Source organism: Apteryx mantelli, chromosome Z (assembly GCF_036417845.1).
Source record: "Apteryx mantelli isolate bAptMan1 chromosome Z, bAptMan1.hap1, whole genome shotgun sequence".
NCBI lineage: Eukaryota > Metazoa > Chordata > Aves > Apterygiformes > Apterygidae > Apteryx > Apteryx mantelli.
In genome coordinates, this window is record NC_090020.1 from 46,355,249 (window position 1) to 46,773,956 (window position 418,708).

General features: G+C 37.0%; 1 protein-coding gene across 5 annotated transcripts; it reads left to right on the forward strand.

Annotated features, from left to right (window-relative positions):
• Window positions 1–64,251: 64,251 nt before the first annotated feature.
• On the forward strand, window positions 64,252–357,259 carry FBXL17 (F-box and leucine rich repeat protein 17). Of its 5 annotated transcripts, none has more exons than XM_067315805.1 (9): window positions 64,252–65,169; window positions 77,212–77,334; window positions 79,546–79,803; window positions 80,632–80,763; window positions 151,880–151,987; window positions 157,256–157,386; window positions 256,863–256,939; window positions 339,019–339,161; window positions 354,850–357,259. In XM_067315805.1, the coding sequence occupies exons 1-9, from the start codon at window positions 64,429–64,431 to the stop codon at window positions 354,985–354,987; spliced, it is 1,851 nt and encodes a 616-aa protein (XP_067171906.1). In that variant the 5' UTR covers window positions 64,252–64,428; the 3' UTR covers window positions 354,988–357,259. The 5 variants fall into 5 exon arrangements, with proteins under 5 accessions (XP_067171906.1, XP_067171907.1, XP_067171908.1 ...); XM_067315806.1 differs by lacking the exon at window positions 354,850–357,259 and adding an exon at window positions 344,781–345,017; XM_067315807.1 differs by lacking the exon at window positions 354,850–357,259 and adding an exon at window positions 341,803–341,817.
• The last annotated feature ends 61,449 nt before the right edge of the window (window positions 357,260–418,708 follow it).

Consider the following 418,708-nt stretch of genomic DNA (forward strand, 5'->3'; position numbering starts at 1 on the left):
TTCTGTATGTTCAAAAATCCATTTGTTGTACTCCTGGTTAACCAATTCTAATTCAAAATACAAGTGTTTCTATGATGTCTTAGTGTAAACCTGATTCCTTCTATTGATAAACTACAAAACAGGAACATGCATAAGATACTGAAAAAATTGTATTTGGCTGTGCCATGAATTCCTTGTGTGGCCTGAGCAAATCACATAGGTTCTCTGTGACTTTCTACCCCATGGACAAAATAGGGATAGCAGTATTTCCATTCTTTTATCAGCCATTTTACTTGTCGATGTCTAACATGTACATGCTTAACTTTATTACTGTGCTTAATTCCACTGATTTTCACAGGGCCAGACACTGAAGTTGTATGTTTTTTTTGCCCCTTTGCAGTACTTGTGTAATGGGATGCTGATCTCAGCTGAGGACTTTAACCGTTATTATAATTCCAGTAAATAACAGCAGAATGGCAGTAATAATTATATAGCACATTAAACATATATGGTGCTATGCAAAAGAATAGCTATAGCAAAATTGGCTTTCCTTCCTACATAGGACAATATGCAGTGACTGAGCTCAAAACCTGTTTGATAAGTAGGTCCTGATGTAAATGTATTTTAAGAACTCATTGTGTTTATTTTAGAAGGAGAATATTGTATTTATTTTAGAAGAAGAACAAATCTGATATCAATTCTGACTATGTCACAGTACTATATAAGCAGCAGAACTCATGGAAAAATATGACTCTTAAAGAACATGAAAATTAAAAGTTTGTTCAAAGGAAGCAAGCAGTTTAGGACTAATGTGGAGAAGAAAAAACAAAGGGGAGATACAGAGGAAAACTACTCCCATGAAACTATGTTAAAAAGACTTTTACATTGAAGAAAAGAAGAAATTTAGTGGAAGTAATTTAAGAGTTAGATATTTTTGCATATCTTGTCACCATGTCTTACAGATATTCATTACTGATATTTATTATTACTGATATTTTAAATAGAACTCATTGAGAAATCCCACTGTCACCATTGTAGTGTTAGTTTGTTTCAGTTTCAAAAAGAGAATGGTTTTGAGTGGCAGTGGGCATATCAATAACAGCAGCAGCATGCTAAAACACTGTGAATCATTTAGCAAAGGAGCAGCATAGGAAGGCCTGGCAGGGAATTAAGGAGTATGGTGGAAAGCAGCACACAGGAATGTTTCTTTTTCACTGCTTGTTGGGGTCTGTTGTTGATTTTATTTTGGCTGGAGGATGGGAGCTGATTACACCAACCCATACATACTAAGAAATAAGATGTTTCTCCCTCATCTGTACTAGGTCTTTTTTGGGTGGGGAGTAGGGAACAACAGACTGTTGAGAAGATCTTCTGTGTGACCGGGTAGATATTGTGGCACTCTTGAGAGCCTATTAATGAAGGATCAGAATGGGTATCTATGATGATGAGGATAGGGTAGGGGTAACAATCTGAGAATATATTGCAATATGTTTAACAAAAGTTTTGGGCATTTAGTAATCAGCTGCTTTTAGTTCTGGAGCTGTAATGTTCCCAAACCATTCCTTGTCCAAGCATTAGTAATATGTGTGGCTATACAGTGAACAGTAATAAGGGATAAATCTGGCTGAAAATGTATCTTTTTTCCTGGGTGAGTTTTCAGTTACATCAATTCCTTGTTCTTGTTCCCAATATAGTTGCAGGAATGCTGGCACCTGTACAAGGAAAAGGTCAGAGACTAATGATGACATGGACTTGTGAGTCTAAAAGAGCTGTACAACTTGAGGCTTAGTGACATTTACTAGTAATGTATACTTTTCCACTGAGCCAGAAGGAAACATTTTAAAGTTTTCTGTTAGATTTTTTAAATCTAATTTATATAGGTTAATGACAAAGTTTTTAAACAACCAGTCAAAACAAAAACACAGAGGTAGAATGTCCTTGAAAATATTAGAAACATTAAGCTCCCTCTTTTAAAAAAATTAATACATTTTCATTTCAAACTCATTACCCTAGAAAGGAAGAAGGAAATCTCACTGTATCAGTAGCACAGAAAATGCTGATCATTGAGTTTACATACTTTCTCTCCCATCCCTGGAAGCAAGTATCTTAATCTTTAAGTGATTGGCCTTTAAAGAATAGATTACATTGAAGTTTCTGATTACTTTTTTTAGCATATATTTATACTCCATTGTTACTGTGCTCCTAAAGTCTTTCTTTAAGCTTTATGCTGACTAGACACATTTTTCTTGTATATTTATTGTAGCAAAGACTAGTGCATGTTATTAGATGTTTTAAATTACTTTGCAGTTCTAAAAATGAACATAAAAGGCAGTCAGGTTAGAGAAAGGTAAGTCAGCAGCCCCGTCTTTCAACTCTTGAACATTTCCTGGTGACTGAGCGCTGGACTTGCACTAGGTGGGTGGGATTGCCTTGTTTAATTAGGTAATATGAAAGTGTTCAGCTAGGTGTGAGCAGAAATTGCTGTGATATGTGATAAAGCTTAAGGAAGGAGCACTCTTAGAAAAAGTCAGAGAGGGGATGCCAGGACAGTTGAATACAGAAAAAAGGGTTGCAGGTCAATATACTCTTCTTTAATACTGTTTACTGTACTGTTCACCAAAGATGATTCTGGAATGGCTGATGGTTTAACATTGACTGGTTAAAACTGGCTACATTTCTCATTTACTGCAAATGGTGACATTTGTAATGCAAGATGGCCAGTCTGGCGGTTTTCCATCCTTTAAAGAAATCTTCTGAATAAAGAAGGAATACTTTGTTTTATTATATAATCTCACATTGACTTTTTTTTCTTTTAAGATTCTGTGTTCTGACCATCTAGCTCCTTCTTACTTCCTTTGGCTCTGGTACTGAAGCCAAGCCAGACAGACTGTTGAAAAGACCAATATTATTTAGCACATCATTGACTCTCAAAGCCAATCATACTCAAGTTTCTCACTCTTCTGATAATTTTCGCTACAAACAAAAGAGGATGGAAGTTACTGCCTGTGAATTTATCAGTGCTTATTTGCTGTGAGTGGAATTTTCAAAATCTCACAATGTGGGAGCCTGAATCTCTTTTCAAAAAATGATCCGACACTTAAACCAGGTCACCAAAGCCAAGCATAGCCCAGATCCAAAAGAATAGTTAAGCTCCTAACACCTGTTTAGGGCTTCAACTTCCTATCAACTTCCTTAACTAGGTATTAGGAGCCTAAATTCTCTGTTGCTTCTGTGCCTAAGTATCTAATGATACAAATGGGCACCAACTCCTACTTTAAAAAGTATCTATGTAGAGTATGTACCTAAATCGATAATCTTCCATCTATTAACAAAATCTGTCGGGATGATTCATACAGCTTGAAGATGAAAATTGTTGTCATCATCTATTTGGAAAATGTTGGCTGTTCAGAAAGAGATAGCAAGTGGTACTCTATGTCAAAATTGACATTAATTGCTTCGAGTCACAACTGGGAAGCAAATTATCTTGAATGCATATGGCTTACTTTCTAAGTAAAGCACATGCTGGTGTCTTTTATACATCAAGCCATATATCACTAAACATCACTAAAGAACTGGGTGAGCAGTTCATTGCACAACAATATGTAATGTGTAGGGTGAGAAAAAATAAGTTATCATGGGGAATGTCAGTCTAAATGACATATGGCACAGGCCTTTTCTACCAGTACTACAATATGACTGAGAATTTTAAAAATTGTAAAGAATAATGTCTTGAGCTTCATCCAAGATGGGGGCAGCGGTCCTACATCAGACATCATTTTGGTATGTGATATGTTTATTTGTGATAAACTATGAGTTTAGATCTGAAAGTTAATGATTGCTTATTATAACTGATTACCCTTCTGTGAAAACAGAATTCACTCAGTCCAGTGACATATGCTTGAGACTGAGGTTTGTAAGTCCTTGTAGCTCCCATTCTAAGACACTTACGCCCAAAACAGCAGCCTTTCAGGCTCCAGGTAAACTGCAGTCTATCCCAGGGGGTATCCCAGTTGATAAGGGTCTCAGTTCCTGACACTAGCATGCACCTTGGTTCATAACTTATTTTTCAAACAGGTAAAGGGTTTGTTGGGGGCAGGAGGATTGTGGATTATCAGACAAATATAAGGTGGTGAGACTTTAAGGGCACCACCTATCAAGGCATTCATGTTTATTAACTATATACACCTTGTGTACATGCACGCACTAGCTGCATACATTTTTCCTGTTTTTGAAGGGTTTGAAGGGTTTATTTGTCTTCTGGAAAACAGACTACAGCGGGGCCCTAGGATGTCTCCTTGACTTTTAAAGGATAATTCCCAGTTCAAATGAGTTACAATTAATATGTTCTGAAAATGAACTGCAAACAGAGAGATGAAAAATATGGATTTGTATTTTATGTTGAATATTCCAACAAACTAGATATGGGAGGTATTGAGCCTAGAAATTAATTTTAATTTGCAGATTAAAAAAAATCCTTTATTTGTAAAATTGCTGTAATACTCTTTGTTTATAGAGGTTATCCAAAATAATTATCAGTGCCACTGATTACAGGATTAGATGCTGTTGTCCTTAGTCAAGTGCTGTTTCCATTTGTTCAATAAGAGTTTTATCTGAGTAAGGATCAAAGAATTTTGTACCTCAACTGTAACTGCACTCCTGATGCTTCGTGATGAGGTCCTCAAAGACCAAGGAGTTCCAAGTGGGCTTTCAGAGAGAAAGAGAAACACTCTCAATGAGGGAACTAGGATATAGCTCCATATTTTATGGCTACCTCTTATTCATTTAGATCCATAATAAACAGTTTAACAAAATGAGTAATTAAAAATGTATTATTTCTTTGCAATTCACCTTTAAAGACTAACTGAAGCCTTTTTTATATGGCATGCTAACCTTAAAGTTAATAAAGCTAAGAAGCACCATCTAGCAGGAATTAACTGTTGTATATATTTAAATTTAAGGATCTTAAATATAAATGGCATTTGGATTCCATAATTTATGCTGTCCATCTTTCTAAAAAGTTACTGACACTGGAATCTTGCTCACCCAGAGCCTGTGAATTAGTCTCTAGGCTGCTTTTATATTGGATTAAAAATGAATAAGAGCTATGATCTCTGAAAGTTTAAAACATCTTTTATTCAATTAAATTCTAAGGACAAAAGCCTTTCTTGCTAATTGTTAAACCAGTATGAAAGCAGGCTGGAGATTCTTTTATGAGCTCTGACACTGGGATTTCACTCTCCTCAAAATTTCTACTTAACAGGCAAACAACTACCTCACAGGATTAGGGAAAGAAATGGCTATTGTAATTTTACTAGGAAGCTATCCTTAACAGCAGTCCACAAGTTTAAAGGACAGAAAACCCAGCAGGTCTGTCCAGAATCTTACATCTTTACAAAAGTGTTTGCAAGCAGATGCAGGTTCCCTCTCTTTCTAAAAGCATTCAAGTTCAGGTGTAGCCATATTTCTAGTTATGAACAGTAATAAAATGCAGGGACAGTTTAAATTTAAGGAATGGCAAGATCTCAGTATCACTTTTTGGTCAGTGGTATCAACAATTGCTGAGATAATTACGCTGCTCATAACTGAGAACTGTTCTTTCTAATTTTATAAGAAGTTTCCGTGGAAGACTCTGAACTGTACCAAGTTCTAAAAGCAGATTGCTAGTGGCCCAGGAAACTTAATTCAAGGATTACTTCATCATAGGAGTAAAGAGGGAAAAATATCTTTCTCACGTGGAAAGTTAATAACTGTTAGAGATTTTCATGCAAAGATGATTTACGTCCTGCAAGATCTTTGACAGATGAGCACTGGCAAACTTTATTGCAGTGGTCTAATATGTTATTACTATATAAGATTATATGATTATATAGATAATAATATATATATTATCTCTATATTTTATATACATGTATGATATATATAATATTTATATTTATATATGTATTATATATAATATAATATAACATAATATAAAATTTTATTATATTTAAGATTATGTCTTCATAGCTGAGTTAGGAAAAAGAATGAAGTTCTTCAGCTTCAGTTTCTCCATAGCCAAAACTGTAATGGAAAGTTTGGCTGAGTGGGTTTGCATTATGTCCCAACCTGTGAACAGCTGACCATGAAGTGCATTGACTCCGCCACATATGAGTGACTTCTACCACAGAGTTGGTGACAAGCAAATATCAGGTGATAATATCTTAGATACCAAAGCTGCTTGATGATGTGGTTCAGAGTTTTGAATCTCTTTCCTATGTGATGGATGCTTAATTTACTGTTTGTAAAGTAAATGTCTTTTCAGTGCATTTCCCACAATCTGAACAACTTCTTAACAATGAAATTACACACAACTGATGCATCAGTTGACCATTTCAACTGAAGGGTGAATAAGTTTAGTGCCTGAGCTACTCTTCTGTCCAAGATAGAGCTAAAATACAGACAGCCTGGTTAACTACTTGTTCTTTAGTTACAACAGGAAAAGTTACCTTTCAATCATTTTTATTCTGTGAAAATAGCTATATCAGCAAAATATCAGGATTGTAGTTTTGGAGGTGTACTCTAATCTATCCAGCGAGTCTTTAATTACCTATTCTATGCAAAGCCCAGCACACTAAAGATGAACTGGAACAGTTATCAAGGAACTATTATGGACGCTCCCTTTTAATCTCAGGTTTTGAGAGGTCATGAAGATGTTGAAGAATTTTGGTATGAGGCTTATGAATACATCTATGTAACCTGTACAACACCGGCTGACAAACGGAGTTAACAGGATAAATGAACAGCATGGATTTGTCTCTTTATGTCAAATGCATCTGGTTATGAGATGTAGTATAGAGGGATAAAGCAATTACGAAAAAGGGGTGAGAAAGGAGAGCTGGAAGGCATTAGGTAGGCTCTCTAGCTGGCTCTCCGCTGGCTCTCAGAAGATGGAGAGCTAAAGGAAAAGTAACCTGGATACATGAAAAAAACTTCGATTAGAGATTGCTTTCCTTGTATAAAAAAACGCTAAACCTAACATTAGAAGTTTCCTTAGGATCACTGTGGGACTAAGCCCCCCATTGCTGGCGCAGATGGGAAGGTGCTCACCGGCCAGGTCTCTTGTGAGCACAGCCCTTCCTTTGGCAGCCCCTTCGCAGTCCCATTGCAACAGAGCCTCTCAGCTTTCCTGTTCTCCCAAGCCTAAGCCTAACCCTGACCCTAACCCCAGGATTTTTTAGTTTCCGCTGGTGGGACTAAGCCCCCCATTGCTGGCGCAGACAAGAAGGTGCTCACAGGCCAGGTCTCTTGTGAGCACAGCCCTTCCTTTGGCATTCCTTCGGAATGAGCAGACCTTTGGTGTGCTTCTTATATTTACACAGAATATATGAAAATGAATTAATTGGGAAACAATACATGAGAGAGCAAAACTCCAAATAAACTGACATAAGCCCTCCTTTTATTACTTTCTCTTTGAAACCTTGGAGCAGGTGAAGAATCTAAGATAAGAATAAATTCAGGTGCAAAAAAAAAAAAAAAGCATAAAGACCACAATGCAAGAATCAATTATTAAAGATTTAGTGAGAAATTGTGTGAACTCAACAGAAAGCTAAGTTTAAACTCAATGACAAGGCCCTGTGGCTTCTGTACCATGACAGTTCAAAATTAATGTGAGAGATAATGATGGATTACATGTAAAAATATTATTACAGTTAGTGTAACATCCACTGTAATGTTTATTTTATATTGCATTCAAATCATTTTTACACTTTTGACCCAAGCAGCTAGACAAAAGCCTGGACTATTGCCAGTTCTTCTAACTAGGCAAAAAAGTGCTGATGCCTTTCAACATCTCCATTTTATTTTGAAGCAGCCTTGCATTTTTCTTGTGTGTACTAAATCCTGTTTTCCTGAACATTGGAAGAACTGACCAAGAACAGTTGCTTGTTTATTTTCCTATGTTGTGTCAGCCATCCCTAGTTCAAAAACTCACTCTCTTGACTGTTTTCAGGATTAAACCTTAGTCTTCATAGAAGTCTTCAGCTTTATCTCAGGCTTGTCAAGTTTGATACTGTCAACATAAGATGCATTTGGTTTCTGACTCCTAGCCCTACCAACAGCACTGGCATCTCACGCTTTTGTAGTGTGGTGCTAAGGCATCTTTCCCCACACCCAGGGTATGCAACCTCCACAGTGTCACCCCTCCATGACACTGTGCTGCCAGGGATGTGCCACTCTGTGGGACCCAAGCTCAAGATGCCAAGCTACAAAGGCCCCTGTGGCAGAAGCTTACTTTTACAGACTTAGGTTACAGATCATTATTCACTAGGAGGGAATTAACGGTATATTATACACTGTTTGCTGAGCTGTAAACTATATGGGACCGTGGATTAATGTAAAGAATATCTTGAAAAGGGACACATTTGGGTGATCCTCATATCGTGAGGATCATACCTGATTGATCTTTTTACTTCTAGCAGCAGAGAGAAAAAGGAATAATACAGAAAAATCTATAGTGGTGGAACAGCAAAAACATACCTCTAAAAATGGGAAATTAACTTATGCAAATAACTATGAACCTACTTTGACATGCCTTTGTCTCCATTTGTGTCTCACTTAGATGAGATTATCAACAGCTGTTTTATACAATGCAAATAGCTTGTAACAGCTGCCAGCAGATTTTGGCCAAAAATGTGTTTCTAAATTAGGCTTTATATTTAAAATTTTTAAAGGAGAAACAAATGTTTTAGTGGTGAGGGTGCTGTCTTGCAAAGGGGAAGATTTCCATTTGAATGTCTGTTCAGAATCAGCCAATTAATGTATTTGATCTCATGTTAGCCTCTTCCAGCCAAGATCACTGCCACCAAGTTTGTGGATTGTGCTGGGGTGGATTTCCCACAGTCTCACCTGCAGATGCTGTCCAGCTGCACATGAAATACCTGCACTAGGGAGCTCTTGCAACAGCAGAATTTCTATCTCAGTGTGTATTTACATATATTTAAGTATTTGACAAAAAGTGAAAACTCTTTAGCAGGAAGCACTGCAAAATAGTCAATCACACCAGAACAGCTAATCAGCATGGTCCAACTAGTGATCTGCAAGCCACATCTGGCCCACAGGCACTTGTATCCAGCTTCATATCCAGGGCAGCTGAACATCTGCCCACCTGTCTGCCCTGCCACAGAAACATCAGAAAATGCTGCAGCGGGGGCAAACACTGCAGAAAGGAACAAACACTCAGTGCTGCTGCTCAGGTGTCCCTCTGCCCTGCCAGAAGCAGAAACAGCCACAGCTGCACAAGGAGAAGGAACAGGGCTCCAGCCTTCAAGTGTACATGATGGGGAGTGGTCAAAATAGCACTGGGAGCATCTTTGCATCCCAAGTACCTTCTCCAGAGCAAAGCCAGGTGGGTTTCAGTAATTTCCCCCAAATAATCTGAGTATAAGCATACTCAAGAATCCCTGAAAACCCCAACCATAGCTTTTTATTTAAACTCTTAAATAAATATTTAAGTCAGCATTTGTCATTTGCTTTTAAATTCTGTCTCATGTTTTCTATGAAGTAAAGAACAGAAATGAATAGTAAGGGCTGCCCCAATGTTTGGAGCTGAAAAGATAGTCTTGCCTGTTACACAGTGTAATGCTGAAATACTAGGAAAATGGTCTGATTTTAATCAAATGACATTTTAATTATTTAGTTGGTTTAATCTATTATTGAAAAACTTCCATAATGCAGCTCTAGAAAGCCTTCTTTTACTAAACTGCATTTTTTTTCTGGCATTGTATCAGAAGTTTCCAATATTTTTAATTAATCATGGCTGGGATGTATGCCCTATAAAATTAACAATATATGAAGCTTCAATATTTCATTTGATCTTAATAAGAATGTTCCACTGGAGCCAGATTAAGTGAGTTTTTCAAAATAGATTAAGCTACAAAACAAAATAATTAAATACTGATTTATTTTCAAATCAGACCATCATTCTCAGATTTCTTCAGCTCTTTCTACAATTAGAATACTAGTATGTGTGTGTAAGACATTATTTAAAAATTAATCCTCTCAAATGCACTTCTCATGGGGAAAAAATATATCGATATTTACAGACTGTGAACCTCTGAGTTCTCTAAGGATTTGGAGGTCTGCAACTTTTGACTTGGTTATTGAAAAGGGAGGTGATCCTTTAAATTCCAACAAGCATATATTCTAATTCAGTCAAGGTCACTTATCAATCAAATGAATGTCATTTCAAACCCCCCCCCCCCCCAAACAACAGCATTCCATTGTCTAGATGGGAAGGAGAGGTGTTAATAGGTGTCTAAGGGTTGAAATCAATTTAGCTTAGAGGCACTCAGCTGTTAGAACAGTTGTGAACATGACTGGCTGCTAATATATGCTGATTAGTATTAATATCATACAATGTCTGAAATGTGGCTAGCATGACATTTCTAAATCAATGAATGGTGATTACAGTTCCGTCTTTACTCTCATCTTTGAGTAATCACTTCTGGCTGTGCGGATTTGCAACAAGACTGACTTTGAAAATTTGTACCCATTGACCTCTTCTCTTTGCTGTGATCCTGTTTCTGAAGGACAATAAAGAGCATTTGACCTGTTACTTACTGGCAGCACAAAGTCCTGCATAGTATGCTGAGAAAGGAACAAGGATCTGCCATAATGAATTAGAAATATAAGCATATTGTAGTATGTGTTGACATTGACACATTGAAATGGAGTTTTGAAATACTTAATTATAGAATAAAATTGTCTCTGTAGCCCAGTCAGGGTTTTTTGGTGATTTTTTTTTTCCTAACCTGATGTTGATATGATGGGAAAGTCTGTTGCCAGAGAGGAAACAGCACAGATATCTTGTCTGCTCTTCTCTGCCACTGTATGGGTCAGGAAAAAATCAGAGATGCTCAGACTCTATGCACTATCCTGGTGCAAGTGCAACAGTGAAGGAAGCTCTGCAACAGAGGTAGTTTTGGATCACCCATCCTAAAAATGGAATTGTTTCTAACAAGTCTCTTCAGAAGAAGAGATGGTGAAATCAGTTCCCAGGAAGCTGTCAGCTGTGATTCAAGAGCAGACAGCTATTTCTGAGAGTATAAGCAACTATAAATCAGAACTTGAGGAAAAAAGGAAAATATTAATTAGTTGTCCAAACAGGCAAAGCCCTTTATTAAAACCAAATAAGTGCTACAGATAAAATTAAAATTTCTGAACAAAGATGGGATTTCAAAGGTCAGTATCCAGGTTTGGTAATACACTTTTTTTTTTTAAAGTCCCAGGTCACAGAGAAGCAAATAGCTGAATGGATGAAAATTACAAGTGATTCCACTTTCACATACAGGACACTTAGTGAAAATAACCAAGTGTACAATAAAGGCACACTTCATGTGTGAGAGGAAATAATTTCCCAAGCTGCTAAATCCTTAGGGAGGGGAGGTTTTTCAAGATTATTCTAAATCTAAACCCTATCATATGTCTTAATTTAAAATAAACTAGTGCTTATTCTAACAAAGGACAAATTATAACAATTCAAAATTGCAGTATCGTATTCCAAGGACAATTCCACGTTCTCTCTTGGCATTGGAGTCAGCCAAGATTAAACTGGAAATGATGTTCAGAGGCCTCAAAAAGTAAATTGCTGCACATCAGCGCTAAATAGAGTTGTCCCCACATCATATATGAATGAGAGAAAGTTGTCATTTAAGATGCTGGAATGGCATTAATGAACATTGGAGGCAATATGATCCATCACATCACCTTGGATGAGTTATACTTTTTGTCCTGTCTGCTTGCAATTTACAGGGAAAACCAGTACATATGTAGAGAAAAAAGACATGGAACATAACTAAAGAAGAAGAGCCACACTTCCAGAAAACCTGTATAAGAAAACAAGATCTATGTTAATTTGGGGGAATCAAGTTTAAACTGTATGAAACAACACGGGGAATCACTGTAGTTAAGTCCTCATGGAGGTAATCTTCCCTTCTATGGTTTTTAACATGGAAAATCTATAGATCATATTTTTTTGCAGCTTTAGGTAGCCTGCACATGTGTTCATTCTCTGCCAATCCACCACAAAAGTGATGTCTGCTACACAAAATAAAGCAAAGGCTTTGCATCTTACTTCTTTTTTAATTAACCTACCAATTCTTTGTACATATCCACAGTAAACACTGACAAATTTGTTACGGATACAAGAGCCTGGGGTAACCAAGAGTAAATCATGTGGATTTAATTTGTAAATAATTTTAGCCATTGTTTATTTTTGCTTAATATAATCCATATTAAATAGGTGATTAATAAATATCAATAATTAATTTAAACATTTAAAAGTTAACAGATATTGATTTAAGGAAATGGTAATGGTGTAGGTAATTCAGCTGTTTCTTATTCCAAGTCATAAATATAGCTCTTGCTTTACTGTCATTTTCTTTACAGTGAAACTGATGAAAATTTAAAACTTGGGAAAGAAAGAGGAAACAGAACACAAAATGAGACAAAAAAATCAAAGAAAATAAAAGCAAAGGAGGCAGAAAGATAAGAAGGGAAGTAATCGGGTGCGGAAAAAGGAGCCTGATACTCTTGGTACCAGTATGGTAAGTTTAAATAACCTGATCCATACATTATAGGATTTTAAAGTTAGCATTTTTTTCAAAGATAATTAAGTAAACATTAGAAGGGATGAAGAAGAAACCTCAGTTCTTTTGGAATTAATCTACTTTAAAACAGAATTTTGGAACATAGAGAAGATCAATCAAGTTCATGTTCTTAACAACATTCAAAATCATTTTAAAAATTCAGGTTCATGCTCTAGTATTCCTCTGAAGCAAAGGCTCTAAAAAGTATCTATCTCTTATGTTTGGGGCAGTTTGATTCAGGAGTAGAACTGGATAGCTGTCCATGAGATACTGGTTGTGAACAACTTCAGCTATGCCCCAATTCATTTATTTATTGAAAAACAGGTAATATTATTCATAACAGTATTTCTTGCTTATAAAAAAAAAATTTAAATGAGATTTCCAGTTACTGAGCTTATAAAAACTTGAAGAGGCAAATTATTTAATAAACACATCGGCATAGGGTTTTTTGCCCAATTATTTTGCAAACATTATTTTGTTAAGTATTTTTTATGCATTTCTATTTTCAAAATTGTAACTGAAAAATAAATAAGCAGTTTAATATATTCAGAAATGGTAGGTTTTTTTCCATGAATTTAAAATTATGCACCTCTTTAAAAACCTGTAAAAATGTTTTTGAAAGTATAGGTTGATTCTGTATCTTTGAACCAAACAGAAATAATAAACCTTTCAGCCTGAATAAACATATATTATTTAGCAAGGACTCAGTAAAATAGCTTGTTTGTTTTACTTTATTATAATACTTTAAATAATACATACTTTAAAATGCATGCAATAATAGAGGTGTGTTAGAGAATAGAGGATGATGAGTAAGAACAGTCTGGACGAGCAGATTCCTTTAAAAAGGAAAGGAAATACCCGAGAGAAGGCAAAGCTTCATTACCTCTGCAGAAAGTCCTCCATATTCTCTCCAAAAAGGCTATCACTGGCACAGAACAGTTTCTTTGCCTCTTGGGGAACCCTGAGAGCTGCAGGAAGCATTGTGAGCACTAATTGATTAAACAAGGCCCTTAGGATGAAATGCCTTCATCCCGGGACTCCTGTATTTCAAGCTGTGCCAAAACCTTGCTTTTAAAACTCTTAATAGCCATTCTGTGAAAGAGATTCAATAAGGAGAGTGCTTAACCTGCCTTGTAGTCTTGCTGCCCTTGTCATCTTATCTGTAACAGCTGTCATCTGAGTCCTAGCAAATTTCCACATTCATGAAATTGCAATGCCCAAATCGAGACTTCTGTGGTACCGGTATCATGTATCATTTCTACCTGATCAGTGCTCTGTCACAAGAACCAGAAAGCTTTGGTCTTGTAATAAGAGGATGAACAACAAAGGAAATACTTTTTCTTAATGTGTTCAAGGCAGTTGGAGGAGTGAATATTGCTCCTTACCTGATAGTCTATGGTACTTGGCCACTGTAGTTCTACTGAACTGAGTTTTGCATCCCAGTTATCTCTCACTTATGGCCTGTATGAAGTGTTTTCTCAAATTCATGTGACTTGGTCTGTTTTTTCAATAAAATTGCTGCCATGCAAATGGTCTCACAAAAAAGAGCGGTTATGTGATGCTAATATCATAGGCTGAGTGAAAAAAAGAAACAGAATTATTTAAGAGTCATTCTGCATCACTCCAGACTTAGTTTTCTGTAATTAAACAAGATTGGACCATGTGCGTACTTAGGTAGGAGACTTTCAAAGAAAAGCTTATTAAAAAGAGAGCTAATCTTTTTGTACAGCTGTTCAGAACCGTCTCTGCTCCATGATGTCATCTGAAGTCTTACCATCCTTATTTCTGTACCTTAAGTAATATCTGTAGGGCTTCTGATGTGATAAAATAAGAGTGAATAGAATTTTAATAGGTGAAAAGGTCTGATCAGATTTAATTTCAGAGTCTATTCCCACTGGCTTGACAGAGTAATATCACATAGAACACTTTTTCCACAGCTGTCTTATTTGTGGTACTCCTACTTCCCCCAAACTTCAAATGTACCAGCTAAATGGTTAAGACCAGTTATGACAAACATTCTTTTGTATCTCTACCACCTGAAAAAAGAGTTGTTACAGGGTCAGAAGAAAATCTAGGATTTTACTATCTAAGAGGCAGTATAAACACATAAACTTCACCTCAGTCTCATTGCTTTTTATTAATGCCATACATGGTTATTATTTCAGGACAAACTAATGATTTGCTTTTTATGGAATCTCTTTCACCCTTTTTTGATAAAATGCTGATCTTTAGTGCTTTACAGGAAATTACCATAGCAAAATAGTTTATAGATTCATTCTATTCTCCGTTTTGTGTGTGTCCAAGTATAAAAGCAGTGGTAGGTTTGTAATGACCAAGATGAACCTCATCAGCATGAAATTCTCTAAGCCCTGCTGGATATGGACATCTGGATGTTATCATTTGCACTGTGCCTAAAAGACATCACATAAAAGAGGTAAAGACTATGTTTCCACTTTGGCCTTAAGCAGCACATCATTGACAAAGTTTGTTCAATTAGTTTGTGCTGTGGAACAAAATTTCAGTACACTTTCTAATTGTGCAGGGAAAAAAAAAAACATTTTAGACCTGCCATAAGTCTCAAGCTGGTATCTCCTATGGCTTCTAAGTTTATAAGCAGCTAAAAACTGGCCTGTTGTGTTATGCCCTAAAGCAACACAGTGCTGTTGAAACTGTGTCTAATTAACCTCCTGCTGAATCTGAAATGTCAGGAAGGAATATCGCTAAACCTTAAAGGCTTTCTAACTTGGTAGATATAGAGAGTACTAGTATTTCTAGAATTCAAGTTAATTGCAGTGAAAATTGACAGGACAATAATGGATAGCTAGTTTACATTTTAAATCCAGGATTTTGCCCAAAGGGATTTCTAAGATCATCTATATTTTCAGCTTAACGGGTTAGGCAGTATCTAGTACGTGAAATTACTTTTCTGCTATATGTTTTTTAAAGTGAGGTTTGTTTGTAAGCAGTCACTTTTTTCTACTGAGCAGCTTTCTTCTGCTTTTCTGCTGAGAACAATTTTAATTCACACAGATGTGGTAAAGATCAGGTGCAGTTATTTTAATTTGAACATTTTATTTATCTGATTTAATTCTGGAGCCTCAAAAATTATATCTGGATATCATGCAGAAATGTTAATTAACATTTTTCTATATAACTTACTAAAACCATATCAGAGGAAGAAGAAAAGCTTCGAAATGAAAATGCCCTCCATGAATTCCTGTCTAGTTGGGCAAATATTAGTTGTCACATATTAATCTTGCATCAGAAAACAGAGAATATGAATTTCAATATTTTAATTATTTGTGGTCAAATTTGCACTGCCATATGCTAGAAAATTGATCGTTTCATAGGACTTTTTTGACTGGAGTCCAGGAACTCTATGAACAGAAAAGAGTATTGTTCCCAGCTTTGTCGTATGTTATTTATGAATTATCTTGCTCATGTCCAAACAAATTTGTTGTGGGAGGCTCAAATTTAACACAAAATCACCTTCTGAGGATACGTTTCTCTCTTCTTCTTAAACTGAAATTTAAGAAATTTGGCAAGAAAAATAACAATATCTAAGTACATTTTACGGGTAGAAAACTTCAGTTTCCTTCTTCTCAGAGCACACTAGCATACACAGTAGTTTCCATAACTTCTCAAAGCTGCCTACTGTGGAAATTAATCACCAGATGGTCAAGTGTTTGGATGAGGAGACAGTGTCTGCATCTAGGGAACCTTTAGGAAAAGTACGTAGCTCTCTGGAGCCCTGCAGGATATGGGCAGAGATCCATCAACCCCTTATCACTACTTTCAAGCCTAACAGATGAGGTCTTAGATTTAGGTGGGAGAAACAGGGTATCTTTCCATCTCTGTTTCCTAAAAGTTTAATTCACTTTTCTGGACTGGACGTAATTTTTCTTTACATAGATTCAAGGACAATATTATAGGTAGGTGGTTTATCTAGTGCCATTGGTGAAGAACACCAGAGTTAGCTCTGAATGGTGCCAGTTTGGTCTGGCAGGGTTTATGCGCTTAGGCTTAGCACTAAAAGAAGGTAAAAAATACCGCTTGAGAGGTATCTGTCTATTTTTGGTTCTGAGAGGACTTATTAGTTTTGGACTAATTGTGCCTTCAAACAGCCCTGTATCCATGTCAATAAGATCTCCCAGAGTAAGTGTAGTGACATCTGACGTAACTCCAATGATAATCAAACTCTGGTCTGGCAACAGCAAAAGTGTTAAGAATAAGCTATCCGAAAAAGTAGTTAAATACTGGTCTGGTGTCAATGAAGAGCTAATAATGAACTCCCTATATTTATCCTTTTAGACGTGTCATATATCATGTCTGTTTGTTAGGGTACAAATTGATACAGAATAGAAGGGTAATATAAGAGACATTTTACACTGAAATATGTAAGTCACAAGGATGGCAGGGAGAATTTTGTCCCATGTTGTGTCCCATAGCTGTTAATTTACCAGTCAATAGAGGATAGGCTATCTTGTCTATAAAGAGATGTTTGTATACCCCAAGAAATGAAGCAATTCTCATTTACTTTTGAGAAGGCTGAATGAGCTTTAGTGTGGAAAAACTAAATCTGTCTGGACTTTCCAGAAGACTTCAAAAAGTAGACTGCCAGTAAGCTCAGAATTGTGGGAAGGCATGTTCAGAAGGATGTTCCTGAAGGTGCCCGCTGTTGGGACTTTTCTGACAGTGTCCACAGGCAGCTCTGGGGAACAGTGGGTGTGTTCTCTGATGGAGGATCTCAGATAATCTTTCTCATGGATACAGCCTCTGTCCTGAAGTATGCATGAAGACTGAAAACCAATTGCCATCATGACAGATGACAGCAATACAGCTAAGAAGAGAGAGACACCTGCATAAGCCTAGTTAGTATAGAAGTGGTTTTACTTTAATGATTTCACCAATGTTTCTATACAATTTTAACTGTTCCCTGAGACTGAATAAATGCTCTTATTTATATTTTATCTTAACCTGGCTTAATTGTTGTTTTAAGGTAACTAGATAAAAACTATTCTCATCAAAATTATGTAGAGGATTTGTAAATTAGGACGCTGAAGCACACTAACAAGAACTGTGACTCCTCAGAACTTCCTTCACTCTATCCAGAGGTTAGCAGAGTGGGCCCCCACTTTAGCTGCACATGCGAAGAGGAGAACTGGTACCACTGTGGGACATGGAGATATTTCCCCAGGAACTGGTAATAATTTTCAAGTGGACACTAGTAACCAAGAAGGCTCTGTAGTCTGCACTAAGGTACTGAAAGGCATACTTGAACCTTGAGGCCAACAGGAGTATATCATGTCAAAATATGTTGCCTCTCTGTCACCCTATAAAATGATGAGTTGATTATATGATGTATCTCACTGTAATAGGAGAGCATGTTCCAGCCATACAGAAAAAGATATGATCAAGATTCCCATCTTTTCCCCTAGGGGTGAAGTATGTGCAATGGAATGTCTTGTGTTTATGGAAGCTTTTAAGTATATACCTGCTGCTTTGTTTTTATATTACAGATAGGAAAATTCAAAGGAATGTGCTTGCTCTTGGGAGTGGAGGAGGAAGAGGTCTGCCTGATTGAGTTATGTTTTAAGCTTGTCAACAAGGGGGTTATCTTCACTAAAAACTTATACAAAGCATAGAGGAATGGGGTCCCAAACTTACTAGTGAAATGCATTTGGTTTTCTTATTTAGTTTTCTTTCCTTCTTCTCATTTTAACCTTCATCACAGTATTAAAAATGAACTTCTGCTTTTTTTTCCATGTAAGCGACAGAAATGTTTCAGAAGCAGCAATTACTGGGTGCTTTGCTACTTTTTTGATTACCTCCATTGGCTCTTGATACAAAATAGATTCAAATGAATTAAAATAAATGAGAAGTTTGTCATAAAAATTAAGTTATCTTGGTCACCTCATTAAAAAATCAGCCAGTTAAGGATGTTTTGCTATTGTTTTAAACTGGAAAGTGAAACAACATACCAAATTGATAGTATACATTTTACTGACATGAAGAAATTAGGATGAAGTTCTAACCCACGTTCTAACTCTTTAGAAGCAGTTAGGAAAGGAGTGAAGGTAGGATGCTAATCTGGATGGCAAAACTGAGAAGAGATTGGTTCCTTCACATCATCTGCTCAAATGAAAAGGTAGTTCTCACTGATTCTAGAAGAAAAACAGTATGTGGTATTATAAAAAGTTACACCATATGATTTTTATGGGATGATTAGTATAAAATACAAAGGAAACAGAAAACTTCGTACATAAACAAGGAGTTCCATGAGTAGCATAGCAAATTATGTGTAGTTTCATATGGATCTGTGTCTTGGATTCTCCAGTGTTGAGTAGGGGAAAAGTGCAATGAAACCCTTTCCACAGCTGCAGTGTTCATCATCTCCCTCTAATGTGAATTCTATGGTGTGAACTCCTGTTGCATGCTTTCTCTCAAAGTCAGTGTTAGTAGCATCTCCCTTCTCTACCCAAATGCCTATTTTTATGAAACTCAGCGGAGCTTAGTATCAAACATAGTATCTTGAAATTTCTTTCCCTCTGATGATTTTTTTTGAAACAGATCACTGTGTTCAGAAGTTTAACTGGGATGCATGTATTACAGAATTAATCTGTCTTCCCCAGTTCCTGTGGATTGGGGAGGGACACAATGGGGATGAATATCAGCGCTCAGAGGAAAATGTTATACATGGAATTTGTATTTGCTCTCCCTTTCTTTCCCTCCTCCCCCTACAGAATGATTGCCTGGGATAGCTGTCCCTGATAAAGTCTCAGCTCAGTATCCAAATTCATCTGAAGTTGGCAGTTTGAATGAGCTTAACTCTAATTGTCACTTTTATTTCTTAATTCTCCTATCTCTGTTCACTTCATCAGGCTCTAATTTCCTCCATTTGTTTCTCAAATATGATCTTGATGAGGGGGTAGTCTTTCATTTAGTAGCTTTCTAACTTGAACTTCCCCAAACCTCACATCTCTTGGTTTGCTCATCATTGATAGTGGTAATAGGATGTTCACATGGTACCAGTTATTGTACTGGAAGTGAGTGTCACAGAGGAAAGGTTTGCTCTTTGTTCATCAAAAGCGAATGTGGCATAACAATCCAGTACAATGAATGGTAGTGCAGATGTACATTAGGTACAGCACTTGCTGGGTTAATTTCTATTAACTGAGTAAGGGCTGGGAGATGTTACTTGGAAAAATTTGAAGTATCATATAGTGGCTTTCCAAATTCTCAAATATATTGTAAAAGTCAGGGAAGGCAGCCAGCTGGCTGGGCAAGTCAGATATGAAGAAAGAGCTGGCAGGGGAACAGAAAAAGTATTCTTTCTTCAGAAGGAGTTTAGAAGGTGTTTAAAACCTTGATAAAATCAGCAGTTCCTTGAATTTTGTGTTTTGTTTGAATTTTAGTCTCAGAAATATTAGTCGATGTAATTAGTCTGGAAGAAATGCATGAATAATAGCTTCTGGCTGACCAGCATCATGCAAAAATCAGAGAGCTCTGAGTTTCACATCTAAGCTTAGCTGTTTGCAATGTATTTATCCACCACTGACCTTGTCACTCTACATTTCAGGGGACCAGGCACCGTAAGGAGCAATTCAGAGGACATTTTAGTGACTATATATCCTGTCTCTCTGGGATAAGATCAACCATGTCCTCCAAGCTCCTATTTCCCTCTATTAATGACAAAGGCAATTTAGATGGATGGATCAGACGCAAAAGTCTATATTACAGCTTTCTAAAGTTTGTTAAATGAATTGGCCCCTTCTTTCTGAAACAGTAGCAGCTTCTGTACCACCATCAAGTGTAAATACAGATAAGGCAGAAACCCAAGGGCATACAACAGTCCTAAAGGTGCATTAAAAGGTGTTCAACACATGTTTTTTGAGAAGAAGGGCAGGAGAAAAGTGTTTGGCCAGCAAAATCAGCTACAATTGTGGAGGCAGACAAGAAGTGCAACAGTTTTTTTCAGCTTGCGAACTTCTTGAATAAGAACACTGGCACATTCATTCAGTTAGAAGAGAAACGAACTCTCCTAAGCCCTCCAGAAAAACTTTCTTAGAATTACATGTGTCTGGAATGAATTTTAAACCCACTCTTTTTGCCTAGTCCAAGCAGGTAGGCACTGGAAACAGACGTATATATGATCAAGCATGAAAATAGCCATAGATCACTGTCACACAAATTCCTCTGCAGACTCCCAGGAGGTTTGTATATGCTGAACTTGAAGGGTTACAAAAGTGAACTTTTAGAAGACTGCATAAAGAATTCCTGCATGGCAGACATGCAATTGTATCAGAGCACACCATTGGACTCTTATACAGAAAACAACAGAGGATCTTAAGAGGAATGCTATCTGCCTGGGTTGGCTTCAACATGAACAAAACTCCAGGTCAATGATAAAAGAATCCTTACATAGCTACGGGAATTAGCATAAGTCAGCAGTGTCCCCATCTTTCAGGGCACTGAAGGCACTAATAGACTTTAATGGCCCTGCCTGGCACCACCTGGGAATCCCACCCCCGCCCTGGAGGGCTCCATTTAAGCTCAGCCCTGCAAGGGCAGGGTTTGGGTCCTGGTTTGAACTGTGTTATAGGTGTGCTGGTTTCCAGGCCTGTCTTAGGCCTTGTTTTCTTTGTGGCACTTGAACCATGTTGTAGTCTTGGCTCCAGCCCTATTCATGGTCTCATCTCCTCTTGCTCTTCTGTGGGCTCTCTGGTCAGACCCTGGCCTCAGTTCATCGCCCTGCTGTTTCAGGGGTATCAATGAGCTGCTACCAGCACCCCGCTCTGCCCTTATGCTCAGACCTGGTAGGACTGTGCCTCCTCAGTGAGGGTGGTGGTGGGGTTATCCTCAGCTCCTGACTCCTGTCTCTTAGGGGGCAGCCAGATCTTGCTGTTCGTTGACATGATCTTGGAGATTCACCAAGAAAAACTGGTAAGTACCACATTTGTATGTGAAGCCAAAGGTATATAGATGACACCAAATTTATGTTATTTTCCTCTAATGGGTGGCTGAAAACATTAACTTTTGCTACTAACATAAAACCCACTAAATAATGGACTTCTTGGCAATGATTGTAATAAAAATAAGGTCTTACAAAAGCTAATAAAGTCGTTCTGAAGACAGGCTCTAGAACTAGTTAACTGATACAGCAAAACCTCACCAGGTAAGATTTCCAGCACGCTTTGGGACCTCAATGTAAAATCTTATCATAAGAAAAAGAGGTTTTTTAAAATTAGGATTAGATTTCCAAAAGAAGGGGAAAAGTCAAACTTGAGATATACTCAGACTTTCAAGACAGATTGTAGAAGTACAGTTGAGCAAGACTACCTCACAGATGCCTAGTTTTATCCCCAAAGCAGGGGCACAGCTATACAAAGAAACTGTTTCCTTATTTTAAGGTTTTCTCCTGGAAAAAGTGTGGTACATGATCAAAAAGATACCAGAGAACATGGATTCCTGAAAGGGAAAACCTGTTTGAACTACTGTCTTTGCTTTTTCTTTGTTAGCTTCACGTTCCATTGCATTTGCAGTAAGTCTGAAGTAGTAGGCTAGTCGGTCTTATTTTCCACCTTAAAGTGGATGTGCTATTTTAGACACCTATCTTTTTTGATGTTTGTCAATAAATTTCCTAACAGAATGAAAAATGAAACCTCATTGTTCCTTTTTTTGGGTTTGGATTATTCTGTACTGCTGAAGTGAGATAATAGTAAGTTATGCTCAGATATAGCTGGCTAGATCTGTCTTTAGTGCAACTATTTTGTTCATTATAAATATGCTTAATGATCATTTGATTTATTAAGTTTAGGTAGGTAGAGGACAGGGATTTAAAGAGCAATGGACTCTACTACTCATTTTACAGAACTTCAGAACAGAAACATTTCTGAACAGCAACTTGGCTTCTAACCACTAATTGGAAACCCCCTGTAATGCTTCTGATGTTCAAATTGGTAAAACAGGTATAGAATATACTGAAAATCAAACCTCAGTCTCACTGTTTGTGTAGGGAATATTTAACTATACAAATGGAATACAAGTAAGTATTTGCTATGGGGAGCTAGACTTTATGATATTTTTAGTGTTTTAAAATAAAAATTGGAAGCTGGTGAGAAATGGGTGTAATTCACCCTGGACTGAAAGCACTTGTCTCTGTCGAAAACACTTAAGTTGCATATTAGGGCTTAAGCAACACAGAAGTCCTTGCATGAATCTTTTGTAGTAAGGTAAATAAGTCATCCTTCGGGAAAATTCTGCACCGTAAACTACAGTTCTATCATTTTTCCAAAGGACTTGCACTGTAGGAAGCTAGATCCAGAAAAGGAGTTCAAGATCTTGATGCTTTGGGATTCCCAAGGTCAAACTAAGTGCCTAGGCTCTCAAGTTAGCCTTGAGTAAGGTAGTTGAGGTGCCAGAAAAGAGAGACGCACTGTTTTGGTGCTCTGCCCAGTCTGGAGTATCTTGCTTCTTAACAGAGGACCTGCTGTCATAAATATGGAGTTGTACTTCATAATTTTAGTCCTGCAGCTGTGAATCCTGCATTCCTTACAGTGCAACAGAGCAACTTCAATAGGTTGAATCAAGTGCTGCATCTTTCCATTCTGTTCTTTATCCTCAACCTAGTGTGGGAACATGTTCTTGAGGGATGTGATACATAGATTTAAGCTGAGGTGGAAACTAAGTTTGCAGATCTTCTCGAGTGTTTTAATGTGAAGAAGATAGATAAAAGGTAGATAACCTTTATCTCTAATGTTGTGGAGGTTTCTTCTTAGTGAAAGTGCTGTGGCAGCTGTGTTAAACATAACTCTTGTATGATCTGTTGTGGAGGAATGGTTAACTGAGAGCGGGCATGCTCTGACTGGGATGAGCAATCCCGTCTTCGGGGTAGAGGAAGGAATCTAGGCCAAGGCAAGCGAACCTGCTGAAAGCGGCCTTATCTAGGCCAAGGCAAGCGAACCTGCTGAGGCCTGCTGAACGTGGCCGTATAGCGGCCTTGAGCACTACAAAAGAAGGTATTCACAAACCTGGTAAACAAGTCTGGACGGAACTAGGTTCCATAAATGTCGATGGAGCGCAGTCAGCAACCTTGCACCAATCATGTATCCGCTTTATACGTATGGACAGAAACTGTAACCAATCATGTAACTATTGCTAGCGCATGCGTATTGCTTGTCGATATATATACTTTGTGTAAGCTCTAATAAAGGGAGAACGACCATACTCATATTGAGACTCATCGTTACTCCGGGGTCCCCTCCCTCACTCCAACATCTGGTAGCAGAGGATGGTTAGCCGCGTCTACCAAGAGGCTTGACCTCGGCTGATGGTCCGTGACTGCGGTAAGCAGCGAGAGGACGGGAGTGGGGGATAATAAGAAGGGGCTGGGGGAAGTGCTGGCAAACAAAGGCTGCCGCCAGACATGGTACCGGGGTCGCGCCCCGTCTCCCAGACAGCGGCATGGAAGCAGATGCCGCAGCCACCTTGCTAGCCGGTATACTCTCCAAGAGAGGAATTGACGCACCGGTGAAGCAGTTACAGAGGTTGATTAAACTGGGGCAGCAATGGGAACATTTTTCGGATACACACTTGTTATTCTCCGTATCGGAGTGGAGAGACTTTGGGGACACTATGTGGTCTAAAACTATAGAGGGAGGAACGAAGGATGAAAAGGAGATTAAGGCGGTGCGGACCCTCTGGAGCACCGTTCTAGAGACCCTAGTGGCCATGAAGGCAGAAAGAGAGGTGGCGGCAGCCGCCACCAAGATGCTGAGCCTACCTCAGAGTAACACCCCTCAAGGACCGGGAGGGGGGCATCAGTTAGCCATCAAAGGAACGAGCGTCCCTGGCAAGCCGTACCGCACTGTGGCAGAGATGCTCCAGTCCTTGAGAAAAGGCTCAGGTGCCCCAGAATCCGAAGGGGAGATCCCTGCAGCAGATACTTCGGGCGGTGGCGGAGATAGATAACGGAACTTGCGCGGTGGAAGGCGGGGCTGTCCCCAGTGCGCCACCCCTGCCGGGGGTTGAGTCTACAGGCCCCCTTCCGGTCCCAGCAGAAGCGCCCCAGGGGGAATGGCAAAAACCAGCTATGCCGCCCTCACCTAGCTCGTCGGAAATCGTTACGCCTCCCAAGCAGGACCTTGGCGGGCGGGCTGCGGAACACTTAGAGAGGCGTGTACAGGAACTGTCAGAGAAATTAGAAAAGCTAGCTCTGACTCAAGCAGCCGGCCGGCCACTTCCTCCCTGCCTGCAACCGACCCTGCCAGGACACCCCCCCCGTAAGCAGTCGCGTTGGAGTGGCGTCATCAGGGATGCGATCATAGAAGGACAGTGGGACGCCAAGGGCGTGGGGGGCAGCGCATCAGCCCTAGCATTCCCAGTGATCTATGGGGGAGGTGAAAAGAAGTGGCAACCCCACGATTGGAAACTCCTGCAGCAGGCTCGTACGACAGTTTCCACCTATGGCATAAAATCAGAAGCCACCCGTCAAATACTGAATTGGATCTTCTCAGCCGACCTGATGTGTCCCTACGACTGTAGGAATCTGATGCGCCTGCTGCTTACGCCCACCCAATTCCTTTTGTGGGTGGCGTCCTGGCAGCAGCGCAGCACGGAGGAGGCCATGCGTCATCAGTCAGCTGGGGACCCCCTTCTCGGAGTCACAGCAGAAATGCTAACGGGGGACGGGCCATGGGCCAGTTATGTGGAACAGCTTAACTTTCCCCCGACTATGCTCCAGCTAGCAACGCGCCTTGCCTTTGACGCGCTCCTGGCCCTCCCCGGCGCCAGTGCGCCGTCCTTCGGTGGCCTGGTTCAAGGGGCTACAGAAAAGTACAGCAATTTCATCGATCGCCTGTGGGAGGCAATCATGCAACACCCAGACCTTACAGAAGATGGGAAGAGCCAAATGTTCAAAGTCCTTGCCTTCGACAATGCGAATAAAGTTACTAGACAACTGTTGGCCGCCCTGCCGAAAGGCGCAGGAGTAGAGGAGATGCTGATGCGGGTAGAGAGAGCGGAACAGCAAAGACAGGGAGCAACGGTCGCCGCTGCGGTTCAGGGGGCGGTCGCAGCAGTGGTGCAAAAGGGGCGAGGCCTGCGCCAGAGCCGGATCCCGCAGTCTGGGCAGCCACTCTGCTACCGGTGTGGCGAGCCCGGGCATTTCAGGGCAAAATGCCGTGTAGCAGTGTGGTGTGACAACTGCCAAAGGGACTCCCATGCCACTAAAGCGTGCTCGGGAAACGCCCGGCTGAGTGCGGGCGGGGGCCGCGCGCGGACACAAGCTCGCCCCCCCACCACCCCAGGGGCTTTCTTGGGCAGCACCAGCCAGCCACCCGAGGAAGTCTGGGAGTCGACGTGGAAACCGCAGTAGACGTCGCACTTACAGACTCCTCGGTGCAAAAAATCCCCAGCAATGTAATAGGGCCTCTCGTTCACCCAGAGAGTTTGATTGGGGGCTTAATTGTGGGTCGCTCATCTGCCAGTATGCGGGGTTTGATTGTTTTACCAGGGGTAATTGATGCTGATTCGACGGGCCGCATATACATCATGGCCCACACACTGTGCCCCCCCATGGTCATCCCTAAGGGCAGCAGGATAGCGCAGATAATCGCGCTTGCTGCGACCGAAGGACAAACCCCACGACCCGCCACGCTCCGAGGCACTCGCGGTTTTGGCTCTTCCGGGCCTGCTGTCTGTTTTACAGCTCGGATGAATCACCGGCCTGTAATGTGCCTTGCCATCACTCAATCCGGCCTCACGAAATGGCTCGAGGGCATGCTTGACACGGGGGCCGACGTGACCATCATCAGCCGTTCCGTGTGGCCCAATCAATGGCCTGTGGAACAGCCGACCTCATCTATTGCAGGCGTCGGAGGTCGTTCTCATCCCGTTGTAAGTACACAACCGGTACAAATTCAATTCCCGGAAGGTCAGCAAGCCACCCTTAAGGTATTTGTGATGTCGCTGCCGGGAACCTTAGAGGCATTGATCGGCTGGGACACTCTGGATCAGGTTGGTGCGGTTCTTACAACCCAGCCTTTTTGATCATGGGCGCTGGAGAGCAGCCGCCCAACCCACCGCTCACCTGGCTTACTGACACGCCTGTGTGGGTTGACCAGTGGCCCATGAGTACAGAGCGGCTGCACATCACCAAGCAGCTGGTTGCAGAACAACTTGCCTTGGGACATATTAAACCCTCAGTTAGCCCCTGGAATACGCCGATTTTTATTATACCGAAGAAGAGCGGCAAGTGGAGACTCCTCCATGATCTCAGAAAAATCAATGAACAAATGCAGAGCATGGGGGGGCTCCAGCCTGGCCTACCATCACCGAACATGCTGCCCGAAGGCTGGCACATCTTGATTGTGGACCTGAAGGACTGTTTCTTTACTATTCCGCTGCACCCCCAGGATACGCAGCGCTTTGCGTTCACTGTCCCGTCACCGAACAAAGCGGAACCGGCAGAGCGCTACGAATGGGTAGTGCTGCCACAAGGCATGAAGAACTCTCCAACCCTCTGCCAGCTCTACGTTGCCTGGGCCCTGCGCCCGGTTCGTGAGCGCTGGCCGGATATAGTGGTTTACCACTATATGGATGACATTCTCTGTTGTCAGGATCGCCCCTTCACCGACGTGTGGCTGCAGGACCTGACTGACACCCTGGGCAGCAAGGGGCTTGTAATTGCGCCTGAAAAGGTGCAACGAACGGCCCCTTGGAAATATTTGGGCTGGACTATCACAGAGTCCAAAATCCGCCCACAAAAGACGGAACTTGCGACCCGTCTGCACACCTTACGGGATGTACAAACCCTCCTCGGCGACGTGCAATGGGTACGCCGCTGCGCGGGCATATCTAATACTGACATTGCCCCCTTCACAGTGCTCCTGCGCGGTGCTGACCCGGCGGCCCGCGTCACCTGGACACCGGCGCTCCAGCGTGCGTTACAACGCATCACCGACAAGCTTCACCTAGCCTGGACGTCCCGCCGTTGCCTTGACCTGCCTATCTCGTTACTGCTCTGTAATGGCAAGGACACTCCCTACGCTATCATCTGTCAGTGGCAGACTGAGACGGGGGAATCTTCCTGTCCCACGTCGCATGCTGCCACTGGCGTCAAACCCCAACAGGCACGGTTCCACGTATTGGAGTGGGTGTTCTTGAGCGTGCAACCAAAAACAAGTATTCAAACAAGAACCGAGGCCACAGACGAGCTGATACGAAAAGGCAGGTTAAGGATACTAGAAATCAGTGGCCAGGAGCCGGCTGACATTAGCATACCCGTAAATTCGGCTGACCTGGAGTGGTGGATGCATAATAACAGTGATCTGCAAGTCGCGCTAATGGGTTTTGATGGGAGGGTACACTCACGACAGCCTCAGGGAAAGTTGTGGCAGGTGCTACAGCGAAATCAATGGATAGAAAAGTCCAAAGTAAGTAGGGAACCCCTTTCCGATGGCATTACTGTCTACACGGATGCAGGTAAGCGTTTGTGACGTGCTGCATGCGTGTGGAAAGAAGGTGAACAATGGAAACAGCACGTTATGGAAGAACAGCCTCGGGATTCCCTTCAGACGTTGGAGTTAACTGCGGTGGTGTAGGCTCTAACTAATTGGTTGAATACCCCTCTAAATGTAGTGACTGACTCCATGTATGTAGCAGGGGTAGTACCACGACTGGAGAATGCCTTAATAAGGGAAACATCTAACCCGAGGTTGGGAAGTCTGTTCATTACCTTGCGCTCTGTGCTGGGTCAACGAACAGCAGCCTGTTGTGTTATCCACATTCGTAGTCACCAGCTGGATGTGGGGCTAGGCCAAGGCAATCAGCTCGCGGACAGCCTGGTTAGCTCAGCGTGTCATCTACCCCCTATGGACAAGTTTCAACAGGCTAGACAAAGTCACGACATGTTTCATCACAATGCCAAGGGCTTAAGAAGGCAATTTGGTCTGACAGAGAGTGAGGCCCGAGGTATTGTGCAGGCTTGCCCAAGGTGTGGGAACCACGGCCCGGGTATTGGGCTTGGGGTAAATCCAAGAGGGTTAAAAGCCCTAGAATTATGGCAGATGGACGTCACACATATTCCCGAGTTCGGCCGATTAAGGTATGTGCATGTAACCATTGATACCTTTTCGAAAATGATATGGGCAACTGCATTACCCGGAGAAAAGGCACAGCATGTGTGCAAGCATCTGTTGGCCTGCTTTGCCATATTGGGCGTGCCTGAGCGCATAAAAACGGATAATGGACCTGCCTATGTCAGTCAAAAGCTTAGGACGTTTCTCTCTCGATGGGGGGTTGATCATGTTACCGGAATTCCACATTCACCAACCGGGCAAGGGCTGATAGAACGTACCCACCAAGTATTAAAAGACTATCTCAGAAAACAAAAAGGTGAGGAGACGGACGCACAGCAGAGGCTGCACCGTGCACTCTTCACCCTGAATTATCTCTGTCTCATGGGCGACCGTGAGGAGCCCCCGGTGATCATTCACCATCAACAGCTTAAATTCAATAAGACAACAACGTTACCCCAGTTTAAAGTAAGGTATAGGGACCCAGCCTCCGGAATATGGACTGGGCCCACCCCTGTTATTTTTAATGGTCGAGGTTATATGTGTGTTTCCACAGATCGTGGTCCAGTGTGGGTACCCAGCAAGAACATGAAGCCTGTCTTGACTCGCCATGACTCATCAACCGAACAAGAGGGCGAAAATCCTGATTCTGGGGATACTGTTCCCAGTGGTAATGGCGCTCTACAAGATTGAGCCCAGACACAACATGTGGGTTACCTGGGTGAATAAGACAGGGCAACACGCTTTCTGTTTGTCTCTAGCTTCTGCTACCCAACCTTTTCGAACCTGTCTAAAAGGGGTCCCCAGCTATAATGTCAACAGCTTCCAGGAATACAGCACGGCAAGCTGCAGTGGCAGTCTGTCAACTGCTAACTGCAGTGCCACCCTCATTGCAGGCCTAAACAGAACACTGCCATGGGACCCACAGGAGCTAAACCTGCTGGGGTCCATGAGAATTGGGAACACGTCAGGCAATTGGACGCAAACCTGTATCTATTTTGGGGGACGCGTGCAGCCTTACCGGTTATTTAACTGGACAGGGTGGACGAACGTCACCCCAGCAGCAGTCTATTATGATTATCAAAACCGTGATTCCTTCTGTGGCACCAATGGCACCAGCCGTCAGGGGCTGGGAGCCCTTGGGGCTGAGGCGAAAAGGGGGCACCCAATTTGGAACAATGGTACCAAAAAAAAAAAAAAAAAAGGCCTTGCCGCCAGACGTCTTTTTGATATGTGGTGAGAGGGCCTGGCAGGGAATTCCAAAAAATGTAATGGGTGGTCCATGTTATCTTGGCAAATTGACACTGCTGGCACCCAACAAAAATTGGTGGAGAAATATAACGGGGCATAGGACCGCCACCCGTAGTAAACAGGCGGCCACAGGGCTCTCACCAAATTGTAATGATAAGGTTACCCTACGCAGTCCTACTGAAAGAGTGTTTTTGTCCTTCTTGATATGCTATTCTGCAAAATAGGGCTGCAATTGATTTTTGTTATTAGCTTAAGATCATGGTTGTGAGGATTTTGAAGGTATGTGCTGCATGAATTTGTCTGATCATGGTGAATCCATTCACAAACAATTACAATGATTGAAGGAGCACGCAAGTAAAATCCGTCAGAACCATGGGCCGTTAGACGAATGGCTAACTAACCTGTTTGGAAATCTACCGTAGTGGCTAATAGGGTTGCTTACTGAAGGCTTACGCATTCTACTAATCCTTGTAGTCGTATGTTTATGTTTATGTGTAGTATTAAGCTGTATTAAGAAAGCTCTGCTGAAAGTAGTGAACCAAGCCTGGATTGCTCATAAACAAGAAGGGGGAATTGTGGAGGAATGGTTAACTGAGAGCGGGCATGCTCTGACTGGGATGAGCAATCCCGTCTTCGGGGTAGAGGAAGGAATCTAGGCCAAGGCAAGCGAACCTGCTGAAAGCGGCCTTATCTAGGCCAAGGCAAGCGAACCTGCTGAGGCCTGCTGAACGTGGCCGTATAGCGGCCTTGAGCACTACAAAAGAAGGTATTCACAAACCTGGTAAACAAGTCTGGACGGAACTAGGTTCCATAAATGTCGATGGAGCGCAGTCAGCAACCTTGCACCAATCATGTATCCGCTTTATACGTATGGACAGAAACTGTAACCAATCATGTAACTATTGCTAGCGCATGCGTATTGCTTGTCGATATATATACTTTGTGTAAGCTCTAATAAAGGGAGAACGACCATACTCATATTGAGACTCATCGTTACTCCGGGGTCCCCTCCCTCACTCCAACAATCTGTCATGTTTCAAATACATCTGCCAAATCCAGTCCATTCATGATTTAAGTGTTATTCCCCCTAACTTCTGAGTTCAAAGATATTTTGAACAGAACTCTGGAGTGCAAAGAAATTTTGGATCTAGGCAAAGACAGTTCTGAAAACATGTAATAGCAAGGACTGTTGGTGCCTGAGGACTTTTAAAGTCCCTATGATTTCATATGTCCCTTAAGAAGATATCATATAAATCTCAATTTTGGAGTTGGATATCTGAGATCTTCTTTACACTGCTCCCTTAATTTGACCACAAGAAAACCTGAGATCTCTGCAGCTTTCCTGGAGAAAACTTGGGTTCTGTTAATTGTAAATATACCTGGAGGTAGTCAGAAGCAAAATAGAAATCTCAGTAACCTATGTCTTAGGTTTCAGTCCCAGGTCTGAGATTTAAACTGCTGCAGTAACAGTTCAGTAGGTATTTGGCTGTCCTGCTTATTCTCTGGTCCTATGGCTAGGTGCTGTCTAGAAGCTAGTACTCTTGTAATGGGAGTAACTTAATTTTTGTAAATTGCTATAGGAAAAAGGGAATGATATTCTATGTGTCCTTAAAATCATACTATTATATTAAACCCTAAAGATAATTGCAAAAGTCGCAGTAAGTGACCCTAGGTACCTCATATTAGGTTCCCCACTTATTTTTAACTTCCTAAAGTTTGATGTGTACAGGAGTAGGAGGTATGTGGAGGTATTCCAGTGAGATCAGCAATCTAATGAGTGACATAATTCAGTAAGAGATATTGGATGATTACACAGGATAGAGGAAGTGATTTAAAGGACAGTTTATAAATGTAGTACACCCCATTTTAGTCATAGTCTGCTTATTGGATACTTTGCTATTATGTTTTAGTCAACAATATACTTGATCGGTCAGATAAGACAGCAGAGTTTCTTTACCCATTCAGCACATCTCCTGAATTTGTGTTTGGATTCTTGCATACTATTCACTCAGAGGCTTTTCTGGATGCCCTTCAGTTGATTGTTGGAAACTTTTGTGATGATCTCTGCAAGACAAAGGGAAGGGGACTGTACATCAGCTGAGGGCACAAATTAATGTGGAAATCAATGTGTTTGCTTTGGGATTTTGAAACAACTGTGTCATCTCTTATGACAAAGAGATTCTGCATCTATATTCTTTAATTCTAACAGGCAATATTATGTCTACAAGCCTTTCTACTAAAAAGGACAGACATCATGCTTAACCACTGCACTGTGTCAATTTATCATTTATGTAATCTGTCTGTTTTTCATCATTTATCCTCTGCTATCTAAAGTGTTCTCTTCATTTCATGGATTGTGATAAATGGAACAAGCTCCTGATCTTTGCAGATCAAAGTATACCTTACAAATATCGTGATTGCTCAGGTTGAAAACATCCTGTTGATAGTTAAACAGCTTTTCATTTTAATTTCATCTCTTCATTTTTATTTCCAGTATTTCCTTTTGCCCCTTATGGACTATCCGATTTTAAAGAGATGTAACCATGTACTATATCGTATTGAGGTTATTACTACTAGCCCTTTTGTTGTTTTTGTTTTTGTTTTTTCCCCCAAGAAGCTGCTATAACCTCAAAATATAGGTGAACAGCATTTATTGCTCACAGATAACTTCAAACAGTCAACGATGATGGATAACTGTCTTTTGTTTCCTGTCTCAGAGACAATAGTTTCCTGATATAATGAGCTAAATTGAAAGATCATTTATAAAGTAACCTTGAGACAGTAAGAATGCAATTCTTTTATATTTTACCTTTTACTGTCAGATAGGTATCCATTCTGTCTCCCAGAATGTTCTTCCCAGTACCTACCATTCTGTCTCCCAGAAGACCATGCAAATGAGTTGGCAAAAATAAAATACTCTTATGGGCTACATTGCTCTGCCTGGCTGAGTTACAGTTACAATTCCCAATATCATAAATGGGATTTGTATTTAAAATGTCTTAATTACCACCTACTTGACAATATATTTCTTAAATTTGGCATATTTGTGGAGCTTTCTTTTTCTGCCAGGTGTTTATATACTTCTTTTTAAATTTGAACTTAAATCTTATGTAAATGCCTCTGTCCTCTAAAATGTTTCACATCAAAAGTGATTTTGAAACAAACCCCTTGGGTCATAACTAAAATAAGTGAGAAAGAGCAAACTACTCCGGAGCAGCTACTAATGGTTGGGTCAGACTTAAGGGCATAGAAACTGCCTTCCTTCCTTTGTGGAGGCAAGGGATAAACAGTGCTCAGTCAGTTGTGCTATCTTTCTGCCACTCACTGCTTCCCCCTCAGAGGGTATTCACAAGTGTCTGGTATGAAGAGATAAATAAGATAAAAAGTGTGGGGTTTTGGTTTTTTAATTGCTTTAGCTGTTGTGAACTTTTGTTAAACACCTAAAACAGTCTGTACAAGTAAGAAGGAAGTTAAATTCTCCAGTATGCTGAAGCTGTACTTGGCAGGATAGGGAGCCCACTGAGACTACCTGAAATAGCCATTCGGCCTTTGAAATAAGAGTAGGAAATCTACTTTATAATTTCAGCGGAGCTTATGCCTGCAGGAGATCAGCTGCAGTGGTTCTTGAATCCTCTGCACCTCCAGCCATCCTCCAAACATCTACCTTTCTTCTTACCTTTGTTACTGAAAGGCCAGACAAAATGAAAATTGAGGTTCCCCTTACATGAGGAAAATAGGCCTGTAGAAGCTACTGTCTGGCTTAAGTTCATTTTTCATTGTTTGCATATGACAGACAGCCTTAGATAAAGGAATCCAGCCAACAGATTTTGTAAGAACAGCCAGTCTGTTAAACAGACTGCCAGATTTTCGCATGGATCCTGTATTGTTTTTCATTTTCTCTTTTCACCTAAAAGAAAGCCAGGTCAAAAATCAGTGGGTTTATCAGTCCTGTTTTTCAAGATTTGTATTACTGAATGCAGCATTCAGATTTCATCATATTTAATATACTGGAGGGACACTAACACAGCCGTAGATGGCATCACATTGCAAAGACCTTGTGTGTGTACCAGATAATCTCCTGGGTTGTACATACAAGCTTTGGCTTGTTAGTTTTCAATTGTTTTGAGGGGTCTTGTTTTTGTTTTGTTTGGATATTCTGCTTATGTGAACTGTACTGAAAATGAATGTGTGACCTTCTTGGAACATATTTGCATTTTAAATACTGTTTGGCATATCAGTTTTTGGTAATAGTCCACAACAGTTTCTGCTGAAGTGACATTCTTAGGTCAAGGTTTCTGAAAATCATTCCACTATTTTTTCCATTTAGCTTAAAATGCTGAGTTACTTTTTCTATCTCAATATAAGCATGAGTACTTGTTTTTCATACCTCAACAAGTACTTGACCAATAGTGCCTATATGTTTATTTTGTAAACAGTCAAATCCCCAAATCAGTTAACAACACTGCTGGCCAGAATGTTGGGAAAAGGGAACAAATTACGGCCAAGTTTAAAGACCTATTTATAATTACAGTTGAACAGCACTGAGATACTAGTGTATTAATCTTTCCCTTCTATACATGATGAAACAAATTCAAATTGTGTTCCAGCTGCTCATTTTGCTACTCAAGATGTTAGACCACTCTCTGTAATCTCAAAACATATGAGCATTCATACTAAGTTGAAAAGAGATCTTTTACAAGAAATTACTCTGTTTCAACTTTACATCAAAAGCTGAAATTCCAGGACAGATTTATAGAGGCCTTATAAAGAGTGGATGCAATAATTCCAAATTATATGGTTATGTTCAGTATTAATGAAGTTATTTAGGAATTACCTTAGAATTAGCTCACCCAATCAGACTGCAAGAGTTTGTATAGTTACTGACCTATAATGATGGGATTCCTCTCAGCCATGCATTTTCTGTGTTCTGAGTGGTTCTAGATCTTTGATTTGCATGATCACACTAGTATTATTTCTCTAGTTAAAATGAAAATGTGCATCTTTCTAAACTAATCACTACAATGTTGCTACTTTGGCTCCTAAGCACAGTTTTAGAGCCTGTTGTTTGTTTGCACAGTCATACATTCTGTTTCAAGTTCCCAGAAAACTAGGATTAACAAATATTTACATGAAGAAAAAGCAGATATAGGAATTATAAGTGAAGAAAATAACTGTGGTGCAAAAACTGAGGGGGAAGGACTAAGATTGAAAGAAACTGCTTTTTTCTCCCCTTTCTCCCTCCTTTTCATCCAACCCCCTTCCTTCCCTATTCCATTTTTATGGGTCAGTACAGGTTTTCTCTGCAGAATATTCTTTCTTACCACAGTTTAAAAAGAATCCCAAATTCTCACAGTTCAGAATAGTACCTTTTTTCTTTAATAAACTATTATGCTATACTATTTTTCTTTTCATATTTGAATCTGACATTTCCTTCTTAAATATACTAAGATGATAACATATTGTGTATCTTTTAATTTCAAAATAGCATACTTAGATCAATGTTAAAATCAAGCCTGAAATACAAATTTAATATCAGAACAGTACATACAGTGAATTTAAGGGAGCTACCGGAACAGGTTCAGAAGAAGCCTGCTAGAATGATGAAGGGAATGAAGGCTCTGTATTAGGAGAGGTGTCTAGAAGAGATTGGCTTGTTTGGCCTAGCAACAAGAAATATAAGAGGATAAAATTCCTCTTTTTAAGCACATCAGTGACACACCAGAAAAAAGCTATGGATAACGCTGACAGAAAACAAAATGGTTATAGAATGGTCATAAATATATTTAGGCTGGAAACTCAGACTGTTTCTAACTATTGAAGGTATTGTTGTACCACAATTTTTCAGTAGGAATAGCAAGAATTTTGGCTTCCTCATGAAAGTGTACAGTGCCATTGCCTAAAATGGATGAGGACTGAATGTGATTGATTGAAATCAACTGAACAAAGTGTCTCTAAAGCTGAAATCTGGCAGAACTGCCAACTGAGAAAAGGCAACACTGAAGAACTTGTCTGTTGCTAGCATTTTTAAATGTTTTTCTTTTCTACTGGTGGAAACTAAGTTAGTATCAAAGGAAAAAAGCTAAGGGGTTTATCAAGCAGAGAACACCAAGCTAAGTTTATACATCTTTTCTGATACACAGTCAAAGCCGATGAAGGAAATGCAGTGTACCTGAACAATACTAGCAATGCTGCACAGAATTCATGGAAATGGCAAGAAAATACTGCCTAGTTAGCAGTACAGAATAATGGAGTAAATTATTTTCATATCAGGCAAACTCATAGTAATGACTGTATTGATACAATGACTCAATATGAAAACAAGCATAATTCATGTATTTGGTAATGACCGAGAGGCAAATGTTAATTCAATAATAATTAGATTTGGTAATGAGAAAGAGAAAGGTACGCATTTCTTATTTTTCTCATCTTTTTCTGATCTGTGTGCTAGATAAAGGTTAAATATAAAAAGCTTTGATATGACTGTTTTTCCTTGTCATCTATTTTTTGTCTTCCAGAAAATCAATGTAAGCTACACCAGATGGCTGATGCCAGAGAAAAGGCTGATTAGGCTGATGCCAGAGAAAAGGCTGAGCAGGAGAAATTTTATGAGTGTGTCTTATGATTCAGTAATCCAGGATTAAAATATTTTAAAGTCATTTTCTGCTCTTCTAACGTATAATTCATGTAACTCAAATCCAGGTATGTCCCACTCCCTCACAAGTGTGAATGCTTCTCTAGTATTTATCTTTTTATCCTATTTAAATTAAAAAAGTATGAGCACTTATCAAAGATATTGTGGACAAAGAGTCCATTGGGTAGGGAATCAGACCTAGTTTTTGCTCAACTTCTTTCATTGAATATTTTTGATTTCTAAGATTAAAAACACTGAGGAAAAAGAAACTGGATGGAGGTTTCCATCCTTTCTGTTTGGGCCAGTTGCATGCACGAGTAACTTAAGGACAATGCTTGGAGGAAAGAGTAAACTGAAATTCAAAGTAGAGCACTGTAGGGGAAAATATTCTGTTTCAGCTATACAAAAAAACCCATATATATCTTTGTCACACTGGTGAGGAAAAAATCTTGGTAGAATATTGGAAAGCTTTTGCTGCCAGCTGCTTTGTTTTAAAGGAGGCAACTGAATCAATAAACACATTTGAACAGTGGTTTTGGAATCTACATAAACAGTCTCTGAGACCTTAAACTTAGAACAATGCGGATGTAAAATCTTGAGGGTGTCAAATGACGGTATAAAAGATTCTGAACTAAGATATGTCACTGAAATGATTTCATTTAATAAAAATGTAGGCTAGAGCCTCCTTGGTTGAAGATACTTCCAATTCTTGTCAGATCCAAGAAGTGAAAAAAGGCCTTGCTAGAAAGGGACTGCAGCTGTTACCCATTTTTCTTCTCCATATAGCTCTACGTGCATGCCTAGCCTAACTCAATTCAGCTTAGAAAAGACATTCCTACAATAAAAAATATAGTTTTTTCAAAGGAATTCTTACTAGAGCATGTCATAGGTTAATGAGAAATTCAGGGACTTCTTCACCTAGCTGAATTCAAATATATTTCTCAAATTGTCCTTTAATTAAATTTTATACTGTTTGCTTTAAGTCCTATTGCTGGAGTATGATATGAAAATAGAATAAACTTGTCAAATCTGCACATTTAAAAAAAATTGATCCATTATCCATGGTTCTCGTTCCAATGGCAACTTAAGTACAGAATGGTATTTAAGTAACACAAGTATAAGATGAAAACTACTGGACAGAGAAAAATCAACTCTTTTTCCCCTTCAAAGAAACACCCTTTAGGGGATAGAAAAGAGCTGACTGTAAATAGTTTATTACTTGATGCTTCCGTCAAAGGGGAAGGAGCACAGAAGCTGACGGGTAGGCATGCAGCCAAAAGTGACAAATAGCTTGCTGTGGCCCAGCAGTTTTTCCATTTGGAGACATTATCCATTAGTAACATTGATGGGGAGGAGCAGAGGTCAGTATAGAACCTGCTGTTTACAAAATGCAGGGTGGACTGAATAGGCAAGATACTCTCTTCAGGGTTTTTCATTTCCTGAAAAACAAACATACCAGTATTAAGTACTGAATTTGTAGTAAACAGGAAAGTCAGGCACTTAGGAAAAAGTCTAAATATTAGACTACTAAATTTAATTTTTTTTCTTTTAATTAAATCATTTCAAAGTATACTTCCTCCTTTATATCTACGTGGATCCTACTGTCACTTGTATCCTGGATTAAAATGCATTGATGCTTCTGGAGCCAAATTCCAAACAGGCATTTGGCATATATGTACTCACTTGTTGCCTAATCCTGTCATATTGAATTTGCACGAGTTCAGTTCCCCAGTGCATAAACTGCTGATGTTTTGGCATGAGCAGAACCCAAATCTTAGCAACACTCAGCTTCTTGGTACTCTATCACACATTCCAGCAGGATCTGGATACCAGATGCTCCCCTGTCTTTCCTCATTTGAGACGCAGTGTGTTAAGTATATTCAGAGCATGCTGCTTTCTGTGAATCACATTCTGCAGATTCCTAGTCCTCTGCATTCAATGAACAGGATAACTAAGACACTTAATTCTAGGTTACTATTTCCCTTGGAAAAAGCACTTTACTTAAATCTTTAGATTGTTTTGTAAATCTAGTCTGCTGCTGTTACGCTTCCAGACTGTTAGTCCAGGAAATAGTTTCTGTGAATATTACAAATGACATTTTATTACATTTCTTTTGAATTGTAGTATATTGAAATCTGTATTCTTTTTCCTCCAGACTCTGGACACTGCTCTATCTCTTGTCTTCTTCAATATGCCCATTACAAATATGAGTACAATAATTTTTTTGTATAGTCACCTCAAATTAGCCTTGACTTTTGAATGCCTATCATCTGTTGCATTTTCTGTTTCGAGATACTCATTTTTAAACTAGGAATACTTCAGTTTCTACCTAGTTTTTAATATCTGCTCTTAAAGAGACAACCCAAGGAAAAGGTAATAGTTGTATGTATTAGTGTATATTATAGTTGGACCTTGAGTTGGTTCAACTATAGTTGATTCAGGATGTAGATGCACTGTGCCAGGCACCTCTGTAGAACAAGCAAACTACACTACTAGTTTTCTGATCAACAGAATCAGTTTGTCAGGACTCTGCAAAAGGATCATATCTTCTTCATATTTTAGGATACCTACATCTACTTCACAGGGTGCTATCGAGCTGATAAAGGCAGAGACTTACTGGTCTTGCCTGCTAATTTTTCTCTTGATCTATGCTATTTGTAAAACCATCACATCTTTTAAATTTCATATTCTTTTCCTCTTTTCATGCCTTTCTCATACCTTCCTGTACTTTTCCTTGATGACTATTTCATGTCCTTCCACGTGATGCCCCATTCAGTACTTCAAGAGCATAATTCTTCACTCAGTGAGGCCCCTGTCTAGGTTTAGTCTCTACTTGAAACCAAAGAGCTGGAATCTAAAAGACAAACAAGTAGTGTGTCCTGACAGCTGACTGATGGAGAGAAGGACTCCTTATCAAGGGTGGGGGACACACTGTGTACTTTTATTTTTTGTAGAAGCACAAAAATTTATGGCATAACATGTATATTTTAAAATATTTCTGAAGGCACTAACCAGTTAGAGCAGAAGGATTTGTGTAGCTATTATACTGAGTCTAACTGTACAGTTACTATGTTAATCACTCTGTCCAAGTTAATAATGGCAGTTGGAGTATATCAGTTATATTAACTGTATAATATGATAGCCATTAATGAGAAATTTATAACAAACATTTTGCAGTCTTAGCAAAATGCAAATGCTACCTGCATATAAGAGGTGTGTGGAGAGAATTGTAATTCCTTGACTGTTGTGCATTTTGGGAGAGGGTTTCATTGGCAGAGTAACAGCAGTACCTGCTGGTGCTTCTTGCTGGGCTCTACTGGCTCCTACTGTCATTGAGCTGCCCTTGAACTTCAGGATGTCAGTGTGTGGGTGCTCTCTGAAAGAGTTGCGGAGGCACAATGTTCATGCTACATCTTTGCAGAAAAGACCCTGATCTCTTACCCCAGTGTCAACACCAAGTAACTTTAATGATATCAGTGTGGTTCAGATAGGTATAGCCTGAATTCTAAGAGATTTTTCCAATATAGTTTTTCCCTTTCTGTTTGTACTTACCTTAAAAATGGAAGATTCACCCCTGTAAAGGTGGTGTCCTTACCTCCTTGTGTACATGTGTTCATTTATTAAGTTCATAAAGTTTTTTTTCACTCATAGTGACCTCTCTGCAATGAAATATGTACATCTATGTTGTCAGAAACCAAAGTAAGCTCACCCAGTGTCAAAAACCATATTCATAAGCTTGAATCCTTGGCTATGATTAAAAAGACGATTTGTTAAATTGTTAAAAACAATCTAGTTAAATGTAAAGTTGTGGGTACCTCTTGAGTTTATTTTTACATCATTACAGGATAGGTAAAACACCAGGTAAGCTTCCAGCAGAAATTTCTTAAGACTGAATTATTCTTGTAATTGTGGTTGAGGCCAGCTGGTCAAACAGCTGGTGGGGTTACTTTGGGTGTGCAGCTACTGATGTCCCGGAGGCAGACTGGTACAAAGGAACCATCGTGACAGTTTTTTTACAACGGCGTACTCCTGCCACACTGCTCTGATTCTCCTTTACCAGGCTGTACTGGTTACAAAGTCAGAAATAGATGAGACATTCCTAGTTTTATTAATCTTAGCAAGAGTCACTGTTATTTAATTTGAACCATTTGATACTAGCTGAAGTTCCTCACTCTTCTGGAATAAGTTATTTCACAACTATATCATGCTGATTGTGACAGGAGTAGTTACTGCACTTTCCTGTTAAAACTTTCCATATTAACTGAAGTGGAAAATAATATTATATTTCTTGAATGGAACTATTGTGCCTGTGTTCTTTCAGAATGGTAACTGTATAAACAGAAAAGGTTCCTTTCATATTCATCTAAATACTATTCTTCCCATAAATGATACTTGCACCTTTTTGGAAGGAAGAAAAAGGAGGAAATTTTCCATCTCCATAGATCAATACTCCTATGGCTCAGTCTTCAAAAGCTTGCTGGGTTATATATTGCTATATGTAGTGCTGTTCTAAGTGAAAAGTCATTACAATAAATTACCATACAAGGAACTGACTCAGATAAGATATGTATCTTGATCCTGTAATACATTTGCAGTACACTGGGAAGAAAGAATTTTGGTTTGATTTGTTTTTTTTCCATTTTCAAGTTCCTGGTTAGTTATTTTGCAAGAATTCATTGTAGATGCTGTTGTAATTAGTTCCTTTGTGAGCTTCTGAAAAAATATTGTTGCTGATTGGATTACTTTAAGAATGCACAGGTAGAAACCTAATCTAGGATTTCCCAGAGTCCCTAAAAGCATTTTTGCTTACTCAAAAATAACTGAACTCTTCTATTGATATTTTTTCTAACCCATCATCAATTAAAGATGGTCTTACTCAATATGCAAACCCCCTCCAATCTGTAGGGGAGTATGACCTTTAGTATGGCTACTTGCTGGGAATAGGGCTCAATATTGTTATATCCTGGGATTCTCACATTTTATGTTCTCTTACACTTTTAAATTGCCAATGCTTCATCTAAATGTCTCATACTATAGAATATGGGTTTAACCTTGAGCTCACTGTATCCAAAGCAGTTGCTGTCATTGAATTTTAAGTGACTACAGAATCTGTATTTATGGATACAGCTTACAATACAAATTGTCATTTCTATAAAATGCTAAGCAGCATTCATTCAAGATGAATCCGATTGCTTTTATGGCTCTTTTTCAACTTTGGGGTGCTTCCTAAGTATTCTTATTCAACCGGGAACAATATGGTATTGGATTTTTTCAGAAAAGCAGAGTTAAAACTAAAAATTACTGGTTGTAGTATGTAGTGTTAATGGTTGTAATTTAATTATCTTTATTCTATATGTATAGAATATAGTGCCAGCATGTAACACACAAATTTCAATCTTCTGAAAAGATAATTGGGTGTAAAGTAAGTATTAGAATGATTTGAAACTCTCTTGAAAGGATGAAAAGTAATAATGAAAACTAGACATTCTTTTGAAAGATACCTTACTGGATACCAAAAGCCATAATTCCACAAACACAAGTTACATTGGACAAAAAGTCATTTAAGAGATATGTGGTGATAAAGCATTTTTCAGTTGTGAATGTGCTTTTAAATAGAGTATAACACATGAATATTGAAGTAATTTTTGTTTCATTACCATTTAAAACTTAATTTTAAAAACAGGTTCTTGATGAGAGAAATTAAATGGATATGAATGGCCACTACAGTCAAGTAAATGAGTGGTGTTTTTAACAGTTCAAGGATGAAACATTCTAGGCCTCCCCAAGTCTATATTCAGACAGGGATAGAGACTCATGTCAATTCAGAAACACAAGTGTAACTTGCAGAATGCCGCTTGCCACATGCAGGACAAATGCGGCTTCTGTAGTCAGTACCTGGCATCTTTGACATTGCTGAGCATGCACATGACTTTGCTCTTTGGTGCTGGCTGTGTCAGTGCACTTTCTTTGCTACTGCAGATAGCACAGGATATGACATCCACAGCCTCTGGAGCTAATGCCAAACAGCTAAGATTTCCTTCAAATGTGTTATTGTAATGTTTCATTGCCTTACCTCCAAATTGTTCAGTGCAATGTAAGGGTCCATCCAAAACAGCTCTTGGCAATCTGTTGTTCAATGTATGTGTCAGATGCCCAGAGCAGCCCAGCTGACGCAATGAGAGCATCCCTTTGATAGCAGATTTTGGACAAAAAGATGCAGATGGTGACACTGTAAATGGTAATACAGAAAAAGCAGAAGTTGGTTTTCTGTTCTGTGTTTGGAATAATATGGGAGGTTGTGGCTGTAATGAATGGTATTGTGGACATATAGATCAATCCCATATCCTTTTTCTGTTAACATCCACTAAAATTAAACACTTCTAAATAAACAAATCAGTGTTACTTATCGAAACAGACTAAGAAGGAAAAAAACTGTGGAGTCCTCTAAGCCACAAATGTAAATTCTAACAATCTTTTGAAAGTTGGAAAAGTATTAACAGCTGGGGCATAATCACAGCAGTAATATTCCTTTAAAAAGGGAAGAGACTGTAAATAGAGATATTCTGCAATATGCCTGGTCCAAAGCCTGGCATCCTTAAGAGGTAAGATAGTATTATTGTAAAATACAAAGAGGCCAAATTTAACTAAAATTGGCTGGAATCATTTCATTTTAGGATGAAACCCATAGTTGTGTCAGAAAAATATTTGTCTAACATTGATGAGGGACAGTGTGTTGATTATAATACACTTGGATATCCGCAGACACTTTATGGAATATCATATTATTCTCTAGAAGCTAACACAATATTGCATCTGTCAATGATGTTTTTTAATTCTTTTAAATACATCCTACTAATATGTAATGCAAGCTACAAAGATAATCATTTGAATTAAAAATTCTTACTGGCAGACTTTTAAATGATGTTAAGGATTTGAGGCCACCGAATAGGGCGCACAGATTTCTCAGGAAACAGACCATTGGCCCAGGATTTCAGTATTTTTTCAGTAACTCAATGGAAGTCAAATCTTTACTGATAAAGTTTGAGAATAACACAGTGGGAAACCATAAACTTGATGACAAGTTGCTGTTTGGTTGAAATCACTTCCCGGGCTAAATGTCCACATCCAACATGATGCGTTTAGACTTCTGTTTGATGCATCAAGCTCAAACTCAGGAAAACAATTCCCAGATCTCTGGTTCAGATTTAATAAGTATTTCCAATCTGATAAAGAAAAAGCAAAGCAATTTTTTTGCACCTTCCATTCATAGCTGGAGGCAAAGCTTGCTGGGGAGGCCCATACAAGCATGTCTTGCCTAGGAAACCCTATTGCAAGGGTTTAGGGCAAGCTTAGCACCCCATTTTGATCATTTGGCTCGTCTTACTTGTGATATACTACAGGAGCCGCTGTGGCCCTCCAAGAAAATACTCTGCAAAGCAAGAGGGGAAAAAAAGCATAGCTGGCTCAACTGCCAAAGCTGGTACACATCAGCAAGGAAGAAAGTACTGTAAAGTCCACAGCTAGCACCAGTGCCATTGCAGAGGAAAATTAAAAATGCTGTGTGAGCAGGCCTATAGGAACAGAAGGACTGAGTTCCTATGGCCCATGGGGGCTGCAGTTCTCACTGGGCCTTAATGAAGTTTTGAGTTGTTTTGGCTTGTTTTGGCTCCCCCTCTGCTTTTTTTTTTTTGTTTGTTTGTTATCCTGGAGAGAGATGGAGCTTTTTAAAACTTGGAATACAAGAGGATTTAATGTAACAGTTTGGGGTATGGAGGGGAAGGATTGTTTGTTTTTCCGAGTGTACGGACTATAGTTCACTAGAACTTACTGAGTGTAGCAGAAAATAATTTTACGTTAGCCCCTGGCCTACAGTGTTAATGCCTATCATTTGTGAATCTATAAATAAAATGAGATCATCCTGTTCAGTTATTTTCAGCTGGTATAGTCAGTAACAATATCCAGATCCCCAGTAATGAATCCCTTTAAAATGCTGCACAAAATACCCAGGAAATGGACTACAAATAATATATGGATGTTAAAGAATACTCTTGTTTTTTCTGGAAGGACTGTGAGATGAGAGAAGCAGCTAGTATATCATTTATAGAAGTACATTACAAATCATAATGGGACCCCAGTTTAATGAGCATTTTGGGATGGTTCCGTCTGTATCACCAGGTGGCTTTGGATGTCTAAGTTTGTCTTTTATTTGAGCACAAACTAAAATAGAGCAATGTTCTTAAAAGACATGGAGAAAACTGAGTGAGACGGACTGAAATTAAAGGATTTATACACAAATCCCTCCCTGCCCTGTCCTGGCAAGGCAGTCCTTCCCTTTAGGCTTGTCTTCAGGCCGAAACCTGATGTTTTTGGCTTCCTGAGTTGCCACAGATTCTATGGACTCTAGATTTCTCTGAGCTCCTATGAAAAGTTGGAGGGTAACCTGTCTTTTCTCATTACTCTTTGTCCAGCCTTGCACTGCAGGCTTTCTCCTCCTGTCCCACACCATGCTGCAGAAATCTGTCCCTGTCCTTGTGTCCCTCTGCCCTGCGCGGCTCCCTTCAGGGAGGAGCAATCCCCTCCTCTCTCCAGCTGAAGAGCAGCCCAGGACAGTGCAATGAGGCCACCTTTGTCTTTGCTGCCCAGCCACCCTAATATGCCAGGCTATAAAGCATTTATGTAGCAGACTCTGAATGAATAAATGGTTCTAAAGCCATGCAAATACTTTAAAGAAAAGCTTGCTTGTTACCAAAGCAGTGGCTGTGAGGACTGCAAAATGGTGCTATATTCAACTATAGCTTGTTTAATTTGCAGATTGTCTTTTCTGGCTTAAAATGTTTGAGTACTAAATATATGTGAAGTATTCCTAAAAGGGAATATATTTTAAGAAGACACCTTCACTATGTAGATAGGTGTTCGTGTGCAGTTTCCACAAAATGCATTTAACTTCAAAAAGCAAACAGCAAAACTAAATACAGGTGGGTTCACTATCAAGTACTCTATTAATCCTCCCACATCCATTCTAGGGCCAATGTTTTTTGTTCTAAACGGTTTTACCCCTCAGAATGACCTCCAAGCATTGCTGGACTGTTAGGAAGCCGTGGAGCAAATAAAATGATACAGGAAACATTCAGATTGCACTTCCTGTCAATGTGGGCTGTATGGACTGATGATTCTTGCGGCCACAAGTGCTATTTTCAGATCTTGTGAGCAGTGTATTGCCTGTGAACCAAAAGCTGGAAAACACTGGTATAATACTGTAAAAATTAAAAGAATAACAAGTTCTAATAATAATTTAAAAATGCTGTCAAATCAAATGTGGTACAGATGAGGAAGGAGAATGGATTTATAATTTTCCATCTCTATACTAATTAAGACTCCATTTTCTTATGTTCTGGAGCCTTTCATGCTGATAGATCACAAGTTGTACGTCAAGAAATAATATAAAATTGTCTGAAGACTCAAAATAAATCTCTTCAAACTGGAAACTGTTCCCTTTTCATCTTCAAAGTTGAAAATTGTTTCACACACTTTGCATCATGAAGTCTTGAGAACATTTAATCCTAATGAAGTTGAATCATTTTAGACATTTTAAGACACTTCAGAGTTTTAGGATTTGTCTCAGATATTGCTATTCAGGGAAGCAAAACAGTCTTAAAGACTTTGCCCCCTTTCCCCCTTGCGGTTTTAATATTAAGATGTGGCACTGAATTCCCAGCCCCCATTCTGGGGGAAATGAGGTAAGGAAGGAGATCATCGGAAATGACTGGCAAGTTCAGTATTCCATTTCTAATTCTGCCACAGCTTTCCTACGTGACTGTAGGCTATCTTATCCTGCCTATGCCTCATATTCTCCTTCTGTGTATGCAGATAACAGTATTTTCTCTCTTCATGGTAATGTGAATCTGAATTCATTAATCTTTATAAGTTACTCTCTCCTATAAAAGACACTTGCTGTGTACAGCTCCCTTAGTAAACAGGGAAAGGCTCACATTATTCTCTTTTCTTCTTTCCTGCACTTTTGAAGCCAGTGCTATTTCAATTTCTGCTAAGACTTCTGTTCTAAGACAACAAAAAACCCCTCTGTGCTTCTCTCTCCCTTATGGCTGCGACTGTCAATGCCAATGTTAGGGCTCTTAAGAAAAGTTGTTTGAGAACTGTGGGCTGGAAGAAAGAGGAGTCTTATCTTTTCAATTAACTTCCAAAAATATAAGTTTTAGGTAACCATTACTGAGCAAGCCATTTTCCAGTTCATCCACACTGTTCCTGAAAGTGCATCACTGATGTGTATGAAAATTCTTAACAACAAAATATGAAAAGTGCATTATCTTAGGGACAAGCAAATCAAATGATCAGCAAACAACTGATAAGACATGGAAACATTAAAATGCTTTTGCTGATAAGGGATCTAAGTTTCATGGCTTAACAGCTTCCCAGAGTGGTGTGCCTGTAAGTGGTATGCCAGTTTAAATCAGTAGTAGCAAACTGAAATAGTTCTAGTATACTATTCTCTCACATTCAGATCAAAACTTTGATGTACAGCCTTCAATTTTAATTATACTAAAAATAACTTTAGAGAAAATGCTTTTTTGTATCTTGAAACACTATCCTTGTTAGAAAAAATGCTTTGCATGGGAATTTCACTTGCCTTATGGAAGAAAGGCAAGATTACTTTGTACGTGCCCAGTCACTGTTTTTGAGGACCTCAAGAGTTGTAAGCAGAACTAATTGCGTCTTCCTTTCAGCAGCACAGGCTCCCATGGGAGAAGGGCTACGCAGCACTGGATTCCTTGCCTGCCACCCCCAGGATAAGGGTTCCAGCTCATATGCATGCATGGTATGTGCTATGAAACCCAGAAGCTACTCTCCTACCCACCTTAGACCTGACAATCCTGTATCAACAGATACTAAGCACCTCTGAGACAATCTAGAAAATGCAGTTTATAACAAGGCAGGCTACGTGCATCTTTCCTTTGATCATAACTCTGTGTTCCAGATGTCTTCATAGCAAAACCACAGCTTCACCAAGCTGCTTCTACTGATCCCTCCATCATTCAGTACAACTACATTTCGTGCAATAATACAACTTGATTTCATACAGATAATTGCCAGCCCCTAAACAGAGGGCTGTGTCATCATACATCTGAGGCCACCTGTTAATGTTTTCCGGTTTTCAAAGACTCGTCACTGCACAAAACACCCTAGAAGAGCATAAGGCACCACAGGGCAACTTTAACTCTGTGTTTGATGTTTAAAAGTGACTTTAGCTTATTGTAAACAGCAAGATTACATCCGAAGCATTTGTTTGAGTAAAGAATTTACTCTGAATGGTTAGCAGAAAACATAACCATAACCAATTCAAATTTACCTCAGTGTACAAAGCAAGAATCAGACATAGGCTAATCCACAGGGAATATAGATCTTTAATTAACCAATATTAGGTACTACTGCTCAAATTAACTACAGCTGAGAGCACTTCTCAGGCAGTAAAAGAATTCTGTATGTGACAAGCAATTTGTGCAATTACTTCTAAATAATCCCACTTCATAACAAAACAGTTTGCAGGTTTCTGAAAAGAAGCTGAGTAAATATTAAATTTAAGAAATAAACTCATGTCACTCTATAAAATTAGGTGGCATATGCTCTAGTTTTTGCAGCCACTGATGTGCAGTTTTTCCACTGCTAATTTTCTATAATGATAACAAGCTTTCTGCAGCTATGCTGACCACGCCACAGCAGTCCTTTACCTGTACTTCAAAATGGACAATCTTTCTCTGAACCCTCTGAATTATATCCACATGCAGACTAGACTGTGCCATGTGCTGCATGCACAGGTAGAAGAGGAATATACAGTACTTTATTGACTGCAACCAATAGCATTAGGGGATGTAGACTTCACCAAAGAACAAGCTGACACCACCCACCAGGGTTCAGTTGGGCAGAAGAGCATGCTTTACTTTATATGAGTGAAAACACTGAATATATTCATACAATGAAAAAAAAGCTTTAAGTTTTTCTTTACATACTTTGAAGGTCTTCTGTATGCTCCAGACACATTTTCACAGCCTGAGTTAGACATTCAAGGCTAATTTTTTTCCCCAAGTGATCAAGACCTACAAGTGGAGTCAGCTTTTCAAGAGTCTAACACCTAAAGAACTGCAACTTTTTTAAGGTCTATGCAACACCATGAACAGTTAGAGCAAGAATTACATTTTCTATGTAACATTTATAGACTTTTTTTTTCCATCTTGAAGAAATTTGAATCAAGCAAGCAAAATTTTTCCTATTTTAATACTTAAAGAAGCAATCTTTAAACAGTCCCTTATTTCTGTCTCTCAGTTCTTCTCAGGCTAAAGGAAGTCTCTCAGTGTTTTTTCTCTCCAGTATTGTAGCCCCCCCCCATGTATTTCATCATGAGTATGCCACCTGCACATGAATTCTTTGACTGGAAGTTCAGCCCAAGTAGTAAAAAGAGCACTTCTTTTGCAGCACCTTTGTATATACATAGGAGAGAGGCCCCTGCCTCTGCTTGTTCCCTTGAGAGCAGCATTTTAGGCTCTCTCCAAGCCTGGGATCCCATTTATCAGACACAGCCCCTCAACAGCCCAGGCCGGCTGGTTTACTCCATTCCCACATGCCAGATATTGTTCTACAAATGCATAGGGAAAGCGAAGCAGCAGCCAATTTCATAAATTTGACATTGAATGCAGGAGACTTAGTGGCTATCCATAGCTGTCTCTGGCAGTTCCTGCATACCTGTTGTGCTTTTGCAGCAGGACCATTCTTTTAATTCTCTAATGCAGTAGGATCGCTAGAGTACATAGTTAAGGACTTGATCCTAGAGCCTTACCTGCCACATAGGTATGATGGTGGACTTGCACATCGATAAAATCTGGACAGTCAAGCCCAGCTATTCAGCATTCAACAATGTAAGTGCTACACTGCATGTAGCTACTGGGACAGTTTCATGCTAAGATGATCTCAGTTTCATGGTTTGAAATGCACTCTACATCTCTTTAAAAAAGCACTTGTAGAAAAAGTTAAAATGTGCACATCAAATGTACAAAGCTTATTTTACACATTTTCTTATTCAGTCAGTTTTGCTCCTTCCCATTCCTCAAAGTCAAAATGGAACCCAAAGAGGCTTGTGCTCTCAGAAAGGTGTTTCTTTTTCTAACTGGGTTAGCTGGTCTAATAAGACTTACCACATATATTTCCTTGCTGTGGTGACAGTTGGATGATATGTGTACTCCATGCAATATGTGTCCACCCTTTAGGAACATGTCCTATCTTACTAAAATGTACAAAGTACAGGAATGTAAACTATCCTAATACATAGTGTACAGCATTCATATCAAGCTGTCAAGGTGACTCTCATTTTTTCCCAGACTTTTTATATTTTTCTGTTAGTAATTTCTTTAATTTTAGGGATGTGCAGTTAACAAGAGTGCAAACGTTTAACACAGCTGCTCTTATGGGAGCAAGGCAATGAAATTTTGAGGGATCACTGAAAGATGCAGTTTCTCTGAAATGTGGTGCTGCAGCTGCTGCTTCCAGATAAAGGGCCAGTTTGCTCATAGGTTTTTGCCAGCAGTAGTTAACATGAATTCTGGCAAAGACCCCAATTTCTTTTCAAAGACAGAGGCTGCAGGGAGTTTGCACTGCCTAAGTCACTACAAAACAATAAAAAGCCTTTTCCAAAAATCTTTTAGCCATGCTTTATTGGAATTTTTTGTATGTGTCTGCCAAGGTGGTTTATACCACCAGCCTAATGGATGGATGCTAACAGGGCAGACTAATAGGGCAGTAGGATTCATCTGTTTTCAACCATTCTGCTGTTTGGCCACTTTAAATGGAAATATTTTGGAGGGGAAAGAGGGATGAAGAAGATTCCAAACAGGGAAGAAAGAATATGACTTGAGTGATATTGCTAGTTTATAAATTTATCATAAACATTTCTTATAAAATTTTTTTGAAGTGCTTCTTCCAGCATCTCTCTTTAAGGAAAGTTACTGTGGGCAAACACACTACCTTTGCATCTGTCAAGACAAAATGCTCTTTATCTTGTCCCACTTCTATAAGAAAAAAATCACAAGATCTTATCTTGGCAAGTATTGCTCTCAGAAGGTTTTACTGTCTATTCCTATGCCCAGACATCCAGGTGAATATGTTCTCTACCTGTGTATGCCTGCAATCCAATTTTCCTACTCATCCTCCTCGAAGATGTATGGGGAGAAAGAGCGTGGGTGAGATGTGGTTTGTTTGTACCTGAACATACATGTATGAATCCTGTTTGGGAGCCATCCCCCCAAACACCTCACGATTGTTTAAATTCCTTCCAACTCCTGCAACACTTTTAAATTACTGTGATTGGTTTTATTACAAATCCTTTCCAAGATCACTCTCCAACGCAGATTAAATGAAGTGAAATCTGCTGACAAGCCTTGATTAGAAATAATGACGCCAGCTACAATCAGGCACTACTTAAAATGTCATGTGTCTGTACATTAAGGAACTTTCCATACAGCTCTTCCTTGCTTTTTGTTTGTGTCAATGAAATGACTGCAATGGCCTTAGCCAAAAAACAGGCACAAAAAACAAACTGAAGACCTTGCACAAAAATCCCCAATTTCTGGACTACTGGGTCACAGTTCTGGTGTCTTGCCACATATTCAGGAGCAAACTTGTACATTGCTCTAGACTTGCCAAAAGTTTTCTCTGGTAAATCCAGTCTGACTAAATGCTCATAAGCGTTTTAAAAGCAAATTCTTTTAACATGACCTAAACTTGACTGAAACAAATTTGATCATATTTCTATATGTTCACTTTCAGCTGTGAGAGTCCTGGGAAGCCACTGCCCCTTTCCTGACACACAGTATTTGAGTGTAGCAACTGGGAGATGCTCAGCACCAAATGGATGGAAATGGTCTGTTATCTGAAACACAAGAGCTCAGGATGGAAAGCAAACCTCCTGCATGGATCCTAAGCGAGGAGCAGAAGATGTTACCTCTTTCAGAGGAAATGAAAACTCACATATGCAGCCCCTTCCCCTCCTTAAGGGATCTGAAGTATATCTGTCAGGTTACCAAAATCTGCCATAAAAGATGCATGAGTAATCTTATGTGTTGAGACCTGTGTTTATGGGCACAAGGGTTTATCTCTGGTTATTTGATGAGGAGAGGATTTATGAGGCCACTGTGGGTTACAAGTTCCAATTTTAGAGTTACCTTTTTTTTGATCTTGCAAGTGTCATAACCCAGTTTGGGAATCACAGGTCTAGTTCAGAATTAACTATCATAAATAATAAAATGTTAAGATGTCATCAGAAACTAATTTCTCAGCTAAGGCACTAGCCACTTCAAAGTTACGTATAATTTTATCTTAAACATGGAATTTCCTACTGCTCTTTAAATATCTGGATGCAAAATTGTTTTTAGTACTGTAAATTCAATATATTCTCCAACAAATATTCAACCAAAAAAAATTGTCAAGGAGAAGCTGTACAGTGCTGACATTTTTAGCACTAATCTTTCATTATAAAATAAATCTCTATTGGCAAATGACTTGAAAACAAAAATCCCTGAAATGAAGGATTTCCTAGTAGAAGTGTTGCTGGAGACTGGAATGCAGGTGTTGTAATGCCTGTAAATAGATTATTACTGCACCCTCACTAGAAAATCATCATGCTGAGAGAGATGGAAAAAATTATGGCAGGTCAAACATGTGCCCTCTCTTCTCCTACCATCCCTTTAATTATTGACAGCCTGTCACTTAGGTCCTATGGTACAATGAATAATAGAACAGCATCCAAACTGTAGTTCCCGGCAGGTTTTTCTTCCAAATGAAATACTGCCATCTTGAGGCACACAATGTTTCATGTTTACCAATCTGAGGGTTTTCAGTTGCTGAGCAGATCATCATCTGGAACAAACAAAAGCTTGATGCTTCTATGTGACTACCAACCAAAGGATTAATACTTAACATAAGATGGAAAGGGCTCTTGAGAGGTCACCTTCTACCTTAAGGCAGAGTTAACACTTTCTAAAAACACTCAGCTAAACATTTAAGGAAAACATCCAACTATTTTCCTTGTTGCAATGTGAGATCAGCAATGAAGACTATAACCATACTTGAGACCCTAACCTGTAAACATTTCCAAAAATACATACTGTATGTTGTTAAACACAAATGAAGATCATTGTAGAATCAGAGCTTAAATTATTACAATTGAGTGTGTGCAGATTATGAGAGTTTCATATTTATACACTTTTTCATCTCTTCCAACAAAAGTAGAAATTTAAGATGGCATTGGAACTTCATGTGATTATATCTTCAGAACTAATTAGAAAATGTAATTTACGTCAGCAAACAGATAGATTGTACTGTGTAGACTACTCAAGTATTCAGCACAGCAGTAACATTAAGTTTCCTTTTCCTCTTACAGTGCCCTGAAGCTGTGCTGATCTACTGTGTTCAACCATAAAGATCACATAATGAATTAGTCAGTACAAGAGTTGAAATGAAGATTAGCTCTGTCTTCAGGTAGGTCTCTGTCTAGGTTCACGTAAGTTGTTAAGTCTTTCATTTAAACACTAAGACAGAGGATTCTTAAATCCCTAGTTATTCTGAAGTATAAAATCAGACACCTACATTTTCCTCAAAATATTTTTTCATCATGTAAACCACTGCTGCTATCTTACTGTGCCAGTAGGATATGGTATGATAGTACATACATATTGTATTCAGTATAAACAAATCAGAATTCCAGTCAACAAAAAACAAATCAAGAGCAGCTGAATCCTGACTGCTGTTTTCAAACAAGCATACAACTCATTAAAATGAGGTAGGCTTTTTATATTACTTGATATCCTATGTTTGAAAAAGTAAAATTCCAACTGACGTCCTCACAGATTTTATGCTTCACTATTTGCGCTTTTCTTCTTCCTCCCAACGTCTCCACGTAATCTTGAAAGACATCGTGAAATATCAACCCTCCTGCCACTCTGCACAGACTAAGATGTGAATCTCCACCAAGTTTTCAGAATATTGGCCGTGAGGGATTAGTCCCCTCAAATTCTGCTTCTTCTCTGGGCTTACTCTAAGAGCTGGTCCTGTCCTACCATTTTTCCACATGTTCTTTTGCTATTTCTTCTTAAGCATTTCATGTCAGAAAAAGATCCAAGACTTCTTTCAGTCTTTTACTCCCTTTTTTAATTTTCTTACATTATAGACAAGCCAGTAAACTAAATAGAGCTTGCAGGTGTTCAATAATTCCTCTAATTAGCCCTCTTGGGCACCTCCTTGCATTACTACCAGATATGATGTACCACATCAGTATTGCTGAATTATCTTATCAGTTAGAGTTTCCATAGCCCGGAGGAATTGCCTCCTGGTCTTTAAGGAGCAAGAACTCAAGATTGTTGCTGAGTCTGCCTCTCCCACAGAAAGGACGAACATACTTCTTCTGATCCTTAGAAATTAACACTTAGCTCTTTGAAATATGAAAAACTGACAGTTTAAATTGTTGTAAACCAAAGCCAGTAAGAAATTAAATGTGAATTTGTAATATCACAAAAACTCAGAAAGTGATACTGATGGAATGGGCGGTGGGGAGCAGAAGGAGTAAAGTGTTTGTGTGTATGCTGTATAAAAGGCCAAGGAGTTCAAAGGTTTCTGTGGACTTTCATTTAAAACTTTATAATGACAGTTCCCTTCCTTCCTGTTTTCTGTGATAAAGTATTTGAGTGATCTAAGGAGTGATTACCTGTGGTTATGAGTCTTTACCATGTCTGATATAATCACCACAGGCCTAAATAAACTTTCTTAATCACAAACCCTTCAGCATTAGAAAAATCATACACAATAAAGGGAAATTATTTTGCCAAAATACTGCTTGTGAAACACCCAGACTACTATTTTCTCAAATGGTCTTAGAAAACATAATGTTTCAGTCAGTCACTGAAATGAAGATAACTGAAAGTCATCCATTCTCCTTTCTTCCAGCTACAGGACTGGGTGAAAATCTGAACATAACTAACATACTTTAAAAAAGTAGCTCAAGTAGCCCAAACTTTCACTGTGTAAAAATATAGATAAAGTTTACATGCCCAAATGCATCCATAATTGCAGATAAAATGAGAGACTGTATGACTAGTCATTTCCAGGCACAATCACAGTAATTTCATGCACTTACATAGGTGCTAGCTTCCGAGGTAATTTACAGATAGGTCTTCGTTGCTTCTAGCTTCATGCACGTGTACTGCAAAACACCATACAAGCTATCTGTAACTTTACACTGGAGTCGAATCCTGCTCTCCTTGCATAAATCTGCAAAAGCTTCTTTGCAGTTGTTTTAAACTTACAAATAAGAATTTAGCTCTGCTATTTTATCAGTAGGATAAAATATGCCTCCTCCCATATCTCTTCTGCAGGAAATGAATGAAAAAGAGGCTCCCCAGTCTTACTTGCTCTTCTTTTGAGAGCTGCTCTAGGTAAAACCTGCTGGGTTCACAGTTTCAGCCAGCATTCAACACATCAGAGAGTGATGTCTGTCACCCTGCACCCCTTCCACCCTCCCAAGAAACAGGCTCACCTCAGTTTTTACTTCAGGGCCTGCAAAATTAGATGAAGCGAGAAAACCATTGCAGAGGTCTAATTTGAAGCTAGAAGCTGAAGGAGAATATTTACTCTCATCCATTTTCTTTTTCCTTTCTTTTTCCCTCCTTCCTACCCCTGAATTCCATACCAATGCTCTTGCAGGACAGTACAATGAACCATATTTCTCTTACTACCTTGTAAGCTCTTAAAGCTAATACACGTCTTCCTCTGTGGAAACCACAGCAGGGAGGAAGGCTGCTTCCCCCATCTCCTTAAACCTGCCATCCACCCAGCCCTGTGCAGGTGCGAGCATGGTCTGGGAAGTGGCTCAGCCCAAGGGAAGGGATGGGGTGGATATGGGCTGCAAGCTGCTGGAGGAGCAGCACATGAGTCTTTTAAGAAAAGCAGGGCATGTACAGGGCTTTGGAAAGACAGAGAGACTTTGCCCATCTCCCCTAGGTCTCTGTCTTGAGGAGCTGCAATCCAGGAAGTCACTAAAAGTTGCTGGAGAGAGTAACTCTGCAAGAACACAGCACGCAGGAAAGAGATTGTTTGTATAACTTTTTAGGTCCCATCCAGCAGGCCTAAACTTCCTCTACCTAAAAAGTCTGTTTTTCTAGTCTACATTCTAGTAAAATACAGCTAAAGAGTTGGAAAACCCTTTTGGTGTTTTTAGGAGAAAAAATGCAGGCAGATCCTTCTCAGAATTCTGCCTGACTCAGGTCACTATCTTAACAGGCTTATAATTTTTTGATTCCCTCAATATCTTTCTATTTTTCCCTATTCTGTCTCTTTTGCCATTGCCCTTTTTTTGGTTTTGTCTTCCCAGTCTAGTCTTCTAGCTAAGGAAATCTGCTCTCCACTAGCGATCCCTTACCGGACTGGTACTGGTAACCTCTGCAACTTGATATAAATTGTAGGTCTACAGAGATGGAGGACAGGGGACCTCTATCCATACTCTTGTTGACTAAGGTACCAGAGAAAAGTTCTCTGTGGCCTGTGTTAGCTCTTATTTCTGGATAATTTATCACAGACTTTATGACTTTACCCTGTATATGTATTTTTCCTTCTTTGACAGCACATATCCTTCAAAATTTGTATTCAGTCATGACTGCTGTTCATTTTGCACCAGGATGTGCTGGTTCCTTATGATCCCAGTAAGAAAGGCAGTCAGACTTCACTCAGGTGACTCTCACTTAAAATGCCATTTATTGGCACTAACACTATAAGCAAAAGGAGGATAGTATGGATAATCTTACATTCCTTCAGACGCTGGGCACCCCAGGTTGTGCAGCCTCAGGCAGATTTCTGATCAGGACAAGGTACACTGTGCAGATCCCATCCAGGAAGAGGTTACCTGACATTTTGGTCTTTTGAGCTCCTATAGGATTTTCTTCTCTGTTCATCATTTCTACTGTCAAACAAAAAGGATGTTCACATAAGCACTTGTTGCTGCACTTTTGGATAAAGACACGGTGGTGTGATTGCCATTGCCAAGTGGGAGCTGCCTACAGTCTCCTCCGTTACAATTAGCCGGCTAAGTTTATCCCATGGCCAAGGGAGATGGGCAGCACAGCACAGGCCTGTAGGCCAAGCCACAGGTGCAATGCAGCACAGCACAGCGCAGGCCTGCACCCGCTCAGGGTAACTGCTATGCTGATCACTAACTCCTCAATGTCCAGCGGTCATGATCACATCCTATGCAGCAATTGTAGGATCACTACACTGTTCCACTGGTTTTCTATTGTCCTTTATGAAAATAAAAAGAGAACAAGGGAAAAAGAAGTGGGGCTACAGAGTAGAGATCCAGATAATATGGTTGAAGGCAAGATCTTCAAGGTGACCTCTATAGAAAGGATCTTCTGCATTTTCCACTGGCCTCTGCTAATACTTCTGGGACCTTGACTGAGGTATTCCGGGGCTGGCCATATGTTGCAGATAGCATTAATATTAGCTTCTCCAGGGTTTCATTCTTTCACCAAACATGGATTTTACATAACAGTCAGCCAAAGAATCTGTCCAAAACCAAGTATTTTTTAGGTAATATGATAAGTAATAACAATAATAGTAAGTGTAGGTGACCAAAGAGCATGCAGCGGCATCCAGCAGCCCAAAGCAAGTTTGCAGCTACCCTTTATATACAATTTATCAGTATTTTTCATCTCTCTATTAGATACAATTTTCTATCATCTTTTTGACTAATTAGTACTCTCTCTGTATGTGAAGCAGGCACTCAGGCTTCAGTTCTTTACATTTCCATGCGATCATTTCATGCTGTATAGCTTAAATGCTTTATTTTGACAGCATATCCTCATCGTACCAATACCATACGTGTAGTGTGTAAACCTCATTAATGCTTTGACTATACACATCCTGCCTGTTTAGTCTGTTATCTAACTGCTTATCAGTCATGTGCAAGCACCTCAGCACATCAATTGCATAGCTACAATAATTAGACTTCCTGTTTTTCAGTTTTTTTTAAGTGTTGTTTAGCCTGCACTGAGATAAAAGCAAAGGCAAAGCAGTTAATGCTGAAGCCAAAGGAACAAGATTATATCAACCCCGGAACTTTGCAAACTAAGTTGCAGATCTGATGTAAACTAACTGTAAAGGAATGAAGTTGGGAGTTTAATTGATCCTGAATAAATTTAATCTGAAAGCAAGTAGGTGGTTTCCAGTCATGAAAGAAGTGAGATTCTAGTATAGCTTTTCCAGGGGTGTAGTAAGACCAAGAAACATAAAGGTCTTTAAAATACAGCCTGATAAATGTAGTTAACAGGATTGTGCAATATAACTACCCATGATGGCAGAAGACGGATTGACTCTAGAGGTGTCTTCCAATCCTATATTTTTATATAGATTCTGAAAAGAAGAAACCTTGATTAACACAACAGATTTCCAGCTCTTCAGAGCCAGAATTGCCCATAAAGTGCCTGGGAAAATGAGGTTCATATCTCTCTTGAGTTTTCTATGTGCGCAGTTCCAGCAGATACCAGAACTATATTGCCTTGATAAAAATGTTTCAAGTTACCCACACTGTAATTGTCATATACCCATACAGATTTTGATGACAATGTTACAACAGATTGCTGTAAAAATATCAATGAAGACAGAAGATAAAAACACCAATTTTTATATTTTTGGTATATTTTTATACCAATACCAAGAATGAATTTTCAGGCTATTTTTTGAGTGTATTTTTATGCTGTTTCTAAAACCAAAGTGGAAATTCTGCTGTCTCTTTCCATCTTTTTCTTGATGGTATTCCTAACACACCATTTAAAGAATAATCTATCCTTTGAGAACCTGTTCTCATGAAGAGGTAATTTTAAGAACCATTTATGCAATCAACCAGCAACAAGCTATGGCAACATGGCCAAACATCTTTTATAGATGTGGCTTCCTACAGGCCAATCCTGAAATCCAGTTGAACATGCACATCTGGGTATCAGGACCAGATACAATCTCATAACTATTTCTTTTTCATTATTTCTTATGTTCTTTTGCAATTCAGAAATTAAGTACAATCCTACTTTGGGGTCATCAATATATATTCCCTATTCAAATATGCAAAGAGATAACTTTGAAAAATATCAAAATATATTGCAATATATGTAATAAACTTTTAATAGCATAATTTAAAGGAATCTTACTGCTTAATGTCTACATCATGATTTTTTGAGCAGTTTCTAGGTTTCCAACAATACTGGTTTTATGACTTTTAATTACATGAAATATAAACAATAATAATGAAATGCACTATTATTTATATCTTCCTGCTTAAATTAATGCAGTGAAGACTGCACAAGTGATAGGAATGCTTGATCAGGTAATGTTTCATTCTGCTGCTATAGCAAGCGCTTACTGTGCTTTCCATGCATGAAGCAATAGTGACTCCCAGTGTTAAAACCATTGCATTGACTGCAAGCACCTGCACCTCTTTTTGTTTCTCGTTTGTTGTTCAATATCATTGTTCAAAATTAGTTCAGTCTTGCTATCCGAAAAAGAACAGTCTACTATCTTGAAAAAAATTCTAAAGTGTTCCTGGCTAAATATATGTATGTATTAAAAATGTCCTGCCTAGAATTTTAAAATGCTAAAGTATAACAAGCAGAAGCATATTTATGGTACTTAAACAATTCATCTTTTGAATTAAGAGGGCCTGATCAGATTGAATTTGTTTTAAAATTCAGAAATTGTACAGGAGGGAGTTTTGTGAGGACTGCATTTGAATTTCAGATTAAAGAGTGACAGCAATGGAAAGAATCTGGCAGTCTCCAGCTGCCTACAAATATTGCAAATCCTTGAGGAACTTTGAAGCCTTATTTTCTGGAAAGATCCAGATGACCAGACACAAATATGTATGTTTAAGTAATAGAGATAATGGAAAAAGAGTGTGGATAGTGTTGATGTGGATAAAGGCTGCATCTCTGTCCAGGCCCTGAGGGCATCAATAGCCCTCCCCGTCCCTGTGATTGGATGCCTGCCCCAAGGACTGCAGCCAGCTGTTCTTGCAAAAACTGTTTAACAGGTGACCAAAAAACATGATTCCACAAATCAAGGATGGAATTGGCTCAATCCTGATTGTGACAGAGTGGTCAATAAATTAAGTGCAGTAACACTTCAGCAAATTAAAAAAACACTATCGCAGATGGGCAGAGGAGGTAGAAAAATGTATGTAGAATGTAAGCAGAAATTAGAAGCTATTTATTACTTTAAAAATCTGATAAGGGAGGTTGCAATTATTAGGGGAAACCCCTGGCTTGCAAGGCTTATGTATTTAATTCTGTTCTGTAAAAGGAATTAATTGATAATTTTTATGATAATTTTGTGTGACTGTTCTGCCATCATTATTTATTATTTCACAAATCTTTTTATTACCTGTACTTTTATGTGAATTTATGTTTGCTTTCTAAATTGTTAATTAAAAAACTAAACGGACTCGGATATAAAGCTAACTATACACGAAGTACTTCTCTATGTAGTTGTGATATATGAGTTGACAACTCATTCTTAATCAATGTAATACACATTTTATGTGGTACTTTTGAAATCAGATTTTCTTTTTTACTAGGTGAAATACCTTAGAAAAGCTCAAGTCTAATGCATCTACCCCTGACAGAATTGATATCAGATTAACTGAAGAAGTTATCCCTGATGGGATGACCTGTCCCTTTTTTTGAATATTGCCATAACAGCAATATTCCTTCAATCTTCTACAAGTTCTGTGTGTTCTGCTTTTGGGCAGAGGGGCTGCAGGAAGGAGCAGACTGTAACAAAACAAAAAACTCTCCATCTCCCAACTGTTCCCATTCAAAGCCCTCAGAAGTCTGGTGAGTAAAAAAAAAAAATCTCCTTGCTGATTAATAGCCTCATGAGTACTTCATCAACTGATATGAAAATACTGTATTTACTTTTAATTTTCAAACAGAATACCCCTACACATTGCAATATAGTACACATACTCAAGCGTGCACCTGGAAATTCTTACTTTGCCTATTCAATTATAATGTTTAAATAGTTATGTATTTTTCATGCATTTTACCTGACATTTATATTGTGCTGCACTTTTTTAGAGAACCCAAAAAATCAGCATGCAAATATTCTTTTATGCACTCATAATAAAATTTTCTTATTTTCTATACTTGATCTACACTTCAGCAGCATGTGTATGTCAGCTGGAAGAATGACGGGGAGAACACTTCCGTTTCTTTCCTTACTTCTATAACCAACACAGGTATAACTATAATAGCAGAAAGAATTTCCTAGTATTGCTCTAATACAAATAAGCCATAACCATGCAATAACTTCCACAGATAAATACAGGTTTGCAATATTTATTATCACCAACTTTACCATCAACTATTATCATCAATTTTGTTAAATTCGTTTTTAAATTATTTGGGTATATAGCAACATGAAAGGGAGTTGGACAAGGGACATCTTTGTCTCCCCAAGTTCACTTTGCATTGCTTATGTGTTGCAAAAGAAGTATCAATATGAAAATTTAAAACATGAGATAATTATCTGTAAGTGTAATATGCATGAAGCTTTTGCGTCACCTGTCTTCTGCAGTGAAACCTCTGGTGATCTGTAAGATGAGCTGTGTTCGTAAAATACATTGGTTTCTAAAACTATCTGCTATGAAGGTTGCAAATGCTGAGGATTCTCCCTAGCAATTTTATGAAAGTCAAAGGCATATAGAATTATGTGGACTCAACCTAAATAGAAAGGACAGATTAGGTCATAGAAAATGAGAAAGATAATTCGATCAGATTTTTTTTAGGATCTCATATGATGGAAGCTCTGATGGAAACCATAATATAAAATATGTACTGACACAAATCCCAACATGCAACGATATAGTAGACTCCTGCTCAGAAAGGATTTTGATTACACAAATCATAATCATAAATGCCTGACTCTAATCAGTAGTAGCTCAATGGTTTCAGCTCTCCATATATTCTGATTGTACACAAAATTTACAGAAGCTATCTATGAACACAGTCGCAAGTCTTAACCAGCATTCACAGCTGAGATAACACAAAATAGAACCTTAAATTATGATTTTCTTTTAAATAAGATTATTTACCTCAAAACTTTATTTCCTCAGTTTCTAACTCATTCCAAGTGGAGAGTCAAACTCATTTCTTGTATCTCATGCTGGAGCAAACAAATTACATGTACTACACTGAATCAGCAGAAGCTGTTTTGCAGATTTTTGTGGTTCTAATATCTGCCAATAAAACTGCCAGTGGAACAGTTCTGCTTTCATTTTTAGGGCCAAAATGTTGTTACTAGCTAAGTGATAGGAATAAACGAGTAGTTTATGAAAACTGACCATTTATTGTCTTAGTTTTCTATCTTTTATACTACAAACTTTACAGCAACAAAAGTCTTCAGGATCTTCAGGTCAAAGATCAAATTCAAAGACTGAGCTTTAGTAATCAGGAGAAAAATGACAAAAATAAGGTAGGAAAATGTTCTGAAGGTGAAATTACTTAAAAGAGGCAAGACTAGAAGAGATGACAAAAGAGGCAGGCAATTCACAGCATAATCATGTATCAACTTAATCGCTAATGAAGGCATGTTAGAAAATATAACCTTGGTTATTCATCAACACTGTATAATATAAATTCATAGAAGAAAAACCATCCTCCTCTGTGTCCCGTACCTCTATCCATCCATCTACCTAATCTATCTATACCTAGCTATGCATCTCGAAATAATGTGACAACATGTATCAGACATAAAAGAGACATACAGAGACCCATGCCCAGATTTCTGCAGGAAATACTAGTAGGGGATCATGTAAGTAAAGACCATATCACAATGACTATTCAGAAGCTGCAGAGCCAATTTTAGTTATAGTATTTATTCTGAATGCTTGACATTGCATGCATTTATTCTGAATGCCATTTAGTCTGAATGTTTGACTTAGACTTTCACGTTCTTTTAATATTGTTTTTGTTTGTTCTTACTGAAATATATGTTTGAAAACAGGAAAAAACTGTTGTCTTTTTGCCAGAATTAACTACAGTTTATATTAATGGACTTCAATGAGTTGTAAATTCAGACAAAATATCCTATTACTCTACTTTTTACCCAATGGTGTAACAGTATTTTCCTCATAGTGAACATGTCTTTACTGTCCTGTTGAAGACACTACAGGTAACAACAACAACAACAACAACAACAACAACAACAACAACAACAACAACAATAGTGTCTTAGGTATATTAATTCTAACATAACTTACTCCTGAGCAAAACAACAAAAGATCTGGTTCACCCAGTATTTAACACCATGCATTGCTGCTGCTGCCACCCACTGCTATTTAATAACAGTACTGCACCATGTATGTCCTAACTATAATTTGTCTCCTCCTTTTACTAAAGGCAAAATTCCACATATATTTAAACCTATACATTCCATACAAGTCAATTTACATCACTGATTTAGAATTTAGTGTTGAAATGTGTAAATGAAATTTGCAAAGCATCGGGGAGAGTCTTAGTTAAGGCATCAAGGCCTATATTTGCAAAGATTTATACACTACTGAGCAATGAGAGACAGCCATGAACTTAAGCCAGACGTGAACGGCTGCCAGAGCAGAGTGTACACAGACAGAGGCCCCATCTGGGCCTTGATTCTCATCATGCAATGATTTAAAGCAGCGGAAAAATAAAATAGCTGGGATGGAAGAAGGGGTTGAAGTAGAAGCCATAGTTTCTGAAGACAAAAACTTTGGGGCATCTCAAAGCATGTGTTAATGTGCCACTGCAAAAGCCTAACTGCAGTCTAGCACAGGAGCATTTAGTCTGACTCCCATGGGCAGGAGCCCTATCACCTTTCCCTATGGGCATTACAAATTTCTCCCCAAAACTCTGAAGCGCTCAAAAAAAATATTATTTTTGGGCATCTAACATACTGTTGCATGGAAGTTCAACAACCAGTATTATGCTAGTAAGAGTACCTACACACATCAAAATGAATTTTATTACAACAAAGACTCCACAAAGTGTGATACTACATACAGTAGACAACATGGGGAAGAGTAGAAGCAAAGGTATGCATATATTCATGTTATACATATATATTCGTTCCTATTTTTAACATGTATTTACATATACAGCATAGTATATTTAAACATATGTATATACACTGTACATTTGTGTAGGTATACACACACACAGTGTGTATTTACGCACGCGCGCGCTCCCACGCGCACACCCACCCCGTGTGGTTAAATACACAGAGCTGAGGAGCGGGGTGATATCGGCCGGCCTGCCCGTGAGACGGGCAGCCCTTGCCGGCCCGCGTGCGAGGCGGGCAGCCGTTGCCGGCCCGCGCGAGGCGGCTCGGCCGCGCTCCGCCCCCCGCGAGGGGCTCCCGGGGCGCGTTTGTCGGCGCAGCCGCGGCCGCAGGACGCTGCGGGGGCCGCGGCAACCGGGGGGCCCTTCCCCGCGCATCCTCCCCGCTGCCGGCTCCACAGCCTGCCGCTGGCGGCAGCACCGCCGGGCGCCGCCTCCTCCTGTCCCTCGGGTGAGGTCAGGGCGGCGGTAGCGGAAGCTTCTCTCGGCTCCATGTCCCGGAACCAGCCCCGCCGCCGCCCCGCGGTCGCCGCCACCTGCTGCCGCCGCGCCGGGCCGTCCGCGCTGGCAGCATGACAGCGCCCTTTCCCGCTGCCGCCCGTAGGTGACACCCCCGCGGGCCCTTCCGCGGGGGCGGCGGCGGCCGCAGCCGGGTGCTCCCCTCCCCCCTCGTCTCCTATATGGGCCACCTGCTTTCCAAGGAGGCAGCCAGCCTGAGCCGGGAAAGGGGCCGCCGCTGCCGGGGGAGGAAGGTGCCGCCGCGGAGCCGGAGCTGCTTCCTGCGCGGGCCCTGCATGCTCTGCTTCATCGTGCACAGCGCCAGCCCGCCCGGCCCGGAGCAGCCGCTGCCCGGCAGGGACTCCCTGCTGCTGCCGCCGCCCTACGCGGCCCTCGGCGCCGCGGAGCAGCGCGCCGCCCGCCGCCTCCTCCGCCTGCCGCCCGCCGCCTGGGAGCCGCGGGGCCGCTGCCAGCGCCTGCTCCTCTCGGGCCTGCTGCCCTCGCCGGTGCGGAGCCTCCTGGGGCCGGCCAGGCCGCCCGGCGAGGTCGCCTCCGAGATGGTGTGTAAGCGCAAGGGGGCCGGCCTGCCCGCCTGCCCCCCTTGCAAGCAGCCGCGCTGCGGGTCCGCCGCCGCGGAGCCCGAGGCCGCCGCTTGCCAGTGCCCGGGGGATCCGCAGCTCTGCGCCCTGCCCTCTACCGCCGACTGCGCGGCTGGTGGCGGGGGCGCGCCGCCCCGGGGCCCTGCCGGCGAGAGCGGCGGCGGGGGGCAGCCCGCCTCGCCGCCGCTGGAGGAGGGAGAGAAGGAGAGGAACAGCGAGGCGGGCTGCGAGGAGCCGCTGGAGCACCCCGGGGACTGCTGCCGAGAGCCGCTGCCGCCGCCGGCCCCCGACATCAACCAGCTGCCGCCCTCCATCCTCCTCAAGGTGGGTCGGGCGGGCGGGGCGGCTCCTGCGGGCGCGGGAGGTCGCGGAGGCTGGCGCCGCTGCCGTGGCCTGGGGCCTGCCCGGCGGCAAGGCGGCGCGGCCGCGGGGCGACCCCGTGCGAGGGGCGCGCCCGCCGAGGAGGCGCCGCCGGGCGGGCTGCGGCCGACTCGTCCCCCCGAGCGGCGGGCTGCGGGGCGAGGAGGCGCCTTCCGGCGAGCCCAGGTAGTCGGGCGCCGCCGCCTCGGCCAGCTCTGGCCGCGGGCCTCCAGCTGGGCGGCGGCAGGCAGGCCTGCGTCGGCGGGGCCCGGGGCGGCCCTCCCCGCCCGCCCCCCTCCTGCCTGTGTGCCCTGCTGCGGGGCGCGGGGCCGGCCCTCTGCTTGGCCTGCGAGAACGGCCTGCGCGGAAACGTCATTTGTGTTCTAGTTACTGAACCGCAGGCGAGTACAAAAACAGCACAGGTAAACTGATCTGCTCGCTCTGCGCCTGGGAAAGCAGGCTACCTAAGAGATAGCTCGGTGTTGTAAATAATGGCATCGTGAGCTTTAACTGAGGTAAAGGCAGACATAGTGTTCTGCTCTGAAACTTGCCTCAAAAATATTTTAACTCATATATGTTACCTAACTATGTAACATCTCATTCAGATACACCTACTTGTTTAGTATTAATGATGTACTAGGTTAGTTGTTTTAAGTGAGGGGTGAGGTAGATAATCATTGTGGTTGGTGCTCCTATGTAGACCAGAACTACAGGTTATAAACTAAACTTTTTTTTTTCTACCGACTTTGAAAGCTTGTCTTTATTAGTCTCTACCATAAATCAGCTTTGACTTTACTGATTTTTGTAGCCTATGTCAGCCAGAATTGAATTCTTAATCTCTGTTTTTGTATCTTCAAAGTACACTCTGTTTCCTATCTCTATTGCATCTTCTTGGTGTGTTTTTTTTTTTTTTTACGCTGTTCTGGTGAACTTTTGAAAGTGAGTTTTAATTTTAAACTGATCTGTCAGTCTAGTTAGTATACTGGCTCTCTTCATCTGAGCTTCAGCTGAAAGGATAAGTCTGCATGGAACTAAACACTTTTTTGTGGTTTGTTGCCTTTTGGGGGGGGAAGTAGGTTTTGGAGTATTATAGCAGTTTTACTCTGGGTCAAATGGCTAATTTCAGAGCTGGGCATGCTAATGGAAGAATATAAAACAGGTGTGTGTGGGTGTGTCTGTCCATCCAAGTCTGTTCTTTGAATGCTGCTAGTTGTACAGCCCCAGCATAGTATGGAGTTCCTTTACTCTTTTTGTTAGCAAACAGTGATCTGCTTATCTCGCTTCCCCTTTTATGGGCCTTGGGTTCATCAGATTTAGTAGATACAGTATTGAAGTTCCTGTTTGTTCATGTGTTAAAGTATTTGCTGATCGTATTAATCTATTCTGGGACTGCAAGATTGAAATTTTGCTACTTAAAAAACAAATTCATCACTTTGCCAATATTAATTTAAGATCACATTATTCTTGATACTCTGTTTTATTAGGATTTGAAACCAGACTGACTTGATTAATAAACCTTATTTCTTATAAGGTATGACTTGGGGTTGTTTTTTTTTTTTTTCCTCTCCTTACTTTTGGTCATAGGTGTGACTACTTTGGTCTATTTATTTTAGTACTTTCTCAGTTTCACTTTTTCAAAAATAGCAATCTGGTAACTCAGATGTAAACCAGTTCTTCTAATAGTCAAGATATGTCATGTCTGTCTCACCTTTGGACTTCTTTAAATGTCTTTCCAAGTAGTTTTCTATTTGATATTGACATAGTATATTTGTATCTGTACTTCCAAGGTGTTTTTAACTTTTTCCTTCCCTGTACCCCCTAATGTTAATTAACTTGTGACTGCTGGAGTCTTTCTCTTCTAGTTCAGCTGTTTCTGCAATGATTTTGAAAAAGCCCATCTTTAATTCCAGAAGCTAGAACCAACTCACTTTTTTAAATCTTCCTTTCAATCCTCAACTAGAAGAGTGTGTGTTTTTTTTTTTTTTTGGTCTACTTTCTTATCATCCTATTCTCTTATAGGACCTTTAACTTCAGGTTTCTGACCAATTTTCTTCATATGAGTGCTTAAAGGCTTTAATGCATTGGCCTTTAGTACAGATACAATATTCCAAACCTAGTCCCTTCTCCAAAGATGCTATTTTTCTATGGAAAGATGGGAGACAATTAATTATACCCTGAATTTTTGATAAACTTTTCACAATAACAAGTGGAGACACAAGTCTTAATATTAGGCCAATAGAGTCTAACCTCAGTAGTTTCAGGGGTTAGATCCTGGTTTGGTGTCCATGTTTCCTTCCTTGATTCCCACCTCTGCCTCTGTGACCTCCTGCTGCGATGGTGCTAGCACAGCGGCGACTGTGGTTTCGTTAGCATTGTCTGTGTGCGAGCAGGAGGCAAACCTGCTGTTTTCTGTCTCTTAAATGAAACTGTGTAGGAACTCCTAAATCATAAGTGACCACTGACTGCTTGGTCTGTGTTTTGTTGTTCTAACAGCTGTTGTCAGACTGAACTTGACCTGCAGATCATCAGTTGGGCACTACTGACCTCAGGAAGTTTGTAGTGTGTGATATGCTAGTTAATCTTGTTTTGTTCAGCCATTCCATTAAATGTTTATAAACTGTTTTGCTTTTCATTTGGTTGCTAAAACATACATCAAAAATATTACAGAGAAGGCAAAATTTCATCTTTAAGCTTTGTAGATGATGGTGAGGTGTCACAGAACTAAAGATGGATAATTTCAGGCTGTTAGCTTTAAAAGCTGTGAGGAACTAAGGAATTTACAGTCATCCTGACTGTAGCCTAGACAGATGTGGGAGCAAACAATTAAAAAAAATCCGTATGTAAGCATGTAACACAGAAGTTCACAACACTTTATGCAGTATATTGCTATTCTGTGCCAGTTACCATTTCACTGGCAGCAGATCCTGGTTTACCACCTTGTTTTAAAAAGATACTTTGATGTTCACTCACCACTAAATTTTGGTTGGAAGTAGACCTGGGTATCTCGGTTTGAGAACCCTTGACCTAGAGGACAGTAAGATGATTAGAAACAACTGCAAGTGATGAAAACAAGTATCTAATAAAACATTGTTGGTTTAATACTCAAAAAAGTAACTGATTTCTGTGGATCAGAAGACTGTGTGGCATACCTTCTTGTTAGTAAAGTCTTTGTCATGTTTCTTTGTGATGTTTCTGTACTTAAGAAGTGTGATTGAGATGAAACTAATTTAAAAGTGTTTGGAAGGGGAAAATATGGAGGAGTTGTTAATATTTGTCTGTCAGACCAGGAGAATCTGTTAAGGGGGCTTTAGTATATCCAGAAAAACTGCTATGACCCCAACTATTTGTATTTTATCTATGACTTGGCTGATGAAATGGAAGACATCTTTAGTAAAGAGTATTCTGAAACTTGGGGAACATGCCAAACTAAAGGGGTGCAGACACATTACAGGATATGATTAGAACTCAAAATATGATAAATAGGTTTAGAGCTGCCTATACTGACTTTCATGTTGTTAATTTTAAAGTACTATAATTGGCAAGTAGAAATAAATCCCCTTTTTGTATCTCTTAACTCTATTGATTAAACAGCAGCATTGCAAAGAAGGAACTAGTGTAGGGTGGTCCTCAGGTTAAGTGAACTTAGCAATACCAATTCAAACACTTAAGCCTTCTTTTTTGATCTGTAAGAAAATGGACTGGGTATGTAGGACGCAGAAAGGAAGTTCTGATCTGCTTGGTACTTGTAAAGCCTTTGGTGCAGTACTGTGTGAGGTTGTGTGCACTGGACTCTCCTTCAGTTTGCCTGTGGGATTTTTGAGAGGTATTGAAGGAGAGCTAGAGGATGTGAAAACATGACCTATGACAATAGTTTGAAGGCTTTGTTTCATCTAGAAAAAGAAGACTAAGATCAGATGCATGCTTCTGGTATGAGAAAACTGATAAAAGATTTGACTGTGTTTCCTGTCCTTTGTGATACAATAAGAAAGAATAAGCTTAACTTGATGTAAGGGAGATTTAAATGTGGAAAATGACACTGTGCAAGAACATTTCAGTCTTGGCAAGAATTGCTTCCTGTCTCTGAGGTTATGTGAGCGGTGTGTGGGTGGTGTGTCATTTTTTTTTTCTTTCTTTTTTCTTTAAACCAAGTGGGATATCATAGGTTATCAGCATTGTTTTAGGTGTGCTTGAACTTGCTTCAGAGCAGAAAAAAGCTCTAGACTAGATGACCTTTTTGAGGTTGTCTTTATCATTTCACTTCTTCTATTTTTGTAAACCATGAATGTATGTTGTTCTGTCTGAAGCAGATACATAAGCTCTAAGTTGAAAATGACAGTGTACAACAAATGAAAAGGTAAGTATGTTTTTGTTTACATCAGTTTTCATAAATATTATTGTTATTTGGGGCATCACTGGTTCCTCTTCTTGATTCCTTCCTTCTCTGCACCGTGATTTTTTTTTCCTTTTCACTTCTCTCATTCTTTCCTTGCTGTAATAACTGCTTTTACATGTTTGTTTTTGATAACGTTGATGCTAAATTACTAGCACTGAATTTAAGATTATCAGAGCGATATTGAGAGGGTTTGATTAAAACCAAAGCTCTTAACTATAGCCTGTCAGTTGACTCCTGAACACTGTTTGGCATTTATTTGTACTAAGTTTATACCTGAAAAGACCAGAAATATGTATCTCAGTTGCACTCTGAAATTTTTTTTTTCTGACTTAGTCAAAAAACAGAGGTATCCAAATACATCACTTGGATTGGACTTCATCCACAAATTCATGGTGTTGGTGTTCTTTCTTTCTTCCTTATGCTGGTGTTCCCATCAGATTCTCCAGTCTGGAGCTTGTTTCAGACTGTCTTTTTAGTTATAGCACTAGGAAGAATGGAAAAGATTTTCCCAACTTTGTGGCTGTTGCAGAGGTAAATGTTCTTTTCCTTCAGGCTTAACTGTTCTGATTAACTCTTGCTCTGTTAGCCGTAACTAGAGAAGAGTAACACTGATTTGTTTTCTTGAAGTTCACTGTTGCCCTATTATTACAATAGAGAAATGATCCAGCTTTAACTTTTCTGTGCTAGTACTGCGTGAATTGTTGATCTTATGTTATGAAGGAGAGATGCCAGTATACTGGTAACAAAGCGAAGATAGTGTTATGAACATTATTGCCAATGGTAAAGTTCTAAAAAGTGTCCTGACATATTTTGTGATGTTTTGCAGAATTATTTAAAAAAATAGGTATTTTGCTTTTTACTTTTAAGTGGCTTTCATTTAAACATGTAGGTTTCCACGTTATGGAATTATTTATGGATGGAAGACAGAAGTCTTGGGCTGAAATTTCTGCTTTTCCTGAAGCCAGGTGGTCTAACACTTCCCCCTCACTCCCCTTGTACTGTATATTATTTCATGGAAAGAGGTAATAGATTACAAGTCTTAAGGTGTTCAAATGCAAAGTAAATAAATTGTAACTTCTGTTTTTCATTTCCTATTCATTTACCTTTTGTTCGGGGTGCCTGACTTGTTTGGTCCTTCCCATGTCTTGGTATGACTTACTGTGCTCCATTGTAAACTGTTGGGGTGATTCACAAGCACCTCAGATGGCTTTTAGTGAGGACAGTGTAGGAGGCTGGGAATCTGGGTGGCTGAACTTCATCAGATCCTTCAAGCTAAGATGTCTCTGCACATTAGTCAGAACATTTTCTTTCCATTAACAGGAAAGGCATGGAGCCCTGTATCAATGTCTCCTATTCATGTCTTAGAGACAGAAATTAAAGTTGGGTTTTGCATTACAACTAAGCCAATCTCTTAGCAAGTAGCTGCTAAGAGCAGTGTCTCTCTGCCTTTTGTAACTTCTGGCTGCATGTTCCTGCTGCTTCCTTTGTCTCTGTGTAGTGATCATGCAGTTGTAGAGCAAGTTGGTTCAGCTGGATGATCTGATGCAAACCTAACACTGCAAGATTTCTTCAGGATCAGCTGCCTGAAATGACTTTCTCTGAGCACAGTCACTAAACCCAGTGCAAGGGAAGCCAGGAGTGGGGAACAGGTAGAACTGCTCCTGCTGCCCTAAGATCAGCTGAGTTGTGTTGTGAAATCACACCATCGCTTTTCCAGGCTGATGATTTTGTTAGTCTCAAGACCCTTTTTAACTTGATTCATTTTATGGGTATACAGAGGTTTAAAAAAACAAAAAACAAACAAAACCTCCTCTCTGAGGTGTGTTCCTTGAGTGCTTATCGCTTTGATTTATTCGGGTATTCATGAGTCATTCATTTTTCCCATATTCCATTCAGGTTATGTGTGGATAAAGTGAAAGAAACAAATATTCCTCTTTCCTTCATGAGTCTTCTGGTGAGAGGTTATTCTTTTGCTTTCTGAAATGTAACAGAACAAGCTATTGCTTCATAAGCATAAGATGGAGTATAAACATGTGTCTGTGTAGTTCACAAATACTGTGTTTAACAGTTCATAGTAAAATGTCATACTAAGCATGTTCCTTTTATTGAGTGGTTCTTAAGAATTATTTTTGATGATGAAACTTAAATTAGTTGCTTAAACAACTTATACCCAGTAGATGAAACAAATGGGCAACTTTCCAAGAATTAATATATCACATTAATTAGACACTAAGATGAATAATATTATGAAATCTTTGCCTCCATGTTTTCAGATTACATTTTAATGTTCTCTATATATACCATGAACTTTCTATCTTCAAAATATATATATATAATTAATACAACATAATGGAAATAATTACATAGATACCTATTTTTCTTGGATACAAGAGATTTCTGGTGAGAAAAGAATGCTTTATTTACAGAGGTCTTTACTTTTCTAGTTAGATTGAAAGATCTTTCAAATGACAGTAGTGGAGAGGAATTGGTGATGGGTGACCTTTTATAATCTGTTTCTGCATTAGGACCTATGGTCTGTAATGTCTTATCTGTCTTAAAGCTGGTAGCTTATTCTTACAGTTAGTAGCATCTTTAAATAATGATATTAGTACTCAACTAAATTTTCTTGGTCCTGTTCTTGAAGCAAAAGCTTCTTAATTCCATGGACACAATAATTCTAACTTCTTGTTTGTATATGAAAAATCATTTACTGTATAAGCATGATAGTCTTCTGATAATTTAAATTCTTACTTGAATTCTGTTTAATTCATATTTTATTTTTGCAATATGAAATCTTGGGTGTTTGTTTTTTTTTGGGGGGGGGAATTTTGGTGCTGAGGGTATTGTGTCAGCAAGCACATGGGGAATCTGTAGTATTGTATTTTTTTTTTTTTTTTCCTGCTAACCTTCATGGTTCTTGTGACTTTTCATGATTTGCTTTGATAGGAAGTGCTTTTCGGTATCTTCTGCTTGATTGAACTTCTTTAGGAAACTTGGATTAAGGCCAAAATTATTGAGTTGTGGATATTATGGATACATTAATCAAGCTTAATGCATGTAATTATTATATTTAAATTTTATTCTTAGTGTTTTAAGAAAGGATATTTATGTTTTTTCTTTTTTATTCTTGTTCCTTTTGAAATGCTAAACTTTCCCATTCTCATTTGTACAAAGCAGTCCATTTTGGATACACAGCCTGAAATACCTAGCATATATTTAAAGGCTATCTATGGAGAAACAGTGGAGAAGTGTTAAGGTTCTAGTGTCCTGAGTGTATCATATAGGGGATCTGTGGTAAAGGTGACGGTTGCACATAGGAGTTTTTATTTCTAGCATTTCTGGTTGGACCCTTCAATAATATTCTTGAGCAGTTTCTTCTTCCCTTCCCCATCTGTTGTCTTACAAAATACTTACTAAAAAATTGTGTGTGTGGGAGGAGGCACCAAAACTTTGGTCAGGTGCTGCATTTTGACAGGCTGAAGTATGCTATGCAAGGACTTAACTTGGCTGGTTCAAAATCATTTGAACCATCATCTGGTCCAGAATTGTGAATTGTCACAGATGTGCACAAATACACCAGAGATGATATTGTGGAGGTAGCTGTATTTTGTTGCTTAAAGGTTTGACAACTTGTGAATCCTTTTCTTTAGGGGGTTTGTATGGTTGTATGTGTCAAGGAAATAAAATTGGACTGTTGAATTGAGGAAACAGAGTGCCATGTAACTGACTATTAGGTATGTCTGTTAGCTGACTTTTATTGTTCCAGACATTGTTTTTAGATTATTTTTTTTTTCTTTCCACTATGGTCATTAATGAGGCTGTGAACGGTTATTTTGAAGAACTTGATTCTTAGTGAACTCACTATATCTTGGAGTTATGATAATACCATCAATGATGAACATTAATGGTGACTTAGGACTAAATTGGGACTTAAATAGGATGTGGCCTGGGGCCCTGGAAAATCTTTTTCATCTACTGAGGGTGAAGGAAAACCCACTCATCTTAGCTATTGCTGGGAGAGGTGAAGCAAGAGGCACTGGCATCTGTTTTAGGAACTTACGCTGAAAGTGACCGAGAGAGGTGTGTGTTATGTGCGTGCGCGCACACATGCGGGGTGTTCTCCACCCCACAGTTTAAGTGTTTTGAAAATACTCATCAGAATACCTTGGCTGTTCCCACAGTAAAGTTATGAGAAATAAGTTTTTGAGTGGTAAAGAAATACTTTTCTGTGTTTTCGAAAAGATTCTTTGATACTAAATTTTGAGAGCTGACAATAAGTCAGAGATTAGAAAATATATGCAGTCCTTGAACTAAGTCAAGTTATAAGCACTTTCCATTGACTTATGCTTAATTAGAGATGGTTAAAGGCTGGTTCTATGTTCCACTTCTACTGAATTTCAATGCAGAGTGTGCTTCCTCGATCCCTTCATCTTGCCAGTATAAAAGAGTGAAATGCATCTAGAAAATACTTTGCTTAACTTGTGTTTTCTTTCTTTCCAGATAGCTGAAGGATATGTCAATCTCTGATTGGGGGGGGGTGAGTTTTGGGCATACAGGCATACTTGGGTACTAGTTTAAGGAATTATTTTAACAGGAGGACCTTCTACCCCCCAAAAGTTATCTTTCATAGGTAGGAGTTCAGTGAAAAGAGGTAGGAATGCTTTTGGTTTTCTGCCATATTTGTACAGACTTGGGTATTAGAAAACAACTTAGAGCGAGTAAGCTGCCACATTATCAGTATGTACCTGGAGAATGAAACTGAATTAAATGGTGATAGTCATCAACATGAGTTGTAGCATTTCATGTAGTAATGTGGTATTTTAACTAGCAACTGAAGTAGTCCCTTTAAAGTAAGATCCTGAGCATGCACAAGATTTGTTGCTGGTGTGCTGTGTCACCAACTGGAATACATACAGGTATTGCTACTAAATTTTATTACCTAAAGTTCAGCAATTTTTATTTTTTTTTTAATAATTGCAAACTCTGAAAAGAAGCTATGTTTTTCACAGCAGTATTCAAAATACTTCTATGGTTAGTATTTTTGTAGCAACTTTAGAGAAACAAAACAGCAAGACTTTGTTATTGAACATGTACCATTTGTGCCACTTCTTGTGTGCCTATGCTGGAACTTCAAGTTTAACAGCTATATCGGCAACTGTTCTCCCCCACCCCACTTTGACTCCTCCTTCTCTAATAAAAGTCAATTGGTAATACCTCTAGACCCCTTACTGCTCTTTGCAACTAGGGTAATATACAGTATGGACTAAAATGTGACCTTGAATGCTTTCAACCATTTATTTCAACAGAATTGTGCAGAAATATAGTCTGTGTCATGCATTGAGTCAAACTGGCTTCTCTTCATTCAGCAATGCTATTGCTACATCTCTTGCTGGAGTTAGTAACAGGTCTTCTGTCATTTGTGAGAATTTTCAGCTTTGGTAATGTAATTTAAACAAAAATATGATTTATGAGCTTTCGTATTCACAGTGGCAGTTGGATTAGCAACCATTTTCCCTGTTCTATACTTGCTGTGTTCTTGTTTTAAGAACTGCACGCTGTCGTTTCTTGACATGAATGTGTTATTTCCACAAATGAGAATATTTATTTCCCATCTGTAACAAAGATTGGCTAGTTTCAAGTGTTTTATAATGCCAACCTCAGCATCCCTTGTGGTTTTTATCTCAGGCAAGTCTGATGTCCATCTAAACATAACATGCATCAGATCGCCTTGTTCTCTTCTGAGATTCTTGTAACAAAAGATTTATGTTTTGTTTTGTACTGATAGTAGGAACTCCAAAGTTTCCTGCTGTTTTAATAGCTTAGTATTGCTGAGAATAGTCAAAAGGACACTGAAGTCTTGTCTCCAACGGTGTGTGGTTTTGTTTGTTTGTTTTTGTTAGACAACATTTAGTGTCTAATGGCTAAAACTACACAGGTCAGATCTCTTGCCAAGTCACCACTTGTTTAGTGCTTTTTCCCTCGAGGTGATGGAATTTTTTTGGATGCCATTCACAGCCATCTCCTTGTTCCGCCCTTGGAGGCGGAGTCACCAATACAGACAAAGAACTGCGGGGAGGAAATGAGCGTTGACTGTTTCTACCAGCATTTCAGCCTGTCCATGTTCAACTGATTCCCTAATAAGAAAACATCTGTTGACTCTGGTCAATCAAAGGCTTGCAGGAGAAAGGAGTGGCATCAGACAGAATCCTTCAGCGCTCTGAGGACTCTTACATAGGAGACTGTGATACTTTTAGAGACAGAAAAATGGTGGACATGATGAATTTCACATCATTTAAAGGAGGTTTCCCCCCCATGATCTCTTGCAGTTCTCTTAGGAATGGTCAACCAACTCCCTTTCCCCAAGGGGTTTTTATTGGGATATACAGATTTAAAACTACTAATTTAAACAACCCCTAGAACAAGGGGGCAATAACGGTTGTCTTATTCCTGACAGTTGATTGTCTGATGTGTTTTAAAGAACACCAATGATGAAAATTCTGTAAGTTATCAGATATTATAGTCTAATGCTTCATTATTAACTATTTTGGGGCTGACCATCCTATCCACCACAAAGATGATGAAAATAGTGTTCTCTGTTTTGTTTCCCTTCTGCCATCCCTTTTTTTAGGCCAAATGGTCCCAATCTTTTCTTGGAATGTTTTCTAGACCTCAGTGCTTTCCTACAGACACTTTCCAATATATGCCTGTTTTCTTGAAGCACAAGTAGCTGTAGTACTTTTACATAGTACTTGTAAGACATCAGTTGAGTGAGAGGACTCTTTCATGTTTTGCAGCTGTGCTTCTATTTAGACATCCTGATATTGTAATTGGCTCTTTCATTTTAGGCTGACCTGTAGATTCAAGTTCATTTGTGGTCACAAGTACTTTCATATTTCACTCTTGATAGACCTTCTTTTTGTATCAATTTATAATAGTACTTCTGAGGAAAGACCGAATATAATGCGTATAACAGGAATTTATATGAGCCTGCCATAAAGTTACAGTTTATTTCCTCTTTGCGGGTTGCTGTAGCCCTATAGCACTCAGAACTCTAGGGTATAAAATGCTAAGGCTGTGCTTTGTTTTCTTGTATTACACTTATTTGCTCTTCAGATCTTTGTGCTGTGTTTTTCCCCCCCCCCTCCCCAATCCCCGAAGACTGATGTTTTAATGCCCTTATGTTTTTTTTTTTTTAATTGAATTGAAAATAAATAAAAGGTCTTTCTGTGTACATCAGAATAGGAATGAGAACATCTTTTTACTGCTTGTAAATGATGTGTACAGGCTTCTGTTGTTCTAATAGTTGTAATAGTTTAAGTATGCCATCTTGGAAGCACATATACTCATTTCTGACAGAATTTTATTTACATAGGATGCATTCTGTTTCTTTTTGTTGTTGTTGCTAATATGACTTATTAACTTGTCAGCTGTTGCGAAGTGTGGGTTTTTGTTATTGTCCTTGGCTAATTAAGATGGGGGCAAATTCTAGAAATGTGTGTTACAGTGCATATTAATATCTTTTTGCTTTATACAAGACTGAATAATAAGTAATTCTCTTCCAAATAAGATTACTTCACCTGACAAATATATTTATCTTTTCCCTTTCTTTACAGATATTTTCCAATTTATCCCTGAATGAGCGTTGCCTTTCAGCATCTTTAGTCTGTAAATATTGGCGTGACCTCTGTTTAGATTTTCAGTTTTGGAAGCAGCTGGATCTCAGTAGTCGTCAACAGGTATGAAGGCTTCTTTGTGAAAAAAATGTTTGATGACTCAGTTTGTTCTCAGAACTTGTACTCTTGATCAAAGACAAACAAAAGGAGCTTACAAGGACCTCAGTGCTTTCAGAGTTTTTTCATACTAGAGGCTGAAAACATCTGAACTCTTAGTTTAACTCTTTTGAATATAGATGATGTCCATGGTTAACTGTAATAGTTGGACTAGCACTTAGACTGATGCCCATTGTTAAACGGGGTGAGGACAAGTGCTGTTTGAAATGGATCGTAGGTTATGTGTGTCAGGTCCTCATCAGATAGTGGAGATTCTGTTTGTCAGAACTATCAAATCTCTTGCATTGAGAAACCTACCTGAACTTTTTTAAGGCTGCTGTAGTTTGAAGAATGGTCACCCAATTGGTCCTTGCTCAGTTTGCTTTGACAAGCTTTTATTTTCCTTCTTGCCAGTGGGAGCCATCAGTTAAAGGTAAATTTTGTCTTTTGAGTTCCGTAGCTGACCCTAGAACTACATTTTTCTGGGATTCATGGATTGTGTTTAGTGAGATTCTTGTAGACCCTAGCCTTAGATGGCTCAGGGTAACTTTCCCCTGTGGAAAACTTTTCTAAAGTTATCTAAACTGTTCACCCCTCTTAGGTTTCTTACTAACTTGCTACTTGTAGAGGTCTGTAAAACACTAGTTTCTTGAGTTTCATGAAAATAGTGGGCAGAGGAGAAAGACCCTCAGAGAGTCCCATTTGAAGAAGCTACAATATGAATTTATCTATGCTGGATACAAAGAATGCATATAAGATATCATTTTCAGATCACCAATTCATAGGAAACCATACTTAATTAGTTCCCTTGCTTCTAGAGTTACTATTTAACATGTCTCTGAACCACTGTGGAAAAGTAACATGACAGACCACCTGATTTTTCTGAAGTGACTCCAAATAACACCTAGAGCAGAGGTTCATTTTCTTGATGGGCCTCTAGACTGAAAATGTGCAGGTGCTATGTGTCAGATCAGTCTTTCCTCTAGGATGCCTTGAGGCCTAGCTTTATTTCTACTTCTATTTCTACTATTTCTGTTTTTTATAGCTAACAGCTGGACTGATGAAATAACAAGAAGAGATTAGACTTGCTATTAATGGAAATCAAACTGGGTGCAACACAGAAAATGTTATTTCTTGACTGTAAGAAATTAAAACAGAAGGGATTTATGTTGTTCTGTCTTGCCCTCTTCAGGGTTAAAGTAAGATCTCACCTATCTTAAGTGGGAGATAAGTGTTCCTGTGTGGCTTTGTTGGAAAGATTTCAGCATAAAGTACCTCAGGTTTTTGAAACTAAACTTTATGAAAGCAAATAAAACTTCATCAATTTAAAGGATTTGCATTGTTTCTTATCAGCTCTGGGTTCTGTTTGTTTTTATTTTGTTTTAACTCATAAGCTTCAGTATGAAGAATGTCTTATGTTTCCTACCTGCTTTGAAAGATTGTCATCTTTTAAAATTATTGGTATGTTAATTAATTACTGTGTGCATAGATAGAAAGTGGATGGGATATTTTATTCTTCAAAGGAGTTCTGGGAAAAACAGCACATATATCTTTGATTTAATGGCCTTTCATAGGCCAACACTTAAAGTACTCCAGTATTCTATTTTTAACGTGACAAGTAACTGGAAGAAACTTCTGTTTTTTAATTATGCCTCCCCACCCCCCTTTTTTATGATGTTTCTCTCTTTTCCTTCCCATCTTTTCTGTTCAGTGACGCCTTGGGTTACTCTTTTAAGAAGCCCATTGCTACCTGCATCACTGTAGTATTTGTCTGTATATTGGTTGGCACCTGGTTTGGGATGATTGCCAAAACCTAAGTAAAAATTCATTGCATTTCAGAGAAATATAAACCTTCTCTGTAAATGTTACCTTAATTTGGTAAATAGAGTACTGCTATAGAAGGGCAAGCTAATAGAAGGGCAAGCTAATCTTTTCTAAAGGATGGAGAATTCTTTGTCTAGAATATGAAGACTCTTACTCTCTCCAAGGACCAGAGCAGACTTCTTTGAAGTTAACTGTAAAACTTATTACAACAGTCTATTATTATCTCAGAAAATAAATCTTTTCTTATTCTCTTAGTTTATGCAAACATGTTATGGAAATAGTAGCTTCTGTGTGAATGAAGCCAGAGATGTTTATGAAAAAAATTAAATTTCAGTATTTGAATTTTATTTGCAGGTTACTGATGAACTACTGGAAAAGATAGCATCAAGAAGCCAGAATATTACTGAAATCAATATTTCTGATTGTCGCAATGTGTCAGATACAGGAGTATGCGTGTTAGCATTTAAGTGTCCTGGACTCCTAAGGTATACTGCCTACAGGTGTAAACAGCTTTCTGACACCTCTATTATTGCAGTTGCCTCTCAGTGTCCCCTTCTTCAGAAAGTGCATGTAGGGAATCAAGACAGACTCACTGATGAAGGCCTAAAGCAGGTAACCATCCATTCAACAAATTTATTTTGTGAATTTAATATTTTCCAACTTTTTACCAAGTACGAAGAGGGATGTGGAAGAATATATATCCTTTTCTGGGATATAATTAAAATAAAATGACCTCTTTTACTTGGAAAATAAAGTTTATGGCCATATATTTTCTTGGTGCAATAAATACTGTCATGCAGAGATTGTGTATACTTTTTTTTCTTTCTTTTTTTTTTTTTAATCCAGGGATTAAATGATCTCTTTTATAATGAAATCTCCAGTTTGGCATGCTGCAATTTACCTCTGGCTGTTTGTCAAGTTTTCAGGTGCTTAGTTTCTATTTGGAAACTATGTTAAAGTAACTGTCATCTGCATTATGAAAGCAGAAGGTGATTGAGACCGATATTTGTTAGGCATACAAGAAAGTTTCATCAACTGTATCTCTGTTATCTCAAAAGAACATTTAGGGCAAAACTGTGAAGTAATTATGTTAAATCAAACACGCTGTCATTGTCTAGCATGCAGGTATTGTTAGCTACTTAGATAAGCCCTATAAACAAATTGGTTCTTAAGTGCTACTCTTAGATTCTTTTTGGTGACTGTAGTTAGCAACTTCATTTTACTATGTGCATAACCCTAGTTTTTCTTGCTTGTATATAGTACTGATTAAAAAGCATCTTTGTTTGCAGGTTTCAAGGAGAAGAAAATGCCCAAGTCTTAATGCCTGAAACTTATTGTTCAGCCAAATCCTGTTGGGGGCGTGTGGGGGGGTGTTTTGTGTTTGTTTTTTGGTTTTGTTTTTTATTTATATTTAATCTGCTTTGATTTCATTGTTTGCAGCTGGGTTCAAAGTGCAGAGAATTGAAAGACATTCATTTCGGGCAATGTTACAAGATTTCAGATGAAGGAATGATCATTATAGCTAAAGGCTGTCTGAAGTTACAAAGAATATACATGCAAGAAAACAAATTAGTAAGTACATGTCAATTTTTTTTTCCTTAACATCATTTTCACTGTCAAAGCTTTCTCTTGCTCTTTGTTTGTTTAAAACTTTCTTCTGAATGGCTCCTTCTTTGATGGCAAGTTGCTTAAATGTTTTCTAGGTGTAAGAATTTAGGCTCCACAGAGATAGCCTTCACCTACATAGATCAGACATCTCCCGAACAATTACTTCTAGAATATTGTGTCAGAAAGCAAAAGTTAATATGCATCTGGAGTAACATTAGTTTGACATATATTGAGTCCACTTCTGAGCTAAGTCCATGCAAAATGTATATGTCTTTTGTTTATACTAATATGTTTTTCCACAGTAAAAAGTGTTTATTTAAGTTAAGCATTTTTGGAGGTGAAGTTCTTGACTACAAATGAAACACTGATAATTTTTTCTTGAAATATGTTGCTTTCACATCAGGATGTAGTACAGCAGTGTGCTGATGCTGGTAGAAGAAAGATTTTTTGAATAGTAGTAGAAGTCTCTTGTGTCCTAATTATTATATGCAGTCTCAGAAGTGACAAGTTCTAATGTTCAAAGCCAGTATCTACTAAATAGTACTCTAGAACAGTGCGTTAAACTTTCTTTTTATTTTCCATGCTTGTAAGTAGAAAAGTTTGCTTGCAGTTTAATTCTTATCTTTCAGCTCATGTCAGGGTTGTGACCTCTACTTTGAAAACTGCTGACCTGGAACAAATAAATTGGATCTGTAAGAAAATGGCATACTGTGTACTCTGAGCCATTTGATATTTAGCTTCAAATAGAGAACTAGATGTTAATGCAGAAGTGGGTTCATTTAACCTGCCCCCCCCGCCCTTTTTTGGGGGGGGGCTTTAATCAGAACTGTAAGAATTTAAGAAACGGGAGATAATGGCCAAAATGGAGATCTCAAAATAGTTCAAAGAAAGAAAGATTGTAGGGATAGTGTGTGTTGGTTTTTTTTTTCCTTGTTTGTTTTTTCCTTATGGTAGCAAAATGGAATCTTGAGTACTGTAAAAATACATCCTTGTAATATTCTATCTTCATACCTGAAAATCTCTTAAAAAAGAGAACTGAACATTCTTAGAAGCCTACAAGAAAAACTAAATACTGCAAAAATTAACTGGAGAAAGATAGGGAAATTTATAGTGTTAACTATGTTTTAATAAGAGAAAAAATTGTTGTGCATGTTCAAGATCTGCATAATTGTACATGAAAGGTTGCGCAATTGTTGTGCATGAAGACTGTGTGTGTGTATATATATATATAAAAATATACACTTGTGTGTGTATAAATGACTACATAAGTGCATGACTGCTGTAAAATATGTGGGCAAGGTGGTAATTTGACCTTCCTTATTATATACAACATTCAAAAATTCTGTGACTTTACTATCTGAAAAGCAATTTAAGTTAACAGTTGAAATGAGACATAGCAAATACCTTCTTGATTTTAAGACAGCCCAGGAAATATGTTCTTCACTTTCATGCTTTCTTTGGTCACTTTCATCATTAGAGATGTGATACTGAATTTTCAAGTGGAAATAGAACAAAACTATGTACTGTCAAACAAACAGGAAACTTTATTTCACTATTTTTGAAAGTTTGTCAAGTAATTTATCAAAATTAACCCTTTGCACATTTTTTTTGTGATTGAGCTTTTCAATGTTTTTTTTTATTATTATTATTATTATTTTATTTTTCATTTAATGCTTCTGCCTTACCTTAATGATCAGGAAAAATAAATTTATGGCAACTTTGGTTTGACTTCATAAAATCCAAATATAACTTCTTGAATCTTAATCTAGAAATGTAAATATGAAATAAATTATAAAGCTCTTAAGCACTCTACAACATTGAATATATAGAACAAAGTAGTACTCACTGATGATTCTGGTAGATGACAAAATTGCCAGCCTTTTTCTTTCCTAGGGGTGGGGGACTTTCAAACCTTGCTATTGTGGAAGCATAATCTTGTATGAACCAAGTCAACTTACTATAAGTTTTAAGGCAGTTGTAAAATAAGAATTTTTGCCTTCTAAAATAAAAGATCAGAATTGGTTAATGCCGTGGAGTTAGCTTAAAGGGGAGTAGTTGTTGGTGACAAATGCTTATCAATTGTTTGCTGCATCGAGTTCTGTGAGTTATTTTTGTTCTTCTATAAGACTGTCTTCTATAATAAAACCACTGTTAGTATTTTCTCTGTCACTTCTTATTTCCTACTGTATTGGTGGAAAAGTGGATTTGGGGAAATGTGTATGTTTTGTTTTCAAACTAAGTAATCATTCTCTGAAAAACATTCTGTGGCAAGGAAAGTGCACTTGACATGCATACTTGGTTTGTGTAGTTGAAAGTTCATGAATTGTCAGTCTGCTCTAGGAAGAAGGTGGGTTTCCTCTCCCCCAACCTCCCTTTTAAATAGCTTCTGTATCTTCCTTGTAAATATTGTAGATGAAGTCTGCAGGGTTCGTCTTTTTTCTTCTTTCTCCCATTTTTCGAGAGGCGCTCAAAAATAGATGAACCTTACAGGCAATTTCTCCTAGCTTCAAATTGTAGCACATGATAGATGGTGTATGGCTGGGTTTACATGTAGGCTTGTCTTAGACTAATGTTTTTTTTATGCATCAAAAATATATAATACAGAGGGGACCAGCAGCTAAATAATGCCTTTGTGAGTGTTATATTACAGTGAAATGTGGACCAGTGAATATGGTTTGGTTGCTTCTTCTGTTGCTAAGTAACTTCATTATTAGCCTTCCAAGCAGGAACAGAGAGAGAAGAATGTTTTGATGGTTTAATATGCTAGGCATTTCATAGGAAAGGAACTATTTTTTCCCTTACTTTGAAATGCTGATTATTTAATAGTAGTAAGTGGAAAAAATTACAAATAGAGGTGGAACGGTTACATGAGAAAAAGTTAAGCTAACATTGTAAGGCTAATTTAACACCACAAAGTGGTTGTGTGCATAACTGTTTATACTTTATTTAAATTCTTTTAAAATGTTTACCTCTTTTTCTCTGTCTTTTGAACATGTGAGTAACTATATGCTTTCTCTAGCATCCTGTCCAAGCTGAGAACCTAGCAAAAATGAATAAATATACAGGCATTTGGAGGTGTGCCAGCTAGCTGAGTTGTCCTTCATTATCTGCTCCCAAGCAATCTGATATATTCTAACAATCTCACAGGTATTCAGTGTAAATGGAAGAACAGACTATAGAACTGTCCAGATGAAACCAGGAAATTTCCTTGCTTCTTGCTTGAGTTTAGTTGGACTTCTCGTGTTTGTATTGGTTTCACTAGAATTGAGTTCTGTGAGGCCAAATTTCACATTTGCCTTATATGAATGATTAATATATGAAGTTGGTGGAAGATGAATTGGCTAATACCATTGTTAACTTCTTTCCATCTTCCACAAATCTCTTTAACCCCTCCAACCCAAAGAAACAGTACTTAATTTCAGTAGAAAAAACAAAGAACTGCTCCACATGAATGTGCAGTACTTGGACTGAGAAATGGAATGGGGCTGCACTTTACCTTAATTGTCAAGGAAAAGAAATGCTCTTTCATCACAGGCTTCCCCAGGAGAATGGAGCTCTAAAAGGTGTTAAAGGTTTTGTGACTTCTTTGTAGGGGAATGCAGAGCAAGTAGGGACTGCAGTGCACCCAAAGGGAAGGTTTGCCCACGAAAGCAGTTTTGCACAAGTGGTATGTAAACTCTCCATTTCCTGTTACTACGAGTAGAGTAGATCTGGTTTTGGGGGGCTTCATTTTAGAGCTAGGAAAACTTTAGACCTTCCCTACTTCTCTGCCCCTGCAAGCTTTTCTTAACCTAGTGGCTTAATGGCCAAAATTGTAAAACAATTTTTGCTGAAAAGTAGCAGGCTTCAACCTCCCTAGTATCTGGGGGGTTTTTATGCTGAAATAGATATGGATTAGAAAGAAAGAATCTCCTAAAGATGGAGGGAGATGGAGTTGGGATTTTAAATGTTGTAACAGGATAACAACATTCCTACCTCTGATCCTCCCCCCAGCCCGTCATTTTTTTTTATAGACAGTTATGGTCTAACTTAGAAAACTTAATTTCTTGTTCCTTGTTTGTCTTCTGGCTTTGTCCAGGAATATACATTTCAAGATGGCCACATTTTTGACTTAATTGTCTGTATCTTTGGGGGTTTTTTGTGTTTTTTTTTTCCTCTTGATGTGTGAGAACCTTTATAGTAAATATTTTAAAGATAATTATTTAATGCTTTCTGTAAAGATGAGTACTCTTAGTGTTCTGCCCCTCTTCTCTTTGTAGCTTGTAGTGGTTAATAGAGAGTAGAATTTTGCGTTAGTGTTTGAATAAAAGTATCATACAAGATATATGAAAAATGCCTGTTTTTCTACCTTCGGTAAAAAATTAAGACCAAAATTCTTGTTTTAGTTTATTTTATGTCAAAGGAGATACTTATCTATTTAAAGCATTGATTGAAATCAACATAATGTAAAAATCTACAGGACAAAACTAACTTATTTTTCAAGTTTTCTGAATCACCCCAATGCAGTGTAATCTCACTTATCCATATGTGTATCTCTGAGATATTTTTCTTTCTATTTGTGAGTTTGGAAAACAGGGTCCCCCTCCCCACCCCCTTCTTGCACATCAGGTATAAAATACATCCTTCAACAGTTTGCCCAGAGGCTTTTGGACATTAGAACAGGGCATATGTGTGGAGAGGAGAGAGGTAATCTGAGTTTAGTCCAAGCAAACTGTTTGAGGGGAGAAGTCAGTATTCTAAGCCATATAAACTATACATCATTTGATGTTGCAAACTACTAAAGTTTAGAGTATATAGAATTAACCAAGTTTCCCGTTGGCAGCAAGTAAACAAAAAAGCATGAAAAGCATTCCTAAAGAGTGTGCCCCTCTCCTTCCCTCCCATTCCATATACTATTGCAATTTTTGCATATAATTTCTGAAACTTCTCCAAGGAGAAGATTCTTAAAACAAAGGAATTCTTTTTCCATGCTTCACTGTAAATACTTTCCAAAATACTTTATAACTTGTTTCTTAGATTGTTTTGAGGCATCAGAGAACTATAGTTGTTCCAGTTCTCCCCTTCAGTTATTTTGCTTATTGAAAAGTTATGTTCTGCAGAAGCGTGTTGTTGGTTTTCTTTGTAGACATATATGACTATTTACTTGTTAAAACTCATGCAAACATCTTGAGGATGACAACAATACTGAAATTGATCTCTCTACTGTGTATCATTTCTTTGGACAATGATACCTCATCTTCTATTGGGAGTTATATTAGAGCTTTCTGTTTCACAGAATTGGCTTGGAAATGCGTTGCAGATAACATTGGTTAGTAGGCTTCAGTAGCAATGAAAAAGTCCCTATTGTATTTTAATTTGGCAAGCATGATACTTGAGTACTAAAAAAACTACTATGTACTGTAAAAATAATGTTCAGTGCTTTAAAAATGGGACTGTATTGAGTTACTGTACTAAAACTTAACTGAGATGTGGAAAAATATGCTTTCATGGGAAATCTGAGACATCTGTTCAGTGTTAAAAGCAGTCTGTTGGAAAGGTAGTCTTTCAGGAAGTTTTTCTTCTGAAATTTCAGTTTGTTCACTTTTGCAGCACAATAAAGTTGCTTGGGTATTCCTTCAGGAGACTGAACTAATAGTGCCTTCTTTCTAACAATTTGATCTTGTTTTTGTTCACAACTGTTTTTGCATTTTTAATCAGCAATTTCTCTTTCTGTAATACTGTTCTTAAGGTAGAACATTCTTACTGAGTTTGTTTAAAAAAAAAAAAAGTCAAGATGTGTGCCTATGCATAAATATCTATTTTCTGAAATTAATATTTTGCTGATACCCCTGTATAGGTATCAGACTTTCAGTAAAAGGTTTCTGTAAAGAATTTAGTAATAAATACATTACTTCGTATTCACCTTTAGGTGGCGGTATTGACTTTGTAGTTGGTGGTAACAGGTCTTTGGCTCCTTGGTATAATGAATTGCTAGTACACAGCAGATAACTCCTGCATATTATACTGGTACTACATACCCTGCTTTCTCTTCCATTCGACTGCCAGGATCACTAAGTACTTTTTAAATGCCTTCAGAATGTTAGCAACTAGTGTATAATAAAGCTCATTCAACTAAATAGTATCTGACTCTTACAGTGTAGTTATGTATATTCTTATTGAAGTATTTGAAGAGGCTTGCTTTGTGTAGTTCATTAATATAAACAAAGAGAAAGAAGTCAACTGAGAGTTTTATGTTCTTTTAAAATAGAATGAGCTCTAAGCATATATGATGGAACCAAATATCTGTGCTACATATACTGAGTATAAAGTAAATGAGTTAAAACTAACCACTATCTGGGATCCTGAGGAAAACTTTGGAGGAAGTCAACTATTATTCCTTTATTTGCTTTTTACCTATTCCCAGCTAAGATCACCTTCGGCAGTGACAATGCAGTTTTGAACTTGTGGTTCCTTAAAGGCCAAGAATGTGTTTTCTGGGGATGAGTATTTAGGAATGTAACCTAGGAAACTTCTGGCCAGGTACTGACGAGTATTTTTAGAAAATAACCCCTGATTAGAACCTTAATTTTCTTTTGAAAATTAAGACAGCTGAAGCAAAATAATTATGTGCACTCTTATCTGATAGTAGATTTTTATGTACTGCAATGGCATGTTTCTTAGTAGTATAAAACAATTATCTCGGGTCGTCCAGTTATTTTTCAGGAGCATGTGGCAGAGACTTAAACTAATTTTGTCTAAGTCCTTGCTGTCAGGTGAATTAGGAGCCCGTTAAAAAGTAATACTTTTTGGCCTAATGCTTAACACTGATTTCTGAGTTTAAAAGCAGTATCTTCTCTTAAGTTGTATTGAAAGTATTTTTCCATGTTGTGTCGTTCAAAAGACACCTTATCTCTGCAGGAGGAAGGTTTAATTTCCGTTGCACCACTAAAGGTTCTACTCAAGAATTGCTGGGTTTTTGTTATTTTGTGTGTGTGGTGGGGGTGTGTGTGTGTGGTGGGGGTGTGTGTGTGTGGTGGGGGTGTGTGTGTGTGGTGGGGGTGTGTGTGTGGTGGGGGGAATAGTTTCTTAATGTTCTTTAATGCTTTGATCCATTGTATGGTTTCTTTCCCCTCTTTCTACCCCCAAATCTGAAGTCTCTAATAGGCAAACTTCGTATTTAAACAGGTGAAAGACACTTTTATTTTAAGATGAATTCAGTATTTGTGAACTCTTCAGACTGACAGCACAGAAAACTGAAGTCCTCTTTTTGTCCACTAAACAGGTACAGCGTGAGTAGCAGCAGTACAAGCTTCACCACACTGCCCCACCTAAGTGCTGCAAACCCTGACCTAGAGACCTCTAGCAAGGGTTAAGAGGCTTGTTCAGCCTCCATGCTCACTCATTCGTTACTGTGGCTGCCAGCGGGAGTACCCATTTGTGGTAGTGGATAGATATCCACACTACAAAAGCACCAGGAACTGGACTGAAAGCACCAACTCATTTCACTTAAAAACTACTGAAAAACTGAAAAGCTCCTTAAAAATCTGTCAAATGATGTAACTTCAGTTACCGCAGACCTGGGCCACTGGTAGAAGTGAATGGCTCCGTGTCCCATTGCCAATCCCTGAGTTCAGTCTCTTTATACATACTAGTGTAGCTTCTTTATGCTATGCAGGAAAAAAAGTGTGTGTACAGACTGTAATTTTCTTGTAAAGTTAGTTGTATATACCACTGTCAAATGCTTGGCTGTACATGTAAGTACTATGGCTTAATAATAATAAGGTCACCTGTATGGTTTCACTACTTTGTACTTTTTTTTTTTTAACAGGTACTGCATTTATTGAGCTCTTTAAACAACTATTGGCTACTGTGAGCTGGCTTTTGTTATGTACTTTAAGCAACTAAGAATAGGAGTTGTAATATGTATTGTTGCATTAATTATGTTTTCAGACTTTTCTTGTTAGGTAGTATGTTGATTAATTTTTCTACCTAATTTACAGTTATAAAAATTTCAATTTTATATAAAATTAGGTAATTATATCACTGCTAATTTCTTAGGTTATTTTATGGCACCACTTGCAACAGACATTTCATATATTCATAAAAATGTTCAATATATACTTTGTAAATTAATATAATCACAAAATAAATTGAGGTATGGAATAAAATAGGAATTAAGAAGAGGCTGATCCAAAACTTCTTTCTGCATTTTGGTCAACACTTAAGTATGATAAGAGATGATTATTCACTTGATACTTACAGATAATAGATTTTGCATATGGTTTTAGAGAAGGTTAAATACATTTATTTATGCCTTTAGGTGATATCCGCTAATGCCTGCACGTGGATGACAGGCATGTTAGTAAACTTGTACATCAAATTTACAATGTACTGTAATTAATAGTCTCAATACTTAAGTTTGAAGTACTAAGAATCCAAATGTAATGGATGGAGGTAATGAGGGGGTGGGGGAGGACACAAATTACAGCAAGGTGCAAATTTTAAGTGCAAGTCGTGTGTTATGCTCTCTGCATAGTTATTGAGGATCATTGTACAGTATAATTTAAATATATGCCAAAGGCAATGGCGCTACAGAAGCAAGTCTTGTTTATGGGGTATTTCTGGATCATGCGATGTTTTCTTTTTATTAAGCATTCTGTTGAACTGCAAATGCAAAGTTAAAATGTAATTAGTGGTCAGCTCAGAGAACTGTACAATTTCTTTACTGTTGTGGTATTTGGTTTAATTTGACCTGTTAGCTTTTTAAGTATAAAGAATGAATGCAAGTAAAATCAAATTAATAGAAAGTTGCAGTAACATATTGACTTCCAAAAGGGCTTTACTGAAGCTATAAAACCTTTGTTATAACATGCAACAGCTTTACTGAAAAGGATGTATGCAGTCAAATTATTTTTTCCTGGATTCCTGTAAATAATAAATTTTACACAAATTTATGCCTCAATCTGCTTAATAAAATGATTAGATGTTATTGAACTAACCAAAAAGTTTAATTTTGTTTATGTAGGGTAGATTTATATATCACGTAATGGGCATAATAAATCTTGAGTTAAACTGGAGTGTAGGCACTTATATATTTTTTGAATTACTTAAGCTTTTAATCTGATTAAAAGCTTGGTGACCAGGGATTGGTAGCAGGATATGGAGCCTTTCTGGTTGCTTGAAATACCTATATTTAATTATTGCTTGGGTCAGTGGTAACCAAGTATCATTACACAATTCTCTGATCCTAGAATGAAAAAGGTTTTCCCAAAACCTGGAGTGTGTTTTAATAGAACGTATGCTGATAGAAATATTAGTTTAAAATCACCTAAATTGAATTGTAACAAAAAGCTTCCATTTCTCTAGTTTTTGGAGTTTTTTGGTTTTTTTTAATCTAGCTATATTTTGTGGTAGAAAAGAATGCTGGCAAGCTCCAGATGAATCACTTGAAGTTCTTCATTTGTTAAGTCGTCATCTTGACCTATGTTGTACTTGGTAAAAAAAATCTTCAGCCATTCACTTAAGGATAAGCAATAAATCAAAACTGATAATATTTCTCCTAGTGAGCTGTGATGCTTCTTGCTGAAAGAGATCACAAGTATGGTGCTGTGAACCAAATTCTTAAAACTGTCAGTATCATTATTTTAAAATGGTGGTAATTTGAATCCATCAAAGATTAAAAATAGATACGAATATACTTTTATTTGTAGGGGACAAAGACAAGATTATGTAAAAATAATGAATGACAGACAAGAATCTTTCTGTTTATATCCTGTTCCAGCAAATTCTAGTTGAACGTTTTATGAAGCTAGATAAATGAACTTGTCTAACTTCTGAAGCTTGATGCAAACACTTTGCTTCTACAAAGAACTTGACTAAAACTATACACAGCTCAAAGTGTGAAAGATCAAAACTACCATGCAGTTAGCTGTAATGGAAGGAAGTTCTACAAAATTCTGCTTCCTCCCCACCCCTTCATGCTGCTGCAGTGACCATTAGAGCAGTATCTGCGGACAAAATACCTTTGTGCCCTCTTCTGGGTATCTTGAGATGCTCTTCAGGGTAGTTGTGTTCACCAAAAATGTTGTTGGCACATAGGCTATAGGGCAAATTGAGTGGGTGTGGAGAATGAACTGCTCTAGCTATCCTAAGTATCATTCTTTTTCAAGTCAAGATTAAATTGTCTCACTTAAATTTTTTAACCATGTAAGTGGTCCAGATGCATATGTTTTTGGATTTATATTTCACTGATGGCTTTTTCTCCTTTTCATTTTAAACTTAACATCCATATATGCTTTCCTTGTCTTAGAAGCTCCTGCCTTCATTACTGTAGCATTTGCTGTGGTCCTTCAACTATCATTGTTCTTTCTATTCAGAATGCTAATACTTAATAAACTGTACTTTGGGCTTGAAATATAGCTACTTTTTTACTTGTATCTGATCTCAGACTGCCTGTTCTGCCTTTCAGAGCTGTGCACAGCTTTGTCATAATATTTTTCCTAGATTCCTTAGCTTAAGGTGTTCCTCCATCCTTCTGTTTTGTATCTCATCTCCCCCCCCTCACCCCCCCCAACCCACCTGCCCTGTACTCTCAGTCTGAATTCCATCTTGCTTGTTCTGCCTGAAACTTTCCTAAAGACTGCCTTGCTGGTGAAGTCTTTAATCACCAACTTGTGCCTGTCTTCTGGTCTCCTTGCTCCACTGCATGCAAAGATTTTACCTCTATGTGAGGTTTGTACCTTCCTACCTTCCTCTGAAATAACACAGAAATTACTGTTTTGTGAAAATACAAAGTTATTTTAAAACCTGTAGTCTTTCTAAGGGTTGGATAATAGAGATATGTCTGTCTGGAACATTAACTTGTAAATGCTAACTAAATTGACTATAGCAATAACGTTGTGGGAAAGCTTGTGCGGCTATTCCATCACCTACCTGTTTGGTAAATATATAAGAATGGAATGAGAATGTTTTATGCATAAGCTATGATTTTATATATATTTATCTAAGATAAAAATTCTAGGGAAAAAGATCAAATGCGAATGGAAAGTATTTCTCTTAGTTTTTTTTTTTTTTCTCCTGCTTAGGCATAGAGAAAATGCCTGAGAGCTGTATATAAACTAAAATGGACAACAAAGCAATGACAGTTTGAAGGGTAAATACAAAGAATGGCTGCTACTGTTAATATTCTTATCAAACTAATACTTGAATTTCATAAGATAGTACTGATATTTGGAGGGTTAAGCTGTGCAAGAAATAAGAATAGGTTTCTTTTAGGCTTCAGAGTGGTTAATTGAGAATGAAACAAATGCACACAAATAAATGCTCTGAAATGAATTTGCATTACTGATAAGGGCTAAACAAAATGTTAGTCAGCTCGTACAACTCCTTATTCTTTCATCTCTTGAGAGCTGTATGCTGTGTAGGGTGGAAGAATATCTGTCACCTCACTAGCTACTTGTTTGCCTGTGCATTGTGGTTGGTTTTTCCACAAATGGCAAAGTTCTGCAAAATAGCGTTTTGTCTATCTAGCAGCTTGCTGCTGTCACAGGGAATCAGTCACACTGTGTGTTGCCACTTCTTCCCATGTGCTGTCTCCAATGGTTTTCTGAGCTTTATGATGTAAACCTGCAGATGAGGGTGGAGGAGGTGGGGAAAAAAGTTAAAAATGAGTAGTTTTCTGTTGGGCTGGTGAGCTAAGCTCACTATGCAGTGAGCTTAAGAAGCTAATAGGTCTGTCAAACAGCAGAGCTGATACAAGGGCAGGAACATGTATAAGGGGAAGCAGGTATGTGCAATACACTGTTTCATTAAACAATACTCTGAATTCTGAGAACTTTCCCCTTACTGAAAAATAGAAATAGGTTTCCCACAAAATAGATTCCTTCCTCTCTCCCCCCCCACCCAAAAAGAAAGAAAAGTTTTAGTTATTTTTGTTAGATGTAAGCAAATGGGAGTATTTTGATCTGAGTAAGGATGCAATGACTGCTTTGCATTTCCAGCAGACTTCCTCTGACTGCTGCCAGTAATTGTAATAGCATTTTTACAGCGATGATTGCACAGGCAACCAGTTTGCTTGCTGCTGTTGAAGGGGTAGTCCTGGCTCTGCTATTGTCCATGCTTTCTCCCTTTTTAACAACGTCACATGCCCAAAGAAGGGTTTGTTTCTAGACCTATGTGCTCAGAGCACTTTTGATGCTCCTTACTTCTTTCTTTTGCACCAGGGAGAGAGTTAGCCATAGTGTGTTCATTTAAAAAGAAGATGTTTACTTTGCACAAAAAAAAAAATTCTTTGCTTCCAGCTTATTATAGAAGAATGGCACAGATGTAGTGTAGCATATATTACAAACCTGTTCATGTTTGGAAACTGCTCTTAAAGCACCTATATTTTATAATGTTCTTTAAAGTTGTCCAATGCTTTTTAATGCTTTGGATGAGTAACTGTTCTTTAAAATGCACAAAAAGAAAACTAAAGTTTTGGGGTGTGTTGAAGTTTTCTGAATTGTGTGTGTGTGGAGAAATGCTCCTTAGCATTACTTTTGATAGCTGTTGGTGTTGTGCAGCCTCTTGAAAATATTAAGGACTACTCAAGTATATTGAGAATATGTATCTTATATCATAAGAGATTTGTTGATATGTTATTTAAATTGGATGCCTTTTAACACACACTGCTTAAAATTCTATGTTTAAAATGACAATGTAATTATTCCATGAAAATGTGGGGAATTTCTAGAATGAAGTGCTGTTTGAGAATTTCTGCATTGTTAGGCATTTCTAGGAAAATCTTAATGGCATATACTTTAAAAAGTATATTTATTTTATAGATTTCACAACAGCTGCATGTAGTACCATTTTTCTCCATTTTTAGTACTGTTCATTGCATGTGAGAACTTCTTAAAAATTTCTTCACTTAGAAGATATTCTTGGGGTTAATTTCCCTGTTCTTGACATCTCTTAGAGCTGTAGAACTGAAAAGCACTGTGCTGTTCCTGTTGCATACAGGTGATATTTTCTTCGGATTTTGAAGTATTTGCAACAAATTTTCAATACCAAATAAGTATTGCAGTGTATTTAATGAGATCAAAAAAGTATGCTGTTGAAATAGAAAAATATTTGATCTTAGAAATCTGAAATTTTATATACTACTTTCTGTGTTTTAAAAAGTTGTGCTGGGAACAAATAGTAGGGTATAAGTTTGACTATCTAAACCCTTGTGCAGGTGTAGGCCTGACTTGTACTACTGGTAAATTAAGATGAACGAACTTTTACTATATGTGCAAGTTGTAGATGTTCTTTCCCTTTTTTATTTTGTTTTTCTAGTATAGAAGTTTTATCTTGCTTGGGAAAGGTGTTGCAGATAATCTATTATAGAAAAGTTGTTCCAGTCGACCTTTTATTTTTTTCACTTGTGGTATTGTCTTTGCTCAAATAATGTAGGACTTGCTTACGGAAACAGGTGGTTGATTTCTCTCACTGGAGGAAAAAATAAAAGAAAAAATAAATCTGGGCAGAGGATTTTAAACTTGAATAATGTTACTTTGATACTTACACTGTTAAGCAAACTGAAGGCAGAGAACATGACCTTGCTTTGGAGGAAATATATATATATATATATATATATATATATATATATATTTTTTGTCACAAAGTAACAGGTCTTATGATAATATCTCATAGGGCTGTGTCATGCAGAGAGGTTTTTACCCTCCTACATTCCTCATCTCTGGTGTGGGTGGAGTTATCTGGAAGTTCAAACCTTCTTTGGCTCTGAAGGTAACACTAGTACTTTCATGCAAGCATAACATTTCAAATAAAATGGCAGTAGTTTACTTCCTGCTTTCATGCAGGTGGCTGTGTTACGGTGTGTACCCAGTAAAGGACTGGGTAATGTATACTCAGGTAGTTGTTTCCCTTTAAGTGCTCTCTCTTTGGACTGGAAAAAAATTGTTTAAACAAGGAATTTAGTATGTTGACATGGTGTAAGATACTGTTGCTCTAGTTTCTCTTTCAGTATCTTTTCATTGCTGCTTTATCATGGAAGTAGCCTTTCACTCAGTGATATCTTGGACTATAGGAACAGGATTGATATATCCAGGAATGTATGTGTCACTTCCCTAAAATTAAACATGGTGGCATAATAAAAAAAGTTGCTATGTTAACAGGTTTTTCTTAAACTCCAAATTTGCTAGTAATTTGCTCTGGTCCTAAGAAGATGGAATTACAGTTTGTACTTCAGATTAGAAACAGGTAGAAGATTGCGAACCAGAGCTTGAAGTAGTTATTTCAAAATTCAGTTATTTTGGAAAAACTGCAAGTATGTTTTTAAGAAAGAAGTGTTATAATAAGAAATAATAAAATCCAAGTATTAGTGACTATTTTTTTCACTGCTAGTCTATTTACCAGTAATGCATGGGGAAAAAAAAAAAAAGTGGGATGATTAGATGCTAATTTCAAGTTTTGTAAAATGTCTACATTTTTATGCATGTAGAACAGTTTTTATGTGCTGTTCAGTACTGGTTGCAAGTTTAAAGATGAGTAGGGTGATTGAAGTGGTAAAGCATATTAGAGAATATTAAGAATAAAGACTTGTATTTGTGGTCATATAAGCATTTCTGATCTGAAAAGTGTGTCTGACTTCAGGTGGTTTTCATTCAGCAGAGAATATTAGCTATGTAGATTCATTGTAATATAGTTATATATAAATGTGATTCTTTGGACATTATTTGAAGAACAAGAATTCAAAAATTTCATGGTACAGTATTACTGGTTCTGTATTTTTAAACAAAATTTGCGAGCAAATATGCAGTATTTCGTTTTTGTCTAGTAGTTCAAAAATAAATTTTAATAGGTTCTTCTTGAATTAAATGTGTTTTTATCTCTCCACATCTCTCCAAAGTATTTTTAGGAAACTTTGCTTTGAAAGAAGATAAATTTAGATGCATAAATAAGAGGCAAAAGGTCGATTAAAGATTTAGATACCTTGACTCAAGACTTTGTGCCCAAAATAAATGTGTTCCTTTTATCTGGTAGCTGTGTTAATGATGTCATTCTTTATGTATCAAATCTACCATGCTAGAGTCATTAGTATGCTGTGACTGCATTTACAAGAACAATTGACTCCTGCAATACTTACTGTTCATCACACTGGAGTGCAGTTCTGTTCTAGCTAATTCAATGCTCCTTCAGGAATATTTGTTTCTGACAAATTTTATTATCTTACAAGTAATATTGGATTGCTCTAATTTCTAAAAGTTGAAATCAGATTTGAAAAACATTAACTTTTTTTGAGATGGAGCACTACAATTATTTTCTTTTAGTTAAAGGGAAAGGTGACACTTTAATTATAGCCGCTGTTATTACTGGTTAACCTGTTTGCAGTTATATTCAGAAGCTGTGTGAATGTGGTTTTGCTTGATTTAAACTTGTTCATGTAGAAGAGTTAAATTTGTGAGCGTAAGTAGTAATTACTAGTCTCTTATACACCACAAAATCAGTATGTTTTATAAAAACAGCTGTTGATTTTGAAAATTAATATTATTGAAGAACTACCAATTCATTGATGTTTCTGTCAGTACAGTTTGTATTACGTATAATTAATATAGCACAATAATTTCCACTTTTAAACAGTTTTGAGTTGCTTTGTAACATTCCCTCTGTGATTACTCTGGACAGAAATTTCCTTTCTAGCTTGAGAAAGAGTATGTTTATGAGTTAATATTTTGCTTGGAAAAGTTCACGTGTTTCAAATCTGTTTTTCTATTGTGAATTTTTAAAAAAATTATCTAAATTGATACAGAAAACTGAATTTTAGCAGGGAAGATCACCACAATATAAAGGAATGCACTTTTTGCTGTTTTATTGTCCTCTTAAAAAAATGTAGTTTGCCTGTGTTCAGGCCAAGGCTTGAAAAGAAACTATTTTTTTCACAGTATTACCTGTGTTAAAGAGAATCCATTCTGAGATGGATTATACAGAGGACTGTATACATTGCAATGGGATGGCATGGCATGATATGAGCATTTTCTGTCTTTTGACTGAAAAGATTTAGAAGGACTACCTGAAATTGCTCTTTACACTTAACAGCAGGCCATGGCATCTACAGGATCAGTGAAAGCAAGTGTTTGGTTCCCCCCCCCCCCCCCCCCATCTGTGCTTTATTTCTTGATGGTTGTATCTAAGGAACATGGTAAAATGAGGAAACATGAAGTTCTGAATCTTTCATCAGCAAATGGATACAACAGTTTGAAAAGAATTACCACTCTTCTTCCAGAGACTTCATCCCCACAGCATCCTTCTTCAGCTCTTTTAACTAAGATGCCAGGCTTTATGTTGGAAGAGAAAAGATTAAAGGTGCAAGGTGTCCTTTTTGTTTGTTTGTTTTTGACACACTATCGGAGAATATAGCCTGGGGCTTAAAAAGAATCATAGAAGCTATGAAAAACCTTGCTAGTCAAGTCCTCAGAATGAATAAACTACGTTTTTATTCCCAAAAGTCACTTTCTGTGGTATTGAGAATGCTCTTTATAAAACTTCATTCTTTTACTTACTTATTTTTTTCCCCATGGATCTCCTTAAAAATGAGACTAGGCCTCATGGGAGGGCAAGTTGCCTTTTCTGACAGGTGACTCCGCTCACCAAATGTATCAAGTCTTATGGCTTGTTCTGGCTTCTCTCTGATGGAAAAGAATGGAAGAGAGGTGGTCAAGCCCCTCTGCCACCACCCCCGCAATTTTTTTATGTGTTTGCATCTTTCTAAGGCATCAGTGTTACCAGTATTATTTCTAAGAGTAAATGTAGGCGACTTTTTTCACAGTGGGTTACTAATTCCTACTTCCAATACTCTTACCTTAAAACAAAACAAAACCTACCAAAATCAGTAATATATGGGTATGGTAGAGCTCATATGGGTATGGTAAAGGTAGAGCTCATAAGCATCAAACTGGATAAATTCATTCTTGAACATGTTCCTAGGAATACAGTTTCTTCAAAATGAGAAGGGAGAGAATTAATTCTTGAAATACTGAGTCTGTTGATAGGAACTATGAGATTTACATTTTGGGTACTACATGGATTTTGAATTCGTCTTGAAAAGTGACATCCCAACCAGGTATAGTGTGCAATGTGAAACATTAGTTCTGTCCTGGGCAGTTCTTACCGTTGTACTCTGCATATATATGTGTGTATATATGTACTCTGCATTATTGTTTCTGAGTGGCAATAATCAGTGGACTAGGAAAATGAGATGAATTTTCAGCATAAGTTAGTGACAAGTTAAATAGTGATTGGAGGTACAGATTCTGAATCATTTAAATGTTAGTTAGACTTATAGCTCTGTAGAAGATCTGATTTCAGGTTTGGAAGTTGAACAGTTAACGAAATTTGGTTCCTAAATTCAAGTTTAGGGACCTGAATGAGGGATTTCCAAAGACATTCAGTCTGACTTCATATTAGTTTTAAAATATGACTACCCACTACTCTATGGAAGCCAGACCTTTTTTATTTAGGATATCAAATATGTAATCTATAAGAGTAGGCATTGACTCATGTCATAAATCTTTTTTTATGTAACAGTGATAATGTGGGAGTGTATCTGTTAAAGTAAATTTCAGTTCTTTAATGGGCCTTCCAGACCTAAAAAGGTTTTGTACCTTTCAGTATTTGCTGTTATACTCGAATCCAAGAAGCAATGCAAGTAAAAATACGTATAACTAAAATCATGAGAACCATTTAATCTCTTTTTTAATATAGTATTAACTGCATAGATTTATTTCTTTCTTTGATATGTTCTACAAGTAATACGATGTAAGGTTTTTCAAATGTACCTACTACTAAAGCATAAACATAGTAATTTTGAAGAAAAAGAATGGATATAATAAATTATTTTATAAATTCTCAAACATTTTTATTAATAAAACAAAACTCATACACTTCACCTCTCACTTTCTCTGCCCTTTCAGTGCTGTCAGCCATCTGGCCTTTAGTGACTTCATACAACATTGGTCGGAAAACTTTCATTTAAAAAAAAAAAAAAAGCTCCTTAGTTTAACTACTGGACATTCACTGGCTTTGCTTTTCTGAGGAAAGAAGATTTAAGCAAACTTTCCATAACATTTGTTGAATGTGTGTTTCATAGTAACCACCATGAAGCTCACAGCATTTAAGGAGACGACGAAGCCGAGATGAAAAGCTATAAATTCATGAAGGCTTGGCTTCACAGTTGGCGTATAATCCTTTCTGTTGTCTCCACTACCTGAGCCCCTGTACCCACCAGAACAAAAGCGGCTGAATGGGAAATTGTGGGAGCTGGGAAGCGTTTCGCTGGCAGCACGTCTCCGGGCCCACAGGCCTTGTCAGGGCGCAGCGTGATGCCCTTTATTCTTTCTGACAGATGCGAGGTAAGTTCTGCGAGGGGAAGTCGTTACCAGAGCGAGGGCAGTGGCAGATCAAAAGTAAGCAGTGATCAAACAAGGTAAAGGGCTGTAGAAAACAGGCTTTCTGTCGGGCCTTGGCACCTGCCTGATCACTGAAGGGAATAGTGCCGACATGTCAGGTTGAGCTGATTCTCTTTGATGTACAGTGAATGAGCGAAGATGGAAACTGAGGTGGAAAGGGAAAATTTTCATTTCCCCCTTCTTTGGGGCAATTAAAGGTGCTTTGCTATATGATGCTGACAGTGGCTTTAAAGCAGCTCTAAAATCCATGAAAGACCTATATTTGAAATGAAATATTCTGTCTTTGGATTCTATTTTCATCCTGGTGTCTCACTAATTAAAATTTTAATGGCGTTGCATTTTGATGACTGAGGAAAAGAATGCATTACTATTTTATTTTTAGTTTCATGAAGAAAATGATATACTGTTACAATTCCCCTTTTTTTGTTGTTTTAGTTCTTTAATGAATTTATTGCACAGAAAAAATATCTTGTGGATTTATTCTGAGAACTACAGGATTTGGAAATTCTTTTCTTGTTAATACACTTGTAAAGTCATGTCTCCTTTTTAATCTTAATTTCTGCATTCTGTTTACTTTTTTTTTAAGCACATGAAGACATTCTTTATGCTTTAGAATATGAGGTCTAGGTAGCTCCAAAGTAACTATAAGTGATTACCTATTACCATTTCAAGTGTGTTGATAATATTCAATAGTTGGTAGGAGTAGGTTTGGTTGTTCAACAAAAAGAAATGCCTGCTCAGTTGTATACATATACAGACACACAGATGCACACTAAACATGAAATGATTTTATAGCTTTGGTGCTTTGTGGTGTTCCATGACATAGTTCTGTAAATTACTGTATTTCATTAAGCAAACTTACTAGAACTTTAAAATACAGACGAACTGTGTTCTGCATCCTTTTTATTTTTATTTTTTTATATTTTAAAATATATAAATATTATACAATACCTTCTCTTGTTATAGATGGCTACATTTATGCAGCAAAAGTAGTAACAAAGAAGTTTGTTTTATTAGCAGGCACAATTTTAGATATAACTATGTAAAAATACAACTTTACTGATTATATCTCAACTATGAATTTATTTTTACATTCTGAAAATAGTAGGTATCAATACACATCTGGAGTGTCTTATTGAAAATTTCTAGTAAGTCAATTATTAGAACACTTTTCTTTAGGTAGCTTTTAAACGTTATCTTCATAACTGCTAACTATAATCTCAATTTTCAAGACTCTGAAAGTTTATCAACTCTTGTTCTTTCGATGTTATGAATTTTTCTTTATTTTAATCTGGAAATATGACTGTTTGGATATTGCCAGATGTTTCAGATAATAGTGGGCACTTCTGGTATCTCCCTTTGTAAATTAAAATAAAAAATAACTTGTAGTTTAAATAAACTCCAGCAGTTTTAATTACAGTAGAGAAAGCTTTACTTGGTTCAAAATTGACCAAACAAAACTGAAATGTCTGTGCAGCACTGGAAACATTTGAAAGGTATTTCAGAATTAACTGAAACAATAACATTAGCACTATTGCAATGCCTTTAAAAATAAATAAATAAACTAGTGTTCTGAAATAATTGTGTACAAACATACAGAACTGATGTTCCTGACAGTATAATAGTTAAGCTTTTCAGTTTTTACTGTTAATGTTGACTGATGTTAGAGACTTCAGTCCCATGACTTCAGTCCCAGGTGCCCATATTGTTTAAAATGAACATCAGTTTTACACATAAACGTGCCAAGATTAGTCACAAATTGCAGTGATTTCTATATCTTTTGAAAAAAGAAAATCTTTATTCACATTTTCTCCTTCTTTCGTCTGTGAGCTACTATGAAATAACTACAAATCCACCAAAAACACACATTTGGAATACATTTACATATTCAAAGCAGAAGCTGAATATGGTTTTCATCCTGTTGCAGTAATCTAGATAAGCTGGAATGAATTTGTTATGTACATGTGACTTCTTTTTATATTATTAAATAAAAGTGGTGTTCGTTTTTAAAGGTTAGCAATAAAGTATAATGCAATTTCAGCTATATAATATATATTATGATGGCTATGGAGCCGACAGTCTTCATATTAATCATTTTGGTCTAAAGATTTAGAAGAATGATATTGTATTTTGCCTACAGTTCTAGTTCCCTTAATTTGTTTGTTTTTAACATCTAGCTTCAGATAGTATGTTTATCTTCTGAAAGCTAATGTTCCAAAAAGTAAAACCTAAGCCAAACCAAAAATACCTTCCTAGTTTTTTTTTCTATATATAGACTCTACTAGAGCTAGTTAATGTGATATATCCATTTTCTATGTTTTATAGCTCCAGCTTTAGCTTAGAGGAGAAAAAATTGCCACAAATTTATGAATAGTTCAGCCTTCTGTATTAGGCTAGTTATGCTTACATTATGAGTTACTTCTCATACAACACTGCAGAATTCTAGAGGTATTTTTCATGCATCTAGAAGTTGAGGTCTTTTCTATATTGTTAGGTTATTTATTCTAAATTGTTTCTCCCATTGAGTTTCAGATTTTTAAAAAAAGTTTTAGGCCTGCCTTTTAAAAGTAATGTATGCATGTGCATTTGCTTTTTAACCACAATATTTTACATTTTGTTCTTATGTGCTTGTTCAGTTTATGTCTGAACCATAACGATTTGTGGTGATGAGTGCGTAACTAGTTCAGGAGATATGGAATTCTTCAGGCCTCATGTTCTCCTGTATGCTGACTTCCTCTAAATTTGTTTCAAATTTAGAGGTCTTCCTTTTTCATGACATTTCTACCTTGTTTGGAAAGGTAAAAGCGAAGAATTCCTTCTGTGTTTACTTTTGTAATCTCCTTTTTATTACTGAATATGCACATAGCTTGCTTTATTTAGGTTTTCTTTATTGTAGTATCACATTTTTCCATTGCAAAGCTAAATAACTGTTTACAGTGTTAAAATGGAAGTTCTGAATCTTAACAGCAGTACTGAAATCATCTGAGCTTCTCTGGAGCTTACTCTAGGTAAAACTTGGATAGATCTAAAGTTCTGAAAAAATATGGCTAAATAAAGGACAGATGGATTTTTTTTTTTCTTTTTTTTGTGGTCACATAAATGCAAGCTAATCAGGAGTTTGGTCTCAAAGAAAAAAAAAAATAGTCAGGCAGCCTTCTTTTTTAGCTAATATTTGCACAAAAAGGTCTAAGTTGAGTATTACCTCTCATTTAAAACAAAAAATCCTCCACAACCAGCCAAGCCCCAAAGCAACAATTTCTTATTTTTAATTTCAGATACTAGTTTCAAAAAAGAATTAAACTCAAGCTATGTTAAATTTTGTTGCCTAAAGATATGTAACAAACGTCCTGTTAAACAACACAGTAGTTTAGAAAGTACTTCCAGTGGATGCTTAAATAAGTTATGTCTTAGCTACTGTTTAATCATTGTATCACTTCACTTGAAATCATCTGATATTTAGGGATGAATTGGTCCATTGGTCTAGTTGAAAATGAGAGCCAGAAATGGGCTGGACAAATTACACAGTTTTGTGTCCTTCATCAGTGTATGGGATCTATACTTCTTTGCTTTGATTTTTGTCTTGGATCAATGTTTTCTACCCACTTATATCAAATATGCACTCTTTTCCTTCCTTTTGACTTCACCCCAAGATGATTTCTTTTCCATGCTAACTAACACTTTACCAGGAATTTCTGAGAAGAGATATCTTTGAATACTTTTGAAGTTAAGTAATATTTAGAAGGTGGAGAAATCTTTGGCTACCTTGGGAGTTCTTGGATGTAATGTTCTTGGTTGCAAGCCCAGTGGTCTCTGTCAGTGAGTGTCTGTCAATCTGGTTCTCTCATTTTTAAAAACAAACAAACAAAACCCTAGCATACTTAAAACTTACATGGCCTCAGAGACTTATACTGCAAAACTAGAAACTTTGTTGTAAAGGTGTATGGTGAACTGAGGTAGAATCAAAGAAAGCTGTGTCCTATTTTTCAAAATATAGCATGTAAACTGTTTTCAGCAAGGTGCTTTGCATGCCGTGATTGTAGAGAAGGAATCGCATTAATGGTGCTTCAGCTAATACAGCTAAAGAAATTTCTTTGAACTTGGGAGAGAAGGAAACAGGAGGGGAAGATGGGATTTAAAAACAATCTGAATAAAAATACCTCTAGCAGTCTAATGTGTTACAAAATTCACTTAAAAGTCAAGAAATAACTATTGAAATATGTACTTAAAGGTAGAAATTCACTGTATTCTTATAATTTGCAATTCTGAGTCTCTTAGAGTCACGTAATGGTGATGACTATAACGTTCACACCTAAAAAAGTTAAGATTATTTGAAGGCAGTGGTTGGCTCTCAAGGAGCTCTTTGTTCATACTATGATTTATTGAGCAAGAGCATTGCTGCGATACAGCAACAGGAGCAGCTGATAGAACAGAATAACTATTTTAACTTCAACACCAGTTTTCAGGGTTTTTCTAAACACCTCAAAACTTGCCATTATGGCATTTGAATTTCATGTTTGGTCCTAATCTGCCATTGGTATGTATAGAATCATCCATCAGTAATATAAACATAATTTATTTTAAGTACTAAATGAATTCAAGGAGTTTGCATACTGACAGATGTTTAATTCTGTAGTCTTTTGAAAGCAGTATGTGTTGCTTCCATATAGGCTCATGGTATGTGGTGTTTTTAACTCTTCTGATAATATACTTCCTTAAACTGAGATATATTTAATTAATTTGGGTTGATTCATTATTTGATCTATCTTGAGGATTGTTTTGCTGTGCCTACCAGATTTGCCTTAAGAAATATTTTTCATATGACTTCTCAGTATATGTAAGATTATAATCATGCTTCCTATTTCAGTCAGGGTTTTTTTCCTCTTAGCAAGAGCTGGGCATATCTCTTGCCAATTATTGTTAATTCTGAAACTGCAGCTCTTCTGTGTGTTGGATGCTTTAGGTACTTACTATGATAAACATTCTATTATAGTGATACAATTCATTTCATGAAACGAGATAAATTTACATCACAGGACACTGACAAACACCTTATCCTATTTGTTAAGACTCAAGTCCAGAATTAATGATAATGAGTCATCCTGTGTTTTGGAGTATGTGAGGAATTACTCACTGAGGGCTCAAACTCAGAATCTGTGTAGTATCCTACTGATTTCAGTTTTGAATCCTACTTGTTTATTTTAACCAGTAATCTAGTGCAGTATGCTTAGTTCTTCACTGGTGCTGTAATGCATCTACACAAGGTATGGTTTTGTACTAGAGGACAGAGCTGATTGGTAAATATTCCAGAGTGTTACTCAAAAACACCCATGAAATTTTAAATGTGGCAAAAATAACATTAGAGTTTAGCACATCAGAAATACTGTGGATATATTTCAAATGAAGATCTGTTCTGGTCTGCAGGTGCATCTTTTGGGCTTGTCAGTTGTTCATGTGCGGAATGATACTAGGTTGCCTATATTTCACATACATTGCGTATAACGTGTGTGTAACTACTGAAACTGTTTATTACAGTGAGATGGACATACGTGTAAATGTATCTTGATCATAGTATTACCAGTGTGTGTAGCCTGTACAAATTTTTAAGGATTTTCTGTTACAATTATTTTGTTTTAAAATAATTTAAATAGAATAAGAAGGGCTGTTAAAATAACTGTTTCATTAACCATGGGCACACCACTGATAGTAATTCCAGCATGAAGAACATATTGCCAATTGCAAAAAAGGACTGCAAACTGACCATACAGACTGTGTTGGAATGGGAGTGTATCTTAAAACTCCCTCAAGACCATCATGTACTTAAGTGAATAAAACAATTTTAGAAATCCTGAAAAGATTGTTGGTATTTTGTGCACATGTGTTGTCAAATGCAGGATATTTGTTTGCACAAATATGTTGCTTAAGGCAGTAAGTTTAATAACCCTGTAGGTGCACTAGACATATTGACTCCCACTTCAGTGTCTTTTCTGTTCACTAGAGTGCAGAGAACAAACAAAAGGGGAGGGGGTGGGAAGGAGGAAAGTTTGAACAGTTTCCAAAACCCTGGTGTATGTGTATGAGAACTTATAATTACTGGCTGCAGGTCTGAGTTTTATTGGGCAGGCTTTTCTGGTGGGCTTAAAGCCCCCCTCGATCCCTTCCCAGATGGTGACTGAATTTATAACCAGAATACTGATATACTGAGGCATGGCTAAATGGGGCATCCGCCCCTTGGGTTCACATGCTGCCAGCTGAAAGAGCAACAAATGAGGACAGATGACAAAATAGAAGTGTATAATAAGGGAGAGGAAGAAGAAAGGCAAAAACAAAAGGTAGGAATAAGAAAGAAGACAGACATTGCAGGGGGAGGAAGGGTTTGCGATGAATTAAAATGATGGTAAATAATGAGCCCTAGTAAACTGTATTTGTACGGTACACACTTAGCTGACTCTTTGTGTTAGAACAAGAGATACAGCTACAGAACAAGAAATTACAACTACATTATGTAAGTAAAATGTACGGTTTGCTTTAACTATTTTGATGATCTCTGTTATACAGTGATAGTGTGCTGTGGTTTTGAGGATGGTGAAAATTGAGGGGTGTTCAGTGGGCTTTCTTGCTAAGGCCGTGTGGTTGTTGACCCTCTGGTAATCATTTTGCAAGTTAGTCTGTTAAACTTATTTTTGAAGCAAGTTTGTTCAAGTATTTGTTTTGATCGTCTTTTCTTACAATTTGACTCTGTCTTTCTAGTGGCAAAATCCTCTAATCTAGAGGTCCGTTTAATTTGCCTAATAAATATTAATAAACTTTGCTGCAAGTTTTGTGCTTAAAAAAAGGGGAGGGAGAAAAAGAAAAAAGGCATAAGTCTGAGAAAATGAATTGAAGGGAATTCTAGACTTGAAATGCTAATAGGAGTTTTTAAATTGTTTTTACATCACTTCTAAGTCTTATGCTTTGTGTTTACTGTTCTGAAAGAAAAGGATGCTTTTTTAATTGTTTTTTATAGAGCAAAACTTTATTGTGGTTAAATATTCTGTTAATTCTGTTTGGTCTGTCTGAACTGTGTAATATATAAAGTTCTGCCCTTAATAAATTAAGGGAGAAATTTGCCATCTATTTGCAGATCAAGAGAATTGGTCTTAACTAATTCTGACTTTTAAAACTTCGGATGAAAATAACACACAGTGATTTTGCTTAAATATTAATTATAAATATTCATAAGGATTTTTTAAATTGCAAAAGCACTCTAAGCCCCACTTGCCCACTTGCGGATTTCTAAATATAAATAAAATGTCGTACATGTACAGTCTTTACTTTGACTATTTTGAACCTTTTTTTTCCCCTGATATTTAAGACTGCCATTTGAGACTAATTGCAACAGGATTTATTGCACAAAGAAATAATAAATGTGGAAAAGTTCAAAATATTTAATGTATGAAACTGATTATGCAATCTTCTGAAATGTAAAAGGCAACAGGACTTTAAAAAAAAAAAAAAAAAAAAAAGCCCCCTGCAAAACTTGGTTCACCTAGTGAACAATTTTAACTTTGATACTTGTTGAACACAATCTAAACACATTTTGACAGAGATGAGGCCTTCCATTAGCATCTGAATTAGTAAACTCTCATATAAATCTTTGGTGGTTCAAAAAATAAAACTATCTAATGAAGGTAACTGATACAGATTGTTTTTTTTCATGTTTCTTTTTCTTCATCAAGCTTGATAACCAGTCAGTCTTACAGCGTGTTGATAACCATAGGTAAAAATCCAAAAAACGTTTTAGGGATTGATTGAGCAGGGTAAAACACCAAGTTGTAGCATGGAGACAATTGGGAATGTGGAAATCAATGATATTAAACTTACTTTGAAGGAGAGTTAAATAATGTGGGAGAGAACATACCTATTGAACCTGAAATCTGCTGTACCAAAAAGAAAAAAAGAAGGGGTAGGTGGGGGGGTGTGATGTGACATATGAATCTGTGAAATGTTAATACCCACATGATTTTCTCATGAAATTCTGTGATCTCTAATATATCTTTTTCCTCTTCCAACTCTTCTCTTTTTACTCTTCCTTGTGAAAATGTAATAAACATAGGATAAAAGTATAATGAGAGAGAACAGGTCATACAGCACACGGTTACTTTAGGGGTGCTGATTTCTGCTACCTCATGGGAAACTCATCACCTCATGAATATAACTAATTACTATTACAAATGAGCTTCAGTAATTTTTGTACTGTCAGAAGACCGTTATTAAAAGATATAGTAAGAGTAAGACAAAAATAAATTATTTGCTTCTCGTCAGTGATTTAGTAGGAGAGAATTGGGATGATGTCTTGAATTACTGTGATGTTGTTTCATATTTACAAAACATATTCTGGAACATAATGAAGTGTTTATCCTAATGAAAATAGAAGGAAACATTTGTTAGTATACCTTCCTTTCCTCCTGCCCCTTTAGATTTTTGTGATAGATAATGCTATTTAATGGGTGAGGTCTCATTTGGCACAATATTCAGTGATTCTTTGATATTTTTGCAGAATTTTACTTCCATTTCTGTTTTGTAATTTTAATATTAAAATGAATTTAATAGAAATCTGTGATCAGCTATATTAATTGTGTATGGTTTTTTGTTTGTCTATTTCCCCAGGAATTACGTTAGCCCTTTGTATGCATTTCATGCCTTTCTTTGCTTGTATGATAATGTTCTACACTTAAACAAGTAAGGCACTGTCTACTACAGACCCAACTAATTTTTCAAAATTCTGATAGGCCTAATGAAGATGAATAAGGAAGAAGTGTTTGCATAGCTTATTACCAATCATACCTTCAACACTTACAAATATGCACAAATTAAAGAACAAGTAAACTAAATCCTTCAAAAGGGCAAGTTCAGTATCTGGTATCTTCATCATTTTTACTAGTTCACAAATGTTAATTTGAAGCTGAATGCAAAAAATAAGTTAATCAACATAAACAAAACAATAATGGATAGAAAAGTCTTATGTCCCAATTTCCAATGTGCTTCATGCCTTTTGAGCTCCTCTTTGAGACTTTATTTATCTACTTAAAACTTAGTATTTTTTAACTGGTTTAAGTGCAGCATCTTAGTTTTGATTTTTTATGAGGGAAATAGTATTCAAAGTTCTTAATTTTCAGCCTTAGCTAGGAAGTGCTACTTATTTATTTTTCAAGAAGATATTATTCTAAACATTTTTTTTTCTTTTTCTTTTTTTTTTCTGGATGGACTTTAAAAGCTTTAAATTTATTGAGATGCTTGTTATTTAAATTTGAACAAGTTACTTTAATAGTTTTCTGAATGTGCTTTTACTCACCAATATAAAACATCTTTGTTAGTATTTAAGTTTTCCTTTCTATTTCATTTTTAGGATACTTATATTCATGATAATGAAGACATTCATGTTTCTGTATTTACCATCGGGGGGTGGGGAGAATTTGTAGATTATGCCAAACCTATTTTGGAATATGTTTTTTTGACAGTATCTTGATTTATAACATTTTTTTGAACTACTGGCGGTCAAAGTTTATGAATTATTGCATTATTTTGGTCCAGGTGTTTTTTAAACTTTTTTTTTAAAGCAAGTGTGATGAAAATTACAAAGTATGTATTGTTAATGCCTGTGAGCTATACTATACCATTGACTGGTAACAGCAACCATTCAACAGAGTGATTACCTGTTTTTCAGTTCATACAAAAAAGGACCAAAATTGTACTGACATGCTATTATAGTAACTGTCTTGAAACAATAGATTTAATATTTGATAAAAATATTGAAATTAACAATTTGTGTGCTGTAATAAAATCTACACTATGTAAAAGAATTCTTCTTTCTTCAAAATATTCTGTATGTAGACATTTAAGCCTGGTATTGTGAATGTGTCAGTATTTTTGCATAGGAGGAAATGGTTCTATCTTTATACAGTTAAATGTATAAGCTTATGTAAACCTGTTTACACAGAAATTATTTAGGACTTGGAGGCAGAGATTACATTAATTTTTAAGTGTTAAAAAATCTTTTTTTAAAGACAAGAAACCTCCACAGTAGCGTGAATGGACTGTTGAACTCCCTTCAGCTGTATGTGCAATATATAGGCACACAGGTGAATGTATGTGCACGTGTATGCATGTTTGTGTTTATAGTTTAAGCTTTGTGCATGTGGCAAATTCTGAAAGATAAAGGAAGAGAATTTGTAAATAATTGCAATGACTTGATATTTACTTTCTAAGAAAGGATTGTAAATAAATTGTTTTGGTATAAGCGCAAAGTGATATCTTTACGTAAAGTGTAAATGATATGTTTTGTAAATTGTACCATTTAGTAAGTGGGAAAAAAAAACTGTTACAAGTGTTTATATCTCTTTCTAAATAGAAGACATGGTATGCAGTACTCTATATTGGTATTTTTAATCACCGTAGATAACTTATGTCACAGACTAATTTAAACAGTACCTTTTAAATATATAGATGCCTTTTTATTTGATTTAAAAATGCAGTAAAGAATCAGTATATAGTTCCATTCAATTTATTGTTAGGAAATGGCATTCCTTTCTTTTAGAACGACTCCAATTTAGTTATTTTGTACAATAATAGAAAAATAATAACACAAGTTTAATAGCTTTGATTTCAATGGTTTCAGCGATGCTTTGGCTTTGTAGATAAACTGTTTGTGATGTGAAATTTCAGAGATAGTTTTGTAGAGACTGCATATGCTATTGGCACATAATTTGCTTGTTAATAGTGTGTGTTCTATGATATTAATTTAAATAGTATTTAGGAAGTATTAAAAAATTAACGTACACTCTGCAGGTACTAAAAGAAAGAAGATCTTTTTTTTTTTTTTTTTGGTTAGTGTTTCATGTAAAACTGTTGTAGCTGTGAAACATTTATTGTTCTCCTTTGTTAGCAATATCAACATTGTGAGGAATGATTAAGATGTGTTAATGAAGGAAACGGTAGCATGATGCCTTTGGATGGTTGTGTGTGTCTTGAGATCGCTAGCAATGAAAGACCCTTACTTAGGCTTTCTCTTTGATATGTAATAAAAGTATCACTTTGTTCATGTACTGAGATACACTGTTTTCTTGCTGCTGTGAATGATAAAGTAACTTTTTTGTGCTATTTTGGTCTCCCCTATTCTTTTGAGCTCTAGAATAGTATCACTTTGCAAGTTCTCAAGAGTTAAATATGTATGTTTCCTTCTATTTAGGTGAAAGTGAAGCAATGTTTCTGAAAAGCAGTAATAAATATATAAGGTCAGGCCATACAATATAAAATATAACCTAACAATTATTTCAAGGTAGTGTGGTTTTTTTCTCTGTGTGTGTGTGTAGGGTTTTTTGGTTTAGGTTTTTTTGGGGTTTGTTTTGCTGTGGGGCACTGTTTGGACAAAGTCTCTTTATTTTTCTCTGTACTTGACTAGTATTATGCTTTATGATCCATGTAGTGCTGAAAGGAAATAGCTCTATTTGCTCTATTTATAGCTCAAACAGAGCAAAATGAATAGCCACCTTACTATTTCTAATTTTTATTTCTATATATGGATAATTATCTGAAAAAAAAAAAAACCAAACCCACACCTCTTCACATTGTCAGAAAGAGGGGGCTCTTTTTTGAAGAAGGACTAACCAAATGACATTTTTGATGAAAAGGGATCTTTGAATCTTTATTATCTGACGTAGATGGCCCAGCTCTTGATTTTTGTACTCATGAGCCACATTTTTCGATGTAGTTTGTCAAACTAGAATGTGATTAATCTGGCTGTCATTCTGAATTGATCGTTTGGAAACCTTGTCAGAGCGTACGTAATGATGTATGACTGTGTCTTCTTTTGATAGTAACATTATATTTACAACTAAGAAAATTTAAACATGCATCATTGTGTCCTTGAAACAAGCTTATTCTGCTCTTGATTTGCAAAAACACATGGCTCTTGATAAAAAAAAGAAAAACAGCACTTTGCTGAAAAAATATAGCTCATTTTAGCTTTTTGCATTCATTAACTAAGCATCCTGGTTGCTGCACACTAAATCCCGTGCTTACAATTCATTAGAAAGTTGATTATAATTAATTTTCTCTGCCTTTCCTTATTATTTTGTGTGACTGGTATCACTCCAATGTCATAAAAGTATTTTAAAATAGTATTTTTATTTTAAGGTACTTGCTTAATATATTAAAATATTATTTTACAATTTTATTGGGTGGTCCTGTGCCTAAAATGCAGTTTTAGGACTGAAGAGAGCTGGGCAAAATATGGGTCTTTACTGACATGGAAGTCAGTGTTGTTGTTTTTGTCCCCCCCCCCCCCCCCTTTGTAACCAGCAGGAGCTAGTTAAAACCTGCAGAACGTCAAGGCAGAAGGAAAGTTAGTTCTTTCCTTAACTGTTTGTGATGTGCTTTCTTAGAGACTGTAACACTGGAGTTTACCAAATAGGACAGACTTTCCCTGTCATCTTGCATAAATCACCAAACTCCTTATACACTGATTCCCCATTGATACAGCAGTGCTAATAAGAGCTGCTTCATGAGTGAGTTAGTCAATAGTTTATATTTTCAAGCTGCTTTAAGACTGAGACTTCTTCATAGTGGAAGATGCTATGTATGTACCAGTTGTTCAAGTTTTATTCTTGAATTTATATTAATTTAACTGGGAATCAGAAGACCTATTAAATTATATGTTAAAATGAATGTTTAATAATAGTAAAAAAAAAACAGTATAGAAATAGAGTCTTCCCATGAAAGCCTTAGAAATATCTTTTATAAAATCATGTGTGTTGGAAGAGACCTCCAGAGGTTATCCAGGCCAACCCCCTGCTCCAAGCAGATCCAGTTATAGCAGATTGCTTAGGTCTTGTCCAGGTGAGTTTTGAATATCTCCAAAGATGGAGATTGCACAGCCTCTCTGGGCGATCTGTTCCAGTGTCTAACTACCCTTGTGGTGTTATGCTCCTGCTAATACAGCCTGTTACTCAGTCCAGTGAGACAAAACCTTGGAATAACCATTCATCTGGTATGTAGCAATATTTCTTGTTTCAGTTTTGGAGGTGGAGAGTTTATGGTCAGGTTCTGGTGCTTTAAAACTAAGTTGTTTTCTCCCAAATAAGAAATCATCTTGAAGATTAAGAGCAATGGTTTGCTTTCTTTCAGACTTTGTGTGAGTGGACAAGCACTCTATAGATTTCTGGTTAAATTATTATTGGGGAGAGTAAGAAATTGGGCGAAGATTGTTACATATTTTCAAATGTTAACCTTTATATATTTTTATATATAAAATACATATCCAAATATACTGTCGATAAATATTTTGAGAAAGGAACATGAAAGATGAGTGTGTTAAGGAAGAAGGAGTTGGTAGTTGTAAGAAAAATGTGATTGTCCGTTCATATATTATGGTGTATTGTAGTCATGGAATTTTCTAAATTGTTCATCTGGCAGTCTTCAGGTTTTTGGGGGTACTATAAAGGTAAATGGATGAGAAATTTCTTGTGCGTTAAGGCTGGTGAGCAAAAGACGTTGACCGTTTAAAACTTTTCAATGGATCACTAAGAAATAGAGGTATAAACCATTTAGAGAAAGTACGCTGATATTGCCCTATTTGGAAAACTTTATCTGCTGGAGAAATACTGTTGTAAAGAGTAAGAAACAACTGAAGAGAAAGGGAACCCCGAAAGCTCTATCAAGTTTGGTAGTGATTGTAATTTTTAAGTAAATGAAGCTTTGTTGTAGGGCTTTCTCTCCCTAATTTCATTTGATTACATTCCTAACTTGCCCTGTGACTTTACAATGGAAGGAATGGCATTTCTGGCAAAGAAAAAGGTGATGCTCTCTGTGTTAGCTCTGTACATGTCTAGGTGCCAGCAGAGGAACGATAAGCCATTTGGGTAGAAATGATAATTTAAAAAAAAATGGAAGTATTTATGTAGCCTTTTCCATAGGCAAAATTTGCAGATGCAGTGAGAGGTGTTTTCCTATGCAATGAGGAGGACTTTGAGGAGGACTTCTAGGTCTTGGGGAAGTCTTTTAGGAAATTTGAGTGGCAAGAGTTGATCTGTCTACAGATTATACTTTTAATAAAGGTAATGATGCTCTTGGCCAAATGCTCTCTCTCACATTTTTAGAGAATGATCTTAGTAAATACACCTTTCATATTTTTAATTTGAAATATAGGAAAAAGTGGAGGTAATTTAAACAGACCCATTGAACATTATAAAGGGTGTGTGCTGGAGAATTTATTTTTCTTTGTATTCATGGTGGAATGGTGCTGGGACAAAGCTCCTTTATAAGGACATTGACCTGAAAGGAAATGGTTGGGACCCTAAGGATGCTCTTAAACATTTAATAATTTTTTATATAAAAATAGGACTTTAAATTACAGCTAGCTAGAATTGAGAATTGTCATGTGTGTTTATTTCTTTTATTATAGTTCTGCATATGTGACAAAAGAAAGATGAAAGGAAAAATGATGTGGGTAGGTGCTTCTATAGTTCAAATAAGGTGTTAAACTCAGTTCTTTGAGTGGGGAGTATTCATGATTATAAAATGATAATGGGAGACTTTTTTTAATGCTGGTAAGATTGATAAAGGAGTACTTGATCTCCCCCTCTATAATGATTGATATTCTGATTTTACAGTAAAACTGTTACTCTGTTCATTGCTCTTTTATTTCAAATACGGATAAAACTGTCTTTTTCTGAATAACCTTCAGCAGCATTGGTCAAATAAAATTTATTTGATGTCGTCCACCAAATACACTTTGACAGGTGGTTCTAAAAAGTATTTTTGATTTAAAAACTTAGCTTATCTGATTAGTCCAAAGTCTATAAAGTGCATCTCTTTAGATGTGATAACAAGTACAAGACTGTGTTTTTTGAGGAGTTTATCTGAAGTGAGTGTATGTTATAAAATTAATCAATAGATTCCAATTGTTTTTTTTGAGCCCTTTAAACCAGTTTATTTACAAATGTATTAGAAGATGCAAATGATTTTTTTTATACTTGGTCCCTAGCTGGAGTTATTTTTTTCCCCTATATGCCTTATTCTTATATGAAGTATATACTATGTATCACCATTCTGTAGAAGTGTTTTGTGTAATTGGGGAGGAAAAAATCACTCCAGAACTTAAAAACATAATAATAAATAAAATAAAAAAATCTGATTCTAGGAATTGCCGTTCAGTAATTTTGAAAATACTCTCTTTAGTGCATTTGAGGTTTTAGAAAAGGGCAGTGTCTTGTCTTTAGTTGACTGGCCAACATGCTTTGAATAATAATACTTAGCTCTTATATAATTCTCTACATTTCTAAAGCACTCTATAAATATGGAATAGTTAATCCTCTTGGAGTGTATCAAAATTTAACAATGAAAAGCTTCATCAAACCCAGTCTTTTTCTGAGATACCTCAGATCCTCAGGCCCACAAGAATTAAAGCTTCTTTTGCTTTCTGGTAAGATGTTTTTTTCTAATTATATTTTGGTGGTAAGTGTCCCTAATTAATGTGATATTTTCAAAATCCCATAAATACATTGATATTCTGAGAATTCATTTACCCTCACTCCTGTCTTGTGTCTTTTATAACTAGGAGACTGCATATGTGATTCCTGTTCTTAGTTGCATCTGTGGATGGAGAATAATGGCAGTGACTTGAAATAAATAGTACCTAATAAAACACCGTTTCAGATCAAAGTCACGTATCAGATTTTGTCCTTTAAAGTGGTCTATGAGAAGATCACTAATATATAGGGATCTGTTGTCTAGAGCTGCCTAGTTGATACATTTATCCTCTTGAAATTCTGGTGGCCTGGAAGTCATGGTTGTTTTGAAAGAGCATAACACTAATGCTTTTCATATGGTTAGCTGATACTGAATGCCATGTGAATCTTATGGAAACTGCCAAATAATGTAACTAAAATCAGACACAAACTTGTTCTCAGTTTCTTTGCAGAGTTGCTATGTAACGTGGTATATAGTTGATTTCAACAGCAAGAGAGAACACAATCACCTTTCTGTCCTGTCTTCTGAAATTCTCTTTGCTCTCTTGAATGTGGTAACACCTGGGTTTCAGCTGTTCACACATAGCTCCAGAATCAGTATTAATATTATTAGTGTTAAATACTTATAGAAAGAAATGGGTAGTCAGTGTTTCTTCTGCAGTAGTTAGGAAGATTAGACTGGAAATACAGTTGGGTTGTTCTCATTTCTCAAGTATCTTCTTTTCATGAAACTGATAATATGATGTTTGTGCTTCACATCAGTCCTCCTTTTCTCTTATCTCATGAATCCAAGACCAATACAGATTAGTTCTGTTGTGGTTTTTTTCACACCATTTTCAACATCTAACTCCTTTTCATCCTGGAACTTGATCTCATTAGGTCTTCATGTTGTGTTTTGACTTGAGCGTTAGCTTTAGGATGCCTTTACAAATCTCATAGCATCTTCCTATCAGTAAAAAATGCAGCTATTTGTTTTGATTATGTCACTTCTTTTGAATCTTTCTGCTACTGCATAGGTTAAATTTCTTGTAACTTTCTATGCTCAGTATAACTTTGCTTTGCTTTGTTTCCAAATTGCTTTAGTTCGTCTGTGTATTTGACAGGCTTCACGTCTACCTCCATGAGTTTCATGTTTCTGCCTTTGTCTACCTTGTATCAACATCATACTTGAATTTCTTTGTCTTTTCTGTTCAGAAATATCACTCTGTCATTGCACCATCAAATGGATGAAAGAATCATGGGTGTTTTGTTTTTGAAAGTGCATCAAGTGCAGTGTGGTGTGGAAACATGGAAATAAGTTAATCTGTCGCAGGAAAAAAGTAGCATAGATGCAGTGTTATACCTAATCAAATAAAGCTTATTTCCTTCCCCTCCTTCTCCCAACCTTCTCAAGGCCTTTTAAACACACATTCAAGGGCACCAACATTATAAAGTATCTTTAGAGGATATACCTATTGTACTTTATTAAAGATTAGAAAACATCAGAAAAAACAACTTGCATCAGGTACTGAATAGACAATGCTCATTCAAAAACATATCTGTTTAGAATCAGTTCTATGAAGCTATGGAAAATCTTTCAAATTTACTTTTGGAGAACTCCTTAAGTCAGTGTTTCTTTTGTCCTTGAGACCAGCCTTCTCAGTTAAAGGCTTTTTGCAGTGTTCTATCAAATGTGTATTTAATAGCATTTGTATTGTCATTCTCAGCAAGATTTGAAGAATGAAAAAGAAATAGAAGTACTACTAAATGTAACATATATCTACAATAGAAAATCTTAGAATAAAGAAATATTGCAGAAAGGGCAATTTTAGCAATGTTCCTAAACTTTTTCTTTGTCAGCACAGATCCTTCTCTTTCTTCTGCTTAAAATAAAAAGCCTTCAATTCATTCTATATTGTAGAAGTTGAGCTATCACATGTTTTCCTTCTGCTCTGCAACAAAAGTCAGGTTGGTAAAATTTGCATTAAGCTGTACACATGTTTTTAATTAAACTTTTATCACACATAACGAGGAAGAATCTAAAACACAGGTCAGAGAAAATGTATTAACTTGCCAATCTACTGAAGTATAAATATGAGACAAATATTAAAAATTTTGGAAGTGGAAGAGTTATTAGTGTAGACACTTTGAGCAGAATTTCTTTAACAAACTGTTTTTCAAACTATCACTGCATATGTACTTCACTTTAACTTGTGCTTCAAAAATGACAGTGTATTTGTTTCTAATGTTGAGGGTGAAAACTTCAACTATCTTTTAGTGATTATTTGGCAACATGAATGAGCATGTCTGAATAATGCTTTTGCATTTAGCTTTACCATAGTCTTAGAAAGATCAGACAGGCATAGCTAGGAAAAAACATTAAAATCGGTGTAGGGAAAATTATGTGCCTGTTAAACCAAGATAATACTTCTGTATGAAATAAGGGTGATGAAAGTGATAATAGTTATTTTACTACTCTACAGTATACTTACTCTATATAAAGCTGACAAATGACAAGGTAGGATTGTGTATGGAATTACAACAATACTTAAAATGACTACATATGTTGGATGTGTAATATGCTCATAAATGTGTGATACTTACGAATTCTATGTTTAGTGGCTAAGTCTAGTGGTCAAAAACTAGGAAAACCAGGTTTAAGGTTGTGCATATAACCTTTTTTAGCCTTTTTGACATATGCATTATGATGCAGTTTTTAATTAGATGATCATATTCTCCATTTTTACCTCAGAATCTTGCTTGTTTCAACATGAAATGAATGTTGCTTATTCTAGTGGGAATGTAGCTAATACATGCTTTTCACTCAAAATTCAAATTGTGGCCACACACCTTATTTTACTGTTCACCTCCTGTTCATGTTCTGTTCTCATGGCAGAGCTTTTATCTTCTGTTCACTCATACATGTAGGTGCCTCACAAATATTAACCAATTATTTCCAGCAATTTCCTGTTGAACTGGAGAGGAAGTGGGGAGACGGTTAAGTCAGAAGGCTCCACTAGTTAGGGTGGATGGTGACCAGTTTGGGAGCCACTATGACAGGGAAGGTTCAGCTTCGCTTCTGTAGCCTTGGCTGAAGAGAGCTTGAGTAATCTGCTGCTGAAGGAGGGGATAAAGTTTTTTTTTAGACAGAGAATTTTCAAACCTATGTTACTCTATTGAGTGAGCTTTTTGTGATTTTCATGATTTAATATTCTCTCTTTATTCTGAGATGAACATGTCCCAGCTTGTGAATAGTTCAGAATAATCTAGATTTCATATGATCTTCCATAGAATTACTAAAGTTTACAGTTGTCAAAGTTTTAAGAGCCAACAACAAATAACAATACCATTATGGTGTAGGCTGGGCACTCTGTGGTTCATAAATAGGTACAGGAAGGAATCAAGAATTTTTTTTCAGTTTTGTTCTTTGTATCTGTGCCAGCAGTATTGTGTGAGATACTGATTCAGGACGAAGTAACGGTTGCTGTTGTAAAGGGGGAAAACTGTAATTTGAGGGGAAATACTTTAAATGTTGGTTCAGTATTGTGGCATGTTTTGGCTGAATGTTACAAGAAATTTTAAAGTAGCAATACAATCTAACGTATTGTTAGAACAGCAGATTGTGTTAGGACAGAACATGGATAGGTGAGGTCTGTGGGTTTTTTTTTTTTTTTTTAGGAACATAATGAAGCATCTAGGACCATGGAGATAATTATGTTGATAGTCCTTTACCTTTTTGTGTTCACTTAAGATGTTTCTTTCTTACAAATAAACAATGGAATATCAGCAATCCAGATAAATCCTATTTGATTTTATTTGACCAGTAACTAAAAAGATATCTTTTTTTAGAATATTTGTTTTCTTTTTTTCAGAATTCTTAGGACCAAGTAATTTGTTATGTATCATTTTCTCTTCTTCCAGTTTTCATTCTTAAGTGGAAAAAAATCCTAATTGTCTAGAAACAGAAACTAGTTAAAGTGTCACCCAGGACTTGGGTTCCACCATTTTGGATAGGTGATTTTTCTTTGGATAAAATTGACTTAAGCATTAAGTTTTCTAAGCACAGCTGTAGTAAGAGGAGAGTTGTTTTCTCTTTAGAAATATCAGAAAGTGAGGGGACTTCAGAGGACACATTCATGGACATGAGAGAGACCTCCATTAGAGTGTGTGGTGGATGTGGGTTTTTTAACTGCTATCCTGAAGTGATTGACAGTGAGACTTCATTTTGAACAGATTTGATACTTATGATTTCAAACTGATGTAGTATCTCTTAGCCTCATATGTCTAAGAAAGGTGGAATGACATGATTCAGAACAGATGTTCAAGTTTTGATATTGGCTTGCAGAAATGCAGGATTTATCATCTTTGACCAAAGGTATGGTTAGTTACATCTGATGATAAGTGTGTGACGGGTGCCTCACACACAAATGACACAGTATACTCTGAACTACATGCTTTGCGCTACTTTTTGCAACAAGTATAATGTTTGCTATTAGCATGCTCGCAAATGTTTGCCTTAAAGATTCAAAAGTGTGTATTTTTCCTATTAGGCTTCATTTTGCCAAAGACTTAACTTGTCATCTTTCTGGGTTTGAGGAAGCAAATTTTGACACGGATCACAAGCCTGTGACAGCTGAGTGGCAAGCTGTCAAGGGTTCCAGATCAGTTGTACAATTTATTACCTTAAACTCTACTGAGTAGATAAAAGTCAGGAATAACACTGAAATTAATAGTTGCAGCTATTGTGGAAAATTAAGTAAATTAAGAATAATAGATGTCAAGGTTCTTAAATTATTTCAAAGCTAAAGAGACTGTTACAGCAATGCTTTTTATAGAAATGATCAGTGCTAAATATCATTTCATATCTTAGTAAGATTAATTTGAATAACCTCAAAGAGGTAATGGAAACCCAAGTTAAATTTTAGGGTTTTAGGCTTTCCAGAGGAAAGCCTTGAATCCAAAAGCTTGCTAGGCCGTTTTTATCTCTTACTCTCACAAATGCTATGTGTCCAGGCCTAGGGTTTGGATAGACCTAAGGGAAAGATGGGTCTGATGGCCATTCCCCAGGGGCTGCTTGTCCCCCTACTCTTAGCAAATCTATGTAAGATTTCTAAGTGGACAGATGCTCACAGGCAGAAGTCTTATAGGGTTGGACTCACCTGAAATTTGTTCATTTCTTTCTAAATTTGGGTTTTAAACAAACAAACAAAACATCACATTTGGCTTATTAGTTGTCTGTGTCTCAGTTGACAGGATCTAGCATGGTCAAACAACTAAAGAAAGACCTACTGAGAGATCAGATTAGAGAACCTTATGCTAAGGCCGGGGACCCACTTAGGGAAGAAAACATTGCTAAGTAGACTTGGGAGGGAGAGAAAGGGTGTCTTTTGCTTTGGGGTACAGTCAAACATGTCTGGGTTCTTGCTGACCAGATCACCTCTTTCTTTTCTTATATGGATCCTGATTCAACCAGGAATACAACTCTACCATAGGTTGTAGGGAAGGAGCCTAAGTGCTCTTGTGCCAGAAAAGGAAACCTTTCCTTTTCACTATTATTTCTGTGTCTGTGATCCTTTGCCTGCTTGTCCAAATCAATGTGTGTCTACCCAACGTGTGTTGAATGCTCTAAAGACTTTGTTCTGCCTTATTTAGATTGTTTCTGTAGGATAACTCCAGGAGAAAATCTCAGAAAAACTCAAATTATTCTGAAAATTATTGTGAGTGAAAACAGTAAAGCATTTACAGGAATGTGGTCACATTCCCTGCTGATAGTGGTTTTGCTTAGCAAACTGACTTTAATGTTTTATGTACTTATATTTATATATATTTAGGAGTACTGTCCGTAAGAGATACAATAGACTAAGTTTTTCTTCTGTTGATAGGTAAGATGAAGAAAAAGAAGCAACAAAAACACCACTGAAATTTTCTGTTCATGTTCAGTCTACCTTAGCTTGCTTCTTTAATATTTATAGTCATTGATATTACCAGGTCTAACACAATTATTTTTGAATTTTCATTTGTCTTTTGTAAATGCCAATGCTATTGGGATTTTTTTTTAATATATATAAGCAAGGAAGTTAATGACCAGTATTGTAGTTTATAGGTATTTGGGGTGCTTCCAAGAATCTCTCAACATAGCTATAGTGTAGTGGAATAAGTCTAAACTGACATTTGGTTGTGTCAAAAATACATATATGTTGTGTTTAAAAATACATGTTGCTCTTTAAGGTGAGGCACAAAGGATCTGTAGCTTTTTTTCCACTACTTGCGTAAAAGTGAATATTCTGTATCAGTATCTTAACCTTTATCCATTAGTAAGGTATAGTCAATAAATTAGTCTTTTTGCTGAGGTGTTAGTCTTTTTCCTTATGGGGTGTGTTCTTTAATAGTAAATATTCTTAGCAAAGTCATGTCTTTATCAGGAAAATATCTTGGGTAAAAAGGGAAGCTTAAAAAGGACAAACAGCACTAATGCATTCGTGTTCTACTTCTTAACCGCTCTCTCCCCCCAAAATCCCCAAGACAAACACTTCTCTCCTATTTCCATCCTAGAAGAGGGATTTCTGTTTATGAATATCTTTATGCTGGTGAGATTTTTTAAGGGATTTTTAGATGCTTGGATATACAAATAATTAAGGCTGCACTTTATTTGATGGTGTAATGTACTGTTAGACTATTAACAAGACATTTCTAGTAAATTATATGTTGGAACATATGTTTTTATTTGAAAACTTTTTGTTTGGTACTGTTAATATGAGAGGATGCAGAATTTTAATCTGAAATTATAATTTGTAAGGAAGACTTTTTTTTAACAATTCTTACTGCATGCTTTCTGCTGATATATATAAAATTGTGACTATCCCAAAAATGTAAATGACTTGCTTTTTCCCAACTAATCTAAAGTTAAAATAGTCATTTGCTAAAAATAAAAATCCAGAAATACTGCAATCATTACATTACAGTAATGTTTTGAAAAACATTTTATGCCAGTGTAAAAATAATATTTTAATGATGGAAATATTTATTTACTTGGAATTTTGAAATGTGTGTGATAGGGTAGTAAGAAATGATGAAAGAAATTATTTTTTCATAGTGTGACTATTTCCAAGTAAGATTCTGCAAGGTGGATTAACATTTTTTTTCTGGTTTAGCCTTTTTATATTTGCAGAAGAAGCATTTTGCTTCCTGTTGGTATAAAGCTGTTTCATGATTCTGAATTTGCATTTATATGTAGTTCAAGGGAAGTTATCTTTAACTTTGGTGTCCAGCAATTTTGTTTAAGGTTAAAAGGTGGTAGTTTGTTAGCAAGAAGTGCAGTGGGTGGTATGTGTGTGTGAAGCATTGGGAGGGCTGTCTATCTGTTTTAAACATCCTAACAGAAATTTGAAGTGGGATATTTTGAATCTAATCTTCATGTCAAGTCATAATGTCATAAATTCATTAATTCACACTGCATTTAGAATAGCAAGCATTTTTTTGAATGCTTGGGTTATTTAAAAAAATATTAATGTTTTCAGAAAAAGTGAAAATGAGGGAACACAAAGTAGAAAAAAAAGAAAAAAGAATAAATAAAGAGTAGTAAGGGCCTCTCCTTGAAGAGGTAGTAGAAAATGTTAAACGTGTTTCAGAATCTCTATTTATCATAATGATGAATACCAAGGCAATCAGTTTTAGATCCCTATTTCTAAACCTAGCAATACTAAGTAAATATTTCCATCAGTCAGGTAACTGAATCTTTATGACAGCATTTAGCAAACAAAGGTTATTTGATTATAACTTTTCTGAACTCCACTGAATCTGTCTATTGCAGTAAGGAATATAAGAAAAAAAAAAACTTTTAATTTTGATATACTTAGAAAAATCCCTAGCCAAAAATTTGTCATTCCTTGTTATCTTTCATTTTTAGTGTTTAATTCTAAATAGCTGTTATTTTGGGCTAAGGTTTAATGAATAATTTGAAATTGGTTCCTTACACTTAGGATATAATATTTTAAAATATGGGGGTGGGGGGGCAGCAGAAGGAAAATATTTTCTACACCGTAGAAAAATATGCATGTTCTGGTGATTTTTTTTGTAATGCAAAAAATACATAATATTTTGCGTGCAATGTTTTTACATTGTTTTCTTGAAAGATAGACAGAAAAGTCCTCCCGGCTTTCCGTTTTATTAACATCTGGGTAAACCAAAGATTTTGGTTCAGAAAGACTGAGGTGTAGTAACCTTAAAATTTTTGATGTATTCCCCAGTATTCTTTGGACTGAACCTGGATTTCCCGGATTTCAAGGTAATGAGAAGTAGTAATTTAAATGTAGCTACTATTAAGAAAAGTCTACATCTAGTTGCCATCTTCAAAGACGCTATAATAATTTTTTTCTTGCTCCTCCCTAATCAAGCTGGCTCCCAACCAGTTTACTGGATTCTTTTCTAGATTTTTTTGTTGTTGTTCATTTGTAAGTTTTGCTTGCAATGATTTAATGTGCCTTGCTATGTAGTATTTGTAGCTGGCCCAAATCGGCAATACTCATTTGGTGCCCGAACCTGTCCAAATGTTAAGCTCCTGTTGGAGGCTGACTTTTTGGCTCAATTCTTAGTGAACATAGTTGATTTGCAGAGAAATTTTCTGTTTGCTTGCAGTTCTTCCAACTTTCTTTTTGTGAGTGATCAAAGAGAGATCTTGTATGAATGTTTGGAACCTGAGACATTTGTCTGCAGGGCTGTAAATGAAAACCTTCCTGAATGGTACTCAGAGGTAGAATATTTACAATTCTTATGGAGATACAGTTGCTTCTTGAGTACTGTTTCCTGGAAACACAGTCCACTGTCTATTTATCACCATGAACTGAATAACTGGGTTCCCATATGAATGAAGAGACTGGATATAATATAGACACTTTCATAGCCTGGGAGCCCAAATGAGTAAATACTGTGAAACTGTTCTGGCTCCATGCAAAGCTATTCTGGTTATCATGGCCCCATGCACCTGAACTCAGACAGACTGGGGAAAAACAGGCCAGGCATGCTTGAGTGGCTCAGCAGTATGGACTCTCTGTGATCTGGTATCTACAGAGGATGTATGCCAATTATAATCTGTTCTTTTTTTCATTACCTTTGTACTGCGACAACTGTGGTTCACCAGTACCTGATATTGCTCAGAATGTGTAAGATTCTCCTGCTGTTTATGGTGCTGGATATGTGCAAAATAGGTTTTGATATTATTTTCCATTTACTTAAAAATTACACTCTCTGGTAATGCTCTGTCACAACACATCATAAGCAGAAAGATTAAAAATACTTGTTGTTAGAACACTTGTTTCGTGTTATTGATCCATAAGCACTTTCAATCTATTATAAGATCACTGTTGAAAGACTGAGGAAAAAAATTAAGAAATGGCACTTACAAAAGTCATCATTATGATGACAGGCAATTTACTCTGAGGTAACTGGCGCAGTGAAGAATACAATCAATCATATCAGCAAGTATCTTTACAAATTTTATTAGTCTCTCTGACAAATGCTGTACAGATCATCAAGGTCATTTTATAGTGAAGCTGGAATATTGTTTTCATATTCTTCCAGCAATATGACTGTTTTGAATAAACTGCCATGTCCAGTTCCCTAGAGTTCTTGCAGTACAGTGAAGCAATGAGACAGGAAATAAAAGCAGCTGCAAAATGAGGCAGTCACTTTTTCCTATTTGTCTAGGCTGTATTTTCAGGATAACTGTTCTAACTTTTGGGGAAACTAGCAGTTCTAGTGCCAGTTGCTGCTGGATATTAACTCTTCCTCTCTTTCCAGTCCCTGGTAAATAACTTTATCCTGGTAAAACGCATTTCATGGGCCTCAGGTTAACTATATTTTCATAGGGCACTTATTACATCTATTTGTCACAAGGAACTTGCACCAGACTTTGTAGCATGTAGAGACAAATGTGTATCCCTTAGTAGAATAGATAAGGTCTCCTGAGAATAAAACCCCCAACAGAAAGCAAAAAAGCTTTACTTACAGAGTATAGTTGTCACTTTAGTACTATGGATTTTTTAATATATAGCAAGCAGATTCTCAAAGTAAGAAGAGAGGAGGTTCCTCAAAAAAGCAATGCCTTATCTTATTACATTCCTTTGAAAACATTTGCCCAATGAAAGTTTTCATATTGTCACACATACATTTTGGGCCAATATTAAAGCTTGATACTAATGCCTTAACTATTCATTTTACTTTTGAAACAGTTAGTTATTTTCTGTCAGTCACTACCAACCTGTATGTCTGTAGTCACTCTGAGCCCCAACCTGCTTTTTTATTTCTGCTCGTATCTTTAAAGCTGATGTCCTTTCAATAGGATTTATCATCATGAGCTAGATGAGTATTTGGCATTTTGAAGTCTCTGGAAAGAGGAAGGAAGAATAAAAACCACTATGCAAATCTATTGGCAGCTGCGACTAGGGCCAAGTTATGTTTTTATGTGCTCTGTCTATTGTGCTGTTTGAGCAGAATAGCTATTAGATTACAACTCTGTTCCAAAATGTTCCTATGTAGCCGCAATCATTGAATTCTGCCAGGCAGTCCAGACTCTTTGGAATTTGTCATTAGGTTAAGTCTTGCTGCTCCAGAAGTCAATGCAAGTTGGCTGATGATTTTATTAGGGTAAGAGTTTTAAAGAAACATAGATATGGAAGAGACTCTATTGGGTCAGTGAGTCCCATTGCTTCTTACTATAGGTGATCACATTATGTACTGTTCAGAAATATATCTATTTCAATCCCCAAAGTAGTTACATTGCTTACCCCAGTACTACTGGTAGGCTGTTTTGAAATGTTATTTCTTTAGTAATTTGAAACTATTTGAATTTCAAATCTTCGTTTATTTGTGGCCAGCCTCTACACATATTTGTTTTGTTTGTAATTGTCCTTAGCTAAAATAATTTTACCATGCATATTCTTACTTCCTGATGTATTTCAGAGGAGAGATCAGATCTTCTATCCTGACTTCATCTTTCTTTGATAAACTCTGTGTTCTTCTGAACGGTCTCTTTTTTTCTTTATTCCATTCCATGATGGTGGTACCTCTTTTCTACATTTGTCTGGTCTGAATATGAGTGAACACATCTTAAATACTTTCATTGAATGCTTTGTACAGTTGTATTCCTCTCTCTTCTGGGAAAACTTTGCCTGATACGTTCTGGGTTATTTTTTTCTTTTGCATGCCAGCATCTGATCAGTGCTTGTAGTACTCACCTGTAATCAGGCAGTGGACCCAGTGTTTCTTCCTCTTCTGTGTTTTCAGCTGGTGAGATCTCAGTTTGTAACAGGGGTTCTGGTGAGTCACCAAAGAAGTGACTTTGTATGTAATGCTGTAGGGTTTCATCCCATTTGCTGTATTCCAGTCTTCAAACTCATCCAGTTCTTCCTGCATAGACGCATTCATAGGCTTATTCATAGATTCTTATCTGTGTTGACAGTACTCCCAAATTTGTCAGTAAATTTCATTTCCTTCTGCTTTTTGGGAGGTGCATATTCTTAATGAAAATATTAAATATCTGTTACGACTTATTTTAGGAACTCTGCTTGTAACTGTGTATCCCTTTCAGCTCAATTATTTTCTCTTCAACCCAATTCACTGCCGTTTCCCTGCCAGCCAGTTCCTTTCCCATCTTTTAATTCCTATATTGATTCCCACCTTCTTCAGGTAAATAGGCTACTTTGTGGTATTCTATCAAATGCTTTACTCAAATAAGTTGTTGCTATTGCATTTTCTTCATCTAAGAAAACTCCCCTGAACAGCTGTAAAAAAAAAAAAAAAAAAACAGATGCTAAGTTGTCAGTAATACACTTTTGGTAAATAAGTTTTAGATTTTTCATTTATCTCATGTCCTTTTTCTTTCCTTAAGAATTTATTCTAATAATTGTTTGAATAATTTATACTAATGAGGTCAAAAGAAGAGGAATTAAAATAAATGAGTTCACAGAGCCAGCCACTGAGTTTTTGAAGACATTTAATTTAAGGCAGATAAAGGGCCAGCTGGCCAAGGATAAAGGAACAAGACAGGACCTGACTTTTATGATTGCCCAACTGGTCATTCTGCTCTTTCCAAAGAAGGAGGTTGCCAAGGAGAGTATGAAGAGGTTTGAGGCCTCATTTACAGTGGCGCAGGTTCTGTGGATGTGTGAGGATTGTGTGACAACTGGGCATGGAAAGAGACAGGAAAAATAAAATTCCATCTCCTTTCCAGATACTATGCTGGGGCTCTAAAGGACATAATTATTCTTTTGCTTATTGCTATAAGCAGGGATGACTTTATTCATGCTCTCTGTACCCCCTCCCCCTCCCCCCCCCAAAAAAAATTGCTGACACAGTATTACTGGAAGTCATTAAACAGTGCACTTGGGCACTACTGATGATTATTTGAGAGCTGACCTAATTGATTGCTCTGCCAGAAGCTGGAGATGTCAAAGATGCATTGATTATGCAAAACATTGGATATTGTATAGTTTGCTCTTTTCACAAAATTGCAGCTGACTTGTGAAGGAATTCATCAAAAGATTTAGGAAGCTGGCAATAGTTTGTGTGTTTTTCAGAAAGATAATGGCTCATCTTGCCTTACTGATTTATACAGCTTCTTTTATAGCTCTGGAATAAAAATTTATTTTCCTGGTTGTAATTGTCATATTTACCAATAAGGAATTGGGGGGAGGAGGTGAAAGGAGTTATATTGACAAAGATTAGAAAAATCAGAAAAAATTGTTATTTCTTGGGGAGGGAGGAAAAAGAGTTGTTTATTCAGGAGTAGGCTGGTGTGTTAGAGGCCTTTTTTTAAAAAAACAAAACAAAAGCTTTTGTACACAAAATGACTATAATGATATGATAATGACTATGATACTACTGACTTACAGTGAGTAATCTCAAGTCAAATAAAAAAAAACTTTCGAAGTTTTTTGTTTTGTTTTAGCTTTCATTCTCCATGATGGCCTAGAGACTAGCAACAGTTGTGATCTGTTTTCTGAATGGGATGAACTGTGGGAAGCCCGTAAGCAGGAGTTGCTTCCCCCTCCCCCGGCCCTTTAAAAGCGAGTTGTTGAACTTCAGCACCCTCTTGTGCTTGTGCCGCCATTATCGCACAGCGGCGGGCAGGGCTCCACACGAGCCGGTCAGCCTGCCGCTGTGGGTCTGCGTGGTGACCGCTTCAGCTGCTGCTGCCTCTCTGCATGAAGGTCTGCTACTGCACCAGGCTTCCTCAGGACCCTAGTCTGCCTCTGATTATCGCTATAACAACAGGCTCACTTGCTTTTCTCCTGGGCAAGGCGCTCTTTTTGAATGCCTGTGACCAGTGACTGACTGAAATGACTTGGACAGTTCTTTCATGTACCTTTACGCAACATGTAAGGATAAAAGATCAAATCCAGCTCATGTCCACATGTGCCTCATCACCTACTTGCTTCTAATGTCGCTTAGATAGATAGAGATATCTAATATCTCAGCCCTAAGCCTGTGGGCATGCCTCAGGTTCTGCCCGTATTTGCTAACATCTTTATCTTGTAGTTTCTGTGTTTGTGTGCTTCTCGTAGAGCTGTAGCTTCCTACTCCTTCCCTTTCTGCTATGCAGGTGAGGGCATTTATTGGTCTTCCTATTTTAGTCTTTGGCCTTGGAAATGTAAAATTGTTAATCCAGCTGGCAAAAACACAGAAGGGGTATGACTAATGTTTCTGAAGTGCCTCCTTGACTTTATTTTATTTCTGCTTATTGTTACATTTTCTGTTTCTTTTCCTGTGTGCACCCACGCAGCCTGTTTAGTTTTAACTCTTTTAGATGAAAATTAGCATTATAAATGATATCAGCCAGGTAAACTACTGTACATACGATTTTCTTACAAAATAACACAGATGACTTGTTCTCTCAGCTTTCAGAAAGGAAAAATCAAGACTGCTTTATACAATATGATAACAACTTAAAGCAAAGAACCCTCCTATCTTTATAAAGTTATGAAGTAACCTGAACTTGTGTGCTCAGTAAATTCAGTCAAAATACATGGTGCAAAGATCTGTTTAAAAAAAATTCTGCTCAAAGAAACACATTGGGGTGAAGAATTTTGGTAGTAGATTATCTATTACCAGCTATAAACACCTCTTCTTTAATGCTTTTTGGAGGTTATTGGTTTTCCTTGCCATTGTAATTTTGACACAGCCACGCTTCATATATATATATATATATATATAATTTTTAGTGCAAATATTAGAAAAACAGCTCCTTTTCTCTTTTAATATTTTCTATTTGCTGTCATAAGGTATAATAGCATACTCTTTGTGGCTAAACAATGAACAGTATAAGGAATAAAACACATAATGTACAGAACTTTCACTTAAGAGTTTTTTTTCCTGGGCAAGAGGTGAATATTCAGTAAAATCTATAAATTAAATTGACTGATGTATATGCCAGAATATATATGGTTATCCTATACAATATCAATTTTTATTTTAATTTTTCTGAACAGAACTGTGCTATTTGTGCTTGAGTCTTTGTGTACATGCATATTAAAGCTCCCTCTGTTTCTACTGTTTTAATTTTCGTTTTTATTGTTACTGTGTTTGGAGGTTTCTCCTACCAGTTACTGCTATTACTTCCAATATCAAACTGTGATTGTAATGAAGTAGTCAATCACAGTAGGGAATGCTGAAGATTACCATCTTAATGACTTATTTTCTGCAGCTTTTCAGTGTGGGCCAGTGCCAGTCATGTAATACTCTCTCAGGGTGTAGTATGTTTACTTCTTCCCTAGAAAATTTCATGGAGGACGCTATATCAATTTGTGAATGTGTAGGGACAATGCTCTGAAGCTGCTGTTGAGAGAATCATGGTGTCCAACCTGTTATGCTAGCTTCTCTGCTGAGCAGGCTGTAGAATCTTTGACTGTGGTGCTGAGTAGATCAGAAAGCATGGAAAACTATTTCATGTAGGTGCAAGACTTAAAGGATGTGATTTGACATAACTCTCTGGTGGTATTTGCTTCATGTCTGATGCTCTTAAAACTTTGTCAGGATTCAGAGCTGATTGTGCTTCACATTGAGAGAATGTGTGTATGGGTTAGTGCTCTACTTGATCAGACTGATATAATGATGATCATTAATTAGGTGTAGTACAGCTCACTGCGAAAAACAGCAAAGGAAAAGATCTCTTCTGACTGCTTCTAATTATCAGATGTTTCTTTTTAATAGTAGTTCTGTTGCATGAAGACAATTTATAAATCAGACTAAAAATATTTCAGTTTCCATGCAATGCATCTCATTTTCACTAATGGTAAACTCATGCTCCAGCTCCTGATTACTTCTGAACCCATAGTTCCTACCTGTTCTGAATATCGAGTGCTAAAGTCTGCTCCGGTTAGGATTTGGAATCTGGCATTACTGGTCTTTTTTTTTTAAGGGCTATGATTGTCTGGAATATTCTAGATAGATTTTGATTAATGGACCTTGAAGACTATTAGTACTCAGATTTGAGCAGGATGAATAAGCATTACTAGTGAATACCTGATACCATGTCCGTTAGCAAGTAAGGCAGCTATAAAACTATGCCATTAGCCTATATTACAAGATTACAATTCTCCCTATGAGAAGTATTTCCAGAAAGAAGAAAGATGAATGTCATTTAATTACACCTTGCATCATCAGAAAGAAATCTTCAAGGCTGGTTAAAATTTTAAAGTTTTTTAGTCCTTCCCAAGAGATGCATTAAAATAAATTAAGTCAGTAACCTTGTTTGAATTTTGGGTGACATTCTGTGTGGATTTTTTGTTTTGTTTGTTTTAAACAGAGTCCAATCTTTCATAGTTTATAATAGTGTATGTTATATAATAAATACATTACCTAAAAGGATAATTAAATTCATTTGAGTAATGGATATGTAGCTATTTTAAGATGCTCTTATGGTAGCCCAGCAAATGGTAATGTCAAATGATTTGCATTTTATGGTAAGTTTTGCAATAGTCTATTGTTTTTTAGACATTATGCCATAGAATTATTTAACATTTTTCAATAAAATAGCTACTTCTTTCTCTCCTTATGGAAATAAATAAATAAAGTATAAAAGAGGAAAAACGCTTAATTAAAAACTTTCTTTGACCTATGCAGTTGTGATCAGAGTTCTTCTATTTTCAAGTTAACTTTTATTAATTCCCCTTTACTGTAATTTATAGAAAATTCTCTCACTTTACTCCTTGTTCTGTTTCCTGTGTGAGATGGAAGATCTTTACCAGTTAAGGAGCTCCTCATGTTGAAGAGCAAAATTTGGAACTGATGGTAACCCTCCCCCACCACCACCACCTTTAAGTCATGTATTAATCCTGTCATTAGTAACATGTGGTGCCCACCGCACTTCAGACAGAATCCGCATAATCAGAACTGAAGAGCTCCCTGATGGAATTTATTTCAGTGGTTTGGGCAGACAAAGCTTCTGCACCTGTGATGATTTAAACTGGAAAAATCTGGGGAGTCTTTTCCTTTCCCAATTCTGAAGGAAGATGGGAGTGAATCAGTAAATAGTGTGTATGGAATGCCATAAGATGGAAGTGTCTTACAGGTAAGCTGTAAGAAGGGTTTTGATATTTTTGCCTGGTTTCAGTTTCTGCAGTGGCGATCTTCAGGTGTTTGGTGGTGGCAGCCTTAACTGTATGTTATAGCTGATGATGATCTCAGTATCATGAAGCCATATTGTATTTCAGCTGTGCAATTTTATGTATGGCTAGTGTGAATGGACTTAATCTTCATAATCTAGGCCAGTTCCATGAAAAACAGAAGCAAATAATACCTTTTTTAGTGTTTTTATAGTGTGGAGTATACTATGTGTATATGTTACTTCACATTTCTAATTGCTACAACAGCTTCTCTCTCATTAAAATTACATGATCTCTCTGAAAAACAAAGGAAAGATTTGGAAAGGAAACATATGTCAAGGAACTGTGTAACTTCATAGTTTTCTTAAATGAGTGATTCTGTAGGCAAGAGTAAATACCAGCTATTTGCTGTCTTTGAGTGCGTGTTAGCCTTGGAGGTTACAATGCCTGTGTTACCACTGTAAATATACATTAATTCCAGTAGGTATTATAAGTCTGTATTATTGATTGCATCACGCATTAGGAATATGCTTATGCCTTGGTAAGATGAAAGGGTTTGAGTTTTTGGTTAGATATACCATTCTTTTTATTAGTGTTTTGACTTGCTAAAGCTTGCTTCTCACTTTGTTTTCCTGTGGAAATTTTTTTCAGACACCGTGAAGAATTTGGGAAATATTTATCCCTCAAGCATACCAACAGGAAGTATATAGTTAGCATCTTCTGTAGAAATGGTACAAGGAGAGTCAGTATGTTCGTACTGCTTTGTTGCTTTGTTAGTGTCCAACGGCTTAAATGTGTGAGAATTTGTCAGGAACAACCATTTCGGAGTTGGTATTGCATGATAGTAATGAGAGTGTTGGCAAAGTCAGTATTTAAACTGAATGAAAATATGATCCTCATGGAACTGTAGAGAGAACAGTTTTGCTAGTTGTACTTTATTTCACAACAGCAATACATAAAACATTTTAATGAATATAATTAATTTTCTGTTTTGAATAATTGTCAAAATTTAAAGAAATTGAGAAGAGAAAAGGAGGAAAACAATAAGGCAAGCTGTTTATCTTGGAACAAACAACATAGTCCACCTGAGGAGATGATTGTGACAGTTTCTGTTCATATTTTTAACACCACCACCAACTTCCTCCAGGAGGTAATTTTTTGTTGTTTGTGAAACGTTTCCTTGCAGTGGGTACTGTCACTAGGTGTTTGCTGTCCAAATGCAACTGAAAAAGACGGATTCTGATCTCCCATTGATCAACCTTTATAAAGGCTACGCATTTAAAATACAGTACAGGGCAGATGTTTTCATAGCCCATTACTTTCAGCAGTCCATATCCTAAATGTATAATGATTGTAGTTCTAACGAATTTTAAACTTCTGGTAATCATTTCACAGAATCACAGAATCACAGAATCACTGAGGTTGGAAGGGACCTCTGGAGATCATCTAGTCCAACCCCCCTGCTCAAGCAGGGTCACCTAGAGCACATTGCACAGGATTGCATCCAGGCGGCTTTTGAATATCTCCAGAGAAGGAGACTCCACCACCTCTCGGGGCAACCTGTTCCAGTGCTCTGTCACCCTCACAGTGAAAAAGTTTTTCCTCATGTTAAGATGGAAGTGTCTGTGTTTCAGTTTGTGCCCATTGCCTCGCGTCCTGTCGCTCGACACCACTGAAAAGAGTCTGGCCCCATCCTCTCGACACCCTCCCTTCACATACTTGTACACATTGATAAGATCTCCTCTCAGCCTTCTCTTCTCCAAGCTAAACAGGCCAAGCTCTCTCAGCCTTTCCTCATAAGAGAGATGCTCCAGTCCCCTAATCATCTTTGTGGCCCTTCGCTGGACTTGCTCCAGTAGTGCCACATCCCTCTTGTACTGGGGAGCCCAGAACTGGACACAGTACTCCAGATGTGGCCTCAGCAGGGCTGAGTAGAGGGGCAGGATCACCTCCCTCGACCTGCTGGCAACACTCTTTCTGATGCAGCCCAGGATACCATTGGCCTTCTTGGCCACAAGGGCACATTGCTGCCTCATACTTAACTTGGTGTCCACCAGCACTCCCAGGTCCTTCTCCGCAGAGCTGCTTTCCAGCAGCTCAACCCCCAACCTGTACTGGTGCATGGGGTTATTCCTCCCCAGGTGCAGGACCCTGCACTTCCCTTTGTTGAATTTCATGAGGTTCCTCTCTGCCCACCTCTCCAGCCTGTCCAAGTCTCTTTGAATGGCAGCACAGCCCTCTGGTGTATCGGCCACTCCTCCCAGTTTTGCATCATCAGCAAACTTGCTGAGTGTGCACTCTGTGCCTTCATCCAGGTCATTGATGAAGAAGTTGAACAAGACTGGACCCAGTACTGACCCCTGGGGGACACCGCTAGCTACAGGCCTCCAACTAGACTCTGTGCCACTGATCACAACTCTCTGAGCTCTGCCATTCAGCCAGTTCTCAATCCACCTCACTGTCCACTCATCTAACCCACACTTCCTGAGCTTGTCTATGAGGATGCTATGGGAGACAGTGTCAAAAGCCTTGCTGAAGTCTAGGTAGGCAACATCCACTGCTCTCCCCTCATCTACCCAGCCAGTCATTCCATCATAGAAGGCTATCAGATTGGTTAGGCATGATTTCCCCTTGGTGAAGCCATGCTGACTACTCCTGATCACCTTCTTTTCCTCCACATGCGTGGAGATGGCTTCCAGGATGAGCTGCTCCATCACCTTTCCAGGGATGGAGGTGAGGCTGACTGGCCTGTAGTTCCCTGGGTCCTCCTTCTTGCCCTTTTTGAAGACTGGGGTGACATTGGCTTTCTTCCAGTCCTCGGGCACCTCTCCTGTTCTCCATGACCTTTCAAAGATGATGGAGAGTGGCTTAGCAATAACATCCGCCAGCTCCCTCAGCACTCGTGGGTGCATCCCATCAGGGCCCATGGATTTGTGGGTGTCAAGTTTGCTTAAATGATCTCTAACCCACTCCTCCTCCACCAAGGGAAAGTCTTCCTCTCTCCAGACTTTCTCTCTTGCCTCCAGGGTCTGGGGTTCCTGAGGGCTGGCCTGAGCAGTAAAGACTGAAGCAAAGAAGGCATTCAGTAACTCTGCCTTCTCTGCATCCTTCGTCACCAGGGCACCCACTCCATTCAGCAAAGGGCCCACATTTTCCCTAGTCTTCCTCTTGCTGCTGATGTATTTGAAGAAGCCCTTCTTGTTGTCCTTGACATCTCTAGCCAGATTTAATTATATAAGCTTTAAAAATTTTTTCATGAATATGCTTGGGAAGTGAAATGTGACTACACTTTTCACTAGGATTTTAACACGTGGGATCTGAATTTTTCAGATAATGCCAAGGTTTTTGTAAGATATAGGAATTTGGCTTACAAGGAATATTATGGGGTATCTAGCATTTGAACAGAAAGGAACTGAAGTGTAGCAGATGATGCAGTTATAGCGTGAGGATCAGGGACAAGGAGAAGCTGTTAGCAGGAAAATGAAGAGCTGCAAAAACACACGTTTCTATGAGAATAGCTGTACTCATAAGACCAAACTTTTTCACCTAGTCAGTATCCTTTGCCTGACAGTGGCCTGTGGCAGGTTTCCAGAGAAGAGTATGAGAGTGATGTATGGAAAACACGTCTGCAGAATTCTCTCCAGCCTCCACAAAGTGCAGCTGAAGTGATGTCTTTCTATCTAAGTCTTAGCACTTTTTCCCTGTGAATTCATCCAGTCATTTTCTAGATTTATGTAAACTTTTAGCATTCGTGGTTGTCTACTCATTGTGTGATGGAGAATCTCTCACTCTTTTTTTTTTTTCTTTTTTTTTTTTTAAAGCACATTTAACACCTATCAGTTCCTTAGATAATTAGATGGAACTGATGTGCAAGAATAGAAGGGTTTTTTTTGGGGGGGGGAGGGGGATAGTGAGCAGTTCTCCATGGCATTCATGATTTTATAGCTGTCTATCATGAAGAAATGTTTGTTACATACCATTATGGCCTGTGATCAGACTGGATTAAAGAAGTCTTTCCAGTAGAATTTGAACAATAGTGAAAATGGGATAGCCAGTCTCTAATAAAATTAACATTTTTTTTTTAAAGATGCATAAAAATCTTCTGGCTGAACGCATAGATGAATAAAGACAACAAACTGCAATTTGAACATTGGAGATGGATTATTCATCGTTAAAAAGAAGAGAGATAAATTGCTGCTGAGTCTGTGCATGTCTTTGTGGAGAAAAAACTGAAAGTCAACCATTGACGTGGACTTGCTAATTTAGTCATTTTGAGAGGTAGTTCTAGTATTAGGAAAGAGACTCAGCATTTAGAAAAAGGATCATTGAGGTGTGTGAACGTTCTTTTTCCTTCAGAATTGATTTAGAAGATTCTTTCCTTTGGAAATAGAAGACAGGATTTTCAATCATGACTTGCTATAACAGTGAGAACATCAGATTTAAAAGTTGTATTTGTAGCCCCTCCTTCAGTATTGGCACTCACTTCTAAAATCCATGGATCTCAGCCAAGCAGTAGCAGATTTCTGTAGCATTACAGATGTACTGTTTAGTGGAACATAAATGTGATGCATAATTCTGGTATGTCCTGAATCTTGCTTGTACATGTATACATGCCTTATGCTGCCTGGCCTTTATCAAGTGTTCTTTCATAGCTGAAGAAATTCCTTGTACAAGAATTGAAGATGACTGTACCATGCAGTAACATTTTGTCTCTTTAGGATTACTGAAAACCATTAACAAAATAATTAGAATATTTTTACTTATGAATTTAGTACTTTGTTGGTAGTCTGATATCTGGTACCACCTTTCCACAGAACAACTATAAGCAGAATAAAAAGCTTAAATACAGTTATTTAAGTTACTAAATACTGCTATGTCAAGAGAATGCAACTTCTTACCCAAAATAATAATATTCAGGGTGTAACGTGTTGGTTTTGCCCATGACAGTGTTTGACAATAGAGCTAGTTTATGCTAGAGTAATGGTCATGGTGGTGCTTTAGTGACAGGAACGTGCATATGTCAGAGGCTTGACCAAAAAAACCACAGTGGTTCATTTGGACAGTTAAGAAGCTATCAGAAGGTACATGACATAACTCATTAGAATACTGAACAAAATGAAACAGTGTCTTTGCGTGAAAATTAAAACTTTTCTGGAATAAAGCAAAAGGAGGTAGACTAACAGTATTTAATAACTCTCAGGTGTAATGGCCTGAGTAGTTGAAGGACTGTGTGTGAACACAGCCTTTCAACATAACCCATATTTTGGGTCTGTTTAACTGTTGCTATTTTAATGTACATACACTGTAACATAATTTTCCAACCCCCCTTGGAAGCCCTGAAGTTGTGATGGAGTAATCAAATAGATAAATGTGCCAGAGCCCATCAATTTTAATGGGAATGTGTAAGAGGAAGTTGCAGAAGGAAAGTGAAAATAAAAGATAACTGGGAATGGGATGATGGGAATGGGATCTGTTCTGTTAGGGTGAACAGTAAAGCTGTTGAATACTCTGATTTCCCCCCCCCCCCCCCCCCCCCCCACACTCCCCATGGTTGTGTTACTTGTAAAACAGAACAGGAAATCTGCTGATATGGCTGTGGTGGCATAAGCAAGGGAGATAATGTTAACTCTTTTTCTGTCACAGACTGGATGAATGTTTGACTCGTATGAGATTCCAGCCCTTTCATTTTCTCCTAATGATGAAGAACTGATCTGGAGAACTGGGTGACATTTGAGAATTGTTTTAATATTACTTTGTTTGAAAGTAACGAAGTTGCAGCCTAAAGTTTTGAAGATATGAGGCCATCTGAGGAAAGATTAAGAGGATAGGCCAATAAACCAAGGAGCTATTTGGCAATTACATGAAAATATTTTTGTCCTCCTTATTCAGAATTATACTGAAAGAAATTTTTGTTTGAAATTTATTTCTTACTATGTGCATACCTCTGTCTTTTTGATACAATATTATGACTAAGAAATGATGGTCAGGATATTATTTTAAATTCATAGAAATTCTTTTGCATTCTTCTGTTTTGTGTTTAAAAAAAAAAAAAAAAAAAGCTGAGCATCACTTGGTTTTCCCAAAACCCTTTGTGAAGATACAGTATTCCTGATGTGTGCCTCTCATTAGATCATTTGTAATACAATGGCACTATCCATCTGCAATTAAATAAGTAAATTTTCTTTTATTTTTTCTGAAACTTGAATGTTTATCAGATTTTGTATAATTGCTGTCTGAGGAAAGATGAAGAGTTTTGTTTTGGAAGCAGTATTTTTCCAGTCCAGAGTAAACAACATCTTGATAATAAATTTTTTTGGGTATGAAGACAATGTTTTACAGGTTGAAGGATTATTTTTACAATTTTGAGTTTTGCAACAAACAAATTAAGGTATTTTGATAGCCCTGTTCAATATAAGGGCATTCAAACTGTACTTCATTAAATTGTGAGTTAATTAATGTGTAATCAGCAATAATTTATATTGAGAATTGAGATTTGTTTTCTAACTCAAACATTTAAACCACCCTGAAGATAGTAGTTGTCTATAGTTAGTTATTATTTTGAACTTAGTAAATTCCATATATATTGTTTTGTTTAGCAATAATTAATTCAAGAGATAAAATAGATCAAAATAGGAAGGGAAACACATCTGTTTTGGTAGCTGTCGTCAGGAGAACTCAAGAATAAAACTAAGCAGAGTTTCCCTGTGCCACAGAAATGGAAGGAGTACATTGTGCTCCACTTAACTGAGTTAACTGGAGCTCTGTATCTAAAAACTATGTTAGATGAGTTATAAGAAATTTGTGTAGGCATGCGCTATCCTCAAGGTAAAACAAACTATTACTTGTAACGTTTGTTCAATATTCTTAAAAATAAGGAAGAAATATTAAATCCAAACAAATTTTAAAAGGATACCTGATGAAAGTATGATTCACTTAAGCTAATTATTCAACTGATTATACTGAAAAAAAATTTTTTTTTACATATATGGTATTTTTAAATAGTTTGTTATTTGAATGTAGTTGAAGAGGCCAGTTGTAAATACAGATGAAACAAAATTAAAAAAAAAAGTAAAAAAATTTGTATTCATTCATCTCTCCACATTAGTCCTTACTCTTGCCTATATCTTCTTTTTTAATATATTTCTCCCTTTTCCCTGAACAATGTTTATTTCCCCCTGTATGCAAGATACTTGTATTTGCTTCTTCAAAATCTGTTTTTTCCATCATTATTTTTAATTGTATTTCCAACAGTCTTTAAGCTCTGTATCCCTTTTTATAAAGCCTGTTAAATGCTAGAATGTGTAAGATCTGCCTACTTTATAATTATCTCATTTTTCTTCTGTCATTTAAACTGTTAGTTCTTTATTTCTATTTTTGTCTGTTGTCATCATGTTATAACTATGTTTAGTGGTGAAACTTTTGGAAATGGCCTGCCTTTATACTTGACATACTGTGAAGAGTTAAGGCACTGCATAAAAGTTTAATATCTGGTTAGTGATTCTCAGTCTTTGTTGAGGTATCCCTGAAAAATAAAAATTATTTTATCCATGAATTAGATCAATGTTTAAAAGTACAGTGAAAGTATAAGCACATTACAGTTCTTAGTAGTTGTAACTGATTTATTTATTTATTTCTTCTAGAACAAGACTCGCCTTCTAGGATGCATTTTCTAAAATATAGAATGTGTTATGTAGTGTGTTATTATAATAACCATTAAGCTCCATAAGTCATGAACATGAGGAACTGAGCTTGCTTTTCTTGACTTGCATGCTTCTTAAAGATTATTACTATTGTACTCAAGCTGTGAAATAATTACTTATGGGTTCTCTGTTCGTTAATGGTGCCTTTCTTTACTCAGAGTACTGTGTTTCAAGAGTTCTGAAGTCTTGATTATTAGTGAAGCCTGTATTGCCATGTGTTCTTTGTAAAAGTCACTCTGACGAGTTATTTCTACAGGTGTAGGCTCTGTTCAGTCCTTTGCATAGATAATTGACAGGAAACCTATCATTTGCCTATTGAATACATAAGCTATATCAGTAGCAATTCTTGTGCCTCTTGTTTTGAACCCTCTTATTAAAACTCTTCCTCAGACTGAACAGTGAAGAAACCTTAGAGTACTTTTGAATTTCTAGCAGCTTACTTTTTCGTTACAATCACCTTTAAGAAACTATCAATGCTCTTGCTGTCTCGGTCCGGAAGGAGGGAATCTCTCTTGAGACCAGAATGTGCTGCAGAGCAACTCTACAGTCACTGCAATCAAGGTGTTGGTCCTTTTTTTCCTTTCTCTCATTTGCTGGCTTGCATGCTGGGAGCTAGTTGCTGTAGTTTCCCTTGTTTCTCTCCCTGCCATCCCAACAGATTGCCTTCTTGCCCTTGGTACCTTCCTTCCAATGAGAAAGCTTAAGCAAAATGGTGAAAGATCTAAAGCAAGGGATCAGCAGTTTCACAGAAGGAAGTGCAATTCGGGTGACGTACACGCCGGCTTTTGCGGACAGATGTGAGCTTGCCCTGCCCCTGCTGTGAGCAGAAGCAAGTTAGCTCTGCCTGCTCTCCAGAAATAATGCAGCCTGAGTAGTGCAGCTCTGAGCCAGCGCTACTCTGGCTCACGAGAGGGCTTTCTGGCTTTGACTCTCTGCCCTACATGTGATTTCAGGGTCTCTAGGATCCATCTGCATTTAGACCCCAGAGTGCAGCAACATGGTTAACTGAACCTGGTGCTAGAAGGCAAAGCCATGGTTGCCAGCTCCAGCAGGAGCCTGAAAGAGAAGAAATGCAAGAGAGCTGTGTGGAAAAAAAAAATGGACGTGTATATTAGGAGTATGGGAAGAGAGGGCTGACTGAATATAGAAACAGAAAAGCAATCCATGTTTGCACATACATGATGCTTCAAAAACTGCAGCAAAAACTTATTTTCTAATTACTTGCAGTTTTTCTTTCTCTTGAACCCTTTGATTTTTATGAAGCAACAGTACTATAATGGCAGCTGAAAACGTGATTCCCAGGACAAACTGATGTCACTCTTGGTAATCATGGAAAAAACATGGGCATGAAGAACAGCTTACAGCACAGTGAGGTAGTGATGGTTTTCTCTTCCTTTGGTTTAATGGAAGCAGTTACTGCTTTTTCTTAGCTCTTCACCAGTCAAACCTCTTCATCAATGACTATGTATTGTGAGTAGTCACTTCATGGTAATTGCTCAAGCCACATTTTTTTTCCAGTGACTTAATAAATAGGCTTTCAGTAAGTTCTGAAAGATTGAGGCAATTTTAGGACAAATTTTGTTTATAACTACATTATATCAAATTAAAATGGCAAAAATCACAATGAAACTGATCTCTTTCTAAAGCGATCACTTGTCTACTCATGAATGAATGGTAGTTTATAAGACTTACGTAATGGTGCTGGAAGTAGTAAGATTCTTGTGGATTGCTGATATTTTGTCATATGTAAGGACTATACATAAAAAGGAAGTAAAGTACAATAGAGATTTAAATGATGAGATGCCAGACGAAACATAAGCAGGCTAATTTTAGATTTCTGGTATGGAAAATATTATAGGTTAGTATTGCTTTGCTGGAAGAGTAAACTTAGAATAAACTGCACTAGCATGCGAGGAAACATTTGAGCCTGCATCCACAAAGGGTCTTAAGTGCTGTGAATCAAAGTGTCAGAGTCTTGTGAGGGGAAACCTGAGCTTCAAGAAAAGTATACAGACTGTGTATACAACCCCTGAGGGCAGTTAGGTGTTCCAAAACAGAATCCACAGAAACCGTGAGGAGGTACCTAGTAGCATAAGGAGGAAAGGGAGGATGGAATATGTCTGAAACCCCACCCCTTTCCAAGGCTTCAGAGTCTTATCTATGGCTGCAGAGAAGCACTCCAGATTCCCAGCCCAGAAGCCCCTCCTTGATGTAGGCATCTGTGGTGATTCTTTTAAAAACTGAACAGGAGTAGGTCCTTTATTTTAAAGGCTATGCCATGTTACGTATGTATCTCATGATGCCATTTAGCCTCTTATGTAGGCAAATGTGTTTCTGTAAAGCTGCAGACAGCCTACCTTAGAGCATGAACTGGAATGTAATGGATGAGGTTGAAGGAAAAGGATAGCAGTACTATCCTCTCCTCTCTTCTCCTCCTCTCAGATTTTCTAGGAAAAAAAAAAAAGTGGCATACTGTTGCAAAGAGCCTCATACAAGCAGTGTGATCTGATGGACCTTGAGGTAGCCAGCAGGGTGGACAGGACAGAACTCTAGATGTCAAATTCTGATACCAAAATGGGACAGCCACAGAGTGCCTCATAGATGCTGCATGGCAGGTACGTAGGAGTTTTGAGTCACAGTTCTGAATTTCAGCATGCTGCTTCAGGCACCCTTGCTTTCATTATTGCATTAATCTAGAGTACTTAAAATTTGCTGACTTTGATGGAATAGTTCATATTGTGAGGTTCGCTTGAATGAGTAGGAGTTTCCAGGTTCTGCTTATGTATTTCATGTTTACATTTCAGCTTTAATGGTGAGACATATATCAAGGAACCAGTTTCTGAAATAAAGTAAAATGATCTGTAAATTCATATGAAAATCCTGTGCAAGAATCTTTGGTTTATTTTTGGCCTCAAAATAATGTTTAATTTGTTTATTTTCTTAGGAAAAAAAAAAAAAGTCACCTAAATTGATCGGTTAACAAACATACCATTCGGTTAATAATGAAACAAGTTTTATTGCCATTAGTTAGCAGCAATATTCTGTTTTATGAAAGACTGCACATTTATATGAAAGACTGTTTTTGTAATGAAAAGAAAGCATTCAAAGTTTATAAGCCCAGTTTGTGAAAAGATTGAAGATATACCCTAAACATCACAAATAGGTACTAAAAAACAGGGATAATTTCCTTTTCAGTTAGATTGTTTCTCTCAGAAATGAGGGAATAGAAATGTTTATATTTCTTCACTTTTAGTGCCTAATCTTTTATTATTACTTAATGTTAAAACTGAGAATTGTTGAATTTTGATCAAGGAAATGGTTAAATTTATCCATATATGTTATTGAATGTAAGTAATTAAATTGTATGTCCAGTGGCAGTTAGTTAAGATGAGCCATGCCTTGCTCCTGTTCACTGATGAAATTTGGGTGCCCTGAACATTTGAGCATAATGATGGATTATCCATGCCTTATTTATATCAGTGTTTTGTGATTGCAATAAGGGGTCATGAATTAAATGTGTCTTTACCAGTAATTGCTTTGTCAGAGCTTATATGTCCACTATCCTTTAAGCTGCTGCTCATGAAAAGTAGACAATGTATCACTACCTTTCAACCATGAAAACCTTTTCCATTTTAAATTTGAGAGAAATCTGTTAAACATAAGGTTAATTTTTCACCATTTTGGTCTTTTGTTTTCTGGGGGAGAGAAAGCAAAAGAGTCCCATCTTCCTATATTTGTGTGCATATGTGGAATATGTTTGTGTCATATTCCTACTTAGTTTAAACTGAGTTTTATATTCATGCTCATCCAAATTGTATAGTCTGTTTCTAAGAAATTTCCTCATTAAATAAAAAAAGGTTTGAAATAGATGCTAATGAGTGCCCTGGCATGTTTGGTGGAACACACTTTGGGATTATATCTGAAAGTGGATGCTTTGAGTATTGCAGCCTACTGTCGAAATGAATTTAATGATAGCAAACGATTTAAGAGTTCAGATTAAAAATGAAACAATGAACACTTTTTTTAGGGATACATTACTATGAATCTTTTTTCAAGCTCATCTGTTATGGCAAGTTCTATGTTGTCTTTGATGTATGTTCTTCTTTTTCCCATTTACCCACTAAGGGCAGACCAGAATACTAATATTTTCTATTTTCGCCTACTAGGAAGGAGAGAGGTCAAAAATTGATCAATCAAGTCTTATCTTAATATTCTACTGTTTTGTTTTTTGTTTCCCATGGGTGTTTCTCAGATACTTACATCGGAGAGAACTTACAGAAGAGAGTGGCAAGAGCAACACAGAAAAACAAAAGTGGTGTGTGGGGGGAGGGGTGGTTTGGTTTGTTTTTTTTAGGCTCTTTGATCTGGATTGTCTCTTGTTCATCCCCAAGCACTGAAGGAACTGCCTTCTCTGAGCCCATGAGCTGTTTTACCAGTAGTCTCAGCTGTTGACAGAAATTCATAGAATATGAGCAAAAAAAAAAAAAAAAAAAAAAAAAGTGTTTGAAGGCAACAGCTTGCTTGTAGTAGGAAGGTATAGGTAATCTCAAATGTTGGTAAGTGTATGTTTTAGTTTAATCGTATGAAGTTTACTAGTCTTTAATTTACAGTGTAATATTATAGTCTCTTTCTTAGTTTAAACCTCTGTTTAAAAAGTCATTTAAAAAGTGTAGGCCAAAAGAGACAATTTGTAATGCAATGCATTTACTTCAGTTGCCGATTTAAAACACAGAAATAAAGGGAGAACAGTTTGGTAAATCTCCTTTTTCTAGGTCAAGCTTGCAAGGCAATAAAGTTTATCTACTTAAGATATTCTAAAGCTAACTGAAAACTGTATTCTATTTAGTGGTTTGAGAGATCCTCATGGGAAAAAAAATTAATATAGCACATTAGAGTTTGTGCTAATGTTATCATAATTATCAGGGGACCTAATCAGTTGGGGGGGGGGGGAGGGAAAGAAACAGTGCCACTATAAAAATCAGAGAAAACAAAACAGATGTATTCCTGGAGCTCCTTCTCAGTTAACGTCTCATGCATTTGTAATCAACGCAATTTTTTATGACTGGGAGTGTTTTGTGTGTCTTCATTAAGTTAAAAATCTGAGTAATTAATTCTGGGAGTGACTAACATCATCTTTCCTTTTATGGCAAAGAGGGAACATCTGTCTTAATCCGTCTTCATTGTAATTCTTTGCAAGGACTAGCCTTTATTTCTATCCTCATCCTTTGACAAGGTGTAATTAATTCAACAACTTTTTACCTTGCATCATGGCAAGCTGATGGTGTGGTTACAGTTTAGTACAGAGGTAACAGTGCAAGTTTTAAAAAAGCTCGGCTGGAGAAACCTGTGTAAAATTGCCTCTGGCATCAGGCAGTTCCTCTCAAGTTATTTTATTACTGTGTGTGTTTTATTTATTTACATATAGGGACATTCCTGCAGATAGAACAATGGTGGCTGGCCTGCCTGCCTTTTTTAATACTAGATAAAGATATTTCTGTTTTTGAGGTATCTTGTGGTTTTATGGTGGCCGGGAGATGTCTGTCCCCTTTCGATAATAAACTGGTGAGCTGAGTTAGTCCAGGATAAATGCCTTTGTTCTGTGTGATTTGCATGAATTGCACATTGTTTGACTACGTGGTAAAAAACATATTTTTTGGAGGACCTGGCCACATGCTTTGTGCAGGGCAGATTTCTGCATGGGTTGTGTGGGGGCCTTGTAAGTCTCGAATTTGGAATTTGCACAGTAAAGCAGGTAAGTTTTAGGACTGAATGACCTTTTCAGTTTTTTGTAAACCTATGTCTTTCCAAGCCTATCAAACATAAAACAGAAATCAAGCAAGTCCTCCCTGACTCTTCCCTTCTTCCCATGCTGTCCAAAGATAAGTATGGTTAATCTGCTGTGTATTCAAGACAGGCATAGATTTATAATAAGGGGGTTTTACTCCACTACTTGTGCAGTGTACGCATACCTATTGCATTTGTGGGAGACTGGCTTTCTGCTTAGATGACAGCGTGTTTTACTCTATCAAGAGTTTATCCTGGTAATGTCTTTGTTCTGAAGAAGAAGATTTTAAAATGTTTTTTAAACTTTTATTTATGTATTTTGCCTGAAAAATTGTACATTAAGATGTACTTACATTGCAATGCACCTGTATGAGTAAGAGGACATGGTGCCCATTCCATTCTAACTTATATTTTCATTCCTATCTCTTTATTCATTTCCTGTTATTTCTGTTTCAGCTTCTCCAAGTTTTTTTAAGCTGCTATACTTTTTAGTTGGAATTTAAGTAGCTTGTATAGTTGTACCTGAAACTTTCTTGTCGAATAATCATCTTTTCTTGAAAACTGCTCCTTTTTGCTACTTGAATTATTTAATAGAATGTAAAATAAACTAATACTTACAGAATCTAATTCAGAATAGCCAAAATATTGAATTCCTGTAAAACATTGCAGAACTGGAATTCATATATAATAGGCTGCAATACATAAAAAGAAAATGATTAAACCATATCTCACTTATCATAGATCGTTTTTAATAGGAACAAAATCTGCACCGTTAGTTCCAGACCAATGTATTTGCCATTCACAATGCTTTAGTGCATAACTTATAAATCTCTCCTCATCATCCTACATTACTTTTTCAAAGCAAGACTAACATCAAGCAAGACAGGATGAATGAAAGTCAATGAAGGTCGACAAGACAATCCAATTATTAAAGATTCCTCAAAGAACTCTACTGTGATCTATAAAAGAATTATCTGTGAATTTCTATATCATTATTGACAGGAGTCATATTAGTAGAACTGTAGTATATTTTCTATGGTAATCTGTTTTAGATTATACTAATCTCATCTGTTTCTGTAGTATGTCTGAGTGTCCATTGGTCATACTCTGTTTAAAATATCTTTTTGGTTCCAAAAGCCATATTTATAATTCACATTTCATATGCTTCTCCTGTTTCTTGAGTGGTAAAGAGGTCTTCAAGGAAAAAGTATGCAATTACATGTTACATTACAAACAAAAAGAGTTAAGATTACATAATCATTGCATACATGCTATTCCTAATTTTCCATGCACTTTTTCATCAGGCACTTATCCTTCGTTCATTTTGCAGAACAGGTCACCTCTCAGGAGGATAAGACGCCTCTATACAATAAAGGAGATTACCATTTCTGGGACCTATTTATAGCAGAAATAGTGAGCTGGCCTGCATGTATCAAGAGTTTAAATGACTTTCAAGTGTGTGTGTGTGTGTGTGTATTTTTGTGTATATATGTATATATAAAAGCCACTTTTAATAGCATTTTTAGGCAGTTTCTAATTTCATCATTTAAGAAGAAAACGTAAAATTGTTTTGTAGTAGCACTGTAACAGTAGGTGTGACAGCATAAGGATATAGGCAAGTAAGGTCAATATATATGTGAGCTAGGCATTGTAGATGGTAAAATAGAAGAGTGTCTAAGCAGTAGCGTAGTTGTTCTCAATCTTAGAAATTAATTTTAGCTTCATATTCTCATATTCAGCTCTGCTTCTATTTCAAGTCTGTCTGAAACTTGTCTGCTTTTTTCCCCACTATACAAATAAGTCTAATGAAAGATATTACTTCTACCTACAAACATTGTTTTGTTATATTTTGTTATATTTATGGAAGCGTATGTGAATCACGACGGGTAGGATTCAATTATCAGTTCTAACTGATCAACATACTTAGCTACACAATGCCTTGTATTGTTTATTTAAAAAAAAAAAAAAGTCCAAACTACTACATGTTCTTACTCCCCTGAAGCAAAATAAGAACAAAAAAACCAAAATACAAATCGTAATTTTTTACCCTCTCATCAAATATTTAGTTTAACAATGTTTTCATCAGGTGTCTCTCTGCTTCATATCCCATATTCTTTTTATGAAAAGCAATTGTTCTTCTTGTGAAAACAGCAGGTGTGTGTGTATACATGTAAAAATATATATATTTCCCCCACTAACACAATCAGAGGAGAGTGCAGTCATGTGTTAAGAGTAGCTCACTAAATAAAATATTGAGTGACCTCCGTTACAAGCTGTGTGGCTGGGCACCATGATATTAAAATATCAATTGCTATAAATGACATTGGAGCTGAAAAAGAAATTATATATTCCTGTATACTGATATAAGATTGCAGACTGTGAGATTACAGTGCTGATGGTGACATTTTTTACAATGTTTCTCTTTAAAACATCAAAACAACTCCTGCAGTTAGTGGAGTTTTGCTGGCTGACAGCAAAGGACGAGATCTATAATTGAACTGAGCTTAAAGGCATCAACAGTTTCAATGCAGTGCTGTTTTATTTATTTATTTATAAGTCAAGATTTAAGAGCATTTGTCTGCAATAGCAAAATGCCTGTCTAAAATTGTTATTTCTACCACAGTAAATGTAAGGCATATTCGGGTCATACCACACTACTTTTGACAGGTTGTAAATAATTTTTGGAACCTGGAAAATCATGAGACTTGCATGGTATAGAGAGGGAATGAAGGACCTTTTCCTGACCAGATAGATGCTGAACATCTAACAAGCACTGAAAAGTTTCATTGCCAGTTTGTCAACTATTTAATGCTGATAGTCAAAGTACTGTTTTTAACTTTTACTACAACTATTAGCATGCAGATAATTCCGTACTATGAACAAACAGAAAATACTCTGAGTGTTAGTAATTTTATTATTTACATTCCAAACATCAATTTTTTATGCTTTTATGGACCCAAAATATGTATGGAAGAAATTATTTGTATTTTAAAGTTTTAAGTTCTGTAGTAAATCTGTGATCTTAGGAATTTATACTATTCATTGTTTATTAATGCATTTCCTTACTAGCTAGCGCAAAGATGTGTGAAACAAAGAAAAGACTCGTACTCAAATTCTCTGTAAAGAGAGGAGGGCAAAACTGTAACAGGGTGGTCCTCTTATCTCATTAGCTGAACAGAGGGTTTCTTTTATTTTCTATAGAGAAGCTAATGTGATTGAAAAGAAAGGACTGAATTTCTGTTTTTCTATGCCTAAATTTAAAACTTTCCTGAGTTTTCAGAAGGCATTTTTATTTTCCCCTGGTGCCATGAATAGGGCAAATCTGTCACTCTTTGATTTCTAATAGTATTTGTCAAAGCCTTTCAGTAGTCAAAATGTTCCCAGATAGCTGGTGTGGCTATTGACTGAACTGAAAGGAATGTGCAGAGATGAAGATTTAAGAACCTGTCAGATCAGAATCAAAGATGAAATTTTGTGCTAAAACACACTAGTTATTTGATGAAGTAAGCAGCCTTGTGGCCTTTTTTTTTTTGGTTGAACCTGTTTACCTGAACCTGTGTCCCCTCCTTTGGGCTCATTTTCAGTTTCATTGGTTTCTAAATACGCAAACCCCAAAGGCATACTTCTTGCTTGCAATTGGCAGGCATGCAACTAAAACATCTTTGCTCACTGGAAAATTGTTGCTTTAAAGAAAACTGCTTTTGACCTATAACCACATCCAGTAACCCCAAACCAAAACTGCTTGAACGTGGTGTTGTACCTATAATCCTCTTTGCATCCCTCACCTCTGAGCTATCTTTTCAAAAATGTGTTTTGTGAGTATTTTGCCAGCAAGCGGTGAAGTGCCATGCTAATCAGGCCTGCTGGAACTGGGGATCAAGGGGATGTCCAGTGCAGCGGCAGGACTGTTCATACATATGTATTCACCTGAGGCTCCCTGGTGGACTTCTCAGTCACTTTGAGATATCTCAAAACTTGTTTTGCCTCTGAGTTCTGTGAAATCAAGAAGACATCCCTGCAAACCCAGAATGTCCTCAGGCTTTCAGGATTTACAATTCCAGACACAGTGAGACATTATTAGTGCATTTTGGCTGGGAAGTACACATTTTGTCTCAAAATCAAAACAGAGTTTTGCATTACCATCATTTGTACTGGGAATATATACTGCTCAGAAAAAAGGCTTGTTAAAAGGAAGGTGTGGAGGTGTTTTAAGGGTACCCACGACAACTTTATACTCTTTAATTTTATAGCTGTTGGATGTTTAGTAATAAAACTAAGTAGGTCAAGAATTAGAATATCAGAAATTCAGCTCTGTCTAAATATGACACTCAATGGGTTCAAAAACCTGCCCATATCCAGATTCTGAACAACTTGAAAAGCTATTAATTATCTGTGTGGCTGTCTCTCCTCCCTCTGTCCTTCTCTTGTCCCTGGAGAGTCTTTATTATTCTGTCTGTGAGGGACTTTGAAGAAAGATCAGGGTCTAGATCGATGGCTACCTGTCATGCACATGCAAGCACTTAGGTTGGTAGCTAAGCTTCAGAGGGGATACTGTTTGCTTTCAGTGCTTTGGAGAAGAAAACATGTTGTGGAATCAACTCTTGCCTCTAATACACTCTTCAGTAAAACTGCCTAATGTTCTGTATATTTATTTTAACAAATCTGAAGTAAAGTGTTGACAATTGTAGTATAGCATCTGATGTAAGGGCATAAGCAATTAGATTTAACAGGAAATAGGTATCAGCATGCAATATGGAAAAGAGGAAAAACAGTCTTTATTAAAATTAGAAATGAGATGTGTGATTGAGGTGCTAGGACTTTGTACTTATCTACAGGAAAGAAAGCCTTCACAGGTGCAGGCGCTCTTCAAAGGGAACAGTGAGGAGGTTCAAAAGTGAGGTAGATCCTAGGAGTACAGGAAAGGTGTACTCTAAATTATTGGTTACAGTGTGAGAGCCATGTAACCCTGCACTGGAATTAAATGTCTGGACTTGGAGAAAGGTGCTAGAAGGGACAGAACCTCACTACATGTGTATATAGTTTCTTTCAGTCATTTGTAGCTAAACTGCATTTTTCCTTTCCTTCCAGCATGTTCATATTAAAAAAAGTATAGAAAAATGATTGTATTCATTCAATATTATGACAAGACAGGTGAGGAGCTGCTTCCTCCTTAAACCAAATACACCAAAGGAGTTTTCAATTGCTACAGTGGATTGTTTATCAGACAACACAAAAAATACTCGACTTCTTAACAGAAGAAACTCCAAGTGAACAAACACATTAAATTCTTTTCACTTTAGGCATCCTCTTATTTCAGCAACTTTTAGTGTTTTCCTGGGTTGCTACAAACTTTGCACAGGAAAAGTTAATTTTCATCATCTTTGAGACTGGCTATTCCCTTCTCCTCTGCTGCCATCCTTCTGCTTGCTGCGTCTTTCACATTTCCCTGCCTTCTCGAGCCTGCATTCTGGAAGGAGTCGCGAAGGAAATTGCTTTCCATTTCTCCCCATCCTGTAGGGGACTCTATAGTAGTGCAGCCTGGATCAAATGAAGTACAGACCTTCTCCTCTGCTCTTCAGTCAGTCTTTGGAACAAAATTACCAGCAGCCAGATGTGAAGAAATGAGCAGAGATGTAACAACAGGCATATGCCTGTGTGTTTTCTTGTACAAGTGTAGTGTATGTATGCATATTCTCACAGTGGTGTGATTTTTGTTTTTATGAGGGGAAAAAAGCTTTCTCTCTGTTCTGAAGTGTGGAATGTCTTCCTATAGTTTTCCTGTTAAAAGTCCAAGGCCCACTCAGTAGGATGGCTGCTGGGTTAACATGAGGAGCTTACTATAAATATAAAGAAAAAATTTCCTGGTTATCAAAAGAAAAAAAGTATTTATTCATCTGAAACATCTAACAAAAAATGCATGCATGTACACTCAGCACATATTGTTTAATCAGAAGAATACCGATGCTAGTGGCTTCATATTTTTAAAAAGTGAATTTATGGGTTTTATGCTATACTTTTACTGTATGATGCAAGTTTTTAAAAATCTGCTGAAAGTAGGTTAGGAAGACATAAGTGAAATAAAATATTTGTTCTTAATAATGGAAAATAAAACAACAAATATTTCTTTTGTTAATACCTTCATCATGAGTTAAGTACTCAATTGAATAACAACTAGAAATAATGAAAATTTGATTTTCTTGACTTAAGGCAAGTCTTAATATAACTTTCTGGGAAAACAGGAAATATTTCCTGCAATGTAACTTTGGGAAAACACAGAAGTGTTTGTAGTAGAAACTAATACTTAAAGGAAAAAAGTTCACAAAGTGTTATCTTTTTGAATATTTAGTCTACCTACAAAACATTACATTTATGCAATAGTTGGCGTTTCACAGCTACTAAATTTTATTAGACAAACTTAATTATAAAACAAAAAGAATTGTAGAAATAGATATATCACAACAATAAAGGTAACATCTTCATTCAACTGATAACAGACACAGGATGGTACATTACCATAAGATACTAGTTTTATGTGGGAAACAGCCAAGATACTGTGTTTAAGTTAAAAGGTATTAATAGATTGTAGTATGGCTTTGTTTATTATAAAAAAATGCCTTAAAAACAGAATATAAACTTAAGATATGATACAGTTCAGATTCAGTGCAATCAGTGAGGGGTATTGTGTGAGTCTGTAGGATGGCAATATCTTAAATTTATTGATATTTTGATGGTTGAATATAATTATGTGAATGATAAATAGAAAGGACTTTTGCTTTAATCTGCAGATAAACAGAAAGGTAATATTTGAATTTCAGTGGCCATCATTCTGGCCTCTTCTTCTGTGTTCCCTCCTCCAAACAGAAGGTTCTGCTCTCTTCCAAAGATGATCTTTTTTCTTTCTTTTCATACATATCTATAGATGCATGTGCATACCTCATGTTTTCTCTTTAACTCTCAGAATAAGTGGTAAGGATAATATTAAAACTATTAATGAATAGTTTGACTGTGTTATTGAGAAACAGCTTTGATTTTATTGTGTATATACTCATATCACCTATTCAACTATTATCTGTGTATTTTTTTGGTAGGTGACAGATCAGTCAGTGAAAGCATTTGCTGAACATTGTCCTGAGCTGCAGTATGTTGGTTTTATGGGCTGCTCTGTTACATCTAAAGGAGTCATTCACCTCACCAATGTAAGTACTATAGCTACTTTTAGCTTGTTGTTAGTATTGTGACAGTTGCCAAAATATAGATATCAACAAGGCTAAGTTTATACATTTAATGAATAACCCTGTCGTGGATAGAACCATGACAGGACAAATGAAGTTTGCATCATTTCAACAGATGCAACAAACAAACAAAAACAAGAAAAAGCATGGGGAAGTGGAACCCATCATAACTGGTAAAGATGGCTGTAAAAATGTGTATTGAATGTGAAGGAGTGCTAGTAAACATAAAAAATGGTCGAAGAGACCTTGAAGTAAGTGGAGACCATATTGAATGAAAATGTGATAGGGCTGAAAAAAATTCAAATGTAGTTTTTGGTGGAGGAGTGCAGCCCTCTTGTTGTGACAGTGGATTCAGCATACCTCTAATATATGTTGATTGGTTTAAGGCAGCTCAGTAGCTGAAAATATAGATGAAATGAAAAAATTTCAGAAAATGTGCAAAAAAAATCTGAAGAAATTAATTTTCATGGTAAAGTTGCAGTAACTCAAAGAATGTAATTTGGGAAGGACTCAAAGGATATTGCAATTACATGAAGATATTTAAAAGGCACATATATCTGTGGGAGGGAGAAATAATATGATAATTTTAATGTCCTAAATAATTCAGTATGGGTTGTATTTATATGCACAACATAAATATAGGAGACGAATAAGTTAGTCTTACAGAGAGCGGTTATGTAATCTAAAATTGCTTGGGAAAATGTAGCACAGATCATCTTTCAGTTGTTTGCTTCAGTTACTGGATTATTTTGACCTAGAGTTATTGAGTGTTTAATAGGTGATCGTTATATCTAATTCTTCTATGAAGTGACTTCAGTCAATTACATGATATTATAAAGTTACAAAAAATCGAGAGCTTTATTTTCTTATTAATATTTAGCTCTGATTTTGATATGGTTTAGTAATAAATGGCTGTAAATCATGAATTATAATAGGACTGACACAGATGTAGATTGCCTTTCATAATATATCAGGGAGGCGATTTTGTCCCAAAATGGGAAAAAGTCATATGGGATAGGTAAGTGTTGTATGTGCTTTTTCCTGGGACGTGAGACTTAAGAATTTCTGTTTCTTCTCTTAAGCCATGGCCACAGGAACTTACCATAGGTCATTAATACTTCAAAGACAGTGATGTGATAGCACTGAACATCACACTATTATTATTATTATTATTATTATTGTTATTATTTTTATTCTCAGATATGTTTGGGGAATTTGTGATTGAATCCTGGACAAGTAAACTCTTTTCTTGTAGCATTTACTATGAAAGTGCTAATTATTTTACATATTTTTAGTATCAAGTATTTTTTCTTTAGTTATCCCACTTGTCATGGTGCTGCCTTATGCTGTCCTGAAGCTTTCTTTTTCTGATGTATGTTAGAATTCTTTAGGTTGTTCAAATGATGGCCAGGTATATTGGCGAAGCACTTGAAACAGTATTTTCCTTAAGTGGAATATTGTTGGCGAAAAGTGTGTCATCGCACACTGCAAGTTTTATATTGGACTGAAAGCAGCAATTCTGAAATGTCTGATGTTTCTGAGTAAATATATTTTGCAGGTTAAAGGGAGTTTTTCCTGACTTGTTCCTGAAGGTGTAATATAAATTAGAACTTTTACAGGGTTAAAGCATGTTAAAGGAAGACTCTGAATATCTTGTAATATTTTTTAATTATACTTTTCATGTAGAATACATCATGCCTTCTCTGATCTGACTTCTGTAAGGTTTGCTACATATTATGATGATAATATATTTCTTTACTCTTACTGCTTCTTTCAGCAGAGGCCTTTAGTAAGTACATGTGCAATATAGGGAAGGATGATGATGTCTTATGTTGAGGGACAAAGAGCAGGTAAGAGATGTGCCCAGTCATACAGCAAGAGAGTAGCAAAGTCAGTATTGGAATTCTGGTTTCTTTATTCTGAGGCTATTGTCAAGGGGAATTTAACATTGTAACCCTTAATGCCTTACAAATACCTTTTCAGATTTAAAAAAAAAAAAAAAAGGCATTTGGCATTAGAGAATAGATTTTTTTTTTTTAATTAAAAATGGTTTCACATGTGTTTAAAACAATTCCCTGACTTCTAGTGCCTCTTGGTCCCTGTGATTTAAGTAGGTACAGAAGTCTTTTTTTACTTGCAATGTTCAGATCAATCAAAATCATGTCAGGAATCCAGTACTTAAGGGGATGTGTTTCCTGTCCTCCAGCCCTTGAAAGTCATTCACTCTTCTGCAATGGAAATACTGAGGCTGCATAGATCAAATTATACTTGAAGAGTTCCTATCTAGTGTACCACCACCACCTAGAAGCAGTCTCTTCAAACTTCTAAGGTGGTAAGGTTTGCTGGATCAAGTACCTTATGTCTGATAAAAAGAAGATTTAACCCAGCAGGTAGGTCAGGTATGAGATAGGCTGTTTGAAATGAAGGAATGTGACAGTAAAAAGGGCAAGTGATGGTTGACTTTTGTGTATATTGAATATAGTGGTAGACCATTATGTGAAAGTGAGAAAAACAATATGTGAGTGATCATTCTCCTGTGACAGTAAGGATAAAGTTACTCCATGGAAATACTATTAATTTTGTCACTGACTCCTAATAGGATTTCAGTGTAGTTTTTGAGTCTACCTGTGCAATGCAACAGTCTGGTTTTTACTGGAAGTCATAAATTTTCTGCTGCATTCGTCTTTGCCTCAACTGGGTGGATACCCTACTGTCAGCCTTCACCTAATTTGAAGTTAGGTGAGTTAGACACCATTTTCAAAGAACACGGACCTTCATGCATTCTTTAGTGAAAGTTCATGTTATTTAACTTTTAAGTATCAACAACAACAAAGAATGAACAGAGCAGTTTTATTACCTGCTCATAGTGAAGAGTGTTGTCTAGAAGAGGGTGTGTTTTAGCTAGGACTTATCTTTTTGCAATAAGAAGGTTCTCCACTTGTCTTTGAGGTTTTCTAGTAATATTTGATTACTGTGGTAGAGGATATTGTTGAATTGTCCAATAGACTTATTTCCTATGCTATAAAATTTGTTGCCTTATATAAGACGATTTTGTACTTACTTTCATAGGTTCAGGAGATCTGACTTTAATTCCCATCATCACAAGCTCCATGTGTGATTATGGTGAATTTATTTGTGCCTCATTCCCTATTTCATAAATAGGGGATAAGGGACTATACCACCTCAAGAAAGGTAAATATAGTTAGTATGGAAACGATTATCATGGGAACACATGGAGAATTTAATCACTGTGGTAATCTGCTAAATCAGAATTTGGCAAAGTTGTCCTGCTGCAGGAAGTATATATATTACATTTTTCTTTAGAGCCCATGGCTTTCTGGGAATCGAGATGGTCAGCCCTAACACACTGTGTGTGAAAACATACTAAGAAAGCAGAAACAAAGAGTTCCAGTTCAACAATATGTCATTATTTATAGATCCCTTGTTCTAAGTGGAGAAGTCTTTTACATATTGCTGCTGGGTTTTTCTTTATGCAGCTAGAGACATGAAACACAGTCATAATGATTTGTCAAAGTTTGTGCTTGCAGTTTATTTACAAAACAGCAATAGAGCAAATTCTGTATGCACAGGAAGCACATTTGAGAAAGTACTCATTAATTTGCATTATTAGAACTCCACATAGGACCTAGGTGTGTGTCATAGGAATTGGCCATGTTATTGCCACTGTAGTACAAAGGCCAATGAGGTGCTAAATTATCTAATAGGAATAGCTGTAAGAAGGTTAGGGAAATCCAAGCTACTCTAAGCTTCCCCTCCTCCTTGCAGCTTGTGCAGTAAAATGAGGGATTAGATGTGACCTTCTTTGGGGTTCATAGAAAATAATTTTTCTAAATTTCTTCTTAGATCAATATGCATGAAATACAGATAGACTGAGCTTGCAAGATCTGTTCATTTTACCAACACACAATCAATCATCACGTGCTCCTCTCTCTAATAAGCAAATAAGAAGAGCATCAGATGTACAATGGGGTTACAACAAGCAGTTCAACAGTACAGCTAGCATAGCATTTTAATAATAATAATTTTTTCCTTGCTTCCTGTAGAAATATTCTGCAGTTGTTTCTCAAAAGTCACGGTCCTTAAATTTATGCTTGTTCAGCAGAGTTTTAGACTGGAGAATGCTAAAAACTTCTGGAACAAAACACGAGAACACTTTTTCTAAAGACCAGCTCCATTTGGAGTCCTCACTTTTTTTTCTTAAGTACCTTGACTTAATATTTAACTACTGAAGTGGACCAATTATATGATCTCACTTGTATGTCTTTACTTAATCAAATCCCTAGTGACTTAAATCACTGAAAAGGATTATTATTCTCTCTTACAAGGAAGGTAAATTTAATTAAAGTGTCAGTATTACCTAATGAAATTATTTGTTCCAAAGTATAAGAGATTATTTCAGACAGCTTAAAAAGCAAACAACACTTGGAAGTTACTATGACTAAACTGATCCATTGTTTGAGGATGCTGCAGAAAATTGTAAATATCAGCTTCAAATCTATCTCCTTCTGTGAATTCATGGCTCATAAAAGTAGTAAGAGAATTTTGTTTGCTTTTGAAGACCATTGTAATTATTAACAATGTAATAAATCAGGTTAATGTTAGTTACTCAATGGATAGATCATAAATCAGATTGTTCTGCTACTCCAAATATTGTTATTCTGAATTCCCAAGTCTTAACTGACGGCTGTGCAGGTAAGAATATATTATAAATGCTGCAATTTCTGGAAATGTTGTGGTATTTACTCAGTTTTGTAAAGTCTCAAATTTCTGGAATTTTTAATGATATGTATTTGAATCTGAGTGTAAATGCTTTTTCTGTTTCCCCTCCCTGCTCCCCCCCCCCTTTTAATTTTAATTAAATGACTAGGTATTCCTATCTAGGTGCAAAAATGGTAATCTTACACTCTAAAAAGAGGAAGGCCTACACCACTATTATAGGTGGCATGGACCCATGTGCAAGAGAGATGTGATCTCATGGAGTAAGTGAGAGCCTGCCTGAATTAAAAATTTGGGTATAGATTTTAGATGCTAAAAGTCAGATTGTGTGAATATCTCTGATATGTTTCCTTTTTGTGGAAAATATAGTAACTTCATCTTTCTGGCTAGCTTTCACACCTTATACGTGATTTCAGAAAGTTTAAAATTTTTTATAACAGTTATGTATATGAATAAGTTTCAGATCATTTCTTTCTATCGTATTTGTCTCAATAGCTAAGAAATCTTTCCAGCTTGGATCTACGTCATATCACAGAACTGGATAATGAAACCGTGATGGAAATAGTAAAGAGATGCAAAAACCTTAATTCCCTCAATCTCTGTCTGAACTGGATCATTAATGACAGGTAACTTCATTATATCCTCTGAAACTGGTAAAAAAGCAAATTTAACCCGTTGTATTAGTTGAGGATAATTCCTCGTGTCTGGGGGGCTGGTGGAGATCAGAAAAGCAAGCAGCTATTTTCTGAATGGTTCTTCTTGCTTGCTTTGGGTAAATCATCTAGACAGATTTTTCTATATGTTTCTGTAGTAGAGAAAAATTTACTTATAAATGGATAACAGCACTAACCTGGTGTTTTGCTGTAGATTATACGAGAATGTGCTCTTTAATATTTGTGATTGAAATGTACAATTGCTATTCAGAATTCTTCAGCAGGTGGCAAGCATTTGAACAGACTTATGTGCTACAAATAATGAGGCATATTTGACTACATAAGAAAATAAACTGCTTGTGGATTAAGTAGTAGATTTCATGTTTGTTTAGAAAGCAAGATGTACTTCATGTTTCAGCAAATAAAGCAGAGTGAGACTGAAGGAATAACTGTGGTATTTAACTTAAGCTTTTCCTTCTGACCAGTGCTCCTCCACTCCTGCTGTATTCCCTCCTTTGATCGGCTAATTTATTTTAAGATTAAGTAAATACACATGGAAGATGCATAGTTATGTTGCAGATGAGATGAAAAACAGTAAGAAAAATACAGAGAATTTCAAAAGTGGAAGTTTCCTTTTAAATTATTGAGAAAATTGATCAAAGCCACTGCCTTAAGATGAACCAGCAAAAACTTTCTGAATGACTTCTAACACAGTGGTTACTAATAATTATAACAGGTATTTTAAATAAAACCAACATATTACTTTTAACTTAAAGGTGTTCTAAATAATGTTTCATACTAATCAGAAAGATATGTTTTAGAAATTGTATTTCTTCCCCATGTCCACAGATTATTTCTAGCATATTCTCTTACAAGATTTGCTAAAATTTTTAAAAATGTACTAAAGTATAAATGAGCTTAGACTTTAGTAAAAGTATAATGTTATAAAAATACTGAAATATAAGTGTATTGAATGGAAAGGAAGCATCATCGAACTTTTACTATATCGCTTTTTAACCTTTAAGACTGTCTTTTATTTTTGTGGATTTAGGTCAGACCCATAATATAACTTCAGCGGTTTTGAAAGCATTTAATTGCATTAGTTTTTTCTCTCTATGGGGGCTTATTTGCATATGCAGAATAAGGCTACTGAAATGGAAAATTTCAGAATGATTCAGAAAAAATGCTAAGAAAAGAATTGTAAATATTAAAAGGCAGGAGCTTTTCAGGTTTTAATTAAAGTAGTTAAAAATAGTATATTTTTCTGCATGAGCATTTTGAGTAGGACAGTCTACTTCATGTCATCCAAATTGATCCTTGGCAAACTGTTCTTGAAATTACTATTTAATTGGAATGAAAAATATATGTTTTTAATTGTATGCATATAACTATAATACTCTGTATCGAGTCTAATTACAATTTTGAGACTTAACAAGAGAAGGAGACCTTTACCAGCAGTGACAGGAAACCTGCTATTGTGTTCATACTTTGCAAACAGTTGATTTTTTTGTCTCTGTAGTTCTTTCCTTTTATTTATTTATTTATTTTATTTTATTTTAATTTTTTTATTTCTGATCATACCTGTCTGTACTTTGTCAACATGTGACTGATATTTAAATAGTCCTTTGTAGGCAAGTTTAAATTAGCTTCTGGCTAAAAGCAAACAAAACAACAAAGAAAGACTTTTGAAAATAATTATTACCCTATTTAAATCTTATTCATAGACATTGTCATTTGGCAACTCAAGTATTTTTCCTGTTTCACAAGTGAGATGAAGTTCCAAATATTAGCCTTAACAGAAAGATGCCTTCCTCCCCCTCCCTCATTTAAACAGCAAATTTTAAAAGGCTGAAAACTAAATAACAGGAATGTGGATTTCTGTTAATCAAATACAACCACTGGACTTGAATCAGATTGGCACCAATTCAGCATAGTATTATGATCGTAGTCATCTTGAAGATAAGAGTGAACTTTTGGAAATTCACAGGGCTACTCAGGTGCCTAATAAGAAAATCCAACTGCCTTAGTAAATTGATGACTAAATGGTTCATTAATGATTTAAGGCAAGATGAACTTTACCTGTTTGGTTTTTGTTTGATGCCAAGCAATGGCTCTTAGAGGGGATGCTTTTCCGCATGTCGTTGCCTCTGAGTGAACCTTTGGTTCATCATTCTACCACATGCAAAATAGTACCAGTGTAAGATTTACCTGACTCATGGTAAAAAAATAAAAATAAAATTAGGTTAGTTTCCCCCTTTTTTCTCCCACGCTTTGTCAAGTCTGCTTACTTATGAGCTCCATTTAGATAGGGATTATATCCCAGAATTTTACAAAACTAACCAGTCGCTTTGCTTTCTAGAATGTCTCATTTCTTTTGCCTTTGAAGCCTTGGAAAACTGTGTTTTCCTCCATCCTTTTGCTGCAGAATCCAGACCGAAGGAAAACTAGCAACTGTTTCATTTCTTAAAAAAATCTGTGCAGTTTAAAGGTGTATCTATGAATTATCTGTTAAGGGTAGTAGAGTACTGGTAGGTTTTATGACAGAAGTAAATCACAGTTTTTAAAACTGTACCTTAGATTTCTTTATTGTTTCCAGAAATTCATAAAAATTCTTTCCACAAGCAAGGCTGTGGCCTCAGAACATTTGCAGTGCTCTCTTGCTTTTGACTTAGTGTTATATTAAATGCTGTGACCATTACATTTCTTGCTAAGTAACTGAAAGGAATTGCAGCTTTCAGAGTGCAAGACCTCTGTGTGGTAAATACTTACTAAGATTATGGTGCTGTGACTCCTTCGCACATGTCAGAACTATTATTTTTTCCTGTTTTGATCAAACCTATTTTGTTTTAAAAAGTATATGTCTGCAAGACATACATGAAACAGTAAAAATTAATTTCTTTTTACTTAAGGCAAAAATATGTTCACTTGAGATAGTCTTGAAATTTGTTTTAAAATATACAAAAAATGTCTCTTATAGTGACTTGTAAAACAGCCTCTTAAAAGTTGAGAGTTAAAGAAGATCTCAAAAGGACCTATTAGAATAATCTAATTTTATGATTTCTTCTGTCAGTATTGCAACTCACTTAAAAGCTTCACCTAGTATTTATCATGTTGGTTTAATACATTGTAGAAAAATTTCTACTACTTGTTTCAAATATGAGCAAAACAAAACTTGCAAATTCTGTTAGTATGCATCATAGATTACTTCAGGTCTTTGCATTTGGACAGGAATAAATGTTGGATCTCTGTACATGGTGATGTGAATAATACATGCTAAGATTTGATTTAAATATCCATACTGCCTTAATGTTGTCATAATGACTGTTGCATTTGTTCTATCAAATTTCAATTGATGCAATAAAAATGGTGACACCTAGAAATAAAGCTCCTGGTGGATTCAGGAAAATGTGGCATGACATACTAGCAAGACTAAGAAAAGTTTGGGGAACATCTGCTATGTATTGTATCTGTAAATGGTCAAGGAGCAAGCAGCAATTAATCTACTATTCTGTCATGAATCTTCGCACTGTGGCCTTGGAGTTGCAATTCATTTCTGCTTCCATATTACTAATTCACCTAGAGACAGACATTTAAAAGCTGCAAAATCTTTAAGAGTATTTCTGCCTACTTAACGTCATCTTTCTTAATAAAACACATCCTTTGTGTATTTGCACTGAATGTTTGTCAGCCTCTGGTGTATCTACATTTCTTGTAATAAACATCATGGAGCAGAGAACAGTGCAGATTTTTTTTAATCATTAAGATAGGAATTTTATTCTGAGCTATAGTGAGGCATTTTGGTGCCTGTAGCACTGCAAATCATCTAGGGTAAGGGTCTGCTTGCATAACAAAATTAATTATAGATTTTTCCAGTCACAGTACAATAGTTTCTTAGCCATTCAAGAACAATATCTGGTCCTTCCTCTGTGGATGGTGCCAAGTGTTATTGTCGTAATATCTCAAGAGAGCTGTGTAGATGGTAATTTGTTATCCCATTTTTGTAGGTGACTTGTTAGCAGGTACTGAGATTTGCAGCGCATCTGAAGGTTATTGAGAGTAAGCTGTGCTTGTGGTTTGGAGGCAGATACACAGTGTCTGCATGGTGGATATACAGTATCGTGCATAGTAAAACAGCAAGTAACATTGGTTGAGGAACTTGTAGTCCTATTGATTACTACCATCAGACTTCATAGTGATGTGGTGGAAGATGAGCATCTGGGTGTCTTGCAGGTGCATCCTTAAGTACAGGTGGGAAACCTGAATTTGGACTAATTTTACTATCTCTGAGAAAACTACTACCCTTCCTTGGTGCTTTCATCAAATGTCACTGTAGATAAAACAGAGTAAATAGTGTAAGGGGACAGGCTGTGCATACTGTAATGGTTAGGACTTATCAGTGAGCTTTCTGGCTGTAGTCCAAGGTGAAGGAACTGGGAAGTACAGACTTTTGGACGAGATTAGTAGTCAGGAATTTAATACGTGGAAGAAATTCAGAGAGAACATGGTAAATGTTTGGAAGCCAGGCCATAATCCTGAAAACTAAAATGTTTGTGCAGCAGAGTAGTCAGGAGAAAGGAGCCTTTTCTCTTTTGAGTCTCCTGCTTTCTTCTGCTTGGTCTCTAATGCAGAATAATTTTTACAGGATTGAGTGTAGTGAGTATCATATCTGTTGGATGGAGCATATTTCAACACTGTTACTTAGAGTAAGTTATTAACATGGCCTTCCATATGCTAGGGAAACATTTAAGAATTTTTTTGTCAGCTGCTGATGTGACTTCATTTGAACCCATATAAACAACTTTGGGAGCATCTGATCTCATCTGGATTTGCTGTGGGTAGAGTATGCAACACTAAAGATGGTCTCAGCAAGTGATTAGCTCAGTATGTTGAGTCCCAAAGGTGCCGGTGTATATGGATCCCCCAGCATTTCGTTATTGGAAGAGAGCACCAAAACAGTAGCCCAGTTCCTACAGTTATATTTTTAGTAAACCCCAGAATTGGTGAATGCCTGAAATATATTTTCAATTAAGAAAAATTATATATTCAGGTGAATCTTGTCTTCTTGAAAGTGTAAGTCTTTACGTATTGATGTGAAAATTATTTTAATAAAAATACTTTTAAAATACAAACATAATTGTATCTATCAACTTGCCTATGATTTTACACAAGAAAATTTATCCTTTATCTGTGCCTACTATAGGCACTAATGTTGCTTGTTGGTATTCATCACCTTTAATCTAACTGAAATGTAAATGTGCTTCAGGAACACTGATGCTTATTCCTGTCATTTTGTATAACTTGGACTTGGGGATATAGTAAAGCCCTCCAAAAGAATAACAGTACTTGCATTATATGACATCTGTCATGAGTTACTGTAGGAGAATGCTAGCATTTCTTAATTCTGAATTCATTTCCTCCTTTCAGTGTTATCTAAAAGATCATCTCCTTTGAGTCCTCTTGCGTTTTTATATCTGCGTATTTATTGGATTTTTACAGCCAACTACATCAAAAAGTTAAACTCCATAAAAATTACATAATGTACCACCAGTGAATATTGTTTGTAAAATTATTTCTTTTGAATGTCATATTTTAATTAAATTTGTAAGAAAATTTGCTTTACCTTACATAGTTTTTTTGTGAAATGAGTTGGAAGTTGACTCTCAGATGTTTCAAATTTTAAAATATAGCATTGAAGTTAGACAAAGAAAGATAGCATACTTTAGTGAATTTCCTACTTTAAATTATGGGACTATGTGTTCTAGAGATATGGAAAAATAATCCTTTGTGATTAGTCTAGAAATTGCATTAATTTAGGATCAGAATTAAATAAGCAGATAAAAGAGGGTCTAATCTTAAAGCAGAATTAGCATGAGTCTTACCATTGATATCAAAGGGCATAAATTGGATCCTTAACTTTTTTTCCCCTTGTTTTTATTTATTTATTTATTTATTTATTTATTTATTAAGACCTGGGTTTAAAAGGTAGTAATAGGTTGTCAGTTTTACTCTGGGATGTGAAGTCACCAGGCAGGAAGGATCTTTCAAGAACTCCTTGCTCAGAAACATGGAAATTGATATTAAGAAGTTTGTAATTTTGAAATAACAACTGAAAACTTTAAAAACAAATTCTAAATTTTCAATCTAAAGTTAAGATCAGATGGAAAATACACAAATGTACCATTAAAATCAAATATCCTTAGTTTTTCACTATTGCATTCTATTTATTATACTGCATGTATGGTAGAAATAATGCTAATTAATAATTTAATAAGGCTAATAATCTTTTTAGTGTCACATTTTGTGTGGACAAAGATGTTAACATTTGTAAAATAAATTTTTAAGATAACTTCCTTTCACATGCTGTGTACAGTCAATATTGCTGTAGACCTTGAGAACAGATGTTTATTTGGTTGGAAAGTATTTAAATTAAATAATAGTAGCTTGTTATTTTAAAAATACTGGATTTAAATTTTGAATAAAATGTTATATCATTTATTATTTATTTCAACAAAAAATGCAGTTTTTTCTTTAATTCTGGATGGTAGTGTTTTAGCCTTTTCATGCTTGAATAGCAACTGCAAAATGTAATGGATATACACATTATATCTTAATATCTTCTTCCCATTCCTGCACTGTTAGCCCAACTATGTGTCCACAATGCTGCAATGAAATAAAAAATTTCTATGAAATCTCTGCCAATTTAACTGTTCTGGAACCAATTGGAAGCAACATTTTGGAAATGCAAATTAAGATGTTCTGGCTGGTTACGCTGTAGAGGCCACTAGACTTTTCATTTTAATCTCAGCTTGGCAAGACAGTAGGGTAGTGAGGAGACCTCTTCTACCCATTTCTTGATGCTGATGCCTCGATACATCTTTATGGAAGCAATAGCCCAAGAAATCAGAGAAGGTTCTGTGAAACTTAGTATTATTTCTTTTACAGTTACCTATCATTTAATCTGAGCAGATGAAGGGGAAAATATTACCACGATAGGGAGAAAAAAAAGAAAAGCATTTGGAAAAGAAATTTTTTTGTATATTGAGTCAGTAAAGACATTGGAATGCACTACTAGTTACTGTCCTTAAAATATCACTTTAATAATTTGTTCTATTAGAAGTAATAGGAGAAGAAATATTGACTATCTAGCATTTTTCATGTTCCTAGTGTGTATAATCTGATAAAATAGGAAAGAGTTACAATTAATCCAAATAGCGTTGGAACACATTTTTTCTTAACAATGATTGTAGTTTATATTTTTAAATACATACAGTAATCCTGATATTATGATAAATATTATTCATTAATATAATGGTTAAGTAAAGTGAGTTTATTATAGTATGAGGTAGGTTAGGAGCACCATGACATAGTGAAATCAGAAAACTGTGAAGTGGAACCATGAAAATATTCACCAGGAATACATATACATATCTAAGTAAAAGTTGTCTTTTATTTGTATTATTGCTTTTTCTGCTAGTTGTCTGAGACGCTTTTGACAGATGACAGTAAAGAATGTGTTTTCTTATAATCCCTGTCTTCTGTTATCACCTCAGTTCAGTTGTTTTATAACGACGTTCACTTGAATTATATCCAAAAGGGTTGACTCTAGGAGTTTTTCAATACTGATAAAGCCTGATACAACTCTACTAATAAATTTGTTTATGGTCATTTCTTTGACCCAAATTTGTGGAGAACTAAAAAGCAACAGTGTTGCATCTGATCAGCTGTCTCTACTATAAATAAATGCAGTTTTATGCTATTCGTTTCACAATTATTTACAGGTTGTAGGGGGTCAGTTCTTTACCTAATCAATTAAAATGTAAAGTTGTGTGATTCTTCTTACTGTGATTATCCAAGTAGACGTTCTGTAGTATTTCATTGCAACACTAAGGTAACATTTATGCCAAAATATTTCCATTGGTAGACTTGGGAGTTGTTACTCACTCATTATTTCAGCAAATTAATATCATGATTTAGTTTTTGCCCACATTGTGCAATACTGTGTGAGAATTGCATCTTACTATGCTCAGTAATGCAAAATGAAATTCCTGCAGAAGCTTGTAGTGACCATATTAGCATGCCATTCTGCATCTCTTTGCTTTAAATGATGTGTTGCTTTTCAGTCCAGTCTCCAAGCTGCTTGAACAAGTGTGGGGGCATGGTTCACATCACAACTGACTCAGAAATCTCAGTGCTTTTGGGAATTAGTACTCCTTTCAGCTTCTAGGAATAAGCCCTGAACCCATTTTAAAAATGCTTCTGAGAACAATTCCTTTGGCATTGCTATCAAATGATTTTTATCCAAACATTTGATTGAAATGCATCATTCTGATATTGTCTGCAAAGCTTAAAAATAAGATAAAAATCGGAGTTCATTTCCTATGGTTAAGCAAAACTGTGTATTAAATAAGTTTGTAGCTGGTTAATTCTACTTCTGCTTATCACTGGTATTAAAATAAATGGCTTTTTTGGAATCATTTGCGGGCGGGAATGGATGTTATCAGAAACAGTAAGATTTCCGAGATATTGTGTTTTGCCACCATTTTATCTTTCTTTATGTACTTGAGAAGCGGGGAAAACAGTCCACTGTTGTCAAACAGCTGAAATGTATGATAAATGAGCTCTGTAAATAGTGAAAATATGAGGAAAGCAATTAAGTCTGACAATTCTCATGTAAGAAACTTGAGATGATAAATATCCTCTGTGATTAGTTATTAATTTAGTGCAAGGGACTTAGCATCAGCCTAAACAATTTTATGAATTGTGGCATAAAAAAAAATTTTAGAAGATAGGTATACACTTGTTAAATGAAAGGAGAAATTGCTTGGACTTGATTGGTAATAATTAAAAATGGCAGACTTGACACAAATGTGGCTTGGTATTTTCTATATGACAGTCCTTACAGAAATTAAGAAAGGGCAATGTTCCCTGAAGGCATGGAAGTGACAGCATGTTATAAATTTGAGTCCTTAGTGCATCATGAAAACTGAAAGGTTTTATATGTATAATTTCTCTACAAATAAAATATTTGCAGTGGTACGACTTGAAGTATTACAGAAGAAAAAAAAAAACCTCAACTTACTGATGCTCAGAAAGAAAATGCAATACTTACTGCAATTATAGTTGAGTTCTGAGGTTACCATGTGTAATTCACCATGCAGTGAGAATAGGCAGTATTTGGAAAGAGAGAAAGTGACGGGTATCTTAATGGTTTACTGCACTGACTATATTGTTTGGAGTCTGTCAGTATATCCATTATAAATTTCATTTTGAAGGGTGCATAATTCATCTTCTAAATTCTCTTTGGGCAGTTCATTGCTGCATGGATTATAAAGTCGAAATTAAATATTTTGCAATTTTAATATTTTTTGTAAGTGAACATAGGATCCATGTTATTGGTGGGACATGCCATAATTAAAGCAGTAAATGTGTATGATACATATTCTAATTCTCTTCAATCCTTCAATCAGTTTAACTCTGATTCCCCTGGCCAATCCTTCAGTCAGTTTAACTCTGATTCCCCTGCTTAGTTTTTTCTTCTATTTTTTGTTAAAACCAAGTAAGGGTTTTTATGCTGAGTTTTCTGTAGTTTTAATTGAACTGATAATGACTAGTTATAAGTGATGATATTTTTATGTGTTTAGAATTCAAGATTAACCAACGAGCAGTGAATTGTGAAGGATTTGGGGTAAAGGACATGAGAAATGAATGCATTTCTGAAGGTGTTTAGTTGAGCCCAAGGGAAAGAAGCATGATGAAACCAAGATGAGCTGACAGAATGAATGACTAGGTTGTTCTGCAGTTGGCAGTAATAAAGAAATAAGAAATACAAAGAGTAGCATAACCAGAGAGTGGTGATCTGGGGTGATGCCTAGGCAATGTAGGCAATGAACATCAAATGAATGAAACTAAGAATAAAGGAGGCAAAACGGTCAGTTATGTCTGACTTGAGTCTAATTTGCTTCGCTGCATAGCCTGTGATCATGATCTGCTCATTTCCTAGATCAGAACCATGCAGGAGTGTTCTGAGACTTCCTTCAGTCCATGTATCTAGTTTTCTATCCCACAGAGGGAGAAAGAAACTGGTATATACCTGTGTCCTGTGCCGGGAGGGAACTGGGACTCCAGCCAGCAGGTACGCCTAGTTTTGGGAGGTGTGGAAGACTTCCAGGCCTCACAAGTTGAGTCGCACAGAGAAGACAAGAAACACCCCATCCAATCATCAAATGCGGTCTGAATTTTTCACTGACAACCATTTTTATGATCTGAAGAACATTCTGGTACTAACATTTGCTGTTGGAGTTACTTTGTTTTTTAATTGCTCAGCTAAGAACACGGAAGGTTGAATAAGGGAGCTTTGCTATGGCAATCATCTGACTTTTCAAGATTTATCATGCTACTTTTGGAAAGACCATCATCTCCTGATTCTGGAAAATGTACTGGCCAAGCAGGACCTGAAGAAGGTCCTAAAGAAGTAAATGATACACTGATGTTTTTGTTGGTGTTGGTATTGCATACAGTGAAGAATGAGAAAATTCGGTTTCTGCTCTTGTTCTTCCCCTCTCTCCACCAATACTACATCCCCCTACCCTGTCTTATTTCTTGTCTTTCCTTTCCCTCCCTTTTAACTTTTTTCAGGTAAGAGTCTAATTAGTCTAGCCAGCATCATTTAATAGAATTGTTCTGAGCCTATGACAGTGGACAGTTAAGAGCAGTGCCAGAAGCCGTGCACGGGGACAGGTTTGCCAGGTCCCAGATGATCCACACTGTTCTGTAGGCTGGTACTCCGGTTGCAAGTAGTCGTTCCCCAACCCCCCACCCCCCATAATTTTCTTTCTTTTTCTTTAAAGAAATACAATTAGGCTGTTATCAACATCCATGTCTCATCTTAATTACTTTTGTTTTTTACCAAAAGAGGATAGCTGTTAGTGTGTTTAATATCCTAAAAGACTGATGAAATACCAGTTTCTTTATAAATTCTCCCTGTTTCTAAAGGGACATAATTAAAATACAGATCATACTAGTATATATTTCAGGTTTTCATCTGTATCTCAGTGAGCTTGAAATGTAATAATAAATGGAGAAGCATCTTCTGGAGGAATTGCATATTGCCTATAGTATTTTCCTGGCTTCCTTCTCAAATTTCCACAGTTCAGAAGGAAAGAAAGCTACAATGAACTACTAACCTACTTGGAAAGCTATTTAAATTGTATGGCTAGTTTATGATTGTGTATGTAGCAAAAGGAGAATAAACAGATTTTCCTTCTGTTTCCCTTTGGGACAAGATTGTTCACAAATAGAAACGTCAAGTCATTAATGCATAAACGCTTTAATTCTAGTCCTATAAAATGAAACAATGTACTTTTAAATGAACATTCTATAAAAGTCAGCAGAAGAACAAGCCATCTGTGATATGTCTTACAGCACACACAAAATTTCATGCTCATGAAACATGCCTTACACTTGGCATTTGAGGACAGTGAAATTAAAGTTCTGGTATGTTTTTTGGCATATTATATTTTGATTTTTTCCAATTTATTTTCAGTTATTTTTCTTTCACAATATATATTTCTTAAAGTTATGTTTTTGTTTTCTTTCATTGCATATTTTTACAGTATGTATATATATGTATATGTACATACATAATATAGCGTGTGGGTAACAGAACTTTGAACATTGTATACTATGCTTTCTGGGTGCGTGATAACAGATTTTTGCACTTGTGTAGGCTTGCTAAAGGTGTCGAATGAATGAATGCTTTCTAATTTGGGAGTTGAGAAGTAGCTACTAAGTAGAATGTAAAAGAAAATATTTCTGGCAAGATCCCTATTGCAAAATAAAATCAGATTTTTCTCCCAGGAGTTTTGTTGGTCTGCACCTGTTCTGGTGGATGCATTTTCCAAGATTGTTTCAATATAAAATAAGGCAAAAATTAGGCGAGTGAAGGTGAATTTCTCAAAAGCAGAAGTTAAAACTAAATATCAAGCTTATATTTAGATAAGAGTTATATGCAAGTTAGTTTCTGAATCTGAGGGACTAAATTTTTTGTTTGTTTCAGGAGTAACGTAACGTATCAGTCAATAGTACCATTTTATTGAAGCCATGCTTTCCGATTAAGATTGACCAGGAGATCAGGCATGCTAGATGCATCCTGAGTGCCAAAACCTGAGGCAGGTTGCAAGAAAAAGGCAGCTTTTTTTGCCTTTTTTTTTTTTTATCCTGTTTGCTTGATTACTGTGACTGAGAATGTATCTGTTGACATAGTTCAGAGTAAAATGCACCCTTGAAGTATTTACTTACTGGCATCTTTTAGGATAAATTTTACTCACAAAGCCTAGGTATCATTCTGTTGTAGAAGTTGCTTTTCCATGCTGACCTTGGCAACTATCTATCAACAAGGCATAACAGTAAGCTTGTTAGACTGAACAGTGAATAAAATATTACAGAGAAAGGCCTGTCAGATGGCATTCAAATATTCATGCAGTCCTTTTAGATATTGAAAGTAGTTTCCTACAGTGAATGAAGTACTTAAAGCAGAAGGTTTTACCTTCACTTGATAGTTTTCAGTTGTATCTTTTTACTATAAATTTGTATACAGTGCTTCTGATTTTCTTTGCTTTAGCAATCCTCTAAATTGAGATTTGTAGACTCTGTTGAGAGAATTGGTGGTGGGGGGGGTTGTTTTGTTTTTTTAGAATTTTATATTGGCTGGATACTTTTTTATATTTGCTTTAAAAAAAATACAAAAACATGAAGACATGAAACTGGTTAAAAATTCAGAGGAATAATGGTGTATTTTGCCTATTCTTGTTCTCTTTACTAGTATGTGACCCAGTTCACTAAAAATAATTCAAATAGAGTAGTGTTAATCTGTAGTTGCTTGGTCTTTTCATATAAACATCTAGGTGAATTTGACTTCTGTGTTCCAAATGTTGTATAAAGTGGTTTAAATTGTACTTTTAACTAACAAAGTAATATAAATGAGAATTTAGACTTTCAAGAAAGTGTTTCCCTAATCTGTATGGCAAAACGTAGCCACATTTCTACTTTCAGACACATTAATTAAATATTGGCCAGCTTCATTTGGCCTGGAAGGTTTGTGCCATCCTTTACTGTTTCAGCAGGGGAAAAAATAAGAAGCGTGTGCACAAGCTTTCATCCATTAGTTGTCTTCTGGCCTGGGAGACTGTGTCAGGAATTTGGAATGATATTAAACTCCCTTGGGGCAGCCAAACAAGAAATAAAATATATTCTGTGCAACATAGTTGTTCTCAGTGCTCTCCACTCAGACTATTTTCCTGCCTGTTTTTGGTCTCTTTCTGGGCAGCAGCAGCAGAATTGCCAATATTTGTCAGAGCTTGTGGCTGACTGTGATGGGCATTCCTGTTTTTGCATAATAAGAGTAGTAGCTCAGAAATTTCAAGTTACTTTTAACCCTCTGTTCATAGTTGAATGAAGAAAATCCATTTTATACTAGCACCTTGTAAACTTCCAGGACAAAATAATTTGATTTAAAAATGTAAGATTCACAGTTCAAAGGAGCAGAAGTGAAATGAAAATGTAAGTGAAAGCTGGTGGATTTGGGGATGGCGGGGAGAGGAATACTTTACTTTTCCAGGCTAGGGCCGTTTTTCTTGTCTGTCGCATTTAGATAGATGTACCTCTTGTGGTATCAATTAACCATTTTCACAAATCATGTTTCTACTCTGCAGCTCAATGAATTACACAGTCTGCATAAATTACATTTGAAAGAGTGAGTATAATATAGAAACATTCTTAATACAGTTCATTAGAATAACCTCTTCTATGTTCTCTGATCTCCTCCTGTAAGGACAAGCACTTACTTTCAGGCTTGCTCAGATATAACTATGATTTTGTCTTAAGCATGTGCTCTAAAACAGTAAAAGATATTAATATGAATAGATTTTTGTGTCATTCTTTCTTTAAAAATGTGTTTGGCTGTTCTGTTACTGCATAACAAGAAGTACTTCATTGCTCTGTTTGATAGATTTCATTTTCTAAGTAAAATATTGTCTTGTTTTGAAAAAAGTTTTATCACAATATTGAAGGTCATTGTTCATTAGTGTAGATTTGCTTAAGTTTTCAAAATTCTTAAGGCCAAGTTTTAAAATAAGTATTTCAAAAGAATTGTCAATAGCACATACAGTTGTAGTATTGTTTATAGCATATTGTTTTGACTCATTGCTTTCGTATGCAGTGTGCTTCTCTCTGAGATCTTGACAGTCAATATTGTCAATTATTGGCTGAATAAAGATTGCAAAAGTGTGTCCTGATACACCCTCACCAAAATGGTAGTATATAAATATATCTATGAATCCACATATTTAATGAATTTTATGAATTAAGCTGAAGCAATGTCAAACTATGATTATTTTTAAAAAGTGGTACAGGAGTTGGAGTTTGAATTTTGCTGTTATATGCAATTTTTTATGAAAATACTGATCTAATAACATAGAAATTTAAAGATAATTATTTATTTCTAAATCAATTTTTATGGGTGGCTTGCTCTCCAACTACTGTTCCAAACACATCAGTCCAATAAGTACAAAACTGTACTGTAATGCATAGGAATATAAATGCCTACCTTTTAGGGAGGAAAAAAAAAAAAGGAATGTGTGATTTTCACGTTGTTTTGCATTTCTACTTTTTTGTAACATCTTCGATTTTATAATCTCTTCCATAATTTTGCATTACAAATGGCACTAAGTGAAGGATAAACTTTGTGGAAAAACTCCCCAGAGCATTTGCATTTTTTTTTAATGTGATGCCAAAAGGCAAATGGCCAGGATAGAAATAATAACAGGTGCTGATTTTTTTTTTTTTTTTCCTTCTCTAGATCTTGCCCTAGTCTCTGGCCCTGTAATTTACAAGTTTATTAAAACATTAATGGTTGTTTACTTGTTTTTTTTTATTGTCTTTAATCCAGATTCAGTTGGTGATGCATCTGACAGTAACGGAATGTAGCCTCTAACTTTGCCCTGTGTTTCTGAGAGAAATTACCATTTGTATCAGCATAAATATCATACTGTTGAGAAAATAGTCTTTTTTTAGCCTATATATGTCTTTTGGAAGAGAGATCATTTGTGTGATTATAAAGTCTCATTTAAAATGTAGCTCAACTTTTTTCCTGGTAGTTAGGACTTCTGAAACAAGTAACCATGCTTTAAGCAAGAATTACAGCTGGAGTTAAACCATGCTGCATTTGAGATAATTTCATGTTGCTGCGTATGCATTCTGTGATCTCCATGTCACAGTGCGTAGCTGTGGCTATTTGGTTGGGCCATAAGAAAATAGCAGTGCTCCTGCAGCTGGAAACAATTATAAGGACTAGAGTCGCACCTTGATGGGAGCTGTGATCCATGGGAAGGAATCGGGATGGTCTGAAGGCTATGTGGCTGTCCTCAACCCCTCTGCACGGTGTGGATGGCGGTGATATCTGTTGCTGCTCACTCAGTTTCTGTTCTGGTCAATTTTGACTCACTGGTACTTGGCTTTCTCAGGCCGTCTGTCTTCACGGTACTGCTGCTCCCTGCAGATTCACTTAATTGTCCTTTAAAAAATGCGTTCACTTGCCAATGGTAATTTTTTCTAATTTGCTTGCATGCTGTGTCTTTCACCCTTTATTTATCTTTTTTATATTCTCTATTGTTAGCATTCTGAGCCAAGCCTGTACCCATATGGCATTTACCAGAGTCTTCAGCCCAGTCTTCATCCTGTTGGAAAGAGGTGGCTCTAGCAGTATGCCCTAGCTCTGTGAGGGGTGAGAGGGCTGGCTTATTTTTATGCCTTTATCTCTTAGTAAATTTGTTGTTGTACAGTGAGGAGCTCTGATTGTAGACCCTGCATGCTACTGTAGGACAATGGATGAGCAAAACTGGTCTTGTGGTACAGTTCTTTGGTAATTTAGGTGATGATTTTCATCTAATAATTTCCCTAGGCAAGCCCAATTTTTGCAGCCCCTGAGTCATAAGACAAGGGCTCTGAAAATGAGACCACACCTAAAATGTGTCACTGCATCTTCTATTTCAATGCAGGAAATGATTTCATCTCACTTTATGCCTTCTTTTTTACACAGGTACTTTGAGTATTACTTACGAGGGTAAAATAAAGAGCAGAGCAAAATAAAATTCCCCCTTCCTGAGACTGCAAATTGTGCTAGTAACTGTATCAGGAGAGAATGCCATGTAATCACTCTCTCTCGTTTGCTTACTGCCGATTGCCTGTCACAACCAGTCTCAGCAAATGTCTGGAAAATAGTGGCATTAAATAGATACTTGCCTCAAAGTAACTTTCATTATAGCAAATACTTAGAGCTCTTGCTTCAGGAAATATAAATAGGTAATTCTTTAGGTACCTTGGAGGAGAATCAGCTCTCAGATTACACTGTCTTAAAATCCATTTCTCATATAGTTTAGGTGAGTAACTCCAGCCATGTTCTCCAGTTAAAAAATAACAGTTGAATAGCAATACACTTGTATCTCTTGAGACAAGAGAGGCACAAAACCCCCTCAATTTTTTGAAACAGAAATAATTTCAACAAATATATGCAATATTATTATTACAAGACATCTCCAGAATGTGAGACTTACAGATGTTTTAAACCATTATTTTTACTCTGTTTAAATAAAGATTATCTTTCTGTCATAAAGATTTCATCTTATAATGCAAAGTTTTAGTGCTTTTTGAACTTCAGGAGACCAATTTTTGCACTGAAATGTGAAACGTATATATGCATAGTGTATGTAATTTGTTCTGGAACTTCAAAGTGAATTTTTGAAGAGAATTTTCTATAGAGACAATATATTATGAACATAAAGAAGTTTTACTGATAAATATGCAGTGGCAAGAATTTTAAAGTCATGCTTCAAAATCAAATAGTATTTGAGAAATATTAGATTAAGGCTCATAATATCATATCATTTTATCTGTTTTATGAACTTATTCTCAGGCTCAGGAACTTGATATAAATTCCCCAACCTCACAGAAACATCACTCTTTAGAACAGGATTAAAATCCTCATTATACTTACACATTCCACAGGAAAGTCATTTAACTGTTTTTCCACCTGTAGTTTGCAAGCAGTTGTCCTTGTCTACCTTGTGAAGTAGTCTCTTCTTAAAATACGATACTCTGTAATGTCCCATTAACAATCACGACTATTTTTTGATTAATCGTGTAGCAGTGAGATCAGAATATATTATCTTTTTGTCATCTCACTTTTTGGCATCACACAGTAAGTACCTGCTGAGGAGAGGAAGGTTTAATGAAAAATGAGGAGAAAGTTCTAATATAGAATTATCCAATGTAAAATCCAATTATTAGGAATCTCTAAATCTTCTTAACCTGCACAGGTTATTTAGGCATTTATTTGGGGTCTATATGAAGCCAGATACTTATTTTACTACTTAAAAAACAAGAGCTCTAAGTTTCAGAGAGCCAAAGGGTGTGTGAAAGTGTGAATTGTCAAGAAAAAACTCTTGATCATGGTAACGTCGAAGGACACCAGTGTTCACTTATGACATGGTAAAGGGTTATTTGAGGGATTAGATGATGTAGAGTGTTTCCAATGTGTTTGTCACTTTTCATTATAATATATGATTTAAAAGAATTTTTTAATTCCAACTTTCACTCATGAGTTAAAGTGTAAAATACTGTTCTGCTTTAGCATCAATGTGAAGAGGTGACTGAGAATCCTTTCCTTTGCTTTTTATTTAATATGTGTGGGAAATGGTAGAGGTGGTGATTTGTCTAATTGCTCTACTGTAGTTACAATTGTAGAGAAAAGGTCAATCTAGTCATTGCCAATTAAACTAGGAAAAAAACACGTTTATAGCCTTGAAGAACCATTATGTCAATTTTATGCTGTTCATCAGCATATAACATGTTTTCTAGGATATATAAATCTTATCTTACTTGGTATTACAGCAAACTCACTCCATTACAAGCATTTGGTGCTGTAGAGTAGAGATAACCCTAAGCATCGTCTGTTAATTGCACATTCTTTCAGTCTCATGTTTTTCAAGACTAATGTAAAGTAAAACCTGGCTATTGTAATGAATAGAAATGGATTTGCCAGACTGCAGTTTGATCCTTCTATTTTTACATATTTAACATATGATGAATGACATTATAAAATCTGTAGCTGGTAGTTTTTCTGCCAGGTTGTGTTAGCAGCAACATCAACAAATGTCTAGCAGTAACTTCTTAAAAATACAAATGTTCTGCTTTAGGTATCCTTCCTGAGTTTTGGGAAAGTTTAATATCTCCTGTGGGTACCACTGTAGGGAACACTACTTTTTTTTTTCTTTCTTTCTTTTTTTTTTGTAAGGGCTCTGGGTACTGCAGTTACTCTAAGTGATAGGAGACAAGCTGGTGAGAAAACATGAAAACAGCAAATTAGCTATGTATTCATACAAATATTGAGTGAAATTCCAACCTTTGTGTGTGGCCAGTAGTCTTTTTGTCTTAATTTACTGTCTTCGAGCATGATCACCTAGTGAGTATCTGTTTGATGTCTTCCTCCTCTTTTTCACTTTCCTGCTTCATTCATGGGAAGAATTAGGTTAATGAGCAAATGTGCCATTGTTTTCTTTGCGTCTTTCCCCTTCTGCTGTTCTGCCACCCTTACCAGTTCTGCTTCTGCACTACTTGTCATCTGTAGTGACAGTACCATCTCCATATGGGTCTGGTTGAATACTTGAGCCGTCTTCGACTGACCTAGTGAGTTTAGCTCTATGGATGCTTGGCAAATACTCTTTTTCAATATAAACCAAGCTTTCTCCGCTCTGTAGCTGTTTGGGGAGCAGTTATGATTTTTTCATCGCTTGCTGCTGTGCAAGTCATGTTAGATCAGCCCTTGCAAACTGTCTTTTGGCCGTAAGAGTGCAGACTAATATTTTTGAGGATGGAGGACCTTTACACAACAATAGGAGTAAAAGGAAATAGCGTAATGTGTTCAAGTCCTGTTAAAGCAAAATTTGTCATTAAAAATTGGGACCTTCAGAAGATACTTGAGTCTTCTCCAGCAGTACAAAAATACATCATTGCTGTTGTCTGCATCTTATGCAAACTTTTAGGAAGACTTTGGCAGCTGGAGGCAACAAAAGTGAAGAACAGCATGGCTTCTTGTTGGAAGCTGCAATAATAAACTTCTCATGACACACTTGTATTGAGGATGTAGGAGAGAGTGGGAACAGTAAAGACCATGAAAACTATATTTTTCCTAGATATTAAAATATGCAGGAGAATCTGATAAACTTATTTTTACTGGTTAAAGGGAATGGAAGGCTTAGTAGAGCCATATGTGTTGTCTCTGAATTTTCTATATAATCATAGAATAATTTAGATTGGATGTCATGTGATCTAACCCCCTGCTCAAAGCAGGTCCAACTTTGAAGTTAAAACTAATTATTTACTCTTTGGTAAATAAGTATCAGAAGAAGTTTATCAAATATCTATGATAATGTGAGCTCTCTCAATTGGTTTTCGTACTATTGCTCTCAAGATACTTTTGCTTTGTTAGTAATCTTAATGAACTCAGCAGGGTTTCTTGTAAATCAGCCTGCCCCTCTTCTGATAGAGATTCTGTTCAATTGCTCTTTAGCCACCAAAATGTCTCCATTTCATCTAGGCTCATTCACTTTATATATAGCTGTGAGGAGGGGTCCAACATGTTTGTTACATAACTATCTCTGATTCAGTATCATTTGACGTTAACGGAACTTAGGAGTATAAATTAGTGTGGAATGCAATGCCTACTTCTGGAGGAATGTGTCTGATTGAAAACACTTGAATATACCTATTTTTTTCTGGATTAGTAATGAAACTGTTATATGACTATAATGGCTTGAGCCCTGAACAGAACCCATCTTTTTAATTTTCCACGTTTATGGTCAGTGAAGTCATTTAAAAATGTCAGATATACTTGCTGGAAAGGGTCTTGTGCTAGCATGTTGTCTAAGAAGACTGAAATCTTTTTTTACTCTGAAATAAAAGTTCCTAAACTTAAAGGCCATTCCTTTTTCTATTTAGAGTGTATTGGAGTAATAGTGATAGTTTTTTTAAGAATCCTGGTAAATAGCCATTTTTCCTGAATTTTCTAGCTCCTTTTTGTGGTTAATATTGATTATGTGGATGAGAAATGCTTTGGTTTTGAGTTCTATTGAAATTACAGTGAGTTTTAATACCAAGTGTTTTATTTTAAATTCTGCCTTTTTATAGTATTAAGAAAGTATTTTGCTAGACAACTTGAAATCTTGCATTGACACTTTATATATATATTTACATATATGTATGTAATACACACACATAAAGATATATGTGCACATGCATGCGTGCACACACACACACACACACACACGCACATTCTTGAACATTTAGTGCATCTCTAATAAAACTGGAAGGGTCAGAAATAAATACAGTTGACTCTTCTCTTTCCAGATGGCTTTACCGTCTTATTTCAAACTCAGTTGGATGGTTTATTTTGAAAGCTAGTCTCACTTTTTATTAGTTTCTTTATTTAACAAAATGAGGCTAGTGTCTGTTACGAAAAAAGATTTTGGATTTGTTTGCATATTAATTAAAACTTCATTGTCATTGCTATCTTAAAAATCTTTATTAAGCTCTTTGAACATTTCTTACATTCTTTATGAAACCCTAACATGACAAAAAATCAACAATCATAACAGCAGAACTTGAAAGAGTAAATGAGAATTAACCTATTCATTGATTTTGTTGTTACTGTTGTTATAAATCTGTTTACTCAAGGGCTTTTTCTGTGCTGTACTAGAAGCTGTGTGTGCTGGAGACCCATATTCTCTGTGTTGGTAAACGTCAGTAACAGCTATTTAAAAATCGGTGAGATTATACCACTATAACATTGGTGTATTAGCAAATTAATCTTACAGATGTTTATATTGAAGTTAAATAATCTGAAATGGTTACAGAGTTGCAGCAAAAGATAAGATTATCGTATATTCCAAAAATACTCCCAAACAGATGATAAGGCTAGACAAAGCAGTATTTTATAACATATCTAACAGTTTTGAATATCACAAATAATTAAGCTGGTGTTGATATAGTACATAGCAAGAAAGAGAGCAGTGTCTTAGCTATGGTACTGTAGTTTTCCTGCTTTCTTTTCTCTCCCTACTCTTCTCCTCTTTCACTCTTCATCCTCCCCAGGACACATACGTAAAACAGAGGAGAGTTACCAGGATAATTCAATATAAGTGCACTCTTGGCAGCTGTGTTAAAATCCAGACCTCTGGGTTTGTGGGCTGCCGCTCTGAGTAATGTTTCTATACATTGGCCTGAAAATGTGCTTTGTACTCAGAAGTTGTTGACACCCTTTCTCATATGAAAAAAGTTCAATGTATTGGTCTGTCTTACTTGAAAATTCTGTTCTTACTCAAATAATGAGCAAGGAAAAAATTAATTTTAAGCAAAGTGTTCAGGAAGTAGAAGGATACTAAAAGGTTAATAAAGTTGGAAGTAATTTCTAAATAGTTGCACTAAAATGGATAGGTTGTTGAGGAGCAAGCTGACAAAGAAAATGAGAACCAATTTAGTGGAAATAGAACAAATGCATTTTAAAGACTGACAGTTACAGTCAAGTTTAAAGTTGGTACTGAAGTTGATATTGACTTTCTTTGTGAAGTGTTCGCTAGAGAAACATAGAATGCTATAACAATCTATGATTAGGTATTTGGAGTCCTGATTTCTTGCTCATTAATTTTTTATTGCCTTCAATGGAAATCACTCAAGATATAAAAGTGTGAAGACCAGGTTCCTATGCTTTTCAATCATAATGGAAAAACCCTTGATTTTTTCTGCGAATAAGCCAATTACCAATCCACATGCCTGAAAATATCATAAGAGAAAAGCTGAATCTTTCATCATACCTTAAAAAGAAAGATTCTCAGTGTGTCAGACCACAGGTGGTTCTGTTATGTTGCCAAGACCTAATAGATGAGCTTTATATGTCAAATTTTGTACTATGAATCAAAATTAATAAAAAAAACTACTATAGTTTACAGCATACCTAATCATTAGCTGTCTGTATTTATGCAGAGTCAGGAGCAATCTAGTTAGAACTCTGACTTTGACTTAACCTCTCGATTAGGCCTTTAACATCAGAGGCATTTTTGCTAACATATGGTAGGAAATGTGCTGCTGAAAGGTGGATTGCTACAGTCTCTAGCAACGTTATGGAGATGTTCAAAGAGGTATTCAGGGCGGTGGAGGTATCTAGGATCTCTAGAAGGCAAAACAGGAAATAATACCAGAGGACCATGTTTAGAAGGAAGGCCTAGAAGAGTAACAAAAGGCAGCAGGATAGACAGCTGCTTAGAAATGGGCCTAGAAGAACAGGAACGGTGAGTCGGCTGCATATTTTTTTTAACCTAATGTGTAAATTGTCATGGTCCAAAAGAATGTGTATACAGCAGAATGGCAGTGCAGCTGCTATTCCTGGCGAAGCTTTTGCCCATATATCACCCAACTGACTGGTAGTCCTACCAGGCTCTTTTTAGGTTTCTGGACAGCCTTAACATTGCTATATTTGGTTAGAGGAGGTTTTGGAGTCATTCTATCTTTCCATCATTTGCTGTGTTTTGATCTAGCATTTTTGCCATGATACATTTTTGATCACTTCCTTTTCAGGACTTGTGGGGAAATTCTCTTGAAAGGCTAAACTGATGTAGACAGACCTGAATACCCGTATTCTACGTACCTTTGTATAGTATCTTTTTGAGTGGGGTTGGGTTTTTTTTTTTTTTTAAACACACATTGTCAGCTGGTCTAATTGGCAGCATCTGATGCAGCTGGTATTACTAGGAACTTAGGAACTATGCCTCAGTAAATTGCAGGTTTTGTGGCTGGGAAGTGGGAGTGAAGAGTGAAGATCTGGTCAGACTGTGGTCGTCTTATTTTCCAAAAGAAGGAATAAACTGAGATTATGATTGGGGCTAGATATTATTACATGTTATGCCTAGATATTTATATTTATTTATAAGTGACTTGCAGCTGTTGTTTACCTCATTCATCCTATGTTTGTGTCATCATCTGGTTACAGAATTAAATATTCTGGCAGATAAATGTTGGTACTTTCAGCAGGAAGCTATAGGACAACAGCTTGCAGACAGAAGGACTGTGTCAGGTCTTGGAGACACCATGACCTTTACACCTCTCTGTTGTGTGGAATCTAAGGGGCAAGGCAGAAGCTCTTAATTTGATTATTTTCTCTTAATCTTTGAAAGGTTAGGGTACATAGGATACTTATTGGTTTGGGGGTTTGATAGCCTGTGTAAAGTAATTTTCTGTTACTTATGAGTGTGTTTCTGAGGATCTCCCAAAAAGTAGAGTCTGGACTGCAGTGCTTGCATTGAAATTATGGTACACAGAGCAGGATACCAGACTTTTGGGGGAGGGATCAGTAGACTGAGACACTCACGTTAATTAACTGAAATGGAGTTACACGTAATATTTGGTAGTTAAAGTTTGGCCCACACCTGTTTCTAAATGTTGTTGGTATATAATGTATTGTCGTAACTTATGTGAGACTGCTTGAATCTTAATATAAAACTTTTAAATTAATTTCACACTAAATTGCAAGGAGTTGAGGAAGAGTGTTTTGGTTTTTAATTTCATCCCAAGTTATAAGCAGAATAAATTATACTTAAGAGAAAGATGAAAAAATTGTCACTGAATGATAGATTGGTTTAAAAAAAAATGCTGTAGAAGAAATGCTGAGAAGTTTTGGGAAATTGTGTGGTCCTGTGTATATGGAATAAGAGCTGAATGCTCTTTTACGCTTTACTTTTACTGCCTTTTTAACTTAAATCAAACGCTCAATGCTTCCATTTCTTCCTTTGTAAAAAGGATGGAGGAATGATCATTTTAAGAACTACTGATTAAAAGATTGCAAATATTTATTATTTTAATCTACAAAGCAGAGCTGAAGTGAAAAGATAGCATTATTCTTATTCTACAAATTGGCAACTGAATTTAAGAAAAGCAGAAACTACCATATTCCAATATCTAATAATCTGACCATCTGTCTTAAGGTTCAAGGTTCTGAAGCTACACATCAGATTTGTAGTATCTGTAGCTTTAGGGGATTCTTTTCATATATTGAAAAAAGATTAAATGAAGTAGAGCATACTATCATTTATTTGTAGAACCAGCATTTTATGAATTAGATTAGTGTATTTATATTCCATTTGTGTTGGAGCTTCCAAAAAAGGAATAAAAATCTATTAAATACTTACAGAATGAGATCAGAATGGATCACTTGCTCCTGCAGTAGTGGAAATGCTCTAATACTTAGCAAAAGTTGAGATTTGTGGTTGTAGTACTCTTGCAAGGGACATAATACTTCATTCCTTTGGAAGCTTGTTCTTTCTTCTTTCTGAGTAGTCTTACCACATTTATTTCATTCTCAGGCAGCAGGAAAGGGATTATCAAATATTTATCTATTCATAAACTTGAAGGCTAGTCAAACCACGTTTATAAATCCAATTTGCATATCCTTCAGAATTAAACTAATATGTTGTTTCTTTCATTTTAGAATCTCACTCATACTTTTTCCCGTGTATTTTGCCTTCTTAATTTGAATGTAGGCTGGTGTCATATATTGAGAGTGATTGGTAATAGATCCACAATCATTCAACTTTTTTATGTATGTCTTCTTCAGGAAGAACTAGAGATGTGTGTGCGGTCGCAGGGCCATGATCTCATTGCCATTACAGAGACATGGTGGGATAGCTCGCATGACTGGAGTGCTGTCACAGATGGCTACGTGCTTTTTAGGAAAGACAGGCCAGGCAAGCGAGGTGGTGGAGTTGCTCTTTATGTGAGAGAGCAACTGGAATGTATTGAGCTGTGCCTAGGGGTGGATGAAGAGCGAGTCGAGAGCTTATGGGTAAGGATTAAAGGGCAGGTTAGCATGGGTGACACTGTTGTGGGTGTTTACTACAGGCCGCCTGATCAGGAAGAAGAAGTCGATGAGGCCTTCTACAGACAGCTGGAAGTAGCCTCACGATCCCAGGCCCTGGTTCTCATGGGGGACTTCAACCACCCCGATATCTGCTGGAGAGACAACACAGCTAGGCACAAACAGTCCCGGAGGTTCCTGCAGAGCATTGGTGACAACTTCTTGACACAGGTGGTGGAGGAGCCAACAAGGAGAGGTGTGCTGCTGGACCTCGTACTAACAAACAAAGAAGGACTGGTTGAAGATGTGAAGGTCAGGGGCTGCCTTGGCTGCAGTGACCATGAGATGGTGGAGTTCAGGATCCTGCGAGGAGGCAGCAGGGCACCAAGTAGGATTGCAACCCTGGACTTCAGGAGAGCAAACTTTGGCCTCTTCAGGGACCTACTTGGAGGAATCCCATGGGTTAGGGCCCTAGAAGGAAGGGGCGTTCAAGAGAGCTGGTTAATATTCAAACATCACATCCTGCAGGCTCAAGAGCAGTGCATCCCTATGAGTAGGAAGTCAAGCAAAGGAGGCAGGAGAGCTGCATGGATGAGCAAGGAGCTCCTGGCAAAACTCAACCAGAAGAAGGAAGTATACAGAAAGTGGAAAGGGGGAGAGGCCACTTGGGAGGAATATAGAAGTGTTGTCAGAGTATGCAGGGATGCGACGAGGAAGGCTAAGGCCCGTTTGGAGTTAAATCTGGCTAGAGATGTCAAGGACAGCAAGAAGGGCTTCTTCAAATACATACAAAGGAGGACCCAGGGAACTACAGGCCAATCAGCCTCATCTCCATCCCTGGAAAGGTGATGGAGCAGCTTATCCTGGAGGCCGTCTCCAAGCATGTAGAGGACAAGAAGGTGATCAGGAGTAGTCAGCATGGCTTCAGCAAGGGGAAATCATGCTTAACCAATCTGATAGCCTTCTCTGATGGAATGACTGGCTGGGTAGATGAGGGGAGAGCAGTGGATGTTGCCTACCTTGACTTCAGCAAGGCTTTCGACACTGTCTCCCAGAACCTGCTGTGCATGACATAATTAAGATAATCCAGGGCAAATTATGTCTCATCTGTCTTGAATCTAGGCAATTGCTCTCTTTTCCTTGAATGAGTGGTGGTACTTTGAATATCTAGATACCAAGATTAAGTTCAGGTTATGCTTACTTACTAACAGTACTCTAACCTTGATCCTGGCAGCTAGATAAGTTGCAAGTTTTGCTAACGTAGTCTTTCAGTTGCTATTTAAATAAGACGTTTGTTTGTTTTTAACCAAACTCTACATGGGAGATTAAACAGATTTTTGGGGGTGAAAATATATTATTGTCATGCATACTTATTTTTTGTGGTTTATTTGATGTGAAGGAACTTCAAATCCTAGATTTTTCACTGAGGAAGTGAATAATGTTCTGTGTTTTCTGGCTTGAAAGAAAAGTGATTTCATGTCAGAATCGCTGTGATGTACAGATAATGGCAGATGAAGATAGCTGATAAATTTCAAATAGTTTTACTGCAAGTATTTCATTGTTATAAAGTGGCCTGATGTTTGAAAATCCTCAAGATCAAGGGTGATTTTGTGGGATCTTTTTGTCACATAGATACTTCAGGATTGCTTGCCATTTTTATCAAGATTTCGGAAACTGTGTTGTTTTATGATGGCAAACCTCCATATCCTAAGATGAGCTTGTTGAATATTACTCCAAATAGTAGCAGCTAGTTCAGGAACACGTAATGCTGTCTTTTGGGAGGAAAAGAATGGCAATGGATTTGCTGTTGGTACTGTGCCAGAGAAACTTGGAGACTGTATGATGAATACTGAATTGTTTAGATGTATAAAATGGAAGATTTCATTTTCATACTATTCCTGTAAAATAGTCCCTTTTTTTCCATAGCTACTGCATGGACCTTCCTTGCATTTATGGCAGTATTTAGTAAATAAAAATATTGTACAAAAACATTCTCTGGTTTTGATTGGTAAAACCAGATTAGGTTCTGTCCTTTTCTAGCTTTTCTTATGTACTGTAGTGCCCTAGAATAGTAGATTCCTACTACTGCCCTAGGACTGTCATATGCCTGCCAAAACAGGACAATACCTGTGAATTCTTTTATTTCTCTTGCTATGGTATCATTTTTTTTTTCCCTTGGGGTTGAAAGCATGGGTATACTGGGTATAATATGATCTAAAGTAACCTGAAAAGAAAGTCTCATATAAAATGTATGCTTTAGGCAATGATTAGCCTCATAAATTCTGGTTCACAGTACATCTGTGTAATTATTGTAAAAGCCTTAGGATATTAACAGGCCATTAAACAGGCCATGTTTTCTTCTTTACATATTGTATAATACTTTTGTAATGTTTGGGGGCGGGGGAGTGTTTAGTTATAATTAACCTGAAGAGTTTTTAGGGCTTTACAAGTTGAGCCTTGGCTCAAAATGACATAAGCCCTTCATGTTTTATTAAAGGCTTTTTTGAATGGTTTGTGCTGTCCCATGGCTCTAACAAACTTAATTGTGAGGTTCTGCTGTTTTATTGGATACAGTATACATGGTTTTGTTTCATGTTTTATGCAAGCCATGTCTTATTTAATCTTTTCATTTGAGCCTTATGTTGAACTTATTTAAATTTAAGTTTTGCCTTTGGAAAAAAAAATTCAGGAGAGAAGTGAAATAGCTTAGGTAATTTATGCAAGTATATTTGAAGAGGAAGTGCTCAACATCAAACTGACAAGTTAGAAATTCTTGTAGCAGGGTTCATGGACCTGTATCTTTTCCAGAGTAAAAACAAAAAATACATATTTTTTTACTGGAATACTTACAACATTGGCAAATCGCTAAGGCAAATGAGAAACTAAATGAAATTAAATGTATTTCCTGAAGAAACGTGTCATTTTTAGTGTGTAATTAAGTGTGTATGGCATGCTTTTTTGGAAAAGATGGGTGAAGTGCCAGTTTATTAGTATTTTCGAAGTATTTCGAGGCTGATAATACACGAGTAAACTTCATTTTTGGTTTGTGAAAAACTGGAACTTAAGCACTTAATTTTATTATCCAGTTATCCATAGCTGTTTGTTTGGTTTTTTGGAATTACCAAGAATATTGATGAAGTCATGATGGTAGATGTAATTTATACAGGCTTTCATTAAAACCTTTCATGTACTCTGTTTGCTCTGTTAGTGGAAATTATTATGATTAATACAGTAAAGAAATACTTCTGCACTTTCCTGTCTTGCTGCCAGTTACGTGATGCAAAAGCTTCCTGGAAAAAGCTTTCAAGATCATTTATTTGCTTTCTCAGTATTAAAACTAACTAATAGTACCTATAAATTAGCCCATACAATTGATATAGGAAGTCTGATGTTTCCTTATTCCCCCCCAATCTTTTTATTATATTTAATTTCTATCTCCTTCATATTTTAAAGTTAATACACATAGAAATTGTTTCAGACAGTAGTTGTTAGAGTTTATTTGGTTTTGGTTTCCAGTAAAGTGGGTTTGGTCTTTAAATGTAATTGCAGTTGCATAATAACTATAAATCGTATATATGGAGAATTGGACAACGTTATACTCTGTTATCCTTCTATGAATATATTATACCCTCTTATGTAGTTGCATGTATTGCAATGCCCAAATGTAGTATAAGACTGTTAGAAAGGGTTTGTTAAAGTAACTAGGAAAGAACAAAATATTTAATAAGTTGCTCCCCTGTCCCTGTTGTTTATCCTTCCATAGCAATCACATAATCCTTGAATCACTGAAATCTGCTAGCTGGCCACGTTGGTACTGATATTCCATTTCAATTTGAAGCAAAAAAGGTTCACTGCTGCAGTGCTCAGCAGAGCGTTGGGCAAACTTGTCCTATTTTGTGTGGCAGACAGCTGGCAACACGGTGATATGCTCCTCTGCTAGGCAAGAGTGGTAACTTAGGACAGCGCACTGATAGCAATCGTCTGTTCATGTCCTGGGCATAGACTAGATTAAAAAAAATTTTAAATGAAAAAGCTGAGAAGCAAGATTCAGCTGGAGCCCTGAAAGTAGAGGTGCTTGAGTGAAAGGAGAGGTAAAAAATACTCCTCTATTAGTCCTTTGGAGAAGGAGGTAAGAAGCTGCCCCCTGCTATGGACTAACTCAAAATAGTGGTGCCGTGGATTGCAGAGGAATGTTTGGTCTTCCACAGAAAAGAATACCAAAACGAAATTGTGTCGAGGGGTTTTAGGGAATGCCAGCTGAATACATTGGTCTCTGTTACTATAAATCCACTTTCCAAAGCATTGCTACTTTATGACAGCTTTAGCAAATTACTCCTGTATTTCTGCTTATTGTTACTTTCCAAAGACTTTGCCTTGGATACTTTTATACTCTCACTAGCTCTCATAGTAGATAATTATTTTATGGAGTATGTAAAAGTGCGAGAGTGGAGGGGGCCATTTATTTCATCCAAATGTGATGAGCCAAGAGCTTCATGGGGGCTAGAAGACTATTGCAACAGGGATGTATGTTCTCTGTTAGGAGATCATAACAGCAATAGTAAGCAGTACTGTGCCTGATGGAACTTAGAGCTGCCTCATCCAATCTACTGTTTTTTCTGCTTGTTTGTATAAGGCTCCAGTTCACACCTTTAAAAATAAGCATATGAATAATCCTATGCATGTTTTGACTGTGCAAAAATCTTGCTAATCTAATTTGGATTTATTCAATGATTAATTTAAGCATATGGTGAAAGACTTTGCTGAATTGACTCTTAAATTTGGAGAGGAGAGGAAGGAGTTATAATCTCCTTGTTCCGCAATACTTTATCTTCGAAAAACTACATTTGAAGGAAACTGCTATTGTAAGGAATATGTTAAGATGACATGAACTTTTACTTCATTGGTGAACTGATTTAATTAAGATGATTGCAAATTTTAGCTCAGACACTTTACAAAGCTTTATTCCAGGGTAGATGTGCTTGACTATGACAACAAGCAAATGGTTGTGGAATGTCTGTACTAGCATTTATAATAGTTAAGTTTGTATTACTTGGAGCCCATTAAAATCCGGTTTAGTCCTTTGAATTTTTTACATTTCTCCCCCTGTAACTAATTTGGAGGAATTAGGCTGTATTTTGGTTCTACAAGATCCAGAGATTCACGTTCCTTCAGGACCTGAGTCTTAAGTTCTCAAAGCTTCTTAACTCTCACAGATCCACATTATGTTAGTTCTGTTTGCCCTAGTGCGCTCCTCTCCTGCTTCGTCTACCCTACAAAAAACACTACCACAAATTCTGATTTGTCTGTTCAGTGTGTCTGCACTAAGTTGATTAGTGCCAAATGGCAATGGTAGAAGAGAAATATTTTCCCAAGAAGTACTTTTGTCTGTGTTATTTCCTCAAAATGTTTTTTAAAAAAAATCATGATAAAAGATTTGTTCTTTATTTTAGCCAAAAAATAAAATCTTGTCTTAGTTATATTTTAATTATAGAGGTAACAGGTACCTAAGGTGCAAAAAAACATTTTTTTCTTCATATTACTGTTTGAAAAATGGCTAAAGCTACTAGAATGCACCAGTGGTCATCTTAAAGTGTGTATATTCACAATAAAGTAATAGCTTAGGGAAAGATGGATCCTTAACTTTCATGGATGCAAACTCTGTTAAACCATGCTGATGTTTGTCTGTGTGCTCCTGTGTCTTGTGTGCTTTATTTCTTGTCGTCTTCAACACCTGCTTCACTGAAGTATAAAGCAGCTGGACTGTGGGAGTTTTTGGAAGGCTGGAAAGCAGCGGTGGCAGCAGCTGGCTCCTCGGGTGCAGAGTGGCACCCACTGTGGGGGTCAGGTTTCCCGGTAATGGAGCATGTATTTCTGGCTAGGCACAGCTCTTAATGAAAGTGGGAGCTTTATGAAATAAAATATCAATGTTTGGTTTTGTATTATGTTTTTTCTAAAGAATACTGTCTGTATACCTTTCATTTAGCCATCTTAGTATGGCTCTTAGCATGTTTAATTCTTTAATCCACAACAAACAAACAAGAAGCTCCTCATGTAAAGTTTTGCTTTGTTCTTTTTTCGAATTTCAAATTTATAGTGTATTTCAAAAAAGCAGTAATTGGTTTTAGGTATGTAGGCTACAGAGACAAAAACACTTAACTTATTGTAACAAATTGACTTATATATATATATATTTATATATTTATTTTTATATATATATATAAAAAATTGCCCAGTGTTTTGTGAACTGTGGTTGTCTCTTGAGCTGCTTTGAGCAGACTTGCAAAACTGTAAGGAGCATCTGGAATTTCCAACACAAATTACTTGTATTTTTACCTTATCACTCTGGATATGACTACAGAGTTATCTCATCAAACACCTTTAAAGATTCACCTGCTGCTGGGAGTAAAGTGAAAAAAAAAATTCCCATAAGTCTTTGAAAAGTTAATCTTTGTAAAAAGATTACATAAGAAGAAAAACAGTGGGTGCAAAATAATTACAATGAAAGTGTGGCCTGACTTTTTTCCATGAACTAGTGATAAGACTTGCATGAGATGCAATTCTGAAGAAGTATACAAATAGAAATATTTGTGATAATTAGGATTCTAATTATTCTTTTTATTACCTTATTATCACAAGATGACGTTGTTAAATCTTCATTGTATATGGATGATACAATCACAACATATTTTGATTCCAGGCTAGATTGATGTTTCTTAAAGAAAAATCTTCCTGAGAAGGCATCTAAGGACATAAAAAACAAATAACAACTTTACTATATGCCATGTCAAAGGATGTGAATAATTTTGAGTACATGCTGGAAAATACTTGGAAATGAGTCTGAAGAGAAATTTTAGGGATTAGAAGAAGATATCCAAGGCTTTCTGGGGCATTTCCCTGATTTAGATATTTTAAGGATTTGGAGCACATTACTTTTTTCCTTGCATTTCAAGTACTTACGGAGTACTATTTTGCCTTTCCTGGTTCGTAATAAGACTGCCTTACTTTTCCCAGAAAGTCTCAGTTAAAATAACATTTCTGTGATTTTATGTTCAGACATGGGAAGGAGGAGATGCAGAGAAAGGAAGGTTTGTCTAGAGGCATTCCAGGCTTGCTTTCATCTGTGCAGACACTGCAGGATTGCTGCTTTTTTGACTCAGGTTAATGGCTACAATTAAGGCTGCAAAGAATTCCCCCTTCTCATTTTTGGGTTTTTTTTCCTCCTCCTTCCTCCCCCTTTATGGGGAAATATTTTGGGGGAGAAAGTCTATGCATAAAAATGGACACCTACTTGATGTGGAAATAGATATGTATGGCATTGCACCTGGGCACATCAGAGTGTATTTCGACATTTCTGTCCCAGACAGTGATCTGCAAAACCTGTAAAGACCTAGAGGAACTGTTGGTGGTTATTTTGGTTGCATCTGTGGAAGCTTGTGCTTTTCATTGCAAGTTTTAAAATGCAAAGCAGTGATGGGGTAGTGCTGCCAAGGGCTCTGCCCTGCTCTTGCTCTCCAGATGTGAGGGCTGCGGCACAGCTGTGCAGCGCCGAGGGCTGCCCCGCCAGAGCCCTGTGCAGAGCTCAACAGTGGGGGGCTCAGAGCAGCACAATCCGCCTCATCTGGCCCCTGCCCAAGGAGTGAGGGAGGCAGGCTCTGCCCTGCTGGCAGTGTGACCTGGGATTCTGTGAGGATCCAGAAATTGTAGGTGACTTCATTAAGAGCTAAATCAACTAGTTCCTAAGTTTCTCAGGAATGCCAAGCAAGAGGACTGTGTCCAGTACTGGTACCCTGGTGTTGTGATTAACCCTAGCTAGTGAAAGTGGCACTGGTAACATTGCTGCACCTCATATTGACTCCTTCTATTTTGTGTCCCTATCTCTGCTGCTGTTTTTGTGATTCTCCTGGGAAAAGTTATAGTTGCAGCAGCTCAACTTTTCCTGCTTTAACCTGAGAAGGTTTGATAAATAGCTGATTTCAAAATTCCGTGTTTGAAAATAAAGAATTTTCAGTGGATCAACTCTAAGGGGAATTTTCCCCTCTCTTCCCTGTCACTGGTAAGTTAGCATCAACAGATGATAGAAAGAAAGGAAGGGAATGAGAGGCAGAGAAGGCTTGCAAGCCTGGCTGCATAATTGGATTGTAAATCCATTGAGGAGGAATGGTGGTGAGATGAAGCATAGGAACAAAACAGAGGTTGTTCACTGATGTTACGAGTGACCAGATTAATTTACTGTATACAGAAATCATTGTAGTGGTGTAATAGTTGTTTTGCATCAGTCCTGCTCCCAAATTTCTTATTCTACTATTGATAGAAATTTTTTCAGATGTAGTGTTGGAAGTTGCTGATTTATTTTTTCATATAAAAAGCATGTTGAATTATGAATTATGTAAATAAACCTTAAGCATGCTGCAAACAACAGAAATACAGTGCACTCAAGAAAAGCAGAGAGGTAATTGAAAGTGCATATTTTTTTCACATTTCCTAGCTGAAAGGATCCCCCAAGGAAAAAGCCACCTGTTCAGGAATAAGCAGAATATGCTGTTTGCTTTGTCTTTTCATCCCATGTTTTATATCTAAGATTCACCTGTGTTGATAGAAACTTCTTCCTCTTCTGGTCACATATCACTCCCATGGTGGAGATTAAAACTGGTAGAGGTCAAAATCTGGTCCGTGAATGTAGTTTATAAATGCATTAAAGGCTCTTCTAAGAGGTTCATGGAACTATTATATGCTTCATCATTATGCGTAATACTTGTCCTGAATGCCTTCTTTCCATCTGTGTATGTCTACAAACAACATGACAACAAAATCTTATCTGTTGAGGTGCCCTTCCTTACCATTTCTCTGAAAACGAGAGGTAAAGAGAGATTTCTATGTCATTATATGCTGCAGTTGCACCAAATATTTTTATTACACTTGCTTGGGCAATTGTAAGATGCCTGTACGTTCCTGCAGCCATGACCTTGACTCATGTTGCCACTGAGTTAGCTGCAGGCTATGAGCCCTTCCCGCCCTTCTCATCAAAGGTAGGTCTCTGATGCCATACTTGCTCTTCTTGTGCTTGTCCTGTTGCTGCTCATGCCTGTTTTCTCTCTGTCTCTTTATGCAGTTTTGTTTTCTTCCTGTTTTCCCTTCTCTAAATTTGGTGCATGAAGCTGGCCCATAAAGTCCTGTAAAGTTTGAAAATGCTGTTGCTTCAACCCCCCCACAACTTACTGATCTTCTTATATGGCAGAACTATTGTTGGCTGCTGTTCTGAGCTGAAGAGGTTTTGTTTGTTTCTTTTTCCAGTAGTAACTTAAATAAACTTTCCTAGATCTTGGTAGCATTCACATACTGAAATCAAGTTTATGCTTTAATAGTTTTCCAACTTCTTCCTATTCACTTTGACACACACATTTTTTCACATTCAGAATTCTTGGCTTGTCTGATGTCCTCTTTATCCTTCCCAATAGGACTATTCTCTTTACTTCAAACTACCTCTTGTAGGTTTTACAGTTAAAAAAACAAAAGAATCCCTGCCGTTTCCCACTCTGCTGAACCTATTGCTATTATTCCCGTGGGTCACCTATATCCCCTTAGATTTTGTGTTGCCTCCTTATTCAAACATTGATGCATTAGAATATCTTGACATTGCAAATCTTGTAACTGGTGATTGCTTATCTCAGTCATACTAACAGTTGCATAGTGAGCTTGTGATTCTTTCAGGTTGTCTGTTTACATTGCATTAGTGTGCTTGCAACTTTGACCAAACTCTCTTCAGCAAGCCTGGGCTGAGACATTTGGGAAAAGGATTTATGAAATAGAGTTAGAAGCATTGATTTTCAGTGGCTGCACAGCCAAAACTCATATTAATCTCCTTATGTAGCCCCAGTCAGTGTTTTAGGATATATTTATTTGTCCAGAGTGGTCCATTTGCTTGCAACTTGGAGGATGAATTGTGATGAGACTGAAGCACTAAAAAAAGTAATCATCCATGTGCAGCAGGGATCACAGCCTGATTTTTTTCACTCTCTTTCACAAATCAAACTATTTAAGCAAGCATAACATCTTTGTATGCCAAACACTTCACTGCTTTTGAGAACAGTGGATCATTTCTGAGATCTAATACTTGCTATCTTAAAACCTCTCGGTAAATTTGACCTGGTGACTTTGATCCTGTGGAAAAACTGTATGTGAAAGAACCAGTATTTTAGTTTTCCTTAAAAAATTCCATACAGGGTCACAATACCAAATTTTATTTAAGAATGTACAATGTCTTGCCACAATAGTCTTGACATAAACTTTCAGAATTTGTAATGCTGTTTGTAGCTAAAATTAGAACAACAAATACAAATTGCATGTAGCATTTTGTGAAAGGGCACTGACAAATTAAGGGGAACTGAAGTCTTTCCACATAGTTGCAAACTGTGTAGTGCCTAGGCTGCACGAGGACAGAGGATAGTGGGACATGAAGCTCCCACGTTTCTGTCTGCCATACAGGGCTGCAGCTTCTACCTTTGGAGGAAAAAAGCGTTATGTAGTAGGTAGGAACATGTGAGTTGCCAGGGCCCCAAGTGGAAGGGTGGACACAGAGGCTTCCCCTCATATATTTGTGCTGTAAGTGACCAGAGCAAGTTTTCTAGTTAACTGTGAAAGCAGGGTTACAGGGAATTTAGTTAATGCTCAACCATTTTTGCTATATCCATATTACTTGGGCAGTCATATGTTTTTTCAGAATTTATGCGTTTTCAGCGTTTATTCAGTTTTTCTTTCCTATTAGAAAATAAAATTTAAAGTGGTTGAAATGTTCTTAACAGTAACTTCAAGCATTAATATTTTTCATTTTATAAAAGTGTCATTTTACGCTTTCTCTGTTTGTCTATTTTTAAACCCTTAGATGATAGATTCGAAGTTTTGATGCACACTCTATCTCTGTGTATGCATTCCTCTAAGAGATGCCAAGAGGTGGAAGAAGAGAAAAGATAACTCTAATGTGAAAGGATGGAGAAAGTGTTGTTAAGAATGAAGATAACACTTTTCTCCTTTACACCTCAATCAGAATACCATTTCTGAAGCTTGTACTCAGTGCTTTAGAAGCACTGTATAGTAAGCTTCCATTATAACCCCCCAGTTAGATTTTTTTTTTTTTTTGGCTTGACGGAAAGGAAGGATGGGGACAGATTTGCAGCTGGCTTTAGATGTGTCTAACAGGTGCTAAATTCTATTTCAGAACTGGTTGATGTGAGGGCTGACTTTATTTTTTCGTTTTCTTTCTCAGAAAGTTAAATGGTCTAGTTTCATGTTTCCAATACATAACATACACATTTATGAATATTTAAGTTTTTATAATGGGATGCAGTAGAATGACTTTCCTGTAAATGTGATTGTGTAGCATCTCACACAATTAAAAAATTGTAATAAGAAATTTCTTGTGGATTTTTGTTTGCACATTTCAAAAGCTATTTTGTAGACAGATGGAATCCAGAGGAGCACAAAGATGATACCTTATGTTTAGTACTGTATTTACAATAATTCTGTAATAATGTGTATTTTTATACACATGTAAATGTGTAGTTTAGATTTTAAGAATGCGTAATTAATACATTTTTGATGAGCAAAATTAAAGAATTGGAAACTGTGAGCATCAGCTAATCTTGATTAAATATATTTAGAAGTGTATTGACTTTATTATACTGGCTAATCTTACGACATTTCCTTTTGAAATCCTGTTTCAAGGGCTTCTAGTGTTGATTTATCAAAGGAAAATATGCACAACAAAGTATTACTATTGAATTAAATCACTGGATATGTGTAAAAAAGCATCCTTAAAAGTACTCTTTTTTTAAAGCGAGTCCTCCGATGATATGCACAAATCAAAGGCTGATGAGGAAGAGGGAGTAGACAGGACAAGGAAAGTAATCAGAAATGAGGCAGTGGGGCAGCTTAAGCAGACTGAACAGGTTTAGGGAAGAATTACAGAGGCAGAGGACTGAAAGGAAAGAGAGGGGTCTATTGGAGGTAATAAGAAGGTATATATTATCTTACTTTGTCAACACGTGCATATAGCTTGAACTGTTGTGAAGCAGGGTTTTGTTTTGCCTGTAACAAACAATTCATGGGATATTTTAGTTATTAAATTCATCTTATATTCACCTTAACAGTGCTAGGCAGGGTGTCAAATAAATGAAACATTTTTAGATTTTTTTTTTCTCTCTGAGATGAACTTTATAGGAAATAGAACTAATTGAAAGTAGTTTTTTATATCTATCTCTATATATACATACATACATATATATATATATATATATATATATATATATCAGTGGTGGCTAATTTTGTAACAGTATATCTGAAAGTAAAATATTATCACTACAGTGGCTTTGCTCTGGTCTGTGCAGATTGGCCAAGTCATGAATTTGTGTATTTAGAAGGATTAGAGCGATACTTAACTGAACTCCTGTAGCAAAGAACACTGATATGTAATTTCTTCATTATGCTTAGTAAAAGCAGCACTAATAAAATATTTCATTTTTAAGGAAAATAATACACTGAAATCAATCACCCCAAAAGGAAGGAAGAGAAAGGTGTACCCAGGTGGTATTTGTTCTCATTGCCAGTATCACAGTTTAGACCCATTCTTTGCTATCTTGCTTCCAAAGTGACTGAAGGCTGTGTATGATACAGAGACACATTAAGTGGTGTTTTTTCAGGTCTGAATTCCAATTTCTTGCTGTCAGATAGCATTATTGCTAGTTTTAAAAGAAATACATAATGCTTTGCTAATCTCTAGGCCTGTGTAATCTTGAAAGAGAAGAGAAGGATAATGGCATTTGAAAGTCTAAAGAGTTATTAAAAATTAGAGCTATGCAACTGCAGACTGACTTAATTGTTATTAAAGCTGCTGTTATAGGAATCTTTTTGATTATATGCTACATTACAGTGCAAGATACAAGGTACTGTCTTCCCTAGCAGTGAAACTCGGTACACAGACGAAACCTCAGTCAAAACTGAGGGAGAATCATTAAATGAAATAGATATCAGCATCTCAATCAATATAGTGTTTCTTTTGGCTCAGGTAACTGAAAATGCAAAGTGTTATCCCTAGAGAAATCAGATACTCCAATTCCATTTATTATTATACAGTCTGATGATGCCAAAAATATTCCAAAGAATATCAGCCTCTATGACCAGGTCCCAACCTAATTTTTTCCAGGACTTGCTACTCTTGGTCATATACGGTTGCTGGGCTGAGCCTCAGGTTGCATATATTCAAAAGCAGAAGGCTCCATGCCTATGATGGACAGGCAATCTTATAGTGATAGATTTTGCTGTGGGCTCTTGAAGCACCATGGTTGTGCCCGGGCAGGTGGCAGCACCTCGGTGGGGCTCTGCTAAGAGCAGCAGAGTTCTGCGTGTGTTCCAAGAGGTCAGCCCCACACCCAGTCCCAGCTTGTTACGAATCCAGTTCACCACTGAGATACATGTCGCACAGCAAGCTTAATGTCTTGTAATGAAAAAGTCCTGCATTCATACTTCATTGTATCAGTAAGTGGATTTTGTAGGAATAGCTTTTAGTTTTACAGTAAAACAGAGATGTGATTCATTCAGGAGAACTCTCGGGATCAACCGATCATATCTTCTTAAATACCGGTTTGGAAAATGTGTCTTTTAAATTATATTAATTAAACATGGATGCAGTAATTAGCCTTGTGATAGCTCTGGCATTATTTGATTATGCATTTTGTTAAAATAATCTTGATATGTTCTGCCCCTTAAATCATGTATAATTAAAGAAGTGTTTTTCTGAATGTATGACTTCATATTCTGAACCTCATTGTTGGGATCATCATCAGCTGCATACTAAAGTGTCTCCCCGTTGCTTCTTTTAACAAGTGATAGATATCAACATCTCATTAAATTTTAAAAATGCATAGGGATAAAATTGTGCTACAGAACTTCACATAATTTTCAGCTGTGCTTTGTAGACTTTTATTGCATTTGAAATTTTATGAGTGAGGTGACAGTCATCAGAACATTTTATTTTTTTTAATCTTGGAATACTAGCTGCTTCAGGGCAAGTTATAATAAGGTGACAAACTACAATCAGTGTGATGTTAACCTTTTCACTCCTCATTTTTTTTACAGCACTGTTGATAAAATAGAAAAACAGTGACCAGATTTGCTTGGCTTAAAATATTCCAACTATTTACATCTGCAGGTTTTATCTAGAAAGTGTAGCCTATATTACTGTGTGAAACTCTTCTGTCATCACTTATACATCAGAGTTCTTGTAACACTAACTAAATCTGTGACTGACATGCACTTTGGAATCATCTAAAGGATTGTTTGCTTCTTTAACAGGATTACTAGGCTCCTGTTTTAGGATGTCAGGAGTTTTTAATGTAGTGTCTGCATAATAAGAATTTTTTTTAAAACTCTTTCAGTAACTTCTCCATAGCTTCTCCATAGTTAGTTTTTAATACAAAAGAAAACTTCCTAAAAAATTCAAGATCCTTCACATAATGATGGTTCAGTTTTGAGTGCATGAGGTTCAGGATTTTTTCCTCACTCTGACAAAATCAAGCCTGCATGTGCTCTGAAATCAAAGTATAACAGGTAGTATATACATGCTCTCAACTACGTTTGATTTGGGACTGAGCTTGTATTGTATGGTTCCAAACAATATGGCCTGTAGCCACCTTTTTCTGCTGTTTTTCTCATTTTCTTATAGTCTGTGTCAGGTTTCCTTTTCCAAAGCAACATGAACCTCACTGGTGGATTTGTAGTATGTGATATCTGTATTCTTGGTTTGTGGTATCTGAGAACTACTCTCACTCCATGATATTTCTCTTTGAACTCTCAAGGACAAGAGTTGTTTGCAAGGTCACTGTGTTGCAAGCATCAGACAAAGAATAGAAGTTTACCTACCTGGGTGCTGAAGTGCCAAACAACGGCAGAGATTCTTCAAATTATTCTGCAAACTGGATTCTTGGTGAACCCTCAAAGATCAACCCCAAGCCTGCTCAAGTTAGAGGCAGATTTGTAGTCCAGGGCTTATCTTTTCGAAGATAAGATTCCACAGTTGCTATAATGCATTGTGAGGGCTGAGGACAGTGGGACACCACACCGAGGATTTTCAATTTATATTAGCTTTCAGTGTCTCTTGAACTTATATAATGCTGTATGCCTAGCTATATCTCAGAAGCATGCAGGCATAAGTACTGGGAGGGAAGCATGGAGATTATTTCTTCGTGGTCACCATGACTGGACCTTTAATGGGACTTTATTAAATAGTAGTGTTAGCTGCACAGGAGCAAACCTTCCTGGAAATTTTCTGTGTTACATGTTTCTATAAACAAAGGGTTGAGAAAAACAGCAATTGCTGCTGAAGACTAATCATATTTCAATTGTGCAAGGTGCTACAAAACACTAAGATAAGTCCTGCTGGGTTTCAGTAGTGCCTAAATGAATTGGATAGGCTCTTTGGAATACCTCTAATCTGGACATTAGAGAAAAGTCAGCTGAAACTCCATGTGTACTTTCAACTATGCTTTCAGCATAGCGGAAGCATTTTAAACAGATGGCATGTTTGGCAAAATAGTCCTCTTATTGCCCAATAATGTGAGCCCAACTGGCATTATTTGAAGTCAGCCACAGTGAAATACACATATAAAGCAGAAAAAGAATGTGTTCAGCTATAAATAATGTTTCCCTTATACATATTTTTCATCCTGTCTTCCTTCCCTTCTTTCCTGGAGTGTCCAGTACTATGGAAACAAATATATGGGAAACATGAACCATCTTGGATAAATACAGAATGGTAACTGAGGAAGATAGAGGCGTGTGCATCCTCAGTAAAACTTGTTTAGAGACAGTACACTTCATATAAACCCAAGTAGTGGTAGGTAAATTCTTTGATTTGCTTGGAGGACTTGTAGACTTAGCAACTGGTCAAACTCTACAGTAAAGGGTGTAAGACTCAAGTATTGCTTCTGCAGCTTTCAGTGTCTTAGACTGTCTCTCACCTGTTCTCTTACATGCTATCTGCTCCAAGTCTTACGTGTTCCTATTCTTATTTACCCTGTAGGGAAGACCTACACAGAAATTGTTAGTATTCCTCCTCCTCATACAGATCATTTAAGAATTTTCAGAGGAATTATTAAGCAAGCATACTTTATTCCATTTTTTTCCAAGAGGGAAGAATATTCCACTTACTGAAAGAGGATTCTGGGGAGCCAACACCTTTGGCCAATAATGGTGATGTTGAATTTCCTCAGTGGTGTTCTCTAAGGCTATGAGGCAGATTTATCAAGCTTTTATATAAGTGGCTATGTGTATGAGATTCCTTTGCAAGTGTCCAGGACTCTATTTTATATTCTTTTTAAACTTCCCATGGCAATCTTCTCTAAAGTCTATCTGATAGAGAGAGAGAGACACTCTCTGTGAATTGAGTACTGCAGATTATTTCTATTGATCACAGAGACTAAGTGTGTGGTGTGGGAGCTCATTTGAAATGTAGAATGGTATCAGAAAACTATTTCTTTCTTCCTTTGAAGACTTTTCTATTCTTCCTTCCCAGACTTTTCTATTCTTCCTTCCCATAGTCAGACAAAAATCTTCTTACTCTGAGACCAGCCAACTTTCAGGAAAATGCAACTATCCTACAGATAGTCTTAGTGAGCACATGATGAGGGGTATCTTACCTCTGAGAGTTTGACTCTATTATTCAAGGAGTAAGAACTTTTAAGTTCTTTCTTTAAACTCCTTGACAAGTGTTCATTTTGTCTAGCACTACATGTGTGGACATTCTGTTTGAACATTTTTTGTGTCCATTCTTTTATTGTTGTTTGTATGTTTCTGTGTTCCATATAAACAGTTGTCTTCAGATGTACAGCACTGAAAACACCCTTATCAGAGCGGGAAAAGACTGTAAGAATAAAACGTTGGTGAACACAATGACTTATAAGTGAATACTTTCTAGGAATACTAAGCACAATGTTTTATTTCTTATTTTTTTCTCAAGATATGGACTAATGTAATATTCAGTTTGCTAGTTTGGAATATGGATTGCATGGAAGAGAACGCATTAAAACCACTTGCAGAAAAGCAGTGAGTGGGGACAGTTTCCTGAACCAGCCACACATCCATGGGGAAAAAGTATTTAGAGATTTTAAAAACGATGAGCATTCTAAAGCTATATTAGCTAGATTTTTGTTCTGTCAGCAAGTAGAATATTGTTTTCAGTTCTTTGTCTTTTAAATACTGCTTAGAGACCTACGTAAGTTATAATTGAGACCCCCCAAAAATTTAGATTTTTATATTCTTTAAATTGCCAGAGTTATGTGGAATAGATGAATAAATCTGGGAAAGATATTTTCCTCTGAGAACGATACAAATTATTGCCTGCATGTTTGCACTTCCTAAACCATTTTTGCAGTATATTTTCTTACAGTGCTGACTATGTAGCCAAGCTGTTGTTATGGAATAATATTTTAGGACAGAAAAGATCTTTACAGTTGTTTCGTTAATACGGTTTTAATGTATGCTATTTTATTCATAAAAATCATAAAAGGTGTCTTGGGACAAGAGACACTGTGCAATCATTTCTTGCCTACTGAGGGCATTAGTGTTTACCACAAAGACCTCATAGTTCTGCTAACAAACCATAAACCCTTATATTACCACACAGTTGTTCTTAATAGATGATCTGCTTAAGGGAATAGAAATATAGCATGTCTGTGTGGGGAGCAAATGACACCACCTCCTCTTAAGGCATTTAAGCTTCCAAACAAAAGCCATTCTCTCACTCCATTGTCAGCAATCCTTTAAAGGGTTGTCAGGTTGTGAAAGAAAACAGAACTGTTACCAATTAACAGATTCCTTAGCCCATGCTAGGCTTGCTGAACCTTTGGAAATTTTCCTTAGAAACTTGAATGCATTGCATGTATGTGCACATGTGTATGCTTATTTATATATACATAGCTTTTTCACTCCCTTAATGATATCTTGATATTTGGATTGCATAGGAGTTTCCATGAGAATAAGTTCAGTGCCTTTTCTTTAAGGTCAGAGCAATATACCCTTCTTAAAATGCTCCTATCCAAAACAATACAAGGATCGAGAATCCCAAGGCAAGGTTAAGCAAGTTCTGTGCTGGGAGGTATGGAGAATGGAGTCTTTGCTGTTAGGATCGTTGTGGAATTTTCTTTGTTTTGTCTTATTATCTGTGTGTCCTGTTGCAAAAAGGATCAATATGACTCCTTCACAGGATTAGAATATCTACGGTAGAATGTGGATATAGTAAAAGTATATTGGTATGGTCTAGGAGGACTGCAGAAAATAGTAAAAGGTAGCAAGGACTTACGGGTATGCTTAGAAGCCACAATATTAAAAGTAAACCCAAGTACTGTCACATGAACAGGCAGACTGGCATTCATACATTTGCCCAGTTACTTTAAATATTTGTCTGTTGTTGAGCTGAGAGACAATGATGTTATAAGTAAGGTGCTTTCATACAAATGCAGAGGAAAAAAAATAAATTAAGTCACATCATATATGAAAACAGAAAGAGAGGCTGGCTTTGCAGGGGGAGGAGGAGAAGTAAGCACCTTTTGTTAAGTCAGACAGCACTCTGTGACTCATCACTCAATGATCCATCATACCTTTTGCCTCTCCTCCTTTGAATGTTCCCCCCTAAGTGAAATAGCAGAGTATTTTATACTTGAGATTACTCCTGCTTTGAGTTTTAGGTTTCATAAGTATTTATTTTTAAAATTGAGCCCACACCATGCATCATTTAAGGAGTTAGGTGGAACAAAACCAAAGTAAGTGGAACTAACAGAAATAGATGAAAGAATTATAAGACAGAATGATAGAATACACTGAATTAAGATATTACTTTACATTGAATGTTTTATATAGAAATTTTTCAGGGATAAAACAGCATAATGGAATAATAGGCAGGTTTTAGGTCACAATGACAGCTTTAGCACACTGTAGTTAGGTGGGGTAAAATCATTGTAATCATTCTGTAGCAGAAAGCACTTTAAGACTTGACTTGTAGATGGAGGCATCCCACTCTGCTTTCCAGCACTGAATTTTCAGTGTTATTCACCTTAATTTAAAAAAAAAGTCACCAAAAAGATTTTGTTCTCTTCTAGGTTTTCATTTTTATTCAGTTTATTGATGAAGATGAGTACAGATTTTCAGTTTATAGGTATTAGAATTATCTCTGTTTTTCTGCACTAGATACAGGTTCCTAAGTCTATTTTTCCCCATACTGGAAATGAGTTATGCAAGTGCATTAAGGGAAAAATAGCCTTAGCAGTATACATAGGACAGATTCCCAAAATCCTAGTGTTGGGGTGCTCTAGTCTTTTGTAATACATTACCATATCATATTCAAGTACTTTAAAACAGTTTGGATAGTTTTCAATTCAGAAAAGTATTTTTGTTTAGCAAAACATGTAAGCGTCAGTGTAAATGTAATATCTTAGAGTTAAGTACTTCCTTAAGTGCTTTGCTGAACAAGGATAGACTTAAATGTTATGGGTTATCCTGATTTCTTTCCCATATGGACCAGTAGTCCAGTGTATGAAGTCTTTGCTACCCTGATCTCTCTCCCTCCCTCCTTAGTATCCCCAGGTGCTTCTAATACAGTTCTTCCAAGTACTGCATTGGTGCTTCCTCTTTCTTTATCTCTGCATTTTTTAAACAGTTAATCCCCTTCAATACCTGAGTTGGAACAGTAATGCACCACAGTTTTGTTTTTCCATAATGCTCTGCACTACTAGTTTGACTAGTTTCAGTCTTTGGGACAGGTCTCATCAGTTAATGTACAAATTTCTTTTTTTCATCTTTGTGATGTTAGCCCATTTCCTAGCTCAGATCTTCTGATCTTTTTCAATCCTATTCTCTCCTTTGTCTTCACTTTACAGTTTTAGCAGATGCCTCTCCCAATTTTCTTGCTCCATTTTTCAGTTTAAGGCTCTATCAGTTGATTGCAGGTAGTCACATAAAAAGTGTATGTAAAGAAGAATATTCTTTTTGTGAGCATCTTCCAAAGGCTGAACTTGAAGGAAAGAAAAAAAGAGAAGCCCCAAGTCTTGAGTTTTCATAAACTTATCAATTTTTACTGCCTTCTGTAAGAGTGGGAAGGATTACCTCCTACTATCAAAGAGTTTGCTAAGTGTTAGATAGAGCTAATTTTAGGCTCAGATTCTTTATCTTTCATGCTACAGCATAAAATGGAATGATAACAGCTTGATTTTCATATTAGAGGACACATTTGCAGTCTTACAATAATTTTTAATTATTTTTAAAGTGACCAAACTTGATGTTGAAAGCTGTTGAGAAAGAATAATGGTTGAAAGCTGTAATGCCGTTACTTGTAATCAGATTAGAGTGTTATCCTTCTCTAGATTATGAGGAAATTTCATAAAATGATGGATTCTCTGGTTTACCATTATCTTCTTTGTGCAGTCTCTTCACATCATCTCCAGCCCTTAGGAAAAAAAAGAAGCCTCTAAAAGCTAAGCAGTATATCCAAGTATATGAACAAACAATATTACCTTTTTCCTGTATCACAAATTGTAAACTGTGTTAAATGTGGGATATCGACTTCAAACCCTGAACTCAATTAGAGGTCATGAGGCCTGTGTATCACTGAGAATTTAGGAGGGAAGGAGAGTACCTGAACAGAGATGAGTGTGTGATATTACTGCTGTTTAAAGTGCAGTGTCCCTGGAAGCCAGCTGCAGTATTTCACATTAAGTTATGTGGTAAAGAAGTATCCCACACTGCCACACCTCTGATACCAGACATTGTGAAAACGAAGTTTTGTGTTCCAAGCACAAATATAAATATTATAGGTCCCTATGCTCTTCCCAGAGCCTGTGTGTTTGTCTTGAATATCTGTGCCTGTAATTCAGTAATTTATCAGTAATACACTTTCAGACTTGGTGAATCCAGTCAACTTTGCAGCAGATCCAAGCCTCAGTGTTTGTCCATATATACAAAATTCTGTTACAGCTGTATACTGGCTGCCTGTCTAATATTGCAGATTGGATGCCTTTCTAAATTTCTGTCTTCTACAAAGCAAGTGTATACATAAGAATAGTTTTAAAGTGATTCTGTCTTAAGCATAAGTTAAGAATAGAGGAGCTCTGAATAGCAGCTTTATTCCCCATTATAGGCTATAAAAATTTTTTCTTGCCTAATTTGTTTCAGTCAAACATTTAGTGATGTGTATGTAATTGTCCTTCAATAACAATGAAACTCAATTGTGATAAATGATGATTTATATTTAATGTCATGCTGAATTTGTAATAATTTTAAAACCAAAGACCCTAACTTATTAGGAATTTGATCAAATGAATTGACTAAGTCACTAACAAATCAAAACTACTTTAAGAGTAAGCAAGTTTAAAAGGTTCCAATACAACCAAATTTTAAAGGGCACAATAAATCAATAGGCAATTGTGCAGTTTCTTAGAGGTGGGATAGGCAAAAATTAATAAATTTGTTACCGCATCATGAAGTGCCAACTCTTCTATTAGATTTATCCTTAAGTATTTATTACAGTAGAAACAATCAGAAAATCAATATACTAGCCTTCTCACTTGGCATTGCTCTCTGAGAGTTGTTGTGTTTGCTATTCGATACAGATTCTACAGGAAAAGTGGAATGTAACTAAGGGGGAGAATTTGAGTGAAACAACATTAACCAGTGGTCATGGGTGACTAAGACTTTCTACCATAACAGGTAGTGCTGAATTGTGGAGGAAATACAAATTTCTATAACACATTGACTCAAATCTAGGGTCATCTGATTTTGCGCCCTCGGAATCAAGTTTGTATTTTGGGCATTTTGACTCTTCACATAATCAGAATAAGTATCTTTTCAAAATAAGCTGAGTTTATCATGTTTATCTGAAGCTGTTGGTTGGGAAGTAAAAAGGAGAAAGTATATAAGGTATTTAAAAAAAAAAGTTTAATTAAGCTTATAAAACCTGTGCGAGTTTAAAATGTCTGCAGGTAAGTTTTCTGATTCCTAGAAAAGGGCTCTGCTTAAAAAATAAGGAAATAAATTAAAAAATTGAAATATGAACAGTTTTTATTTTAAGAATAAATATAACATGTTAACATAATCAAAAAAATTTACATACTTTTTAATCAAATTTGTAAACAAATACAGTCTCCTGCCTTTTTTAGTGTTCAAGAAATACATGAATTATAACATCCTAAGAAAGATGTATTACATAATAAGATTATTTTATTTTAAATTCATACTGTAATTTGTTGTGGAAGGTACTATAGTACTATTATATCAGCTCAAATTCTTCTTCTGCGTTTTCATTCATGTGTATTAATTGCCTAAGACGGGTAACTGAAATTTTTCTAGAAATCATCTAAGATGAAATCAATAATGAAGGATGTCAAAACTTCTATTTTTCATTTCAGACAGCTGAAAACTAAGTTGTTCTTTGATGAGGTGTTGGTTCCTTAACCCTTTTTGACTTGTTTCTGCCTGTGTTCTGAAAATCAGTGTCTGCAGATAGTTGTTTGTATGTATGAATTCACTGGTTCGTTCTAGTGTGAAACAGGTCGTTCTGGAACAGTAAGAAATGTGATTACTGAATTTCAAGCAGTCTTTTCTACTCAGCTGAATATGTGGATAATGAAAAGAGCTCAGATTAGCACTTGTTTCAGGATCTTACCTCATTGTCACAGCTAGAAATATGCTAATATGAATTGTGTCCTGACTGTATATGCACTATAGAATGTATTGCCACTATGAGAAAATACCTGTACGCTATTGTAACCAAAATGTTTGGCTAGAATCACTTTTTAGAAGTATTAAAATGTCATACAAAGTTTGAATTTTTCAGTTTGATTGTCAAATTTTTAAACAAAAATATATGCCAGTCTTTGACCTTCCGGTTTGCATGTTTTCTCATAAATTTTGACCATCTTTTGACCAAACCATAGTTTGCAGCACTTTTTGAAGTATTGAGCCCGGGTCTTGGGTGTGATGAAACCTCTTACAGTAGTCCTGATTCTGCCTTCCTTAATGTTAGAAGCCATTGTGGCTCATTTTGAAGCGCTTGACTATTTAATTTGTGCTTTTTACTTCATCCATATAAACTTCAGTGTGCCTCTTCCTCCATGTTTTTTGTGCACATGAATGAATTCAGTCTTGCTGTGCTGTAACAGCTCAGCATTTCTCATGTAACTAGAGACTTAAAATACTGTGATATGCCATTCACGCAGCCAGTAAGCTGTGCTGTACGCAAAAGACTGTAGCCTCGCACTACCTAACAGAGAAGACTGAAAGCAGGTCAGGGATTGTGATGCAAGAATTTGAGGAATTTAAAATCTTGTGACCTCTAGCTTCAAATTCAGAAGCTTGTCTTAGGGGAAAAAGCAATTGTCTATAAATCAAAAAGCAAGGTACAAATTGTGCCGGTAGTATAAACATTCCTTTGTTAGCAAATTAATTAAATGCTGCTTAGACCTCATAGGACATGAAGATACCTCCAGGAAACACATTAATAGTCACATCACACACATTAAGATGCTAAATAAAATTTATAATGTTCTGTTCCTCTTTCCATTTTCAGTTAGATATGAAGAGATTCATTTCTACCAATTTTGAAGTCTTATTTGGGCTATGTAAATTTGCTTTGAAGTTCTAAGTAATGACAAATATCATTCCTTTTCCAAATATGTTGCTTGCTTGTAAACAATAGATTTAGACATTTCTTTAGCAGCTCCTAATGTGATACAGAAGAACAATCCAACTGCCTCTTTCCCAAGTAGTATCCTTGAAAGGCTACTAAAATTAAATAAAATCATAATGAAAAGCAGGTTAACAGACTATTAATATGTTCTTTTCCATAGAGAAGCTGGATTTTATTCTTTGTTGTAATTACTGATTTCTTTATCCATCAGAAATCAAATACATTTGTTAAATACAAAAAGCATACCAGTATTAAGAACCTGGAAAGCAAATACTTAAAAGTCAAAAAACCCAAAATATCATAGATAAAGTTCTGCCTTAATCTGCTCACTTGTGCTTATCCTGTAATAAATGAACTTTATTTATGAAATTAGTATTGTCCAAATTCTGCACATCTTAGGTATATGACTGCTGCCAGTAAGCAGTGCATGAGTAAATCAGGTATTTACCTTAGGTAGTATAACTTTTAATGCTACATATAATGTAAATATAAATAAATAAAAAGGTATGTGGCACAAAGTTAGTCAAACTTTTCCCTTTCAAAATTTGAGATGGATAATCTTTGTGCTTTCAAACATAACATTGATTATGTTCTTTCATCTTTGTTTTACTGTTGTGGCTTTTTAGAAGGGAATGAAGGAGATGAAGAATTCAATTGGGACTGTGTCATCAGCAGGTCTTGTACAGAGAGTACTCTGATCTGGAAGTTTAAGCATGTTGTCCTCTTTCCCAACCATTTCTGATGTAGAAGACTTCCAAAACCCAATCATTTGTTATGAGGTTTACATTAATTGGAGCTAAACTGCTCCAGCAGTTTAAAACCATAGGCTAGATTACCTGAAACTATATTTGAGCTCTACATAAATCTAGAGCTTTTCAGAAACCTACCTGGATGCTAAACAGCTTTGACTTTGAATTGAGTTGAAACACGAGGTTTTCGAGTTCACAAATTTAGACATCCCAAACCTTTAAACCTACTCAGCTTCCTCAGATTTGCCTTAGTTTGGTTTTATTTTTCAAGTCTTAATGACACTCATCAACTTAGCCAGCTCTGAATGTTGTAATGATTTGATGAAATGAGTTTACCAAGGACAAAAACTTCATTTGAATTATATTTATTTGATTAAAAAAACCCAAAAAACTGTAGGCTTAGACTGAAATGGAAAATTTCCACGGAAAAATAACTGATGAACATTACAAGTAATTAGGTAGGACAGAATATAATTTGGAACTGAGCTGTAAGCAGACGTTTAATCTCTGTTTCCTAGGCAGAGTTGCTTACAACTCTGTCATAAGATGCAGTTTACTCCATTTTCAAGCAGCTCCTCTAACCATTGTAGTTTAGAGAGTTTATAAGACTAAGCACTCCTCATCTACTTCACCTATACACATTTGTTGCTCAGATATATTTTGCTATCAGATATATCATTTTTGAGTGACACCTCCTTCCTTAACATACTCTCCTACTCTTTTCACCTTTACTTTGCAGGAATTTAAGATTCATACCTTAGTGTGTGTGTCTGATTCAGAAGCAAATCAGATATGAAATGTTTCATGAAAGAATCGCATGTTTATAAGCCCTAAGAAATGCTGGTTTTCTCTATTGCTGTGTAAAAGATACATTAAGCTGGAACCAATTTTATATTCACTAGTAATTTAAATACAGCTTTATGAAGCTGATACTGTTATCCCCAAGAAGGTAATCCTCCAAATCTAAACAACTTAGAGTTAAGACCTAACTTAAATGAAAGCCAGTGTGCTGTTCTATATGCACATATGCACACATACACATGAGGGGTCTCTTCATGTATCACAAGGTAGTTTGTCCTTCTTCAAATGAAACCTCAAAGTAGCCTTTGTTTTGAAGCCCCATCTATAATGGTAGTATTACTGACACTTTCTGCCTGTAAATGCTCTCTGCTGGGCTCTGTGCTTGGTGTCTGTTGATTGACATAGATTGTAAGTAAAGGAATATATTTATCCTTAGATCCAGTTAAATTTGCATTTTTATATTATATATAGTAGGATAATTCAGTATTGTATTATTACATAAAGAATAAGTTAAATTTATGTTGATTTATATCTTCAAGGTAATTTATTAAAATTTTAATTTTTTAATATGTCCTGCTAGTATCTGGGTTTTCCACGTTCACAGACTACCCTGTGCTGTGGAATCAAACTTAATTTTTTAAAATTAAACTTTCATTTTCTAGTTCAGTAATTAAAGTATTTCCCTGCTTACAGTGGCTGATATTGAAGCTCAAGAGAGAGGTAACTTGCTTTAGTTCAAAAGGCAGCGTATAAATCAGAGGCATTAACTAGGAACAGTACTGTATTGACACATTCTGCCAGTGGCTGAGCTCTGCATACAAAACACTTGTTCATGTTCTCCCTGAACTCCTTTGATTGGCCCCAACACTCAGCGTGCACTGAATGAGCTCTGTCTGAACCTTGGCAGCAACTGGAGCGTGCTGCTGTGTGTCGTAATGAATGGTGGAACAGCGAAAGGCTTAAGTGCGCTGGTCCTACCAGCGTCTCAGTATGAGGAGCTAAACATAAGTATTGTTTGCTGAGAAGCCGCTGTGTCTTTTTTGGAAGTTAAATCTTGGCCAGTGAACATTGGGTCTGTGTACACACATTGAATTTCTTTGTACTGTGGAATTTCATTCATGATTAAATGTTTAAAGCAAAGTTCTAAAGAGGTTCTTGAATGCTTCCTCCTTCAGATATGCCCTGAAACAAGTTGTTGATGTAAGGATGACATTGTCTTCTCTCTTTATTTGGGAGCATTCTTCAATTCACATCAAAAGCTTTAAGAACAAACTTACTATACTGTCTGTATTTGCTACTAGAAACTAGCATAGGGATTTGTGACTGTTGATATTATAATACTTACAAATTCTGTAGTAAAATAAAATTTGCAGTTCAAAATGTAATGTACAGCACATTTATATCCAGAATACCTCCTGCGTTTGCAGTTGCACTTCTAAATTTACCTCAGAAGGAGTATCAAGAATCTGTTTTCTGACAGAAGTCTGTTGCACGAATGCAGAAATACAAAAGTGAAGTTATCGCTTAAAGTATTAACAGCAACTAGTCACGAAAATTCATTGGTCTACTAATGTCTCAAATTCCCCTTCCTGAACATTTTCTTCTCTGTTCCTCTTATCCCTCAACTTCAGTAACTTAGCACTGTAAGAGATAACTGAAGAGAACAGTCAGGTTGATGGATAGAGGCATTTTACAGCGTGCCCTCAAATATGAGCCACTTTTGTGTCTAGTTGTGCTGCAGCCATGTAATGTGGAAGCTGTCCGACTTCTCTAGATCAGACAAAACGGCCTAGATCACAGAAAAGATACCCAAATTATTTAAATAAACATAAATTGCTACTATCTGTAAGTTTCAAACTCTGAGATACCTTTGTGATGGGGAGAAATTGAAGTGTTTAGCACCTGTTCTTGTCAGAAACAGTTTTACTTTTTCATGAAATAAATACACATTTATGAAATGTGCCAACTCTCTATATAGTCTGGGTTCTCCAGAGCCTTAATGAATAAGTATTTGAGGCACGGAAGTCTTATGGAAACATTTAATAGTGTTATATGCCTCCAGAGTATTTTTCAGCTACTTAGGAAATGCTGCTGGACTTTGTTGCTTGGAGTAGAAGTATATTTGCTTTGCAGTGCCTGCTGTGTATATTCTTACAATTGAGCAATATACAGACAAATTATGCTGTTGATACTGATTTTTTTTTTACATGGTGGAAAAAAATTAATTTTAGTGATCTTTCATGAATTTAACATCTCTAAAATATTTTTTTAAAAGCTGGCATGGTGCATCTCATGGACAAATAAATGACTTTCAAATTTTCTAAATTCTTGCCATAAATTTCTTGTAATTACTGTGGATAAGCTTGTAATATCTAAAGGATATGGAAACATAAGAAAAAACTTATCATATACTTTAGAGTGTCAACATCACATTAAAATGCCTAATACTTTGTATTTGAGTTGAAACTCTGTTGACACTGAACTCCTGCTTTCCTCTTCCCCTCATCGTCGTACAATACCATGTTTTAGCAGAATTCTCTCCTGGGCTGATCTTCATTATTCAGTATACCAGGTAAAGTAGCCTTCTTCAAAGCAACATGAGTTGTTTATGGCCAGACTTCATAGTTTGACTGCCTCAGGAAATGTTAGCATTGAGAATCTGGGTGGTTTAGCCCCTTTCTAGTTCTTTAAAACTCCCGCTGTAAGTCTTTTATGTGTGTCTAAATATAAATCTAAACAGTTTAGAAATACTGCAGAATTAATAAATGAACACTGTTATCCATATTTTTGAAGTGTAACTTAGCATGAAAATAATTGGTAGAAGTGTATTTGAAAAAACTTGAGAATACTTAGGGAAAATTAAAGGATTAAAAAAGCTGATATGCAGGTCTGTGATCTTTGTCATTTTTGTGACACATAAAGCGTTAGCTTTTTTGTTGATAGTTGTGAAGTTTAATGATGATTTCAGGATTGGTACTTTAGCTAATAGAAGAGCGGTGCGCCAGGTCAGACCAAAGGTCCGCATAGCTCCGTATCATGTCTCTGCCTGTTGCCAGCATCTGGTACCCAGAGGAGACTGTAAGAACAGGGCAAGCATGTAGTGATGCTTCCCCAGAATACCTGCTATTTGCAGCTCAGGGACCAGGAGGTAGAAGGCAAGGTCATTGTCACAAGTTACATACCAAAGAAAGAAGGAAATAATGTGTTGTATAATTCTGTGATCCTGCTTTACACTGCATTGCTTGACTCAGTTATGGCGCCCATGTTTAATAAAATACGACCTAGTTACTAGGGGAGTACTGTGATCGCCTGCAAGTTTACATCTGCTAAATGTTCTTCTACCATCTTATTTATTTAGTTGCAGTCCAGCAGAATTAGCAAAGTTGGATCAGTGCAGTGAATGCTACTGGGAGGATGAGGAATTTTAATTGACATTTTTTCTGGTCACACAAAGTGACATTCTTTACAGACTTTCAGTCTTATATGCTTATTTGTGTACCAAAAAAGTGACTAGGGTGCAGTCCCGTAGTGAATTTCTTTCCATTTCAGCAGCAAAATTTCTGTAAAAGTGAATCGAAAAATCTGTGATTTTTACAGTCTTTTTTATCATAAAATTAAATTTATCATAAATTTAGAAGTGGTGTTTATACAAATTAAACTGATATTTAAAATATTGTGGAATTCAAAAAAGAGTGTTGGCTTCACTAAAACAGAAAAATGATGCCTTAGTTTTGGCTATTCCTCTACATGCATAATGGAAAAATCTGTGCCTGACATGTTCACCTGGGAATAAAGAACAATCAATTTGGTGATAGATTTTTCTTATTATAAAAACATTTTCCAAACAATACACAAATTACTGGGTTTTACTCATGTTTTCCCTAAAATATTTACACACACGCACACATGCAGGTGTGCACACGCGCAGATGCACATGCATTTTGCTCATAATTTTACAGGCTTTATAGAAGTTTCAAACAATCAAAGATGAGTATATAATTCAATTTGTGCTTAAAAATCTAGAGGTACTTTTTAAACTTGTTCATGCAGGAGTGTGGTTCCCTTGTGATTTGAGTCTCTTTAACTCACTAGTGTCATGGTATGGAAAAAATGTATAGAATAATGGGTGAGGGAAAGCTTGCTTGAATATTAATGGTTAGTTTATCAGACCTGTGCTTCAGTGATGTGATTCAGGAGAATTTTTGTGAATGTCTAAGATTGAATGGCTCCAGACTGACAGTAAAATATCTTAAATTTCTTACAAAACCACAGATTATTTCTTCTAATCTATTCACCTTTACTGAAAGCAAGTAGAATGTGTTGTTTACATGATTTTAACATGGAACTTACTTAAGGGTTAGTAGGATGATATTAACGTATTGAGTTATTTTTGGATTCCAGTTTATCTAATGATTTGTACTGCAATGATCTGTATCTGCTATTGAGCAGAAATGGAAATTTAAACACTTATTTTAGGAAATAAAGCTAGAGCTTTGTATATCTTCTCATGTGTTGCCTAGTGATTGTTGCATGTTTATTTAGGTTACAATAAACACTTCAACTGAGTTAGCTCACAGAGCATTTCAATTACATCTAAAATAAAATGAACTTTTTAAAAGGTGCATTTGCTTTTTCCACTCTACCTGCTCTACTGCAACATGACTTCTATATACCCTGAGATAGAGGCTTATGTTTAAAATAGTGACATCTTCTGAGTTTAGGATTTGAGAGACTGTTGAACATTATTACAGTTAAATGTATTTTTCTTCTTAAGCTAGATGTTTCTATATAATCTCTTATTAATCAAAATGTAGTAAAATTGCTACTTTGGAAGGTGTTTGAAGTTGTCAGTACTGGGCATATGAAATGTTATGAAAATAACCCTGTAAGAAGTTAAAAGCTGTTAGATTTTTTCTTTCTTATTTATTCTTGGGGGGAGGTTATGCAAAGGGATGTTGACACCCTATGTAGAGAGAATATTTGCAGACTGAGAATATGTATAAATGCAAATTGCCTTTGCAGCTTTTAGATGTGTTGCAAGATGGGTTTCATATTCAAATTCCAAGCAAGTATTTTTTACTGACTGTACCATGCCTTCTACCAGTGCGTTCCATTTGCATCTCTCGTATATTTTTTCTTGCTGCATATATTTTTTCATACTTCATCAGATACTTGCAAAAGAAAGAACTGTCCTGCTTTTTCAGGTTGTTACAGAACAGGACAGCAATCCTAAGAAACAACACAAACCTCTTGCAATTGCATTATTTGAATCATATTTGTTTACAGCATAACAGTAACAAATGACTTGATGGTAGCAGGTTGGTTTGAAAAATAGATTGAAAATATCTTAGTCCCTTTTGAAATGTTCATGGTTTTAGATGAAGTCAAAGGTGGTTGTTAGCTGCATTTATTTATTTATTTTTTCTTCTAAAACACATTTTAAATATATTCCAGTCCATCAATAATACATAGTGTTACCATTTTTATTCCAGTGAAATGCCTTAAAATAAAGAGTACTCTGCTGAAATTTGTAAAAATATCTTCATCAGATTTGCAAGTATATTTGGCAATATACTTGAAAACTGGCAAATAGCTTTTTAACATAATTCAAACTTTTCGGTCTTTCTTTTTAGAAAACATTTTTTCTTTGAAAAAGAATGCAATTTATGTTAGATCATGAAATGCAGTCTTACCTTCTAGTCTATGGATCTCCTTCAAAGAGATTAAAGCATCCAGCTATCTGGGTATAGTAAACATAGCTAAGGAATCCTAAAAACAGCCTTCGAGTTCAAAAAAGGAACAACTGCACAGTGAATTCCCTCGTTTACACGAAAAAGACAATGTATTTTGACTGAGCCTCAATACACATGATGCACTGAGCACTCGTGCACGTGCACAGTCTTGCGCGCTCTCATTTGCCAGGATAAATTGGAGCTTAGAATAAAAGGGTGAATGAAAAGGTCAAATAGTCTGTTATAGCATTACAGATTCACCTTCTCTTCATATTTCCCTATTCACACAAAGCAGTAAGAATTTGGTATTTATATTTTAGGGCATATTTGAGCACAAACTGTGTTCTTTTTCCTTTTCTCAGAAAAAGTGCATAAATCACTGAATTCTACTTTGAGCCAGTTAGAAGAAGACAATAGGAAGTATGACTATTCCATTTCTAAAAATGCTAGATATAAACACTTGTATTGCTCCAGTTTGTTATTACGTGCCAATTTATTTTATCATCATTAGATTATCATTTTATCTTAATAATAAATAATAAAATTTCAGTGATATGCCTACCTTGCTATTTTGTAATAAAGAGAACTTTTAAATTAATATCCAATATTAAAAAGTTTTCTGTCTGAATTTAACACTTTTCTTTGTACACTAAAATCCTGTGGAGGAACTAGAGAACATACAGACAATAAATGTACTGTACGGATGCATTTTATTTTGTAATTATTTTTACTGTGTGCATCTGTGTTGTGTTTCACATACATCACTACAGATGAATGATAAAAGGCCTTATAATGTGGGCAAAAGGATAGGTATTGGATAGAGAGCTTTAAGGAGTAGTGGTAGTAAGTGACTACAAGTCAAGAAAGTCTTAATAGTGCTACTTATTGATTAAAAATATATGAGTGGGCGTGTAAGAATATAAATCAATGTAACCTGTTATAATGATATTTAAATATATAATTGGATTTCTCTGTTAAAAATTTGTCATTGCAAGCGGATGAGATTGCGAGCTTACTCACACTTATTAATTATACTGAAGTTTTAGTTTTAATTAGATTAGCTCTTCTGAGACTAAACCTTTTTACCATTAGGCCGTTTGAAACCTATGAGATGAAAAGGGAGAGTTCTTTCAGAACATTGTTTACATGATTTTAATTAATGATTATAATCTCCATGGTCATTTTTGAAAAAGAGCATTTAATTCCTTAACCAGTTTTCATGATTTGCATTTTGCAAAAACATGTAAGCCCTGCAGGCTAATTATCTCCAATTTTTTTCAAACCAAACTTATTTTTAGAGAATTTTATTTTCTTCCTGCTCCAAGTCCCATTTCCTGTCATAACACCTGCTTCTCATACAGTGTGAACTGATTGGTAGAAAAGTAAAGTTTGCTTCCTTTTGCCAAGACGGAACAGAGCCCTTGGCAAGGTTACCTTTGAGAACAGTTTTTCATGCAGAGACCGTATACAAGCAGTATTGCTGTTGCCAAGATCCTCTGACTAATGAAGGGTTGGAGCAATAGTGTATTCTTTCTCTTGCTGGCGGCACGTATATGTAGCATTTCTTCTGAGAAAAGGCACTCTAGCGTTTCAAACAGAAGCTAGAAGTTTAACCTTCGAGGAGGAAGGTCAGTGTTAGTTTTATTGATAACACAGAAGAAAGCAACTATATAGGAATATAGAAGATAAATTCTACAGCAAGCTGCAATTCTTAAAAGCAATGAGTTTTCAAACCATTTCTAATGAAAATCAGTTTGAAAACTTTTATGTTTACAAAGTTGCTTCTTTACCTCTCAGTGCTGGCTTATGCTTGAAGTGTTCCATACTGATGATTTGGAGAACTGATTTGTAACGAGGAAGCATTAGCATATAGACTGAAATTAAAGGTCAGAACTTTAGGAGCTCACTTACAGATTTTTTTTTTCCTTTTTTCCGTTTAATGGTAATATTGTGCAGCACAAAAGATGGAGTATTCTTCTTAGTATCAATTTTGTTGAGGAACCCTGATTATTACTAAAATTCCTTGTTTTCTCTTCTGTGCAACATTGTGATTTACAATGAATAGTTAGGTATTTTCAACTCAGATTTTTAAATAAAAGCTGTAAAACTTATGTAACATGGGTAGGCTGTAATCTGTTAAGAAGCCGGAATATTTTGTAGTAAAATTTAAAATATTCAGTGTCTCACATCTATATAAATATAGAATAAGTATATATTCTAGGAATAAATGAGCAAATGAAAACAGGATGAAGTTACTTTAGATAACCAGCCTGGTAACTGTTCGGTGAATGTCCTCAGATACTTAATACAAAAGATCTTAACTCTCAGAAAGTTGCCAAGGAACTTCTTGTGTAGTGCAATTCTTAAGAAACCGCAGTGCTCCATTCAGACGGAGCACCCTTCACGAGGAGGGCCGTAGTTGACTTCTGCTCGCAGGGATCAGAATTGGCTGCATAGCGAAGTTACTGAACTCTCCTTCTGTAGTTGTGTTTTCCCAGAGTGTTCCCCATCAGATTGCTAGAAAGAAGTTGTGTGTGTGATGTCTCAGATTAGATTTAACTGGTTTAAGGAGGCATTCAGTTGTCTTTTTTTTCATGGTGTCACTACAGAGCAGGCATAAGATTTTTGGTTGTCCTGGGTATACATTTCTATACTTCAGCATGTTATGACTTACTCTGAAGGTAACAGTAATCCTGAGAACTTCTTTTCCTTGCAAATGCAATTTTTTAAAGTAATCAAAGCACTCCTGTGATATGGCTTAGCCTAAAACATTAATTGTATTTTGAAATTTAAAATACTCTTAAAATAGATTTTTGTTAGGAATCTTTGTTTTTCTTTTTTTTAAATACATATTTCATTGTTTTAATTAAACATCAACACTGAATAAGGCAACTGAGGTGTTCTCACAACTCTCAATTTCAACAACTACTCAATATTGCAGTGGGAATATGCTTTGAGAGATGTTGCCAGGGCACAAACAGGAACGCTACCAGAAGAGGCGGAAGCCAGCTTCGTTGGGGGGAAGCCTGGGACTGGAAACAACAGCACATGTCAGGACAACTTAGAGAGGACAACTCTTGCCATTCTCCAATAATCAAATGTGTTTGAACTGCTCATCTAGAACGTTTCGATAGATCTTCCTGTATGGGAAATGTGAATGCCGTGTGTTGTTCTGTTAATATTACTTTAGACCAAGAAACCTGGTTGAATGGCATTCGTAAAGGCTAACTGTCCAAGAGAGGATGATATCTCAAGACCTGCCTATGTCCTTAGCCACTGCAGAGAAAGTCCTCCAGAGAGAAACTCAAAGCATGAACCAGCCTTGTGTAGTCAGTCTCTCTCTCTCTCTCACCTCTTACTGACTATAGAGAGAGTCCAGGGGTTCTGGCCTCGCTAAACTAAAGTTCAGCTTTGTGAATATCCCTCTCTGTGCTCATTTTCTTGCAGGACCAATGTTGCAATACATTTTTTAATGAAACACCTTTATATGCATATTTCAAGATTAATAAAATTCATTTTATACTCATTTGGGGTAACTTGTAATTTTGTGGAAGACGAGGTAAAATTTGTGCATGTGGTAGAAATTGAATCCTTGTTTTTAGATGGGAAGTAAATTCAGCCCTTGTGCAAAAGCTGCATAATGCCATTTTTCTTTCTGCAAACTTGTTCTTTCAAAACACGGAATGTTTTTTCTTCACACCAAGTAAAAAAACCTCTGTTTAATAACAAGATCAGGGATTGGCTGTTGTATTTAATATTTCATTGAACCATGTGTCATTGGTTTGAAACACTCTCTTGTATGTTAACTTGACATTAACATACCACAAAGGGGGTTAAATGTGTCTAAAATAATTCTGAAGCTTCCTTTGTGTGCTAATGATCTTGCTAATTAAATGGGCATGGGTCTTGACTTGCAGGATAATTAGTTCATCCTTCCAGTTTTTTTGAAATACAATTTGATATGTATTTTCAACATCAGTACAGTTCCTTGCATCATATCAGTGGTGCAGCAGAAATGAAGTGCTTGCTTAAAGTGAGGCATATATTTTTAGTTACATATAAAAAAAATGTACTGTAGAATACTGTGCTTAATATCAGTATCTTGACTTCAGATTTTAATTGGGTATTTACTCTTGGGACATAAGGCTGAAGTGAACAACATTGTAGAAACAACATTGTATTTCTTGACTAAAGTTAATTAATCTCTCTCTAGTTTTCGTAAGTTACTTCTGAGTAATTGTTGTGTAAATTGGGCCCATTGCTATAGCTGTGTGATAAACAAGGGACCGCCTGCTACTGTGCAACATATGATGCATCATGCACTTGATAATTCTTGGTCCCTAATGTGATAACCAATAAAATCTCTGAATGTAAACAAGCAAGTTGGTTATGTAGTCTCAATAATTTAATTAGGTATTACATTTGGGTCAGTAAATGTTTATGATAATAGTTTTGTACTTTCAGTAAGTTTTCTCCTATTGAGTACACTGCAAAACAATGTGGCCATCTTAAGAATTTTTTAATTTTTATCAGTCTAGAATGCCAAAAATTATATAAAAATATTTTCCTTCATCCCCCTCACCCCCCTCAAAAAATAAATATTTGCAGTCCTAATGGAGAAATAAGAGACTTATGAAATCTTTTGGAAACTGGATAGTTTGTCAGTTTTGTGCTATGCAGAAATCATTTATCTTTTTCACAACTTCTTCTTGTTTCCCCAACTTGAAAGTAGAGGAGTGACCATCTTGGGCTCAAACTACAGCCCAACTGTCAACTATTTATTTAACAGAATGTGAGAGAGATTTGGACAACCACCACCAAAATTACCCATGTAAATACCCAGCTGATGAGGAATCCCTCAGTAAGACTGCTGGTCGATCCTTGGATGATCAGTGGTTCTTTTCTTACAAATCCCTTCTTGATGCTCCACTGACAAATTCAGAACTCCTTGCTTTTGCTGCATTAGTCATCACTGCATAGGTGAGTGCATGAGCACTCTTTTAGATATCCACTTGCTTACCTAGTGACCTTATTTACCTAACGTAACAAATATATGACTTGGAATAAGCTGTAGCAGTCTGAAAAAAACAAGCAGCAGAGAAGAAAAACTCGGTATTTGGTTCCTTATTTCACACTTTAAAAAACAGAAGCAACGCCTGTAACATTTTCTCCTTTTACATATTTTTTAATTTTCTGCAGGCTTGTTCAATGTAATTTATTTGATAACCAAGGCAGCCACTTCTGGCAGAGACTTCTGGAGGTCACCTGATCCAACCTTCTGTTGAAAGCAAGGCCTTAGATTAGGTTATCCAGGGCCCTGTTCAGCCAAGTCTTGAATATTTCCAGTGAGGGAGATTTTGCCGCTTCTCTGGGCAACCTGTCCCGGTGTGTAATTATTCTCAGTGTCGTCTTAGTCCCTTCCCAGTGGAAGGCTGGAAGAAATACAGAGGGAGGGAGAGAGATTAAGCTGTGAGATTAAGCTCATATTCCTCCCATCCCCCCCATCCTCCCCCCCCCCAATCCTAAAGTCAAAATAAAATTTAAAAATAAAATCTACTCCACCAGTTAGCTAAAGTGCATTCCAGGGGAAGCAGGCTGTTTTAATATTTCATTTGCTTCTGATTAAAATTACAGCAAAGAATTGGAGCTTGTGTGTTAGTTTAGTCCTTTAGTCCTTTATGCCAGCAATGACAAGTTCAATCATGCTTTGTGTTGTCATCCTTCAGTTGTTAGTAGTACATCTAAGAAAAATCACTACTCTGAACTTTGAACATCAGTTCTTCAGGGAATTTACTGAGCCATTCCCAGTTTTCAAACAGTATTGAATCTTCCCCTCCCTCCCCCTGCCCTTGAAAAACTAATTTTTACAACTCTTCATACTGAGTTTAGAAGGCAGCCAAAAGTACTAACTAGTTTTGAAAAACATAGAACTATTATTTTTACACTGCAGATTATTCAAACAGTTTCCCGTTGCTAGACACGTAATGCAAAGACAGTTTTTCTTTGAGAAAGGAAAGTAGTTGTTCTGTATTTAGAAGCAGCAACAAAGCCCAGTCTATTTTAAGTGTGTAATTTTTTTTGGTGAAAGTCTAATTCTGTGTGTTTTTCCAGAAAGAACTGGGGTTTTGCATTTCTGGCATTTAAACTTTTATCATGCACAGTGAGTAGGTTACCAATAAATTAATAAATGGTAATGCTGAATTTAAGCTGAATCTACTGCTCTTGCTTCCATTGTCAAAGACTATGTAGCATTTTCAATTTGTAAGTTACAGTTTTAGAGTGAAAATCTATTTATTTCTCCTGTATGTTAATTTTCATAGATATTTCTTTGCCAACTGAAGCAACATAATACATCTTTTTTGGTTTTTAACCTCATTTTGTAAAAGAAAAATAAATTTTAGAGTTGGAAGAAAAACACTGTTAATGCAACCACTGTGCCATAACTTACACAGAAGAGTTTCATTCTTTGACTCTTTAGTTTTAGAAACCATGTGCTTTTACATGGTATTCTCAAGTGGAATATCAACAATAGCTCATAAATAAATGAGCTTTGTGCTTAGAATAAATTAATGTTGCTTTTTAAAGATGTATGGTTTCATTCTTTTAGAAAATTGCTTGTTACGAAGTAGTTTTTCACAATTTATCAGTATTTTTCTTCACTAATTTTTAGTGCACTTAACTTTAACAAAAGTCTATTAATGAAGACTTTGCTTCATTCTTAGACTTTTCTGTAAATAACTATCATGTGTAGAAGCCCTTGATCTAAAGGTTTAATGCTGGGTATAGTATGGTTTTCTCTTACAGCTTCAAAACTCCTCTCTCTATAATGTCTTCTGTATTCTGAGGTCTCTTGTTGAGAAGCTGCTTTTATCACTGATCAGATCTGTGAACTATAACCCCACATATTGACATAATTTTTTAAAACAGATTTTTCACAACATAACTAAATAAGGCCTCACTAATCAAGTCCAATTCATGCTGCTGCTGTTAATGGAAAGTATATTCCACTCTGGAAGCTTTCTCTGACCTTGTAATCTCCAAATAAATTCTGTAGTCCTCACCTCTGAATTTTCTGGAAGTTTTGAATATTCTTTTTAAAGTTTGTCAATTCATACTGTCTTCCTATAGTGGTCTTACAAGATTTTATATAATGAAGTGGTTCATTAACACAGCTTTTCAGCTAATTTTTTTACTTTAGCATCACAGAAGTATGCTGGTCTTTCTCTGCTGGCTTCAGTTGTATTTTTACCTTCAAACAAGTACACCATAATCTAATGCACTGTGCACAGTATCGCTATATGTCTTACTGCGTTGCTTTTTCAAATAAAACCTATTGAAAATAGCCAAGCCATAAGTGTTTTCTCCCTGCAGCCGTTTTTAGCTTGTATTTATGTATTGTTGAAGAAAGGCTAAAGTACAAAATGAGTTATAGCTAGTTGAGGGCAAGAGAACAAATACCTTCTGTAGATCTATTAGAAGAAAAAGAAGAATGCAGGGAAGTAGGAGTTCATTCCTTAGCGGGAACTGTGAGCAAATAGTGGATAGTTCCGAAAAAAATGAAATATTGGTGTCTTACAAGAATTAGTCAGGTTAGAGTCCTGCCAGAGTTGGGTTTTTTTTTGTTTTTTTTTTTTTTTTTAAGTTTAGCATGTGCCTTGGGTCGTTTTTCTGAAGAGAGAATGAGGTACGGGGGCAGGCTCCAGCACAAATTCCCACAGCTTCAGTAGTCAGTCTGAAGGCAGCAGGGGAGGCCAGCGCATACTGGTGTCCCGGGGTCTGCAGCAGCAGTGTCTGAGCAAGCAAAACTAAAGGTGCCAAGTTAATGCAACAAGTACTGGATATTTTGCATTGGGTAGAGAGGGCAGGAAGGCTAGTTATCAGGGGATGTGAGGCAAGATAAGACAGGCTTGGGAGAAGTAACTGTTGGGTGAGACTGGCTGTTGGGCTCTGGCCTGATTTAGGGGCTTATACTAAAGGCAAAATCAGAGAAAGGGGTGGGAGGGATTGGAGAGCTCAGCTTAAAGCTTTGACAGTTTTCCTGTGCTGAGATCTGTGCTAAAGAGGCCAAATGGTACAAGCAAGGAGGTCACTGAGCTCTGCACGGCTGTGTCTCTGTCTTAGCTGCAGTTAGGCGTTCTGGTGGCTGGTGGTTTATTGATGTGGCACAAAAACCTCGTCTAGCTGTCATTTTTAACTTGTCACAATGCTAAAATAAATCCTAATCTAGATGTTCATTCATTATGTTCTTGTAGGGTACATAAATGAAAGGATTTGGTGCAGCTTGAATTTGTATTTTAAGAAAAAGGAAGGCCTGCTTAAGATGTTTTCTCTGCCATTTTACACCTTGCTACATTGCTTGCCCCTTGTCTGCCTCATGTTTTTCTGTTGAATTCTCTCATCCTTCCCCATTTCATTTCTAAACCTTGCGCTACAGTAAATGGAGTGATTTAAATGTAAGAAAACAGTGGATAAGGTTGGGGTGCTTCTAGGCGTTTTATAATTTTTCCAACACAACAGAGCTGTTGTGGAATTGTTTAGCAAAGGTGAAGTGACTGAGGCCAAAGCACTTATACCTCTTCAGAAGCAGCATAATGTTCTGTACCCAAATGACATCTTTCAGACTGTGATGGTGATTGCTGTTAAGAGGCTTTCAGAGCTATATACATGCCACAAAACCATGGAAAACAGGGCTTGCAGTTAATCTCTGGCTGGAAGTATCTTGACATATCTGTATCTGTCCTGTTCTTTAAAATTTCCCTTCTTGGAGAGTTGACCTTTTTCCTGGACAATCTATTCCAGTACCTTATTATCTTTACCAGTGGCAAACTCATCCTAGTATTTAAACCAAATATTTCTTACTGCAGCTTAAGGCCACCTTACCTCATAGATCAAAAGTACAGAGTTTAACCTGTGCCTGTCTGCAGGGTTTTGGGTGGATGAGTGGGGTGAAGTCACCTCTTCCCAAAAACTCCAGTTCCAGTCCTTGCAGTCCTTGCAGATCATGTTTTCCAGATTTTGGTGAGTATTCTTGTTTTCTCTGGTCTTTGGGCCAGTTAGTCCACAACTTCCTTGAAGTGCAGGGTTCAGAATTGACTCTGATACTTTTAACAGCAGCACTGAAGAAAGAGAAGGCATTACTTCATATCAGAAAAGCTGTAGTTGTTCAAGTTGTACACTCTTACATGATGATTGCCTATTTTATAACAGCATGCTAATATTCATCCATCTTCAGTTTTTTATAAATTACAGTTCCTAGATGTTTTTCTTCAGTTGTTCCCTATTCTGTATTTGTTCAGTTGATTATTCTTAAGTGGCTTTAAGAGTAATTATGGGAGCTCTGTTGATTTGATTATTCCTGAATGTAGAACTTCTCACTTGTCCTCATTGAATTTCATATTTTTTAATCATTTCTACAATTGCTCGATTTTATTCTGAATTCTAATTCAGCCCTCCAGTCTGGTTTTTGATTTAATGAACACACATTTTAGTTCATTGTTCACATCAGTTTGAGGCTTTGTTATTGTTGTAATTGTGTTAGCCATCTGATCAGAGGTGATTCTTCTAGTGAAGTTTGCAGCAGAAAGGGCATTTAATTCTGGTCTTTTCAGAATCACGTGTTGACAGATTTCCTTTGCTATTGAATGATCAACCAATACCTTCCTATGTCTTCCTGTAATTACTGAGCATACTTAAAGCATACTTTTGGTTGTTCTTTGTCCCTTGCTAGTGTTGTTTCAGTTTGTGCCTGGTTCTTTCTGATTTTGTCCCTATGCGGTCACACTTATACTTACATTTACTCATTTGACATAGTATCCATTCCTATGTAATTGCTTCTGAGTTTAAGTGTTATGATTTACCCAGAATGGCTTCTTGCTGTTCTTCCTCATTCAGATGAATTGTGCTTGTTTGTCAAGTGATTTTTTTCCCTAATGATCAGAAATAGAGAAAGAAGAGAGGAAAAAAACTAGTTAGTTCAAGACTTCAGGTTTGTATGGAGTCTAACCAATTCTGAGTCTGCTTTCTTGAAGTCCACTTTTGTTTTGTTTTGTTTTTTAGTTTTGTTGCTGTTCGTGTCCTAAACATTTTGACCTCTTTTTTTCATAATCACTTTCAATACGTTGCCTTCAACTTCACATTCTCAGTCTGCTAGTTAAAATTAGCCCTAGAGGAGTCCCAGTGCTAGTTGCTTCCTCTGTCCAAGATAGCTGCTTACCCATTCCCAAGCATTTCTGAATTATCTGTTCTCTTGCACAGTTGCATAAAGTCCCAGGTCTCTTAATTCAGATCATCCTTTACATAAAAAGCCTTATTTGTGATGTTGCTCTCTAGTAAATTCCTTCCATGAAAGTGCCCAGTCCTTGTCCAGTCTGATTCTGTACTTTGGAAGGTTTCAGTTGAATAGTCCTTTTTATAGCCAGTTACTTTTATTTTTTCAGTAACATTAAGTATTTTTATGATTTGTAAATTACTTGTATGCTCAAACACTATGCAGGAAAAAAAGCAGTCATGTCGACAGTTATTGCCATAACTTTTTATACGCTTTTATCACCCATCTGAGATACAACACAAGATGACACCATAGTGCACTACATACATCTTTTTTTTTATTTTATTGTTGCTCTCTTTATGTTGTTTATAACCAGTGAAAAAACAGTGATCCGTCAGTCCATCTTAATATTGAAATTATCCTTAAGTAACAGAGGTTGTGGCATCTTCCTCAAGCTAGTGGGAGTCGTTGATGAGGCTGGTCTTGCTGATGGAATCCATGCTAATACTAATTAAATAACTGTATGCTAGGGTGAGATGGCCCTGATTTTGTGAAAATAAAATCTGCAGCTAAGAAGCTCATTTTGATCCATGTATACATATACATCATTAGCAAAGTGTGATAAGTTTACATTTCTTAAAGAAAGGCACTAGTCATCTTTAACACAGTTTATGTGCTAATGCATTTGCTTTATCACGAAGGAATAAGTATAATTCTCTCCTAACTAATACAAGAAATCTTTTGTTTGTTGAGAGATTGTAGGTGATTTTTTATTTTTTTCCACAAAGGATTTCATGGTAAAACTGTTGCTGACATTTTTTAGCCTAACGTAGCGCACTCAGTGAATGTATTGCCAGGGTTCTGTTATAGTGACAAAACTTAAATTCTTGTAATACTTAATCTATAATTAATTGCTTTGAAAAGACACTTTGTCAGGTCTTTGTAAAACAAAGTTCTGGAGAAAAATGCTATTTGTATTTTAAATTTAAAATATGTATGTGGAAAAATATTCCATCTGAATCTTATAATAAATCTTTATTTTTATGTCCTTATTTACAGGAATATTTTTATCATGTATCCTCAGGTAGAAAGCAGTTCTTAAATGGAAATTATTAGTTACTGATGGGGGCTCTGCCATTACATAATAGAGGATTGAAATAAGTGGGTATCATTCTGCTTGAATTTAGAGGCTCTTTATCTTATGAAAAGGGCATCCTCAGGATGTTTTATGTATTACAAAGCATGGAATTAAATTATAAAATAAATAAAACCATTATATATGCCTTAGTTGCACAATAAAACTGATCTGTCCAACAGACCAGTCAATATGGCTGAATATTGGTACAGTAAGTGGTTTTTAACTAAGTTATACATATGTTTCAAACAGTAACTCAGTTACAGCATAATATTCTTCTGTGCTGTTATTTAAAAAAATGCAAGTTCCATCTTGCTTGTGAAATTAGGAGTTAGAGATTACAGTGGCTGGACTTAAATAAAATCATATAATATAAAATTTGTACTGTTTTTCAGTTTAAAAACACTACAAAAGACCATAATGATGACTATGTACGTAAACACTGTATATGTTTGTGTGTGTGTACAATAGCAGAAATTTAAAACAGTGCCCAGTGGACAGCCAGTGGTCCAACATGCTGCTACCGCTTGCTTTCCGAGGGAACCCTTTAGTCTCTTGCTGCCAGCGTCTTTCCAAAGAAATCTACTTCCCGACTAGGCGATGTGAGCGGCATGGCGGCCAGGGGTGTTGCGGGGCAGCGCTGCCGCCCCTGCGAGCCAGACCTCCGGCCGCGGCTCCCTGCCCTGCCGCAGCCCTGGCAGCCGTGCGGTGGGCAGGCAGGACACCGCGCCGGCATGGTGGGGGAGATGGGGGGCAGCCGGGCCCGTGCCAGCTCCCTGGGCTGCAGTGGGGCCGGGAGCCGGAGCCACCCTGGCCTTGGGCTTTGGATACAGCAATGCCGGCGGAGAGGAGGCAAGGCAAAGGCTAACGGGAATAAACTCCTGCGCTTGAGCTCATTCAGATTTCTAGGCTCAGGTTAACAAGGACAGTGAGTTTTATGTGATGGTGTAAATGTATCATGGCTATCTCCTGCTCTCCAGAAACATTTTTAGCTTATTTTCAAAGCAAAAACAATGTTTTTATACTGTTATTTTATACTGCTTGTAAGTTTATTATTAGCTTTAATGATCATACAGAGATCAGGTATCTGCTCCAGGGAGCTTAAAATCTGAGTGGTGAATCTGACAGAGAAGTTAGGATAAAAGGTGCAAGAAGGATAGCAGAGCACAGGAGGAATTTTTGTTTATCCACGTGTCGTGATGATTCAAATAGCTTTAGCATAACTCCAGTGTAACTGTGTGTATGTGCTTGCAAGGAGGAGAAACAACATGGGGAATTAAGCAAAACGTATCCAAATTAGGCTGTGAGAATTTGTTTTGAGCGTGTAAGGGAGAACATCAAGTTCAGCGATACTGTTAACGAAGGACCAGAGATAGCCCCAAGCTGTTGTCAGCCCAAGCAGGGAAGCAGGCACAACGGAGGCCTGCCGTTTGCAGGCTCCCCACTCTACAGAGCCTCAGGCCCATGCTTGCAGCCGCCCTATTGCCTCTCTCTTGTAGTGGGTCACCCTGAGAGCTCCCATCCGCGTGGGAGAACAGCCCCAGCTCAGTGTCAGCCCTGTCTCGTGCCAGAGCAGTCGTTAGAGTCCCCGTGGAGCAGTACTCACTTCTATCACTCTGTAAAGCTTCAAGGGCTAAACCCCACTGAGCACCCACAGTGAAGCGCTTGCTGGGTTACGGTGCTCCTACAACAGAACTAGCAAGAAATAGGAAAAAAATATATTTTAAAAAATGATGTAAATTACTGTAAATGGGGGGGATAAAGGCAGTATTATTGTGTCTGCTATTATCAAGTAGCATAAGCACACAGTAATAAGCAGAATATGATTATGGAAGTCTTAATATGATATTAACTATGTCATTGTATTTATTTTGTATAGCATATTTTGTATTCAAGAAGCCCTTCACAGACATTGCCTTCAAACCTTTGAATTTTTAATACACGCTGAGGTTAAAACAAAAAACCCCAGGGTATGTAGATATTAAAGTTATAATGCTTCGGGTATCTTTGGAACTTTCAACAATACCACTCATAAGTATATGGTACTGATATGTAGTGATAAAAAAAGAAAAATAGAGTAATCCCATTATTTCCAGTTGAAGGCAGTGTTACCACTCAGAGGATCTACCCCAGAAGTTGTACGCATTTCTTAGGTATGCCACATATCTAAGACATTTTGTGTCTTAGGAAAAAATAGAGACATTTTGTGTTGAACATATTTCTGTAGAACAGTAAAATATTGACTTTGCCTCTGGCTTCCATGGGATTGACTTTCCATCTCTAGAGTTAATGTTAAAAATAATATTGGTTAAAGGCCACCTCATGATCTCTTCTTTTAATTGTACGTCTGGGTATGCCAACTTACACTTTTAATGTCTAAGTTGCAATATGGTCACTCCTGTCTAAAATATTAACCAGATAAGTCACTTCTAACCCTATACTAGCAATACAATACAAGACACAATTTTGTCTCCTTTGACAAAATACGAAATTAAAACCATTACTCAAGATAGAGCTATTATAACAGCACATATCATTTGACATAAAGTGCTCAAACTTTGTAAAGTGCAGAAGTAATATCCCTCTTTGGCCTTCGTTTAACAATTCTATGCTTTCACAGGCTTTTCAAGAGAACATTTTAGACCCTGGAAGTGCCTGGAAATCAAATCTTTATTAAATATTTATGGTGGAGGATACCTAATGACTTCTAGGGGACTCTGCAAAGAGATTCAGTATCCATAGAGTGCACTTATCATTGTTTGTTGCTATTATTATTGTTATTAATTATTTAAGCGCTGGTGATTTGCTCAAAGCTGTACAAGACACAAATAAATATAATTTCAACCTTTGAAAACTTTGTCTCAATCAAACCAACGCATAAGGTACACCAAGGCACTGTGGAATGAACGTTTCTGGAAAGCCAGCCTGGCTACCGAGGAGAGCACCTTCTCGTATTGTCAGGGGAGACCCTCTTCTCTGCCTCGCTGCTCTCATTTTTCTGCCTTGCAGGAGCAGAACAAGTTGCTGCACGAGGCAGACAGCTGCTCAGGCTTTCTGTTAGAGCAGGAGCGAAAGAAGTCCACCGTGTGCCTCATCACATTTTCAGTAATGGAAGGGACGGCTCTCTTGCTTTTCTCTTTTCCCCCATGACACCTTGCTGGGGAAGGGCACTGCTGAGGCAGCCTGTGCATGCAGAAGTGTCGGGGGTCTCAGGCGCGTGGGGGTGAACTGATGCGCAGCAGAATTGTTTCGGGGCTGGGTAATGCAGAGCCCTCCAGACTCTCTTCTCTACAAGAGTAATACAGGGCATTTGTTTCGGTTTAACAGTCAATACCTTTAGTATGCTGCATATACTGAGGGATGTGTTTGAAAATGGAAAAGCTGAGCTGCTCGGCACACTGACGTGGAATTGTCATTTCGTACACAGAAGTATGGGACAGACGGGTGAGAGCTGAAGGAAAGAGACACAAGAAAGGCGTGATACCTGATGCTGTGCTGTTGAAATAAAGGGTATTATTTTTAAGAGCTGTTCATCATGTAGGCTAAATTAGATCCTAGTAAGATTTTTAAAGACCAAGTGAATGAAAATTGCAAGACTTGTTTGGAAAGACAATGTAATTTGACAGAAAGTAGCTCATTGTAGCAACTGTGTTTCAAAAGAATTAGGGGGGAACAGTACCAAGTAAGCATCCAGACATTTTAACAGCTCACTTGGATAGAGGAGACAGGAAGGAGAGGACACTGAATTGAAACCTGTGGATTTAAATGATGAGAAGTGGTGCAGATAGAGCATTATATAGAGAGTCTTGAATGTTATTTCTGTGCATTCAGACTTGTGTTTTGCAAAACAAACTAGCAGAGGAGAAAGGAAAAGAATGAAGGAGGAAGTTTGAGAATCATCAGCATATGAATAAATTTACACAGGAAGTGAGTATAAGATGACACAGAGTTAGAAATGGGAACCACCAGTAAAGAAAGAAAAAAAATAGAGGAGAGAGAAGGCATAGAAAGATATGATCACTGAAATCCCAGTGTTAAAGAGTGATCAAAACTTCTGGAGAAAATATGCCTGAGAACAAAGTGGCCTCAAGGATTTTTCAGGACAGGGAAATAGGAGACTGTGAGAGCACTTCATCTGATCTACATTGGAAACAAAGCATGCTGAATTGGATTGGAAGTAATTCCAGTGAGAAGCAGCAGCAGATAAAGAGGCGGATATGTGTGTATTAGTTACTGCACATTGCTCCTCCAAGCTGTGTTCATTAGAAGTTATGATGAACTCAAACCATCCTGTGTTCATTAGTTCTTTTATGTTAATTAGGGATTGATTATATTTTAATAGCACGGGCCTGGTTTGTGACTCAGCTTCAATGGTATATAGGATCTATATATGTGGTTTAATGGGTATCTGGCATTTGCAGAAGAAAGGACTTGACCTAACTAAATCAATAAAACATTTGAAGTTCAGTGCATAGCTACTTCTGTTTTTGACCCTGATCTGATTTTTCAGATATTTAAAAGCAGAAAACTTTAACTTTTTAGCAACAATGGATTTCTGTTTTGATTTATTATACATTTTCAGGTATTTTAATGTTGGAATATGTTTACTGAGGTATCTTCTGTAAAAAATGATTACATTGATTTTTTAGCATACATTTGGTTTGGAAGAGAGAACAATATCCATAGATTTGAACTGTCTTTCATGAATTAAAATAATATAAGGTTTTTCAGACCTGCCCCCCCCCCAAAAAAAACCTTCCTGAAACCACAGATGTAGAGAATGATCACTTCTAAAATTATATATTGAAAAACCTTAATTTATTGCAGTTATCCACTGGAAATCCACAGGAACATCAAAAACTTAAATATAATCTTATGCCTCAAAGGTTATACCATGTAATGTGTCATACTAGTTACTTGATATAAATTTGCACTGTTGTTTGCAGGAAGTAGCCTTTGGTAAACTGTATGGGAAAAACCAAGAGGAAATAGTAACAATCTTGATAACTTTATTTTGATGATCACCACAATAACAAATAGAAGACTAGATGCTGTTTATTGTGCTACCTGTTGTTTATCTGGACGTGAATATGTTGCACCTTCATGAGGTTCACAAAACCACTTTTGCTCCCAAGTGTCATTTTGCATAATAAAGAAAAGAAAGCAGAAAGCAGTTACCCTGTTTTCAGAGATGAAATTAGAAGTCTTCATAAAAATTATAGGATCATAAAAATGTAGACCTGGAAGACTAATAATTTATTCTAAATTCATTCTCTGCTCTGAGGCAATATCAGCTGTACCAAGAACATTCATCACAAAAGTATGTCTAACCTCTTATGCCACATTACTTCCTAAGAGACCTGTTTTAGTACTTAACTATTCTGATAGTAAGAGGGGAGGTGGAGGAGTACATAATCAAAATATTCTTTACTACAAACAATTTCTTTTCCTTCTGAAGAATATGTAGAACAATATATCAATGTGTTTCTTATAACAATACTTGACATATTAGAAGATTATTTTTAAAGTCTCCTTCTCAGTCTTTGTTTTAGACTACCTAAACCCAATACCTTCAACTTTTCATCTAATTATTGCTAAAAATCTATAGCTGTTTTTGTCCATATCAGAAATGGGCTGTCCAGAACTGGAAACAGAAGGCCAGCTGAGACCTCAACAGTAAAAATCACCCCTTGCTTAATCACCTCTTAATACAATGCTGAATGAGATTTGTCTGCATCATGCTCTTGACTCAAGTAGTGTGAAATGAGTAGAAGTATTCTACCAAATTTCACTCACATAGTCACATAGTTCTTAATAGTATGTTAAATATATATGTTGCTACTGCAAGTGTCAACCTTCCCCTCCTTCTTGCGCTTTTCCTGCTCTACAGACTCTCTCTCTCTCTCTCATCATCCCTCTGTCTTTCTTTTCTTCTCTTTCTCCCCTTTCTCTCTCTTTTTCCCTCTTTCTACATGCTCAGCAGTACAGCAGCAACTCTCAGGCCTTTGGTTGTTAGCAAGTGCAGAAGGAAACTGTCAGAAATCCTGGTGGTCTTTTAATATTTGGCACTATTAAAAGCAAATAGCTGTCTTTATAAATAAGTTACCAGAAAAAAAATCAAGTGAGAAAATACAGTGGTTTTTAAATTACTGCATTCAAATATAATAAAAAGGTTGAGATGGGAGCTGGATTAAGCTGGGAAAGCTGAAGAAACAGCTCTGTTCCTCAGCTCTGCCAAGACAGGAGAGCTTATCCAGGCAGTCATAGTGCTGGAGAGCATCTGCAGAACTGCCAGCAAGGTACCCTCTCTCATCAGATAGCACCAGTTCTGGCTGATCAAAATCAAATTAGCAAGCAGGAAGCCAGAATTCAAACGCTGTTAGTTGCACTTAAACTTTTAGTTATTCACCTGGAGTTTCTCTTTTGGTGCTAGTCATCAAAGCGTGACAATTTGTGGTTAAATGGTTGAGAAGTCTATATTAATATGACACAGTGCAGTGCTCCAAGGGAGCTAGCTCACATCCTACGTTAATGCAGCTCTCTGCCATGGCTAATTTGCCCTGCTGAGAAGCATTATCTGCTTCTGTACAGCACTGCACTGTGCTATGTAGATGGCACCTAGATTTCATGTATTTTTCTTTGTGAGTTAGGAAGATACATTATATCTATACATACTTAAGTATTTACAGAACTTAATGTATGTTTACTTGGATTCTTATTGTTTACATTGTATTAGAAAATGATTAGGTTAAGACATGAGATTTTTTTCTTTAGTGGTAGTATGTGGGAAGCTATGTTTGGATAAACATGCAATTCAGTTGAAATGCATAAAACATCATTTGCCAATTATTTTTAATGTAATTAATAGTTTATAATAAATGTGGCATCATTTGCCAATTATTTGTGATTAATAGTTTATAATAAATGACTCCTGATTTACATCAGATATTCACATTTAATTTTAAATAGGATTATTTCTAATGCAAAGATGCATGTAATGACATTTTTAATGAGTCAGACAAAATAATTTGGGATGTGTGGTTGTATATATGTGTGTGTGTTTGTGTGTATACACTCATTTAAAGGTTTAAATAAAATCTCCTTCTCTTCCCTAGGCTGAAAAATACAATGTATAAAAGTATTCATCCTGAACGTTGGCTCATAAAAGGCAATACGCTTGTTAATACAGTGGTTGCATTGAAGTGTCTGTCATTTGGAGTTGTGAAAAGTTGTATACTTTAGAAAACTCATGTAATTTCAAGTTGCACGAGTCATTAAGATTGGTTTCCCGTGAACAGAATCATTAACTATGAACTTAAAGTTACTTAGGTTCCTTCGAAAAGGCCTTTTCTACAAATAAGGATGGAACAAAAACTTCCTGTTAAACGTGCAAAATTTCAACAATTGCCCTTTGCATTATTTGTAACACTAAAATATTGTATTTCTTGGGGGTGTCTGCAGTGTGTAGAAGAAATGCGCACGAGAAACAAAAGTGTATTATGAAGAGAAGTGAGACCTGGGGTAGTTTATGGTCAGCGTTTTAATGATGGAGTTTACAAAGTTAGGTATTTAATTGAATTATGATCCTTAGTCTTGAGGACCTATGTGGTTCCTGGTTGGAGAAGATCAGGTCAAGAAGTACCAAATCCTTTCTAGAGAAATGTCAGTACCTTCTTGATGCAGGTCATATTTGCTTCTTGTCTTAAAGAAGTTTCTGTATTATTGCTGCTTCACGCTGTCACTTGATGTTGACCTGGCGAGTTATTGCCTTGTGCCCTGTTTCCGTATTTCTGCTCTGGAGTTTTATAAGGGCTCTAGTGAGACAATTCTCCCTGTGCTTTGTTGCCCTTAAACAGTTTTGATATTTCAATCTAGACATTGAAATAGGTATAGAGAAGAGACTATGTTGCTTCTTTTGTAGGTGATCTTTTCCAGGATAGCTAGAGATCAGGTAAATTGCTGAAATTACCAGGTATGTCTGTTTTCTTTCAGTGCTGCTCATAACAGTGTTGATTCTTCTGCAGATCACATCTGGGGGAGGACAGGGAGCTACTTTGAAGTGTCTCTAGTTCTTTAAGTCTTGTTTTGGAGATTAATGGGAAATGCTCATGGTCCCTAAAGACATTCTCATGTGTACCGTTCTATCTTGTCACACGTTTTGCAATATTAAGCCTTTTAGTGAATAAAAAAAGAAATATGGACTGTAGTGGTTTTGGTACAATGATGTGCGGCATGTTACATCTTCATTTAATTTGACCCATCAGAATTGTTTTACTGTGGCCTGGGTGAAATGTAAGCACAAATGAGAATTATCTGACAGCTGAACTTCAGCAGAAGGTAAAGCAAAGACTTAAATACTTTCCTTTGAGATATGTCTGCCATCGCTAATCAGTTCAAACTAATTTACTTACAAAATCATTAAGTACCTAACTGATAACTGTAAAGACTGAAATCTTTCCTCTATGCACTAGTGTAGTGTATAATAACTAATCAAATATGATTTAGTATTTTATTTACAAATAGTATTTATACAGTATTTACCAAACTGTGAGCTTTGAAAATAGAACAGCTTTTTCATTTTCCTGGATTAATTTGCTTCCTTGCTTGGAGTGCCAGAAGCAGTGCCATTGTGTGGTTTATTTTAATTTTTTTTTTCCTTCAATTTACTTTTTTTTTTTTTAACTATTATTGACACAAGGACTGTTGTGGATAAAAATCGTATAAATCATATAAAAACAATTATCGGAAATTAATGGTAATAAAAGTTCAGCTGATCAACTGTATTGTCTAAGTCTTGTCCAGTACCTTTATTATTACCAGAAAAACCCCAAAACACTAAATCAAACCAGCCAACCAAAAAAAATCTAGCACATTACCCCCTGCTAATTCCTATATAGCAATGACTGCTTGTAATATCTGTTATTAGATACCTCAAAGAATATTATACTGGAACTGCCAGCCCCTTTTTAATGAGATTAAGTTAGGATGGCAATCTTTTAGAAAACATCTTTAGGCCTACTGTTAAAAATATTCAGTCTCATTTTAGAAATGTTTTTTACTGTTTCTGGGAAATCCTTTGCTGGGTCTCATTAATTTAATTTCAGAGGTGTCACTAGATTCTTTCTAATTCACAGATTTTTTATATAATAATTTTATATAATAATATTTGTCTCTTTCAGCATTTACATCCTGTCCTTCTATCAAAGTACAATTAAAAACATAATAATACAAGAGGGGATGCAGCAAATATTTATTTTTTCATCCTTTGTGCTTTACTTCCCCCCCCCCCCAATTAAAAACTTTAATTAGCCCTGTAAACAAAATTACTGGCCTTTCTAAATGTGAACACTTTGGTTCAGCCATTTAGTTTTGGTGTACTTAATTATTTTATTAAAAGCAATGCATTTTCATATTAATTAATTGCTTGATAATCAAGTAATTATTATCAGTTTTCTTAATGAAACAAATACTGAATGGAGAAAATTAGGATGGATGTATGAAATTACACATTCAATTTTTCAGGCAATCCAGGAAGTTCAGCAAATGAGCTAATTTAGTCCTTTGTCTCAAAATAAAGATGTCCTTTATTTATCTATTGTTTTAAAAGTTATTTTCTTCAGCAAAAAGAGACATTCAAGATACAGTGATTTTTTTTTATTTTTAACACTTTTACATTGATGAGCAAACTGTTTCTCTCAGATGAGATTCATATACCTATGACCATGACCTAAGACTCATGTACCCTGTTTTTATTGGATTTTATATTTAGTTCTTCCTTTTCTGTTTCTTTTATTGACATTGCATTTTCTGTAAATTATTAGGAGTGTTTTAAGATTACAGTTGTGTCATCTGCTGATATGGGACAGAATCTTATACATATTGACAAACGCTGATCTCTGGAAATTGCTTTGTTTTAGTGTATCTAATTTGCTTCCCCACATGATCTCTAACTATTTTTGTGGCTTTTCCCCCAGTAATTCTCACCAATATGCAAAGGGACAATTTCTGAGTGCCATTGCTAGCCCAGCAGTGTAAAAAAAGATATCTGAAGTGTGGGGATTGCAGATTTTCTACTACTGTGCCTGAAATTTGTAATGATGTGTTGCAAGGCAGGGGTCTAAATACATTTTTGTTTTCTGAGAATGGAGAACTGAACTATTTAACAATTTTTTCATTTTGATATCTATTGTAACAGCATAACATCTCAGTGTAGATTAACATATATACTTGAACCTTCAGTGGTGCTGTTCATTTTTATATACTCTTTAATTATCAGATTACAGAATTGTATATACTGGTATTCCTTCTTAGATTTCTCTAGTTTGGTGACACTTCAGTATTATTTTCTTTGACTGTGTTTTTTATAATGACTCATAGCTATGAATCATTAATAGCTATTTTTTAATTCTTTGGGTAGCACCTCAAGAACAAGGGTCTTATGTAAATTAAAGATTATTTTTCTTACGATGAATGCATAAAGCTCTGTATTAACCAGTGTTTCTGTTTGGCAAGATTGGCCCTTTGTAATACCCTGTGTCAGAGGCAGCAAATAATCATGTTGTCCTTTGACCAGAAATGAGGATGTGTCACATTTAATCCTGGTTGCTCTTGCTGTTTGTGCTTTTTATAGTAACATTTTTAATAGACAAGAAAAATGAACATAGCTGCTATTTTATTTCAGAATTTTATTTTCTGTTTTACTGTGCAGCTATTTGATGAAGATTACAATAAAGCATACTGAAGTATAAATGAGAAATATTGCCATTTCTCAGTTCAGAAAGAAATTAATAAAAGCACATGTATGTTTGAAGTTTATTTTAAATGAGACCCTTCTAAATACATCTTAATGGAAATTATTTCTGCTTTGACTATGAAGCGTAGTCAATGCACAATGTGTGTTTTGAGGGGTTAAATTTACATGCTATTAAATGAGCTGCAGCAGCTTTCATAGATGCACTGATTTAACAAATACATTTGTGGTTAACTGCTCTCTTGGCTAATACAGAGGGAATTGAACCAGCAAACCCCAGCACTAAAACTTCCACAGATTTAGCCAAATAGCCAAGGCTTTGTATCTGTGGGTTTCAGCAGCTCATAGCCTCCATGTATTAGAACAAAGAAGCGCTTGTAATACATACTCACTTTGGGGATAGAAATCCGCTTATGTTGGAGCTGTGCTGCAGGTGGTCACCTACTGCAGACACTGACTTGTCTGAATGGTTGTTTTAGTAATGTGGTGGCCACCACTTTGGAGGAGGGGTCTTCTTTTGAGGACTCTGTTGGCAGAGGAGAAACTTGCCCATGGATGCAGTTGTGGTGAACCAGAGGACAACTAAATACCTTATTTATTCAGGAGGCCCTTTAGAGGCCTAGTACTAGTGGGCATCTGAACCTCACCTGGTAAGGCTTTCTGTGCCATCTTGAAATATCAAAGGAGCATTACTAGGTTTGGTTAACTCACTGAATGAAAGGTTTACTGGCAGGGTGGGATTTTTTTCTGTGATATTTTTGCCATGGTATGCTGAATTATCTGTCTGTAGAGAAGGTTGCTGTTCTATCAGCTGTAGCTGGCAGTGAGGGCTTTGGGATTTCTTTTAAATTGCAATAGTGTACAAAAAAGTAGCCAATTTATTGTATAAAAGTATAAAGTGTATAGTAGAGCGTGACTCATCATTTTGAAATTCCTCTGCATTTTGGTAAGTTACAGTCTGCAGTGTCGATTTTAAGGAGGAAAAAAAAGTTTTGAGAAGTGGGGTAGGCTAGCCATACCTCAGTATGTTAAACCAAGTGAATCTCTCTCTGCCTTCACTGCTTATGCTTTAACATCCTTTTCAAAGTGTTTCACATGCTAGGGCTCAATAATGTCGTATTATGTATGTTTTTTCTTTTTTTTTCCTAGAGAACACGTTTACAGTTGCACCCATAGTCTTCAGGGAGCACAAGGAACTGGGGTACAAATAGTGGAGCTGGCTTCTGTATCCAAAGACTTTTGTTTGTATAGCTGGCATCTAGAGGGATTGTCCAAGGGTAAGAGCCTGTAGATGAGTTGTTTCACTTCCCCTTTGAAGGTGATGCATTGCATGCTATGTCTTGCAGAAAGAATTAGTTACATCCGGACTGTGGGTATCTTCTTCTAATACATTTTTATTCTTGCAGTTTTGTGGAAAGTGGATAGGATAGTTTTTGATGGCTGGTAATTAGGGATGTTTTTGGTTTGGTTTGGACACTTGCAGCTTTGTTCTTCAAACTTTCAAGGCAAAGTGGATGACTATGCTGGCGTTTTTGTCTGGGTTACTGAGGATTTTCTGTGGGTTGTCTTAACATTCATGAAAGAAGAAATCGTTTTTCTCAAAAAGAAACCATGTGTATTGGGTCTGGGCATTTGATGGCACTTGTCTAAAGTATTCAGGGTTGCTTTAGCAGCCTAAAGCTAGGTTGTCTGCCCCACATTCCTGTGTAGGAAGAGTCACTTGTTCTTTGGATTCCAACTTGTTACAGTGCAGATAAATAGTTTGTCCATACTGGTGTTAAGCCAGATGCACTGTGTATCTATTTTCATTGGAAGAAAGGAAACTTCTTTATCTTTCATCATGAGTCTGAACCAACAACAAATTAAATCCGTGAGGCCCTGGAGGTCAAATTGCGGCATCATTTTTATTTGCCTGGAAGGAGGCCTTGTCAGCAGTTATCTTCCCCCGTGCTTTTACTCCAACCCACTTTATATTCCCTTTCTTCCAGAACTTGTTTAGGGAAAGGCAAAGTGCCAGATGGTGAGCTGAGAAGTGAGAATAGAAGAATACAGCAGGCTACGTAGTGGGTTGATCAAAAGTTGGAAAGAACCACTGGTTTAGGGATGAATTGAACTTGTTGATGAGGTCAAACACAGTTGAGCAAGTGAAAAGGCAGCCTTGAACATGAAACTTTGTTATAGGTTTGGGTACCTTTAACCTTGGGGAAAAGAAGTGATAATCCAAGACCTCTTTCTTTTTCTAGCACAGTTCTTAAAGAAACGGAGGTCTCTAGGTGAAGGTCAAGGGTGCTTTGTTTGTATTGTGAGTACTGATTATGCCTGAATGTATATTACAGTGGCGTTCTTGTGTTTGTCCCATATTTCTGTGTAGGTGTCATTCTTTTGCCTGGTACCAGTGTTGATAGGTACTGATACGTAGTATACCTTCTTTTGTACCCTATGTGTGGATTTCGAGGTTGATAGCTGCTCTCCTTACACTTTCTGAACTGACTGTGGTTGTCTGGAGACAGCTTTGCCCTGTCTGGTAATCAAATGTCAGAAATGTTGGGAATCAAACTAGGAGAGCCACTTAAACAAGGAAGAAAACCAAAATTAAAGGGATGCATAGGACATACTCCCTATGCTGGATCATATGTCAAAGGATTTTTGCATCAGAGTATGCAACACAACACAAGAGTAGAGTGTGGGAGTCGACATGAGAGTCAAATCCAGTTCTTCCCATGATGCTGAAAACAGGCTAGAGCCATGACACATATATAATAGAAGGATGCAGGAAAAATTCTATTACTTGTGGAAAATCTATGACAAAATACTACTGCAAGTATTTCTGAGAAGATGTTGGGAGTAGTTTTTGTTTTTCTGGAACTGTTCTGACTAAATGGGAATGTCTGGTTACCTAATTTCAAACACAAAGCTCAGTAGAATTGTAGATCTTCAACAGTGCTAATGTAAAGCTGTATAAGAGGATGAATTTGTAGCTGGAAACCCCACTTTCTTCAGATAATGCTTCCCACATATCCTGAACTGTTTGAAACATTTGATATTTGTGTAGTGTACAAAGAAACACAGGAAAGAGGATGTTCTCAGTCCCCAGCTTCAGGCAAAATGCATCTCTTCAGGAGGGTGGATCTCTTCAGTAGTCCCCAAATTTTTTTGTATGGCCTCCTCTAATCACAGAATCACAGAATCACAGAATCGCTGAGGTTGGAAGGGACCTCCGGAGATCATCTAGTCCAACCCCCCTGCTCAAGCAGGGTCACCTAGAGCACATTGCACAGGATTGCATCCAGGCGGCTTTTGAATATCTCCAGAGAAGGAGACTCCACCACCTCTCGGGGCAACCTGTTCCAGTGCTCTGTCACCCTCACAGTGAAAAAGTTTTTCCTCATGTTAAGATGGAAGTGTCTGTGTTTCAGTTTGTGCCCATTGCCTCGCGTCCTGTCGCTCGGCACCACTGAAAAGAGTCTGGTCCCATCCTCACGACACCCTCCCTTCAGATACTTGTACACATTGATAAGATCTCCTCTCAGCCTTCTCTTCTCCAAGCTAAACAAGCTAATGTAAGTCAGCTGTCAGTCCTACTCTCAAATATAGTTTGAGACAGTTTGCACCTATTCAGTTTTTTCTTTTCAGTGCAGAAGAACCTTCCTGGTTTATTACAATAGTCACGGAAGTTAATATAAACTGTGCTAGTAAATGTAAGGATATTGTTAAGGTTTCCAGAATTCATGAAAAGTGTCTCTGAAATATTTTTTCCATTTGGCAGCATATGTTAAATTAACTACTTAATTTTGTTGCTGTGAACTGCTGTTGTCAAGAGACTTTCTACTTAGTTAAGCTGGCAAGTAACCATAGTGTTACAAATATCCTTATTTTTATACATAGGTAACATATTTTATCTTAGTTATAAAAACCAGACATCTAAAGCATCCATTTTCAGTACACCAAAAGGAATCGCATTGATGTTTTTGTTGCAGAAAAAGCAAAAAGTATATATTTTTCATATCAGGAATAATTGAACTGATGTTAAGAAACTGTGATTTAAAAAAGGCATATCTAGAAGTGAAATCATATTTGCTGTATTTATTCCTACAGCAAACCAGTATTGGCTCTGACACATGTCTAAATGTATGATATACAATGTGTAGAAGTTTATTTAAAGAGCATTGGGAATCTTGATTTTTACTGACTCCTCCTGAGAATTGTAAAGGCTGCTCATGCTCCTCAGCCAGGGTTATCGGTATGGAGCAGGCAACCTCTAATTCATGGCAGGAAGCCCTTTGATCTGCTACAGGTAGCAGCCTCTGTCATGTGTATTGAACTTCCCCCTTATTTTGGAAAGCTGAACTGATTTTCCTCTGTCTCATGCATTCCTGCTAGATGTTTTAAGATTCAGAATTTCAGCTGCTTTCGCAACTACTGACTGCTGCCAGTTTTTTGAAATATCTGTGTCAGCTTGAAACAGTTGAGGTAGTGCTGAGACATCTTTCTGGAGGCATGGGAGGAGGTCTCAGTCACTTTTGAACTGAATCACAATAAAAACGCACGCAGGGTACTGTTATGCTTCAGTTTTCTCCTATTTTCTAAGTTTCAAACTTGAATATAAAGTGTCCATCCCTGCCTGCCTGTCCCTGGCTTGTAGCTACTTGTCAAAGGAAGGCAAGTTCATGTAAAATTCTTCAGATAAATGTAGTTTTGCATCTCACTTGTGCGCATGTTCCTTTTTGTTGGCTCCTTGTCACATTTGACAACTTTTGCCACATGACTGTATAATGACTTGCATTTTCAGAAGCAGAAGTCTATACTGACATGTATTGCCATACATATTTATTCTTAGGGTTCCTTGGGAAGCTAGACTTCTATTTGTAGCTATGATCACATGTGTACAAACATGGAGATGAAAGTTAATACTCCGCTCAGACAAACATGGACTTTGTATAAGGCCTTTGTAATGTTACATAGGATATCTTACTATAACTGTTTGTCTTCACAGTTCAGTGATTGTTATGTAAATTACTTTGTATTGTTTCTCTGATTTTCAGTAAATGCACAGAAAATTGAAACAACTATTATGAACTTTATTCAACAAAACAAATGTATTTATTGTTTCTAAATTTCAAGGTATCTGACTTGTGACACTTTCTTTGTCTGATTTGTACATCCATTTTTCATAATTCCTTACAAGATGTATTTTTTTTTCTTCTTGGAGTTATTTATACTATTTATTTGGGTGCTTTACATTGTTATTTGTTTTTAATATGCATATGTTGTTAATATGTGGAGCTTGAACAGGATTGTGAACAGCCATTTTTACCCCTATGTAGGTTCTTAAAAAGAACCCTGAATGCTTTAAGTAGGCCTCACAACACATTTGGGAAATATAGTATGTAAGAAGTATGTGGATATAGTACTAGTAAGTAATTGGAGGGAAAATCTGCCTTCACCGTACCTTCATGCCTTTGCACTTCTGTGGCAGATATAAAGTGTAAGTGTCTGTGTTGTTAACTGGTAAATTCAACACACACATTCAAATAGTCTAATTTTATCTTTTATTTTTTAATATTACTATTTACAGAAGCTTTTTTTTAACATGATTTTTAAAGTGCTTTTTGAATCTAGAGAATTTCCTTTCTTACATAAAATATTTTGTAGCTTATTAATTTTTATATTAGGAAATGTGTTTTTCCTTATGTCTTAATTTTAGTCTTTTTTGCTTTTTCTCATCACTTGATAAATGTATTACAATATGTTTTAATATGCAGTATGTAGTACCTGGCTCTGCAGTTTTGCAAGCTTTTCATGGATTACATCTTCCTCCTACTCCCTTTCCCTTTTCTAGAAAAAAGCAAAACAAAACCCTTTTTTCACCCCTTTTTTTTTCTTTTAAATACTAGTCGTTGGCTGTGAGTTTGTAGGGGATTACAAAGCACGATAATAAGTTGTTAATTACATCATTGTGACTGTCTTCCAAGAACCCTGCTGAAGTATTTGAGAAGTTCTGTTCTTAAAACAGCTTATCAACAACCTTTATATGCCTTTGACCCTCAGTTGAGTGCTTTTAAAGATTTGTGGCCACCTCTGTCTTCCTTGATGTTATTGGGTATAGAGGCCTACAGAGAATTATTTCAATGACTGAGGTTTTGCTGTTTTACACAAATCATTGAGATCATAGGTGAATCATTTTATGTGTGGCATAAACAAAATTTAGAACAGAGCTATATATTAATCTAGGGAGTATATTCTTTTTCTTTGATCTTTTTGTCCTGTATTTAGTTACAGTAAGAGGAAAAACAGATTTTAAAGTTCTTGGATGTTTAGAAAGCATTTCTTCTTTTTTTTTTTTTTGTGACTTCAGTACTTTGAGAATTCTTTAGAAGAAGCTTTAATTCTTGGAATTTGTTGCAGTAAGAACAAATAGGGTGAACTTTACCTGTTTTGCTTTACATGATTGCAGGCATAAATTCCTCTTTGATCACTCTTTTTCCAAGAGACCTGCCAGGTTAAGGGAGTTTTACAAACTGAATGGGAAGTCAAATCCTGCCACTGTGCAGACATAACCTGAAAATTCTCTTGCATTGTCGTTGACAGTCAGCACTGTTGTCACCCCAGATAACCCTTGGGCTGTTAACCTGCCATCTCATACCTTAAGAAAAGTTAGTTTGGATAAGTACAGAAGTAAATAATTTTGAATATAAGTCTGCAAATGTTTAAGTGGATGCTGCAGGGACAATATATGATTAAGAGGGTGAAAAGAGTTTCATATCCTGACTCCTCAGAGTAGCTGCCAACCATCTGAACCCTTTCATGACTTTAATCTTCTGTGCGTAATGATTTAATAGTCTTCATCATTGTCAAGGAGTATCCTACAAAATGCAGTGATTAACCAGGACAATACTGACAGCGGACATGGACAAGGAGTTCCATGTCAAGGGCTGTTTCTCTATTTCAGCCCAAAGTGTGTGTGAGCTCCTTTACCATTGCTTTTTTATTTTTACATGGAAAACCAGGCCAATTAAGCTTCCAGGATGTTTGACAAGCAGTGTCGTAGGTACAAAGGGATATTTTATTTACTAGGGAACCTACATTGGTAGGAGTACTAGGTAACCAGATAAAATAAAAATGGTTGCCAAGCTCTTTCACTCATTAGTGAATTCTTGATACTTTAATATGGAATTGGAATGTGTGTGATAACCTTTTAGCAATAGACCATGTCTGTACTTACAGATCAGTCTTTAAAACTAGTTTGTATGGTAGTGTAGGTTCGTCTTCATTTCTGGGATTAAAATAATTCAAAGTGCTGGTGCCTTTAAATTTGTACTGCATTCCAGCCAATAGATCTGTAAAACAGTTTTAACACAGATATTTTCAGAAGAGAAAGGTGCAATGTAAACAGGCACTTGTACTGCTAATCAGTGCATGAAGGCTGGTACGTGTCTAGGCATCCTGAAATGCCTATGCCATAGCTAATAGTCTTGTATTTGAAGTACGGTGCCCAGAGGGTGGCAGTGAAGGCAAAGTTATACAGTTTCGTCCAAGCATTTTTCACAAATACTAGCCACAACCACCATTTTTTAAAGTACTGACAAGAGAGATTTTGAAAATCACTGACCACTGGTGAAAGGTAACTTCCAGCTACTGACAAGAGAGAGGCAGAAGAAACCAAGATTTGGGATTATTATAACTGCCGTGGTATTTTGTGCAAAGACAGCCCATAGCTTAATAATTTCTCGTACTGAATGAGAGTGCAAATGATTCAGAATAATGAATTGGTAGTTGATGGCAGTTATGATAGCTGATGCCAGCTGATGGACAAGAATTATGGCTGTTCCTTTGTTCCTCCACTAATGAAGTTATTAAAAACAGACAAGTCTTCAAGCCCAGATTCAACTGAAGAGATAGCTGGATTCCGGTTAGATAACTCTCACACACACTTGCACATGCTTAGAGAGATTTCAGTTTCTTACCTCAGGATGTAAAGCATTGTGGATTCATATTCTAACAGCATATTACAGTAAGCAAGGTTTATGGATTATTTTGGGAAGCCTTTTGATGTTGCATCCTTTTCACAGGAATGCTCTTTTCCTAAATTATCCATTAATATCAGTTGTTTATAGCCAAAATAGGATCAATTAGAACTCTTTTTAAAAGAGGGGTTATCTTTTTTTAAGCATGTACTGTTGGTTAATTGATATTAGCTAATTTTCTGAATTTCAAATCAAGGAAACCTATAGACAGAAGATTCACTCTATCTCTAATAATTATAAAATTCTTTAGAATGTCTGAGTCGGAGTGTCTGGAAGGCGTATACTTTTGAAATGAATTATTTCTGATGGATGCTAAGAGGAGTGCTCCAAGAAGCATTTTTTGTCAGCTTTTATATTAGTTGCAGCTCTTAAAATTTATGTGGTAGTAGGAATGTAACTACAACTTTATCCACTCCTGACACGAAAAAGTTTGTATTCACACTAGCAGATTTTCCCCTTAGAAGAAAACTGACATTGTTTTATGGATTCGATTATATATGCCTACCTCATATACACAAGGTGGCAGTGCTGTGTTTAGGGGGAAATAGTAAGGGGTGGAATTAAATCCCATGAAACCTCTTTGCATCTCCAGTGTATCTGCACGCAATATGCTGTTATAATATGATTAATATTTTTTCATATTCTTATATTAAGAAAATCGAGAAAATCCTACATTAAGAAAAATATGCAGCTATGTAATATCTGGTACACTTTTATCTATGTTATTAATTAGAAATACTGATGGATTAAAAATAATTTAAAGTAGATCTTTGAAGACCTAAGATTTCTACCATGAAATGTTTATAATATATACCAAAAAAACTTTATCTGAAAAGCTTAACATTGATGAAGATCACAAGCACATCTATCTAAGTTGATGCCTGCTTGTTATTTACTTATTCAAACGTATGATACTTTTTTAAAGTGTACAGTTCAGAGATCTTGATGCTGCAGTGACAATAGCTTGCTCTTTGTTATCGGAAACATCTGAATCTTTAGCAAAACAAATTAATCTTAAGCCTGATCTGGAGGTCACTGAAAGTGAAATATGAATACCAGATTAAAAGGTCTCTTCCTTCTGGTACCTTATTGAGCCAGCATGTTCTTAACCTCAGCGTATTCTATGATTACAACTATATCATACAATGGGAGGGAATCTTTGTCAGCCAGGACTCATCTATTATAATTTTTAGGTAAAAATACAAACTGTAATCAGGAATCATGAAAAATCCTCCATTAGGAAAATTCCATTAGGAGACATTCACACCTTGCACTATTTACAGTTTTGAAAGAGTGAATTTGAAAAATTTGAAGAAAATTCTCATCAAAGCAGTTGCAAGACCTAATGCTTTTGCTGTCCACGTCACCATACCTGGAGATACAGATTCAAAACTATTTGCTATGGCAAAGAATTTTGCATTTATTATTTATCAAGAAGTGTCATTTTTCTTTTCAGGAGAGAATCATTCTCTCTAACTACACTCATTCTATGCACTTGATGATAAAGGTAACAAGTATCAGATGAAAAATGAAATTGGAGCAACATATATTAACTCATTTCTCAAAACAGTGTAAACATGTCACCTGTGCTCTGGAAATTACCTTGGCTGTCCATTCCCTTCTGAACAGAATTCCAATCCTTCCCTTAATGACCAAGAAAAAATGAAGAGACAAACATCATTTGTTTTGAATTTCTTGTGCTGCATCATAATACTGTCCAGCATTTAAAAAATAAGCTTTCAGGCCCCCTGTAAATTTTGGAATCTTAAGACAAACTCAAGAAGAAAAGATTGTATGTGTCTATCATAGGATAAGACAGCCAGGTTAGTCAGAATATAAAGGAGGCTTTTATCCATGTGATAATTTGAATTTATGATATGTTACTATACTATCTGTAGCCATGAGTAACAGGTTCTTTTATGTGTTCTGCCAGTAATCTGTGAATTATTTGGGGCTTCCACGTGAACCTTATAAACTAGTAATTTAATCAGAAGTTAGAGAGTGAGAATGTAATCTTTTCCAAATAGCTTTGTTAGAATATCCTATGAATATCTTAGCACATATTGGATGCTACTGAAAACAGTATGTCCTCTAACACACCATTTATTCTTAACATACAGAATTTGTTTATGTTATTTCGGAGATTTCTTCTTACAGTTTTTCTAATAATAAGGTAAAGCAATTGTGGTGGCAGCCACAGAAATTCTGAACACAATATATGTCAGAGAACAACTTTGGCAAACAGTATCTGCTTTGAATTAATTTCTTAATATCCTGATGCATTGTGTGGAGCGGTGGACATGTTGTTTGCTGCAGCTGACCATCAGCATGCTTTTATTCACGGGATTGCTTAGCTGTTTGGAAATAAAAGTCAAAAGTGAGATTATGTTTCCTTAGAACTATTTCTTCTGTGATTTCTCAACATTTTGCATACGGAAAACACGTAATACTCCCCCCCACCACCACCATTTGTATCAAGTGTACACACTAGCTACTTTAGTCGTCCCCCAGCTTCTCTGGTGAGTGAAGAAATGTGCCTACATTATTTTTATATAGAGAAAGACTTTTTATACAAAAAGACTGGCAATTCCAACTAAGGCTGATCCGGTTTAAGTGACCGTCAAGTTTTAGAGCTAAGACTAATATACAGTAATACTGTCCTTTCCTGGGAAAGCTTCAACCAGCTGCAACATCTATTACTTTAGCGCAATATATTTAGAATGAAAAGGTAGATTTTTAAAGTTGTTAATGAAATAAAGTGTAGCTTGCTCTAACCTAATTTAAGTATTGTACTACAGGAAAGTAAGGAAAGATAGATTTGCAGTTGAGTGATTTCATAGATTTTTGTCTATATTTTATTAATAATGGTTTATTAAAAATTCTGTTGAATGATATTTATATACAGTAATTTATGAGTGCATCACAGAATTCTTGTCTGAATTCTGCAGGGCGCAAGACATACAACACAGAAATTTGCTTGGCTTTTTCTAATAGATGGATTTTAATTGACTACATACTTTCTGTTGATTTATACAGTTGCACCCTTGTGGATCCAGCAGGATCAATTTAAGAAATCATCATCTGAAGCATTTTTTGACTGTCTTGCAGCAGAATGTAATAATCACTGTCACAGGTGAGGTGCCATAAGGAATTAGATGACTATTCCTGCTCTGTTTCAGTGCAAAGTTAGCTGAGGTTTGCCTGAAACATACTGAAACTTAGACTGGCAATATTTCAGACTATTTACATCAGCCAACAGAGAAACTCAGCTAGATGATATGAACTGTTGGGCATGATGGTTTCTTAAAATTCTCCTGATAGATTAGGAAGAAAATTTTATCTAATTCCTTAGAATTTCCATCAAAATTCTTCTACTTCTCAAGTTATTTTTATTTTGTTGTGAGTGCCAATTCATTAAATTTCAACATCTAGATAGCTTTTGAGGTAGCCAGCACAATGTGCAGATGCAAGAGCAGGATCAGCAGTAACACTGGATGAATGTTTCTTTTATAACAAATACAAACAATGCCATGATACAACAGATTACCAGTTACAGCATCCTCAGTGCCCTGCCAAAATCAGAACCATCTCAGAAAGACTGAGGTGACCCTAAGACAGGAAGGACTGAAAACATTTTCTTCGCTTATCTCTTGCTGTGCAGAGCATCTGTCATCAGATTATGCTAATTTATAATCTTCTTGTCCTTTTGGACTTCTGAATTCTGTTGGGTACAAAGATCCTCCAGGTGCCAAAAATTGTTTCTGCTGCTGCATAACTGCCTGGGAAATTGCGTCCCTTTCTGTGAGATTCAAAATTGGTCACAGGGATCAGCCTTCAGGCTCCATTAATAAAGCTAATTTTTACAAGTAACATACTGGCATGAAAGAATGCAAATCCTTGATTTAGATATAATCTCTTTATTTCTTAAGAAACACAATTTATTTAAAAGGTTTAGTTTTGGTTTACAGAGTTTAACTATGAGTTACATCTACCAACTGAAACTTTTATTTTTATTTACATCAACAATATAGACTAATTTTCCGATAGATTTTTAGATATATAAGGGTGATATTTGAATTCAGGGATACAAACTACTGTCTCCTTTATTTCACTGTATTTGTAGGTGCTCAGTTATGAAGTTTCCAACTAGTAAAAATTGGCATGCTTTCTCAATATGGTTTAAAAAGAAAGGGAAAGTATACCCTAGTAGTCTATCTAGCCAGATTATATTCCAGGAAGATTCAATGTAAAGTTATTCAGTTAAGTACTTCACGGAATGAGTAAATATTAGGTGGAGTTCATACAATGTCAGGTGGCATTTAAAATCTGTATTTGCAGAATATAATTAGCAATCTGCTAAAATTATGACACCCAGAAAGAAATACTGCTGTTTCAGTTTTGAATAAATATTATTGGTGGTATCTTGTCTGAGTTACGGAGGCAATTTTATTTCCTGCAAAGCACAGACAGTGCCATCAAGCTTCTTTTTTTTTGTGTCCCAGTCTCCCAGCAATGTGCCAGTAACAGAAATGCAGCCAGACAGCCCTGTGGAAAGGAATTCATACTGATTTTGTGAAGAGGTTCTGAAATTTGCCTTTAAGCGTTTTCTGTAAAAGTCATTGCAATCTGACTGCATTCTTTCTGGGTTAAAGTGAAACTTCTAAGAACCTTGGCATTCTTATCGAGGTTTAATTAATACTTCAGGGCAAATCAAGCCTTTCAGATTTTACACTAAATTTAAAAGATCTGCTTTGGGCATGGAGTTTTGGATCTCAGCTAAAATCTGTATTGTGAAAAATTTCCAGTAGTATATGGCACAAGAAATATACCAAATTTCACACACAAACTTTGCTGTGATGCTGCCCATTGAGTGAGAGCATATTGACCTTGCCTGAGTATTTTAGAATTCAGTCATTATTCAGGTTCTTGAATCTTTCCTTTTATAGCATTTGTCGAAAAATGCTTTGAGCTTGAGTTTTTTTCTTTCATCAGTTTTACTAACATCAGCAGCATTAAGTTAATGTAACAGTTTTACCAACTTGATCTAATTTTTAAAGAATTGGACCCAAAATCACTTTAAAGATACATGGATTATGATGAGTACTGGATTTTTTTTTCATGTTTGATTATCTTGGCTCTTCTTCTGCTCCATCATCATTTTATGTAAGCAGAAATTCTGTTCAAACTTTAATGTCCTTCAGGAGTAGAGGAGAAAGATGAGATCTGATGATGGGACCGTTTTCCAGAAAGCTTGCTTATGTCCAGTAAAAGATTTTACTTTTATTACTATCAAATGAAGAGATTACCTCTCCCGGTAAACCTTGTTGATCTCATATAAAGTGATAACTCTAACAACACTACTACTGTCAGGAACAGAATTGAAAATATTTATCAAACTTTTATAGGGATTTTATGCTTTCACAGTACTGAGCTATTACCAATATTGAATCACCTATATTTACCACACAGTAATAAATTAGATTTATGGAATGTGTTCCCATTTTGGAAAAGGAGAAACTGAGGCAGAGGTTTTGCTATGTTCTTAATTATCGGGGAAACCCTGGATTCAGGTCTGTTCTTAGTCCATGTCACCCATTGACCATTATCTGCACTATCATCTCAAGAAAGGATAATCCTTAAAGATATGCATAAACAAATATCTGGTAGAGGCTAGGGTTCTGTCTGGGTCAGAAAAAAATAAATGATGCAAAAGGGTTTGAAAGGGTAAATCTCAGTAGATTCATTTAGCTGCCTATTTGCAAAGCTTAGTAAGGTACATGTCAACCTCTGTGGTATGGAAATCAAGCAATGAACATGCTAAAATCTTTTTTCATTTGATATATTTAGAGTGCAGTCCTTGTTGAAATCAAGAAGTAAAAAGCTGTCAGAACATGGAATATTTTAGCTTTGTTTAAATTTTCAAAATCACAAGTGAAGGTTTTTTCTTCATTTTTATATAGGTGTTTTAAAATGTAATTTTTGTAAAAGGACAGTGTAAAGGGTTTTGGGGGGAAGTTCGAGTACAGCAGTTTAATTCCTATTTCTTGTTTTTAATATTAAACTTGGAAGCTTTCCTTGAGGCAGGAAGGCTGTTTTACATACAATAAAAACAAGTGGATTGTGAATATTTTTTTGCTATTACCTTAATGAGATAGCACAAGACTACTTTAGAAGTTGTTCATCAATACTGAGGCCACTGGTAGCTCCAGTACCATCCTTGGGCCTGAAGTAAGAGAATATGTTCTCAAGAAGGTCAGGAAGAAGTGAGGCTATGCCTGCTGAAAATCCAACCCTTCCACACAAGAAATGACACCTTTCTTTTGCATGATTTTTGCCAGGAGAGAGAGTTATGGTTTTCCTGGCCCTTGAGAGTCTCTTATCCTTTGCAGTCCTCTGAAGCTGCAGCAGGTGTGGTAGCCTGTCTCTGAGCTTTCTATATGCAGCATCAAATAATAATAATTTCGATTAAGGATTCAGTCAGGACACTTATTCAGCATTTAAATCTCACCACACCCTCTCTTTAAACTGCACTACAGTTTATGTAAATCAAAACAAGACAGTGGAAGATCAAGTATCTTGTCTGAATTCACAGAGATTTGCTTACATGCGTAGAAATTAAATCTACAATTTGCCAACTCCTGGTGCTCTCTGTAACCACTGTGCAGTGGTTATTATCCAAATCTTTACATGTTTGCATTTTCAGGTAGATAACTTGATGATAGTTACCCTTATGTTTATCATAGGAAAAGCCATCATGACATTAACTGCTTAAAGAAGCAATTTGTATGTAAGCAATTAATTTACTACCCCAGCCTCCCAAATATAGCAGAGTAACCTAGGTGTACCATATCTAGAATAAAAGTAGTTTACCAGTTTCTCAGCCAAAAGGCACAAAATGAAACAACTGAAAAAGGAAGTCCTCGTTTTTTATATAATGCAATGCTAAGAAATGTGCATTAGCTTGCTTGTAGTTGACAGTTCCTTGTTTTTGTATTGTATCAAAGGGATCTTCATCTCAAGTAAAAGCCCTTCAAGAGTAAGAGATACCATTTAATTGTCTGGCAGACTTTAGCATGCTTAGCTGTGCAAAATCAGAGTCATGACGGAAAAAAAAATATTTTCCATAGTTGTTTATTTCTTTTAAGCCTGTTGTGGTATCTAGTTCCTCTAAGCCAGAAAGGAATCAAGTGAACCAAAGGCCACCAGGAATACACTACACATAAATATCAGCTAGTAGAAGTAGACAGTTTGCTAAATCTCTCCTTTCTTGGCTTAATTGCTTGCTGGATTTGCATGCAGTCAGGGTAAGAGGAATTATAACGGCATTTAATTTTAGATAAGACTACTAATAAATATTTGAAAATAGATATTTATTGCTGAAAGACAGGGCATAATAGCTTGAGCGCAGTGCTGATTAATTTCTCTGTGCGGCTTTCTGGTTGGAGCGCGCTTGCATCCCACTAGCTGAGAGCACAGGCAGCCGCTGTGGGATTTGTCTGCCCTTACCGCTGTAGTTTGCGAGTGCCAGTGTGACAAAAAGCTTATCTGTTTCCCTCTGCTGTGAGTAGCAAAACTGCTTGGTAAATCTAATTTTAACTTACATTGATTTTCTAAAGAATACCTCCCTGCTAATCAGAACTTAATGACTGCCCTAAGATAATTGCTGCTAACTTGTATAACTAGTGGCACTTTGCATATTGGCTCCAGACAAAAAGTGCTTTTCACATTCAGTGTGTGCTTTTGATTGAAAGTCTTAACCTGTTGTGTTGTCGCTGTGATTAATATTGTTTCTTACAGATGCAGCTGTAGATGTTCAAATTAAAAATAACTTAAAAGTACATATTTTGAATGTTAAAAAGGCAGTAATAATTGCGTGCTAGGATATTTGAAAGATGAGTAAAAATCATACTTCTTGCTAGTATAAAGTATTAAAAAAAAATACTGAAAGAGACCTGTTGTTCATTCTATAATCAAATGATCAGTAAAAGAGTATCCTGAACAAAGTATGTATATCCATCAGCATCGTTCATCATTTATTTTTATGAGGTTTTGGAAGGTTCTATCGATGTCTCAATCATATGGTAGTTCTTTCACTATTTTTACCTTCCTGTTATTCCTATGATCCTGAGTACAGAAGGGCTAAGACTACATCCATTCCTTAAGACTCTGTATGTGCTTTCAGTGGTAAGAGGTTTTGTTTTGTTATGGGAGACTTGGTTATTATATTGCATTATTGCCTTCTGTAGGAACTGTTTAAGTCATCAAAACCAATGACTGTGAATATTTGTTATTTTACCTGCGACCACTCCTCTCTCTCTGAATTTAACCAGCAAAATAATAATTTCTGAGAATCTCCATATATTCTGTTGTGAAAGACTTCCATTTTCCTACTTTATATTTCAGTTTTGCTCTTTCCTAATTTTCTTTTGGTTCCCAGTGATGGTCTTTGTTATGTTTTGAAGGATAGGAAAGTGTTCACTTTTCTGCTTAGAGAGAAATGTATGACAGTCAAATGCAAAAACGCCTTGCTGTACACAGTCTGCTGTTCACTTTAAATCTTACCAATGAGTGTATTAATGTGTCTCTAATGGTACCATTTCCTTTCACACCGCTAAGGTGACTGAGACTTGTTTCTTTAAAATGTGATCTCTTAACCAGTGTATGGCAACCCCAATTAGCTTCACTCAGGGCTGAAAAGCATCTCAAACAGTAACAAGGTCTCCTAGGACCACTTTTCTTGCAAGTACTGTAGTCATATTTTCTCATTAGTTCTTTTCAGTTGTCACTAATACCATGTTCCAGTGCTTTCAGAGTTAGACCAAAAGCATAAAAATGTATGTATATAGAAAAGACAATTTATTTTCCATAATTCAAGTCCTTTTGAATCTTTTTTGATAGCTGGAAGCTTACACACTTTAATTCATTAACCTTAAACCTTCATGTAAATCAAAGAATTTAGGGATGAGTTGAGGCAATTTGGGTTTGTTAGTGTCTGAACATGACTGAACTTTGGGGTGTTGGGATGTTGATGTGTGTAACATCACAGTGATGAGCAAGGTCTAATTGTCTACAAACACCTGTAGTGTTGTAACTCTATTTCATATTAGCATTAGGTAGGTGTGCTCTTACTTATATTCCTGTTCTCTGAAATATTGTCTGATTGGCTTGTTTCTGTGAAAGTAATTTATGCTCTTTCACTTTTTCTTGCTCCTGATTGCACCGTAAATTTGCTTGTATGTGATATTAATTTCTTACTTTTAGGATCAAATACAATAAAACTGAATTGCACATCAGTCTATCAGAGAACAGCCTTAATAAAATATTGAGTGGATCTAGGGACAACTTGGAAGATGGCATAAGAATTTGTTAGTTAATATTTCCAGGTTGAATGAATAAGTAATTTCTTCCTAAAATGCGTATTTATTTTTCTCTGTTTTGGTATTTTTCATGATGCTCATTTAAAAAGATACAAGTCAAGCGATTTTAGTTTGGGCCAGTTTTGATACAGACTTATTTACTATTATCCAAGGTCTAATTTTAGTTTTATTTCTTTAGCCTTGGCTCATTTTTGGTAATTAGTTATTTTAAGTGTAAAAATTATCTTTTTTCCTGGAAGAAGGAGTACATTTTTAATACATTTGGAGGAAAAATGAATGACAAATATCTGTGTCCCTGTAACTTTCACTACTTCATCTAGATGTTGCCCATCTTTCTTTAGTGGGATGAGGTGGCAAAAGACCATTCAGTCACCTGGTGTAAGGAGGTTGCAGAAGGTCTTCTCTCAGCCATGGCACACAGCTCTTGTTATCCTGATACTGTTTTGTATAATAACTTTGCTTCTTTTATTTACCAGTATTATGCTGACATGCTTAAAACTTAGCTTTTCCTTCACTCTGAAATTCTGGTTAGGACCTTAAAATCAATTTTACAACGTTCTTAAGACTTAAAAAAAAATTACTATTACAAAACACACACGTACACACACACACCCCACTCGAGATTTGTGTAATATAGCCAGATTGTAAATATAAAGACTTCAAAAGACATATATGGCAATAATCTGATATAATTTTGATGGATTATAACAGCAGAAATAGTATGACTTGATCCTTGCTTTCTAGAAAAGGTTAATGTCATTTTGTTCTTTTACACTTTTTCTTTGCTGTCATATTTAACAAAGATTAAAAGGTAAAAGTAATAAGTGTACAACTACTCATTTTTTCTTATGTTGGAAAGAAATCATTTGTAACAACAATTATATATTGTGTATGACCCTCTACACAGCACAAGCTAATGAGGCCATGTAAAGTGTTTCATATGTCTCTATAAGTTGATTTACATGTGCGTGATCTATAAAAGGGATAATAGAAATTAAAACTGAAATTAGATTGACTCTTGCAGGTTATTGAAGGTGGATAAAGAAATTCATAAATTCAATATTCCAATTATATTAAAGTTTTTTTTTAATGTAAATGTGTCATTACCTCATTCGTTTAGAGGTTAGGTGATTTTAATATTTTCAGAAAACAAATGAGGCAGCTGAAGCCAAGTTTTTGCATTTTTTTCTGTTTAATGGAAGCAGCTAAAGTTCTTTTCAGGTGAAGAATTTTTTCAGACTCTTAATTGTCAAGGCAAGCTTTTAAATAGGTACTGTTTTAAAAAAAACACAATATAGCAGTATTTGTCTGAGTTTGTAGAACCTAAGTTAACTTTACCGAAACAGTGGCATTATCCTTCAGCAGCAGGAGAGGACGAGAGGGCACCATTTGAGTACCAAGCTTGCCGAGTGAATGGACCATCACCACCGCCGCCACACTGTAGGCAGGGCTGGTGAAGCCCTGTCTGGGCACCATGTTATGTCAGGGTGGGCAAAAACTACAACTTTCTTCCTCTGCAGCTAAACCCTTTTTGTGTGAAGCCAAGGAAAGAGGCAGAGCCTGAGACTTAGGCCTCCGCAGATCCTGAAGGATGCACAGGCAGATAGGACTATGCGCAGAGAACACTAATCTGACCATGACCAATATATAATTAAAATTTTGTGTAACTGAAATTGTAAGGAAAATTAGGTAGGCTTTTATGTAGTCACGACTATCTTGTGGTAGTATTGTTTGAGACTGATTGCTATATTGTATTTTTGATTAGTTAATTGTCTCTCAGTAAACAAAAAATGATTTGAAATAATTTGAAAACTTACAGAGCACAGTCATTAGATACAAACATCTGAATATTTTTCTAGGCTCAGAAGCTTTATCCAAAATAAAAAATGTTTTAGAATCTCATTCTCTGCTAAATTATATATGCCATAAGTATTAATAAATAGCATATAAAATATTCTTATAATTGCAATATCCATTCACTTTTTGATGATATGTTATTTGCAGCAGTACCTAATAAATGTAGTGTCTAATAAAATATAGGATAATAATTTCGCTTTTATTCATATTACTAACATTAATAATAAAATCTCAGTATGAAGAACTATTGTTCTGGAATAAATAATACAAAGTCTTTCTCAAAGCCCAGTTGATCGCTATAAGCCAGTTCACAAAGACAAGTACCTCTTTTGAAATGACATCTTACAGGATCACAGAAGCTTTCCATGTGCTTTGTAGAGTGTATTTAACGCTCTAAATCTTATCTGATTTGTATGAAAATAACCTGATGAAACTGAATAGCTTTTAGAGTAGTTTATATTAAATACCATAGTCTTGGTGTAACTTCTAGAAGAAAAATATTTGTCATGCTTGATAATTGTCTTAGCAGAGAAGCTGTGTGTTGAAAAAAGTATGAAGCTGGAGGTTTACCCTCCTCTAAGTGTTTTTCTTCTAGGTTTACAGTGTTAAAACATTTCTCTATTTTATGCATAAAATAAGAAGACCTCATTCCTGAGGACAAGCATTGCAAAAATTTTCTAACTATGAGGTTCACACAATTTTAAAAGATCTGTTGAAAACTGATGATGTTATAACAATGATAAAGAAACCAAGATTAAAGTGTTCTTTCAGAGTCATCGTATTTTATTAATAGTAGTGATTTTTGGTTCTGGATTTTAGAAGAAGGAAGAAGACAGAGGACAAATAGCTCTGAAAGGCTATGATTCAGTTATTGTACTATTGTAAGCTATAAGAATTAGGTGGCTGCTTTTAAAAAACAAAATTGTCAGCATCAACAGTTATATCAGACTGGGGATATCTATTGGTAGTGGTAAGTGGAGGAAAAGGGTTCCTGAGGCCGTAGGTGTATTTTCCAAGTTACAACAATTCAGCAATACCTAATTTTTGTTCAAAATTAGCAAATAATTTAATTTTGTGTAATGTAGAAGAATTGATTTAATAGCCAGAGTAGATAATTCGGTAAGTGATCTGAAAATTAAAGAGAAGTATATTGGATCGAAAGAAATTACTACAATTTATCCTATTATAATCCACTTTTTAAAATGTCTCTCCGTACAGACTTGCAAAATAGTTACATTAGCTGATCTAATGATCAGGTGATGCATTTTACATCATTGGGACTAAAAATACACTTTATAAAATGTATTTTTATGAGTGATACTGTTTAAACAATGCAGCTGTAAATACAACAATTGTAAACAACACATTAATTTAGGCTTGGTCAAAAATGTATTATAACACCTATTTTACAAGACAATTTTAGTTTTCATATTAACTTTCTTGCTTACAAGAAATCAAACACAGGAATTCACAGACAAAACATATGATTCATTGCAAATTCATCATAATTGTGACAAGGCAGCCAAATGAGCTGTCTTCTCATCTGTATAAGCTTCTGTAGCAACATATTGGAACACTAATGGCATGTAGCATTTCATGACCTGATGAATGCTGACTTCTGCAGTAATCATTGAAGAAAGAAACATGAATTTAAAATTGCATTTTCTCATCTTTTGTCCTCATTACAATGTGTTTATTCTTCTTATCCAGAAAAAATCTCTCAAAGCTTAAATCTGGCAAGAGAAACCTCCCAAAGTTATACAGTAATACAGAAATACATATTAACATTTGTATTATTTTCCAAAGGACTTGTCTGTATATATATCAAGTAACTCGTATTCAAAGAATTATATATTATGGAAATAGTGGTATAAAAATATTCAATGCAAAGTAAGACATTCCTCTAGCTTACCAGTCATTAATGTGTGTACCTGTAGCCGCATTTATTTTCAATGAATTCTATAGAACAATATACAAAATGAGGAAATTGATATACAGTACCTTACACTTGTGACTGAGCTTTTACTTATTAAAGATTATCTATTTTTCTTTAACTTTAAGTTTTACTGTATGTATATTCCAGATGTGTGGAGGTGATCGCTAAAGAAGGCCGGAACCTGAAAGAGCTGTATTTAGTATCCTGTAAGATCACTGACTATGGTATGTAATATGCCTGTTTCTTTGTGTCAAGACTGATCTTTGCTAGCTTTGTATAGGGATTCTTAGAAAGCTGTTGGAAATATATAGATAAACATTTTCATAAAAATAGTAAAAGCAAAAAGAGTTTGCCATGCTTAAAAATATCCGTGCTTGCAAATATGAAAGTCTGTAAGTATATGTGCTGCCATTTTGAATTGACAGTTACTGGGCAGACTAGGTAGAGTGCCTTTCAAATCATCCTGGAGAGCATTTGAGAGCAAATCCAAAAATATACGTGCATTTCTAGATACTGTAAACACATAACTAAGCAACTGTGAGTGTTGATTGATTGCCTAATGTAGGCCATGAAATGGAATGAACTTTATTTTCCCCTTAAAAAATGCTAATATAATAAAATAGAGAGAAGAACCTAGAGATTAGGCTTTCTCTCTGTTGGACCACATAGAGGGACAGAACTTGTATTTTAAGTAGGCAGGAAAATTTCTGAGCACTTGAGTGTGCTTGCAGAGGCTGTTGGGGGGGGGGGTTGTTGTTGTTTTTGTTCTAATAACACATTGACCTCAAACAAGACACTTGATTTTCAGAAGTCTAACTCCCATTTAGATGCCTAAATTTCAGTAGGATTTACAAACTTGTGTGTCTTAGAGACATGTCATAAGTTTTCTGATTTGAATTATTTTATTTCTCACTCTTTTTTATTTTAACTTTTTACCCCATAGCTTTCATAAAGAATTACTATGTCCAAGTGATAAATTACCTTTCCAGTGGTCACAAACTTGTTCATATATTTTCCCCTTCAGATTTTGCACTTCCGTGGGGTTTGCATGGGTGCATTGAGGGCGTATTTGCTCTGCAGAGGTCACCTTGCATTATGCCCATGCTGTTTGGATGAACAGTCTTTAAAACTTGCAGGAGCTCTGGGACGTGCCAGAGGAGAGGAAGGATGGGTCCAAACCCCCACATTCTCTGTTCTGCAGTTGTTTGTAATTGCATGTACAGAATAGATGTTCCCAAAATTGAAAATGCAGGTTTTCTTGTCTCACTACTCCCTGGCAGAGATAAGAGTCTTCACACAACTTGTGAATTTGGTGAACTAGTGAACTGGTGAAGCAGTTACTGGAAGTTCAAAGAGGGGAATTCTCTGCCAAATGCAAAGTGACAATGAAAATACTTCATGTCTCTACTATAGGTTCAGAGGTATAGGACCTCTGTTGGAAGTGAGACTATCCCTTTGGGTGTTACAGGTCTACTAGCTCTGCTCTGTCTTCTACAGCAGTGTAGAAGGAGCTCTCCTGGCAATAACAGAATATCCATTTTGCCCATCAGTGACTTCTCGTTCTGATTTCACTCTTCACTGGCTGCAGTTTTTGAGAGGAGAACAGGGTTTCTCCCAAAAGCAAAGAAACAAACATTGATAAATTAAGCATAAGTAAATGGGGATGGAGAAAGGAGGTATCCATTCCTAGGTGAAAATTGGAAAGTGTGTTTTATAGCATGAATGAGTAGAGAATGTTTATAGTGTTTGGATCGTTAAGTTGGCAACCATAGTCATCCAATCTGAACTTCAGTTGACTTTTATGGACTAGAGCTCACCTGACACTAGTGTACTGGATTATGCAGTCATTCGACATTATTGCACTCAGTCATTGCGACTTTGAAAGTCCTTTTAGTTGATAGTGTCAATACAAGCTTTTAGTACTGACTGAAAAAATTCACTCTTAGGTTATGCTAATAGGATCAGTAAGCCATCCAGCAAAATAGTTGCAATACTGACTGATTTTTGATGCAATTAAGACTAATTGATTATCATTATAATCTTCAATGTATCTCAGCATGCCAGCCTGACAAATTTACTCATCTGCTTGTGATATCTAAGCTGAAAATACAAAATAAACTCTATAGCAAAGCAGAATTTATAAGTATAATTTAGGATTTGTAAGGAAGTCAAAACTCTGCCTTAGGTAGTTAAAGATGTGATAGCAAGTAAATATTAATTAGGTTAACAAGAGTGTTACAGGGTGGAGCCAGACTTCACCCTGTTCTCCCTTTTCTTTATCCTTCTCTCATTTATTTCCGGAAAACTTAGTGGAAGCGAGCCCCTTAGAGTGCTGCAAGTTCAGTTTGTTTGCTGAGCTTCCTTTATAAAAGAAGATGCCTCTCTTCTTCAAAGGTCTGTATAGTTTTATAGGAGAAAAAGATTTATCAGTACTCTTCAGAGTTACAGCTACAGGGAGTGATTTGGGAAGGGAGGGAAAGGAGCAATTAGAGGTGTCCTCTGCAGCTTTGTGCTTGTGGCAAGTAGAGGAAATCAGCTAAGAACCATAAGCCTGATTTCCTGAGGGATCATTCAGGTGATTTCCTGTTGCCTTACAAAGGCTTGTGACTCCACATGCAGTTGTTTAGGTCCCACCAGAAAATAGGTAAGTCTTTATCAGTAGAAACACAATCTATTATTATTTACATCAGTTTCATGGAAAGGGTGGCTACATTAATGTTTTAGTTGGGCTGTTTGTCCCATGTTACAGTGTCCAAAACTGTGTGAGGCAGTGATGGGATGGGAGCGTGCAGCTATGTGTAATGGTGGTTCTTTGTTTGATCTGCTTGATACTCTTGGGGGTATGAATATGTGTATTTTGTGTATATGGATATATTAAACACATAATCATGCTTGCTTTGGAGATTAAAATCTGGATGTGCAACTTTCAATTGTTACTGTACGCATTTTCACTGGGTTTTTAAAAACATACCTAGGGCTGGTAACCAGATCCTTGCAGCTTGCTAGGCTAATACATATGATTTCAAAAGTCTCCTCTGAAAATGTTCAGCAACATGTTTTGATGCAATAGTAGTTACCCAGATGGAATTTTGGCTGGTAGGGACAAGGCTGTAACTGTTTAGAAGTCCAACTGGAAAAAACACTAAATTACAAGAACAATTTGAACTTATTTGAGATACCAGGCAGTAATGAAGACGTTAGCAAAAACTGCAATTGTTGTCCCACAATTAATACTATAGGCTTATAGATGTGAGATAATTGCTTGTACTCTAAGGAAGGCTATGAAATGCAAAGTTCATAGTTTTATTCCTTTCATTCATTTTATTTGTTTTTTCATAATAAAAAAGTAAGAAAAAATAACAGATAGGAATGTTTATATGCAATTAGTATTTTAAAAGCATACTAAAATTCTAACTTTTATTTTGAAACCTTAAAGATTAACACAATCCTCTATGCCCATGATACTGTAGTCATAGGCAGCATTACTTTCTATGTTGTTTTGCCACCGTGAAAAATGTTTCTTTGTATTAAAAAAAAAAAAAGTCATTCAAAGAAGAATTGAAGGATGTATAGGTTAAGAGTTGTTAACTTGTGAAGAAAACAATAAACATAGCGCTGTATTTTGCACAGTTAAGGTTGTTGTAAGATATCCACTATAAACCTTTCAGAGTATGTAAGTCAACTCTTGGAGTCCTTTCTAAGTTAAAAGCTTCTCAGGTTAAGATTTTATCTTAGGCTAAAGTTTTGTCAGTATATGTTGATGTCCACTGATATGAGTATAATGTCTCTATTTATACATGTGTAAATCACAAAGTCATTTATTTCAAGATAAAATTAAAATAGGTGAATGTGTGTATATGCATATAACTGAAAAATCCTTCAAATATGTTGGCTTAAAAGTAAAATAACCTTTGTTACTTATAAGTTTTTCCATTGCATTGTAAAACAGCTTTTTTGTTTGGTCTAATTTTTATGTCTAATTCTAAATAATGGTTCAAGTACATTTTGTTTACTTCTGGAAAGTTTATAGAATAATATATTTATGACTGTCAAGGGTCATTGTGTAGAAAACCTGTTTTTCTAGTAATGATTTTCATTACAACGTGGCATGTTGGGATGTTAAATATGAATTTGTAAGTTTCTTTCAACCCAGCGTATTGTTAAAGGCTAAATAACCACCAGCATTTGTGTGGACTGAGGGGAGAGCCTGAATCAGTATAATCTCCCAGATAAACACCTGTGTGCTCGAGAGCACCGCCAGAATGAAGTCAAAGCTGATATTGGTTCCTTCTATTGTTTTGCCCTTTTGTTAAACAATCATGAATTAAGCATGGAGTGTCAGTGTTATCTTTGAATTTCCTGCCTTTTGTTGATTTGTGTCACAACCTTAACATTACTTAAACATAGGGGGGTTTGTATTTAATCTTTTACTAAGAACTAGTAAAAAAGCTAGACTTTCTCAGCTGCGTGGAGACTGTGCGTCAAATGAATTAGGTTGATGTGAAGATGTATAGCAGTGAGCTAGGGCAGCAATCGCACACAGAATTGTGTAACTGTCTCTTTGATTTTATGCTCTAATTCTGGGTTTTATTGATTTCCTGAGTGTTGGGAATTTGTTTTAAGAAATACTTTTACAAGTAAAATGTTACTTATAAAGCTGGTAATGGTGCATTGTACTGGGTACCCTGAAGCACAAAAGGGAGACTTTGTGTTCAAAGATGTTGATGAAACTAGCCTATGAAATAGGAGTAGATGTTTTAAGCGTCTGATCTTGCCGTAGTTTTACACACACATTTACTAAGAATTATGAAAAATCCGTCTCTCCTAAGAGTGGTGAAAAATAAAAGTTTCTGGATGTTTTACTTTCACTTAAAAAAAAAAAAAAAGAAAAAGAAAAAAGTAGTGAGTCCAATGTTTTTGCCTGCTTATGGAGAACATAATTTAAAGCCAAGATTTAAATCATAGGCTTCCACTAAGGGGGGGAACTTTTCAGAAATGTTTGAAAGGAAGTGTCTAAACCAGGATCTTCCACAGCTCTGCTGTAAGAACTCACTTAATGTGTTTCTGAAAAATCAAAGTGTCCAAATTCTAATTACTAGAAGTGCAATTAGTACAATGTGAACTATGTGTATCTCATAGTGATGCCTGCCTTGTAACCTGTGGAAGGTGGCAGTTGTCTCAGTAGCTGTCTTGTGTAAGTTTGATTGCCTAGTAGTTCTGGATTTTGCCAAACTTAAAATTTCTCTATTTCTACTTATTAATTAATTGCACAAAGCTTTTCAGATGAAATGCTTGGCAGAAGGGCCTGATATAAACTGTAGTATTTTATTGATACCTTTAAGATTCTGAATACTGAACAAGAACTTGCTAGATATTTAGCCTTTTTATTTTCCAAAATTGTGAGTATTTTGTGCTTTCTTTTTCTTGACATTGTTTCTTTTCATCATTTATTGATATATTTAGTGTCTCTGAGGACACGTAACTCTTTTTCAAAGGCTTTCCTTCTATGAGAGGGTTTGCTGAACCAAAAAATGAGTTTTAGCAAACTATAATTGAATTGTATAGTTTTATTTTAAAATTTTATAGATCAATAGTGTTAAAAATAGATGTCTGAAGGTGTAAGATAGTGTTTATATTGAGTCAAGACAAAACAAAACTGCACTTGGGGGGGGTGTTTTGGGGGTGTTGTTCCCACCACCCCCCCCCCCCCCCCGGCCCTTAACTGGATTATGGATTCTTTCTTAGAAGTAAGATGCAGCTAGCAATGTTAAAATAGCTTTCCAAAATACTGATAAACTCTAATGTTTTCATAATATATACTACCTATGCTTTCTATCTTAAAATAGACTATTTTAATTACCCGAGGGGATCAGTTCTGCATACTGAATAATACAGGTAAATCCCATGAGAGTCTCTTGAGTTTTCTCTACAAAATTTAGCATTCGTCATGTAAATCATAAAGAATAAACATAGTCTGTGTATTTTCTCACAAAACAATGTTTTTTTTCAGCTTCTCACTTGCATTAGCAATTCTCACTAATACTTGATAAACTTGCTAAAACTGTATGCTTCCCAATTTTAGTCTTTGGGAGTTTTCTTAATCTGATACCGCTTTTGAAATACCATCTATTGTGCCCAGTATTGCTGGGAGAGGGAGCATGTTGTTTGTGGGATAAACCCACTACGTACAGGTAGAGAGAATGGAATGAGTAGTAAATATATTTTCAAGTCAGAAGAGTTTTCTTTACATTCATAACTGGTTATGCAATCTCTTCCTTAATTGATATCACTTAAATAAATAAATAACTTTCTTTATATCCTTTGAAATAATTTTAAATTGCTACTATATCAGTTGAGTTTCAAGTTTCCCTTATTTGATTTCTTCTCAGAACTGGTCTTTCTCGTGTTATGTTTTCCTATCCTGTGCATATTTTCTTCTCTCTTGTTCACTTTTAATGGCCTAATTAACGCAAACAGTAGTCACGCAGAGAACATTGTTCATGCTGATACTTAAGTGCACAGATAATCTTTTCAAGACAAGGGCCTGAAGACATGTTTTGGTCTTTGGTGTTTATATATATTAATGTATGTGGGGGGTGTGTGTGTGTGTATCTGTGTAAAATTATGGTATTACATACTTACATTTCATAGCTATGTGTAGATATATGCATAAAAGATAAAGATGTGTTGTATTCTTCTAAATTTGTTTTTTCTTCCTATCCACAAAAGTATTTTCTCTCTATTTTTTGTTCTAATACTTAAGTACTCGTGACCCTGCACTTAATGAAATAGATTGGCAGCATTGCTGATGTTTAGTGAAGAGTTTTGGGGTGCTTTGTTTAGTTTTGGGTTTCTTTTTCTGTGGATGAGCTGCAAATTTAACTCCAGTAGACTGTAAGTACTAATTACCTGGTGAGTAGGCAGTAAGGGATCTATATCCTGTTGTTTGCACTGATACTTCCTTCCTTTGCCAAAATATCTGGCAGTTAGTTAAATGTTTTTTGCTTGGGTTTATATTGAAATATTCATTCTTTGAGAATTCTGAAGTGGGTTAAGTATTTTTTACTTTTGTAGAAATTCAAGTAATTATAAGGATCGGTGAAAAGCTTATTCTAGCAGCAGGGGTTGATTACAGAGTTTTATGTGGTCTGACAAAGGAACAATACCCAATACACCTTATTATCCCTTCCTTTATCTAAATAGCTTCATAGTTTTATGTTGGAGTGTGCAGAGTGAAGATCTAGAGTCTCTTGTGAATCTCAGAACCTCTGTACCTTTCCATCTGACTAGGACAATAAATTATAGATTATAAAGCTTTCATAAGGACATTTTTCAACTTTTTTTTTTAATACATTCCTGGAGTTTTTTTATGCCATTGTAAATTAAGCTTTGGTCTGGACTACTTATTGCACCTATTCACACGTCATATTATTTGCATAAGGGATCCTGTTGAGATTGAAACCAATAGGACTGTTAATGTAAGGAAAGCTATACGTATACTCATGTATTTTCAGATTGGGTGTCTAACAAAGGAAAGCTCCTTTAGTTCAAGTAACAGTGTTCAAGGACTAAATAGATACTTTAGTCATCTGTCTGGAGTAATCATTATAAATTATTATGATTAATTTTGTCAAAAGTAATCATAACCACTGAAGCAAAGAAGAGCCTTTTGAACAGTCTTGCAGCCCCGTATGTAATTCATAACTGTATCAAAAATCAATTTTCTCTGCGTAAGTTTAAAGAATACTCCCAATGTCATGAAAATTCCATGCAGTTTTCTTTAAAAGTTAGTTCGGAGTACCACTGTGCATCTTTCAAGCCCCATACAGTGAGATAAATTGCAGCAACAGCATATTTCTCAAATAACAGATAGTTGCAAATCCTTTGTCCTGCAGTACCTAATAAAGGATTTTCTCTTTGAGCAATGAAATAAGTCTAATTTTCCAACCATTTTTTTATCATGCTAGATAGTGGACTGTCCCCCTTAACTGTCCCTTAAAAATAATGTAGTCTAATAGCTGGCTGGAGGAAGCTGGATGTAGATGCACTTGTGAATCATCAGGATGCACAGAGCAGAAAGCTGTGATTTGCACACATTTTCTTCTCAGGTGGTTGTGCCAAATGTGGAAACCAGAGACGTGCTGTACTCTGGGTTTGGTTTGTTGCAGACAGACACCTGCAGTTACAGCTGCTTTCATTTAATTTTTTCTGAGGGGCACTTTAACAGTGTTTTGGGGGCTTATTCTGATTCTTTGATGACAAACTTCAGGCAGGAGTTTATCAGTCATAATGGAAAGTTTAGAAATAACATGCCCCCCTCCCAGAGTTAGGTGCCTCAGTTAATCTTTGGAAAAATGCCTTTCCTCTTTTTTTTTTCTTTTTTTTGGGGGGAGGGGAGTGCCCCCAGTTACAGCCTTCTGAGTGCACCTCATTTCTGAGCACCAAAAGACAAAATATTTGTGATATAACAAGAACTTAGATGGCCACATCCTCTTTCTGTTTATGTTGTCAAAAGTATGGTTTCAGGCTCTTGTTTATTCTTTTAATGCGTTTACTGTGTTAGCTGTATTTTAGAGCTAAATTTTTGTTTGACCCAAGATCTGGATTCTGTTCTCCTGTGATATTTGAATATGTTTCCTCTTTTATATGATCTTTTAAAAATACCATAAAGCTTTATTCTGCAGTGTGCATGTTAACCCCAGTGCTAAAAACAGTGCACCAAGCGCCTCTTTAGTGAGCCACCCCACTGCAAAAACATTATTGAAATTATAACCAAAAGCCTCTTGTTTGATGCTCTAAACTGATATAAAGTGCAAATAAATAACTAAATGTAGACCCAATGTGAACATTAAGGTCATTACAATTTGTTTCTATATTTTAATAAAACCGAAAACCAGCAAACAAATCTATTGTCATTTTATATTTTGGCTTTTATTTCAAACAGTATCCGTTACTTTCTTACTGCGATGGAAAACTATTATTCCCAAGACATTGGAACATTTAATTTGCAGTCAGTGGTAGATTTACTTAAGAAAAGACTGTGGATTTGGACTGAAGGCTTGTATTTAACATGATTCTCATTTTTAGCTTAGTGAGTATAATTTTATTTAAATATTTAATATATTTAGTGTTTTCCCATATACACCAATAATCACTTACATTAACACGGTGGTGTTATAATCCTGTTTTATATTTCTTTGAACTTTTGAACTAATTTAGGATATGCCTCTAATCCACTTGATTTGCTGAGTAGCAATTACCAATATACTTCAAAAAAATCCATACATTTGCTATGTTAATAATGATGTCTATAAAAACCTAATACTCATCTCAGTGGGGGTTATTTAAGGGTCCCTTTCATAATTCTAAAGTTAGAAACAGCATTTGTATTTGTCTTAAGTGCATGGAAAAAAAAAAACAAAAAAGGAAAGAAAAAAATCGATTTTTACCAGGTCTTGTTGCATTTAATCAGTTATAATATTAAACTCTGGCTGATATTTGTAATCATACAAGTAATGTGTTGCATAATATTTTGAACCGGCAGTGGTGGATTGCAGCTTCATTTTATTTTTTCCTCTAAATTGTTGCATTCAGTTTTATGATCCCCTTCTCTGTTTAATGCACTATCAAATATTTTATAACAAATTACATTTTAAAAATGAGTTTGTTGCTTCAGTGTTGCTTAAATAAAAGTGATTACTTTCTAGTAGCATCCTTAAGGGAAAAATAAGTTCAGAATGCTTAAATATGATAACTTTTGTTTAAACTTCTTAATAAGCAATATACTTGTTTCAGAATAATTACTCAAACTAAATAAAAGTTAAATTTTTAAAAAGTGTTATTTTGTGACGGTGAGACTGCTGCTGAAGTCCAGCAGTATTCAGATTACAGTACATGAAGGCTGACTTTTGACCATACTCAATCTATCTGCACCTTTTTAAAACCATATGAAATATTTTATAAAAATAGTACAATTATTCTGAATGCCCAAACATAAGAAAGAAATGCTTTTATTCATTTAATCACTTCTGTAGTCTCAAGGATTGCATTAACAGACTAAATACCTAGGAACTATATATATTTTTTTTTATTTAACGGAAAACTATTTTTATGGAAAAATAACGATTATATTATTGATATACTTTATGAGAATACAAATAACACCAAATACCTGATGTAACCTCAATATCATAAAGATTAATTGTATTAGAACCCTATATTTTTTAATAAGAAAACAAAAATGCTTAATGAAAATGGTTCAGTGGTCAAATGATTTTATGAATACAAAGGAGAATATGAAAACAAATCCTGATTCTAATATATCTGCCTTTTAGTATAATACCTAGGCCTCAGTAAGTAGGTATATGAACAGATCTTCAAGAATTGCCTATCTGTGGCCCAATATTAAAATATCAAGGAGTGGGGACTACATCTTTTTTTTGTTTATACTACAGTTTCAAACATGAAATTGTCAGTCAACAGCAAAAAGAGTAACACAGATTCTAATAATACAGCTTTTTATCAACCTGTCTGAGAACAGAGGATGAATCAAAAAAATTTTTATGTTAGATAATGAAGTGGGATGAGTGGAACTTCAGCTCTGCATTCCTCATTGTGGTGATTCTGGGTCAGCTTAGACATGACAGAAGTATTTGATTTTTTTTTTTTTTCCCCTTCCTTAATGATGTATACAGAGAAGTTACTGTTGTCTTTGTAAACTGAAGAACTCTTCCTGCACCACAATGCAAGAGAGGGTAGAAACTGTTTTGTTACTGCTGTAAAGGACAGAGATTCACTGTGGGTTTTTTTTTTTTTTTAAATGCTAAAAAGCAAGTAATCTTTGTTCATTCAGAAATACAAAAAATCAACATCAAGGCCTCAGTTTGGTCAGTCTTGAAGAGTTTTCTATTAAAAAATTAGTCTCTGGGTAGCTTTTAATTTATGTATTTTTATTTTTCATAAGTCAAGTGGGATCATTTTACCTTTTAAAATATCAAGTATCTTTCAGAAAAACTTTGACAACAGGATTGCTTGATTTGCAATTCTCCTTCATTTGGTGCCATATGCTTGCTTATTTGCTAACTATACATACTGAACCAAACCACATTGCTTCTAAATACAAGAAGCTTAATACAAAAGCTTAATAAAAAGTGTCTGTAAATATGTAGCTACAGTGTTAGTGCAACAAAAAAGAGAAACTTCCAAAGAGAAATGAATTTCTGCAAAAATGAAATTCTTGATGAACTACGAAAAAATATAGATTTTTTTTTTAAATGCACATTTTGGATGCTTCTATTCATTTTTATCGCTATTTTGTAACTGATAAATGAAATATCTTCCATGGTGTCAACCTGTTTACTTACTTAAAAAAAAAAAAAAAAAACTGTCAGGAGAGTCTGAACAGTATTTGTTAGAGATAATGATTCTGTATTGCAGACTTCCAAAACTTTTCTGTAGTCCGAAGGTATTGGTATTTACTTATAGTCCAGGTCTATGATTCTGTTACTTTTTTGATAGAATACATATTATACAGTATAGAGCTAAGCTGTCTTCTATGAACCTACCTCTTACTCTGTTCTGCCAAGGTCTTGACATTACTTTTAAATAGAGAAGAGAGGCAAAAAAATTTTTCTATACAACCAAAACTTGAAAGCACTGAAATTGCTGCTTAAGCTTTGGGTAGATCATTTTAACTTAAAGATGTGGTGGCAAGTATGTACCCTTAGCACTGCCCATTCCCTCTCCCCACCATGCACAGCCAACAGGAGCACAGCTCTCTGCTTTAAGCATGGAAGCATAAGGTGTTCCCTGATGAAATCATTTAGGCATACATCAGAAATAATCATCTAGTGCCAAATTTATGTTTAAAACCACTATAGCTCACTTTTATTGGTGGCAACTCAAATGTTAGTTGGCACCACGCTTGGTAACAGTGCTAGTAGTTCACGGTCGCTTGTGTGTGTTTTCCTATGTAACTGATTGATTAATCAGTGTCTCACTTTTCAAATACCTAAGCTAATACAACTTAAGCTGAAGGATTTTCTCAAGATCTTTTAAATATTAAGCCTCTGTCAGGTATCTTAAGTTAGCCACTCACAAAGAGAGAATCCTAAAATCACTACTTATTTTTAAAAAATTATTCCGCAAAGTTTAGCGAGCAGCCAGGAAGCAAAAATGTCAGGAATGAAGTCACAGAGTTGTTCATCAGCTCTTTTCTGGGTGGTAAGAATTTGTCACACATCTAGAACTTGCTGCGTTAGAGGTTTAACATGAGCATTAGCCAAACTGCTGTCTGTATGACGTGACTGTCGAACTGCAGAAGGTTTGAGTGGCAGAGGCCTGCGGGGGCATGAAGCCCACCTCCCTCCCCGTGTGAGGCTGTCAGCAGCACGTGCTCAGGTTAGACGTGGCGTCGTCCAGCCAAGTCTCAAAAACTTCCATGGATGGTGATTCTGCAACCTCCTTGGGCAACTGTTCCAGTGCTGCCCTTACCCTCCAAAAGTCTTGGTGGGGGGAGGGGAGGTCTTTTTTTTTTCTTTCTTCCTTCCTTTCTTTTTCTTTTTTTCCCCACCCCCTAATGCCCATCTTGAACCTTGCAAACCACCATGGTGTTGCTGTTACTCCTATTACATCTTTAGATGAGCTCACAGGAAGAGTTTGATTCCATCATCTTCATAACCAACATCTGAATGGTTGTAGGCTGCTCTTGGCTCCGCATATGTTATAGGGCTCCTTTGAATGCAGTGGCCTACAGTGTCCATCAAAGGATGGCATTGAGGGCTGTGGCCCCTGTCACCTCATGTGCCAAACTGTCAGTCAGCAATGTAGCTGATGTTCAGATATGGGGAGTGAGCTGACAAGTCATAGACTTGTGATACCTGACTATATCTATGGGGATGTGTGGGTCTTGTGCATGAAGTGTGAGATTTGCAAGGCCTTATAATAATAAAGTGCAATTCAGATCTTCCCACAGTAATATATTTGCAGGGGAGAAAAATGAGTTGGATTTGGGGGGGAGGGAGGGGTGTTTTGTTTTGTTTTTAACGCACCTGGAATTAAACTTGGAAATAAGCAAATGTTAGCAAAAATTAAATATTCAGAAAAAAAACTTTCCATTTTTTGTTTAGCCAGCCAATGGCTTTTGCTATTGGAAGCTTTTTATGTGGCATATTTTTCACACTGAATTTTTTGTTAGGCCAAGAACAAGGTTTTTTTTTCCTCTATTTCCTTTTAAGTTTTTTACTTAAAGAAAAAATAAATGTTTGTAAGTTAATTGTATTTGCTTTTTTTTTTTTTTGCAGTCACATAAAAATATCATTAAAAGCCACTGACACTACAGCTTTGTGTTTAAGCCAGTAAGAGTTGTAAAAAAGTAAAGCTCCTTTTAACTGTTTGGACATTGCTATATTTTCATGGTAGTAAACCACAAGTTCTTTAAGTTTTGTTTGTTTCTAATGTGAACACAAAAACAAGAAAACTCTGTACATCTGAGCGGCAGTACAGGTTAGAGGTCCCTACCCTCTAACCTATCAGCTCTGCTGTTAGCATTGCTGTTGTAAAAAATGGGCAAACAACTTTCTGGGTAAGGATATTCCAGTACTTATGGGTATTTCCTAGTAAAAGGTTGCATAGCATAATTAACTTACTGCGTTCAGTTGCTGGCCTGGTGCAACAAATCCCAAGTGTAATGTATTTTAAATATTCTCCTGTACCCATCTCACTCTCCAATCGAATCCCTGGTATTTCCCCAGAAGTAGAGATTTGTACCTCTTTTGACTAGTGAAGTGTAACCTTTACTATTAGTCTTCAGTTTGCTCTTTTTTCTTCTACCAACATAAAACTGTGTTGTCTGATTTAGTGCACTTTGTTTTTCTTTATTAATCTTAAGGAGAAATGTTTGCAAGCTATTTCTAGACCCAGATTCTGGGAATCGGGGTCAGATCTAACAAAATCCTGAACAGGCACTGCAGTGCCTAAGTTTTAGGAACTTACATAGAGAAATCCAGAACTGCTGGTTGGGAACATAGGATCCTTAGCCAGAGTATTTGGGTGCCACAGCTGGCCAGGCAGCAAGACTATACGCTAAATGGAAAGTCATTGAGAGCTAGCTTTTTGGAAGAACTATAAACACAACAACATCTTTAGTATTGCACTCTCTTTTCTTTGATTTCTGCATTTTACTTAACTTGCATTTATGAGAGGGAGAGTAACTGCTGTGTTTTATGTTGCGTTTGGTGGTGCGGTGAGGAGTTCTTGGAGTGCCTCTGTGAGCTCCGCTGAAGACTTTCTTGGTTTCTTGATCTGAGTAGAGCTGTTTAGGTCAGGGCAGTTTTTGTATATGCTGAGAAAACAGAAAAACAGGTTTATAGGAAGTTTTCAGACAACAAAGAGGTGCTTAGGAGGTTACTTTCAGCAGCTGCAAATCTAGTAACCTAGTTTTGATTATTAGATCAACACTTTGGACTGAAGTATCTATTCTTAAACTCTGGCCATACATGTGTAAAATGATGCCTGTATCTGTCACTGAAATAAATGATAAAACCCACTGATTTTGCTTTGGCTGCTTAAGTGATCTCTTTTGTTTCTCTTAGGTAGCTTAGGGACAGATCAGCTCCTTATTTTTCCTAGACGTGGCTCATCAATTTTTATGTAAACAAATTTGCTTTCTTTACCATGCCATGTCCTTGCCAGATAATTAAAGAAGGAGAGTTAAGTAAGGACTCTGATCAAATGTTATTAGTAAGAAAAAGAGGAAGGAAAAAGAAATCCATCTTGTCCTTTAATCGATAAATAGACAAGTATGCTTTGAAACTAACAGGAACTGCAAACTAAAAGAAACCCTTTCACAGAGGTCTCTGTTTCCCCTGTAGTTCATATTTTATTATGAGCTGATGATTTATGCATGGGTTTTGTACAAGAGGCTAGAAGAGTCAATGACTTCATACTTGCACAAAACCATTTTGTGATAATACGTAAAGGATTTTGCCAACAGTCATGTGTGTACACGTACACATTTACCTATAACTGCACATGCCTGTACAAACATGCACACACAAAAATATAACTTCAATAAAAGGATTTTTTTTGTATTTCTTACATAAAATTGAAAAATATCTATAAGAAAGAAAAACAGCACACATCTTACAAGGATGTCTTTAAGGACAAAGGAAGAAGATTAAATAGCAGTTTAAATTTAATTCTGCTATATTTGACTTATTTCTAATGCAATTGAACTTTTTATAAATGAAGTACATCACTGGTGAATTTCTTTATGTGCATCCCTGTTTTTTGTTTTTTTTTTTAACAAAATAAAAAGGCCAACAAAGTAGTCTTTCTGGTAAAATAAAGTACAATTTGATTACTTGCTGCTAATGCATAATACCATTTAATTTGATTTTAGGAGGAGGATGGTCCCTAATGGAAGGGAAATGGACTGCATAGGTTAGATGCACCCTTTTATATTTTCCTCTCCCCATGCAATTGTAAATACTGCTGCTGGTACCAAAAAGAAAAAAGAAAAAAAGAAAAAAGAAATAACAATACTCAAGTTGTAAGCTATTTAGAAAAATATACATGAAATGTGCAGGCACAAAAATATGCTTCAAACTTATAAAGTGCATGAATATCGTTGAAGTATCTAACTGGGCTGCAGTGCTTAAAAATATAAATAAAATAATTCTGAAACTTACGGAGACTTGACAACCCCTCACACAAAGACTTCCTAAGTTCATGGAGATTTAAGTAATCGTAGGGTTCATGTGGAAGGTTTCATTGTTTCAGATAACATGCAGAAACCCCATAAATCTTTTTAGTACAGGTACTCGTAACTCCTTCTGCAAGTGGGTGAATTTCCCTATCTGCACATCTCTGCTGTGCTCCTTATGTAAAATGCTCATGATTCTGTAATCAGCGTATTTGCAATTTTGTATATCATCACTCAACTGATAACCAAAGGTTCCAGTATTAGAGATTTTGAAGTACCTTGCAGCCTGCAGATAAAAAGACCACAATCTCAAATCAAGATTTAACAAGGAAGCATTTGTGTCGATCCTATGGGAAATGTCTTAGAAGTGCACACAGAAAGCTAAGCTTATTACTGTACTTGATAATGGAGCTACTGACAGGTCTTTTGTTGAATGCAAGTTGGTGCGCATCAGATTTGAGAAAAATGGAAAACCTTGTGGGGTTTTTTTGGTTTTTTTTGCTGACATAGACTCTAAATCTTGAACATCTGATGATATCACATAGAGAATAAAAGCAGCTTTAGAAGTATTGGAATAAAAGTAAAAGAACTCAAAAATCCAGTCAGTCACAGGAAATAACAAGATGCGCAGCCAATGTTTAGGGGGGAAAACCCTTGGATTTTTGCTGTCAGCTGGAAGCTGGAGCTTTTCTGGAGCTTGGAAAAGATTTTCTCTGTCTTTAAAAGTTTGAATTGATTGTGTAAAGTATTTTCAAATTCTCCCACATTGAATCCGAAGAGATTATGGTAACTTTGAACTCTGTTGATGGTCTTGAGGCAGCATTGATCTGTTTTGGAGACATCAGTTGCATTTGTTATGTTCCAGAATTGTCTGGAAGAAAAAAATTAAAGTATTAACCTTGGCCATTGCAAATTTTGGGTATGTATTGCTGAACCTGAGTCACAGTAGCTGTGTTTATGCAACTCTTAAGTTGCCTCTTTCCTAGACATGGCCTCTTTCCCCATTCATGGTGTTTTCATAAGTACAGCACTGGTATTTTTAGTCTCCCCCAACACTAAGACCTGACACTGGTTTGCCCTGAAGGGCCAGGCAAGGTAGCAGGCTCAGGCAGCTGCCGAGCGGAGCCAAAGTCAGCAGCTGGTGTCGGTGGCCCGCAGGAATAGCCGGGGAGAGAGAAGGGCTGGGGGATTTGGTGCCACAGAAGTGACTGTGAGGCTCTGAAGTGAAACCCTTAAGAAAACTGGGGAAGGGGATAGGATGTGCGGATGGAGAGTGCTTGAGCATTAAAGTGCAGAGAGTTTCATCTCTGCATTAGGAGAAATAAGAGGTGTGGAGGTTAGAGCAGAAGGGGCAGGCGGGGGTTGTGGAGGAATGGTTAAGCGAGAGAGGGCATGATCTGATTGGGATGAGCAATCCCGTTCTCAGGGTAAGGGAAGGAATGTAGGCCAAGGCGAGCGAGCCTTGCAGCGGCCTTGAGCACTACAAAAGAAGGTATTCACAAAACGGGTAAACAAGTCTGGATGGAACTAGGTTCCATAAATGTCGACGGAGCGTGGACAGCAACCTTGCACCAATCATATATCCGCTTTATGCGCGTGGACAGAAACTGTAACCAATCATGTAACTATTGCTAGCGCATGCGTATTGCTTGTCGATATATATACTTTGTGTAAGCTCTAATAAAGGGGAGAACGATCATACTCATATTGAGACTCCGTCGTTACTCCGGGCCCATCCCCCCACTCCGACAGGGGGTGATGGGGAGTACCCAGATGGGGGTACCCCTTTGCTTGGGGCAAAGAATACACACAGGAAGGCATGTGCCCATATCCTTATTCCCAGTACAGGAGTGTTAAATTCCTACCCCATTACATTTCTTTGTTGCTACCAGAAACCTTGCACATAAGGGTACTTCTAATAAGCCCCCCCAATTTAAATCAGCCTAGTCCCTGTTATGATTGAAGTCTTTCTTTTCCAGGTGAAGTTTGAGGAGTAGAAAATACTATGAATTTGCAACAGTGGCAATTATGCATCATCTATCCAAAAGCTATCCTTAGGGCGATATGTTTTATGGGATAGATATTCCTGGGGCTGGCTGATGCATTGTACAGCCAGTATTCATTTGGTTGCTAAAGCTTTGTGTAATAGCAAAGTACTTTTTCCATAAAGAAGAAGAAAAATATTTTGGTCATTTGAAGAAATAGAATATTCTAAACCATTTGGTACAAGTACTGACAGAAGAAGAAAATTGCCATGTGTCAGTGGTAAGATACTGGAGTTGGAAATTTATAGAAAGGCAGGTACTTTTCTTAGTTAACCAGGTTCTTTTCGTTCTTATCAGCCATTTACATTCATAAACTCCTCAGCTACTCTTCCACTTTAGGCCTGCCCAGTATTTTAACAAGTAACTTTGTGTGGCTAGATATGAAAAACCTCTGCTCTTTCATTTATACTTGTATATCCTCAAACTGAAAGTTAACAGATATCCATCTCTGTTTTCAGTGTACAGTGTCTTTACAAACCTCAGCTCTACCACAGATTTTTGTATAGTAAATATGTAGTTTATAGAATAAGGATTTCTGCTGCTACTTATTTTTTGTTTTCAAGTTACAGTTCCTCTGATTTGCTCTTTTCTTCTGCATATTCGCAGGAATCTTCCTTAGTTTTTGTAGATTTAAATTACTTGTTCCTCAAATGTGTCCTGTGGCCCTCAGTTTTAATTTGTGCTTGAAGCACCTGAATCTCCTAGTCAAAACAAGCTTATTTGGGATGAGAAACTTAGGTTTGTACGTTGTTTTTTCCAGCTCCATTCTCCTGTCTAATTTCTGCTTTCAATATTTCATACTTATGTTTGCCTTTTCCAGGTGCCTGTTTTCTGTCTTATATCTTACTGTGTATGAACTAGCAAAACAAATAGTTTCATGTTTTAGTGGCAGTGAGGTCGGAATATGTCTGAGACAGGGTTTTCTTTCCGTTTGCAAACAGCAATGGAATAAAAGGTATACAGTTCTGCCTTAAATATTTATATGTGGATTTCCTGTTTAGAAAATGAAAAATCTGATCAAAATCAGATACAGAATTTACAAGTGTTGCACAAACTCCTGGACATACAGCTTTTAGGCAGATTTCAGCAATATTGTTTGTGTCATCTGGTATTTGAAATCTATTTTGTGAGCTTCTTGTGTGTATCAATGTAGATATTTCTAAAACTATCTGTCAGTTAAAGTGGAATTAGCTAACAGATATTTTAAAACACTGCTGTCTATCCAAGTAACATCTGAGCGCCAAGAGAGCAATATTGATTGATAAATATTTGTTACTTTGTCTAGAATCTTTGGCACCAATTCATTGTTCTTATTGAAGAAAGGATAGGCTAAAATTACATAAAACTAAGTTAGGTGGGAAAAATAACTATTTGTGGTGAGGATACATAATATACTTGCAGCTATTTTATGTAATTATAGAAGTATGGATCGCTCTTATAAAGCATAAGTACTCAGGGTGGCATTTTAAAGAGCAAATGAAGACTGAAAATAAAAACTGGGTAGAAAGTGATGTTAGCAAGAAAGCTCACAAACTGATCTGTTACTCTAATAGTTTAAATAAAGAACTAAAAGCTTCTTTCTAGTTTGATTCATGAACAAAGGAAGATTTAGTATGGGAAGATGTGAAATAGGGAAAACTCTCCATTGAAAAAAAAAAAAAAAAGGAAAATGATTTTATGGCCATCGGGGTCCAGGAGACATCTCTTCTGTCCTGTAGGCACAGGTAAGCTCAAACTGTCTGGCAGCAAATAGGGAAAATTATGCACAAAATACATGTCTGCTTTAGACTCTAAATTAGATAAGTTGACCTGCAGAGTCACCACTTCAGAAAGAAAAATGGACACAGCCTAATGTAAGAAGCTTTGCAAATGCATTAGTCAGAAAAAGTCGCTGGGATAGGATTGGAAAATACAAGCAGCAGAGAGAGGGATTTATTTTCTCTGCTTTGTAGAAATTGGCTTCCTGAAGTTTTGCTTTTGGATATCGTAGACGATTAGAATTATTTGGAGCTTATCAAATCCCTCCCAGCCAGCAAAATAATCATTAGAACCTGTGATATAAAGAAGTAGACAGTCTTCATGGCAAGAGAAAGACCCTGCTATTTTGTACCAGAAAAATATTATTTTCATAGTTCCAGATGCCAGCCATACTATACAGGCACAACAACAGTCATCCCCCCTGTATAAATGTTTCTGTACTGTCTTGAAAACTGATGTCTGATGGTATTTTCTGCAATGATCTGCATTAATTATCAGGCCAGGACTCCTCTTTTTTTTTTTTTTTTTAACTCTTTAGCTTCCTGCAGAGTTGTAACAAAATCAATGATGAAATAAGCTCTTGTGGTTTCCACTCTTGGAAGGTAAGGGTTCACTAAGTGATGGGGATTGGAAAAACCCTGAAAATTTTTCTTCTTCAGGTCTTCCTATCTACTTCTCTATTGAGCAATAGCACACTTCTAAAGTCTGCGTACCTTGGCATAAAAATCCAAGCCTGCCTGCCATGATTTCATGGTTGTCTGTGCTAAGTAGAACATTTTGCTCTGCTTCTACTCTTTTCCTCCTGCAGTGGGTGTTTGTTAGTCAGGTCATTCATTCCAGCCCACTCACTACTCCCATGTGCTTGACTTCCACTCATACGTGATACGTGTTTTGAGATGCAGGATAATTTCCTACTCAAGGATTTAGTGAAGAATAAGGTGCAATTTATTCTTTCTACTGAGAATAAATAGTAGGCCAGAGACAGGGCACAATCAAGCCATGTAGAGGAATATAGTCAGAGATTTAGAGAAAAGTTTTGAAAAAATAAGAAAGATTTAAAGGAGGTGGGGGGGGTCTGGGAGCTGGAAGAGAAGATGAAAGAAGGAATATGTGACAGGACTGGGAAAAAAAAAAAAAAAAGAATACTTCTCTGCTTTTGAATTGCATTGTCTTTCCAATCCAGTTACATATGGGAAAGACTCCAAATTTGACTACTACTACATTTCCTTTTATCCATTTTTTCTCCTAGAAAAAAAAATTTTGAAACTTGAGGTTTGGGGTTATTAATATCACTTGTAACTTGCATAATAGAAAGTGTATGTCCTCTGTTCGTACTAGTACTTTCCACGTGCTACTGAAGGAGCTATAAATGCTTTGTTGACTATGTGTGAGAAAAGACTGATTATGCGTGCTTTGAGATGCTGGATAATTGTCTACTCAGGGAATTAGTGAAGCATAGAGTACAATTACTAAACTCACACCCTGGATTATTTTGCTATAGCTTTCCTAGGTAGGCAAGCCAGAAGGATTTTAGAGCTATTCAGCACTTTTTGGAGTGATACTGTATCATGGACCACCTGCAAGGCAACGCTCTGAGCAACTTCATGTCTAAGGGAATGGTTTAATATCATCTCTTGGCCCTAGAACATATCCTGAGCAAAGTTTGCTGTAGGCTGGAATCATCCTTTTTTAAAGGAATGTTTTTGTGCTGTATTCAGGAACATTAAAGATCATTCTTTTTGATTTGCGTAGAGAAATTCTATATAGCTATTTGGAAACTGCAAGAGAAGATACAAAAGAAAAGTTATTCTAGTATTAAACCTTTTTGTAAAACCCTTTTTTTGCCCTGTTGTTTTCAACAAAGTGCCTAAAAAGGCATTTGAGATGAAAAACAACAGGGGGAGAATTTATCTTGCTATTGACAGTGACTGTTTTTTATTTTACAAACAGCTGTCACAGTATGTACTGGGGCAGAGCATAAAGCCCTTAAACAAAGCTTTAAAATGGAATTGTAAAGTAACTGGTCAGCAATCTCGTAGTCTTTAGGGTCTATAGATGTATTAAATTGAAAAACAGGATGATGATTTTATCAAATAAGCGATCTGGTAATTGTGACCAGGTACTTCTACAAATGGAACAGTTCTCCAAACATGGAGTGATTCTTCAACAGATTTCTGCCCTATGGTTTAGACAAGTAGAAAAGTTTGAGCTAACAAGAAAAAAGACAAATTTCTAGTTCTGTTGGATACATTTTTCTTACAAATAAATGATCTATACTGAGGTAGAAATTTGTCATTGGAGAAAACAAGTTGTTTTGATGCTTTTTTAGCAGTTGAAAAAATTAGTAAAACTAGATGACTTCATGTAATGCTTTCATAAACTAATATAAACAGTCCTACTTCTGTTTACTGCAATCTCAACTTAGACTGTTCCCGTTCAGGAAAATATTGAAGTACAGGCTGCAGTGAAAAGAGATGGCTTTAAAGATAAGTTTAACTGTTATCTGGTTATAGCACTTGCATTTGCAAAGAATATGAATATTACTAGTCATGTTTGGTAGTCCCTAATTTGTCATCTTGTTTGCTTAATAGCAAAATAATAAATGTATTTGAACCAGCTACGTACTCAGCTCCAGAAGCTTTGTCTCCCAGTCGCTTTTCTTCTACTTTATGACTTTTTTTTTCTAATTATCATTATTATTAAAAGGCACTGAGCAGGTAGTAGGAATGCTTACTTCTTAGATCAGAAGGCGGAAGAACATGGTTTGTCTACTAGGACCATTATTGACGTGCATGTTTTTGAATATTCTGAGGTACAAGGAAGCTAGAAAAGTTAGTGAGGAAATTTCAAAACGTAAATCATGTGCTTGAAAAAAGAGGTCCTGAATTCAGTAGTTGATAGATCTGTATCATATTTGTTTCAGTGAGTGATGTTTTTGATGTATGGCAGTTGATTAAATAGGTTATTCTTTTAAAGTGGAGGGTTGGGGGTTTTTTTGTTTTTTTTTTTTTTTTGAGCAAGTGATACAGCTTTCAGTGCAGATCTTATGAAATACTCTCTGCAAATATACTGTTTATTTGCTGTTTGTATTTAGAAATTTCTCTGTGGTAATCATAACTGGAATACAGCTTTGCAAAACTGTCAAGTTAGCAATATCCTTTGCAAAACGTGTAGTTATATTTTTAGAATAAAAATATACATGGAAAGATGAAGAGAATCAGAAGAACTAGGCAAAAAAGCAGGACAATGACTTAGATGAGCAGCATACCAACAACCAAATACGATACACAGGGCAGCTGCACAGAACCTACCTGCTCAGCACCAGCAAAGTTACACCACTATTTGGGCAGGACTTGAGAGTGTGAAAGGCATCATCAATTGCCAGAATTTGTCTGGCAGGAAAGAAAGTGGGGAGAATGACTAGTCAGTGCTCTCATAAGTTTTCACAGAAGAAAAGAAATGCAGGAGGTGCAGGAAGGATTGCTTCTTTCAGCCTAGAGCTGGAAACAGGTGGATTAAGGGGGACTTCCATACGCCGTCAAGATTTATAGGGTTTTGTTTAAAAGTATAATATATATTAAAAATGTGTGTAGGTCTTTTGCAACTTTTGGATGAAGGAAAAACTACTCTGTTTTGAAGCTGTATTGAGTAATTTAGGTGCCTGCTGCATTAGGCCAGAGGAAGATTTTACAGATGTCAAATCCAGTTGACTTGTGGGGTCAATAGCATGCAGAAGTAGTATCAGGAAAAAGCAGAAAGCCCAGAGAGTGAGCCATAGGATATATAGTGCTATGCAGCTCAGTGCAGTGCAAGATGTGGGCAGTTTAGGCTCATCTTGGGAGTGCTGCAGTAAAGAGAGGCACTCTCCAAAATACATGGCGCCTCATCTTAGAAAATCTGTGCTTTGGCTATCAGAACAGTTTGCACAGATCTGTTAGTCAGCTTCGCTGGGATGTTCTGGCATGCGTTTTTAAAAAAGTTCAGAGACTTTGCAGGAAGCATCCTATCTATTCCTGCTTTATGGGGGATCTTGCAAGTTTCTAGTAATTTTGCATTGTGATGTGTATGTTTGACCAACCTCTGTCACTAGCTTTATATGTACTGTAAATACCATTACTGTCATTGGCTCTCTGTGCTTTCTTATTCTGAATACAGTAGCAGTTTGTTTTGTTTGGGTAGTTCTGTAGTAGGGTTTTTTTCAATAGTACTATAAAAGCTACAGAAGTAACTTTTCACTTGAACCTTGCTAGCAGTCTACTTCTTGGAAGTGAAGAAACAGTTTAAAGTATCAATAGGTTGTCTATTAACCTGGAAAAGTTGATTTTGTGTAGATAAAAAATAACACATTAAGTAGGGCTTTTTGCTGCATTACTGTGTAGTTTGTAATATAAAAGTGGAAAAAGCTCAAGAGGCCTAATTGAAATGTCTCCTAGAACAGTCTTAAATATACCACAGTCTGACATGACTTCAGCAGGGAAGTCGGAACATACTCCAAGGTAATCCAAGAATAGCTACATCATCTGACCCCCTCATACTGGGTTTTTAGTTTTCTCTTGAAACACATGGCAACATGCCATAACAGTCTGATTCCAAAAGTAAAGGGCTCATCATCCCTAAACTTCCCTACATAACAGCTACGAAGGTGTGTAGAATTCTTCAAAAACAGAAATCAGATCACAAGACCAAGGCATCTTTTTTCGGTTACTTTGGTCACTGAAGTTTATCAGTCATCTTTATTCTGTCACAAGAATTTGTGATAAACCTGTTCCACATGGATAGACCTAGATTCATGTGAAACTGGGGTGCAATGGTGTGGTGGGGTTTTTTTTGTTGTTGTTTTTTGTTTGTTTGTTTGTTTGTCATTTCCTTTTTAACACTTTTGATTTAAAATTGTCCATGTGGTTAAAAAGAAGCCTGGCATTTGCAAAACTGCTTGAGAAGGAATTGGTTTGTACCTCTGGCATAATGACGTAGTGGGTTACGGTATTCTTCATGTTAATTTGTTCTGGTTCCATAATAAAGTCAATTTGTTCTGGTTCCACGGTTGATTATGTTTCTAGGATGGAGGAAAAAGGGGGGGTTCTGGGGAGGGAGAGTTATAACTCTTTGTATCCTGGTTTAAACCCTATGTATGTGTTTATTGCCTCATGAAAAGCTAAAGTTAATTATATGATCTTTAAGTTATCTCACTGAATATTTAAAATGAATTGACCACTGTTTATCATATCTCTGTTTTGATTGGGACTGTTTCGGTGACAGAGCAGTCTGGTATGAATACACTGAAAGTTAAGTAGACATATTACTTTAATTTTTTTAATATCCTAGTACATTTCTCCAGCATGTTGTTCTATACAGAATTAACTCTGATTTTAATGAAGATGCAGCATTTTTTATGGTTGTAACTGCTGTATATACAACCTACTTAGCAAGAGATGTGTGCCATTAATTTCTGTGGACTGAGTGGGCCAAATGAGCTCGAGATGTTAACATGAGCTTTTTATTGTGTGTTCATTAACCAAGATTTGATACAGACAGCTCAATTCACTTAATTCCATGTAAAGTCCAGACTTCAAGGCAAGGTCTAAATTGTGCTAAGGTTAAATCTATGCCAGTAAGTTATAGCAGTAGGCCTTTAGTTTGGTTATTTCATTTTATTTGTCTCCCTTTTGTGGCTTTCTCTCCAAAGTATTTTGTAACAAGTGATCAGAATCTTTTATAAACTTTCATTTTCTTTCCCATGTGTATGCTTACAATTGAGGTAGATCTGTAGGGCCCTGGTAATTTCAAGAGATACCTGTACCCCAAAATGTTAAAAAATGTGACTGATGCTGAGCAATAACAGCCACCTGCCTAATGATGTTACTAAGACAATGCTTGATGTCCACGGATTTCCCCTTTAGGTGTGGGAGCCAGTACAGTTTAGCTTCAGTCCTGTGTTTACATTTGTCCATCTCCTTACATTAAATAGAGGGAAAAACATGTTATGCAAAAAAGATGGGAAGATGTTTGGTGAGCCTGAAGAATACCAGCATTATAGATGGTGATAGTTCTTGAAGAATATATACTCCTGTGCAAAAGTGTGCCTGACAATGTAATGATTAGATCAGGAACTAGTGGTGCCAAAGGCTAGTTACTTTGGGGAATTATAAAATGCATCCTTCTGATATTGATACTATTTTGTGGTAAATCATGTGGTGAAAGCTATATGTAGAAAATCATGGCAAGATACTGTACAGGTAGGAAGTGCATGCATATTATGTGAAAGCTAACATTCACAATCTGCACATCTAAACATTTATGCCTGATGTAGGTAGGAAGTGGAACTACTTTGTAATGAAAATATGACAGAACTTTAACTGGAAAGGCAGTGCAGGGCATCAGTGTAATTCATCACCTGTTAGAAGCTGTACTTTTAGACTGTTTTCTAGAAACCTATTAAATATGATAGGAAGATGGATTGTGGTCTCTTTCTGAATGACATTGTAATCAGTACATATGGTAATTAAGATCAGCTTATAGAAATGTTGTCTGCAGGATTCATCACTTAGCAAGAAACTTGCGGTAAACCAGGGTGGGTGGAACCCAGTAATTTCAGAAGACCTTTCAGTTGCAGAAATATATTCAGCATACAACTAACTGGTTCTGAATTTCAGATTTGTGTTATGATATGCTTAACTTTTTCAGGACAAGTTAAAGTTCATGGCAATGTTTCTGCTGCTTAAGTGTGAATCAAGGGCTTCGAAGCTGTAAAATGAAACATCCATTTACAATAACATAAAGGACAAGCTTGCTGCTTCATTAATGATACTTTTTCCCTGACATATTTGCATTATTGTCTCTCAAATGGATGCCAAATGGCACAGAATTTATTGTTGTCATCAATTCTGCTCTCTTCAGGGAGACTCTAATTCAAATAAAGCACAGAAATGTTTAATATTTAAAAGGAGGTATGATTGTAAGTGTATATTTCATAAGAATAGCTTAAAACTGAAAGACCAGTTGCATAGAAAAGTCTCCCTTTTGCTTGTAACTGTTGCTTGACAAACAGGCAGTAGAGAATGTCAGACTACAGCATACCTTTTACCTATGCCACTTATCGGAGAACCTGCATAGACTTGCTTTTTCTCCACTCTTATCTGATGTCAAAATGGGAAACACTGAACCATGGCTTTGCAGTTTTTTTACATTAAAGAAAATCCATGCATGTTTGTGCATTAACCCTATCATTTGATTTTTCCCTAAACGTTGGTCTCTTACACAAGTCTGAGTCTCAAAACAGGTTGAGAATTATTTATAAAATGGATACTGAGTATGAAGTCAGGTAAATTCATGTGTATCCTGCATGTGGTCTGTAGTCAACCAATAAAAGATGTAAGAGTGCTGCTCTGTATTATTTTATGTGCATTCTTCACAAATTATTAAAGGACTGCTCAGTTAAGCTTTTCCTTTGTTTAGAAAGGAAAATCCAGTAGCTGAATAGACATCCAAGATCTGAGATTTCTAGTCTCCCATAATATTCTTTCTGGCCCTTATAATGGGAAAATAAACGAGCCTGGTGTTGTGCCCTGAAGTGTAATTAACAGTGGGTATTTTGAACCTGAAGAGAGAAGCTCCAAATAATACATTTCCCTTGTAATCCATACCCAAAATCCATACCCAATGTTTTTACTTACTTAGAGCAAATACCTTATCATGAACTAGGAACCTGTAGTGAGGTACTATGAGGCCAGGGTTTACAGTTCAATTTAGATGAAGTGATAGAATTAAAAAACAAATACAAGCAAAACTAAAACTGAATCCCAATTATTGATATGATGTTGTTTATTAAATCTTGCACTTGGAGAAATCAGATAAAAATTTCTCTGTAGGTGGGGATGGTACTGTGCTCTGTTACAATTTATCAGCATTCATAAAGCTATTGTTGTGTATAACAACTTACCAAGCATCAGACTTAGGGTTGATGTTTTCCATGTTCAGTATTCATCTCAGGCAGACCCTATTGTGTTGCTCAAAATGTGTAATCGTTCTGCAGAGCAATACGAGAAAAATGTTTTGTTTTTTTTTTATGTTAAATGTTTTAGACTTTTTACTTGAAATACTCTAGCCCCTACAGGCTTTGGAAGAGGGGCTTGAAATTTGCAATAACTTGATCCAGGTATTAGAAATTGTCCTCCTTTGTGAAAATCCACCCAGTTAATCCAAGTTTTAAATCTTTGGAGCACTGCAGTTCATGCAAGCTTGTAGAATTTGCAAGAGTGAAACATCTGAAGCCTTATCGCTGCCATGCTGATGCCCTGCTGCTCCCTGAACTGCCCAGACCATGTATTTGTAACACGGCCTCAGAACTAATTAGAGGGTGCTTCAGCGCAGCACCTATCCTGCCTTGCCTGTTCTCAGCATCTGTGGGCTGAGCTGGAATTGAGCACTGTAATCAAAAGTACAGCATTTGTTTCCTCTGCGCTGGCAATAACCCTTGTGTTGAAAATTTGCTATCGTGAAAAAGAGAGCTCCCTGTGTCGAAAGCAGAGGAGCCAAAGCTGTACTGAAGGCAAGGAAAAGGAAGTAGAAAACAGTTCAAAGAATGAATTGACAAGGAAGCTGGAAAAAGGGGGATCCTGGGAGTGACAGAAGGAAAGGCTTGAAACTAAGAAGACAAAGAAGTAAATGGGGAGGGATCAAAAAACAGTGGAATTAGGACCATCAACCTGGATTGTCATCCTGAGAATGGAAAGAAGGGAGGCTGAGTGTGTGAAAGAACTGGAATAAAGAACCAGCAAAAAGACAGAACTGAACTGGTGCAAAAATGAGGCTGTAGGGAAAACTAGTCTATGGCTAATAAAATGGTGGAGAAAAGGTGGACTGCATTGAATCTTGTAATGAGCACAGTGACACAAGATTGGGAGTACAATAAAGAACAAAATTGTCTGGATGAAAACACTAGGAAGCGAAAACCCAATAAATTCTTGGCTGACCTATTCTCAGTCTCTTTCTGCAGGCACAGAATATGTCATTTGTAAAAATTTAAGACCATAATTTCAGTTCATGAAAGCGTGTGTATTTAGGTAACGTGGCCCTATGGCTCAGAGCTCAGTACAGCCTGCAGTGCCCATGGGCATATGAGGAGCAAAAGGAGAGTAAAGGAGAGCAGGAGTGTAAAACACGGTGGAGATGCTATTCACATGGTTTGAAAAGAGTTCTGCACCATATGGGAGGGCAGAAAGTGAGGACAGAGTTATCCCAGTCTGGGGATGCTGAGTGTCAAGGGTTTTACATAAGGAAGTGGTGTGTATATATTTATGAGGTATGGGTAGGCAGTTCGTAAAGCGTGGCAGACCAAGAGTGCTGGGTCTCGTGAAGGCGAGTGCCTTGCTTTGAAGCAAGCCCCAGCTCTCGCCAAGGGAGTTGGGTATGGAGTAGCTGCTGTTGAGTTTGGGCAGCTCTTTGACAAAGGAGAACAGATCCTGCTTGGAAGGCTTTGGGAAGTTGGAGGAGACTGAGCAGCATAAAGTTGTTGCCATCGCTTGGAGTGAGTGTGGAGGGTTGGGTACTGCTGTGTGGTTTGGGGAGCAAGGGGTGTGGCCAAGATGCGTCAATGCTCAGGCAGCCCAAGGTGCTCAGTTCTGCCCAGCCCTTGACAAGGACCAGGTTCCTTGCTCCCAGAGAGAGGTGCAGGTGTTTACTGGTTGGTAACCAGATATGTCTGTTAAATCAGTATGAGTGATGTACAGACCTGGGACAAGCCTGTTCCTATACCTGGTCATTCCTTTTGTTGATCAAGATCATATTCTGTATCACCAGAAATTCATTTAAGCAATTGTATGATTTAGCACATGCTTATTTACTAGCCTCCTTTTCATGTTGTTATGTTAGAACATAGTGAGCATGATGTTTTTAAATTTTTATTTACAGATATGTGATTTGTACCAGGCAACATTTGTATAGAAATTAGGAGTACGGTTAAAGTGGACAAAAGCAACCTTTTATTGGTTAAATAAAACTACTGTAAATGCATGGAATGCATAAGAAAATAGAAAGGCTCATCAAAACATGTTTCACCTTAGCAGTCCAAAGGCACTAAAATTCTTTCATCTCTCGCTAGGGCAGCATTCACAGTTCACTGCCTACTTATTGCCCCAGGTACTAAAAGATGAATGAATTCCAAACAGTGGTACTTAAAATGTGGCAAAACAGATCTTAGACTCTTATTTACCTTATAAAAGATTTTCTGTTTCTTTTGAATACAGTCCCCATATGAGAAATGCGGAGAATTTCTTTATTCCATCATATTTCTGTCATATTTCCCCACTGTGAATGTTAATAGGGTGGTGCGGGGCACTTCTTAGCTGTTCAAGAGTTGTCCATAGTGCAATGCATTTATTTTTAGATGTGAAGGCATTTTTCATTAGGAAGTTGTTAGGTAAAAACCAGAACTGTATTTGTGTGCTCTTGAAGCAAGGCCAGCCTTTAACTGTGAAGTGGTACTGTAAGTGCTAGCTCAGTAGAATGTAGTTGTAGGATGCTTATGATGTATTAGCTCCCCTCTTCCTTCTGACAAAAAGTATGTAATCTGATGTTCATTCAGGAACTTTTCTTTCTTCCCCTGCAGGGATTTCTAAATATAGCAAATTTTGACCTGATTTTTCTTCTGCTTTTGCATTAAATAGTAAACAACGTTCAGTATTTTACCTTGTAACATTTGTGGGGGAAAAAAGCGCTGTTCGAAGTTTAGGGAACTCTCACCCTGATACCAGTGGCTGATGGAAAGAAGTGAAGGTAACTTCTGGCAGGCAGAGTAGAGCCAGTCAGATGACCATGTATCTTCTCCTTGCCCATCGTTCTCATCCACATGAGTTGGGCTTGCTGCTTAGCTCCTTTGCTCCTTTCTGCTGCATGGTATGAGGGCAAAAGAGAGGATGCTGCAAGAGTAAGCTTGCTGAGTCCCCTGCCTATGCAGGAGAGAGGACTGGCTTATATCCACAGTTGTATTAAAGAATGGAAGGTTACTTTCATAGATAAAAGCCTCATCTTTAAACTGCTTTCTGGATTTCCAGAATGGAAATGGCCATGGGCTTTGCCGATCATCAGTTTGCGGATATGACAAAAATGGCAAATTGCATGGTGGGTTTTATTCTACTCTGCATCTAGAAAGATCTGGCTTTGGGGATTTAAACTGCAGTTGTTATAACATTTGGGGAAGTTCTGAAGCAGTCTAGGAAGAGGCTATTGGAGAGCTTTATAACTCACCTGACCTGTCTTTAGTTCTTAGCATTCAGATGATATAACATATTACTGTTTCTGGGGCAGTTAATAACTTTTTCTGCCATCTTCCAGGATACAGATGTTATGACTGAATTAATTTTCTATCACATGTAAGTATTATAGCATGAAGCATTTCACAGCATTTGGTCAATTATTTCTAATTGATGGTTAGTACATAGGAGTTCTATGACAAAATTGGCTTTTTAGCTGGTATAACCCCTCCTTCAGTGGACCCAGTGGAGACCTCATCTTTCTGTGCTCTGCAACAGCTTGTTACAGTTTTTGCTGAAAATCATTGGCCTTTTGACTCTGCCTTTGAGGCTCTGTTGACTGCCAACATCTGTTTGGGTCCTGACTGGTTTCCTTAGATTTGCCTGCAGGACTACAGACCTGTGAAAAAAGTCCTTTTCCCTATATTTTTTTTGGTGTGTCAGATTTTGGTACAGACTCCAGAATAAATGCCAATTATCAATTTAATTTAAGGTATTAGATTATGTAATGCAGCTGTTCATACCAGGTTTAACTACCATCTATCTAATTAAAGAGAACTTTCCAGGTTGTTGAGGAAAAATCACATTTCATAAGGTAAATCATCAGATCTTTTTCTGTTTTTCTAAAAAGTACTGGAGAAATCTTTGTTTTCTTTTTGCATTTTTCTTACTCAAGATTACCTATTTAAAGTCTGTTTTGACTGTAGCTCTAGCAAAAGTAAGTAACCTTGAGATACTGGAAAATACTGAAGTCTAATACGTGGTATGGTTAGGATGCAAAACTGTTGTTTGTGGATGGTAACCAAGCTTGCAAGTGGGATGTCAGTGAAGGTTACTAGGGTTGAGATAAGTGTTTCAGGGAAATGTTTTGCAAAGCGCTTGATGGTCATCAAAGATTCCTTGTTATGGAAGCCTGAACTGGGGAGCAGGTGTTGGATAGGAACAATGGAAAAATGAACAGTATCCTCCTTTTTTTCTACATACGCAAAGAATTTCTAGTTCTAGAATCTGGCTTTAGTCTCAGTATCGACTATTCACATCTTTTTCTACAAGTCTTCTAAAAAGACAGGAAGATATGGAGGCGGGGAGAAAAGAGCTAGTGAGATGGAATGCCCTGCTAGTAAAGCAGGAGAAAATCTGGTATCCTAATTCAGTATTCTGTCAAAGCATTTGACTTTGTATAACGTATTGATATAATGTATCAGTGTCACTAGCAGTGATGCACCTTTTGCTTCAAAACTAAGAGTGTCTCATTATTTCTAATGCCTGTTACTAGAGTTAATAGAGTAAATGTTATTTAAAATGATACTCCTAAAATTGAATTATTATTTTAAAGCTGTTTTAATCATGTTTATAAATGCTAAAATGTTATGAATTGGACTATTGAATGAGTCATTCCATCATTGTATAATTAAGACGGACTAAAAGTAAAATTATATTTTAATGGGCCTCTTCTTTTCTCATTGAGGCCAATGGCGAAAGTCCCACTGACATCAGAAAGTGCAGGATTAGGCCTTAATATGATCTGCGTTTTTTTTGTGAGTAACCTCAATATAAAATGCTGGGTGTTTTTTTTTTTTTTCTTTCTCTGTTTTATTTTTTATTAAAGAAAAGTGTTTAGCTGGCTGTTTAGTAGCTGGCTCGCACAGAATCATGGAATGGTTGAGGTTGGAAGGTGCCTCTGGAGATCATCTAGTCCAACCCCTTGCTCAAGCAGGGTCACCTAGCACGTGTTGCCCAGGACCCCAACCTGGCAGCTTTGAGCTCAAAACTCGTAAATGGACAAAATGCTTCTGAGCTAATGTAAAGATTTTCCTTGAAATCTAGCAGAGGTCATAAATTTTTTTCAATTCTGAGAACAGATTATTAAATGACCGTTCTGATTACCTGAGGTTTGTAAAGCTAACTGTTGTCAAGACTGGCAAGACAACAGACTGGCTCTTCTAGGCCATATAAAATTATCTACTGGGAACAACAATACAGTTACCTGGACTGCTTTGACATGCATCTGCCTCTGATTATATTCCAGTGGCACGAGGCTGAGTGCAGCCCAGCGTACCATCAACAGGAAAAGCTGTAGTCAGCTATCTGTCTTGGCTCTCAGTTCAGCTCTTTAATTGTTGATGCAATTTTGGATTCACAAAAGCAGAAATCTCTGTAAGGTATCAAACAGAAAACCACACCAAGGTAAAGTTCCTCTCAGGGATATTGAGTATCAGGCCAAAGTACTGCAGTGAAGTATAGCACTGAGAGGAGAAGTGTGATTGCTGTTGGCGTCCGCAGTTGTCCTGTCTCTTAACACATGCTCTGTGTACGTCTGTGTGAATTAATTGAAACAAACATGAGGTAAAACAAAATAGAAATGTAATCTGTTTGATCCTGTGTTGATTTTCTGCCAAATGTTTCCTCTCATATATTTGTATGAAAAGCAGAGAAAGTGAAACTTCTGCATAATATCACTTCAAAACTCTATTTCTCACTCTCTTAACGATGCATCACTATTTTTTCACAACTAACCAACCATGCTTGGAGTATTTCAACATTTTATAGAAAATTAATCAGATTCAACTAGGAGGAATTGAGAAGGACCGCATGTAGAATATTCCATGTAGGTAGTGGTTAAGATATTACCTTATAAAGTGCTTTTTGTTTCAAATTTTTGGCTTGACTTGGATGGATTTGCTTTCTGTATCCTTGGTGATTTCTGTACTCTCGAACTATAGAATTATTAAGGACAAGGAAAAGAATAAGAACCAGCACAAATCACCAATTTCTTTTTCCGACAGCTTTGTGCAAGGCAAAAATGCCTGCCAAAAGCATTCATGAATTTGACTCATATTCCCAAATACTCTTAGAGTGACTGAAACTGTATTTTCTGAAAGGTGCACTTTTTGCCAGGAAAGTTTTGCTTGTTTCTAGTTAGAATTACTTCTCTCCTACGAATCTTGTAACTGCAACATTGCATGTATGATACAAGCAAAGAGGCTTATGTGAATCCATATTTATCTTTATTCATCTATGTATTTTCATTGTAGCAGTTGACATTCAAAAATTTGTTGTCTTTTGAAAGACTTTGTATCTATGAGAGATTCCTTAAAATTAAATTAGAAATACTGATAGAACATTTTTCATGTGAAGTAGAATATTAGTGCATATAATAGTCTGTGTTCTTGTGTTAGTGAGATGAAATTTGAGATCAAAATGTATGTTATAAAGAGCTCTGCTTTCTAGATGCTTACTGTGAAAAGGTGTTGCTATATGCATGTTTTTTTAGCTATTTTAGTATACTATATTCAGTTTATTCCCTTTGTGAAACATATGTTTTCTTAAGGAACATTTTAAAATGGAAAATTCTTTGCAGCTGACTCTCACTACTATTGTGTTGATTCTAAACCTTTATTTTCAGGATTTAACAATGTAACCCAAGGCATAAAGAATGTTTAGCTGCAAAAAGCTTATGGCAGAGTTGACACATACAACCATTTTGTAAATGGGACAGAGGTCTGTAACCCATCCAGTAAATTCCCAGGTGTAGGAAGTGTAGTGTAGGGAGAAGAATGGCTAAGAACTGGAGTAAGAGCAATTTGTTCAGTTCATTATTCAGTCTCCATCTTCTGGCAGACTGAAAAGCCTCAACATAAATCAAAATTCCTCTATTCCTGTTCAGGATGAAAAAGAAAAAAAAACGCTAAAACAGTAGTCTAATGTAATTGTAAATTAATTCTGATATTATTTTATATTTTCTCCTCTGTTTCTTTGGAACCAGTTTTAAAAACACTGGTGAAAGTATCCACAGAAGCTCTTAAACTTAGGTAATTTGTTTCATCTGACTTTAACATGTCTTACATATTGTGCATTTAATAATGAGCAAAGCAGCTAGGCCAATAATAAACCAGTACCATACAGACAAAAGAGAATGCTGATTTAAGGTCATTGTGTCAAATGCAGCAAAATACTCTGTTTATAACATGTCAGGAATGGCTTTAGAATTAGCACTAATTACTGAGGAAGAAATCAAAACAGCAGCTTTAAGGAAGGACACTTTCAGTGCAAGATCAAAGCCATGTCTCTGCAGAATAGCAAAGCTATTTAATTGCACTGAAGTGCTAATTGGATTGTGAGGTGCTTTCATGTGTTTCCCCCAATTAGCCAGTCATCCCTGACCAAATCCACCTAAGAAGAGATTATGAGTTTTTAAAACTTTTGTCTGCATGGTTTTGACTGGGGTACCTCTACAAAAGTGGTGCCTTCTTTTTATGTAAATTGAGGTCTTTCAGGTCACATTACTAGGCTTGCAGGAGTGAATAGATAAGGAGGAAAGCAGCCCCACACTATGTGGTAAACAATTATCTAGATATTGTCATCTAGGTATCAGTGGACAAAAATAGAGAAGCTACAGCTAACTCCCTTTTATGTTACTTAGTTTATTGGTACATAGTTTTTAAAGAGAGATTTTGATGCCTGAGGAAAGTCCAACAGAGGCTTCATTGCTGCTCTTCATTTCTCTTCATTAGCATGGTTTGCCCCCCACTTTCCAAAAAAAAAAACAAAAAAAACCCCGTCTTTTTCTAACTTTTTAAAGTATTTAATTTGTATTTACTATATTTGTAAAAACTATGGTAAAGATTTTTTTCACTAGACTTAATTTATAGCTTTTAGTTAACCTCACATGCATTCAAAGCACAAATAGTCAAGATAGCAGTGACAATTCATGAACTTAATACAGTTTAAGAAAAGCTATTGCTTTTCGGTTGCTGAACTGACTCTGTCAAATATTCACAATCTGTAAATGCTCTAGGCAGGGTGCAGATGCATTGTTTTCCTAACAAGATTTCTTCTATGTTCTGAAGAGCCCCTGAGAAAGAGCTTTGCATCTTCCTCCTCCAGATACTCAGACACTTTGCTCTCATCTAGTCATAACTGTAGTGAGATTTTTGAGGAAGTAGAGACTTTTTCAGCCTGATGCAAGTGATACATAAAGCTGCATTTTCCCTGAATAGGGACACACTGCAGCCCTAAGCTATTTTACTGATAAGGTCGGAAGAGTGACATCATGCATCTGTGAAGAATTCCCTATGAAATCCCTCAAGGCTTGTCAGTGATTGCTCACAAAAATCACATTGAGATTTCTCTTATACAATGGCTCTACCAATAGGACTTGTGTAAACTAGAATACATCTAAATTACCAAGATCTTGCCATGGACTGTGGTGATGCAGTGATTCACACAGTTACTGCGCAAGTTATTCTACCTACTTTTGTAGTGATGGTATCCTGGTTGGTGCTGTGTTCCTCCATGTGTGCTACAGAGACCTTAGGATGTGTCTGCTGGGCTTTGTACTCCATTCTCTTTCCCAGTTAACTGTAGCAGAATTTGTCTGTCCCTCTATGTGTGTCGTGGGGAAGTTGTTGGAGGGTAGGATTGTCAGCGGTCCGGAGCTTTAAGGTTAGATACAGAAAAGGACTTGGGTGCAAACCAATCGAGTGCTGGAACATCTGCGTTTTGAGGCCCTCTACAGAAAGTACTAAAAATTCATGGAATCAGAAGAGTAAACAAGAAGGAACATGTCTTTGTGATCATCTGATGAGAGTAAAAAGGTAGAGTTTGGGAACTTCTGTCATACTTTCCTCATTATTTCCTGCATCTTAAATTAAACATGCATTGATACAACACTGATACAACTTGAGAGCAGTTTTTCCCTTACTGTGGGATTTATTATTACTTTCATTTAGTTTCTTCTAACTAACATAAAGGTCATAATCTTCGGCCAAGGTGTGGATGGCCAAAAGATCAAGAGATGTGAGAATGATTGCTTGAGACTATCTGACAATTGCTAGGAATCAAAGTAACTCCAGAGATCAGCCACCCATGATATGTCCTCATGCTGCATGTTTGACCTTTTACTGCCCTTCAGGTCTTTCACCCAAGTTTACTTTACATTAAGAAGGAATATGTGGCTCACCAGTCATGTTGATTTTAAGTTTTGGGGGGTTTTTTGTTTGTTTGTTTTCTTACAGAACCCTGCAAGACAATATATTCCTGATTAGTCATTTGAATGTTTGCTTGACTTTAAGGGAATGTATAGTTCCCTTGAAACAGTTTTTATTACCTTGAAGTTTTTGAATTGACTTTGAATCTGAGAAATGTTTATTGTTTTAGAAACTGTTACTTCATCTGGAAGATTTGGTTGTGTTGCTTCTTGGTTGTGATTTAGAATAACAGAGCCAACAGAGAATATCACTAGAATGAAGTACATAGGAACTGCATGCAAAATACATACTTGTGTGTGAACTGTGCTTGAGTTGTAGTTCACTTTCATTGCTCTCAGATAAAAAGCTGTGATGCTAATGAAATGTGAGAATTTCAGGGCCAAAAGTATGTAACTTTCTTACTAGATTAGACCAGCAGGCCAATAAATCCTGTATCTGAGAGTAATTAGTATCACATGTTTTGCAGGAAGATAAAAATATCCTTAAAAGGAAATAACTTGTTTGCAGAGGAAGATTCATTTTGACTCTAGCCAGTTAGCATCAAGCTGTAGCATTTTGTAGAAAGTCACAACATGAGAAAGTAACTGCTGTACTACAATGTTAACCTAGTCCTATTGTTATTTTTTTCAAGTATCATACTATATCATACTTTTCTGCTAATTGTGTTTCATGTTTATAATGAGAAGTAAACATATGTCACTGCTTATTTTGTTGAAAGTATTTAGCAACATATTTATAATATGCACTGTGATTGTGTTAATAGTGGTGGTGGTAAATTTACCCTTTTATGACTTTTTATTTTATCAGCCTACCCTTCTTTTTACATTAGTTTCTGCAAAAAACAGGAAATTGGTTTAAAAATACAGTCTTAGTTTTACTACTTTTTTGTTTCTACCTGTAGCACTTACATTTTGTGCTTTTACCCAATGTCATCTTAGATTCTTTCTAGCTTTTAGATGAAACATACTCTAAATGTATAAACACATATGTATATAGTATGAACAGTACCTGTTTCACATGATGTATGGGTATATTTTTGCGTTTTAAAAATTAGAAGTGTTATGTAGCCAAAAATCCAGTATCATGAGAACAATAATTCAAATATAAGCATTCAAACAAAAGACCTCACCCATTTTATATTTCCTGCCCATTGAATTATTTTTCTTTTTCATAAGCAGTTCTTATATTAGCTCAGCCCTTGGTCTTTCCTGAACTAAGACTGGCAACAGTTAAGAATCTGTAATTTAGCAAGTTAAGATTATTTGTTAAATAACCCAGAGAAGCAGAGCTGAAAAGTCTCAGCGTTATTAAGAGATTGTTTCAAATATAGTTAGGATAGCAGACATGCATTTTATATTTAAAGCTGATTCAGCTTTTCAACACATAAATAGTTAACACTTTACTATTACAGAATCCATGCTTTGCACCACGGCTTTTATGTCTGCTAATGAGTTGGAGTTTATTCACTGTTAGTGGCTGTGTTCAGTCAGAAATCTTGTCCTTGCGTGACCTTGGTCATTAACATTTTCTTCCTTCTTTGGTCTTCAGCAACATATTTTTGAAGAGAACTTTAAAAGCACCAGCTTAGCTGGAGCTATAGTGTTTGGGAAAATTCTTTCTAAAGTCTATGAAAAAAAAGTTAGCTCAGTTTGCATTAAAAGACTGAAGTGTTCCACTCCTTTATACCTTTTTCTTTCTTAAATGATCCAGTTTTTCACAGTGTGCATGTGAGCATCATTACCATATTGCTCTCAACACTTCAGATCCTGCCGGGGTCTCAGCACAATGAAATCAGTGGGGGCTAAGGGTGCTTGGCAGCTTGTAGGAACAGCCTTTGTGTGAAAGGCCCTGAGGATGAGCATCCACTTTTTTGTTCAGGCTTCATGAGATCGTGGTCCTTTTTGTCCTCGCCTCCCTATCCTATGCGCTGAATGGCTGGAAGTATAGGTTGTTCCAAGCATTCCTATATACATTTTTATTTCATTGAAATTAAAGTTGGCTGCTAACATTCTATTTTTTAATATCATCTATTCCCAGTGTATTTTGAAGTGAGTGTATTGAAGTTTTGCTGGCATGAACATTGGCTTTTAATTAGTTCATGTGACTTGTGAAGAGCTAGTCTATGTAGGAATAGATACAGAAGGAAATTAAGAGCACCGATCTGAATATTATCTCCAGAAAAATAAGCTCACCCTTAATGAAAGGATAGCTGTCGGAATAAATAAGGCACAGATGATACTCTATCATTATGAGGCAATTTTTTTGTTTAAAATAATAAATTACAGTCTTCCTACAAGCTGGTGCGTTTTTCATGGAGAAGGGCTGTTGGTGACACTTTCTAAAGTGCTGCAACATTTTACTAATTTAAAAAAGTCTGCCTCAGATCGATTGCGACCTTATCAATAGGATAGTCTCATTCATCTCCTAAGCAGGCTGCTGTCGCATTGTACTGTAATAGATTTAAGCTGCAGTTACTCCTTTTAGAAGATTCGACACTAAGTAATGCTTTCAAATGAGCTTTAGAGAAGGTGAAGTACCACTGGTATCTTTCCTCAAGACAATGTTTTTCACTATTAAATTCCTAAATTACAAGTGTACTTAACATGGAATTTAAGGTTTGATAAGTTAGTGTTTCCTTAATGATGATAAGGGAAAATATGATGGATTTGGAGTAAATACATTGTTCTGTGTAATAATTACTACTATCAATAACATTTACTTTAGTTTTCCTAATTGTAGTTGATAAATGTAGTGCAGTCTATTACTAAGGCTGCCTGATAGTTTTCATTAGATAACTGTTTTCAATTTCTTACAACTTCCGTAAAGCTTTTTTTCCATGGGAGATGTTTGCTTCAGTTTAACCTTCTGAAAGATTTTTGCTTGAACAGTTCAGCAGTTTGCAAGAATTAAATTAGTTTATTTTCTCCATGTTAACCATCACTAAAATTCTTTCACTGAGTAGCTGTCATGACTTTAAAAAGAAATGAAGTTTGAAGGCAGGGTTATACCGGTGTAATAGTTGTCCCTGTGCAAATTCATCCACATACAGTTAAATTATAAAGTTAAAAAAAAAACACCTCCATTTGCGTATGCACAGGCAAGACTTAGAGGCTGGCAGCCAAAATAACAGAATACTCGGTTTGTGCTGGGTATTGCATATCCCTTCACAGCTCCTCATGTCAATTTTCTTCAAAGAGGGAACATTCTGTGGCTCAAGGCTTCGAGGCTCTCAGCTGCTAATGGCAACTGGAAAGTGCCCAATCATTTGTTCAACACTGGAAATAAGAGGAGAAACCTAGCACTCCTCCATCCAGCATGCTGGCTTCTGGCAAGCCAAAAGGAAGGGCAGTGCCTGCCTTAGTAGAATGAGGATGAATAGTGTAAGGCAACGGTTTGAAGGTGAAGGAAAAGAAAAGAGAGTTTTCCCCGATTCCAAAGGAGAAAAGAGCAGAAATGGCAGGAGATAAGAAACGAGTTGGGCAGAGGGATAGAGAAGAACATGAACCAGAGGAGACGGGAAAAGAGGGAGGTAGGCAGAGGCCTTGGGGTTTGGCACAAAGGAGTTGATAGTCACTAGAGTATATCCCTCTGGAATCCAGAGATCTGATGCTGGTTTATAACTCAGGAAGGAGGAACAAGAGGTTGCATAGTTGCATGAGTCCCACTGATGGCATTTTAATGTTCGGGGTTTGGATTTTTTTGGGGGGGGGGGTTGGGGGGGTACAGTTTTTACGCATCTTAAGAAACAGTGTCTTTAAAACATCAAGATTCTGCATATTTATTAAGATCAAATACAGGTGAGGAAAAACCTGAATTAAGGTTATTAGTTGCCTGGACATTGCACAATAGACTTTAAATATCTAAATGCTTAATGCTTCCCCCTCCCCCCCCCCCGAACAGAATGAATTCTGTTCTAAGAACACATTGGGTTTGCAACAAGACTGACTGTAGTACTTCGTCTTCTGTTGTGGAAGTTGGAAAATATGTAGTGAATGAATTAGAGATGGTAAAAGAAAGTATAGCGTCATGCTAAGGCAGCTGAGTGCTCTCCTAGGGAACTGAATTCCCTGAATGCCTCTGCCAGAGAGTTCTTGTGTGGGGCTGGGCAAGCGACATACCTAGACTTTTAACCCGCCCCTGCGTGTTCCAGTGTAGCCAATCCGCTGTATATTGGATCTGTAGGTGAAATCGGGGAGCTCCTGTGAAGTTCAGTGAAAACTTCAATTTTCAGGCATTTCAAAATCATTTGATGATTTTGACCCTCTGGCTGTTTCTAGCTTTAATCTGCATCTCAGTTCCCTGTGTGTAAAATGGTGATAATAATACAATTCTATCTCGCATTATAGTTATGGGCATACAGTAAGATCTTAATTTTTGTAAAGAACAAAGATACTCTGAAATTATCACCGTAGCATAGGTTGTGAAGAAATGTTATATGGTATGCAAAAATAATACCTAATTCATTCTGAGGTTAGTGAGAAATACTTAACAGATTCTATTGAAATATTGAAGAGATATGTTCTACACACTCAGTGGGGCAGGGGGTTGTTGGGATCACGTCACTGAATACCATTATATCATCAGCATGATGCCACAAGGAGGCATAAAGAATGAAACTGGTAAGCACCTCAGTGCTGGTTTTGCTGAAGTGTTGAGTATTTGGATTTACCATGTTGCCTATCACTCTGTGTTTGAAAATGTTTGCATCTGTTTCCCCCTTCCAAATAAATTTCTTTTATTCTTTGGCTAATTTCAGCTAAATCTGATAAAGGGATAGAAATCTCAGAGGTATTAAGTTCCCACAAATTTCATGAAAACTGACCTGCAGGTAAACAAGAGAAACGCTAGCAGTGACCCGTGGAGCGAACAGTCTAAAATGTTGTATGGCAATTCGTATTATATGTCCACAGATCCAGGTATGAGTGAGCCAGTATGAACGCCCTAGTTGTAAGAGTGAATGCTACAGCAGATGTCAGAGTATCTCATCCTCTGTCAGGGTTTGTTTTTCAGTTATGTTCCGTGGTCCTTGCTGACTTTCCTGCCTGCATAGTTTCTCTGATACATATAAAATTAGCAGCCTTCCTCTACAGCCTTATTGTAATCCAATTAAAAGCTCAATCAACTACAACATGCAGCCTGAAACAAGGCTTCATTAGTGCTTAAGATCATGGAACTAGTTGTTTCATTTTCTGTAATGTAATTTTAAAGTACTTTGGGACAAATGCCGAAAACCCTTCTGTAATCGCAGGGCATATCTCTGCAAGGCACTGTGCAAAAGCAGAACAAAAAGGTTCCTGAAGTCCTTGTCCTCAAAAGCTTGTGCTCTTTGTGTAAAGCCAAAGACAAGAGGTAAATAAAATCAAACAGGGAAGTGCAAAGAATCAGTGAGGCACTGCTGGGGAACATGAAAGAGTGCAGTCGCAGAATGCTGGGGCATAACTCCAAGGGTGGTTTTTTTTAAGGAATCTGTGATACCTGGAGCCCTCCTGGAGCAGGAGGGTAAGAGATGGTAATTAAAGTGCTTTTCCTACACAAAGTCTGCCATCTTTATTGCTCAGGTCGTGTGAAGTGTCTATAGACTGGTGTGTACTTGAAGTTATTTGAGAACAGTTGTTCCCAAGTGGCTGTTCCTGAATGACTCTGTATGATGCAGAGTATGCTATAGTATGGTTTTTGATAAACTATGAAGCCTTTTCACTGAAATTCTGAAATTTTCCTGTGTGTCCTTTAAACTATCTCCCTGCATTTTTCAGATTGATGCTGCTCATCTTTTGGGGTCAGGATTTTCAGCATGTTCAGTTTTGACAGCTTTTCTATTTTTATTTTTTTAAATAATGAGAAAAGTATATTCTAACCCTTATTCTTTAAAATGTTTAAGCCATCCAGTTCCAACCTGTGTTGAAAAACTTCATCTTGTTCTAATAACAAACCTGTCCAATTTGAGTAGAAAAGGAAAATACTGAAGAGAGGTAAACGCATAGTGAACTACTCTCTGTAATAAAAACTTAATTATTGATGTTTCAGACGCTCTTTTAAATTTGTGTGTGAGTGGATGTATGGGAATGTTTATTAGATATGAGAAATCTTTCTTAAATGAAAGAAACAATTGTTAAGAAAAATTTCAATAAAAAGAAGGTGATGGCTTTTTTGTTATGAAAGAACATGAAAGAAATGTGCCGGGAAAGGTGGAAAGATACGAAGATGATAACTTTGGTTTTATTGCTAGAGAAGATAGTGTGTGAGATTGAAAGCGAAATAAGACAAAATTGGGCAGTGAGTTTTGAAAACAAACAGAAGCATGAATTAGACATACACACCTCAATTTCTTTTGTCTCCTAAAAAGAGTATATGTGACAGCCTGGATAATTTTCCTAAATGTTCTGTTGGTACACACGATTAAAAAGAAGTACACACATGTAATTCAATTACAGCATTTTTTAATGTTCGTTTTTCCTTCTAGAATGACAGTAACCATTGGAAATAGTGGATTTGCCTTGCAAAATCAACTCTTACTTTACTTTATTGTGCAAAAATGTTAGACCTACATTGTAAGAGATCAGAATTGCTGAAAGTGTAGATGAAAACGTTAAAGTAAAAATGTATTACCACACTTGGAAAACAGGACTAAGAAAAGTGAGCTAGAATTCTCAAGCACATTGCCTTGAGCCAGCAATAAAACTTGTCTTATGCCAGTACCCTCCAACTTCATGCATGGCTAGTCTGGTAGGTTAGCAGCAGCATCTGTGCTCTCCCTGCTACAAGGCAAAGGTTTTGCTGGTTTCTTCTGCTGTTAAATGTGACCTCAAAAACAGCCTGTTCTTCAAATATGTGTTTGTCATACAAAGAAAAGGCATTAACTTTGAGAATACTTATAATAATTCAAACGTTTATTATTTATATATATTATATAAATATATATTTAATATTTATATATAGTATTAATACATTGTGACTGGAATTACAAAGACAGCATATTAATAAACTAGCATCCTCCATTTACATATGGCGACTGTCGCAGATAATGACCCATGTATCATTACTGTTTTAGTCTACTTTTGTTTTACTAGTCCTACATTATGAATATGAATTTCCTAAGAACCAACTACATGAAATACAGCTGCTAATTACTCCATTACTAATATTCCATTTTCTAGGCATTCTATACATTCACACCTACTCACAAAATTTATATATTTATAAGCTATAAAGCTACCTGGCACTGTCTTCGTGTTTTAAATATCTGAAGTTTAAGGTAAAAACATTTCCAGAATGAGCAAGGCACTATGGAGCGTCTGTGGAATTACCTTTAAAGTGTCTTAGCCTCCTGTGCTGATTTTATGCTAATTAACAGCTTCTGCCATATTACCTTAGAACAGCTGATGAATTTGTGGCACCTTAGTTTGAAATTTTATGCATCATTCTTTGCACAAAGATACTACAATCTGGAAGATGATTCATATTCATCTTCTCACTGAACTTCTAAAATAGTACTTGATTAGTTTTTACCAAACTCTATCAGTGACTGTGTGCCAGTCAGTGTAAGCTACACTATGACGGGACATATAGTGGTGCAATCACCTGGTTTAGGTCCAGCCCTCTGGGAGCGCTGGGAAGTCACCTTACCATTAACAGGCTCATGCAGCGGTGTTGGAATTACTTCCTGAGTTTCCTTATAGATACCTCCTTTTTTTTTTTTTTTCCTTGCTCAGGGAAGTATATTTAGGAGGAAAAAAATTAAGAATGAACCCTTTCTCCTTCATTTTGCTTCTATGCATGTACTTTATCTCCCTGACTTTCATGTAAAACACACAAATATCGTTTGTTTCCAGGACCCATTGTAGATCTTGAGGCTAGAATGAAGGCTGGAGATCTATCTGTCTTGCTGCCATAAAGTCGGTGAGAAAGCTCTTATTAGTGACAATAAGAGCAGGGTTAATCAGAGCAGTAGAAATCAGTGACTAATATTCTGATGTTACCTTGAATATTGAAATTATTTTAGAAAAGGAAGGGTCTACTTCTGTGTATACAGAGCTGTAGTTTATTGAGGGCTAGAATAGCACTTTTTCTAAATGCATCCTCTGCAAGCTGGGTTTTTATGAGACATGAATAGAATACCACTCTTTTGTGTATCACTTCAAAGGTACTGAGCAGAAATCTCAGACTATTGGTTTAGCTGTTATGGTTTTCTGTTCCATTTAATATTTGTATGTTACAGTATATATTGGTTTTAGAAAACAATTTATTTGTGAGCGGCACAGCTGATGAAGCCTGGTTTCCTTCAGGTTTGTCTTTGGGGGCTGAGCTCGCATGGAGTCCCTGATGTCTAAAAAAAGGCTGAGCTCCCACTGTGGCTCTTGTCTCCATGTGAACATTGATGGGTGTCTCGTCTCCTCCTCAGAAGACAGCAGTTTTCACAAACCTCATAAGAAAGAAGTTAGCATCTTTGGGACTTCTGCTTTTCTGTCAGATTTGTTTGGAATTGAGCAACATGCTCAAATGGGGCCCGGGGTTTTGTGCAGATGATGAAAAGGCAAATATGGACATGCAAAGCCATTGAATTTGCTTTGTTTAGCCTCATTTCCAGGGGGAGGCAGGCCAAAAACCCAGCGGCATTTGCTGGCAGGTCTGCTCCTGTGTCTTGCTCCCCTGAGAGTGACCAGGCTGAGAGTACGCGTGGAGGGTTGCGTAGCCTCGAATTCACCGCAGTAATCTTTCCTGCAGTGACGTGACTACATACGGAAAGCAGTATGTCATGATAATCTTCACGTGCGATAATCTGCTCTGTTGTTCTAGGAAATCACTTAGCTAGTCAGCTGTGGAAATCAATTTGCTTTTAGATTTCAAAGACTCCTTGTTGGAACTGAGCAGTACTTAGCGGCATTTACATTGTTGATACACAACTATTAAGAAGAAAGAACAATAATCAGTGTTAACAGAGCTGAAATTAACAATCCTTAAAAAAAAAAAATTAGAATTGAAACATTCAGGACAGCAAAAATGCACCTTTTTAGGTTTTTATGTTGGAACATAAGAATATAAAGCAAAAGGCTGTTACTGACAGCACTCCTCTTGAAATTCGCTGGATGGAAACTTAAAATCCCTTGATTTTTCTGCTTTTCTTGTTTGTTTGTTTGTTTGTTTGAATAAGTGAAATATCATGTGATATGTAGTGCAAACTGACCACAGATTATAAGAAAATTCAAAATTGGAGGATAATGCATTAGTGTACATAATTTTCTCTTTGGCAATACTTTTTAGCTATCAATATTTTTTAAATGTTATTTTAGTGCAGTACCTGGCTGTTATTGTAGATGAGGTTGGTGGTAGTATTTTATCATTTATCTTTTTGGTTCTCAAAATAAATAAAGTAGATGCTTGAAATCATAACATGTTGCATTAGTACACATTTCAGAACTTTTCTATATAATGATGAATTAGTATATACATGTCTACATGGATGTGGGAAGTATAACTCAAATACAGTCCATTTGCTGCTGCTGCCATAAACAAAGGGCAGAAAAACAAATAAAATCATGTTCATTATAGTGTTAGGTTGTATATATTTAGTTTCTGTATTTGGAATTTAATTTTGCAAATCTCTACTGCTGTATATACTCCCACTGAAGAATATTATGTTCAAAATTATGTGCAAAACCAATCATTTTAGATGCAGTGATGTAAAGTACATTTTATATAGTTACTTGCATACCAAATCTCTGTATTTATTTATTTATTCTGTTTAGAATCACAACCTTATTTTGAAATGAGTATTTCTTTTTCGAGAGAGGAGAAGACATGAGAGGGAGACATGAGTTATCAGAGAAAGTTACCCTGTTCCTTAATAACCTGGACCTTTATCATTTGTCACCCTGTGTCAGCAGCAGAAATAAAGAATATAGTCTGAGAGCTAGCTAGCTCTTGATTTTGTAGGATTGATGTTTCAGCCTAGTGTCTTTTAATTGGATAAACAATGGTATAAATCAACTGAAAATGAAATACCTATGATATTTTTAAATCCATATTTTGATACAGAAAAATATTAATAATTCATAATCATATAATTAACTCATAACTTACGCATTTCTAAATAGAAGGACTGCAACTACAAAATCCTGAGACTCAACATCTTTAAGTGCATACTAAATAAACTTCAGATAAACAGATTTACTTTGACCTTTGTGGGAACAAATCAAGCAATAGAACAAGAAATAGTGACATAATACTGAAACAGCATGAAAAACATAATTGCTGATCAATAAAAGAACCTCTTATGCAGTGAAAATGTTATTACAAATGGCAGTAGTAGAGAGTTTCTGACCAGACTCTCCTTTTGGAGGACATTTATTATTATTATTTTTTTTTTTTAATGAAAACCAATGAAAAGAGCATTTAAAAAAGATCTCACAAAGTCAGTAACTGTCTCATCAGTTCTCTTTTCCTTATATGAGTGTTTATACTTGTTTTTAGTTGCACTTCATAATTTGAGATGCAGCAAGAAGAGTGGCTAGGGAGAGTCCCTAAGTTCATTTCACCTCTCCAAAAGAGCCGCCTTTGCTGAGTACTCGGTACCATGGAGGTTCCTCGGGAATGAGATTTTTGAGATAAGGGCTTCAGAAATAGCTGCTTTCCACAGTATCCTTTTCCTTAAAACTACAGGCATTTTATAAATTAGCAGTTTTTGTTAATGGTAGCTCTCCCACTGTCTTTTTCTATGTCCATAGTGTGCCTGATGTATCTAGGAGGAGTCGGCGCTATAGGGAAAGAGGCCAGAAGAAGGTGGTTTGTGGGCTGTATCGATTTCCCCCTCCCTGAGCCAGGCTGCGTGTGGGAGGCTTGCTGGGTCCCAAGTTAACGTGGCATCCTGCTCTCGTGGCCACAGTTCCCTAGTGGGCTATACTGGGGGAGGGAGAGTGGATGGGGAGGACAACCTTCTTCTAACCCAGTCATGGAGAGTAAGATTTTTCAGTCTTAGGATCACCGAGTCTGGCATGATATACAAGATGGATATTCAAAGGCTCCCGCGGTATGCTGGTGCAATGCTGTGACCGTGCTGAGACGCGGACTTCTCGATTACCTTGTCTTTAGTGGGCTAAATTCAAGCATGAATGTTCACTTAACATTATGCTCTGTATTATATTCGTGAATGTTCATCATCTTAGAAATAGAAGGAAAAAGTGTACGTAGTCAATGGTGAAGACAAGAAATTTCTCCTTTTTTTTTTTTTTTTAAATCACTGCTGAAAATGGCCAAGAATGTGGAACACTTCTAATGATAGCACTGCACAGAGTTCAATATAACATTAATTATTCTCGGGCTACTTAATGTCCGCAGATATTTCAAATTCACAGTGAGAACAACTATAAAAATACAAGGAAGTCTTTAAATTATACAGGTTTAAAAGTGAAACATATGGCTATTTCCTAGAAGATATGTTAGTAGTAATATAGCATATGGGTACCCATATGGAAAGAATTGCACTGCCAGTGCTGTAGAGATTAATATATCACTACTAAGCAGATATAAAAGTGTCTTAGTCACTTGCTGATTATCAGTATTGGGAATGGAAGGTTTTGTTTTGTTTGTTTGTTTGTTTTTTAAAGCTGCAGGTTATATAAAGCAGATTATTTGAAAAGACATAGATTAAAAATATAACTATAGGGTATTAGGATAAATTCAGAAGTTGAATCTAATTCAACGTGCCTCATTTTTATAACAGAGCATTTGCTGTACTCTGCATTAAAAAGTAAGTCTGTTTATTTTCATTAAAACAAAGAGATTCATGTTGTAGTACTTCACTCATACTCCACAGCTGTTTCATTTATTCTGTACTTTCACTGTGGGGATTTGGGCGCTCCCCCCCATCTTCATAGCTGGCAGACAACCGATCCTCTCATGTAATGGCTTTCTCTATCCTATTTGTTCCCTTCTTTGTCCAGACTATACTCATCTTTCTTCCTGCTTTCTGTTGGTAACAGCTGGAGCAGCAGTGTTTCCTCTCTATATGAACCTAAGTGATTAGGAGAAAATATCCAGACTTCCTTGACATTTTGGGTTGTCATAAATGTGAACAATTCCAACAGTGTCTTGTCCAGGGTTTGGGTTAACAGTTTTGAAGGCTAAAAATTGTTTTGTTATGTATTTGATTCATCACTGACAGCAAGTGTTTCAGAGGGAGCAGGCAGTCAGGTGCAACATATTAATTCTTACCTCCTCTGCCTAGGGTAGATATTCTCCAATACCAGCACTAGGCTGCCTGGTTAATTTACAGCTGGACTGATTCAGTGATTAAACCACATCATTTTTTTACCTCCTTTTATTTTCAGCCTGTTGCAGGTGTTAGCAACCAAAACTGGAGGCAGATTTTAGTAACACTTTCAGCAAAGATCTCAGGTTTTTTGTTAGTGTTGTTAAGATGATTTCCATTACTGAAAACCTTAAAGTAAAGTCACAGCCATCTTTCAAAGAAACATTCATAGGTTTTCCTTGAATGTCTGTTTGAAGGTGTTTTTGCAGGTGAGGCTAATAAAATGTAATAGTACTTCAGTGCAGTCCGATGTTCTTACAGTCTGTGCCCACTACAGAATACCTAAGTGCCAAGCCCCTTTCATTTTTTGCTTATTCTGTTGTGGTTTTCTGAACCTGTGTAAATTGGTCTGTCTGCATTTATTCATTGTAGTTGTTTATTGCAGCAACCTTCTAGGCAATGCCTACCTACAGCAATAGAAGAAGGAAAAAAAATACTTTCTTAATAGTCTTGCAGTGGCTTGTATGAAATCTGCACTAAGATAAATGACAGTATGAAACGTAGCAAATATTTGCAGCTAAGCAAAAATTTATTTACTGAAAAGGTATAAATATGCTAAGCAGATTTTGAGTTTGAACTGACTGAAGCCCTCTAAACAACATTGATATAAGATACAGACAAAACAGAAGAAAATTCTTAAATTAGACTTAAATTCTTAAATTAGATCTATGTGAGTATATTTCCTCCTTTTATAAAATCCCTGTCTTAGATGAAGTTTAAACCTGCAAAACTTCTTATTACATATTGGTTAGCATGTATTGCTAGCAAATAGCAGACTTTAGTACTGTGGGGTTTTTGTTAAAGCAAAACATCCAGATTGTACTTGATAAGTATGGCATAAATGTTATTTTATACAAATATCAGCAATTTCCATAAGAAATGCATAAATAATTGTTCAAGTTGTTCATATTTGTCTTCCTTTGTTAGTCAGTTAGCATGGGATTCAGCTCACCTTGCCTGAGTCTAAGCCACTTTTACCTCTTCAGTCAATGAGGGGCAAGACCTGTGTCCCCAAGATGATTCACTTGTTTCAGGTATCTCTAGAAGCCATTGGGTTCTTATCCACCAAGTTGGGTACAAAGGTTGGTTAGACGAACAGTAAAGATGAGACTTTTAACTTTACATTGCTAAAATAAGATGAGATTCATCCATCCTTAACTTTTTTTTTTTAAGTTATTACTATACCTTTCAGAGAGGATGCAGCTCTAAGTTGGCAAACAATTCATAAAACAATTAAGAAAAAGGCTTGGTGGCATCATCTGCAAATACAGTTCTATCTTTGATACTTAGTATTATCAGTAGCATATAACATTATCTGTGCGGTTGCCTGATAATTTGAGAACAATTAGGCCACTAGCAAAGAATAATTATGACAGGAAGAAGCTGCTTGATGAAAAATCATTTAAAACACTTGCCCTTTCTTTCATCAATTGTAGAAATATTGCAGATGCATTTTTTTCTGTATTCTACTGAGTTATCAGATCAACACATACTGTAGCATTTTTATAGACTTTTAATTTTAAAGCAATAAAATTTGTCAATTCAGAATTTTCTTTCGGAAATTTTAACTACAGTTCTTTTCTCCTCCTAAAAGTTGAGGGGATGCACAATATCTGGTTCCATTTGGAGAAACTCAATAGTGTGTTCCAAATGTTTCAATTTTAAGCTTTTGCAACCACTAACTTAATGGTGCATTTGCTATGAGATATGTCTGTGTGAGAGAAGTAAGTTAGAAATTAGACCAGCACAGATAGCAACTTGCAGTGGTGATGATCTCAGGTGCCAAGGGAGGGATTCAGACTTGCAGCCCACTAATACTGTCTTAGCTGATTCATCTAGGGGAATTGGGGTCAGAAAGACATTTAAACAGCTTTTTAGCTAGAATCATGGAATTGTACTCAGAGTGCCAGTAAAATTCAGGTGGAAAAGGATAGCTGTAAAATCAAAAAGAAACAGCAGAAAGCCAAGTGGCCTGGTGGAAAGAGAGCATAAGAAGTTTAACATACAACTGTGTCAGCTGCAGGGAGTTAGTTTAATGTCTACTTTGGGATTCTTGCTCTGCTGATTAACAGAAATTAAAGCTTACCTATTGTAGTTGCCTTCTGTATCCTAGTAGTTGCATATTGTTTTAAAATCTTGCCCTAACAAATTTACAGATCGAGAAGTTAAAGTTGGTGTGTATCCATGCAAATGTGTTCAGTGCAGGAAGCTGCACTAATTCTGCTTGTGTACTAAGCTCACCCTCTTCAGGAGCTGTGTGCAGGAGGTGTTACCTATTGTTAGAGGCTCATATCTATTGTTATAGGTGTATTGTCTCTGGCAGAGTCAGGTGCCATGTGGCTTCTGGACAGGGCCGGCCTGCTCCCAGGCAGTGAGTGTGGAAGGCTGGCCCTGCACATCTCTGTATGGCCATGCCCCTCAAGACTGCTGTGGATGAGCTGGTATGAAATCTTCTTTAAAAGTGTACAATGGCTGCTATCTTGGAAGGAAGGGGGAAATTAGTTATGATGCCTTTTACTGTTGGTCATCCCTGGTTATGAGACTGACTTTGAAATATATGAGATGAATAAATAATACCACGCATACCCACCAGGAAATTCCCAGACTAACTGGATTGATACAGAAAAGAGAATTCTTTTTTGAATAGTGCACCTGTATTTTTTTAATGTCTGAAATGTATGTAGGAGCTGCTATTCTGAGACTTAATTCTACCGTAAGATTTTACAAAATCATATTGCATTTCACTGATACCCAAACCAGGTTTGCTCAATTCAAAACATACAGATTTATTTTTTTTCCTTCTTTCTCCTCTTTCTGCTGGTCCCACAAACTCTTTTGGCGTATGAACATTAATCTTGGTTCTGCTTTACTTCTAGCAAAATACTGGGTATATTGCGTAGCCTTTTGACTGCAGAGGGTTACTCAAGTGGAAGTGAGCACAAATTTCAATTTGGATACAGTGTAACTAAATGCACTGTTCTGCATTTGGAGTTTAAACTTTGCCCATATGTGTTGTTACAGTGGTTTAATTAAAATGTTTTTAAATCAATATAGTTAAATCTGTTTAAACTTCTTATAACAGAAGCACTTAAACCTGCTTAACCTTTCCTAGAATTGGTTTAGCTAACATTGATAAATTGCTGAAGTAAGCTAAATCAATTTAAGTGAGGTCTTAGCTGGGGTAAGTGCATTTATGTTAGGTGTTTGCACCAGTTTAACTAGATTTAAAATCAATCAGTTTAGTTAAATCAATGCATTTTTCCTTGTATAGGCATGACCTTAGTTAAATAACTTTGTTGTTGTGTGAAGCATGGGTCTTGCAAAAAAAAAAAAATTTTTCTGAAATACTTTTTCTAAAATTTTTATTACCAAGTAAATTGTCTGAAGATGTAAGTACATAGTTGAGTTTAGGACAGGTTTGTGATAGCAGTAAATCAAGGTTAAGATTCTTGATAATTCTATTTAGGATGGCTTTATATTAGACTGAAGAAACTTTTTAACTTTTTGGAAACTGAGAGGTCTAGAATCTATGCCAGCTGACCCTGTAACTTTTCTCAATGTTTCAATCATTACGATGTGGACAAAATAACAGATAATTGTTGTGTTCACTAATTTCTCCAGAAGCAAAAAGTATACTTCTAGTATGATTTCACCAACAGAAGCTGTTTAAGTTATTAAAGGAAATTAATCTTACTCTTTGCCATTAGTTCATTACTGTGGATTTAATTGAAAGCAGTGACATAATGCAGAAATATAATTTTAAATCCTTGATATGTTTAAGGCGTAAATAGTGAAAATATATCCAGAAAACTGATTTCTGAAATACACATTGAAAACAGTTGTCTTCTTTCTGATCTGTTATGAATTCTTATAGAATGATCTTGGGAACCTGAGTTTGATCCCCAAATGTCTTTCCACATTTGAATAAAGTCTTAAATACCTGAGGAGAAAAACGTGATTGCTTAAGTAAATGTTGCTTTTTCACATGATTATTATCTGAATGTTGCTGTACACCTTGGCAGCAACTAGAATTTTTCAAATTTTTAAGTGTCCTTGGGTTAAAGCCAAACTATTGGGCTTTGACAGAAAAAGCTAAATAAAAATATAATTTTATTTATTTAAAAAAACCTTTGGGTAAGAGATAAGGAAACTGTATTCACATCATTACTCTTTAGACCAAGAGTAGAACAGCGTACAGAATAGCAAACAGGGATGTTCATTCTCGGTTATTTTTCAGTTTTCTACCTGCTGATATCCCCTAAGATTCAATAATAAATATCTAGCTGTATATTTTTTTTCTAGGAAAGTGAAGTAATTTTGATTTTTCAAATCGGAGACTTATGTGCTTTTATTGTACACAAGTCAGAAAATTAAATTAAAAACTGTGATTTTAACAGCAGATATACTTTGTATAATATGATTACAAGTTATTATTAATCATCTACCTATAATATACATGGGTGTTACTGAATAAAATTGATGTTAAATGTGACTTGCTAGGTACAAAGGTGATTTGATATGTTGTGTCACCTTTTAAAATATGTTGGAAGTTACAAGCTGTATTAATTAAAAAATGTTACTTGGCCAAAATTGTCAAAGACTGAGTGATAAAACTTTGAATTTATCCCCTTTGGTTTCGCAAAGAAACAGATAGGCAGTGATCTTTTCTTAAACAAAGGTTCCCGGGGGAAAGGAATAGTAATTATGGGGTAGTGTGGCTCTCCTGAAGCAGCATTTCCGGGAGAAGAGAGGACATCTGCTAAATTCCAGCTAGTCCTTACAAATGGCTGTGTTTATGGATAGTCCCCATAGTTTAATTCACATCAGGTAAAATGCTAAAGCTGAAAGACACTGGGGACCTTATGCAAGGAGACCGGGGTTTGAGTTTTTATTTTCCAGTCTCATGAACTCCCTTCTGCAGAAGTGAGAAATCAGAAAAACTTAAGTCTTTTTTAATCAGTATGACCTCAAATCTCCCATTTCCCTTAGAAAAAGGTGACTCTCTTTTCCTGAGATAAAAGTTTTTTCTTTACTCTTGTAGGTTTCAGAATAAAGCTGTAGTATTATCAAATTGGCTTATGCCAAACTATTATCTTCTCCCAACTGTCCATTAATGGAAGTTTCCATCTATAACTCTTGTTAATGTGCTTTGGTTATACCTGTGCCTGCAGTACAGGCTGGGGCTTGGGCTTTTGCACACTAAAACTTGAAATCTGGTATTTTACGTGCGTGATTCTTTATCTTCAGCAGATGCAGTTTGTCTGAATCACTGTTTTCATATCAAAGTTCCTGATAGGAAGTCTGCCATAATTGTAATGCATTTGTGCTGGTTTCTGGACTCTGGACTCTTTGGGTACTACCAGCCTGAAATAGCCTTGAAGAACCTATCTTCATAGCATGGGGGGCGGGGGGAGACCAACTCATCCAATCTGATGCTGAAGATGTGATTAGAATCTGATTCTGAACTTTTAATGTAGAATTGTGCAGTTTGCTGTGACGGCGCAGTGCACATTAGATGTAGTCACAAAGGTTGGCGTGTTTGTTGCAATTATTTCCCCGGCTGTTTAAAGCAGCCTCTGTCAAATGCTCTTTGTACGTATGTGGATGTTTTCAGATAGCCCGGGGGGTGCTCTCACTGTGTGTCTGTCTTGCGAAATCAAATTACGCTAAAAGGTAGTCTTAGAATTTTGTCTTTGTTTACTGCACAGACTTGCAGGGAATTTGGAGGCAGACCATTAGTCTAGGCATTTAGTTGAAACTGTTACAGCTGTTAGTAATTCACATATTGTTTGGGGAAGAACTGCAAGCACCTAAGGTATTTCAGATACACAAAACTGATGCATACAAGAGTTAGGAATGGTAAAATGTTTTGACATACAATCTCTGAACCCCTTTGTTCCTAAAAAGGAAATAGAAATATCAGTTGTTTGGGAACAAAATACCAGAATACCCTGGTTATTGCGTCTTTTTAATTTTTGGGGTGCTTGATATCAACAGACTGGTTTCTTTTCACTGTTGATATGGAAAGATCCTTTATGGAACTATAGATATATATTTAGAGGGAGAAAGATTTTACCTTTCTTTGCTTGGATTTTTTTTTTCCTCTCCATTGAATGATCTATAGCTATATAAACCATAAAAGACAGTGCTTGACAAAGCAAGATTTGAATTGTTCAGTCCTTTATAACTAAAGATATTCTGTAGTTTTAGTATGTAAGTGTACACTTTGCCAAATAAAGTAAATGTTGCTCTTTCACATGAAGAAATCAGTTTAAAAATGGAAGAAGTTTTAAAATGCGACACTTTAAGCAAGCTTCTATATGCTGTTTTAAAATTAGTGTAATTGTACATAGCTATGCAACTAACTAAAATATGAAAGTGCTCCTTTCAGAATTGGGAAAAGATTGATTTCTATTCTTTTTTGCAAGAAGTAAATCTAGATCAACAGTAAACTTGTTAATAAAAGGAGATCCATTTTCTGAAAGCATGAACTGTCCATCCAGCTGCTATCAACTTGTTTTAATGCCACTGATCAAAAAAGCTGCAATCATTTTTAAAGGCTTTTAACCTAAGTTCGTTTTTAAACATTAACATTTACTAAAGAAATAAAATTGCTCTGCACTTAAAGACAGTGCCTGTGTCTACAGGTAAAATGCAATTTTAGTGTAATTGTGTAGAAAATAAATCTTTATTGAAAATGAAATCAACTTCCTACTTGCCAAATCGAATCATGCAACAAAACTGTCCTACATAAATACAGAATAAGAAAAGTTTTAGAGCCGTGAGTGGAATGGATTGCTACTGTATGCTCACTTCCCTGCAAAGCTAGTCAAAGGATTCAGTTTCATTTCCCTTTTTAATCTTGGTGAAAGCTATTCCCTAGAGTTTCAACATGCTCCATAGGTGTCCTGTTTTCCCATTATTTGCCTCTATATGCTGCTTCTCTTTGTGAGACTTTATGATACACCCAGGTTTCCTACACCAGTGGTCAAAGAGAAACAATATATTCTCACACTTATTATTATTTAGAATCTCTTTTGTTATGGATGAGAGTATGTCCAAAGGCTGCTTTTCCCAGGACAACACTAGTGTTTTTAAATGGCCTCTGCAGGCAACCGGATCCTCAGATGTCTTGAGAATGACACATGCAACCCTGAAATACTTTCTTTTCTGTGCTTAAATGCCAAAGGAGGTCAGGGAAAAAAACCTAGGTAGAAAAAGTGTAATTCATGCTGCTGCATGGAAAGAGTGGTAGTGCTTGCAAAACAAATGCTCGGCTTTGAAGTACAAACCAGCATGCTATAATCCTGTCTTCCTTTTGGGGCATTCTGCAGCAAAACTTGGAGTAGCAGCATATTGATTCTAAGCATCCAGAAATTATTAGAGAAAATTATTAAAAACAATGAACAGTGAATGATAAACCCTATAATTAATGCCAATTAAACTTGATTTTAAATTTGTATCACATGTAAAGAAGACAGTATGTTTAAAGGCTAAATGAACTGACAGAAGGTCAGAAGACCCTGCTCTGTTCCTGTCCCGGTCACAGATTGGTTTATGGCTTTTAAGAATTTTGATTAATCTGTCTTGTTCTGTTTCCCTATCTGATGATAAAAATGCCTTTTCTGAAAGAGCTTTGAGATCTACATGGTATATGCTACCTAAGATTGCAATGCTGCAAGTCTTTATTAAAGCAATTTTTATTCTAATTACATGTTTACATTGAAGTAATTCATTACCAAGACTGAAATCTCATTTTAGTCTGTCACCAGTAAGTGTTTTTGTAGTACACAGTCAAATACTTGGAAAGTGAAACATATCACATGAACTGAAGAGGGTCTCCTCAATTGGCATAGTATACACATGGAATTTAGATGTCTGTTTTGTTGTTATGGTGCTTTTTTAATTTTTTGTGAAGAAATTGATGGAGTAAAGAAAATACTGGAAAAAGGAGAGCAGACAAAATAGTGGGGAAGTGCTGTAAGCTGATATGGGGCTTACTGGATGCATGAAAACCTCCGAGTCCCAGAAATACTCAGACTTTTTACTTGAATATTCTGGGTTGTTTTTTTTTAAAAAAAAAAAGAGAGAGAGAGAGAAACCATTCTTTTTCCAAAGGGTATTGCCCATGATTCCCGGTTGTATACATGAAACTAGTTACATACATTGCACCTACTGTAGGAGGACACTTGTTTAAACGCTTGAGTGAATCTTGAAAGGCAATGAAGTTTATGAAGAAAGGTTAAAGCAAACATACTAAAAATATTGAGGGAAGTAGTCCTTGGAGAATTCTGTTTTAATTTGCTTTTCTCATATATATAATATTTACTGTTATAATGAAACTTTAAGATAAATTAACATGTTAAACATAAATTAACAATGTTGAAAGATCATTCTGGTTTAAAGAACTGTTTAAAACTGCATTTGATTTCTCCTCTTTGGAGAAAAAAAGACCCATGAATCCACAAATTAATCAGATGTATATTTTTATTCTTCCTGGCAGAGGACTTCCAAGAACTCTCTAGATTAAAGAGAGATCCTGATCCTCTCTTCAAAGTCAGTGCAATCTTTATAGCAGAGGTTTTGGAAAAACACTGAGCCCAAACACACCATTATTTTTGCAAAGTGATTTTCAGAACTCCATGCAATAGTTCAGCAATCAAGAACAAGCCTATAATCAAAAGCTGTGCACATACGACAGAGGGAAATCAGCTTCATTCTGAAGACTTTGACATTTTATTGCTTTTGAATAGATATAAATAAAAGTGTGTGTATATAACAGCTTTTCAGTAGAGTTACCCTACAATCAGGTGGTATAAAGAGACATTTCACCAGCTATATTTTTCATCATTTTTTCATTGAACGATATAGTCGGTTCTTCCCCTTCTTTCCCTCAGTTTGTCTTTGTCTACATATATTTACAAAACAGAAAGAAGAATGAGCAAAAGCATGACAAAACTAAGAAAGAGTTAAGAGAATCTGTTGGAATTGATTATAAATTATTATACTTGTTTATCTATAATTAAAGCAACTTTCTGATAATAATCCTCGAATTTGGAACCAGAGCAGTCAGCTCAAAAAAAGGATAAAAGTATGGGGGTTTTTTGGTTTTTGCTTTTTTAAGAGAGAGAAATGATAACCCTAGTGCTTTTTCCATGTATTATTTAATTAGATCCTGATTTTCAATCTGTGGAAGCTATTTCATACAGAACATACTTATTCCTCCAAAATCTTGTTTCAGTAGCTTAATTTATATATATTTTACATTTAGCTTTGAATTCTACAATAAGGAGAAGTTTTATTTCAGCATTTTTCTGGATAATTTAGAATATTGCATTTGAAAGAACTATACACAAATGTTTTGTTTTATACTTGGAGAAATAATACTACTCATAAAAAAGCAAGATAGCAGGTAGTTTTTAATATGTTCTGAAATAAATTTAATAGGCCGCTTTTTTTGTTCTTTAATTACGGAGTTACTAACATATTTTAATTTTAAAATACAATGTCAAATTGAATACTTAGATTTTTGTGTTTGGACATAGGAAGATTTTGGAATATCAGGACCTTGATGAAAATGGGTGGGTTTCGGGAGGACATCTGGACATTCTGCTTAATGATAACAGCCTTTTAAAATATTCTGCATTAGGCATTGGTACTAAATGAGTTAGTATGTTTTTTAAAAAGTCTCTGGTCTCTCAAGTTATCTCAAATTTTAGCTTCTCTTACTTTATATTTTTCTCGAGCTTCATTATTTGTTTGTTACAGCCCCCCAGAAATTGTTCTCCCAACCCTTTAAATCTTGCTGCTTCAGGATTCTGTGCTGATACGATATGCTTAAAGCAGAGTGAGGAGTCTCTTCATGAAACAGTGGTTGCTCAAAGAAGAAATGTTGTTTATATCCATACTGCTTGTCAGTATTGGGTAATATTCTACAATCTGTCAGGGGAGTGGGTAAGCCTTCTTGTTGAGCTAGTGGTTTAGGGAAATACTGTATTTAGTATAATCTGATGGAACCACAAGATGGTCTAGATCCTTGGTTGCAAAAATCAGAATAGTACCTCTGAAGGTGATGAAACCTCAGGTTATGACAGGTTAGGTTTGTCTGCAATGACTGGTAGTGGGTATTATAACGAGCTTTTGGTGCCACGCTAAGCTCTTGTTTTCAGTGCCCATGGAAAATGGGCTTCAGGTGTGACTGGGAACAAAACCATTTGACAAGCATAGGAACACTTCTCAAGTCTCGCTTGAAGCAAACCTCTAGGTGCTCCTGCTCCCTTGCTGTGCTGAAAGTAGCCGTCCTTAGCTGTGAGTTTGGGGAGTCCTGCAGCTGAGGAAAATACTGCTCATCTGACTGCATCCGTAGTTTTTTCTTTTGGAAATTTTCACGTAAATTATCGGTGCAAGGAGAAGTGTCATTTTTGTCTTATAAAGATAATATGTAGAACAGAATTGTATCTACTCACTGGAGATTTTATTCAGAGCCCTTGAATCTTGGGGGAAGATTAATATTAAACTGCCTGTCTGCTCAACTACCCACTTAGCCACATGCAGATGTTTGCACTTGTAGGCTTTTAACCAAAAAAAGGCTGGCCACTGATCTCTGTAAAGTTGCTTGAAATGACCAACACTGTGTGAAAGTATCTTAACTGAAAAGGTCCTTATTGCGCATATTGAATGCTACTAGGCATTGATTTCCTGATAATGTATTACACAGGCTGGAGATGGCTGTGTGTGCATTAGCTGACAAGTTGGTGCAGTGGGAGTTGTGCATCTGGCATCATCACCCCAGTGACCAGCATCTCGCTTCTGCATCATGTCTGATCTGTAGTAGTTCAGAGCAAGCTGTTAATTTACTTCAGAACACAAGCATTTCCCACACGGCCGAGAAATTCTCTTAAGTATTGTTTCAGCAAATGTGTATTTCACTGACACAAAAAAAGGGAAACAAATCATGCTTTTTCTTGTTATCATTTTGCATTAGGAAACATCATTTCATTGAAATGAAAGTATATCAAATAATGTCCCCCCCCCCAATTATTCGTTCTATCTAGTACTGGGACAAATACATTGAGTGAAGAGAAGAAAAGAAAACAGATGACTAATGCAAATGTGGTTATCTATGCTCTCTAGTATATTTTGGTTTCCTAACTTATTACAGTTAAACCTCTTTTGCTAAGATTTTATGTGAAGTACATCTGATTGTAGGTCTCACTAGCTGAAAGGATTCAGAGGTTAAATAAAATCACGCAGAATGAGTCCGTTAGTTTGTATAGCTTGTAATCCCAGTAGAAATAGATTTTTGCAAACTGGTGCAGAGATGAAGTTGGCAGTACGTCTGAACTTTCTAAATTTGTTGGCAGTGTAAATATATTCTAGGGAGATAAGCATCATCTAACTACTGGCTAAAAATTGAGGTAAGCAGGAAATAATGCGAGAGCTGTGTTTGAGCTCTGTGGAAGTGGCAAAGCATCTCTTGTAGTAGTTCTGACAGAAGGAACTTGTACAGCTCCTGGTGGAGCTATGCAGCAGTTTTCATGGCTTTAAAGTTGCAACAAAATCTTCTAGCACTGACAGATTATACTTTAGAGGCCTGTTAAACACTTAGCCTTGGTGAACACTAAATATGCTTCAGCAACAGGTTTATTGCTGTATTAGTCACTTGTTTCAGGTGACTAGATGGAATGGGCTGTATTGATCTGAACTAATAAATGGCTGATTCAGAACAGTTTATGGTATGTATTTAATTTTTGAAAATTGTCCCTGAGGTTTTGCAATCTAGAATACTTATTCTTTCAGGAAAGTGTTTCTTTTAACAGTATTCACTTAAAAACATAATGGCTACATGTTTGCATTTACTAAAATTGAGCAGCAAATATGTTAACATCAGGCTTAAATAGCTGTCTTATTTTGATTCCCTCCCATGTTTGACGTCTTTGAGGTACTTGGAATAAACAAAAGGTAACATACCCAGATTTATTTTTTTTCCCCCTCCTCTGATGTCCAAGGATTGGTAAACATAACACAGTAACTTATGTTTAATGCACTCTCTTCTGTAAGGTCTTTGACTGTTTTCATTTAGTCTGTGGGGAAAGTGCTTTCATTTTGGCTTATAGTGGAATTTGAATAATTACAGTCAAATCTGCATTTTTTTTGTTGAGCTGAAAGAAGTTTCTTATTCAGGTGTATAATAAGGATAGAGATATGGAAGAGGTCTGCCTACATAGCTATCAAGCTGTAGTAGGTAAAAGTGATCTATTTCAGCAAAAGTGATTAGTTGAAGAAGCATCCAGATAATGGATTTTATACCAGATGAGACTTCCATTTACTGGTAAAGAGTTCCATGCATGAATATTTTTTGGTTATTTTATGCTTTGAAATGATCAAATAAAAGCAAACAAGCAGGAATTATGTGTTAGGCAAGGAGACTTCACTTTTTTTTTTCTTGGCTGTGGTCTCCGCTCCATTAACTCTTGTCTTCACCTATTGACTTGAGAGCATATTAAGGCAATGTGCTCTTCTTGAAGCTACATCTAAAAGCTATTGTAAAATTTTGGCTAGAACAGAATATTGCTGCCTGCTTGCTTAATGGATTCTTTGCAGGACTTTTCAATATACACTCCAGAGCATGCTCTAGTTTTTTCAGTGGTTTCCAGCTGTATTCAAATTGTTGGTTTTACTATAAGACTTTATATGATTTTGTTCCAGATCATTTCTCTAGGCTTGTCCTGGCCTAAATCTAAATTTAGTACAACAGCTAAGTACCAACAGCTAGAGTAGACAAAGAGGATATAGTATCTCATTGTAAAAGACTGACGATTTCATTTGATGGCTCAGGACCCTGGACTTTAATCTCCCAGTGACCCCCAATGTCCATAGAGTGTCCTTGTTTGAGTTTAATGTTCACATTTTTATCTTTCTGTTGAGGCTTTCTAAAAAAGGAGAGGATGTTTCTGGAAAGCTTGGGGGGGGGATTTTTTTAATGTTAGAAATCTTGAGACTTCCAAGTGATAAAGAATCCTCTTGAGCAATTGACTACTATGGTGCTTTGTTAATCTTTAAGAGGTTCATACGGATTTGGTTAGTACATTTATACATATAATGAATGCAGGCCTTTGTTTAAAATTAAGCATTGTTGACATTTATAATGTGTATAATAATCAAACTTTCTATTTGCTACTTTAGATGTTACAATAAAATGGTGTATTTCGTGCGCTTTGTAAGGGAGACAGACCCTTCCAAGTGTCTAATGTAACAATACATTTAAACAATTTAAATACAGGGTTTTTTCAATTTATATCAACATAACTGTTGAGTCATAATAGTTGTGGATCTTCTATTGCAAACGTGACCATTCTAGCAATATACATAGATTACTGTTACGTTGTATTTGAGTCTCCTACGGACTGTTCAGAAGTATTGCAGATTCCTACAGCACACACAACGCTGGTCAAAACCCTCTGCCTCGTACCAACAGAAAGCTAAACTGTGTTAGTTCCCTCTCGACCAAATCAGGCAATCATAAATTAAGTGGTACTACAGAAACATGGATTAGTTGGCTGTTGCTTCTTTAAAATGAACAATACTTGGCATTATACACAGAATGAGCCATTCTGTGACAGATTTACAGGATAATTCTGTTTAAACTCTTAATCATTTTGGCTGTACTATTTTTTGTTTGTGTTTTGCTATTACCTCAGGCTATTAGAAACATAAAGTGGATTTGTATCTGGTGTAATTTAGACTTTTCCTTCTCCTTGACTGGTTTTAAAATTGCACCCAAGATACAATATATGCTACCTGAACATGACTCTGTATTAATTAAGCAACAATCTGTTGCTTACTGTGCTATTTATTAATCTTTTACAGGACCATCTGTTTTATGACATAGTTATCATGTCTTCTTTTAATTCAGTTACCATACTTTTAACTTTCAGTGTCATTTTTGCCAAGAAAACAGAAGATATTCTTTTTGTTTAATTTTTTGCAGGTGAATAGGAGGAGGAGAGGTTACTTTCTATTTACATTGACATCCCAGTAAGGGAATGTTTAATTAAAACAAGCTGATTTGCATGGAAAATTAAATGAATACTTAGATTACCAAAAAGAAAAAAAGGGGGGGGGGATCATAACTTAGTTATGACCATATCACCATAATGCAGGATTTTCAGAACAGGAAGTTATTGTAATGGTACATGATAGTGCCATTCTCTGATATAATCAGTCAGAATTGAACTCCATTCACTTCAAGGAAAAGAAGAAAATGAGTGAGTTGGGGCTTTTTTCATTTAAACTGTTAAGGTTTTATCCCATAAAAGTTATGTGACTTCCTCATCACTTCCACTATGCTTTAAAAAACTGCAGGAGGAAGTTTTGCAGTTTGGGGATTTTGTTTGTTGGCCTTATCTGTCTTTTAAGGAAGCTTTGCAAGCAACTTTGGCATGAAGTCAGTGGAATCTGGAGAATAGTAGAAAGAGTACAGAAACTTTGATATCTCCATACCTCCAGCTAGCTATATATATATATGTATATATATATTTTGCTCTTCCTTCTTTCCTCTGTCATGGGATCTATCATCTGTCGAATAGTAACAGGCCAACAGCAAGGGAGGCAAAGTTTCATGATTTCCTCTGCTTGCAGCATTTTGATGGCGAAAGGGATCAGTGAGTAGCTCAGATGAAGATCATCAACTATAATGGACTCACTGTCTCCTCCCACAAGTTAAAATTATGGCTGCTGTACCTCTACCAAAATTTTTCTGGATGTGAAAATATATGATTTTACTCCCCGCCCCCCCCCCAAAAAAAAAGAGAAGGCTTACTTTAGTGAAGCAGCTGCAATTTTCTGAATTTTTAACGTGGCTTTTTGTGGATGGCAAGGAGAGGGAGTTATGGATTCTGTTTAGTTTAGTGTTCTTGAAAGATAATAGGTACCCCATGCCCCTCTGAAATGTTTATGTGATCCTGGCATCTCAGCTACATCTTAATCATCTCCTGTGCAATTCTGCAGCTTAACAAATTTGTGGACATACTTTTCTGCCAAAGTAAATTAAGAAGTAGCTCTATGGATATTTCCTAGTTTTAATTTCACTTGCACTGAAAATAATAAAAAAAATACCAGTAGTAAATAGTATATGTTCATTGTTTTATTCTTTTGAGTTTGTCCTTATTGACTTTTACTGCTTATTTTACTGATTAACCATTTAATTTTGGTGATTGCATAATATGGTATGAGCTGTGCTGCTCATGATTATGAGTGTGCAAGCAACAAAAGGCCTGAGAAAGAAGGCAAATAACAGACAGAACTGACAGAGAAAATTTGAAATTGCTAGCTTTGGAAGGCCACAAGAAAGGCTATCACATATGAGCTTCTCATCAGGAAGATACTGTTATCTAGTAGTGTCCTGACTGATGTCCTAGCTAGTAACAGATTTTACAAGGTAGGTCCTATGTGGTATCTTTTTTTTTTTTTTTTGAATGACCAAAAGTTTAAGTACAAGGGATAGAGGTTTACAGCAGTAAACACAGAGTTTTGGCACAAATACTGTGTTGGATGAAAAGGAGTTTGAACTTTTCTTTTTGGAAACAATTATTGTCAATATGATTGAAGACAAAGAGAGATACGGCAAGGCATAAAGCAATAACAATAAAATGTGGTGGAAGTCCATTTCAGGTTTGGGGACATATCTTTTGCAATACAGTAGAACAGGGGACGTTCAGAATAAAAACAATGTTTACAGCTGACAAAAAGAGATATTGATCTATTGCAAGGATCAAAATTATTCTTTTTTTCCCACGGCATGCACAAAGGTGTGTTCAGTGTTGAGAATTATCTGCACCAGAATTGCTGGTAATTGTGAGCAATGTTCACTGAAACTTAAGGCTGCCAGAGAAAAGAAAAAAATTACTTCTAACTCTTTGACAAAGTTTTTCTTTCTTTTTCTCTTCTTGCTATTGAAGAAAAGTGAAAGTATGGATTTAAGTTTAAATGTTACTGTACTGGCCTTTTTCTTTTTACCTTCGTGCCTGGTCAGTAGTTTTTGTGAACATACAATTCAACTAAATATTTATAGTTTCAGAATTTCAATAGCAAACAAATTAGGTCTAATTTTGGAAATAGCTTCCCAATGTTTCTGCTACAAAAAAATTTCCTACGTACGTTCATACACTTGGAATTTCATGACCCAGAATGGTTAGCTCAGATTGGGGCCCTGCCATGTGCGTGTGTCACCAAGGTCTCTATAATTAAAAGTAGAGCAGCACAGCCCCCGTAAAAGCGCTCTGGAATAAAAACAGTCGGAGGACAAGCCAGAAAAGAGTGAATTTACTTGCTGAGATCATATGCTTGAAAATTTCCGTTACTACTAACTTGGTTTTGTCTATCATGGTCACTGTTATGCTAGCACTACAACTGCTTACTCTTCTGGATTGCAAAACAAGGAATGATTCACCACATTCTTCCTCATAAAATTCCAAAATTCATGCTCAAAAAATATTAATAATTTTAAAAGGAATTATTCTTCCAGCAACAAGGAGGAATATGTTTCTTCAGCATATGTGACTGCTTCCACATCCAGAAAAGACTTCAAAACTGCTACAGGTTTGCTGCCCATAAATACTTGCCATTGTTTAACAAGTTTCCTTGTATATCATTCTCCATTCAGATATTCTCTGAATGTTTGGATGCTTCCCATGAGCTACAATTTACATCATTTAAAAAAAAAATTTAGCTGGTAGTAGAACAGGCTGCTTCAAGAGTCAGTCTCAGAAAGATTGTTCTCCTAGAAGACAGGGAGAGATTTTGGACTCATTTATCTGAATGACACTGCTGTTAAATGGAAGGACAACTTTTCCTGTGACAAAATGAAAAAAGGGGTCAACTGAAGGATTCAAATGAGTTTACACAGGAACATTTTTAGACTGCAAATTTTAAACTTTATTAATGAGTAAAGATAAAGGGGAACTTTGTACCAGAACCTGAAAATGCCAGGAGTTATCTGTATTAAGGTACAAGCTTTTATGTGGTTCTCCTTCACTAAGACTATTTTCATTTAAGCTTATATTAATTAGTTTGAGTTTAAATATTTATATGTGTATATAAACCAGCACATGCAGTGTAATTAAAAACTGGTAAAAATCACTGGGTAGTGACATATCCAGCACTTATCAGAGACCCTTTTGTTCCTTCTAAACTTTATCACAGATCATGCTCGTAGCCCATTACTTGTCATTGTGGGAAACGTGTATTTAATAGGATCTTCAAACCTGCATAAAGGAAATATAATATTCCATGTACCAAAGCTTTTTATTACCATGACAGCACAAACTGTAAACAAAAGAAAGAGGTGACAAAATAGAAGTTCGACTCTGTTACTGAGGTGTATGTAGTTCCCAGCGTACAGCTCTGGTTCTCCTTATACTTGGGCCAGTAGTTATGTCCCAATTTGAGAACAAAGAGTAGGGTCATTTTCAGTGTTTAGACATCCTACTTTTCTGAAAAATTAGTACCCAATACAAAACCGGAGAATTTGGGCTATTTGTCTTCTAACCTAGTGCTGTCAGTGTGCCTGCCAATGCATTGAACCCCATTCTTTATCTAGCAGATTTTTACAAAAAATGAAAGGTTTTACTTCAGTAAAAGCTGTTTTCTTGTTTTTTATCAGTTTTGAGTTTCTTTTGAATAGGCTGTCCCAAATGAAATTATTACCTAAGTTATCCAGTAAATTGCATTTTTACATAAGATCACAAAAGAGGAAAACTTCCATGTTTATATTGACTGACTAAAAGGAAAATTAATTCCCACTGAGTAACTTAGATAAGCAGGTACTTCAGCAAGCGGCATGGCTATGGATTTCTATTTTGTTGAAACCATTTTTATACTGCAAATTTTAAACTTTATTAATGAGTAGTACTAGTAAGTAGAAATGATCTAATTGGCATAAACTTTTTCGTTTTCCAATCCAGTTTGATAAAACTTCTGTTTCTGTCGAAGAGAAGAGGTTTTACTATGCTAAACTGCTTTCCTGTATGGTTCCCAAGGAAATTGCCTTTATTATTAAGGGAATAATTAGATGCCTGAAGGTGAAGTACACTGAAGAAATACTTCAGGAAACAAGTATTTTTCAAGCCCTTAGGAACTGACATTTTTTGTTTGCATTTCTATCATGTTAGTTATTGTGTAAAGAGTTCCCGAGGTGATTACACTCAGCTAATTTTATGAAGTCTCATTCTATTCATTATGCAGGACAGGTAATTAATGCTGGAAGTGTTGTTATTCTAAGGAAGATTGTGTAACCGTTCAGATACAAACATCTTGCAGATGTACTATAGGTGTCATTATGTGAAGGCAGTTTGACTCCACTGAACTATTCTGTAAGAAACTGTAAATAAATTCATTCTTTTCATGGAAACATGACTCTAGCTGTCCTACTAGAATATCCACAACACATCTCAGACATTTAACAGGGAGGATCTTTAAAATGAGTTCCCTGAAAGTAGCTCTTTCATTATTTTTGAGTCGCCTTGTGATGATTCACAGTATGGAGCTGTTTTTAATTTTGTTCATTTCTGCCTGTCGGTTGTACTCACTCTAAGCATCTGGTTGCATTGATTTATGTGAGCAACCTCAGTTCTGTTAGTCGTAATGAAATTAATGACAAGTTACAACACACTGTTCTCTGACTGTTTCCCAAAGCAGAACAGTATATCTGCATTGGAACATATTAAATGTTATGTTAACAAACATAAAATCCTGTTTTAAAGTTAATTCGTGGGGAGATTTGTAGTGATACATGCTGACAAAAACAGAAAAATGCGAAATTGAAACTGACAGTTTGTCCTTCCCTGATTGTATGGATGTGTTGCAGCACATGCAGTATGAAACTTCATGCTGTGATTTGGGACCTAAGCAACAATAGGCACAATAGGAAACATTCAGAACAGTCTGTCAGCCACGGCATCAAATGTTATTGTCTTTTTTGGTCATGTTTAAGGATCTAAAAGATACTTTCAGTAGTATATTAAAGCTTAACAGCAATTTTAAGAGCAGCAGTGTATCCATTCCAAAATTCCTCAAAGTAAAATAACTATTTCTTGATTATGTATAAAATTACATGTTTTTCTCTAATTTTACTTTTAATAAAGATGTGGCATAGGACACTGATTGACAGCATTTTAAAATACATTGTGTCAAATATATGTATGATTCTATTATGTATTAGTGCACATCTGAAAGGTTAATCTGTAACTTGAATTAACAATGTGGACCCTTTCCACACACAAGTCCATGGGTGCCTAGTCTCCTCTGTTTCTGAAGACTCAGCTCTCCTTGACAAAATACAATGTTTGAACTTCTGCTAATCACTGCAAAGCCTTTAAAAGCAAGTGGTATTCCCAGAGCTGTCTTGGATGCTCATGTACAAATGTACTTGGGCACAATTAGGTAAGTAGTCCACACAAGCTAAGGTTGTAAAATAGATATTACTACTGCCTAGATTCCTATCATCCTGCCAACCGCTCCTATCCTACTTGATTTTTCACCATCAGAGGTGGAATTGAAACAAAACCCTATTGTTCCTGCTATACTTAAGCTATGCGTATGCCTCCTGGGGATCACGCTGGCTGATGACAGTAGCAAATTTTATGTCTTCAAAGAATGTTCCTGGTGGTCAGACTCAGTTCAGGGAGAAACATTATGTTGTCTCATAGCTATAGCTGTCCAAATACTTTTGAAGTGATGCACATCATCTGTTAAAAGCTATAGGTCTTTAGAGAAACTTTCTAAATAAAATAGCCATGTTAATGTTAGTTTCACAGAGAAAAATGAATTGTGGATGAAAGAAGACAAAGCTAGTGCACAAAGGTACTTTATCTTCCAGCTAAATAAGGAAGAAATCCTTAAGAGAAGTAATACAGTAGAAAGATCAGTGATGGTGCACTTGAATTAACTTGTCTGATTCTGCATTTTAGACTTCTTTTTTTAATGCTGTGGGAATACCATAACTGTATCTCAGTCACATCACTTGGTAACGTCTATTATTGCTGCTATTTTTTAGATTACTTTTCTAATATTAGCCTAAGTATTTCTTTAATGTGTTTTAGACTAATTTTCTACCATCATTTGAAGACGAATAATTTCTTTCTCTTTATGGAATTCTTCAATCTCCCCTTATGAAAACAGTGGTTTTCAAACTGTGGTCCTCAGGACTATAGAAAATAGCTAGACAAATTGGGTGATAAGGCTGCGTGATGGTATATGAGGTATGGTACTGAGGCTTGGCAATGGAGTGGTTTAGTGGTTCAGATTTTTTTCAGCGGCTCACAACACCAGCCAAGTCTTCACAGAGCTACATAGGGCAAGCAAAATGTCTTGATGCCAGGACTTTTTCAAGGTCCTGCTGCAAACCACGGAGATCTTAGTAGGTCCAGAACTGTGTATAGTGGGAAACATAATAAAGATGATGTTATGTCAGGGAATGTTACTGCAGGGCTGTAAGATTTTTTTTTAATACAGATGTTAATTTTCTGTGTTATCATATAGGTCTATGTGTATTGTTTAGGGCTATATAGCTATATGTGTATGTTTAAATGTGTAGGAAGGTTGTCTTATTTTGCTTTTCTCATCTGCTTTGCTCTTTTCTTTCATAATGCATTGTGTTGCATATGGTCATCTTCTATCCTACCTATCCCTTTCACACAGCTAGCTACCTTTTTATAACATACTCCAGTGTCTTTTCATTCTGTTTAGTGCTGTTCTGTCAAACCCATGTTCATGTTTCCTAGGCCTACAACTTTACAAGATTAAGCAATGAATCTAACCCTTGTGCATGAATCTCATTTTTCCAGTCTTCCCATATCATTTTACAAGAAGACTAAGTAACAAGGACAGTGAATATGAACTGGCTGAGTTAGAAAAATAAATATGCAATACTTCATGAAAAGTAACCTCTACTCCTGAGACTGGAGAACAGTAAATATTGTGTCAATATCTTAAAGAGGCATTGGATATGTTCCCAGGAATTAAAAAACACTTAGCCCAAAGATGTTTCTTGAAGTGTACAAATGGTCTATCTGGTATAACACCTCATACTCTATATTGTGATGGTGTTTGTGCTTTTATTGCCGGCTACTGGGTTTTGGTTTTTTTGGTTTTTTTAAGCAGTCAAATAGCTACCTTCCTGTTGAGTACTGAAGTTATATAGCAGGAGTTTTGCAATGAAATCCACAATTTCCAATAGCCACCATCTTCCATTTTTGGATTTTGTACTTAAAATTTCATTTTTGTAAGCATCTTTTAACTTTTATTTAGTATTTATTTGGCTCCTTTATCTCCATTAAATTCAATTTTATATACCAAAAGAAGTATCCACTGCATTCTGTTCAATGTGAAGTTCATAGAAACTTAATAGCTATTCTACTGAATTGTGGTTTAGGCAGTCATTTTCTTTTCACTGTCAGCCTGTTTGAAGTACTTAATGGAAATACCTTTAGTACATGTTTCAGAAGTAACATGTTATCATGCAGTTATTAGATGTTTTCCTGCCTGAAGTCTTCTCTTTAGTCTTTTTGGAGTGATGAATCTCATGCTCCCCCTTCTTGCAAGGGCAAATAATTCTCTTCTTAGTCAGTTAGGAGTCCCCAATTTCAACATTTTCCCTCAATAGCAGAATGCGTGTAGACCTCTGTCAGAGATGTCACCTGTTATCTCAGCAAGTATTTGCAGACCACCGAGAAGCCTTTTCAAAGTAAGTCAGCATTTATTAATCATAAGAATACAGTAGCTAGAGTCCTTTGGTGAGAAGGACAAAGCTAAATTCACAAAAGGATTAGGTTCCCACATCATTTAGGATTCACCTTCTGTCATTTTCCAAAGCAGGTGTTTCTCATTTTGGCTGATCCCATAATTAAACAGACTATATGTTTAAATTCCCTTTGCAAGGAAAGCATCCCAGCCACTCTGTCTCTACCTGCTCTGTTACAATCCCATGTGACTGAGAGGTAACAAAAATTTTCCTTTCTTGAAAATGAGTATCTCAACATCCTGATTTTTATTCCATCTGTAAACTTTGGACTTTCCAAACCCAACTCATTCGTCAGAATTTTGGAATAATAAGCGATAGTTGGATAATAAGTGATTTTTCCTAGCTTCTGCCAGTTTATTATCCCCAAAAGTTCCAGCAAAACACTGAGTGAACTTCGTATCTGGTCTGTATGAGATGTTCTGCATTCTGTGACTGTCTCCATAGCCACTGAAGTACTCTGATTCAGCCTTTTCAAAGCATTTACTAAAATTCATCAGCAGTGCATACATCAGTTCTCCAAATCATGCCAGTTTTTGGTAAAGATAGTTTCTTTCATACCCCTCTTAGTTATTGGATTGAATATACTTTAGATCATTCACAACCTTTGTTTTCAACCCTGTCTAGATCTGGATTTTCGCTGTCATCATTAATGCCTGTCATTTCTGAATGCAGCTAAGCCCTTGGACTCAGTAACAGCTAGAAGTAAAAGCTTTCATAGCTTAATTACATGTTGCTTAAATAAACTCAAATCCTATTACCTGTTTTGACAGGATTGTGTTTCGCCTTCATTTTACATGTCTTGTTCTTGTTTTATGAGGTTCAGGTAATTTGGGGTATTTTTGTTACCCTGAAACAAAAATTTTTACTTCTTTAGGTTGGGAAAGAAAGCAGTCATCTTTAGATTATAGCATTTCTTCTCAACACTGTGTAGTTCTTTTTGACCCTCTCCTGATATGAAAATGTTTGCATATTCCTTGTCCACAGAGCCAATCCTCTCATTATAAGAAGGCAATCAGGTTGGTCAGGCTTGTTTTGTCTTTGGTAAATTTGTGCTAGCTGTTCCCAGTCGTCTTTTTGTCCTTCTTATATTCCAGGAGAATTAGCTCCATAAAATTTGCAGGGATTGGAGGCTTACTGTTTTTTTAGTTCCCTGGATCCTCTTTCTTGACCTTCTTGAAGATGGCCATAGCATTTGTCTTTTTCCAATCACTGGGAACATCTCCCAGTCACTTTGATCTTTCAAAGATGATAGAGAGTGGCCTTGCAGTGATATCAACCAGCTCCATCAGCACCCTCAGAGGCATCCCATCTGGTCCCAAGGACTTGTGTGTGTCCTGTTGGCTAACCTAATCTACTCACTAATACTTCACTCCCCACCCCCAAAATCTGCCATCATACATAAGGAGATGGGAGGGCTGAGAACAGACCTTGCTGGTAAAGACTGAGGCAAAGCAGGCATTTAGTACCATTTTCCTAGTCCTTTGTCAGTAGGTCCCCTACTATGTTCAACAGCAAGGCCTCATTTTCCCTAGTCTTCCTTTTGCTGCCAGCCTATGCATAGAAGCCTTTCTTGTTGACAAGATAGGCTATCTTATTTAAATTACTTATATTCTGATTGCAAATGGAAGACTGTGTATGATAATGACAGACATTACCTGTATGCTAAATCAAGTAAGGAAAACAACGTATGTTTTTGTGCCCTTGAGCAAATGACAACACAGCCAATCTAGTTTGACTAGCTTGGTCCACAGGGGACATTATTGTCTTAAGACCATGGGTTTTAAACCAGCAGCTATTATCACTTTCATAATCCATCTCTTACCTGGTTCTTATTTGTTTATATTTTCATATGAGGTCTATGCTGAGGACAGAACCAAGCATACCACATGCCTTTCAGTTTTCTGTCCTAGGATCTCTTTTGCATCCTCGTATTGAAGGTTTCTAAGTTTTCTTCTGCACTGGTGGAGTTTATTTAGAATACAGATGTATTTAGCAGTAATTCAGTGTTATGAATACTGAAATTCCTTCTTCATAGCCTTCTATAAAATACCATGGACCATTTTGTATTTTATAATGCTATAGCTTAGCCTTGTCCCTGATACGGACTTCCAGCAAAACAGCTGTTTACAGTTTGTTAAAGATGACTGCTAAAGATCACTGATTGTTTTCTGCTTTTTTAGGTAGAGTTTTACTTTATTGTAGGACAACAGGTAGTTTTTTGAATAACCTTTGTACAGCTGTACTATTTTGTGTTATGTTTTTCATCAGGGGAGAATCTGGCCAAATACACAAGATAAAAAATGGAGAGCACCAAGGTTAATTTTATTTGGATAATCTCCCTGTGTTTCTAGGGTTTTCAACTGTAGGAAAAATATGGAGCAGCTGCCCATTCTCTACATACTGGCTAATAAAGTTGGCATGGAAGACAGCAGTGTGTGCTCCACCAGCTTGATGGTAACCATGCCGTTTGCTGTAGCAGACCTGTTGTTGACTGCTGCCTAAGAGCCTCATGCCAGTCAAATGAGCTCAGGGGGACTCAGCCCCATGCACAGCCCCTTGTCCTCAAAAGCCCTGAGGATTGTGCTGTAGAATATAGTCCTCTACAAACGTGTCACAAAAGGTGACATGTAGCACTTGCTGATTGTTGGATAGTCTTTACCCAGAACCCTTGCAATGTTATTTTACACTCAAAAATTTTATCTGCAAGAGATATAAAAGTAATTGTTAGATATTTACCTGGTCTCTCTCTTCTTTCCTCTCTGAGGTATTAGTTCTGTTCAGTTCCTTGGGACTTTTCTTGTTTCCAAGGATTTTCTGAAGGCTGCTTTAGGTAATCAATACTTCAAATAATGAGATTTTATTTTCAAAAAGGAAGCCAGAAATACGTTGCTTTAAAATGTATAAATGTTATCTCTTTCAAGCAGATTTTTAGTCAAAATTACTGTAGTAGCACTAGTTGAGTGGTTTGCCACCGAGTTTCCAAATAAAGGTCAAAATATGCATTCAGATAGAGATGATTTAACCAGATTTGCTGAACTTTTGGAGAAAACAAGCTTGCTCAAGGGATACAGTCTGACTCCTCCTCATATCCTTGAGGCATTTTGTTAGATTGGTTTCCCAGTGTGGTCGTGCCCCTATATCTTTCTGCATTTTATTGCAGTCCCATACTTCATTCTCAAGAAATGTTGCCCATAGCCACATATGCACAAAGGTATAACAATAAAATTATCACAGGAGACCTCAAGCAGCCTGAGGCAGGTGAAGCCAATAGAAAAAACAAAATACACCAAGTTTGTTAAAATGCAGGCTTGCCATCCAGAGAGATGATACAGCATTCTATTGGGGAAATATTTCAGACTGGGCAACTCTTTTCCCTAACATATTTGAAGATTTACAAAAGCTTAAATATTTACCTCACTATATCACTATCTACTGTACTGTAATCTGTGGACACTTGCTAAATGTTAAAATATCACTACTGCAAAAAATTAAAAACAATGCTAACAATCTCCCTGTTGCAGCATTCCATGCTATGGGGAAAAGGACTTAATTGCTTCCTTGTTTGACTGTTTTAGTCATTACAGGGATGTAAGTGTTGTAAGGTAAACTAGTTGAGGAATTAAGGTTGACGTTTGATTATAAGAACAGTGAACTTCATGGTTATCTCCTATATTTATGTATTTACTTTTATTTCAAGGGAACTGTTCATGCAGTTAAAATCAAAAATGTATTTAAGTGCTTGATTATAAATGAGATTGGCCACATTCCCTGGTAGGAAGCCAGTTCTTGTACAAATTCTGTCTCTCTCTCTCACTTTACTATTTCATGGTGCCACTGAAATATAGCTGTTATGTGAGGTCATGATTATACAAGAAGAAAATATATGTCATATTGCTTGTCAGATGGAGGAGCAAAAGCCTGAAGAGAATTAGACTCTTGATTGGGAAACCAGCGCAGAGTGAAATTTTGGAGTGATATACCCATGATAGCCTTTATTTCTTAGCAGATGGGCTACTGTGTTTAATGTATAATTTATATCAGTAGACAACAACAAACATTTATTTAGTCATAGACATAGCTTTAAAAATGTGAAACAGGAGTAAGGGAAATGTTTATTGTCAAAAGCTGTATCATCCAGTGAGTTTTATACATACAGTTTTCATTTAAGGCATAAACAATGTGAATTGTGAGCTATGATTCTTCTGTGCTTGATGACCAAAGTAGCGGACAACTCAAACAGCAGTTCCTTCAACCACTGTCTGTAGTTACAACAGCAAAATGATTTTTGACTCATTGATACGGGATTAGGCATGTGTACCCTGTGTGTCTGTGCATAGAATGGATTAGCCAAGCTGCAAGACCTTGTGTGATGGCAGATAGCCATCATCCTCATCGATGCAGGAGATGGCCACAAATCCTGTTCAAGTATGCCAAACTCTTAGTATCTCATGGGCAAACTCATCAAGCTTTTGCTTATGGCATCAAGGTTTGCTCTGAGGAATCAAATTCTGTTGCCCTCTTCTTCAAGTGTTAGAATTGATGAAAGATTTTCTGGAGAGAAGATTTTTATGGGTATGATGCACTCATTTTTTTTTTTTTAGAGCTTAAAATGCAGAAAATAAAATGAAGGACATTCATGAGTAGGTAATTGTAAAGGAAAGTCTTTTTCATGTATAAGCAATTTTTATATTAACTAAATATTCAATGTTTATTGTATAGCATAGTGGATATTAATTACATAAGATAATGTTTTAATTTTAATTCTTAAATATAGTAATATATTAAAATTAGCTGGCAGTACATTATCTCTGTATTCAACTGTGTATTTCATAATCAAGTAGTGTTCATTTCCAATTGCAGGCTAATTTATTAATACTTTTCCACAAATTATTGGAATTGGAACATCAAACTAATTTTATGCCTGCTATAGCTTTATTGCTTTCACATGTTTATAACTTATCTGCATCATTTACATGTTTCTCTTTTTTTCTAAGTTAATAGAATAATATAAATGAAAGATGGAAAAGACCTTTTAGATTGTCTTGTTCAGTCTTTCTTGTACAACATGTTCCTTGTGGTCTCTCCAGAGCTTTGTCCACTCATATGTTAAATAACTCAAGCAGAGGAACTTCCACCAACAGGAGGAGAATATTTCACAGTCCACTAGGTCTAGCTATTACAGCATTTTCTTACTATCTAGATCTATAGTTTTCTTTGTTAATTTTCTTTTTATTATGTCTGCTTATTTCCATATTAACTCTCTCATAAACTTCCTCACTATTTTTTGTCCATTAGACTCTTCAGTACTTAGTAGATGGTTATCATAGCCACCTTAATAGCTTTTAGCTATACAATAAATAAAAGATAATGGCAAGTTCCATAAGAAAGCTATTACTTGGTAATACTCGGTGGACTGATTGATTTCTACTTGACCTTAGAGAATTTAGAAATCTTAAATTCTAATTTTTGCACATTTAGATGCTTTCGTCATCTAAATAAACTCTAGATTGTTTTTGAGTAAATGCATATATATGTATAATGCCATGGTGTCTGGGTGATGACAATTATAATCAACTTTTAAAAACCTTTCTCTCCAGCCCTCACTAAAGGCTGACCAAATGAAGTGCCTTTTGCATATGCAGTGCGTTAGATGATGATAGGAGACAAACAGCAACACAACTCAATTTCACAGAGGTTCATTTGCAGTTAAATAGAACTAGGTTTTATTGATTTAGGGAAGTTCTCTATTGTGTAGTAGATGTATGTCAGTAGAAATGTTGTTTAATTGGATATAATTCTGCTTAATACGCTAGACTTCCAAACAACTGTATGTTGTAAAATTTATGCAAAACCTGTTTGTTTTTTTCCAGATGTAAAAAATACATTGAAATTAAATTAAGATTGGGCCAAATATGAGCTGTTCATACCAAATGACTCTATGTTATATTCTCTGTTGTAATGACATCATACTTAGGAATGGTCATGACTTGGTCAAATTATAAATGGCAGATTACTGATTTTTTTTTTTTTTAACAGATTAGTGTAATATATGTTCTTGTTCTTTTAGTAAGTATGCAAAATCAAGGAGGAAAGCCTCAAGGCCATACACTGCCAAAAATAGTTTTCCCAAAAGATCCTGCAAAGTAAATATGGTACTCTAATCCCCCTGGTTTTGTTAGATGGGCGAGCTCAGTGCCTGACTGATGAAGTCCTGGAGTAGTTAACCATGATGACGTTTTCATTGCGACCACTGGTTTCACAGTTTGCATGCAGTTAAGTGGAGACCTTTCCCCTTCACCTAAGTGAGTCTTTTCTGTCTGGTAGATCTATTGAATTACAGTTTAACTAAATCAAGTTTTAAAAAATTCAGTTCAAATAGTATATGTTTCTAACATTGGTGCACTAAGGACAAGATTTGTCTGATTTTTTCCAACTATACCAGTTGGTCATCTAAAAGATACTACCTCAGCCTGCAAATCTTGTCCTGCATATGTCCTTTCGCTAACTCAGCTATAACAAAGTACCACTGAAACTGGACAACATTTTTATTTAATACAGCTCAAGGCTGTGCAGGTGATTTTCTGATTCCAGTCAGAGACGGACATTACACTTTATCTTCTGCTCTACAGAAGCCACACATCAGTTGACTTCCACTCTACCCAACCTGGCTCTGAAAAAAATAAATCTGAAAATTTTTTTTGCTGAAATAAATGGGAGTATAGAAAAAAAGTGGAAAGAACTGGATGCACCGTTAAATATGCACATACAGAGAGAGATTTTTATGTCAAAGCTTAGCATCTTTAAACTATGTGGTGGATTCCTGTGTGCCCACCTCTACTTACTTTCAGTGTGTAGTGTTTTTCTATTACTATAGTATCAATTTTGTTACTTGCTATGTTTCAAGCCTGGTTGTCATTAGTAATGAAACATATCTTCAAGCCTTCATTACTGCTGGTTGTACTAAAAGTTCCCAAGACATGGAGTCCAGACTTACTGTGTGAGACTTTACTATCTGTTTCCTTGATCAAGGACTGCCTGGCTTTCTGAGAGTAACCCTGTATTCTGTTGATTGTGGACAAATACAGACAGAAAGGGAAGAAAAGCTGTTGAGCAATGCAAATGTTTTTCTAGCTGAAACTTGTGGCTTAAAGTATTTTGTTCACACAAGCAGAAGAACTGTGTATACCCAGGAACAGAACTAAAGGAACTCAAGGATGAAATAGCTGAGCTCCTAACCGCTCTGTGTAATCTTTTGCTTAAAACTGCTTTGGTAGCGCAGGTTGGCAGAGGTATTTCAAAAGTTCCAGGGAAGAGCTGGAAGATATTAACCAATAAACCTGACATCTGTATAAGGCAAGTTAGTATACTAAGGAATAGAATTAGTGGACACATGGATAAACGTGACCTACAAGTTGCCGCAGCTTTCATTAAGGGAAGTTGTGCTTTGCAGCCATATCCATGTATTTTGAAGAAGTCGGCAAGGAATAAGGAAGACCTGGCTGATGCAGTCTTTTTGGATTTCCAGAAAATGTTTGAAAAGGAGCAGGAACAGAAAGGTAGTTGACCTGAGAGACTCCTCACTGCAGGGTGTCGTGGAGCCTAAAGGATTTTGTGGACTGTACGTGTGATTAGACAGACTCATGGAAGTGCAGAGACATCAGCCCAGGTTCACAAAGTCCCTGACCGTAACTTTTGCATGTGGGGAAAATGTTCTGGGAGAGTAACACTGCATTTTTCACATGTCTTTCCTTGGCATCCGCTGTTGGGTGCTGTCAGAGACTGAGTAGTGAATCTTTCCTCTGCCTGAGTACCGCTGTGAGGATGCAGCTACACACGTTGAAATTTTCTGAAAGTACTGGTGTTTTACAATGGCACACACTCCAGAAATGCGTGCTTGTTACATGAGTTGTTGTAATATATGAGTGCAGTGTAATGTTGTAATGTTTTGAATGCAGCGTTGTCAAAATGTTTGGTTTTCCAGAAAGATGGCTGCTAAGCTGGGGACAGGGTTGCAAAGTACAGAATAAATCTGTTATTTTCTACTAGGGCATTGCAAAATATTATAACAGTCTTCAGTCTGTAATACAGTAATTGATTTTTAGCATGACCTATATTCTATTGAAAAAAACTTTGACAATTGCTCTTATTTATCAAATAATATTCAGGTATTTAATACTGCTGAACAGAAAATCAAATATATGCCGATGATACCTGGAGGCTATGTAGTAACATGTAGGATAGAGACAGTGCTGAGGATGGGGGAAAGGCCAGCCAAAGAAAGTACTACCTCTTCAGCAGTCTCTAACCAAAAATATATCCCAGGCATGATTGAGAAATACCTGGCATTAGAGGAGACACAGATCAATTACAGCATGAAATTTCATCCAATTATTTTCATATACAGTAACGTGGAGCACAGGTGAAGACATCAAATTAGCAATTGTCTGGAAATTTTTGAACTTCTAAACTGTAAAATGTGTTCATTTAAAAAGAAAAAAACACCCAAAATTTCACAGATGGTATTTTTGGTTTTCTGTTCCGTTTTTTTATGTATCATATTGATGTGTAATATCCAGAGGATTTTTTTATTCTGTTTTGTATTGTTCCAGTGAGTATTGATACTTGTACCAAAAATGTGCTGGCTATCTCATGAAATTATTAAATTATGTGTACTGGCTTACCTGATATCTGACAGAGTATCTTACCTGATATCTGACAGAGTATCATAATGATAATGTAGTCTAAAAATCATACATATCCACTTTGATTTATGGAAACTTAATTATTTCCAAATCCCAGTGGTCTTATTCTTTTTTGCTCTTTTAATCAGAGAAATAGCACTAATAACTGGCTGGTTAAAGTATAAGATCTGTTATTCAATAATTATTTCATAATTATTTCAAAAATTATTAAGCCCCTTTTCCATTGTGTGAAAGAGAAATGTTTTCATATTAAAAATCCATAAGACTTGATAGAGATTTAATTAAAGTCCTACTCTATAAATTTTACTCAAAAAATGCCAAAATGCCAACATTTCAACTGACAAAATACACGTTTTAAATTGTTTTTATTATTATGAAATGTTTTACTATAACTGAATAAGAAAGAGAATCCTTTATTTCTTGAGTTTGCTTAATATGTGTATATGAAAATACCTGCATGAAATTTCATGCTTTAAGCCATCTTTTTGTCTGATTCCAGGCAGCTTCTTGGACTAATGATTCTCAAGTTATATTTTAGAATAGGGGTTTCTGCACACAGTATAGCACCACCCTTTCTTGGTCTTTGATCAGTATCATTCCCAACTTCCCTCTCTAATCTAGGTGTGGTAAGAGAGGTCTCAGATCTTATATGTCCAATTTTGTGTAATGCCTGTACAAGGAGAATTCTTCACCCATGATGACACCTTATGTAGTCCAGTAATAATATTCTTTGCTGATTTTCTTCCGTTTATAATAGTGTATGAAACAGCAAAAAGGGGTGGGTTTTTTTCCTTTTTAAGTAGAAAAAAAAAAGAAAAAAATTGTTATAACTTTACACAAACTAGCAAAAATATTCAAAGACGAACAGTACTTGAGATTGTTTAATTGATAATATTCTAATTTAATGGTCAACTTCAGTATTCCTGTACTACTTTAAATCAGTCTATAATAATCTTTAATTGCTATAACTTTTCTTATTGCAAAATATATCACTCATTCTTCTTTCCATGATTTTTATAAAAATGATATATTAAAGGGCTCTGTGAAAAGAAGGACAAAGTTTAGGTTCTCTTATCCATATATGTACATATTTATAAAATTAGGTTTTGTTTTCTAGGGATGTATTGAGAAAAGAACAGAGTTGGTAGTGTCCTACAAAAATCAATGAAACCATAATGAAAGTACATAGATGATTGTATCATAAGTTCATTATGTCAGTTACAGAATTAAATTATCATTGCCCTTTTTGGTGAACTGCTACAAGAAAAAAATTATGTTCCAATGCAAATTCTCCAGCTTTTGAGAATGCATTTGGCCTCTTTGGGCTGATTTTGATTGCAAATCAAGTCCACCTGAATATTATAAATTAATAAATTGTCCTCAGTGCTGACTGCTCTCAGTCCTGGTCTCTGCAGAACCACTGTGCAGTCAGATGAGTTCTTGCCTTTCTCTCTGCTCCTAGCTCTCAGTTATGCCCTGAGTAGCTAAGATTGACATCTGGCATATCAAGAATTGGTACGAGCTCTTCATAACTCCTTTTTTCTTTCTGACAGACGGTTCTGTAGTATGAACAGAACAGGCCCACAACTGCTGAAAAATCATCCTTTTAAAGACAGTAGATACTTGCAATGTTTGGGCTAAGTCACTTCTTCATCTTTTTCAGCAACTGCATTATAACTAGAGTAAAGAACTGTAAACATCGTACCCCTTGGCTACATCCAGATGGCTGACTTCCGCACTGGAAGCCTTGAACATTTTTCTTTAGCTGAGCTTTTAGGTGCTGAAGGCTTCTGCTCATTTCAGTTAATAAATGCCAACTTAACTAAAGGTCTCCTGAGCCATATTTTCTGAAAGTTGTTCTAGTCCATGGTAACCGGGTTGATAGTCACCTCGATCCATTTTGTCATTCCAGACTAGCCATGTCATGACAAAGCCTTCCCAGGTTGTTCAGATACGTCGTGGTTTCTCCTCTCTCTACCATTTTTCAGTCCTTTCGGGGAACTTCCAGATGTTCTTTCTGTTCTGTTTATGAAGGTTCAAGTTTTTGTTTTAATTCCTCCTGAGCTTTTTATTTTTTATTGTTTTATTAGAAAAGTGTTCCTGAAAAAAACATGAAAGTGAGGCATATGGTTGTTATTACATCATCAACATGAACAATGGGAAACAAATGCAATTTTAGAATATAGTTACAAAATACATGACATAAGATATCTGCAGGGTTTTCTAATACCATTTGTTTTATTGACACAGAAAATGCCATTATTCTGTGCTGTCTTTGTAATATTACTTTGTTTAAAAAAAGTGTTAGTAGTGTAAAATCGGTTATTTTCTCTGAAGAGTGAGGTAGAATTGTTTTTATTCTGTAGTTATTTCATCAATGGACTGATCCTTCTGAAAAAAGAAATTTAAAGAATTCATATAGAATATGTCTGCTAACTGAAGGGGGTTATGTCTGTTTATCTTGGTTGATAGATAAATATATAGAAATATCTGTTTATATGTCTGTGTGTATCTATGCACATATGTATATTCCTAATTTGAAGAGACAGAGCTATTCTACAGTAACAAAATGCTGAAATAGAGATGTTTTACATGGTACAGGTTCGTTTATCAGAAAGATGAAAGACCGCTCTTCCAGGAAATTTTTGAAAACTGCTACTCAGAATTTCATTTCAATATCATTTCATACATTTAACTTAGTTTACCCATCACCAATATTGACCTCCATAGTTCATGTCTTTAATATTTTACAGCCCTGATAGCTATTGGACGATACAGCATGACAATAGAGACAGTGGATGTTGGATGGTGTAAAGAAATCACAGACCATGGAGCCACCCAAATTGCACAAAGCAGCAAGTCTCTCAGATACTTAGGGCTGATGAGATGCGATCAGGTAAGCAGCTTTTGCATGAACCGGAATCTGCTTCTGAATGAGTAGCTTCTGAATGAGTATGAGAGTGTGCGTGAGAGAGAGAGAGAGACTTATATTTTCCTATACAAATAAGTTTGGTATTCGCTGCTGTGGTAACTCTTTTAGTGTATTGGATTCACATGTTTAGCTAAAAAAAGTATCTAGAGAACTAAAAAGAACACTATAAATTTTTGCTGACACAGATTTCTGAAATACACCCATAAGGCTATTTGGACTGAGGTACTCACACCAGTAAAATCTGCCCTCTGAGGGCAGATTTTGTCTGTATTTTGACTGTTTTTGGCTAAAAGTGATTGGTATGTCATATCATACAATGACAGACTGCTTGTTTTTTAAAAAAGAAAGTAAAAAGAAACACAAGAATGATGAAGCTGCTGCGATGTTACTTCCAGAGAGATTTTGTATAGGTCTGTGCTCTTGCTCACATATGATGCTTTTGAAATCACATGGGCAAGGATTTGGATAAAACTATAATGCTAAAAAAATAAAAAGTATTGAATTTCTTATTATATAGCTTTCCCATTTGGAAGATACTAAGAATGCCTGTAGGTTAATTTTGCTCTTTTCATTAAATATAATATTATATAAAGATTTCTGTTAAACAGAATCCTAGTTTGTAATTTTATAGTTTGAAAGGAACTGAATATAAGTGATAACTTTCCCCCTCAGCTGAGAGGTAGACATATTAACTGCATTTATGTTGGGGAGCCTTTGGGGAAAAAAAGAGATTTGGGATTAGCTTGTGTTAGAGCTAATGAGTTTCACATCAGGAAGTCCTCAGTCAAAATGTCAGTTTGGCTGGATGGCCTGAAAAGTAGGAACATTGATCAGAGAAAGGACAGACAAAAACTAACGCATTCATATCTTATTTTTAGAGCCCCAATTGAAATATATATTCTTTATCTGTATGAGTGTATTTATACTAGAAGTTCAACTATATTGAATTCATGTTTTTTCAGACTGAAGCTTTCCCCTCCCATTTTAGCTTGAATGAAAGCTCTTGAGTAATGTTATGAATGATAGCAGTGAATTTTACTAACCCCAGAAATTCTCTCAGCCTTTTTCTTTTTCCTTTTCAGTATGCTATCACTACTCATCTCTGTATAAATATGAAAAAAAAAAAGTTTTGTTCTAGTTTAATTAAAGCCTGAAACATATTAAAATATATGCCTTAAGACTCGCAAATAATGAATATCTTAAATGGAGCCTCTGTGTCTAGAGCTCCAGTTCATAGTCTCAGGAGTTTGATAGGTATAGGCTGATGGGTTTTGCACATTTGGATATATGGTATACCTCTTTCCCATGTCTGTCTTCTCTTCTGCCTCTTCCCATAAAGCTCGTCACCCTTTAGTCCTGTCATATAGGAGAAAAATGTGATTCCTGGGATGTGGTATAGTTGGTGACTTTAAGTCATTTCAAATACTACTGACACTAAGTTGTACAGTTCGAGTTAGCATTCTTTTCAGGATTGTTCCCACATGTTTAAGGGCTGCCTTCTCCTAGCTGCATTCTAGTTTATTAGAAACTTGAACCCTTTAGGTAATATACCCCTAACAGGAAATCTGTTGCTCATCTGAACCTAACCTTCTTATGTACTCAGCTGCATCCCTGACTGCCTGTGGGGAGGGTACAAAGCGGGTCCATCTTCTTGTACCTGGCAAATGAGGGGAAAATTCCTGTCCCCAAAGAAAAGAAATTAGCTCGTTTCCCAGCACTTTCATCCAAGCTGTGTAAATGGCAGTAGATTGCCTTCCTTCATAATTGTTTATTGGTAGTTGCACCCCATTCCCCATTTCCATCCAGCTCTTAGACGAAGATGCCTTTTAGCATTTTATCACCAGAAGAAAAGAGAACAAGACAATCCAGCACCACATCACCCTGTACATAGGCTTCAGGAATCAGGTTTTCAACAATGTTACAGTTTAGAGAGAGAGATCTGGGAACAGGGCAGAAAGAGCTAAGAGTCACTGGAGGTTCAGAATCTCCAATCTCAAACCTGCAAATGCACCTGTAAGGACTGTTTCTTTTTCAGCCATTGTGAACCAAACCTCAGCATCCAGGTTATGATTCCCATCAGAAACATCTCTTGCAGGTTGCAAAGTTCTGGTTGGATTAAACCTGTAGAAACACAGTTTATTAGTCTAAGATGCTTCATGGTCAAAACCATTACCTTGCATTTCTTGCAAAGCATCTGCTTTATAGAAGACAGTTAAAAAAAAAAATCAACTGGCAATGAATCAAAATTTCTAGCTCAGTTGTAAAGTTAGAAATAGCATTTTGCAAACTCAGCTTTAGAAATTTTCCAAGTTGAGGGGAGGGTAAGCGCTTTGGAAGAATTGCTCTGTCTGTTAAAGCTGACTCCACTTAATCTCCTAAACTTTAGTGTTTTGTAAGAGCCAACAGAAGAAAAGAGTGTATGACTCTCTCTGAATTGGGCTAAGATTATGTACTTAGAGAATGTTCAAAGTGTTACTTGACCTTGGGAATAAGATCTGACCCTGAATCACCTGATCACTTTTACATATATTTATTTTGTGGATTTAGCTAATGTTGTACAATCAACACAGATCTAATAAGTGCAATAATTTTATTCTGTCTTCAGCTGCTATAGAAAATCAATGACCTTGATGCTGAAAACAAGTTTTACTACCTCATCAGTTAAACTATATGAACTGCAGTCTGTATTCCTCTAATTGGTGGTTAATGTTTTCCTAGTTCTTTACAAAAGATTATACATCATCTTTTGTGTTGTGAAAGCCAGCTGAACTGGAAGAAAAAAAATTACTTTCAAAGAAAGCTCCAGGGCAGATAGAAAAGCAATGTTGACTCTGTGTGCATGCATGTGTGTGTGTGTGTGTGTATTCAAAGTATGGTGGCTAAAACTTGATAAGAAATGAATAAGTGCTGTAAAAGCAAACACTGTAGTACTAGGACTACCACTGGGAACCATTTTCTTGCTTCTAAAGCTTTGATGGAAAACATAGTTCCACAGAGAGAATGAACTAAGTACCCTTGACTTTTAAGAGTTGGCCAGATGATGCCAGCTCACTTTTTCCACCACAAAAGAACAGAGAAATTACTCAACAAAATCGTGTCTTCAACTGTCTCTCCCCAATATCATGCAGAACTAATTTTTTCCAGTGACTGCTCTATTAGGTTAAAATGTCAGTGTTCAGCACATCATTAAAGAGAATTCTTGGGTGATGCAGAAGGATTTATTCACATGTTCCTTTGACTGAAATTCTTGAATATTCTTGGAATATTCTCAGCTTGCAATGAAGAGTTAGATTTGCCCCTTCTGACCAGCCTTCCTCTTCCAAGGCACCGATTGTTATGCTTGTTCCAGGTAGCATTTATGCCTTGCTAGGAATTCCCAGGTGTTAAAGGAGAAGTACTTAAACACAAAGTTACATAAGGAACATATGTAAGTAGACTTCAAATGGTTGTAACTAAAATACTCTTTATGACCCAGTCTCTTTGGAATTTCTTTGATATGCAGTTGACATAAATTAGAGGCGTCAAGGGTCCTCCCAAGAAAGATCAGAGAGGGTGCGGGCCTGGGTAAAAGCAGGCTCTGTTTTATTCCATTGATTATCTAAGTGCCTCAAGGCAGTGGCTTTCAGTGGATGCAGAGCATTATTGATCCACACCATGAAAATAATCAGATTATTCATTTCTCATCAAACTGCTGTTGCCATGACCTTTCTTTTTATCATGTTCCCTACCATCTAATATGCACACCACAGCAGCAAAATGTTCTTTGCCTTAAAATAAATGTCATTATGTTTTAAAGTCTCATAAAATATGCCAACTTCACCATGAGATCGTCATAATGAGAGCACATATTTATGTTGGAGGTTTTTTTAATATGTGTTTTAACACTTAATATTCAATGTTTAATATCATAATCACTGTTTAGTCAAATCTAGAAAAGAGTAAAGTCGAAGATCAGTGAATGTTTAAAGCCTTTCAGAACTACCATAACAGAATTTTGCTTTACAGTACATGTTTATGGTCAGGTAAACAAGATCTAAATATTCTTTACAATGTAAAAATGTTAGAGGTTTACTGAGAATATATTTATTTATTTATTTATTTATTTTTATTTTTTTTCCCCCCCCTAGCACCTCCATGACTTAGGCAAATTTGGCTTTTGACATGTTTTCCTTGCGCTACATAGCTGTAGTGTCTGAGACCAGGAAAGAGCTCTGGATGAACTGATATTATTGGTGCAGGGCAGTGTGGACATACTGGCTCAGGTCCTGAAAGCAGCTTAACTACCAAAGTACAGCACCTTGCCGAGGGAAATCATCAGTCAGGAAGGCTCACGAGATAGTCATATGGATGTGCAATATAACTTACTGCTTCCATTTCCATGACTAGCTCAAGTAATGCTAACTTGATGGTCTCTACAGGGTCCTACATTGTGCAGCATAGATACAGTGAGCCAAGTCCCATTAATTTTCAGTAACAGATAAACTTCTGAGGGCCTGTAATCCAAACCTTCAAAGGCATTTTGGTGTCCAGACAGAAGATAGACACCTAAATATTTTTAAGTACAATACTAAGTATTTGGGGCAATAAAATTCCCTAGTTGCCTAACAATAAACATCAGCACATACTCAGAAGCAACTAGGCACTTCTCCCATCTGATCTTTTTCAAGGTACCAGGTGTGGGTGGCAGTGCACAAGCCACAGCTACATCCCTGAAAGAGCCTGATCTGTCCAGACATATTGCTGTTTCCCAGTCAGGGTGTGGAGTTCTGTATGGTCTTCCTGAAGCACCTCTTTCTCTATGTACAGTATGTGCTGCATGCAAATGTGTGTATTAGTGTATGTATGTGTGTACAGCACCTAACTGACTTCTTGTGACTGTGCGATTTACATGTTTCATGAAAAGTAAATGTTGCAATTCTGATTCTCCATTTCTTTTGAAATCAGTAATAGAGGGAACTGGTTTTATTAGTAGTTGCTTAGGGCCTGAATAGGACGTTTCAGTGTTTCATAATGGGAAAAGGCATAAAGGCATAATATTTCTGTTTTGCGTTCTGGTGTTGTGATACTGATTAGCAGTGCGTACAGTTCCCAAGTACACTGAGCCAGGCTTCGTTCCCTGCTGGGGCCCTTGCCATTGCACAACGGACTCAGGAGCTCCCGATTTCCCCGAGTGGAGCAGTGCTGCACTGTTGGGGGCCCCGATAGCCCTCCAGGGTTATGTTTTGGGACTTGGCTAGGGTGTGTAGGAGCACAAAGCAGCTGTGCTGCTCTGCAGTCACCGATAAGCCTGCGGTGGAGTGTTATGTGTGCTGCCCGGGTACATCAATGCTCTGTTTGTCACCAGGAAATACTGAGGCAGGCCCAGAGTAGTCTCTAGAGTCATGGGGTTATACTCAGTGTATCTTAGTCCCAGCCTGATGGCAGCAGTGAACATGACTGTCTAGTCTTCAAACCAAATCTTAACTGTATCTGTGTATTTTTTATCACTGCTTATGAAAATATGTACTTATTATTGTCCTTCCTTTCTATATGCAATCAGTAAGCAATGGTATTTTTTTGTGTCCCTAAACTGTTTTCTCACAGACCTTCCATGATGAGCAGTGATACTTGAAATACTTTCAGAGCAGTGTGGACAGTTATGTGGTGCTCACTTCTTGCCCGCAAAACTGACATCAGGATTCCTACAAACCGTACTTACGTCGCAAGGGCATAAAATTGTACCTGTGTAAGACTCAAAGATTCGAATCTGCATGTTTCAAGCTTCTTTTTCTGAACACAGTTCTATACATTCATGTTCCTAAATTGATCTTAATCATACTTACTTATCATAATTACTTAAATAGTTTTGTCTGAAATATTTATAAATATTTCACGTTTCATGTTTCTGAAATAAATCAGAGAAAGAGGCAACATTTTCTATGCTATTTATTGCAAGAACTCATTTTAAAAATGTTTTTGTAGCACTACTTTATTGTGCTTCACAACATCCCAGAGAGCTTTAGATAATGGCAGCCTGAACTCTTCACCTTTGTGGAAAATGGCTGGATATCACCTAGGAAATAGTGGCTAAAAACTTGGTCTGTTTTTCCGGCTGACATTTTGACTGGGTGAACAATGTGTCAGAATAATCTTCTGGTGGAGTTAGCAACTTTTCTCACACAGATTTTCACTGTTCTTGGTCCTTTCCCTATAGCTGTGGTGCTATTTGCAACGGTTATCATCAGTGCTACCACTTAAATGCAGGAGGTTTTTTGGGGGGAAATATACAGAAAAATTACACTGAAAAACAAAGACCTGCAAAATTCGTTATTCCCAGCTATGAGTGAATGAAATGAAGTGAGTTTGACAAAGTTGGCTGTGAACGGATACCCTAACTTCAGTTAATAAATTGTGCTCTTTATTCCTTGCTTATTTTTGTTTGAGAAATACAGGTTGCTTTTCATGAAAATACTGCTTAAATCTGTAACTTATTCCAGAGAGTAGATCAACTGTAGAAAGTACTTCCAATTATACTTTTACTGAGATTAGAGTACAGAAATTGCTGGTCAGTACAATTGACAAAAAAGACAAACCCTTTCGTATTACCACAGAGAAGAAGGAAGATAGATGACCCCTGAAAATAAAAAAAAAAGTCAGAGAAATGATTTGCATCTCAAGAGTAAGGTTTTCTAAAAAACAGTAGATTTTTAATAATTTATCATTTCATCCTTCTATATAATCTGTTTTAGAAACATTTGTAAATATGTATCTCATTCAAACCGCAAATCATTAGCTGACTGGGCTGCAGCTACTGTTGCGTATGCAGAAATGCCAGCTTGTGAAAAAACTTATTAACTCAGGGCAAAAAGGGTTTTCCACTTTATTAGTAACCATGACTGGAAACATTTTTACCCTTCATCTGCAATCTATTTAGACAGATAGTTTGTAAGTGAAAAGAAGGGAGATAAGATCTTAGGCTCCAGAAGTATGTCTTTAAATTTCAAACTCTTTTTCCAGCCAAATTATTCTTAGTCAACAGCAGAGCACCAAGAATGCAGAGCTATGGCTTGCTTTAATATAATTATCGCAGCAATTTGCCTTCCATCTTCAGAAAATGCTAACAAACGTTAGCCTGATCAAAAATCCTGACAAATTACTGCCAGTTCTTCTTTTATTTTTAAAGGATTCATTTTGAGATCCAAAATTATGGTTTTGTGATATTGAAGAAGACTGAAAAATCCAATCCTTCTTCCCTAAAAAAAAAAAAAAAATCTAAAGCACTTATTTTCTCTGTAAATCACTATAATTTGTTCAAGTGACATTGCTGTATATTTAAAAGGATTCTCTGTGTTTTTTAAAGTAATATATATAATGTAGGAGCTGCCATTGATAAGTCTGTGTGAACAATGAAGATTTTAGATTCATAAAATCTGTGAATCCTGTTAGAAAGAAATTACAGTTATCCTTGCTAACCCGCAACAAAAGAAAAATAGCATTTATTTCACTTCGGTTTTCAATACAACAATTTTAAACGACAAAACAATACTTTTTTTCTTCCTAGCTAACAGGAATAACAGACCCATTAGTGTATGAACGAAAGCATCTGCTAAAATATAAAAGAGGATTCTTTATACAAATAGAACTTTTTTGTACTTCTAATTTAACTACTTCTTTACCAAAACACTTTTATCTTCCAGGCTGAGTTGTTTAGCAATACATGACAGTAGGCTAAAGATAGAGTCATCTTGAATTAATGAGTCTGCTCTTGTTATTAAAAACAACCACCTGGTCCTATCTACTGTAATAAGAGATGGGCTCTCAACTGCTAATCAACGGTTCAAAATTAGGGTAAGACCAACTATTGAGGGAAAATGCAATCTGACGTAGTCAGCATTTTTTATGATAAAAAGAAAATTTTTTAGAAGCATTGTCCCCAGGAACTTCCAATTATTTTTGTCAGATGGAAACTTTTTGAGAGTGATTTCTCTGTTAATTTTACAGGTCCTCGTTTTGACAAGTATTGCAATAATGTGCTCAAATTATTGTTAACCTAGCAAAATAGAAAGGAAAATATTCAAAACTTAATTCAACATGCAGAAGGTAATCTGAAAGAATATCTATCAATATATTAAAAAAAAAAACCCTGTCATTTCACTGGATAAGGTTTCTTATGAACTATAATTTTTATAAATAAAAACAAAGCAACACACAGACTTTCGTCATTAATTTGAAATAATTATGAATACTGGTAATATTTTTACCCAGAAGCGTTGTACAGGTTGGGTCTAGAAGAAGTTTGATTGAAATGAGCAGAATTGGCAAACCCACCAGCCAACCCAAAGGACTCCTTTGGAGTTGTTTCCCTGATTTAATAGTAAGCAAGGAGAACTGAGAATGAAAATCTTTATCACTTACAGGACGTTAATACTCAATACTGTGTTGGCTGTAATGATTAGCACAGCAAGCCTTGAGACATTGGCTCTTGCAAAAAAACTACGGAAACTCACAGAGACCTGAAATGGATTTTGTTAGTTTGCAGTAACGCTTTCCTCTGCGAGACGGCAGCAATTGTGCAAGGACTGGCAGTTTGAGGCAATAACATTCACCTGTGTAAACAACCACAACAAAATCTTTCATCCCTCCAGGCTTGGACCTTTCTGCTGAGGTTTAAGCAAAGAACTTAAAAATGGTCTACTCCACAGGCAGCCTTGTTACATTTTCTGAAATCCTCCCAGAAGTGCTGCCATTGACTATTGCAAGATTTGTGTATTCCGTTTATTTCCCTTTACACCATAGAAGAAATTACATATATTTCTGCTTAGCTGCCCTTCTTCTTCCCCTTTCCAAATCTAAGTGGGAGATGAATTACTAAGATCTTTCCAGTACATAATTAAGTTGTTGAATGTCATGATAATAGTAGTACATCAATATTTGGAAAAAAAGACTGTACTTGACAATTTCATTATGAGTCCACAAATACAGTCTTTTCATGTGTGTGTGTGTGGGGGGGGTTTGTTTGTTTTTAATAACAGCAACCATTAAGCCAAAATATGTTTTTTGCTGAAATAGTAAGGGACTTTATTTGGACTATAGGATGTTGTGCTAATATAGGTAGTGCTGTTATTTTATTAAAGTCCTAAACAAAGGTTCTGCCCCTGGGCACGAGGCAAGTCATTTACACTCTGTGGAATATGTCTGTCTTAGCTGATCAAGTGCACTTCACACAAACTATTCCAGAAATCTTTAATTTTGTTATGGCTACAGGCAACAGTTATAATTGGGCCACCTGAGAATATAATTCATTCAACTATTAGTGGAAAAAAAGTCAAACATTTGTTATTAAGTACACTTTTTATAAGACATTGACTCGAGGAAGCAAACGATAGCTCAGAGAAGAGAGAGAAGGTGTATATGAATTTACTTAATGACTCCAAGTGTGTGTGTGTATTGGATTTTATTGTTATGCTGGAAAAACTGGAAAATAGAATATATCTGAAATCCATGATTATGGGTACACATAATGACTATGGATTAATTTCTTTATCCATTGCATGCAAATTGGGCTTTCATGTAATACTACCCTATGTATACAGAGACAGAATAATGCATGGAACGTCATTGCCCCTAATGTTGCAATACCACTGCATAAGTAAATTTTCAATAGCATATTAAGAAAACCCTTTTGGATCCAATCAATTTGTTATTTTTTTATGCAAGATTGGTTTTGTGAGTCTTTTTGTTCAGAAACGTAATGATTGTAATTTGTGCCATGTTGACCTTTATTATCAAACATCATCTGTACAGCAGCTCTGAAGATCTTTCAGCATCAATGTTACTTCTCACTTGTTATCATGCCCCTAAAATTATTTACAAGGACTTAATTTCTAAAATTAAGCTAACCGTTCTTTATACTGTTAATGCCTTTTTGTACAAATACTGCAGACTAATTGTGTTATAGCTTTGTTTGGTATTTTTGATTAATGACTAGCCAGGAAAATTATATGACTGAAGATGCATTTAATTTGTATTCTCCGTGTGACCTGCAGTGAGGCAAGTGCCCATGAAGTCAGCACCCTCCAAAATCAGCTAGCCACATGCCTGTTGCAAGAGCTGATATTATGCAGAAATAGTTTGAATAGTCCATCCCTTTATAATGTTACGAACAATTAAGGAGCACAGATGAATTTTCCTAAGTTCTAATAGCACATCTTTGCACTAGTAGTTTTGCAACCCTTGTATCTTTTCAGAAGTGTTTTGTGAAAAGAGTAATCTCTTTTTTGTGTGTGTGATCCAAGTTTATTTTTTATTAAGCTGGTTTGTCACTCATTCATGTCAATTATTAACTTGGAATGTTGATGCAGATCATGAAGGTTATTAAAATCCATTCCTAGATATGTTGCACAACTGTATATGTGTATATGTGAATATTTCCACAGTCAATTAGCAGAAAAATGGGTACCTTCTAGATTAAGGGTGAATACTTCTTCACTCAACATGAGTGAACATGAGCAACATGAAACTTGCAGTCCAGGCAATGACTTTACTCTCCCTTTTCAGTGTTGCTCTGAATGGAACAAAACAGACATTCTTGACACATTTTAATAGCTTTAGGATCAGAACTGCATTCTGAGGCTGCTCTTGATAATACCTCCAGGAGGAGCTTTTGAGATTGGTAGGCAGTCTTACAGCTCTCCTTATTGATACAGTAAAAGAGTTCTCTTGGTTAAAACCAGAACTTTTTAAAGCATCTCTATTTGCCATTAAGTATTCTGATCCAAGAGAAGAGCTCTTGGACGTTATATCAACTAAAGGCACATTAGCTAAAAGTAACTAGGAAAGTCCTTTTTAGGAAAAGTCCCTAAACCTCTGTTTCTGTTCCTCACTTGCAAGTAAGGGTATCAGCCTCATTAAAAAGAAATCTCTAATTCTAGTGATGGCCTTAATTGAAAGCTGTAATTTATCTTGCCAAGATTAGGAACACTTGAGTCCTTTGAATGTAATAAGATCTATGCGGGGAACATAATGGAAGCAATAAGTAAAGAATAATAGACATTACTCCTAAACAATTCCCTATGGAATGGTTTGATATCTTTAGAAACTCTTTACTTTAGAAGCTAGAAATGAAAGAAGACAGTACCAAAATTATCACTGGAGGTCTGCCAAATGACATGGCACATTTAAAAGCAAAACCCGAAAATTATCAAGTTCTTATTTATGTTTGCATTTTGGATTTTCCATGACAACTCAGGGAGGATGGCGTAAAAGTAATTACTCCTGGAGTTCCATGGCAGCTGCCAGTGGCGTACTAAACTGCTAAATATTGGCAGTCATACCAGATCAATAAATCTAGCGATATAAGATCAAAAATCTGAGTGAATAGCATATTGATTGAAAACTATAGTTTCACTTGATCATACTTGCCAATTAGTTTCTTCTGGAAAAAATATTTTCAGACTGCAGGGTTTTTCTTCACCTTTCTTGTTGTAGGCAGATCACTTAATCTAAAGGGGAGAAAGAATTTTGAACACGGATCTCCCATTTTCCCCAATATTTGACCCACGTTACATGTATGCCTGCCTAGTAGAGTGAGATTAGTGTACGCCAAGGAAGGTCTTCCACATCCATTCTGTTGATGTTGTTCTATTTCATATGGACTAGATGGGTACTCATATTCCTCTTTCCCAGAAAAATTCCTAATTGTCACATAAGAAAGTAGTTTTTTATCCAGTGCAGGTAATATTTAAATTCTGTCTGCACAACCACACTACACCATCAGAAGAAATTAAGGAGGATCCATCCCAGATAACGTTTGTCACAAAGTCAAGTATACTGTCCTGGGAAATAGGGGATATGTGTTCAGATGTCTTTAAGAAAAAGGATTCAAAATCATGATTTCTGCATTGTAGGTAACTGAGTTAAAAGGGGATGACATCAATTCCTCCTGCCAGGTTCTGTAACCCATCTTTTCCTTTACTTTTATGACAGTTACATAAAATGAATCTTCTCTTTGGCCTGGAATAATTTTTTATTTCAGCAAGAAAAATAAGTTTCAAACCAATATTCATTGTTGTTTTATTTCTTCTGTTTGATGACCAAGATCACACAAACCTATTTAGATTCTTAATGGTGAGAACTGCATTCTTTCATTCTGTGTTAAAACCATAATTGAAGGGGCTATTCAAATTTGAATGAATGATTATGTATTAGATAATCTAACTAGTTTATCTTCAGCCAGTAGTCTTCCTTTTGACAACTCAAAAGATGAAGATTAATGGAAGTTTTGCAGAAGAAAAATATAACATTTTAAAGCATATTAAGATATAAAGATTTTTATTTTTCATTCATTGGACAGGACTGCTCAAGCTCAGAAGGGAGAATTGCTCTGATTATGTAATGGATTTATTTTGGGAATGGCATTCAGTGCTTTTGTCTTATCACCAACCAAACAGAGACAGAAGCTCATGTTCTAATGGTTTAGATATCAGACTTCTTTGCATCTTAATCCTACAATTAGGGGAACTGATGACAAGGATGCCAAGGGAGTTGCTGTAGACATTATTTATCTTATTCATTAACAAAGTACTGAAATTTTCTTGATTTCTCTGTTTTCCTGACTTTTAGATTTAGTTTGAGTCCAATACTACGGAAAGTTTAAAATACTAAAAAATTTACTCTGTTTTAGTGTTTGGTTTGACTTTCCTTGTGGTAAAAGACAAGCTTTCAGTTTGTTTTGGTAGGGAATCATTTGTGGCTAAACATTCCATATTTTTTTTCTCATCTTGGAATTCAAGTAGGTTGTCTGACTGCCAGATAGGGTCCTTCTCTTTTTTTTTATTTTGCTTCTTCATAATCTAAATTTGAATTTATATGTCCAGCATAATTTCTCACTATTTGCTGTTTGTCCACTTGCTTCACTGTGTCCTTTCCTCTGGCTTCCAATTTTACCTACAGACTATACGTTTGCATTGCTTTCAATGTCATGCTGCCCCGAGTGGTCATATTTCTGTGTCGCCTATAAAGTTGTTAGCAACATAGTTATTCTATTTGGCACTCCATACCAAAAAAATTTCTTCTCCTGTTTAGTAAAGTAATAATAGTAATTAGTAATAATTTTATTAAATATTATTGTGTGTAGTAATAACTGTACTGGATAACTCAGGACAAGTGGTTAATGCTAAATGTTTTTCTACAGATCTCTTCGTAGATTTTAAGACCAAAAGAGACTATTGTAGCATCTAATCTGTCTTTCTGAGTGTCATGAGCCATGCTATTTTGCATAAATTAGCCTTGTAGTAAATATATTAACTTGTATCTTGCTACACTGTTACTTGCACATATGTGTTCATTCTTGAGTCAAAGATACGAGGACATGAAGAATCCATGGTTTTCTCTGATCATTTGTTCTCTTACTGTGTTTGAACATACTCTTTATAAAAAATTTGCCTTACTTTCTGAGTTTGTTTCCTCTGATAGGAATCTGCTTATGGAATTGCAAAATTAGGTACAATATCAAACAATATTGGTGCAATATCAAAAGTTAATATCCATGCTGTCGAACAAGACAAGCAAAACAGGTGTGTGTTAAAACGCAATATCCTCTCTCCATGATTAATATCTACAGTTATCTAGTAGATAAGCAATATCCTTTCTTTAGTTTTCCATTTAGGAAGGACAAAATGAGCAGCTCTCTGTGGTGAGCATCTTCGTTCTGGCAGAGGTAACCATTAGGAGAAGCTGTTGTGGACAAGTAGGTTTATAATTCTGCTGATTTAGAATTAGTACTTGAGAGCATAAGGTGAAAATGGTAACCTAGATTCTGCCATGGCGCTCTGCACTGCAAATTTTAAAGAGAAAAGATTTTTGACTGTTTTTGAATAGGCAAAAAGTAACAAATGCTGTTATGAGGATTCTTCCCTTCCAACCAATATTTCTGTGAAGTGTTGCTGACAGTTTGAAAGTATGTATTCACCTATAAATATCAAATATTTTGGAGGATTTATGCTATCTCTGATTTCATTTCAATTTATTAAAAGTCACTTCTTGTTTTTCAGCACTGGAAGATGTTATTATAACGTAGTTATTTGCCAAAAGTGCAGTGTGTGCTTCGAAGGGAGGTTAAACCAGTTTTCTATCCAAGTCTGTCTCAGCTAGATGAAACTTCCATTGAAGATTGAGTGTTTCTGTTATCAAAGAGGAAGAACTGGATATTAAACCTTTCATTTATCCCTGTCATTGGATGCAATCACTGTTCAGAAGGATGCACTCCTTGATATCTTTTAAGGACAAAAATATTATTGGATGTTGTGGTCACTGTGCTTTAAAATGTTATTCCCCAGATGAATCTTTGTAATGATAGTAAACATTTTAGTTTAGTTTTTTACTTTTGGCCCTGAATGTTGGACACTGGGGAGGGAAAAAGGCAAACAATTATATCAGTCTTCCATCCTACTGATCTAGGTTCTTCAGCATTTAAATGCCATATCGATGCATTTAAAAATGTCCAAGTGTTCAGCAAAGATTTCAAAGAAAGCTACCTAAAAGTTATGGTTCTTAGGTTAATCTTTTATTTATCTAAAGGATGAAGGAGGCTGTCTGCTTCTGTGATATGAACTGCAATCAGCTTAAAAATAATTGACAAATTAATCCCCTCACAGCCCTGCAATTGTAAAGGTGTTAGGTTTAATTAGGCTTGTCTGATTGCCTTGTCTAATCAAGAATAAAGGTGCTACCTTTGATGTCTAAGATTTCGGAGGGCCATCCCTGACCTGACAAGCTTGCATGTTTTAATTATTGATCCCATCATTTCTGCCCACAAACCCCTTAGTGCAGCGTTAGCCTCACACCAAACAGCTAAAAGAAAAAAACTTTTACCTGTGATGCATGCAAAGATGTGTTGGACTTCTAACCTTTGGAAATGTCGGTCTATATTACCATTTGATGTACCTACAATATAGAATTGTTTGTATTTTTTTCCTTGTGTAACCAAATTATTTCTTTTTTTTTTTTTAAATCATGGTAGTCACATTGATAGCTACCATACAGTGCAAGTTCATTTCAGTAAGACTGTGGAATTACTACTTGGTGTGTGTGAAAGTATCATAATCATGCCATAAATTAATAATCAGCATAGATGTTATCATTTTCATTTTCCAAAACCAAGAAAATCTTATGTTTCAAACCTCTGTCTGCTTGAGGGAGTTTGAATTAATACACTTCTGTTTCAAGGTAGAGAAAGAAATCTGTTACTCTGGACAGTGCCCTGTTAAACAAGATGGTTTTGCCTTGAATAATTATGGTTTGGGCTGTGTGGGTGGCCAGCATGCGTGGAATTAAAATAGTTTAACTGCTAAACATTGTTGCATTTTTTTTAAGCAAAATTATTTTAAAAGGGAGGCTATTTATTTGTCTTTCCTTTTTGCTTTCCATTTCAAATAATAAAACAACAGTTTTTACTAGGATGTATTATATAAGACTTCTCCCTTTAGAATAAGATTGAGCTGTGGTTTTTTTTCCTGTAAGAGAGCATTGCTGTTTGTTCATTTGCTGTGTCATAAATGCACGCAGACGTGTACTAGCAGCAGAGAGCCCAGCCCTGCAGGTCCTCCCGGGAGTCTGAAATCTGATCATTTATTTAGCCTTTTTGTCCATCACAGATTCTCCTCTTTGATTGCAGGTGAATGAAGCCACAGTGGAGCAGCTAGTGCAGCAGTATCCGCATATAACCTTCAGTACTGTACTACAGGATTGCAAGAGGACGTTGGAACGGGCTTATCAAATGGGCTGGACACCCAATATGTCTACTGCCTCTTAACCTCCTAGACCGCTATGGCAGTTCTGCACTGCTGCATTCAGTAGATCTAATGGGGACTGCAGATTTTATTTGTACAATGTTGCGGGAGTATTTTAAACTTTCTTTTTATTCTCATTTTATTTTCTACAAAATATATATTGAGAAATCACTTATTCCAAAATAAGTCTCCTTATTTTTTTATTTTTAAAACAAGTTCTTGTCTCATTTTTAATGATGAAAATGTTATGTTTGGTCTCTCTTGGAAGTTGTGGGAGAGAAACTGGACTGTGATGTAGTCAGATACTTGTAACTATCCAGAATATTAAATTGTTATTCTAAAAATCTGCAAGTCCCCAAAGGTAAAGAAGAGGGTTCACAACCTTTCATATGATGCAATATAATTGTGAGTTTACACAAGTTACAGTGAAATGGAAACAGCTATACACTGACTTTGCTGTACTGTACAACTATACTAATATTGAAGCAAAACTTCAGAAATGCATCATATCTTTTTGTTTTCATAAAAGATATAAAAGCCTTTGGCAGACTTCTTGAAGTGGATTCCTACTAGTTCTGTGGATAGCTTGAAATTATAGAAGATATTAAGCTTGTTTTCTTCTGTTTACTTTCCTTTGCCTTGGTCATGTGCGTTTCCTTTGTAAATGGTAACTCGGTGCTAGCACCAGTGTAATTGAGCAGTATAGGCCTGTGCTGAATGTGGGAGCTCAACTTGATGCTTATTATTTACCTAGACTAAAGCTACCCCAGGAGTTTTAAGATGCACAGTAATAAGAGAATCTGCAAAGAATTGTGATTTTCTTATAAACATTTTGATAATTACACAAATCATTATTTTGAATGGAAATCTTAGTAAGTGATAATGATGGAATGGATATTTAATGGACAATCTTACTTTTTTTCTATTATTGAACTGCAGAAGTGATTTCTTGTTTCATTTTGTTTTGTTAAATGGTCATATAGGAGATGCTGTACAGATTTCTAAATCTTTGCACCTTCCCATTTTTGTAATAGGTGAGCTAACAGTGTTTTACCTTTAACTTAACACTGATAACCAGTTCCCACTTCGTAAAGTCAGATGCTGAATTGAAGACACCAACTGTCGGAAATAAGTTAGCAGACAATATTTAAATATCTTACTGAAAAACTTATTTTGCTGCATTTTTTTAAATGATCTTGTCTCCTCTGGCTATGCTGTGATGTTGCTGAATTGTGAAATTCAAATGAATAAGTAGAAGTCAGTAAGAGCATTCCTCTGGTTTCACGTGTGGTTGTTATTTTAGAACAGATCTCACAATGCAAGGAGTGCTGACCTCAAAAAGGCCATCTAAAAATGACTCCAAGCAGAGATATCATTTTGTAGGATCAGGGGCTAACTGGCTAACTCTGGAAGTAATTTCTCAGGATGAAGAGTAGTACTTACATCCTCTAAATTATGCATCCTACACATTGTACTGATTTTTGAATTTGTTTCCCAACTCTTTAGGCTACCTTACTTGCAGTATTGTTTCTTTTTCTTTTTAATACAAAACTGATTTGCAATATGGTGTATGCAGGAAAATAGCCAGAGTAAAAACATTAAAAGTTTAATTTTCTGTGTGTCACATTGCTTTCTTAGGAATTAAATTTGACAGATGGATAGTGAAATTACAGACATTGCAGCTTCAGTTTGAAGTTGTGCTAACCTTTAGAGTATTACCATTTGATTGCGAATGTTTTTGAGGTGTGTAACACTGGATATTTGCTTTTTAAAGGTTACAGTGTTTTAATCCAAAATATGAAATGCTCAAGCTTCAGCTGAAGGATTGCCATTATTGTGAAAATGTTTTACTAATCCAGAAGGTCTGGTGCAGCATAACCTGGAAAATGTTTAGTATGCCTGTATAAATCTATTGGACTGTATGTTGATTTCCATAGCATAATTCTTGACAACAGAAACATCAGCTCACAGTAATTCCAGTGATGGTGTTGAATGTTTTCTTATTAGACTTCTTGAAATGATGAACAAATTTCTCTGGAAAAATATATAGTAAAGTTTTTGCTTGAAATACCATAAATACATGTGAACATGTACAATGCTGGGCTTTTTATCTACTCCAAAATGGCAACAATATTTTCAGAATAAAGCCTATGGATTATATTGCAGATATAGTGCAGAATCTTAGTCATTCTTCATTTAATTTCTTTTTATGAGTGCATTAAAACAATTCACACAATTTGTAAGTTTCTATTTTTCCGTGAAACCTTTGACCTTGCAATGGGTTGCAATAAAAGAAAGAAGAAAAAAGTGGTGTCTTCTGTTTATCTGTGCTGCTAACTGTATTTAGGCTCTGCTGTCAGAGAGACTGGAGTCTACATCCTTGAAGATGCAGAACTCATCTGGACACGGTCCTTAGCAACCAGATCCAGGCTGGCCATGTTGTGAGTGTTGGGTTGGACCAGATGACCTCCAAAGGTCCTTTCCAACCTAAAAAAAATACTCTGACCTGTATTTAAGCTTGTGTGTATATTACAGATCTAGTAGGTCATCTCTTTTTACTTCTACCATTAAGTCACTGTCAGTAGTCTTGCGTAACGTGTGCTTGGAAATACATTTTCCTGTCAGTATCTTGTCTCAAGCAAAATTTTACCTGCTATTCGTCTTTTTCATACTTTTCTGAACTCATTAATTTTTATAAATCTCAGTGCGACTATTTAAATATTTTCTGTGAATTTTGGCATTTACACCTTTTGGAATTTTTCATGGTATAAGAATTCTATACTGAAACATGTTCTTCTGACTGCACTACTGCCACAGCTCTTTACTTTCCTTATAAGTCCATTTTCCTAATTATTTTTATAGAGATAAATGACGGTGCTGCATGCTTTTTAATTTTTAAATAGCATTTAGAGAAAAAGAAAAGGTCCCTCGTAAAAGGAAAAAATACCCCTATTCTCCCTGATTCAAAACTTACAGTGGATTTAAAAACTTGCAGGCAAGTTCCAATTTCTTAAGTTCCATCAGTCCTGTGTTATTGTCGCAGTTTCTTTGTTCCTTCAAGATCTTTGTTGAAACCTGCCAGTAAGATTCTTCACCCTCTTTCTCCTAGGACTTCAGATAGCCTGCAGCTCAGAATTTGCATCATCAGAGACATTTTGATGCTGGAGGGGCTGGATTTGTTCAACCCCCAAAAGAAAAGGCTAAGGCAAGCTCTAAGTGATTTCTTAACTAACCGGTGGGTGGCTGTAGAAAAAATGGGGTGAGATGTTTTGGAGCTGCGCAGTGAAAGGACAAGATTCAGTGATTACAAATTGCAATGAGGGAAATTCCAATTAGATATAAGGGGGGAAAAAATTTTCACTGTGAAGGTGGTCCAACACTGGAACAGGTTTGGCAATGGTTTTTGGCCTGGAGAGGTGTGGATTCTCTATCCTTGGAGATATCCAAACTCAGCTGAGCAAGGGCATGGGCAACCTGCTCTAAATTGGCCCTGTTTTGAGCAGGTATTTGGACTTGCTGACCTCAGGTCCCTGCCAACCTCAGTTATCATGCAATTATATTCTGTGATTCTAGATTTAAACTGCCTCCCCTGCCCCACCTCAGTATCCAGACTGGCTTCTTTTCTGAAACTGCACTCGTGGGGCATGTGCACATGGAGCTTATTTCTCTCTATTATCAAAGCACTTAGAGGCCCAAATCCGGGATTAGAACCCAACAGTTGGGTTTGTAGGCTCTACAGAGATGATTTAAAAAAAAAAAAAAGACCCTTCCCAAGGAGTTCACAGTCTCTGTAGAACTGTCAGGTAGATAACCTTGTGTGCATGCAGGCTCTTAAGATAACAATTTATTTTCAAACATTCACCATTCTAAATCCAGATCTAATTCTTTTTTAATCCCACTTGAATTGCTCACTTGGCTGTCACTTTAACCCTCTCTCACCACTTTGAAGGCGATGTGAGGGGAGTGTCCTTATGAGATTTGTCCCTGCAGGGGAAATGGCTGCACAGTATTTTGCACACAAATTCATGTTTACTCTGCCCAGACTCCCAGATGAGTGGAAATTTTAGTGAATTGCCAAATCCAAGCTAGTGTATCTTGTTTCTCAGCAAGTGCTCTGTGCAGCACCAGGCAGCTTCTAGTTGTCTTTGAGCATGGGCAAAGTGAATTTCTCTGAAACATATCATAGATAAGGATAAACTGAGCCCCGGATGGTCATAGATGGCTAGGGGGAGTTACCTTCAACATTACAAAACCATTGCCCAAAGATTTTTGTGCTACTCCTACAGTGACTGAGTTGGCTTCCAGGTGGGCTCACTGATGGCCAACCAGATTTGCAAGAAAAATATATAGCCTTACTGATACTTAATAAACAGTGAAGTTTACACACCAGTGAAGAAAGGTAGCAGGCCACAAACATGCTAGTTATGTCAAAATATAACAGAGGCACAAAACAACTTTTTTAGGAAGCTGACAGGGCCTTATGCAAGTAATGTGATCTTGTACAACAAAAAAGTTCTACATCTTATAAAAGAATACATTGAAAAATAACAATTATAAAAGCATATACAAACAGGCTATGGTGTCAGGTCTTGTAAATTTTCAGTTGTATATATTAAATTAGGTGAGGGTTTGTGCTGCTCATTTATAGAACTCTCCGTATTAACAGTGACTTTAAAGATGATACATTTAAAGAGTCCATTAAAACAAAATTATTTAAATCTGTGTTATTTCTTTCATCCTGTAGCTGCTTTCTCTCCCAGCCTTCTCCATGTCTTACCTGCTATGACTGAGATTTTGTTTGAAGTTCTGGTAAATTTAAAAGCAGTGCTACTGAGCTGGTTTTTCAAACCCTCAGACACACTTGGGAGATGCTCCAGTCTTGAGCATGCAATCTCTCATAGATTGGCACCACTTAAAAGATTTGGTATAACCAAGAATGGTTGGCAAGAATGGTTTTATTTCACTGAAATAGGGTGGGTACTTGGTAAATTTTTGTGGCTTCTTGGGTTTTTTTTCTCTGAAAAGCTGTAGAAAAGATGTTCATTGACTGAAGAGTTGTCTTCTCCCTTCCCTCCTCTCACCCCACCTTATTTTGAGTTGTAATTTCTTTGTCTTTTCTCTTGTGGTTGTCAAGTAGGGAAGCACAGAATAAACATATTATGGCTATCTTAAAGATGCTAGGTTGATGGATTCATGTGGGAGTTCCCATCCGTGATAGTCCTTAGTAAGATTATAATACATGTAGACATTTGCAAACATACTTTCTTCTTCAACTTCACTGGTAACAGAAGTCTGCTGGCCTTTTAAATTATAATTGAGTCATCTGTTGGGGAGAAGTAGCATTAGCTCTTAGATTACCATGCACCTATTGGTATCATAATATTATCCCATATCTTGATCTTGAGACTACAAAGTATGATAGAAGTTTAAAATGGGGACTTTCAACTTTCTAAAAATTTTTGGAAAAGGTGTGGAAGGTTCAATTACTATTTTCCTCTTTTGCTTTCAGTTTGTGTTGGCTTGGTCACAACGTGTTTCTCTTTGATTGAGAAATAAGTGAAAATGCTGCACTTAATTTGGTTTTCAGGTTTTAAAAGATAAGTTCCTCCCTGCAATTTGTGGAAGAGAGGAACTGGAAAGAGCTCACGTTTGCCAAAATCTTGGATCAGGTTTGCAAGCCAAAAATCCTGAGGCTTACTTTCAGCTTAGCAATGAAACCTGTATTGTGTTTGTGTGTGTGTGTGTGGGGGGGGGGGGGGTGCTTTTTTTTACTTTTGTTTAAAACATTATAAACAGCTCTGTTCATGAAACTATGTGTAGTTTTGCTGGGGAAAAGCGATAGACATTTAACTGCAAAAGTCTATCAAAATTAAGCTAAGGACTTACTGGTAAATATTTGTTTAAGCTCCCAAATCCCTGTAATCTCTTCTGCTTTAACTGTTCTCCAGCTACTGTATCATCTTTTCTCTGCTTCCAGTCAGTCTCGCCCTGGGAAGGGGCATGGAGCTGACAAGGGGTGTGTGCAGAGCAAAGCACTGAGCTTTACAGACAGCTGCTTATTGATCCAGCAACTGCACACACAATTTCTTTTGCCTTTTTATTTATTTATTTATTTATTTATTTTTAGGCAGAGGTAAAACGCAGAAAATATGATGCACATCACATCCAAAGCAAATGAGGAATACTGTAATCCCATGTCTTAAAGGTAAAAATTGAGATGAAAATATTTTTTTTCTTAGGTATGTATGAAGTATTTTCTATACCTCATGCTTGCAGGTATTCAATTTCAAATATTCAAATTCAAGCAATAATAAAAAAAAGTTTCATAACTACATATGAGGGTGAATAGTTAATGAGAAGAATTTCTGAAGTTTCACTTTGTAAGTTGTTTATTCTACAGCCAAGTAAATTTAGGCCACCAGACTGCCTCCATTAAATGTCTTCAATTAAACTACAAGCATCTATAACCTTAAGGTAAGTAACTTAAACATTTGCCAAATACCCACACTTCAAACAAAGGCTTTAAATGAAAGGATTCAATTACTATTGTGTTTCTGTGATGTTCTTTGCTTATACTTTTTCAGGAATTTAAAAACATAATATCCTGTTCTTGACTACTTTTGCTGTGCTTGATCCACTGCTGCAATGCTGCAGTTCAAAAAGGCAACTAAAAGGCAAAATGACTAAGGAAACAAAACCATCACATAGATTAGATGTTATGCAACAGTTCAGTTGGAGAACTCCAGCATTTCATGTTACAGCATGAGATATCTCATCCTACGTACCCATAGGAATGAAGTCGGCAGTTTCTGCTTTCAGTGGAGAAAGAATAGGAAATGGGGGCAGTGTTAAAGGTAGTTAGAAGAATTTATTCGGCTGCTCACTGAACAATGTTTCTTACCAAGTGTTTGTCCTGTGCTTTGTACAGACTGCTTATTAATTTTTTGGTCTTTTGTTGAACATGGAATTGAAGGGACTAGATGATTTGAGGTTCCTTACTTCATCTGTTGCTTGTCTCCTTGCATATATTGTCCACAGAAGATTTGAGTGGCTGAAGAACTGCCATATAGCTCAGCTGTTCCTCTGAACCAACCTTTAACTGCATTTTAGGCTCATATTAGTACAAATAAATGGACAAAGTACCACCATTGCAGCTGTGGTTGCTTGACTGGAGATACTTTCACAAGCTGGAATAAGGTGGTGCTGAACTAAGGGTGCCCTGTAACGGCCACATTTCCACAACTGTCAAAAAGAAATGTGGGCTAAGATTTTTATTTTATTTTATTTTATTTTATTTTATTTAGCAGTTTCCATAACCTTTTACTTAATTGCCACCTCCTTACCAAGGCTGTCAGGATTATGTAAGGTAAGTCCAAATGTTCCAGCTTTATAAAGTTTTACTAATGGGATCATGTTTTAGGTTTATTTGGGGGGGGGGGGGGGGACACCAATAACAACAAGCGGAAACATTTCCACTTCCATTGTCATGCAGGGCTCTATATGTAGCTTATGAAAAGTATTTGTGTGTAAATAAGCTTTAGGAGGCTTAGAATGAAAAGTTTTGCAACCCTTTTTATTAGGTATTTTGAGCTATTCTGAAGTTATAAAGGCTTCTGGACTGTGAATTTCAGAGTCTCATGCTTTCATCACGTCCCCTACAGCAAGGCGCTACAGCCTTGGGTGCTTTTGAAATACCAGCCAGTACAGAAGGCTGCAGGAGAAGCCTTAGCAATGCTGGCTCCTGTGAGCACAGCTTACCTGTCCCAACTGCCTCGCTCTGGCTTCCCACTGAATCTAGATCAAGGGCTCAGGCCTTCCTTTTGAGGCGCTAAAAGATTGTCTACATGTTTAGGCCATGGTCAACAAGTGCTCTCGCTGGATCCTCTCATACAACAGTAAAGCATCCTGTGCAAAACATAGCCCCAAACTGATACGAACTTCAGAGTTCTCTGCTCTGAGGACTGGGTATTTTTTCTCTAATACTGTATATGCAGCAAAGTAATGTTTATATACAAAACAAAATGCTTCATATACATCTCTCCTTGGAGACAGATGATAAATAAACATAGTGAATGTTAATTGCTTAATGCCTTAAAAGATGCTCAAATACCGAGATGATCAGCAAGCTAGACAATAGGAAAAATAAATTTCTTTAGGAACAGGAGAAACTTACAGCAAAGGAACATTAGGGAGCAAATGCACCTGGAAATTGCTAGAGGCAAACAAAAAGGTTGCAGCTGAAAAAAAAATATTTTAATGCCTCTGCAGAAGCGGGAAGAGAACTCTGAGGCCCGAATGCCTTCATGTTCTTCCCAACAGAAGAACAAGGGAAGGGATTTGAGGGTTTTCAAGTAAGACTCTTTTTATTAAAGAAAAATAGAGACCAATGCCCAGCAAAAAACCTCAAAGATGGCAATTTAGGGAAACTGTGGAGCGTTCAGATCAATTTAGCTTAAAACCAGTGATAAGGTTGAACTGGAGTATAAAACAGAGGTCTGAAAACTGGAAATGGGGAGATACGATTTCCGTTCTGTGGTGGCCCCTGACTGGGCGCTGTGTGTTTTTCAGCGCATGACTTTGATTTTTTTGGTTACCTTTCTACTGGCAAAACAAGCGGCACCAGGAGCACTGGGGGCCTCCGCAGCAGGGCAGGCACGTGCTTCCTGGGCGGCCGGTGGCAGGGCAGCGGGGAGAGCCGCTCACACGTGGGGCGCTGCAAGCCACCGCGGCGCGTCCCACCACTGCCGGGGTGGCCAGGCGAGCAAGGCAGCTGCAGGAAGGGACGAGGGGAGCGGTGGCACGAGGCCGGCTGAGGCAAAGAGGCCGCCAGTGCCATATGGGGTCCTGAGATACCATAGAGCAGAGAGCAGGGAGGGAACTGCTGCTAAATCAAGCCTTTAACTTTATCCCTACAACTCTTCTGTGAGCTGAGCTTTTCTGCTCTATGGCAGAAGTTGTCAACACTTCTCTCTGTAGTGTGAATGAATCATTAGTTTTCAGCAACATTTTCTGAAAGCAGAGATTAAAGTTATCTCTGTACTTAGTACATCCTGCAACAGGGCAGATATTAAAGTCTTTTGCTAGCTGTTAGTGTAAACAAATGACCTGATGGCCTTTCTGCTGGAATCTATGCCATTTCCTTTATGTTCTCCTGTGTATGGCTTCTGAAATAGTTAACGGTAGGAAGAATATTTTTATTTCATCAGTCAGAGATAGGAGAAAAATGCATTTATGGATCAGTGTAATCCATTCATTGGTTTATGGTCACAGAGTCCTTCAGGGACTGTCACAAATTCCCAGCTGTCCGTGAGTGCTGGGTTTTGCAATTGCATCTCTGAGCTATCTGCAAGGCAGGTGGAATCACATACAGCAACTCCCCGCTGGCTTTGCATCTGTGAAGGCTTGAGAGCTATTCTAGCAAGAGCGTGCAGTAAATTATGCTCAAGAAATTTGCTGCAGAAAAATAGAGATTTTGTGTAAATCTTCTGTGGGTGGAAGACTCTTCAGCAGAGGTAGAGCTGAGCAAATGCAGGCAGCTCTTAAGTACTGAAATAATTATCAGCCCTCATATACTTATTTTTTCCTTTCTGACCTTTGTATGTTTGTGTAGAACTTCTTAAATGAAATTCTGTTGATATTCTTGAAAACTGGAGAGAAATATTACATCTGAATCCATTAGAAAACAAACTAGAGCTACCTAACACTTTTAAGTATTCGACAGTTCAGTATGCTATGGTGTGAGGATAAGACTGAACTGGCAGAAATAAAGACGCCTTGTGTAGGATCTTTGCCAACATGACAGAATATGTTTGGGAAGTGGCAAGGGCAAAATTAAAGGAAGAGAAATTCTCCGCAAGTATGATGAGCCCATCTGTTTGTCTGTGCTCTGGGAGGTTGCCCAGTGCACCTGGGGGAGGAGAAAGGCAGAGAAAACTTCTGTAGCGGTACATGTGGGGAGAAGGAAACACATGAATCGGAGAAAAACAAGAAAAACTTGGGACAAATAATGACTGTATATGGTAATACTTAGCCTCATGGGAGTCTAATAGATAAGAATCACAGATTACTCCTGGTATTAGATAAAGGGTAAGAATCTCAAAAACCTCTGCATGACCTAGGTGATTAAGTCCTTGAGGCATTTTGGAAATTTAACTGAAGATGCCCACACACTATTATGATAAGGGCCAAAGGAATTTGTTTCTTGCTCTCTCTCTGTGTAAGAGAAGCCTGAATCAACAAAAGCAAAACTAAGGCTGTCCTTACTGCATGCATGTCCATCTGCCCTTCCCTCTCCATGTTTGATGGTATCTGATACTGGGATGGTTCTTTTTTTCCCCAGCCAAAAAGCACAAGTATTTTTATTAAAATAAATATGAAACAAGTCATATGTGGATCTTGCTTCCTCTTAGGCTGTCTGCAAAACAACCAGTCTAATGTGCTGGCAGCTACATTGGGAAGACTGTTTTTTAATTTATTGACTTGCCTTGAGCCACCTCTAAAGGATTTTTTTAACCACAGTGTTTATTGGTTTAGGTTCAGTTAAACCCACTTCCTGGGAAAGCTATTGTTAGTATGTTAACATTTTCATATCGGTTACCAACAGTGAAAACATAACATGAGGGATGCTTCATTGTCATTATGTTAATCTATGTATTATATGTGTGTTATATATGTTATAATGCTCAATTTTATAATGACATCCAGATTTATTGTCTTAGTTACATCTGCAGGGTCTTTTCCCTTGTTGTTCCTTCTCCTTTGCCTGGCAAATACCTAGTATTAAGTACTTATTGGTTAATAATTAGCATTTGTACTAGTATTAGTACTAATATTTAGTAATACTGAGTCTTCCTTGTAGGTGACTCAGAGCATTGAGATCCATCAAAAGCTTTCATAAAAGAGTAGAGCTGATACCATTCTAATTTTGACTACACTTTGACCTTAGTCTTTTAAATAGTGTTTAATGGTGTTTATTGTACTTTCCAACTAAGTAATATACAGGAGCTACTTGTTGGAGTCAGCTGCCAGTAATGTGCCACCTCTGCATTTGGGTCAATGGATCAGACTTGAGGGGTGACGTTTTGTCAGTCTTTCAAAATGGAAACATCATGAATTTGGGCTTCTTCAACCTCAGTTACATCTATCTATATTCACACTAGCTTGGAACTTGCCTCCTTACTGCCTAGGTCTCACTTGGTTCCTCTGCATGTACATAGTCCGAGCTGGGAATCTGCAGAAAGCCAGCATTAAAACCCACAAACATAAGGATATCTGCTATTCAGTCTAGCTTGAATTCTGTACAGCTCCTCAGACCCTGAGGAGGCTGGAAGAAGGAATGTAAAAATGAGGACAGCAAAACCTACAGCCATACAGGTGAAGTTTTTGAAAAGGTATTAGAGAGAATAAATAACCTTTTTCATTGAGAAGCACAGCTTTTATAAAGTGTTTGGTGCTGAAAAGAACAACAAGGCCTTCCTCAGATCAACAAGGAAGTGGGAAAAGAGTTAATGCTACTTTTTAACCAGTTTCTAGCAAGCCTTACCAATGACTTATACATGAGAAAACCTTTCAAAATAGTATTTCCCTCCTAAAATAAAGCTATTTCTGGTGGCATTGCAGGATACAGTAATAGAGTAGGTATCTAATATAAATTACAGTTAACCTTTAACTTAAATCTTCAGATCAAGAACACACTATTAAAGTACTGTCATTTTAAGCAGTTGATAGTATTTTGTTCTATCAAGAGCTGTTGAGAATATAACAATATTAATGCTTTTAACTCTAACATAAAAATAACTAACAAGAGACCTTCTATATTTGATGCTCTTTTGTATTTTATGTGGTTACAGAAGTAAAGACTTCTTCCTTCAAATTGTAGTTCTAACAAGCACAGTATAAAATCACTTAATCCCTTCTGAATGAAAAAAATATGCTACTTTCTTCTGCCTTCTTAGACCTAATCTCTTGCACAATGTTCATGCTCCATGGACATTTTTTCCAAAAAATCACTATCAGTCATCTTGGTGTTTCTTATTTTTGTTATTTTATCAAGATTTTTTTTCCCTCAACTTTAATCTGTTCAATACAGAAACAAGCTATAAAACAAACAAACAAGCAGAGAAGAATCTAGTTTAAAGCTTAACCCCACTGAAGTCAACAGGACCAAGAACTCCTCAACAAAATCCAACCAAATTAATAGCAAACAGGCTGCTGCAGCTATGGGGACATTCGTTTTGAAGTTTGCTGATTAAAAATAAGCTACATTACTGCTGGTACTTTTGCATTTACTGGGAATGAACCTACTAAATAATATTATTGGGCATTTGCACTGTAACACCTATTAATGAGTCTTGGCACTTGAGTTTAACTGATAAGATGTATTCCTGCTGCTCTGTCTTTGTGCTCAGTTTCTGTGTCCTTTACTACAGAATTCGGACACCATAGTTTTGGGGGAAAATGAATCTTTTGTTTCAAAGTTGCATTTAAAAAAGTAAGAAAGAAAAGCCCATGCTGTGTCCGCCTCCTCCCATGCCAGCTGGAGTGCAGTCATCCTGTCTTAAATCCTGCCCTACCTTAAAACTTCTTCAAAGTTAGATTTGTTTGATCGCTTGGATACTTCAGCATCATCCCTTCCGAACTTTGCCTCCTCCACTTCCCCAGGGAAAAAAGAAGCAGGCAGAAGAAAGAGGTGTTTAGGGTCAGCTTGGCACAGTAGTATTTCTTCCATTTGAAACCTTTCTCTGATTTCACTCTGTGGCCTGTGGCTGTGAAAAGGGGCACAGTTTCTTATTCCTAATGGAATAAAAATAACGGTGTGTTGCTTGTTAACTACCTTTCCTGCACCCCCGAAATCAAAAAAACAATGGACCTTTACTTCAGAGGAGTTATCCTGGGGGTGAAGTTGGCCGCGCGTAATGAGAGGAGCAGTTTTCTCTTTTTAATTGCATAACCTTATCTTGTTCCAGTCAAAGTTTTAAACTGATCTTTCTATAGCATTTACACTGATTGGCAATTGGGCTTTTTGATAATTTGCCCGTGGTGCTGCAAAGATGGGGGGAAGGCCTGGAAGTTTAAAACACAAAGGAGAAAAGTTAATTTAAAGTGATGTTTGGTAAAAAGTCCCCTCCAAGATCCTGTTGTGTAATTGAACAGATTAAGAGAACTGACAGTAACTTCACGGTATGCCTAAGTGGAGGTCTCTACGGGTCAGCTCTCGCATCTTGTGCCGACACGTTAAACAAGTTTGTCAATTTTCCATCAGATTGATTTTTCTCACAGGTCTGGAAGCCTTGTCTCATTTCATCTTATTTCCACGGGGGTTCTTAACATTGCAGACTGCCATTTACTTTTGTCTCAGAGTGTGAGGAATGATTTTTATCTCCAAGTGGCAATCAAGGCAAGGCAGCTCCAGCTCTGTTTACAATGTTGCACATTGTCCTCCCTCACCAACTGGGGTTTCCTTCGTGTTTTTCCCCTCTTCGGGAATGATGTGGGTTTTTAGAATATGTTCATCATAATTATTAACAAAATGTACTTAGGGCAAATGTCCGGAATCCCTGAAGTGAGCAAAAAGAGCAACAGAAACAGTGTTATTTCTTTGCAATTTCCAGCATAATGAGGGGTCAGTCTGAGAAAATATGATGGCCCTGGAAAGGTCATGGGGAAGAGTATTAACGACTCTTTACATTTCCATGTCTTTTATCCCCTCCTGTTACTGTCAAGGGAAGTTATGTGCATGGAATGAAGAGAGAACATGCCTCTGAATAGGTGAATGCTGCCAAAGATTATAGTGGTATATATTTGGATTAATTCCACTAATGACGAGGATCTACTCTGGAGCTACACCAAGTTAAACAGGAGCAAAATTGGTCTGCAAGCCTGTGAGACCTGATGATAGTCTCATACGGTCATACAACCGTACAATCACATTGACTGAAATGAAGCTACTCTGAATTTACACCAGTCCATTGACCAGGTGACCTCCTGCAGGAAGGAGACTGCCATTTATATCAGTGCTGCTAGGGTAAAATTAGAAGGGAACCCCAAAACCCCTTTTCTCTGTTGCCTGCAGTTCCAGTAGTCATTTCCACTTGTGAAAATTGGCTGTAGTCTATCATTAGAGCTATAATCATCATAGTGGTGTTTGTAGCAATTTCTCATGGGCGTCAGTATCTGTGTCAGAAAGCAATGAACCTGATTCTTATTTGTATTGGAGCTAGTTACATAATTCTGCCAATAATACGCAGAGACTTGTTGTTCCTTCTTCTGGGTCTTTGCATGGTGTCAAAGTTTTAATGCAAATGCACATAAGGCCTGTTATTTTGTGCTCTGAAATTTGATATACTTGACCTAATTTAGTGGTCATAGATAATGTGAAATGTTATGAGATCATTTGATTATAAGCAATTCAACACTGTTTTAAAATATTTGCCATTATTTTAGAAATATTTTATGTAAAATAACCTGAAAAAGACAAATCTTCCTCTATTTCTATTCTATGTTCTTCAATTAAAGCTAGCAGGCACCCCAAAAAAAGAACTGGGAGAAAACCCTCCACTTCCACATTTTGTGTGAGCTCCTCTAGGTGTAGTGAGGGGTGCAAATGGTCGTGCCCATGGTGGGGGAGTTTGGTACACAGCAGGTCAACTCAGTACACGTTATTTTGTGGCAGACCCTCCGGAGCAGAGCATTTTCCTTTTGCTTGGCTTTGCAAAAGTAACAGGCAAACTGTCACGTCATCTTGTCACAGCTTAATATGAAAACATACAACTGCCGACTGTGTTACTAGAAAGGAACGTAAACAAGTATTTATGGGCTTTCGATCATGGTGTAGATGCCCCTAATGACACTGCCTCAAATGGTCATCTCTCACAGAGGTAGTTTAGTGAGATTAAGTCAGATAGTTTAACGAGCTTTAAAACATAGTGATAGTTTTCTCAGCTGCTAACAGTTTCCCAGTGTAACCAATTCCCCCAAGTTCAGCCTCACTGGGGAGCGAAGAGCCTGGGCCAGGGGCAGCGCGGGAGCCGGGCACCCAGTCTTGTCCCTGCTGTCCTGCCGCGGGGAACGGCTGCCAGGAAGTCAATGGTGGGCCCAGGCCCTGGGCTGGGTTTTAAGGGCAGAGGAAGATTTTTTTGGTGGACTCCTTTGTGCCTCAGAAGGAAAAAAGCATGGTCCTCAGGCTTTTTAGGCATCTCCAACCTGTATATTGGCATGAGTGCTTAAAAGTCTTATGAGACTTAAGAGTTCACTGCAAAGTTAGCTTAATAGGCACTTCTCACTTAAATATTTCAGACACCTTACATTTTTCCCATAATTCCAACAATAATTAGATCACAATATGGATTAATTTCTTGTCACATCTAATTTTTAGTGGTGAGATGTTTTGAGGGAGTGGAAGACAAAAACAAGTTGCTGATTCTCCCTTTTCTTGTGCACATAAACATAAAATAGCCGACATTTGGCTCTTCTATCTTTCTTTTCCTGCTTGTTCAGTGCAAGTATTATCCAGACATACATGTTAAAAAAAAATCTTATTATCTATAAATGCAGATATATAAATATTATTCCCTCAGTTAGCAGTTTGAAACAGAGATGAGAGAGTCTCAGGACCAAACTATTTTCCTGAACAAGTCTGATACATGAGTGACCTTGAGCCAATTGCTTTCCTACTCTGTAACATGAGGGACACTATACTTTCTAATCTCATGGATTTTATATATTTATAGGTATCAGTAACCAAAAGGTAAGCTTTGCCATTAAACTGTACTCATCTATTGTTAATGGGGGGAGGAATTTAAAAGCAGGTTTCTGACATTGTTTTCTGGTCACTGTAATTATAAGAGTATAGTGAAGGTATAACAGGGATTTTGATCTATTTTTGAGGTGAAACGGAGTGCTCAAGTTGAGAGTTTTACATTCAGTGGCAGCGCCACATCTCTGAAAATTAACAAGAGCTATAGCTGCTAAAACTTCATACTTCTCTGTGGTAATGTACCCAGTAGTGTGTTTCTTCAGAATTTGTGTCTTAGTGCTTTCATCTTTTAAAAAATACTGCAGAAAAGTTGACTAGTTCCAAAAGTGGCTGTACTGGGTATTTATATCCAAATACTAAGTGTTCCAGTCTCTCAAGACGCCTTTAAATAAGAATAATGTTATTTTATGCTTTAAGACTTTTGTTGGTGTGTGAAAGCATGAATAATCAGAAAAGCTCATTCCTGCCTTTAATGACAGTATGGATTAAGTAGTATGATGGCTTCTATTGTGACTTTGGTAAGAGCTGTCAATGCTCAGCATTTCCCCAGATCAAATCAAATGTTTTTGTGAGAAATGATTGAATTGGTTCACTATTTCCTGTATTCTTATTGAATGCTTTTATTTCCTTTCATAAGCAAGTAAAACTCCAATCATATAAAATGAAGAGGTTATAGAGGAATGGCAGCAGTAGCTAATTAGAAGAGCCGTTCTCCTCTGGGAGCCGATTCTGGAAAAATCGCTCATTTTAAGGACCTGATTCAGGGACATACGTCAATAGTGTGGATAGTGCTTAATCATGAAATCAATATTTCAAATTAAGCACATGTCCTTACCACTTGGCCAGGAGCAGGTTTACAATAGCCTTTCCATACTGTTTAAGAACACAAAGTGCTAATTTCCTCTGAACTGTTTTCTTGTCATCTTGTTATTCAGATCTCTACAGAGCTGTTTTGCTCTCACGAGCTTCAGTAATATCTGAAGAGGCTGTTACTGACCGTGACTAAGTGGAGGAGTTGTGGGCTGGCTCAGGCAGAGGCTGGATGAAGCCATTCCTAGGTGAGGGTGTAAGATGCAGTGTAAGATGTAATGTAATAATGTAAAATATCTAAAATAATTAACCGTGAGAAGCATCTATTAAGCTAACTTTGCAGTGAACTACTTCTCATAAGACTTTTAAATGCACATGCCAATATACAGGTTTGAAATGCCTACATAGCCTTTGAACCCGTTGGAGTTTTATCCTTTGGCAAAACGTTTAACCATGAAAGGACTTGCAAGTCTTGGCCTCCAGACTCATCCTCTGCAACCAGGCGCCCATGCGGCTGGAGGACTCTTGAATGCATTTTCTTGTGAGTAACAAAATTGGCCAGGACCTGCTTATGTTTTCTTTCCTTTCTGATGGTATCAGCAGGCAGGAGAACACAATGTGCAAGTCTGTCTCACTGGGGTTCAGCTGGAGTCTGAGCTGTGCCTCCAGCGCAATAGCCACACTTCTCACCTGGCTGAAACAAAACGAGTGTGGCTCAGGCCCAACCACACCAGGGTTTTCCTGTGAGCTGGCGGACAAAGCTGTTTGTGCCAGACCCACTGCACCTACTCCATCTAGGAGACTGTATATGCTTTTTCTGGTTCTGGGCTCCAATATAGATGTGACAGAAACTCCACATACAATAAAATTTGACTAAGATAAATATAGGTATATATAAAGCTATAGGGGGATAAAGGTGCACACCAAAGACAGGAAGGAAATCTGAAGTATGAAATAATGAGGCAGGGCAGGTGAGGCTAGCAGCAGTGATAAGGGAAAGATTTAAACTACAGGCAGTGTCAGGAGAAAACACTATTCTTATTTCTTATAGGTGAAGCTGGCTTGTCATGCTAAATTAATCTTTTCTCAGATAAAGTTGTGCATGGAAACTCTGGTATCATCCACCTTAAGTGAGATATTTTATGGATGTCTGTGGGGTACTTACTCTTCCCCAAGCAGGTTGTTTAATTTTCAAGTGGGCATTGCAGGAAGAGCACAGGTAACTCTGACTTACTATTCCTATCATGCTTGCAGCTCTTCGTAGCCTTTCAGTGGATCTCCACCTTCTGCCTAGTGCGAGTCACCTCACGCAGGCACAGGTTGCGTGTACCGCCAGCCCGCCTGAGCGTGCAACCTGCCTTTGTCATGGCCATGCAGGGAAAGCAGAATGTGCCTCACAGACAAAGATTTAATAAGTGTCAGCTCTCTCCACCTTCTGAAACTTGAGCTGATTTTTCACATTTGCTTCAAAATTAGCAAGTGATGCCAGTGTGCTGGCAACAACAGAATACCAACACGAGGGCACCAATTCCGAGGAGCAGCCTCTTTTAGAGCTATTGGCACAACATGTATTAAATCCGCCTCAGAGCTCAGACAGTATTAAAGGAGAAGAAAAATTAGGCTTAGCTGACAGCTCACCTAGAAATAGCAGTCTGTGAAAAACATCCCCTTGCCTGTTTCCATGTGCATGGAGCTATGATGAAGCCTCTGGTGTAGCCTGTGAATACATCACCTTATTGGCAGCCTCCCCCCTTTGCCTCTGGTCTAGCAACACCATCGGAAACAGGCTATGAAGAGCTCTACGTGGAGATGCTGCCACTCAGTTGTTATTTGTTAATCTGGTTTTGCTGTGGTTGTAGTCCTAAAATCTTCCATCAGATTGCTGCACAAACTGTAAAAAGGGACTAGGGCATAGGTATTGTAATGAATGTACTTGTATAGCGGGCAGGACCGTGCAGGGGCCACGTGCTCGCCCGCATGCTCTGCCCGAGCTCTGCCGCAGCTTCACACTCTCGTGGGAATCCTGCTAGCTAGGGCTGCGCTTCTTCCCTCCTGCTCCGTTGCAGCCAAAATCCCTGCTGATCGTTCCCTCAAAGGCTGCAACAGCACTTTAAAACATTAGTATTTTGAAGTATGGTAAGTACTAGTGCAAGTCACCTCACGCAGGCACAGGTTGTGTGTACTGCCAGCCCGCCTGAGCGTGCAACCTGCCTTTGTCATGGCCATGCAGGGAAAGCAGAATGTGCCTCGCAGACAAAGATTTAATAAGTGTCAGCACTCTCCAGACCCAACAGGAATCTAAAAATGGACGTGGCGTGTGTATTTCCTTCCCTTCTGGGTTTTCTTGTGCTGTTTAGAAGCGATTCTGAGAAGGGGGTTTTCCCAGCAGGGAGCAGATCTCTGGTTAACAATCAATAAAGCAATTCTTCAATATTTCTCTGACTGGGCAAAATAAAGGTCTATACAATAAACCTATATTAAAAAGTTGCTGCCCCCCTCCTCTGAGGAAGTGCCTGTGATAGCAAAAAGATGGGTAAACAAATAATCCTCTGGTTTTAATGAACACATCCATTATATCAGCAATAGTTATGGCAACAGGAATTATGTACTTTGAGACAGCATCTCTTGTGCCTTGTAAACACCTCAGCCTTCTGTCAGGGTCCCCTTTGGGGCTATTTACAACTTCAATATTACAAGGTAGCTACTGTCTAATTATACACAACTGGATTGGTTTCTACCACTCAGGTCCTTGGTTAACCCTTAATAATAATTAATTTTTTTACTGTTATACTGTATATCAACTTAAAACTTTCAAGATGCTAAGGTGTCCCAGTAGAATAGAAAACCTATTAAGATACTAAGACATGCATGCTTTGCAACTTCTGTTTTCATTAGCAGTAAAAGGCCCTACAGAAGAAGAAGAAAGAGCAGCACAAAGTCATTGGAAGTAGCACTCAGAGCTTACACAATAGCACTTGCATCGCAAAAGGCCTTATTGGCCTCATTTAGTTCTGTTGTTTTCAGTGACGAATTAGGCTGCTCTCAGGATGCGGTTCCAATGGATGAGTGTATCAGCTGGACTGACAGTAGGTAGCCAGCATGTGACAGGCAGCCCTGGATCGGGCGGTGGAGTTTTCCTCAGTCCTCAACTTGGAGGAATTGTAATCGTCCTGTTCCCCTTTCAGTGGGGAAGGCATTTCTTGAAGTTTTCTTTAGAATAGGGTTGGCCTGTTCAGAAGCGACAGGGGAAGGAGAGGGAATACATGCTGCCAACATAGCACAGTTCTTCATAGTGAAGCCTTTCAAACCAAATTATCGGAATTACTTTTTGGGCCCAGACCCAGAGGACAACCAGGATCCTTCTATCCACACTGCACCTGCCTGGGGCGAGCTGCACATTTACATGGGGAGAAGGTGAACCAGAGAGCTCAGAAAAAAATACTGCTTGGTTTCTCCCCGCGTTCCTCCCTTCCCTCCCATAGCATTTGATGCAAATAAAGGGCCAGACCCTGCTTTTGTTGGCATGGGTAGAAATGAAACGAGTCAGGGAATATGCATTTCTTTCAAACCAGGAACCATCCAGGGATACGGAGGAGAGGGGGAACAGCTGGTGAGAAGCAAACGCGGAGTCATTTGACAGGAAGGAAGATCTACCCCTGAGAGCAATTCCAGAGGAAATAAACATCAAAATGAATGACTTACAAGGTACTGTAACCTCATTTGTTGGCAAATTGAATAATCTTACCACACATATAAATATTCTTGAGGGGAGATCTGATCTTGTGGGCTCACAGCTATTAAAACAGCACGGTTTTAACAGCGTGCAAGGAGAGGTTGAACAAACATCTTAGCTGTAAAACTCATTAATGAGCCCTCATAAAATAGTAAGTCTGAGAGCATAAATGCTAGAAAATCGCATCGGGTATCGCAGTACTCGTAAGTGGATGCAGAGGGGAACGAGCAGGGAGAAGAGCGGTTTGGATGGGGTGGTGCCGCTCAAGGGAAGGGGTGGTCCAGCCACACTGAGCGGGGCAAAGCGCCCTGGCCCGCGGCAGCCCAAGGGCCCATCGGCAATGCACCGGCCCGCTGGGCTCATCCCCACTGTGCTTCACTGAGCTCCTAATGCAACAGGGAGCAATGACCTCTGCACTCAAATTTAAGAGTAGGTTAAAAGCAGGTAGACTGGTAGATTCAGGGTGCAAAACCCAGAGAGGCGCTTTGGTAGATACTGCTGTGAGAGGCGGCTAAGGCAAGAAGAGGGCTCTGCATTGCTCCTGCTTGTGCCTTCAGGCAAAGGTGCAAAAAATGCATTTCCCAAATCATCTGAAGGGAAAAGAATTAAAGGGAAAACAGCCCATTCTGGGTCTCTCCAGGAAGAGAAATACAGATTCAGAATACAGCTTTGCTAGCTCTGGGAGCAATTTCTAGAACTCTGTGTTTTAACCAGGAAAATTATTACATTATTAAACAAACCTTTGGGTATTCGTTCAAATTTGCTTTCCCTCCTTTATTTTTAAGGCTTCAATAAGTGCAGTAAACAAACGTAGAGGTGTGTGTCAGCCCTGACAATGCAAATTACATGATGCTTGTGGTGCATCCTCTCTCATTACACCCAGGAGGGGAGGCTGTGATTAATTTAATGGTAAGATTTTCTGCATTTATCAAAATCACTGAAGATAGTTTTTCCATGGACATGTGAACACAGAACGTTTGTTATCACCTTAAAAGGCACACTTTTAAGGCAGAATAGACCTTTGCACGCTGTATTTCTGAGTCTAAATCTGATAATGTTAATTGTGTAATCACCCAGTTTGCCCATGCAAATGTGGCCATTGAATTTCTACATTGCTGAATCAGCATGATCATATGCAAAAAGAAAACCATTACAAAGTTTAGTTATATGCAAGAAAAAACAGCTTTTTCCAGCTCTATCCTACCCCTATTTTCAGTTTCTATTGCTTTTTTCATTAGAGGGAGATATTCCAAGGTTTATGAGTCTCTCTAAATTTGTTAATGGACTTATTTATTAAAGTAGGACTTTGAAGTATGCATGTGTATTGCTCTGTGCTAACGTTCTCTCCTATTTTCTTCTTCGCAAAGTTGCAGATTTCTTAAATGATTTTGTTTGCTAAATAACAAAATAATTTTTTGCTTTTAATTACTTTTTTTTTTTTATAATGTGGGTCAGAAATGACAAGAAATAGCTCAGCTGCTCCTAAATATTAGATCACAAAATTCTGCACAGGACTAACATACCAAGAGAAAGGTGGGCTAGAGAGAGAACTGGAACAGAAATGGCAAAAATGAATCTCCAGATTGTCTGTCAGTGATTCAGCATGCAGTGTCATAACACCACCATACCCTCTCAGCCTGCTGATTTATATGAGTTGAAGCTGTTTTTTCACCTTCTTGACTTCAAGTTAAAAAAGAAAAGAATGTATGGCAGAGTTCTGCTATCTAAAATTTTAATTTGTAATTTTCCTCTGAAAGTCCTTTTTCATTTTTTTTGCAGAAAAGCTTCAGATGTTGCTATTTTAGATTTTTTTTTCTCTTTCCTCTTGTTGTTCCTTTTGGCTTCTGCCTAAGCAGGCTAATTTTCATTTTTTACTTTTACTTTTCTCCACCTTTCCATACCCTATACCTTTTCGTGTTTAGAGAGGTTGAAGTAGCAAAAAACAGGGAATGTTGCAGAATTTTTACTAAGCAATGTTAAAACTCTTCAGAAGTTTTAAAAACTGACAGAGCAGAAAGGGTGGGGAATATAAAAAGAAAAACAAAAAAAATACTGAATATGCAAATAAAAATTTTGTTTTCATTTTGAAATAGTACAAAAATAATTTTTTTAAGTTTTTCATAAGACACTAGGTAAAAATAAACAATGACATTTATGAGCCAAAATAAATTCATCTTTTAAAAAGAGTTCTGGGAAGAAGGAAAAATTTGGTTGAAAACCCTTGATATTTTCTATTTAAACCTCTCATTCTGGTCACAGAGATCATCTGGTCACCTAGATTTTCAGTTACATCCCTAATCCTGTGGTCCCACTATAGCTGCTGATTAGAAGTTCAGCAATCGATTGAAACCCATGTAATTTAACCTGTTTGGTTTCTGCTGATACGGTGATGCTACATCACTTATATCATAAGTGGATAAATTGTGGACCCAAAATACCCTCAAGCAAAAAGCAAAGAAAAACTTACTGTGTGCTCTAATAATGTGCCAAGTCATGAAAGCTTGAAATGTTCTTCAAAAATATATAGAGGCAAAAATTCTTATAGGCATTCATATAATTAGATCGAATAAGATATAAGACAGTAGGTCACGATTCCCGGAGTCTATGCGTATGTATGTCCTTGGGGTTGGTACAGGGCCCGTCACGGCACTTAGTGACTCCGCCGGGTAATCTTAGTGTGTGGCAAATTGGGTCAAACAATGCAAAACTTGACAACCAGCTATGTACCATGGGCAGTCAACTCCCATCGGCACTTGAAAGAACAGATTAGTCTTTGGGAATGTTTTGGCGAACAGCGAGAGGTTAAATAGGCGGGTGTTTGCTAGGAGGCCGTTTCCAGCTGTGTGCGCACATTCAGGAGTCAGTGGTGGGGGCTGGCAGGTGGCACCGCCACGGCACGGCTCTGCTGTCACCCTGCCTTGACTTGGGTGACCTCGGCAGCCTCGCCATCATCTCAGCCCGCCGGCCCTGCAAACTCAGCGGTACCGCTCCCACTGACACCAACAGGGAGGGTTTCCGCCTGTGCCTTCTGCGATGGGAGGTCAAAGCTTACACTGTCACGGCGCTGGCCTGAGCCGGGAGCCAGCGGCTGGCTGTCCTGCCGTGTGTCCTCAGCGTCGGTTCGTTTGCGGGCTGCCTCTTGCACATACGTGTTTCTGTGGCGTAGTCTGTTTGTTTGTAAAATGGGTGCAAAATTGTCTACTTCAGAAGGATTTTCCCTGTCTTAAATGTATACTTTGAGATGAAAAGTGCTCTGTAAATGCCACATAATAATAATTGTGAAAATTTCCAACTGTACCCTCAGAGTTCATATTTATGTAGCAGCAGGCTGGAAACATCACAAAATAAAAAACAAACATAGGCCTCCAGAAGTCAGTTTAAACCCCCAACCAGAGCGTTCCCTAGTAATATTCCCCTATTGCTCTGCTGGGTGCTATCGAATGATGTGATGCTGGAAATAGAGCAACAACAGAAAAATCAGGAGCTCTTCCTTGTCGTATGAAAAAATATCCCCCAGTGTTTCAAATAAATTCTCAGCTGGCTGAATTCATCTTTCTGTGAGAGGTATTAATGTATTTTTAAAAATGAGCTCTCCGCCGCATTCAAGTTCCTCGTCGCCTCTTTTGGTGGACCCTGACAGAGGCATCAGCAGAGCTTTATTTAGAAGGACACTGGGGGCGGGGAGATTAAACAGGCTTCTGGCTGCATTCAATTTTCCCTGGTTTGGGGAGGTTTTGCACCTTTCTTGCAGATTGTACCAGCTGGGATTAGCACATTCCATTTCCTGGACTCTTCATAAGGCTGAGAACTAAAGAAAATTAAAATAAAGGTCAGTGAACTTGGCTATACTTTTCTCTTGCTAAGAACTTGTCCACGTCTGCTTCTTTTTTGCTTTGATCGTTTCTTGTTTTGGCAGGCTCTAAATGCGTGTGCACATGTAGGGCTTTTATGTTTCTCCGTTCCTCTATGTAATCATTATGTGGGCTCATCAGGATTCAGCCTATTTCCAGTCACTTTTGTTTATGGAAATAATTTCTGTTTACCTTTGCTTTTGCTCTTTCAGCAAATTTGCTCTTACTTAGTCATTGAGGCTATCTCAGGGTGCTGCAAAACACTGATATGTGGGCAATCCTTTTTATGGCTTAAAGTTCGTGGCCCAGGGCAGATGTCCCCAAACTGCTCCTCCATCCCCAGCACAGCTGGGGGCAGCCCTGTGGTTGGGGCTGCTGGTCCCCGGGGCTGCTGGTCCCCAGGGCCACGTGCACCCACCACAGACATACTTCGAAGGTCCAGCACTGAGCACGCCACATGGGGAATTGTCCAGAGCTGCTGGAGGATCTCCCTTGTCTCTGCCAGCCCTCAGCCTCAGTGATGGGATTTTGGGAGGAGGACACCCATCTCCTGTGGTCTGAACCGAGAGCAAGCTCACATCACCCAGGCCATCAGTCAGTCGTGTGGTAGTTGATTTTGGTCACTATTAATGCACACTGGGTTTAAATCAGTAAACTGGTTGTCGTTACCAACTTCTTGAGCCAAGTGGTAGTCTTTACACATTCACTCACCCAACTTTTCTTACCATTGCTCTGAAAAATACACAGAGCACTTTTTTTGTATGACACCACCCATGTCTTGGAACAGATCTGGGATTGGGCCTGGTGGTTTTAAACTGCACTTGTTGGCTTATGGAAATGCTTTGGAAACAGTGTGGTGAATGCATGAACAGCTTCTACTGACTCGACTTGGTTGCACTGTAAAAAAAACAAAAACTAAACGTAGTGCAGAGGAGGCAGCCCCTCAATAGCTCCTGTGCAAGTCAAGGGGGGTGAGGCAGCAGCGAGGGCTACGCTGCAAAGCCTAGGCAAAACATTCATCTCAGGATTGGGATCATATCGCTCCTGTTGGCTTGCCTGCAGTGCACCCCCTTGCCATTTAGTTGTGTGTCAAGAGGCTTTTTGCCAATTCCCCATTAGTGTATACTAATGAGGTTCAGCTTCTGTTTGATTTTCACAATCAGTCGGTGCAGTGGAGTCTAGGGGAAGTCAAATAAGGGCAGATACTTTATGCAAGTGGATCTGAAGTATGGTTGAGCTCAGCTAAACCCAGAGGGAACAGCAAAGGGTAAAACAGCCTAAACTGGGGAGGCCTTAGCGCTTTCTTCCTCTTGCCTCTAATTGCATGTTCTAAGCATCTTGGGCCTACAAATGGATTTATAGCATATGGCATCAGAGTGTCTTTTCATTTCCTTTTTTTCCTCTCTCACTAATATATTTTAAGTTTAATCTCACTAATTCCGAGGTTCCCAAACTGCATCTGCTGTTTTGTGTCGTGAGACTTGCTGAAAGCGCTAACTTTCACCTTTCCGTTTCTCAGTGGGTTCAGACAAGGTGAAAAGGAGCACGTTGTTCTCCAGGATATAACACAGCGCTAGTGACTCTTAGCACAGTCAGTCCTGGGAAATATAATACATCCTGCTACAATTCCTGCTTCTTGCTTTATATCATATTTCAAGTGATCAAACTAATGTGTGATTTTGCAATCTGTGATTCCTGCTCAACTCAGAGATTAAAAATGAAGATTAGGATCGGAGAGAGGGAGATTTACAGGTATTATGGGCAGAGAAAATGGTAAATATTTGATTAAGTATAACACGTAAAAGAATGTATTCAGAGTACAGCATTTTACTTAATCTAACATATGTCAAGAATACCTCAAAGTCAAAATTCTTGTCAGCAGGTCAGATTCCACCAACAACCCTGAAAAATGTGTTTTGATGCTGCAAGAGACGAGCTGCAGTTTGCAGACATTTTGTACTCAAAACCTACTTACCCAGTTCCAGTCGCTGAAAAGCTGGCACCAGGCTAAGCGCCATCTGCGGCACTCTGCACGACAGAGCTCTGCTGAGGCACTTGGGAAGATGGCTATTTCTCAGCACATGTGTAATTTTTACTGGAAAACAGGCTGTGGGGAAACCAGGAAATCACTGAAACATATGCTACCGGAGAAAGGCAGAAAAGAAAGGCTGCCTGTGTTTTATTGCTGGGCTAGACACTCCCCAGCTGTAATATGGAAAGAGAAGTGAATCTCTAGGGGGTTGGTACCAAAAGGGGATACCTAGAGCACTAAATACCACAAGCAGAAAAGTAAAGTATGCATACATTAGAAATGGTCCATTACCAACACACTGCTCAAAGTGCTGAGGCAGGACTGGTGGTGTTGATGTATTTATTAGCGATTAAGAGTAAGAGAAGCAGCGAGAACACAGAGGCATTTTCACTGATACTGCTTACACTGGGAGACGCTTCAGGGGGCTTCACAGAGCTAAGGCAATGAGCAAATGAAATTAGCTGATGACAAATATATACAGGGAGGAATTTTGAACCACTTGGGCTAATTGTTATGTTCTACATTAACAACTTGACACATCAATTGGCTCATCGAAAACCTCTGCTTGGCTATTTGTTGCTTAAGTGGACAAAAAGCTAGACTTAGGATGTGTAAGAAATGGAACAGAAACTAATATCCAAAATTTTATCACGTCACTCTATACAGTGCTGGAGCACTTTCACTTGCTATTCTGCTCTGCTCATTTTCCTGTCAGTGATACAGCAGAAATTAATAAGGATTCAGAGACTAGATGTGAACTAATGTGTAACTGTCCTGACACTTCTGAGTTCAAGTGATTGGCTCTCATTGACCTTCTTGGTGAATTGATTAATGTAACTATTAATGAAAAGAAAATGAAGCCAGGTGACAAAAGGGTAATGTCATCCATCTCTCCCTCATCTGTTGCAGGAATTATGTCTTCGATTATGCAGATTAAACTATGGCCACCTCTGTTCCCAGGTCAACAAACACATCCATGCTACCTGTTTCCCCCCGTCTTTGTAGTTAAGAAATGACACAACATTGGAGAAGCCCATGTTTCATGCCTGTATGACACTAAAAAGTCATGCTGTAAACACATCCTGCCAACAGGTGCCTGTTTTCACTGGACCCATACGATGGCATGCAGCACACTCTTGCTGAGGGTGGCTGACAGAGCTTTAGTAACTGGAAACTGTGATGAAGATGATGGTGGCAATGCTATGCCATAGCGTGCTAGGCTTGTGCCCTTTAGTTACCACAGCTCTTGAAGAATTCGGCTGTGGAAATCACATATATCAGGAGGCTTAGTGCAGCCAAGTGATAAAAAGGGCAAATTGGGTGCAGATCAAAGGGGCTTTCGTAGCGTCCATTCATAGAGGCAGGCACACAATGGCCTGCTAAGTAAGGACACAGCAAGGCATGTGTGAAAAATGATCTCTCCGGCAATAATTCCACTGGTGACAGATAATCAGAAATTTAAATGTTATACTTGGCTTCAGAGAGTTCCTAAAATAATGGAGGATGCATAAGACCATTTGTATTTGAAGAGAGAAGCTAAATAATTTAATATTATAGAGCAGGATGCACAGCACTGGGCAGATAAATGATGAAATCCCAGTGCAGTCTATCTTGTGCAGTTGCCACACTAATTACAGATCAATTACTTCCCAGTTGTTTGCAACCTTATCAAAGAATAGTAAATTTACTGAGAGCAAAATGTGATAAGATGACTTTTCATTACTACAGTAGATTTGTTGAAACAGTGCTGACACTGAGATTAATAAAAGCTTTCCCAAAGGTAATATGATCTGTATGTATAGAGTGAGAATTTTAAAAGCTGAAAACTCGATCCTAGGAACTATCTTAAAAATTCTTGCTTCTATTAATTGTTATCATGCAAACATCCTTAATACATGAGGGGTGGGTGGAGGAAAGAAGAAAATGAGTCTGATAAACTGAAAGCTTGTTATAAAAATGTAAATATGCCTTTTACCTTCCCCAGATCAGGTAACGAATGAGAGCAAAGTACAATGACCTGAGAAAATATGCAATTCGTATTTTAAAGAAGTTTACAACACTGATAAGGAAGTGCAGGAGAACAAGGGTTGTCTTTTATAGAATATTAGCATGTAGAGAAGAAAGCAGTGAACCTACAATATGGCAAAATGACTGAAATGCAGTTCTGTAGTTTGAGAAGAGCCATTACGCATCAAAACATCTTGATTTTTTTTTCATAGAATTTCCACTGACTTGCTGTGTAAATCATGAGAGTTCTCTGTGCACCAGTTTGCATATCAGCAATATTTGCTTACACCCCCAAACTTATTCTCAAGGTAAATTTATAAATATTTACTCTTCCCAGGTTTGCAGATTCTGGAGAATTATTATGATTGCAGTGTTATTATCTTTTAGCTCTTTTACAGCTTTTTAGAGTTCCCTTTTTTTTTTTTTCCTTTCCCAAGTCTGCCAGACTTGGAAAAAATAGAATTTAGCTTGTAGGCATCTGATGTAAATTGCAATGATTTAATGTTTTTGTCATTATGACAATTGCTCAAAATACTGTAGTTGTTCCTTGTTGCTGCTACGCTCCTGTGGGAGAAGCCAGCATTCTTGTCCAGAGCAGATCCTGCTGCACCATTTATTACACAAGGACAGTTTAATGAACTAGCGAGTCCTAATGAGGCTGAAGCCCAATTTGTACGCAGCCTAATGGGGCCATGGGTGTTGGGCTGCTAGTCCAGAGAAGCCATTATTGGGGGTGCATAGAAGGATGTGTAGGGGTACTGCTTTCCTGTGCGCGAGAGGAGGACGCTTGGGCTATGCTGCAGCAGGGGAAGCTGTGAGACCACCGGGCTGAGCCCTTCTTCCCCCATGGCCTGGCTGGAGCCGAGGAAGGAGCTGGACAATTCAGAGATGAGGATCCCCCGCTTGCTGTGATGCACCCTGATTACTCAGTCTGGACGTACCCTCCAAGCGGCAATTGTCCTAAGTGGAAAAAGCAGCACTCCAGGATGAAACAGCCTTTCAGGATGCCAAATTGCTGGTGATTCAACAACACCAGTTCAGGTAACAGCAGATTTTCCTCAGCCCTACTTATCATTCATTTTTATCAGCTCAATAACTTCTTAAATTCTTCCAGTTACAATACGTACAGTGGAGAAGTATGGATGTACTTCTATTTCTACTGATTTCTGTAGGAGTTGGATCAGGCTCTCTTTTAAGAAGAGTCTTTTCATAACTGACCATAGAGATGACTTGTATATTGAACCTAGCAATCTCGGATGCCATGGCCCTGAACATTGAGAAAATAACAAGAGAATGATTAAGATGGTTTTTGTTCCATGGAACTCCGCCATTTATAAAAGGGCTGTAAAAAAATTAATTAGTTAATGGAGGTAAAGTGTTTTAAAGCAAAAAATTACAATTTAAATATGACGTATTGAGCAATGCATTTATCTAAAGATTCTTGTTAATTATGAAATAAAATTACCTATTCTTTTAGTTAACATATTCCAGAAAACAGAAAAAGAATAAGGCTCAATTTAGTGGGTAATTTTTAATAACAAATCACAAATATGGCTTATGTAATAAATTTATGAACCAGCTATCTCATCACTTGAATAAATATAACTTACTTTAAAATAAGTTAAAAGAATGTGGTGCAAAGACTTAAAAGCTAGGAATCTCAAAATGCAGCCTTTCTAATTCCCATGGCTCTGACGATATTTTTTCGGGAAGTGTGGGCCATGCTAGAAGACTCTGGAAGAGACTTAAGGGTGAACCTTTAAAATGAATTCAGGTCCCTGTGTTCTTCCCCAGCATTTTCTGTTTAGCTTAAGCTAAAGTCTTCCTCAGAGTTTTGACCTTTTTGATCCTATTCGCAGGTGCTTAATTCATGTCTGCAAGGCAGGATTTATACCCAAGAAAATATCTGGGCTAGGTGCTGGAAAGTTAATTGTGGAGATGTTGTGCCTCAGTCCCTCCTGTGGATCTGTCGCCTGAATAAGGTGCATTACGAAAGTAACCTTAACCTGTGATTTCTGCTGAGAAGCTTTGAATTTGCAAGACACTATGCAATCACGGCTGATATGTCATTGCTAAGTCCATGGCAACAACTGGCAGTCCTGACACTTGTGTCTGTTTGAAAGAGATAGAAACTAGTATTATAACTATGACTGTAACATTTAGAAAAGGTTACTTTTCACCTTTGCCTAGCTATGGAGATCATACCTCATTTCAGATATCCTCAGAGTGATTTGTCACTTTTCTGAGACCAGAGCTTGTGTAAAGACAAGTAGCTTGTACCAATTCTGCTAAAGGACCCCAAACAGTTGCAGTAGTTCCAAAGGCTTAAGCAACCCCGTGTATTGCCCTAAATTGCATTTCTAAATGCAGGTGTAGCTATTGAGAATTGCCTTGGCTTAGGACCGCTCTTTGGTTAAACCTTTCCTTGCTTTAACTCCTGCTTATACGTTGGAAGTTGAGAGCTTTTGGAGATGTGCAGAATGACTCCAGAGCTGCCCCTAGTGCTTGCTAAACTGGTTAGATCTGTGCTGCATCTGGCCCACAGATGCTAGTAAAGACTCTTTTTTTACAAAAGAGAGCAATAGCAGGAGTTGCATAAAACCTGAGAGACACAACAAAGAAGGTATGGTGAGAAGAGAGAGGAAATTGCATAGAGTAAGACTGCTTAACCACGCCTGAAGAAACGATAGTGAAAATGTGAAGGAGCTTTTCCAGTCATTGCCAAGCACTTACACAAAGTATAGTAAAACTGGAGACTCTCCTCTTTACCTTTGTCCCACAGTGTAGTAGGTTACAAGGAAGTTTAAACCAGTGCATTCAGCACACAAACAAGGAAATCTTTCTTCTCTAGGTGAGTAGTCAGTGTACAGAGTTCCCTGATATGGCAGGTCGCATACCTGAAAAATCTGGATACACTTATGACAGCTCACAATATTTATAGTTGTGCAAATTAGGCCAGGAATAAGCATGGCACAGAAGCTGTGCAAGCCTGAACAGGCTCGTGTGTGTTCAGTGCGCTGGTGCGTCTCCCCTGCTTGTGACACGTGGGCATGTGGAGACCTTCCCAAGCGTCTTGCATGGGTTGTCCAACGTGGAGGGAAACCACTCTCAGTGGAACGGGTGCCGTGATCCAGCATAGCAAATCCTGTGCTGTTAAACCAAGGCTTTAAAGTGGTTTCTTAGAATTCAGAGGGGCCTCTCCTTTTTAAGCAACAATGGAAAATAATCTGGATAGACCCTGACCCTTAACCCACAGCAGCGAATGTCTCAAGCATGGTACAACGGATCAGAGTTGTTCTTGGTGGCCTTTGCCCTTTAGCATGTCTGAAAGGCAAACTTCTCACAGAATCAGAGATAATCACTGCTGAATGCTTAGCACCCCCGGGGTTTCTGCCTTAGGGCAGGGGGGTGGAAAGGTGACCTCTGGAGGTCCCCTCCAGCCCTTTTCTTTATGATTCTATGATTCATACTGTTAACTAAAAATATTCCAGTGAGTTTTGAGCCAGCCCCAGGATAAACATGATAAATACCAAATCCTGCTCAAATAGTCTTCATCTGAACATAACTTCTCTTAATAAGTGGAGTTTCTTTCATTGATTGGTTTTGCTAATCAATATGTTAGAAGTGCCTCACATTGTGCTGATGCTGATTTTGTGCTGCAGTAGAACCATATCAATAAATTATAGCTGCCATAATTCTTAATAGTCTAAACAGAGTTTTTCATGGTAAGCAGGTGAATAATGGTCCAAAAGTCATAGACCTGAGGAATCTGTTTTATACATGCTACCTACGTACAATCACCCTGCCCAGGACCAGCTGATGTTAGCGCTTACCATGCAGTGATTGTGCTCAGTGCATGTGCATTTGTCCAGGATTTCTGGAGTTTGCTAAATATGGGGAAGTCTGATGGAGAACCACTCAACATAGGTGGAGGTAGTTCCCTGCCAAAAGCAGTAGGATTGGTATACCTGTGTTCCGCTTCTCTTCTATAGTGATTTTGGTTTCACAGTGCACTAAAGGTGCTCTGCCTCTGCCTTAGGAGGTGACTTTTCAGTCATTCCAGTCCCCAGTTTTGGACTTATAAAGAATAGCATTTATAACTGATACCTTTTTGTCATAGAGAAAAGCTGTACAAGCAAAAGCTGACTTGACAAACACATAGTTAGGGGCTCCAGAGGGCTGCTGGTCACCCTTGCTTCCTTGCCAGCTAGCAGAGTGTCCTGCAAGCAATCCTCTATAAACAAAAACCTAGTTAGGAAGGCGCTGTAGGAGTATACGCATTTCTTCTTCACTCTTAGGAAACTTAAACGGGCTGATTTTTACAACATTTAGTTGTGCAATTGACATGACATGGTTGTAGGAGGGAGGCTCCTCCCTTCCCCGCCGCACTGTCCTGCCAGACGTGGCTGTCAGACCTGCATCGTGGCCACGATTGCTTGCTCAGAGCGAATCGTGGCATTGTCTGGCAAGCCCTGGCTGTGTGCAAGGTAACTCTGCTGCAACGCTCCAGGCTTTCTTTTCCGCAAGCCCTTTCGGCATGCACCATCACAAGTGAGAGGATGGTACGTTTTCACAAGCAGGTTTGATGATTGTGCATTGATGACTGTGTGACTATCTTAAAGAGGAGAGCTCTTGGAAAGTTGGCCCCTTAAGAACTTAAAAGGCTTAAATTCCTCTTAATTCCTTATGAGATGCAACAGGAAGCACCAAGCCCCTCTGAAGAGTAATTTAGGGGACCAGCATGAAGTGCTGAGGGGAGCTCTCCCAAGATCCTATAGGGAAATGAGGGATTTCAGCTGCCTCGATGGGTTCCTTGGGTTCACTACCACAGGCTTTGTTGCTGCAATCTTTCACTTGTAAATTTTTTTTACCAGAAAGAAGATCACTGTAGAATTAATATAATTTAATTCAAAAGTTGAATATCCTCAGCTCTCTGTAGATTACTGTATTAAGTTACCTAAATAGGCCTATGTCCAGTCAGGACAGCATTTTCTGGACTCCTGACTCACTGGCAGTCTGTGGCTGAAGTGAGCTAAGTAATATTGTAATAATTCTTAAAAATTATTTAACAAATATTAAATTATTTTCTTGAAAGACTTCTTCCACCACTGCTGATTTGTATCATGGTGCCTGGAGTGCTCTGCTTCCATTTAATGCCTTTTGTCCCTAAGCCTTTGCCTTCTGCTGCACTATCTGTCTTGATCATTTTTGCAGCTGCCACTTCAGAATTTGAAGATAAGGGACCATCTAACATAAGCATTTTTTTCTTTCCATGGCCATTAACTTTTTTTTCCCTTTTTTAGTTTTTTTTTTCTTTTTTTTTAAATAGGTACCTCTGTCTATGGCTTCCTGCTACAACTTCAAGGAAGAGACATTTATCTGTTACCTTACTGCTGCACTGTGAAAGTCGTGAATTATGTTCTGCTACCCAGATAGATTTTCACCCTGCTTTCAATAGGTCTCCATTAACCTGCATCTGCCAAATTAAACTGACAGGTTTAGAAAAACTTGACACAACAGATCTAAAATTAGGTCTGCTACAAAAATCAGAGGGATTGAGAATGTGGTTCCCTCCCTCTCCACAGCTTTAGTTGAATCAGAGTGACATGATAATACAAAGTGATAAAAGGGAGAAACAATGTTTCAGTCCTCCTTTATAGAAGGGTTTTGTTATTCTTGCTTTAAATTTCAGTGACAAAAGTGGTTCAGAAATCACTAACAAGAGTTTTCTGACATAGATGTGCCTTGTGTTCCTTTATTGGGTGGCTTTATTCCTTTTTTTTTTTTCCTTTTTCACTGTTCTGAGGAATTGCCTCCAAGGACTGCATATAGAGAAATAGTTGGCAAAGAAGGGAACATTATTTTAAAGAAAAATTGCCAAGCACAACAGGCCAAAAATTGACATGAATTAAAATTCCAAAAAATGAAATCCCCACAGCCAATGTGTGCCCACTGTGAAGTGCAGTCAGGGAAAATGGAAACAATACTTTTAAAAGACTTTGGCCACCATCCCCAAATAATCAGCTCTTTTAGCTGAAGAGTTGGGCAGTGAATCCACGGTTGGCTCGAGCGCTTTCTCCATGCTGCGGGGACTGGGGAGCCCCTTGGCCCGCAGCCTGGTGTCTGGGGACAGGGACAGGCACTTCCCGGCATCAAATGTGTCTCTGCTGGAGTCTCCTACTGCCGACCCCTCTGAAGGGCTGGTGCGGCACCTAGACACTTCAGGGAAGTCTTAAACGGCTTGGCTGTTCCTCCCCCCAGCTCCCTTTTGTGGGAGCTTTTTATTTGTTAAAAAAAAAAAAAAAAAAGTGATTTTGGTGGAGTAAGTATTTGAACGCCAGCACGGGGCTGCGTGTTGAATGGGAATGGACACATCGTTGCTGTGACTGCAGCACTCATGAAGCATCAGGTTGTGTCTTTGCAACTGTGCAAGAGAGAAACTTAAAATTATTAAATAAGATTTACTGTCTTCAGGAACTAAAGGAAACAGAAGAGCTGGCACTGTCAATTCAGGTTACCACAAGATTACCTACATCATTTTCTCTATACTGAACTTCTGCTCATAAAAAACTCTAAAAGGACCTGCTTCACAGGAACACTTGATTAACAGCCATATAATGTCAAACTTTGCCCTTATCCAACATCTCTTAATTTTTACAGCTGAATTTTTTATGGAGCTCCACTTGCTGAAGAAGCCTCAAAAATCCACATGGAAATACAAAATAATACTTTTTTTTTTTCTTAAAACTGGACAAAACATGAAACAGGCAATACTGACTATCCAGAAATTAGTATTTAATACATAACAGATGACTCTCAATTTTCCTTGCTAAAAGAAAAAATCAACCAGCATAGGAGAAAAACAAAAAAGTTGCTGTGTCATGAGCCACAAGTTAAAATTTCTAAGTAGATTGTTTTTTTTCATCAGCTCTCTAAGGAAGCCTCCCTGCACACAGCACCTGCTCTAGCTTGCAGAAAGCTGGGCCCACGTACTGTTTTCTTGCTTCAGAGGAGCCCTGAGACTACAAAATCCAGGGGACCCAATTAAGCCTCCCCCTTCTGATTGCTTACCAGGGTTGCTGTTTTACAGTTTGTAAAGAGCCTGGGACCTGGGAGTCTTGGAACATCTCCTGAGCAAATTGTTTGGCAGGTTGTAAATCTGTGAAGGCAGAATCTATCGCTTCGTATAGGGCCGCAATGAGTTGCACTTCAGAATAGGGAGAATATCTCTTTATTCTATAATACTATTGCTTTCACTGAAGGGCAGTCTTGCACTGTTCTTTGCTTGGGGTGAGCTTTGATGTGCTCAGTGAAAGCCATTTTAGCATGTTTATATTTTCTGTTAACTCATTATCAATGTTGCATTAATTTTACAAGATTCAAGATTTTCTAGCAAGGACAAGTCCTTGCATTACAGTGTGGTTTCACTGCAGCTGGCTACATTGATACAAATCAGCTGCAGTCCAGAGATTTTGATATTTTAAAATGAATATAGCACATGTAATTATAACAAGCCATTGGAATGATTTTAGGTTACTTTTATCCTAAACAAAATATAAAGCTGAACTATCAGGTGGTTTCTTTATCAGACTTGAAATGAATAACAGCAGCATTGAGCTAATGAGTTTTATGTTGGTGCATGCTGCAATGCTTTCTCACTGGACTTGTTTCTCTGGGATCACCTGTAAGACTAACATTTTCCCCTGGGCATTTCTAAATACTCAGAAAATCATCCAGGGTTCTGTCTCCTCTTGAAGAACTATAAAAAAATTTGATTCTAAAACAATAAATCCTCGCTCAGCAGACTGGTATTTTTTCAAAATGTGTAAGGACTGTGTTGGAGATTATATTTTGGTCAGAGAACAGTGCCCAAACCCTTGCAACTCATTATAATGATTTCATTAAGCATCTTTAGGAGCAGATTGTTTCATGTTTTCTTTTTGAGTGTCCTGTCAGGCACAATACCACATTATAAACACAGATCTCAATTTCGGTGTGGATGTTCAGGTGCACATGCATGCACAAAGCCTGGGCTGCATAGATGCACATAATTTATCTGTATCTCATGTAGAGTTACACAGGAGCAAAAGCAGATCTTTCACCAAGAATATGTTAATAACCTCTAAAACAGTTGAAATTCAGACCTGTTGAAGCCAGAATTTATAGTGAGATTTTTTTATAATAAGATTTTGTTGTATAATATGTATCTCTGTATTTTTGTCTGTTAAGGAAATCCTCTTATAGCGCCTTGCACTTAATTTTTTTTTTTGAACAATCACATTTTCCAGTGCAAATCATGTAAAACATATATGCAATAGTTTCATTTTACTATTCAGTTAATTTTAAACTCTCATCTGTTGGTCCAATTTAAACAACAGTAGGAGATCAGACTGCAACAAACAGCAAAAAATTACCTCTTCCGATGTTGACTTTCAAATTGTCTGAAGGGACCCCAGAGATTAAGAGATGGATGTTTGGTATCTCCGTTAGGATCATTTTTTATTTTTAATAGAAAATTTCTGACTGAGACAAAAAGGCCAACTGAGTTAGTGTCTAGCAAAGTATATCTTCTGTGGATAAGCTCATGAAAAAAGAAATCCCAAACATCACACAACACCTCAATCCCTTTGCATGAGTCAAGCATCTTTGAAGCTAGTAGTAATTCATCCATCTGTAGATCTACATCTATTAGTTTAATAGGTGACACAAGGCTGGATTTTAAATGAGTCTAACCCAATAACTAGACTTATTTAATAGGCTTTTCAGGAAGAAGAAGGAAGCCTTAATGTTAAGAAACCCTAGCTCAAAGTATCAGTTCCAGCAGCTCCGATGGCTAACATTAAACCTTTCTGTCTGTCTGTCAGTATAGCTTTCCTTTGTATTTGCTTTGCTCCGGCTATCACATTTGCACTAAGACTCCTTTTGCCCTGCCATTAACCTATGTGCATACCCAGGTGTGTGCATAATACATGAACAAAGAGATCCTACTGTTTGAAAGAACTTCTTTCTCATGCTTGTTGCTGGCAAAAGATGCATGTCACATGCAACTATTTTTCTTAATTACTTCTGAAACATTACCAATATTATGTGTCCCAGCCTCTGTCACTCAAAGTACATTAAAAAATAGCTTTCTGAAACTCAGCTGTTTGTAATAAAAGTTTGCCATTTTGTTTTTTACAGGGCGGATCAGGCAGAACATGATTTTCTCTTCCCTTATGCTGGTCTGACTCTGCTGAGTTCAGAAGAATGACTCTTGATTTATGCTGGTAAGAGATGAAGAAGTCACCAATTTTCTACCTTAGATAAGTTGCTAGCACAATAGAAGAAACATTATATGTGTTACAGAAAAAAATATGGTATACACAAGCAGAATGTCCCACACAGCTCCGTTAGTTTAATTTAAGAAATGTTTTCTCTCTGAAAATGCTGATAAACTAGAGCAACATTTTATTTAATGGTGTGGAAAAATTCCACAATCCGGCCATATGAGAAATGTATTTGATTTTCTTTTTTTAAGCAAGTCAGCAAGTAAGGCAGGCTGCATATTACCAACTTTGCTAGCGCAGCCTCGAAGAGCATATTGAAAGATCCCCTGTACGGCGCAATTGGCTGCAGTGCAGAGACGGAGCACTTTGTGCAGCTGCGTAGCGCTTCGCTGAACAGATTGGGTTCAGTGCTGTGAATCTCCAGCCTTGTTATTGGCAGACATTAAAACAACAGTGTAAACTTTTCGCGTCTTACTCTCTCCTGATAATACAAGACATGGCGGGACAGAATAAACAGAGCAGGCATCTCTGGGTTGGAGACAGTTTCAGCGATAAATACAGCCTCTGCATAGGCAGGCACAACTCTTACTGACTTCAGCCAGTGCTATGCTGGATTACTCTAGGGATGAGTTTGATCCTCAGTCTCTTTCTGATAATGAGTGCGCTGGCAAGAGCATTAAGCACTACAAGCAGAGAATTAGCAGCTCCAGTATTATCCGTGTGTTGTTGTCAACAGACACAGAGAGCAAGCAGGAGACAGAAGGAAGATATCGTGTGTGCTCTACCAGTTTGCAAATATACACTAATTAAATCAGCAGCAACACAGCAACACACTGACAAAGTTAGGACATTTTTCTGCCCCATTAAAACTGTACTCAAATAATACTTATTTAATGCAGTTTAAGGCAGTTATTTATATGCATTAACTGCAAGGAAAAGGAGGCAGTTAGAATTATAAGAGGAATAGACGCAGTGCTGGCTTTGAGGGACACTTGTAGTGCTGAGAAATGTTTCATATATGAAAGCTGCAAAGTGGTATGTATCCTATCTTGAAAATAGATTGTCAATATCTTAACATGAATAAGCAAGCTCACTTTTGCAGTACACGAAGTCTGGGGATATTCATGCATGTTCTTGTTAAAACTGATGTGTTTAATTCCTCTCCGAGCTCCAGGTAAAGCCTTTTGGTTCAATATGATTTTATTTCATGACAGGGCAAGAAAGGCAATGCTCCGAAAGAAAGGACTGCATTTTAATAACCTCCAAAGGAGGAGAAAAAAAAAAGAAAAAAGAAAAGAAAAGATACAGAAAGAAAAGACAGCAGCAGGCATCAAATGAGACAGGAGGAAGTAAGAAAGCAACCGGCAGACAGAGACAGGTGAGGCACAGGATCCGGGCAGGGATACCGGGTTTGTCAGCGACACCTTCCCACTTTCACCGCTCTCCATGTTCTGCAAGAAGCATGCTCGCAGGCAGTGCACCCCAGCTCCTGTGAACGGCACAGCTGCTCGCCAGGCATCCCCACGGCCCGGGTCCAGCGGGTCCCAGGCACCGGAGCGGGGTCTGGGAGAGGCGGCTGAAAGGGTGCTGGATTGGTGCCATTAATGGATTCAGACAGAGAATACAGCCCTAATGTTTGCTGCTTTATAGGACCCAAAAAGGAGAAGACTTCTGGCTATTTTAAGGTTTGTTTCTTAGCTAGATGAAGCTATGGAAGCTATAAATGACTAATAGTCTTTTCAGTACAACTGCACTGGGAAGTCATTCAGGGTATGTCTGTGGACTCAGCTTTGTGAGTACGTTTATCTATATAAATGGTTTATAGAAATAAATGTCACATTCTCTGGTAAAATGAGAGATACATGGAGCTACTATGGTGAATAATGCAAGCTTATCAGAGTTAAAAGGACTGATGAATTATAGCTATAGTTTCCATATTTACTACTGCAAACTCTGATTTTTTTATCCCATGAACGAGTAAACTGTGAAGGAATAGATTGATTTCTGATAAAACAAGAGTTGATAAAAGCCCTGGTGCAGAATGAAGTACATGTGGTGTGTTTATAGCATGCAATTAGTTTTCCTCTCTAATCTCCTGACCTTCGCTGCTGCTACTAACTCAAGGCAATCCTCTCAAATGAAGTGATACTGCAAAGCAAAACATGCACTTTTTCTTGGCAAAGGTGATACAGGACAAGCTAGCATGAAAATAGGTCTTATCCTAAGCTATAGGTCTCCTGCCAAGTTACAGAAGCATAATTCCCCTGTCAGTCTTTCCTTAAAGGCAAAGCATATGTGAAAAACTGGTCTGAAGTTTAGCTTCTGGACTAAATCTAAACTAGTCCTTTTTGATGCAGTGGAAATCAGACACACATAGTGTATGAAAAATACAATGTGCTTAAGCTTGAGGTAGTCATTGATTCATAGAGTGTTTGTTGGAAGAGCCCTCTGAAAGTCACTTAGTTCAACTTCTCTCCCGAAACAAAAATATTGCCAAGAGGAGATCAGATCAGGCATGACTTTGACTAGTCAAGTCTTGAATACCCTCCAAGGGTTGAAATCCTGTGGCCTCTCTGGATGCCTGTTCCAGTGCTGCACTTCTACCCTTTGTGAAAAAGTTTTTCCAAATGTTCAGTCTGAACCTTCCAAGCTGCAGTACGTGGTCATTGCTCTTTTTTTTTTTCTTTTTTTTTAATGTTGTTTTCCACTCATGAGAAGAGTTGGGCTCCAGCAAATTGTAAATTCCCTTTAAGTAGTTGTAGGCTGCTATCAGATAACCCCTTAACCTATACTTCACACTGAGCACTGCCAACTCTCTCAACTTCTGGTAGGAGTGCTCTAGGCTCCTAACCATCTTGGTAGCCCTCTGTTTGACCCTCTTTCTTCTTACCCATATTGATCTGGAGCCCAAAACTGGACACAGTATTTTAGGTGCAGCTTCACAAGGGCTGAGAAGAGATGTATAGTGACTTCCCTTGATCTGCTGGCCAGACTCCTCCTAATGGGCAGTAGGCAGTTTGTCTTCCTAGTGACGTGAGTGCAATGCTCCTTCATATTCAGCTTAATGTCTGCTACCACTTCCAGGGCCTTTAGGTCAGGGCTGCTACTTAGTCAGTCAATTTCAGCCTCTATTCACGCATGAATTAGGTCCTGGTGCAGAATTTACACTTCTTGAACTGTTGGTCAATCCTCAAGTTTCTAAAGGTCCATCTGGATTGAAGTTTTGCTATCCAGTTCAATAATCTTTTCCCCTAGTTTAGTATCATCCACAAATTGCTATCTCAGCATCCAGGTTACTAATGAAACTATTGAACAAGATAGGCCCCAGTACCCCAAGGGTACTCCATGTGTTACTAGCTGCCAACCAGATACCGAGGCATTGATTGCTCACTCCCTTTTGCACCAATTTCCGTCCCAGTTCGTTTGTCCAGCCCATCCTTCCCCTGACTCCAAGTAAGAGTGCTGTGAAGATGCTGACAAAGCCTGGTAAGATATTCATTACGTCCAGCACTCTTCCCTTCCCCATGTAGTAGTGCCTAAGTAGTGCCTAACCTATTACTTGCCATTGTTGGCTGTTCCCTCTTTCCCAAACAGCTCTGACAAACATGGAGGTCTGGGGCATACTTTGCCTGTAGTCAGACTGAAAATTTGTTAGGTACTTTAGTTTTTTCTATACTGTCCCTCACTTGGATGTCTTCCCCATTCAATAACAGGCCCCCGCTTTCTTCAAATTTTATTTTGCTACTACTACTTACTGCTACTTACAGAAGTTAAGTCCAGACCTGGGTTGAGCTTTGGCCTTCTTGATTTTCTTCCTAAGTACATGAGCATACAAACTTTATAATGTATCAATCACTGCAGGTGGCTGAGACATGTGACAGTTTTTCCAAACTCTTTCTTCTTTATACTTCTCCTTTGTTGCCTGCCCTGGTTTCCACCTCTTGCACATTTCCTTTCGCATTTTAGTTCACGAAGAAACTCCTTACTTGGTCAAGCAGGCCTTCAGCTGAAATCTCCAGTCTCTCTTCACAATGGGATGGTTCCTGAACTCTATATAAGTTCTCTTTAAAAATCATTCGCCTGGTAATTCCCTAAATAAGCCAAAGTCTGCTCTTTTGAAATCCACAGACCTAGCTCTGCCACCCATTACCCCCCAGCCACTCTCCAGATCCTGAGCTCTGTCATCTCCTGGTCACAGTAGCCCAGGCTGCCAGCTATGGCCACATTCACCAGCAGTTCTTCCCTGCTTGTGAGCAGGAGGCCAAGAAGGACACACTTGAAATTCTCCTCGAAGATGATGGCCCGCAATCAGGAGACTTCTTCCTGTTACTTGTAGGAAGTCTCATCCACTTCATTCTTTTGGTGAAGTGGTCTGCAGCACACCCTTTACACAATATCCCTAGGGTTGATCAGTCTTTGTCCAAAAACCACATACAGATAGGTGTCTGATTTCATACCAGAGCTCTGTGAAGTCAAGAAGCTCCTTTATGCAGTGTGCAAGTCTCCCTCCTCTTCTTCCCTCTCTAAACATCCTGTGTTCATCCATGACAGCCCTTGTCACACATGCTGTCCCACCAAATCTCTGTGCCTGTGCTCACATTGTAGCCTGTGACCAGTCATGACCCTGCAATTCTTCTTGACTGCTGCTCAAGCTCCATGCATTAATGTAGAGACACTAGAGGTAAGCCTCTCAATGCTTTCCCCTCTGAGCAGAGTTGATTCATTGACCAGCAGCCTCTGTCACAGAAATACATTAGTTGTAGTAAAGCTGAACAAGAAGCTGATCAAGGATCAGAGGCTTCACAGAGAAAGATACTAAAGGAGAACAAATAATCTATTATAGCAGACCAATCTGACCTATCAAAAATAGCCATTGGTCATTGGGAATGGCCAGTTTTGATTCTGCAGAAGATGGCAAATCTTATAATGTACCAACCATCCATACTACAAGTGGCATATGACTTCTTTTTTTCTAACCTCCTTCCCTTTCCCCTTTAAATCTTTATGTGCTAAAACCTGAGAGCAGATTACCTGCCGCTTGAATAACCACAGAGTTATCACTAAGCCACAGCATGAACCAACCCTTTTTACTTTGCAGTCTGGGTTTGATTCAGTGACCCCACTCTGACAATGAATTCTACAGTTTGACTACAAACTAGGTAAAATAGCTTTTTCTTCCTATGCTCTAAGTTTACTGGCCGTTATATTCAGCTTCCTTATTGGTGTCTCTGCTATTTCACACTTTATTTCCTTTGGTACTCTTGGATGAGTCTTATTTGAGCTGTGTGATTTGCTGTACTTGAATTACAGGAGAAGCAACTCCTAGCATTCTCCTTAGTGAGATGTCCATCACACTGGTATTTGCATACTTCTCTGCCAAAGCCATTACTCTCCAAAATCTATCTCAGTCCCTCTTTATTCTCCATAACATTTTTTGGCATCTGTCCCAATGACAGCTGCTCCATTCTAGTATTTAGTTGTAGCCACGCTCTTCTCCCTGCTAGCTTAGTCTGTGTTGCCCTTCACAAGATCTGTCAGGATGGGTGATGTTTGCTCCAGTCCATGTTGTCTCAGGTGGACTTTCTAACAAGTCTTTCATAATTATTACCTTATTCACTTCAGCCCAAGCCATCAAGTACCTGTTAAAGAAGAACAACCTCTTCAAGCATTTCTCCATCTTCTCAGTCAAACTGTTTAAAATAGCCACTTTTTAGATAAATACTCTGTAAGTGTAATTGTACCCAGGATCTGATGGTTTGTGTTTTTCATCCCACCAAATAAATAAAGGAAAACGCTCTCACGCTAAAGTGTTGCTGGTGCCCATTCAAAGATGATTGCTTCTTCCAGCTTAATTAAGGAGTTGTGAAGTTGTGAAACATGACCTTTTATCCAGGCAAACCTATCCTTGAAGTAGTTTCTTCAAGAGCTGTTGTCATCGTTGCTGTGGTTTGCAGACTGATTTGGCTGCCATTCCTGGACTATTGTTGTTCCTTTCTAAATTGCATGAAGTCGTACAGAGGGGAGCATTATCACCTTATTTTCATCAGGCAATCTTCAGTCTTACTTTGATGAATTAAATCTTTTTAACAGGAACTCTGATAAAAGTACACAAACTTTTGTCTTTGTCTGGCATCTGTTCCTCATACATTAGGTTCAGGAGGAAGCTTCAGTCTCTCTCATATCCTGGTCTGAGCAATGTATCAACATGGAGGAAGCATCCTATAAGCTTACACTATCCTTTTAAGTAACTGCCCTTAGCATCTGCTTTTGGTTACTGGCAGAAACACAACTCTGTGCTAGACAGCTTGGTCTGATCTAGCAGGATTGATTTCATGTTCTTACATTTGTGTCTTTGTGACTCAAAGTAGGACCTAAAGGGCATTACCAAAGGTATGGCTAGGACCCTGCCTGTTGCATACACTCTGTCTTGCTGTGGGCAGCTGTTTGCAACCTCCTCTGTTGTACTCTGCTTCTTAGGTAATTAGGTTACTCTGTATAGAATTATGATTTTATGAAGCAGTATAGGCAAAAAAAAAAAAAAAGAATGAAAAGCCAAGTTTACCCCTTTCTCTATTAAAGTTGACTAAGGCCTCAGTAAGAGAAAGGCTTTGCAGAAGAGGGGAGAGTGGCTGCAGTGATGGAAAATGGCAAACATTGTTCTTCTATTCATAGATCGGGGGGAAGCTGGGGAGCAGGCTGAAAAGCAGTGCCTTTTGGTAAAAGGGTGCTGTCAGCATGATCAATAGCTGTAGTGACAACCCAAACTCCTATGGACTGTTAGTGACAAACACAAGCTTCTTTCCATTCAGATAAATTCCCTTGGGGACAGAGGGCCTTCTGGACGTACAAATACGCATTTTATATTTCTCTGTGCCTGTTTTGGTGAAATAGTCAGTATCCCATTTTCTTTTGTGATAGGTTTTTGTGCCTAACTGACCAGGAGACTATATTTCTACTGTATTCAGATAAGTTCTTCTTCTTAATACTCAAATATATTTTCTTGGGAAAACAGGATTATTTGTAAAACATTAAAACACAAGCCAAACAATTTTTCCCCTATTAACTTGAGAAGTGGCTGTCCATCTTCAGGTTTACTTATTTAATATAATACTGATTTATTGCTTTATGAAATGTTTATGTTCCAACAGTCCTCTGCTATGGATCTCTCTAATGTACATTGCAAAGCCTGTTTGGGTTTTGCACTATATTCAGGACTGTCCTTTTATAGCAGAATTAGCAAGTGTTATTTGTGCATTGGAGTAGCTCATGGTTTAGGGTAATGTGGAGTGAAGGTGGCCCAGCTATTAAAAAAAAAAAAAAAAGTTTAGCTTTTACAAGATAGTCTTTTATGTGGTACACTGTATGGTCAGCAATATTATTGTTTGGTGCACTGAGCTGGCTTTGTCTACCTATTCTAGCAAAATTTTAAAATACCTACATATAAATTAATTGGTACATTTTACATCTTAGCCTCCTTCCCAAACCTTAGACCAAAAAACCTTAACATTCTTTGATATAATTTCTCTTAAAATACCTGTGAAATGTTAATTTGATTTTAGAAATGTTAGATCAACAACCCGATGACCTTATGTCTATCTCCAGAACAGATACTTACAGGCACTCTGAAAAGTTGGACCCACTCGTAACAGATGACCCAGAAAGCCAGTACAAGTTTTGAGCAGTGTCTACACGCTTCCTTTTGTCTGGTCTACCTGGAGCTAGACCTCTGTATGCTACTGAACTGCTATAACAGGCAAAGGCTTACTTGGATTAGATTTGAGCACCAGCTCAAAGCAGCACCAGACTGTTATTTGTGAACATTCACCTTCCCTATTCTACAGCAAGTTACAAGTCAAAACTCACTTGGGGTAAGACTCGGAAGAGAAGCAACATACACAGCATACGCTTTTCCCAGACTTGGATGTTCCCGAGGATTCGCAGTGCTGCTTTCTCCTTTCACTGCCTGACTGAGGCATATAAGTAGTGTGCTGTTGAGGAAGTGTTGCCTGCCTCGCTTTTCCTCTGTAGACAGATAGAAGGCTTCCAGCTCCTGCTGCCACCTTCTTTAAGCACAAAAGAAAGTACTTTTTTTTTCTTTTTTTAACAAAGAAGCAGATATCTTGGCCAAGAGACAGCCAATAAATACACAGTGGGCAAACAGCTGACTCGCCATGCTGAGGCTTTTGCCACTCTCGTGGCATCAGTTCAGAACATTTTAGCGTATATTTATTCACTGTGGCTAGGAAGAAGAAAAGAGTAAAAGTTAGAGAGACTCATTTTGTGCCTGATAGGCTGGTATCTTTTTTGCTGCTGTCTGTTATTGACTAGACGACATTGACTGTGATGCTTCAAACACAGTAATTCATCAGACAGATGCTGACTAGCTACTTGTTCATTGTTTATTTATGAGCAGGGAAAGATTTCCAAAGGTGTTCAGATAATTCAGAAGCCAGCAATCAATCAATCTATCTATCTATATATTTAGGTTACGAAATAATAATCCTGAGTTTATTATATTACAATTATATAACAAAATTATATTTTCTTGTACAAGGGGGAAAAATGAACCCTCAAGAGGCAAACTTGTTACTGAAGGAATTACCCATTCAGGATGGACTCAGCTGCCTATTTCCTCATTAACTATTTATCAATTCCTTGGAAGGAAAAATCTACTATACAGTGAATTCCCATCAATATTTAATATAGCAGTGCCTGGAGCGCTGGACTGAGTTTCTCACTTGAGCAGATGGCATAAGCAAAGTGTATACTGCCACATCCCAATGTGGGGATAATGGGGGAAATCTCAGATAAATCCAAAGGTTTCTTTCTTTTGTTAAGGTTTACTCTATATACTTCTTAGATTCATTAACGACCTGTTGCTGAGCATTTCTGCAGGGTTCATGTCAGTCCTTTTGTACACAGAGCAAGTGCACTTATTGATCATCAAGCAGTTTCATCTGAAAGCCAGAAATGCACCATATTGACTTAATGCTACCATCTTCTGGTTTGGACAGTACCTTTGCCAGCCTCATTAGTTGTCCATTTGTTTGGATTTTGTTATGTGATAAAACTGTCACATCTGAGTGTTTTGGTCTTACTGCCCTGGTTTTGGTCCCCAATATATGAAGCAGACATTAGAAAAGTGATTAATTGAGCCATCTTCATTAATATCATTTTCTTTCAGTTTTATAATCATCCATCACAGTCAGAAAACTTCAGCAAAAGCTTGCTAGTTCTTTTTCTATTTCTATACTGTCTGCCTGCCTGTCCATTCCTAATTTTAGATATTCTGCCATCACTGTTAAATTTACAGCTGCCAGATTACAGCTAAATTGGTTTTCATCACACTATTAGCCAAGCCTCACTTCTCAAACTCTTCCATTTTTCAGTGTCCAAGACCAATTCCTGACCTAGTGTGACACAGCAGCAGGGACAAAGGAACATATTAGTGCTTTACTCTGACAGTGTCATATCTGTCTAACCAGTCCTGATATAGAAGTGTAGGAAAGTGTTTTGCACGGCTCTGTGGCAGAAGGTTGTCATGGTATTTGTGAAGTATGGACTTCAGGAAGTAACTCACAGCCATGGACACATGATCTTGGTCTCAGTACTCACAGTTATCCCCAAGAAAGGAGGTTTGTTTTATTTAGCCTCAAGACAGCAAAGACTTCCACATGTGGAAGAGAAAAAGTCAAATCTGAATTTCTAGAAAAGACTAATAAAACAACTCAAATTAATGCAATTTTAAAGGTTACCCAAACTACCTATTATTTTCTTAGCTGCTACATCACCCTGTTCACTACCAGCTAATGATTCTGCTTTGGACTTTTTGCAAAGACATCCTGCTCTGAGCTGAAGATAATCAAAATATTCTTCCCAGCAACGTCATACATGGTAGCCCATTCATTCCCATTTAGACTTGAGGTAATCTCCATTACCTAGCTGCCACAGTAGGCAAACAGGCAACAGTCCTGAAGAACTGCACAGAAGTGATTTGCCTGTTCTCAAAGCTATCTGTCATACCCAATAACCTGCTAAAGCCTTTGCAGCCAGTGGTGATGTGATATGAATTTGGTCTTTCATTAATAGTAAGTTAATTTGATTTCCTTGCAACCTCAAAATATTTTGCCTTTAATTCCTTTCCTCTGGCTGCTCATATTGCTCCATGATGATCACTCATTCTCTTCTTGTTTCATTTTGAAACCATTTGGGAGCACAGTGGCAACTTGCCATGAAGATTGGGCTTATTCTCAAATTCCACTTCATTCTTTAGTCTCCTCAAGATTTATTAGAAAATTTTATCTTATGTAGTGCCCAGTCCTTCTGCCAGATGTACACGGAAGCTTTTGAAACTCAGAGCAATCTATCTGTCGGAGGGGTTGCCAGTGAACTCTTTACGACATTGTTGACCTGTTATTCTAGAGTTGTCATTCAGAAAGCAGAACTCTGTGTTTCTGATGGGAGATTCTCAGAAAGCATATGGTTTGACAAAAAATAGCTAGGATTAGAAAAATGTATAAACAACTCACAGAAAAATGAAAATAGAAATAAGGGTACCTGATAAAAATTCAAAAATAAATTATGACATTTGCCAATTGTCATTATTTCTTTCAGATCGCGAGGCTTGACTCAGAAAGGGACCAGGCAAATGCCTACACTGCTCTTTACATAGGTAAAAGAGGGAGAAGGAGTTGGATATCTAGCAGATAAATCAAACTCCCAAATGATTGTGCTGTATTTTACACATTTGTTTTGCTGGCTGGAGAATTCTGGATCCATAAAATAGTAAAAAGATTTACAGTCAGCTATAGACAGCATGAAATCATTTGAGGATGTTATCAGCAATGTCCATTCCTAATTTAAGTCTTCTGCTTGCTTGCATCCTTTTCTGCTATGTATGGTTTGTAAACTATACCTTATGTGTATGTGAACCAGTCTGACTATTTTGGATATGCACTTTGACTGTTAATGAAATACATGTAATTGTAGGTGAAATGTTAGTTATGATGCAGATTGAACATCTGCTCATTTTCTATTTTTCCTTCAGACAGTGGATTACAATATGCTGAACAATTAGTGTTTGTGCACAGCTCCTATTAATTTGGAAGCAACTCGAAATTATTGGGCTGGTGTTATCATTTCAGATATACCAGTTTTCACTGGGTTTTGGGCTTGATTAAGACCGTGAGTTTCTAGTGAGGACTCCACCTCTCCACAAACTAGCAGTGCATTTCAGAATGAAAGTTTCATTTTAGAATGACTCTTCAGAAGAGGGCAGCCTGAGGGCAGAGGGATGAGAAGGAGGGATGGGACACCCTGCTCGTCTCTCTGGAACTGCACCACATTTGTGGGAAGGTGGAGGAAGGAAAGGCTTGTAATGTGGTTTGCATCATGAGGAGTGGCTGCCCTTTTCACCCATCATATACCACCTGGCTCCCCACATCTGGTGTGTGCATTTGGGATCCAGAAGCTACACACTTCTGGAGGAGGTTGGTAAGCAGAAGTGAAAAGGGGAGGTCTGGCCCTTTGATAAATCCACACCTTTCTGTGAAGGTCCTTTTTTGTTTGTGAGGATTCTTGCTTTTGTGAGTTCAATTGTGATTTATTCTGTGTCCAAGAATACATCTTTTTAACACATATACACTTATGTATAGACACATAAATATATATACATATATATGCACGCACATATTTACAGATTCATTTTATAGTAACAAGGTTATAAGCTCCCTGTGGCAGCAACTCTGCCTGGCTCTGTTTGTGTAACACTAATTCACTGGGGCATTACATGTATGTGGTCTGCTCAAGCCTTCAAGTCAAACACAGTAACAGTATTATGTCAGAGTTGTGTGGAGTCATTCATTTAGCCTACATGCATTTGTAAAACTATTAGAATAATCCAGAATCAGCAGTATTTCCCAGAGGAATTCTGTGGTCTTAAATTGGTATTTACTTTGAGATCTTTGCCTGCAAGGAGTTAAAATAAACCTTAGCCTTAAGCATATCAGTCTTGGTTTGCTCATCTCTACTATTTACAGAAGTTCAAGAAAAGGGACCATAATCCATCTAAAGAATGTAGCATTTTTTTTTTGAAAATTTTTGGACTAAAACATTTCACATGTTGCACAGACACTACAGTCAGTGGCCCTGAGGATGTTCCTATTGCATTAAGAACATGAGACCAGCTGCACTGGGTCAGACCAAAAGTTTGTCTCGTTCACTAGGCTGTCATGAGTGTGGGCAGGGTCACTTAGAAAAACAGGTGTCAGAGCATGATAAGCATAAAAAAGTCCTGGATGGCAAATGAGCACTGACTTCACTGTTAGAAGTACTCAGTCTAATGTATATATCTCAACCGTATTTTTATTATGCTATCTGCTTCTTCAGGATGGTGTGATATGGGTATAACAGCCTGTGCCATCTCTGCTGTTTTCTTTCCTGATGACCTCACTAGTGCATTAGCTAAAGTGCATGTATCTTAACATAATTGTTTTTCTCTCTCTGTGGAAATAACTGCAAAATTGCTATGGGTCAGGTCATGTCAACCTAGTTCAATAAGACAAAGTCAAAACTAGTTTTGATCATTTTGATTTTGAAGCTTCTTCTAATTAAATTCAAACACACGTATTGAAAGAGTGTAAACCCCATGAAGGGAGAAGAATTGTTTAGGGATACAGCTAGCAAGGATGCCATAAGATTAAAGTAAGAGGAAATGTAGTTTGAATGTCAGAGTAAAAATCTTCATGGTTAGAGCTGTAAGATTATGGAATAGCCTCTGAAGAGAAGGTGAAGATTCAACACTTGGCATTTGAAACTCTACCGGCAAAATCACTGGAGAATATACCACAGGGAGCTTTTCTTTCTCTGTTTTCTATAGTGTATAATTTATTTTAAATCTACTGTATGTGCTTATAAACTGTTTCTTTCTAACTCTAGGAGTCTTTGATTTTCTTGTCACTGATGTCTTTACCACTATCTTAAAAATAAGACAAAGAAAATCAAGAATATCATTTATGTTATTAAATATGAAATATATTTCCAGGTGGAAAATCAGGCTACAGTGATTTAACTAACGCAAGGTAAAGAAAAGTGAATCAAATGCAGTTTATTCATTGTTTGGATGAGCATGAAGACGGAGGTCCCAAAGGAATAGATGCCACTGGAAAATAAGGAGATCATGTTCCTAAGGAAAAGTGACAAAGCAGGGTGGGGGGGAGGATTGTTCTAGTCAGCTCGAAACAATGCAAGATGCAAGAAAGGAGCAGAGGAAAAAGTGTGTGGAAGGAGAAAAAGTCCTCTGAAAGAAATCCTTGCAAGATGCAGATACCCAAGGCACAGGATCACAAAAACGCTAAAGCATGTAAATCTATAAAAATATGGTGCAGAGAGAGAAAGGCTACTGACTCATATCTTTAGTCTCCCAAAAACTCAAAATATATTCCTGGGATAGGGGAACATCTCTGGATTTGCACATGCTGCTCCTGTGAATGAAGAGTCTGATATTACTACTTATGGTGCCTGAGTGGATTAAAAAGGGGCAAAGTATTCATCTATGCTACTATTATTTAGTGCACAAGCAATAGCGTACAGAAAATAAAATGTTGGTCATTTTGGCAGACTGAAAGGCTGTGTATCTCTTTAAAGAAGAGCAGTGGCTTTTAGGAAATGGGGAACTGCGATGAATAATCCAGCGATTATTAAGCTCTGTTTTTATTTGCTTCAATTTTACTCATAGAGATATTGCAGTAGTCAGAAGTGTAGGTAGGGAAATGTATATTTGTGATAAGCAAGGTATGTCTTACTGAATCCACTTGCATTTAGTTTTAGTAGCCACCAAAAAAAAAAAAAAAAAGAGAAAAGGCTGAAAATTTGGAAGTGTTCAGTGAAGAACTTCAGGAATGAATGGAAAATGGAAAAGCACGTTATTACTGACCTCCCATAGTTGCTCTTTTGGTTCAGTTTATCAAAGAGAAGTTTTAGTAAGAGGGAATGAAAAGTGTCAACTAGTAGAGAAGATATTGGATTATAAAAGAACACTTTTTTTGTAGCTGACAAAAGCTAAATGAAATCAAAAGGGATAAAAGCTGAAGCTCAGCAAATTTGAACCAGTTGTGTAACAAATAGTTTTATTGTATCACCACGTTTCAGCTGCCCAGGGATATCACATTGTCCACCCTCAAACTTTTTAAACCCAAGACTGGACATAATTTTAGGAGAGAAACTTTTGAGCAGTCACATGGTCCAGATGAAGATGAATTTATATGTGATGTGCAAGATCAGACAGATTATTGCAATAGTCCTTTCCGGTGTTTAAAAATCTGAGTCTAATAGTAATTTTTTTTTAATTTAGTGCCTTTCATCCAAGGGATTTTAAGTGCTTAACAAACACTAATGAGTACCCTCAACACTTGTGAAAAGTAGGTAATTATTATTAAATCTACTTTGCAGATGCATAAACTGTGGTTCAGAGGTTAAATGATTTGTCTGGGATTGTACAACAAACAAGCATCAGATCTGGTAAAGGACTGTTGGAAAATGTAGGCTGTGAGTACTGCACTGTAAGTACAGTAACTACACTATATCCTGGACAGAACAACTTTCATCTTTTAATTTCTTAATGGCCAGATGGCATTAACTAGGTATTTACAATGGTAAAGGAATAAATCTGAAATGAGGAGGTGAGGGACTGGAATGTTGATCTGCGTAGCTGAGAGATTAGTGACAAAATACCAGTTAGAGAAGAGTTTAATAAACCAAAAAACAACCGATGATATTAATAGTTTGGGGTGCAGTGCTTTCTTTGTCTAAAAAAGATGGTGGAACACATTTGTAAGGACTTTAAAAGGCACTATTTATTGAAGCTACTCACCACAGACAAGTGCTCTCTGACTCTCCACTCCCAATCTGATTAAATACAGCTTTGTGCTGTCTGATATCACTATGCAGGGTGTCCACAAATCCTGGCCTGGATTATGCGCCATTAAAATATTTGAGCAAAATTCTGATTTCACTGAAGTCAATGGCAAAACTCTTCCAGACCTCAGTCTTTTAATCTTGTGTTGCTTCAAAGTCACAGTCTAAATTAGGGTTTTCACTGCTTATTACATTTTATTTCCCCCCTTATGCTTGTCTGGGGAGTAATTTCTCCCTCAGCATCCTATTAAATTGGCCCACAGAGAGACCTGGGAGAATGGAACGAAAACTCTGTGGCATGCCTACTACAGTGTTTTCCATCCAGCATAACTCCTGACTTGAGGAGCTTGGTCCTAGTACAATTCATCGTAGAAGGATATTTTGGGTACCCCCGGGGAACGAAGTTGGTACAGCAGTATTCCACAGCTCTGGTTTCTTAATGGGATGGGTCCTCCAGGACCCGTGATACCACTAAGTAAGCCCAGCTGTTCGCCACCCAAGAACAGCTGAGGAAAAGTCACAAAAAAGGAATTATAGGTTTCAGAACTACAGTATTGTAATGCCATATTTGTGAGTAACAACTTGCTGAGCTGGCAGAGATCAGTAATCCAGAGCCATCCCTACCTCCAGAGACCTACAGAACCAGCACAGCTGCAGATGTGAAACAGATGCTCCTAGAAAAGCACCAAACTCAAATGCCTCTGAGCTTCCAACAAAAGGGATGATAACACTGTTCATGATCTTCCTTTCTAGAATGCATCTAAACTGCTGAGTATCTAAACATGTCACTTAATTTTTGTTCCTGTGGGGCCATGCATGCTTCAGGGTGGTTTGCCAGTGTCCAGTGGCTATTTTAGAAACAAAGAACATACGAGAGGAAAGGATCTCCTAGCACTGAGGCCTTGAATCCAATGCCTTGCTACTATAGGTAGCCATGTCATATAATCACCTTTACAGGCTCGCTTCACATTACTGCTTGAATAACCATAGGCTAGTTCATCACTGCTAGATTGTTATGACTTCTATGCCTGTTTGAATCATCTTTGGTTTGCGTTTAATGTCAAGTAAAATTGCTAATATAAGACTGAATATAATGCACTATTTCATTCCAACTCACATTCAGCCTCATATATTTTCTCTTGTCTACAACTAGCTATATTTTCCATATATTCTACTGCATGCTTCTTGACTAACCAAGATCTATTTTTGATACCTGTAGCATGCAATAAATCAGAGAATTTTCTCTTCTGGACTAAAATTTTCAAGCTTCTGAAATCCATTAAAATGTATATGTTTTTTATGTTAGTTGCAAATAAAACACATTTACGTTAGGAGATCTGGCACAGTATTCTGAGATTTAATACCATTTAGCTCTACATGGCAGATATTCTCTTTGGTGCCATTAGGTTACTTACTCTGAGTGAAATCCAGACTTCACTGAAGTCCAGGAGGAATTTTGCCTCTATCTTTCTGAGCAGGCCAAATCAAAAACTCCAACTGTAAAAGGTCTAGGCCCATACACATGACGGAGAAGTTACTGGCAAGGAAAGCTGAATACTTTCAATCAATTGTTATGCATATGCAGTGCAAACAACAGCATATTGTGTATGTAGAAACTTTGTGCAAGTCCGAGACCTTTACTACTTCTATATCTTTTGATGTTAAACTGCCACTCCTTTTAAATGCATGCTACCAAATTACAGCCAGCTCTTATAAATCAGTAACAAAAGCAAAAAGAAGCTAGAGAATATCAGGGTAATACAAGTGCAGCTATAGCTGTCAAATGTAACCTGACTTGCTTTTTAAGTGCAGTTCCTTAAATGAGTATAAGAAAAACAAAGATAAATACAGTAGATGAGGAAAAGGGGAAAGGACAGTAGAAATATCTTGGGAAACAATACAACAAAGCATCTGAGTTTTTTAATTCTCTAAAGGGCTGATATGCAGGGGTCCTATTCTTTTCGAACCTTTTTTCTTTTTAAATACTTCCAAATAGTTTTAATATATTCCATCTATGCTTAGAGCAAATAATGAACTGACAAGTAGATGATACTTTGAAGGGATTAACTGACTGCTGCGGAACAAAATAGATCAACTGCAAACTAAACCAAAAACTTACTGAACTTATTATTTATAGTTCCTTTCTGACAGAAAAGCAATATAGTCAAAATTAAGTAGGGGTGTTTTTTTTTTTGAAAATTGCAGTTATTTTGATAAACAGTGCTGTCAAAGCAACAAACGTGAATGCCACAAACTCTAGATCATTCACTTTCATGTAAGGTTTACAAGGTTTCTTGTGAGAACACTTCATAGTTAAAGTATGTCTTCCCTTGGGGATCACACAAGCATTTAATTTTTGTTTTGGCATTGGGCCCATTGTGTTTGTGAGGTTCTTTGGAGAAGTGGAATTGATGACCACAAAGGAAAAATTGAGAGTTACTTGTTTTAAACCATGATTATAACCTTTCAAGATTTTCAGAAAAAATATACTTTCTTCCAGATATTTATGTATGTAAAAGAGAGACTTTGTTACAAAAGGGGTTTGGATTTCCATATTTAGCCTACCAATATAAACAGTCATTTCAGGCTTTATACCAAAGGGTTATTTATTATGCTGTAATGATACCCTTTGCTGTCTTGCCCAGTTACATTAAAACACCATGTACTACACTTTCTTGATCTACAACACACAACATTTTTGTTGGCAAGCACAGATTTGCAGGTAAAACTTCAGCTCATTTGAATATTCTTTGATTTTTCATGTAACCTTTCAATTATTAATGACAATTTATCGTACATTTTATCAATCTTGAGTTCGCTTTTATAACAGATTTAAATTTACACCACAGGTGTAAGAATATCATCACTGGCATTAAGTCCTAGATCCTGTGCAGCGGAACATGATCTTAGAGGCACAAGCCATGCAAGAGAAATCCTGCCGTGGCAGGTCTGCATGACACTGCCTGGCTCCGCTAAACGTGTTGCTATAGCTTTTCTCGTGAGTGACTTGCAAGCCGCTATTCTGATGTTTTGCATGGATTCTGGGCTCAGTCAGGTATGTTTTCTAATAAATACACCCATTTTCTTCTAGCATAACTCACGGAAGATTTAGGTGCTGCAGGCCTGTAAAACTCTAGGCATCCTAAATTGCTCCGAAGGTTAATGAGAAATGAATGTGCTCAGCGTGTGACAGTCTCCCTCAGTGCCTTCCACGAGCTGGAAGTTTAACTGTGCACTACTGTAGGGCAGTTGCAATGCTAGTCGCGCACCGTATTTGAGTAAAGAACATCCATTCTGCTGCTTATTAGGCCATGTAGATAAAGGCGGAATTTAACCTTGTGAATTTGTTAAATGTGAAGATGTGGCAATAAGTTACCCTGCAAATTTCTGCTGTTAAAGTTCTGATAGAAATCACATTCTAGTACATGTTAAAGAAATACCAAGCTGGTCAAATCTTAGGTAACTTAAATTAAAAAAAAAAAAAGTGATTTTTGACCTCCATTGTCATTTTCTGGTTTGATTTAGGGTTTGTTTTTTTCCTTTTACTTCCTTCTTTTTTCTCTGAATTAAGGTTTAATAGTTGTGCAAAATTAATTGTTAATCCTATTTCTTTGCTCAGAGAAAATGTAACAATGTTTGCACAGTAGATAACATCATCAGTCAAAATGAAAACCTTTCTACTGTCATAACTGATAGCAAATTAGTTGCAACCTTTACAGTTACATGATTTTCCACTGTTTCCACCATATGCCTGTTGACAAAGGATTTCAGAAGTATAAAACAATTACAGTTTGTTTTCTTTTGTTTATGCAAAAATGCTAAATGCTGTGGCATAAAGAACACAGTGGATTTTACAAGATATTAATAATCCCTTCTCATTAAGAGATCTACTTATGAATTCTTGTCGTGATCATATCGCTACCCTTTTATGATTTACTAGTAATTACTCAATTCTGGACTTTGGCACACCCCTCTACAGTTGTAAGATAGTTTGATATTCAGAACTGTTCTTTATTCTTCTACTAGCTGCAGTCCACAACCTTTTCTGGTTTCTTCACTTTGAAATGGAAGTTTGATATAATTAGTTCCTGAGCACACCCTTCCAATGCCAAATATGAGATGCATATCTTTGGAGTGCATATGGCAAAGGTCCAAAAGGAAGGACAGAAGGAGCAAACTATTGCCATAAAGATGCAAAATTAATTTCTTCACTATACAAGTTTTCTATAACTTCAGTTTCAAAAAGTAACATTTTCATGAACTATTTATGTTAAGCAGTGCAAAATCAGTGCAAAAGCTAAGTTGAGATGGACCACATATTAAAAAATCATAATAAAACAAGAGGGATTATAAATGCCCAAAGAAGTACCTTCTCTCTCTCTAAGGCAACCACGTGGCCTCATGTATCTTGACTTTATAGTGTAGGAATATTCTCACAGATAATTTCTTTTCTAATGGTACAATGCTTTGCAGGGCTGTGGAACAACTGACGATAAGAATAACATTCACTCAGAACTGGTACAAAGCAGACTATGTCATTCAAACTTTTGCAATGTTTTCATAAATTCATTCTGCACTACATCCGCAGCGGTTTCACTGACCATGAGACAATAATCAAAGTTTTGCTAAGCAGCCTTAAAAAAATGAAAGCTTATTTCTTTTCTGTATCTGTCTTTCCTTGACTGTTATCAGACTGGCATTTTTCAAACTGAAGACTGTTTTGTTGGCATAGATCATACAGGGCAGCTATTTCTGCTGTGTTCTTGTTTGGCTGAGTCCAATCTATTGGAATTTGAGAGTTAGTCAAACTCAGCACACTGTATGCAGAGAGAATGGCTGCGTAAGAAAGCTACAAGGCTAAGTGTGACATTAGTGGACCTTTCTGATTTAGAAATAAAGAGGATGAATAAAAATGGTCTTCTAATCCCTTCTCTCAGGCCTATGTCTTGAAAGCTGTGGTTTAGTTGTCTTCTAGAATTTATTTGATAACTCTCCTCTTTTTATTTTATATTGGGATTGACACAAGCACAGGACTGCAAACCCTGTCCAATCATGAATTTGTGGTCTTACATTATTTACCTTGGTATTTAAGAATGTTAGGGTTGACTCTTCATACTCAGCTTTGCAAGCTGTACAGAAATGTATTTTTTAAATGAAAGGGTGGATTTTCTCTTAGTCAAATGATTCTGGGAATTGGCTTTTCAAGAAAAACACTGTTGCAAAACAATCAGAATAGTTGAAGCCACTGCAACCTCACTGCCTAAAGGAAATATATGTTCAGTATTTCATCATCGAAACCTCTAAGATTTCTCTCATCCAACTAAGACCTACATTCTCAGGTGTGTAGCAACACACAGACTTCTCTAGAATTTGTTTTCTAATTGATTGTATTAATATAAACCAGTCTAGTTCCTGTTTGCTCTTTTATCCAGATAAGATTTTCTCCACAACATAAAGAACTTTGTTCAGTTGCTGCTGTACTAGTGAAAATGCTGTGTCTACAAAACCAACAGTGCTAGTGAGAAACTACAGCCGATATCCACAGAAGTAACTTTTATTCCTTGCTGACAGCTGTCTCAAAGACCACCATTGGCAGCAACTGTGAGCCAACCGTGGCGCACACAGCTCAGTCATGTGTTTGCTGCCTCTGTCAAGAAAGCAACTCCTCTGCAAATGGGTCTGCAAACATACCGCACAGAAAGCTTGCATTGTCAAAAGAGCCCTGAAGTTTCCTAAATGGAAGGACTATCTTCTTCCCTTTAGCTAGCTTTGTATACAGATTTCGGAGAGCTGTCTTCTGATTTTAAAATACTATCCAGTATTGCTTGTACTACCTATCAGGGCAAATGTCTCCAGAGCTAAGAAACCAGAGCTGTAGCATGACCTGTAATAACCTACATTGCAGTTCTTTGTTTTCTTTCTGTTGATTCTTTATCACTAATGTGAGTAATGTTAGTTGACAGGTGCTGCTGCATGAGGAGGGAATGGTGTCAAAACCTGAGACTTTGCTATGCGCTGGGAGTTATGCACAAGCAAGCACAGAGTTTTGCAACAGACAGGAACTGTTTATGATTTGACGGCTTGTGATTCATATGTGAAATGGGCCAGCAAGAAAAACTGTAGCACTTCTGCAAACTTAAATTGGAAAAGTTCCTGAATGTTGATTGAATTCTGAAAAACTTTAAAGGGTATCTTGAGAATGTTTTTACTCTTCTAATATGTGTTATTAATAATAAAAATTAATAATTATTTTTACTACATAGTGCTTGAGCCAGGCAAATATGGGGTTTCCACTGTACTAGATACTACGCAGATCATAGTAGTCCATCCCTGCCTTGATCTTCTAATACTCTTTCTTCACTTATCTGGACAAAGAAAGAAAAAGAAACTGCTCGCTATTCATCCCAAGCAACAAGAGCTAAACTAGCAAGGGACAAAAGATGGCATGCCCATAAACAAGGTAACACTGATCAATGTACTACTACAAAAATGGGTACCTCATATATCAGAAAACACCTATTTCTTTTTATATGTTATTGCTTTAAATTCAATATTTTAGTTTTATCTGCAGGTGTACTTCTTCTTCTTCTTCATCTTCATCTTCTTCATCATCATCTTCTTCATCTCCTTCTGTCTATTTTGAAAAGACTGCTTAAAAACAGAGCTGCTAACCAACCATTGATGTTCTAGTCTGGACCAGCTGCAGTTACTCACTGCACAGAAAGCATCCTGAAATGCTAACTTTCACCATGTGGTAAATTCTGGAAAAACACAGTCTCAGCATGGGCCTTTGGACAGCATGTACCACAAAATATCACTTAAAAATATCACAAGGTCAAACAGGGTTCTTGTTTACCTTAACTGGTTTCAATCCTGCCATATCATCATAGGAGAACACTGAATGCACAGATGCTGAAATGAGAGTCTGCTCATGTAATATAATCTACCTAATGTGTTTAGTGTATCTGCTCAATACAGAGGTTTTTGCATGAGTGATCAAGAATTTTTGGGATGACTATATTGAATAAGATACCCCATATCTATTTGCTTTTGTTCTCTTAAACTTTAGTTTTACATTATGATATAAACTCTTCCTTGTACCTAACAGCCCTAAGTACATATTTCTAGAGTGGGAATACCTAAATTGCAGTTTTTGTGAGATACTGGCTCCCTGTAGTAATTTAAAATCAAGCAATATCTTTGAAAAGTCTCTTTAAAAGATCTTTTAATGAATGTTTTTAATTTGGAAAGTGTGGAAGAAGTAGAGTGGGTGTAAAAAAAGGAAGATATACGTTTGTCCTAGAACTATGGATTCTCTAGCTTTGGCATTACCCCTGGGCTATTTCAGTTATTCTCACTGACTCACTGTTAATGACAAATCAGTATAATGGACTTTTCTTTTGGTAAAGTCAGAAACTGTACAGAGAATCTTGACTGCACAGAAACAAATGCTTTTATCTGGACTTCCAGAACGACAGTATTCAAAATATTTTCATTTCATGTAGACATAAGTTTAATGTTCTTAAAAATGTATCAAGAAACTAATTCCTCAGAATTAGATATCTAGCAAACATGAAAAAGCATTTGTAAAGACAGACAAACATAAAGCTTGAATGGCAACACACTATATCTAAGTTATTAGCTATTCATATATGGAGAGGACATAAAATTCAACTTTGAAGTGGATTTTTCTAATGTCTCAAAGGGCAGCTAAGTACGCTGCTCCCATTTACATTTTTGAAAATCTCCTCCTGTGTAATTTTTTTTATGTCGAAGTTCAAAAAAGTTCATAAAATGTCAATATGAAGCCAGGAAATCTTCTACTTTCTTCTCAGTCTTCCTCAAAATATTAATCTTCTAAAGTTTCCAGACTAACAGCCAAATAGCTATGTGCTGAAGATGTCTTGTCTAATTTGTGAGCTGAAGGGTTTTGAGTGTTCAGACAGACATGCAGATTTTAAACTGACAACTTGAAATGGAAACAAGGCTGATAATTCTAGATCATTTTCATTAAAAACAAGAATAAATTCTAAGAACCATCTGCAAAAAAAAATATATATGGTTTCTGGATGCAGTAACAAGCTTTAAAATGTCCCTGGATGATCTCCCAAAAAAGTGGTCCAGAATTCATTATGGTATTTTGTGTTATGGCTTTTTTTTTTCTCAGACAAGGATCTCAAAATTACCTCTTTGAACATCTAAAAACAGTAAGTGATTGAGTCTCAGTACATCATAGTAGGCATATATGTTATCTCTGGTTGGTAGAGCGGAAAATGGGGCTTAAAGAAGTGAGAGAGTTGCCAGACAGTTTAATAAGAAGAAAATCCAGAATTTTCATATAATTCCTCTGTTCTAGAGAGCAGAAAATACTCACAAACACAATTAAATACTGAATCAGATTCATCTGCAGTCATTTTCTTCTGTTCTCTTCCGTAAAATTATTTGTTTCTCTCTCTCAAAAAAAAAAAAAAAAATCCATGTATACAATACACACACACAGTCTCTCACACAGGTAAACATCTAAGAAGAGGGAAAAAATATCCTTAAGTCAGAAAGAAACCTCTTATCTGACTCGAGACTATTTGTCTACACTATAATCAAAAGATGAATAGACATTTCTGTAAAGAATTCAGTGGTTCCTTTTAACATTATTATTTATGCTTTTGGAACCTCCTCCTATCATATGAAAATTAGTCTGAGATTTTGTTCTATATTACTCTCTGACAGCTTACGGTAAGGAATTACAGTAAAAGATGGGAGGATATATAATTAAGCATTCTGTTCAGTTATTAGTTTGCAAAACTTGCAGCTGAGGTTGCTTCTAAGTCATTCTTCAGCAACAGATTTACAGGATCAGAAAGGGATTAAAAAATATAAGAAAGTCTGATATTTTCAGGTCCTGAAAAACACATTTCTATGGATACCATAAATAAACAAAAGCTATAGTTTTGTACAGTTCTTTTAATAAAAAACATCAATTTAACCAGAGAACAACCTAGGTTTATATATTTTCTGTCAATCTAACTTCAATCAAATTCTATTGAAATGGAAATATACAATTTAAAAAAATCACATTTTTACAAAATGCTGACAACTTTTATGAAATGCAGCTACATTATCACCTGATTTGCAGTATGCATCCATTTCTCCAAAAAGCTCTTTCCTTAATTCTCTGTATTTTCACAAAAGGAAAAAAAGCCCCAGGGGTTATTTGTTTGACTCACCTAAAATCATTGGGTTAACTTCTGAAAAAACAGGATCGGGCCCTACTAGTTAGTTTTACTTCTAAAGCATGCACTCAAATTTATAAAAAATAAAAACTATATACAGAGGTTACAGGGAAAATGTATAGATGGTCTATTTTTTTTTGCATTTCATAGGTACTAAACTTTGAATGGCAATTGTGAAATAATCAAAACAAGTCACTTTAACACTACTTACACAAGTAATACTGATGAGCTTTGCCTCCAGAAGTAATTTGTATCTGTTTAAGATAGTGAATATTGTGAACAGCGATGGAAAGCTATAGAAATACCATATGTATTTTTAAGGGAAATCAGCAAATAAATAAAATCTACAGATTTATCACTTTGAATGCCTTCTGTCTGAGAGAAAACCTTAAGCTGAGCTTAGTTAAATTGTTTTGAGGTACGTGATCAGTTAATGTAGTAACAGCAGCATAGCATATCCAATACATTGACAATCTATGCAACTACCAGAAAATACATGCTATAAAGTATAGGCTAAACACTGTTTAACACTACAAAGCTAAAGATCAAGGGGCAGCTAACAGAGGTTTATCAGAGGTAGACTGAGACAGTTTTTGTGCCTATGTATTATTTTTTCTAAATATTATATTGAAAATAGTTTAATTCATGTTAAACCGCTTGTTAACAGTGTTTTGTTTCTTCTAAACTAAGGCTATGGCCAGACGGTGTTGGCATACAGAAGCAGCTTATAACTCTGATATCAATAATTGCTTAAATATTTAATCACAAAAATAGACAGCAGACAGGAGGTTGGCATGCTCTTTGGTGTCGGGTATTTGATGTGTCCATATGAAGTGATTATGATGCAACAAAAAGCTCACTTTTTGTTCATTAAAGTATTATCTTTTTACATGCAGAATTAATTGATTTTTATTTCAGGTCCAAAGGGTTTACGTCCCTGTATTGTCTATAAACTAATAAGATACAGCCACCTACAGCTTGCTAAGTAAAGCAGGAAAAAACATGTCTTCCTGTTACAACTTAGTCCTTTTTTGGAGTTTTTTCAGTTAGCGATAGTTTGGCTCCTTTTCATAGCTTTATATCCTGTTAAACAAAAGTCAAATACTATATTCATGGAAGGGTGTTTTGGATGCAAAATAAAGCTCTGACACTGCTATTAAAGTGTGTTTTAAGTTAAACAAACAAAACCTTTGCTTCTTCCATGTGATGCTTCTTATGAGACATGAACAGAGAGAAAAAAATCATTACTTTTCTCTTACAAACTTAGCTGAGGAGATTCTTTGAAAAAAGTTTGTTATTAAAATGTTGTTTCCTGTAAAGATAGTGATTTCTATATGTCCGTATTAGAAAAATAGCTAGGAAAGTTAACATTGGATGTTAAATTCCTATTCAAAGGACTCAGTTCAGATGGCACAAAAGGGGATTCTTCGAATGAAAAAGCGAAAAAAAAAGTTTGTTTTTTGTTGTCTTTTATATCTGGGGCTTTAGCTCAATTTTTTGAATATCCTACTTAATCTATAGACTGTAAAATTAAAAAAAAAGCCTGAGGAAACTGTATATAGAGAAAAAATAGGTAAATCTTTAAGCCTTTGATAACAAAGATTTAAAAATTGTACATATCTCCTGTTAAAAAAAACCTCCAGGGATTGGAGCATTTCTTTTTAACTTCAATCTTTTTCTTTTTTTTAGAGGAAAGAGCCGAAGGTCCATTCTCCTCTGGCAAAACAACAGCTACATTAGTACGTGCAACTGGTAAAGCCTAATCTGCAATCACTTTCCACACTGAGAAAAAAACGCGTAATAAAATCAAGAGCCTAGGGTGTCTGAATCTTCTTCAAGAAGGGATTCCCTCCTCCCCCATTACATAAGGCGGGCAGGCCGCAGAGATGGGGGCGATGGGGCCCGCTCCTTCTAACGGGCGCTGGGGGGCCGCCCGGCCCGGCCGGGGGCGGGCAGCGAGCGGAATTAGCGGGTGTCGCCCCTTGCCCGCGTGCCGGCGGGCGCCGAGCTCCGGTGCGGCACGCGGAGCCGCCACTGGAGGGAGTGTGGACGCTTTCAAACGGCTCCGAGGCAGGCGGCGAGCCCCAGCCCCCGCCGGCTCCCGGGCTGCGGGCCGGGGCGCAGGCCGCCGTCGCCGGGGCAACGCGG

What these genes read in the sequence shown, in the direction of transcription:
- FBXL17 (XM_067315805.1), top strand. Translation starts at nt 64,429, where the DNA reads ATGGGCCACCTGCTTTCCAAGGAGGCAGCCAGCCTGAGCCGGGAAAGG. An exon ending in ATCTCAGTAGTCGTCAACAG is followed by an intron (nt 77,335 to 79,545) that starts GTATGAAGGCTT and finishes TTTTATTTGCAG; the next exon opens with GTTACTGATGAACTACTGGA. An exon ending in GGCTGATGAGATGCGATCAG is followed by an intron (nt 339,162 to 354,849) that starts GTAAGCAGCTTT and finishes CTTTGATTGCAG; the next exon opens with GTGAATGAAGCCACAGTGGA.